Source organism: Rhipicephalus sanguineus, chromosome 4 (assembly GCF_013339695.2).
Source record: "Rhipicephalus sanguineus isolate Rsan-2018 chromosome 4, BIME_Rsan_1.4, whole genome shotgun sequence".
Lineage (NCBI taxonomy): Eukaryota > Metazoa > Arthropoda > Arachnida > Ixodida > Ixodidae > Rhipicephalus > Rhipicephalus sanguineus.
The window spans coordinates 208,798,463-209,290,087 of record NC_051179.1 but is presented as its reverse complement, the minus strand read 5'-3'; the positions used below and the strand labels follow the sequence as shown (position 1 = coordinate 209,290,087).

At 46.3% G+C, this 491,625-nt stretch overlaps 6 protein-coding genes and 2 long non-coding RNA genes across 8 annotated transcripts; 1 reads left to right on the top strand and 7 right to left on the bottom strand.

Annotated features, from left to right (window-relative positions):
* Nucleotides 1-40,079: 40,079 nt before the first annotated feature.
* On the bottom strand, nucleotides 40,080-47,952 carry LOC119389182 (uncharacterized). The gene is made up of 3 exons (XR_005183052.1): nucleotides 47,896-47,952; nucleotides 41,630-41,683; nucleotides 40,080-40,674 (listed from the first exon to the last, which is right to left on the bottom strand). It is a non-coding gene; the product is annotated as an uncharacterized LOC119389182 (long non-coding RNA).
* An 18,634-nt stretch (nucleotides 47,953-66,586) lies between these two features.
* Nucleotides 66,587-71,338, bottom strand: LOC125758187 (uncharacterized). Its single transcript, XR_007415948.1, has 3 exons — nucleotides 71,125-71,338; nucleotides 71,009-71,059; nucleotides 66,587-66,746 (listed from the first exon to the last, which is right to left on the bottom strand). It is a non-coding gene; the product is annotated as an uncharacterized LOC125758187 (long non-coding RNA).
* A 7,627-nt stretch (nucleotides 71,339-78,965) lies between these two features.
* Nucleotides 78,966-88,436, bottom strand: LOC119392021 (uncharacterized). The gene is made up of 5 exons (XM_049415477.1): nucleotides 88,416-88,436; nucleotides 86,550-86,622; nucleotides 84,186-84,323; nucleotides 82,800-82,891; nucleotides 78,966-79,112 (listed from the first exon to the last, which is right to left on the bottom strand). Exons 1-5 carry the CDS (start codon nucleotides 88,434-88,436, stop codon nucleotides 78,966-78,968), a joined length of 471 nt encoding a protein of 156 aa, XP_049271434.1.
* Nucleotides 88,437-92,398: 3,962 nt separating this feature from the next.
* On the bottom strand, nucleotides 92,399-93,614 carry LOC119392020 (uncharacterized). Its single transcript, XM_037659656.2, has one exon. It carries the CDS (start codon nucleotides 93,587-93,589, stop codon nucleotides 92,399-92,401), a length of 1,191 nt encoding a protein of 396 aa, XP_037515584.1. The 5' UTR covers nucleotides 93,590-93,614.
* An 11,915-nt stretch (nucleotides 93,615-105,529) lies between these two features.
* LOC119391070 (cathepsin D) lies at nucleotides 105,530-139,942 on the bottom strand. Its single transcript, XM_037658754.2, has 7 exons — nucleotides 139,841-139,942; nucleotides 136,623-136,755; nucleotides 126,312-126,435; nucleotides 124,170-124,611; nucleotides 121,835-121,979; nucleotides 120,606-120,704; nucleotides 105,530-105,700 (listed from the first exon to the last, which is right to left on the bottom strand). Exons 1-7 carry the CDS (start codon nucleotides 139,906-139,908, stop codon nucleotides 105,539-105,541), a joined length of 1,173 nt encoding a protein of 390 aa, XP_037514682.1. The 5' UTR covers nucleotides 139,909-139,942; the 3' UTR covers nucleotides 105,530-105,538.
* A 74,162-nt stretch (nucleotides 139,943-214,104) lies between these two features.
* On the top strand, nucleotides 214,105-350,551 carry LOC119391067 (monocarboxylate transporter 12). Its single transcript, XM_037658752.2, has 8 exons — nucleotides 214,105-214,195; nucleotides 267,830-267,987; nucleotides 301,454-301,796; nucleotides 317,486-317,761; nucleotides 320,483-320,626; nucleotides 332,635-332,863; nucleotides 339,138-339,721; nucleotides 347,818-350,551. Exons 3-8 carry the CDS (start codon nucleotides 301,670-301,672, stop codon nucleotides 348,030-348,032), a joined length of 1,575 nt encoding a protein of 524 aa, XP_037514680.1. The 5' UTR covers nucleotides 214,105-214,195; nucleotides 267,830-267,987; nucleotides 301,454-301,669; the 3' UTR covers nucleotides 348,033-350,551.
* Nucleotides 286,759-287,836, bottom strand: LOC119392019 (RAB7A-interacting MON1-CCZ1 complex subunit 1). The gene has a single exon (XM_037659654.2). The coding sequence runs from the start codon at nucleotides 287,834-287,836 to the stop codon at nucleotides 286,862-286,864; it is 975 nt and encodes a 324-aa protein (XP_037515582.1). The 3' UTR covers nucleotides 286,759-286,861.
* Nucleotides 350,552-358,148: 7,597 nt separating the features above from the next.
* Nucleotides 358,149-448,174, bottom strand: LOC119391068 (monocarboxylate transporter 9). The gene is made up of 6 exons (XM_049415037.1): nucleotides 448,112-448,174; nucleotides 406,180-406,363; nucleotides 400,520-400,663; nucleotides 392,558-392,902; nucleotides 390,727-391,227; nucleotides 358,149-358,648 (listed from the first exon to the last, which is right to left on the bottom strand). Exons 1-6 carry the CDS (start codon nucleotides 448,130-448,132, stop codon nucleotides 358,380-358,382), a joined length of 1,464 nt encoding a protein of 487 aa, XP_049270994.1. The 5' UTR covers nucleotides 448,133-448,174; the 3' UTR covers nucleotides 358,149-358,379.
* Between the last annotated feature and the right edge of the window lie 43,451 nt (nucleotides 448,175-491,625).

Sequence of the window (491,625 nt, the reverse complement as noted above, 5' to 3'; positions counted from 1 at the left end):
CTTTCGATGCATAAGGAAACGCGTAGGGCGCCTCCAGGCCGGTTGGTTGGGGTCTTCTAGGATATGTGGGAACCACGCCCGCCGGCTATCGCGAGATAGCGCCACGTACTGCGCAGAGACGGTGCGCGTGGCCCAGTGGCGCGGTTTAAAAGGGTCAGCTTGCGCGCTGTCTAGGGGAGAGGTGCCATGGGTGTCAGGGTGGACGGATGCTGCCACACGAGCTGGCCGATTGCTGCTGTCGGAGATCATGGTCGCCGCCTCGCTGTATCGTGTCCCTGGACCGAGCCCGCCGTATGCATCGTAGCGTTCAATAAATAATTGTTGTTTGTTGTGAGTTGAAGCCTCCATCGTCCTTGCTTTAACTACGGACGGGACGCAGCAAGCCCAGTACCCACAAACGACAGGATGACTACCCCCGAATGTCCACTCTGCAAGAGCGGTGAAACATGTGAACGTCTGCTACAACAGGTCATCTTGAACCTCATGCTCGCAATACTGTATTTGTGAATGGTTTACCAGGCATCTCATGGAGGGGTGCTTACAATCGTCCACAAGCATTAGCTGTCTACTGTGTCATGCAATCTGCATTGCAATAGCGTTGAAATTGAATACTAGCTCCATGCATTAGTTACACTGCGTGCACTGCTGAGCTCACTACACAGGTATTTTTCCCAGCCACGGTGGTCACGTTTCAATGGGGGCGAAATGCAAGAACACTCGTGTGCTTAGATTTGCATGTAAAGTTCAGGGAAAGACGGAAGTTTGAATAGACGAAAAATTTGAGAACATGAGGTGTCGCTGGAGCAAATGTTTCGACAAAAAGTCTTGCTTTCTTCAAGACTACAACTGCGTTTGTTTTGACCCCAGGCAGTAAGAATCAATTTAATTTTGCCCACTACTGCATGACTCATATACATATCATGGTATGCGTGTGATTTATTAGAAATGATCAATTTAAAGGTAAACATATTCGACAGAAATCTGTCTGGCTGGATAATATCATAAAAATAAAAAGACCCTCCAGCCACGCTTAGTTTGTAGATTTTTTTAATTTAAGAACTAAGAGACCGAACGGTCTCGAAACATAGGGTCGGTTTTCTTTAAATTACAAATTACACTGCAAAACGAACATCACGGCAGTGAGGGGAATTAAGTCTTTCCGACATTTAATTGTGCCGTCGCCCGGACCGCCGTCGTGGTTTTGATTCTCCCCTCGTGGTTGATGCTCACTGCCGCAAACGCCTTTCCCTCGAGACACCGGGCCGCGTCGATGAAGCAACAGTCCGAGGCCTGATGGTGAGCCCTCTCTAGAAGAGCCTTTGCCCTGGCCCGTCTCCAACCCTCGTTGTGCTCAGCGTGGACGTTTCGCGGGATGGGGACAACGGTGATTCAAAGGTGTGCTTCACCTTCATGGCGAAATTCGCACAATGGGGACGCCTTGAAACCAGATTTATGTAAGCAAAACTTCAACTGCGTAACTCGACAGTGTAAGCTGCAGAAGGGAAATTATAATTATCGAGATACACACCACGGTTTATTCCAGCAAAATCTCAGATGCAGGAAGTACTTAAATTAATCCAGCGATATCATGACTGTCTCGGTTTACAAGCATGTATTTCTAAACCTTAAACTGTCACGTAAGCCGTATCTGCTAAAATATGGATTAGCGTTCCACTTTGAGATATTGAGGCTAATGAGTCCGCCATTTCATTCAGATATAATCAGCGGTGGCCTAGTGCCCATAGCAACCGAACTTTTTGTAAGTACCTTCGTCGTGGAAAAAGAGCGTGTGGGTGCTTTCTTTTGTTGTTGCTACCCTATGTCGCTGCTCACAGCTGTTGCCGAAGCCCTGCTTCAGAAAAGAAAAACCAGTAAAAGGGCGACCTATGAACGTGAACCGTTCAGGCCTGTTGTGATGCGTTATCTTCATAACGTCTCACATCAACCCAAGAAATTTGTTAACATGCACGATGTCCCCATGGTTTTCCCTGCTTCCAACAAGCTCTCTAAGCTGTGCTCCCGCAAATGCGGTGGTAGCAATCATGGGTGCCAAATCAAGCCAGGTGTCTGCTACATCCCTTGTAGCACCTGTGCGGTATATGCCATACCTCTGGTTTGTGGCAAGACCTACGTCGGGCAAACTGGGAGCTGCATAAACGAGCGACTTGGGGAACATGCACAAAAAGTAACCAACAATGTTGACAAACGAGCACATCTTGTTGCCCCTCTTAATTCCTGCCACAACTGTACTCTGCGATTTCGCGAGACGTTGATTCTCGGCAGAAGCAATAATGAACATGCGCGGCTTGCCTTGGGAGCATGCCACATCAGGAAAAAGGGAGCTGATTGTATCAGTGATACCTCTATTTCTTTGTACTCCTCAGAATATAAATTTATGCGTGCGCGTCTTGCTTAGATATTTGTGTTTTTACATGTGCAATACGACGCTACGCGTGCGCATGCAATGATTGTGGTTGTGGCATATATATGCGATGCTGAGAGAAGAATAAAGCAGTTGTTAGCGAGCGCCAGTGCTTGTCTCTTTTATTCTTTGTGGTTCGCCTTGATTTGCGCTGAACTTCTCTTCTTAAATTAAACGGACGTTTGACTGACACAGTCGAATTTTTTCTCTTTCATGTGGAATTACTCCAGAACTACGCGCGCCGTTTTATCTTTACTTCTGCCAAGATCTCGACATCACGGAATCTGGGCTCGCAAGAGCAGGTTTTTAAATGCACCTAAAGGTGCGCAGTAAAATCTTTCTTTAAACTGTTCGCGTGTCCCGCATGCGGTTCATTTACGCATCTGCCCGTTTGTCCTTCATAGGACTTCCCACAGGTTAGGGGTAGTTCATACACCACGCCTGTCGCACATCGAGCGTAACGGTCGGTGCGCTTAGCTTGGCAGCCAGTCTTAGAGGTGCCCATGATGCGGGGACACAGTTGGGCCAGCTTGTTGGGTGCGGAAAATACAGCACGCACATAATACGTGTGCCACATATTTCAAATTATGACTGATCTTGCACAAAAGGCACAACTATTGGCCGTTGGCCGCTCCGCTCGCCAGATAAATTGACTGGCTGCCAAATGCCTAAAAAAAGTGGCCCAATCGACGTAAAGTAGCCAAACCTCTTAACCCTGCCGGTGGCTCCTGTGTTTAACACTGGATTAATGCCGACGGTTCAGGAAAGCCTTTCTCAATTATTACTTGCGTCTCTCCAGAAATAATTGGTGCATTCCGTCCGTGTGTTCCTTTCTACATTTTTGGGCACAGTGGTGCGTAGTGGGGCTTGCCCAATTTCAGTAGCACATACGCGCTAGGGGTCTCTGCGCACATATGACGGCGAATTTCAGTTTAGCCGAGCCATATGCGGCTTTGCAGTAAAAACAACAAAACAAAGCAGCCACACGCTCTTTTTCCACGACGAAGGTACTTACAAAAAGTTGGGTTGCTATGGGCACTAGACCACCGCGGATTGCATCTGATTGAAATGGCGGACTTTTCTAGCCACGATATCTCAAAGTGAAACGCTAATCCATATTTTAGCAGATATGGCTTACGTGACAGTTTAAGGTTTAGAAATTCATGCTTGCAAAGCGAGATAGGCGTGTTATCGATGGATTAATTTAAATACTTTCTGCATCTGACATTTTGATGGAATAAACGGTGGTGTGCATTCCGATAATTATAACTTTCCTTAAGCAAGTTACACTTTCGAGTTACGCAGTTGAAGTTTTGCTTACAAAAATATGGTTTCAAGTCATCTTCATTCTGCGAATTTCGCCAAGAAGTTGAGGCACATCACTGAATCACCGTTGCCCCCATCCCGCGAAACGTCCACCCTGAGCCCAACGAGGGTTGGAGACGGGCCAGGGCAAAGACTCTTCTAGAGAGGGCTCACCATCAGGCCTCGGACTGTTGCTTCATCGACGCGGCCCGGTGTCTCGAGGGAAAGGCGTTTGCGGCAGTGAGCATCAACACGAGGGGAGAATCACAAACTTGACGACGGTGGACGAAATAGCGGAGCAAGCAGCGATTGCGTCGGCCTTGCTGGACAACATGAAGTCCACGATTTACAGCGACTCGAGATCTGCAGTCACAGCATTTGCCAAGGGCACCATCTCGGAACCGGCCTTGCGGATCCTTCGGGACAAGAACATGGGGCACACACACTCGTCTGGTTCCCAACTCACATGGGACGGATTGAGGGAGCCCCGCCAGATCTCAACGAGTCGGCCCACATAGCTGCGCGAGGAGTAGTAGACCGCGTAGCTACTGGGGGACGCGGCGCTGCGGTTTTAGAGAATCGGGACCCTCTCGCGTCGTATAAAGAACTCACGAAACACTTTTACCTGGGATAAAGACAGTTCCCTCCATCACACATAAAATTAAGCAGACCACAGGCTCTGACATTCAGGCTACTTCAGGTCGGGGCGTAACCTAACCCCGCACTATTGCACAAGATTTATCCCGAAATATAGCCAACGAATGCATTGTTATTATGCGTGGATATCGCCAATCTAGAACATATGCTCTCGCGGTGCCCCGCGTTACGCGGCGGCGAAGTGATCACGCCGTCCGAATGGGAGGCTGCTATTACCAGCTCCGCACTCGAAGAACAGCTATGGGGAGTCCAACGGGCCCGTGACGTAGCATAAAGACTTGGCCTTTCTAGCAGAGAGTCGTGCCAGAGCGCGTTCCGAGGGATCATAATAAAGTTTTTCCATCCATCACTTGGAGGATATTTCGTTCTCTTCTGCACGCAATATCCCAATCACAGGAAAACATACATCAATGCTCCAGTTCAGAAGATGGAACTAGTGATTAGAGTTCGAGTTTTTTCATCGTTTGGCGCCACTGCATTCGGTTATAGTCACAGAAATGTCTGCTCCGCCGTATTCGATTACATATATAAATGAAACAAAAAAAAATAATTTCGTGAGTGAATTTTTCTCCTTCCCTGTTTTTTGTTCAAAGTCAATTTTGTAGAAATGGCTTCTTCATACAACTTCATCTTCAGATCTTTACCGCCGTGTCGGTTATTAGTTTTGGCGCAAATTCCTTCTGACAGTCTTAGCGCTTGCTTGGTCAGTATTTTCATTTATTCGATGCTTTACTCCATGCTTCCAGTTTCTATTTAATTAATTAATTTATTTTCAAATACTGTCAATCCCTCAAAGGGATGGAGGAATGGTACAGGGGTGGAGGTATATTCATACATGAAATACATATAAGAAGTAATGCGAACAACGGAACTTACACTCGGTATGAAAATACAAGAATTTACATATCTAAACAATAATTTGCAACAGTTCCACACAGATAATAATTCCTTACAAGCAGACTACAGCAACAGCGAGAGAAAAACGTCACGGTTTCGCCGCAACGGCCAAGCGATAAATGCGATAGCAATAAATTAGAATGTCACACGAAGAACGGCAAGCAGCTCGATACTTGCAACGCGCCGCTCGAGCTCAAAGGTCTGACGAAAAGAACACACACAGGACGACCACGAACTAACAGCGGTCACAGCTCGATACTTGCAGCGCGCTGCTCAAACAGAAGGAAGGACACTCGAAAAGAACGCACAGGTACACACAGGACGAGCGCGAACTAACTGTTAAGGTTGTTACTTCATCGTGTTTAGACTTCTTTTTCTTTAAAACTACGGCGCGTGGAGTGACCCCTGCACGTCTCCTGCCGCGCGGTGGCGTTCGACGCATTGTTTACTCGGTGGTTCACATCGTGAGTGGGTACAGAATTGGGCCACTTTAAAGTGCGCCTCTAAAGGTGGCTTTCCAACTGAAGCAAAATGCCCGAGCGCTGCTTTAAAGCGCACCCTTCGGGCAGTGCCACGGGTGATACTACACACACTGAAGCACCTCCGAGCTCTGTGTGCCGTTAGCGTTAATTGGTACATATTGCCACGCCCACTTCTTGTCTTGTTTTGATGTATTCGGGTTTGACCGGCAGGGACGGTTATCAACGCTCGACGCTATCCGCGAAGCAGTGTTCGAGAAGCTTCACGATTGTAGTAGATCGTTCTGTAAAGATTGCGCCCCGCACGCGAATGTTCCAGCTTTGTCTAGAGATAACGCCGCCACCAGCGATGTTGCTGGAAAGTTCGATAGCGCCTGTATAAAAGCCGACGCGCTTGACCGCTTGTCAATTGATCGACGGTCGACGCTCTGTTCGACGCTATCAGTGTATTGCTGCAGTTTGACTTTCAGTTTCCCGGCCACAAGTTCGGCCAAATAAGAAGTTTCATCTCGGACGTGGTGACTGCTGTCTTCGTCGCCGTCACGACCACGTGACATCTGGTGGAGGTGCTGCATCATGATGCCTGAGGAAAAAAAGGTGTGCTTCCTTATGCGGGGAGTGAAACAAGACCTCTTTGCAGGATTGGTGCGGAACCCACTGAAAACTGTCACCGAATTCCTAAAGGAGGCTACAACAATTGAAAAATTCCTCGAGATTAGGACGAAGCAGTACAACCGCTCAACCGTGTCGACAGGCTACACCGGAGCGCACTCGCTAGGCACCGACGACCTAGGGGAAACCATCAGAGCGATAGTGCGGGAGGAGCTGCGCAAGCTGTTGTCTTCAGCGCAGCCTCAAGTGGATTCGATCGCCGACATGGTCCGCGAGGAAATCCAGCAGTCGCTGGGCACCCCCTCTGCAGCGCAGCCGCAGCAGCAAGCAATGAACTATGCTGCTGCAGCCCGACGCCACGCCCCCCCCCCTCCTCGCCCGCGTCAAGACGCCGCGCCGCCAGGCACCGCCGCCACCACCAAGGACGCCATACCGCCCGCCGACAGGACAAGGATGCGCCCCCCGAAATACCGACGTTTGGCGTGCCCCTGACAACCGCCCGCTCTGCTACCACTGTGGAGAGGCCGGCCACACGTACCGCCGCTGCCAATACCGACAGAGGGGGCTACGCGGATTCGCCATCAACGCGCCGCGCCCGCAGCCAGGCGAACGGCCTCTCGACATCGACGACTACCTCACCGGAACACAGTGGCAAGAACGACGACCTTCCCGATCACCGTCGCCCGGCCGCTACATGTCACCACACCGCCGGCAGTACACTGGCCCAAACCGGGGCCGGTCGCCTAGCCCGTATCCGGGAAACTAAGGGCAGCAACCGATGGAGGTGCGGTTGCTGTACGACGAAATGCCGAAGATCCTCCGCGGCCGCCGACGACGACAACGCGACGAGACCTTGAGAACACGACGCAAACCGGACGGAGCCCTCACGACAAAATTTCGCGGCCCGAAGAAAACCTGACGATGCAACGTCAAAATAGCGGGACCAATCGACGGAGCCGTTATCCGACGCCACCACCTAACCGCAACGCAAGACGACAGACTAGCGACCTCGATGTTCTTATCGACGGCCACAGCATCACAGCTCTCGTCGACACCGGAGCCGACTATTCCGTCGTCAGTGGGCCAATCGCCACCAAGCTGAAGAAAGTAAAGACCGCTTGGAGTGGACCCGAAATCCGGATAGCTGGAGGCCACCTGATAACGCCGATTGGTGTCTGCACGGCGAGAGTCACCATCAATAACCGGACTTATCCTGCGAGCTTTGTAATCCTACAAAACTGCTCCAGGGATGTGGTACTCGGAATGGACTTCCTAAGTGACCACGGCGCCGTTATCGACCTGAGGTCTGAGTCGATAACACTAACCTCAGACAAAGCACTCCCACCCCACGCGGCGCCAGGGAACCATGCACTAAAGGTGATAGAAGAGCAGGTGACCGTTCCGCCGTGCTCCAGCGTCATTATTTCCGTCGGCACCGAAAAACCTGCAAACCTTGTAGGCGTAATCGATGGCGATCAGCAACTACTCCTGAACCGTCAAATTTGCGTCGCAAGAGGTATCGCCGAGCTGCATGACGGTAAAGCAAAGGCACTGCTGACAAACTTCAGCCACGAATATAGGCACCTCAAGATGGGTGCGACGGTTGCCTACATCGACGAATGTGTAGCCGCCAGCGATGCTTTCGCCCTCTTCGATGCTGCCGAACCTGCTTCGACGAATAGAGGTCCCGAACCGGATTTTGACGTCAACCCGAGCCTTCCGAAGGTCAAGCAAGTCCAGCTCAAAACCCTGCTCCTGCAATACAAGGACTGTTTCTCGTCGTCATCGCGGGTCCGACAAACGCCCCTTGCTAAGCACCGCATTATAACAGAAGAAAATTCTCGACCACGCTGACAGAGCCCCTACAGAGTTTCGACGCGAGAACGTGAGGCCATAAAGAAACAAGTGGACGAAATGCTTCGCGACGACATCATCCAGCCTTCAAAGAGTCCGTGGCCGTCACCCGTGGTGTTAGTTAAGAAGGACGGGACACTGCGCTTCTGCGTTGATTATCGGCGCCTGAATAAAATCACGAAGAAGGACGTGTACCCCCTCCCACGAATAGACGACACCCTGGATCGACTTCACAACGCGACGTACTTTTCGTCAATGGACCTCAAGACCGGCTATTGGCAGATCGAAGTAGACGAAAGAGACCGAGAAAAGACCGCTTTTATAACGCCCGACGGCCTCTTTGAGTTCAAGGTCATGCCTTTCGGTCTTTGCTCGGCACCTGCGACGTTCCAGCGCTTCATGGACACCGTACTCGCCGGATTGAAGTGGCAGACGTGCCTTGTGTATTTGGACGACGTCGTCGTGTTTTCCTCGACCTTCGACGAGCATCTCCGGCGGTTTGAGGCAGTACTTCAAGCAATAAAGACCTCTGGACTGACCCTGAAGCCACAAAAGTGCCGATTCGCATACGGCGAGCTCCTGTTTCTGGGTCATGTGATCAGCAAGTCTGGAGTGCGCCCAGACCCGCGGAAAACAGCTGCCATCGCCGACTTCGCGCCATCCACCGACAAGAAGGCCGTGCGCCGATTTCTCGGCTTATGCGCCTATAACAGACGCTTCGTGAAAAACTTTTCACGGATCGCCGAACCACTGACGCTTCTCACGAAGGCTAACGTGGAATTCAGGCGGGAAACGGCGCAAGTGCAAGCATTTCAAGAACTTAAACGACGCCTGCAGACGCCGCCCATACTTGCGCATTTCGACGATTGCGCCGATACGGAAATACACACCGACGCAAGCAGCGTAGGACTCGGTGCCGTCCTTGTGCAAAAGACTGACGGGCTTGAAAGGGTTATCAGTTATGCTAGCTGGTCACTATCCAATGCAGAATTCAACTATTCCACAACTGAAAAGGAATGCCTTGCCATCATCTGGGCTACGTCAAAGTTTCGCCCCTACCTCTTTGGCAGGCCCTTCAAAGTTGTCAGTGACCATCACGCCTTATGTTGGCTAGCTAACTTGAAGGACCCTTCAGGTCGTCTCGCACGATGGTGTCTCAGGCTTCAAGAATTTGACATTACCGTCGTGTACAAGTCCGGACGAAAACACTCTGACGCCGACTGCCTGTCCCGAGCCCCCGTCGACGCGCCGCCGCAAGAGGACGACGACGACTGCTTCCTCGGAGCTATAAGTGCCGACGACTTCGCCGAAAGGCAACGAGCGGACGCGGAACTTCCGTACGTGACCTTCGCTTTCAACACGGCCGTCCAAGAAACGACGCAGATGACGCCGTACAAGTTGGTCTACGGAAGGAGCCCGGCGACGACGCTCGACGCCATGCTACCGAACGTCACCGACGAAGAAAACCTCGACGCCGCCGCTTACTTACAACGTGCCGAGGAAGCTCGACAGCTCGCCCGCCTGCGCATCGAGACCCAGCAGCACACCGACTGCTGTCGCTACAATCTTCGACGACGCTTCGTGGAATACCAGCCCGGTGACCGTGTCTGGGTCTGGACGCCGATACGCCGACGTGGGCTTAGCGAAAAACTCCTTCGGCGATACTTCGGAGCATACAAGGTTCTTCGACGTGTCGGCGCTCTGAACTACGAGGTCATCCCGGACGGCATTACGAACTCCCAGCGACGCCGCGCGCGACCTGAAGTCATTCATGTCGTGCGCCTTAAGCCGTTTGTTGCACGTTAGCGAACCTAGGGACTCTCCTTTTACCTTTGTTGTTGTAATTTATTTATGTATGCACTTGTTTTTTTTTCTTTCTCTCTTCTTTGATCTTTCACAAGCATCGGGACGATGCTTTTTCAGAGGGGGGCAATGCCACGCCCACTTCTTGTCTTGTTTTGATGTATTCGGGTTTGACCGGCAGGGACGGTTTTCAACGCTCGACGCCATCCGCGAAGCAGTGTTCGAGAAGCTTCACGATTGTAGTAGATCGTTCTGTTAAAATTGCACCCCGCACGCGAATGTTCCAGCTGTGTCTAGAGATAACACCGCCACCAGCGATATTGCTGGAAAGTTCGATAGCGCCTGTATAAAAGCCGACGCGCTTGACCGCTTGTCAGTTGATCGACGGTCGACGCTCTCTTCGACGCTATCAGTGTATTGCTGTAGTTTGACTTTCAGTTTCCCGGCCACAAGTTCGGCCAAATAAAAAGTTTCATCTCGGACGTGCTGACTGCTGTCTTCGTCGACGTCACGACCACGTGACAATATAAATAGCAGATAGCCATCACTACAACCACAATTGACGTTGCAGCGACATTCGCCTGCAAAGGGTGTTTTTCTAGAGCAGCTTATAGGCCTGGCGTAGCTCTGCGGTAGAATACCTAACGGCCGCGCAGAATGATTCGGTTCGATTCCTGCTGGGATCCTGGTTTTTAAATGCGAAGCAATTCTTAGCGAACCTCTGGCACTTTGAGCGTTTCTATCTACGTATCTATCTATCTATCTATCTATCTATCTATCTAGCCGCCTACGTCTAGGTGCTCTCATGGCCTCCTTAACTTGGTGTAGACCAAAATTTGCATGGGAGGGTAAGAGGAGTTGACGAATATGACTGCCGGGTCATGACATGAATAACGTTAAAATCTTGTTGCGTACGTCGTCAAACCCTTTCTACTAGACACGTGTGGCACATACCCGTTTACCACGGGTATGTGGTAAACGGGTATGTGTGGCGCATACCCCTACACCCGCGGTGTACGGGTATGCGCCACAGGTGATTGACAGTTTATATCTACCCAGGAACGGCGAGAACAGACATTGATAACTTAAATGCAAGAGCGTTAAGGAAAACCAACGTCGGCAACGTTGACTCAACGACTGGAAAGAATGAAAATTAGGATCCCGGCAGGAATCGAACCCAAGCATTCTGCGTGGCAATCAGGTATTTTACCACTGAGCCACGCCAGGTCTATAAACTGGTTTGAAAAAACAGCCTACGCAGGCGAAATGTCGGTGCAACGTCAATTGTGGTTGTGGTTCTGGCTATCTAATTTTACGAAAAAGCAATACACACTACATGATACTCCTACGATGTGTACTACTACGATACAGTCGTCATATGAGATTAACGTCTGTAGTTTCAGTGTTTGCTCCGCTTTTATAGCAGTCTAATAAACAATACGTTTGTATTCCTATGATTCAGCAAGCTATATTGAAGCATTGCTCGACCCCGGAGGAATCATATGTAACGAAAGTTACATATAATAATAATAGGTCCTTTATTTTTCATCAAGCATAAGATGAGGGAGGCAGGGAGAAAAAGCTGACGAGCAGCTTGACTAGCTCCGGCCCCCCAAAATGTACACTTCGGCGCGTTTACAGCAGACTGTGCTGAACATATTGAATAACCAGAATGACAATGAGAACGCAAAGTGACAGGTTATTAAACAGTGTACATAAACAGGGCAAAGAAACATCAAGAAAAAAAATTAAGACATGGAAGAGAGAAAACATTTGGAAATAATACAATTCATTTTCATTGAAAATATCATGTAATCACACAACATTTGTTATCACAAAACATTCGTAACTAGAAAACATTTTTGAGAAAATATTCGTGCCTAGAGAAACCAGTGTTGAAATTCATCATGGGCAAACGAGACAACGTATGGGTTAGATTTATAAAATGACAATGGTGCTTACAGAACATAAAAAATTGTTTCAAAACAAGCATTAGAAATATGAGGGGAGAACCACTGCAAAACTATGAATACAATTAAACTTCAACATTTGAAAAAAAAAAAGTACGCAGTTTTTTTGTAGATGATCTCTCCGGTGCAATGTTTTGGTTGCTAAACAAGTTTAGTAACTCCGGAAGCTTGTGTTTTAGCATTTGTGTCCCGTAATTTGTTCGACATAACGGTACTTTCCAAGTCTCTGGATGGCGCACTGAATATGGCTGCATCCTCCTTTCTAAACAGGCTAATCGAGCTAGGAAATGGCCGTTATCTTTAATTTCGGATTTGTATGCTATGGACAGGCGGTAAGAATAGAGAGATGGAATACGTAGAGTATGATGCCTATGGAAAAGCGACGCTGAAGGATGATCAAAAGCCACATTATATATACCTTAACATTTTTTTCTGAAGGGAGTACAGTATTCGTAAATTCGTGAATGTCGTTGATCCCCATACAAGATGACAGTAGATTACATGTGAATAAAATAGCGAGTTATAGATAAGAAGTTTAACGTACGTGGGGAGAGTTCGTCTGTTTAGATACGTTATCCCTACAATGCTAGATAATTTTTGTGCTACATAACTAACATGGTCGTCCCAAGACATTGTTTCCGAAAATATTACACCTAGTATCTTAAATGTTTTAACTCTGTCTATAAGTGCGCCGTTATACACTAAAACTGCATCGGTGACCACGTCCCTGTTTTTTGGCCGGAAAACTACAGCTTTTGTTTTGGTAGTATTAATCTTTAATGCATTGTAATCGGTCCACTTACCTAGCTGCGTTAATGTATTGTTTGCTCTATCCATTATATCCGACAATACCGTACCGGAGAAAAGTAAAGTCGTGTCATCGGCGTAAATTACAAATTTTGTGGTTTTATCAATATTGACAATATCATTAATGTACAAGTTAAATAGAAATGGACCCAAGATACTTCCTTGTGGAACACCGGACAAAATTGGTTTGATGTCGGAAGAATGGCCGTTTATATTTACAAATTGCTGCCTGCAACCTAAATAAGAGCGGAGAAGGGCCAATACCTTACCGCGAAATCCATACTTTTCGAGTTTTTTTAGTAACAGGCTATGATTAAGATAATCAAAAGCCTTCGTGAAATCTACGTAGATGCCCAGAGCCAAGTGTCGATGTTCAAAAGCATTCAAAATGAACTCCTTCTGTTCTAACAGAGCGAGTTCTGTTGAGCGCTTTTTCCTGAAGCCGAATTGCGCCGTATGTATTATCTCATGTTTATCGCAAAAGCTGATCAGTCTTGACAAACAAACTTTTTCGAGGCCTTTAGAAAATATGGGCAAGAGGGATACTGGCCTGTAGTTAGCTATACTATTTTTGTCTCCCTTTTTGTGCAGAACAGTTACTTTGGCTATTTGCATTCGTTTTGGGAAAACCCCTTCTGCTAAGCAAAGATTAAAAACATGTGTTAGGCTAGGTGCTATAAGGTCTATCACGTGTTTGACAGGTTTTATTTTAATACCATCAGCATCGCTACTAGCACTGTTGTTGAGCCCTACAAAAGTAGAGATCACCTCTGTGGTTGTAACAGGGTTAAGAAAAAACGTTTTGTCGCAAGTACGTTCTAAGTAATGCAGGGCATTGTCATTAATTTCTCCGGTATCAATATTGACGAAATAATCATTGAACAAATCTGCTAGTCGTTTTCCACTAAATTCGTCGTCATTCTGTCTTATTTGTGTTAAAATTCCTGAATGCCTCGATCGATTTAATAAAGCGTTTAGATTTTTCCACGTTATGTCTGCTCTTGACTCAGACATAGAAAAAAGGTCACAGAAATAGTTATCCTTAGCCTTTCTAATTGCTTTCGTTAGACTATTACGATATGTTTTGTAAGTTCTGAGTAGCTCAACATCGCGAGTTTTAAGAAATTTTTTAAACATTCTGTCCTTAACCTGAATCTTGCTTAGTAATTCAGGCGTAATCCATGGCTTACGAATTTTTTTCGATGTTCGTAAAAGCTTGTGTGGAAATGACTGATTGTATAGAGACAAAAAATTATTCACAAATTTACTATACGCGCAGTCAGGATCGCTTTCTTTGAATATTTCGCTCCAATCAAAACTTTCTACTTTCTCTCGGAAAGTCTCCAATGTTCGAGGTGTTATTTCTTGAAAGGCCATTTTTTGTTCGTTATTTATCTTAAGCGTATTTGTATACACACATAAATATATGCTGTTGTGATCGCTAATGTCTGTACTCATGACTCCCGCCTTTCGTCGACAGGGATGTATATTTGTTATGAATAGATCAAGTAACGAAGAAGAGGTAATGGTGAGTCTTGTAGGCACGGTAATAACATTACTACAGCCAAATGAACAAATTGTTTGTTCTAGCGTTCTTTTGTTAGCGGTGTCAGCTAACATGTTTACATTAAAATCTCCTCCTAGTATGATATCATAGCTATAATCACCTACGTAGGAAAGAAGGGATTCGAGGAAACGCATAAAATTTTGAAAATTGCCGCTTGGGGGTCGATAAACAACAGCCACTAAGGATCGGTTGGAGATCACAGACAGACATTCATAGTCAGTGTTCATGCGACAGAACTCCGGTAACATATCGCAAATAATATGGCCCTTCACCATCATGTATACACCGCCCCCTCTGCTAGCAGTTCTATTTAGCAGAAAGTTTTGATACCCAGGGATACTGAAAATATTGCTTTTTTCGGCATACCACGTTTCCGTAAGCATGATTATATCAAATGCGTTTTCTAGCTGGTTGAATAGCACCTCCAACTGCGTTCCCTTGTTTACAGCGGACTGTACATTCAGATGAAACATTTTGATAGAACTAGCCTGCTCGTGTCTACAAAGCTGTCGAAATTCTTCTGGTTCAATAAAGTCACGAGTTGCCATGATCGAAATTCAAATCAAAGTAGTACTAAACAATTGGAATACAAGGCGTCTTATTCTACTCTCTCTAAATCAGCAGCATGACGCACAATGACTGCTCTGTCGCCATCCTTCTTTCTGATAAAAATTTTGCCATTCTTGTGCCACGCATACCTGTAGCCATGGTCCTTGGCCCAGGCTTTTGTCTGTCCTAGCAGAATTCTGTTAGCTTTCGTCAGATTCTCCAGAATGTAGCACTGTTCCTTGGTTTCTTTCAGCACATGTCGCTTGCTCAGAAATTCTTCCCTCACTGACTGCTTTGCGAAGTGAACTATAATTCCGGGTGCTTTGTCACGAACAGCACGTAGTCGGTGTATCGACACGATGTCGCTGTCGGTGAGCTGAGGCAGACCCATTGTTCGAGCTATATCATTGACTTTCTGCAATGCGTTTTCATTTTTTGAAACCGGAATCCCGTGGAACTCAAGATTTAGCTTTCTACTGTGCCACTCGAGTTCATTGAGTTCCTGTGTGACATTTTTTGATGCAGAAATTGCCTCGTGGTTTTCCAGTTTCTGCACTCTGTTCTTTATATCAGCAATTTCTTTGTCCTGGCGACGGATGTGGTTCAGAATTTCATCATATTGACCAGACATCATTTTTACCGATTCCTCAATGCTTTTCACCGTGTCCTTCAGTCCCAACAATCCATCAAGTTTTTCATTCACACTCAAGAACAAGCTTGCAAAGTCTGCCTCGTTGCTGTTAGATTTGGAGCCCTGAACACATGTAGACTTTTTTGATCTGCATGCTGGACATCTCCACGACCTACGCCACGCTTCGCTTTTTGACTTGTATGTGCTTAAAGCAATGGAACACTTTCCAAAGTGATAGCGACAGCTACACCCTTCACACATCAAACCTTCTTCATCTGAGCACAGGCATTTGCAGCATGGACAAGTGTCAGCATCCAGATCGGACATATCTACGTGAAACGTCTACTAGCGTCACCGAAGGTCACAAGGGCCACATGAACTGGTAATACACATGCGGCAATATCAGCAATACACACAGCCTTGGCAGCGGCAGCAGAAAGAGGACGTATTCACCGTTATTATTGCATAAGGAAATGCACACTAACCTGAAAAAATCGATGCAATGAGCTTGAGTACGCGTGTGCGCACAGCCTGCCGCCGCTGCCAAAGTGTGAGAAACGCCCGCCAAAAGCCAGGAAGGAAGCCACGGGAAAACGTCACTGTACGTCACGCCGAAGTAGGCAGATGGCACGCCAGGAACAGTCGGTGATAGCAGCAGGAACTGCTGGTACGGGCGTCACCACTTCGATAAGTCGATGAATAGGCTGCAGCAGGTGGAAGAAGCAGACAGGCTTGGTAAAGGTGGTAACACAAACGTTGAGTCAGCCCGGTTTCCACAGGGGACCAGGGTCAAGAAAGCACGTCTTGGCAGGCCACTGCAGTACCTGAAAAAATCGATGCAATGAGCTTGAGTACGCGTGTGCGCACAGCCTGCCGCCGCTGCCAAAGTGTGAGAAACGCCCGCCAAAAGCCAGGAAGGAAGCCACGGGAAAACGTCACTGTACGTCACGCCGAAGTAGGCAGATGGCACGCCAGGAACAGTCGGTGATAGCAGCAGGAACTGCTGGTACGGGCGTCACCACTTCGATAAGTCGATGAATAGGCTGAAAAAATCGATGCAATGAGCTTGAGTACGCGTGTGCGCACAGCCTGCCGCCGCTGCCAAAGTATGATATCCACATCACCGCACCGTAAAGTCGCTTCGTCCACCAGAACAACGCAGTGTCCTCTTAGTTTCTTACGAGGTTGCGCGATGGCCTCATGCTTACTGAGGATGATGCCAGATTGATTGACAGCCGCTTTGCAGACTAGGCTACGTAGGCCACATACGCCCAGGCAGTCTACGAATACGACAAACACCATCCAGTGATGTTGGTCTACGTAGCACTATCCAGGCCTACCAGCCTCGACGGCCTATACCTCACCAACGCGACGGGTGGCTTCAGCTTCTGACATGTCGCCGGCTCTGTCGACAGACAATGTCTTGGCGAAATGACTGAGGCATCCACGAATTCCAACAGCTCTACTATACGACATACTTCACTACACATGGTCCCCTCGTCACCACGATCACGACCGGATGCTATAATAAGTCATGACCAGCTGCTGGTACTCACCGATCACGGTGATGATGTCCTTGTTCAAGAACTGTCAAGAACTTCTTGCACACATGCACACGGGTTCCGGAAACGTGCGTGGGTTCTCGGGACACGTATAAGCACTACATATCAGCTTACCGCTTCTGGTGTTGGCAATGCCAACATTGCCATTGGCAGCATTACCCAACCGTAAACAACTGGTTATAAACACATATGCGGCTCTTCAACATATATATGTGTGCGTATAAAATATATACAAATCTTTAGCATCATTTTGTAACGTGTCGCTTAGTAAAAAAAGTTACGCCACTGTCACCTACCCGCCGCATGCTTCGCATAACATCGACTCCAACGGTACGTGGGATCTGCCGAATTTTAGGGGCGAAGCTCCTTAAGGCGGCACCCGTTCGTCCCTCGTAGTCGTAGTAGTAGTGCCTAACCAGTCGTAACGCTAGTACCAGATCTTGACCTCCGAGGTGGTGCCGGTGGGAGATTTTTCCTGTGCGTTGTTGAACAATAAAAAATTCGCAGCGTGCGCGTTACCTAAAAGCCGAATTCTTCTGCCTCTCATTCCCCATTAGCAGCCATTGGCATGTTCCACTAGGAAACGTTAGTAGAAGCAGAAGTGTAAGTGTTAGCTAAAAGCCGACTTCTTCTGTCTCTCATTCCCATTAGCAGCCATTCTTTACCTCGAAGGTAGTGCCTGGTGAGATTTCTCCTATGCGTGATTAAACAATAAAAATTTTGTTCAAAACGCCGTTGATTGATGAAATAAACCAAAGAAAGACGCCAGATGTTTTCTAAAAGCAAAACGAAAGAACGCAAGATGTTTCTAAAGCAAAACGAAAAGACGCCAGCTGCTTAACGAAAGACGCCAGATGTTTTCTAAAGCAATGGTTTTCTAAACAATGAAAATTCACAGCCTACATGTAAAATTAAAGCGAGCTGCAAGTCGTCATAACTCGTCGAACCTTTAGTATAAACGCGCCCGATCTCACGTCGGTGATGATGTACTGGGCAGAATTCACGAAAGATTCACGGTTTACCGATGAACCTCCGCAGCTTCGCCCACTCATCATCATTCACTCCGTGGATATGCTGTGATTATTTATTCTTGGCATTCGTCGGGTCAACGCTGCGATGTCGGTTTTTCTTTAGGCTATCGCATTTTAAATTACCAATGTCTGTTCTCGCCCTTCCTGGGAAGATATAAACTGTCAATACCTGTGGCGCGTACCCGTTTACCATGGCCCGTGGCATACGGGTATGTGGTATGCGGCTTTGTGCCACACGTGTCTAGACGAAATGGTTTGACGACGTACGTGACAGGATTTTCACGTTAGCGTCATGACCAGACACTCATATTCGTGAAGCCCTCCTATGCCAATTTTGGTCTACATTAAGTTAAGGGACGATCATGAGAGCGATCACGTAGGCAGATAGATAGATAGATAGATAGATAGATAGATAGATAGATAGATAGATAGATAGATAGATAGATAGATAGATAGATACGCTCAAAGTGCCTTGGGTTCGCTAAGAAATGCTTCGCATTTAAAATACAATCAGCAACGCGTGATGCGCCCGCATCAAACTGCTCTTTGCACGAGTTCTACCAGTTCAATCGTTGGCTGAGCAACAGTGAATTCATCTAAGGAATTTCATTCTGTAACTTCTTGTGGAAAAATGAGCAGCGAAATACATTGTTAGTAGAATAAAATTCCTCTAAGGTGAATCTACGTTTGTGTCGCGTTTCTCTGGAAGAGTTATATGTGACAAATGACGTGAGACTTAGCTTGCAGCTAATCTGTAACAACAAATACAGGAACTTTATTTGTGACTTTGGCTCGGCTAGACAAAGTAGCGAGGACAGGGAGTCAAAGAAGTTCTGTCGGGGAATAGTTACGCCTATTATCGTGTCCCTAACTCTCTAAACCTCCTGCCGACAGTTTCTGTGCCGATCCCCTTCAGTGGGTGACCTCCATAAAAGAATTATTATTAATCATGATCATAACCACCATCATCATCCACAAGGCGGTAGAAGAAGAAAGGACGGCCCACGCGCGGCACGCACCACGGGCCACGGTCTGCGCGGTCCGGCATTCTAACCTCGCGAAGCCCCGATGTGCGGCCACGCTGCTCCGTGTGCTCCGCAGCTGGACGAAACGCCCACGACGCCGCCTGATTACTGCTTCGCCCGTCGTTCTCACAGGTGAGCTGGTAAACCCCCAGCGACTAGCTATGCGTTGACGTGGTTCTGGAGCGTCCCCTATCAATGCGTAGGGTAATGGTCTTGCAGTGCCTTAGATGAAGAGATAACACAAACGTTTCAGTTGCTTACTCTGTAGCTGCACCGTAATCGCTACCAGGGTCGCGAGGGTGTGGCAAAGACCTGGAATTATTTTCTACTAGTCGTGAATCTCCAGCGTAACACAATCGTAGAGCTTCATATAGCGTAGGCAGTTTTCGCGCCGCGGCGCTGCGTAGCTAGATGGCGAAGCTATGGAAGCGGCGTGTTGCTGTGCTGCTGGTATTCGCTTCACGTCGACGTGTATCTCTGTGGTAACATAAATGGTTTTAATTTGCCATAGCAAAACAAATACAGTGCGAAATAAACGAGAACAAGAAAGACTTAACGTACACAAAGAGCTCGCCTTGCTAGGCGACTCTTTATTGGACCTCTTCATTTCGCCCGTTATTTGTTCTGCAATGGATGACCAACTTCCACGTTTCCACGCTAAACTGACGCAGAAGCAATGCCTGACAACTTGCTGGGTGCACGGCTGCCGCTGCGGGTGTGGCAATACCTACTAAGTTCGCTTAGCGTAGCGCCATTTTTTTCTGTTGAAATCTTGCAGTGGAATAGTTGGGACGCCCTGTGGATAGTACGCCAATTGAGCACTTCAAGTTCTGCAATATGGATGTGTGCTAATAAACTATTACATTTCTCTAGATCCACCATCCTGCCTCGGCGAATGTTAGCTCATGTTGATTGGCCGTTTTATGAGGCCGACGGGAACGAATGGCTTTCATGCCGTCTTTTAACGCGTTAGTGTTAAAGAGCCAGTGTCAGAGAAAATGCTGTTTCGGAGTCCGGCGGGGTCGTCCGTTAGCGAAACATTCCGATGGATGTAAGGAATAAAAGTCGGGGTTCGAGCCGGAATCGAACCCAGATATTCTTCGTGGCAGTTCTACCAGTCTCCATTTCATACATCAAGTGCAAAGCTATAGAAGCTATAGCGAGACTCCTTTCCTGTAAATGGGTTCGACCCAAGAAATAGTCGAATGAATTTACCACCCATATGGAGACTTTCGTGTTTAGGCCGAGTAACAAATGAAGGTGCTTCGTACCTTAGAAACAAACGAACCTTGTAATTTATACTTTTGTCAATATATTCTTCTGGGTCGATTAAGGTCTCTTTATTTTCGTGTCGTGGCCTCCGCGATTAGCTCCGAAGCGCGCAGCCGGAACTAATCGCGGAGGTCAAGCGTAAGAGGCGCGGACTTGCACATTTTGCTGACCGAACTTCTTGCAGAGCTTCCGCAGCGGTGCACCTGATATATGAAACGGATTGTATACAGGCGTCATGTCGGGCGACGAGTCACCTTAAATGATGTAGTATTGCGCGGCAGAAACTTGGAATCGGAACAGCTGCAACACCAGGAAATAGTTGCTGGTTCGAAGCTGCCCACCCACCACAAAAAGCTGAGCCTCAATTCATTATCATCATCCGCCGTATAATGAAGAAAGTGTGCAGCGACGTAATGCCCATATACAGATGCGTATGGGCGGTCACTTGTTACCTCGCGAAATGGTGTGTCACAGCGTGGTGAATACTTTGCAAATGTATTTGCAGCAGGCGCCTTAGGGGAGTATACAACTGCAAGTGTGACACGCGCACAGACTTTCCATTCCTCACGGCACTGTTGTGCTGTACACCGACAAGCCAAGTATGGCAAGTGAATAAGAAAGCGATGCGAACAGGGCCCAGTAACGCTATCGCATTCAACTGCCGAAGGCAATGCTCGAGCGTGGTCCAAGATTTCTTCCGCATTAGTATGCGCGTGTCCTTTTTCAGGTTTGAACCCATAATATAACAATTGCTGGGGTTTACCGTCCCAAAACTGCGATATGATTATGAGCGACGCCGTAGTGGAGGGCTCCGGAAATTTGTACCTCCTGGGATTTTAACGCGAACCTAAATCTAAGTACACGGGCCTCAAGCTTTATCGCCTCCACCGAAAATGCGGCCGCCGCAGCCGGGATTCGATCACGCGACAAAATTGTTCTGTTATCACAAAATTACTCTAACAATTCACCACGCTCGCCGCGACAAAACTCAAGTGACAAAACGCGGAAAAGGAAAAATGGAGGTAGCGACGACACCTTGAAATTCGCGCACCAAACGCCGTGACGTCATAGAATTTGACGGCGTCTACTAGGGCCTACGTAGTTCCTAATCGGTAAACGTGAAGTACACTGACCTTTGAGGGTGCCATAGGCTTAACATACCAAGTTTCAGGAAATTCCGTTGTGCTAATGTCCCCAGAATGCGACAAATCTGCGCCATCACGCCCGGAGATATCGGCGCGAAATTTAAAAGTGGACGTTTGCTATTTTCTCCTCTATAAATAAACGTATGATGGTGTAATTAATGACATTACAGTTCTCAGAGTACACTTTATGAATTTAAACCAATTCAGTGTTTCGCTTTAGTGTGCCTTCAAGAACTGAGCAAAGTCCAAGCCCGGCCCGACCGGAGCCCGCCACCTCAAACCTGGCCGACCCTAAGCCAGCCCGTCGCGAAAACTGCATTACCAGGCCCGATCCACGGGCCCACGGGCCGGTCCTGGCCTGTGTTTTTGGGTAGGTCCGAGCCAGTGCAGTGCTCTAGGGAGGGATGGTAATACATTTTTCTGCGTACGCGCTGAGGACCACATACATGTATGTTAAACCCCAGATATTATTAAGAAATCCTTCACATTAAAAAAAGAAAGCAAGCATAGCCATGTGTAGTACAGTGTAGCAAGAGGTGGGAAACAGAGGTGAGAGGAGAAAATCCTAGCCAAGCCAGGACTAGCTAAGTGCCCACCAGCTCTGCCTTGCGCGACTTCGTGCAAGCTGCACTAATTTTTTGCTAGACCCAGTCTCGTCACGTTACGGATAGACCCTTTAGTTTGCTATAGGCCATAATTCGCTATATCAGTGTTTGTTATAATGAGGTCCGACTGTACAAATAACCAGACCTGAAAAGTGAAGGTTCTGTAGCTGTTCAAGACCGGTGAAACCGGATAATACTTCAACCGATGTGACGAAACTGCCGCGCTTGCGTGTGATTTGCATTTCACAGAGAAGTATTGCGCGCTCTCCTGGTGCACGTGGTACTTCGAGAGCGGGCAGTAACTCGGCTGTGGATAGCGCGAGCAATATGGGCGAACCCGGTTTTCGGCCATGACGAAATCGTGCTTCAGACAAGCAGCGTCCTTCAGGAAACCATCTCATCCATGCACGCCTGAGCGTCGCGTATCCTCCGTTAACGGGTGCCACGTCGCGGCTGTGCTGTATCACTGTCCATATACTAACAGCGTTCATGCTGCTGAGTTCTGCCGTTTTTCTTCTACTTGCGCAGGGCCGACGTGATTGGGAAAAAGAGGCGACAACACCGTGACCATGGCCGCCGGACAGGTGGTCAGGTTCCCGACCTTCTCCTCTGGCGAAGCCGCCAGCGATACCGTCAGCCCCAGCGCATACACGTGAGTGTTCTTACAAAGCTTTCCACTTCGTCGCGTATTACAGCGAAAGCTGTTATGAGATCATTTCACCGGCCGTTTTTGGCGCCGTAGTTGTCCGCCGCCGCCGCCGGTGTCCGTAACCAGTATCGCTCGAAATAAGAAAAAAAACTAAATAAGAAAAAAATTCCAGGATGGAACGAGGTTCGAACCCGGGCCCTCTGCGTGGAAGCCCAGTATTCAACCTCTGAGCCATGCCGGTGCTTGAAACCGCTTTGGTAAAGGTCCTATACAGGCTTCATGTCGGGAAGGAACCACATTAGCATATGCAATATAGCGTGGTAGAAGAGTAAAATAAGCACCAAGCGTAGCACAACGCGAATTCTGTAACCAGGCGTCACACAATGCGAATTCTGTAACCAGGCGTCACACAATGCGAATTGCGCAACGAGTAGGTTGTTGAATGCTTCCAACCCATTACAAAGGACCCTGCCACAATTCTTCATCATCATCAGGCACAGCATCAACAAAGTGCGCATAATGCCTTACATGGGTTGAGCAGGTACCAACGCTCTCCGTAGAATGACGAAAAAAGGCAGAGTGCCTGCTGCCCTACTTCTCAAAAATTACAATGATTTATAGCGTAGTGGGTTCCTCGCAAGTGCACTTGTATTGGTTGCCAAGGAAGCCCATATGCGCATGATCCACTTCCTCTGGGTCTCAGTAAAATTACAACGATTTATAGCGTAGTGGGTTCCTCGCAAGGGCACTTGTATTGTTTGCCAAGGAAGCCCATAAGCGCATGATCCATTTCCTCGGGGTCTCAGTAAAGTTCTTCGCCCCCCCCCCCCCCCCCGTCTCTTTCCCACGTCAACGTATGTTATACAGCATGACGGGAGAGGGAAATAGCGACCGGGCGTCACCCAATGCAAATTACATAACTGGTGGGCCGTTTAAAGATTCCAACCCATTACAAAGGGCTGAGCCATAATCCTTCATCGTCACCAGTCGTCGCGTGAACAAAGTGCACATAATGCCTTACAGAGGTGTAGCTGGTCACTCGCTTCTCCGCAGAATGAAGAATAATGGCTTAGTAGGTGCTTCCAAACTTCACAAAAATGTTGATTTATGGCGTAGTGGGTACCTTTCTAGTTTACTTATATTGTAGCCCCAAGAGAGCTTAACGGGCTCTAGAAACGCCGCTCTTCCAGCTTTCGCTGTGACTGTGCTGCGGTTTTAGCGCAGGCCTGGCGTTTTTTACCGCTTGCAGCGAACAAGCGCCCTCCTGTGCAGTTGCAAATAGAGTATGACGGATGGCCCGAGGTTCAGGAGGTCGATGTTATGCTGCGTTAGTTTCGTAAAGCAAATGATTGCATATTTACTTATATTCTTTGAAGTTTCTACTGTTTCTTCATTTCCTCTTTTTGCAGTCAATTTCTTGTCGCGCACAGCAGTCCAGTTCGGTTTGTTTGGCTGAACGCAGCTATTGGGGCGGCGTGAACTAAAAAAAATTACTCTTTGGAGCAATATATTAAAGATTACAGCATACGCGAAAACACTGGAAGGGACGGCTTTAATTCGTGCACTACGTTTTCCAGCAGCTATGCATGGCCCTTCGTTTTTACTTAATTACTTACAGCAAAATTTGTCTAGGAAGACAATCTAGGTTTATCTGCGCCGTTGCAGCAGGCTCCGCGGTCGCCTTGCTGCCGACGGTTTCGATGCACGGCGCGAACCGCGCTTGGATGTTTATGTTAAACTTTCTTGAGGGGTATATTCCATTTAGCGTGTTCTTGAAAAGAGACAAGCTCCAAAATGGACGCAACGCTGATGCTAGACGGTTGGAAACATATTTCATAAATTACTAAATCCAGCAAGCACGCCTTGGCCGGTGAGGCCAGTTTAATTTTGACCGTGCAGGTTTCTTTCACCCGCACATCATGTTAGGGCGGGAGTGGTTTTACTCTTTAGCGCTATCGAAACGCGTCCGCCGTGACCCTTGCAGAGCAAGGCTTCGGCGGGTATCAATAACGCTAGAGTTAGTAGTACCCATCATATCAAGAAGTTGTGCCGAGATACGTGTTATTTATCTTCGTAACGTGTCTCTAGTGATCAGAAAATATTTTTGGCCACTTCAGCTGGCACAGTTTTGTGAAACACGTTCATACCGAGCCTGTCGGACTTGTCTATTTAGATAATATGGTATAAGGCCAGTCACATGCATATTAAAGGACAAGCGTCGTAACATTGGTGACGCCAAGTATAGCGCTCAATTATATTGAGCGACATTAATCATGCCGGTACTTTATGTTGCTGATTAAGAAACGGTTGCTACGCTAAAACCCATTACAGCGCACATAAAAGGCTGGAAAAATAGAAATAGTGCCATACCTAGTAAAAAGTTTTCCAGTGGCTTTCACTTCGCCGACGTTTTGTGGTACCTGCAAGTCCGCCTATAAAGAAATGTGTATTTTTCAATCGTCGCGCCTAAGTTTTATAATGCGCTCATAAATTATACTTAGATTCGTGTAGCAGGTTCGCTCGAGCACCGATACAGAAAACACAGCATCTCGCTATAAAGAAGGAAAGAAATCGTTCAAGACGTTAACGCTGTACAAGAGGAGGGGTAAAAACTTTCAGTCCTTTGCTACGAGATGGTACGCTATAATGAGTCGAACTGAAGAATGTTTTAGGCTAATGTACCAGGTATTCATTTATCTGGTACGCTCATTATATCGTGCAATATCTTTTTTTTATGCAGGAGGAACATCGCTGGCGTTACGCGAGAGACGACGTGAGTATGGCATGTTCATTACTGTGAGCCCATTATCTTTGACAGCATTTACGGCAGTGGCAGAAGACTTCGCGTTAAGCGTGTGCATAGACGTGCAGGAAGCATAAGGTAAAAATTACGCGAAGCGAAATCATTACAATGGTATCCTTATCTAGCGTTGGTGCATTCTGATATAGCCATCGCTCGATCACAAAATGCACCGACTATCTGACTAGGTTCTGCGAGGCAGCAGCACTACCCGTCGCCAGTGCATGCGAAGTGTCCCAGTTTATGCTCTATTCCATAATACTTCTTGAAGATCCTGGCCAAAGAAACACACCAATAACAAGAACGCTGTCGGAAAAAAAGGTTGTCCTAGTTACTATCGGTTACTATAACTGCTTGTTTTTTACAACAGTGCTAGTAACTGTAGTTAGCAACATTAGCCTAATTAAGTTTCTAACTATAAATAGCAGTAACTCTTACCAACAGCGCGCCCGTGCCTGCTCCTATTGTTGTCAACTTACTTCATGTATGGTTGTAAACAAAGCGAAAAAAAAACAAATAATCAAAACGAACATATTTCAGCTGCTGGGTTACACTTGAGACGCTTGTATTTAAAACCACGTCTTGTAAAAAGGACAAGTAATGTCATCATTGTGTTTTGCCACTCTTCATTGCATTATTTAATGGCGCATTGCACCGTACAAGGAGAATCGAGAGACGCCTAAATGTTCATACACTATGGGAAAATATAAATTAGTGAGAAGAATAGGCGAGTACGCGAAGTATCTTTAGCTTTCTCTTGCATTAATATAGCTAGGATTTCAGGGACGACTGTTTGGGCCAGTATGTCAATCAATCAATCAAATTTTATTAGTCTTGTCAAAAATATAGTACATTGCAGGTAAATATGCAGGAGGAGGTCCCAAGGTTACACACCGCAGGCGGGACCTCCTTTGTTAATACAATGGAAAACTAAACTAAGAAAAGCGAAGAACTGCTTGTTATAAGTGTTACTAGTAAGAAGTACATTACTAAATAGTCAAACTACACACAAATCAACTTCACAAAATTAGATATGTACAGCCATTATACACTGAATAAACACTTTTTCAATTTTCCTTTAAATACATGAATGTGCATACTATCTTTCAAATCACGCGATAATGAATTCCATAATGAAATTGATGAAAAAACGATGCTCATTTTTCCATAGTTAGTGCGAACTTTAGGCAACAAAAGGTTATTAGCGACCGCGAATCTTGTTCTATTGGAGTTGCACAACAAGACAGCAGGAAATATGTCTATAATGAGGATGCGGTGAAAAACCTTAAAGAATAATACACATACGTTATAAACATAGAGTTCGGAGACGGGTAGTATATGAAGCTGAGAAAAAATAGGATGTGATGGCGTTTGACGGGAAGCGAAAGTTATAAGTCGTATTGCTTGCTTTTGCAGTACCTTTAATGGTCAAATGTGCACTGAATATGAATTACCCCATGATGTGATGCAATAACTGAGATGGCTGTGTATGAATGCATAATACAATGCCTTAAGAGTTTCGATGCTAAAACACATTTGTGACTTGATCAATGCCCTTATTCCATATGAAATCTTTTTGCAAACATAATTAATGTGTTCGTGAAATTTCAAATGTGTATCGACTATGACTCCTAAAAATGATGTATGACCACTCAAAGGAATGACTACCGAGTCTACAAAGAGGTGGGGAATGAATGGTAACTTTTTGTTCGGCGAGTGAAAAAGCATAAAACAAGTTTTGGAAGGATTAATCAATAATTTGTTATTGTTACACCACTCAACAAGTGAATTGAGGTCAGCTTGAAGTCTGGACACGAGAGTCGCAGAATCGGAGTGATGCGATAAAAGAGTCGTGTCATCAGCGTAAACATGAAGAATAGTTAAGACAACGCGGTAAATCATTTATATATAGCAAAAATAATAAGGGGCCCAAAATTGAACCTTGAGGAACACCTCTGTTAATGGGGGTAGGACTGGATGTAAAGTTATTAACCGAGACCACCTGAAACCTATTAAGGAGAAAGTTCTGTAATAGCGTTAGTATGGGACCAGTTATAACGTAGTACTCTAGTTTACGAAAAAGGATGAAATGGTCAATACTGTCGAATGCTTTAGAGAAGTCGACAAAGAACCTGCGACGTTACCATTATCAATGAATGATCTAATTTTGTCAGTGAAACACGCAATTGCAGTATCAGTAGAAAGACCAGCCCTAAAACCAAACTGACAAGGAGAAAGTATGTTAAATTTACTTAAATATTTGGAAAGCCTTATTTCAATTAGTTTTTCCAAAATTTTATCTAGGAAGGGAAGGACTGAAATAGGCCTGTAGTTGCCGATGCTGAGTGGATCACCTTTTTTAAATACTGGCACTACCTTTGCAACTTTTAATTTATCTGGGAAAACGCCGTTTTTGAAACAGCGGTTAAAAATATGGCTTAAGATAGGGGAAACGATAGAACTTACAAGTTTAATGTGTTTTGAGTGGACATTGTCTAAGCCAGCTCCGGTAGCTTTTAATCCTGCAATAACTGAACAAATTTCGAAAGTGCACGTAGGAAAAAGAAACATCGATTGAGGACTGTGAGAAAAAGGAGGTACATAGTCAGAGGAAGGGGCATTGGTATAGCTAGTTGAAAAGTGTACATTAAAGGCGTCAGCTACATCGCTGGCTGCAGTGAGGGTGACGTCGTCGACACGAATAGAGGTCACTTTGCTGCGCGACCGGGTAGAATTTAGAAATTCTTCTAAAAGCTGCCACTTTTTTCTTGTATCATTTTGACAGTGCTGTAGTTGCCGTTCATAATAATTTTGTTTAGCTTTTTTTAAAAGCGTAGCCAACGTGCTGGAGTAAGTTTTATAGCGCAATTTTAAGCGCTCATTAAATGGCTCACGTTTCGTCTTTTTATATAAGTTCTCTTTTTTGCGAAGAGATCGTATCAGTGAATCAGACAACCAAGGGCAACGTGGGGCAAAGTAACGTCTGTTAGATGATTGAAATATGGTTGAATGCTCAACTGCAGAATAAACAGCGTCGTAGAACCGGGTCAAGGCCACATCAGGATCGTTTGCGGCATAAACAGTGGACCAATCTACATCACCAATGAGCTTGCAGTACTTGTCCGAATCAAACCGATACCTTTGACGAATTACATTGCTGTGAGGGATGACCTTATTAAAATATAAGAATACAGGAAAGTGGTCAGTTATCTCACTCTCAATTACACCAGCATGACTTACGTCATCGATGTTTGTGAGGATGTGATCTATTAATGACTGTGAGCCATCATCAGTACAGCGTGTCGGTACAGATATCAGCGATTGAAGCCCAAAACTATAAATAGAAGTCGTATACTCAAGGGTTGAATGGCTAGAGCAGTCGAGTAAATTAAGGTTCACATCACCCGTAATTATTACATTTTTGCGCTCAGCGGCAAGTTTACCAAGCAAATCGTGAAGAGCATTACAAAAACCAGATGACTCAGAGGAAGGTGACCGATAGACAGCGGCAAGAATAGTTTTTCTTTGATTGTGACAAAGTCCCGGCAAATAAAGCTCCAGCCAAACAGATTCACATTTCACCACATTTATATTTAAATCATAGCGCCTCTTATACTGAATATTATTTGATAAAAAATGGCTGAACCACCATGAGGATCATTACTTCGGTGACAATATTCGCTGTTATAACCAGGAAAGCCATACAAGTCACCGTGACTTGGTGACAGCCAAGTTTCAGAACAGCAGATAACAGAGAACTGATGCTTCAGAGAAGCTAGTAGAGCGCTAATACTGTCATGGTTCTTAGAAAGGCTACGAGCATTGAAATGTATCAAAGAAAAACCCCAGCTCTGCGGAGGAATATTATTAAAATCACTCGGAAGCAAATAAGACATTTTCGTTTTTTTTTTTTTTTCAAAGGTTAACGTTATTTCGCGCCTAAGCGTTGAATACATGCAGATCAGCGTCACAGGAAATTCTGTGCACCACACTATCCAGAGTTTGCCTTGCCTTGATAGCACAACTGTCAGTCCACAGAAAAGCCCACTTCATTTGTTTTTTGAGAGCAAGAGCTTTGGAAAACAGCCGCTTATTGTCAGACGTCAGGTGCTCATTAACGTAGATTGGCTTTTCTTGCGCTCCTGAAAAACCGAGCAAATCCGTTTTTGGGCGTGATTTACGAGCCTTCCGCAGAAACTCGGTGCGCTTGTCGCGCGAGCAGAAACGAACAATTATGTTCTTGTTGCTTGCGTCACGCGTTGGTACTCTGTGTGCAGTGTCGATGTCCTCGGGTTTAAGAGCGCAACCAATTTTGTCGCCGAGAAGCTCGACAATATTTCTGCAGTTTTCTCCTTGCGTTGTTGGAACACCTCTTATTTCCAAATTGTTGAGGCGGGAGTACTGTTCCAAGTGGCCAATCTTTTGCAGCAGCAACTGATTGGTTTCTTTCAGGTGCTTGTTGTCCGATATAAGGTGGCTGTTTTCCGATTTTGCTGCTTCAAATTTGCAACTCACAAAATCCATGGCTTTCTTTATGTCATCAACCTCAGATTTCAGTTTATTTACACTCTCAGGATGGCAACCACCCACTGCAGATTTTACTGATTCCAACGAGTTATTAACGGCAGTTAATTTCTTTTCAATTGACATCTTAAACTCTTCAAACTCTTTGGAAAGGGATGCAACAGTAGGAGCCATAGCAAGAAGAGCGATCAGAGCACTGCAGACAGGTAAAAAAATGTAAGCAAAAGCAATCGAATCACCTGTGTAGGAAGGGCAGACGGATTAGAGGCTGGGAATGCAGCAGTCCGCAGGCTCTGATCGCTCGCTTAAATGATGCGGCTGGATGGCCACGGGGCTGTTTAAGTATCCTGCATGCAGGCCCAGCAGCGACACCAGTGGCTGAGACCGCAGGCAGCAGCAGTTGATAGGGTCCGGTAGCTCGCAGAACACGTGTCGAAGTTTTCAAGTTGTAGATTCACCAAGATGGCGATAAGCGAACGACTCGAAGATACGGCGAGGCCTGTGTAGGAAGGGCAGACGGATTAGAGGCTGGGAATGCAGCAGTCCGCAGGCTCTGATCGCTCGCTTAAATGATGCGGCTGGATGGCCACGGGGCTGTTTAAGTATCCTGCATGCAGGCCCAGCAGCGACACCAGTGGCGGAGACCGCAGGCAGCAGCAGTTGATAGGGTCCGGTAGCTCGCAGAACACGTGTCGAAGTTTTCAAGTTGTAGATTCACCAAGATGGCGATAAGCGAACGACTCGAAGATCGCTTAAATGATGCTTGCAAAAATGTATCCAGGTATATTTGCAAAGACGCCACACATAAGTATTAGTTCAAGACACTAAGAGAAGATGCAGGTGGAGCCACCACCAATCTTACATCAACAGCTTCCTGTAATTTAGCAATAGTCTTGCTTAAAATTTACACTGTGCGTATTTCAGTGTTCCTTAGTCATGCACCTATGTCATGCGCAATTTTACACGCCCTGTAGTGCACTGCCAACTTTGGTATTTTTCTTTTTCGCGTGAACTATATGTATTGAAGAGTTATTGAATAACTAATAAAGATTCTTTCTTACTCCATTCTTTGCACTACGTTCGCCAAATCATGCGGAACAAGTCGGTGCATCTTGCTGTCGGTCGCTCATCAAATAAACTGACTCTGATGAGCGTTGGATACGCGGCGATATTTATGCGCAATACTAACACTGACGCTTGGAGTGTCTTCTGACATGACAGACATCGCTTAAGATATTTTCTGAGACAACAGCCGTGTGTCCTGTCGCATGGCTGCTTAACTGTAGCTGTGGCGGTAGTGTGTCCTCTTGGTAGTTTTAACCGATCAACGTAGACAGCTCGGCTAGTTGGTTGTAATATATGCGCGGGGCAAAAAAAGATAAAAGTGACTACTATTTCAGGTGCATCGCCGTAATCATATGCTTGGCTAAGCAAATTCCCGGTGGCCTCACTTGGTGCATCAAGTGACACATTTTTCGTTCATGAAAATTGATTAAAAAAAAAGTAGCGATCTGAAAATTTATAACAGCAGCTTGTTTTGTTGGCAACATAATCACGTGTGTGGGCTGGTTCTGAAGGAGCACTGAATGAATGTTTTTACTGGATGTAAGACAATATCAACAAAAAGCCGTTAGTGACAGCTGGGTGCTAGTGGCACAGTCAGCAAGAAATATCAGAGGGGACTGCGTCTTAAATAATAATTTGTTCAGCTTTAGGTTCCAGAGACGCGATGCGATCGAGGGACACCGTACTGCGGAACCCCCAATTTCGGCAGCCTGGTTTTATTTAACCTTCAATTAAATCTCACAGATAGGGTCTTCGTGCAATCCGCCTCCTTTTAGTGCGGCCGCTGTAGCAGGGCGAACCCGCATCTTCCAGCTTACCAGCGCAACGCTTCACTTACTAAGCTACTGCGGCGAGTACATCCTAAGCGACCCGTGACTATATACGCACGGTATATATACATAGCGTTCGCTAACTCGTAGCAGGAATATAGCTATTGCGACTTCCGGGCAGTCATTCTTGAGAGCTTGGTAAGTAACCTATTCCAATGGGAATGTCCAATGTACGTCCTTTTGAATAGTTGAGCGGTAAAATATTGTACACAATATGGCACTCCCAGTTGATCAACGCATGCCTGTCTCTTTTTCTTAACAGCGTGATCGACAAGACCCGGGAACGCTTCATCGTGATCGCGATGAGCACCCTGCTCTTGCTGATCAGCCTCACACTGTTCGGCATACTCTTCACGCTGCTCTCCGAGGACTGTAAGTTATACGGTGGAACTTGCATATGCCGAATTTGCGAAAAAAAAAAACACGAATTAGACTGATATATCTCAAAATTATATGTTGAACTTTTAAAGAATTTGCTGTATTTTCGGTGAGCCGATTGGCTTTCCGGTGTCGCTTTACGATAATGCGAGGAAGTCGGCATCGCGGCAGTACGCGGGGAATACTTTGTAGTTTTATTTTTCCCCGTTCTTGTAATAGTGGGGTGCGTGATGCAGGGAGGGGTTCGTGGGAAAAATCACGTGATAAGCGGCAGTGTCTACTCGCTCCGTGAAGCGCCCTCCTAATCACTCACTCGCTCTCCGAAGTCCATGCCGGAAAAGACCCCTGCCGTGAGGAAAAGCGAACCCCTTGTGAGAAATCTAACTTGGGTCGTTTCACGCTGTCCGATGTTCGCTACTTTTGTTCGACGCAGACATATATTTTCCCATGCATTGTTGTTAATGCGCCGTCGTGTTCTTTGTCCAATATAAAGGACAATTCGAGATATAGAAGTTCAATATGGTTGGGTTTGGCTGTACAACCGCATTGCTGACTTCTGCGTGTTATCTTTACGGGGTGTGGAATGTCCCACTGATCTTGCAGCTTGGGATGATAGGCCACTGCCGCCTCTGCATCTCTGCGCGGTCTGCATGTTGTTAGGAAGAATGGCTGTTACTCGGTTAATTACTTTAATGTAATTAAGCCTTTCTACTGAAAATAATGATGGACACATCTGTGTCAACGTCGCATGCGCAGCAATATTATGAAGGCGTTGCATTACTTTACGTTCGTTGCTCTATACATAACCTGAACAATTGCGAAATTCCCCAGTGGAAAATATCACCGCAATCGCGATTCTCGTGACTGAATTAGCACTTTCATTAACTTCGACTAGGTGAACGTAATTATGCGCGTGCAGCGTCAAAAGTGTGCCCGTAATTAATTTATTTCGATAGTACGGCTGCTCATTTATGACGAATTGGTCATTTTTGGCAGCTATGAACTCATTTACGATTATCCTGAAGCAGCTTGGTAATTCTATGTAGCTCAGATTATTCTTCCCACCGTGGCACCAGAATTATGAAGCATTTCTAGCTGAAGAGTCGCTTGCGAATCACGACTCGCTTATGAAACAAGACAATTTGGGCTTTTTCGCACATGATCTTAGGACAGGGGTCTCAAACACGCGGCCTAGCCAGCACATGACTGTCTTCGTCCCTTGTTACTTTTATTTCTTAATAAGTACGTTCATGAGCGTTCAACATTGCTAAATTGTACTTGCATTATTTTCTCGCCTATTGAAATTAATAAGGCTTTGTTTGGTTAGGATATACAGACGTGACTGATCTCGAGTATTTTTTTCGTGAGGCAAGTCCATACGGTCACCATACGTTGAAATAAAACCGTGGAACAAAAGAAAAGCTCTATATTTGAGAATCGGCGTCCAGATTTTAGTCACTCTGGAGGTCGGTATCGGGTTGTTTCTCGAAGCCTGACTTCATATCCCCTTCAGAAACAATCCATGTATGAGATAAAATAAGAGAAATGACTTCTTTCAAATCGCAACTCAGCACCCCCGCCCCCTTCTTTCTGTTCCAACTTTCATTCTGCCGGCGCTTGCGGGAATAAATTTCGTGAGTGCGGCCGGCAAGCTGAGCTGAGTTTGATACCCAAGTCTTAGAGAATAGCGCTGGGCAAAGGACACACGACTTGTGTCCTTAAATGCTCTGCCGATTAATGACATGTGGCGTCGCAAAAGGTAACTTCTAACATAAAAGAAACCCAAAACCTTATTTCCAAAATTTTACGCATTCACCTTTCGTACATAGCTAACAAAGACATTATTGAATTTCCATAATTTAATGTCTAATAGCCTGCTGTCTTCTCTCCTCACAGTCGCGCCGTTCACAACGGTAATAAGTAAGCACAAGCATGTCTTTGTCCATAATGCTTCATCGTGTAAGGTGTCTGTTACTCTTGCGTGAATTGTCTTCTAACGTACAATGAATGCAACTACGGAGAGCGTCGTTTAGTACCAAGAACAGCAGCAGGGGTTCGGTACGAGCGCTTGCCGTGTTCTTGCCACCGCGTCTGCCGATGACGTTCGGCAGACGCCGAGGGATCATGACATTACGCAGCGCGTATCTGTGCATTACGAGTATTCTGCAAGCTATTGTTTTGGCGGAGCTCATTTTTGTATGTCACTGTGTTTAACCGTCAACTTATCCTTTCTCAGATAATTTGCGGCCCACGCAGCGTCTCGCGAGAGCGTGACCCAGGACGTTTGACATGGTCACGTATCACATACGAATCCTTCAAGTGCGAAGACGGATCCTGGTACACTTTACCGCCTTCTCGATTCCGAGGGTCCTCGTTCCACTTCCTGGAGTCAACATTTCTAATGCGCTGAGTGGGCCGTAAACTTCTCACGAATTGTGTACTGTTACTCTGCTTCCAGGGATCCCCCGAGGCGTATTGCAGTGGACTGTGGTGGACCGCGTTTGTCGAGTGCTATGAAGATGGCAGTTTGCTCCCAAAGGGAATGGACGTCTCGTCGTATCAGGAGCGCATTGAAGCTCGATAAATGTCCTGAAAAACATCACGTTGTATGAATGATTATTATTGAACGAAATAGTAAAGGTTATCTTAAAACCCACCTTACGATCGCTTTTGATTTGGAGAACAGCTCCGCAGAGACTTAGCGACGGAGCATAATGCTACCTCAGAATCACTTCATCTGTGTTCTGTAGCCACCGCACTGCTTCCACGCTTTGTGTGGACCCTTTATAACGGGGCGGCGACAAAGCGCATTTTTTTCTCCCCCCCCCCCTTTTTTTTACGTAATGCCTTGTCTCCTACGGTCAAATCAATTTTAGGTGGACACGATGCGCCATCTATCGGCGCACGTGCTTAAACACCCTCTTGCTGTTGCAACTATGGTGACCATAGCTGCAACTGAGATTGCACCGGTGGCCCATTGGTGTGCATAGCACACAAAGGAAGCGGCAAACAATATTGTGATAGGATAGAAGCCAAGGGTGTCGTAGTCATACATGTTACAGCCCAAAGCAAACTTCTAACAGCCAAGCAGTTAAACTTTCGTTTGCACAAATGTTTGCAAAAGTTGGGGGACGCTTAAGCTTCGCCTTTAAGAGTTGAACGCGATAGCGATATTGTGTTCCTAGTGTGCAGTTCGAACACTGAGAGTGTTTAAGAGAATGCGCGCACTAACGTGTGTGCCTTATGTAATGGGTAGCATGCCTTAAAGGGGCCCTGCAACACTTTTTGAGCAGGGTCAAAAAGCGCTGCCAATCGGTAGTCGAGGCTCCCGAGAACACGCGAGCCAAATATTATAGCGAAGCGAGCGGCCTGGAATTTACAATAAATTCTCAAAGTCAGCTGAAAGTCGCTCCCTCTTCTCTCGACAAATGATGCATTAGTCCGCAATATATGACGCGATTGTCGGCAGTTCCACCATTGGCTGACGTTTTAATCACGATAACACCCTCATTATTACCTTAGTTGTTAATTTTGAGTTGAATAAGTAGATAATATGTATGTTTATATTGTGTTATGCCGTTAAAACACCGAACAAACATTAATATTAGCACTTCCGGCCTCACCGACGGCTCGTCTGCTCGTAGTTGCGTGGTTGCGTTTTCTTCACCACGTGCAGTGCCGAAATCGTGAATATTTCTGTGCTTTTCACCATCGCCGGTTGCCGTTGAGAGTGGCTGCCGTTCGAGTGTTGCCTCGTCAGCTGGAAACTGCATCGTCGGCACGTTCTCACGACCGACCGAGGCAGCGGTGCAGCATTTCTCCGATAACGATGCTGGCGCTGGCTAGCTTAGGATACCTGTGTTCGCTGTATGGTGAGAGTCCCGTTCGCTGTCTGTTCAGTACGTCATCGAGCCGTACCTCGGCGTATCCTCCCCGTGGTCTCAGGTTCCCAAAAAATTACACCATCTCCCGCTAAAGGGGACCATGAGGCGATGCGAAGACGGAGCACTTGCACGATCCCGTTCCGTTGGCGTTCGTTGGGCATGCTACCAACCTCGCGTCGTGGAACGCGAAGAGGGACGCTACGCGCGTCGTATCTTCCATCTAGCCTGGCCGTTAATTCTCACAGGGCGAGCGGGGAACGCGGTCGACAGGCGGCGAGAGGGGGGCAGCGTAGGAGAGGAGAGAGAAGGGGAGGGGACGCGCATGCGCTCGAGCTCATCGCGGCGTTGCGCAGGAGAGAATTTCGGCATGTCTAGCCCGCGTTTCAGAGGAAGAGTGGAAAGGGGGAGGGGAGAGGGGGAGGGGAGAGGGAATGTGGAGAGGGAGAGTATGGAGGGAAGGTGGAGAGGGAAAGTGGAGAGGGAAGGTGGAGAGGGAAAGTGGAGAGGGAGAGCTGAGAGGGGAAGGGGAGAGGGTGAGTGGAGAGGAGGTGTGTGGAGAGGGTATGCGCATGCGCAGTAAGGGTGGTCACGCCGCACACCACCACCACCACCACCGCCGGACTGAGCTCGACCTTAAGATACTTCGCATCTAAAAACCGCGACACAGCAACCAAGCCGACTCGCATTTTCACGGTAGCTGCAGACAGCTGCGGGGTGGGTCCACGCCGGCCCGATGCCCCACGATCCTTTCTTCTAGCTGTAGTTCTTTGTTGTCAACCCGCACTCGCTGTGCGCCCGCATTCGAAGAGCAAACAGCATCGAAGTACCGCCACTGGGAGAAGGGTGCACGCAGCCCCGCCACGGTGGTCTAGTGGTTATGGCGCTCGACTGCTGACCCGAAGGTCGCGGGATCAAATCCCGGCCGTGGCGGCTGCATTTTCGATGGTGGCGAAAATGTCTGAGGCCCGTGTACCTAGATTTAGGTGCACGTTAAAGAACCCCAGGTGGTCGAAATTTCCGGAGCCCTCCACTACGGCGTCTCTCATAATCATATGGTGGTTTTGGGACGTTAAACCCCAGATATTATTATTATAGAAGGGTGCACGCAGCTTTGCCGTGTTGAATACGATTCAAGCGCGAGCAGTGCGAAGAGGCGGTGTATCAGAGTGTGGCTCGAAACCCATCTCAGCTGTCATTCGTTCCAAACGCGCACGCAAGTTTGCGTCCATGGTTGGCAGAGCGATGAAAACACTACGGCAGTTCGAGGTGCACACCCAACATTGCCAAACCGACTCGCAGTTTTCAAGCACGCGCGATACACGGTGCCATGGGCTCCGCCGCTCGACGACGACCGCACGAGCCGACCGGAAGTGGCGCCACAAACCACGTGGTTGCGCCGAGAAGCCAGAGAGAAAAAAATGAAAAAAATGCCGCCGGCGCTGACGTCGCCTCCTCGCACCTCCGCCCTCCCTCCCTCCCTTCACGCCGCGCGCAGCTTTCCGCGCGCTCGCTGCGTTGAGTTGAGGGAGAAAGCTGCGGAACGTGATCTCTATAATTTGGTAACACCACTTAGACTTGACGGATTCGAAAAATTTTTGCGGCATAGGACTCGTGAAGAGTCATACGTCAATAATGAGACTATTCCAATATAACTAAGAAAGGTGTTGCAGGGCCCCTTTAAACCAGGAGCAATTATGCGCGAGAAACCTTTTCGAAGTTGCGATGCACCCACTACATGGTCTTAAGGGAATACGCGCAGTAATGTGTGTTCCTTTTGTAATGGGTGGCTGTCTTAAAACCACGAGGTCGTTATGATATTGGCACGCCCGATGGCAATGTACGCTTGTACCACGCAATATTACTGCGATATTACATCTCGTACTGTGACGCCTGTATACAGGACGCGTATTTATGGGAAGCATGAAAGTTACTTTCAGTGCAGCTCCAAGCAGAGGCGTGGCTGTGTGGTAGAACACCTGGTTGCCACGCAGACGGCCTGGGTTCGATTCTCACTCGGACCCAACATTTTTATTATTTTATTTGCAGCTTTTTCGATTTTTCGGTCACGGACAAGATGATGACTTTTCGCTCACAACCAACGGCCCCGACGCCGACGGCGGAATTTCTTCGATACGAGCTCTTTAACGCTGTCGCGTTAAAACACTGTCATCATGAACGGGTATCTGCCTCAGAAATTGGGCAAATCCCGCTACTCACCGACGGTCCACTAAAAATGAAGGCAACAGACGAGCGGCAAACACCAAATAAGATACAGACGTAACCAGTAATTGAGACAAGCTTCAATAAACCGTCGGGGTTAATGCAGTAATAAACACCGTGGCCGCACGTTTCAGCTTCGCTGAAGCATCTGTACGGAGTGCTTCAGCGGCACGGAGAACGAGAGAATAGAGTCTTTTAGCAAGTTACGGAAGTACGGTACTGAAATACGGTAAGGCCTTACGGCAGCGCTCCTTCTTTCTCGCTCGTTGTGCTTTTACCGGGGAAGGCACCCCAACACCACAAAAGCTTTTTTCAAAAATTACTGTGGGGTTGCCAAGCCTCATTGTTGCCTGTCAGCCCACGCATTGTTAACGAGGAACCTGTCGTTCGGGGGGCGCTTTCTCAATGGAACTGGGAGCGGGTTAAGCGTAAAGTGCTGGAAAGGAGGAGCCTTACCGTATTTGCGTACCGTATTTCCGTAACTTGCTAAAAGACTCTAATAATAGGGAACAGGAAACGCAACGGCGGCTGCGAGAGCAACCCGAAACGATGGAAGCCCTACGAGAACGCCGACGTGCCCGTAGGTCTACGGGAGGTGCGAACGCTCCGTTGCAGCGCGAGTTTGTCTCTGGAGTTTGGACATCCGTGTTGTGTCTGTGACTGTCTGTGGTTTAACTCGAACCTCGCTGCACTGAGAAGCAACCAAGAAACAACCTAGCATCACCTAGATAAAACCTAGCAACAACCTAGCAGCAACCTAGAAACAACCTAGCATCACCACCTAGCTAATGCCTAGAAACAATCTGGAAGCAACCATATTAGTCTTCGGAATAGTCCAGATCTGCTGTTTCAAGCCTTGTGCGACTTAGTGCAAGCTTCGCCATCTTTTCGTGCTCCCCCTCGGCAGGTGGAGCAGGTTCTTTTCTAGAATGTTTCCCCTTTCCGCATTTTAATGAAACTGTACCATACGAAGGATGGAGTCACGTCATTACACTTTCATTTGTAAAACAAGGGCACCGCTTAAGCATCTGATTGTGATAGCGTGAATTAGTGTGTTCTGACAGCGTTATAGGACGGTCACGTATAGTTGGGACTCGCGAAGAGCAGTGTCGATTTCATGCAGTACAGTTCTCAATCGTCCAGGATTACGTCCCTTTGGTCCATCCGATCAGGTGATAGACTTCGCTGGCCAACCACCTTCGCAACGTGAATTAGAGCTCTCTTATTTTGTTTGAACGACTTGGCTGTGCTCACCATCCAAAATAATGCTTCATTAACGATCAGATACCTGAGCTCAGTTTTCCTGCACGCTACTGAAATTATAGCACTCAAAAAACGCGCTCGTAGACAATGGAGAATGTAAGAACGAACCCCTGCTCATGTGGAGGTGAGTTTATTTAATACTTTTTATTCAGTGTCATGAAATTCTGTTGCGAGGCGTGATCCAATACGTGTGAAGTGGCTACACCAAACAAGCAAATAAAAAAATGTTTATTTTTCTTTTCTCACAGCAACACAAAATCCATGGTGCATACTTATAAATTAAAAGCACTAATACGACAGGGACAAGAAAGGGCACAACACGAGCGCTTACTCACAATTGGAGGTTTTATCGCACCATAGGAAAATCTATAAGTATGAACCAGTTGCAACATGCTCGCCTTTCCGTTTTAGCCGTGGTACAGCCACTAAAGGATACGTTTTCGCCAAGCAGCTTGACGAGGGGACTTTTGATAACAATAACAGAAAAAAAAATGTTTAAAAGCGTCACTGAATCGTGGGGGACGCACAATGTTATGGCAGCAGTTTGTTAAAGAGCTCAGTCGGTGATTGAAAAGTCCAGGAACAGAGCTTCAACGCAATTCCTCCGCGACAGCAACACCGACAAAGTGCAATGAGCCAGGCGCGAGGTCTTCACTGAACGCGATAGTTATACACAAATATCTCTAATTTCTGGCACCCCACTTGACTATACTGTGACAGGCTATCTGCAGCGAGTCGATCAATACGCATTGACGCTTTCCCTGACGACAATGCTTCCTCCACCGGGCTCCATTAACACCATCTTCGGCATTTGGTCCCGCCTACTCAGAAATTCCACGTATTCAAACAGGCAGCACAGGATCTGGCTCTGGAAGGAGAAAATAAGACCAAAGACAGCAAGTGAGAACGTCAGAACAGAACGTTGAAAATTCTCAATTTCTCCCTATTTTGTAACGCCAACATCCACATTTACATTTATGTCGCAACTAAAAAGGCTGCTTATTTACTTAAGTGGTAAACAGATTAGTAGGTGTCTTGTTTCGCTTGACTGTTAGAATGGAAATATGAGACATTAAAAGTTAAAGGTGGTTATTTTTTATCTTCACACATGATAGCTAGGACCAGAAATGTTAGTTTTCCTGAAATGTGGAAGGCTTAGCTGAACAGTCAAGAACATATTGCTGTAAAGTTTAGAAGTGCAAAAAAAAGAAAAAAAGATTAAGGCAGCTTGGCACTTGGGGTGCCAAGCCTGAAGGAAGTGCAGAGCTGGGCAGCCGTCTTTGTTTTTTTTATTTTTCTTTCTTCCTCTGTTTCTTTGTTTTTCTCTCATCTCTGTTTTTTCTGTCTTTTTTGTCTGTGCTTATTCCTATTTTTTCTTTCTTCTTTATTTCCATGTCTTTCTTTTTCATAATTAAGGTTTTATATTGACACCGTAAACGCTTCTTTATTTAAAGAACAAAACTCCTGGCTGGTACAGCAGTTATAATTTGCACAAGGGCAGTTGGTGGATATGTTTTCTTACACAGTGCTTATTCTTATTTATTTGCAAACCTTTTTGGTGCTCGATGATGACTATAAAGACCACGCTTTTGAGCCCGTAATGACGTATGTAAGAATCAGCCACTCAGTGCTGAAAATGCCTTAGGTAAGACCGGGAAACCATTTCATATTTTTAAACCAGAAAGTAGGAACAGGTTACTAAGCAAAAACTGAAATAACATAATGTTCAGGAAAGTAAGAGACGTTTAAAAAACTAGGCCTGGGAGTTGCCAGTGCACGCAGTATTCCAATCTTACTGGGGCAACACGATTAGCTGGACTCACCTTTATGACTAGTCTCATGATGACCCAAGTGAAGTGAAGAAATTGTCTAACTGTCTGCAAGACATAACAAAAAAATTGTTATCGTTATTTGCGTGCCGTTATTCTTTAGACCGGTACTTGCCTTACTTGAAGGCAGATAATAGTAACTGCATGCTGGGGTTTTGTGTGCCAGAACCGCGATATGTTTAAGAGGCATACCGTAGTGGGGAAACCACAATAATTTCGTCGTCCTGCGGTTCTTTAACGTGCACCCAATTCTAGGCAGACGGGTGTTCTTTCGATTTTGCTCCACTCGAAATGACGGGAATCGAACCCGTGCCCTCGAGCCTAGCAGCGCTACACCTTACGTGCTAAGCTACGACGGTATTAGAGTCGTATGACTACGCTTAATAACCAATATAAAGACACATAGAAATGTTAATGCAAAGAAGGGCCCATATTATTATTCTTGCGGGGAATCAGTTTATTATCAAAATGGCAACACGCGCACGTTAATAACAAAGACAACTGGCACGCCTAAGTTAAAAGGGCAGAGGAGAGAAGAAGAAACCCATGCAATAAATGTAACACTCATTGATTGGTGCAAAATTGTAATAACATTCAAGACATTTCGAATGGTTTCGTCACGCCTTGAAGCAACATTGATATAAATAAATCGGCAAAACCGAAGGTGACAACCATGGGTGGCAATAAGTATTAGCTAAAAGCATCATCTTGTATTCATAAGGGTGGCTTGTTGGGCTAGTGGGTACATTGTACAAGATAAAGGAAATGTCAACAGCACAGAAAGAAAACGGGAAATTTCAGACAAGAAAACAGTATCCCTCCCGTTCCTGTCTCTGATTTCCTGTCTAGTCTGTCTACATTTTCTTGTCCGAGTTCATCGGTTTTTTTTTCGTGCTGCTGGCATTTCCTTTACCTCGCATCATCTTGAAGTTTAATAAAATTAGAAAAAAAAAGCCCGTACAACTAGCCCTGCCCTGGTGAAAAGACAAGAGCAACAAGTAACTAATGATATTCGCTACCACGCGAACAGTGGCTAAAGGCGCAGTAACCCAACGTGCCCTGCGCCTGGATTGGCCTGGACAGGCATATGACTGAGTAACGCCGTCGGTCACGACTTCAAATTATAGTAAGCTACGCAAAGGTGGCGGAATAATTTGTGCGGCTTGAAAGAGGACATGTTGCTGAGTAGTTCGCTGATTACTTGAGGACAGACGTTATAACTCGGTTCCAGTATTCTTTGAGTCGTCGTCCACTTGGCACAGCAACTTTTGTGCTTACGTCTTGGAGGTTTCACAAAAAGCAACCGCAACACGTACTGACAACAGCAGCCGCATTGGCTTGCTCTTGTTCATTCGCGAACACGGCGGCCGTGCTGGTATTCTACGTGTTGTCGAACATTTTAGCGCCGGATGTCAATAGTTTGGTTGTTTCCAACGCGTAGCCAGGTGAATTGAAAGATCTTTTTTTTTTCTTTTTGACGAGCTTGATGTAGGGGACAACGTCGCCATTATCCCAGCCAGTCACACTCGGTAGCACGTCATAAAACTTCATCGTCGGAAGCCTTGCGCAAGGCAGTTTCAATGTTTGTAAGCTTCACTATATCACAGCCGTATTTCAGAGAAGTTAATAATAACAGGAAAGAAAAAGTAACGTCACGAAGGTTACAAAATTGCGCCCGCTATACCTCATAATAGGCTTCACCGCAATACATGGTGTTTGTTTGGCTGCTGCACAAAACTATCAAACGTCAGAGCTCGCTTTACAGAACTGGCAATTGAACCAGTGAAACCCTTTGGTTGTAGCCAAAAGATAATAAAGCTAGGAATGCTAGGAAGCGCCTATTGAGGGTTTTAATTTCGGTGTAATAATAATACATTGACGGACAATGATTGAAATGGCACGAAACAAGTCACCGCCAGTCCTGAGTGTGAAATGTTATTGCAGTAGATGTAGGTGAATACATACATACATACATACATACATACATACATACATACATACATACATACATACATACATACATACATACATACATAAATACATACATACATACATACATACATACATACATACATACATACATACATACATACATACATACATACATACATACATACATACATACATCGCTTGGGTCTGATTAATGAGCCTCTCGCTCCTTATACATAAGAAAGCAGAGTTTTGCGGCTGGACCGTTACCAATGATGGATGGAGTGTATTGTCCAGTCACTCTAGTCACTGCCTGATTTCCTCAAAAACGTCGAAACAACCAGACTTCCAACACCAGATGCGTGGATAAGCCGCGTACATGACGCCACCAGCTATTTCGCTTCAGCCATTCATCGCACCCATCACATATTGCCACGCGCGCTCCTTTTTGTATTTCTATGTAACCAGTCCGTCAAGGCCTTTCTCAAACCGCGCCCGAATATTTAGAATCTTCTGATAGGCTTGAGCGCGTTTGCGCGCTGAAGCCATTTGGTGTTTCTCATGCCATTTGGTTATGCCATTTGGTATTTTCTCGGCGCCTGCGATGTGCCAGCGCTTGATGGGCACAGTGCTGGCTGGATTAAAGTGACGGATTTGTCTACCTAGATGACGTCGTCGTCTTCGCTCCCAGCTTTGACGAACAACTCCGACGCGTTGGAACAGTGCTTCAGGCAATCAGGTCATCTGGCCTAACATTAAAACGGGAAAAGTGCAGATTCGTGTACGAAGAGCTCATCTTCCTAGGACACGTTATCATCAACTCTGGAGTCCGCCCTGACGCGCAGAAGACAGCCGCCATCGCTGCATTCCCGCCACCTAGCGACAAAAAGTCTGCTCGGCCTACGGTTTGTCAAAAACTCTGAGCGCCTCGCCGAGCCACTTATTAAACTGACCAAGACTGACGTTGCGATTAAGTGAGAAAAGGCGCACGTCGAAGCATTTCAAGAACGGAAACGACGCCTGCAAACGCCTCGAATATTTGCGCATTTCGACGAATACGCCGATACGGAAATCCACACCGACGCAAGTAGCATAGGTCTCGGCGCCGTCCTTGTGCAGAGGACTGACGGACTGGAAAGAGCTAATGCAAGCCGGTCACTATCCAAGGCGGAAGCCAACTGTTACACAACAGAAAAGGAGTGCCTTGCCATCATCTGGGTAACGTCAAAGGTTCGCACTTAGCTCTACGGCAGGCCCTTCAAAGTTGTGAGCGACCACCGCGCCTTATGTTGGCTAGCTAACTTGAAAGAACCTTCGAGTCGCCTCGCACAGTGGGGCCTTAGACTTCAAGAATTTGGCATTACGATCGTTTAGAAGTCCGGACATAAGCACTCTGACGCCGACTGCTTGTCCGGCGCACCAGTTGATTCATATTTATGAAACGGCGCCACGAAGTAAGACAAAAGTACGAAGGAGCCCACGAAACAACAGAAATTCACACCGACGCAAGCATTGTAGGACTCGGCGTTGATCTGCCGCCGTAGGACGATCTCGACGAGTACAGCTTCTTGGAACCCATAAGTGCCAACGACTTCGCCGAACAACAGTGAAGTGATCCGGAACGGAGAAGCCTGGCAGAGTATTTTGAAGGCAAGACCACCGTTGTACCTAAGGTATTCAGGCGAGGATTGGCGTCATTTTTTTTTGCAGATCGACGTCCTCGTAAAGAACCTCTCGCCGGCCCGAGCCAACTACTTTGTCGTTGTACTTTCGGGGCTGCGACCAGAAGTTCTCCAGACCCTGCACGACGACCCGACGGCTGGCCATCTCGGTGTTTCCCGCATACTCGCGAGGATACAAGGAAAGTACTACTGGCCACGGTTTACCCACGAGGTCGTTCGTTACGTGAGGACATGCCGGGACTGTCAGCCGCGCAAGACACCGCCGACAAGGCCAGCGGGATTTCTCAATCCAATCGATCCACATCGTACACCCTTCCATCAGATCGGGATGAACTTGCTGGGGCCCTTTCCGACGTCGACGTCTGGCAACAGGTGGATCGTCGTAGACACGGACTACCTCACCCGCTACTTCAAAACCAGGGCGCTGCCCAAAGGAGTGCTGCCGAGGTAGTGAAGGTTTTCGTCGAGAGTATGCTACTGCGCCACGGCGCCTCAGTCCTTATCACTGACAGGGGTACGACGTTTACGGCTGAGCTAACGCAACTGACTTCGAAACGCAGTTAGACTAACAACCACCGGAGCACAGCCTACCCCCCACAGACGAATGACCTCACTGAGCGTCTAAGTAAAACCATCGCGGACATCCTGGCTGTGCACGTCGACGTCGAACGCAAGACATGGGACGCCATCCTTCCGTACATAACATTCGCTTACAACACGGCAGTGCAAGAAACAACGCACATGACGCCGTTCAAGCTAGTTTACGGAAGGAGCCCTTCGATGACGCTTGACGCCATGCTGCCAACCGTCAGTGACGAGGACAACCTGGACGTTGCGCTGTACCTTCGGCGCGCCGAAGAAGCCCGACAGCGCGCCCGCCTACGCATCAATAATCAGCAGACGACCGACAGCCGCCGCTACAATCTTCGACGACGTCTCGTGGAATACCAGCCCGGCGACCGTGTTTGGGTCTGGACGCTGATACGCCGACGTGGACTCAGTGAAAAACTTCTTCGGCGATACCTCAGGCCGTACAGGGTTCTTCGACGTCTCGGCGCTCTTGACTACAAGATCATCCCGTACGGCATTACGAACTCCCAGCGGCGCCGCGCACGGCCAGATGTCGTTCATGTCGTGCGTCTTAAGCCGTTTTCTGCGCGTTAGCGAACCTGGGGACTCTACTTTTTGCTTTCTTTGTTATTCTTTGAGTATGCATATTTTCCCTTCCCTGTTTTGTCTTAAGCATCGGGACGATGCTTTTTCCGAGGGGTGCAATGCTCTTTTTTGTATTTCTATGTAACCGGTATGTTACACGTAAAGCCACTGCCTTTCGCAAACCGCGCCTGAATATCTGGGAGTTTCCAGATTATGTTAGGATATTCTGATAGGATTGTGCGAGCAAACGAACTGTGCGAGAACGAAACGCGAATAGTTGAGTTTATTATGGAACTAGCGCGGCCACCAGCGAGAAGACTCGAATATTAGATGCCGCATGCATAAATGCCGGCGCGCCTAGCCGCAGATCAGATTTTTATCGACGACCGACGCTCTGTTCGCCGCTATAAGTTTACAGCGTCTATTGCTTGTAGTTTGACATTTTGTTTCCCGGGCACAGGTTCGCCCAAATAAGGAGTTTCGTCTTGAACACGCCGACTGCTGCCTTCGTCAAAGTCACGACCACGTGACAGTATCGATGAGCCCACACGCCCTATGTTGCAGGTCTGATATGGAGCGTGAGCTGCCTCGAAGTCAACCGCTCTGGGAGTTAGTGCATAAGTGGCGCCGGCCGGCCTGACTATACATATAGAGACGCAACGCATGAAGCTTCCTGCATTCGGTTCCAGGAATTCTATATGCATTCAGTAGTATTCCTGCGGAAAATATAAAATTCCATAATTTTTGTACATTTTCATGTATCTCTGAGGAATCATACGGAATGCATATGCAATTATGAGCATGAGATACACACCGTTTCATTATAGAGAAAATCGCATGCACTCCTACCCACTACCTTAGGCATGAGGAGAGGCGGTGCATGAAGCAACCATCCTTGGTTCTCCTTCGCGCACACGTACAGTCGTCAGCATGCTTAACTCGAACCTTCCGTAGCGTGTCCTGAAATGGTTTGATTGACGTCAGCGCTGCGTAGCTTCGGGTTCTGTTGCCGAGATGTTACCAATGCATGCCGACATACTATCCAAGCGTACCGAGATATCTCGGCAACAGCGTCCAGCGCTTCGCGGCTGCCATCAGTCAAACCAGTCCAGGCGACGCTGCGGAGCGTTCAAGTTAAGCACGCTGACGACTGCACATGGAATGATTCGCGATATGTTCACATAGTCATTGAAATTAATGCGTAGCATTACGGGCAACACGATCAGAAGGTTTCGTTTATACGCGCTTCCAATTGCTAAATCAATATGTTTCTTTTCATCTCATAATTACGATTATTGCGACAGCTATAATCGCATCAGTCATTTCCTAGTAGCGCATTTTCAAGCACAATACACATCTACCAAGATGTGCGATTACTTGATGATTATGAATGTTGATGCACCCTAGAAATTTACCCCATCTATCTGGCTTAATGTTGTAGCGAAATGAAGACCTCGTGTTTACAACTGTTGGGAGGAATTCCACAGTTCTTACCGCAGGTGGTACATCCCGGATTGTGAGTTCAGTTCTCCTTTCCTCGGTCTGTAAAGGAAACATTTCAAGATAGGCAATCGATCTGGTGTATTTCAGTATATAAACAAGGGTTAGCTCATTGCGTTCGCCTGTAAACACAAAAACAGGGAACGTGATATCACGGATAGTTGCTTATCCTCCTGAGTCCCGGGTTAAAGTTAGGTGCACGAATTTTTTCAGACAGTTTAGTATAGCTCGAATAGACCACGTAGTCAAAAAGCGTTAAATTTTAGCTTAGTAAAACTTGGGGTTTGTATGTGGTGCAATGTCCAATATTTTGGACATCACAACTTGAATTGGTCCTGATCTCCAAACTATTTGACATCAGGACCAAATAACACGGCGAAAGTAACGTCGGAACCTGCCTCATGAACTTAAGAATGATAAGCAAGCAAAAGAAAACTTCAGACATGCAAGGCAAATATATTCGACTAAATACGTAGTTTGACTAGAGCGGACGTAGAAGACGCACCACTGCTGAACGCTACCATATTGGACTAGATTCCAGGCACACCGCTGCATTGCTTTTGCCCACACATGACAGAGGGTGCTAGTAGACATTGAAAAACTAAAAAAAAAATAGTTTTTAACAGCAAATAGTGGGTGCTGGGGTTGGAGCAGACGAAAACGAGTTGTCCAATATTTTGGACAATTCTCCATAGCCGGGATTGGATTGGATTGTAAAAACTATTTGCGTCCTGCAGGACGCGCTTAGCTTTATACCTTAGTTCTGCAAAAAAAATAAAAAAAAGAACGCGCACGAGCACCTAATATGCATGATAAAGCACTAGGCTTTTGCATGCGGCTATGAAATAATAGATTGAGGACGTGTGCTATGAGGTATAGCACTGTGCGGAGATAACTCGAGCACTTATGATAGGACAGCGACTCTGACAAAATTTTGTTGCAACTACAGTAGCTGCGGTTTACACTGCAGAGACATTTTAGCATATCAGCAAATGTTAATATACATGACAAATTGGAGACTTTCTTAGTGGGCCGGCTAAACTTGGCTGAAAAAATATTTTCCGATGTTTCTAGCGAATGCGTTACAATAAACGAAACGACTATCAAGTCATAAATAAAATGCAATAACCTGCTTACCTTTAAGACTTGCTGCATCTATAATATTACGAAACGTTCAAAGAAACAGCAAACGCAGTCATGTGAACAGAGAAATAAGCTTATAATCACATGGTTGTTAAAACAATGCAAGAACATCGGTAACCCATAAAAACGTTTCTCTACGGAGAAAAAACGCATTGTTACGTGTTTCATCAGAACATTCACACATAGGTAGGAAAACTCACTCATGAGTTGACTAACTCAGACTCACTCAGGCTCAGATCGGGCCGCGAGCCTGAGTGAGTCCGAATGAGTAATATTTTGTTGAGTTTGAGTCCGAGTAAGTCCGCTTGAAGAAAATTTAAGTGAGCCTGAGTCCGAGTGAGCCCTATAAGCGCTATAAGCGCAATAAAGATTTCTTGAGTGAGTATGAGTGAGCTTCGCCTTTTATTGCCGACCTATGGTTCTATCTACTCATCTTCAGCATTACTATATGCCTTATATCGGCTTACGTTTATACTCAGGCCTAGTCCCACATATCTCAACGGAGTAGCATTCATGCGCCACCTCAGCATTTATTGATCAGACGTGCGAGTTGAGGGGGGGGGGGGAATGCCATGACCTCCCCCCGCAAACTCTTTCACGGGAAGTTCTCGATAAAGATATTTCGCATGAGTCACGCATTTCATACAAAGGTGCTTGCTGAAATGAAACCACTGATAACTCGTATTTGAAGGTGCAAGATAAAAAGACGCATCGCAGGCCACCGTTTATGTCAGATATTCATCCATGATCCACCATGATCGGGAAAGCTCATTTTGCACTAACGGACTCATGAGTCGACTCACTCAGGCTCACTCAGACTCAGGTCAAGCCGTGAGTCTGAGTCTGAGTGAATCCCGCTGAGTAATATGTTCGCGAGTTTGAGTCCGAGTGAGCCCGGTCAAGCAAAATGTTGGTGAGTCTGAGTCCGAGTGAGCCCTCAAAGCAAAATCTATTTATCGGGTGAGGCTGAGTGAGCTACATTTCTTTTTGCCGACCTATGCATTCAAACAATCTCAAATAAAAGAAACATGGCTTAATGACAGCGATTCGTCGAGTCCGTCGGTTACTTCAGCGATTTCTAGAAGTCGGTCATCCTAAGAGTTATCTTCCAGCGTCTCTTTGAGTTATTTCGCCGTAAATGAAACCAAAGACGATGAGCCGCTATGCCTACGGCTGCAGAAATAGCGTCTTTTCTTCTCGTCAACATCTTTTCAAATTGGGATGTCATGTGAAAGGCCAGGGCCTCCAGTTGCCGCGCATATACTTATCAAAGTAGTTGCGTATATATGTATATACAATACAGAGAGAGAAAGAGAAAGATTCGTGTGTGTGTGTTTGTGTGTGTGTGTCTATGTGTGTAAGGTTTAACCAGATCGAACGCTAGAAAGATAACGGGCGAAAGCCTATGCTCGGCTGCGATCTCCTAATTCGGTTCTTTCAACACTGATTCAATTTATTTACTTATTTTACTTTCATTCACTCTCAATTCACATTGAGGTAAGCTTAGTCATTCTTAAGTCACATATATTTCTCATCACTGATAGTATTTGTACGTTCAATCACGCTCAAGTCACTTCATTTAGTATTGATTCACTTTAATGTACAGGTACGCCGGAAAGTAAAAGGAACGAAAGAGCGCTGGCGACATGTGTTTGCCGGCGCTAGCTCATATATCACTAGCTACATAGCATGTGCACTAGAAATCTGCTGTGCCTTTACATAAGCTTTCAAATCCTGCCTGATTAAGAGCCGAGGCGAAGAAACCCATGCTCCAGCAGGAGACGCTAGGGGAACCTTCGTGGGCTTGCAGCAACTATTGATTTTTGTATCGTTGACGAAAACATTGTAGTTGTCTGTACCATGGCGCGATGATTCGGGTTTGCGTGCAAGCGGTGCAAGCGGGCGAGCGGAGAGGGCAGCGGAGGGCAGCACGAAAGGAAGAGTGATAGCTGAGCGACGCCCCGCTTCCTTCAGCGGAGCACGTTGCTGCGCCGCCTGTTCAACAAGGTTGAACTGACTGTCGATCGAGCAGAGGCTTTGCTTCATCACCAATTGAATAATATTGAAGCTACTGCGAAAAGAATATTGCAAAAAGCATTCTTTCTTAGATTTTAATAGACCTATTGAAGGTGCCGCCGACGACATGCCGCCGCCGCTTGTGTTGAGGGCTGCCATCTTGGAAAACGCTCGCAAGCTTGTACGCTGCGCACGCTCTGCTGAGGAGACGAATAAATTGGGCGAGCGGCTCGCTCCGTAAAAACGCCGGCTTTCGCAGCGTGCCGCGCATGAGCAATTTTAAACAGCGCTCGCACTTTTTAACAGGCGTTCGCGGCAGTGCACACTGCGCCGTATAGCAGACAAAAAAGCGCAGCGTGGTAGAAGGCACCGCGTTATTTTTCTTTCGCGTCGTGGCACGTGCTGTACGCCCCCCCCCCCCTTTAGCTGCACTAAATATTTCGTTAAGACACGGTCTTATTTCTAGTGGGCAATATGCGTTCCAGGAGCATATGACAACGTTTTTCGAGCAGCGCTATGCTTAATCGCGGAGGCAATCGGCTTCAGCACTTAGATCATCTGTACGGAGTCACCCTAGCTGTCATACTTTGCGCCCTACCATATTGTCGATATATGCGATGTTCTCGATACCGACGCGCACTGCGCACATAACGCCTGTTCTTTCTCTCGAGGGCGACCTATTCGAGTCGTCTCACCATTTATTTTTCTAAAAGTTCTTTAGACATTTTTTGCGTATTTTTTACTTGATATCGATAATCAAGTCGGTGTATGTATACCGTCTCCGTATTTGCATTTACCCCTCACCTTTCCAATATGCAAATATAGCGTGAGAGGTAAATGAAAACAATAAAAAAACTCACAAAAACAGTACCTGTAGCCATATGTGATATCGAGAATGTTATCAAGAGAAGTTGTGTGATAATTTCGAAAATGCACTTAGGAATGAAAGCCTATGCAATATAGCAAATACAACATTTTTAAATGAGACTTGTCGTCCGTAGCCGTCAGTCACGTTAAGAAGACGGTCAATTCGTGATGGTTAAGTTTTCGAGTTTTGAACGCGTTCATTAATGTGCTTACCTTCTGGGAATTCGCCCTGTAGCGTCTTCTGAGGCGCTGTGGATAAGTTAGTGTCGGCGCTTCTGTATATCAGGTCATAACATTTATGTGGGTACGGATCGTCCCCAGAATAATCCGCTGGCACTTGCTACTTAACAGGACTACTTCATCTCCATATTTTTCGCAAACCTAAAGATGCTCTCACATTATCGAACTTATTCTTGTTCTTCACTTAAGGAATATCGCGTCAGTAGGCGTGGTAACTTCGTCTTATTGTTCTTATGAATGGCCTTACGTAAGTATTTATGAAGTTTTTCTCAGCTTTCTGAACGCGGAGTACTTCCACGTATTACTAATTAAGGTTAGTATTGCCCTATCACATTGAACACTGAGGTGTGTGATTGGTGCAAGAACAAGTGGTAAAAATATGCCTTTGCCTTTCGCGAGAAGCGCTTAGCAGGTTTGGAGTGAGATGCGAGTGTTTTAATACACAGAGCACGCTCAGTGGCGTAATGTTGAATAAACTCACAGCGTATGACTCGAGCTGTAGCGAGTGCTTGCTAACCCAATCAATTCAATAGCATTTCTTTCACCGCAAAAACGTTTCTGCAGTAATTTCACCGAACATTAGTAGATCAGGTCGCAGTGCAACTGCCATTTATGAAGATAAAACGAGGTTAGGTGTCATCGCGTCACTAAATTTCATTCACTCCGTATTGATTGAAACCGAAAGAAAAAGAAAACTAATCCGGACCGTGTGTGCTACAAGAAAGGTACCCGCCGCCTGATGCCTAGCGTACGTGATAAGCATACTATTATGCCCCACAGCGCAATCAATCTACCGAGATATTTCAATTAACTTGTTAGTAAGATTATCTAAGGCTTTGTTAGCTAAGGGAGTGAAACATTCTTGTTTAAGCGCAAAATGACTCAACATTTTCCGCCATTTATATTTAACAGTTCAGGAAGAGGAATCGAGCGCTCCGCAGGTCAGGTGTGCAACCGCAGCGGCAGCAGTGCGAAGCGACGTGTGAAGAGAACGCCATTCTATATGGGGCTTTGAAACACCCTTTGCACGCTAATCGTTTTACATCGGCTTCTATCATACGACATCCTTGCATGACACAAATGATTTATTGCAACAAGACAACATGCTGAAAGAAAGCTAGAAACATTACGACCGCACTATTCATGAGTAAGCACGGATCTACACCTATTCGAGTGGAAAAATGCCAATGCCCTGAGCGCTGTACATTTCACAGATTTTCCTTCGTAACGAGCTGTGGTTGTACGCTGAAATGACTGTTGAAATTCGGCCGTTTTGTTCGTTATCAGTTACGTCTCACTTTGCCAATAATACGGCTACAAAAATAAGAGAAAACGTAAATAAATAAAATAGACCTAGCCAAAAGAAAAAGCCAATGCTGCAAAATCAAATGCAAATAAACTGTAGACTATTCGCAATTTGAATGCAAATTAGAAAGAAGCCAGTCGTAAGCAGGAAATTTGATTGGAGAAAAAAAATGAAGAGTGATCATAATTTACTTACCATCACTCCGGACTCCTGTAAATAACCAATATTTAAGTAAAGGGGAAGCCAGTCGTAAGTACACTCTTAGCAAACGACCGCTTAAAACAACGCATATAAGGCGGAAAGTAGGTCAAATTTTCGACGCTTATAAACGGCTCTCTAAGCGGCCTACTTATACGGCTCTTTCATGCGGCCCTTCTTTATACGGCCTCTGGCTAAGCGGCTCTTTCTTATGCGGCCTAAATTTATGCGGCTCTTCCCTATGCGCGGCCATCTCGTTGCCAGAAGGCCGTTTAAAAGTGACCGCTTAAAGTAACGCATACCGTCGATGTGGTTAAGCGGTATTTCAGGTCAAATCTGTCCGGCTTATATACGGCTCAATATGCGGTCGAAATATATGCGGTACTTTTCGCAAATTTTTAGAAAAAAAAAGAAATTCTTCTACGTTGTAGTTGATCGTGCAGTGTTCCTCTTTCTTTTGTTCTCTTCAGCCTTTCAACTCATGAATATGCATTTACACATCACAAGAACACTGCACAGAGAGTCACAAACCATGTATCAACACACACACACACACTCCACCACGGGGATTTGAACCCAGGCCAACCGCGTGAAAAGCAGACACTGTAACCACTACGCCACCGCACCACACGATCTGAGTGGACTTCCGCGGCTTTATATATGCACTTCACGTTATCTTGGACGATTTTACGATCGGCTACAACGCTATAATTTTGCATATATGAGAGGCATCGTTCGCGTATAATGCGCGTGTATGCGTGTGCACGACCTTAAGCGAACCCTCGCGGGCAGTCAGAGTCAGTTTGTGTGTGGAATTATGTTTCTCGTCCGACGGCTTGCGCATCCCGCACGGAGACAGAGGTGAACAATGAACGATGCGTTTCCGAGTGCATTTCCATTTGCCGGCATCATACAGCAGCCGAACGTGCCCTGATGTGCAACCAGCCGCCAAAGAAAATTTTCTGCGATGTTTGACGCAGTACAGGCGGTGGAAGTTAGCTGATCTCATCTCTACTTGGCGAAGTACAGTCTCCCACGTCCTTGTAGTAGAGGTTCATCTCAGAGAATCGGTTTAAAACACATAATCGCTTATTCGCGCAACTGATGGGTTTGGTGTAGTGCAGCGCGTACGAGGCGACGGACCAGCTTTCAGAACGGGCGCGCTCATTTCTCTCTCGAGTGTAGCATAGGCGATGAAGAAACGTTGTTGTTGAGTCGAAAGAACAACGAGCCTTCGCAGAAAAAGAATGCAGTCTCCCGAGCTCGAGGCTGACGGCGCGGACGAGCGATGCCGTGGGATTGTCATGCTGGGGAGGACGGCGGGTCTGAGGTTGTTCGTTCTCGTGGTTCGTTTGTTGTTGACAGTTGGAAGTGATGCTCCCCTTGGCTTCCACAAACGATGAAACGTATAGTGCATGACTGGCGCGGAAAGAGCACGCATGAAATCGCTTGCATCACCCGTTAGAACATATGTTTCCTGCCAAGCGTCGCATCAAAAATAGCAATGCTTGAAATCGAATGAAGTCACAATATGATCCAGCTTTCAAGGATAAAACGATGCTATTTCTTCAAAAGTCAGAAGTGGCCTGAAGGATTCAGAAGGATCATGTGAACAATTATACTGAATGATGCAAAGATTAACTTGAAACATTCTAATATTTAATAGGTGCTGTTAAATCTAAATAACCCCAAATTAAATATGCACTTGTTTTGCACCTTGAAGCTTCATGAACGTTAAGCTCTACAACATGCCTCAGTTGACTACATATCAGCGCCGAACAGCGATCTGGTGGAGGCCCTGTGTTGGGAAACATAGCAGGTTGAAGGTTGTTTTCGTATTCCACCCATTGTCGACGAGTGAAAGTGATTCTTTCCTTGGCTACGAGATGTGATCGGAGCGACAAGGGCCAGTATTACTTCACTCCACGTCATCCAGTCGAGTATGCTTTGAGCTTAACAACGCTTAAACGTATAAACTAGCAGAATGCTAGAAGTGGCTGAACTCGGGCAGTAATCTTGACTTCTAGGAATAAATGTTCACCTGTCTTAAAAATGTGCAGTCAGTAGCATCCTGCTTGATTCGGATCATGGGACACGACATGCAAACGTAAAATACTAAATAGTAGATATAGAGGAACAATTCTTTTACTCAGTAGGTGTCATAATTGCAAATAACAGCTGCAAATAAAAAGCACGCTTTCACACTAATAGCACACCCATAAATGTTGAGCTTTACGTGTCCCAGTCAACCTCCCTCATGTTCAATACCCGGGGCGTAGCCAGAAATTTTTTTCAGGGTGGGGGGGAGTCATCCATGCTTTATGTATGTTTGTGCATGCGTTTGCATGTCTGTGTGTATATATACACAAGCAAAATTGAAAATTTTCGGGGGGGGGGGGTTGAACGCCCTCCAATGCCCCCCCCCCCCCTGGCTACGCCCCTGTTCCATACCATGTAGCTTTACGTGCACCTTTATTTAAATATAAGCTGTCATGCAACATCCTTTGTTTTGGCTGGTACAGCAGCTAATACAAACTGTGCTTGAGAATCCAAGATTTATTGCCAGTACCAACACTAGCTATACACAATAACATTCTGTAGTAGTTCAAGCGCAAGTGTTGCAGCTTTTTTTTTCAGAATTAGCAGCTCATATAGCGCTCACATAAGCATGCAGACATACACGTCTAAATGTGCAGCTATTATTCTTTTTACGAAGAACTGCGTGAAATAAACTGGCACAAGGAGACGCACGGACAAGCGTCTTCCTTGTGCCAGTTTATTTCGCGCAGTTCTTTGTAGTCATGGATTACCAACTTGCCCAGCGATCAATTCTTCAATATTATCCTTTACGTGCAGCCCCCTTCCGTGGCAGTTACCACGGCACACCATCTGTCAGACATTGTGCCACATAAAGGGTATTTGCATATAGTACAAGATTTGTCCTTCACTAAATGTTGAGACCTGAAATGTATTTGTTATTTTTCTGGTACCATTTCAAAACATGACCTTTCCCTTGCAGTGTTGAGACATATATTTGCAATAAGTTAGTCAGGCATCGAGTCCAAATCCATCACTGTGCCAGCCTGGCACTTAATTATGTATGCATGGGTCCCTTATTTCCATTCTCTGCTTCAAGCCCTTCCCTTCACCCATTACTGTAGAACTGTGGCATTTAGGTGTTCCATCTGGCACCGCTAATTGTTGTTACATTTTGTGCCATTTCTTCGAGTACCCATGCCAGTATTTAGTGCACTAAGTGAATGAAGGAACATGTTATGCTGCTGCGCAGCTGCATACTGAGCAGAACAATGAAATGTAGAGCCATGAGAGAAAATATAGAGAATATTGTCACGCTACAACGCAAACACAAGACAGTGAGAAGTTCTACAAGAGTAGGAGGACAGCTTGTTGACACAAAAAAAAATAGCAGGCACAAACATGTCTAGCAAGACTGAAACTTGGGCTAGTTGGTTGTCCTTCATGATGAACCAGCAGCACAACCACACACAGAGGAAAGGTACACGAAACACAGCACTGTGTTATGTGCCTTCTTTCCTATGTCCGTGTGTGGTTGCACTGCCGGTTCATCATGGACAAACATGATGTCTTCGGCAAAATCCCAAAGACCCACTAGACATTGATGTTCATTGATGTCCCCATTGTCTTTCTCACCTGCAGAGCACACGCATCACTACATATACAATAGGATGCATTGCAAGGGTTCTTCACCTATATGCTCTCTTGTTGGAGTAATAGGGCATTGTGTGAACAAAATAACGAAGGTAAAAATAAAATCACCCTAAAATACATGCCATATTCTTTATTGCTCAATTTTCAACCTCCACGTGTTCCACTTCAGCACCTGTGCACATAATGGCCCCCTAAAGGATCTCGGCAGTAGTTTCTCTGAAGTGGTTTTCAAAGCTGCTATTGGATTAGATTAAGCTAATTGAATCTCATGAACTTATCCTTTCAAAACAAATAAGGGGGCAGTCCACTTGTTATTTTCTAGCAAGCTACCTTAGCAATTTGGCTTTGAACGTGTGCACTTTCCTTGCAATTGTGTCCCAAACAATATTAAGTACAAGACACATCATTCTACACTCTTAAAAGAAAAGGTAGTGCTACTTACTAACTTTGAGGTAGTAAATTGCTGTCACAACATTCACTACCTAAGCTGCAGGTAGTAAACGGCAAGGTAGTAAAGTTACTACCATGTCATTTACTACCTGCAGCTATTACATACCAAAGGTAGTAACAGAAAGTTAGTAAATTTACTACCATGACAGTTACTAGTTCCTGTTACTACTTATTGGAAGGTAGTAAGCTAAGTTAGTAACATTACTACCGCGACGGTTATTACTTAGTTACTAAATGCAGGAAAATAGTATTTGTAAGTTAGCAAATTTCCACCGTGCATGTTAGCTATTTGCAGCAACTATTGATGAAAATTTGCTACATCATTTGATAACGTCAGTCAACTTCATGAACTAGAAAAATTGCATCTTACTTAACACAAGGAGCATGCATCAGCTAATCTCACAGAAAAAAAAATTAATGTATTTCAATAAAGAGACTAATGTCTTTAGACATCAGAATCATTAGACTGTCTTTTGCCAGTCTAATGCGCTTTCTCATGCACACCTAATGAGGGTCTACAAGGAATTGGCTGCTGTTAGTGTGTAGAATTCTGATGTACGAGTTTCAGCGTATTGCAGCCTTATGCCTGCAACAGCATGTTTGCTGCACACAGGTCAATAAATCTTTTTGTGGTTAACAATACGAAAGTGTGTAGGCTTTAGAGGATTGTAACAAAAATATCAGCAGAACATTTCCAGCAATGACTATATCAACAGCGTTCTTTACATGTAAGAGTATTTTGAAGCCAATAAGTAATCTTGTAGGCCTATGATGCAGGCATTTGGAAACAAGCTCTACATTGTCAATTTATTTAGTTTCAATGGGACAATAAATGGGGCTAGTTGATTCAATTCCCATGAAAGTGCAGTTTTATAATCACAAACAAACCAATAAGATGATACGAGAAGTTTCCAGGAGTAAGTGCTTTTTTATTTAATTTCTCGACGCGGCACTGACGATAGGCTCTCCTGTGCTGCACTGTTGTGGTGGTACAGTTGCTGTATTTGAAATCTGCAAGAGAGAGTGTGAAAATGTAGTTTGGCATTGAAGCGAACAGCTTAGCGCAACACATCAACAGATGCTGCAATTTATGATTGATGACTTTCTGTTTCGAAATAGTGATATCATTTTTACCATTTTACTTGAATAATCCACGTGTATTCAATGCCCAACCCCATAGCCTTGGCTTAATGCTGCTTTGATCAAAAACATAAGAAAACAAACCGCTATACAGCACTTCTGAGGGCTGTGGTGTCATAGATAGGCCAGCTATCATATACAGGCCAATTAGCTCGGTCAGCTTCTTTGATGTAACGTTGCATAACAGCATCCTTTCGCTACTCAAATGGTACTCCATGCATGACTCCTGGATGACTCCAGTAATAGGCTATTCTGCCATGAGAAACGCCCTCATCCGATCATGCCCTCAGTGGACGGAAACAAGTTTTACGATTCAAGTGGAACGCTCGAGGAGCGCGGGGTTCCCTAGTGCTCTTTTGAGCTCCCTAGCTGAAAAAATGCTCGTCACTCTTAGAATGACCAGAAATAACAGGCCAAACAAGCACACTCGCTCTCCCTTGGCTGACGTTCCCTACATTCACGGTTTCTCTCATAGGTTGAAGAAGACTGCAGGCAGAGTAGGCATAAGAGTTTTGTGCTCCATCCCAAACCATCTGGCCTCCCTATGCAGGCTAGTTAACAGGGATGAAACAGTATCCTTTTGCTGTGACAAGAAGCACAGAAATCATTTCATTGAATGCATGAAGAACGTCATTTATGACATTCCATTATCATGCAGAAAATCATATGTAGGACAAACCAGACGATGCATAAATTACAAAATGCGTGAACATGCCAAATCTTTAAAAGCAACAACAGGCAGGAACCTGGCATTGTACATCATGCGGCTGCTCCCCATTGCTTGACAATGTGCAAGTTCTCATGAAATATCGGGAGTAATGTGCTCACAAAATTTGTGAGGCGCACATAATTCACAAAAGGGGAGCAGCTTGCGTTAGCGCGCTATCACTAGCACTATTTGACGAAGAAATTAGCTGCCATGAGCCTCAATTGTGATCACTAAGCTTGTTGTCACATGTTTTGTTTTCTTGTTTTGTTTTCTGTTTTATTGTTAGTGGTTGCAGTTTTCTAGCCTTGCTGTCACTTGCTTAAAAACCTTTTTTTTTTCAGACCCTGGTTCTTCGTTTTGTTGATTTATGAATGTCAGACTTTTAGCGGTTTTAATCAGTTTGGTATTGACCACCATGTCATTGTTCTTTTTTGCCATTTTTTGCTTGTGTTTATGTTTTAATGAAATCGGCTTCTGCCGCATCTTGTAAACCCTATCCAAAAAAAAAAAGCCGGGCGGCTGAGTCACTTGATAGCATTTGTGCCATTTTTCGATTTTTGCTCGCCTGCCTACAGATTCTCAGACTTTCCAATAAGGAAATCAGTTGATAGTCAGCTCTGTGCCCTGTATGTTCTTCGTCCCGTTGTCTGCGCTCTTTTGCCACAAAGAAGAATCCACATTCAAGTGCGTTGTTACTTGTTAAACATCTTGACAGGATAGCACAGCTACTCAAGAAAAGAGCACATAGCAGTGCTGAACTCACGACTAACTTTTCTAGAAATCACGCAGATACTTAAGATATCACCTGAACCCAAGTGTTTTCACAGAGATAACATCATTTACAATGGTCGATTCCACGAAAGATAAAAAAAAAAGGTGTATACTTGATGTTTCCGATTTTCCTGATAATTTTGTATGTTGTGCACATATGACTGCACAGCACGAAATCGCAATTTGTTTTCACATAAAAATTTTTTTCAACACAGGAAAATTCGACGAGCGTCGCCGGTTGACGACGACCATCTTACGAAGAGTGCGTTTTCGTAAATTCGCAACCATGCTGGCAGCTACTGAAGCTATACATTACAAATATCTTTCTATTCAGCATAAGTAGAAGTGAAGAAGAAATAGCTCTTATAATTTGATGGAATTCTGAGCAAATTATGCATTTTTAAAAATTCACGACAAACGCTGCGTTAGTGAAAATTAGTCAAATTTGGGACGCTATGGTTACTTCTGTGAACATCTTAGTTTGTTCATATTTGCTGTATGAATAGGCCTTTATGTGAATAATGAACCTCTGCATTTGTATTTCTCTAATAATTTTCAAAGTAGTAAATTTTCATGTATTATTTGTATGGTCGCCCATTTGATGTCGTCACCGATCATCATGCACTATGCTGGCTGTCATCATTGAAGGATCCCTCGGGCCGTCTCGCCCGCTGGGCACTTTGCCTGCAAGACTACGACATCCGCGTGCTGTACCGCAACGGACGCCAGCATGCTGATGCCGACGCCCTCTCGCGCTCCCCCTTGCCTGACGCCAATGCCTCCTGCTCAGTATCTCACATTGCTGTTTCTTCCATCGACGTTCACACCATCACTACCGAGCAGCGCAAGGATAAATGGATCACCTCGCTGATAGACTTGCTCACTGATCCGTCGGCAACACCAACCACTTGCCCGTTGCGTCGTCAAGCCCACAATTTCGCCATTCGTGACAACCTACTGCACCGACGCAATTACAACGCCAACGGCCGCCAGTGGCTATTTGTGATACCCCGAAGTCTGCGTGCTGAAATATGCGAGTCCTTCCACTCTGATCCGCAATGCGCGCACTCTGGGGTATCCAAAACTTACCACCGCATTCGACAACGATACTTCTGGCGAGGGATGTACCGTTACGTGCAGAAGTTCGTCCGCTCCTGCCTCGATTGCCAACACCGAAAACCTTCAACGCACGTGTCACCAGTCGGTCTACAACCATTACCTTGCCCTAACCATCCGTTCGGGCGCGTGGGCATCGATTTGTATGGACCACTTCCTCTGACCTTGGCTGGTAACCGTTGGGCCATCATCGCCGTTGACCATCTAACGCGATCTGCCGAAACCGCTGCCCTCACAGCGGCTACAGCGTGCGATGTTGCCTCCTTCCTGCTACACCGATTCATGCTGCGTCACGGTCCACCCTAGAAGCTTCTCAGCGATCGAGGCCGTGTCTTCTTGTCGGAAGTCGTAGAAGCCATTCTCAAAGAGTGCCATGCTGTTCACCGCAAAACTACTGCTTACAACCCGCAGACGAATGGCCTAACCGAACACTTTAACGACACGCTCGGCGACATGCTCTCAATGTATGTCGCCGCCGATCACACAAATTGGGATGCCATTCTGCCCTTCGTCACCTACGCCTATAATACCGCCCCTCAGAACACTACTGGTTTTTCACCCTTCTTCCTGTTGTACGGAAGGCACCCGTCGCACACCATTGACACGATACTACCCTACAAGCCGGATCCATCTGAGTGTGCGCCTATTTCTGACACAGCCAGGCTTGCTGAAGAGTGTCGCAAGCTTGCAAAGACCTTTACAACGCACGAACAAGAGCGGCAGAAGAGCCTTCACGGTGGCACCACCACTTCTGAGTCCACGTTAGTCGCCGGAGCGCTCGTATGGCGCTCGGTCCCTACCACTGCAACTGGCCTCTCTTCAAAACTACTGCCGAAATACGAAGGCCCCTACCGGGTCATCGAGCGCACATCACCGGTCAACTACCTGATCGAACCCATCGAACCAGCTTTGGACATGCGCCGTCGAGGGCGCGACATAGTCAACGTGGAGCGCCTCAAGGCCTACTAACCCACTAATAGTGACAAGCTGTTAGGTCGCCGAACGGCTCCCTTTTGACCATTACGTTTATTGCAGAGAGTAGTGAAGACAGGACAAGAAGGGACACAGATAGGCGCTATCTTTTAAGTGTTTTTTTGGACTCAGATCACACATATTTATAATTTAAAAAGAAAAACTTCAACATGCGCAGGCACAGCTGCGTCCAGGAAAAATAGTTATTTCTTTGACAAGTAGTGTAATGACACACTAACGCAATCTCGGCCAAGATTATGAATACTTGCCGACTAAATAATCAATGTAGTATAGTTTCTTTACTGTTTGGCAAACAGGCAATCGCTGCGTTTCTTTACATTGTTGCAATGTTCCCTGAATCTTTCCTTGAGATGTTGCCCCATTTGCCCTCTATAATGCTTACCCCATGATAGGAGTATCTGATAAACGGTACCTTATATGCAGGGCACGTAATGGGTCCTGTGATTCTTATTGCAGCCAAGCCTCTCCTCTGAGTATCTGGGTTGCTGCTTTTCCATAGTTTAACATGCTTATTTGAGGCCATGAACATTATGCTGATGATTCCGAGCACCAACCGTTTTTATATTGTTGAATATTCCGTGCAGATATGGCATCGTGGCAAACATTTTTCGGCCATCAAGATTTGGCTTTTTTTTTTTTGGCTTGGCAACTGGAAGGTGGTTTTCTGGGTAGGGCATATGCAAACGATACAGCAAGGTGAACAGGATATCCTGCTTGTGTCAGGGGAGTTCTTTGGAAATTAAGGCTTGTCCACAAGTAATAGGAACAGAAATTTTACTGCGTTAGCGAGCCACAGTGGCATAGGCAGAAATTCATTTCGGGGAAGAGGGCGAGTGGGGGCATGGGCCCGGTCTGCTACCCCCTCGCTACGCCACTGTCCAAGCAGTGTCAGACAATGCACCTTTCTACCATTATTGAGTGGGAGAAACTAAGAGGCAGCAATGGCTTGTTTCCCATCAGTTCGTATAACTAGCTCATGCACTTTTTATGCAAATGAAATTGTACATTCAGGAACCTGATATGGTACAATCCTTGCCCGGATGCTCGTGGGTAAGCACCAGTGGGTGTTAGTAATCATGTGCCAGTGTTAATATGTTAGTGGCTTCAGATTCGAAAGAACCTTTGTGGTATTTAATAAAGAAAGACGCAGTCATCCTCATATCTAAAACATTTAGGAACTTATGTGCTTGCATATTGTACTAAATAATCATGTTCCTATTTCTTGTGGACGAGGCTTGATTTCAAGAACTCGCTGGATGCAAGCAGGATATCCTGCTCCCCTTGCTGTATTGGCTGCAGAAGCCCTACTAAACAAACACCTTCCAGCTGCCAGGCCAAAGAAATGGCTAATCGTGATGGCCAAAATATGTTTGCCACTATGTCATACCTGCACGGGATATCCGACAATATAAGAACGGTTGGTGCTCGGGCAATCATCAGCATAGTGTTCATGGCCTCAAATAAGCGTGCTAAACTATGAAAAGGTTGCAACCCAGACACTCACTTGGCTGCAATAGGAATCACAGGACACATTATGTGCTCTGTAAGGAAGGCATCGTTTATCAGATGATGGGATAAGCATTATGTGGAGCAAATGGGGCAGTGTATCAAAGAAAGGCTCAGGGAAGACTGAAACATAAAGAAAGGCAGTGATGACTGGTTAGCTGAACACTGGAGCATGTGTGGTTGCTTCCCACTTTTTGATGAGAGTTTCATCGTGCGTATGCACAGCAACGAAACTACTACATTAAAATTGAGTCAGCAACTATTAATAATCTTGGCTGAGATTGCATTAGTGTGCCTTCACTATCTTTAACAAAGAAATAATTATTTTTCTTCGATGGAGCTGTGCCTGCGCACGCCCAATTTTTTTTTTCATGGCAGCTGCACCACAGTTTCATGGCAGCACAAACAACACAGATGTTCGATGGAAGATGGAGGAGGCTTGAAGAGACGAAAAAAATCTTCAAACGGTATGTCACTGCAGCCAACTCTTGTACGAGTAGACTTGCCTTCATCAAGATGGCAACATCAAGAATTAACAGTTGCTCCCTTTGTGAAGACAACTCCAAGTTTCAAAACGTTGGCTCTAGCGACATCCCATGTTCAAAGATTACAAGCTCAACAATACAAACTATTCGACGTTCCATGTTCAAGGAATGCAAACTAAATAATATGCATTGCACTGAAGTGCAGAAGGTACGTTTCTCACTCCTAAGCTAAAGGCCAGTATATGCTGTATATCAATAGACCTTATGCAAAATTGCTGCCATCTGTTGGAGGTTTGACGAAGCTAACGATTCGGCGCCATGTTGGAGGCTTGTGCCCAAATTCTATTGCTGTCGCCGCTATCACTTCTTGCTTGTATCCGCTTTGGTAGTCGGCAATCAGGGCATAAAAATGTCAGGCGGGCCTGTACACGTTACCGGCATTTCCTAGTTTTTACGTTGACGGTTATTACGTGTAAAGAACCGCCTCACAGCGAGAAGAAGGTACAAGTTTGACACTGCGAGTCACGTGCAGGCCTGTCGTCGTCGATAATGAAGCTCTGCGCTAGGTTACAAATTGGCCTGTCTGTTTTCAGTGTAGCGAATAAAGCGTTGTTAGCTATCTGAATATCATGCTTGTATAATGTAGGATGGTTGGGAAGAGGCTTGATTTAGCGCGGCTAGGCGCAGCGATGACGGTAAGAAAGTGCAGTTGACCCAATTGAAAGTATATTTCATGAGGGACAGCCTATGTCGAGCCGACGTAGTGTCCATCTAATTTTAAATAAAACGTTGTCCTCTTTTTATCTTTGAAATAATATTATTTCGCTGTTGTAGTCATCCGACCTATGTTATGTACAGAATTACCGTGCGATTAAAATGCAGAAAATTGCGCATCTCATGCACGTGGAAAGTGAACATGAAAAGTGTAGTGTCTCCTAGAAGTAGATGCTGATCAGCTGGTATTTTATTGAATATCCTTCCGATATGTGATCCTATATAACAGCAAACGCCAAGAATATTCGTGTTCACATCGTCGCTTTAGGGGCCTACTGGTGCTTTACAATTTAAACCCGTTGCGGCAAGGCAGTTTTGCTTCGCCGACTGAAACCGCCTCAGCGCGTAACCAGCGGTAGCGCACCCACGGTAGAATGTAGCACATTTCCCGGAACAGCATTTTATTTAGTTTCATAAGAAAAGTACCACGCACTTGAAGCACCTGTTGACATTTCATAGCAAACTGGAGTGTACAGAGGATTTTTCCGAAGGGGGGATCAGCTTTTGGGAGAACCTGATTTGCTCTTCCTGGGGTATAAGTTAAACAAAAAAAAGTAAGGGGTGGGGGCGGTCAGGACATCCGGGCAACGCGTCTGAACCTGGCAGTGATACCACATGAAATGCTTGAAAAATACGCATAGTGAAGAAATACGCATGCAAAGCATCCCACCAGACGCTACCTTGTTAAACTCCACCATCGAAAACAAACTACAAACAACACGCTCCAGCACAATCGGTCCGTCCGCTGCAAATCAATGACGCGCACGAGCTATCTGTCTAACATGTAATTGTTATCGCAATTTAATAAACAAGCTAATATCAACAGCAGCGCAGGCATGTGCGAGTAGCCGCGATGCAGCTTTGAAGCTCGTACACGAAGCGGGTTTGTGCCTGCAGCAAGCACACGGTGCGAAAACTTTCTTGTTCTGGCATAAGAAAGAGTGTTCTCTGATGAGTGCCGATGCTGTCACATACCACATATATTAACGGCGAACGGAAACACGGCGTTAGTCGTAAGCAGTAACCGAAGCAACGGAACGATCTGCTGATTCTCGTCGGCCACGAGGAAATGTACTAACATGGAGGCTTGGTTCCTGCAAACCTTCTTTCAGCATCCCAATTTCCTCAATCTCAGCAACACAGCACTCGAAAATATGTGTGCATTTTCGTTCTTATCAGCCGCCACACGTTGATATGTACGCTCCTTGTCTACATGCGGAGCGCGCTTAGCCTTCAACATGGCGGAAATGCACACAGCGGCCGCTAGATGGCAGCAGATTTTGCATAAGGTCTATAGGTGCTATGTGTCCAAACTGTCGCAATCGAGTGATGAAAAGAAATGCCTACCACTCATTATGGCTTGCCCGGGCTTGCAGGAAGTATGCTTCTATCTTGTACTGCAATCTGTCCTCTGTGTCGGTGCCATGAACAGCTCTCATCGCTGATACATGCATAATAGATACCACAAGGAAATGTTGATTTTCACTCAAGACAAACCCAACCACACACAGATAGTGAGTACCAAACATGTCCTCAGGCAAGTCTATATTCATATATTAAAGAGATCGATCCTTGAATGAAGGGATCAGGGTGCAATAAGAACAGGTATTAGTGGACCAGCCACTTGCAGACTATTGAAAGAGTGCCATTGCGTGTTCAACATTCACACATGTACACAGTAAGCAATCAGTCATGGGCACGTTACCAGTAAAATGTAACAGTGTTACAGTTACCTAAGCCAAAAAAGTGGGATAGGTTTCAAACAGGAGAAAGTGCCTCAGACAGGCTGGCCGACGTTTCCATAGGGGGACCTATCTTTATCGAAGGCACCTTGTCATCCTTGGCGTGTTAGTTTTAAAGGGTTAGTGTTGACGTCATGTCTAGCGGTGGTGCTTGTCGCTGTTGGTAATTGCTGCCTGGAAAGAGAAAACTAGAGAGAGGAGTGTAGCCCTTGCCACATCATTTCAAGAAAGTTTGCAACGGCGCTCAGGCCTCTCATCTCAGAAGTAAGGGGAGCTGCAAAGAAGGAAAAAAAAAGCAAGAAAAAGGAGAGAAAAAAAGAAAAAAAAATGGAAAAGGGGGGGGGGGGGTCTACTGAGCGAGAGCCGTCAAAGGCAAAAAAAAAAGAGTGGAGTATGAAAGCCACTTGGAAAGGCTGCAGAAGGGCGGCACGTCTAGCCCTCACAAAGGGCTGCAGAAGATGGTGGGTACGGCAACTACAGGCGGGGAAAGCGGGCGGCGTACTTTTAAAAGCCCACATGTGGAATTTAAGTGATATTGAGAGGGGTGTCTGAAAAACACGTGCTTGATGGGTGAAGTCATTGGCTCTGTTAAAGTAACTGTTACAGTTACAGAGTTTCCAAAAGTAACCTGTTACAGTTACACTTACTGTGACAAGTAACGTCGTTACTTTGTTGCAGTTACTGTGACGAAGTAACGTCGCTACTTTTCCGTTACTGTATAAAATAAATAATAGATTACAAACCAAACGATAGAATTCATTTATTAAATATGTATGAAGGCATGCGGGCAGTTAAAATTGCACGTGGTAAAACCCTATACGAAGTAAACCTAATAGGGGGCCAAACACAAGCATTTGTTGTGTACACCTCATTTTGTTGCATCAATTTTGTTGTTCATGCACCGTTGGTGAAAAAGGGAATTTATTTGCAAATAATAATAACAAATGTCCTCTGATACTCAAAATGGAAAATGTGGTTGATGCACTAGAACGACAGCAGTATCATAGGATGTTTATTAACGACAGCCAGAAGCGCATGCAAATAGCAACGGAGAGTGTGTGACGAATGAAGACGACGTCCATTGTGTCTCTTCCATATATATGTTCAAGGTGTATCAGACCCTGTTCGGTTAGCTTTGCGTCCGCTGGGCATACAAACCGTTTCTAAGTCCCGTTATACTCTGGGGCATGTGTTCGCGAAACCCAAAGATTGCACACCTGCAGACGATCAGAGTAGGGTGATATACAAGCCCGATGCGGGCATTGCGACGCGACTTGCATCGGCGAAATGGGAATGAAAGAATCAACGAGGCTTAAAGAAGGCAAACGGGATGTTGTTAAAGCAACTCATGCAACGCATTCTAAGATGGAGCTTGTTTAACACTTCCGGAGAACAGGGCATAGCTTTGACGTAAACACTGTGACGACGCTGGCTCGTGAACGAAGGTGAGGGGAAGGAACTCCTGGAATCGCGGTTCATTCGCCGCGACGCGTCGGCTTGCAATATAGTTACTGTATATGGCACCTTTAGGAGCCATGTCGTAGCATATATAGTAACTATAGTCAGATACAACTTAAGAAGTCAGGAGAGACTAAAGAAAAGAAATAGTCCCGCTCATGCACGCGCCGATGTTCTCCAAAGGCGAAGCCACCGCCATCCCGCTCATGATGTCCGTCCCGAGTGCGCGCCCATTGGTGCAGGCTTGTGTTCATCTGCCTTTGAGGAGAAAATGCCACTGACTTCTAAAGTTGTATCCGACTATAACATGCAACAACCACATTCCCCTACTGGTTTACACGGACGTATGGGACACTGGTCGATCTCCGCAAATTTTTTTCTTTCTTTCCTTTTCTTTTTCTTGTTGCCAGTGTATACTGAGGTTGTCACATGCATAGGAGGCAAAACGTCCATGTGATTTTGTTAATAATTGTTGTATTAAGTTGGAGTAAACCTTTTACAATTAGTTTCAAAGAGGTTTTGAAAAATTACTTAGTTCACAGTATTTGTGCCTCTCAACCGTTTCGCGCTCTGCTGCTTTCTAGCCGTCAGTCAAACACGATTATTGCGCAGCCTCGGACGAAGGAGAATATAAACTTGGCGTCGTGATGTTCCACCGGTACACCAAGAACCGGGCTAGAAGCTCAAGTGACAAAAAGGATATATATACGCCGGAAAAAGAAAACTACTTGAATTTAGCAAGTTGTTCAGTTCCAACATGATTGACTTACGACATGAAGTTTACAAGTAAACTTAAGTTGTGTTAAAGACTGACTGCTGACCTCGGTCTTCTGCAGGGTAGATAATTCTCTAAGCGACCTCCACCCCTAAATTGGTAGGGGAGCCGTGCTGTGGAAAGATGAAAGGTGGAGAGGATATGGGAAAGTAACTGTAACGGCATTTCCCATTACAGTTACTCTGTAAAAAAGTAACAGTGTTACCGTTACAAGTTCCTATAAATTAAAAGTAACTAGTTACAGTTACAAGTTACCGAAAAAAGTAACTAGTTACCGGTAACGCGTTACTAGTAACTAGTTATTGCCCAAGACTGTAAGGAATACCCGAAATATGCACATAGCCCTATGGGCGATCCACATGAAAATAACGAAATGCACACTTTTATCAAAATATAAAAAAAATGAAAGAGTGTGCGTGGTCCATGTGCACTTGGTGTGAGGTGGGAATGAGCCATGCATATTGTATTGCATCATGAATGTAAGCCATTCAGGGAACAAACTTTTGGTTCTCTAAAGCGAATTCCCGTGTAGTTTGTCTTGTAGAGTTGAGCTGCCAATTTGATTTCAACTTATGTAAGGCCTTCACAAAACCGATAATATTTTCCAACTTTCTGTGAACTTCTGGAAACATATATGAGAATTGAGATCTTTTTCTTTTAATTTATGACCTTACAAAGCTCAATAAACCCTAAATCACTGCATACTAAACCTTGGTTATGCATTTAAGAGAGCAATATTGGTACTATGCTGAGTAAAAAAAAAGCGTGAAAATACAATAACTTAAAGCACCACACAATAAAGCAACATTCTCGCAACATGAGCACAATCTAAGTTATTTGTGATAGAGAACCTCGTGTGCTTAAAGATGCTAAGAAAAAATATATAATGGCAGAACACGAGCTCACGCATATTTTCTCAAACACACAATATTGAAACAAAGAGTAGCATGTGTTAGCTTAATTAACCTAATTGAATTGACATATTCGTCTACTAACACTATTTGATATAAACATGTGCTTCTTCACATTAAGTACGCATTTGTTGGAGTGTGCACTTAGTACCAGTACGTAACGTAATTCACTCAAATACATTACTTCGAGTGAGCTCCTTTAAAACATTTATGAGGCAGCTAGGTTAAAATCCTAACCACAAAACAACTGCATGGATTTCTGGCGAAAAGCTCGGGGACGCAACCACGAAAACATATCCATCATCGTGTGCGTGTGTCAGGGCTGTGTGTTTTGCTATCACGTCAGGGGCGTAGCCAGAAATTTTTTTCGGGGGGGGTTCAACCATACTTTATGTATGTTCGTGCGTGCGTTTGTATGTGTGCGTGCCTATATACGCAAGCAAAACTGAAAATTTTCGGGGGGGGGGTTGAACCCCCCCCCCCCCCCAACACCCCCCTTGGCTACGCCCCTGTATCACGTCCCCAGTCTTGTGATAATTTTGCGTGTTATTGCCGAGTTTGGTGAACTCTCGCATCACCACAGTGAAAACATTATGGGACGACCCCATGTGTTTAAAAGCACACACTTTCTAACGGCGACAAGGGATTCTAGAAACACTCTCAAGCGATGATCTCGTACAGTAAACAGTCAAGGAATAACAGCACAACGACACGAGGCCTGCATGATCGAAGCATAAGATTGCGTAGCGCAATGCGCATCCTTCAAACATGTCATTTATGGTGGTGTATATAAGAGCACCCAAAGCACAAAACATACCTGCCTATCGGGTATCTGTTGATCATCCTCGCTGTGCCAACACGACGGTTCCTGCAAACAGTTTCCATGCAATGAAGTAACAAAGTTACGTAGTTCAGCGACCTTCTTCAACTTACCCAAGTTTGGCACAGTCGCTCGTCAAAAGGCTCAAGCTTCCGCTCCTGTGGAACCGCGATCGCCGCTTGTCAAAACACTCGGACGCGGATTGTCTTCGGAAGTACACTCGATCAACGTGAGTAATCGATGAACGAAGCAAGAAAGCACTTTTGAGCGCGGACACAAAGCTGTGCGTCCCGTGAGGCTGTGTTGAGTGGCAACGAACAACGACCATCATCCGCCACTGGATCAAGGCAGGAGAACGCCCCAACACGCGGAAAATGCCCAGTCGACGAATGTCGCGTACGATAAGCAAGCAATAAACGCACACAATACACGATAAACATGTAAGCGCGGCACACATATGTTCACGGGAAGCTGGTGGTGCTCCGGCAGTACGAGACCTGTTGCAACTGTTAGCTTACAGTCTAAACCAAAAAGAATGTAGGTGGCAGCAGTGTCGTGATATGCTACAGGCCATAATTTTTATTAAAAATAAAACGTATTTGTGGCTTTTCACACAGGCGAAGGTCAGGGAGGCGGGGCTCTGTATATAAGCGTTGCGTCCGCCTTTCGCGTCGGGCCCCATATAAGCGTTGCGTCCGCTCGAATTTCCGCGTCGGGCTCCATATAAGCGTTGCGACCGCTCGCGGCCGCATATAGCGGGCCCAATCCGTCACCGCAGAATTTGTCACGCTTAATGGCGATTGAAGGGCCGCTTATATGCAGTACGTTGTGGTGGAATAAAAATGGGCCGTTTATGTGCCGGACGTTATACGGTACTTGAATAAGAGTGTAGGAAATTTGATTGGAGAAAAAAATGAAGAGCGGTCGTATACGACATTTACTTACCACGACTCCTGACTCCTGTAAATAACCAATGTTTAAGTAAAGGGGCGCCGTAATACTAAAATGTGGGGTTTTACGTGCTAAAACCTCGATACCATAATGAGGCACGTCGTAGTAGAGGACGCTGGACATTTCGGGCATCATGGTGTTCTTTAATGTGCAGTGACATCGCACGGCACACGGGCATGTAGCATTTCGCCTCCATCGAAATGCGCCCGCAGCGGTAGGGATCGTGTCCGCGAATTTCTGGTCGAAAGGGATTGTTTTAAATAATAACGTCAGGATAACAATGTATTTGTTTTGATTGAAATGGCTTCATTAAGCTAGACACGGTGGGACCCCTCTAATGGTGTTGTAAGCGGGCAGCGTTTTTTGAGCAGACGATGTGATTAGCATTGGGGTTTGCAGGCTGCATTAGCGTGTGTCTAGCTCGTAGCTTCACTGCACTGAATTCAAGGTGGGGATATCCTCTTACGGTGTAATGCATGGATAACAAAACTATGCGTCGTCTGCTACGGCACTTCCAGTTCGGGGCCTAAGGTCTTCGCTACTTCAAGGTGCCTGCTGTTCAGTGCATTCGGGGAAGAAAGACGTACATTTCTGCGACGGGTATGTTACTGGTCATCCTGTGGTCGCGTTACTGAATTATTTGGGAATGAATAGCAAATATTTGGCACGTCACAGAACGAAGCCCGAAAGTGTAAACGGGTAGCGATGAACGCCTTTAACACTGGTCGCACCCTTCATAAATGTAAAGTAGTGATTGCATTGTTATTCAACTAAGCTGCACAGAACTTCAAGGTGTTGTGCAGGAAATCGAGAGAAAAAAGAGCGCGACTGCCGATAGAACACGGTCAAACCGACAGGACGTACAGCAGCGCCCATAGGCGTGCGCAGGGGATTCTGCCTTAAGGCGAGGGGGGGGGGGTAAAGTGGCACCTCCCCCCGATCTTTTTGACCCCCTCGCTCTGAGGCCCTTACACAGTGCAAAGACGAGGTTCTAAGAATAGCGGGGGGGGGGGGGGTTGTTCCCTTGGCCCGCCCCCATGCTCACGCCTAAGGCAGTGTCCTTACGCCGTAGCCCGCAATCCGTTGAGAAAATAGCTTTGAAAGCGTGCGAACTTGAGCTTGTTGGTACATATTCACAGTAGAAAACAGCGCGATACAGCGAGTCCTGTTTCGTCTTGTCTTCATTGTATCGCGCTGTTTTCTACTATGAATAGGAAAATTGGGGATTGCAGACTTCAGTGGTTTGGATTGGCCCCGCCACGGTGGACTAGTGGTTAGGGAGCTCGACTGCGGACTCGCAGGTCGCAGGATCGAATCCCGGCCGCGGCGGCCGCATTTTCGATGAAGGCGAAAATGCTTGAGGCCCGCGTACCTAGATTTATGTGCGCCTTAAAGAACACCAGGAGGTAGAAATTTCCGGAGCCCTCCACTACGGCGTCTCTCATAACCAATCGTGGTTTTGGGACTTAAACCCCAGCAATTATTATTATGAGTGGTTTGGGTCGGCGGTCCCCGCCATTGCCGTGCCCTGTTCGCACGGGGAAGAGCTCAGGGATCGAGTCACCGAAGAGAAGCACGCACTCGCCGTTTAACGAAGTGCTCAGAGAATGGTCGTGCTTATGATCATGCTTGCTGTAATATCTTTACTAAATTTCACTGATATTTAGGTCACGCCGTTATTGCTGTTTTCACTTTGCCAACGCGTTGATTTCATCGATCTACCGAAAAAAAAAGTGTGCGCCTTGCTCTCGCGACAACACGCGTATGGAAAGGAAAATAAATTTAGATGGGAAATTACAAGCGACAACTTTTTAGTGGAGCGGTGACGCAATCATTTAAGCAGCGCTGCCATAAGGGTTTTAACTTAGCACATTTAAGTGAATAGCATTGAGCAACGCGTAAAATATGAAGTTTCTTGTGCTGTACTGGACTGCAAACCGAATAAGTGTAGCGAACCGGTTCGGAAACAATTATAAATTTTAATTCCTTAAAATCAGACCCTAATCTGTATTTCATTGTTTCGTCACGCTGGCGTCACACCATAAACGTTGAATAAAGGAGGTGTCAATTAAATTAAAAGACACTTAACATAGTATACCGATATATATAGCCTGAATGAACGTCGTACTCTCATTCGATTTTTTTTATCATGATGGCATGTGTATGTAGCGACGAAACGTAGTTTTCTTTCTTTATTGAGGACATGTGGGATATAAATAACATTAATCTGAGGCACAAATTGTTCCACTTACCTCAATTCTCTCTTCGATTATCTGGGGGAAACACAGTGTTGAATTTCCAATGAGTAAACATTTTATTTGGAGCTGCGCGTGTGCAGGACATTTTCTGAAAGCTTAAGCAATGCTTAATATTCAGCTTAGCGAATCCAAGGAAAAGCTTAGGTTATATGTAGTTTTGTGCGAGTGCAAAAATTATGCCATAAAGTGAAAACGAATTAAAGTGGACGAAAAAAACTCTTCGCCGGCGGCGGAGACCAACAAAAAATTACACAATTTCCCGCTAAAGGGGACCATGAGGCGATGCGAAGCCGGAGCACTTGCACGATCGCGTTCCGTTGGCGATCATTGGGCATGCTACCGACCTCGCGTCGTGGAACACGAAGAGGAACGCTACGCACGTCGTGTCTTCCCTCTAGCCTGACCATTAATTCTCACTGGGCGAGCGGGGAACGCAGTGGGCAGGCGTGCGAGAGGGGGGCAGCGTAGGAGAGGAGAGAGAGGGGGAGGGGACGCGCATGCGCTGCTGATCATCGCGGCGTTGCGCAGAATTTCGGCATGTCTAGCCCGCGTTTCAGAGGAAGAGTGGAAAGGGGGAGGGGAGAGGGAGAGGGGAAGGGGAGATAGTGAGTGGAGAGGGTATGCGCATGCGCAGTAAGGGTGGTCACGCTGCACACCACCACCACCACCACCACCACCGGATTGAACTCCGCCATAAGAAACTTCGCATCTAAAAACATGCGAAGACTCTAGGTTCGGTCACCGCCAGCGGGGAGTTTTTTTTCGTAAGCTTTAATTAATTTGTACTTCATCTTCTTATTACTAGATTTCTATTAAAACCACAAAAAGCAGGTCCCTGTCCATTTCTTTAATTATTTATCTGTTGACACGCTATGGTTGCATCAAACAAAAAATAGGCCCACCGTTTCATTCTTTCTTTTTCTTCAGTGATCCCCATGTGATTAATAGCACCCTATTTATATCAAAACCTTTGCCAAGAGGTCGAGCGGTGGCGCCAACAGTAATAATGATTGGAATTTGTAATCTTCTATGAAATCCCAGTTACATACATTTAAGCAATTAGCATCGATATCGAAGTGAACATTATTGCGCGACGAATACAAACAGCATATCCACGGAGTGAATGATGATGAGTGGGCGAAGCTGCGGAGGTTCATCGGTAAACTGTGAATCTTCCGTGAATTCTGCCCAGTACATGATCACCGACGTGAAATCTGGCGCGTTTATACTAAAGGTTCGATGAGAGTTATGACGACTTGCAGCTCACTTTAATTTTACATGTACGCTGTGAATTTTCATTGTTTAGAAAACCATTGCTTTAGAAAACATCTGGTGTATTTCGTTAAGCAGCTGGCATCTTTTCGTTTTGCTTTAGAAACATCTGGCGTCTTTTCGTTTTGCTTTTAGAAAACATGTGGCGTCTTTCGTTGGTTTATTTCATCCATGGACGCCGTTTTGAACAAACTTTTTATTGTTTAATCACGCACAGGAGAAATCTCACCAGGCACTACCTTGGAGGTAAACACTGGCTGCTAATGGGAATTAGAGACAGAAGAAGTCGGCTTTTAGCTAACACTTACACTTCTACTTCTACTAACGTTTCCTACTGGAACATGCCAATGGCTGCTAATGGGGAATGAGAGACAGAAGAATACGGCTTTTAGTTAACGCGCACGCTGCGAATTTTTTATTGTTCAACAACGCACAGGAGGAATCTCCCACCGGCACCACCTTGGAGGTCAAGATCTGGTACTAGCGTTAAGACTGGTTACGCACTACGACGGGGACGAACGGGTGCCGCTTTAAGGAGCTTCGCCCCTAAACGCCCACTCGTTCCTCAGCCACTGGCGTGCACAATGATCTGTTGAAACAGCGAACAGCTTTACATGAAGGTAACAATACCATGTATCTATCGCCCCTATGAGAATACATATTTTTCTGTAGTGGCATAGTTCACCTTGTGCTTGAGTAGCTTGCGAGAACAAGAGGCAACGGCATGTTTCTTGCCCTTGTCGTCAAGCTGCAGAGGACATTAACAGCGCGAAAAAATATAAACGACCAACGAAACTATTTTTTCGGCCTGTTAATGTCTTTCGCAATGAAGTACTAACTAGCCGAGACCATCACGTTAATTCCTCATGCTGCTTCAGCGCTGAAACAATTAGCGCCTTTTCCAGATGTAGTGCATGGTCTCCAAGGGTCGTACATGTGAAGAACATTTTTTTGTCAGGTACCGCTATATACGTGAAACACCTCTTAAGTGTCCGAAAAGCTTGTCCGCACGCTTCTGTCCAAGCCCGTTTAGCGTCATTGTGGAGCAATTCACGCGACCATGAGGGACATCGCCGAAATGTTCGATGTACCAACGATGAGTGTTAACAACTATATAGTGCAAAGGAAACGCTGGGGGTCTATCTCTCGTATGGCTGATCATTGGGCATGTTGGTTCACGATCCAAAGTGTTCAACTGCGCAAACAGCACAGGGACTGAAGGAACAGACGACGCGACAGAGAGCGGTCTGCGTGTCGTCGCCTCTTCCTTTACTGTGCTGTTTGCGTAATTCAACACTGTGGGTCTATCTCTCGTTCAGGCGTTGTGAAATTTGAATATTTCGACCACGTTATTTGCTTAGGTGCCACTATTGCTCCTGACATTTTGTGGCCATATTTCTCAGTGCTTGGGCCTGCAAATGCCGCTTTTTTTCTTCTTTCCTTTGCATTCTCGGCCTCAAAGGAATGCAGTAGCGCCTCGATGCGCCGTATATCGTCGTGCTAAATGCCTGTGAGTATGTGACCACATCGTCAAAGTGAGGTTAGTGAGCTCTTGTTTCACTTCTATTCTTCTCGTGCCAATTTCAAATGTAGGCGAGGTGTTCTTTAACCCTAACGGCATCGCCGATCATTCATAGTGACAATTGGTTGTGACTTTTTTTAATACTGTGAGCATGCAATCCTGCATTCTGGTATCGCATGCTAGTATGCCAGTTAGGCTACTAGGCCTCACTGCATATTAGTTAACAAGGGCGTCAACTTGTTTAGCGATACCAACACTGCCTCCTTGACAACATCTCCATGGTGTTCGATTAATTTGGATAGCATTGGTAAGTGAGATCCCACGTCCTTCACTAGAGATGCATCCGACAGCTGTCTGAGATGTCGAGGGGCCATCATAGTTCTTTAAAAGGGATTAGAGCATAGCAATGTGAAATTCTAATAAGTCTTCTACCATCAAATGTTTGATCAGTGGGGCTTTCGTTATGGTTATGATCGCGTACGTTCAAAATCTGACATTCTTATCGCTACGACTTCTTTCCTTTGTTTAGAGAAAAGCTGAAGAAGAAAGCACGATCCAGGCCAACAATTAACTGCGTTGTCATCCCCTACAACACGTGCGTACAAACTTTCTTCGTAATTTTTTTAAATTTCCAAGTAAACCTCGACATGGCCCAAATTTTGAATTCTTGAAGTAGACTGCTCAACAGTGATGCTGGAGTCTTTCGTCAAGTGAAAGCTGCGCTGTTTGTACACTGGTGTTTGTCACTGGTGCAAGCGATTTTCGTTAATATATCGCAAAATGTGCGACTGACCTTCCGTTGATGAGAGCATTGAAGCGTGTTAGTAAAACTCAGTATCGCTCTCCTCGTTTTCCAATCGTCTCACTAGCGGGCACGTTGCAGAGGCGCGAACAGTGATTCTGCTAATGAAACCGTCGCGGGAAGCTGGCAGCTAAGCAGCACCTGCGTTGGTTTCGTGGAACGCGTGGTGTGAACGCCAACGCGTGTTCCTGCGGTATGATGATCAGATGTCGAGTTCTTCATGTAACAGTTATATTTTGATTAAAGGCAACTTTTGACACCCTTATTATGCATGTGGAAAACAAAGAGGTTTATCAAAAGAACACCGCAAAAATTGGGGGACCCTTAAGCTTCGCCTTTAAGAGTTGAACGCGATAGCGAAATCCGGCCCCTAGTGCACACTTCAACCACTAAGTGCATACTTATTAATGTGTATTGTTACACACACACGCACGCACGCGCGCGAATTTTACAGGCTTTCGATCTAAAGCAAGAGTCGCATGGCCTCCAAGATATACGCCGCGCGCCGGCCCTCTCGGATGCCATGAAAAGTCGAGACATATTTCTCACAATGCCTCACAGATGGCAGCACATTATCTAGCGTTTGCTGCGTTGGCTTGATATGTTTTCCTCTAGATGGACATAGTTGTCCATTTTTAGAGCTGTTTGAAAGTTCGTGTGTGTATTTAGCGGCGATGGCTGCACTATCCCGGCGTTTTTCGACGTAGTTTGATGGCCTCGCGAATGCGCCTACCTTATGGGCTCGTTTTCGTCGTGACACCTGCCGAACAAAATGCGTCGAGACTCCTTTCACTACATGACATTTATGTAGTGTTTTTGTCCGAAGCAGGTGCAAGCAACATCGTGGCTTTGCGGTAAGGCAGCTGCTTGCCACGCGAACGGCCCGGGTTCGATCCTCATTGGGACCGAAGATTTTATCGTTTACTTTATTTGCTACTTTCTCGATTTTTCGCTCACGGATGATTTTTCGCTCACAACCAACGGTGCCGACGCCGACAGCGGAATTTCTGCGACACGAGCTCTCTAACGCTACCGCGTTAATACAATTTTCAATGCAACGAACTCCTTCACGTCCTGAATATGCATGAAAACGTTAAGTTTTGTTGACTTGTTCCGAGGTCATTTGAACACCAGAAGGTTACCTAGGCTTTATAAATGGAGGCATGCTGGGGTGTACATATAATTTCTTACGAAGGCAGGAGGGGTGTAGTTCGCCGACAGGAAACCAATCACGGCGTCAACGACGCAGTCGATGGAACCCCAGAGGCCTGCGAGTTGGATCGTAGCGCCGCTCTCCTGTAAAGACAGACCGAGATTGTATGATTACCTTTGTTGTGAACACGCATCTTAGTGTACACTTTGACAAAAGTCTGCTAGACTCGCCTGATGTTATACAGGTGCCAACTTTCACGGCGTAACTTTAATCACACACCGATTAACGCCGGGACCATCAAACTAAAGTAGACAAAAGGGTTACACATATTGGTGATTGAGGAAACAAGGTGGTTTTCCCACGCGTACAAAATGTACGAATGTTAGAAACAGTCAATCCGCCAAATGGGCAGCTATTTTGTTTTGCCTTTTCGATGCTCATTAATGCATGAATAAATTGATTGACTCACTGACTGACTGACTGAAGGTTTTGAAGCCATTCGCGTTGTCCATTGAGCTACAAACGCTGGAAATAGAATCAGATCGCTTGCACGAGTGGCCTCAAAAACAATACCACCTCCCTAACGCCGGAGCGGCTGCAAACTCGGCGTGGCAATGTGCTGCCAGCTGTAGCAATGTGCGTGTTCAACACTTTTCAATGAGGAATTCATCCATCCATCCATGCGACACAATGCGACGCCACCATGCTTGACGCTTGCATCATGCTTGGCCGGATACATTAGGACAACACTTTAAGAAAATATCGAGAAAAAGGGCGTCTTTTTGTCTCACAACAATAATCGTCATCTGGCTTGCTTGCGTTTCCTTTCTTGAAAACTCGGCGCTGGCCACTTTCCTACCAAGAATGCTATGTCACGCTGATAGCGCGCATGTCGTTCGTGACCAGAAAGTACCGGGCGCGCGGTGATAGTGCAAGGAAAGGAAGGCAAAATAAAGGACGATTATTGTTTGTGGGACAAAAAGAGGCCCTTTTTACTCGATATTTTCTTAGAGTGAAGTGAAGTGCATTTAACGCTACACGTGGAATCTGCGGCTATGGAGGTCTGACAAACAAGATAAAGGAGTGAGCTTCTGGCCTTGACGATGGCACGTCATTTGCATTGTAGTAGCACAGCTATTTAGCCTAGTTGGAAACGGTTCATCCTCGAGAAGCGCGAATGAAACACAGGAACTGAGAAGAGATACACACGCTTGTCCTGTGTGTATCTCTTCTTAGTCCCTGTGTTTGTTTCGCGCATCCCAAGGATGAAGTCATTTGCGACATAACTAGCTTGTGTCTTTACCGGAATTGCTGGTGTTGACAGTTCTCGACTACGGGCTTACATGCCATGACTTATCCAGCTATTTACCGCATGTTTTGAAGACTGCGACGTATGCATTTTTACGGCCAGTGGCTAGTACAGTCAAACAATATATAATTCATGTTTCATGTTCAAGGGACACTAAAGGCAAATAAAAATTAATGTCGGAGTGAAATGCCAATGTTTGAGAACGTCTAAAACGTCAATATTATCAATAGCAGTGTTCTAGTAAACGAGAAATTAAGGTAAATGTAGGACACTACATGCGCCACCAGTGGGACGTTTCGGAACGAGCCCGAGGGCATCAAGTGTTTTGCGCAGTTACATAATAGATCATTACCAAATTGCCCAACTTACCACTTTCCGGCGTCAAAAGCCCCGAGTACACATTATCACTAGTATTCAAGCTACCTATGATAAAAAAAGAACATTACGAGCATTGCAAGGCGTAATAAAATGCTGATTGTGCGTTTCTGTTTGATTTATTGGAAAAAGAACTTGACGTTGCAGTGTAGAACGGTGCCGGGTTGTACAAAAGTTCCTTTTTCGCAGGGCTGCACTCCGCTCGTCGGTCGCGTTTAGTGGTAGTTTCGTTATCGCGTACTGCCTTGCACGCTCATGAAAGTCGCTCCAACGCAAACTTCGAAAAAATGTCGTGTCCATGTGATGTTGTGTAATGCACCCTTAAGAGCAGAAACCACAGCGTCGGATGCCATGCACTAAAACGTGATTTTCATTCAAAAATCCAGGCATATCGACGAAGTGAATGATGATGGGTGGGCGAAGCACTGGGAATCGTTCGGTAACCGTGAATCCCCTGTGACATTGCCCACTCGCGCATGTAAATGAGTGACAACGCTTGCGTGCAGTCATGTACAATGTGTTTTATTGGTCATAACTCGTATGTCGTGTTCAGTTGTGGATTCCGTTTTGCCTTCATTATTACTACTTTGGGGTCCGTGAATTGTAGAGCCAATGGTTCTTCGATAGGATCTAGCCTGAATTTGGGAAAGACGAGGTCGCGCGACGCCGCGCCCGAGAATGGTCTATAATGGGACCATGTGCGCGCTACGCGCGCTCTGCAGACGGTTTTGCGCATGTTGTTGCCTGTTAATCGATGCGCTTATTTTCGAGCAGCTTTCGAGCGGCGCCACGCCGAGTACGGTCCATTTTTAAACCATATGCGCGCTGTGCTCGCGCGGTAGATGGTTTATGCACAGCTGTTTTGCACCTGCGCTTCGACTGTAGACTACGGTGGACGGACAGACATTGTGAGGTCTTAAGGTGCTTCGCCCCTTAAAAAAATGCGGAGGGGCGAAGCATGTAGGGAAGGGCGTTTCAGCTCCACTAACGTGAAACCTGGGGAGGGGCGAAGCATGCAGTGTGCGCCGGTGTTTCCCACAGCAAAATCGCTGCTAATGGGCAATGAGAGACAGAATAAGAAGAAGGGCCTGACTATAGTGCGAGTGAAGGCATCTGCGTCGTCTGCTACGGCGGCCGCCATTATCACTCCCGCTGCATACCGGTTGCGCTCTGAAGAGAAGGGGCCCGCTCACTGAGGGACACGACATCCAGGCATACTACGTCGAAGAAAGCCGCGCGAACGCAGCAGCATTTCGCGCAAGTGAGCACAACAGCTTGGAGAGGACGATGTAGGCACTACAATGGCGGAACTGGTACAAAAGGTGGCAGCACCCTGAGCGCCTGCGCGCGCATCGAGGCACCCTAGGCCTGACCGAGGTAATTTGTCACATTATTTTGAGAGATTTCTTTGATGATGCACTAGTGCTGCCAAGCTTCAAACCGGGCATGTAGGGAAGTGTGTTTGAGCTCCACTAATGTCGCCGGAAAACTGCGTCGGAATGCAGGTTACTGTAAGGTGCTTCTTCTTCCCTGCACGCCCGGTTTCAGTTCCCTACGGCATGTAGGGAAGGGTGTTTCAGCTCCAATAACGTGGTCAGCTATTTGTTGGGCTAACTGTTGCCTTCTTCATTTTTAGTGAACCGGTGGCGAGTAAAGCACCGTCATTTTGAAGATGTGCTTCAAGAACTGTTGTTTCAAATAGATAACTTTACCGTAGAGATCCACGTTTGTGTCTCTGGTTTTATATAAGAATCTTGAGCGGCTTGGTAAATTTCATCGGGGATTCTGGCTCGGTTGCTAAGCCAAACGTAATGTTTTATGCTTTAACGACGAACCTTTAACTCATAATATTCATAGTATGGACCGGTGGCGAGTAGTGGGATTTACCCAAATTTCGTGGCCCATACCCGTTTATGACGGACAGTGAAGATGACATGGCGCGTCGAGAAGCCGAGACCCTAAGTACCCCAAGGTGCTTCGCCCCTAATAAGCATTTCCTTGGCATGAAACATGCACTACGAGGTTTCTGAAACGTTATTTCCGCAATCAATGTCAACTCAACATTTGCCTTTAGTGTCGCTTTAAAAGGAAACTACAGTTATCTGGATCCTCGTCACTTTGGCGTACACACAAGGCAGGTCGTTACCCTTGCTGCTCCAGTGAAGAGGAGGACGTCGAAGATTAGGCTGACACTTGCCAGTCCCATGGTGATCTCGTCGGAGGTTTTGCGGCTATTTACTGCACACACGAGAATATTTACGTAAATATTGATCCTCAGAACAACTAAATAAAACGTCGCAGTTGACTACTTGTGTGCTTGTTAACATGAAGGGAATGCTCAAGTAAATACGTAAATTGCTGCCAATCTTCACTAACGTTAACGTCAGCAAACGAATGTTTCCGCACGCAAAACGTTAGATCTACTATACAGAAAAAAAAAAAATTAAGCAGGCGCAATGCAAAAAAAAAAAGATCCAGATAAAATGAAGCAAGAATCGCGAAAATTTGCTTCCACATTTTTGGATTTTAAATGGAAGAACGTGCGAAGTTATACCCAGGTATCTGGCTAACCAGTGCTTGATAAGAATAATTACGCTCGATGGTACAATACATGCGTGTACAATTTTCAGGAAAAAAATATTTGAGTTCACGCGGCGCTGACGAAGTCCGCTGCATACTATTGCCGTAAATAATGTCGATTTGAAAGATTTCCGCATGAAGAGAATTCCAGTAAAGAAATGCAGAAAGCCATGCGTTATTCGCGAGTCTCACAGTTGGCGTTCATTCAGTCCTTTCACCGAACCAAACGTTGTTCACTGGGCACTTCGCATTGGAAAACTTATTCACAATATTGTCAATGGAGTAATGTTCAGTGAAAACTCTCCCTCATTCACACTGAAGTGCGCTCTAAGGGTTGAGGGAGACGTAAAAATTCGCGGAAGAGGGGTTGCGGCTGAACTGTGCGTGTCATCGCAAAAGTAACCTTCCTTACCCCTAGCTTACAACTTTTCTGACGGGCATTCATGCCAGTATGATTAGTAAGAGTACGTTGGTTGTGAATCTTTTTTATGTGACTGGTATCTCGGAATGGTTGGCAATTGTCAAGCGATTATACAATGAGGAAATGGATGCCATGTCAATAACTATGATGACATAAATTCAGGGGTCTCACGTGCCAAAACCATAGTAGGATTTCGAGGCACGCCGTATAGAGGTGGGCTCCGGTAATTTTGACCGCCATGGGGTTTTCAACTTGCGCCTAAATCTAGTACATGGGCCTTCGCTGCGACCGCCGCGGCCGGATCGAACCCGTGTCTTTCGGGTGAGCAGCCTAGCACCGTAACCACTGTTCCACTGCGGCTGCTAGACTGCTACAATTACTAGACGCGTGTGTAATCATTAGAGTATTGTAATAAACACACAACCTCTGCGTTTACATGTTATTTTCCTTGCCTCTTTCAACGCTGCTTTTCTGCAGAAGGTGCACTGTCGGCTGCTACAACGCTTCCTTACGCGGTTTAATGTGGCTCACCCCAGCTCGAAAGGTCGGTGACATCCGGAATGTATGCTGCTATCTTGTGCTGGCGCAGCTGGTGCCGGAAGCCAAAGAATCTTGACACAAGGTTGTATCCGTTCATGCACTGCGGGAAAGTGACCCAGTTGAGTTTTACTAAACCAATAAAAAAAATCTGCCACCGTAACACACGGTTTCTATTTTTCGACTATCATGACTCTTCCGTGCACTACCTTGTATGATAGGGCAGATAACTCGAAAGGAAGTTAATGAGTAATTCTAGAAAAATCGTTGCTATTATGAAAGCTTTTGCACAAATCAAGCCGGGACGTACTCTATGGAAAACGGTGTTTATAAAGAGGTGGCGTCAACTAATCGGCAAATAATTTGCATTCTGATGGTCGGTATAGTGTCACCATAAGATGTATTTTCATCCTTGGTGTTACTGTAGAGCCAAGGTTAACGTGAAAGCAGGAACATTGATTTTTAATTTGTTGTTAGTTCAAAGCTCTTACCACGAGGACCGACGACGGTATCCTTGGGAAGTGTCCGGAATGACTCATGAGTACCGACAATGTCACGGCTATAGAGACATATCTGGTTACATATCTAGGGACATGTCTGGTGAGTTAAAAGCACACCTTGGGAGACAGAAAGACAGAGAACACAATGCTACACAATGTTACAAATGACGCAGAGAGACACAGCTGACATAGCTTTAGTGTTTCACTGCAATAGTAATATGTTCTGATAAACGTGATGTGAAAAACTGACTAGAGTGTGGGTTTGGGCTGGTTAGTGTCGGTGACTCATAACTTCGCTCTTGCTGCAAATCAAAGTAGAAAGAAAATGGGCAGCAGAGACGAGCACTAAATGTGCACGCCTTGTCCTTCTACTTTAATTTGGCGCAGAGCGAGGTATTGAACAACTGACTCGAAGAGTGAGAACGCGTTAGCGCGATTAACAATAGCGCGTATAGGAGTGCGTGCAGCGTTTCTTGATCTCGTCCGACGCCTATTGTGCGCTAGTTAGATGTATATCAAGTCTGCAACACGTAGCAAGTAGCTCAACATTCCCCCGAAAAAACTTGGAGGACGCTTGAGCTTCGCCTTCTAGAGTAGAACGCAATATCGTAGTTTGGACCCCTTCACATCCCCTTCACATTCCCTTCATATTCCCTTCACATTCCCTTGTCAATATAATTGCTAGCCTGGCTTCGCTATCCTATCATAGAATGCCTACTGCAAGTACACTTGCGAAGTGCCCACTACGCCATAATTCTTCCTTCTGCGAATGGGCGAAGTACCCACTACACGTCCCTCTATAAGGCAACACGCGCAATTGCGCAGCTGGGCACTTTGTTGATGCTGTTGCTGATAATGACGATTAATTAAGCCCGCGCGCTTCGCAATTGGTGGGCTTTTAACCAACCACTCGTTGCGCAACTCACGTACTTTAACGCCTGGCGCGATTCTAAGCTTCTGCCACGCAATATTACGCGCGTTAAGAAGGCTCCTCGCAATACATGAGATTCTCATATTAGGGGCGAAGCTCCTTATAGCATCACCTGGTCGGTCGTCGCTCCACGCGGCGTGTGCCCGCCGTCGTGTCTCCCGTATCATTCAATAGATGGCGCTGTCCCATAGAGATGCATGCAAACTGCAGTTGAGTGACGATATACTAGATGCCGCTGTCCCAGAGAGATGTGTGCAATATGTGTGCAAAAAAAAACGAAAAAAAAAAAACCCAGCGGCACTCTGCACGCTAGATGGCGAACAGTAATCAAAGCGGCGTATCTCTTTGCTTACTGCTGGGCGAAACCACTGAACATTTCACGGTGTAACCATAATTGCTTCAGGAGCTTCGCCCAAGCTCTTCATCATTCACCCGTGGATACGCTGTATTTTTTTTTTCTGAAGCACTTTAAAGCGCCGGATATGCTCTGTATTAGAACATCTGCTTGCCACGCAAAAGTCCTGGGTTTGATTCCCACTCGAGCTGAAGTCTTTCATTATTTCTGCATTTGAATCTAGCTCGAATTCTCGCTCACGGACAACGTTGAATTTTCGCTCACAATCAACGATGCCGACACCGACACCGGAATTTCTGCGAAACAAACTCTTTAACGCTGTCGCGTTAATAATTCTACGGTGTGTTTGACGTGCTTGAGCTTGTTTCAAAAGTTGGTTTCTCTCCACGCGGAAGCTGCGCACTGTAAATGCGCTGTTCCTCCGGGGAACTGGCCAGTGAGAGAACGGGCCAGTGAGGTGCCGAAATCTTTAGCCAGCCGTATTCGTAAGCATCTACAATCTACTTCTACCAAAAAAAAATATTCCCTACACATTTGCGAGCTGATCCCACGCTAGATGACTGAACACTTACAATGCACATGACGGAGACCAGGGTCAATGTTGTCTTCGCACTCCTCCAGCACATCACTGTTGCGGTTGGCTGCCTGAAAGTCAGTGAAACAATGCAGACATTAGATGCATGCACCAAACGTACCGTGAGAATGAGACTTTGCGGAACTTACACGCCAGTAAGGACAAAAGTTTGTACAACGCTTAGCGCATACATATAGTAAGAGTTTAAAGTGAGCACTGCGAATCATGAGTTTACAAGACGATGTTTTAGAACGACATGTTTCATGTTTTACGTTCTTCTTTCGTAAAGTCCTATATTTTCACTATTGATTGTTTAACTCTCGCCACATGTGAGGCTGTTGACAAAAACACACAAAAATCTCTTTAGTGTTCCTTTAAGTGGTTTCGCGTCGTCTCGCCAACGGGAAGGAAAAGTAAGTTATACTTACTGGTGTTAAGGACAATCCTGCCAGACCGGTTAGCATTAGGCCAATGCTGATTCAGCTTCTCCCACTTGCTGGGATGTCAGGCACGCTCAACCGGTAACGATGTATCCACACGTTTGTTGGCGTCTCGTAACCTGGAAGCAAACGACGAATATTCTGACGCTTGTTATGCTGAGGGGACTCGTAAAAAGAACGAAGATACGGAGGAGCAGCCTTCTAGCAACAATGTAACACTACGATAGCTTTTAGTATCTCTGCGAGGAGTGAGAGAAAATACAAAAAAATTGTAGTGATCGTAGCGTGAGCTAAGGTTCAGCTGATTATTGTTAGCTCTCCTGGTTGTCTAGGATTATCTTTATGATCATGCTTACTGCTGCTTCAATGACACACACACGGTATACGCATTGACACATGTATATTTATTTTTTGCTCAACGCCATTTCTCTATTGCCACAAAGAGGGCTCGGTGGTCAGTGTAGTAACATGCTGCCGTCTCCATGGCCCCAACTCCCGGTGCCGCGTCAGACGGCCACTGCGCAACGGAAGCGCACAGCTGGGTGTACGCCTGCGCCCGTTTGTGTGCCGCGGCTATGACGTCACTCCTCTGATGCGCAGATCAGCGAGGCGCGCGCGGCGGCGGCGGCTCCGGTGTGCCAGCTGGGCGCCGTGTGACGTCATTGCTCCTCGCGCATGCGCAGCACGGCTCTCGGAATGCCACGCGAAACTGCTCCAGCTCGGCCAGTGTAGCTAACGCTACAAAATAGGCCACTTGAAAACGATTTACTTTTATGCGAAAGCATCGAAGTGCTCATCAAGCGAAAATGCTGGACTCTGCCGCAGTGAAACGGCACCTCAATTCCTATTGTCTGTGACGTTACATCTCGTGGGCGCGTGCACGGACTTGCTGCCGCGCTGGCGCATTACAAGTGCATTCACACCTGAGAAGCGAAAAGAGAGTGAAAGTGCCAGTGCGGGCGGAAATGCATGTCTGTGCGCGGCGAACACGTTCACATTTGTTCTGCCGCTGCCGCATGTCACCACCAGCACCGCTGCCTTCGCAGCTTCTACCTACTTCGTTAACAAGTGAAGTGAATGCACGTCCCTCTGCCCACTTTCAGAGCTGCTCATTTCTCATCGAATTCAAGCTATGCATTCAGAACACGGAAAAGAAATAGTTTTGACCTTTTCAAGCTGTCGTTTCAGGAGATGCACGAGCGGATGATACAGAAGCGGAGACCGCGGCGGAAGTGAATTTTGCCCGGCTTTGCAAAGACGAGATATATATGTTGGGGTACGCCGACTCGCTGCTGCTGCACGTTGTGCGAATACCCGTCTTCTCGTAAATCTTAATCCAAGCCAGGCTGTTGTAGAACGCGTCCTCGTAGAGACTGTGAGTTTGTGGAGGACGGGGAGTTTTGGATTGCACCGATGAGATTCACCTCCGACTCCTTGGCTGCCATTTTGAGTTTGCAGCCGGAGGTTTACATCACGTGATATATATGCTTGTGCAGTCACAGCCATAGTCCTGTTTCCCGTGAAGCGGAAAGGCATTACGCTATAGCGTTGCGGAAAAATCGGGCTCGGACAACCGATCCTAACATGAAAGTGTTTTATGCCGGGGTCCACCAAATCTTCACTGACGTCAATTCCGTCGCGGCTCAAGCTACGACCTCTGCCTCTCGAGTTCCTGAAGCGCTGTGTGATATATGCATTAGCACCGGCGTAGGTTCTGTTATTACCGGGGAGCGCACGCCTTGGTGTTTGTCTCGTCAGATGACGCCGCTTTGAATCAGTGCATATTGAGTACCAGTCTTTTTTTTTCTTTATTACTTACTTTTGCACCTCATACAATAATATTACAGTGCATAAACAGTACATACAGAGGTAATTACCGGAATGGTTACATAGTGACTAGAATTCCTTTAGACGGATAAGTGGCTCAAGATGTTCGAGCCACTCTGGAATTGGGTCTTTAGTTTTACACTCTTCAATAAACTTCGTGATCATTTGGCGGAAATATTCACGAATGGGCAGTGTATTGATATCAGCATGGCGGACTGCCATGTACTTTTTCCAAATACTGTGAAGGCCGAGCAACATAACAGTATCATAAGGTGCTCCATCGTCTTCTTCATTAACTGGTAAAAACCTGATCCCGTAGGCATCAATCGGTAAATCTTTTTTTATAGTTCTCTGCAGAATGTCCCAGAAGAACACCCCTTCCCAACAATCCAGAAAGACATGTTCGATGGTTTCAGGTTTACAACAGAGAAAACAGTGCGTTCCCCACGGTACAAACAGTCCCCTTTCATGCATCCACGTTTTAACTTCTAGAGTCCCTGTATGGAGCTTAAAGAAAAATGATTTTGAACTAGATGGGACAGCCATTTTTTTTACTCGGGCCAGTACATTTTCGCCACGTCCAGCAGGGTACAAACTCCTGTAAAGTGGTACCGGTAAAACAATGTCGAGAAGGTCTCTATACAACCTTTTTCGTTTTACTCCCGCTAGATATTCGCTAGAGAAACGTGCCAATAAAAAATTGCATGCACCAACTACTTCTTTTAGATAACCATAAAGCGCCCCATGCACATAGTCCGAGCTGACAACGAGTGAAGGTAAAACTCTTCCAAGCCTCAGCTGAATAACTGCACGTAGAAACGGGTCTCTTGTGTCTCGCAGAAACATAAAACGACTAACGACCTGTCTTAAAAACAAATGTGACAGACTAAGACCACCGAACCGAACACGACGAAAAAGATTAGTGCGACTAGACCGTTCCCACACTGATCCCCATATAAATACTGCAAACACACGGTGCAGCTTTTGCACGTTTATACGCGAGCAATGTAAAACCTGTAATGTGTACCAGAGTTTAGAGACAAAGAAAAGGTTACATATGGTGGCCCGCGTGAAAATAGAAAAGTCCCATCCTCTAACATTATCCACTTTTTCACGCATTTCAGTGACTTGCCGCCGCCAGTACGGCTCACTGTCACGATAAAATTCTAGTGGTACACCCAAATATTTCGCAGGCTGATTCACCCATGGCATGTTGGCAAAAACGACTGGAGTGGAAGGCCAATCCCCATGCCAACATCCCAAGCACTTTTCCCAGTTTACCGAACTTCCACTAGCTGTACAAAACTGTTTCGCAATATAGACTACTTCGTTAACACTCTCGCAATCTGAACAAAAAACTGCCACATCATCAGCATATGCAAGTAATCGTACTTCATTCTCATGCAGTTTGAATCCGCGGATGGCACTGCTGTTCATCACACTCACACAGAAAGGCTCTAAATACAAACTGAACAACAATGGTGAAAGAGGGCAACCCTGACGCACGGAGCGTTGCAAGTTAATGCGCGCCCCCACCAACTTATTAACAATGAGTTGCGTTGTACAGCCCTTATATGCCATAGCCACTCCCTCTTTGATAATGCAGCCTACGTTTACAAAATCCAAGACACTCATCAGGACATCATGTGACACAAGATCAAAAGCTTTCTCTAAATCCAACTGAAGCATTGCTACACATGTCTCAGTCGCATCGCAGCACTCCAGAACAGTTCTGGCCTTATGTATATTGGTCGCAATTGTGCGTCCTTTGATTCCACACGTCTGGTGTGGACCTACTATTTCCTTTATTACACCTTGTAATCACTTAGCTAATATTTTCATGAAGATCTTGTAATCTACATTTGTTAAGCTAATGGGGCGATACGATTTTATAAAGCGGAGTTTAGTTTTATCATCTGTTTTGGGGATTAGAATAGTGTGCGCCGTCAGAAAGGTGGGAGGCAACATCTTATACTTGTAAGCTTCGTTGAAGAGACAAGTCAAAATTGGGGACAAATCGGACTTAAACGTTTTGTAAAAGGCTGCGCTCAACCCATCTGGTCCAGGTGACTTTCCTGGGTTTAGCCGCTCAATAGCTCTTTCAACTTCCAAGTTTGAAATGGGCAGTTCCAACCCTACAACACGACTTTCGGGCACTTTTGACATCAAAGGTAAGAATTTCTCCCTAAACATTCCTATGTCAACCTCCGATCGCTTAAACAGATCTCGATAGTAGTTAGAAAAAACGTTTTCTATTCCCTTATTATCTGTGTAAACGACACCATTATGATGTATTTCCTCTATGGTATTTTTGCGGGCATATCTCTTCTCTTCACCCAGTGACCGTTTTGTTGGTGCTTCACCAACCAACAATTTTTCTGCACGAGCTCGAATTATAGCCCCTTTATAACGCTCAATGTCAAAAACTTCCAGCTTATGCCTAGCCTTGCGAATATCTTCCGAGAATGTTCCTGGTGATTTTGCTTCTTCTTCTAGCAATGCAGTAAAATTATGTTTTAGCAATTGTTCCTCCTTTCTTTTCTCTCGTTTAATTGCACAGGCTCTTTCCATTGCCATCATCTTAATATCACATTTACAATATTCCCACTGAGCACCGATCGTTATTTCGCTGGTTTTGTTAATTTTGCCGACATGTTCTAGTACCTTTTCTTTAAACATGTCATCCTCCAGTAGCTGTGAGTTCAGCTTCCAAAGGTCCCAGGAAAACTTACTTTGTCTAGCGCCGCCACAACGGATATTAAAGCAGATTAGGCAGTGATCCGTAAAAAAGACTGGTTCGACTACGTATTTGTTACACATTGGTATTATACTCGCCGTTACATAAGCTCTGTCCAGACGAGCGTGACTGGAATTCTGAAAGTGCGTAAAATGAATGTTTTGCCCCGCATCCAGACATTCGGCCACATCTTCAAGGCTATATCGGTCTATAATATCGCTAAGGGCTACCGTACTCGGATCCCTATACGGTGCATTGCTGGTCTTGTCATGTGCAGAAAGCACACAGTTAAAGTCTCCCATTATTACGAGCTGCCTGTCGGTATCGCAATATCCATCTAGGGATTGGAAGAAATCACATCTTTCGGATTGAACATTAGGTGCATACACAGTAATTACACGCCATTTAGAAGAAAAGTGCCTGAAATCACATACTACTAACCTCCCTGATAAACTAGATGTAACAGATTCAACGACCAACCCCTGTATCTGGCGGACAAATAAAGCACAGCCGGCTGAGGAACCAATGGCATGACTTATACAAACACTGAACCGTGAACTAAAAGGCCGCACCATGCTCCCAGTCTCTTGTTCTCCTTCAACTTTGGTTTCCTGTACAGCTATAACGTCGAGATCTCGCTCTACAACTAATCGATACAGTTGATTCTGTTTCTTTCTGCTAGCGAGACCCCGCACGTTAAGTGAAGCAAAACGGAGAAAGCTTTCCGTAGCCATGGTATACGGTCGACTGAGATTGGGAGCACGATGCTCACCTCCGCCACTCAGTGCAGCTGAGCCTGCCAGCCGCACGCCTCGTTCCCCCTCCGTAGGCGCGCCCTCGATGCTACGGAGACGACGACGCCGCCGGACGCCTGTCCGGCGGGATATTAGGCCGCGGGCGCAACGCCGATCGACGCGGTGGTAGTGCTTTCGTTGGTGGCTCTTCGACGCCAGCGTCTCCTGCAACGCCGTTGTCTCCCATGTCTTCCCGCGCCCGTTTGCCTGTTGTGCCGCTGGAAGCTTCCATCGCCAACTCATCCACTTGCAAATTCTCTCCGGTCACGTCCTCCATTCCCTTACTTGCTTCTGCTGTCGGCGTCGCTGCCACCAGCGCCGAGGTTTCCGCAATGTCCATTACCATAAGCTCTTTTCCTGCTTGGGAAGTAAGGGAGACGCTAGCCGCGCGTCCCTCCGTGTCTTCTGTGCTTGCAGGCCTCGGCGTGCTGCCAGCGGCCTCCTCGGCATCGGCCTCGTCCATGATGAGCTCCGCAGTGTCCTCACTCGCCGATGTCCTCGCAGGTGCCGTAACACTTGCGTACGTTCGAGCGCAGACCGCGTCCTCGTGACCGTAGCGTCGGCACTGTCCGCACCGCGGTACACGACAATCTCGACGAATATGGCCAGTATTTCCACATCGCAGGCACAGTGGAGCTCTTCCCGGGACAACCACAAGGGCTTGTTCACCAGCAACTCGCAATTGATGGGGAATATCCTCGATGTTAATGCCACTTTTAAGCTTCAGAGTAACGGTTCTCGTTGTTGAGCCTTTATCCGTAACTCCGTTCACGCGCCATCGCTCACGAGTAATGTCTGTGACTCGGCCGTAGGGCAGGAACGCCGCCCTCACGTCTTCATCTGCTGTGTTGTACAGGAGCCAGTGCACTTTGATACGGAGATCCTTACTTGTCGGGTCGATGACGACACAACGTCGACCTTTCACTTTAACGTCGCTGCTTGCAAGAAGTCTTTTGGTCCCTTCGTCGCTTCTGAAGGTTACTGCCCAAACGTGGTTCATCTGGTAGGCACCCAAGGCGACTACTTCAGGGAGCAGACGTAGGTGGTCCAACGTGTCTCTGAAGTCTTCCACTCGAAATGGCCTTGCTCGAACATCACCATGCATGAAAACAGTGTTTAAAACAGAGCGTCCACTGGGCAGATTAGGCAGAATCAAACGGTACTCGTCATTTTCCATTGCAGCGTTCCTGTTACCGCGGTCCGACTCGGCCGCTTCAACCGCTCCTACGGAGCACGACATGCTGCGTCTGAACGCGTCGGTGTCCAGAAACAGAGTCTGAGTACCAGTCTACATTACGTTTTTATTGATGCCACCTTTGGCAGGATTCACCATATGCTGTGTCCGGGTGTATGTTAACTGCTTCAGCTACCACAAAGTTAAGTCAGGATCATGGGCGTTTGTCGTCGGGATGGAAATGTCCCACTAGCCAACGTGGTTGCATCCGCACCCAACGGTGTTATAGATGCCAAACACCAATACACATTGTTCAAGCTCTCATACATCAACGTACAATAAACAGTCAACTACTCCTACGAAGACACGGTTCTCTTTAGTGTTGCACAGATTGCTATGACGGTGGGACCACCCTTACTGCGCATGCGCATCCTCCTCCCCCTCCTCTCATCTCCTAGCTCCCCCCCTTTCGCGCGCCTCATTCTTTCTTGCGCAACGCTCCGATGAGCGGCAGAACATGCGCGTCCCCTCCCCCTCTCTCTCCTACGCTCCCCACCTTTCGCGCGCGTGTCGACCGCATTCCCCGCTCGCCCTGTGAGAATTAACGTCAGAATTCTGGCGAATTGGGCCTGTTGGTTGATCATCTTAAACACTTCGCATCGCAGGAAAAACAGACACAAAGAAGACGACACCAGACAACATACGAGCGCTAACTCGTATGTTGTCGTTAGCGCTCATATGTTGTCTGGTGTCGTCTTCTTTGTGTCTGTTTTTCCTGCGCTGCGAAGTGTTTAAGAGAATTAACGCCCACGCTAGAGGGAAGACACGACGCGCGTAGCATTCCTTTTCGCGTTCCACGATGCGAGGTCGGTAGCATGCCCAACGAACGCCAACGGAACGCGATCGTGCAAGTGCTCCGGCTTCGCATCACATCATGGTCCCCTTTAGCGGGAGGCGGTGTAATTTTTTTCCAGCTCGGGCTCACCGCGTGCTCTTCCGGCTGCGGAGAAACGTGCGGGTTTCTGGTAATTTTGCCGCTTTCGTCCGCCTTCGAGGCCACGTGCGAATGCGCCTTATGTGTTTCGTGAGTGTAGGGGATATCGGCCCTACGCCACGTCAACCTCGCGCACGGAGTCTATGGTATCCACGTGTTCCTTCTCCGCGCAAGAAAGACGCGAAAGTGCTGGTAAATGACTGTAAATACAGTTATGTATAAAAACGGAGAAAACCACGGTTCGGGCCGCCGTTGTGTACGAATTTACAGAAGTACCGTGAGTTGCGGCTGAGAACTTCGTTATGTTGGTATACACGCAGATATCCAACAAAGCGGAGCAAAAGTGCTCATTCAAAGCGATGAACTAGCGCCTCCTCTATTTTCATTCTTTTTCAATGCTAGTGCAAACGCTCGCTCCTATGGAAACCGCTGGTCCGTGGCCTCCGCGATCAGCTGCGGCAACGCGTCGTGGAGCTGATCGCGGAAGTCACGGTTGGTCCGTCTTGGTACAGGGAGTTCTCGTTGTGCGACGCCGCCTAGAGGGTACACTGCTTGCGTCACACGTGCGTCAGAGAGCGGCGCTGCAGTTATCATAGAGATGCGGTACGCACCGTCTGTCAGATCTGTTCCTTTGTACTCCTTCCTTTGCGGCTCGAAGCGATACTGCCGCCGCGTCACGGCAAGCGCATGCAGCGATGTTTTTATTGCGATAGCAATTATATGGACACTCTCGGCTGGCTTTTGCCGTCGGCGTCGCCGTCCGGTTCCGTATATATATATATATATATATATATATATATATATATATATATATATAAAAGCCACATAGCAAACTATTTCAGAAAAACTTTCCGACGTTCGGAATCGAACGAGCGACCTGTCGCTCCGCAGCGCGCGGCGTTAGACGGCTAGGCCACGAAGGGTACTGTCTTTCAGCGTGCTAACGGCGAGCCATTTATATAAACCATTTACTTCAGCATGCTTTCTTCGTCACCACCGAGATGGCGCGAAGTGCGCGCGAGACGCGCATTAATGGTCGTTTGCCCACTCCTGCGAACGGCGTTGCTCTTCGCCCTACAGGGCGTGGTCGCTTTCGTGCGCTTATCTCGAGGAAAGAAAGGGGCGGGCGGGGGGGGGGGTGGAACGGGGGGATGTATGTCTTGTGATTTGCCCGCGATGACCGCGCTGAAGTCGCAGAGCGTACCAAGGTCACTTCCCTCGCTGCAGCGGCCGCTTTTGCGAAAGGAGCGCGCTGTTCAAACAAAAATAAGTAACAACTGTGACATTTCGCGCTCGTCCTGTGTGTACCTGTTCGCTCGTTTCGTGCGTCCTGCTTTAAGTTTCAGCAGTGCACTTCAAGTATCGAGCTGTGACGCATGATAGTTCGCGCTCGTCCTGTGTGCGTTCTTTTCGTGCGTCTTTTGGTCTCGAGCGACGCGCTGGCAATTTGGAGCTGCTTTCCGTTCTTCGCGTTACATTCCAATTTGTTGCTATCGCGTTCATTGCTTCGCCGTTGCGGGAAAACTGTGACTTTTTATGTGTAGCCTATAGACGTAGGTTTACTAGCCAAACAAATTCTTTGCATTTATTACGCGCAATGTCTGCTAGTAGGTGATTTCCCTGATGAAAGGCAATAAGCAGAGTTAATGGAGGAGCACGTTGGCATGCGGCGAGGGCTGGTTTCTGTACGATTGGTTATCGAGTCGCAAAAACTCAGAGAGGGCAAGTTTGATATGTAATGGAGCTTGCGAAGAGTGCGGTAGCGTTTATGAAAAACGACGAAAAGAAATGTGACTGCACCGTGTTTTCCAGGAGCGATCGGTGGTTTAGGTTTCTCTCCGTAAGGCTTGACTTTCGCGAATATTATTTGTGATTGTTCACGTTGCTTTAATTCGCCCACACAAAAAGGTACACGCTCGTATATCGTTTGCCGTGCTCTCCCAGCCATGTGCAAGTTCATAAATTGCATTTTTTGAATGAATGACCGTTGATTTCCTAACTGCCGAACCTTCACGGAGATAAAATAGTAACGCTCATGGAGAAATTGACAGCAGTGCTGCAAAGAAAACTTACGCTATGCCGCTGAATTTGCCGCAATGAACGGCTGCTTTGTTCCTCGAAGGCGGCTCTTCTTCTTCTTCCATTGCAGAGGAGAACGCTCCGGACGTTAAATTTGATTGGGAAAAATCTTTCAGCCCCTATCACGGAGCTAGTCTAAAATTCCATTGCCATCAAAATGCTATGGATAGGCACACTAGCGCTTTATTTTTTTAAGGGGAGGGGGAGCATTCCAGTAACTGAGCTCTTTCAGAGCAATTTGAAACGCTCGGACTGGTATACACTGCTGCGTATGTGCCTGAATGTAGTACCTGGGCACAGCTGAGATCATGCGAAGTTTTGTGTCTGTAATTTCGCTTCACAGAAATTTTCGCATGGACACCAGCGAACTAGTCCGAAGTAGAGTTAATGTATATGCTACCTTTAGGTAGCAGAGTTGCGCATAGGTCTGGCTAGCAACCACAGCTATGCGGTGAAGTCACTCGGTTTTTGCAGGCGACATGCCTACCGTGTCGCCGATTAACATGTCGGGCGTGTAGAAGACCGGCGACGAACATTGGCTGTCGATGACTAGTGTTAATTCAGTTCGCTGCAGCGGCACCGTCGAGAAATGCGAAAATTGGCCCGAGCGTCAGCTTGTCCGCAATGCAAGGTTGCTAGCGGCGTTTGAAAGACAGACGCGCAACTCTGCTACCTAAAGGTAGCATATGCAGTAACTCTAGTCCGAAGAGCTCTCTTGCGACACCTACAAACAATTTTCGGTGGGGTAAGTTTTTTTGTCGGAGTATTAAAGCTACTAGCATTCTATTCTAGTTCTAGTATTCTAATTCTATCGAGCACTTAGAGCAGGCTGTTGATAGCGTGGAGGCGTCGGTGAGGTCGTTTGATAACCACCTTGAGAACTTGGAATCTCGCCTAAATGAACAGGAGGACCGTTCCCGGCGCAATAACTTAATCTTTCGAGGTATTCCAGACTCTCAAGAATCGTGGCAACAATCTGAATCCAAGATAAAGTCCATTCTAACAAGTACGCTTGATGTGCTACCAGACAACGCTATCGAGCGCGCTCACCGGTTAGGGTCGTATGCACCAACTAAATGTCGGCCTATAATTGTTAAGTTTTCGGACTTCAAATCTAAAGAAAACGTGCTTACTGCGAGAGCAGATCTTAAAGAGAAACATATAAGTGTGACCGAAGATTTCTGTGAATCTACACGTGATGTGAGACGAAAACTATTCGAATTTGCTAGAAATCAACCTGGCGTAAACACATATCAAGTGCGGTACAAAAGGTTGATCATGAATAAGAAGCAGTACATCTACGACTCGATAAACCAATGTGTAAAAGAAGTCGAGTCATTGCAAGCACCCAGAGCTACGGCTGGCAATACAAAACATTTTTGGCAGCACGCATCTGGTACCCGGCAGTCCAAACGTTCGGTGAAATAGGAACGCGACAGGGTCAGCAAACGTGAACTGCTCAATACATCCTTTCTTTTTACTAACATTAGAAGCATTATCAACAAACGCGCTTCATTGGATTCAGCAGTTGATACATGCTAACCGGATATAATCGCATTGACAGAAACATGGCTTCAACCGGTTCCTCTCCGAGGAGAACCCCGGCTGTTGTAAGGCTTTTAGTATGGATATTGAAGACCTGTATTATTCTTTACAGCATGAGGAGTTGTTAAATTGTGTTAATGAATGTATTAACGAACAAGAGCACCAGACGGTTTTCACCGATAAATGTGGTGTTTCTACCGGGGCATTTCTAGAAATCCTTTCCATGTATTTAAAGTCGACGCTTGTAGGTTGGAAGGAAGGCGTGTATGTGCAGAAATCAGGGATATGTATTGGTTCTAAGGTTGCTCCGGTTCTTAGTGATTTATACCTTAGCAAGATTGATAGTCTTTTGGAAGGCGCCTTAGGTAATTCGGTTATTAAGGTTTTTCGTTATGTGGACGATTACTTGATCTTTTGTAGTGGTGAGGATTTTGAAAAGGTGGTAACTTCGGTGAGCGAAAAATTTGAATTAAATGGAGGAGGGCTGCGCTTTACTAAAGAGGTACCTCAGAATAATGGAATACAATTTCTAGACATTTCCTTAACGTTCCAGAAGAATCACGTGTGCTGGCAGTATTCTCCTAGATCTTCGAAACCGCTGTTAAATTTTTCGTCGAAGCACTCGAAGGTTGTAAAAAACGGTATCGCCATGTCTTGCCTTAAATCAGCCCTCACCAAGTCGTGTGAGCACAAAATGAGTGATAGCTTTAACGCGCAGGTTACGCGTCTTTTAGATGTAGGGTATCCTCGTGATGCAGTGGCCACGGTCGCTGAACGTTTAAAGAAGTCTATTGTGTTAAGTCCGAGCATGGTTGCAGAAAGCGATAAGAAGAAACGCGTCGTAGGTATACCGTACATTCATTGCGTGTCTCACAGGCTAAAGAAAGTAGGAAGTAGATACGGCGTTAATGTTGTTTTCACGGCTGCCAATAAGCTAGGTAAGATTTGCGCCGCTGTGCAGAGGAAGAATGAGCGAGTAAAAGACAAGAAGCGGACCGATATTTGTTTCGTAAAACACACCAACAAATTCACTGATTGCCGTACGAGTGTGGTGTATAAGGTCCCTTTCAGCTGCGGTCGCTTCTACGTAGGACAAACGGGCCGGTGCATAAACCAGAGATTGTTGGAACATAAGAGATCGCTAACAGGAGGCTCACCTTCTAATCTATCTTTACATTGTCGAGATTGTAAGTGCACGCCAAAATTCGATGAATGCGCAGTGTTGTACCGTCATAGAAATGAAGAAACGCGCCTGATGATAGAAGCATGGCATATCGAGAATAGTGGTAACGCATGCGTGAGCCAACCGTCGATTAACTTGCATAAAGATGAAATCAAATGCCTTAACAGTTATCTTCAACGTAGACCGCCACGCGTGCCGGATTGATAGGTTCGCCTGTTGCATGGGCATGCGCAGATAAGTTTTCGTGCCTTCTTTCTTTTCAGCCGTTGTGCGTCTCTTCAGTTGTTAGTCGGCGTTTGTGGTGTCCTGACTTCTTTCTTGTGTCCTTGTTTGCACGCCCTGTCTTTTTAGAATGAATACTTACCAACTAGCTCAGATCTCTGTTATTCTAAGCTTCAACCGGCAATCGGAGACCATGAATTATTTGCCAACTCACGCGATTTTTCTATTTACCGCTGTGACCGCGTTAATCGTTCGGGTGGGGGCGTGCTTTTGGCGATAAATAAAAAGTTTCCTTCCGATTGCATTCAAACTGCATCCAGTTTGGAGATTGTATGGGCAGTCGTAACACTAGCCTATCAAAAGATAATTTTGGGGGTTTGTTATCGGCCCCCAAGCTTTACTACAACGTTTGTGTGTGATTTGCATGATGCAATTAATAGTGTTTTTTCCCGTTACACCACACTGCCAATTTTCCTACTTGGTGATTTCAATATGCCTAATCTCTTATGGAAAAATGTACCCGTCACAGTGTACCCAAACTCATCTATGGCGCAAGACTTCTTAGAGTTGTGCAGTACATTTTCTCTCACACAGTTGATTAAAGAACCAACAAGGATAACACCCTCTGTTTCAAATACACTTGATCTTATATTGACTACGCGACCCGATCTTGTTTCTGAAGTAACATGCCTGCCAGGAATAAGTGATCATAGCCTACTCTCGTTTAAAGTCTGCCTTGAGCAACCTAAGATGGTTAAAACGATCAAGACATTAAGAAATTACAACAAGGCCGACTTTCTTGCTATCAACAATGAACTTGCTGTATTTCTTGATGATTACTTAAGTGATTTCGACTATCGCAACGTTCAGTCGAACTGGAGTATCTTTCTTGCTAAGGTTGTGGAATTAACAGACAAGTATATCCCTGCTTACGCGATCTCCTCCAACCTAAAAAAACCGTGGTATAATCATCAGCTAAAACGCTTGTCTAACAAAAAGAAGCGTCTCTTCAAATCGGCTAAACTTAGTAATAGCAAGGCTCGTTGGTCAGCTTACAAACAGAGCGCTGACGAATACGTGCAGGCCTTAAAAGTTGCCAAAGATAGTTTTCTAGCCAATACCTTACCTACGATGTTGAAGACTAACCCTAAAAAATTTTGGCGTGTGATCAATCCCCAAGACAACGATGTAATAGTACTTAACGATCTTAACGGTGACGCTGTACCGACCGACCAATGCTCCAACATACTGAATGATGTTTTCTCAAAAAATTTTTCTTTACCCGCCACCGCCACTGCTCCCCTTGTGCAACCATATGACCACGACGATATGTTTCCTGTCATTTTCAGTTACGATGGTGTCGCAAGCGTTATTAAGTCACTAAAACCGTCCTCGGCACCGGGTAGCGATCAAATAAATGTCAAGTTCCTCCAAAGTACTGTCTGTTATTCATCCATAATACTAACGAAAATTTTTCAACGGTCTCTCAACGACGGTGTTCTCCCATCTGAGTGGAAAGTCGGGAAGGTAGTTCCAATCCATAAATCAGGTAATAAGCACTCTCCTTTAAACTACAGACCCATTTCTCGCACTAGTATACCATGCAAAATATTAGAACACATTTTGGCTTCTCACCTCGCAAACTTTTTAGAGTCGCACTCATTTTTCAATAATTCGCAGCATGGTTTTCGCAAATCATATTCTTGCGAAACTCAATTAACACTTTTCGTACATAAACTAAACACCATTCTCGACAACAGCTCCTTAGCCGACTGTATTTTCCTCGATTTTTCTAAAGCTTTTGACAAGGTGTGTCACAAACTGCTCATTTATAAATTACGACTACTTAAACTTGATTCCTGCCTTGTAACCTGGATTGAAAACTTCCTTACTAACCGCTCACAATTTGTCTCAGCTAATGGAACTAATTCCGAAGAATGTGCGGTACATTCTGGTGTACCACAGGGCTCCGTCCTTGGTCCGCTTCTTTTTCTAATCTATATTAACGATTTGCCATCTTGCGTCTCCTCATATGTTCATCTGTTTGCCGATGATTGTGTAATTTTTCGTGAAATAACTGGACCTAACGACGTCGCTCTTCTTCAATCTGACCTTACTGCTGTCCTTAACTGGTGTAACACATGGCTCATGGAATTAAACAGTAAAAAATGTAAATTCATGCGTGGGTCAAGAAAAATCACTAGTTTACCTGTTTACAACTTAGATAACACACAATTAGACAGTGTCACCTCATACAAGTACCTCGGAGTTCATATCAGTAACAACCTAACATGGCATACTCATATTAACTATGTTGTTTGTAACGCTAATCGCATGCTCGGATATCTTCGCCGTAACTTCATAAAATCACCTTCTTCTGTCAAACTAATGCTGTATAAAACACTCGTTCGCACTAAACTCGAATATACCGCATCGGTTTGGGATCCATATCACAATAACTTGGTGCATTCATTAGAAATGGTACAAAATAACTCTGTTCGCTTTATAACTTCTAATTACAATCGAAACGCGAGTATCACACTAATGAAATCTAACCTTAAATTACCTTCACTTGCTTCTCGTCGTACAATGCTCCGCTTAACCCTTTTTCACAAACTTTACCACCATTCATACTTACGTGATTTGCTAATACTTTCGCCGCATTATGTTTCTCACCGTTTGAATCATGCTCATAAGGTTGGCATCCCATCGTCTAAAACTGAATCATTTCGACAATCATACCTACCGCGCACATCAAATGATTGGAATTGCCTTCCCGCATCGCTTGTAACAATTTCAGATCATGACACATTTGTGACTGTATTAGCCAATTCTTTTAATACCTTGTAGTTGTTTTCATCTCATATGCCATATTTGTATCTCTATAAATAAGAACATTACACTGTCACCTGTTGTATTGTCACCTGCTGTATTGAATTGTGAGAACGATTGTTGTATATTGAGAAACATTCCTCTTATTTTTTACCAGAATGTATCCTTCTATTTTCTATTTTCCTCTTTGCCATTTTGATATTTGATATTTTTGTATTTTTTTGCCCATCATAATCTGTTGTTTAATCAGGAACATTGTTTTGCCTCTTTGTACTTACAAACTTGTTCGTTATTATTTTTACCACTCCCCTCTGTAATGTCTGTTGACCCTGAGGGTAAAATAAATAAAATAAAAATAAAATAATCGTAAGGAATAATTGCAATAATGAGGTACAACGGAAACAAACCTAAATCACCCTTGAAACTTGAAAAAGCACGCGCAGAACGTACTTGCGTTTGTTGGTATTATCGTTACTTCAAAAGCGTTTTGTGAATCGGATAGTTCTATGCCTGACAGCGCGCGGATATCCGTGCATGGGGGCCATTCGTTCACCCTCGAAAGTATAGTGTACTAGAATAATTTCCTAGTGACGCGTCTTGGGAGGAGCGCGCGTGCCCGTTTGTGTAGAATGGTGTAGACGCCGCCAGTTGTCGCCACTGCGCCTTTTTCTAGTAGCCCGGCCGCTGTCTCCCGGTGCGCTTGACGTTGTCCACGTTTGTAGGCGTTCCTTATGTGCCGCATTCTTTGATTGCAGCACAAAAAGGCTGCATTTACTATAGCATGGTGTAAAAATGGTGTTTCTGAAAACCGCATCAACACACTAGTATCGACCACGTCGTCTGCTAGCGTAAAGGGAGCAGACCGGCGGATTCATTGCATTTCGGGACATCGCCTCGGCAGTATGTATTCGCAGTTTCTTTACCATCCATTGCACAAACCAAGCTTATATGTACCTGTTTTTCTTCTATGGCGCAATATCTATCACATTTAAATCGTGTGCTGATCCCAGACTACACAAAAGTGCGCTGGAACGTCTGCGCTGCGTTGCTGTGCCAGAAGGCGGACAATTAAATAACGGCCTCGACGGACGCATATTGTTGGTAATAAAATTTTTGCACCCTTTTGTCAATTACAGAACCGCAGCTAAACAAAATTATTCCGGCGCTCAATTACCACCTTTCAGGGCGTGCAACGAGACTTTCTTTTTAACATCCTACATGGAAGCGTCCGAGAAAAAAGGATATACAAGTCTTCCACCGTTTTTTCGCAAGTACTACCACGGTGAAAGTTGCAATGAGGTGCATATAGGACAAAGGGGCGCTGCTACAATGAGAGGGCGCGAGAGCACAACTGGACAGTAAACAAGAACGTGGGCGGGCATATGGCAGAGCACTGTGAGCGTTGCAACTGCCGTCGTTCAATTCTCAATCAGACGAACTGTTTGGCACAATCGGGGAATCGATTAGAGAGGGAGGTCCTCGAAGCCTTTGACACTGCGCGCGCAGGAGACACGTGCATTAGCTGCGCGTCTGTGGCACTTGAAGAAAGGGACAGTGCCTACATGTCGCAATAGAGCACGCCATGATGATGTTTTTGGTTTTTTCATGTATAAGTGTTCGTGCTTCTTCAAGTAAACTCAGTTGATAGCTTGCGCTCCTCTGTTGTAAGTGTTCCTTATGGTCCTCGTGTTTCTTGCACATCGCTTTTCACTCAGTAAACCCTACAGGACTCTTTTTGAAGTACATTTCCTAACGAAGGAACTTAAACAGCCATAAACAAGCGAAAGTTCTTCATGGATGGTTCACAAGTAAAACGAGAAACTGCAGCTCGACTTACTACATGCAGCGTTTATTTTTTATGCTTTTACGCAGAGTTGTAGGATCTAAGTACTTAGGAATTCATAATGGACCATTTCTTAGCGCTGTCAAGGTGACTGGTGTCACTGGCCGGCGCACATGACTTCACGATAGATGATCAAAACAACTCACAAGGTCCCTTATAAATTTGTCTAAGACGACTGGACGGCTAAAGCCATCTCCTTTTACTTCGCAGTCGATGTACGGATACTCCCCCGACCTCTCTGAAAGCTTTTCGTATCTAACGTGGATTTGCACTGCCTCCAGGATGGCAGGCTTTGCAAGCTCCCTGCGCTTCACGTGTTTTTGCACTGCCTCCGTGGTCGGCCCACCTTTGACCAAGAAGCAATGTAATGTGATGACGTCAGGTAATGTGACGCTACCATATGACGTCATGATGACGCGACAGAATTTGGAAATCATTGACGTCATGATGACGTCGTCACATGACGATAATTCTTTGCATCACTCGTGCTGACGTCGTCGATGCCGACACCTACAGTAATTTTTTTAGTTTGATGAGGCATCTAAGGCTTTCGCCTTAACAAGTGTATTTAATCATGCATGTAGTTTGCGTGATCCGCTCATCTGTGAGCGCGCTTCGAACGCTCGTCGTCACACCTCCCACTTCCATTCGCCTCATAAGTTTATTTTACAATTGTTAGTAATCCTTTAAGAAGCAAAGAGCGACCCTGGTTTCGCGCTTCGTGAGTCATTGATGTGCTGTGAAGGATCAACTGAAATTTCGACAGTGAAGCGTCCCTAGCTCGAATCTTTCAGCGGAAAGCATGATCTTGAGGGAATCTTCATAGAATACACTGGGGGAAGAAAAAAACTAATATCGACCTTTACAAAGTGCGGAAGAACTTACGTCCTCATGCAAGAGCCGAGACTACTCAAAACAAGCAAGAATAACCTCAGCATCATTCGGCCGTCGTTTGTCACAGAAATGTTTTTTTTAACAACAAATCTGCTGACGACGTAGGAGGGGCATTTTGTGCTCCCTTATGCATCGGATGTCACGTTCACGAGCTCTTGAACGGTTTATAAACCAATAACTGACTGAAGGCATTTGAGCAGTGATATATGGTTATTGAATTTATTTTGACATGTCATGATTCGGCCACAGCGAGCCAAGAAAGATGAATTGCGATTGAGGAATCACAGGTTGAATGAGTATGTTTGTAGAGTAGCGACAACGGTCTGTTATGTTGCGGCGCAGTCCTCTTCAGAGAACGGATTTCTTATGAACGTTTGTACGAGGAAGGGTGACGTTGTGCTAGTTCCGCTGGGCAGATGGTGACTACCGGGCCTCGGCAAAGCCCACGCGGTCGTTGCCTCTGTCGAAGATGGTGTAGTAGCGGCCTATGAACATGTCGCCCAGAATCCACAGCTGTCCCACTTCCGGTGGGAAGTCCATGGGAGTGAAGCCACTCATGCAGAAAGTGGTTCCTTGTTGCTTCACCTGCGCCAGACCAAGAGAGCACAAATACTAATTGAGACCGCGTCCGACGACCAGAAATAGCGCTACAAAGTTTTTATTCTACATCAAACATAAAAGGAATCAATAATACAAGTTCGCGCAATACGAGGTGTGTGTTCGCCAAATGCCACAACAGCAGAGCCATAAACAGGAGAAAAAGTGATGTCTGATCCCTTCGTCATAGGAATCGGTATAACACGAAAGTGAAACATGTCGTCACAGAAGGAGTTGGTTGTTTACAGAGCAATGGTATATGAGAGCTTGTACAATGTCTTCTGTTTGCCAGATATAGCACCGCTTGATGCGGACGCGCTCACGTTGACGCCTAGTGGCAACGTGAGTGCGTCCCCTGCAACATAAGCTAGACTTGCAGAACAATATAACGATATATGCATTTTTAAAACAGACGGCGGACATCGCACACGCGCGAGAAAGCATGATTGATCAACATTAGCTTGTCGGTGTAGCAGATCGACGAAAGCAAGGATTTACGTATATAAACGTATATGAGCAGTGCAACAGGCGCTGCTGCCCGCGTTCGCGGAAAATCAGTGCCGCCACATTCATTCATTCATTCATTCATTCATTCATTCATTCATTCATTCATTCATTCATTCATTCATTCATTCATTCATTCATTCATTCATTTTTATTTCCTTAAAGACCCCCGAAAGGGTATTACATAAGGGGTGGGTAAATATACAATCAGTTGCGTTGTCACAATGATCAATGCGAAGTTACATTAGAAATGCTATGCATGAAACTTGATGGGCAGGTGATTGTGGCGACATCGTGGGAAAGGCCGTTCCAGTCTTTAGCTGCTCTGAGAAAAAAAGAAGCAGAAAACGTTTTAGTGCGGGCACGTGGGCGAAAAACTTGTAGTGCATGGCCGGTGCGATGAGATATGTGAGCTGCGGGGATAATGTAAGGAGGGCGATGAAGGGGCGAGTGAAAAAACTTGTGAAATAATGAGAGGGTTGCAATGCGCCGGCGATAAGACAAAGATGATAAGTTGCACTCTGCTTTGAGGGATGTAACACTGATGTCGTATGAGTACGAAGCATGAATGAATCTAGCTGCACGATTTTGAATAGTTTCTAGAGAATTTGTGAGACCAACTTCAGGTGGGTTCCAGATGGGAGACGCATATTCTAACTTTGATCTGACTAATGATGTATAAGCAAGTAGTTTTACATGACTCGGAGCGTTGCGTAAATGACGTTTTAAGAAGCCCAAAGTTTTGCTAGCTGATGATGTGATTCTAGCAATGTGAGTGTTCCACGACAAATTGTAGGATAGGGTGATTCCAAGGTATTTATAAGTGGTTACTGATTCGACAGGGACATTAGCTATGTTATAAGAAAAGCGAAGAGGATTTAGACGACGAGTGAAGGAGATTAGTTTGCATTTAGTAGGGTTTAAGGACATAAGCCAGTCATCACAGCATTGTAGGATGTGGTCGAGGTCTTCTTGCAATAAGATGTGGTCAGAAGGGTTAGTAACGGTTCTATAAATAACGGAAGCGTCTGCAAACATGCGGAAATTTGAAGATACATGCAAATGTAAGTCGTTAATGTAAATTAGAAATAAAAGAGGACCAAGGACAGAGCCCTGGGGCACACCCGATGTCACCGGAAGAGGGTTAGACAATTTATCATTTGTAATTACTGATTGCGTGCGGTTAGTCAAGAATTCTTTTATCCATTTTAGTACATATGGGTGCAAGTTTAAGGAAGACAGTTTTATTATTAGGCGTTTATGGGGTACCTTATCAAAAGCTTTTGCAAAATCAAGGAATATGGAATCGGTTTGTTTGTTTATGTCAAGGTTAGCATGAAGGTCATGAACGAAGATGGCAAGCTGGGTTTCGCAAGAGTGGCCCCTACGAAACCTCGATCGGCGCAAAGATCTCTTTGCAAGCTTCGCAAGGTAGTGTGTGTGTGCCGAAGAACATAAATCCGCATGCCGCATCTGCCCTTCGCTTTACACCCCCTTATCCCACCCCTTTTATTTTTCTTTTGCTTTCTTCGTTCAGCGCGCGCAACACGGAGCTAATGAGTTACGTAGGTGTATACAGTAAATGTAATTCGTCTCCCGCGTTACTCATCAATGCAATGTCATCAGCGAATCGCAGGTTACCGAGATACTCTCCATTAACTCTTATCCCTAACTCTTCCCATTCTAGGGCCCTGAAAACCTCCTGTAAACACGTGGTGAATAACATTGGAGAGATCGTGTCTCCCTGCCGTACGCCCTTCTTTATTGGGATTCTGTCGCTTTCTTTATGGAGGACTATAGTGGCTGTGGATCCGCTCATGATTACTGAACTGGATGCGGAAAGTAGAAGAGTAGGTCTCAAAATTAATATGCATAAAACTAAAGTAATGTGGAACAATCTTGGCAGAGAACAGCGCTTTGCGATAGGTGGCGAGACACTGGAAGTTGTAAAGGAGTACGTGTACTTAGGACTGTAGTAACCGCAGAGCCGAACCATGAGAGTGAAATTACTAGAAGAATAAGGATGGGTTGGGGTTCATTCGGCAAGCATTATCGAATCATGAATGGTAATCTACCACTATCCCTCAAGAGGAAGGTATATAACAGCTGCATCTTACCGGCACTTACCTACGGAGCAGAAACCTAGAGACTTACAAAGAGGGTTCAACTTAAACTGAGGACGACGCAGCGAGCGATGGAAAGGAATATGATAGGTGTAACCTTAAAAGACGGGAAGAGAGCAGAGTGGGTCAGGGAACAAACGGGGGTTAAGGATATCATAGTTGAAATCAAGAAGATGAAATGGATATGGGCCGGGCACGTAGCACGTCGGCAGGATAACCGGTGGTCATTAAGGGTAACTGACTGGGTTCCAAGAGATGGCAAACGCGTGAGGGGGAGACAGAAAATTAGGTGGGTAGATGAGATTAAGAAGTTTGTAGGTATAACGTGGGAGCAGAAAGCACAGGACCGGGTTGATTGGCGGAACATGGGAGAGGCTTTTGCCCTGCAGTGGGCGTAGACAGGCTGATGATGATGATGATTATGATGATACAGTAGATGAAGTTGTTTGTTGGGTAGATCATTGTTTGTTGGGTAGATGTTGGGTAGTGGTCGGAACAGCGTTCCTGTGGCCCTGGTTCCAACCTATGGTGAATCCATTCGCATGAAAAACCCGAGAATAATTCAGGAAGAGCTCCGGAAGATAACTGATCATTTCCAACTGATCACCGAGGTGCGTCAGTTCGGACGTGGTGGCATTCTGTGCTGCTCGCCGGACCAGGCCTGCATCACAGATCTTCTGAAATGCACAACGTTTGCCTCTCATCCGGTGAGCTGTTTCGTGCCGACCCATTTAGCCTGTGTGAAGGGTCTAGTTCGTGGCGTGGACTCGAGCCTTACACCACTAGAGATACTAGAAATGTTTGCCGTAGCAGGAACAGTGTCCGCATTCCGGTGCTCGCGTAACGTTGAGAACAAGAAGGTCCCTACAGAGTCGGTGATTGTTACATTTGCCGGCACGACTCGTCCGACCGAAATTAAAGCATGGCCTCTGATTTATCGTGTTGAAGCGCTATCCCCTCGCCCACTTCAGTGTAGAAAATGCTGGAGGTACGGACATACCTTGAAGGGATGCAGATCGGAGGTGAGGTGCCGTACATGCGCTGAACAACACAATACTAATGAATGCTCAACCCAAGAAGTGATATGTTGTTTATGTAGTGGACTTCACGCAGCTGATGATGAAGGTTGCCCTATGAGGACACAGGAGTTGCAACTTCTCGAGATAATTGAACAAAAACGATGCTCCAGGCGTGAGTCCCGATCTGTTCTTTCAGAGCGCTCACGTGGCTATGCCAGCGCCGCCAACCGGGCCAATCAGATGCTCGACTCGTCGTTGACGGATACAATAGCTTCAACGGTGGAAAGATCGATGACCAAGTTGATGGAAACTCTATTTGTCAGCCTAACCGAATCATTGGCAAAAGTAGTGAACACTCAATTGACACAAATCTTGCAGGGCGGTAATCGATATGCTGAGAATCCTTTACTACCTTCTCCAGGTGAGATTACTGAGGTTTCGTCTGAACCAGGCCCTTCGAAACTAAAGCCAAGCACGTCGAACACAGGCCGTAAAATAATTGTACCTACTGAACACGAGGTAGATTGGAGCTCTGACTCCGGATCCCATGACTCGATACCGGAGAAAATGGACCTTGATTCAAGAAAAATGAAAAGACGTGCTTCCCCTGAAGCACAGGGGTCTTCACAGAACTTCAAAGCAAAGAGTAAGAAGTACCAGAAGGAAACCTCATCAAAAAAGGATTTTTTGAAGGATAGCATTTTGGAGAAAGCAGTGAGTGCTGCTGGTAATTCACCGAAATAGGCAGTTTAAAAGTATTACAGTGGAATTGCCGTTCTATTTTTTCAGCAAATACCGATTTATTCCATCTTTCTGATCATTATTCCCCCGATGTTATTGTTTTGCAAGAAACTTGGCTTTCAGAGGAAAAGTGCTTTAAAATTAAAAATTACCGCTCATTTAGATTAGACCGGCCACCTCGCGGTGGCGGTTTGGCAATTTTTATATCCTCCAAATTTGCTCATAGAGCGAAAATTACATATCAGTTAATGACTTCAGATAGCGAGATTCTCGCATTAGACATTACTATTCCGGGATACCTCCCATTTTCGTTAATTAATTCACATTTTCCAGTGGGGGTTCAAAATTCTGCCGTTCTAGATACCGTAGTTTCATATTGCCGCAAAGATATTATATTAGTGGGGGACTTCAATTCTCATCATATTTCGTGGGGTTTTAAAACTGACTTGAATGGGAAGCGACTGTGGGATTGGGCTAATAAGAATAACTTGATGTGTATCTACACCAGAACTCCCACGTTTGTGTATAGTCATTCTTATTCTGTGCTTGACCTGACTTTTTCTAGCGTTAATTTGTCCATTTCAACATGGTCTGCTATTAATTCTGGCACAAGTAGCGACCATATGCCTATATTTTTTGAGATGGTATGCCCAGTAACTTCCATGATTCGAGCATCGGTTACGCATGTAAATTTCAGTACATTTGGAAAATTACTACGAGCGGCTTTATCTAACCGAGCAGATGATAGGGAACCAGACGCTATCAGATTAAGCGACATCCTAAAAGAATCGTTGAATAAGCCCAAATTCACCATACACAGCTCCAAAAGCGCTTCGACCAACCCTTGGTGGAATGCGGACTGTTCGCGGGCGTATAGATTAAGAAAAGCTGCATGGAAAAAATTACTTTTCAACCAGTGCCCTCGCAACTGGAGTGATTATAAGCATGCCGCCGCGAGTTTTAAAAGAACCGTTGCAATTGCGAAGGATGAATTTGACGGTGAACGATCTGAGTTCCTCTCAAAGACAGCAAACAGACAAGCACTATTTCGCTTTCTGAGAACCAAGAAACTTCTTCCAGTACTGAAAACCGTAGAATCTGTAGTATCAGTGATGCTACCGAGGACTTCTGATTTGGAGCAATTTTCGGAGCAGCAAAATTTCCGTTTTGGAACTCTTTGGAGCAGCAAAAATTGTAATCTTGGAGCACTTTGGAGCAGATAATTTTGCATGTGGGAGCACTCTGGAGCAGCAAATTTTACATCCTGGAGTGCACTACAGAAGCATATTGCATTAACATTCAAGCACTTTAATATTATTATGGGGCTCTTATGAAGGCTAGAAATATTTCGATACATTGCAAATCTCGTGGAAAAAATTATCTCAGGAGAACTCCATACTTCGCTCAATAATGAAAAAGGGCTCATGCAGTTGAGTGTTCTGGATTAACCTCTTCGACGATGATTTTCGATGCTAGCAAATAAACAGAAGAGCGGCTCAATAAAACTGCATTTCATAAATCAACACTCTAAATACATCTATGTGTTATCAGCAGACGTGGTAGACAAACGCCATGATGTACAGCAGTGCCTTAATGGCAAAGAGCCACACTGTTCCTAATGCATTCCCCTAAGAAAACTCCAAGGCGAAAGCCAGGTTCTTTTTCTTCTCGATCGACAAGTTGATCCTCCCCCTCCTTCTCTGCAACCTTTCTGCACCTCATCTGGTTTTGCGCTAGCTCCATGATCAGCGCACCGATCACAGAAGCAGTGTAAAGCGACAATGTCATGTGATGACGTCATCACGTGACATCACGATATATGCCATGATAAGGTCACAAGTTTTGACGATCTATGACATGATGATGACGCCATCACATGACGATTATTTTTCGCATCAATCCACTGACGCGGCCGACGGTCAATTTTCGTGTTTGATAAAGCATCTAAGGCTTTCGCATTAATATTGCGTATTGAACGTTAACAGCCTGGCCGTTAATAACCTGGCCTTACATACCAAATTGTCCTCCACCATGTCACCTCTGTGCCATGCGCGAAACAGCTTCGCTTACCATCCACTTCACAGAGTGAAATGGCTCCTCAATTTATTTTTATTGTGATAGCAATTATATGGACACTCTCGGCTGATTTCTGCCGTCACCGTTGCCGTAATTTTAAGTATAAAGTCCAAATTATAATATCACCACGCGCATTCTAGCCGCGGGTAAAAGCTCGCGAGCGCTGGCGACGAACGCGCCTCAAGCGGAGATTAAACTAGCCGGCCGTCTGTCTCCGTCGCACGGAGAGCGCATGAGATAACATCTTCCCGCGTGCGGGCCTGCCATGGATTGCTCATCAAACAGAGAGGAAACGCCCCGCCCGTCTTTTGTAAGGAGCAGGAAGGGACACTGGGGGAGTGGAGACGGGGGGCCGCATCGTTCTAGAGGCGCAGTCGCTTGCACGCGCGCTATCTCAAGGCATCAGGAGACGGCTCGTAAATTTGCTGTGCTCTTAACGCTTACTTCGCGTTTAGAGAACGAAAACACTTCGGTTCCTGGAGCGGTCATATTCCCTTAAACCAGCGTTTTGTTGAGTTACGCGAGATCGAATCCAAGCGAGCTAGCTGCTAGCCTTACTTCGCTTAACAATACAATTTGTTGGTATCGCATTCATTGCTTCGCCCTTAAGCGAAACTTTTTTTTTAACCGTCAGCTATTGACCCTGGAAAGCGAGGGGCGGACGTGTAACATGGCGTAGCCACTTCACTGTGGGCCGTCAGCGATGGGCCCGCTACTGACAGCTGTGCACTTGCGGCTGCTCCGACCAGGAGATATACTTTTAATAATGAGATGACAATTTAAAAAAAAAGCAAGCAAAAAATCCGTATTGGAACCCTAGCACGCGAGCTCGAAAGGACAGGGCCTTTGGGGGTATTTACCGCAGAGTGATTACAAACTCGGATGTGTGGTGGAAGGAATTACGAAAAAGCTCTTCTGGATGAAGATCGATCCGTGGCTAAAGTATACCTGAGGAAATGTGTCAACGCGTTTCCACCGTTCGCGTGCTCTTCCATAAACGCGAAGCAAGGAAAATTCGATATTGTTCCATATGTCTACTGCTAGCGATTCCAGATTTCATTCCGCGATGTCCAGAGACAGAAGTGACAGACATTTTAGCGGCACTCATGTAGTAGCTGAACATTGCTTTCCTTACGTGCCGTGCGACGCTTGAAACGAGCTATTAGCAGCGTTTCTAGAACAGACGACGTCCGCCGATGAATCGCCGTCGCACTTTCTCGCTACCGATAGCCCTAGACGTCACGAGCCTCTGCGGAGAGCACGTTTTGCTGTCGAGCCGACTTGCAGAACAGAAGCTGCGTCGGCACCGTGCATGGCATCGTGGCTTACTCGGGGCGCGCGCGCGAGTGCTATTTATTCAGCGGAATAATTCTTGGTCCATGGTTGTGACTTTGGCAGCCCCAAGATCAAGCTGGATATGTGCTGACGCGCCGGCGGTGCGACTGCCGGTGATAGACGCCCCCAAACCCGAGACTTTGGCGCAGTTTGGCGCAATTTTCGTCGATATTATCAGGCTGGCGCAGTAAATACAATTTGGCGCACTTTGGCGCAGTTGGCGCAGGAGTGGAATCATTGGTAGTATCAACACCAAGTGAACTGAAGTCTTTTCTCGAAGACATAGCACAGGGCCTAGAGAGTCGCTTTACGACTGTTCTCTTATACCAACCCCAGACTCCTCAGAGGGGTGAGGATTTTGAGGAGGTCACAGCTGCTGAGCTAGTAAATGTGGTAAGAACGCTGCCTAATTCCGCTCCAGGTCCTGATGGTATGACGACGTCGGTAATAAAAGCAGTACATAAGTTATACCCCCTTGTCCTACTCGAAATTGTTAATCACTCAATTAGAAATTCTTGGATCCCAGCTGATTGGAGAGTTGCAAAAGTTATTCCATTATTAAAAAAGCAAGGCGCGGGGTTTACCTTAGATAATATCAGGCCTATAGCACTCACATCAAATCTAGTTAAACTCGTCGAGAGAATTTTACTTAGCCGGGTAGATCGCTGGATGTCAGAAAAAAATGACACTGAGCCCATGTGAAATTGGCTTCAGGCGTGGGTGTTCCATTTGGTGTGCACATGCTGATCTAGAAAGTAGAATACAGCTTGCTCGATATCAGAAACAATATTCAGCTTTAGTAACCTTAGATATCACCAAAGCCTATGACAGTGTGGAGCATGTGAAACTGATAAATTCGCTTCAGAACTTAGGACTGCCAGAATACTTTGGGGCATGGGTCTATGCTTTCTTGAGTGATAGGGAATTTTATTGCTCGCAATCTGGTGTCAGTTCTTCAAAATATAAGCAAACGAGAGGCCTCCCGCAGGGATCAGTGTTATCACCCGTATTATTTAATATTCTACTATGTTCTATTCCCATACAGCAGAACGTGCAGGTGTATGTGTATGCCGATGACATCGCATTTTTCGCTACGTCAGCAGACATTCACACTCTTTACCAAATCCTGCAGAAATATATGAATAGCCTGAAAACGTGGCTAGAGGGTATTAATTTATCGCTAAATATTAATTAAAGTGCAATTGTTGTTTTCGCACAAAATGTACCAGTGCAAATTTCATTACCTTACCGACAAGCCGTGATACCTCAGGTCGAGTCAGTTAGGTATTTAGGAGTAACCTATACTGACAAACTTGACTGGAGACCCCATATAGAAAACATGGCTACTAAGGGAGCACGCGCAGTAGGGATGCTGCGTAGGCTGAGCAATAAACGTGCCGGTTTGCGCAGAGACGTGCTCGTCATGATTTATTGCATGTACATTCGACCAATACTAGAATTCGGCTGCGTTTTGTTTTCTGGCGCTCCGGCTTATAAAGTTCAACATTAATTTTGTTAGAACGCGAATCATTACGATTATGTCTGGGGCTACCAAAATTTGTCGCAAACAATATTCTATACGATGAATCACGCCTGTCGTCTCTTATCAAAAGATTTCATATTTTAACAGTACGTACATTCCTAAAAATCTATGCTTCTCCACAGAGGAGGTCACAGTATGTCTTCATTAACCAGCAAGACTCATTTTAACACGAAAGTGTTTTATGCCGGGGTCCACCAAGACTTCAGTGACGTATTTCCGTCACGGAAATGACGTCGAAAAAATATACACAATCAGACGGCAAAGAAAACAAGGTACCGTCAACGGGCATCGAACCCACGACCGCTCGGTCCGCAACAGCAGATGCCGGGCACGCTATCCACTGCGCCACGGTCACTTTTTCTTCACAGACTCTGGAGGGCTTACGAACGCGCCTTTCATATCTACCACTCTTCCGGTCGGCTAGGTGATGTTGACCTCTGGGAGTGGTAAGGTAAAGTAATTCGTCATTGCTGTTGCCTCCGCGATTAGCACCTGCAAGGCGTTGCGCGCTCGCCCCATTCGGCGCGTTTTCAATAGAAGTTCAATTGTGTCAATGCCTTAACACACCGCGAGGTGGCGACCTTTGCCCAAGCGTCGTAAAAGCGTCGGCCTCGCTCAGCATCACGCTAATACAAAGCAAAAATAGCTCTGCGACACGCGCCTGCCTCACATGGCTGTAACACCGCGTTCCATGCTCACGCGCTCGCCCCGAGAAAAATCGCGGCCGGGCTACCGGGGCGGCACGACGCGCTTTGCGTTTCCCTCTAGTCCGGCCGTGGTGTTCCATCACATTTTTAGATGCGAAGTATCTTAAGGCGGAGCTCAATCCGGTGGTGGTGGTGTGCGGCGTGACCACCCTTACTACGCATGCGCATACCCTCTCCACACACCTCCTCTCCACTCACCCTATCCCCTCCCCTCCCCTCTCCACATCCCATCTTCACTTTCCCTCTCCCTCCCTCTCTCCCATCTCCACTTTCCCTCTCCCCACTCCCTCTCCCCTCCCTTTTCCACTCTTCCTCTGAAACGCGGGCTAGACATGCCGAAATTCTCTCCTGCGCAACGCCGCGATAAGCTCGAGCGCATGCGCGTCCCCTCCGCTTCTCTCTCCTCTCCCACGCTGCCCCCCTCTCGCCCGCCTGTCGACCGCGTTCCCCGCTCGCCCTGTGAGAATTAACGGCCAGGCTAGATGGAAGATGCGACGCGCGTAGCATCCCTCTTCGCGTTCCACGACGCGAGGTCGGTAGCATGCCCAACGAACGCCAACCGAACGCGATCGTGCAAGTGCTCCGGCTTCGCATCGCCTCATGGTCCCCTTTAGCGGGAGATGGTGTAATTTTTTAACATGCCGCGGGATGGCGACCAATGTCTGCGTCCAATATGCGCGACGCTCTTCTGGCTATCACACCTAGTTCTCTGATTACGCGTTCACCGCTAACTACTACAGGTACCACAAGGGTTTGTTTAATCATTTAGCAGGGACGTTAGTCATCGGGATGCAGATGTACCACCAATCACCAAAGTGGGTGCATACACGTTAAATGGCGCCATTAGCTGCCAGACATCAATATACATTGTGCAAACTTTCTTATATCAGTACAGTAAGCATTCACTTATTTCTGTAAGGGCACGCTTTACTTTCGTGTTATTCCGATTCCTATGACGGAGGGATCAACCATGTTTTTTAACCACCAATGGTCTAGATTACGTTGCCCCCAGGTCATTTTTACACAGAGACTTTTGGACCCATTAAAAGTTCACCTCTGGGAAGTACAGTTACTCAGCACTGTAGAAACAATTAGGATTGAGTTTGATGATATATATCCCAAGAACGCGAAAAATTTACCATATAAATATCTAAATTGCATTTTGGAAGATCATTTGGCCTCTTTAGAAACAAACACAGTGATAGCGACTGATGCTTCCGTTTGTGAAGCGAAGGCAGGTGTGGGAATTGTATCATTTTCCTTAGACTGGTCATTCTCGATTCGTTTACCGGACTTCACCCCTATTTACCAGGCTGAATTGCTGGCAATAGTCCTAGCATTGAGTAAAGTGCCCCAGTGCCTATCAGCAGTGGTTGTACTAACAGACTGCCTCTCTGTCTGTTCTGCCCTAAGTGCACCTAATTTATCGAGTACCTTACAGACGTTCTATTCGCTGATTCCCTGGCAGGTACGGCTGGTTCGATTGGTGTGGGTACCAGGCCATAGAGGGCTAGCACTCAATGAATATGCGGATGCACTGGCAATATCATCCCATGATGGCCCTATTTTGTCTGTATTGCCCACGTCAGCGTATGTCACAGCAGCGAGATTTGAAAAGCGTACCACGGCCAATACCTTCGATAAATCTCCTTTGTTTTTGTCAGATTTCCCACAGCTAAAGTTTCTTTGGAAGAGCAGGTGGTGTTCATCTAGGAAGGAAGAAATACTAATTACAAGGCTACGCTGTCGAGTCCCACCACTGAACTTTTACCTTCACAGGTCGGGTCTGGCTCAGTCACCGTTATGCCTCCACTGTAATGAGAGGGAATCTCTGGAGCACTTCTTTTTGACGTGCCGAAGATTTAAAACACAAAGAAAAAGATTACTGGAAGAACCCCTGCGGAAGTTGGGCTTGAATTTGTCACTTCCGGTTATTCTTTCATTTGGGGCAACCATATTTGGTTTTAGCCACAGGAGCGTTTTCAACGCTGCCTTTAATTTTTTACGAGAATGCAAAAGAATAAATGTTGAGTGTAGCTGAATTCAGTTGTCTTATAAGCAAATGTATATAGTTATTTTTATTATTGTTCTTGATGTTGTTTCCATATAGGAGTTTTTTTCTTTTCTATTCTTTAAATTTTGCGACTTTATATGTAAAGCCTAAACATTTTCCTTCTCTAAGTGAATTAGTTTCCTAAGCAAGGCACCGTCCGCTTCATGGCCTATCCCCCGCAGTGGGTTGAGCCAAAGAACTGAGGAACCAACCAACCAACCAATCATCGCACTCATCTTTGCGCTGATCGTGGGCCCTCGTATGCTGCTCGTCGCCGCGGGATGCGAAAGCTAGGAGCGCGATATTTCGAAAAAAATTATGTCAATGAACGCATACATATACCGTTCAAAAAACCAGAACGACAATACTAAATCCACGCGATAGATTACGACCACAAGGCATTATAAATAGCCAGTGTTCAGTAAAAGTGCATTACTCGATCGGGCCGCTCTCTTCCTGTACACTTGAAACACGCGATCATTATTTTTGTTTAGTTTGCGGCACACCGCCCATGCACATGCCCATGCCTTTTATTTCGAAAAACTATGAGACACGCTATTGCGAAGGGTGTAGAGATATCCGTGGCTAAAGAATGAATGAGCCGAGGAAATCAGCACAGAGTTGCAGAGGTCGCCAGAAGCAACGTGGTGTCGGTATCTGACGAGTGTTTATGACGCGTGTATTTAATCGCAGTGGGAAATACAATGGAGATGCATTGCAGTGCAAGCTTATCTCAGAAGTTTGGCAGTCGCACCTCCTCTGTAACGAACACTTTTCTTGAATCCCTTCCTCAGATTGGAAGCGCACGGCACTAGTGAACAGCCGTTTGGCTTTGCGAAGCGGTGCGCCTCTTGCAGCTGCCGTCCGGATGAGTTTTTAAGCTCGCAGAACTCTGATATTGTATTCTCGTCTATTTGTGGCAACATAGTGAGGTCCGCTGACCGTTCGGCGCTGGATGACGAAAGAAACAGTCACATTTTGTAGGTCCGATAGCTTCGCCAGCGAGTGCTGCTCAACCTTTCCATGGCATTGCCTTATGGAGACGCTGGCAGACAATTCGGCGACAGCGGCAAACAAAAAAAAAAAATGGCGGAAGCACCTAGTGTTGCCGGAGCACTAAGCATTACGAATTCCCCCTACTGCTATCGCAATAGCAACTAAACTTTATCGATGGATGTACTATGCGGTGGCCGGCCCGTGTTGCACTGCGTAGCAGTGCCGGTACTGTAAGGACGCGACGCGAGGGCAACGACCATAGCATGAAATTTCTTTTGTTGCCTGCACGGCCAACTAAAATACAATTGTGGCATAACAATAAAGCAGATACGACATCCCTCCTTCGTTATTTTCTTTAGATTCTAATAGCTAATCTGGAAACAACACTGCAGAAATTGTCGTTGCGCTTCACTGCTAAAGCAAGCTTCTGTCATTTTAAGGAGACTGCTCATGGAAAGGTCGCGGGATCGAATCCCGGCCGCGGCGGCTGCATTTTCGATGGAGGCGAAAATGTTTGAGGTCCGTGTACTTAGACGTAGGTGCACGTTAAAGAACCCCAGGTGGTCAAAATTTCGGGAGCCCTCCACTAGGGCGTCTCTCATAATCATATCGTGGTTTTGGGACGTTAAACCCCAGTTATTATTATTAGGCTGCTCATGGAGACTACTTTCTGGCTGGCCAACTAATTAGCATGTGCAATACCTAAAGCGGAGACGGTTAACCTTCTTCCAGAATCGCCGAATTTTCGAATCTATATAAGCGACGTTGCTTGCGAGCGGTCGGGCAGTTATCGCATAGTTGGACCGCCTTTTACTTCGAACGCCCAGAAAAGTTGACCTGCCCTCACAAGTTGGCCTTTTCTATCTGAAGGGGGCTTTCCCGAATACATTTAAGATAGAGCGATGCCAAGGCGGACTAGAGGTTTCAGGCGCCCGACGAGTACGCACAGCTGCCTCTGAAGATATAAAGGCGCTGCTTTAATTGATACTGTATTTATCCCCTATTACTCGCGCCCGGATATAACCCACACCCTCAACTGCAAACTGCGGAAAAACAAAAAAGTAATAACAATAAGGTCACCACAGATTACAGTGAAATCCCCTTCCTCGCATTATCGTGAAGCATTGCCGTGAAGCCAATTTGCGCACCGAAGATTTCACCGGTAGAACGGTAAATTCTAAAGAAAATATGGAATTTACGATATATCGAACTAATCGTTGCTTTTCTGGGAGTTGGATATATGCGAATTCGACTGTAGAATAAAACTAAATAAAGGAAATATTGTATGCCTGTAAGCTGCCTTTGAGTGACCCATTGAAACACTTTTCAGAGCACTGCCAGATTGTAAAGCAAATGTTCTTATGTTAGTGTGGTGGGTGAGTAAGAGGAAAAAGACGGTTGGTCGAATGATGGCTAGTCGGCTATTAGCGACGTAGATAAACCACTGTAAGACTCCTAAACTTGGGTGATGAGGCTATAATTAGTGAATCAATAGTGAAGCAATGCAATCATGACTACTGCGAAAATAAAATTATCGTCCACTGTCACCCATATACTCAGTGTTCCGTGGCCGTACACCGCTATCATGACTGAGGAGATTCGATATTTTCCTGCAGCGAAGGCCTCGAAAACATAGACATCGTGCCATAGTGCAGTTATGGCATTTAGTAATTACTAGCAGTCATTCTTTAGCGCTGTTTATGCCGTACGGTTGATACAGTATGTGCGGATCTAGCGGTCTGTTCTAAGCGCTGAAAATCTGCGAACAACCGAGTAAATTATTATAAATGTCTCACCTTCAAGATATAGTCGTCTGCACTTAGCGTAAACTCCTTCTTGCTTAGGTGAAAGGTAATCTTCGGCAACGACGGGAGTGCGTCGCAGTCCACAAGATACTGGAATTAAGAAGCGAGAAGAAATATTATTTCGATGAAGCGAAGATTCATGGCACCCTACTTCTAAAACAGTGCGATGTTGACGAAAATGCGCCAACAGCAGCCCCCCCTACCCCACCCCCACCCCAAAAAAAAGAAAAAAAAGAAAAAAAGAGAAAAGCTTTGAGTACACCTAAGAAATTCTTATGGTGTGCAAACGGGAGAGGTTGGTTCGTTCCGTTTTCGAATATTCGCGAAAAGCAAGTGTCGTTTGAGGACACTTGCTTTTCGAACAAAACCCTCCACAGTATCGAAGTAGGCATAATTTGTGTGCTGTGTTCCTGCCACGGATTTCTCAAAACAGCGGCGTCACACATTTAACCAAGCAATGCTCTCGTTAAGAACTAAGGAGCCATGCAAACCTCGAAGGAGCGGCAAATATCCTACGTGCATGTCGCTTTTATTGGTAACGCGTGAGTAGCGACACACTACTCGGCTTAATATTCATTATCGAGAACATGAAAAAAATGCGGGTAGTGTCACGTCAGCTTTACGGCCGCAACACTCCCGCCACAAAATATGTAAGCTTGATGGAACAGAGCATGTGTGTGCTAGTGTTTTATTGTTCGTCGCTGTCCCTTACGTTGCATCGATGCTTTATCCATCACGGATTTGAAGGTTGGATTGGGGCTGTAACTAACTGGATACTAATTTTACAGCAAATCTAGTTTTATTCGAATGTCTTCATGGATTTTGGTCATCATAAGGAGAGCAAAACTCGGTAGCAGAGTAACGGGGTTAAATTCTGAAGGTCCACAAGTGTTCTAATAATGTAGTGAAGTCTACATCTAAATAGGCTTTGTGTGTCCAGTCTTGACTAAAAAGCGAACGCGACGGCTGGCAGTAGTCGCCGCTCTTTCTCGACCAGCTGTATATATATATATATATATATTTATATATATATCACGAATGAATTGATCTCTGATATCAGATGGCGCCTGAAGCAATTCAATATCGCGTACAAGGTGCCGTGTCTCTTTTCAATGAAATGTTCCGTTGGATTCATTTTTCACACTTTTGTTGGCATACGTTTCGCTTGCATAAAGCTAATGTTGATGCCTTCGTAAGTAGCATAACAGATCATCTCTCACCTGTCCAGGTGACACTTCCTTAGCCCCGATGAGCTTGTTGATCTTCTTGACGTCAACGGATGGTCCAACGAGCATGGACGTGCCGGTGTCAGCGATTGCTTGGCAGCCCCCTTTGCAGAAGGTCGCCTTGTCAGATAGGCTAATTCTGTTGAGGACAATAATATTGGTAAAGTCAGTGAACAAGTCATTACGGTAAAGTCCAAAGCAGTTTAGCGCTGAGGTAAATGGAAAATTTTACCACCGCCAGCACGCCAATGGGCTGCCCTGTACAATACACCCGACCATTGAAACAGATTGCTGTTATACGAAGCATAGCTCTGAGAAAATTTTAAGATGCTGCAGGAAAGGGGCAAGGCAGGGATAGCGGCTTTATTGATCCTTTGTATGCTTAAGCCACGAGGCCACACCGAGAGACACTCGAGGCACAGTTATTTGGAAGGCGAATCAAAGCCCTACCGCACCGAAACTCAACAGCCGAGAGATTGGTGACAAATACCAACATCCTACCCATACTTACAAAAATCTCACAAAAATCTTGGCAACATACACAGCGAAAAATATTCGTTGGGTGGTTCCGTCCCATACTAATAATATCTGGGGTTTAACGTCCCAAAACTACGATATGATTATGAGAGACGCCGTAGGGGAGGGCTGCGAAAATTTCGACCACCTGGGGTTCTTTAACGTGCACCTAAATCTGAGTACACGGGCCTCAAACATTTTCGCCTCCATCGAAAATGCAGCCGCCGCGGCCGGGATTCGATCCCGCGACCTTCGGGTCAGCAGTCGAGCGCCATAACCACTGGACCACCGTGGCGGGGCTCCGTCCCATACTAGTACGACATATCTGAAGTTTGAATATTCCTGCATCGGGGGGCCGTTTGCTTGCAAAACACTTGCTTCGGTCAGGTGTACCAAAATGCTACACCGATTCTATTGATGAATTTCTGATGTCACAGGTACAGAGTGTACGGAAGACGCCGCCTCACTGCTACTTAACGACACACTAAACGATTGTTCGTATAAACTGCGATTCTCCCTACTGGATTAGGGAAGCCTTGGTCAGTGGGCCCCTAGAGGCCGCAGTGGTCAGTGGGACCCTAGAAGAGGGGCTTCGCCCCCAGAGCCCCCAAACTAGATTTTCAGACGAAACAACAGAAACACCTATCTAGAAGAAACAACTGAACATTCTGGTGTTTCGTCGGTCTTGAATCTGTTCCCAATATTGTGCCTTGGCGAACAGCATGCTTGACTTTGTACGCGGCCTTTGATGACCGCCTCCGGCGCCTGGAATGCTTCCGAGGAGCGCACGGACTTAACCTTCAGTGGCCGCACGAATCCCATTCCCTAATAAGGCGCACGCGTGTTCGTGCAGTTAGCTTTTTGTGTGCCCCTAGAAGATAAAAGTCGGCGTCCCAACGCGCTCTATTTTCATCCTGAAACATTGCCAGTCCGATTTTCGTGGCTGAATGGCGCTCCTATCTCTCTCTCTCGCTCTCTTTGTCTGCTTTATTATTATTTTTTTAAATGTTTGCTCTGGCACCGCCCTTTGTCGCGTTAGAACGAATGGCGACAGTGCATGTATCCGTGTATGCATTACGGGAATGCGTATTTAAAGCCGATTGCAATGTACAAGTCTCATGTTTCAGGAGGCCGGTGTCCAGTCATACGCCTTTCTAACTGTTTCCTTCCTCCACATGCCGGCAATTGGACCTTGATCCACGTACTTAAAAGCGATACAGTTCAGTTGCTACAGGCAACAACGACTGCCGTGCGTTCGTATCTAGGCAACAATGAACAAGTCACCTCGATAAATGATCAGGCTGCCAAATCAGGAGCGGCTGATCGTCGACAAGCGCACAATCGAGAGAGCAGCAATTATCGGAAAACGGCGCATTCAAATACGCCGTTTCCGAAGTGCGACCCTCGCATTCAATTCGAGGGTCGCACTTCTGTGTACGCTTTCCGGCGCCTGGTTTTTCGGGTACGACGCCGAAATCTGTGAGTTATAAAACAGGGCAATTGTCGCTTCTGCACATTACACACGAGGAGCCCAAGTTGAGCCCGTTCGGCGTGTCTAGCGGCTAGCCCGCGGCGCCGGCTTGTTAACACACGGGAAGGTACACATGCATGTATTCGAGCAAGGCCCGCTACACCTCTGAAAAGCTTTGGCGCCGATATATATAATAAAAAAGATCAACAACGCTGAAGTTGCCGTCCCCGCTTTCACACAAGTGCACACACACACACGCAAAATGAAAAAAAAAAGAAAAAAGAGAGTAATATATCAAGTTCATAGAAGAAAAAGTAAACAAAAAACGTCTTCACTGCTTACCCGTCCATGTTGAACTGCCAATAGGCCTTCCTGGTGACGGGCAGGTAGGTGATATCTCCCTTGTAGTGCGCCTCGTCGATGCCACCGAAAAGTACTTCGCCTCCATTTGGGTCCTCAGCGTTGCGGTCGAGATAGAAGGAAAACACGGGTTTCTCCGCTAGGCCTTGATCCAACATGAGATCGAAGACGGGCGGTACATTGAGGACTGCCCCCTGTGGGTAGCCCAAGCCCAGCACGCCGTCAAACTTTGCCACGGCGAAGCTTTCACTGTCTTCGTCTGTGATCTCCGCGAATGTCTGGCCCTTGACCCTCACGTTGCCCAAGCCGAATGTGTCCGAGCTGAGTTCGCCCTTCACGCTACCGCTTCCATACTCAATCTCGAAGTGGGTGCCGTTCTTGACGTACGTGCTGGACTCATTGCTGTAGTACTTGTGGTGCACGCCTGGGTACAAGGAAGAGGCAACAGCAAAAGGAGTTACAGTGCTTCGAATTCCAAGCGCCACATGATCATGGGCATTCTCGGACGAGTATGAATGGTGACATCTGTGTTTCCAAGATGCTGGTAAATGAAAAGTAGGGAGTACGGCGTACGATAAACACGTCTTGCCGGCAACTTATGTCGCTGCGTGGCATTGTGCAGCCTTTTTGATAACAGGCACGCCATCCAAAACTAATTATCTTCTCTATAGAGCTTATCTAACGACTTGCGCTTAGAGCATACCAGTAGTGAACATTAATTCAAAAGCGCCAGACTTTTATCCTACCGATGTTATTCAAATTGAGGTAAGATGTTACTGGTAGCTTTAGATTCGAGTATTGGATGAAGCTTGTATGCTTCGGGACTGCTGTCATACAGGGCCTCAACACTGTTTGTTGTGTTGTGTTTCGTTTAATGAATAAAACAGAAGGATTACCGTGCTATCAAGATTTGTTGTAGCTTTACTTTGCCCTGTTCACTATTGAAAACACTAAAGTCGATTCTGAAAGTTTGCATGGTAAGGTCGTTATTCCTTCGTTATTGACGCATTTACAGTTCATTTGGTTACGCTGCTTGTACGTTCTGTTATATTTTTTATTGTTCTTCCATGTTTTTATAATTTTTTTCTCATCTTGTGATGACAATTTCTCCCGAGCTACTTTCGGCCACCTTATGTTTGGTACACCCAGCTTAGTGAAAATGCGCCATCAATGAGGAACATCATCACGATTGTATTCTACGGTTCAAAACCATCACCTTCTACATGTAAATATAGTGTGTACAGACGTTTGCAAGAGCCTCCGTCTTCGCCATATACGTTTGGGAGTTGCAGGGTGCACTTGCAGGGCGCAACCACGCGTAGCGGAACTACGCAGTGTCGTTCACTTCGAATTTTTACCAGTGTCGTGTGAAGGGATGATGCCTCAGACGGTAACGCCTCATATGAAATCGCCTAACGATGCCTGTGCTTAGTGTCGCCGGTGTGAAACACAGGGCCGCATGCTGATTTGCCTGTGACTGTTTATACATGTGCATATGCTTTACAACGGCAATGAGCTTCCTGTGCTTGCATCCTGATGTCACGACAGTCGCTGCGATTCGCGTGGAGCTCATCAACGTATTTTCGGTACGTGAGGCAACCCTGAGTTTGATATGCTATAACAGTGACACGGCTGAAGAAAAGCACATCGAATAGGTCGTAAACATCGCAGCGAATTTCTTGCAGGAGAGGGAGAGAGGAATGCCTATGCCTCTGGAGTTACAAAATTTGCTGAATTATTTGACTAACTGACACCACAAGGCGCGTGTAATCACGCAGCGAAATTGAAAAATTGATGGTTGCACAACACTTGTAATCTTTCCTGACACCAGCTGTTCAGTGCATTTTATATCGATTGAACTACACTGCTTTAGGATTCGGTTTAGGTAGGCACAGAATACCATAGCTGAAGTTCGCTCGATGCCTTTTCTTTCAGATTTGGTTAGTTTACGAGACGTTGATATTGAAGAAGGCCATCTGTGTTTTGGAGGCACGAATATTAACATAATCCGAAGGTGCACATTTCATCTATACAAGAAAATTTATCCGCTGAATATTAGTGCAAATGTGGCTTCGTTGTTAGGCATGAAGGCTAGTGCAAAAAGTAACAGTACAGACTACTCACGGCATGCGGCACTGCTCGGTGGGCACCGGCTGGAAGGCACCCAGAGGTTTGACGAGCCTGTGTCGAAGATGACCGCGAAGACTTGAGGTGGGGTGCCCAAAGTGATGTTGCCATAGTACTGGAGCTGCGCAACGTGAGACAAGGCAGCCGTCTTGCACGTCTTTTTCTTTTCACAAATTTTGATTGGTGACGGGAATGACTCATTGCGAATTTTTCACTGAGAATTCTAGAACGGCGAAAGGACGGCGAATTCAGGACGGCGAAAGAGTCGTGCGCCATAAGCTGACACTAAAAAAACGACAATGGGATGGAATCACTCTTGGGATAAAGTGCATGATGAGAGCAATCATTTGAGCTGACATGATGCGTTTTTGGTTTCTAAAAGAATCAAGTCCACATAACACGGACCTGAGAAAAATGCAGTTGTTTTTTACTGACAATATGATCGAGCCTGCCCCAACAAATTTTTGTCAGCACTCTCAAGTTCCCAAAATACCTCAAAGCTACATGGCAGTTTAAATATATATAGTCCAGTAGCGTCACTATTCACAAGAAAATTTTGGATACGGCTTTTGCAGATATGGCACACAGTAAGTGACTCAATTTGATTGGAACAGCTTATTTGGGATTGAATTGGCGAAGCAAAGCAAGTCTTAGTGGCAACACATGAACGATATCGCAATATTTTACGTCAAAATTAATACGATTCAGGTACTTTCGTCGGTTCCGTACTCTGTTTTATGGACGTATGGGCGATGACTAGATTTGTAGAGCGGGTGGTCATTCCTGCTAACAGGCGCACCCTTCTGGAGAGTCGGCAGCGTTTTCTAGTTCTTGGCATCTACTGAAGGCCTCTTATGAATGCTACGGCTCTTTTTCTTCTTCATACCTTCTTTTAGCTGTTTTTTTTTTGCGGCGTTGTTTGGGATAACTTTTTATTCATTGAATAGATGGGTCCCCAATGTCTTCGTTTCTGTCGTCTTCTATTTCAAATATACCATCTTTGAGAGAAACCATATTGTAGAGCAACACTCGAAAAGAAAGACTGACAGGCAGACAAGAGTAGGAAATTCTGCCCCTTAGTTTTATTTCTTTTCTAGTTTTGCGCTACAATATATAATGTCATTCAGTAACACCAACTCGTCCAAGAAAAATTTATTGTGGAGCAAAATAATGAAGCAACTAGGTCACACGTGAAACAGATTCGATGAGGCCATGTGGGTTGTCATGGTCACCAGGTGTCGACACAGCACTGATTTAATGGATCTGGCTCACTTTAATTCAAGCATATGCAGCATTTGGTACAAACAGCTTTTTTCAGTCCACAATACAATCATGAATTGACCAAGTTTGCTTACAAATGTTTTGAAATGAAGGCACTTAGGCGTGTTTTACGTTCCCGTGAAATGTAGCCCCGTTTCAATTTATGGACTTGGCTATTTTAAAAAATGAAATTTCCTCCTATGTAAATTGCTAAATATGCGCATGAGATGAGCAATGTTCTTCACTGGTCATGGCGTTCGAAATGTCATACTCGTCCAATGAAGAATGATTTTGGCGAGAACACTGTAGTTGTTTTTCTAGCAACGCTTACCATACTTGTCAAATCTTCCTTTACAATTTTAGAACGGGTAAACACCCGCTTGTTCTCGTAGGAGGCACCTGCTGGTAGTTATTTTCCTACACTCATATAGCAGTGCAGCGCGAAAGACACACGGGACACGCGCTCAAACGCAAAGAACATGCACTCACATCACGCATACGCTGAATTACGTCTCGTGATAATGTCTGATGAACTATCACGATGTTAATGGATCGGATTGTAATGGCAATATCTAAGCATATATTCTAGTAACGTGTAACGCAGACGAAGGAGCCATTTCTTAATTTGTTTAAAAGATGGTCTTCGCCTTTAGAAGTGTGCGGAAGCTGGTTATGCGCTCTTCCATGGTCGCATAGAGCGTCTACGCTACGTTGAAACTGCTTCGATAATGCAGCAAATGTCGCACGCAGGAGCCGAGCCAGTGTCTGACACTCTGGGGGAGTTTTTCTGCATAAATGGCTCCCTGACCTAAGACGCCGAGCAGGAGCGACACTGAACACCGACCTGCCAAGCCGGGACACCCTGTCTTTCCGCAACAACAACAACAACAACAAAAAGAAAGAAAAGAAAAGAAAAAGAGAAGAAGAAAACCCACTACACCCCGAGTGCACTAATGGTAGCACGTCGAGTATAGCGCTCTGTATGCAACACCGCGCAGGCCCTTTATTTTGGGAAAGTGCAGGCGAAGCGGTACGCCGTATTGCTTCAGTATATGCCTATGCAGATGATAACTCACAGAGTTCTGTATTTCGGCATGTTAGCGGAATTGTCAAGCTCTCGCAATTTCATCTCTTCAGCGGATCCGCAATAATAATTTAGTTCGAGCACTTTAAAACACATTTTAAATATAGCAAACCAGATGAAGTGCTGAATGTTTAAAGTTCAACTAGTACAAATTTCAAGAAAAACGCGATGCAAGGAGAGCGAAATGTGCTTCCGCGAGCGCTATATGCGTTTTGTTGGACACAAGCTTTTATAACAAGAACACTACTCAAAAGCGTCCTTAACGAACCTATAGTGTATTGCTTTATTTCCCCTGTTGCGATTTATCTTTCGGTTTTACATAATAAACTCAGGCAGTCGTTTCTGAAGACAGCTTCACTTTGCTGAATTCTCCTGGGGCACTTATTCTACGAGGTGTTCGTTTTCACATGCGGCAGTCCGGCCGGTAATTTTTCTTATGTTTAAGGTTTACTTTAATTCACCACACCGATACATTTGTAACACAACAGAAATATAAAGTTTATGGTGAGCATAGCAGGGTAAAAGCTGCCTATCCGTAGCGTAATTAGCCCCGCCAACGCCATGGCACGAAGGCAGCAACATGCCTTGTGCAAAGAAATGCGTGGATCTCGTCAAACCTCACGACTGCGCTGCTCCGTGCGCGAGGAACGAAGGTAAGTGGCTGCCTGATTCTGCCAGCCGCAAGACAGAGCACATCCGCTGTGGGAGCTTGTAGGCTTACTAAGGACGTGGTACACACAAAACATGACTGCGGCTTAGGTCGGCTAGGCCCGGTTATGCAAGCGAAAGCTTGCTTACTTGATTATGCTTGTTTACCCTCGTAGCCGAAGCACAGTTTGCTTTAGTAAAACTTGCTGTTGGGCTAGTTGGCGCATGTTTACAAGAAAATTCGACGACACAAACCACCGAGAAGAAAAGAAAAGACGAAAGGAAAGAGGGTCACAGTTTGCTAGCCAGTTTGCTGGCACAGTTTCGTAGCCGAACGATATGGCTAGTGGAACGCTGCCTACTGCGTGCACTCACTACCATCGTTTCGTCAGTTTCTGAAGCCGTCGCCGCAGTCGATGCGAAAAACGACAGGCCCCTAAACCAGCAAACAGGCGCTCGCGCTCGCGTGCTCCTCTGCTGGCAGATGCGCGATCTCCTTGCGTTTTCACCTCGGACGCTCAGGAAGGGCATTCGGAGAGGTAGACAGACGAGCCGACGAACGCGTTAGCTGTAGGCTCGTGCTAATGTATTTTGCAGGCACTTAAGCTCGTGCACGACTGCCACGCCCCAAGTAAAGTTCGCGCGGCTTGTCACGGGGTATTCGTTCTTGGCTTCAAGGCCACGCGGAGATACACAACGAAACTCGCTCGACTATGCCAGTAAAGCTTTCGCTTTAATAAGCTACTTTACAAAGGAGGCTTTACTTTACATGGGGATACACGTTCATGAATGGTCTAAAATTTCATTGCAGGTCTTTTGGAATGGAAGGGCTAAACAGGGAGAAAGGTGAAGCTGTCTTTGAATGATATTGTCTAATGTTTCACATATAAGCTCAAATCGTTTTTCTAAGAAATAAACAAAACAAAGAACAATCTCTTTCACAGTGTGCTTGAAAATGCAATAGGTTTTCATATACATGTCTCCCAAAGCGAGTAAACAACATGTGCGTGCAGGTGTAGTGCAGTAACCAAGGCAGGTTTACTAAATTTACCGTCAGTTAAATATTAACGATCAAGGACTTGACTACTGCGGACAAACAAATCTGATCGATCAGCGGTGAACCCCATAGTTGCTAGATTGGTACCTGGGGCCGCCTGTCCGAAGCAAAGTAAAGCAAAATGTGTCACACCGCGGCGCTCTTTCCTTCATATGGGAAGCCAAGACAGTGGTTTGAGTTTCACTGGTAATGCCACCAGTTTGAGCAAACAGCTCCCAATGACAGTTGTGTCCGTGTGGCTTTACATCTGGTTGACTAGCCTGTAACGCGCTTTATTTTAAGCCTATGGATTCATCATGTAGAGCAAGCTATTTGCGTTTACTTGCAAATGCGGACAAACGCAATGTTTAGAGATAAAAAAATACGTATAAATCTACAAACTTTAACGAACCTCGTGTGCAGTTACTAGGTACATTTTCACGCTGCGAACGACACAACCGTTGTTAAGTGCGTCATGGAACCTTCGTGGGGTTTGGGGAGTCTTAACCCTGTTACTTTCCACATGAAGGGGGTGGACTCACGTGCTTATCAGTTTACGAAAGGAGCGTCTGGCTATGGATGTATAGATACGACATCCAAGCCAGAGCGCGCTGACCTATCTATAGAAGGTGTTGTGTGCAGTCGCTTCTGAGTGCGAAACTGGTACAGACAAGGTTTATCTTGGCTTATCGTGTACGAAAGCTATCGGTTACGAGCCTCGAAGTTACGAAACTTGTCCGTGCACAGTACAGTCCTTGTGATAAAATGCCGTGTAATCACATCTCTGCAAATATGTAATACCCGTACGCTCACTCCTTTCTTTTCACCGTTAAAGCCTACTATCGTTGTCGTGCTCCCGTAGAACAATTAGAAAAGTACTGCGTAGAACGAAGTTCAATGAGCTCTTGGAGTGCTTAACAACGAGGAGATCCAAGCGTGAACACTGCAGCAATGCAAAGCATATGCTATGCTCTTTTGATTTGATTATGTCAGATTCTTTTTCTTTTCTGTGTAGTCACACGTACGGTACGCAATTGAATAAGTGGTAACGAGAACAATTTAAAACAATTGCTTTTGCAGGTACGTACGACGCAAAGATGTATGGTCAAACGCGCGCACGTCGTATGGGGTGCCGAGGCTAACATCAAGCGTAACCGCGTCTTACGGACACGCGATTTAGCTATAAGGTAATGGCAAGCGAAATACATTACGGCTCTTCTGCGGGCAATACAAGTCATACGTGCTGCTCTACCTCGTCATTCACAAAAGTGAAAGAAAGTGCTTAAAGTGAAGGCTAAATATGTTTGCGCTCGTTCGACAAAATATTTACCAAGTATTGCGCTTGCACTCTTAAAGTTTCATATGTTATCCATACATAAGTGTCTAGCGTCCACGTAAATGTCTAAAAAATTCCGTACGTAAGTGCCTTAAAATGACATACATGAATATGTAAAGGGCGCCGAACGTTTGAATATAGCAATTCACAGTCCTGCACTATTTACCTTTTTTTTGTTCTCAACTGATAGCTGCATCCTTTTAGATCTCCCTCATGGTGTTTCTAAGTCAAAGGATTGATGAGAACTGGGCGCTGTCCCTCAGATTCTTTCTTATTTTATCATTGCTGCAAGCCTAAGTTATATCCGTTGACTATGTCCACGAGACTCGGCCGCGCGTGCTTCAAGGACTACGGAAGTTTAGTTGTGCTTTAAACTTTTGGTGGAGAGCGATTTTTCCCGCATTAGCCTTAAGAAAATTCGCAGCTGTCGTTTTCTATTGGCCTCGAGGAGTTATGGAGTCGCCCTCTATCGGACGCGCCTCGATTGCGTGCTAGGCAGGATGCCGCCGGCGCGCTCCCCATAGGTTTTGCTGTCGGCGCTCTACAAAAACACCTCGCGGAAGCCCTCCAGGGCATTTCTGTAAGTACTTTCGAAATGAACTGTGTTCTTTACTGTCAAGATAATCATTTTCGACGAACTGAAAGCACAAGATAGTCTACAGTCGCTGTCTCTTTGCAGAAAACCGAGCACCCGCTTCACGCTGTCAGACCCCTGAACCGGCTTCTTGCGTGAAAGGTAGTCACTCGCTGAGTGCAAACTATGTGAAATATCTCGTTAGAGTAGACTGCCTGTATAACCAAACGGAGAATAACAGAAAGAAGCCTCAAGACAGCGATCGCACGGGTTCGCGACGACTGACGGTGCATCTACATGTATGAGCGTCTGCATGTATGTTCGTACTGATGGTTTCGCTTTTGCTACGAGCGCGTTTTGGCACCGCGCTGTGAACTTTAGGCCGAAAAAAAAAAAAACGCCAGGCCTGCGCTGAAACCGCAGCACAGTCACAGCGAAAGCTGGAAGAGCGGCGTTTCTAGAGCCCGTTGTAAGCTAGCTCTCTTGGGGCTGCAATACAAGTACACTAGAAAGGTACCCACTACGCCATAAATCACAATTTCTGTGAAGTTGGGAAGCACCTACTAAGCCATTATTCGTCATTCTGCGGAGAAGCGAGGCACCAGCTACACGTCTGTAAGGCATTATGTGCACTTTGTTGACGCGACGACTGATGACGATGAAGAATTATGGCTCAGCCCTTTGTAATGGGTTGGAAGCTTTAAACGGCCCACCAGTTATGTAATTTGCATTGGGTGACGCCCGGTTGCTATTCCCCTCTCCCGTCATGCTGTATAACATACGTTGACGTGGGAGAGAGAGAGGGGGGGGGGGGCGAAGAACTTTAATGAAACCCCAAGGAAATAGATCATGCGCTTATGGGCTTCCTTGGCAAACAAACAAGTGCACTTGAGAGGAACCCACTACGCTCTAAATCATTGTAATTTTACTGAGACCCCGAGGAAATGGATCATGCCCTTATGGGCTTCCTTGGCAACCAATACAAGCGCACATGCGAGGAACCGACTACGCTATAAATCATTGTAATTTTACTGAGACCCCGAGGAAATTGATCATGCGCTTATGGGCTTCCTTGGCAACCATAACAAGTGCACTTGCGAGGAACCCACTACGCTATAAATCATTGTAATTTTTGAAAAGTAGGTCAGCAGGCACTGTGCCATTTTTCGTCATTCTACGGAGAGCCGTGGTACCTGCTAAACGCATGTAAGACATTATGCACACTTTGTTGATGCTGTGCCTGATGACGATGAAGAATTATGGCAGAGACCTTTGTAATGGGTTGGAAGCATTCAACAACCTACTCGTTGCGCAATTCGCATTGTGTGACGCCTGGTTACAGAATTCGCGTTGTGCGACGAATGGTGCTTATTTTACTCTTCTACCACGCTATACTGCAAATGTTCATTTGGTTCCTTCCCGACATGAAGCCTGTATAGGACCTTTTTGCAAAGCAGTTTCAAGCACCGGCATGGCTCAGAGGTTGAATACTGGGCTCCCACGCAGAGGGCCCAGGGTCGAACCTCGTTCCATCCTGGATTTTTTTCTTATTTCGTTTTTTTTTCTTATTTCGAGCGATACTGAATACGGACACCGGCGGCGGCGGCGGCGGCGGACAACTACGGCGCCAAAAACGGCCGGCGAAATGATCTCATAACAGCTTTCGCTGTAACATGAGAATTTGTGAGTAAACAAACAACTACTGTTGCGCGGACGCTATCAGAGCAGTTCAAAAACAATTTCCTTACAACTGCGGCTTCGGTGCGCATGACAACGTTGTGATCTGCCGTCCTGACGATTCAGTGTTTTTTTTTTCTTTTTCGGTCTAAATTCTGGTACGTTTCAATGTCATTTGACAAGTTGTCTCGCACTGCGTATTGATCGGTCTTCTCAGCGGGCAAATGCCACTGCTTCTGTTTCTTTATTCAGCGCATTCGTTTCGTTTGGTGCTCACACAAAACGTAGAGCAAATGCGATGCCTTTTTTTAATGCTCCTTATTATCGTTCCGTTTGCATTCCAGTGAACTTGCCGCTCTCTGTGATCAACAAATTCATAGACCAAAGCTTGACCACTTCGAGATTGCTGGTGGAAGGAGAACCAGTCTACGAGACCGAGCATGTAGTAGCATGCGACGCCTAGGAAAAGAAAGAAAATACAGTAACGCGGGAGAATCAGTACATCGACTGACAAGAAGAAGCTGGCTTTCGCCTTCTAGTCATCTTTAACGAATGCATAAGGGACCCTGTGCGTTAATTAAACGTATCTAAACAATGACTTGTGCATCTGCAGCCGATTTTGTGGACGCTGAGCACGAGGCCGACGATCAAGAGGTCGCATTGGAGGGTTCTGAGATGGCATCGCACGTGGTAAAATGTAGCGCTTTTACCATCCTGTGGCAGATAAGCATCATTTGCCGGCGGGAAGCGCGCGCGAGCCATCGTCTCAGTGCGCGCTGTCTGCTACTGACCGAACATCGCAGGCCCGACGCAGTAACGAAAGTCTTCGTCGTGGAAGTGCTTGTTGCACACAAGACTCGTAGCGGATGGCTACGTGCCGGTTCTGAGCTTTACAACCCATACTTCACGCTGTTTCTTGTCCCGTGGTTACCAGTGCAGGCTGACACTGGGCTCCTTTGCGTAAGCGCGGCGCTGCGGCACCGAGCGGTAGAGCCGCATGTTCGTCGCCTTCGGAGGCAGCCACTCTATTAAAATGGTTTCAATTTAGTAGAAAATGAGAGAAAACTTCCTAATTTGAACAGACCGCAGCGCATGTGGGACTTGAAACTCGTTTTCAGAGCACGCGGCAGTGCGCCACAAGTAGCCGACGCGGCCGCGGAGACCACGTGATCCTGCCAAGTACGTCACGCCGACGGTGGCGCCGGCGTTTCCAGTGGTGGGCCTCGAGGCCAATACAGCTGCTGGTTAACCTTAGTAAAGCAGTAGCACGTGTGACGACAGCTATCACGTCGACAAGTAGTGCCGGGAACCCCTCGCTTAGCGAATAATGCTGCTAAAGGAAGGATGAACACAGCTGAGGCAATGTTACGGTAAATCATCGCAAAGGCGGTGGTCACTAGGAGCACCCAACGAAAGTTTGCAGAATAAAATTAAGACAGCCAGAGGACAATGTATTCTAAACAAATTTAGGCTTTAAAACCTAGGCGCAGAATTCGGAACCCCGTGATAAACGAAAGGGAAGTGTTCATCGTGTGACATATCGTGCCATTGTGCGTGCACACACACCGGCTGAACTACAAAAGGGGCGCAAAGCTCTGCAGCAGGTTAGCTTGGAGACGAGGCACGGAACGTTGCTCTAAAGGTTAGTTTGAGTTACTTTCACAGACATTTTCGAATAGTTGGTAACACTGATGGCAATCCTACTGCTAGGAATAGGAAGAAAGACAACAACCTTGGGCGTGTTCTACTTTAAGCTTTTCCTAAAACACAAATAAGCGCTCTTGGTACGTGAACGCATAGACAGAACCTCTAGCATGAACGCAGTGTATCAGGTCCAAACGGCGATAGAAACTGCGTGACATTTTGGTGAGCTTGCTAACGTCCTGTATCACCAGAGATTATCAGAGACGGCGGCAAGGTATTTAAATATTTTCGCATTTGATATATATCTATAATTCGTTAACGTTCACTACATAATGAACAGATCTTTCTTCCCTACAACGTGGCATAATGCATGGACCACTGACATCAGGTTGCGATACTTTCTTTTGTAGGACTTCTACTTTTCAGAACTCATTTTTCATAATAACTTGAGAGCAGGGAAAGCGCCTTTTCGCCTTCACTGCTGATACTGGAGGCCATCAATGTTTCAAGGCTGCTTTAACAGTAGCTGTATACGTTTTTGTACTTTATGTCTCCTCCCTGCTCCTTCTTGGCCATTCAGCATTTCTTAGCTGCAGAGTCTTTTTGCGATATTACATTTCTGTTTATTGTTTTCCTAATTGATGAAGCACGCACGTTCATGTGTTTTATTGAAACGTTCTCGTATCTCTTGTGCGCACTCACATTTGTAGCGCTTCTGTCATGAGGGTACAATAGATGGAATGAAATTAAGTAACTTTGCCAAAAGTGAGAGGGAGTGCTTAGAGGGCCCTAGAAGCCCTCTGAGCTCCAACTGCACGTTCCAGCGATATGACAGAACATGAAAGGTGGCGTAGATAGAATATGTGCAGCACAACGCGACCAGTCATTAATGCACTGGCGTCACTGTTTTCAAATCAATCTTTGCGAAAGTCATGGGTGAACCACAGAAGTAAACGAGCCCGGCGGCGAAAGCGGATGTGGTTTCTGCGCGCCCTTTTGACGACCCACGTGAAGTATGGTACAAGACGAGGTGGCATTTTGGTACTCACGTCGATGTAGTTCTTGAGAGGCTCCGGAATGGGTCCGTTGGTTTCACTCAAGGACCAATCGTGAGTAAAGTCTAGTGGCCAACCGAACTCTCGGTATTGCTGCCTGACGCTTTTCATCTTGTGCAGGGGAACCCTGAAAAAAATAACATGGTGAGAGAGATATATATAACAATATTTATTGAAATGATCGGAGATATTAGCTTAGTTTAGCCTGGTTTGCTTCACTTGGTGTCGGGTGATGACTATGATGCGTACATGGATCACATATACACATAAATAATACGTACACAAACAAATACACATATAAACACAATATAGTAATTAATAAGGTTTCGTTAAGTCGAGTGGTCCTCAAAAACACTAATAGCGTTTCTGTGCTGCGCATCGCAATACCGCTGTCTTGCCACGGGCCGAGAGGGTGCCGCAGCTCCAGGCTCAATCCTCGTTGCAAATGCTACCTTCAGAATCTGTAGTTCTGCCACAGGGACTAACCAGAAAAAAGAAAAGATTCACGGGCTGAGACTCGCCGTTGCCTATACAATGTACTTCAAGCACAAGGTCAGGCAGTCGGACACGCCTACGTGCACCACATGTAATACTCGGGAAGACTTAAAAGACGTCCTCTGTGACCGTTCCCGTAACATGGCGAGTGTGTCGTGTTTGCTACACCTGAATCGCTGCCATAACTTGGACAAACGCATAGGATATTATGTAAGGGCAATGGAATATATTCGCCATGCCTAGTACTTCGTCAATGTATAATTTGTCCAGCTGCTATATAAATAGTTGCAAGAGGAAATAGGAGACAGTCGTTTTTTTAATGACATCATTGTTAGCAAAGTACTAGGACTCACTGCAAAAGCGTAGCAAGAGTCTATGTTAACCCGGTGCAGTGTCTTACTGGTATTGGCTAGTTGGCACCATAATGGTTTCTGCTCCATCTCGCGGGAGTCTGATTTTGAAGGAGGCACACAAAAGAAATAGTTGTTTGGGGTGCCTTGCGTACAGCGTTAAGTAGTGAATACTAATAAAAGTACGCAGCTTTCTACTACAAGCAGCGTATCAGCCACCGCAGTGCTTTTCCAGAAAAATAAACCGCCCGATCGTTTTCCAAATATTACATTGAAGCCCACACCTCAGCGGCTTCTCTAGGCACATTTATTAGTATAGGCACTTTTCCGTTCTGGCGGTTCAGTATGCTCAGACATGTTAGATGCCTGCTAGCCTTTTAGGTGTCTGCTAACATGTGTCTGTTGGGCGTCGGCTGACTGCTAGCCGAACACTAACATTTATGTTAGCATTGAAACTTTTATCATGAAAATGACGCTGTTCACTTATGTATATGTATTGCGACTAGCTGATGTACAAGTTCTTTCTCAAGCAAGCATTGGCAGCGGATGCCTGTATCATGAAGTGACCCACTTGGGCTACGCGTCTTATATCGGATATCATTAGGCCGTGTTACTACTGAGCGATCACTGCGGAATGATGTCGACTTTGGAACCTTTATTTCTTCGCCACGTAATTCCACACCTCCTCGCTATGCCGTTGACTTTGTGGATGCCACTTTCCTGCACATAAAGAGTACGACTACATTTGACGTGTAGGATGTTGGCACTTGCAGTAGAACTTTAGCACTCGACCCGTTTTCTTGACCGATTTCCTGCTTGCTTCTCTATTCAGTGTTCTTTTTCCGCACACACAAAGTTCGTACTGCAACCGCAAATCAAGGTTGAACACTCCGCTTACTCTGTGCGTACACATTTATGATCATCACGGCAAACACGCGTTGCTCATGGCGAATCGCCAGCTTTAGCCTCGCCATAGAAAGACCGTACTACGCCTACCACTCGCGAAGCATTAAGAACTCACGCTCATGCGGCAACGTGCAAGGTGTGGGATCGAGCTAGTTGGTACTCCATGATCACCACTTTTTGCGCAAAATTTTCTCAGACAACGGACGAAACAGACACGGACGGGCGCAAACTTCCAACTGATTTTATTATCAACAAGTGACATATATATATATATATACAAAAATATGACTACGTCAAAACAAAAACAACAATGGCACAGGTGTGTGCGAACAGGGTGGAAGGGGGCAGGGATGGAAATTTGGCCATTCATTGCCACGAGTGTGGGTGTAAACCGCTGTATCAACAGTGTACTGCTGTTTTTCATGACGGGGATCAGCGAACGCGAGAGATTGTGGAGGCAGCAAAAATGCAACGGGAGGGCAGCAACTGCGTGAGCATGACGTCAGTTTCGTTGACACAGAAGGAAATGGCCTTCTTGGAAGAAACACTACATTTGGGGGAGGGAGTAGCTGATGCGCGCTGACACACTTCACACCTGTGCCATTGTTGTTTTTGTTTTGACGTAGTCATATTTTTGTATATATATATATGTCACTTGTTGATAATAAAATCAGTTGGAAGTTTGCGCCCGTCCGTGTCTGTTTCGTCCGTTGTCTGAGAAAATTTTGCGCAAAAAGGGGGCAACGTGCAGTCGCTAGGTAGGACGAACTAAGCAGTGCACTATTACGCAGTGAGGGCACCGTGTTGCTCGTGCGGCCTAACGCATACTTCACGTTCCCTGATGTTTTATAATAATACTATTAATATCTGAGGCTTAACGTTCCGAAACCACGATATGATTATGAAAGACGCCGTAGTGGAAGGCTACGGAAATTTCTACCACTTGGGGCTCTTTAACGTGCCCCTAAATCTAAGTACACGGTCCTCAAACATTTTCGCCTCCATCGAAAATGCAGGCGCCGCGGCCGGGATTGGATCCCGCGACCTTTGGGTCGGCAGTCGAGCGCCAGTTCACTGATGTTTTGCGCAATACGTACCGCTGTCTTAAGAGATTGACTGTAATAGTGATGACAATTGTAGAAGTATGTCTGAGTCCACAACACGTAATACCCCGTAAGAGAGGGGGACCACGTTATGTGCAGGAAGAGATCGATGCGTTTAAATGAAAAAAAAAAAAGAAAAATGTTTGGGTTCAGTGCAGGAAGCAAAGCAGTAAAAAGAATTAATAAATGGCCACAAAAGGATAGCTGAGATTTGGCAAAAAATTTCGCTGTGCTCCGAATAGAATTCACTGAACGATAAAAATATAACCCTGCATTAATTTTCAGTCACTTGAAGGTATAGCGACTAGTGAACATCTTGGTAAAGAAACTCATAAGTTCTGAACGGGCATTGCCTCACCTTATCAGCGCCGATGCGGCTCCGAGGAGCCCGACGCAGACGGCCAAAGTAAGCAGTCTTCGTATCATCCTGCTCGGATGTGGTCAGCGTAGTATGCTGAGCCGGGGACAACCGAGAAATCGACCCGTTCATCCGTCTTTTAAAGGAGCCGACTGTTAGATAAACGCGTCACGTGAATGGCGGTGCCGCTGTTATCGTCGCGTCGCAACTGCGTCTATTGTGTCTTTGTACGAGTTATTTAAAATCTCGCAGCTGCGTGACGAAGAGGCGGAATTCGGCACCATATCGTGGCAATGTGGTGAAAGTTCGGCGCTAATTACGTTTAGGTGCTGTAAGGAGTGGGGTTCGGCGGGTCTCGTTACGGTAGCTGGCTCCCGTCCGTCCCCATAGCCGATGATTTCCAGTGAGGAGGCGCGTTCTTTCAAAGAGGAACGTAGATTTATTTACATGGTTAAGAGATTGGAGTGAAAAGAGAGAGCAGAGAAATAACGTCAAAAGTCTTCGGCTTTTATAGCCCCGAGACCGTCACTGCAGAAGCACGGGCAAACCGGTGTCAGCGTCTCCCGCCAATCCGGTAACCTGTCGTCTTGGCGTCCGGCCTCCCGAAAGGAGGCAAAGAGTCACACAATACACTCGCCACGCCCCGAAGACTCGTAGGTGAGAAGGTCGGCGAGGAGTTTCAGTCCAAAGGGGAAAGGGCCGATGACCTCCGTTTCCACTGCCAGTGATACTTGGAAGAAGCGTTGAATGATGGCTTCCTCGGGTGAAGGCACCACCTGGGTTGATGGGAGCGTCTTCAACGGCGCAGTCCCACGCTGACCAAAACGCACGATAAAGCGGGTGTGTCGAATTCCGGAAAACACGCAGACCGCTCCCTCCGGCACGGGTTAATTTTCCCTGCTGCGGTAGGGTAGAAGGCAGAAGTGGCTGGCTGAGAATCCCTTCCGCGGTGCTATCTCACGCAGAGAACAACGAGCCAAAAAGGGGTCTCCGAATTCCGACGTCCTTTTTCTGGGAAATCCATCCACGGCGACATGTTCGCTCGCTCGGCATAGGCTCCTCCAGGAAGAATTGGCGTTCCTGCCTCCGTCTAAGCGCCGATACGGGGGGGGGGGGGGAAGACAGCATTCCGGCAGACAGCTGTACGCTCAATGGTGTCTGCCTCGATGAATTTTCAGGCCAAACGTAACAGTGCCCGAACTGCTACAGCAGACAAAGTGTGGCGAAAATGCGCTGAGAAGTCTGATCGATGAATGTGATGGGTGACATCGACGCCTTCGTCCGATCTGTCTTGCTCAAGTGAGCAATAACCCTGTGCATACTGAGCTTGTATAAAATGTGTTAGAACTTCTTCTTTGTCAGATAGAGGGGAGTTGCCGTCGGGAACACGTTTAGGGGCTCATTCGCACCTACTACTCTCGAATTCGCGGCCGAAGTGGTCCCAAATGTTTTAGCACACTTAAGTTGATATACTTGTAATTAACCCTATGTTCCTTATTTGGGCAATAAAAATAGGGGCAAAGACTTTCTGATTTAACTGTAGATATGGCGACGACAGCCAAGTTCAGTTCGCAACTCTCGCAATGAAATGCCTTTTCAAGCTTGAAGAGACATTCCAGGCGAGATCTTGGAATAGTTTCCGTGGCAAATGATAGTCGTTGTTGCTTGCACAGGATAGGGGAAAATTTTCGGGGGGCAGGGCTGGAGCTCTACAAGCACCCTCCGCGCCCCGTAACTGCGCCCCTGTCAGGGGGAACACAAAGAACTTACAACCGAGGACATGAGGTGTACCGTCATTCTTTATTGGTTTCTCATATAGATGTTTAGCTCGGGCCTGCTTGGTCCAGCCCGGCCCGACCGTTGATCGGGACCGACAGGGGCCCGAACCAATAATCTAGGTGGTATTGCCCGTACATGGGATCGACAGCAAGTAGTTTTAAGTAGCAAATATTTACGCTTTGTTGGTGCATGCTCCACTAACAATTATGGTTTAAAGGGACACTAAAGGCAAATATTAAGTCAATAATGCATGTTGCTGGGCGAGTCGGTCGTACATCATGAAACAAGGTGCTGCGCGAAGTAAACACGGACAAGGACAAAGACACGGACAAGGACAAGTCGACGTTGATTGTCGAAATAGCGGTCCAGAAACCTCGTAGTGCTACTTTTATGCCAAGGAAGTGCTTAATTTGGAATAAAATCACGTTTTAGTGGTCCGCATCGCGTTAGCGCACTTCAAATCACCCGCCTGAATTCAGACTTTCATACGTCACTGCTGCCGTGCCCAACGTTGCCCGCCTTTACTGCGCGGCCGCCGACACTAGTAGCAGCAGAGCGAAAGTATCGGGACCCACAGCAGCAACAACGGCCATCGAAGCCATCGAAGCTTGCCGCAATCGCCGTAATGGATGTGGACGGAGAACTTGACAACGAGACATTGGCTCGCGACGCTGGGCTCCAATCCAGCGACTTGAGCCCTAATGAACGCGGTACGCTGCTGAGGGCTCGTAGTGCCGGCGTCGTTGCATGCGGTATTTTGTCGAACTTTCTGTCAGAGCGACTTTCACGAGCGCGAAAAACACACGTGGCAGTACGCGATCCCGAAACTACCACTGAGACGCGACCGCGTGAGCGAAGCAGGGCGCCGGGCGAAGCGCAGTTCGGCGAAAACGGAACCTTTGAACCACGCGCGCCGTTCCCCATGGCAACGCCACAGAGGTTATTTTTTCCGTGAATCAAACGGAAACGAACAAACAGCATTTTATTACGTCTTTTGATGCGCGGAAGGTTCTTTTTTTATTGCTGCTAGTTTGATTACTAGTGATTTATTGTAGGCAGACTCTCATACTTCATCGGGATCACTTCGAAACTGTCCCACTCGTGGCGCTCATCGTGTGATACATTTAGCTTAATTTCTCGGTGAGTAGGGCACTGCTGTTGATAATATTGCCGTTTTAGAAGTTGTCATACATTGAGCTTACACTCTGACATAAAATGTTATTTGCCTTAGTGTCCCTTTAACCTAGGGTAATTTCTTGTAGAACGGGGCCGACGGTGGAAACAGTTGAGTGGACATACTGGGTACGATGAACATTTGTTCGGCAGCGGTGTACTGCACCTATTGTTTCTGCAAGTACAATGGGGATCATCAAGGGCGCTTTGTATCAGATATTGTAGCAAGGAAACTGATTTGCAGCATGAGTTTAGTTTCCATTGGGAGCGCAATAAAAAGAGAGGAGACAGAGAACAGAGCGCTCTCTTCACTTTGTTTTGACTGCGCTGTCTATTATATTTAGAGCTGCTCTAACGATAAAGCCAACCGTGCACCCTTCTGGATATGTAGCACCTGTCATCAGCAAAAAGGCCAAATTTGTGGCCTTTGCTGTAAATACACTAACCTAGATAATGTTATAACGAACCGCGTGTGCCACGTGCAGTTTTTTGGAATACGTATAAGCAGCCGAAAGGCTGCTTATGCGTATCATTCATTCTATATGTGATAGGTATATTCTATACGTGTCATATCATTCTTTTCATACATCACACTAGTTCTTGTATATGCACTATATAAGTTTTTTCTGGCATAATGTATAGTTCACTTTTTTCACATGTTATTGTGCGAAAAATAAAATTATCACGAGATTCCGCCTTTGGTTACTCCGTGCGCGGTTGCGTCACATATCCTGCCGAGCTAAAAAGCTGAAAGCGGAAAAAGAGCCATAAAAAGCTGAAAAATAGCCTTGCCTGAACCAAGTTTGAAGCCTAGCCATAGTCAAGAGACCTAGCATTAGCCGATAAAGCCTCCTACTTGGATCGACCAACATCGCTGATATGAAATCTCGCGGCCGAGTGCAACTTTTTTTTTAAACCGAACACTTTAAGAAAACTGCTTCTTGTACGTCCCTTCGCAATAATATGTTTCATCACTTTCCAAGAAATGTAAGCATTACATTATGGTGCATTTTTCCCGCGGACTCCTTGGCGTCGTAACACATGTGCAGAAGCTCCGACCGCGTAACTTTGGCTGTGCTGCCACAGAAAGTTGTCGACAGGTCTAGTATTATCGTAAGCCAGTGCCGCATGAACATTGAGGCAGACGCGAAAGGATAAAGGAGCGTAATCGAGCGCTAGAACATGGTAGAAAATTACACAGTTTCGTTGGCTCGCGCCTGCACGATGCGGGAACGGTGCGAACACGAAGCCCTGCGAAACTGAGGCACTTCTCCACTCATTTGCGATTCGAGGTAGAACAAAAATCAAAACGAAACACGCACAGATTCCATTTGTGTGTTTTATTATTTCTCTCAACGATAATTAATCTATTAAGCAACAGGTTACGCGAATTACGCATGTCGCCTCGAGTAATTCTCGAAGTGCCATGTGCTACTGTTACCGACGTCAGAGCAACGATAATTGCGTATGCCATTCCGAGTGGCACGTCATCCCCTCCATCTTGGGGCGCCCGTCCGCGAGAAGAAGGGCAAGCGACATTCAGATTGAAATTTTCCTCTTTCCATGGCTCGTAACTTTGCAAATCTTGGCAGGTATGATCGTGAACGCCCAGCGTATGCATTGCGCCTGTCAGCTCGCAATGGTCAGACATGATGAGGAGTTCTTCAACGAGCAAAAAGAAAAGGGGTCGGCGCAGTGAAGAAAAAAAAGGCACTTGAGTATTGGACGAGCCAAAGTATAAGGGGTGAATTACAACGACCAAGCGTGCGAGAAGAGTGTGGGTTATCTCTCACGTAGACCACCACGCGTGCCGGATTGATAGGTTTGCCTATTGCTAGGGCATGCGCAGATAAGTTTTCGTGCCTTCTTTTTTTTTCTGCCGTTGTGCGTCTTTTTAGTTGTTAGTCGGCGTTTGTGGTGTCTTGACGTCTCTCTTGTGTCCGTATTTGCACGCCCTGTCTCTAACATGAATATACCAACTAAGTGAGCTCTCTGTTGTTTTCAGCGAAGAAGCTGCCCAAGAATGTGTCCCCAGGATCGGCATTCAGACTTCCAAGCCGGTATACTCTTTCCAGCCTGCAACGCCGACAGTCTTTCTGCGAGCTCGCACCGCGCAGCGGAGCAACTTAATCACATACTGGAGCGTATGCAAAGGGACACGATAATGTAACGGCTCCAGTAAATAGCCCTCATCGCTCACAATTTTTTAGCGGTTCTAGCGGCGTACTGCCGGCATCTGCCTGCATTTGCCTGCATAAATTTCGCTCATTGTGTGGCCAGCTTTTAACGGTGGTGATAAGAAACCAAGTTATTTGGGAGGGAGGAACGTAGGGTTCTATCTTGCACGATGCTACTTTGTGTCAGGAAAGCTACCCGGTCGTGTTCACTTAATTTCACTACTAATAGAACGGTAAATACTCAATTCATTATGCACAGGGTTTTGCAAATGACGATCGCGTACTGAGGATGTCACCCAGTCTGTAGGGCGCTTTGAGGGGCACATGCACACTCTTTTGCAATAAAGTTTTTCACCACCACCACCCTCGAAACATCGAGGATATCCAGTTTTAGTTTAACGTTTTTTTTTACTATAACTTCACTTAACTGATAGTAGTACGCAAATAACCTTAGTGGACATGACCTTTAGCACAGATTACCTAACAAGTTAGAGCAATTCTCTCTGCCCTGCTGGAAGGAAACAACCTAAGTAACAGCCTTGGACTCGTATTCAATAAAACATCCTAGGCTAAAGCTTTTTGTAAGAGAATATTTCAGCCGGTGGCAATGCGGGACATATCATTAGCGAAGCCGGATGACCAATGGCAACGCGCACTTACGAAAGAGAAGTTTTGTGAATGCGGCCCCTGTATCGTTGCAAGACATGCTTTCTTCTATTGCACTGAGCGCGAACGAATACAAGGTTACCATTGTGAGCTAGTTGAAGCGTTTTAAGGGATATGTGTGTGGTGTGTATACTTTTGACAACAGAATTTGCCAAGGAATTTCCAACGCATGGATTACGCTTTCCTGCGAACGTGCTCATATGGATGGCAATTTTATCTTTGAGCCCTCAACCACACACCGACATCAACAGATTACACGCTTTATTTTTCATTCCATGTCCATACATGTCGTTTTCTTGCTCCGCAGGAATGCCACCGAAGAAACAGTGCGTGGAAAAATTTTCTTGTTTCTATCGCTTCCTTTGTGTTTCGGACGACCCTTCAGTACAGCACTCCTTCACACGTATTACACGGCAGGCTACACCCCGTTGTTATCTCGAGTACCACCCCCCATACGGCTGCTGAGTCTCCAGTACCTTTCTCTCTTCAGGCCATTCCCCGCGTCTGAACAAGAGAAATCTCAGTGATAAAGCGACAGAAGTAAAAACGGTTCGGAGATTATAGGGGCAGGACGGCATTGTGAATCAGCGAAAAAGGAAACAGAGGTTGTGCAACACTACGTGGTCAAACAGGAGAACGAGATAAGGTACGGCTTCTGCACGTGTACTCCTACACTCTAAGAAAAAAAAAATATTCCTTTGACTCTTTTTTGAGAACGCTGGCTTGCCACGTATATGACTTTCTTTAAAGAGCCACGTTAGCTCTCTTGTGGATCACACGTACGGCTATCCGAAGAGAGTATCATCATCAGCCTGTCTACGCCCACTGCAGGGCAAAGGCCTCTCCCATGTTCCGCCAATCAACCCGGTCCTGTGCTTTCTGCTGCCACGTTGTACCTGCAAACTTCTTAATCTCATCTACCCACCTAATTTTCTGTCTCTCCCTCACGCCTTTGCCATCTCTTGGAATCCAGTCAGTTACCCTTAATGACCACCGATTATCCTGCCGACGTGCTACGTGCCCGGCCCATATCCATTTCTTCTTCTTGATTTCAACTAAGATGTCCTTAACCCCCGTTCGTTCCCTGACCGACTCTGCTATCTTCCTGTCTCTTAAGGTTACACCTATCATTTTCCTTTCCATCGCTCGCTGCGTCGTCCTCAATTTAAGTTGAACCCTCTTTGTAAGTCTCCAGGTTTCCAGGTATAATGAAGAGAGTATAATGATCTCCAATGAGAGTTCACGTGATCTTTAGACAGAGTCATATACGTGGAAAGGCAGAACACTCCGAAGGGAGTCAAATGACTCTTTTGTTTTCTTCGAGTGTACGCGAAGTAGTCCGCTTTGGGGTGAGTTTTTGACCGCCGTGGAAAGTGAAGGCTGCGCAGCATAAGCCTTACATACACTGTAAGCAAAAGTTAGCCGAGATTGGGGTTTTCGCGGCCCATTACCTCTGAAAACTCCCTCGCTTCTAAAATTACTACCTCATGTCGGAGTAAAAGTGGCACATGAAATAGGTTTACCCCCACCTCTCATGAACGTAGCAAAATAGTGTCATAATGGAATTTTACTACGAGGGGAGTTTTCTGTTACGTGATTTTTAATCACAGTTTGAGAGTTTATTACCATGTGACCTCAAGCTCCCCCCGCTCCCCTTGCTTCGGCGGCTTTTGTCCGCTGATGAGCGCCCCTTCCAGTTCCAGTGAAGGTATGGGAACACCACAAGTGTTTTTTTTTTTTCAAAGCTGGTATGGCATTGTTGCGCCTCATGTTTGACTCTCAGCCTAGGCACTTTCACTGGAACTGCAGCTGAACAAGCACAACGAGCGAGAAAAGCAGTCTGTGAACGAAAGGGCTTGCTTGAAGAAAACATTGCAGATTCGCGCATATCGTTGGCGTATCTTGTCTAGTGGCCCTCGAGACAGGCGAGTGTAAGAATCTTGTGTTGTATATGTCTGGTTGCGGTGATGGCAAGTTCAACTCTCGCCGGCGTCGGGCTGCACACAGCGGGCTGGATCTCACGTGCTTCTTCTATCATCAGGCGGCCGTGCGCGTATGAGCGCAAGCCTCCGAGCCTGGACGCCGCGGATACCTCGCTTCCGTGCCGAATCTCGAACAGCTACGAAGAACACTCCCAGCGGCGACAAAATCAAGCTGGTGTGATCGTTCGCGGTTCCTTCTTGGAGAGTGACCGGCTGCAACTTCGAAGCAATCAGAAAAAGGCTTCGCTACGTCGTCGGCACGGAGCCGGCCAGCGGCCGGTGGGAGTGCGTCGCCGAGCAGGTGAAACAAGTGTCGCATAGATTTTGCTTCGCAGAACGGTCCGAACTGTGTATTTCACTCTATGCGGCCGCCGCTGTGAAACATCTAGCGCGAAGGCGAGTCCCGATACGAGGCAGACGGAATCAACGTGTGGCCGCCGGTGCTCTGCGAGTACGAGCACGGTGAAAACCGGGCCTGCGAGCCGTCTCGTGCAATGTAAGTGCATCACTCCACAAGACGCCGCGAATAGCAGACACCTAATTGTAATTTTTGTCTAAAATAACGACGACGAAAATTCCACAGGAGATTTATTCTGTGATTGCCAGCTGTCGTTCATTGCATAGCCGTGCTCCTCGAAAAGGCCTAGCGACGTCGTCGGTAAGAAGCCGGTACTGGTGCGGCGCCGCTCTTCTTCGCCGGCGTTCCTGGATATGGGCTGCTACTGTGTTAGTGCACCGCTGCGCAATGAAAAAAAATTGTTGAGTGGCCGTGAGTTGTGTGTGCTTAGGTATATTTCGCGGGTTTGTGCATCAGCACTGCTAACACGGAGCGCCAGGGAATAAGTGGATAATCAAAAAGGTGACATAAAGCGGCTTTATACTAAAGAGTCGGTGTGACTCATGGCGACTTGTCGCCACCTTAAAAAGTTTTCACGTGCGCTGTGAATCTTTATTGTTGAAGCAAGCAAAACAGAAGTCGCTTACCGGCACTACATGGCAGGTCAAGATGCGGTGCCTAAAGCCCCTCCATGCGTTTTCCGCCGGCTAGGTTAAGTAGCGCCAACTCGTCCGCCCCTCTCCCTTGACACCGGTTCCCCGCATAGCGGAAGCCGAAGTGCCGCCATGATGTTTCTGCTGCTTTTCCGGTTGATGCACCTGCCCCATGCCCGCCTGATGCCCGCCCATGCCCTCGCGACGCAGAAACACCGAGCGAAAACTCGCTCGGCGGCAGGTAGTTTACGACGAACCTCAAAACAACAACACTTGCGAAACGGAGAAGCAAATATGAGCTTTCTCGCGTGCGCACATGCGTGCGCAGAAACAAGATGGAAGGAAAAAGCGGAAGGAAGTGGCTCAAGAACTTCCTTCCGGAAGCTCCGGAACCAGAAGTGGGCGTCGTCGTCGAACAATAGATGGCGGTACTTAAAAAAGCTGCAGTAGACGCGATGGAGGGGCTTTAGCGGCGCCTATATATACCGGGTGGCCGGTGTCGAGCAGTCGGTTCATGTGGTGTTTTATTCTGCATTGGTTGTGTGTGTGTGTGTTTGTGTATGTATTTATGTCTGTATAAGTCATGGATACTGTATTTTCTACGTTGATTAAATTCGAGTTTCGATGGTCATACATGCTGTCGTACCATGTATGATGTGTTATTGCGATAAAACGTAGGGGTGGGCGAATATTCGAAAATTTGGAATAACGAATAGAGTAGCGTTGTATTCTACAAGTACACGTTGCTGGGCTAGCCGGCCTAGTCGTTGCTGGCCTGGGCTAGTCGGTTCAAGTACAAGCCACAAAAGTATGGCTGTTTTTGCATAAGAAAATAACGAGGGAAAGGGTCAAAGGGAGCGCAAACTTTCGGCTATCTATCCAAGAGATAGTGCAACAACATATATAGGCACAGAAATGCGCAGCAAGCTAGGCACACATCGAGCGCATACCACCCCAATCACAACCTGTGATCTAAGAACTTGCTGTCTGCCTGTGACAGAGACAATGAAGTATCACTGATCCATAAGGAACTTCATGATTTTATATGGAATGCCCCCAACAATACTCCAGTCGTGGCGTTCCTGCTTCTCATTCACGCACCTTCCCGTCTGGCTCGCATACGCCTTGCCGCAGGATAGCGGAAATTCAAACAATTGGGGAGGGGCGAAGAATGTAAGGAAGGTTGTTCCAGCTCCACAAACGTGAAACCTGTGGAGGGGCGAAGCATGCAATCGCTGGTGTTTCCCACAGCAAAGTCAATGGACAGTGAGAGACAGAAGAAAGATTAGACAGAGACCCGCAGTCCGCTTTTAGTTAACGTGCACGCTGCGAATCTTTATTGTTCAACTACGCACAAGAGAAATCTCCCACCGGCACTACATTGCAGGTCAAGATCCAGTGCATAATATACGGCGTGGCCGGCGAACGGTTGTAGAGTGCAAGCAGTCGGTTTTTAGGGGCGAAGTACCTTATGGTCTCGGCGTGTCCGCGTGCATCGTCGTCTGCTGTCCGGACAGTCTATTTGCTTGAGCGCAAGAAAGGTCGCGCCAGCGTCTCAGCGCTCGCCGTGTGGCGAGAGCGAGCGAACGGCGCGCGTTGACTATGGAAACGATATTTCTGCGACGAACGCTGAAATACCAGCTCGCAAGGAACGAGAATAGAGCTGTGCACGGGCCGTATTTCCGAGCCCGAGCCCGGCCCGTGCCCGCTGACATTGTCGAAGGCCCGCCCGAGCCCGACGGCAAAGGGCTGCCAGCCCACCCGGCCCGGCCCGACGTACGAAAACACAATCCCGGGCCCGGCCCGGCTTTTTGAAGGTTCGCTGCGAAAACAAAACATCGTTTTCCGGTAATTTGGCATTTTATTGAGCATATAGAGTATGATAAAACGACACACGACGAACAGTCTCTAATAGAGACTCTTCGCGGCACTTTTGCTATACAAGTAGACGGCCGCATGCCAGCAACAATGGAGTTCACTCGCCAAAGCCGTCACGTGTATGGGGTATGCCAATGCAAGCGTCAGCTTGCACGAAGGCGATCTACGTCGGGTCGCTCGTCGCTGTCGCGTGCATTTTCACTCATATGGGATTTGGCCTTAAACCTAACGCGGAACAGTCGCGTGGCGCCGTCACTAGCTCAGGTGGTGTTACTTCTCTGTTTGTCGGATTGCAACAGAGGCAGTGCTTTACCTGCTCCCCTTTTGTTTAAAGTAGCGAATGGAAAGGAAAAGCGGTAAAGGGCGGTCGCGGAAAAGGCGCTGTATGCGTGCGGGAAAACAATTCCCGCTCATTCTCTATATTTCGGGCTTGAGTCGGGCTTTGCGCCGGGCCCGAGCCCGGCCCGATAAAGCTCCAAGTAGCCTGAGTCCGGCCCGGGCCCGAGGGGAAAGTACGTCGGCCCGCCCGAGCCCGGCCCGCGGGCCGGGTCGGGCTCTTGCTTTCGGGCTACCCGGAGCCCGTGCACACCTCTAAACGAGAAGGCACCCTCGCCCGCGAGAGACAACGCCGACGCAGGCAGTATCTGCTAGCGAGTTTCGTCATTAAGAAAAAATTCGGCAGATCCCACGCACTGTGGGAATCGATGTAATGCGGAACAGCCAGCAAAGAGCTGCATACATCGCCTTGTTTGTCTTTGAGCCAAATGAAATCACACATGCCACGGCATCTAGTCCACCACATATCGCATGTTTGCCATGCATGCATGCATGCACAATCTAGTATACACCATGCCAATGAAACGCATATTCTGGTATATACAATGCATTACCTGTTGTTTAAGTTCATCACGCACTCGTGTCGTGCCATACCAATTTTGGTTGATATCCAGTTAACAAAACGGCCAGAAGCACACCATGACAGTGGAATGTATATCATATCGTACATGACATGCATTACATGATTCGCATGTTAAGACCTCTCATTTATGTTCGTCACACAGTCACATCGCGCAATACGAATTTTGGTGTATATCAAACGAGCGAAATGGCCGCGAGTGCGCCACGAGTATAGCATGTAAATCATGCCATACATGACATGCATGTCATGATTTTCCTGTTAACACCTTTCATTTACGTTCGTCATACAGTCGCTTCGCGTAATACCACTTTTGGTGTATATCACTCTAGCGAAGCGGCCGCGAATGCATCATGAGCGCGGCATGTAAATCATGACATACATGACATGCATGTCATGGTTTTCATCTTACCAACTGTTACTCATGTTCTTCATACAGTCACTTCGTGCAACACCAATTTTGGCGTATATCAATCTACTGAAGCGGCCGCTAGCGCACCATGAGCGTGGCATGTAAATCAGGTTGTACATGACTTGCATGTCATGATTTTCATGTTACCACCTCTCACTTACGTTCGTCATACGGTCATGCCGCGCAATACCAATTTTGGTGTCCATCAAGCTAGCGAAGCGGCCGCGAATGCATCATGAGCGTGGCATGTAAATCATGACATACATGTCATGGTTTTCATGCTACCACCTGTTATTCATGTTCTTCATACAGTCACATAGCACAATACCATTTTTGGTGTATATCAATCTAGCGAAACGACCGCGAGTACGCCATAAGCGTGGCATGTAAAGCATGTCATACATGACATGCATGTCATGATTTTCATGTTACCACGTGTCACTTATGTTCGTCATACAGAAATGTCTCGTCATACCAGTTTTCGTATATATCCCTTCATTTAAACGGCCGCGACCGCCCAGAGACCATGTCATGTAAATCATGCTGCACATGACATGCGCGTCATTATTTGCATGTTAGGACCTGTTATTATGTTCGCCGTGAATTCGTGCCCCGCCGTACCAATTTTGGTGTATATGAAATTAACGGAACGGCCGCAAGAGCCTAAGGTCGTGGAATGTAAATCATGCTGTTCATGACATGCGTGTCATGATTTTCATGATATGACCTGCCATTTATGTTCGTAATAAAGCCATGTTATGACACACCAATTTTGGTATACATCCGATTAGCGAAACGGCCAGGAGAGCACAAAGTCGTAGGCGGCTAGATAGATAGATAGATACGCTCAAAGTCGCAGAAGTTCGCTAAGAAATGCTTCGCATTTAAAACCGACTGCTCGCGCTGCACAGCCGTTCACCGGCCACCCTGTATATATAGGCACTGGATGTCGACCTGCAACGCAGTGCCGGTGGGAGATTTCTCTTGAGCGCAGTTGAACAATAAAGATTCGCAGCGTGCACGTTAACTAAAAGCGGAATGCGGGTCTCTGTGTCTAATCTTTCCAGACCTTCGGAAGAAGCGCCAAAGGAAGATTTTTCGGCTTTTAGCCGATTTCAGCAAGCGCCACGCTGCTCCGACGCTCGGTCCGGCGCTGCCGACGCGAATCCCGGCTAAGGACGCTTGGCTTCGCCAGCCTGGATCGACCAGTCAATAATGGAACACACCGCCGAAGGCGAGGATATTGACCCTGTGGAGCTGAACGATGGGAGGTGACACCACCCAAAAAGGATCGACCGACCCGCTGGACCTGCAAAAGCGTTTCGGACGCAAGAAAACCGACCTTTTCCAGCCTACCGTAAAGCTGGGCCTCACGGGCGCATCGGATCCCGCCAAGCGCAAGGTGCGTCTGCTGCGACTGCCGCGACGGTAACCTATGCTTTGCCTACCCGAAGAAGATTGCAAGATTGTGCTTCGACCCAAGTGCGCCGTGGACTTAACCAGCATTGGCCTCGCTGCACTCTTCTAATAGATTCACTCGACCATCACAATCGATGTCATGCAAGCCGAACAAGTCGACCAGGTGAGAGTGCACCCTATTAAGACCACTATTACCATTATCCAGGCCGGTAGGCAGGAATTTCTTTCGGGGGGGGGGGGGCTTCATGTTGAAGCACAAAGCTTATAAGCGCACATAAAACGAGGACCGGAGATATAAGAACTTGACAGGACAGCGCTTAACTCACAACAGAAATTTTTATTGAACAGAACTGGGGGGGGGGGGGGCTGGCTACGCGCCTGCCATTAGCACGCCGAACCGAGAGCGGGCAGATGCATACATAACTATTGGACAACTGCGGAGTGAAAAATGTAACATCGACATACCGGTGTCGGCATATGTGCCTGCCCCCGCCGATTCTCTACGAGGGGCAGTGTACAAAGCATATACAGACAAGACAGGCCAGGCAATCCAATCTGAGCTTGCGAACAAGAACCGGCAGCTACCAATAGTGGACGTGAGAAGACTGGGCAGCTCTAAACATCTCGTGATCACTTTCGCCGGAAAGGACCTAACGAGGTTGGTTCGATACCGATGCTTTACCTTGAATCTGTACCCCTACACGGAGAGGCCAGAGGCATGCTTCAACCGCCGGAAGCTGGGGCACCGCGCAGACGTATGCCCACTACCACGACCTCCCAGATGCCCCCAGATGCCGGAGATGTAGGGCGGAGCATTCATCGCCACCTGAGGGAGAAAAGCCAAACTGCACTCCGCTATGCGTAGTTAGGCATACTAAACACCTGACCGGCAGTCGCAGCTGCAAGTATCGTTTCACAGCGAAAGCTGTTATGAGATCATTTCACCGGCCGTTTTTGGCGCCGTAGTTGTCCGCCGCCGCCGCCGCCGGTGTCCGTAACCAGTATCGCTCGAAATAAGAAAAAAAACGAAATAGGAAAAAAATTCCAGGATGGAACGAGGTTCGAACCTGGGCCCTCTGCGTGGGAGCCCAGTATTCAACCTCTGAGCCATGCCGGTGCTTGAAACTGCTTTGCAAAAAGGTCCTCTACAGGCTTCATGTCGGGAAGGAACCACAGCATATGCAATATAGCGTGGTAGAAGAGTAAAATAAGCACCGAGCGTCGCACAACGCGAATTCTGTAACCAGGCGTCACACAATGCGAATTGCGAAACGAGTAGGTTGTTGAATGCTTCCAACCCACTACAAAGGGCTCTGCAATAATTCTTCATCGTCATCAGGCACAGCCTCAACAAAGTGCGCATAATGACTTACACGTGCTTAGCAGGTACGAACGCTCTCCGTAGAATGACGAAAAATGGCACAGCGCCTGTTGCCCTACTTCTCAAAAATTACAGTGATTTATAGCGTAGTGGGTTCCTCGTAAGTGCACTTGTATTGGTTGCCAAGGAAGCCCATAAACGCATGATCCATTTCCTTGGGGTCTCAGTAAAGTTCTTCGCCCCCCCCCCGTCTCTCTCCCACGTCAACTTATGTTATACAGCATGACGGGAGAGGGGAATAGCGACCGGTCATTACAACCATACAAACCCATCACAAAGGGCTGAGCCATAATTCTTCATCGTCATCAGTCGTCGCGTCGACAAAGTGCACATAATGCCTTACAGACGTGTAGCTGGTGCCTCGCTTCTCCGCAGAATGACGAATAATGTCTTAGTAGGTGCTTCCCAACTTCACATAAATTGTGATTTATGGCGTAGTGGGTACCTTTCTAGTGCACTTGTATTGTAGCCCCAAGAGAGCTTAACGGGCTCTAGAAACGCCGCTCTTCCAGCTTTCGCTGTGACTGTGCTGCGGTTTCAGCGCAGGCCTGGTGTTTTTTAGATGCGAAGTATCTTATGGCGGAGTTCAATCCGGTGGTGGTGGTGTGCGGCGTGACCACCCTTACTGCGCATGCGCATACCCTCTCCACTCCCTCTATCCACTTCCCCTCTCCCCCCCTTTCCACTTTTCCTCTGAAACGCGGGCTAGACATGCCGAAATTCTCTCCTGCGCAACGCCGCGATGAGCACCAGCGCATGCGCGTCCCCTCCCCCTCTCTATCCTCTCCTACGCTGCCCCCCTCTCGCACGCCTGCCGACCGCGTTCCCCGCTCGCCCTGTGAGAAATAACGGCCAGGCTAGAGGGAAGACAAGACGCGCGTAGCGTTCCTCTTCGCGTTGCACTACGCGAGGTCGGTAGCATGCCCAAAGAACGCCAACGGAACGCGATCGTGCAAGTTCTCCGGCTTCGCATCGCCTCATGGTCCCCTTTAGCGGGAAATGGTGTAATTTTTGTTCAGTCCAAACAGACCAGCAAAGGTACAACCAACAGCACAAATAGCCAGGCAGAAACTCCAACCGCAACAGTGAACAGGCATGCCGCTCCGGACAGAGAACCAAGAAGACTTTTCCAGGACCGATCAGAATCATTCCCTCCACTGTCGGGCCCGAGCCAGAGTCGGGGAAGATCTACGTCTGGGCATGGCAGCACCGTGCGCGAAGAGACCAGCAAGCGGTTAGCCTGGAAAAGCGACACATCGGTTTACCAAGCCGATACAACACCACGAGGAAACCTCCAGCGAGGAGCTTCCTTGGAAGCCCGGCCACGGAGAGAACGACCGGCGTCACGACCACGAGCGGGCCGATCAAGCTCCAGAGCCACTCAAGGAGTCTGTGGAGGCGGCAAGTATGCAACGCAGCCTTAACAGTACGTTATGTTGGTCTAGTTGGTGCATCGTTACTTGAAAGACGTGGTGCAAGGTTGCAACTGAGAAGGAACAAGAAGAAACAAAAAGAGACAGAAATATTGTGAACGCTTCATGGAAATAAATTTTGTTGCAAGTTGGCGTTCTTTCTGTCTCTTCTTGTTCCTTCTCAGCTGCAACCTTGCGCCACGTTTTTCAAGTGCAAAGCAGTCCCTGCCCAAGGCACCATAAGACCCACAGGTGAGGGAGCTGGTGGAACAGGTAAATTGCTTCAACAACAGTTGGCAGCGGCCAATGACAAAATTATATGGCTGTAAAACAAACAAACACCTACCAGTACATCACATACTCAAAACGCGAGCGGGAACTGTGGCCTGCGCTGAATGTGAGGCAGCAGCGAATGCTAGCATGGAAACTGACAATGTCCGGATTTCAAAGCGAAAGTCAGTTAGCGCGGTAGAGTCAACTGTGGAAAAGGGAGAAAAAGTAGAAATGACAGACCCGCGAATAACAAAGCTTGAACCTATGTTAGAAAACGTAATGACTAATATGACTAGTATGGCCACCCAGGTTATGCAAATTAACCGACAGATAGTATTATGGCTCTACGTATGACAGTAAAATCGCTTGTGATTCACACTGGCCTAGAACGGGCACAAGGAGCACTCTCGGCCCATACGCAACTGAAAAATTACACCATCTCCCGCTAAAGGGGACCATGAGGCGATGCGTAGCCGGAGCACTAGCACGATCGCGTTCCGTTGGCGTCTATTGGTCATGCTACCGACCTCGCGTCGTGGAACGCGAAGAGGGACGCTACGCGCATCGTATATTCCATCTAGTTTGGCCGTTAATTCTCACAGGGCGAGCGAGGAACGCGGTCGACAGGCGGGCGAGAGGGAGGCAGCGTAGGAGAGGAGAGAGAAGGGGAGGGGACGCATGCGCTCGAGCTCATCGCGGCGTTGCGCAGGAGAGTATTTCGGCATGTCTAGCCCGCGTTTCAGAGGAAGAGTGGAAAGGGCGAGGGGAGAGGGGAAGTGGAGAGGGGAAGGGGAGAGGGGGAGTGGAGAAGAGGTGTGTGGAGAGGGTATGCGCACGCGTTGTAAGGGCGGTCACGCCGCACACCACCACCACCACAACCGGATTGAGCTCCGCCTTAAGATACTTCGCATCTAAAAATCTTGAGGCCACAGATTTGTCGGAAGCGATAGCGACAACTACCACGCGCAACGTCGAGGGTCGACGGTCTGCAGGAGGCCCAATAAGTTCACACAGCGCTAGTTCAGCGCGAGTGGAACCTCACAAGCGTTCGGGATGGCTGGCGCACCCATAACAATACGGCAGTAGAATTGCAGAGGCTTCGATCGAAAACGCCGAGCTCTGGAACACGTAATGAAAATCACTAAACCAAATCTGATATCTTGGTCCTCCAGGAAAAGAGAGTTGAGGTTAAGCAATCTGACTTTACAGCCTATAATGAAATTCCACCCGCAGGCGTCTCTCCGGCCACGGCACTCATGATCGATAGAAATCTAACGGCCAATCGAATAGACTTAGAATGTGAGGCATTACCTTATACATTTGTCGAAATTCTAACAAAGCGACGATCCGATCAAAGCTTACACATTCTAAACGTAGACAGTCCCCAGAAAGACAAGAGCGAAGGTGCGTCCAAACCGCGGTGTAAGAAAAATAATTTAGGTGTGGACACTCCACCCGACGGCGCGTCCACATAATGTTCGCCTCTTTCCTCCTCTCGGCCCCCATGTCGCAGCGCCTCCCACGCAACCGCGGCCGGCGCATGTACTATAGAAGACGAGCTGCGTGCGTAGCAAGGAGGTTAAAAAAATTTTCTGGAGTGGCGATTATTGCGCAATAGTGAAGCCGTGCCCACAAAAAAGATGGCGGCTGCACCCGCCATCTTAGTAGGGGCACGATAAACCATCGACGATTGGCGAAAGAAAGCGAGCGTTTTCGACGCACGCCAGAGAAGTTTAATGTGGCAACTTCTACGGGTCAGATACTGCTGCAAGTGTGTCTTCGTGTTACTAGTTTTCGTAAATAAGCCTCAAAGTCATGGCAAATTTTATTGGATATCAATCGCCAATACTCCTCTCGACGGGTTACTTTCGTCGGCAACAACGATCTTTTATTTTATAATTAACGTAGCTCTTACACTAACAGATCAAAGCCATTTGATCTCTAAGTAGGCACCACCAGAAAAGAGCATGTTTCGGAGCTCTTTGGTGGGCAAAAGCTGGCTTCACTTTCGCTGGCAAGGCGTTTCGAGAGCTTCCACTCCAGAATTTTTTTAAACCTCCTTGGTGCGTAGCGTCCGTAACGGCGTTGCGCACGTGAGAAGTCAGCGAGCAGAAAGACTGCTCACGCGCTCTAAGCAAGACGCCGCGCTTTTACGTACGCAACGCTGTTAGGGACGCTATGTGCGTCGAGTGCGCCGTTTACACCGTGGCCGTATGAAAACGCGCCGTTCAGTTGCTATATCCTCCTCCGCGTGCACTGTTAAAAGATGCAATGAGGTGAAAAAAAAAATGAAGAAAAACGCGCGTTCGCCTCGTCGCAATAGGTTTCTTAAGCCCCCATGTCGCAGCGCCCCCCACGAAACTGCGGCCGGCGCATGTATTAAAGGCGAACATTATCTGGACGCGCTCTCCTTCGCGGCGGGCGGAGAGTGTCCGCACTTAAATTATTTTTCTTACACCGTGGTCCAAACTAATGGGGAAAGCTTGTAAATACTCTTCCAGAGCCCCACCTGTAGTGCCCGGCGATTTCAATGACCAACACTCGGCTTGGGGCCATTAAAACAGCGAAATGAAGGGTACAAAGATATGGAAGACCGCCCAAGGTCATGGCTTTACCCTACTAAACAACCCGGAACACCCTACGCGCATAGGTAACAATTTTAGCCTTCACTCGATTTAACTTTCGTGAGAAACATTGAGGATGCCACATGGGAGAATACGGAGGTAAATGTAGAAAGCGATCACTACATTTTGACCACCACAATTTCGTCTAAGGGCTATATTAGATATGGGCCTAAAGTTAAGCACGCGAGATGGGACTCTTTTCATTATATCCGCGGCAAACGTAAATCTGCGACGACGATCAACCTCGATGGGTGTGAACCCTCGTGCAAGATGCGCATATCGCAACCACGGAGGTGGAAACTGAGGAAGACGGCCTGATCCCAGAGGCTCGGCTAGTCCACCTATGGCGAGCACATAGCCTTCAAAAACGATGGCGCATGCGCAAACACAACAGAAATCTTCGTAAGCGAATCGCTCACATCAAAAGAGAGATTGCGCAATACTCTAAAGAGCTCAGTAAAGAGCACTGGCATCAAATGCGTGATCCCCTTAACAGCCAGCTAGGATGCAAAACTACGTGGTTCCACCCCAAACACCTAATCGATCCCAATCAGACAAAAACGGCATCGCAGAAAAACCTACAGAGGGTAGTGCACTCCTTTTCAGGAGACAATGATTCGCTTATTAAAGAGCTCAAGGAACGCTATTTTAACACTAATGCGGATCTCCCAACAACAGATACCTATACCGGGGAAAACAACGAGGCACTCGTTATAGATATTACAGAATCAGAGGTTAGGGCAGTGCTAAACCAAATCAGAACCACCGTACCAGCCGGTGAAAATAGAATCACTAATAAAATGCTGCACAATTTAGACGACAACTCTGTACAGCAGGTTAGCGAGCTTCTCAACAACCACTGGAAAGAGGGAACAATACCGACCAGATGGAAGCACGCTAAAATAATTTTCATACCCAAGCCAGGCAAAAAGCTAGATCTAGAAAACCTGCGTCCTATTTCTCTGATGCCGTGTATCGGTAAAGTTATGGAACAAGTTATCTTAGACTCAATCAGTACGTAGAGAGAGAGCGGCGGCCCTTTCCGGATACTATGATCGCTTTTAGGCCAAATATATCCACACAGGATATCATGCGACAAATTCAAAACGCCATTCTCCATACATGTCCCATTAGAGCTACACGCACTATTCTTGGACTGGACGTTAGCAAAGCCTTTGACAACAAGTCACACGAATGGATCTTAGACAATTTAGCCGAAATTAATATAGGACGGCAAATGCATACCTACATTGCGGATTTCCTTAAACAAAGGACAGCCGAGTTTCACCTAGGGGACGAGTGTAAAGTTCCTCTTAGGGACCAGGGGCACTCCTCAGGGTGCGGTCCTTTCGCCCTTTTTGTTCAATGTCACCATGCGAAGCTCCCCTCCCTCCTAGCGAAAATACCGCTTATCAAGCACTCCATATGCGCGGATGATATCACCATTTGGACTAACAGCGGCTCGGATGGGGAAATAGCAGATGCACTCCAAAAAGCAGCTGACACGGTGCAGAGCTTCGTCCGGCGTAACGGACTTGCGTGCTTCCTAAGACATCTGAATTACTAATAATTAGAAATAAACCTGCCATAACTGGGACGGCGGGAGATGCGGTTACCCAAATACTGGTGATCATGGAGGATAGACCAGTCCCACCAGTCTTACCGATAAGAGTCCTAGAAATGTTGGTGCAGCACAATACTCGCAATTCGGAGGCGAGAGCGAGGCTGCAAGCCACGGCCCACCAGATATGCGGCCTGCTTAGGCTCGTAGCCACGCGACATCACGGAATGAAGGAGGGCTATCTATGCCAGCTGACCGTAGCCGCATATACCGAAGCCGCATTGTATACGCCTTGCCATAATGATACCCACGCCTTTCGGATAGCGCAAAAATGGATGGCATAATATGTGCTGCATATAAGGCGGCCCTAGGATTCCCTAAGTATGCAGCACTGACAACATGCTCAACTTGGGTATTTACAATATCCCCGAAGAGCTTATTTAGGCTCACAAAATTGCACAGCAGGGCCGTTTATCTCGCACGGAGGTGGGTAGGCAAATATTACACAATATGGAATTAAATCGCCACCATTGCAGCAGGCTATTAGGCGTCATTTCGTAGTGACGCCAACTTCAAAGAATATGTTAGCAGGTAGGCATGAGGGAAGGCGGTCTGCCAGAGTTAGGATCCGAATAACAAAAGTACAGTTTACGTAGATGCAGCAAAACTGAACGAACAGTTATACGTAGTGAGTGTAGTGACCGGGGAGAGGCGAATCTTAAACACTGCTTCTGCTAAAGTCCCATCCGCTCTGGAGTCGGAAGAAACTGCCATCTCACTGGCCATCACGAGCGCTTCCGCTCGGACGGCGTAAGCGACTCTAAACGAGCAATAACAAATTCCGCTAAAGACAGAGTAGCCGTCCCTGCGGCCAGGATCCTTGAAAGAGACCGGGGTGAAGCAACCGTCGAGCTTGTGTGGGTCCCTGCCCACTCGGGAAACCGGGAAATGAGAAGGCGCATCGTGTGTCCAGAGGTCTAACAAATCGGAAGATGCGCCCATCAGGCCCTGTTTTCCCGGTTGAGGCACCAACTTCTGATAACGACGTCACAAGTTACTACAAGAACGAACGGAGTCTTTACCCTCCGCCAGATGACGACCTCACGAGAGCGCAGGCCACAATCCTACGCCGCATACAAACGCACTCTTTCACCAGTCCTCATATACTGGCAATTATCACGAACGGAGAATTCAAACCAAACTTTCAAAATTCTAGTCCAGATGCCCTAGCTAACCAAGATCACATCTTGTGGGGATGTGGGGGTGTTCCCCCTGCAGAATCGCTCCTTCCAGCCCCTTCAAAATTAACATGGGATGAACTTATCAGTACTCCCGACCGGGAGAAACAGCTCGCCATTGTTTCCTGGGCCGAAAGAGTCGCTTCCCGCGTGGAGCCACCCTGAGGCGCCAGACAGGTGACCTTGAGTCAAATACATGTTGATACCACCTACTGACTTGACCAATAGAAGGAGGGGGGGGGGTATTAAATGCGATGGTAGACTTGATCGTGTTCAGTCGAGCTCTGCCTCGAGCCGGACTTGCTCAAGTCAAGTGTGTGCTTCAAGTCATGTAGAGTTTATGAATTCGGTGGTAGCAGTGGAAATAGCGAAATTTTTCAACCAAGAAACTCGCCAGCAGACGCTGCCTGCGTCGGCGTTGTCTCTCGCGGGCGAGGGCGCGTTCTCGTTCCTTGCGAGCTAGTTCAGCGTTCATCGCAGAAAGAATGTTTCCATAGTCAACGCGTGCCGTTCGCTCTCTCTCTCGCCACACGGCGAGCGCTGAGGCGGTGGCGCCCTCTCTTGCGCTCGAGCAAAGGAGCGTCACGACAACAGACGACGATGCTCGCCGACACGCCGAGACTCTAAGGTGCTTCGCCCCTAAAATTATGATGATTATGATGATCAAATTATGATGATGATGGCGTAGTGGGTGCGGCGCCATGCAAGTGTTTTCCCCAAGAGTGTTTAAAAAAAAAACTCGGCAGATCCCACGTACCGTGGGAGTCGATGTTATGCGAAGCGTGCGGCGGGAAGGTGACTGTGGCGTATTTTTTTTTATTAACTGAGCGAAACGTTACAAAATGACGCCAAAGATTTGTGTAAATTTTATGCGCACAGATATATGTGGAAGAGCCGCATATGTGTTATATAACCAGTTGTTTACAGTTGGTTAACGCTGCCAACGGCAACGTGGGTATTACCAACACCAGAAGCGGCAAGCTGATATGTGTTGCTTATACTTGTCCCTTGTGATGGAGAACGCCCGCACGTTTCACAAACGCGTGTGCATGTATGGAAGAGGTTCTTGACAGTTCTTAAACAAGGTCAACATCACCGTGATCAGTGAGCACCAGTCGCTGGTCATGACTAGATACCGGATTTTAGGCAAACGCCTATTTTGTTCCTTGCGTTCCTGTCGTACCACTTTGATATATGAGCATGAATTAGAGTTTAAGAAGGGCTTTTATAGTGTTTTAAGTGCCTATAAATGCCTAATTTCAAAAACGGCGCCTATATGAGCACTATTTAACCTTAAATTTCGCTTTCGAGTGCAGTGTGAAGCCGTTATTCAGGTTACCTGGCAATATTGACCTTTTAAAACTCTGTGGGGGTTCAACCTAGCTCTCTAGTTCAAACAATTTCCAGAAAAACAACCGCTAGCAGCAGTGAACCTGCATGGAAGCATAAGAACGTTTAACTGGGCAAGCTAGTGTCATGAATGGAAGCTTGTCTCAGCGTCTGCAGGGTTATGAGGAGAAGGAAATATAGACGGGAATCAGAAAGAAGAAGAGGAGAGTGACGTCCGTTGCCTAGGACGCGGCGAGTTGCTTGTACAGCCGGTTGTCCAGTCCAGTGTCCCCAAGGAATTCAAGAACAGCCTTGAAGACCTGGGTGTGGTGTTGGGCAGGGAACAGGGTGAACAGGGTCATTGTGGCACGTCAGCCCCTCCATCTTGGGACGCGCGCCTCTGTGCAGCCGCGGGAAGGTGGAGAACGAATGCGAAACCGTGGAGTGCCGTCAGGGGAAAGGAGGGCTTAGATCAAAATAAGTAAAAAATGTGATGCGCACGCGGCTTTTGTTTTCTTTGTAATTTACTTCTGAAAAAGCCATTGACGAGGTCACATGAGAAATTGTAGTTAGACACTGGGAGTTGGGTGCCCAATGAAGAGCGTTTTACCACAAGAATGTTTCATATAGGGTCGTTCTGAGCCGAGAAACCGTGATGCAAGAAGGCGATCTTGAAACCCTTGCCATTAGCCTCGTGTAGCCTTCGCAAGCCAAGTCCCTTCCCTGCCCTCTTCAGTATCGGAGCCGTAGGATCACATGACGCAGATGCATCAACACGTCATGCGCACGACGTGCCAGGGCCAGCTCGTGAACGCGATCGGAGTTGTGTCATTTCGGCGTTCGCTTCTGTGGGATGGACCCCTCAGTGCGCGCACGTTTGGAAAGGCTGGCTCGGATCATGTATCGGTACCGCGATGCACCGCGTCGCAGAGGTAGAACTGCTGTAAGGGACGATGCACCGAAAAGGCGCCAAGCGTTGTTGGGGCTGGCATCGGCACGACGCGGGAATGGCGAGAACACGAGCGCATGCGAAATTGAGGCAGATAAGTCTGGTATTTCGCTGCGATTAGAAGTAAAAAAGAAAAAGAAAAAAAAAATTGGCGCAGCTTGCACTAAGCCGCACAAAGCTCGAAACAGGAAAACTGGAAGACTCTGAACACTCATCTCGTTGCTTCAAGGTTGTTTCTAGGCCTTAGCTAGGTGATTCAGGTTGTTTCTAGGTTGCTTCTAAGTCGTTGCAAGGCTTTGGCTAGGGGATGCTGGGTTGTTTTCTACGTTGATCCCCAGCGTAGAGAGGTTCGTGTTAAACCAGACAGTCAGAGACAAGACACGGATGTCCAAACTCCCGAGACAGAACCTCGCGCTGAAACCAAGCGTTCACACCTCTTCTAGATCCACGGGCACGTCGTCGTTGACGTAGGCCTTCCATCGCTTCTGGGTCTTTTCGCAGCCGCCGTTGCCTTTCCTGTTCCGTAGTATTCTCTCGTTGTACGTACTCGGGGTCTTCGGCTCGCCGCCATCGCTTCTCAGCCATTTGTTGGGCTTAATGTTGCCTTCTTCATCTTTAGTTGACCAGTGGTGAGTAGTGAGATTTACCCAATCTCTGTGACACATACCCGTTTATGATGATGATTGCTTTCTGAGAGGCCACACAGTGGAACATACCCGTTTGATGATGACAGTTTGCTTCTTCGTTTTTTGTAGACCAGTGGTGCGTAGTAGTATTCCCCAATTTCTGTGGCACATAGCCGTTTATGATGGTGATAGTTTTTTGATAGGTCGTGGCACATATCCGTTTTCTGGTAGGCCGCAGACATTATGGCTAGCATTAACAGCTTCGCTGTTAGAACTTGCACAAACTTCGTTTCTGTTTTATTATTTCTCTCAGCTTTCGGTCATTCATTCAAGCAACAGATTGAACAAATTACACATGTCGTCTCGAATAGTTCTCGCAGCGTCATGTGCTATTGTTAGCGACGTCAGAGACTCAGAGCATCAATGTCTACGTAGGTGAGCGTCGTAAGAGCACAGGTAACTACACAGGACCAGTCGTTGTTGCACGTCAGCCCCTCCATCTTGGGACGCGCGCCTACGAGAAGGGCAACGGCGTTCAGTTTCAAATTTCACGTCTTTCCGCGGCGCGTATAGTGTAGCAAACCTTGGCAGACGTGATCGTGAGCGCCCAGTGCATGCATTACACTTGTCAGCTCGAAATGTTCAAGCATGGTGAGGGGCCCTTTGGGGTGTTCACCAGCAGGGGAGAAATTGACCCTACGCGACTAGCCCCGGCCAATACGAGGCATCCCTCCCTTCTGGTCTTTTAGCGGTCTGGGTATCTGCACCTGTGCTGCCTTTCTCAGCCATGCCGAAAAGAAAGAGACCCAGGAGTGTGTTGATTCAGTCGTGGGCACTTGACTCACCATGCTAGACAATAAAAGGAGAGACCGTGTTCCGCGAACCGTGTGGAAAAAGGGACAATTGTATGGCTATGTTGAACCGTTGGTGCCTTTCTACCATCATGAACAACAACATTTTTGGCTTTCCTGTCGTAGGTACAGGTGGGGTACATCTTTGCTTGAAATTATTTGAATTTATGTAAAAATTTATTGTGCCTCTATTTACTATTTTGGAGGCCTAAAAAGGTGTTTTTCCGGCCTATTTTTGGCGCCTAAAACGCGCTTTTTTAGTGCCTAAAATTCCGGCCTCTAGTGATGACTTGTTATTGTTCCGGTCGTGATAGCGGTGACGAAGGGTTCATGTGTAGTGAAGTATGAGGTATAGTACAGCTGTGGGAAATTGGGAATGCCTCGGTCATTTCGTCGACAAATAGTCTGTCGATATAGGCCGTCTAGGCTGGTAGGCCTGGATAGTGCTACGTGGACCAACATGAGTGGATTGCGCTTGTAGTATTCGTAGACTACCTTGGCGAATGTGGCCTACGTAGCCTACACTACAAAGCGGCTGTCAATCAATTTGACATCATCCTCGGTCAGCATGAGGCCAACGCCCAGCCTTGTAAGAAATGAAGAGGACGCTGCGTCGTTCCGGCGGACTAAGTGTACTTCACGGTGCGATGATGTGAATATCATACGTAACTTTTGGTAATGTATTCCTCTGGGGTCGAGCATTGCTTCGATATTGCTGGCTGAATCACAGGAATACAAATGCAATGTTCATTTGACTGTTATAAAAGCGGAGCGAACGTTGGAACCACCGAGGTTAATCTGATATGACGCCTGTATCGTAGGAGTACACATCGTAGGAGTATCATGTAGTGTTTATTGCTTTCTTGCGAAATTAGACAGTCAGCACTACAACCAGAATTGGCGTTTCACCGACATTTTACGCCTGCAAAGGCTGTTTTTTAAACCAGTTTATAGACCTGGCATGGCTCTGTGGCAAAATACCTGATTGCCACGCAGAATGTTTGGGTTCGATTGCTGCTGGGATCCTAATTTTCATTCGTTCCATTCGTCGGGTCAACGATGCCGATGTAGGTTTTTTCTTAACGCTCTCGCATTTATGTTACAAGTGTCTGTTCTCACCGTTCCTGGGTCGATGTAAACTGTCAATCACCTGTGGGGCATACCCGTACACCGCGGCCCGCAGTAAACGGCTCTGGAGGAAAGGGTTTGACGACGTACGCGACAGGATTTTCAAGTTATTCATGTCATGACCCAACAGTCGTATGCGTCAAATCCTCTTACCCTCCCATGCCAAGTTTGGTCTACACCAAGCTAAGGGGGCGATCATGAGAACATCCAGGCGTAGGCGGCTAGATAGATAGATAGATAGATAGATAGATAGATAGATAGATAGATAGATAGATAGATAGATAGATAGATAGATAGATAGATAGATAGATAGATAGATAGATAGATAGATAGATAGATAGATAGATAGATAGATAGATAGATAGATAGATAGATATGTAAATAGAAACGCTCAAAGTGTCAAAGGTTCGCAAAGAAATGCTTCGCATATAAAAGGCTCTAGAAAGGCCGCTCTTCTAGCTTTCGGCGTGACTGTGCTGCGCGTTCTGCGCAGGCCTGGTATTTTTTAGTGGAGCAGTGGTGGGTACTGGGGCTTGTCCAATTTCTGTTGGACATACCTGCCCTCGAACATTCGTTTTGTATCGGCATGTACTTACACCTTCGTTGGCCGCCGAATCGCAGCTCCAACTCTCCAACCTTCGAGTAAAGGAGCCAGACATGCTGACCACTGCGGCACAAGCGCAGACAGGTTCTTGTTTCTTCGGTCTACTGCTCTTTCTGCCCTTTTAACACATTTTTGTCATATAGCTGCCGCAGCGACGACAGCGGACAGAGGGAGACTCATGCACACACATGGAGCGCCGTCTGTGTGTATGACCGTTGTCCGTGCCAACACGCCCAGTCAGCCATGCATGCGCGCCACTGAAATGAATCGTCTTAAACATCATTGTTATTGTCAGCCTATGCGAGCCGATAGCATTTTCTTTCCCATCCCATTACGCAACCCCTGTTATTCAAATTGCTTTCGTGTATATTGTTGGCATTTTTCCAGCTCATAGAAAACGTTTCTTCCGCCATAGATCTGTTATTTCGTCATCACCAGCTGCTTTTTCGCGTGAAAAGCAGCTGCCACCCTAAATGGTGAAATTGTTGAACAGTGTGTGCTGCCTTTTTTTACGGCTTCCTCTATCGCTTACTTGTACCTCAGCGAACTCGGGTTAGTCTCCTTCATGTATGAGGGCTTACCTTTGCGCTTTACATCGAACTTCGATTGCGGCTTCTGGTTACTAAACTGCGTTTACGATCGTGGTTTTCATTCGAGCGTAATCTTCTCATTTTATTCCTTAATACGTCTAGGTTGAGTTGTCTTTTCGTAGTTTTTCTTGCTCAAAGTCTCCTCAAATTCCGCTCTGTGAAATAGGCTCCGCATACTAACACCTCTCCTATGTGCCACTAGGCGTCAGTGTGAGTGCGCCCATATCAAGCGGTGCTATATCTGCCAAACAACAGCAGACATTGTACAAGCTCTCATATACCAATGTACTGTAAACAATCAACTATTCCTGTTACTACACGTTTCACTTTCGTGTTATACTGATCCCTGTGACGGAGGGATCAGCCATGTTTCTGTGCATTCTTTTATTATGGTGCGCTTGCATTTTTTATTCACTCGTGTTTTTACCGATCCAACGGGCACACGTGAGAGGTTTTCATGCACGATTCCTTTCCGTTACAATCTTACCTTGAGATTAGCAGTTCGTGCGTGCGTGTCTACCTTGTTTAGATGTAGAGTTAATGGGATCTTGTGGTGCCATTTGCAATGTTTTGCAGGTCGCGTGCATTTGTTGATTCATTTGTCTCACTGAAAAATTTTTAATTCCCGCTTAAAGGATAGCGGTAATTTAAATGTCGTTAATGTCTTGCGAATGCCTGACGTTCGCGAACCACCCAACCTTATTTTTTGGTAAACTTGATAAACATCGGGGGGGGGGGGGTCTCCTCTGTTAGTAATTAGCTCGCGCGTATAATACTCTTCTAGTCTGGTTGCCACTCTTAATCTCGCTTTTTCGCCGGGCTACCTGATATTACCTTTGTATTCTTCGGGTCCATCTTTATTCCTACTTTAACGCCTTTTTCGTGTACATCTCCAGTATTTTTTTCGCGATTCGTCACCGTCATTGCTGGAAAGTGCGATATCGTCCGTAAAACGCAAGTAGCTAAGAAATTCTCCGTTAATCCCTATTCTTTTTTTCCATTCTAGTGCTTTAAATATTTATAGTGAATTATCTGTGAATAACAATGAAGAGATGGAAACTCTTCACCTAACTCCATTCTCGATCAGGATTTTCCTGCCTTTAGTGAGGAATACGGTGGTTGTTGGATCGTTTTAGATGTTGGCTTTGGTATCTACAGGTGTTTAGGTATTCTTTTACGGCATAATTATTCCAAGACAGCTGGCGTGTGTTCATATGTGTGAACAAATTTGTTTTGGTCACCTTGCAAATGTGTTGCTCCTTCATTACCCAGACACATGCGTAGTCGGTGTAGCAGGCCTTTCATCCTTTTAGTTGTGTTGGAGACAATATTGGCTTTCCTTCTCAACCTCGCAAGTTTCCACAGAATTCTGGGTCTCAATGGCACACTATAACCCCAGTGGAGCAGTCGTTGTAATTAAAAAGTATTTCCCGAATACGGCGCCAATGGTTGTCGATGAATGCCATTGGGCCGCGGATGCGCTATTTTAGCACTGCTGACTTACATTCCAGTAACTACAGTAATACCGAACTACCGTGGTCGGCAAGCAGCCGTTTTACGTAATAACACGTGTATCAGTCTTTGTGATCAAGTTACTGTACGCATCGAGCAACTGCCGCCGGTGTCCCCATCCAAACTAGCTACGCGCAGACCACGACGGTAAAGAATGACTGTACTTGCCGCACGGTAAACCACCACTGCTAAAAGACCATAATAACGGGTACAAGTGGTCACACCGGCGGCTTTCGGACACCACGCCAGCATCGGCTAGATTACATAGGCCCAATGACGGCTTGCCATCATCGGGTGAATAAAGGCAAGCCCACATCGGCCCAAAGCCAGCAAGCCCACATCGGCCCAACGCCGGCTAGTCAACACCGGCGGCCCGATGTGGGGGAAAGTAGCGGGACCGTGATTTGCCTAAGTCGGGCCAATATTGCTGCCGACATCTGCCGACGTTGGGCATAGATCGGTCCAATGACGGCGTGCTGCCTGGATGGTTTGAAGGTAGCTTGTGTCAATATGTGCTGGTGATGTCTTCCTCAAGCGGTTCAAATGCTGCGGCTTGAACAGCATGAAAAGAAAGGTATGATAGGTAGAGTACAACGGAATATGTGGTGACGCATTGCCACATTCTTTCTGTATTTGTGTTGATCCGCCTTAATTTCACGGTCTAAATGAAGTGGTGCTGAAACTTTTCCTTAGCCATATTAGACAAGCCACGTTCTCGGTCCAATGTAGTACAAATACCATCGTTCAAGAAGTTTTGCTTTATAGTGAACTGTAGGATAACCATATTACTTTTCTTTGATGAGAAGTAATATGGAGGTCTCATTAAGGTCATCACAGTTCCATTATTCTTCTTTACATCTCGCTTGAGCACGTCAAAAGGACGTAATTTCTAGCTCGAAAACTTCCTTCTCAGTTTTTTTGTGCTCTGCAATGCGCTCTGCTGTCAATCCAGAAACTTCACAAATTGGCACTCTAAGGCTACAGTCATAGGTGTGCGCAGAGTCCTAGGGCAACATACTTCACAGCTGATGCAAAAGAAATGAGAATGAAGCCACGACGTGCTTCTCACAATAGCTTGCCTTTGGTCCCTGGCTTTCCTGAAGTTAAGATGGTAAATAAACAGTTCTTGGAATGCAAAATATGGGGCCTTCGGCCGCCATTGTCAAAAACATGTGGGACCGTAACTACGTAAACCTATGGGGCATATTTTGTGGCCCCCTCCTTGGTGATTAGGGGAGGGGGGCACCCCCTGCCCAGTGGTGCGGTGGGAATTTAATAGCTCGTATTCGTGTTGCGTATACAAGCGCATCATTTAGCTAAAAACCAAAGTGACTACTTCACCATGCCCACATCATAAAGCTTATTAAATGCAAAGCATTTCTTAGAGAACCTTTGACACTTTGAGCGTATCTATCTATCTATCTATCTATCTATCTATCTATCTATCTATCTATCTATCTATCTATCTATCTATCTATCTATCTATCTATCTATCTATCTATCTATCTATCTATCTATCTATCTATCTATCTATCTATCTATCTATCTATCTATCTATCTATCTATCTATCTATCTATCTATCTATCTATCTATCTATCTATCTATCTATCTATCTATCTAGCCGCCTACGTCTGGACGTTCTCACGATCGCCCTCTTTGCTTGGTGTAGACCAAACTTGGAATGGGAGGATAAGAGGATTTGACGAATATCACTGTCTGGTCATGACATGAATAACTTGGAAATCCTGTCGCGTACGTCGTCAAACCCTTTCCTCCAGACACGTGTGGCGCATACCCGTTTACCACGGGCCGCGGTGTACGGGTATGCGCCACAGGTGATTGACATTTCATGTCTACCCAGGAACGGCGCGAACAGACATTGGTAACTTAAATGCGAGAGCATTAAGAAAAAATTTCAAAATCTCCCACTAAAGGGAACCATGTGGGGATGCGGAGGAGCGCATGGGTGGAGTTAAAGTTCCGTTCATCATGGGCACCTTGCTCGATGTTAAAGGGCCCCTCACCAGGTGAGATAACGAATTTTAGTTAGACATTGCAAGCAGTTGGGAGCCCAATAAAGAGCATTATGCCACAACAATTTTTCTAATCGGTCCGTTAGAAGCTGAGAAAAACAGTAATTTGTAGTGGCGCGGAACCATGATGCGAGGAGGCGAGCTGGAAACCATTGCCGCTGGCCCCGTGTAGCCTTCGCAAGCCAAATCCCTTACCTGCCCTCTTCGGCACGCGAGCGGGCGGATCACATAACGCCTACGCATGAACACGTCATGCGCGCACAATGTCACGAGCGCATGACGTGCCCGAACCAGCCCGAACCCCCGAGACGCGAGCGGTGTTGTGGCGGTGTTCTTCGCGCTTCATCTCTGCAAATTATACCAAATGCGCCCTCGCCGATCACTTGGCTTTCAAACTATTACTAAGCACGAAAGCTACGACATTTGTGCGGACGCGAGACTTGCAGTGTGCCACATGACGCGGGAGGATAAATGAGCCTAGTGAACGCTGGAACGCGGCATAAAATTAGTTTCGCTGTAAGGGGTGGCGTCTGCACGATACGCAAACCACCAGAACACCAACGCGTGCGAAACGGAGATTAGTCTCGAATCTCACTGCGATTCGCAATAAAAATGAAAAAAGGAAAACGCGCACATTCCGTTTGTGTGTTTTATTAAATGCGAAGCATTTCTTAGCGAACCTCTGGTACTTTGAGCGTTTCTATCAACGTATCTATCTATCTATCTATCTATCTAGCCGCCTACGCCTGGGTGCTCTGATGATCGCCTCCTTAACTTGGTGTAGCCCAAAATTTGCATGGGAGGGTAAGATGATTTGACGAATATGATTGCCGGGTCATGACATGAATAACGGTAAAATCCTGTCGTGTACGTCGTCAAACCCTTTCCACTAGACACGTGTGGCACATACTCGTTTACCACGGGCCGTGGTGTACGGGTATGCGCCACAGATGATTGACAGTTTATATCTACCCAGGAACGGCGAGAACAGACACTGGTAACTTAAATGCTAGAGCATTAAGGAAAACCAATATCGGCAGCGTTGGCTCAACGATTGGAAAGAGTGAAAATTAGGATCTCAGCAGGAATCGAACCCAAGCATTCTGTGTGGCAATCAGGTATTCTACCACTGAGCCACGCCAGGTCTATAAACTGGTTTGGAAAAACAGCCTACGCAGGCGTAATACCGGTGCAACGCCAATTGTGGTTGTGATGCTGGCTATCTGATTTTACAAAAAAGCAATGAACACTACATGATACTCCTGCGACGTCTACTCCTACGATACAATAGTCATATCAGATTAACGTCTGTAGTTCCAGTGTTGGCTCCGCTTTTATAGCAGTCTAATAAACATTACGTTTGTATTCCTATGATTCAGCAAGCTATACTGAAGCATTGCTCGACCCTGGAGGAATGCATTAACAAAAGTTACATATGATATCCACATCACCGCAGCGTAATGTGCACTTCGTCCACCAGAACGACGCAGTCTCCTCTTCATTTCTTACGAGGCTGGGCGATAGACTCATGCTGACCGAGGATGATGCCAGATTGATTGACAGCCGCTTTGTAGACTAGGCTACGTAGGCAACATACGCCCAGGTAGTCTACGAATACGACAAACACCATCCACTGATGTTGGTCTACGTAGCACTATCCAGGCCTAGCAGCCTCGACGGCCTATACCTCACCAACATGGGCGTGCGCACAGGGGGGGGGGGGGGGGGCAGGGGGGGCGGCCGCCCTCCTTATTCACCTAAGAGGGGGGGCGCAAAGTCAGCCCCCCACATTGAGATAATAGGGAGGGGGGCAATGTCAGCGCAATACAATGACATAATTGGGAGAGGGGGCTGCAACAAACCTTCCCCCCCCCCCCTGAAGGCGAACCTTGCGCACGCCTATGCTCACCAACGTGAAGGGTGGCTTCAGGTTCCGACATGTCGCTGGCTCTGTCGACAGACGATTTGTCGACGAAATGACCGAGGCATCCACGAATTCCAACACCTCTACTGTACGACATACTTCACTACACATGGACCCCTCGCCACCACGATCACGCCCGGATCCTATAACAAGTCATCACCAGCTGCTGGTGCTCACTGATCACGGTGATGATGCGCTTGTTCAAGAACTGTCAAGAGCTTCTTGCACACGTGCACACAGGTTCGTGAAACGTGCGTGCGTGCTCTGTGCACATATAAGCACTACATATCAGCTTACCGCTTTCGGTGTTGGTAATACCCACGGTACCATTGGCAGCGTTACCCAACTATAAACAACTGGTTATGTAACACATATGCGGCTCTTCAACATATATATGTGTGCTTATAAAATTTATACAAATCTTTGGCGTCATTTTGTAATGTGTCGCTCAGTAAAAAAAGTTACGCCACAGTAACCTACCCGCCGCATGCTTCGCATAACATCGACTCTCACGGTACGCGGGATCTGCCGAATTTTTTTATTGCTCTCAAGTTTTATTCATCCATTAAAGCAACAAATTACGCAAACTACGCGTCGTGTCCAATAATTATTGCAGTGTCACGTGCTACTATTGGCGACGTCAGAGCACGGTCGTCTACGTCGAGGAGTGACGTCACAGCACTACCATCTACGTAGGGCCATTCCCTCATGTACGTCATCCCCTCATTCTCTGGGCACGAGCCCGAGAGAGGAAGGGCAAGCAGCGTTCAGCTTGAAATTTGACCCATTTACGCGGCGCGTAGCATTGCAAATTTTGGCAGACCTGATCTTTAACGCCATAGAGTTTCTTACAATAATACCTAGAGGGGAATCTGGCGCTAGTGTCTACGCGGGCTCCTTGAGACGCGCTTCAACCACCATGGGAATGATGGGAAGTACAGGCTTCGGATGGATTAGGTTCTTGAGATTCGCAACGCTTGTTTACCGAGTGTAAAACAAAGGGATATGAAGTTAATTCTAAGTAAAACTTGCTTCATTCTTTTGTATGCAAAAGTTATTGCAAAAAGTTTGCGTGACCGTGAGAAGGAACTGAAACCTGGACAAATTCAACCACCAGGGTATGCATTGCTCTGCAATTGCGTTCCAGATTTGGCATCACCAAATAATGATTTATTTTTGTACAACACTAAAAAAAAGAAGCACGCTTGTTTTTCCGTGGAAAGTACGCATTATATATTTATGGAAATAACAGTACTGTATTGAGTGAGAAACACTTCACGTATCGTCTGCTGCAGGGGCGTAGCCAGGGGGGGGGGGTGCTTATGGGGCTTCAGCCCCTCCCGAGCTCTCATACACCACCAACCAGCGGCGTCACCCGGGTGGTGGGATTTATTGGGCTTCAGCCTGCTTATCATTTCTTTAATTATCCATATTTTTCTGACCCTGAAAATGTTAGCAGAAGCAAGTTTGATATCGGGCTTTACACAGATGGCTCAAAAGTGGATGATGACACAAAACATCAACTGCTAGCTTCTCCCTGGATTCCTCCGCCGTGCTATATGTTGAAGTCTATGAACGATTTTAAAGGAGTCCTGACACAAAAATTTTCGCCCCGCGTTTTTTTGCTGCAATGTGTTGCTGGGGGCCTGTTAGTCATAACACGGCACATCGCTTGCTGCAGCGCGCGACAGATAATTAATTACAAGCTCCTCATTTTCGGTTTGACAGAGCTCCAAAAACGACAAGCCGCCGGATGCAACTATCACCACCTAGCGAATGAAACGCTCGGTCACGTGAGCACACAGAACAGTGACGCATTTCCGCGTGGCCTGTCGTCGTCGGGCTCATTGCCGTCTGATGGCGACGATTTTCTTGCGGCAGGGATGGAATGAATTTTCGATGTGGCGAATCACTTCAGGTTTGACCCGCTGGTGAAGAGCGATTCGTCGGGAAGCGCGTCAAAACAGAAATGGCGGCTACGACGTCATCATAACTTGTACCGGCTGAAACGATAACGTAGGGGAAGTAGGGGGTAACCTCGGGTCACCTCCGAGGGTGTCAGTGCACCAGGTGCGGCCTATAATGCTGGATCGCGCTCGCGAACTCCAAAATTCATATAAAATACCTTCCAAGCTTTATTTGGTGTCGATATTTTGCAGATGGTACATGGACGTACACGGGTATCGATCCAGCAGGCTATCTCGGCCGCGAAATTTTGTGGCAGTACCCCTTTAAGCAGAAACGAAGGTTTACATGGCCTGGCTGGACAGGTACCGATGGCTTAGCTACTCAGCGCTTCAAGAGGGTGTGTTTTGCCGAGTGTGTGTCCTTTTTAGCAGAAGTGAGATTGGCAAAAGCCAACATGCGCGCACTAAGGCCCTCGTATGAAGTCACTAAATATCACACTGACGCTCATCTGGTAGTCGATATTTTTTTCAAACCTTCTCAGGATATGTGCCCAGTGTTGTTGATCAGCTGGACCATGGCAGGCAAATTCAAATAAGAGAGACCCGAAGGAAGTTACAGCCTATTGTTGAGACAGAGTTCTTTTGCAGGCGGCAAGGTGTGGCTCTCCGTGGACATAGAGACAGTGATCCCATGGATTCACGCACAGCCTCCTCTACATATACAGGCAACTGCAGAGAGCTGCTTCGCATGCCCGCAGATTGTGGAGGCACAGGTATAAAAAAGCATTTGGAAAGTTGCCCAAATAAGGCCTCATATTTTAGTCCAGATGTACAAAACTACATTATAGAAATCTCTGCTGCAATCATCAAGGAAAGCCTAGTCGCAAAAGTAAACGCTGCAGGCTGCTTCTCCGTACTTGCTGATGAAACGACGGATGTTGCTGGTATCGAGCAGCTTCAAGGTACCTTAATAAAGATGCGAACGGAATCGAAGAAGTGTTCTTAGGCTTTGTGCCGATTCATGACCAAATGGCCGGGCCCTCGCCTACACCATCATAAGGCTCCTGATAGAAATGGGAATTAACATGCAGCATCTCCGTAGTCAAGGCTACGATGGTGCAAGTTCGATGGCTGACAAAACGAATGGTGTTCAAGCTGCTGTCCGTGAGAAATATCCAGCCGCACTCTATGTACTCACTGCGCGTGTCGCTCCCTTAATCTAATTGTGTGTGCGGCATGCTCCATCACAGATATTCGAAACTGTTTTGGGACTCTGAAGGCGACATCAGTCTTTTTCCGTAAATCTTCTAGCCGCTCACACGTTTTGCCAAAAATGATAAGTCTGAGCTGTCCTGAGTCTACAAGGCAGCGCCTTTTGGGACTATGCGAAACGCGCTGGGTCTAGAAGCACGATGCAGAGCTTTCATTTGTGAGCTCTTTGAGCCGTTGATCGCAGCACTAGAAAAGATTAAGTTTAACGGAAATGGCGAAAGTCCAGTGCAGGCAAACAGTCTAATGTTGGCACTCTTTTCACCAGCGTTCCTTGTAAGCCTGCATGTGACGGAGCAGGTGTTAGCACTGACTTTGCCACTGTCAAAAAAGCTGCAGACGAGGAGTATCGACATGAGCGCTGCCATTGACGACATAGAAGTGGTACAGCAGACAATTGAAAGTGACCGCAAGAACACGAATGCTTCTTTCTAAAAAATATTGGCACAACTGCAGGCATTGGCAGAAAAACTGTATGTGGAAATCACCAGCCGTCGAGCCGGTGTCCGGAAGCAAAACCTTGAGAGCAATGCATTCGAAAGCGCGGAAGAATATTTTTGCAGAACCCTGTTCATTCCGTTCATGGACCACGTACAAGCCCAGTTAAACCAACGGTTCGAAAAGCACAGGGCACTTCTAAAGGACTTTTCATTAATTGTACCATCCGCAATACCACCAATGCAAGATGATCGGGAGAAAGGAGCAGAAAATCTCCTGACCGTTTTTGCGCATGACGTCGAAACGAGGGCAGGTTTTGGAGAACTGCCACTATGGTGGACAAAGTGGGCGAACAAAGCAAAGCAGCAAACCAGCGCCCCGGTACTGGCACCGATGCCCTCTCACATTGCGACAGCAGGTTCTATGCGAATGTGTACAAGCTACTCCGGATTCTAGTCACCCTTCCAGTGACCACTGCCAGCGCAGAGAGAACGTTTTCAAGCATGAGGTTACTTGAGAACTACTTACGCTCCACGATGTCTGAGGAACGCATGGTTGGCCAGGCACTTCGGTACGCCCACAGAAATGTCGACATCACCGTGTCGGAAGTCATTGACCATTTCGCTAAGCTCCTGGCCGAGTCAACGTTGTCCTTTGATACCGAGCAGGACAAAAATCAGCGCAAACGAAAAGAAAAGACACTGCTGTTTCAGTGTTCAGGTCAATGAGCCCGTAATTCTGACGCAATACCACCTTTTAAAGCCGTGAGGATTTTGTACCTTTTAGCAGTTAACACTGTGACCTAATATAAACATAAGAATACGGGCATCAGGTGGACATTACCAGCCAATCGACAGCTTCACCTTGTTCACTGAGAGGTCGGCATACGCGGCGTTACCAAACAAATTCAACTATTGGGAAGCCGTACTAGCAGCATTGTTTGTTACTTTCATTTGTCGTTTTTGTTGTTCATTGCTTTTCGAACTAGAAGCGGCAACCTTCCTTTTATATTGAGTGCACAATAGTGGTTCTGTCACAAATTAGCGCGTAATAAAGCGCGCGCGAGGCCGCTTTCAAACGGCTGCGAGACAGGCGGCGCGAGCCGATCGCCCAAGAAGCGCGAACGGCGAAAAAACAAGCATCAAAACGCCGGCGCGCCGCATCCTCCTCACCCACTCGAGCCAGAAGCAGACAACGCGATCAAACGCCCAGCAATGCCTGGAAACATCTAGAAGGAAAGGGTGACGCATCGCCGATCATGCCGCCGCGGTTCGAACATACGAGAAAGCTCTCGCCCTTTCTCTAGCCTTAGCTGTACTGCACGCCGAAGAACCCTCCCGACGCTTCTAGAAACCGGGGGAGAAGGGATAAAAGCGTGCAAACGACGAGGCAGGGGGTCAGACAGTCAGTGAAGGAGTCGAGAAGTCAGTCGAGACAGTGAGACAGGAGTGAGTGAGTCGGCCCGGATATGGTGAAGTAAGCTGAGTGTGGCTCCGTTAGCCAAAGAAGACGTGTTTATGATGGTGTGCGGTCCGTCGATCGTCGATATGGAAGCATTGGAGGACGACGCCGTGTGAGCCGCGACAAGTTACGACGACGGCTGAGCTACGACGATCAACGCTGGAGCTGGTGCGAGTGTTTCCTTGAAGAGAAGCATTCGATTACCGTCCAAAGTTTGTGGACTGGATACGCCATTGTATATTCAGGACTTTAACTGTCATTGAATAGTTGTAATGCATGCCATTGCATTTGTAGCGTGTGATCTGTTTGTTTAGCTCCCGTTGTGTAAACACCATCTGAGTTATATTGTGAAGTTGTAACTGGTACCAGCCGAGTGTGCATGTGTTTGTGTTATTTGTATTGCCTTAACTGAGAATATATTTCGTTTTCGTTTGTGTTATCGACTCTCGGCTCTGACTCGGTCTTTGGACCACAACCGGCGTTCGCTGGCGCACCAAAGGACCAACTCTAAATTGTCCGCGCTTTCGTGGTGCGTTTTCGGAGGGCCGAAAATAAATAAATAAATAAATAAATAAATAAATAAATAAATAAATAAATAAATAAATAAATAAATAAATAAATAAATGTTATTCGTATACTTAGCCGTTCTAAAAATTCAATGAGGAGCTCCCGCTGCAACGTGATCCCCCCCGAACAAAATTTCTGGCTACGCCACTGGTATGCTGCGATGCCAGGTGCGTCTGTTCAAGTTGTCTGCCTCCAACGCATCTCTCGTATTGTTGTGAAGTCGAGTCAGAGGAGCGCGACGGTGCGTCTACTTAGCTTCGCCGCTGTTTTGCAGCTGATTTGAACGAGTTTTGGTAAGACGCGCTTATCAAACAAACGTGAACTCGATGTAGTTTGCTGCACTGACATGGGACGCTACAGCTGTGCGCAGCGGTGAGTGCACGACGCTTTGCTAAAACTGTCAAGCACAACCTGTAAAGCTGCAGCGTCGCAGCAAACCAAAAGATCTAGCGGTCTTCAGCCTCTTTGAACAACAAATGCGCTGCTTGAATGCTTTGAAACGCACCCCACTACCCAAGCCTCGGGAAAAACGAAACTGAAACTGCAGAAAAAGATCCGTAGACAGTTCGCTAGCTAAGGCTATCCAATCCGAAGCCTGTACTTCCCATAACTCTTATGGTGGTTGAATGATCGCAGCTATAGTGTACTACAGGGCCCGTATTCTCAAAAGGCGACAATCGCAAAAGTATCGCCTTTGGTGCGCGCTGATTGGCTATTGAGCAAACCGGAAAAGTTAGGGCGCCATCTGGTAATTCCGCCGACGTCAATTTTGCGTCATGGTGCTCGACGGTGCTCTCGACATATTTGCAATAAACGAAGGCACCGTTAACCGTCGGTTCGTGGTGAAGTCTAGCATTTCAGTGACGTAGGCGGTAGCTTCTAGTATTCAATCCTCGGTGGATACACGCAGCATTTTTTACGCTGAAGCTTTCATCGAGCATTACCTTGGGGTGTTATCAGCACTCGTTCTTTGCCAGCGCGTGTTTTTTCGTGGTTTGAACGTCCCAGGAACATGAACCGTGCGTTGCTCGCGTGGCTTATCGCGAGCCGGCAACATGTTGAGATCTTGAGACGATGTCGCTGCGGCGGCACGCTACAGCTGAACTCTCCGAGTACGCCGAGTTAAACTCTCAACGAAAATACGTTTCACGCAAAGTCGCATTCTTTAAATATTATACTGTGCATTAAATAATCGAACAAAAAAACGTTGAAAGCACTTTCAACACGTCTCATACTCCAAATAGCCACAGCCAAGCCGGCCAAGCCTGGCCACTGCGTAGAAGCAGCAGCACACGCTCGAAAACGCCGCACTCGGGTTGTTCTGCGCGCGTACGGTGCGCTCACTCCTGTGTTGTGAGACATTCGTACCACCAACGGCCAGTTGCAACAATGACGTCACAGGCAAGTGTTTTTTTTACTTACTGAACGCATCAAATTCTACGTCACCAAACGCGATACTATCGCCTTTTGCGATCGTTTGAGAATACGGGCCCAGTCGGTGACAAGCTAAGAATAAAAAGTAAACTCTACCGCTGTCCATTTGTGTTATGCGAGTCCAACTACGGCCGCTCTTTACCATGACGTAACGGTTAAGACGAGCCAATGAAAAATGCAACATGGCGCCGTTCGCGACGAGAGGCGAGGTACCGCTGCACCGATACCGAGATCCGTCAATTCGAATTTCCTGAGGTGTGTGTTTCTTCCAGAAGAAGCTGTTTCCTACTGTTATTCGTACGTACCCAGCATCATCCTCGCCGGTCGTCATCCGATGCAGTAGAAGCTTGTGACTGCCGCGTTTGGAGATCACCGAAGCGGCAGCAGCTCGGAGTGTTTTACAACGCTTTAGCGCGTTCCGTCGTTTCGGCAGCTTCAAGTTGCAACACGGCGTGTGTTCCCTCCATCGCTCGGATGCACCAAGCATATCGCCAGAGGGTCACCACATCGACTATTGTCGTCGCGTTCATTCGTGTGCAGTGAGGTGAAAGTGAAGTCGGAATGTGCGCGTCTGTGTACGATTTACCGCCCGCAAAAGCCATGGAGTTAGCGTTGCCACAAGTGCGTGTGCGTGTGTGTGTGTATTACTTGGAGCTTGCAGCGTTGGAATCTTGGTGATCTATTGTGATATGCGCCGTGCTGTGCTCCTATATAAACGACGTATGTACGGACGAAGCGTGAGAGAAAGAAAGCCACCAACGTAGCCCGCAGGGCTGGGCAAAGATACTTTGAAATTGTATCGCGATACGATACAAGATACTCGGGCAAGAAGTATTTGAGATATAGATACAAGTTACTCGCGGAATAATTGTATCCGATACGATAATTCCCAATTGTATCTTAAGATACCCCGATACATTTGCAAATTTGCTGTTATATATCAATATAATGAAGCAGCAAAGGCCTATGTACATATGTGTTTACTTGAAAATTTCTTAACTGCGACCAGCTTTGCTTAATTTTAACAAAATACCTGTTTGTGTCACAAGATATATATGTAGACAAACGTTCTTGCTCAAGGCGAATTAGTTTCATTTGTAAACGACTTATTGGGATTTGTTTGGCTGCTTAACATGACAGCTCTTTAACTGTTGCGCTGTTAGTTGTTTTTGCTTGACACTTCTGTAGTTTGTTGGTGTCGCTGCTCTACTTGGCGACCAGCTAGCTGGTTACCATCTACTTGCAAGTGCCTTCGCACGATGGCGCAAATAACGCTGTGCAGTCTTACCTTGTCCGCAAGCGTATTGTTTTCGTAATACCGCATCCACCGACAGGTGTACAGCAGCAACAACGTTGGTAGCGGTATTGTTTGTGACGCATCGTGTAAAGACGATGAACTACATAGTCGGCGCTCACAATTAGTTCAGGACATAAAACTGCAGTGATTTTTTTATATTTTACTTATCTGCTGGCGTAAGGTGTTCGTTAGCAACATATTCACTAACCTGCAATCTTTTACCATTTGTTCTCCGGGAGAACCTGCGCCGCCAGGAAACGTCTCAGACGTATTCTAGCGGCACAAAACGCCGCAGTTTATCACTGCTATTCACACTATTGCCACTTTTAGCTCTGCTTACATGCGGATTTGTAACAATAAGAATGCATTAAGGTTACCTAAAAAAGGAAAATGAATATATTTAAGTCAAATAGCAAGGTGGTTCCGTATTAAACAATTCAGGTGAATAAGTATACAGGGTGTTTCACTTAAGTAGAATCCAATATTAAAAAAAAAGTGGTTAACCGCTGCTGAATGAAACCAAAGGTATTTGGTTTGCCATTGTGTGGCACTCGCTATAGTATGTTTTGTACTAAGCTTAACTGGTTAATTAAATAAGGTAAATTATGTGACATTGCGACATTTTTATTATTCACCTTAGGGGCAACTGCGCTTCGACACATCGTAGAGCAAATTTAAAAACGACCGACCCAATTTTTTTGGCAGCGTACATGCTGCGTGCTGAATGTTTTCGGGATTTTAGAGAAAGCCCGCGAAATATGAAATAAAACCACGTTCGCAGACAGTTAAAAAATAAGAATAAAGCTGAGAACGTATTTTAGCAGCAGGTTACAAAAGATATATTACAATAAACAGATGGACTAAAAACTATGCATAGGACTAGGTAATGTATGTGATGTAAAAACGGAAGACAGCAAAGAAAGCACTTGTGCTAACAATCAAGTTATCATTAAAAGAACATTTCGAATAATTTAGCAGGAAGAACAAAGACACAGTACGTCAAAATATATCCTGTTAGGTAAATGTTTGTTCTATTGCATCTAACGTCAGCACCGATAGTGGGACGGTTGTTAGAATCGTACTATGCAAGTCAAGCTTGCATCCACAAGACCTTTCAAATCGCTGATGTGTGAAAGGCGCGAGACGCAAAGCAGCCCCATTCTTGCATTCTTGAGAAATTGCGACGAAGCATCACGCAAGGCAAACTATTAGCAAATATCACGCAAGCAAACTAATATTTTCATACTCACCTAATGGTGTCACCCTTCGCACAGCAACTCAGTATAAATATTTAGGGCTTTTAATATCATCTGACCTCAAGTCGACTGCACATGTATACATCAGGTGACGAAAAAGGCAATGAACAAGTTGTTTTGTTCTAAAACGGACGCTACGTTACGCTACCACAGCTACGAAGCGCTTATCTTACATTACTTTTATAAGACCGATGCTGGAATATGCGAATATAGTGTGGTTTCCTTCAGCAAATACTGACATAGCTATGCTCCAGAGCGTACAGCGCAAGGCGGTAAGATTCATCTTTAACCGCTATAAGCGAACGGATTTCCCTTCCGAGCTTCTGCACCGAGCAGAGCTACCTACGCTCCGCGATAGAGCAAAAATACATTGGTTGAAATTTTTTTACCGATTGTTGAATGGCCACTTAAACTAATGCTTCTGCCTTCACTGGCATGAAAGAAAAAGGGAAAGTGCGCCAAAAACACGACCTCATCTTCAAAGAATATTTATGCCATAACATTACCTTCCGTTTTTCATTTTTCCCTCCCGTAATAGGAGAATGGAATGCGCTCGGCTCAGCTACTGTAGCACAGCCAACACTTCAAAAATTTCTATAGAAAGGGTTGAAAATCTCATGTCGGTGCTCCCGAGTTCTATGTTCTAACCTACTTGCGTACGGGTGAAAGCATTTACAGTCTAACGTTTTATTTTATCTTGTTCATCTTTTGGTTTTGTAGGCAATGTAATGCTATGCTTGTATGTTGTATACATTAGTGATTCCCATGATCGCGACGCTTGCACGTGATGATGTCATTACTCTTGTGTGCGTTTTATTCTTATGTACATAAGAATTCCTGTATTGCCATGGCATTACCTTGCTTGTATAATGTTTGTATCTTTTCCACTCATGTAATAACCCTCAAGGAGGGTTGACAATATTCTGTAAATAAAATAAAATAAAATAAAATAAAAATAAGACAAACTTCGATAGCGACAGTATAGCGGCATCAGAATTTGTGCGAAAGACGCCGCACGCATTGGAGTACGCAGCAGAGTGCAGGGTCTATGAACAAGTGTCATGACATCAACACAACTAAAAAGAAAAAAAGAATCTAGAAAAAAAGGTAGGCTGCGCGTAGACGTTCGCACGCTTGTTTTTGTCGCGATCGCTCGAGCGCCATCACGTGACTCTGCTCCACCAATAGGGACGCTTAAACATCATCGCCTGTGCTCGCTGGAGCGCTCTGGCGGAAATATACAAGAATGTTACTGTCGTTATTTTTATTCAGGTGGCTTAGTGGCAGCAATATCAGCTTGAGAACCGGAATTCCAGTCGACGTTTATTGTTTCGCACGGTGGTGTTTCTATATCAGTATCTTGTATCTTAAGATACACGATACATTATTGAATGTATCGGAAATACAGATACAGATACTCGTTTTGCAAGACGTATCGCGATACAGATACAAGATACCCAAAGAGTATCTAAGAAAGTATCGAAGATACATGTATCTTCGATACTGCCCAGCACTGGTAGCCCGTTAGCGCAACACATTGCGAAAGTAAACAAACCAGGTGTGGAGAATATGCAGTGGTGTGTGCATTATAAGATAATTGTGGTCATCTGGTTCCACCACCGGCTCAGAATGATGAGCTAGGTTGAAGTGCCCGTCGCGTAAGTCTCACGCTCGATGCACGAACGCCTTGCAATGTTAAACGCCGTGTGAGGTAATCGTTGTCTGTAAACCGTGAAATAATGCGCTCGCTGTGGCACATCGATTGCATGGGTCGTGATTGTAACTGAAGTAACGCCGCTAAAACTATTATTGAGTGAAAAAAATAAAAGCTTTTGTTTTTAACGGCGTTGCATCATACTTCACGATATCATATTTGGAATTCTTGTTTTTGTCTAACGTGCACCTTTTTTTGCATTTCGCGTGTATTGTGTCCATGTATCACGCAGTGATAATTTGTTTATATTAAACTCGTGAAGCTCATAGTGCACAGACCCTTTTGTTTAAGCGCTTATCCCTTCTTCTGAAGCCTCACCCCCTCACTATGCTTCACGAACAAATGAAGAGGGGGGAGCCGGAGAGGTGGGGCTTGACAATGTACGAAACGGATGTACTTACTGAATGTGTCCACCGATATTATCTATATAGACATCTATATGTTTTCCTTTTTTTTCTTCGAAGATGCGCGTGTTTTCTCTATGTCCGAGTGTGTATGTGTGGTCTTTTGGCTACTGATTTCTTTCATTTCTACACTTTTATTGTTTATTTTTTTTCCTTGCTCTACCTGCACGGAGGACGATCCTATAAAAGCGCATCGAAGCCTCGTAAAGTTTGCCTTGATATCAAAACGTTGACAAATAAACTGTCTTTTGAGAAGCGTATATCCTTTTCCTATTTGTCGTATGGCAACCGATGGTAGCCTCAGTGTATATATATATATATATATATATATATATATATATATATATATATATATATATATATATATATATATATATATATATATATATATATATATATATATATATATATATATATATATATATATATATATATATATATATATATATATATTGTCTGGGGCGACGACTGGTATATAATAAATAAATAATAAATTAAAAACTTGAACGTTCAAAGTCTTAAGGGGTAATGGCAGTGCCAGTGCAAGTTGTCGAGGCGAGAAACAATCCCACGTAAAGCTTTTAGTCAACTCCAATTTAGCCGCGTACATCTCCTTGGCGTGAAAGTAACGGTAACGCATGCAATGACCCCCACAGTTAAACGCGATGTGTGCTACACGCTTTTATTTCGTTGAAACAAGACGTCAAATGAAGCCTTGGCGTTTAGCTCAAACACGATGACAAGCACGGCGACTAGAGACGCAAATGCGCTATTAACGGCAACACAAGAGTCGAAATTCACGAAGGCAATCTCAGACCACTTCGCCATACTTCCCTTTGAGTTACAGTTGCCATAGTTACAGCAGACAGTGAAGAAAACTGGCGGCGAAAGTTTCGTAAAAAAAAAAATTTAGAAACGACCTTGTTAAATGCGATTAATGTCCGTGTTTCGTTCTTTGAAACCATAAAATAACGATTCCTTTATTTTAAGTTTGATGTTAAATCTGGCATTTTTTGTTTTAATACCAAAATAGGTGCTGCTCAGAAACATCACCTTTGAGATGTACATTACTTCTTTGTATAGACTCCGAGATGACCGTGGCGGGGGGTGCGATTTAAATAACAGCTATATTGTTATGCTGACGCTGAACTCCGTGCCTGCACAGTTTATTTTATTTAGCTTTGCTTTCTTTATTTCAGTATCAGTGCAGTATTGTAAAATAAGGTTTATATGCGTGAAAATTATTGTCATTGTTTAGGAACTACTTCGTTTGTAGCGCGGAGGCATGCAAAATATGAGCAATGCGGCCTCGTGGGCGGAGCTTATATTTATTCTTAGGCTGTCACCGACTATTTTTATATAATAATTTCCTAGTGACGCGTCCAGGAGGCAGGGACAATAGGCCGGTTGAAGCAAACGCCAGTAGACGCCACTGGTGGCGTTGCTGCGCTTTTTTCTAGTCGCAGAGCCAGTTCGCGCCGGTTTGGACCGGTTCAGACGCGCTTTGCAGCTGCTTGCCTTGTGCGCGTCCCCTGCGACGCTACGTTCAACGTCGTAGTTCCTGTGAAAACAAAAAATGGTGGATGACTTTTTTTTTCTCCGGACGCTTACATGTAGGATGCTTCCATGTAGTACGTCTCATTGCACGCCGTAAAATGAGGTAAGGAAACGCCGGAATAATCTTGTTTAGCTGCGTTTCTGTAACCGACAATAAATCACGAAAAGTTTACCACCATCAATATGCGTCCGTCGAGGCAGTTACGTCATCGTACGCCTTCAACGCAGCGTAGACGTTGCTGAGCACTTTTGTGTAGTAGGGATGGTCGATTAAAAATTTTAATCGATTAATCGTTAATCGTTAATCGATTCAGCATTTAATCGATTAATTGGTTTCGGTTGTATGTTTTAATCGATTAATCAATTAATTGACATTTTTCATGGGTGCTTCAAAACCGATATCTATTTGTTTGAGAGGCATCGTTCGTGTTTGATATGGACCCAAATCTATTTATCAGACGCGCTGACGATCGAAAATTCCCACTTTCGAAAGTGTCGACGATGGGCCCCTTGTGTCCAGTGTGCGAAAATTCCCACTTTCGCACACTGGACACAAAGGGCCCGTCGTCGTTCGTTGATGTCGCGGATTCAAGCATCTGTGGCCATCATCCCTGAACTATTTGGCAGCAGGTCGTATTTTCTCGAAGCCTGCCTACTCGAGCTCATCGATCCCGGAGACGCAATCGGGGACCACACTGGTTGGAAAGTCGCAGCTGAAACATGCAGTGTGGCGGAGGGTGAGGGAATCCCGAGAAAGGTAAAAGAGAGACGAGAAGGAAGAGGAATTGAATAAGATGCTCGCTCTCGTAAGCACGGCGTCTTTTCTCGGTTTGTCGGTTAGATATTGTGGAAGCCCTACATAATACTATGACTGCGGACTGAAGCGATCTTTTCCTTGAGATCACCCATGCAGAGATTACACAGGAACATACTGGCCTCAAACAGACCAGCGGTACAGGCAACTGCGGGAAATAGAGTGACATGAGTTTCTGCCTCCCGGCTAGAATGAACAGCAGCTGCGCGAGTATACTCCACAGGTTTCATCCGATCGTTGCCTTAACACGGCGCCACTCGCACCTTTTCAATCGTGCGTACAGCCTGAACTATGAGCGCTACCTAGTGTATCGGACATTACAACATAAATTTCCCGACTGTCCTTCTTTCTTGTCACAGCAGAAGACGGGGGCCTCTAGATGAAAGCTGTGTTTCTCCCTCAATATGCGACCACACAGTATTAGTAAGTGCTACAAGGTCACTTCTTCAATAGTAATGCACTGGATGCTAGACGTTCGGTAAACCGACGTGTAAAGTTGCAGATTAAATAAAGGGTCTATAAGACCCTTTTCACAGTTCGCCAGTGCGCATTCCTGCGCTACATTTTCTCTCAACTAATGACAGCAACTTTCGTGCTTCAAGTGGAGACGAGGTCGTAGTTGCACGTGCTGGCGTTTGTCTATTATGCGTGTTCGTGTCAAGAGAGCCGAGTCTACATTTTCCGCGTCCCAGCGCAAGCAAACAACGCTTCAACACTCTGTTTGATGAAGTCACTAGCTGCCATTAATTGGGCTAACTGCATCGCAGGAAAGCTAGCTGAACAATTATGAAAATGGTATATACCCTATAAGACGGAATGTTGGGCTAGTTGGTATACAGCATAATAAAAGATGGTTATTTAGCGTCCTTGTCATCTTTACGCTAGCAAACGTGTCTTATTATGTATATACGGATTACCTAATCATCTCCCCATCACCGTACTCCATCACTCTTTTTCCCCCGTTGCGTTTTCCCCGGTGCAGAGTAGAAGGCAGGGGCGTGCTAGCTCAGGCCACCCTCTCTGCCTTGTAATGTATTTTCTCTCTCTCTCTTTCATTGGTAAATAATATTTTTTTACTAAAGAGTATAACAGAATGGCACTAAGAACCAGTCAGGAAATAAGCAGCGCATATTAGAATGCCGCACTTACACAAGAAACGAGTAAAATCTGAGGGTTGAATAAAATACAAAGAAAGTTGCGATTGACACTACAGGTGACGAAAACTACTCGTTTACCAAATGTAAGCAGACATGCGTTTATGTGGCAGCACGATGAAACAGCACGGCAAGAAACAAACACGAACAAAATAAGCTACAAGACGATGCGCTGGCACGTATGAAATTTACAGAAAAGAATAAACTTCTCTTTTGAAAATTGGCGAATCCACGTGCTGCTTACTTTCTCAACAGTCCCCTTTCGTTTTGTTTCATGAGGTTGCTGCTCCGAACCACATGCTTTTTTCTACTGAGCGAAGAAATGTCAGTTGCCCGAGATGCTCGGGCGACAACCGACACCTCCTTTGGGTCGCTACACGGCTACACATCCAGCATGCGAAAAAAGGCGCTCGGATGCTACTGACGTTGCAGGAATTGGCAAATACTCCATTGCAACGTCAAACACATGATCTAGGCCAGTTCGCATGTTGTGCCAAGTCTCAAGTGGATTCCGATTGGTGCGGCGATCGACCGCAGGGTTACTATAGTATGTCTTGAACTGAGAAGGCAATTGGTTCATCCGATCGCCCTCCAGTGCAACTGGTGCAACGCAATTGCGTAGACGTACGCGTGGTGCGCGATCGACGGCAACAAGCTTAAGGGAGACGAGGTGAAGGCAGTAGCAGCAGTAGACTGTGAGCCGTAGAGAAGCGGGCAAGTTCATTTCGGCCTCGATGGGGTGGAGCCGCCTCCTGCCCGGGCTTGAGGCTATGGGGAATGCTTGGAGTTTTCATATCTTTCACTATAGGGTATGGCCGCTGCCAGCTCCGGGCTCGTTCTGCTAGCGCAGAAATATGCGCTGTAGTGAAAGCAGTGAAAGAGAGGCGATGTGCACGGTATCTGCGTCTCAGGATAGCGCCGATAAGCGGGCCTCGCAGTCATGCGCTCCGGCCAAGGGTCGAGGTTGGAGGGCGGGATTGCGGGGAGGGGGGGTAATAGATTAATCGAATAGTTTTAATCGATTAATTCGATTAATCGAGCGACCGAAATCGATTATGGTTAATCGATTAATTGTGGACATTTAATCGATTAATCGTTCGTCGATTTTACCATCCCTATTGTGTAGTTTGCTATGAGCATGCGATTAAAATGTTGTGCTAGATATTGCGCAATAGAAGCAAAACATGCAGAGTTACTCATATGATGGGTTTGTGCAAATGGATGATAAACAAATGCGAATAGATACTGCTGCAGGCGATGTCCCGAACTGCAGTGAATCCGCCGGTCTGCGGCATTTACGCTAGCAGACGACGTTGTCGATACTAGTATGTTGCTGTGGTTTTCACAAAATTTCTTTACACTATACTATAGTAAATGCACTCTTTTTGCGCAGCAATCAACGAGTCCGGTGCTTAAGGAACGCCTACAAACGCGGACAAGGAGAGCGTTAGACGCAGCGGGGGAGAGAGCGACCGGTCTACTAGAAAAAGGCGCAGTGGCGGCGCCTGGTGGCGTCTACACAAACGAGCACGCGCGCTCCTTCTCAGACGCGTCACTAGGAAATTATTCTAGTACACTTAATCGCAGCCACAATTTCCTCTCTAGGGTATTCTATGAAACTTTATGTTTAACGCCCAGTGCATGCATTGCGCTCGTCAGCTCAAAATTGTCAGATCTGGTGAGGGGCCCTTTAACGCGTCCTTGCAGGTGCAGCACACTATGAATTCACTGTTGTTGCTGTTGCTGTTACTCGTCCCGAACTCTTGTTGGAGCACGCCACCAGGGTTCGTCGCGCGTCTGCAGAATCTCGTTCACCGACGCCATCACGTGATTACTGAGAGAGTGTAAAAGGGAGAGGGCACAGCGTCTTACCCAGCCCCTTACACAGACCCGAAAGCGCGAGCGCGTGCTAGCGCGTTCTGACTAGGATACAACGCGTTGGTTTATCGCGCGTCTGCAGAATCTCGTTCGCCGACGCCATCACATGATTGCTGAGAGAGCGTAAGGGGGGGAGGCCACAGCGTCTTACCCGGTCTCTTAAACAGGCCCGAACGCGCTAGCGCGTGCCAACACAAGTGGTTGTGTCTGCGTTGCGCCAAGCAAGGACAGCATACGGCAACCCGGACCCCCTAAAGTGCTCTGCACGTATCAACATCAAGGCGGTCGAAGGAGAAGACGCAGAAGACTTATGTTACAGATGGCTATGGTGGGTTTTAGAAAGCGGACGGTCGCTAATGGAACTGCGGACAAAGCCCAGCGGAAAAGCTGCTTCTCATCTATAGTGAACTAGATACATGTTCTAGGTCAGTATATTCACATCTAAAAACCAACATCGGCATCGCTGACCCGACGAATGGAAAGAATGAAAATTAGAATCCCAGCAGAAATCGAACCCAAGCATTCTCCGCATTGGTTCCATCTCATGTGGGAATCCAGGGAAATGAGCAAGCAGACGCACTGGCGAAGGAGGCGCATCGCTCTACCGTCGCTGTCTGCCGTGCTGTGGTCGCCTCAGACTGTTCGACGCTGACCTTGAGACGGCTGTTGCTACGCTACCACCCCGACGAACGTGTGGCCAGGCTGGAACCTCCGACCCGGCTGCCTGACAGGGGCCTCTCCAGGAGGGTGCGGTCTCTTTTCGTGCGACTACGCATCGGCTGCTCCTGGCCTGCGGGACGACGTCATCCGCTAGACAGAGCTTCGTCACCTGCGTGCAGTGCGTGTGGGGCAGACGAAACAATTGCTCACCTGTTGTGTGTGCGCCCAGCGCTTCAAGCACAACGAGCCGCCTTGCTCGCCGCACTCCGTCGCCAGGGTATTCCCGCGGCTACACAGAGGGATCTCCTACTCCCTGCACAGCACCACACCCAGGTTTTCAAGGCGGTTCTTCGCTTCCTTGAGGACACTGGACTGGCCAACCGGCTATAGTAGCCGCCCGCCGCGTCCTCGGTCATGGACAACATTCCTCCTCTCCTTCTCCTCCCTCTTCTCATCTTTATCTCCCTTTCCCCCTTTCCCCTACAGGCGCTGAGCCGTGCTCCCAATTAGGGTTGCAGAAGTTGCGCCTTTTCCTTTCCTCAACCTCTCCTCCTCCTCGAAGCATTGTGCGTGGCAATCAGGTATTCTGCCACAGAGCCACGCCAGGTCTACCAACTGGTTTGGAAAAACAGCCTATACAGGCGTAAAATGTTGGGGAAACGTCAGTTGTGGTTGTGGTGCTGGCTGTATAATTTTGCAAGAAAGCAATAAACACTACATGATACTCCTACGACGTGTACTCCTACGATACAGGCGTCATATCAGATTAAAGTCGGTGGTTTCAATGTTCGCTCCGCTTTTTTAGCAGTCTAATAAACATTGCATTTGTATCCCTATGATTCAGCCTGCTATAGTGAAGCATTGCTCGACCCCGGAGGAACACATTAACGAAAGTTACGTACGGTATTCACATCACCACACCGTAAAGTGCACTTAGTCCGCCAAAACGACGCAGTGTCCTCCTCATTTCTTACGATGCTGGGCGATGGCCACATGCTGACCGAGGATGATGCCATATTGATTGACAGCCGCTTTGTAGACTAGGCTACGTAGGCCACATACGCCCAGGTAGTCTACGAATACGACAAGCGCCATCCAATGATGTTGGTCCACGTAGCACAGTCCAGGTCTACCAGACTCGACGGCCTATATCAACAGACAATTTGTCGATTAAATGACCGAGGCATTCACAATTTCCCACAGCTGTACTATACCTCATACTTCACTACACGTGGACCCTTCGTCACCGCTATCACGACCGGAACGATAACAAGTCATGACCAGCTGCTGGTGCTCACTGATGACGGTGATGTTGACCTTGTTAAAGAACTGTCAAGAACCTCTTCCACAGATGCACACGGGTTCGTGAAACGTGCGGGCGTTCTCCATCATAAGGGATAAGTATAAGCAACGCATATCAGCTTACCGCTTCTGGTGTTGGTAATACCCACGTTGCCGTTGGCAGCGTTACCCAAGTGTAAACAACTGGTTATATAACACATATGCGGCTCTTCGACAAATATGTGTGCGTATAAAATTTATAAAAATCTTTAGCGTCATTTTGTAACATTTGGCTCACTTAATAAAAAAAATTACGCCACAGTCTCCTTCCCGCCGCAGTCTTCGCATAACATCGACTCCCACGGTACGTGGGATCTGCCGAATTTTTTATTCTTAGTTTGTGTCGGTACTATACTTTTGTGTTGTATGGGAAGTACAAAGAGATGTCACGAAAAAAATTCGGCAGATCCCACGTACCATGGGAATCGATGTTATGCGAAGCATGCGCAGGATAGTTACTATGGCATAATTTTTCACATTGAGCGAACCCATACGGAATGACGCCAGAGAAACGGGGAATTGGTATACGCACACTTATATATGAAGAGTAGCATATGTATTATATAAGCATTTGTTTACAGTTACATAACGATGCTGCACTGCTAGTCAGCGATAGTTACATTGTGACGCACAACAGATGCATTCCGAGAGCTCTGCGCGTGCGCGGAAGCGGGGGCGTCTGTGTTTTGGCCGTGGATGCCCCCAGTTGCGATAAGAGCTGCGGCGCCGCTCGACGTTGCTTTGGAAGCCTATGCTTGTCTGTTATGACGGAGAATGCACGCACGTTTCACGAACCCGCGTGCATGTGTAAAAGGGGTTCTTGACAGTTCTTGAACAAGGTCATCATCACCGTGATCAGTGAGCACCAGCAGCTGGACCGGATTTGTTAATCGGATCCGTTCGTGATCGTGGCTGTGAAGAGTCTAAGTGCAATGAAGTGCGAGGCATAGAGCAGCTGGTGGAAATCCTGGATGCCTCTTACGATGAAATGAGCTATGATACCTCATGTCGTGGACGTGGCAGAGAGATCTTTTGACGCCCTTTCCATATCCAAGCCGTCTTTCACGCAGTGTAAGGACCAAGCGTTGTTGGGTCTTGATAACTCAATGTTGAAGTCACCGGTAATTATGAGAGGCCTGGTTCTCTCAGCAGATTTATTGTAGGAAGCATTGACCTTGGTTTTTGCGTAGTCCACGTCGTCCACGTTGCGGACCACGTGGACGAGTGGATGGTAGTTGAGCGCCCTCCAGAGGTGTTCTGTCTTCAATTTCCTCACTTTCCTTGCGTCCGCCGCGGTGGTGTAGCAGTTACGGTGCTAGGCTGCTGACCCGAAGGTCGCGGGTTCGACCCCGGCCGCTGTAGTCGCATTTCGATGGAGGCAAAATGCTAGAAGCCTGTGTACTGTGCGATCTCGGTACACGTTAAAGAATACCCGATGGTCAAAATTTCCGGAGCCCTTCGGTACGGCGTGTCTCATAATCATATCGTCGTTTTGGGACATAAAACCCAAACACTTATTATTATTATTATCACTTTCCTTGCGTGTCAATGTGTGTGCTCGCGGTTACTGTGTTGGTTGAGACTCTGTATCACCTGTGGCACATACCCGCATAACTTGAACTCTGGTATACGGGTATGTGCCACACGTGACTGAGAGAAAGGGTTTCATGACGTACGCGACAGGTATTTTGCGTTATTCATGTCATGACCAGCGCATCGTGTTCGTGATAGACTGATTCCCTGCTCTGCCAATTTTGGTATATTAAAGTTATGGAGACGACCAGCAGAGCGCCCAGACGCAGGCGGCTAGATAGATAGATATATACGTAGATAGAAACGGCCAAAGTGCCTGAGGTTCGCTAAGAAATGCTTCGCATTTAATATCATCTGCAAGAATCTCACCGCGAAACACCATTGTTTCAACCAAACGTGAACACCCGTGCGTACAGTTTATGAATGGGAATACACGCCATTTCTGTACAGCAAAAAGGTCGATGCACTTTTGCACGACATCCTGTTTCATTTACGCCATTGCCATGAACAGTCCAATGCGGAAACAGCGAGCAGTAAATGCGTGTTTTAAAATGTGCTCATTGCGTTGCGCCTAAATGCGCAATGAACTTTTTTCTTCTGCGTGCGTTGTCCACTCGAACATATTGCGCAGCTGTGGCAGATTGTAGCTACGCGAAAAGAAATGATTCTGATGACTTCACGTTACTAATTTAGTCGAGGATGTGGTACATCAGTACACTGTGCAATGAGTTTAATATTCATGCGATATGTGTTGGAACACGCTTTTTTAGTCCAGCGCGCAGTTGTTTCCGGTGAATGGTTTGAAAGTAAAGGTGATCCGGAATGTTCATTGACCTTTCGCAAGCTATTAATATGGCAACTGGAGGACAATAACCAATCACATTTACACCATCGATTCGCATTCGGTGGTGTTCTGCAAAGTACACGACCGCCTCTATTCCACGAAACTGTGGGGATCTGTTCATTGGTATATTTCACAACACTCATGAAAATTATTTGGGAACGCTAAACCTCATTATTTTTTTGAACTTCAAATGTACCAGCAATTTGCTTGTGGTTCCACGTTAGCGTTGGTTCCATGCCTGCGTATTTTTCTGTCATGACTTCTGTTTCAAATTTTGCTCGCAGAAAAAAAATACCAGTAAATATTTTAATATGAAGGAACAAGATGTAGTAAGTGGCTACAAATTCGGTAAAGAAAAGCGTTTCTCACATGCATTTCGATAGCGTAGAAATGCTTAGCTGCCGAAGGTCTCGGGATCAAATCCCGGCCGCGGCGGCTGCATTTTCGATGGAGGCGGACATGTTTGAGGTCCGTGTACTTAGATTTAGGTGCCCATTAAAGAACCCCAGGTGGTCGAAATTTCCGGATCTGTTCACGATGGCGTCTCTCATAATCATATCGTAATTTTGGGACGTTAAACCCCAGATAATAATAATAATAATAATAATAATAATAATAATAATAATAATAATAATAATAATAATAATAATAATAATAATAATAATAATAATAATAATAATAATAATAATAATATTATTATTATTATTATTATTATTATTATTATTATTATTATTATTATTATTATTATTATTATTATTATTATTATTAAGCTACGTGCATGATATTGGCATTCCTTCAAGTCATACCATACTGAGTTCGTACTTTCCAGTAATGCGATGAACAAGTTAGGTTTCTTTCTCTCTTACTGAGGAATAGGCGAGATCATATCAGTGTGCGTCTGTGATCCGCATACTCATGTGAACGTAAAAAAGAGAAAAAGACTTCAGCGTAAGATAATCAGATTCGTATTCTACTCCTTTTTTAGCCGGTAACATCACCAAGTGTGACGCTGCAAAAGGCAGAACTAGTTACTCATAAAAAAAACGGCAATATCTAGAACGATTAAAGTTCATGTATTTACTCTATCACGGATAACTATGCTTAGACAAGGACACGTATACTCGTCGATCAAAACGGTCAAACCGCGAAAAGCAGCTTGACGTGTTGCGTTGACTTAGTGCAAAATAATCCTGCCTTCTCAGGTAGGACTATCTTGGACTACGTCAAAGCAAGACGTCTTACAAGCAACGCACGGTGCCAAACCTGCCTTAATAGGCTGGTTTGGCACCGAACGAAGGTTCGGTACCAGAGGCTATGTCAGCGTGAACACTTTAAATTAAGCCGGAGAGCTCGGATGCTTTGTTAACTATGGTTCGGCAGTTCACAATGTCTGCAACAGGTTCTCGACATCGGTACTTCTGCTTATTTATAGTGTCTTATAGCTGCGTACTGGGGCAACCTCTTGTTTTAAATGCCAAGAATTTCTTAGCGAACCTCAGGCACTTTGGCCGTTTCTATCTATCTATCTATCTATCTATCTATCTATCTATCTATCTATCTATCTATCTATCTATCTATCTATCTATCTATCTATCTATCTATCTATCTATCTATCTATCTATCTATCTATCTATCTATCTATCTATCTATCTATCTATCTATCTATCTATCTATCTATCTATCTATCTATCTGTCTGTATGTCTATCTATCTATCTATCTATCTATCTATCTATCTATCTATCTATCTATCTATCTATCTATCTATCTATCTATCTATCTATCTATCTATCTATCTATCTATCTATCTATCTATCTATCTATCTATCTATCTATCTATCTATCTAGCCGCCTACGTCTGGGCACTCTTCTGTTCATCTGCATAACTTGTATTATACCAAAATTGGCATAGCAGAAGATCAGTGTGTGACGAACACGATTCACTGGTCACGACATGAACAACACAGAACGCCTATCACGTACATCATGAAACGTGTGGCACATACCTGCATATCACAGTTCACGTTATGTGGTATGTGCCACAGGTGATTCGCAGTCTCACTCAACACTCAACAAAGCTACGGGCAACATCACTATCGGCGTATTCCTCGACATCAAGGGAGCGTTCGATAACGTGACTCACGAGTCCATCCTATACGCCCTGAAGTCTGTCGGAGTTGGCGTTCGTATGTACCGCTGGATCTTGGACTACCTCACTGATCGGTCAGTCTACATGTCCACAAGAGAAGGTGACACAACCCCGCACACAGTGCATCGAGGAGTTCCCCAGGGCGGTGTTCTAAGTCCAACCTTATTCAACATCTCTCTTATTGGACTGGAGAAGTGTATCCCTGCATCGGTCGAAATCTCTCTCTATGCAGATGACATCTGTATAGGGAGCAGTGGTCGCAACAGACGTGTCCTACGAGCAAGACTACAAAAAGCTCTGAATTCAATCGAAAAATTCTTACTCGGGCGAGGTCTAACGATGTCACCAGAAAAATGCGCCGCCGTTGCTTTTACGAGGCGTGATGTTTCGCGCTATACGTTAAAGGTAGCGAATTCTCCCATTCGGTATGTGCAAAGTCATAAGTTTCTGGGAGTGACAATCGACAGGCTAATGACATGGACGCCCCAAGTTCAAATACTAAAGGAAAAAGTTGCATCATATGCGAGCATCTTCCGCATGTTATCAAGCAACGCCGGGGGCTGCTCCGTAAGTGCCCTGCTGCGAATGTATACGGCTCTCTGTGAAGGTCTTCTAAGATACAGCCTTCCTGCGTTACATGGCATTTCACAAACCAACATACAAGCGCTGACTGGAGCTCAAGCGAAAGCCCTGAGAGTGTGCCTTGGCCTACCAAAAAACACATCAAGTATTGGAACCCTTGCCAAAAGCAGACGCATATCAGCTGCAGTGCTTCTGCAGCAGGAGTTTCTTCGAGTTCACTTGCGTTATGCCACCATAATGCCGGGTCATCCGCTTGCTTCAGACAGCAGTCTTGTGGTGCGGAGCTTGCTTCCGCTGCATTATCAAAGCGCATCAATGCCTACGGAGCCATCGTGGAAAATTTCATCGTGGTCAATAATCACTTTTGTGCCTGGATTCAAGAACAAGAGACGTACACCCGGACCAGCACTAACATATTTCACCCTACAGCACGTGGAAAATAATTACAGGGCTCACCGTCATATTTACACTGATGGCTCTGTTACACCTACATCGTCTGCAATTGGTGTCTGGATTCCATCTGCCAATTTCACCATCTCTGCCACTCTTAGTCACCGCACTTCATCTACAGCGACTGAACTGGCTGCACTACGGGCTGCTTTTAATTACATTGTAGATCAGACAGCTGAGTCTTGGGTCATCTTCACCGACTCAAGAGCGGCGCTGCAGTCCCTGAAGTCTCCACGCACGCAAGACCAACTCGTCATGGACATCAAATATCTATGCAACAAAGCCTGTGACCTCCGTCACCGCATTGCTCTGCAGTGGATACCTGCCCACTGTGGAATACAAGGCAACGTCCATGCTGATGACGCTGCCAAAGCTGGACATGACGCCTCGAGAGAAATCATCGAGATACCTTTCTCGAGAAAAGATGCCGCGACAATCGTATCGGCACACGCTTGGCGGCTCCAGCGATCCCTCTGGACAGATGCTAATCACCAGTATGGACCACTTTACAAGATTGACCCATCGTGTAACTTTGATATGCCGCGAGACCTAAACAGGCAAGATGAAACATGCTTGCACCGCATCAGACTGAACGTCGCATACACCAACTACTTCAGGAGCAAGATTAAGCTGGCGGACTCACCAATGTGCGTCCAATGAAACGTCCAAGAAGATTTACATCATGTTCTTTGTGAATGCAAGCGATACGCATCAGAGAGACAGTCTCTGAAGGCAGCCTTGCATCTTCAACGGGGATCGTGCTTAGAGTTGCGACATGTTCTGGGCCCATGGCAAAGCAGCACCTGTGCGCTACGTGCCACGAACGCGCTGTTGAATTTCTTGCGGGCCACGAGCCTGAACCAAACTTTGTAAACTTGTGTGACTGTATGTGTTATGTGGTTATCACTGTATATAGCATAATCGTCACCCAGCACCTGGAGTAGCATGTCAGGCGAACAGCCAGGCAAACATCTCCAGCTTCATTAAAATGTTTATCTCTCTCTGTCTTGCAGTCTCACTCAACGCAGTCACCGCGAGCATACACATGGAAACGCAAGGCAAGTGAGGGAGCTGAAGACAGAACACTCCTTGAAGACGCTCGACTGCCATCCACTCGTCCACCTGATCCGGCAGAATGATGCAGTGTTCTCCTCCTTTCTTATGAAACTGGGTGACGATCTCATGCTGAGGATGACGTCGGATTGATTGACAGCCGCTCTGTGACACGCGAAGAAGCCGTCGCTAAGAGCCTTGACGGCATACGGCTATGCTACAGCAATGCGGACGTCGACCGCTGTAGCGCACATTGCCTCGATGCTGCGGACAACGTGTTATGTCATCCCGCATGCGATAACATTACTAGCTCTAAGAACGAGCAGGTACACCGGAATGCCCTGACCAAGGTGGTTAAAATGAACGCGAGCGGCATTGGTTGCCTGCCAGCCTCAATTTGCCGGAGTGTCGGCAGTTCATGATCACAGCCGACATCGACGCAAACGACGGCTTCGGTAATGTAGACATGGGCACCTCCTGGTACATCGAGCGTGACGAGCACGGCAACCTCGTGCCACTGTGGCCTGAATTTCCAACGTCCACGGTAGGCATTCTCGTCCCAGCCAGGACGAAGCACATCACTACCGCATACCCCGCAATATATTTGAAATTGGTGCCCATGGCAGTGCGAACCACCAAAACCATGATGTACGCGAGAAGAATATCTCGTGGTAAAGGGCACAGTTTCCCTTTGCGCAAGCAAACACCGTAACTATAGATGTCACAAAGGGCCCCATACGCCCAGGTCTACGGATACGATAAGCGCCGCCGCTGAAATTTTTCTACGCAGCACTTTCCAGCCTCGACGGCCTATACCTCACTAACGCAAAATGTGACTTCAGGTTCCGACATGTCGCCGGCTCTATCGACAGAAGCTCTGTAGACAACATGTCGCCGGCTAGCAAGCAGGCCTCAAGACATTGTCTTGGATGACCTTCATTCGGTGCCACAACCACAACAGTCACCTCACGCTCGCCGCTCTGAGCGTCCAGTCTGTACACGTGCACGTGCACGATCTCGAAAAAGACGCTCTGCTCACAGAAACAGGTGTATTAGGACTTTCTGAAACCTGGAGCGATGAGCCCACTGAAATCACGGGATTCCTATGTGCCGTCTACAGCAAGCGGATTCATTTAAGGCTTGGTGGCGTGGGAGCCCGCCGATGCGCAACGTCAACGAAGGCAGCATCCCACTTCGCCGGCCGCCAAACAGCGATCACACACAGACAATCAAAGGAATCGTCGACATCTGAGTTCTGCACAACAGTGACAATAACAAAGGCATTGCGCTCTATGAGAACTCTCGAGAACCATTACCACACATGCACACGGGTTCGTGAAACGTGTGTGCATTCTCTAACATAACGAACAAGTATAAGCACTACGTAGTAGTTTACCGCGCCTGGTGTTGGTGATACCCATGTTGCTGTTTTCTCGTTACGCAACTGTAAACAACTGGTTAAATGACACATGTGCAACTCCTCAACTTATGTGTGCGCGCGTATCATTTGCACGTATATTTAGCGTTATTTAGTAACGTTTTGCTCAATGCACGAAAATTCGCCACAGTCATCTTTCCGCCGCATGCTTCGCGTAACATCAATTCCCATGGCACGTGGGACCTGCCGATTTTTTTTCTTCATCCCATTTGAAATCCCTGCTGTTGACAATCAAATTGTCAGAACTCGGCTTCACTTTATTGTTTTTATCTTTTCGTTTTGCCTTAGCGTGTTCCCATAGCTTATTCCAAGTTCTTGTCTCAGGTGAGTAACCTTTGCCTTCGCTGTATTGTGAATTCTTAATTTTTGTTTAGCATTTAAGAACAATGCCTGACGCTCTTTGTACAAGACTTCAACAGCAATTGGTCTTATCTTATTATCTTTACAGCGTCTCAAGCAATGTGCGCCTTCCACAGACTCAAGTTCCATTCCAAGGCGCGTTTTGCAGATATTCTTTGCCATAGATCATCCCAGGATCCTGTGGCTTTATGATCAATGCCATAGAAAACAAGATTTTTCAGTCGACTTCTGTTCCCTAGGTCGTTTGTTTTCTTCTGGAAATGTTTTATCTGTTGCATTAGTTGCGGTAGCACATTGCCTGTTCTGTTAAAATTTCGCTGATGTCCTTTCTCTCGTTCTGAGTCTGGCTAACAATATTTTTCACTTCCATCAATATGATTAAAATTAAATGAACCAAACATATTCGATTTAACATAATTGTCGCAATGTTAGGCGTTGTGATGGTGGCGAAGCTCCGCACTCACATGGTTCTCCAACAAAAGACATGATGGCGATGGCCAACTTATCTAATTTTTAGCTATAAACTAAAAAAAGGTACGAGATTTATGTAACGTACTTCTCTGACGTTTAAATTAATTTAACTGAGTTGGTGCGAAAATAAGACTTTGCGCTTCTTGGCGGCCAGTGGCGCCAAAGCTCACAACATGTTGTCATAGTCTCTCATGACAGAAATTCTCAGGCGTTTCTCCGCAACCTTTTTACTTCAACTTTGCTTTTTTTAATGCAGCTGCTTGATTATGGTCGTCGCCTTCTCTTGAAGCATGCAAAGGCGCTCTCGTTCAGCCATTACGAAGCATCAGACGTGTTGTAACTCTGACATTTCACGTTTGCTTATAATGGTGAACCTCATGAAACGTAAGACAGCAACCAGATGCAGAGGGAAGACTGACAGATTGACATATATTCGCTATCCAACCACTTCTGTGTATGCAGCAGGCGTGCAACATATAGAACAACGAAGACATCATTTATGTTATTCATTATCTAAAGTAGGAGCCTAAGCTCACTCCAGCTAGCGGGCCGTAGTCGCGAAATTTGGTACCGCAAGAACCTTGGACAGTGAAGAAGGTGGGAGCGCGCGCTCGGGGGGGGGGGGGGGGTACAATATGTCAGCTAACGTTGCCATTTGAAAGATTTTTGCCATACCGCATATATGGATCAGTTTTAAGGAAATTTGACGCCGGGATTTCAACAACACATCGTTACTAATCTACAATATGTGAAATATCGACAACGATTCTGATATATGCAGATTTGGTTGCATGCTTATCCTTTAACCCATAGTGACCGGATCAGGTGCCTCACGAAAAAACTTCTTTAGACTAGCCATCCCTCTGTAGCTCAGGAATATAATAATTAAGATAGTAAAGAAAATATATCGGACGAAGACAGTCATGTGCGCGCCAGGCTGCTTGTGAGAGGCTTCCCCTCATCTCAAAGTACCATATCTTGAAAAATCGAAAGACTGTAAACGCGAGAAAAAAAAGGCAATTTGGGATACCTGAGGAGCTTGGCAAAAAGTATAAGATACGGATAAATCCACTTAGCAACAGTACAAAAGAAAAAGGAGACTTGTGCTCGCTTCACTTACTCTTCAGGCCTGCATACAATAACTTTCTAAGCGAATCTCCTGCTTTCTTCTTCCACCGGTGTTGCTTCTTCAATAAACCATATATGGGATGCCCGAGACAATTCAGACTTGAAGAAACTGATGATGAATGGTTAAAAGAAAAAAGTTATCTAAATACAAATGGCACGGAAGATTCTCGGTTGAACTTAAGGTGAAGACAATGGTTTCATGAGTGATTATGGAACATAGCTTTTCAGGGCGCAATAGCCCGGACACATCAAGAAGCACAGAAGACATATGCCGTCAAAAGGGCCTGAGAAGGACCCCAGGGCCCTGTCCTAATTCTCAATTACTCCTCTCATACCAACTTGAAGCATTTGACAGCTCGCCAGTGATAAGGTGGTTTTAACTCTGCCCGAGTGCCGGCAATCGCCCCTTGCTTCACAATACCTACCCAGAACACTGCAACGAATGAAAGAGAAAATGTCACAGGATTTATGCCGGTCGAATTGCATATTATAAAACAACTCGCATCATGCCGTTCACACAGCTGTTCAAATTAACTTGCCCAAAATTCATGTCCAAACCAACCTCGTTATCCTAAACTTCTTCAGCAACGTTACTAGCAAGTAATTCACACTTCTTATTTTCAGAAAAATAAAAAGGCAAGGGTTCATTCATTTAGGCATGAAATAATTTTCTGAACGCCTAGCCGATGCGCGTGTAACTGTCATCGGGCTAGACTTAATGCCAAACTAGTACGCGTTGCATTAAAGATTGCCAATCAATATTCGCATAGTGGTATTCCGACGGACTCATCCGGTTCGAACTACTGAAATGGGACGAAGTACACATGTATTTATACTGTGGAACGGTAATGGCAACCGTGCTCCTGTTGTGTCCGTATTTCCACGCTTGCTTTTTATGCCACCTATTTCAGTCCACATCGCCGGAGTCCAAAGCATCCTGCGAGATCGTGCGTCGCTAAGGTGTGATGCAGCAATTACTGGCTGCGCGTTTTTTAATGAGTACTAACACACAATAATGCCAAGGAAAGTGTAGGCGATGTTATTTGTAATAATTGGGGTATAACTGTGAAGCAAGTAAAGTGGACGAAAAGATAACTAATGCTCTACCACTGAGCTACGGCGGCGGTCATCCCCCCGTCCACTTTATAGGGTATTGGGCGCGAGGCCCACCACTGGAAACGCCGGCGCCACCGTCGGCATGACGTGCTTGGTAGGATCACGCGGTCTCAGCGGCCGCGTCGGCTCCTTTTGGAGCGCTGGCACGTGCTTTGAAAACGAGTTTGAAGTTACACCTGCGCTGCGGTCCGTTCATGTGCGGAGGGTTTCTCGCATTTTGAACGCAATTGAGCCAATTGTAATAGGAGTGGCTGCCTCCGAAGGCGACGAACACGCTGCTATACTGCTCGGTGCCGCTGTGCCGGACGTACGCAACGGAGCCCGGTGACAGCCTGCACCGGTACCCGTGGGACAAGAAGTTGCGTGAAGCGTGGGATGTGAAGCTAAGAGCCGGCAAGTAGCCATCGTCTACGGGTGGTGTGTGCAACAAGCAATTCCGAGACGAAGAATTCCGCTACTGCGTCGAGGCTGCGATGTTCAGTGAGTTGCAGCAAGCGCGCACTGAGGCGATCGTTCGCGCGCGCTTCCCGCCGGCTAATGGGGCTTGGAAAATGGAAAAAGCGCTACCTTTTAGCAGGTGCGTTACCACGTAAGAACCTTCCCGTGCGACCTCTTGATCGTCGGCGCCGGGCTCAGCATCCACAAAATCAGCTGCAGATACCTAAGTCATTGTTTAGATACGTTGGATTTAAAAACTCACAGGGTCCCTTATGCATTCCCCTAAGATGTCTGGAAGGCGAAAGCCAGCTTCTTCTTCTTGTCAGTCGATGTATTGATTCTTCGCTGCGCCACTCCGAAAGCTTTCTTCACCGAACGCGGTTTTGCACTGCCTCTGTGATTGGTGGGTCGATCACAAGGGCTGTGCAAAGCAATCATGTTTTGCAAATACGTCATCATGTGAGGTCACGTTATGTGGCGTCATGGTGACGTCATAATCACGTCACAAATTTTGGCAATCTGTGACGTCATGGTGACGTCATCGCGTGATGAAGATTTTTCGCATCACTCGTGATGACGCCGCCGACGCGGGACGCCTACGCCGACGGTCAATATTGCTGTATGATGAGACATCTAAGTCTTAAGCCTTCATAAGCTACACAACGTTTACTGTGGATGTACATACAGAGCGAGTAGAATGCTGCGGCTGATGCGTGCTCCATTGATGCTGGCAATAACATTCTTTCAGTCAAGCTTGCGTTCTCCTCACGCAAACAGTACGTGCTAAAAAGCCCACATTTATTTGTGCCACTCTCAAACTCGAGTTCGGCCTCTCCAACACCGTACACTTTCTTGGTGCCTTACTTATTTATGTGGGAAAGATGCCGCGATGTTTGCGTTAGGCACGACATGCTGCCGAAGTTGCTGGGCAACTCGGCAAATAATGCTGCGCATTAAAATTTTGCATTTTACTCTTTATGCGTTGTTGTTACCGTGCTTTGCGGCTGCAGGTTTCTGCAATAACTTCTTACCGCTATTTGAAGTTGATGTGGGTCCTCGTTCACAGATGACATTTGCACAACAAGTCCGGCGTACGTTAATGTATATTCTTAATTTTCCTTGGCGTTGCATGCTACTACATGCCTGGCCTCGTAGACCGCATCTCTTTCCACCGGCAATCTCGAAGTGGTGAAGCTTTAACTATGAATTTGCTGATGGCAGAGAGTGGCAAGTTCACTGGAACGCATAGGGAACGATAATTAAGGAGCATTAAAAAGGCATCGCATTTGCTCACGCTTTGTGTGAGCTCCAAACGAAACGAACGCACTGAAATAAGAAACATAAGCAGCGGCAATTGCTCTCTGGGAAGGCCGATCAATATGCAGTACGAGGAAACTTGTCAAATGACATTGAAACGTACACGAATTTAGGCAGAAAAAAAAATAAAATGAGTCATCGGAACAGCACATCACAAGTTGCCCTAGGCGCGCCGAAGTCGTAGTTGTAACGAAATTGTTTTTGAACTGCTCTGATACCGTCTGCGCAACAATAGTTGTTTGTGCACGTACTCACAAATTGTGATATTTTGCGGCCTAAAGTTCACAGAAAGGTGCAAAAACGCGCTGGAAGCGAGAACGAAACCATCAGTACGAATACATGCAGATGCTGATACATGCAGAAGCAGTGTCGGTCGCCGCGAATCCGTGAGATCGTTGGCTCAAGGCTTCTTTTCCCTTATCCTGCGTTTGGTTATGCAGGCAGTCTGCTCTAGCTCTAACAAAATATTTCACATAGTTTGCACTCAGCCACTGACTACATTTAACGCAAGAAGCCGGTTCAGGGAGCGACTGTAAACTATTTTGTGCTTTCTGTTCGTCGAAAATTATGATTTTAACAATAAAGAACATATTTCCTTTCGAAACTACTAGCGGAAATCTCCTGGAGGGCTTCCGCGAGGTGTTTCTGTAGAGCGCCAACAGCAAATCCTATGGGGAGCGCCCGGCGGTATCCTCCCTAACACGCAATCGAGGCGCGTCCGATAGAGGGCTACTCCGTAACTCCTCGCGCCCAATATATGTCCATTTAAACCTAGGAATGTTAGTCAGCGCCGATCGCAGCCATGGCCGCCAGTGTGGAACACTCTTTTTCTGCCTTTTTGGCGTCACGTAGCACGTGATCTTTTTTTTTTTTTACGAGCTGGCAGCTGCCTTTAGTAGTAGTCAAAATCACAATCAGTAAATGTCTAATAAGGTGCATGTTCGTCTTTTCGTCTAATGCCAAAAGAGTGCATAAGCTCTACATTGAAATGCAAATATTTTGTATGGTATTTGTTTGAATAAGGTATTTGGTTGTCAATAGCAAGCCGCTGTAGTTGTTTTCCTCCCAGTGTGGCACGTTATGCTACAAATGAAGGAAAGAAGTGCTAATTTTAAGAACTCGTTTTTCTTTGTTATACACAGTATTAATGAGCACTAACAGACAATAATGCCAAGGAAAGTACAGGGGATGTTATTAGGAGTAAATGTAAGGTAAATGTGAAGAAAGAAAAGTAGACGAAAAGATAGCTTGCCGCGGGCAGGGACCGAACCTGCGACCTTCGAATAACGCGTTCGATGCTCTGTCAACTGAGATACCGCGGCGGCCATCCCCCCGTCCGCTTTACAGGGTATATATGTACATTTAAACGTGGGAGCGTTAGTCAGCGCCGCCAGTAGCCATGACGGCGAGTGTGGAACACTCTTTTTCTGCCTGTTGGCGTCACGTAGCACGTGATCTTTTTTTTTTTACGAGCTGGCAGCTGCCTTTAGTAGTAGTCAAAATCACAATCAGTAAATGTCTAATAAGGTGCATGTTCGTCTTTTCGTCTAATGCCAAAAGAGTGCATAAGCTCTACATTGCAATGCAAATATTTTGTATGGTATTTGTTTGAATAAGGTATTTGGTTGTCAATAGCAAGCCGCTGTAGTTGTTTTCCTCCCAGTGTGGCACGTTATGCTACAAATGAAGGAAAGAAGTGCTAATTTTAAGAACTCGTTTTTCTTTGTTATACACAGTATTAATGAGCACTAACAGACAATAATGCCAAGGAAAGTACAGGGGATGTTATTAGGAGTAAATGTAAGGTAAATGTGAAGAAAGAAAAGTAGACGAAAAGATAGCTTGCCGCGGGCAGGGACCGAACCTGCGACCTTCGAATAACGCGTTCGATGCTCTGTCAACTGAGATACCGCGGCGGCCATCCCCCCGTCCGCTTTACAGGGTATATATGTACATTTAAACGTGGGAGCGTTAGTCAGCGCCGCCAGTAGCCATGACGGCGAGTGTGGAACACTCTTTTTCTGCCTGTTGGCGTCACGTGGCACGTGAACTTTATTACGAGCTGGCAGCTGACCAGTTATGCTACAGTATTTGCAGTCATTAATTGGCATGAAAGGTAAGGTATCGCGCTTCTCAAATGGAGGGGTGCGGTTTGGATTACAAATCACAGTGTCTGCATTTCGAGAGAGTCGAAATCCAAGAGCATCCCTGAATTTATGATTAGGATGTTAAAGAACTTTAGGAGGCAAAAATTAATCCGCAATCCACCATAACGGCGTGCCCTATAACGACATTGTGGTTTAGACAGCGTGAGCCCCAGCAAATACAATAAGAATAGTATAGAAATAGTACAGAAACCAGACAGCATATGACGTCAATATTGCGCACATTACGGCCTTAACACGGCACATCCACAAGACAGCACATTACGTTCTTAATATAGGGAGTGCGTCCTTGAATGCAGCGCGAGTTCATCGTACACGCATACGCGAGCATATTGGGCGAAAACAGTGAGGGTAACCTAAGCTAATTGCACTCCTATGCACTCGAGTGCGTATATGTATGCACAGATACGCACTCGTAGGCACTAGGGTGAGCGCAGGTGCAAACCCGCACATCTGTCGATATATATGTGCTTGTGACGTGCTAGCAATTTGGATACACAGAAAATGGAAGTGCAAGTGACCATTGTGTGACCTCTACGCTTCCACAGAATTACTGCAACTCTGTTGAAGCCACGCGTGAAGGCGAATATGGAGTCAGGGAATGATGGAAAGATCGTCTTGCTAGGACTGCCGATTGAAGCCAACGTTTCGACAACGGTAGCTGCCCTGTGATGACAAGTCTTTCTGTTGGCTCATCTCTCACCACTTTTATGTCTACTGTAAGGAGTGGGGTTCGGCGGGTCTCGTTACGGTAGCTGGCTCCCGCCGTCCGTCCCCATAGCCGATGATTTCCAGTGAGGAGGCGCATTGTTTCAAGAAGGAACGTAGATTTATTTACATGGTTAAGAGATTGGAGTGAAAAGAGAGAGCAGAGCAGAGAAATAACGTCAAAAGTCTTCGGCTTTTATAGCCCCGAGACCGTCACTGCAGAAGCACAGGCAAACCGGTGTCAGCGTCTCCCGCCAATCCGGTGACCTGTCGTCCTGGCGTCCGGCCTCCCGAAAGGAGGCAAAGAGTCACACAATACACTCGCCACGCCCCGAAGACTCGTAGGTGAGAAGGTCGGCGAGGAGTTTCAGTCCAAAGGGGAAAGGGCCGATGACCTCCGCTTCCACTGCCAGTAATACTTGGAAGAAGCGTTGAATGATGGCTGCCACGGGTGAAGGCCCCACCTGGGTTGATGGGAGCGTCTTCAACGGCGCAGTCCCACGCTGACCAAAACGCACGATAAAGCAGGTGTGTCGAATTCCGGAAAACACGCAGACCGCTCCCTCTGGCGCAGGTTAATTTCCCTGCTGCGGTAGGGTAGAAGGCAGATGTGGCTGGGTGAGAAACTCTCCCGTGGTGCTATCTCACGCAGAGAACAACAAGCCAAAAAGGGGTCTCCGAATTCCGACGTCCTTTTTCTGGGAAATCCGTCCACGGCGACCTGCTCGCTCGCTCGGCATAGGCTCCTCCAGGAAGAACTGGCGTTCCTGCCTCCGTCTAAGCGCCGATACGGGGGGAGAAGACAGCATTCCGGTAGACAGCTGTACGCTCAATGGCGTCTGCCTCGATGAATTTTCAGGCCAAACATAACAGCTCCTCCGCCGCCCGGAAAATCTCGACTGGCCAGCGCTCACAACCGCTGGGCACGAAGAGAGAGGCTGGTGACGAGGACGACGTCCTGTCTTGGAACCGCAACTGCGAACTCGCAACAAACTCCCAAACCACCTCTCAATGATCGACAGCAGCAAAGCGAACCACACAACACAATGCCACGCCGCGATCAAGCGCGTTGGACTCGCTAAAAACTCTCCAGGCTTCTCAAAACACACAAAGAAATGAAAAACCCGCTACTCTAAAATTTTGGCAGAATTTCGTGCCGCCAAAGCTACAACACTCATGGATGAGGAGATGCCTACAACATGGATCATTTTGGCCGTCCAAGCAAAACAACACCAAAAGCAGATATAATCTGGCTCTAGATCCCTGAAACAACCAATTTTAAAACAAGTAAGTCTGCTCCTACCATCCGCACTGCTATGTAGCGTTACCCTCTCATATCGAAGTACACGAAAAACAACCAACAACACAACTTTCACATGAAGGCTGCCTAAAATCTACACAAGATATCTGTGCGTATTCTCTACGCTCACTCAATACAAACTCAAAACGTAGCCGCTATTACCTACTTGAAACACAACCTGACGTACTCGCAAACTTTTTCACAGCAGATTCAGCAACTGTCTGAAACGTGTCCCTATCCTTAATGTTCGGTAAAGCGTAACGCTCAGCTTACGTGATCACACGACCTGCAAGCCATCAATGAATCTAAACAAAATAGAGGGAATAAACATCGCGTACTAACAGGCTCGTGTGGTCAATGCCACCCGTCCCTGAGAGCCGCTCTGATAAAGAACGCACTGCGCTCTGCTGTGCTCTTTAGCTCTACACTGCTCGCATTCATAGAGCGCCGAAACATTAACACACCCAATTAGCCATACGCCACATCCCTAGAATCTCAACTTCTCTAAACACGCGACAGAACCTAAATCTTCACGAAAAACCACACGCAAAGAAAATAACTCTTGATGCCGTACACCTCGGGAGCACCTGACGTAATCCGAGTTAGATTCGTGCTGAATACCCGGCCCCATATGCTTGTCAATCCTGACAGTGGTCCACTAAAACAGCCACATTGAGCGCCAAACCTGAGCATTTCAAAAACCGCTTTGGTTTTACTCTAAAACCTTAGTCAAAATTGCTCATTTGCCCCCTTAAAATGGGTGACGGTGTACTACTTCGCGCTATACATAAAAACATAAACAAGTGAAATTCGGTTCCGCTCGACAAACGCTACCACTGCTTCACAATTAGCGGTCGTATACCAATTTGCACTCATGACTACCGCGACTTCATCTTACGCGGTCGGCTCACTTCCGTGCGGGTCACAGCTTCCGCACAAGTTACATAATATTGCGCCCACAACTATTTCGCACAAAGCTTATAGGCTCAATAAAAGAAACGCATACATCGCTTAAAAATACCAAAAAGTAAGAAACTGCTTAGCTAAACAAACTAGTCGGAGATAACAAAATAACACTACATCAAACTAGAATAACCTTACAAAAAAACCATTTCGACAAACTGTCACATTCTCCGACAAGCTTACAGCTTTCTTCCTCTTTTTAGTCGTACTCTTGGCGGTCGCGGTCTTGGCGGCATTTCATTTCGCCAGAGACTACAATGAGCGCGCGCCATTAGCTGTACTTCTCCGTCACGCCTCATTCGGGAATTCCGACGGTTTCCTTCACAAAGGCGAAGGGGACACGAGAAACGCGGGAGAAAGAGTGGCAATCCTCTCTTTTTGTTTGCTCTCGCTCGGCGCTCTGCTCCTCCTGCCTTGCGTCTAGGAACACCTTGACATGGTTGTCCCCGCAAACTTGTACCTGTCGAAGGCACCCTCCGTCGTGGGGATGCGCATTGTTCTCCCCCGCTTCCCCTCTTTCGCCGCTTGCACCTTGCTGCGCGCCCCGAAGGACGTTTCCCTGAACTGCCCGATGACCTGTCCTTTTTCTTTCTGCGCTGCGGCGGTCGCTTGCACCCGATTGTACGCCTCAAAGGGCGTTTTCTCAAACTACCCGCTCGCCTGTCCTGTGTTTCGCTCTGCCGTGTGCCACCTGTCTCAACACTTCGCGGCGCCGCACGAGTCCGCTTTTTTCTTTTGCGGCGACGTTTGCGAACATTTGCGACGTTTGCGAACAGTGAGGAGGCGCATTGTTTCAAGAAGGAACGTAGATTTATTTACATGGTTAAGAGATTGGAGTGAAAAGAGAGAGCAGAGCAGAGAAATAACGTCAAAAGTCTTCGGCTTTTATAGCCCCGAGACCGTCACTGCAGAAGCACAGGCAAACCGGTGTCAGCGTCTCCCGCCAATCCGGTGACCTGTCGTCCTGGCGTCCGGCCTCCCGAAAGGAGGCAAAGAGTCACACAATACACTCGCCACGCCCCGAAGACTCGTAGGTGAGAAGGTCGGCGAGGAGTTTCAGTCCAAAGGGGAAAGGGCCGATGACCTCCGCTTCCACTGCCAGTAATACTTGGAAGAAGCGTTGAATGATGGCTGCCACGGGTGAAGGCCCCACCTGGGTTGATGGGAGCGTCTTCAACGGCGCAGTCCCACGCTGACCAAAACGCACGATAAAGCAGGTGTGTCGAATTCCGGAAAACACGCAGACCGCTCCCTCTGGCGCAGGTTAATTTCCCTGCTGCGGTAGGGTAGAAGGCAGATGTGGCTGGGTGAGAAACTCTCCCGTGGTGCTATCTCACGCAGAGAACAACAAGCCAAAAAGGGGTCTCCGAATTCCGACGTCCTTTTTCTGGGAAATCCGTCCACGGCGACCTGCTCGCTCGCTCGGCATAGGCTCCTCCAGGAAGAACTGGCGTTCCTGCCTCCGTCTAAGCGCCGATACGGGGGGAGAAGACAGCATTCCGGTAGACAGCTGTACGCTCAATGGCGTCTGCCTCGATGAATTTTCAGGCCAAACATAACACTACGTGCGGTAACGCTGCAGATTACGCGCTACTTCATATGGTGACCTTGCATTTGCTCTTGTGACAAAACACAAGTATACGTAGACAGGACGAGCGCTGCGCTCGTCCTGTCTCATTGAGTGGCCTGCCTTATGAATTCCATTGCTCGATCTACATAAACATTAAGTTAGAATGCTATGCAGGATAAAGTTTCACATTCTAGTGATTCAAGACCTACAACTATAGAGAAGCTGGATCGCCAATGGAAAAAACCAACCTCACACTTAAACCTTTGTGACTTCGTTCCAGATTATTGGTGACTAAAATTGATGCTTAATTGAAGCAATTTAACGGTATTTACCTAGAGAGCAGAAACCTGGAGGCTTACGAAGGGAGGTTCAACTCAAATTAAGGCGAATGAGCGAGCCATAAAACGGCTACTGGTAGGTGTAACCTTACAAGACAAGAAGAGAGCAGAGGGGGTCAGGGGACAAATGAGCCTTAAGGTCATCTTAGTCGACATCAAGAAAAAAATGGCCATAGGGATGGCATGTAGCGCGTAGGCCAGATTATAAGCGTGCGCACGAGGGGGGCGGGAGCCTGGGGGGGCGGTCGCCCTCTCCCTCCTTCCAAATTACCCAAGGGCAGGGCGCAAAGCCTGCCCCTTACATTTACTGAGTCAGACCTTTCCCGCCATTGTTTAAGGAGCAGGGTTATGGCCACGCAGGTTTTTGACGATAACAACGACCGAAGGCCGTGATGTTGCATTCCAAGAACTGTTTACTTCTCATCTCTCCTCCTGGAGAGCCAGGGACTCATGTCAAGCCACTGTGATGAGCACGTCACCGCTTCATTTTCATTTTTCATTCATTGTTAGGCATCTTGTCTCTTCGATTCAACCAACGGGAAAGGGGGGGGGGGTGAGATAGAACTGTGCTCTCCTGATGGGGAACCCTCCGCACGCCTATGGGCAAGACAACCGCTGGTCATAAGAGTAACAGACTGAATTCCGAGAGAAGGGATGCACACGAAGGGGAGGCAGAAAGTTAGGTGGGCTGATAAGATTAAGAAGATTGCGAGGATAACGTGGCCACCTCAATTACAGGGCCGTGTTGATTGGCGAAACATGGCAGATGCCTTTGCCCTGCAGTGGACGCAGCCAGGCCGGTGATGATGATGAAAGTGATGCTCAAATGAACGCCACTAAAGTGTAGTTAAGATGGCTAGAAGTGAACCGTGGGTCTCGATCTTTGCGGAGATACCTTACAGCCACTTCTTGATAGCGGTGGGCCACAGTTGCACCAAACAGGTTTCAAAGTGAAATCTAACTCTGCAATATGCATTTAACCTGTGTGTACAGCTTCTTCTAATCCTTGTTTTTTCGTCGGTTGCCCATGTGATTGTTTCAGCGCCATCACCAATGTTTTATTATCGTCAACGCCTCAGCTTTTCAACGTTAAATAAAAGGACCGTACAGCAGACGTCCTGTCGACGCGCCCAACTCAATGAATGCTGTTGCAATCAACACTAAAAAAACATACCAGTGCTTCTGCAGATGTCAGTGAGGCTGCGGAACAGCCGCGACTTCTCGTAGCAGCAGTTGCGTCATCGCGTGCGCCGGGATGCGGCAATGTACGCCGCGCTGTGTCCGGAGAATGTGGCAGGCCATCCACCGCATGCGCTACAGAGCGTTCCTGGCAGAGGGCGCGGATCACGACAGTCGAGCTGGGGCGTAAGGGTGAGTGCAGGTACATAGCGCGGCCTTTTGCCGTGCACTGAATTGAACCCTAATGTTTAGCACTGACGTAGAAGATAGTATAAGGTGATCATTCCACGCCGCAGTTCTTTCTCGACTGCAGGTGTTTCTTTGCGAATGTCTATGAATGCACTGGCGTCAAAGTGCGAGGTACGCCACTTTTCTATTGCTTTTTATTTTTCGTCAAATACAAGTATTGTACTGTACCGGCGCGCGGCGGCAGCTGCGTCCTGCTGTTGCGGAAGCGCGTGAAAAGAATGTCATCGCTTTTTGTAGATAGTTGTTGCTTCTTTTTGCTTCGGCATGAAACGTGACATTTGAAGCCACCCACTAGCAGCGTGTCGGCATTGACACTGCTGCCTCTTTAGTCAATCTGGGAATACGGAGAAAATCAGCTCTGCGTCTCACGCAAACGACGCCGCGGGCGGAGGTCGACGACGGAAACGGCGGCTGGGACACCAAGTGGGTATGTAACAAATTATTGGAAAGTTCGGTCTGCGAGTCTGCTCTTCAAACCAGGGTCAATGTATAAAATTTGCGCTCATTTTATATTTACCCTTATTCGCAATTGGTTTACAATGACGTTTACCTTTGCTCTAGGCTGTGCAAAGACACCAAGTTGGCGAGGAATGAAAGGCGAATAGAATCTGGCGAGATTCTCGTATCGGTTGGGTCCTTGATTAAGCACTTCTTTACATAAAATCCATGTGGTTTGTTTGAACATGCGAATGCACATGACAAGCTGAGTAATATAACGATTCGATACAATCGTGGACGGTGTGGCCATGTATTTCTATAACAGAAAATAGACAGTTTTGTAGCCTGGAAGGTTGACTTTATTAAAGCACTCCCGACCACAAAATTTTCGGACAAACAGCCCCTCCCCTAAGAATAGAAGGCAGTGTTTAAAGCAGAAAAATCGGCTGGTGGAGACTACGGATACGACATAGTCGATCGCGAGATGAAAAAAAACTTAAAAATGAAGGCAATAAGAAGAAAAGGCAGGACAGTAAGAAATATGGTTTTCAATTGTAATGACACTAAGAAAATAGAAAGGCAAAAAGTTCGTAGCCTATGTTTAAAAAAGAGTGCCTTAACAAACATTTTTTAACAAATCATTAGATACATAAAGCGAGGAGGCGCTGGTTGATGAATACTATTTCTTTTCTGACAAATACGATCGCAATAATACTTCCATATCTATCACATTTAATAGATATGCACGGGGCTTCGTGAATTTAAGATTTTCTACCGTATAGTTACTGCGGGCACGTGTGCTGTCGAACAAAGCGGAGAACCTGCAACGTATGATATGGACAGCAGGCTGAACTGATCAATGAGAGCCTGTAAGTACGCTGGATGCTCTCTTAGCCTGCCGTTCGCAGGTCTCTCCGTTTGGACAACGTAGCACTTCCCACACAAAAGACGTTTTCTATAAAGGACAGGTATTTTGCACGCGGATTAACAGTGTGACGCGCTTTTCAGCGCGAAAATCACTGCTCTCCCGTCGTTCATTGACAGCCTGGCACAAAGGCTTGTCTGATCGTGAAAGTTGAGTTTACTGCGAGCCACGGTTCTTGTCTTCCTTCGCAAGGTTCTCCAAAGCGGAAGCCAGGGTTTCAGGCGCGAAGCTTGCATTCCTGAGCCACTGCACCCGTTCAGCGACACTCATTGCCAGATTGTGCCTGCAGGAGCACGAGAGGGCCGAGCGCAGGCAATTGGTGACGGTGTGGACACGCCTGAAATTGGTGACGGTGTGGTGTGCCAAGCTTGAAAATTTTTGTGTGGGCAGATTCAGAACGGGGGCAGTACCTCCAACAGGCATGCTAGCCGAAGGGCAACCTGATATCTAATAACTGCAGACTGTTCTGCAAAGGCAATTATTTAGTTTTTTGTAAAGTTCAACCCTGGAGCTCAAGTTCCAAAAACATCAAGCACACTGTTCAGCACAATACTCCTCTCCTGGGATCCTTTAGTTTTAAACACCAAATAATCATCAATGTATGTAAAAATTTTTTACCACGATGGATTAATCAATTTTTGCCGTTCCTCGTTTTGCCACATCGTGCGAAAAGCAAATTTTCAACGGATAAATGCGTGGGATTGATAAGGCAATTGGATCAGCTTATTGCAATAAAGTCTCTGAGAGCCCTCATAAGGTCAGACTTGCAGAACAAAGGCCCGACAGTCTATGTTAATACATCAGCCGAGCTGTTTGTAACTGTAAAGTATGTGTGCTTGATCACCGCGAAAACGCCAAGTACCAGTTGTTAAAAGCTACACTGCACTTTCTTTAGCTAATGCAGGTCTGGGATACCTCCTAGCGTTGGGGAAAGCATAAACAGATGTTCTTTCGCCATTTACAGAGAGGAATGCTATCGTTTTAGATAAGCCAAATGTCGCTCCTACTCTCCGGTAATCGAGAGTAGATGTTAGCATGAAAGGGATGTTATGTAAAAGCATGGGAAATTGGGTGAGTTGGCAGGAATTAATTACGCGATGTTTCCCCGCGCACACACAACAGACAAGGACGTTAGCAAAGAAGAGAAACAAGAGTTTTCTCACAACTCAGTTTGAATGAGTTGTGAGACAGTGCTGGTTTCTTTTCATTCCTCACGTCCATGTTAGCTGTGTGCTTGCTGAGAAACTGCCCGTAATGAAATGTATACCAGCAAAGCAGATTGGTTAGCAATGATACTATATCCATAATGTTAAAATGGGTATAGTGCATGTTCACAAGGGCGCCCCACCCCACCACACCATACCATCCTGTACACTGCTTTATATGGACGCCATTTTAAATGCGAAGCATTTCTTAGCGAACTTCTGCGAGTTTGAGCGTATCTATCTATCTATCTATCTATCTATCTATCTATCTATCTATCTATCTATCTATCTATCTATCTATCTATCTATCTATCTATCTATCTATCTATCTATCTATCTATCTATCTATCTATCTATCTATCTATCTATCTATCTATCTATCTATCTATCTATCTATCTATCTATCTATCTATCTATCTATCTATCTATCTATCTATCTATCTATCTATCTATCTATCTATCTATCTATCTATCTATCTATCTATCTATCTATCTATCTATCTATCTATCCATCCATCCATCCATCCATCCATCCATCCATCCATCCATCCATCCATCCATCCATCCATCCATCCATCCATCCATCTATCTATCTATCTATCTATCTATCTATCTATCTATCTATCTATCTATCTATCTATCTATCTATCTATCTATCTATCTATCTATCTATCTATCTATCTATCTATCTATCTAGCCGCCTACGACTTTGGGCTCTCCTGGCCGTTTCGTTAATAGGATATGCACCAAAATTGCTGTGGCGTAACGTGACTTTATGACGAACATAAATGACAAGTCATAACATGAAAATCATGATATCCATGTCATGAACGCCATGATTTACATGCCACTGTTTTGGTGATCTTGCGGCCGTTTCGTTAGTTTGATATATACCAAAATTGGTATGGCGTGACAATAGTGTATGACGAACACAAGTGACAGGTCCTAACGTGCAAATCATGAACGCATACCATGTACAGCATGAATTACATACCACGCTCATGGTGCGCTCGCGGCCGTTTCGCTAGCTTTATATACACCAAAATTGGTATCGTGCGACGTGACTGTGTGACGAACACAAATAACAGCTGGTAACATGAAAATCATGACACACATGCCATGTACACCATGATTTACGTGCCACGCTCGTGGTGCGCTCGCGGCCGTTTCGCTAGCTTTATATACACCAAAATTGGTATCGCGCGACGTGACTGTGTGACGAACACAAATAACAGCTGGTAACATGAAAATCATGACACTCATGTCATGCACAGTATGACTTACGTGCCACGCTCATGGCGCGCTGGCGGCCGTTTCGCTAGCTTGATATACACCAAAATTGGCATCTCGCGAGGTAACTGTGTGGCGAACATAAATAACAGGAATTAACATGAAAATCATGACACGCATATTATGTACAGCATTATTTACATTCCATGCTCATGGTGCGCTCGCGCCCGTTTCGCTAGCTTGATATAGACGTCAGACTCTGCCCAGGCGGCGCTGCGAAAAACACCGCCACCAGCGCCCTCATCGTAGCCCTGGGACTAACTGGGTAGTGCAAAGAGAGCCCGCCCGCAAGCGAATGTGCAAAGGCCGCAATATAATCCTCCCCTTTCGTTGGTGTCGAGGCGCGGTTTGCTGAAAATCAAGGACCTGGAAAGCTTCATCCACCAATCCACGCTTCAGAAACAAAGGAAGCTGATCAAAGCGAACTGCGAGTACAATGCAAAATAAGTTTTAGTTATTCCCGCGCGCTGCAACTCGCAAGTACAAGCGAGCATCACACGACACTGAGTTCGAGGCAAGCCCTCCGACATCCGTTCTCTAGAGCATAAATGCGTTAAAATCGGGTATATACGTATGCCACAGCGATAAAGTACCTACATACACGATCAATTTACTTAGCTATGCATCTTACGATCAGTGGTGCAAAACTCGGTTCATCAGGGGCGAATGGCCCCGGCGATTTTCGCCTTTTCAGTTGCATTCTCCCTTAATTCATCTCTCGCTTCCTGTGCATTGGAGTGTTTTATTACGCATCCTCAAATGGTCTCTTGATGGTCGACTTACGTTTGTATGTACTGCAAATGGGGATACGTGCGTGTCCACTTTCGCGGGGTACAACCAAAGGCAAAACCGTGGCCTCCGAGATAGCTACGGCAACCGCGGAGGACACGGGCGAAACAAACCTGAAGGGGGTCACGACCAACATTCTGCGATTTACTTGTATGACGCACGTGGTGTTAGCTAGTTAGAACCAGAACTCTGAGCCTTCAAAACGAACGTACGTCCGCGATGCTGTGTGACGACGAACTCGTCGCGGTGTGCGTATCACGCGTCTCCAGTCTGCCTCTAGCTGCTCACTTCGTGTTACACGACAAGCACCGCGGTCAGAGCCTCTGCTGAGCTTCATAGTCAAGGTTACCATGGTTTTGCATCAGGGCTACGCAAAACAACAGAAGAGCCACACATTCATGCCACCGGCTGTGGAGAACGCGGGTACTTCGCTTACCCAACACGCTCGCAACGGCCCGTCTCCAGCGCTCTCGTCTTTCTTCTTCGTACGACAACTATGGAAATCGGTAAAGCTGAACGTTGTTATTCAGTCTTTTACGTCCGTGGCAATTCACAACGCAACAGTGCGTCTTTTGCGGAGTTTCTTCGTAGCGTGCGGAGGGCTCTCGTCTGCTGCTGTTTTCGCCGTCGTTCAGGCGAGTGATCCAGCAAGCACTTCACGACGGCTCGGTGGCGCGTCCGACTAGCGGAGAGAAATTCACAGCTCTCGTTCTGAGTGCTAAATGCGCAAACACACGCGATATTAAGCTCAATCGTTGTTTCGCACTCGCTAGTTACACCTGGTCCAATGGCAAACTGTGCGAGAGAGTCGGTCTATGCACTACTCAATACTTCTCCGACAGGTGGCGCCACACATCTTGGAAACTCCAGAGTCTGACGTCTATACACCAAAATTGGTATCGCGCGTCGTGACTGTGTGACGACCACAAATAACAGGTGGTAACATGAAAATCATGACACGTATGTCATGCACAGTATGACTTACGTGCCACGCTCATGGCGCGCTGGCGGCCATTTCGCTAGATTGATATACACCAAAATTGGTATCGCGCGACGCGACTTTGTGACGAACACGAATAACAGGAGTTAACATGAAAATCATGACACGCATGTCATGCACAGCATGATTTACATGTTACGCTCATGGCGCTCTGGCGGCCATTTTGCTAGCTTGATATACACCAAACTTGGTATCGCGTGACGTGACTGTGTGACGAATATAAATAACAGGAGTTAGTATGAAAATCATGACACACATGCCATGTACACCATGACATACGTGCCACGCTCATGGTGCGCTGGCGGCCATTTCGCTAGCTTGATATGCACCAAAATTGGTATCTCGCGACGTGACAGTGTGACGAACATAAATAACAGGTAATGATTTAGATGCCACACTCATGGTGCACTCCCGGCCATTTTGTTTACTGGATATATACCTAAATTGGTATGGCATGACAAGAGTGCGTGACGAACATAAATAGCAGGTCACGCATCGTATATAGGTAGCAGAATATATGTTTCATTAGCATGGCATATATCAGATTATACACGCATGCATGTATGACAATCTCGCGATATATAGCGAACTAGATGTCACGACATGAATGACTTCATAAGCCTCAATCACAAACAAGACGATGTATGCAGCTCTTTGCTGGCTGCTTCGCATTACCTCGATACCCACCCTGCGTGGGATCTGCCGATTTTTTCCCTCACACTGTACTGAATGAATCTTGGGCTTTACCTAACGAATGCGGCCACTACGAGTCGGTGAACTGAGCGTCCGCAGGGCGGACGCTAGTGCGCCGCGCGAGGGCGCTGTATGCAGTAAAACTAGCGCCCCGCGCAGCTTAACGACGAAGTGCATTATCTGAAAATAGTAAAAAAATGTCTGGTAGATGCGCCCTAATATAAGCTCAAACCAGCCATCGAGCCAATATGAAGTTTGCCTTACCAGATGGGGCCGTAAAGTAGCCAGTTTAGCTAAAAGTATCCACAAACGGCACCCCTCTCTAGAAACACGTATTCCTCATTTCCCAAGGACATACTCGAGCTGGTCGGTAGAATGAACTATTTGCGAGTTGCTCATGAGACCCTTGGGTACGCAACTTCTATGTTCCCGTTCGCAGTATACCAAGAGATAATGACGATAGTATATCAATAGCTGGGTGTGGGTATATCATGGAATATAACAGAAGAAATTTGAATGGCGAAACACACAGCCAGCGATTTCTCTTGCTTGCACGTAGAACTTGTGCATCCATAAAGGTTTTTAACTGGTTAGGGTAAGGAGTGCACCGAGCCAAGACTGTGGTTGCGTTTGATCAACAAATCCGCGAGAAATTATTGCGCAGCAGAAGAATTCTAGTTCTCCGGCAAGTTATTCAGCGACATAAAGCATCAAACCGCAACGCAGATTTACACAACTTCTTTATTATTTTAAGCAAGGAACATCAAGTATTCCGCTTATACACAATACGATGCGTTCATAGACGAAAAAAAAATTCGCGTCAGTTCAGGCGGTTTGCCAACTGACGGAGACTTCTGTGCAACTTTTGCTATGTGTGTCTAGAACATCAGCACAGAAGAAAGTCTGACTGCACGTACGTCAATCTTCAAGCTGACGCTTTGACTGTCTCCGCAATAGAATTCTAACTTCAGCGATATTAAACACATTTACACTGCAAACGGGTTTGAGCCTTTTAGGGAGTTTCGGGCTCGACGCATAACGTGCATCCAAAAGGTACTACGCAAAACCCCCTTGAAAACGAGGTTCAAAAGGAGGTTTTATTTACATCCTTTAAGGGAGTGATTAGACGGAACTAAGGAGGTAAATTTGTGTTTTTATTAAACTCATTTTGAGGGCTTGAACGGAGCGCATTTGAAGTTTTTCTGGTTCTTTTGAGAGCTTTTAAAGCCTCCTTTTGGAGGTAAAGTTGTTTTTATGTAAGCCATTTTGGGGGCTTGAACAGAGCGCATTGAGAGTTTTTCTGCTTCTTTTGAGAGCTGTTAAAGCCTCCTTTTACACGAGGCCCTAGAGTGGTCGCGAAATGAAAAAAAAAAGTATATTTTAGGCAGTATATTACGTTCACCGGCCAATTTCCGCTACTATTCATCACTAGGACATAATAGAAAATGGACATCAAAGTATTTATGCACAATCATGACATTTGCATACAGGTACGCACGGCACAAGAATCGAACTCGCGACCACACGCACTCAAAGCAAGCACTATAACCATTACACCACAGCGCCACCACTTGCAAGCTTGCTTTTTTCGTGGGCTTATATATGTACCAATATATGTACAAAGCGGCCGGAACCCGTCGGCACAACTTCGAACTTCTGTTCTTGTACCATCGGCGTGTGTTTGCTCTTGCGGAAGGTCAATACATAATTTGTGGGGCGTCATGCAGGCCGAGCCGATCGACGTAAACACCCTCGGCTCCGAATTTTCCGGTTCACCGTGTCGTGCCGCTAGAAAAATTATAAACGTGTGCCTCTTCGCTCACGCTAAATTCGTGAATACCAGCGTGACAGCGGTATCTTCAGATGAGCGAACGTATGTGCATTCCATGAGCGTATGCTGTGGAGCAATTTTCGTTATTTCTGCAGCCGCGAACTGCGCGCGTCCAGATGCGGCAGCGTGTTATGAGCGGTTCGAAGACCGCCTGCGTTCTCATATGAAAGTTACACACGCAGAGGCCCGACTTAGAAAAACATTGTAACGCGCCTACATTAAGTGCATTTAATGCGCGCGTACTGCCGCGAGCTGCACGCAGGGGCAGCAGCGCGCTCTGAGCAGCTCAACAAAAATCTGTTTCCGCAATTAGCGCTTATTCGCAATGCACCCTTTAGCGCGGACCGCCTGCGTTCGCATATGAAAATTACACACGCAGAAAATTCCAGAGCTACAAGGACATTGTAACGCGCCTACATAAAGTGCGTTGAATGCGCGCGTACAGCAGCGAGCAGCGCCTTCTGAGCAGCTGAACGCTTATCTATTTCCACAATTAGCGCTTATTCGCAATGCACGCTTTAGCACGGCATTCAGTGATTCTCTATAACGCATATTCAGTATTTATTTGCTTTCATACTCGGATACTACCCACATTTCTTACTAATTAGCTTTTATTGGTAGGCATCACGCCACCGCGTTAAAGCGAATGCCTAACGCGTGCCCCAAGGTCAAGGACAACCTCCCCAGTTTACCAGTGACATGTCGCCCACAAAACAAAAAAGTTAATGTACTTGCACTTCTCTCTTGTGAACGTCCATGTGTACTTGGCCCTCCCCTCAGACAGATGATGCAGTACCCATTAAAAAAAGCATTACCCTCTTCCTCAATGGAACAGCTGTTCTTGAGAAAATATGGTTCTGTTGAATTACTTCACCACAGCAGCAGAGAGGTTGGCTTGTTTGCAATTCAGAATTTCACAATTGTAACACAGAAACACGAGGACTGTAGCAAATATGCAGAAAACTGGAAAAACTATCATATGTGCACTCCCTCGTCCACCTGCACACTACGTTAAACTTTATTTATACAACAGCAACCTTCAATTATGCTACTACTGATAAAAGATCACCCAATCTACGTTAGAACACAGTGATGACTTTCTGTCTTTCTGTTGCCTATGTTCTACAATGTGTCATAATCTGTGAATCATCTGTTCAATGTGTTTGGTAATAAAACGCAAGCAGTTACATTGAGCAGGCAGTGTTTCAGCAATTTGTTTTTCAAGCACAAATTCATTTCTTCAATTTGCATGCACGACAAGTAGTGATACTTCAATTGATACAAGAACCAGTGGTTGCAACATTTTATTGGAATCAAAACAGCAGCAGTTCTCGTGTCAATGTAAGGATATAGGTATATATTTCCATCGTCGTGCACAGAACCTACTCCCAAAACTGAACACGTGGAACAACATATACAGTACAGCCTAAGCACTATACATAATTCACAGCAGTAAAGCAATATGAAAGTAGGGTGTAAAATCTCATCATGATGCGCACTAACGTGTGCACTTCACCGTACCAGTATGTAAGTATAATAAAAAAAAAATAAGCTACCCAAGAAACTTGGTGTCAGCCTACACACGAAGGCAACTAATTAGTACAATAAGGCTAGCATCACTTTTGGGAAATATGAAACCGTGTAGACAGGCAGTTGTACAGTTTTTTATTGCATTAGTTTGCCCTATGGCATCAAAATATGTCGCACATGATTTTGCAGTTGAGTTTCCTACAAAAAAGCCCAAAATAGACCTGTGGTGTTGACTGTAGGTCCACTTACCAAGGTGCATAAAAGCATTCAGCAATGCCCACAAAATTACAAGGTTGCCTTCATATGTTGCTGTACATATTTACTCACAGATACCTGGAAGCCATCGTAAATTTCTGGAAGTGTGCTTGGGAACTTGTCGGCATAATCACAGGACTGCAGTGTACCAATACTTCTAATATGCATAACAAGTACAGCCATGCTTCAATGTTTTTATGCCAGCTAGTGCCATCTGTAACTCAAAAGTTCATCCTTAATTCCTCACTTGATGGCTTACGCATAATAACCACACTGAAAATAATCCAAGCACCATGGCTGCAACGTCAACTTGCATTTAGGCAATCACAGGCACTAAATAAAAAAAATCCTGTATATAGTGATTGGTCGCTTTGCACATTGGGTCCTAGGACTTGATATGCCATGAGGATGAATAAAAATTGACCACACATATATAGAGACTGTGAAACAGTCAGGAGTTCATTTCATAGATAAGGAAAACGTGAAAACGAAATCAGAACACATAGCAACAAAGGGGACGGAACGACACACTACTAACAACTGAAGCTGAACATGTGCGGCTTTTTTAGTCATGTGTGTTTATATCTTTCTGTGGTTTTGATTACACTTCAGTTACTAGTAGCGCACTGTCCTGTCTGCCCCCTTCATTCCTCTATGGATGAGTGATTGTTTAGTCTTGTAATTTTTTCGTACTGTGTGTTTACATCTTTCTGTGGTTTCGATTAAACTTCAGTTGCTAGTAACGCGTCATCCTGTCCCCTCTGTGCTGTGATTTTTTTGCACTCTCTTTAACTATGAATATACACCAACTCGCCCAACTGCCCCTGTTAAGACTTATGTTTGCTGAATAACACTGGGCATACTCAGCGTCTTTTTAAACAATGCGAAATTTTCAAATGCACACGATATCAGAAAGGTTGCACGCAGTATTGCGCATAACACTCTGCATCAATACCAGTGTTGGCCTAAATGTTGTAAGATGTACGAGCTGTTCGACATAGTGTAAAGTGAGGCACATCAGGGTGTTCCCACAATCATGGGTGTCGGCAAGGGTTTGCACAAAGGGTACCTGCCGCCATCAAGACACACCAGCACTTGACCCCACCCAAGCTACACCAATGCTCTCCTGCTCACCAGGCCGACACGTTACACCGCCTTGCACCCCCAAGACAAAATCCTGCTGACACTCATGCCCACAATACAATTGACTTGAACACAGACTGGTGGGCAAGCAACACTTGCTGCTTTGCCAGAAGTGTATTCCTGAAAATTACACAAAAAAGAAGTCCACTAAGATTTCTGTATACATAAAAATGAATGTCTTACCGAAGATTCGCACTTGACTATCCTTTTTGCAGACATTTTGTCAAAACACGAAATAAATACAAAATTGAGATGCTACTAAGTATTTCCTTATGAGCGTTTCACTTCGTGTGCACAGGGCGAAAAACAAACGGATGTAAAAAAAATGCGAAACACCACCAAAAGTGTACTCTTGCCATGTTTACCATTATGTGGGTAGTTTTTGATGTCAGTAAAGTTATCATTATAAGTACACTTTAAAAGGGTTGTGAATGTTAGCAAGGTCTTGATTAACCGCACCTACTCTGTTTAGGAGTGAAGATTGGGCAACTTGGCACTGAACCATGGCAAAAAATAAACAGCGCACTTCTAGTGAGGATAAACTAAGGCCTGGGAACAATAACAGAGCTTTCACCTTGTCAAATTGTGTCAACAGTCATGATACTATGTATTGACCTTGAAAACTGTGGCAACATAATGCAAAACAGCGAATTAACGAGAGGGAATAAACAAGATGATTCAACAATCTGGTTCAACAGACTCAACAGCTGACTTATATCAATGCGATTAAATTAGCCTTGCACATCTCCTAATGGCTAAGAATATGCACATGTAACATTGGCAAATTCCACTGTTGATACGTGACCAATGAAGTTGCATTCCTTCCATGCCGTTGAATGGCCGTTCCTTCTTTTCTGTTTTCACTGTTTTCTGATTTTCATTGTTTTCACTAGCGTAAATGTTCACCCTTTTTGATTTTGTCACTTTGCAGATGGCATAGGTGTTTTGCCTTTGAATGTGCACGTTTCTTCTGCTTTGTCTTTCCTGTTTCTTTTTGTATGCGTATATGTTTTGCCTTTGAACGTGCACACGTTTCTGCTGCTCTGTCTCTATTTTTGCTCTACTGGGCCTTGTGCACTTCTCAAGCTACCATTGTCGCTTTTCACTTGAGGCCCATTCCCTGTATTTTGCTAGAATAAACATTTATCCATTCATTCAATACCATAAAACGCATGTGCTTCACAATACACACTGCCCTTAGCAGATGTCTGTCACATGATATGGCCGTCATTGTATAGCTTTAACATGATTTATTCGTTCTAGCTAAATGAATCCAAGCTAATGATGTTAATGTACCTTGATATGCTATTTCACTGTTCCTTGATGCATATGTATGAAGGTACAGTGCTTATGTACCTTAATATGCTATTTCAGGAGACGGGCAGAGTGCGCAATGCAAAATTGTTGCCGAAAAGTCTTTTCACTTTCTGACAATCTGTGCTTCGGTGGGTTGTCACAGTTGCATGGCGGGAGAAAGATGTCCAGGGTAGTTGACTGCATCCAAGGTAGATGCTGCAAAATGAGAGCGCACGGTCTTGTCACATGTCAATGTACGCAAATTGACACGATAACAAAGGATTAAAACAAACAAATGAAGTTGGAGAAAAGATTAAATCGAAAAGAAAGTTGTCCTTTATGCACATTCCATCATGTGACAATGTGATAACCGTGGCCTTTCGCTCTAATGTATATTCTCTGAAAGCATCATGCCTCATTCACGCTTTATCGCAGGCAAGAAAATTATATCGTGCAAATAACTTTATCAGGGCGCACTCCTGGGTCGATTGACTGGTCGTATGAAGCATGAGTGATATTCACAGAAGTTCCAAAACATGCATCACACATCATTGCTATCTGAGTTTAACGACTTAAATGCGAAGCATTTGTTAAACACTTCTACGACTTTGAACGGATCTATCTAGCCGCCTACGACTCATAGCTCGTGTGAGTGTTTCGTTAATGGGATGTATGCCAAAAGTCGTGTGGCATGACACGACTGCATGAAGAACATGAATGATGGGTCTTAACTTGAAAATCATGATATGCATTTCATTAACGACATGATTTACACATCACTCTCTTGGTTCTCTTGCGACTGTTTCGTTAACTTGATATTTACCAAAATAGGTATGGTGTCACAAGAGTGTATGACGCACATAAACGACAGTTTCTAACGTGCAAATCATGACACGCTTGTCATGTATGGCGGTATTTTAACAACATGGTCTCGGGGGCGCTAGTGGCCGTTTCGCCTGCTTCATATACACCAGAATTGGTATGTATTGTGCAGTGTGACTGTACGTCCAACATAAATGACAGCTGGCAACATGAAAATAATGACATGCATGTCATGTACACACGCCACGCTCATGGTGCGCTCGCGGCCGGTTGGCTAGCTTGACATACACCTAAATTGATATAGCGTGACGTGATTTTGCGACGAACATAGATGACATATAGTAACATGAAAATAACGACATGTATGTTATTTACGGCATGGAGACTGGTGCACTCGCGTCCGGTTCTCTAACTTGATATCATACCAAGACTGGTATAGCGTGACGTGACTGTATGACGTACATAAATGACAGCTGGTAACATGGAAACAATGAATGACATGCGTGTAATGTACAGCATGGGTTACATGCCACGCTCATGGTGCGCTGGCGGGCATTTCGCAAGCTTGACATGCCGATTTCCTTTTCTTTCTTTTTTTTCTTGCTTTTCATAGCACTTTTCAAGCGACGCAATGTGCAGAAGGTCATCTACAGGTGCATAAGCGACGATAAGGGCTCGCAAAGAGAGAGAACATCAGTATTACTTACCATTTTTGTTCCTGACTGTGCCGAGCACGCAGGGCGCCCATCATCTGCTTGGTAATGCACAGCGGCACGCTCGCTTGAGTCGACGGGCCGTCGCGATTATCGTACTCGCAGCGCAGCATGTCGCACTGTCGTCAAACCACGCACATCACATCCAGCGGCGAGAACACAGTGAGGCTGCAGGCACAAAACGCGTACACACGACCGACACAGCTGATCACTTGAGAAGTGGCGTTCTTCTTCAGTGGTTGTACAGGAAAGGGAAAAAGGCACCTAATTTCTGTCTGCCTATAGGCGACACGGCGCAGTGCCTTGTAGGGGTGGGGGTAAGGAGGGAATAAAAGGATAGTAGGAAAATAGAGAGAAAAGTGAGAGGAGCACATCCATCCAACGAAGAGAAAAGAGGACAGGAAAGATTGGGAAACGGTCACGGGAGTTCAGGGACGGGTCCGCGAAACACAGCTAGAGGCACAGGGCCTAGCCGGCGTAGCTACGACGATCGCGCCGCCGCGGGAACGACTCCCTCCTCACGTTTCTTTCTTTTTTTCAGTTTTTTTTTCTTCGCGCGCGCATGCGGCGCGAATCTTTGTCCCATTCGGTAGCGCCTCGTCTGGCTTTCTTTTGACCTGGCGGGGGCGGACCGCAGTAGGCTGAAGCCGCCAAGGCCAAAGGGCTTCCTCGCTTCCTCTCCAGCCGTTCGGAGGGTCTCGTATATCTCTTTCTCTGGGCTATCTGTGCAAGGGATTTTTAGTGCGCTGAAGCATGCCGCCTTTTTCTTTTACTTCTTTCCCCCGCACAGCTGCATGCATGCCCGCCAGCACTGAAGGCATTACGGAAAGCTTCGGGAAAAAAAAGAGAAAACATGCCAGAGGAAATGAGATGGGAGTTTTTTGTTCCTCTAACTCCATTCGACGAATGGCGTCAGATAGTGAATTTACCTCCTTTCTTCCACATAATTTCTTAACGAAGTAAAATTGAGGACGCAGAACTTTATTACACCCACCTCATTACGCCCTAAGGTAGTACTGTCCAGATGAAGGTAGTATTAAGGAGGATTGTAGCCCTTAAAACGCCCAATTCGGCTAGTTTGCGTTTGCAGTGTAGGACAGACCTCATAAAGCAAGAGGATAAAACAGAGTGCCGTAAAGTTTCTCCCTCGTTCATCTTCCTGCATTCTCTACGCTTTTAGAGTAGTCCTGCGACGGTGTTCTCAGTCCTGAGAGTGTGTTCATATATGCTTCGTAATCTACCACGACCCATGTTTGGAGCGCAGTTGCTGCACATTGTTCTTCGGCGAATAATTCTAGCTACGATTATCACATACAAACAGTTGTTTCCTGTTCTTTTATATGAGGAGTTCGTTTTATTATCAGAACAGGCTGTTTGATTCCTCTCTTTATCCTTATGTTCTGGGTTTACTAGACGATTACGATGGCTGCAGTTGAATACGGAATTCTTTTTTAAGCTGTTTGATGCAGCGTACCTGAACACGTCTGTAATACATGGCAAATGAGAACTGTGCCTTTTATCTCATAACTTCCAGCAAAAACAGCTGCATTTTTACTGTGGCGTTGGCCTCTGGTAACATGCGACTAACATCAAGTTGGAACACATTGATGAAGTGGCATGTGCTTGGCGAAATGATCATTTAATTGGTTGTTCGCTCTCCAGCAATACCCGTGTCCCAATTTGTATAGTGAATACAACTGTAATGAAAAGCAATAGATAATGGAGCCGAGGAAGGTATAGGGGACGTTAATTGTAGTCTTTAAAGTGCACTGCAGTAACAATGATACAGATATTGTCACGTGCTTGTGACGATGAAGAAGGCTCCAGCAAGACTCAGAAATAGCTAAGTGAATTCGGGCGAACTGGTACCCGGGAAATGAACAGTCAAAGTGCCACACATTCACGCTGTACACTGATAGCGGCGAGAACAGTCGTCGATCGTAGAGTAATCTGATCGGCAGTAAAGCGCGTCGGCATTTTATACCTGTGGCATCGAAGCTTGCAGTGTTATCGTCAGTGGCCAGGTTAGTTCCAGAATAAATTCTACTGTTCGCGTTGCGTTCTAGCTTATCAGAAGATTCTACAATAACCTAGAAGATTGTTAGATATCCGGCGCACTTTGCGCAAGGCAGTGGTTATACGTGTAACGGACCAGTTACATAAATATAAAAAAACAATCTCACCATCTCCCCGTAAAGGGAAACCTGATTATTATGCGAAGCAGCCATGAGTCGACTTAAAGTTCTGTAAATCTTTTATTTTCTTCATCACTGTTCGTGGTCCTTCCATTCGAGGTTCCCCTGATATCGTTACTCGTCATAGTAGATGTATCAACATCAGGCTATTGGAAAACAACCGTTCGTTACAAGGGAATCCACACTCACATGTGTCCCAACATGTTGCGCTGTGCCATTGCGCACCTATGTTTCATGAAGCTGAGGTGCTGTCAACACATCACGAAAAGATCACAAGAAAAATAATTGACGTTTACAACATGAGGAAAAGGAGTGAACAATGCATTAGCGTACCTTCTATTGCTCTACAAGATAGCGAGTTTATTTTCCTAGATAGCACAGTACCTTAAGATTCCTTGTCTTGGAGAGTACACGTGGTCTGTTTCCGGTTTTTTCCGTTTCAAGATGTAATGCTGGCTTGCTGTTTCTTTTGCGGTTTTTGTTTGCTCAAATGAAGTCACATGGGTGTGAGGGGTGTGTAGTATTTTCTTCTTTTTCTTCATTTATATGCTTTAAAAAACATTCAGTTGCAAGTCAGCGCCGTGGTTTGTGGTTCTGTTCTGTTCTGTTCTGTTCTAACTGTTTTGCTATGGAGAGGTTGAGGTCCATATTGCCTCGGCTACTCCATATCACGAAGTTATGCAGCGAAAAAAAAAGAATAATACTGAACGGTACCTAAACATGAACAATCCGCACACTGAAACCACTTCAAATATCCTACCCTTACACAGTTTGCTTGCAGCAGTTCACACTGTCATAAACTGTTCACCCGCAGTATATATATATATATATATATATATATATATATATATATATATATATATATATATATATATATATATATATATATATATATATATATATATATATATATATATATATATATATATATATATATATATATATATATATATCAGTATATGCACTAACACCTTTCATATAAATCAATCCCTGGCTGTCTATCACAGGGGTTTGTGGTTCTTTTCCATTCGTGCTCGTCGTCATTGCACTGTTTCAAGAATGTTCAAGTATGGTCACCAACTAGCCCATCTTTTAATCCTTCTACTTGTCATATATGACTTTAAGCTCAGGGGAACATTTCCCTTTGAGTATAACGACCTTGTCGTCCGTAAAGTATAAAGTTAATGGCTCTTGCTGCAGAGGTTGTATCTTGAAGTTTGAAAATGCGATGTTAATGAACGACAAGCCGGGTTGGTTTGTCGACGTGCCCGTGCCGCTGCAGCTTCTCGAGCTCTCAAGTCCGGGTCGGCTATACCGCAGAGCCATCTAGTGGGCGCTCCGAGTACTAGCGGCGCACTGGCTACGCCGAGGGGACAGGCCTCATTCATAAGCTGCTTCTCATCTAAACATTGCTGATCCGTCCGTCACAGAAATCGGTATACAAGACGAAAGTAAAACGTGTCACATAAGTAGTTGATTGTTTATAGTGCATTGGTTTATGAGAGCTTGTGCAATGTCTATTGTTGTTCGGCAGATATAGCACCACTTCATGTGGACGCACCCACGTTGACGCCTAGTGGCACATCTCCGTACCGACAACTAACGCCCATAAAGACGCCGAAACACCTTGTATGGGCCGAAGTATTGCCGAAGAAGTTTTTCGTTGAGTCCAAGTCGGCGTGTAGGTGCCCAGATCCAAAGAACGTCTACGGGTAGATGTTCCATGCTGCGTCGGTGAAGATTTTAGTGACGACTGCTGTCCATCTGCAGGTTCTTGCAGGCGGGCGAGCTGTCGAACTTTTTCGGTGCGTCGCCATTCGGTAGCAACGTCGGGAATTTCTTCGTCGGTGATGTTAGGCAGCATAGCGTCGAGCGTCATTGTCGGGTTCCTTCTGTAGACCAACCTGTGTGGCGTCATCTGCGTCGCTTCTTGTACGGCCGTGTAGTATGAGAAGGTCACGTATGGACGAATGGCACCCCACGTCTTGTGTTCGAAGTCGACGTATGTACATGGCCAGCATGTCAGCGATGATTTTATTTAGACGCTCGGTGAGGCCATTGGTCTGTGGGTGGTAGGCTGTGGTCCGGTGGTGGCTTGTCTGGCTGTAAGTCAAGATCGCCTGAGTTAGGTCAGCAGTAAAGGCCGTACCTTTGTCGGTGATGAGGACCTCTGGGGCGCCATTACGCAGGACGATGTTCTCAACGAAGAACGTGGCCACCTCGGAGCCACTGCCTTTGGGCAGGGCCCTTGTTTCGGCGTAGCGGGTGAGGTGGTCGGTAGCTACGACGATCTCTTTATTTCCTGAAGTCGACATCTGGAACGGCCCCAGTAAGTCCTTACCGATTTGCTGGAACGGTCGGCGAGGTGGTTCAATAGTGTGCAGAAGTCCGGCTGGCCTAGTCGGCAGTGCCTTCTGTTGCTGACAGTCTCGGCAAGTCCTTACGTAATGGGCGACGTAAGCAGTGAGGCGATGCCAGTAATATTTTTTCTGAAATATTGCGAGCGTACGCGATAATACGAGTTGACAGCTGTCGCATCGTCATGCGGGGCCTGCAAGAGCTTTGGGCGCAGTGCCGAGGGCATGCCGAAAATTCAGTTGGTGCGGGCTGTCGAGAAGTTCTTCTTTACTAGCACGCCGTCTCGGAACAACCACGGTCTTGCCTAAAGGTAGTCCGGAAGGTTGCGCAGTTCTGGATCGCTCCTCTGCTGTTTGGCATGGTCGTCTGCGGTTAAAGCTACCAGGAAGGTGTCTCCATCTTGCACGTTTTGAGGTGGCGGGTCAATAGAAGCCCGGGACAATCAGTGTGCACTTGTACACAATGTACAGACTTGTACACAATGGGCACGCGGAATTATTGAAGTCTGTGACTCCACCGTGCGAAACAAGCTGAAGGGTCCTTCAGGTTTGTCAACCAACGCATGGCGTGATGGTCGTTTACCGCTTTGAAGGGCCTGCCGTATAGGTTGGGGTGAAACTTTGCCGGGGCCGAAATAATGGCAAGGCATTCCTTTTCCGTCGTGGCTTCGGGTTTCGATAATGACCGGCCAGCATAAGCAATGACCCTTTCAAGACCGTCTCCTCTGTACTAGCACGGCGCCAAGCCCTACACAGCTCGCGTCGGCATGAATATCGGTTTCTGCTTGCTCGTCCACATGTTAATGAACCGGCGGCGACTGCAGGCGTCGTTCCAGCCCCTGAAATGCCCCGATCTGCGTGGTTTACCATTTGCAGTCGACGTCATATTTTGTCAGAAGTGTCAGTGATGTGGCGATGCGGGAGAAGTTCTTCACGAAGTGTCGGTAATAGGCACAGAGACCAAGAAACTGGCGCACTGCGTTTTTGTCGACGGGCTGAAGGAAATTTGTGATGGCTGCAATCTTTTGAGGTTCTGGGTGAACTGAAAACTGACTGACGACGTGACCTAGGAAGAGGAGCTCTTCGCAGGCAGAATGGCTCCTTTCAGGTTTTAGTGTAAGCCTGGATGACTTAATAGCCTGGAACACTCTCTCAAGCCGCCTAAGGTGACGTCGAAGTTCTCGGAAAAAATGACGACAACATTCAAGTAGACGAGACAAAACTGCCACTTTAGGCCTGCCAATACTGTGTCCATTACGCGTTGGAACGTCTCAGCTGCCGAGCAAATCCCAGCGTGACCTTTAACTCGAGGGTGTCTGGCGGGATGAAGGCGGTTTTCTCTCGATCGCTCTCGCCTACTTAAATTTGCCTATAAGCCGTCTTCAAGTATACCGACAAAAAATGCCTTGCGTTGCACAGCCAGTCCAATGTGTCGTCTATCCGTGTGAGGGGGTAAACGTCCTTCTTCGTATCTTCTTCAATCGGCGACAATTGACGCAGAACCGCAGGGATCCATCCGTTTTATGCAATAATACCACGGGTGACGCCCACGGGCTCTAGGAAGGCTGTATGATTTCATCATGGAGCATTTCGTCTGACTGTAGTTTTATGGCCTCGCGTTCGCGTGCATAAATATGGTATGGACTCCAACGGAGTGGACAGTAGTGATGCAGAACTATCGATGGTACTATCGATACTATCGATAGCTCACTCACTATCGAACTCTCGATAGTAAAAAATACTATCGATAGCGCTATCGATAGTAAAATTTCGATGGTACTATCGATGGTTTAAAATCAACAGCACGAACTCTCTGCAGAATAAACTTGGTTCCCCGCGCGCGTGGTACATAGAGGAGCCGGAGGAGCAGGCTGAAGGACAAGAAAGTTGACATGCTTGTGCTCTTTACCTGAGGGCTTTGACACATGATCATAAAGTCAAACTTTTGAGCTGTAGCGGAAACGAAGGCGTTACATGTAGTGAAACTGCGCGGCTTCCAATTTATAGTGCATTTTCTGATTTCAAAATAAAAAAAATTGGCAGATCCCACGTGCCGTGGGAATCGATGTTATGCGAAGCATGCGCGGGATGGTGACCGTGGCGTAATTTTTCACGTTGAGCGAAACGTTACGGAATGACGCTAGAGAAATGTGCAAGTGGTATACGCACACTCATATGTTGAAGAGTCGCATATCTATTATATAACAAGTTGCGTACAGTTGCGTAGCGATGCCAACAGCAACATGGGTGTTACCAACACCAGACGCGGCAAACTGATATGTAGTGCTTATATTCTGCAATACTGGATAGCGCGAATCCGAACAGGACGAAGAAGGAACACAGATGCACAGGGCAGGCGTCACTCGCAACTAAGCTTCATTCAGGAAAGTTTCCCTAGAGATACACACAGCCGAATGGCACGCGCAGGTGCACTGCACGTACGTTACAGTCATATTTACAGTTGTTATGCTTATACTTGGGCGTCATGACGGAGAACGCACGCACGTTTCATGAACCCGTGTGTATGTGTAGAAAGGGTTCTTGACAGTTCTCGAACAATGTCATCATCACCGTGATCAATGAGCACCAGCAGCTGGACCGGACTTGTTAATGCGATCCGTTCGTGATCGCGGCTACGAGGGGTCTAAGTGTAGTTAAGTGCGAGGTATTGTACAGCTGGTGGAAATCCTGGATGCCTCTTACGATGAAATGATCTATGATGCGTCCTGTCGTGGACGTGGCAGCGAGGTGATTTGATGCCCTCTCCACATCCAATCCGTCTTTCACGCAATATAAGGAGCAAGCATTTTTGGTCTTGATAAATCAATGTTCAAGACACCGGTAATGATGAGAGGCCTGGTTCTCTCAGCAAGTTTATTGTAGGAAGCATTGGCGCCGGTTTTTGCGTAATCCCCGTGGTCCACGTTGCGGACCATGTGGACGAGTGGATAGTACTTGAGCGTCTTCCAGGGGTGTTCTGTCTTGAGTTTCCTCACTTTCCTTGCATTCGCCGCGATGGTGTAGCGGTTAAGGTGCTCGGCTGCTGACCCGAATGTCACGGGTTTGATCCCAGCCGCGGCGGTCGCATTGGGATAGAGGCAAAATGCTAGATGCCCGTGTTCTGTGCGATCTCGGTACACGTTAAAGAATACCCATTGGTCCAAAGTTCCGGAGCCATTCGCTACGCCGTCTCTCGTATCGTATCGTGGTTTTCGGACATAAAACCCCAACAATTATTATTATTATCACTTTCCTTGCGTGTCAATGTGTGTGTTGGCGGTTACTGTGTTGGTTGAGACTGTATCACCTGTGGCACATACCCGCATAACATGAGCTCTGGTTTACGGGTATGTGCCACACGTGACTGAGAGAAAGGGTTTCATGACGTACGAGGCAGGTATTTTGCGTTATTCATGTCATGACAAGTGAATCGTGTTCGCCATACACTGATCTCCTGCTATGCCAATTATGGTTCTAAAAAGACAGGGCGTGCAAACACGGACACAAGAAAGAAGTCAGGACACCACAAACGCCGACTAACAAGTGAAGGGACGCACAACGGCTGAAAAGAAAGAAGGCACGAAAACTTATCTGCGCATGCCCATGCAACAGGCGAACCTATCAATCCGGCACGCGTGGCGGTCTACGTGGAAGATAACTGTTAAGGCATTTGATTTCATCTTTATGCAAGTTAATCGACGGTTGGCTCACGCATGCGCTACCACTATTCTCGATATGCCATGCTTCAATCATCAGGTGCGTTTCTACATTTCTATGACGGTACAACACTGCGCATTCAGTTGTTAGTCGGCGTTTGTGGTGTCCTGACTTCTTTCTTGTGTCCGTGTTTGCACGCCCTGTCTTTTTAGAATGAATACTTACCAACTAGCTCAGATCTCTGTTATTCTAAGCCAATTATGGTATATTACAAGTTATGGAGACGACCAGGAGAGCGCCCAGACGTAGACGGATAGATAGATAGATAGATAGATAGATAGATAGATAGATAGATAGATAGATAGATAGATAGATAGATAGATAGATAGATAGATAGATAGATAGATAGATAGATAGATAGATAGATAGATAGATAGATAGATAGATAGATAGATAGATAGATAGATAGATAGATAGATAGATAGATAGATAGATAGAAACGGCCAATGTACCTGAGGTTCGCTAAGAAATGCTTCGCATTTAATATATTGAACTACGTTTGTTAATTGTAAGGTGTAACTCGTTGCTTTTGGAGGTGAATTTATTGATGGACATATTCCGCAATTCTCACTGCAGAAATAATTCATTTCTTTCGCCAAGAATTGCTCATAAGCGAAGCTGATAGTAGGCTATCGCAAATATTTCGGCAACATGGCCTGCCCGCAACGGCATCATTATTCACACCACTACCGATAGCATTGCCCCGTGGTTATGACGGTGAAGGATGCTGCAACAAGAGTGGAAAATACGGAGCTCTCTATTGGGGCGAACTTCTGCCCAGAAAATCAAAACTCAAAATGCAAGCGGCACATGCTGCGCACTGATAGCGGCGAGAACATTACTCGGCCGTCGAGTAATCTGATCATCGGTGGAACGCGTCGTCCTTTATACATCAGTCATCAAACCTTCCACCGTTATTGCTGGTGCTCACCTAAGCTCTCGAATAAACTTCACTGTTCGCGTCCGGCGCGTATTCTTAATAAAATGATCTCAAACAATCGTGAAGCTTCTCAGTCATTACGGCGCGGTCTGCGTCAAACGTTGCTAACGGTCTTTGTGGATGAAACCCGCATACATCAAAACAAAGCAGTAAACACGCGTGGCAGTAATATCGCTTTAGTAATATTAACGATGGTACTACCGATTGCACTGTCGATACTATCGATAGTCAATTTACCGATAGTTCTGCATCTCTAGTGGACAGGCATACTCTTCGGTTATAACGCGGTGCTGAGCAACAAGGCTTTGTCGAATTCTTGATGACGACGAGAAGTAGTCCATGTATTGCCGAAGCGGCTCTATGAGCTGCTCTTCCTTATGCTTAGGAAGACTCGGACTGACGAAGATAGCTGTTGGAGGAGCTTGGTTCGTCGGAGAAGGTTCGGTAGAATCTGCGAGGGTGACAACATTGCTGGATTCCACAATTTCTTCGATGTAGGCGACCGATGTGCCTTTTAGGAGTGCTGTTTCTTGGGCGAGTTGGAAATTCATACTTGGAAGGGTAGCGCTAGTAGACACGGACTAGAGGAAGACACACGGACACACAGACGGAAGCGCTCTAGCAACTGGTTTTTATTGAAAATCCGCCCTACATATTGTGGGGTTCGTGGTCGTCCGCCCCAAGGAACGCCGTCAGAGACTGGAGAACTTGGAAAGCATTTATTAGCTAGAACAAACTTCAACGGTTAGGCAAAACAATTAACAGTAAAACTTCCGGCCCCTAACCTTGGCCCCGGCGGGGCGCACGCCGCGTACACGAACACTCCCCGCGACAGTCTGTCGGCCACTCCCCCATGGCTGTCCACGGTCGCCCTTTATACGTTCCTCCTGACGCGTGGAGCATGCGCACTGCCGTCGGATCACAACTCGTGTCGTAGTCATTGGGGGAGAGGGGGTTTATCGGCGGCGATTCCCACAATATATACATCGCTTTTATGGCCACGTGACAATTTCAGCGCAGTGACGAATTGAGGAACATAATTTCTTTTTCTGACAACACTATCGACGGTGTGCTGCCACATTTCGCCCCTTCTTTGATTATGGTCTTTGCTTCGATGATTTCTCGAGTGCACTTATCTTTGTGGCGGCTGATTATGATACAATTTGAATAAACAGGTGAACAACCACAATCATTGCAACGTGTGGACAGGTGCCCATCCCTGTATCGAGCAACGTTTTGTTTGTGCTCCCGTAGCCGATCATTGATACAACGGCCCGCTTGGCCGATGTATATCCCGCCACATGTCAGTGGTAAACTGTATACCACGCCTGCTGCGCATGGCACGAAAGGACTTTGGTGCTTTTTCTGGCACCCTTTCGGCTTTTCAGTGGCAGGATCGGTGAGCTTACACAGGCGGCTTAGCTTATCGGGTGCTGAAAAAACCACCTTTACGCCCACCTGACTCGCTACTTTTTTCAGCCTGTGCGAGATCTTGTGTATGTAGGGGATCACTGCCACCTTCTCCTTTTTCCTGGATGCGGAGGCAGGTTCACCATCCGGGTGGCGAACTTTTGAGAGCACTTTGCTCGCAACGGAGACGAGCACCTGTGTCGGGTATCCTGCCAAGTCCAGCCGCGCCGCTTGTTCTTGCAGGCTGGTTGCCACTGTGTGAACACAAGACTTCCGGACCGCATTTGTCAAACAGAGGTTTACAATACCACGCTTTACCAACTTTGAATGCGAGGAACTGTACGCCAAAAGCGGCTTGTTGGCTCGGGGGTGATAAGCCCAGCGTGCATGTTTTTCACCAAATGGTAGTTGAAGATCGAGAAACTGCAAAGTATTGTCAATAGATGATTCATGGGTTAAAATGAGTGGGGCGAGGCACTTCCGGAAGATTTCTAGAATCTCGGCTTCCTGGCCATTGTTGCCTAGGGCTTTGTCATGGATGATTACGTAATCGTCGACAAATCTAAAAATTCCTAAAACATTTGTTCCCCCAAGGCTGTTCTTTAAACATTTGTCCATCTTGGCTAAAAGCAGGTCACTTAGGACTGGTGCCAGGCAGGAACCGATGCATACAACTTGTTTCTGTATGTACACCTTTTCGTTCCATTGTATGTGGGTTGAATTTAGGTAAAATGTGTGTAGCTCAAGCAACCTAGTTACAGTCAAGCCTGTTGCGTTTTGAAAAGCTACTGCTCCAAAATTATCTATGCTTTCTTCAACACATGTTAGCAACTGATTGTGCGGTAGCGAATAATAAAGGTCTTTCACATCTATTGACCATGCATTCAGGCTCTTGCTCGAGTGCAGCTTAAAGAACTCCACTACAGCGTCTGAGTTCTTCACCAAGTAGGGATCGTCGATAGGGAGGAGCGCTAACTTGTCTTGCAGGAACTTTGCAACATGTTTCTGCCATGTGCCATTCTCGGATATTATCACTCGAAGGGGACAGTTCAGCTTGTGCGTTTTCGCACACAGTGTTCACACTGTGTGTTCACACTGTGTGTTCACACAGTGGCAATCAGCCTGCAAGAACAAGCGGCGCGGCTGGACTTGGCAGGATACCCGACACAGGTGCTCGTCTCCGTTGCGAGCAAAGTGGTCTCAAAAGTTCGCCACCCGGATGGTGAACCTGCCTCCGCATCCAGGAAAAAGGAGAAAGTGGCAGTGATCCCCTACATACACAAGATCTCGCACAGGCTGAAAAAAGTAGCGAGTCAGGTGGGCGTAAAGGTGGTTTTTTCAGCACCCGATAAGCTAAGCCGCCTGTGTAAGCTCACCGATCCTGCCACTGAAAAGCCGAAAGGGTGCCAGAAAAAGCACCAAAGTCCTTTCGTGCCATGCGCAGCAGGCGTGGTATACAGTTTACCACTGACATGTGGCGGGATATACATCGGCCAAACGGGCCGTTGTATCAATGATCGGCTACGGGAGCACAAACAAAACGTTGCTCGATACAGGGACGGGCACCTGTCCACACATTGCAATGATTGTGGTTGTTCACCTGTTTATTCAAATTGTATCATAATCAGCCGCCACAAAGATAAGTGCACTCGAGAAATCATCGAAGCAAAGACCATAATCAAAGAAGGGGCGAAATGTGGCAGCACACCGTCGATAGTGTTGTCAGAAAAAGAAATTATGTTCCTCAATTCGTCACTGCGCTGAAATTGTCACGTGGCCATAAAAGCGATGTATATATGTAGGGCGGATTTTCAATAAAAAACCAGTTGCTAGAGCGCTTCCGTCTGTGTGTCCGTGTGTCTTCCTCTAGTCCGTGTCTACTAGCGCTACCCTTCCAAAGATGTGCCTTTGTTGATGCTGGTCATTTTACAGCGTTGTTATGTATGATTCTTACTAAACTTGTTGTCGGACTCGATGGTAACATATCTTGAAAATTAGGCGCAAGTTGGCACTACCTTATTCACATACACGAGTTCTCAAGATCACACCCCCCAAACAGCGCTGTTCGTGAGGTGTGGTCGTGAACACTAGCGTGTGTGAATAAGGGAGGGACAAGTTGCACCTAAATTACAAGACTGTATGTGGATCATTGGTGCGATTTCTCCGTGTCCTGAGACACGAATTCTAAAAAATAAATGAATGAAACAATCTTGGAAACATTTCGGCGCGCACACAAAAGACGAAAACGAAAGGCGAGTAGACAAACGGGCGCGAACTCACAACTAAGTTTATTGCAGGAAGTACACGAAATATATAACCCAGGGTAGCTCAAGAGCGCATGTGCGTAAAAAGAATCAAACAAAGAAACAAGCAAAACATAAGGAAGCATAAGAAAAAGCACATAATGACAGTAATTTTTGCAGAAGTATCCACATCGTGCAGCAGCGAAAAGTTCGTGAGGTGCAGGATAGGGGCAGTTTATTTATTGCCCTTAACCTGCGGTCGTGTGTATATAGGTCAGACAGGCCGATGCATCAACACTCGCCTTAATGAACATATGAAGTCATTGGATAATAGCAATAACTCCCATCTAGCCGAGCATTGCAGGAACTGCCATTGTCATCCTGTGTGGTGTGATACTAACATTTTGTTTTATCATAAAGACAAGATAACTAGGGAAATAGTTGAAGCTTTCCATATTAGAAGATGTGCTGATAAATGCGTAAACAACCCATCGATTGCACTAACTGACTAAGAGTTCACCTTTTTGAGTAGCACTTGACTTTTAAAAGCTGCTGCACGATGTGGATACTTCTGCAAAAATTACTGTCATGATGTGTTTTTTCTTATGTTTCCTTATGTTTTGCTTGTTTGTTTGTTTGATTCTTTTTACGCACATGCGCTCTTGAGCTACCCTGGGTTATATATTTCGTGTACTTCCTGCAATAAACTTAGTTGTGAGTTCGCGCCCGTTTGTCTACTCGCCTTTCGTTTTCGTCTTTTGTGTGCGCGCCGAAATGTTTCCAAGAATGTCCTCAAACCAACTCGCCCAGCTCTCCATACTGTTACATTAGAATGAAACAAAATAATTTTTGTTGGCGGGGCTCCATTTGAAACCGCACCCCGAAGGCGGGTGTTTTAATATATGGGCTACACACCAATAGTTTCACAAAGTGAATATACCTGCACCATAGAAAAATAAGTAACTAAACCGAAATGCGTTCTCTGGCGGGGCTGAATTTGGACCCGACCCCCCCCCCCCCACCGCCCCCGGTCAGAAGGCGTGCCTTGGCCTCTGTGCTACACATGCTTTCTGACAGCATATACCTCTCAACCATATGAATAGGTTGCATCCGCAGTGAAAAACAAATGTGAAAATAAAACACTGTCTATGAAAGTTTTCTGGACTTTCGTCGTAGTGAAATAAAAGCAGCCTGCAGGGGAAGGTGTAAAGCTAACATGGAGAATCTGTACACATCAGGAAAATTCCTCCCTTGAGAAAATTTCACGCCAAACGTGCGTTTCGGTGCTAGTGCTATCCGCCTTTTTAAAGCACCTTTCAAGAAGCTGACGAACGCTACAAACACAATGTGGATACAGACAATGAACGAGTTCGTACGTTTCTTGAAAATTCTCTGTAACCTTTGTGTCTTGTGCTGAACACCTTCGCTGGTCAGCTACCTTCGGAGAGTGGAATGGCTCCTCAACTTTGTTTGCATTCCGCGCGCTTTACTTCATGACAGCTATCTGACAATAAACCTGTCTGAGGGTGCCGCTCCTGACGCGCGTTCCAGCAGATGAAGATGATGATTGGCCAAGATTCGGTAGGAGGATTGGCCAAGAATCGGCATATCACGGTGGTGGTAACAGCTTTATTAGGAACTCCGGCAAATTCGTGGCCTGGGCCTAGGCCGCCCCCGAGGAGGACAGCAGACCCTGTCTCCTCGCCGCCTCACGGGCTTGCTGGATGGCCCACAATGCATCTTGCAGGTTTGAGCTGCGCAGCGCGGCCGTACACCGCGCCGCAGCTTCATCTGGGGAGACTGCATGTTCTTCTCCTGTAACCGCGCATTCCCAGAGAATGTGCCTAAGAGATGCGTGATTCCAGCCGCATAATTTGCAGTTATCGTCTGAATAGACGTCTTTGTATATCCTCCTGAGGTGAAGGGGGTTGGGGAAGGTCTGGGTTTGTAATTGCCTCCAATCTACCGATTGGGTCCTGTCGAGTTTAGGGCTTGGGGGTGGATAAATACACCTGGATTTTTTTATAAAATTTTGTAATGTCACAGTATCTAGTCATTCTGTCTCTCTCTGTCCAGCCCTCCTCTGAATTTCCATCCCCTGGAGATGACATTTCTACACGAGCGCGGAACCTGACACCTCGAGCTACGCGATGGACCTCTCCATCGAGGTTGGGTACGGGGGTGTGGGGGGACGTATGAGCCGGGAACCATCTAATGTGTCGTTCCTCCGTCTCTTCAGAGGTGATATAATTCGCGTTCGCTTTGAGGATAGTCGCGGCCTCTGGTGGAATTCTGCCTCGTGCATAATTTCTGACCGCCGCCTGCGAGTCACTTATTATATATCTGCAACCGGGGCAAACGATGGCTAGGGCGATCGCCACTTCTCCCGCTGCCTCAGGGTTTTTGCCGCGTACACTACACGAGCTGACAAATTGTTTTCAGTATTGAGGACTGCCACTGCGAATGCTCGTCGATCTGCGTATTCTGCTGCGTCTACAAACAGCGCTTCCTTGTCCCTACCGAATGCTTGTTAGAGCACTGCACGGGCCGGATTTTATGGCCCGGGCCCGCTTTATGAAGCCCGAGCCCAGCCCAGGCCCGTGGTTCCAAGCGCGGGCCCGGCCCGGGCCCGGACGTACATGACCGAACCCAGCCCGAGCCCGGCCCGGGCCCGGGCGTACTTGACCGTACCCAGCCCGAGCCCGGCCCGGGCCCGTTGTTCCAAGCCCGGGCGTGGCCCGGGCGTTCATTACTAAAGTAATCCAGGGCGCGCTTGTTCATGACCAGGCCCGACCCGGGCCCGCTAGAGGATATTAGTTGTTGATGATGATTATGAATGATGCCGTGCGCTTTGTAGCGGGCGATCGGACGGAAAATCCGGTGTGTACATGCATCGAAACGTTGCTTTGCCCACGGTGGTAGCTCAGCGGTTAAGCTGTTTCGCTGTTAAGTCCCAGGACGCGGGTGCGATTCCCGCGGCCACGGCGGCCGCAATTTGGTGGGGGCGAAATGCAAGAACACCCTTGTATATACTTGCCTTTAGGTGCACGTTAGAGAACTCGAGGTGGTCGAAATTGACCCGGTGCTACTACGGCGTGCCTCGTAATCATATCGTGGTTTTGGCACGTAATACCAAGGAATATAAATGAAATGTATCGTATGTGTCAACCTCGAATAAAGGACCGAAATCTTTATGCCTCCCATGGGAACAACCCCGTGATCTGGCCCATAGTGCTGTTAATATATATATATATATATATATATATATATATATATATATATATATGTAGTTGAAGGAGTGGTTGCCTTTGGTTGCCGTATAAGTATAAGTATGGAGAGGGGGCACTTCAAGAAAACTTCATTTATTACCTTTTACGCCCTTGTGTCAATTGGAAGTCGCCGCCTTGGTCGTCGCCACGTACGTCCTCCTGGTGTTGTAGCGCCGCGCTGGCGGGAGCGGTGATGTTACGACTGCTAGGGCCCTAGGTGGCTCTGTGTGTTCCTCGGCAGTACGTTGTTGAGTGGGCTGATGACCGGAGTTGGGCGTGCAAGGGGTTGGCGCTGCTCTCCATGCCGCTGAACTCCTTCGGAGTTCAGTCCAGGCGAGAATAGATTGATTGGTGGTGACAAATCGTGGTGTCCAAGTGAGCAGAGGGACAAACACCTTGATATGTATATATCAGCTGTCCAAAAAGATATAATCAGGGCGTACGAAAAAAATCGGCCATCTCGCAACAACCTATCAAAGTCAGAACTAAAAGCACTCGATGAACTCCGAAGAAACGCCGACATTACCATCAAGCCTGCTGATAAAGGGGGTTGCATAGTAATTCTAAACACGTCGGATTACCTAAAAGAAGAGGAGCGACAGTTATCAGACACAAACTTCTACAAAGAACTTCCAAAAGACCCGACTCCCGAATTTGAGAGTGTGATAAAAGCAACGCTAAATAATCTCCGCCGGGAGGGGAAAATTACCGCCAAAATGCTAAAAGCGATGTTGCCGGTTCATTCTGTTCCCGGTCGCTTCTATCTACTCCCTAAAATACACAAAGCAGGCAATCCGGGACATCCGATAGTATCCAGTAACAGTACATCAACAGAAAATATATCAGAATTCATTAATTCCCTGATAAAAGACATCCCACCGACTTTTCCCTCTTACCTAAAGGACACAAACCATTTCATCCGCGAAACTTCTAGTCTCAACATCCCAGCTGATAGCTTCCTAGTGACCATGGACGTCTGCTCACTGTACACTAACATACCCCATCGCGACGGAATTGGGGCTACGGTTTCTGAGTATGTGAAATTTGACTCATCGACCGGTGTAAGTGGCGAGGTACTGTCTAAACTTCTCGATCTTGTACTAAACCATAACCATTTTGAGTTTAATGGCAAGCACTTCTTTCAGGTCAGTGGCACTGCAATGGGCACAAAAATGGCCCCGAACTTTGCGAGCACCTTTATGGTATCTCTTGAAATCCCATTTATTGAGGGGCGCGCCTTGAAACCTTTGTATTACAGAAGATTCTTGGACGACATATTCATTATATGGAACCACGATGAGGGGAGCCTTCAACAGTTCATATGGGATTTCAATGAGCTCCACCCATCAATTAAATTCACGCATAGCATTTCTAAAACTAGCATTAACTTCTTGGACGTGACTGTTTCTGTCAAAAATGAACGCCTTTCAACAAACCTTTACACAAAGCCTACAGACCAGCAAATGTACCTACATTTCAACAGTAGCCATCCAAGACATTGCAAGACGGGTATTCCATATTGTCACGCCTACCGGTATTGAAGAATATGCACCGATATACAGGAATTTGACAAACACGCAGAACGCCTAAAGAATTCCCTATCACAACAAAATTATCCCGAAGACATTATTGACGATGCCATACTACGTGCTCGCAACGTGAACCGGAATGACATAATTGAGGAGCCAAAAACAGTATCCAAAACAACTTTCCAAACAAATCTTGTACTAACTCCTCATCGGGGCCACGAGTTAACAACATACTTTCCCGCAACTTCAACATAATTAGGCAAAGCAAACGACTGACTTCTATCTTCGCGGAGCCACCCCGCGTGGTGTACCGCAGGGATAAAAACCTGAAGGACATTCTTGTCAGAGCAAAAACAAACCCCGCCAAAATTGATCCAGGGTGCCGCCCCTGCGGAAAAGCTCGTTGCAAGGTATGCCCACACATGGTCACAACGCGTGAATCAAAGGCAAGCTTCTCAGATTTCAAATTCAACATCACCCAAAACCTAAATTGTGACTCCAGCAATGTGATATACATGTTACATTGTAACGTCTGCGGGCAAGAATACATCGGCCAAACGGACACGCCATTTCGGCTGCGGTTTAATAATCACCGGTACCACGCCACTTCACTGCCGAAGCTACCCTTATCCAGACATCTGCGCTTACCAAACCACAGCTTTGAAAATATCAGCGTAACTCTCTTACAGTCCGGTTTCCAAAACACGCGCGCGCGCGAACAACGTGAGGCCTATTTTATCTTTAAATTTAGAACATTAACAGCCGGCATCAATGAGGACCCTGGAAGACTCTCCTGCCTCCGAGGGATAAGCCAAAATGAATTTGGCAACACGGAATCATAATTGGGACCATGCCTGTTTCTTGACTGGCTCGTACGAGTGCAGTGTCGTTTACATTCTTGCTTTTCTTTTCTTCCCTTTTTTGTTTATTTTATGTTCATGTTTTTTAACTACTTGTACAATGTAAAGTGCTTACGCTCCTCTACCACTTAGAGCCTATTCACAGGGGGCGGGCGAAGATGAAAGGCGGTATGCCGACCCATTAAGGGGACGCTCTTCCCTCAGGTGCCTCATTCTGCCCTCCGCGACAACAATTTTGGGTGGCCCTGCGCCCGACGCGAACCGAGAAACACCTTCAACGACTTCATGCCATACACAGTTAGCGTTTTTTTTTCTTTTCCTCGCCTTGTTTTCTGACTTCGTCGGTGTTCTTCTCTCTCCTTTTTTCCTTTTTTCTTTTTCCCTTTTCTTTCTTTTTCTCGTAATCTATCTCCCCCACTCTCTCAAATGTCCTTGAGGGCGAGAGAGCGACGCGGCAAGAAGCAAGACCGAACTTCGACATCAGTTTTAACTCATTTCCCGAAGGGAGGGCTCCTCCCGAAACTGTTGGGAAATAAATATTTACATCACTGTTGACAACGCCTCCGTTGTATTATACCCATTACCCGAGAAGAACGGGCCCATTGAACCAGCTGAAGTGACACGTATATATATATATATATATATATATATATATATATATATATATATACACGTGTCACTTCAGCTTGGTACAGTATACCTTAGACCATGGAATGCATAACATTCGCGTGTGCTCGAAGGCGTGACTTATGCCTTTTATTGAGCGGGTCCGAGTCCGGCCCGGGTCCGGCACAGGGCCACGGCTTCAAGCCCGGCCCAGGCCCGCACTTTCAAGCCCGAGCCCAGCCCGGGCCCGTGCAGTGCTCTAATGCTTGTAATAAAGACCTGGCTCTACTCTCTCTTCGCCCCAGGGTGTCGGAACGGAACGAAAACCGAAAACGAAAAACGAAAAAAAACGATATTTTTGACCGGAACAAAAACGTAACCAAAACTTTATGTATTATTTCGTTCCGGAGTGAAACCGAAATTTTTTCAATCGTTTTTCGGTTCATGAGAAAACTTTGCGATCCGGAACAACTGAGCTCGTGCAATGTGAGCATATCTCAGGGTACAGTATCAGCGTGTACCTCAGGCAGGAATTCCAAAGCAAATATATGTTAAAATTGTGCGAAAAACGAAAACAGTGGCAACCAGAGATGTTTATATTAACGCAAGTGGACTTTTGCGCGCCTGTCAAGCAGGCCAAAGTGGAGAGGGCATTGTCGGAGCTGAAGTTTGTTACAACGAAAGCTGTTATGAAATCGCAACAGCTGATTTTGGCGCCATAGTTGTCCGCCGCCGCCAGTGTCCGTAACCGCTATCGCGTGAAATAAAAAGAACAATTGAATGAGAAACAAATTTCTAGGGTCGGATGGGATTTTAATCCGCGCTTTCTGCGTGGCAGCCGGGTCTTTCATCACAGTGCCATGCTGGTGCTTTTAACTACTTCGCAAAAATACTCCATGGAGGTGTCGTGTCGGGCAAGGAATCGTGTTAACATATGTAATATAGCGTGGCCGAAGAGTAAAATAACAACCAGTCATCACACAATGACAATAGCGCAAAGTGTGTGGTTTAATGCTTCCCATCAGTGTTGCGGAGTTGCCACTCCAGAAGAGAAATGACTCCGAAATCATTCCACATTTTGCGACCCCGGAATGGAATGGGGACAACGCTTGGAGGAATGGAATTAAGCGCCTTTTGCACGCAATGGCATGGGAATGGAATTAGGTCTTTTTCCGAAAATATAGCACCTTTTCGTCTACGTGCTGTTTTTCAAACATCAAACATTAGTAAGTCAGAGCCTCGAATTTAACAGTAAATTGGTATTTTTAAAATGGCTTGGCTGATTACAAGCATGGCACATATATAAGCAACACGCCTACTACAAACAGACGCATAAGTTAGTGTACAAACAAATGCATTATCCCAGCAGGTACTGAAGGGAGAAACAAACTACCCCTGCGCCTTGGTTCGCATTGATACCCCCACACGAAAGTGGCGAATACTCTATGCACAGCGTGATCTTTACCTCACGAGCAGTTTAGTGCCTGGCACAGGTAAATAATCTTTGCGACAGGGAAGACACTGCATACCTGCGCGTAGGTGAACACAGAAAGTTCTCCTCACCACATCTATGCTTGCGAGGGCGCGCTTGACAACCTTCAGTGCTGACGAGCAGTGCGGTCCAGTGTTCCGTATTCGATGCAAAGGCACAGGGTGCCCGAGCGGTGCACTGTTTCAACTAATACCAGCAGATCTAGGGGGTTTTGTTCCCCATTAACCAAATTTTAGTTTTCTCTATATTCACGACCGCTCCATACGCGTGGTAAAACTGCTTAGTCTTCTTGAATACTACTTTTTTAGCATAAAAATACGCTATCTCGTCATTTTAGCATTAACACATTTAAGCTTAAACATTATTAAAACATGACCATTCGTTAAAACATGCTGACCATGCAAATACTATAGGTAGCGGAAGAACTGCCTCTATGGGAATTAGTACAGTAGTTGTACTGCACGAGATATGTCACCAAGCTACTGTCCCTCGACCTTGGTAACGTGTTTTGCGTACTTTTGCAGTTCTTAATGCATCTGAGGCATCAGCTTTATGGGGCGTTTATTCTTAACTCGATAAAACTATCAAGATGTCTTTCCTACTCTGAGGAATTACAGGAATAGAATTGAACTGCCCGGTCATTCCCGCAGTGGGAATGGGCTAAGCTTTTTTCATTCCGAGGGATTGAAAGGAATGGAATTGCGGCAAGTCCTAATTTCCCGGAATGGAACTGGAATGATATGGAGGCTCCCATTCCACAACACTGCTTCCCACCCACTGCAAAGTGCTCAGCCATAATTCCTCATCGTCATCAACCACATCACAAAGTGCACTGCCTTACAGATGTGTAGCGGGTACCACGTTTATCCTAAGACTGACGAAAAATTGCATAGTGGGAACTTCGCTACTTGAAAAAAATTACGATGATTTATGGCGTAGTGGGTACCTTGCATGTGTACTTGTATTAGTTGCCCCAAGAGAATCTACAACGGGCTCTACAAAGTCCGCTCTTCCAGCTTTCGCTGTGACTGTGCTGCGTGTTCCGCGCAGGCCTGGCGATCCTTTTATCAGAACAGTGGTCTCGGACATCAGAGAGTACACTCAGTGACGTGCTGCTTCCGAGATCGTGCTCACTCCCTTGATACAGAGCATTGAGCCCAATAAAAAAAATCGTATTTTTCTTTTGAGAAAATAGATACTATGACTGAAATTAATACTGCTTTGTGCAAGTTGGTAGGAATTCGTGGTAGAGTTGCTTCCGCTCCACTGAAGAACGTGTTTTAGCCTTGTCCCATTTTCAAAACAGGAGGGCAAGTAACTATATCACAAATCCAATGTTTTTTCATGATTACCTTCACTTCAAATTTTTGCGTAAAAAAATCGTTACGAACCGTTACGGAACATTTTTTTTTCGTTCCGGAACAGAAACGGAACGGAACTTTTTGCGGTGGAATGAAACTAAAACCGAAACGAAAAACATTTCGTTCCGACACCCTGCTTCGCCCTGATTGAGTTTGTGATGCATGTTCTTAGGTAGGCTAGCCACCTGGAGCTTTTCTCTGATCGAGCTGGGGAGAGATGTCTTGTCGCCGTGCTGCTTGTGATAGGCTATCTCCAGTTTGTCCAGAATGCTCCTGCCCGTTCGTGTCCTGGTTAGTCTCTCGAGTTGCGAGATTTGTTGAGCCTCTATCAACTATTCGAGCGTATTGTGCGTAACCGACGCTGGGCTTAAGCCATGCTATAAGAACAGATGAACCGAGACACGAGAGACCACACGACGCTGCGGCACCTGGGGCGTCTCATATGCAAGTGCCGGTTTATTATTAGAGGACTCGGAAGGGGACGCAGCCCAAGGTTGCCAGACAACTATGTAATGTCTGCTGCACCTCCCTTTCTTGGCGAAGACGCATTGGTCAACACAGCATCTCGAAGATCTGCGTGAACTGCTTGTCGTAAGACAGGAACTTCGTTGGACGACGTGTTCTCATAGATCTCCGAAGAGGCTGTGTGTCGGAAGCGCTTTCTGCCGGGGTGGTTGGCTCTGCTGGGTGAGTCATAGGAGCAGATGAACCAGCACTGTCGTTGTAATCCTGGTCAGGCGTTTGAGGCACTTCCGAATTACAGGGTAGCTGCACATCTCTTGTCATCCCATCATCGGGTAGGCTGCTAAAACTAAAGGCTTCCGACGTGGGGCGAAGATACTGTCTATTTCGCCTGTATTCCTTACGGTCTTCAGTGAGTACTCTGTAGGAACGAGGTGCAACCTGATCGAGCACCGTTGCTTTTCGTGACCATCCCTTCTCATCCCTCAGGCGAACGATGTCACCTGTCTGAAGGCTTGAAAGCGTTCCCTTTGGTTCATCGCGTTGAGGGCGCTTTGTGACCTTTCGGCTGCGAAGTGGATTAAAGTCGGGAAGACCAGACCTGAGGCGGCGATTCATTAGCAGTTCATTAGCAGGGGAGCTACCGCATTCTAGAGGACTTGTGCGATAATTCAGAAGGCCGTGATAAAAGTCACCGCCTGAATGGTGGGTCTTCTTTAGGATATGTTTCACCACTTGCACGCCTTTTTCCGCGAGTCCATTTGAACGCGGAAAGCGAGGACTCGACGTGATATGCTTGAAGCCATATGACGCTGCGAAGCGGACAAACTCTCTTGATGTAAACTGTGGCCCATTGTCGCTGATAACTACCAGTGGTACCCCATGCCTAGCAAAAATGAACGACATTTTGCGTATAACTTCTTGCGCTGAAGTACTCTGTAGCTCTTCAACCTCCGGATAATTGGAGTACGCGTCGTAGAGCACCAGGTACGTTTTACCTCCATATTGACATAGATCTGCTCCAACGGGAATCCATGAAGAATGGGGGATTTCTCTCATCAAGAACGATTGCTCAGGTTGAGCATATGCATTGATCTTGCAAGTCTCACATCTGCTGATCATGTTCTTTATGTCATGAGTCATTCCTGGCCAAAACATCAAAAGCCTCGCCTTCGCAAGCGATTTGTTTATGCCTAAGTGGCCTCCATGCAGGCGACTCAGCATTTCTGTTCGTAATGACCGTGGTATGACCACTTTGGCTCCCTTGAATAACAGCTTTCCAATGACCGACAATTCTGAGCGGTACGCTTTGTACGGACCCGTAAGCGGTTGTTCATGCTCAGATTGAATGACTTTGATCACATCTGAGAGAATTGGATCGTTTGCTGTCTCTTCGAGCAGTCTCGCGCTGGTTTTATCACTGACCAGACTGGACCGGACCGATACTGCATGTACCTCCACATCGCTATCTTCGTCCTCTGTTACGTTGCTATAGGAAGTTGGAGCCCTAGATAGCGTGTCTGGCAGGACTAGAAGTTTACCCGGAACATAGGCAAACTGGTATTTATATCTCATCAGTCGGAGGAACAGGCGTTGTAGTCGAGGAGGCATGTCGCCAATACATTTTCTTGATATCGAAATCAACGGCTGATGATCCGTTTCTATGAGCACCTTTCGGCCATATATAAATTCGTGAAATTTTTCACAGCCGTAGACAACGCCTAACGCCTCCTTTTCCATTTGTGAGTATCGTTTTTCGCATTCTGTGAGGCGTCTGGAGCTATATGCTACTGGTCGCCAATCTAAACCATGCCTCTGGAAGAATGCTGCGCCAAGCCCGAATCCTGAGGCGTCAGTAGAGACTTTACATTCTCTTTTGGGATCGTAGACTGCAAGCGCAGGTGAGCTAGTTATAGCCTCTTTTATGGCTCCTAACTCTTTTGTATGCTCGGGTCCCCATGCAATATCTCTATCGTGCTTTAACATTTCACGGAGAAGAGTAGTCCTGTCTGAGAGATGTGGCACGTATTTTCCGAAATACGTAACCATGCCTAGGACGCGCTGAAGCTCTTGCTTTGTACTTGGCTCCGGCATTTGCAAGACGCTGCTGATGAGTTCGGGCGATGACTGTATGCCTTTCTCACTGATCTTATCGCCCAGAAAAATTATTTCTTTCATGCCCATTTCACACTTTTCAGCGTTTAACGTGACACCATGTTTCTTAGCCGCGTCCAGCCCAGCCCTCAAACGCTCTTCATGCTCTTTTTCATTCGAGCCCCATATGAGCACATCATCGACGTATACTCTGACACCCGAGAGGCCATCAAATACTTGCGACATGGCCTTCTGGTACACCTCTGGTGCAGACGCTAAACCGAATGGCATGCGAAGAAATCTGAAACGCCCGAATGGCGTGCTGAATGTACAAATGCGAGAGCTCTCTTCGTCTAAAGGAATCTGATAGAAACCAGAGTTGGCGTCTAATCTTGAGAAGATACGCGCGCCTGTCAGCTCGGCTTCAATTTCTTCCCGCTTCGGCATTTCGAAGTGCTCACGCTTGAGGCATTCATTAATGTTCCGTGGATCCATACAAATTCTCAGAGCGCCAGTTTTTTTCCGAACTATAACCAAGGGACTCACTCATTCAGTTGGTTCATCAACCCGTGCGATGATGCCTGCGTCGCTCATACGCTGCAACTCATCCTTTAGTGGTTGCTTGAGGAGGTGGGGCACTCGATGCAAGTGTTGAATAACTGGACGCGTTCCTTGTCGAAGCACTATCTTATACGGCGTTCGAACGCATCCCAAGCCGCGAAACAAGTTCGGGTAGTCTTTCATGACGCGTTCCCGAAGCGTTGCCTGTCCCGGTCCAACATGAGACAGCACAGCCGATACCTCCGCGGTGCGACGCACGAGGTCAAAGTCCTCAGACGCAGCAAGTCCGAGTGGGGCACATCTTTTTAACACCACAAAAACTTTCAGGCTCACAGTCTTGCCTTGGTAAGTAACTGGCATCACTACTGTTCCAAGATGCTTGATGGCTTGACCGCTGTAACTGCGTAGCGTTGGCCTTGCTCTCCTGTAGGTCGTACTTGTGGCCTCCGAAATTCTTGAGCCAGCGCACAGGAATTAAGTTTACCTGTGATCCTGTGTCTACTTTGAGCTTCAGTTTGCTGTTTTCCACGGTTGCGTTTATAATCCATTCCGAGCTCTTGCTGGCACAAACTTGCAAGATTTCATACTGCGCGTTCGACGAGTTGCTGCGCGTCTCCTCCACATCGTCGACCATTTTCTTCGTTCTGCAGGCCGCTGCAAAATGATTCTTCCGGTCACACTTTCTGCATCGTTGACCGTACGCCGGGCATTTTTTCGGTTCATGCCACCTCTTGCACTTGTAGCAGGTTCTTTTTTGGTTCGGCGTCTTGTCCTTGCTTGACACTTTTTCTTTGCTGATGGCTTCAACAGCTTTTGTTTCCGGAGATTGCCACACTCTTTTCTGATTTGCTGCTATTTCTGTGGATTGTGCTGCTTTAATGGCACTTTCCAGCGATAGCGAGTGTTCTCTGAGTAGGCGCTCTCGAAGCTGGTCGTCAGCTGTTCCGAACACAATTTGATCCCGTATCATGGATTCCCGCAAATATCCGAACTTGCAACTCTGTGCTTTTAACTGCAGGTCTCTCAAGAAGCTTTCAAAAGGTTCGCCATCCGCCTGGGCGCGCTTCCGAAACAAGTACCGTTCGAAAGTCTCATTCGTGCGAGGCTGACAGTAGCTTTCAAACTTTTGAAGAAGCGTGTCATAGCTCTCCTTTTCTGTCGTCGTGCAACCAAAGGTGTCGAATACTTCGATAGCTTCTGGCCCTGCGGCACGGAGTAGCAACGCCGCTTTCTGCTTCTGACTGCGTTCCTTCTCGCTTTCCGTGGCTTCGAGGTAGAGTTCAAAACGCTGACGAAACTTACGCCAGTTTTCAGTGATGTTCCCGGAAAATACGAGATGGTCCGGCGGGCGTAGTCCTTCCATGGCTTGAAGACGCGTTTAGACCGTGCACTTCTGACACCATGTAACCGACGCTGGGCTTAAGCCATGCTATAGGAACAGACGAACCGAGACACGAGAGACCACACGACGCTGCGGCACCTGGGGCGTCTCATATGCAAGTGCCGGTTTATTATTAGAGCACTCGGAAGGGGACGCAGCCCAAAGAAGGAAACGAAATACTAAAGGTCAAGCCCAATGTTGCCAGACAACTATGTAATGTCCGCTGCATTGTGGAAGCCCAGCTGTAGTAGAAGTTCCGTGCTTGTGCTATCAGTAGTGTGCCTCGATATGACAAAACGCGCATCAAGGCACCCTAGCTATCAGGAAGGCCCAGCGCCATCTTGTGTGTTCTTCTAATTAGAGTGTTAAGCTTGGCCTTTTCTGCAGTGTACCATTTGTGGTAGGCGGCCACGTAGCTTATGTGACTAATGACGAAGGAGTGTATGAGTCTGACGACACTGGCCTCCTTCATACCGCGATGTCGGTGATTCTTCTGATGAGCCTCACGTGTTCGTGATTTTAGTCTCCAGATTCCTGATCGTTGCTCCGTTGGCGCCGTTGGATTCTATAATGAGTCCGAGCACCGTTATCTGCTTGACCCTTGGTATTTCGTTTCCTTCTTTGGTGTGTACGCAAATGTCTTCGTGTTCAGCATGCCGGATGTAACACTTTGGGGGCCTTCCCTTAAGCATCGGGCGGTAGAGGAGAAGTTCAGATTTTTCTGGCGAGCAGACAAGACCGGTTCCTACGAGGTACTGTTCCACTACCTCAACCGCGGTCTGTAGCCGCTGCTCGATTTCTCCGTCGCTTCCCTCGCATGCCCAAATCGTAATGTCGTCTGCGTATATGGCGTGATGCACTCCCTCTATGGCGTTTAGGCTTTCGGGGAGGCCGATCATAACGATATTAAAGAGCATCGGCCAGTTGACAGAGCCTTGTGGGGTGCCGACGCTGCCCATACTTCTATCTTCTGATGCGAGTTTGTCCAGCGTTAATGAGACACTCCTCTTAGTGAGGAAATCCTTAACGTAGTTGTACGCTCGCTTGCCTAGATTTAGTGCGGCTATCTTGCGTAGTATGGCTGTGTTGGCTGCGTTGTCGAAGGCTTTCTTGAGGTTTAATCCTAGAATGGACCTGGTACCTCTTGTCTTATTGTAAAGTACCTGGTGTTTTATTTGCAACATTGCATCCTGCGTGGAGCGATGAGCTCGAAACCCGAGCATGGTGTCCGGATACGCTTCGGCGTCGTCCAAGTGTGCGTTGATACGACTGAGGAAGGCGTGTTCCATCAACTTTCCGACGCACGACGTAAGGGATATGGGGCGAAGGGTGTCAAGGTTTGGGGGTTTTCCGGGCTTGCGGATGAGCACCATTGTCGCTCTTTTCCATTGGTCAGGTATGGATCCTCTGGTCCAGCATTCGTTGATGTACTTGGTCATTTGGGTGATGGTCTCTTTGTCTAAGTTACGAAGGGCCTTTTAACGCGGTAGCGTTAGAGAGCTCGTGTCGCAGAAATTCCGCTGTCGGCGTCGGCACCGTTGGTTGTGAGCGAAAAATCATCCGTGAGCGAAAAATCGAGAAAGTAGCAAATAAAATAAACGATAAAATCTTCGGTCCCAATGAGGATCGAACCCGGGCCGTTCGCGTGGCAAGCAGGTGTCTTACCGCAAAGCCACGATGTTGCTTGCAGTTGCTTCGGACAAAAACACTACATAAATGTCATGTAGTGAAAGGAGTCTCGACGCGTTTTGTTCGGCAGGTGTCACGACGAAAACGAGCCCATACGGTAGGCGCATTCGCGAGGCCATCAAACTACGTCGAAAAACGCCGGGATAGTGCAGCCATCGCCGCTAAATACACACACGAAGTTTCAAACAGCTCTAAAAATGGACAACTATGTCCATCTAGAGGAAAACATATCAAGCCAACGCAGCAAACGCTAGATAATGTGCTGCCATCTGTGAGGCATTGTGAGAAATATGTCTCGACTTTTCATGGCATCGGAGAGGGCCGGCGCGCGGCGTATATCTTGGAGGCCATGCGACTCTTGCTTTAGATCGAAAGCCTGTGAAATTCGCGCGCGTGCGTGCGTGTGTGTGTAACAATACACATTAATAAGTATGCACTTAGTGGTTGAAGTGCGCACTAGGGGCCGGATTTCGCTATCGCGTTCAACTCTTAAAGGCGAAGCTTAAGGGTCCCCCAATTTTTGGTTACGCCATCCGGTCCCGGGGCCGATGTGCTATTGAGCTTTTGCAGAGCGGCCCAGATTTCCTCCTCGTCAGTCTCTGTCCAGAGAGGGGTTGGGTTTTCCCGTGTATTCCACGTGTGGAAGAACCGGGTTCTGAGGGGCGTACCTGTCGTAGAGCTCGGAGAGGATTTCTTCTTCGGCCTTAGTGTGTGTGTGTATTAACCTGCGCATGGTTTCCCTATGTGTTGTCATGGTCTTTGCCGGGTCTAGCAGATGTCGGAGCAGGCGCCACGTGTGACCGGTGCCAATCTGCCTGTCCATCGTGTTGCAGATCTCGTCCCATTGCTGTTTACTAAGAGTTCTGCAGTGTTCTTCAATTTGTTTGTTGAGTAATGCAATGCGTTTCCTCAACTTCCTGTTGTGTCTTTGTTTCTGCCACCTGGCCTGTAATGATCGTTTGGACTCCCACATGTGCACCAGGCGGCTGTCCATCTTATCGATGGGAAGTTCTGGCGCCACGGTCTTTGTAACAGCTTTGACGTCAGCCGTAGCTTTTTCGGCCCATTCTTTGATGTCCGTGATGGGTTCGTGAGGCATATCATGTTGTCCTAAATTTTCTAACAGTGGAGCCGGCCGTCGTTTTAGAAAACTCGGAGGTTATGAAGGAAGGAAGAAACAAGCGGAAAGATCGGAGATTATGAGCCACAGAAAACGGTTATGTGCCAAGCAGCTCCTAGCATAGCCTAGCAGCAATGCATAGTATAGTATAGCAAGGGGGTCGGAAAGGGAAGTGGGGGTGAGTAAAGGTCATGCGAAGGTGAGAAGGAAGGAAAGTAGGAGGGGAGAGGGTAAAGTACGGCGTAGTCTTGTGTAGTATTGTTTAGCAAGGGAATGTGAAAGGGAAGTGGGGGTAAGGAGGATTGATGGAAGGGTGAGTAGCAGAGGCAAGAGGAGGAAAAAGGAGGAGGTGAGAAGATAAACCATAGTAGAGCCATGTACAGTGTACCATAGCAAGGTTTGGGAAAGAGAAGTGAGGCTGAGGAGGAGGGTAATGTGGAGAGAGGGCAATACAGAAAGAGATAAAGAAGAAATATGAAAGAAAGGAGGATGGAGATGTACTCTTACGATTTCTTATTTATTTCTATCGCGGACGTGTTTAGCTTTCCATTATTCTCCGTAAAATTCAAGGCTTCATGTAGGCTCTTATCCAAACATACACCTGTTTAGATAGCTCCACATTCAATCAGAACATGCTCCGTCATTTCGTTAGCTTCTCCAGAGCATGTGCATTTTTCTTTTTCTTTACGGAATCTCGCTCTAAAACTATACTTTCTAAGGCCACCCAACCCCGCTTCAAACAGTGCAGCGTTTTCCCTTGAACTATCATAAAATGCCTCCCTCCTTATTTCGTTTTGGCCATTTCCGTAGTTACTCATGCGGAGCCGATTTTTTCCCATCGCTGCCATTGAATAAACCCTCTCCGCCTCTCTGAATTTTCACTTAACACTCTTTGTTGTTACATCGCTCACACTGCCCGCCGTGTACTTGCTGGTGAGTCTCCTAGTTCTTTTTCTCCACTGCGTGTCAACGCTCTTCCTATACAAATACCGAAGCACCTTCTCTGTCCACCTAGTATCTTTCATATTCCTCAGCCTCTCTTCGAACCTCATTTTTCTCTGAGCTTCTCTCGCCTCAAAACTTGCCCATCCCATATCGCCCTTTACAGCCTCATTTGTAGTCTTCCCGTGAGCGTCCAATGCGATGAGTCCCACGGTCCTCTGAATCACATCCATTCCTGATTGTACCTCTGACCTCATGCACACCACTGAGTTCCCAGGTGTCGAGAAAAGCCACGTACAAGGACCTGTTTTCTATTTTAAATATTTCTATGCACTGATTAAGAACAGATAGGATGTCGCTAACCGCCTGCCGAATCGAAATCATTCTAAAGTTCTCCCAATATAACGTTATGTTCTGTCCACGTTTCGGTTTTCTTTTTTTTTAATTTTACTGCCTGCCAACCTGTATGTTACCGGTGTAATGGTTAGCGGTCTATACGAGCGAATGTTATAATTTTCTTCCTTGCCTTTAAAGATTAAGTGCATTCGACGTTTTCGACAACTGTCCGATATTTGCCTGTCCTGTAAGCATTTTCCAACGGCTTTCAACAGTGCTTCTTTAGTGTTATGTCCTAGTCCGTTAATGAGGCTGACGGGAATCCCCTCAAAACCCGGGGCAGTGCGCTTTGAATATTTTTCTTCGACCTCCTTTAAGTTGAAATTCTGAAGTACTAGCTCTTCCTCGGTTACGCTCTCCTTAATAGTTTTACTCACCAGAAAAATCTCCTGGACGATATTTTTAAACGAATCGGCTGTTACCTTCCAGATGTAAGCTAGCGCTTCGTACACTTCCAGTTGATTTCCTCCTTCATCTACAATATGTTGTTGCATTGTAACTGACTTCCTACCTAGCGCTTTTATGTGGCTCCTGAATAGCCTAGGCGCGGCGTTCTCTTTTTCTTGAATCTCTGTCACCGAGCGTTCACATTCGCCTTTAATTTTTGCTTCCACCAATATCTGCACAATAGACTTTTTTTTTTCAAGTGAAGTGCGTTGTGGGGCTAGTTGGTATGACATTAGAACGGTAAGGAACTGCGCGACTGACGGAACACAAGAAGTACACAGGACGCTTGTCCTGTGAACTACTTCTTGTGTTCCGTCAATCGCGCAGTTCCTTACCGTTCTAAGGACTTTTTTTCTACAAATATATTTCCCATATTTTGTTGACTTCGTCCTGCGGCCGCTTGTCCTTTGCCTGTCTATGCTCCCATGATGCCCTACGTCGCTTGTTGATCGCTTCACGGATTTCCTTTCTTTTTCCTTTCCAGCAAATAGTTTTCTTCTCTTTCCGTATTTATTTCCCTAGTCCTTGCCTGGTATATTGCCTACTTCTTTCTCGACTCTTGCGGCTACATTTGTTATACCTTTGTCATTTAAATACGAGCTGCCAAACTTTGATGCTATGCTCTTATTTCCAGTGTTATACCCTATTTCTAATGTTATTCGCTTATGATCACTATACAACTGTAATGCCTTCCTCGTCTACTCTCATTTCTCTCAGTTTGTCATAAATTCTTTCTGTCATGAGACAATAATGAATGTTCAGTTGCCTGTTTCCGACTTCCAACGCGATCTGCCCATCACACTTAGGCCCAGTGCTAACTATCTTATGGCTGTGTTGCTCGCAGCGATCTAGCAATAACTTCCCATTGGTGTCTGAATATCCGTCAAGGTCATGTATGTGGGTATTCATGTCCCCTAACACCATGACTTCGGTCCCATTACCAAATTCTTTAATATCCGTGCTTATGCAACTCACGATTTCCTTATTCTTTTCTCTGCAGTTATTCCCCGTCCACAAGTAACTTACACCTAGCCCCGTTTTCTTTCCACCTACAGTGTCCAAAGCACAGAGGTGCTCTGTACACGTTTGTTTCACTCTATTCCATTTGGCTTCGCAATGAATTAGCACTCCTACACCCCCACCTTTCCTTTCTGATATTTTCCTGCGCCCTTCCCAAACATAGTTTCCAATATGTGATGGCTCTTCCAGGTCTCTCAGGTCTGTTTTCGTAACCGCATAAACACCTGCCTGTTCTTTGCTTAACTGATTCTCAATATCTAACCATTTTCTCTTTTTTCTGCCACCCTGCATGTTTATGTAAGTTATTGGAACATGCGCCTTCTCCCTGTTTCTCCAAGTCATTCAAGACTGGGCGATATATTTCCCCATTTTGTGCCTTCTGCGGTGACATCGGGGATATTGAACATTTTATTTGGCATTGCCCGTAGTTCTATGTGGAAAGAGCAGCGATGGTCCGCACCTTGCAAAAAGGTTGTCATAGGCACCGGTCAGTTGAAGACATCGTTTTTCCTGAAGGGCCCGCGGCAACGCGGAGGAGCGTACAACGAATTTTGCTGGTCTTCCTGCGAGACACTGGGCTGTCCAACACGTGGTGACATACCCCTACAATTCAGGAGATGCTCAGGCGGAACACTTGCCGGCCATACAGGCCAGGCTAACCCCGCCTGCTGCAACATCATCACCACCACCACCACCACCATGGCATTGCAAACCGCTGCAAGCGTCCCGGCATTGAAATAAGAGCTTACATCAGCTTCGATAGCGGTTGAACCCCGCTTGTCAGTTTTGTTGGTAAAAGACACAGCTAATATGGAGAGTAGTAGAGCGACTCTGTAAATAGCCTTCGAAGTGTCGCCCTCCACTATCATAGAGAGCCTTGCACTAATTCCTGTGCCCACAATACAGTTGCTTTGTCTCCACAAGGCTATCAGAAGGGCGAAGTACGACGCAGCTGGACTTGGGCGACGTTGATGCGGAATTACGACGATTGTTACGACTCTATGCTTTAATTCATCACTCGATAAATTCTTCCTGCACACTCCGAAAAGCTGGCTCAGAGCTGGCCGCACTGTGCACAATTAGGATGTGATGAGAAGGATAACAAGCTGAGCCTGTCTCCCTGCTCCACACACCACCGAAACTTCATAAAGACTTACTCCATGTTTTAACGACGCATATTCTGTGAACAATCCTAAAAAAATTTGAATGCACAAAAAGCACTTAAAAGAATGTGAGGCCACGAACCCAGTATGTGCTTGAAGTTCATTTTATGTGCATGGCTCGAGGAAATGTCATGTCGCTTTTTTTAAATGCGAAGCATTTCTTAGCGAAATTCTGCGACTTTGAGCGTATCTATCTATCTATCTATCTATCTATCTATCTATCTATCTATCTATCTATCTATCTATCTATCTATCTATCTATCTATCTATCTATCTATCTATCTATCTATCTATCTATCTATCTATCTATCTATCTATCTATCTATCTATCTATCTACGACGTTGCGCTCTCCTGGCAGTTTCGTAATTAGGATGTACACCAAAATTGTTATGGCGTAACATGACGAACATAAATGACAGGTCATAACATGAAAATCACGATATCTATGTCATGAACGACATGATTTACCTGCCAGAGTCTTGGTGATCTTGGGCCCGTTTCGTTCACTTGATATATATCAAAATATGTATGGTGTGACAAGAGTGTATGACGAACATAAGTGACAGGTCCTAACCTGCAAATCATGACAAGCATGTCAGGCACAGCATGACTTACGTGCCACGCTCACGGTGCGCTGGCGGCCGTTTCGCTAGCTTGAATGACACCAAAATTGGTATCGCGCGACGTGACCGTGTGACCAACACACATAACAGGAGTTAATATGAAAATCGTGACACGCATGTCATGTACAGCATGACTTACGTTGCGCTGTGCCGCTGAAACGCGGAAGAGCGCTACTGCCATATTCTTCTGAGACGTACAAAATGAGTGAGCGTCGTTATATCAACCATGAACCGGTGTGCGGGCTGCGCTTGCAATTGCAGCACTCATGGCGCACATAGATAACGGGCGCGGATGAACTACGCCTCCGTAATCGTTGTCTTGAACAGTGACGTCATTCTGGTCGTCTGTTTGTGGCGCTCTTCGGTGTTTCAGTTTCGGTTTCGCCGTTGAATTTGGTTGAATTTCATTACACCACAATAATTGCTAGGGACCGATTTTTTTCTTTTTTTTTTCTTATGATTGAAGTGTACCTATAAAATATCTGCTTTGTAACACAATCTGTTCCTTTAAATACATATTTATTTAGACCCCCTACTAGCCAGTGGCTATGGGTCTAATCAGTGTTGTGTACTTTCATGTAATAAGAACTTGAAATAAAAAACGATTGATTGATTGATTGATTGATTGTATATATCAAAGCTGCGATGGGTTCTTCGTTCTGCACATGATCTTCAATTCTCTCATTTGACATAACCGCCTAACTCTGCTAATTAAAAAGTTAATTATTTAAGTTTCTTAATTATTGCCCCAAATGATGTCTTTAGCCATCTAAAGATGCCCGCGGCTACAGATGAAGTAGTTGTGAAGGCACCGAATAAATATCACATTTCTCCGATTTTTGACAATTTTGTACACATTTCTTGAAACACCGTGTATACTGTCGTAGCGTGGCATAGTGTATCCGATTCCTCGGCAGGTCCTCGCGCTCACGGTGAGAGTATTGAAACGCTGGACCACGCAGCATCTATAAACCTCAGAAGGAGCCCGGCAGCCAGTTAATTGTTGTGTCCCATCAAAATGGTTCCTTGTCGGGAAGCAGTTATGTGTTGAAGTATTTTGGGTGGGTCCTGAACGTAACCAATGTGCCAGTGGACGAGATAATGGCGAATTATCGATCCCGTGTTTATCTGCCAAAGCGCAGTACAAAGAAGAAACAATTCTTCGCTATTGACAACGCCTGAGAAAACAAGGTTCCATCAGAAACGCGTTATCATGTCCATATATGGCCACATTTAAAGCTCTATAGATGAAACAAGCAATGCGAACTGAGGCAGTGCTTTTGTGTCAGTCGGTGGGCACTGACAAATGACATGCACGCCTTGTATTCGTGCTTTTGTGCCAAACACGACTGAAGTCGGCCTTATGTTCTTCATGAAATTGGAACGTTCAATAGATGTATTAGTGACGAAAGTTTGCACAGCAGAATCATTCCTGGCTTTCTGAACAGCGAAACTGTTCAGAAAGTCAGGAATGATCATTCGGGGCCTAAAAACTTTGTTGTGTACAAAAACATCATCATCATGAACTGTAGTGTGCCACAGAAGTTGGGCAAATCCCACTACTCACCGCTGGTCCACTAAAAATGAAGAAGGCGACACTGCATGCTGCCGCTCTTCTCCGAAAGTCGTGGCTTCACTGGCGACTGCGCATGCGCTCCTCCTCCTCCGTTCTGTAGAAGAGCTTGTGCACGGGTGGGGGCGCGGCAGAGTTAGCCATGGGGAGGCCGAGAAAGTTTTGCACTGCCGAGGAAGAAGCCGCTTACAGAGAATTGCGGCGCGCAGCAAAACGAGATTGCCAGCGTCGACGACGAGCGGATTTGACGCGGTTAGCGGCTGCGAGAAGACCCCGAAGCGATGGAAGCCCTTCGCGAACGATGACGTGCCCGTAGAATTATGGGAGGTGTGGACGAGCCGTACCAGCGCGAGTTCCTGTCTCTGGAGTTTGGACATCCATGTCATGCCTGTGACTTTCCGTGGTTTAACTCGAAACTCTCTCCGCTGCTAGAAACAACCTATCATCACCTAGCTACATAAAGCTTAGCAACAACCTATAAGCAGCCAGATTAGACTTCAGAGTCGTCCCGCTCAGCTGTTTCAAGCCTTGCCCGACTTCGTGCAAGCTTCGCCTACACTTATGCATCGAGGCCCACAAAGCATAGGTGTTTCTCTGGTTCCGGGCATCCAGCTGCAATTCTGTGTCTTGCTTGCGTTCCAAATGCACCGTCAGTTCAAATGCTAGCGCACGGCACACTTTTTCCCAATATATTTGTGGCTTTAGGTAGAATTCGCGAAGCCAGCAGGTGTTGTCAGGGTTGAAAAGCGTCCCGCAATGTCAAAGCTGTACAATCGGCCATGGCCAACACCACAGACGCGTCAGTGCGAGTTCCCGTAACATGACTCTGTAGAAAGCTAACAGTGCATATTTATTGCTCTTAGTGTAGTAACTTACTCTCAGCATAGCGTTAAGGCTAGTAAATGTCTAATAAATGCTCCTAATAAAAACGTAGGCTCCTAACCGGCTTATCTACTGGGAACTGCTTGAGCTTTTCCTAGCCTTCTGTCGTGCCCATGCGGCCAAGATAAAAGTGTTTAATGTAGCTGCGTTTCTAACCAGTAAAAATAGCTTTTTTTATTGCGATAAGGCTCGCCCTTAAGGCATAATAATGTGTGTGCATATGTGCATTAGATGTGTGTTGCGAGGCTTCTGTTGTGTATGAATTGAAACAGTGTCTTGTGAAATCTTTTATCGTGTACCAGCGGCATCCCATAGTTGTAACCCTGTTGCTAAGGCCGTCTTGTAGTAGAAGATGAACGCGTTCCGATTGTAAGCCTTCACATGTCCATATTAGATGGTGTGCATCTGCTTCCATGACTGGGACAGAGCAGTGTCGCGCACATAAGTTATGAACTGGAATAATACATCTCGAGCTAGTTGGTTGATCATAACGAGGCGAAAACAGCGCACACTTGACGAGGACGGACATCTGGGCATCCACTGCCGAGACTGTGAATGCTCGCCTCAATTCAGCAGCACGAGCGTACTGCGCAGGTCGGGTGAAAAAATGACTTGGGGAAATCGTAGAGGCCCAGAAAATCGTGAACCTAAAAGACAGCTGCGTCAGTACCCCTTCCATAGCCCTTTTAGATAAAGAATTAGCTGAGCACTTGAGCCTAAATAGTGTCCCGCCGTAGCCCAAACTTAATTTTATTTGCACCATCAACTTTGCAATATGTGGATGCCTCCATTATATATTTAATAGCGGGGACTAGAAAAAAACACTTCTCGAATGTCAGTGAACGTCATCCGCTTACCCCTGCCCCCATTCTTCTCCGCAGCGACAGTGCATGACGGAGCACCTCGCAGACGGCGTGGCCTCCACGCGAGTCCTCTGACGTCATCTGTCAAACGCCCACACTCGCGCATTCCGTTCCCTTTCGCAAACTACGTTCCATGAAGCCTATCACCCTTTACGAGAACGGAGGAAGCGACGCACCGCCGAAGCAGGACTGCGCTATCCTGGCACTAAGCAGGAGCAGGCATGCGACCGAGGGCGCGATGGCCTGCAGCGCATAAACTGGAGGTAGACCATGAAGGTCTACTTACGGGCAGCGTTCGAGCCCTTAGTGACGTCACGAGAAGCACCAGCTTGACAACGCGTCAAGCGGTGAGAGAACCGCAAATGGCCCCGGAAGGAACACGGAGTGTTTCTCGAGTTTGCGGCATTCCCGAGGCGTGCAGAACGGAGGCATTCAGCAAAGTTTAGCGTCACGGCTAATTTTAAATGTTGAAAATGTTTTGGACGGAATTCAAGGGGCATTTGGAAGGACGATTGCCTCTGCAAAGTATGAAACTCCAGTGCGATGCCAAAATGGTCAAAATTTCCAAGCGAATACGCAAACCCTAATAGTAGAGCCGCGTTTAGTGAGAGACCGGAGGTTTTATGCGCGCACGCTCCACGCTTAGGAACTGTTTCGAACGTCACTCGCATCGTACAGGACAGAACACACAATGCCGTCACTGCAGATGCTCCGCGAAGCGAATTGGGAAAAGGCAAAGAAAGAAAAAAGAAAGCGGAGTTCGTCATGTAACATGACACGCTCGACTGCGCTCCTACACTAGGGAAAACGAAACCAATGTACTACGTCGCTTTCGGTTACTAGCAGAGGTAAACTTGAACGGCGTCTCTGTTCGCAGTTGCTCTTCCCTTCCAGCAGCTTAGTAGCATTCGAATTGCACGTTTCTTCTAACGTTTCAACTATTGAATGGGGGCCGCATGCTCAAAGTATTTAGTTTGGAAGTTCTCTCGGCCTTTGCCCAGCCGGCGTCGTTAATGCTATGCCCGGCATGACGATTGGCTTACAATTTCTCTTACAAATAATTTTAAGCGTAAGTCCTTTTGTGAATACGGGCCCGCAACGGCATTTTGTTTTGTGAAATGCTTAGTGAGCAGCGTCTTCCAACTTCTGGCGTCTAGCTAAATTTCACATCTGGACTGGTAAAGAACCCTTGAGGTCCTAACTGTCGCAGCACCATTCATTTACTGTAGTGACCTTTTAAAGAGGCCCAAGGAGTGAACAACAAAGGACAGCTGAATGATCGTTCATTTTTGTTTTCTCCTCTTCGCGTTCGCTATCAGCTCGCCGACGGTATCGGCAATCATTATCAGCTCGTCAACGTTACCGACCGAAGCCAGCATTTACTGCTATGCAGGTCATGTGAAACTGACGTAGCAAACTACACTTTTGCGTAATTCAGCCGATGTTGAACACGCGGGTTTGCCGAAAAAAAAAGATTGATGAAAGGTAACCCGTGCTTTGTTTGTACCACATGTCAATTCATTTTGCATATAAATGTTCCGACGTGGCTTCCCTCCGCTGGTGTAATAACAGCACTTCGCCATCCGAGTCCGGGAACAATGTTTATAATTGCTAAAAAAAATGATGTGCCCCATGTGCGGTCCGCGATAGATTTCACTAGAATATGTAGTGTATCTTTTGGATCTGGTTCTCAATTGAGTGTTTGTTACTTCTTAAATATAGTTCAAGAAGGTGCAGCTCCCATAAGGCCTCGTAGATGCCTTGTTACCAGCAACTTACAGGTTTTCCTGTTAGCATAGTGACAGGCTGTTGGTGCCAGTTTTCTTATTGCGACACACTTTAACGAATTACAAAAAAAGGCACCAATAGGAATTTCCTCTGACGCACTGTTACAGTTAATAAAACGTTGTTGAATAATGAATAATCTGAAAAAAGTAATTAAAAGATAATACTCAAAGGAACTACAAAACAGATCTTTCACATGCGTTTTCCTATCGTACATTCAATGATCGCTATACATTGTCACGTACGTAAACATGCGGAAGATATGTTATAGCCTTATGTATTTTTCTGCATTCACTCTTCTCGATGCTGTGTTTGGAATATTCACTTGAAATGTATTATTTGCGCGAGTTGTCTGACAACTTGGGATGTTTGTGTGCCGTGTGTATATTAGCACAGAAAACAACTTCGAAAATTGCTTCAAGAATACAGACCGCAACGACTGGCGACGTCATCAAGTGCTGCGCGCTCTTCTCCCATTTTTCTCGTGCGCTTGAGGCAAAATCCTTATTCGTGAACAGTACGGTAAAATGGCTGCGCTAATATCAGAAGAACCTTGATGCGTAGAAGCTATGTTTCGGGTGGCCATACGCAACTCTTTGTTTTTTAAAAGAATAACGACACTTGCTCTTTAGCTGTAGGGACTTCTACCTAATTGATTCATTGTAGGATCTTCTTGGAGTCAGCAAAAATATTATTGTGGGAATAAATGCATTACAGGCGCAATTTTGAAGCATTTTTATAATTTTTAGACGCTGTCATTGCCTAATGCATCGTTTCTACCTCTCAAAAATGCGATGGCCCCATTGGATATGTACTTAGCGCTAATATATTGGCCTCCGACTTGTCAATTATCACATCCAGACACCCCTGCGAGCAATCTCGGGCCGTCGGCACCTTTTTGCGTGTTTTCTTCTTCTCAAGTCGGCACGTGTACATACCTCTCTACGTCCGAGGGAAGGGATCGTGGCGACTTTGTTCTGCAATAAAAACGCACGCTATCTTTCACACCAAACAGTCAAAACATACCGCCTGCGCTTGCCGCCGTGACATCTTGTTTTTTTTTCTTCTCTTTGTACGTGTTATTGTGCCGGTCAAATGTTATGGTATGCGTCGCTTGCCGGTGTACTGATTTGTTGTCCCTGCCTCGCAGACGTTCCCGTCGGATCTGACCACAGAGAACGCCCTGTTTCCCGCTTGTCACCTGATTGCTGAGCTGTCACGGGCAGTGCTGGCACCTGACACGGTGCCCACCTGCGTTCTCTGTGCTCCCTGGGGGTCTTAGCCGCACCGACCGTCCCTGCTAATCAAGTAAGAATGTCATTATGTAGCCCTATGATTTTGTTTATTGCGCCCCGGCTCGCACGATGGTATAGTCGGCATGAAATCTTTCATTTTCTACACTTGAGAATTAAACCACAAGAGTAATTTACGCTTGCGCATTACAGTATTCACCATGTTCCGTACGCGCCATATATTACCCTTGAAGCGTATTACTTCTTGTACTTGTATTTGTTGCAGCTATGCATGACAATTACACGACACGTGTGGAAGACAAATAAATAGTTGGCACTGTGCTTATGCTAATGCAGCGAATAATGATCGTTAATATAAACAAAACATGCATTTGACCTTAGTGTGTTTTGTGGAGACATTATTGTTGATGTTGTGGCAGAAAAGCATGTAGGGGTTCTGAAATGCTCCACTACTCAGACATAACTGCCCGATAAAGAGCATCCGATGTTAAGAATGAATCCGGAGCACTATCACTACATATTCTCTCATAGCTGACGGTCCAGCGTGATGACGGTAAAGCCCACTTTTAGCTTTAAATCTGCTAAATATGTCGTACTTTCCACACTTCACTAACGCTGCTTTATACTTAGTGTATTGGCGCTCTTTCATTTGGACGTGGATATTTGTACTAAAAGCTGAGCACCTCTAAATACTGTATGTACTACATTTGTGCAATAACGAAGCATCAAAAGAATACGTTGCATTCTTCAAATGGGTTCTCCGAACTCTCGTTTGCTTGAGCTCTTGCCATCGTAGATTTATCGGTCATTGTTTCTCCGCGGTCCAACCGTGGGACAAAGTGCGGTGCTGTTATCTCGGTTACGTTTCAAACGAAGTGGCTCCTGATGCAAGCAGTCTTGCGAATACCGATATTATGGCAAAATGGTGGCGATATAGCACCGAGATTTTCTTATGTGCAGCGTCGCACTTATCAGTACTGTTTTTTCTGGCGTTCACTATCATGCTGCCACTTTTGCTGCAATTCATCGAGACTCGTCGACATACGTGATGTATAAATGTACACTACTTAGTAAGTGTACCGACTTACTTGTGCTTTACTTAAGGCGCTCCATAAGAATGTTTCAACTTGAACGTTTTTTCATGAGCTGTACCGTAAATTGTCCCTTGAAGAATTAGGCGATGCTTTATCCTTCTATACGCGTATATGTTCAGTGAGATGACATTTAGACTGTAGCATTGTTTTCTTCATATCATCACTGTGATCTGCATGCCATGCCTGTCTTCGCACCTAGTCTGCTGTGCTGCAGGTCAGTAGCTGTGTCGGCTAGAATATTAGGCGGACCTAGTATTCACAAACTGCGATTCCGTGATGTGCTTAGTTTCGGTGTATGAGCTGCTTTAGTGTCTTATGTACCATGTTCGCGTTAAAAATTTTCATATTGATGCTTCAATGCAATATTAGTGGCCCCTAGCAGTCACCGAAAAGTGCTGACGTTCGCTCTGTTTTGTACAAATGCCCCTTAGTTAATCGCGTGCAGAAAAATAAATAATTATCAACGATGTTCGGAGAGATAAGTGAAGCGCCTGCTCTCTGTTAAAAATACGCTTAACCCACTATTGAGCGTCAGTATATCACAACAAACAAGTGGAAGAGTTGGACTACCGTGCTGGTAAATTATCCATACTATCGAGTCATTTTCACAGAGGGACGTTTCAGATGCTATTTTGTTTGAATGTTATGTCGTATGTATATTGTTGACTGTGTATTTGCCTCTCTACTATGCGCATGTGTCGGTCCTCAGGCGCACTCGAGCTACACTTTTATAGCTTAGAGTCCATGGTCCTTTCCCACTTTTTGCTGAATGAAAATATAAAGAGGATTTTTTGACGAATACAATGTTCTAAAATGAAATAAGGTAGGCTTATGAAATCCGGAGCCCCTCTTTCTGTCCCCAGTTTTCAGATCGCAATTGATACTTTTTTTTAGCGCAGCAATATTAACGCAGCAATATTTCTTAGAATGAACCATCGTGCGTGAAACGTTTACTTTCGACTACTAAACTTGTTCTATTAATTTAAATGTGCCGTACGCAAAAATTTCTCGGTGCAATGTTTTAAGAGCGAAGCTGTTTGAGCCGGCCGCAAACACTTTGGTCTTCGCAGAAAAACACAGGTGGGCATGCGCCACAGGAACTGGGCAAGCCTCACCACCGAGTACAGGAGGTGCGAGCATTAAACCAGGACTCTGCTCAGCGAAGTGGAGCACGTGGAACACGTGAAAGATAGAGAGAGAAAGAAAGAGAAGATAGAGAGAAAACGAACGCAGTCGAAAGAAAGAGAAAGATAAAAATAGAGAGAAATAAAGGGAATAAAGACATATAACAATAGAAAGACGGATAAAGAAAGAAACAGACACAAAATAAAGAGAAGCAAAGAAAGAGAGAGCTAGATAAAGAAAGGGATGAAGGAGAAATAAAGGTAGCAAGAGCCAGAACGAGAAAGAAATAGATAGAAAGAAATAGAAAGCAACAGATACAAAAAGCAGATACAAGAAACAGAGAGAAAGAGAAAGAAAGACAAGAAAGAAAATAAAAATAGAGCAACATGAAAAGCCACCCAGCTGCGCTCTTCCTTCAGGCTTGGCACCACCAGTACGAAGCTGCCACAATCCTTTTTTTTTTCTGTTGTCGTGTAGTTGCAAACTTTAGACGGCGGACATGCAGAGCAGTGACCCTATTACTTCAACAAAAGCCTTTCCTTGGCTGGGAACAGGTAATGAGAAATTAAAATTAGGTGTTACTTCACCAAACTCAAATTTCTCTTTCCAACACGTTCTGAAAGTAACAAGGGGGAACGTGGGCTTGAGTTCATTGTCCTATAGTTGAAGCGAGTTAGTTTGTCACGAAGAAACAGACGACAAAGTCAGAAAAAAAAAACACCGTGAAAGTATTTTTTTTGTTCTATCAATATAAACGAACGCGCATACAGTAGCGACAAACTAAAGTGAAGAAACAGATGAATTCCTGCGGCTGGAAGCCAAACGTGCATTTTTTCTCATTCGGTAAGTCTTATTACCGGTTACATAGTTTCCGTATACATTATTAGCGTTTATACTCTTATTGAGGCATAACAAATAGATTTCTGTAGGTTTTCGCTCGTTTTGTCGTCTTCTTAATTGGAAGGTTGTCCTTAAGGAAATTATAGTTACGTTGTATTTTGTTGAACTATTGCATATCATTTAATAATACATGAAAATATTTGAAGTAGCCGTCAATTTTTTTGGTAGAGCTATATTAGCGCGAGTTTTTCCAGAGCAACGGAAAGTAGACGGAAACTCCGTTTTTATTATTTTTCTGTTTTGTGTTTCTCATAATTGGAGGCGCAGAAATTCAGAGACTAAATCGCCTGAACTGTCTCGAATTACATATGCACTAGTGCGTGTTGTGCTGTAGGGCCGGAAAGTACGTTATGCCGGAGAAATCAGTGCAAGATGAAAGTTTATTTGCATTATGATAAGTGGCAGCGTTGCAACAAGCAATCTATGCAAGCGCTCAGGAATTTTGGAGTGCGTCGTATGGGTGACGCCGTATTTGCTCTTTGCCGTGGCATATTTAAAATTTCAGGCATTACATATCACGCACGTTGGCGAGCGCCAGCGCCATTGTATGCCTATGTGCGATGAAAAATGCACGTGACTTCAAGACGGTCTTTAAAAAATTATTCAAAAAGTGCTTAAAATACGACGTGGGCTATCGCGGCATGTATCCCCGTGTTTCGAGCCAACGCAATATACACTGTTGACAGAGAGCGAAAATGAAGGATACGTCGATCATTGTCCACAAGCAAGCAAAATTGAAAATATGGTTTATTATAGCTTCTAAAACATTACACGCACCAACGCATCAGAAAATATCTCAGTAAGAAATGACAACGGCCCAATATTCTTCACGTACCTGGAAATGCCGCTGTAATCAACTAAAGTATAATGGGGCACGTACGTGAAAGATGCAATGCCAAATTGTAAATCGGACTATAAATTATGTTTTGGCAAATAAAGACCAGGCATTTCGATCATTTGCTCAGCGAATGATCCAAATTCTTTTCGAACGAATGATCGAAATGACCTTTCCTGATTGCCCAAAATAAGTGCAGACTAGTTAGTTTTTCTAATTAATATGTGAGAGACTGCCTAATTGTAACTTGTGGCAAGATTTTAACGTCCCTGGCTTCATTCGGAGATATATAAGAACTGTGTTCTCGTTTTTTAAAAAAAAACTTTTATGCCTTCTACGAGATTATACCCAGTTTCCTCGCTGCACTAACCATGCCCTGTTACTTCTTCAAAGTAAGAGACAGGTAAAATGTGATTGGCAGACAAATTAATAGGGGAATGAGCCGTTTGTATTAAAACATGCAATACGCTATCCAGAGCTTCTCAAAAACGGGTTTTATGAACAACGCAGGATGTATCCACACAGCAGCCTTGGCAAAACTTTGACGAAAATGAAGAGTGTACCTCGCCACGAAATTGGCCAAGTCATGCGTGTCAATCATTTCCTTTATTAAATTTCTTAAATGGGCCCCGCAGCACTCTTTGAACATAGAAAAAGCTGCCGATCGGTAGTCAAGGCTCCGTCGAACCAAACGCTATTGTGCAGCACGCAGCAGGAAACTTGCATTTTCGTTAAAAAACAGTGGGAAATCGCTCGCTTTCATCATGGCGAACTGCGCGGACGAAGTGGCTGACTATGTAGCTCGTAAGGGAGGACGCAATGATTGGCTTATTTCATGATCGCAAAAACATCCTCGGTAATGTTTGTATGGCCTGTTTTAGTTTGAACAATAAGTAATAAAATTTGAGTTGAATATTTTAAAACGTGAGGGTGGGTCACCAGCGGAGCTCTTAACAGACGACACAGGCGTGAACAAATTTTGAACAACGGTACAAAGTCTTTTAGTGTATTGATCAGTCGTCATTAATTGGCTTGATCGGTGAGTCATTAAATTTTTGTTGTGATGGTAGTGACGATGGTATCGTGGTCGGTATGGTACGCACATATCAGCTGAAGTGCAAGCTTGAACGCATTCTTAGCCAGAGACAGATATATATGCACGACCAGTGGCGCGTGCATTCCGGGGTTTGCACAATTTTTGTGCCACATGCGTTTTTGCTGACACGCAGGAAAAGATGTTGCAGTTTGACCGCAAGGGCGAAGCAATGAATGCGATAGCAACGAATTGTAGTGTTACACGACGTGAGTCTGGCAGCTAACTGCTTTGTATGAGATCTCGCGTAACTACAAAACGCTCGTGTGAGAGAATACGGCCGCTCTGGGGAGAGATGCTCTCCGCATAGTCACTTCGCGTTGAGAGCCCAGCACGTAGAAGTGTATATGAGCCGCCTGCTGTGATGGCTTTCGAGATAGTGCGCGCCAGCGATCGCAACCGCGCCCTTAGGCTCAAAGTTCAAAGTGGCTGCTCGCGCGACAACTCCAACCCCCGCCCCCCACCTCGTGTCTTTTTATGGTCGTTAAAGAGGGGCGGGGCGTTTCCTGTCTGGCTCGACGGCAGGCCTCCCGAGCTGGGTGATGTTATCGCATGCACCCTCCGATCGACGGAAATGGACCGACTCGTTTGATCTCTGCTGCGACCGCGTTCGTCGGCCTCGCTCGCGCGCTTTTACTCGCGGTAGAACATACAATGCGCGGGGGGATCTTATCAATTTGGACTTCAAACCGGAAGGACATGACGGCGGCGGCGACGGCGACGGCAAAAACCCGTCGATACTGTCCATATAATTGCTATCGCAATAATACACAGAACCCTAGCCATACGCAGCTTCGCTTTAAAAGAAAGCATGCATACTTCTATCTTAAGAAACACTGTAAAAGTAACTATCTTTGTACTTCCGGTCTCGGTCGATGGGCGTCGGAGGCGACTCGCGGTGTACTGCACGCGCACCATTTCACTCTTCGTGCCTTAGTCGGTCACTTACCCATGCACATTCATGCTTCTGAAGTCACCGGTGAGCTTAATTGCGACTTCACAATTCGGTCCTTTACATGCCTCACGAGCAACATGCATTGACACACGTCGCTCTGCGTTTAGTAGTTTGAATTCGCGTGAAGATGCGCTATCTTGATTGGAATACAATCCGTCAGTCGAGCTGACGCAGGAGAATCCCACTGCGCACGAGATACTCACGCAGCTCGACCAGACTTTTGCGAAACACTAGCGCTTCTCATGCTGCATAGTTACCGTGGCCGCCGTTGGGTGCTGCTAGTCCATGCCTAAGCTTGTACTCCTGAACTGAAAGCTAAGTAAACTAAATTGGCTGCAGCCCGGACCGCCATAACGTATAACGGGTAATAAATGAGGGAAATACCCCAGGAATGGTTATAGATATCATACAGTCGTTGTTGCAGTGGAATATCGGGGGGTGTTGGGGGGACTGGTAACAGCGCATATGGCCAGGAAAATAAGACACTGATCCGTATGGGTGAGTTAGCTACTCAGATTAAGTTAACACATATCGACGTTCTTTCACCTGTAGCAACGGTTAATCTCTTAATATGTCTGGGTGTGTATTCTTGATTCCTTTAGAGAATAAGCCACGTATACAGGCGTATCGCGTAACACGCTGTGTGTGCCTTTCGTTTTCTTGGTCTTTCTCAATTCCTCGCTGTGCGTTACAAGATGAAGTTGTACCCAATGCAGCCTTCTTACTATACGTGCACGCTACCAAACCGATGCTTTCGCACGAGCGCCGCCTCGTCCCAACGGCGCGCTCGTCATCATATTGGAAGTGTGCGAACACGTTCGACGAAAAAGAGCACAGAAATGCTCAGGATCATGATGCGCGCTCACGTAGCTTTTTACCCCTTTGTAATCTCATATTTGTAACTTCCAGCGTGTTAGTTGGCATGAAAGAAGAGGATAACCGCTTGCCCTGTAACTTCACTCGTACGTAATGGGCGGGTTCCAAACACTTTGCGGCAAGCGATTCGTCAGACAGTATGCTCCGATAGTGCGGTCGTCTCACGATTACTTGGAAAGTGTTGCAGCAACACTTTCATAACTGCTAAAAAGCTCTATATGCGAGCAAGGTGTGAAATTATCAATGTTTCATTTTTATGCTAACATCACGAGAAAAATGTCTGTCCTACTGTCACGTAAGACGATCATCGTTATAAATAAACGAAAAAACGGAAGTAGTTTTCCTGGGGCTTGGTTTCGAATCGAGGTCCTCACTCTCCGGAACCGAATGTCCTAACCAGTAGGCTACGCACACATACTTCCACAATGAGAATCTATCTGAATTATTTGAATGCCGTTTACTGGCTGTACAAAACAAATGTAAACGTAAAAAGCTTCGTTAAAATCTTTTGTGGTGGTGGAACAAAAGCCCTCCCTAATGGCGCGTTCACACTGAGACATTCGGCGGCGAGAGCGCGCGGAATCCGCTTCGGCGGCAGCGAGATCCGCCGGAAAAGCCCGTTTCGCGCCGATCGGTCGAGGACCGATTTTTGCGGCAGCTGCCGCCGGATTCCCTCACCGCAAACCAATCGGAACGCGAGTCGAGCAGTCGAAAAATGGTGGCATGCTTGTGATATCGCAGTCGCCGAAGCCCGTAGCGACAGTGAATAAGTCTTTCGTAATCATCCTGTAGTTCTCGACAACTGCCAAGCGTTGTCGCGGTGAGCATTTTTGGAATACACCATCCCGATCTCGCAGAACGGGTAGCATTACCTCGGCTCCACCAACCTTCTGGCGTCTTGCAAATCAGGGCGAACCTACCACAACTGCTTGCGTCGTTTCTGGTTCGGCGAATGCATGTTTCTCTCCGTCAGACATCGCCATAAAGTTACTTTCCAGCAGGCCCAGCAGTTCGACGACCCTGCTCCTGTTTATGCGCTTCGCCATAACGAAACACGAACACAACGCAGAGCGCGTCGATGCCAGCGTTCCTTCGCGCGAAGGGACGATGACAACTAGGCGCCCTAGTTTCGGCGCTGCGTTTGCTAAGTAGTGTGAACAATGTGGAATTTCGGCGGCGCGCGAATTCCGGTCGCTGTGGCCAGCGGATTCCCCAGTGTGAATGAGCCATAAGAGAATATGCGAAGTTGACATGAAATATTGTGCACACCATGAAAATTCTAACTTTGTGAAAATTTTAGGTCAAACACGCGTTTCAGTAATCGCGAGATGCGCCTTCCTTTGGGCCGTTGCAGATGCCGACAAACGCTTGGAAGGTGAAAGGCGCCGTTCCGATTTCGCCCGTCAATGTTCCATGGAAGGCCGTAACGATGGAGCTTTCTACAGCACAGCTGTACGCTGAGGCATGACTTGGAAAACTTGCGAAGGAGATTCTGCGCTGTTTTAAATGCGGAGCATTTCTTAGTCGCGCCTGCGGCGTCGGCGGCGCTGTCCACACCCCCACTGCGCATGCTCGGCTCGTCTCGTGCCGGCAGCAAGCCTCTCCTCTCCCTCCCTCCCTCCTCTCCCTCGAACGCGGGCGGTGTGTATATAAGCGGCGGAGCGTGCGTTCGGAATTCAGTCAAGGGCGTCTTTACTTGGCTTTCGTTTGACTTGACGCTTTGCTTGACTCGAGTAGATGCGATAGAAGCAACAGTACCTTCAATCAGCGTCCCACCACTCGTTGAAGGCAACGTTACCCCACCTTCACCATCGTCGGCGTCAACAACAGCACGCAACGAAGAAGACAAGGCTGCGAAGAGACGAGCATACGACGCTGAACGCAAGCGTTTGAAGCGAGCTGCGGACCCGGAACTTCGCGCACGCTGGAGCCGTTCAAGTCGTACTTGGTGTGCGCATCGTGTAACAATTAAGCATTCCCAAGCCATACCCAATTACGCAACATTCACGCGATAACCCCACCACTCTGCGACGCATTTATTCGAGTTCCCCCCGTGGGAAGATGCGGGCGACTTTTTTAGGGGCGAAGCTCCTTAAGGCGGCACCCGTTCGTCCCTCGTAGTCGTAGTAGTCGTAGTGCGTAACCAGTCGTAACGCTAGTACCAGATCTTGACCTCCAAGGTGGTGCCGGTGGGAGATTTTTCCTGTGCGTTGTTGAACAATAAAAAATTCGCAGCGTGCGCGTTAACTAAAAGCCGAATAATTCTGTCTCTCATTCCCCATTAGCAGCCATTGGCATGTTCCAGTAGGAAACGTTAGTAGAAGTAGAAGTGTAAGTGTTAGCTAAAAGCCGACTTCTTCTGTCTCTCATTCCCATTAGCAGCCATTGTTTACCTCCAAGGTAGTGCCTGGTGAGATTTCTCCTGTGCGTGATTAAACAATAAAAATGTTGTTCAAAACGCCGTTGATTGATGAAATAAACCAACGAAAGACGCCAGATGTTTTGTAAAAGCAGAACGAAAGAACGCCAGATGTTTCTAAAGCAAAATGAAAAGACACCAGCTGCTTAACGAAAGACACCAGATGTTTTCTAAAGCAATGCTTTTCTAAACAATGAAAATTCACAGCGTACATGTAAAATTAAAGTGAGCTGCAAGTCGTCGTAACTCGTCGAACCTTTTGTATAAACGCGCCCGATATCACGTCGGTGATGATGTACTGGGCAGAATTCACGGAAGATTCACGGTTTACCGATGAACCTTCGCAGCTTCGCCCACTCATCATCATTCACTCCGTGGATATGCTGTGATTTTTTCTTTTAAGTGTGTGTTTAGTTACAGCCGATTTATTTCCTAGCGCAGTTGCTTAAAAAACGGAGTTGTGGTCTTGCAAGGTATCACAAATCGGATGTCTTCGTGTTTTTTTTTTTTCTCGTTTGAGGCGTTTTTCTCACCCGTTAGACATGAAAAAGAGACGTTCAGCTCTGCTCAACGCCGGCATCACTAACCAACTAATGTCTCAGTGGCTACAACGGATATTAAAGTAAGTCCGCTGAGGACCATACAGTTGCTTCGCCTGCCGTATATCTTAGTAGTCGAGTATATGCATCAAGCACTGTGTTGTTTCGCGCAATGCTAACGCAAGAGTGTTCTGTGACAGTGCACACGAGCAGCTGGTACATTTACTGCTCAGTACCTCTTTTACTATATTTATTATTTTCTTACTACAGCCGGCGTGATGTGCTAACTGGTATCAGTAGAATCTGAAAGCACGAAAGCGATAGAACCTACCAGTATACGACAAGTGCTGTAAATGGTGTGTCGTAAGTGCCGAATTGCAGCATTGTTTTGGTGTTCATTGCGTCTTTTTTGCCACTTCACTGAGGGCGATCATTTGTAATTCTGTTGGCTGCCACCGCTGTATTGCAATAAATACTTATTACCGAGAATAAGCGGAAATGAAAATTCGCATAAGCTTCAGACATGCGCATTTATCATCATCTAAACCCAGTGAAAGGCATACTAACTTCAAAACGCCCCTTTCGTGAGAAGAAAAGTCGCACCTATCGCTTTAAGGTGCGAGTTTTTTGTCTCTAATATTCCGCATATATCGGTGGTTAAATGGCAAATGTAAAACCACATCTTCGTTCCGGTAGACATGATAGGCTGCATGCAATCCGAGTTTTAAGCCCTGTACATTGCTGTAACCGTGGGGCAATCGCTAATGTTTTCGTATTCCTAAAGTAGAACCCCGGCGTTTTTTTTAAATTATATTATTATACGGCAGTTAAGAAATGGTACTCTAACAGATATGCTGGCTCAAACTGATTAGAAACGCTTTACGTATTATTAATTTACGTGAGAAAAAATGATCCATCCTAATCGAAATGGATCTTGCTTCTTCCAACGTCTGCAATGACGTCACAACCTTTCCCAACGTTGTAAACAAAGTGCACGTTGTGAAGGCGTCAGAGAGACCGGGGGTGTCATCTAACGACGCATCCAGCTGTGCCTACACTTCAGAACTTGGCAATGGCGATTTGAGCGATGAATTATCGACGTCTGTTTCTGACCAGTGGATCGATGAGGTAGCCACGTAGCGTCTGTCCTGTCATTTCCTTTCCGTGCCTGCTGTTGTCCACCTCATAGATTTAAAAAATCACAGGGTCCCTTACGCATTCAGCTAAGATGACTCGAAGGCGAAAGCCATCTTTATTTTCTTCTCAGTCGATGTGTTTCTTCTCAGTCGAAGCTTTCCACACTTCACCTGGTTTTGCCCGCTCTCCGTGATCATCCCAGCTTTGACCAAGCGATGATGTCATATGATGACGTCATCATGTGCCGTCACAGTGACGTCATGAAGAAACCGCAAATATTGGCGATCTGCGACGTCATGATGACGTCATATGGTGTCACCACATGACGTCATCATTACGTGATGACGTCATATGGTGGCGTCATCACGTGATGATGAGTTCTTGCATCACTCGTGTTGGCGCCGACGCTGCGTGACGTCGACGCCTCCGACGCGGGACCCCAATCCATTTTCACGCTTGATGATGCATGTAAGGCTTTCGCCTTAATAAGTAGCCACGAAGGCTACGACTTCTGAAGCATAGGGTCGCCCGCGTTCATGGATATCATTCGGAACTCGGTGCCAGTCTTGAACATTCGTTTTCAGGAAAACGGAATGACTTGTAGTCGTATATTTTGGCACGTATTATTGAATTACCACAGTGCACATATATAGCAAATTTAATGGAGATCAAAGGACATCATAAAACTCCGGAGTTGTCCTTCAACGCCCCCCCCCCCCCTATACACAAAGATTATTACAAGTGAATGAAAGTCGAAAAATTTAGCCAACTTATGTTTCGGTGATGAAAAGCATATAAAGCAAGGACCAAAAAAACAACAAAATAAACGAATTTATAGGGGAATAACATTTCAACCATTTGTTAGTTAGTGACGACTATACGCAGCGGTGAAGAACGGAAAACTGTCTGTGGCATATTAGTAAACCCTATGTTTAGCTTTGCGCAAATAATGTCGGTCTTATAGCAGTACCTACGTGCCAGTTTAATTGCCTATCAACACAGAGATATCACGTGTGAGCTTTAACAAATAACGCCATTCCTGCACCACCGTATTTGCCGGCGAAATATGACTGCGCCCTTTATTCCGAAGCCTCGTATTCTCCTACGCAAGAATTCATCAATTCGATATACACCCGTCGGCAAAATAAGTCGGGACGCGCGAGCGACGACAGCAATCAGATAAAACTGCATCGCCGCGCCATCTAACGTGGAAAATGCTTGTGCGCGGCCTTTCAATCTCGCAGCCATATCTTTTTGCTCGCTTGCAGCGGACCAGCGATTACGTGTAGTGTTTTGCGCTAGGCGTCGCTTTCTTTCTTCAATCCGTGACGCGCTCAGTTCGACGGGGGCACGGAGGCGGTGAAGTGTACGCGGCTCGATATGCCCTGATTAAAGAGATAGCATATCTTGTCTCAGTGGCCAACCGGTGCCACACACATCATTACTACTCTGCACGTTGAAGCGTACCATGTGATACTGAAACACGAACGAGGGCACCGAAAACGAAAAAGCGTTGAGCCGAAAAAGCGCTTCAGTTTATTAACATAACAAGAGGCAGGCAGATCACATTTCACATGCAAAAAATAGGCGGACTAGAAAAAGAAAAGAAAAAAAAAGGGCTCGCTCTAATCGGAGATGTCATGGGTTGACCTTAAAGAACAAAAATGGGAAAGCAACTGAGGACGTGCGAAAAACAGCAACGGCGAAACCTATGGCCTATGCCGTATTGAGTTGTCATTACAAAAAGTGAAACCGTTGCATCACGTGGTCGCACTCGACACTGATCGGCAATTTTTCTGACACGATACCAAACGATGCATATCTTCGGAACTATTTGCTGTGATCACGCTTCCTCAGAGCTTGCGATATCTTCTATAGAGAGCATGTAAATCACAACGCGTTCCGCGTGGCTGCAGAAAGTTACAAAAACGTGGCAGCAGTGATGAGCTCAAAAAAGCTGTGACAGCTCAAATGAACATAGCGTGTTCATCAATGAGTAGAAGTTTACTACTTCTCTGTACTCTAAGTGTGAGCTCTTCGAACTACGATAAAATGAGAAGGACGCTTGAGCTTCGCCTCCAAGAGTAGAACACGATAACCTGATCGGGCCTAGTTGGCATTGCCTTCTCCATATTTAGCCTCAACGTGCCGTGAGGAAAAGAAAACCTGTGCGCGTAACATTGAACACGATTTCGCCCCGCAGAACGCGCTGATTTTTCGCGCACTACCAACGACGCTTACATAGACACCGACACCGGAATATCTGTGAAAGGAGCTTTTGACACCAGCGCGTTAAACGAAAAGTTCGGCTTCTCTGCGTTGTCTGTTAAATGAGCCGCGTACACTTCACCACCCCCGTACCCCCGTCGAACTGAGCGCGTCACGGATTGTAGAAAGAAAGCGACGCCTAGCGCAAAACTCCACACGTAATCGCTGGTCCGCTGCAAGCGAGTAAAAATGTATGGCTGCCAGATTGAAAGGCCGCGCACAGGCACTTTCCACGTTAGATGGCGCGGCGATGCAGTTTTATCTGATTGCGGTCGTCGCTCGCGCGTCCCGACTTATTTTGCAGACGGGTGTACATACGAGCTACTTAGACCATCAATGCTTCTCGATTACACTGGTAGTGTCAGTAACAACCCGACTACTACACCCAGTTTCTTGCTTAAAGCTGTGTTTTTATTGACAGATCACTAACTGCGACGACAGCATTTCTATTCAAAAACTGCTTAACATCATAATGTCTTGGGGTAATCAATGACAAGGGATAATCAATGCTTTTCAAACGTAATATATTTTTGAAGAGCGACAATTTAGAGCCTAAAGAGAGCGAGAATTACGTAGTCTGACAGTAATAATGTAGTATGATAAATTAAAGCTGCGCGGTATATAACAAGATGTAACTTGCGTCACTGATATCAAAGCATTAAGAAACCTCTTATCACTTGAGGCAAGCCCACTGACCGTACTGTTTGCGTAATCTCACAAACTTTATCGCAATCACCATCATTGAGGACGTTTTACATACATGCTGCTAACCGAATTTAGCATCGCCTATGTCACACGTTCGGTGTTTAATTTCAGCAGGTGTGTACTAAACTATAGTTCGCCGTTTCATGCCACCTATCGCTGAAATAATCCACTACACACAGCTATGCCTGTATTAAACGTGATACATTCGTACTAATTCTGAATATCACGGATGTCGCCAATTCAATGCTGTGTTTGAATTGATTTTACCGCGTCTACTTGTTTGAACATGCAAGCGTCAATTTATATGCCCGCTTTACTGTTGTTGTTAACGACTGCACATCTGTTTCGCTGTAACGAGCCTATGTAATGCCCGTAAATGGTTTTTAGGGCTAGCAAAAAAAAAAAAAAAAAACAATCTTTAGAACAGACTAGTGATGTTTCAGTAAGTCGGGTGAAATTGATTGCTAAATATTTTCGTGAATGTAAGCGTAGTGCACAGAAGTTAAAAAAAACAGCCGAGAGTTGTGCCCACGAGTGCTGATAACTCGGGACAAATAGCGTACTTACGACCGCAGCTGCTTTGCGGCAATACACGTGTGGAGGGCTGGAGGCACATGTGAGTGGGGCAAAAGCACAGAGAAGGCGTCGAAGAGAAAACATAACTGAAGTCAAACACTCACCGTCACGAAGCGCATTGAACCCTACGACAACAGCTTGCCTCTCCCGTCGAGCCACCGCAGGTTTGCTTAGGCACCTGTTTCCGATTTACTCGATGCGGTAGGCTTCGAACGCCTCTCTGTGGTAGGCGTTGCTACATTCATAGATCTTGTTACAAATCTGGGCGCGCGATCGTAAGCAAAAAAAAAAGAACAAAAAAGTGGAGATTGATCTTGCAGCGATGAACTTGTTCTCGTCTTTTTGTTGTTTTAATTTATTTGACAGCCTGCAAGTGTAGCGTGAAATAAAGCGGTACAAGTATGTGCGCGTATCTTGTTGTTTTAGCACATGTTTGAGTTACTTGCCGCATAGCCATGCTGTGCGAAACTTTTTTTTTATTTCCGATGATTCCATGTCCTCGCGATTGTGAAAGTCTGGTGGCTCGATGCCTCATTGGTGAAAGCAATGAACTTTATATTCTTCCAGAGCTCACGGGAGGGGTGTCACTTTAGTCAGCTGAAACACAAATTTCATTAATCAGTCGCCTCTTCCAGCTATCAAGTATCGGAAGCCAAGTCTTCAAGGGAAGCGCCGTATTTGGTTGGAGCTCGTCACAAAATACGTTTCATCTTGATCGCGGCCGTATAGAATCACTTGCGTACGCTTAACATTCGCTAGCAGCGGTGAATGCGTTCTTACATGGTGTCAAACTTGTCGTTCGGCGTTTTGCCGTGACAATGTTAAAGCTTCTTGTTACATTTCTGTTGTGCTGTCGTGCCGTAATCGCGAATTCCGTGCGGCTGACGTAACAAAGTTGGAGTGACGTTTTGTTACTGAACACAAGGCCCTAGATATGAATTGCGTCCGCACCAAGAGCATTGATACATAGGCGGAAAGCAAGAACTGTCGGTGATTACTTTTCGCAAACAGCTTAACCAGTGCTCAAATTCTTTCTAAACTTCGATTCCCTCCCCCCTCTTCGCAAGCTGCGTAACTCTGCACAACGCCCTTGCTATGTGAGGTTACACTTAACGGATGAGCCCCTATCAATTATTTTTTTCAAAGCCGTTGCTCACAGCTGTCGTATCGCACAAACGACTGGATCGTTCTTGTTTCGCAAGAGAGAGAGAGAAATGTTTTAATGAAAAGCTAGAGATGTTTGCCTGCCTATTCGCCTGACATGCTACTCCAGGTGCTGTGTGATGATTATGATATATACACTGATAACCACACACACACATACATAGACTACACTGTTTACAAAGTTTCGGTCAGGCTTGTCACGGCTATAGGCCACATGTGGCATCAGTGTGGCGTGACTGACGAATGGGAAAACGCGCTTACGAAAGAGAAGTCTTGTGAATTCGGCCCCAGGTCTCTCTTCGTGAATATCGAAGCGGGTCATGAGAAACGTGTTACGCCGGTCACTATCGTGGGCACTATGAAAGGGAGCAAGCGAGCTCCTGGAAAATAGCGTCAAGCACAAAGAGAGACGATTCGCAGCGACCGCTCTCGGAAATAAAGTGAAAAGGGTGCCGCGGTTCCGTTAAATGTCTGCACGCTCGCCTAGCTATTACTGATAAAAAATTACCCCAGTTCCACCCAGTGTGTGTGTGAGAGAGAGAGACTCTTTATTAGAAAAACAGATTTTTGCCCGCGTCTGTATACCGCTGGCATGCTACTCTGTGTAGGGATGGGGAATGGGACTGACAGGCTAAAGAAGAGAGGGAAGGAAATAATAACAAAAAGAAAGAATATAAAGAAACGAAATGCGCAAGTGAACCTGATAGAAATATTTACGAGTGCATCAGGTAAGTGAAGCCTTTGCTGTATGATGTTATCATGCAATCAAAAAAGCTTTTCCGACTAGGCCAATTTTTGACAGGTAACTAAACAGTGACTGTAAAACCCGTCGCTGTTTAGATGGGCCCGGCACTGGGCCTAATATGTTGTATAACGTTAAGTGATCGTCACAATGTGAAATCTGTAGAAACATCGGAGCTACGGTTCTGCTGTGCTTCCCTTCTGGGTTTCTGAGATTTTCTGCGTTTCCCCGTTTCACTGTGCGGCTACCGTTTCGTCCGCGACCGAGTCACTTACGCCATCTATGGGTGTATCTGTGAATCGGAGCGTGACCAGCGCGGACACTCGTCTGTCGTCATGCCCAGCTTTTGAAGAGCTCTGCTGTTAAAACAGCAGCTGATAGCGTACCTCGGGCCACTCGCGAGAGTAAGACGGGTATGCTGAGTAGAGCGCAGCAGTGCGCTTGCTATAGATCCGCACAAAATGCCGATTTTCCATTCGCTTGTGTGCGTGTGTGGCCGTGCAACTTTTAAAATCAAGATACAGCAAACTATGATTTAAAAAAATCCAGCCAGATCCACTTCGCGAACACTGACGAAACAGCGCAGCTTATGCCCGTCATTCATCAGGCTATATCGTGCTTCTGTGCTTTTCAAGTCTTCCCTTCGCTGGCGCTTAGCTTCGGCCTCTCTTGCGCGAACATCGCGGTTAGCTCGGCGACGACATGCCCGTTCTCGCGCAAGCTCTCGCTGACGCTCACGTCGAGTGGCTTCTTCATCGGGAGAACGAGAAATATTCACCATTCTCAAAGCGCGAACTCCTGACCACTGACACTGACACGCTATTTTACGCTCCACTGCGCCTCACCGTCACCCCATCTTGGAGCGTTTCACGAAGGTTCACCCCTCGACATCCTCCGCCCTCACTCTCGCAGCACGCCCTCGCCTCTAGCAGGACGCCCTCGTCTCTCGCAGCACAGCGCAGCCCTCCCCTTCTTAGCGAACCTGACTCTCGCCACACTGCAAGCCCACGGGATCACTTCTACGCCGACCCCGGACCATGAAAGCCTCGACCAAGAACCGCTTCGCTTTTAAAAAATCAGGGGCCCTTCGCCTATCGGGGAAATAGGACGAGCGAAGCTTATCGTGGGCATGTCTGACGTACTGCTTTTCTTTCTTTCTAGGTAGTGGCCGTCTCCGGAACGCTGTTTTCGGGCGGAACCGGCGTGGCGTCTTTCATGTTTTTTCTAGTGTTCGTCAGCCTGTAGAACTACCCAACGAAAGGATCATCACGAGATCACGAAAACGCAATTTAGGAAGTAAATTTTCTCGAAGTCGGAATTTCCCTCAGATGCGCAATTCCTGATATCGACCTTACGCATTGTCCAGCAGATCCCTTTTAGTCCGCCAACACGAAATCCTACAATGAAGCGCCCACAGGAAGTGTTCTGCTTCCGAATTTTTTTAACACGAAACTGTTTTATGCCGGGGTTCACCAAGACTTCAGTGACGCATTTCCGTCACGGAAATGACGTCGAAAAAGTACACACGACTGAATGCCAAAAAACTTGAAAGAAGAAGTTTCGCCAACGTGAGTCGAACCCACGACCTCAGGCGGTCCACGGCAACAGATGCCAAGCACACTATCCACTGCGAGAGCGCCACTCACTCTGGAGCCTTCACAAACGCGCTTTTCATGTCTTACACTTTCCTCTCGCAGCGCTGTCGGCGAGGTTCTGTCGCCCTCTGGGAGCGGTAAAATGAAGTAATGCACCATGACCGTAGTAGCCTCCTCGATTAGCTTCTGCAACGTGTCGTTGCTACGCGTCCGTCCCATTCGGCGCGTTTCTAATAGGAGAAGTGCAATTTTGTCAACTATTTAACACACCACGAGGTGGCAAACATAGCACAAGCCTCAGCCTCGCTCACAGCATCCATCCATTTTAAAAATAGTTCTGCCACGCTCGCCAGCCTCTCCTGGGATAATACCGCGTTCCCCGCTTACGCTCGCCCCGAGCGAAATCGAGGTGCCGGGCTAGAGGAGAGACACGAGGCGCGTTGCGTTTCCCTCTAGTCAGGCCACAGTGTTCTGTTAACTTTTATTGCGACAGCAATTATATGGATACTCTGGGCTGGTTTTTGACGTCGGCTTCACCGTCATGCCCCGTATGTGCATATATATATATATATATATATATATATATATATATATATATATATATATATATATATATATATATACACACGAAGAAAAATAATAAACGTGTGCAGCCTACGACTGCGAGTGAAGACGAGGAAGTTAGGAATCCTATGGGCAAGATGGCTTCGTGTCTGATTTATCGCGTTCGCTCATAGTTTTCTTTATTAATGGTGCCGAAACCCGGGAACAATGCGGAAATGTTTTAACTTGACGGTGCTGCTGTTCCTCCTTCACCCGACAAGAATGTCCGTTAATCTCGCTTCTCGTCGGGCTTTGTCTTTGTCTTGAATTTGCATCGGCTTCACCGTGCACACTGGCTGCGCTTCAGCACTGCGCCTCCTCCTCCAGTTGTGCCAGAAGTTGCCGGGCGCGGGTGCAGTTCCAGCCTGCATCCTGCAAGTGACCCTCGACAGCGCTGATGTAGTCCTGCAGCAGCCGCTTACCAAGCGGCAACGCGTGCGCCATGTCCAGCGGCCGATCCCACCGCTTCGAGTACGTCACCAGCCAGAAGCACATCTCGCCGGCATACATGAGCGACAGCGCGTGCACGTAGCTGTAGATGCATTTCTCCAGGAGTTCCAGCACGTCTCTTTGCCCTGACAGCACCGTGACGTCTTCGGCGCTCAACGGGCGACGAACGTTGAGCATTGCCGTCAGGTGCTGCAAGCCTTGCTGCAGCAGAGCAAGAAAAGTTTCCTGGTTGGCCATTAGCCAACTGTGGTCGTTATCTCCCTCCTTGCTCTGGCAGAACATATAGACCAGTCCTCCCTTGCGCCATTCTATGCACTCGGCAAGCTCCTCACCGAGGCCTTCAACTACCGTGCTGAAGCCCATGTGCTTCGTGATGTTCTCAACATGTTCCAGGCTACGGATTATGGCATGGACTCGTTCTAGAGAATCACCGTCTGAAAAGTCGTTGTTAGCAAGACGGTTCTCTCGGCAGTATGTGACATCCAGAATAATCTTTGCCAAGTCCTGTAGAACTTCCTTGTCTTCGTCTGGTACATTGTCCAAGTGATGATGAATAGTCGCCATCAGAAGGAACGGACTTGATGTCGACCCAAAGGGCACCCGTGTCATACGCCATTCCACAATGTCATGGCTTGGGCTAACGGGAACCTTATCGAACCACAGAAAACGGAATGCATCTCTGTCAGACTCCTGTATCTCAATTTGAAGAAACGCCTTTTCGATATCCGAGTGAATAGCGATGGGGTACCAGCGAAATCGTATCAGAATCTGGAGCAGTTCCGGATTTAGATTCTCTCCTTTATCGAGACACTCATTGAGAGATGGCATGCCCCGTTCGTGAGAGGACGCGGCAAACACGACTCTCAACTTTGTCCTCTCTATGAGGCATATAGTAGACTGCTCGGTCAATACATATATATATATATATATATATATATATATATATATATATATATATATATATATATATATATATATATATATATATATATATATATATATATATTATATATATATATATATATATATATATATATATATATATATATATATATAAAGGCCACAAAAACGTAATTTACAAAAAATTCGACAGGTCCCATGCCTTCTTGAAATCGGTTTCATGCGAAGTAGGCAGCCAGTAGTTCTATGCTGCATTTTTCGGCAAGCATTACGAGGCGGATCGACGTGTTTTTGTAAACGGAGGAGTTATATGCACAACGTGGGCGTACCAGGCACGCCGACTACACTTTTAAATGGTAACGTATGGTCTGACGTAGTATCAGCACTCATGTTGGAGCACAGACCTTCTGTATTATCGACGCGAAGTGCACGCTGCGGTGCGATGATCTGAATATCATACGTAACTTTCCTTAGCGTATCCCTCCGGGGTCGAGCAACGCTTCAATATAGATTGCTGAATCGTAGGAATACAAATGGAATGGTTATTAGGCTGCTGTAAAAGCGATTCCAACACTGGAACCACAATTGACGTTAAACCTACATGACGCCGGCATTATAGGAGTACATACGTGGCGTTTTTTTTCTAAAAGAGCCAAATGCACTTCTGAGAAAAACGCACTTTTTTGCTTCTATCAATACGGTCGGGCCTGCTCCAACAATTTTTTGCCAGTGTTCATGTCCCCTATATACCTCAAAAATATTGCGGCTGAAATCTATATAGCCCACTATCGTCGATATTCAGGAGTAAGCATTGTATTTGGGTCCTATAGATTGGAACATTTCATTCGGGCTTGAATTAGCACGTAAAAGAATTCTAAAACGATTCGAATGTACGGTACAACAACATTTTGCGATAAAATTAACATCATCCTTGTGCTTCCATCGGTGCCGTCCTCCGTCGTGTGCGCGTAATGGCGATGACTGGACTTGAAAAGCGAATGTTCGTGCCTCGCAAAAGGCGCGCTATTCTAGACTGTCGGCAGCGTTTTCTAGTTCATGGCATCTACGAAGGCTTTGAAAAGTGCTCCAGCTCTTCTTCTTCTGAGTTCGTTTTATGCCGTGCTGTTTCGGATTACTTCTTCTTCTTCAAGGAATAGATTGGTGCCCAATATCTTCATTTCATATATCTTTCATTTCAAATTTATCGTATTCGAGCGAAAGAAGGACAAGATACTGCAGCGCTAAACTCGAAAAAAAAAAACGCCTAGAGGCAAAAAAAGTAGGAAAGTCGGCCTCTTACTCTTTATATTCGTGTTTTGCTCTGCAAGATCATGTCCTTCAGTGTGTGCCAAATAGCCCTAGAAAAAGTAATTGTGGAACGTAAACACGATAGGAAAGCAACGAGACACAAATGAAACAGATTGGATGAGACCATGTTGGTTGTTTTGGTCACGAGTGTTGACGCAGCGCTGGTTTAATGAATGTGGCTCAGTTTGAATGATACAGATGAAGCATTTGTCTTATTTTTGATTAGAAACTGCCTTTTTGAGTTCACATAACAATCAGAAATTGCCCCATCTTGATTCAAACTGTTTTAGAAGTCAGACACACTTAGGCACGCTTTACGCTCCCGTGATATTTGGCACAGTTTCGGTTTCTGCATTTGGCTGTTTTTTGAAAAAAAACGCCACATATATAGTGTTTATTACTTTGTTACAAAATTGGATAACCTGCACTGCAACCCCAAATGACGTTGCACCGACATTACGCCTCCAAAAGGTCTTCTTTCAAAGCAGTTTCTAGACCTGGCGTGGCTCTGTGGTAGAATACCTGACTGCCACGCAGACTGCTTGGGTTCGATTCCTGCTAAGATCCTGATTTTTATTCTTTGCATTCGTCGGCTCAACTCTGCCGGTGTAAGTTTTTCTTAACGCTCTCGCATTTCAATTACCAATGTCTGTTATCGCCGTTCCTGGGTAGATATATAAATTGTCAATCACCTGTGGCGCATACCCGTACACCCCTGCCCGTGGTATACGGGTATGTGCCACACGTGTCTGGAGGAAAGCGTTTGACGACGTACGCGACCGAATTTTCACGTTATTCATGTCATGACCAGACGGTCACATTCGTCAAACACTCTGACCCTCCTGTGCCAATTTTGGTCTACACTGAGTTAAGGAGGCGATCACGAGAGCACCCCGACGTAGGCGGCTAGATAGATAGATAGATAGGTAGATAGATACGCAAATAGAAACGCTCCAAGTGCCTTGGGTTCGCTAAGAAATGCTTTGCATTTAAAATACTTCCCGACGCACGGAATCTTATGGGTGACATCTCGCTCCGCAGCGCGCGGCGTTAAACAGCTAGGCCACGAAGAGTACATCTTCCAGCATGCTAACGGCGAGCCATATATATACACCATTTACTTCAGCGTTCTTTCTTGGTCACCAGCAAGATGGCGCGAAGTTCGCGAGGGGCGCGCTTTAAAGGTCGTCGCCCCGCTCGTTGAGATCCGCGCGTGCTTCGGGCCACGCGAGGTGCACTTTGCCCTACGGGGAGTGGTCACGTGCGCGCGCTTATCATGTGAGGGGGGTGGTTTGTATGTCTTGTGCTTTCACCGCGACGTCCGCGCTAAAGTTACAGAGCATACGAAGGTCACTTCGCCCCGTTGCAGGGGCCAAGTTTGCGAAAGGAGCGCGCTTTTCCAACAGAAAGAAGTTACAACTATGACAGCTGTTAGTTCGCGGTCGCACTGTGTATACCTGGGCGTTCGTTTCGTGCGTCCTTGTTTACGTTTGAGCAGCGCGCTGTAAGTGTCGAGCTGTGACGCCTGATAGTTCGCGGTCGTCCTGTGTGTGTCCATTTCGTGTGTCCTTTGCGCTTGAGCGACGCGCTGGAAATTTCCAGCTGCTTTCCGTTCTTCGCGTTAGATTGCAATTTGTTGCTATCGCATTCATTGCTTCGCCGTTGCGGCAAAACTGTGACTTTTTTACCATGCCGCGGGATGGCGATCGGAGCCCAAGTTCTGCTTCCAGTCAGCGACGCTCTTCTGGCTGTCACACCGTTTTCTCTGATTACACTCCCACCGTTAACTACTACAGCTACAACAAGTGTTGTTTAATCATTGATCATGGACGTCAGCCGTCGGGATAGCTACGTGCCACCAAGAGTCAACGAGGTGAATCCACGTTAAACGGTGCTATAGCTGCCAAACATCAAAAATAGACATTGTGAAAGCTCTCTTATATCAGGACACAGTGAACATTCAACTACTTCTGTTATGACGCATTTTAGTTTCGTGTTATACCGATTTGTATGACGGAGGGATCAACCATGTTCTTTTTTTTTGCATCGCCGGTAGAACGCATTCATATGTTTGAGTTACTTCACATTGGGCAAGCATGAGCGCGTGGTCTAGTGTTCGAGGAACTCGCTTTCGGACCGTGTGGACCTGCTTTCAAACCCCAGTTCCGGTAAGAAAGTTTATTTTGGTTTATTTATTATTTTTTTGTGCGCGCGCGCGCCAGCTGCGAGTGAGAAGGTTTTTTCAGAGCACCACCAGCTACACAGGTTAGTCAATACGTGCTTCTCTTGAAAAAAAAAAACAAGAAAAAGAAAAAAACGGCACTGCTCTTTGCGGCGCGTGAGCGCTATATCACTTTATGTGTATCGATGTTAGCTGCACGCCAGAAGGCTTCGATATTCCGAGTTGGCTACAGCAGCACTTTCGTGGTGCCGTAGGGTGTCTTGCCGTCACCCATGTTTTTCAAGCAGGACAAAACTCCTGCTGACGAAATTCTGTCTGTATTTACTGCGTGCACACGAATTACAATCATATTTGGGGATGTGGGGGCCGCTGTGATTTTTGTTTGTTTATTCTAAAAGAGATATAGAGGATACGCCTTTGATGAGAATTTATAATGATATAGGAATAGCACACGTGTGACTTGAGAGGCGTATCGATTTTCAGTCAACAAGCTGCGTTGCTTGTTGTTCTAAGTGTTCAATGAAGACGCTAAGCGAGCGTCGTGTTTGGTAGCGTCCTCCAGCTCAGTTATGGTCGGTGCTGTGCTTCACCCACACGGCATGATTATTGTACAGTTTGCTCAACCTTCCGCATTATTGAACTCGTTTATTCCAGTTTCTGCTCACGTGTTGTCGGGTGACAACACGTGTACGCATCTGCTTAAGGACGCTTCTGATATTGTCATTTTTTGTATGTAGGCGCCGCCAATGTCCACTTCCTTGTCTGATGCAATTTCTGTCTAAACTTGATGTGAAGCGCAGCGTGTGTCTCTAGCTCATTAGCGCTTTCTGCGCAGCTAGAGCGGAGCGCATTTGAGGCCCGTTTCTCGTTCGCATTTACTTCATGTCACGCCTGTCGTGGGCCATGGTATCTTTTCAGCACACAGTGTGATGAGAAAACAAAGCATAACAAGAGCTCTCTTGCTCGGAGTACCAAACTGCACGCGATTACACATCATACGACAGGGCACGACTGCTTCCAGAGGCTGTGTATAGGCGATGTTGTTTTCGAGCTTGGATCATTGTGCGTGGCAGCAGGAGGTCCTAGCACTTCGTCATCGTCAGAATTCTATAATATGTAAACACATACGCCACGGACTGACCGCAATTACAGTAATAATTTATATCATGAAGCAGGGGCGCAGCTAGGGGGGGGGGGGGGTTGGGGGGCTGACCCCCACCCCCCCGAAATTTTAAAATTTTCGATTTTGCATGTGCATATATACACGCGCACATACAAACGCACGCACTAACATACAAACTGGATGGTTGAACCCCCCCCCCCCCTCCGAAAAAAATTTCTGGCTACGCTTCTGTCATGAAGCCTGTTCATTACATTTCGCGCCTGCACCACAACTCAAAACTAGAGCTCACCTGTCAAGTCGGCCTTCAGTATCCACGTGTAGCTGAAAACCTTGTGACAGTTTTTACGCAACCGAATGGAATGCGAGTGGAATAGTGATTTCCAGAAGCGGGAAGAATACGTTTCGAATTACAAACAGCCGCTTTTACAGTTACTCGAGTATTCATAATTTTTACTTTGAACTCAGAGATGAAACATTAGGAACCATTCAGTATTTTTCGCCTGCACAATGCTCTTCACAGAGAGCGAACGATCGTTGTATGACCGCTAAAGTATAAGTCCCCGAACGACGTAAGACTGCGATACTGCGTGAGTTCTTACGTATTGCACGCATAACAACAATTGTTGGGGTTGAACTTCCCACAAGCACGATAGGATTATGAGGGACGCCATACTGGAAGGCTCTGGAAATTTAGACCACCAGGGGTTCTTTAACATGCACCTAAATCTTAGTAAACGGGCCTCAAGCATTTTCGCCTCAATCGAAAATTCGGCCGCCGCGGACGTGGTTCGATCCCGCGACCTTTCGGTCGGCAGTCCAGCACCATAATTACTAGACTACCGTGGCAGGTCTCAAGTGCTCATGTTCGCGGCGGCCATGTATTAGTACTTTAGCGCCATTTTCGGATCTATTTGGGAAAACTTGACATTTGGGCATATTTGTGAGCATTTCAAAAAATATTCGTATTCACCAATGTCTCCTACTTAGTACAATAACCAAATCAAGTACACTAGTCGACTGGTTATTGAGAATTTCACACACTTAGTGAATTCTTTTTTTGGGGGACGTGACTGGCCGAAAACAGCATTAATTGCTCCAGCGGGACAATGTTTTTGTCCGTCTGCTTAAAATGTTTTGTTTTGTTTTTATTTGTTTTTATCTGTAGGTTCATAGGTGCCTATTATTGGACTTGCCTTTGAGGAACCTTCGTAAGTGTGCTACGAACAGAACACGTGCCCTTTCGGGTTACTGCACTTGTGTGCCCAACACGTGCTTGCCGGCATAGATCGGCAATTAAAGGTGGAGCTCACTCAGACTCACTCATGAAATATATTTTGCATTTAGGGCTCACTCGGAGTCACACTCAGCAATTTTTTCTCCAACCGGGCTCGCTAGGATTCGGACTGACCCAAATTTTCTTCAACCGGGCTCACTCAGGCTCACACTCACCAAGATATTACTCACCCGGTCTCACTCAGACTCAAAGCTCGATCTGAGTCTGTGAGAGTGTGAGTGAGTCGACGCATGAGTGAGTTTGCCGACCTATGCTTGCCGGTAGCCACGAAAGAAAACCTAATGGACAACTTAACATTCGTTACGTCTATTTCATTTGACGATACTTGCTCTTGCACCCGAGCTATAGCGATGTGGTGACTGCTGTAGCTTCTAGTTTCAGGACAAACTGAATACATCATTGACAGCGACAGATACTATATGTGTGGAACCCTTTTTGGGAACCACCGAAGCTTGTGCAAAAAGTTCGCCATCTCTGGTAAAATACGTGCGCTATTTCTATTTCGAAAAAAAGGAAGGTTTTATACTGAAGAAGACAGCAGACTGACCGAGTTGGTAGGTTTACATGATAAGTATAATACCGCGTTTAACACACGGGACAAAGGGAAAAGTGACACACATGGCGCTGAACTTGCAGCTGGGTTCATTGAAACATAATATCATGTTGATTTTTTAAGCAAAATGCTTAAAGCGAGCGCCCATCATCATCATCATCATCATCATCATCATCATCATCATCATCATCATCATCATCATCATCATCATCATCATCAGCCTGTCTACGCCCACTGCAGGGCAAAGGCCTCTCCCATGTTCCGCCAATCAACCCGGTCCTGTGCTTTCTGCTGCCACGTTATACCTGCAAACTTCTTAATCTCATCTACCCACCTAATTTTCTGTCTCCCCCTCACGCGTTTGCCATCTCTTGGAATCCAGTCAGTTACCCTTAATGACCACCGGTTATCCTGCCGACGTGCTACGTGCCCGGCCCATATCCATTTCTTCTTCTTGATTTCAACTATGATGTCCTTAACCCCCGTTTGTTCCCTGACCCACTCTGCTCTCTTCCTGTCTCTTAAGGTTACACCTATCATTTTCCTTTCCATAGCTCGCTGCGTCGTCCTCAGTTTAAGTTGAACCCTCTTTGTAAGTCTCCAGGTTTCTGCTCCGTAGGTAAGTACCGGTAAGATGCAGCTGTTATATACCTTCCTCTTGAGGGATAGTGGTAGATTACCATTCATGATTTGAGAATGCTTGCCGAATGAGCCCCATCCCATCCTTATTCTTCTAGTTATTTCACTCGCATGGTTCGGCTCCGCGGTTACTACCTGTCCTAAGTAGACGTACTCCTTTACAACTTCCAGTGTCTCGCCACCTATCGCAAAGCGCTGTTCTCTGCCAAGAATGTTCCACATTACTTTAGTTTTATGCATATTAATTTTCAGACCGACTCTTCTACTTTCCGTATCCGGTTCAGTAATCATGAGCTGTAATTCGTCTCCCGCGTTACTCATCAATGCAATGTCATCAGCGAATCGTAGGTTACTGAGATACTCTCCATTAACTCTTATCCCTAACTCTTCCCAATCTAGGGCCCTGAAAACCTCCTGTAAACACGCGGTGAATAACATTGGAGAAATCGTGTCTCCCTGCCGTACGCCCTTCTTTATTGAGGTTCTGTCGCTTTCTTTATGGAGGACTATAGTGGCTGTGGATCTGCTGTACATTTCTTCCATTATGTTTATATAGGCTTCGTCGATGCCTTGATTCCGCAGTGCCTGCATGACTGCTGATGTCTCCACCGAATGAAATGCCTTCTCGTAATCTATGAAGGCTATGTATAGGGGTTGGTTGTATTCCGCGAATTTCTCTATCACCTGACTGATAGTATGAATATGGTCTATTGTTGAGAATCCTGTACGAAATCCTGCCTGGTCCCTTGGTTGATTGAACTCTAATGTCGTATTAATTCTGTTAGCAATTACTTTTGTAAATAGCTTGTAGACAACGGACAGTAAGCTTATGGGCCTGTAATTTTTCAGGTCGTTGACGTCCCCTTTCTTATGGATCAAGATGATGTTGGCATTCTTCCAAGATTCTGGTATCCTCCCCGTCGAGAGGCACTTCGTATACAGGGTGGCCAGTTTCTCTAACATAATCTCTCCACCGTCTTTCAACAGGTCTGATGTTACCTGATCCTCACCAGCTGCTTTGCCCCTTTGCATTCCCTTTAGGGCTTTTTTTACTTCTCCTGTCAATACTGGTGGGATGTCAGATTCCTCTGCGCTATTACTCCTTCTTACGTTATCATCCTGATTGCCTCGGCTGCTGTACAGATCTCTGTAGAACTCTTCCGCTACCTCAAGTATTCTATCCATATTGTTTGTGACCTTGCCTTCCTTGTCCCTTAATGCATACATCTGATTTTTGCCTATGCACAGTTTTGTCTTCATAGCGAGCGCCCATGCTTATTGTCAAAACGATACATTTGTCATTCACGTAGGCGCTGCCTCGTGGGAGTTCGCTGGTCGCCCCTGATTAACAAGCCCAATTCCTTTGATGTAAACGCCAGGCGTCGTTGGCTATAACACAATCGCTTGCTCCTCTCGATATATGAAATGCCTCGGACACTTCTCTTGTGTAGCTATCATTATAAATAAATAAGATTTTAATGTCGATAAAAAAAGGTACACACTGGCATTCAAAACAGTGCTTGACCAAGTTAGTTGATATCTTTTCTAAGGAATTATTGAGCTCCAAAAGCCTCACATTAACGCACCGCCCTGTTTGCCCTATATACGTACGGCCGCAGGACAAAGGGATCTGATACTCAACAGCACTCTCACAAGAGACAAACATAGTCGAGTGTTTTATTCTGCAGCCTGTGCTTCGTTCAAATGCATCTCTCTGTCTGTGTAGTGCGGCTGCCAGCTTGCCCACTTCAAGGGCTGAAAACGGCACATTGACACCGTACCAGGCCCCTACTTTACGAAACTTGTGGGAAAGGGAACGCACGTAGGGCATTGCCGCTACTTTCTTATGACGGTCATCTTTACTACTTCGCTTCTCCAGGTCACGTTTAGAGAGTTTCAATTTTTCAAGGATTCTACCCCCACATTCTGCAAGGATCGAGTCCTTGAGGCCGGCTTCCCTGCAACGATGCACTTGGGCCTCGAAACTAGTGCTCATCTTGTGAGGACAAGATTTTCGAATGCCATTGCTAGGCACTCCGCAGCTATACCATTTTTTTACAAGTTTTGAGTGACACGGTTTGTAGTTAAGCAGACGCTTCTCGCTCCTATAGGGGCATATTACCAGCACAGATGGTCTGGTTCAAAAGTAAGATCTGAATCTAAATACCGCAATGTGTTATGCTCCAGAATTTCGTGCGTGAAATTGAGTTTTTTTTCTGAAGAAATCAAGAACATGTTGCGCTGTTTCCCACTTGAGGGATTTGACAATAACAAGAAGATCATCAACGTACCGAAAGGTGCGTACGGAATATAAGCTGTTCGTTTCTGCTCGCTAACTTACTTTAAAAGAGGAAATGAATTACCATGTACTTGCCTGCATTCTCCAAAAATTGATCTACTTAAAATGAAGAGTGTAACTCAATAGGTGTAAGTGTTCTTATTTTTAAGATATGTAAATCTGTCAATCCTTTGTTGTGAAAAACTACATATCTATATTTATGTCCCGTTGTTTTTCTGCTGCCTGTGCTCATTTTGTTATGCTTTCAGTGCTGATGTAGCTAGAGAAGCCGCCTTTATGCGTCTTCTTTTCCATCATACCCAACCACAAATGCACATCCTATACGTACTATGTGGTTGAATAGACTCCAGCTCAATCTCAAACTCATCCCCGTATCTTAAGGTTTATTAACGAATTTATTTAATTGTGCTTGTTGTGGTTACCCGCAGAGAATTTTGTAATATCCTTAGTACTTAATGTAATATTGACCTTGGTTGTCAAACTGCGACGTTACAATGCGTTCCCCACCGAGATATTATTTCATAGTGAATATACAATACGGAGAAGCATATTTTGTATGTGAAAAAAAGATTTTATCAGCCTAAACGAACCGGCAGCATTTTCTTCATTTTCTGCTCAGGTGAGCGAGCGTGCCCGCATTATGACGCTGCCGCTCTTCTCATTTGCTGGCGCAAAACGTTTACGAATGCTAGCAGGCTCGCCCGCTGTCAAGCGCTGTTTGTCAACGTCAAACGACAGCCTCGCTGTCGCATTTGTGTGTGGCTTCGCGATGGTTTATATTACTTTACGTGCGCTTGTTTTTCAGCGTCCTTGTGTTTCCGGGTGCCAATAGAAAAACAAGGCGTGCTTTCACGTACGATTTTCTCACTTTTGCTGAGTCACTCTTTCCTGAGCTGTAGCAGATGGTAAATTATAAAGAATCATGGAGACAATAAATGTTTTTATTTTCTGATTATTTTTTGCGCAAAGTGAATCTCTGGAGCAGCGAAACTACGCGAGAAATGCTGTCAAGCATCAGAGGTCCCTGAGGAATTTGATGTAACACCTCTTCTAGAACCAGTTTCGGTTTCTTTTATGGAGCTTGTATTACATGTTGACGACGTGAAACGGAGAATGATCACATGTTCGTCCCACGTTGCAGTGTTTTGGCAGTCGGTAAATCCCATCTTATGCTTCTACACTTGGAAGAAGCCGATGTTGCAGCACGCTATTGTACCGAGAGATCGTCAAAACGGCGAACTGTGTTGCTGCACGTTGTGACCTTCCGTGTGATGGTGCCATTGCAATAGAACCTCCATTACTGAAAAGAAGGACTTATTGTAGAAACGATGTGGTACTATGTTATTCAGGGCGAATATTCGATGGTTGAATAAATAATTTGTACGTTTTCAGGCTTGAGGACATTCACGTAACTCTGAAAATCGATATAATAAAAACTACGTCACTAGCTTTTTACGTTTTTCAAGAACGGGGGCTGTTATGATGAAATGTGCATTATGAAAAAAAGAGAGAAAAAAAAGCAAGGTCAAGAGAGACATGACAAAGATTAGGAGGTTTAAAGTATGCGCACGGCAAATCAGCTACTGTATAGAGTGCCAAGAGTGATAAGGGCGCAGTAAAACAGATAGAAGAGCAAGGCCACTGGATTTCCACTCGATGCAGCACAGAGCCGCTGAAGTTGGTCACTAACGTCCCATAGAACCTGGTATACGCTACAGCACTCGTTCTATGTTTTGTATCATGAAGCGGTAATATCCAGGAATTTGCATCCCTGAAGTGTTCTAGAGTCTAGATAGTGGAATTAGTGCCAGAGGTAACAATAATGATATTACTTGGGGTTTCACGTGCGAAAACCACGATACGATTAGGAGGAACGCCGTAGTGGAGAACTCTTCTTCTCTTTGATTCTTTTACATCCCCTTTCCCCTTGCCACGTGCAGGGTAGCCAACCGGAGACTGCTTCTGGTTAACCTCCCTGTCTTTCCTTTCTCCCTCTTCTCTCTCTCTCCCGAAATATTGACCTCATGGGGCTCTTCAACGTTCACATAAATCCAAGTACACGGGCCTCTAGCATTTAACCTTCATCTGAATGCGACCTGAAATGAACGCGAAACAAAAGGAAATAGTAAGATTTCCTTTCAAGAGACGTTTCGATGCCACATGACCTACTCCGACTGTCAGCGTAAAATATGCAATCGAACAAAACCGTAACTAAAATATCCCACACTTATCCTCATCTAGGAGTTATCTAGATGATGTGTAAATACTGTGTTTTGGTATAATTGCGAGAAACACCGCGAAAGAACCGGGAAACGTAGAAGCGTGGTTGCAACACGCACATAAAAAAAACATCCTTTCATTTATACTTTGGCGGCAGTTCAATAATATGAGGGGACAAAAACTAATTCGGAGGGATATCGTGATGATATCGTGGCTTGGGTACGTAAAGTCCAAAAAATGTATGTAATCCTAATTTAGCAACAGCTGAGAGAGACATTTTCAGTGCATCAATACCACAGGGTTCAGTGATTTCTCAGCATGGCGTTTCAACGATGTAAAATAATAAGTTCTGGAAAAGCGTTGAAGGCACTCTACGAATTTGACTTTCCCCGTGATAATACTGTAAGATAGCCAATTTCTCGGAAAAACTTCTTGAGACATTACTGATCTGATGATCATAAGGTGTCCCTCCCGATAGAACCACGGTGGGCCAATCCGTGTTGGAACACACGATCATGTATGCTGAGTAAGAATGGTGTGATAGGAATACACCTCTTCGTTGGTCGTCCTTTTGCTGGAGGAAGACTGTGGAGTTATCGATATTCAATATCAGAAGCCTCCACCAGGTTTACTGGCCTCTGTGGATTCTATGAACGGTATTTTTGTTATTTCGTTGTCTTTGCCTCCGTTCACTTGCTATCAGGTCTCCTCGCAGCCATAATCATTGCCTAATACTGCTTCTTTGTGATGAACGATAATGAAAGGGTAGAATAACATCTTGAAGCAACATAACGGATGACATTGAAGTAAGATTACCTCGATGATTTAACTACAAGTTGTTTGCCGCAGCAGGGTGCCCAAATTGGAAGACCGAATACACTACACAAACATGTTTTACCGCATCATCCATGTAATTGAAAATACTGCTGAAAATTGAGGTCTGCGAGTAGGTTAACAGAGGAGGCAATACGCGTGCGTCTTTCTTTTGGGTGAGTGGTAATGAAACCGCGCCATGGTTTCCCAGCTGTTTCCACTTCTGACATGCATCCCTTTCCTTTCTGAAACGCCGGTATGGCATGCACGCACACACACAGGTGGTCTCAGCCGGGCCGCCGAGACATGCATGCGAAAAAGAAACTGTTCATACGCAGAATGCGCTGTGTTTCCTATAGTATGCTAACGAACGACAAAGTCTATTTTAGAAATGCATGGCACAGAGCATGCGCACGACCTTGCACGCTTGTTTAGGGAAGCGTATACGATTTAATAGTGAATTCAGTACAGAATGATCCATAATTCAGGATCTCTAGTGTGACGTCATAAGCTCCTTATATTTTCTAATTTGCTGTACTGTCGAAGCGCATGTCATTTCTATGCTCCTGCTCCATTTTGCTTATATCACTCCATTGATGCTCCAGGTAACTGATTCGCTAAACATCTCCAAGACGCTGAAAGTTATCAAGTTATTGCTATTTCTCGGCAGTGTTTTGAGGCCATATTTTAGGATAACTGCCTGCCATGATTTAGACAAGGGCAGACATTTGTTAGCAGATTTATTAAAGGGCATTTAGGACCATCAAACTGTCGGTCCGTATTTCGAGGTCATACGCCTCAGTGATTTATTTGGTTTGACTGCGTGCCAAATTTCGCACTATCTGTAGGCGTGACGCTAACACTGGGGCCTGTAGTACATGAGTGCAGCACTCCGTCTTGTGTCACTGAGCGCTTCTCCAGTGCAATCTACGCAAACGCAGGCAGTATCACATGATTAGCTTCACGTAAAATGTGGAGCAGCGCTTATCTTCTTTTTTATTCTCGGCTTTTTGTCGCTCTCTTAGCTGTCATCTGTCTCTGTCGCAGTTACGACTCTCGCTGCATATAGCGCGATACACCTGCAGCAGGCAGTTCACCGCATGTCGTCCCACAGGTGCTCGTGCGGTGGAGTAGCTCCGGAGTTGCCTGGTTTGTGCCGGCATTGCGACAGTGCCTGCGTCGCCAGAGGCAGCTGCTAGGGAAAGCCCCTGTCTGCTGTGAAAGAAAAGTGGGGAGAGCCTCTTCCGTTCCTGCTGCCCTGCTTTCACCGTAGTTTCCAAGCTACCATCAAACTCCCGAACCCGCTGCAAAGCGACGCGCTGTCGGCACAATGGGGGCTGACAACTCGGAGCTGACCGTACCGAGCCAGTGTCTTCCGATGTCCGTTGACGATTTAAGACCTCGGAGTCCAAGGCTACAAGTTGGTCTGGCAGAGCGCGGTGGAATGGAAAAACGAGGTGAGCATCTCGAATATTATAAACTAGGCGTGCGTGGTGTCGCGGTGGGACGCTAATGGTGTGGAGGTGGCCGAATTTTAATGCCAGGTGATAAGAACCACGAGGGAAAAGGGAAGAAAATGATGCAATGTCAAACTGAAGTGCTCGCGGAAATTAATATAAATCAGGCGTTACTGGAAATTCTAGATCTATACTTACGCTCATTTAGCCAGAAGGAGAAATGGACACTATACGTTTATCTGTTAACATCACCACTTTGACCACATTATAGAGATTAAGCCCACAGATCGTTTACAATCAGCAATATATTGCGTTGTAAGGACAACGATATTTCTGCACGGCGCTGATTACTGCCTTCGTACGTCTCGAAAAGCTTATTTATCAAGAAATACAGACAAGTCCTGAAAAAATGACACATGAATGTGAGATTTTGGAGGCAGGTACATTGGACAAATTAATGCATTACCCGTCAGAATAACTCTAGCTGAGAAATTGCATTGTCTTGCGGTAATATCACTTAAAAACTGTAATGGATACGGAAGCACAAAGACTCCACGTGCCGGATGACTTTACTGATAATTAAGAACTCGTTTCACGAAGGGCTATTTATATCCAGCTAGATATGTTCACATTACGCCCGCGTGTTTCCACTATCCGTTCGTAATAGCGTGTTTTGTTTTGTACTTAAAGCAACATCGCGTTGATCGATCGTGGCTCGTGTGTTTTTAGATGCATCTAATGCGTCTGAAAGTAGCCAACATGCTATACTTCGTGAATTGTAGTCAGACCATCTGTACATTATTTTTCACAAAGAGAAATTCTGGGCTGTTAAAGAACAGCAGTTTAACAGAGTATATCAGAATGATACAAATGACAAATGATCAGTGTCTCATGCTGTTTGATTTGATTAATAGGGGCAGGTGCAACCTTGTCAAATGATAATCACAATTTCATTCATGCAGTCTATTAACGCCACAAGTAATCGTGCCATCATGAATTTTAAGCGCGGCTTTAGAAAGCTAGCATGCGCATATAACTTTTATGTGCAAACACTGAGTGGCTTCGACATCCGTGTGCAGCGTACGTTTGAACAGTAGTAATACTTACTCCCCAGTGTAACTGGCGATGACATTGGAACTAAATATTTGTACTGCATATGTAAAGAGGCTTTCCATAATATATGGCTTCTTTTATAGTTACGCAGGTTTAATTACCGACGATATAATGTGACACTCAATGCTTACTCGTCTAAACATGAGTGCCAGATTAATACAGAAACGCATAAATAATAGTCATAATGCACAGACTCAGATAACAAATACTGAAGCATGAATTCTGCGATTTCGAGGTGACCACGCGTGCGTTCATATAGTGTACAATTCGGGTCAAATAAAATCGTGCCACCGATAAGGCGAGGACACAAACGGAGAACAGGAATTATCAGAAGGCCCTTGAAAAACCAGAGTAAAACATTGCCAGCGCAGCAGGAACTAAAGAAACTGTCGACTTCGGGCACTGTTTCGACGAGATATCTCTTCTTTCGTAGAATGCATACACGGCAGGCAGTAATTCACATGTCGGCGAGGTCGCATATCAATCCTGTCTCCAGGATCGCTCTGGATATCTTTATCTTATCCTTTATGGTACCAATGGTTCTGTTTCTTTCTTTTTTTTTAAAGTACTGTGCATGAGATTTCCTTTAGATGCACCGTCATTGGCTTGCCCATTTGCTTCCCATCAGTGACACATATCCTTGGCAGACTTGAAGTGCTCTTTTACTTTTTCTTATCATGGAAAGAGAAGCCGTAATGCTCTGCGTAGTATTAATGGAACATTGTGTATCACAACAATGGTGCAAGGGAAGAGTAGTGCGACGTTTTTGCTCATTAGCAGCGCCACGCAATGTACGAAGCTTAGCACTATTTTTGAAGACACACCTCATGTTGCTTTGTCGTCCAATCCTGATGGAGGCACCAGGGAATAGCACGAACAATACGTTCAATAAGGCGTATAATGACTTCTTGTGTTTCTCTGGGGGCTACAATAGTTTTGTTACGCTGAATATTTTTGTTTTGCATCGAGCATATTAGTGTAAGCAGTACGGTATAGCAAAATAAAAAAAAAATGATAAGACCCCTTATCTGGTGTGGCTATTTTGCCGCGCACCTGTTGTAGGCGTCAAACTTTCGCTAATTGACTATCCCTAATTACTGTCACCGTTAGAACGATCACTATTAAATTTTACTGATTAATTTTCGCTAATTAACTCACCACTACTTGGTTTGCTTTGATTATCATCGTATGTGTGGCGCTATGGCTCACACGCCATATCTTTATTGCGTTGCAAGCATATTTCATCCTCGGCTACTACCAGCCATCACTACCTTCTTACGACACATATAGTACATCACTCACTTCTGCACGGCTTTCGCTCCTTTAGATTTCGGTAAGCCGATTCACGCGAACGCCGCTTTTTACAGTCAAGCTGTATATTCCGTTTGTTCCGGAATATATACAGCTTGGAATATGCAGGGCATTCCACTTGTTAGCGAGAGAAATTGGGCAAACCCCATTACTCGCCACTAGTCCACTAAAAATGAAGGGAGCACACGGGCGTCAAATGCCATCGCATGTGCCGCAAAAAAGACAAGATGACGCATGTGGCGTCAAAAAGACGCATGCTGCTCAGTAGGAAAGCTTTAAAGAAGCATACAAAAGTTCAAGAGAGATTTCTGGACTGACATTCAGCTTGTGACCGGCTATAGATCAAAATTCTGTGTCATCTCTAGGTAGTATGCCAAACAGCTTTGCTGCTGTCCACCTTCATAGAAGGAAATTACTTCTCAATTTACTTATACTCGCCAAGCAGATTTCCGTGACGTCTGACACGCCAAGTGACCGTCTTCTTTATCGCCCCTGTTTCATACTTTCACAAAGGTGAAGTGAGGGTCACGCGAACGCCGCTTTCTTTATATTTTCAGTCACTGGAACGCTGCAAAGCTCCCGCGCCTCGAGGCACGAGGACCGTGATTGGTCTTTTTGCGATTCCGGTGTTTTTCTGCACCTCACGCAAGCTTTTCGCCCCGTGACGTTTCTCATGAGGCATATAAGGCTTCCGCATTAAAAATCGAGTTTCTCGGAAGCCTAAATTGAAAATCGGTGATGTGGGAAACATTGTGCACGCATGACCTAAGCGGGACACACTAAAGACATCACGATGCCACTCCCCTGTTTACCACTTGTATTTCGGCACAGTCGCTAGGATTTATGGCTATGGTGAGCCCTTTTAGCATTACATTAGTACGTACCTTCACTGTTGTGATCAATAAATTAAGGGCGAAGTTCATCAGAGGAGAAGGCGTGTTCACAGAAATTCTCGAGAAAATGACAGCGTGAGGCGAGACCACCTGGAACACTGACAGACGTCGTCATCTGAGCATTGTCTCAAACAGCGGCGCCTACACGAACATAAAATGTATGTACTTCCAGTCGTGATACACGATAGACGCAATTTTCATAATAGGGATGCTTCCCAAACCTCTGTAAAGTTTTGTTTTGTATGGGCATTCACGCTTATAACCTTCTGTTGTAGTTTTTTTTCTAATTATTTAAGGCTACCTGGAATAACGAAGTCACCCACCCCTGGGTGAAGACAACGCGCGCCTGGTCGGACAATTAAGTTTAATTCTCTCCTCCTCTCTCTATTACCAAGTACATACGCACAAGAGTGTTCAGTTATGTCAGTGAATACACACTGACAAAAATAGCACCCTCTTGGATGGTTTCGCCAGAGGAACGTCGTTATTACACCCTCACGGTTTCTAAATATATCAAAAATCGGTGTCATGCTGGCAAAACGCGATTACTGTACCAACGTTCTACAAATTTTTGTCTGAGCTGTAGTTGTGTAATGAGATGGAAACACCCAAAAGAATTTAGATTCACCCGGGAAATATGATTTCCCAAGCACGTAAAGAGCTGTGCGCGCTTCTTTCCCAGCGGATTGCGCCCTCCACTCGTTCGAGGACGATATGTGGTAGCAGTAGAGCCTAGAGATTAATCCTTGTGCATCGTGTTCATAGCGTGCTCGCTGCCGAAACAAACACACAGACATTTTTGTTTTGTTTTATTCGTTTACGTACCTGCGGGTTTCACCGCAGGCTACCTCTTTTTTTTTCTCGATAGTATTGTATGCATCAGAGCTGGCAAGTGGCAGCGAATCAGCTGGTAGTTCATACGCTGTTATTTATGTCATGAAACAGGTCTTTTTTTAATTAAATGTGTTTATGGAGACGTTGGTGCCCAGATAGGGATTCGGCTACTCCTCTTCTGTTATATGATAATTTTCTTCATGAAGTTATCAACGACAATAAAGTGATGTAAAATTCACGCACGAAAAATGTCCATTCAAACAAGCAATGTTCACACGTCATAAACATTAAACTTAATTGTCGTTATGTCTTGCCTTGATTTATACTGTTTTGATTAGAGTAAACTTTGAGAAGGGCGTGCGGTGAATAACAATAATAATTGTTGGGTGTTTACGTTCCAAAACCACGATATGATTATGAGAGTCGCCGTAGTGGAGGAGTCCGGAAATTTTTACCATCTGGTGTTCTGTATGGTGTACCTAAATATTCCAAGTTCACACGGGCCTCAAACATTTCACCTCCACCGAAATGCGGTTACCACGGCCGGGATTCTATTCCGCGACCTTCGGGGCAGCAGTCGAGCACCATAACCACTATAGATCACAGTGGCAGGTGCGTGCGGAGGTACCGCCTGCATATAAGGATAAGGAGACTGAACTTACTGTCAAGTTAGCGCACCTAGGTTGTAAAGTGCGTAGCCGCAACTACTTTTCATTCTTTCTCCTGGCGTGTTGGTTTTAATGATTTTACATAATTTTGCGCGATAACAGTTTCACATTGAATTTCAATAGCCCCGAGCCAAGCTGGCGAACCCAGCTTGAGCCTATCGCAGCAGCTGGAAATAGCGCCGCGCCCTCCAAGAGCCAGTTAAGGCGGAAAGTTAGTATCGATAATAATAGGTAATGATTACTAGTTAACAAGGATACGGGTACGAGAAGAAGGAGAGAGGGACTAGCGTGGACCCGCGTTTCTCCTTCTCGTCCCAGTCTCCTTTCTGGCTAGTAATCGTAAACTCTTATTCCCCAATAGCCGCATTACCGGTTGCGGTAACATCGGTGGAACGGCTGGATAATAACGCTTGCGACTCGCAGGTAAAACGTTCCAAATTCAAATTCCGTCCATTCAGTGTTGCTGCATGCATTTTTTTATTTTATTTTGATTAGCGATTTGTAAAATACATTCTTATTGCATCAACAAACATCAACATCGCTGGCAAACGTGCAAATAATTGGTGAGCAGCTGACGCTGCATTAAGAAAGCCATAAGCGCGGTGCGGAACCTCGGCAATTGCGTCAAAGCATCTTTCGTACGAATGCTTAAGTTTGCTCAACACTGCATTTCTCGTGGTGTAAGGAAGTGACTTAGAAGAACGAAAAAGAAATTACCCCACTTCTACCAGGGGTGAAATCTGCAGAAACAGCGAAGCAGCGGTTCTCCTGTATTTGTGTGGGTGCCTGCGATTGCGTTATTTGTGGAGTAGAGATGCACGGGGAAGCACGTATGACAGCGCCTGCCACACCCGCCCCAGCTACAGTGACTTGAGGCCCTATTCACGCTCGAGCCGCCCTTCCCCGTTTCACTGTGCGGCTACCGCTTCGTCCACGACGGAAGTAGTTACGCCATGTAAGGGTGCACCTTACGTACTTACCGGAGAGATTCGGACACTCATCCGATGCGGACTCGCATCTTAATTACTTACATGCGATGCGGACACTCATCCGTCATCGGGCACAGTCTTTGAACAGCTCCGCTGCTAAAGACACCCGTATTGGTACTAATTCTCACATTGTGTAAACTGTGGAGACTCGCGAGCGCCGCTCTAGGAACAAAGGAACACAGTCACGCCGTCGAGCAAAGAACACGTTCAAATTTATTAATTGCTCTTACAACGGCGAGCGCGGAAGTCGAAGCTAATAAATAACTAGTAGCGTGGGAAATAATCCAATCTATTGACGATGCAACACACAGAGAGCATAACGCTCACAAAACAACAGAACAGATAGAATGTACCGCGAATGCTCCGTCGCCGACACCCGACTCACCACGAGGAGCCCGCGGCGACAATACGTCCGTCCGCGCACGCGCCAAACCCCAAGAGACTCGCTGCCGTTCCCTGTGCGCCCGCCTAATCTCGCTACCGCATGGCGGCGCTCCTGGCCCCACCGCGTTAAAGTCACTGTAACGGGAAAAGTACCGCGTTCCTTTTCTCTTCACCGCCGCGCCCTTTCGGCGGCTTCGCCACATAAATGGTCCAGCTCGCTCGCCTCGCTAGTATCTCACGGCCGCAGACGCACGGCGCTTTAGAGGGCGATTGTTTCTATAGGCTCAGGAAAGCGTATAGGAACATTACGAAATGCCGTATCGTTTTGAGACTTCATCGAAAGCCTATCGAGGCATCGAAGAATGCCCGGGTAAGGCTCTCTTTGCCATTCCCAGCGGGAAAAAGGATGCCAAACGACGGGCTGTGTGGCTGCACAGAATTAGGTGGGAAAATTTTGTTCCCACGACTGATACCCGCATTGTGAGGTAAGCGCTTCATTGAGAATTCGCGCGTTTCGGGGAATGTTGGCCCCTACCCTGCACTAGTGCAGCTTGTTCGCGTGGTTGTCGCAGGAGGTTCATGCACAATAACATTTTATTATGTCTGGCGTAAAATTGACGCCTTTGGGCTCACATATAATGATCAGCGCGCCATGAAAACTGACTGCTACAAATTGGTACTGCCTGACGTGACTGTATGACGAACACAAATAACAGATGGTAGCATGAAAATAATGGCTGATGCTCTCGCGGCCGGTTCGCTTGCTTGATATGCCCCGAAATCGGTATTGCGTGACGTGACTGTATGACGAACATAAATACCGTGCGGTAACATGAAAATAATGGTACACATGTCATGTAACGCGTGATTTACATGACATGCTCATGATGCACTCGCAGCCGGTTCGCTTGTTTGATATGCACCAAAATCGGTATTGCGTGACGTGACTGTAATGTGAACGTTAATAACAGGTGGTAACATGAAAATAATGGCACGCATGCCATGTATGGCATGATTTACATGCCGTGCCCATGATGCTCTCGTGGCCGGTTCGCTTGTTTGATATGCACCAAAATCGGTATTGCGTGACGCGACTGTATGACCAACATAAATACCGTCATGATTTTCACGTTACCACTTGTCATTCGTGTTCGTCATACAGTCACCTCACGCTATACCAATTCGCGTGCATTTCAAGCTAGCGAACCACCCGCCATCGCAGCATGAGCGTGGCAAGTAAGTCATGCCGTACATGACATGGAAGTCATGATTTTCATGTTACCACCTATCGCTAACGTTAGTCATACAGAAATAGCTCGTCATAAAAAAATTGGTATATATGCATTTCATTAAACGACCGCGAGCGCCCCGAAACCATGTCGTGTAAATCACGTTTTACATGGCATGTCTGTCAAGATTTGCACGTTATAACCAGTCACTTATGTTCGTCATACACTCTTGTAACGCCATGCCAATTTTGTTGCGTATCAAGCTATCGAAGCGGTCACGAGCGCACCATGAGCGTGGCATGTAAATCATGCCGTACATGGCATGCATGTCATTATTTTCATGTTATCACCTAATTTAAATTTGTCATACAGTCATGTTATGCCATACCAAATTTGGTGCACTTCCCATTAACGAAGCGGCCAGGACAGCACAGTCGGGGACGGATAAATAGATAGATAGATAGATAGATAGATAGATAGATAGATAGATAGATAGATAGATAGATAGATAGATAGATAGATAGATAGATAGATAGATACGTCCATAGTCACAGAAATTCGCTAAGAAATGATTCGCATTTAATAAATGCCGCTATTTCTTTCCTAATCAGTCAGAGAACAACGGTATGCTTCACTCGGGGCTGCAAAATCGCACGCAATGCGTAAAACATGCGTTACTCCACGCGAAATCAACACCGCACCGCCGCAGCTTCGGCGGCGCTGGACCAAATATGGCGGCGCGCACGACGGTCGCGGTACTTTTCCCGTTCCAGTGACTTTACACCGCGTTAAAGTGACTTTACACCGCGCGAGCACAGTGCCACCTCTCGCTCGGCGGCGCCTAAGGTAACTACGACTAATGCGCCGGACACCCGTGCGCCATGAGGTGAAAACGACTTTACAGTGGTGATAGCAACCCCACAAGACCAATCAGTTCGACCCGCTTATCATCCCTGCATGCGTTCGTAACTAGACACCTGTTTAGTGAAGACACGTAAATAGGACTTCCCAATCACATACAAGTCTCTTCAGAGAATGGAGGAAGTGTGGCGATTAGAGTATCACTTGTACTTGGCGTCATAATGCCCATTGTCTAATGTTGCCGGCGTCTGCAACGTATGCTTTCTCCAGCAAATAACATCCGCGACAATGCATACTTAGGGTTCTCGAGTTTTGAACGGACGAACTTGAAAAAACATGAACGATCGGCCGTGTAAAATAGGTCTTTCAAATCTTTTTTGGAGTTTCTGCGCAAACTGGAGACCCGGTGCCCGCATGTTATCCTATTTACTGCAGTAGACATCGCCCGTACTGTGCACTCTGTGTTCCTTTCGTCTTCGTCTTTAGCGCTGCATCCATCATGCTATCATACTTACACCATAATAAAAATGTTGGATGTCATCCCGCTGTATTGGCATGAACTACTGAGTTATGGTGAATTACCAACGCAGATTGATTGTATAAACTAATTACAATGATCGCTCATCGAGCGGCAGCAACACGTTGCACTGTAGCGTGCACCAGCAAATATTAAAATGCAAAAAAGAAACGATGCCTCGATACACGATTTTTTTACATAAAACCGTTCACAGAGAGAAATTGTTGTGTGTGCTTTTTGCGAGCTTCTTATGCTAGAAAGGATTATGCGGCTTATCCAGTACATATCGTTGATTGCACAGTCGAATTCCGGCATTGTAACTACGATGAACTTCCCATACAGGGAGTCTAGTTTTCCGTTGTTAGGGCTATATGTCTTCCCTGTAGCACATCAGCACCGCAGTTATAACTCCAATCACTCTTTTCTGGCGATCAAGAAGTACTTTGTCGGCCTCTTCTTATTCACTTTGCTCAATGTCTTGTTTCCGTTGCGTATATTAGTACAGAAGTTCTACGTGGCTATATTAGGGGAAGCGTTGCGCACCTAAAAGGACGCGCGAAATGTACAACGTATGAGAGATAACCCAATGTAGCGTAGCAGCCGGGCGGCGCAACTGATCGTCGAGGCCGCTGTCAACGTTTGCTTTTTCACCCCCACGAAGCGTCATACACAGCAGGCTCCAGGCCATGCAGAGCTATAGCATTGAGAATGTGTCTAGTGAGCGCAATGAGTTGCGCTTCCGACAGCAACCGCAGCCTACCTGTGCATGCAGGGGGAAACAAGGCCTTATTGTCATGGTAACAAAAGCTGGTACGCCTGCGTCGGCGAAATATAATAAGAGAACAAAGTCATAGTTCGCTCTCAAGGCAAAAAGATTGAGTGGAAAAAAATTGGTAATGTTATACGAGGTAGGTACAACCGCGGGTCACGTCTGTGTAGAGCCGCGAAGAGCCGGGATTTTTGTTCTGCGGGCGACACCTTCAGGCAGTTTCGGGCTCAGACGTGGTCAGCTTGACTGCCGCGCATGCTCCTGCATGCGGCCCCGCTTATGCAGAGACACATGCTTTCTCGGTAGGTGCGGCAGACTTCTCAAAACCGTACTAGGAACATGTGTGGAACGGCCAAAGCGGACGAACGCTTCAGTTCAAAGAGCGGCACTTGCTTGCCGTGAACTGGGTAACATTCGATTGGTAGAGGTCGTACCATCCGTTGGGTGAATCGTGCGGTAGAAACACTACGGCGATACTTAAGGTATTGTTATCGTGTGTAAATGCGAGGAAATTGCTTGTCGTTGATTTACGTCGCTGAGTTCAATATCGACGAAGTAGGAGACCATCGCAACGCAGCGAAACGCGCGATGCTGCAGTGGAACAACGTTAACCACACTATTCCCCGATAAACCCGAGAAAGCGGTTGCACAACGACGACGATGATGTGAGGCTGAGCCCCTTTGTGTTGGACGGGCGAATCTAATGTGCCCTACCCAGCGAACTCTCTAGTGAATCGCGCACCAGGCTGAGGCCAATCCCTGAACAACATGCGATGGACGTAATTTATGTGTCGCTTTTCGCCACGGCGTTATGATGCAGATGGGACCTCATAAGGAGCCAAGTAATGCGCTGGGATTACACACACGTACTCGCAATGCCTTCACGTCCAAAGAACGATTTATGTGATGACGTACTGCTCGTACGCGTGTTATGGTTTGCAATGGCGAGCGTTCTCGGCTCACGCTATTCAAAGCATTACGACATGCGGTCTTCCCAATCAAGTCAAAGTCATTCAATCATCAAAAATTACGGTTTTAAGCGCTTCGGTAGGAACGCAGTCTATAACGTGAAGAAAAGTTGACATTTTCGCTACAATGTGCCTAATCAGCACTGCCACACGTACCCCATATCAGGACCAACATTGTATATAATATTGTCGTTTTGTAATGCTGAAGCGAAAGAGTGTAATACGTTACCTTATTATTTTATGTCTGTAATGAAGACCCGCCATGGTTGTCTAGTAGTCATGGTACTCGACTATTGATTGACCCGAAGGTCGCGGGATCGAATCTCGGCCGCGGCGGCGGCCGCGTTTTCGGTGGAGGCCAAAGTGCGTCAGGTCGGTGTGCTTATATTTAGGTGCACGTTAAAGAAGCCCCAAGTGGCCGGAATTTCCGGAGCTCTCCACTACGGCGTCCCTCATAATGATACCGTGGTTCTGGGACGTTAAACCCTAATAGTAAATTATTATTTTTTGAAGTGCACATGCCAACATTCGTTTGTTTAAATTCTGAAACTACCTATGGTGTTATCACTGAAAAAAAAAAGCTTTTGCACTTTTTTGGCAGAGTTTAACGTAATGTCTTTATTTTTGTGTCATTAAGTTGGTTGTTAACCACAGAATCTATGCTGACACCTTTGAGCGAGTTTACGAGATCCCATCTATATAAAGTCATGTTGTATATACATCAAAGGAACAATAAATTGTTGGACTGAATTATTAATTAGTTAATTATTATTGAGTGCGGGAGTGATTTAACATAGTTGATTCTCCGGCCTACCTTGATTAGCGAAGCTTTCTTTCCCATACGCTCAAGTGCGGTGATCTTATTCCTCAAAGCCGGAAGTTATAACAGTCGCCGTCGGAGGTCTTCACGACGGACAACGTCAACTTCAGCAAGTAAGCCGACTCATCAGGGAACACCACCAGCTGCAGTTTCTAGCCTGGCAAATGCAGATGTTAGAAACCAGAAAACGGGCAGGTCTCTCTCTACCAAAGAATGGCCGCCACTTACACCTAGGCGACTTGAGGAAGAACCACAGCAGAAGCCGCCCCCATCAGGGCAAGCTGCTACAACAGAGGACTTGCGGAATACAGATCAGCAAGTGATTGCTCTTCTGCGGCCCTTAATAAATGCCATTCGCGTGTTGTTAAACAACATGCACACAACGACCGCCAGAAATGCACTCCAAGTACTGGACGCCCTGAGTCCAGTACTGGCAGCCTTTGAGTAGATAATGGCTCACCAGCCAGTGTCATTCAGGGAAGAGGTCCGAAAGGCAGCGATTTTCCAGTGGAATGCCCGGGGACTGAGATCACGCATTGCTGATTTCCGTCGGTTCGTGTACACCAATATGTTTCCCATCATCGTCATCTGCGAGCCGAACTTACCGTACGCCATCAGACTCTCCGGATATGAATTATTTATGTCTTCTACAACTGCTGAAAACAGCAAGGTTCTGATGTTTATTCGCCGTGACCTCACCTACTTTCATCAGCCGGTGTCCCATCACGACGACAATCAATATATATGCCTTACAGTGAAGAAGAGACTTACCGTCACTGTTGTGGGCGCCTACCTATCTCCATCAAGTCGATTTGACCATAAAAGACTACAAAGCATCCTGTCATCAACTCCCCACCCGTGCGTTATCATCGGGGACTTCAATGCTCATCATACACTCTGGGGAAGTAGGAAGATCAATGCTAAAGGCAGAAATTTGGTGTCCTTCGCCTCCGACAATGAACTTTTCTTGTTAAATGACGGCACTCCAACGTTTCTCCGTGGTTCAACGTATAGCAGCTGTCTTGACTTGGCGTTTGTTTCACGAAGCCTCGTCAGGCATGCTGGGTGGTTTCCGGACATAGAAACGCACGGGAGTGACCACATTCCCACATATGTCAAGATTGAAGGTTTATCCCCTTCCAAGATACGCGATAGCATTCAAAGAGTGGATTGGACAAAATTTCAATCTCGCATGGAAGAGCAATGTCAAGCGAATAGGTCACTCGACTTAGAGGAAACAATCAAGAGCACGATACACGACACTACGCGTACTCTCACGTGCTCTTCGAAATTAACAGAATTCGACATAGAGTTAGAGCGACTTCGAGCAGTTCGCCGACGTGCTGAACGAAGACACCGACGTACGGGGCAGTAGAAGACTTGCGGACCGCTCGACGTCTACAGAAGAAGATCCAGCGCCGGATAGATAAGCTTGAATCGCAACGTTGGACTGCTTTCTGTGAGTCGCTTGACCCTCGTAAACCTCTATCGCACTTGTGGAGGACGGTACGAGGTCTGCGCACAAAACCTATTCAGCGGTACCCATTCAAGGCTCTAGCCCTCTCCCAAAACAGACCAGATATAGACGTGGCCGAAGAATTCTGTGCCAGATTATCTGGCCAAATAACAGCAGCAACCAGCTTACTACTCTCGAGCAGTGTCCGCAACCACGTGATCCCCGCATGGATTTGCCATTCTCCATCCACGAACTCAAGGCAGCACTAGCTTTGTGTGTACACACGTCGGCACCAGGGCCCGACGGAATTTCTTACAGAGCCCTGCGTCATCTGGGTGAGCACGCGAGAATGTTTCTCCTAGATATTGTACAACGCATCTTGGAGAGATGGCTCGCTCCCGACAAGCTGGAAGACCAGTCGCCTGGTTCCACTATTGAAGCCTGGCAAGTCACCGTTGGAGCTCTCATCCTACCGCCCGATTGCACTTGCCAGTTGCGTAGGCAAAGTTATGGAGAGGATGATCCTCGGACGCCTGGAGTGGTACTTGGAGGGCAGCAACGTCTACCCAGATGCAATGGCAGGATTTCGACGTGGTCGATCATCGATTGATAACGTCGTCGGACCTGGTCACCTTCGTTCAACACGAGAAAGGGCCGTAAGCGTCTCTGCGCTTCTTTGTTCCTCGACGTCAAAGGGGCGTACGACAATGTTACACACCAAGCCATCCTCACCGCTCTCGAAGAGGTAGGAATAGGTGGTCGGATGTATCGCTGGATACGTAGTTACATCTCAATGCGATCCTTTTTTGTGAGCACCGAAGACGGCCAAACCTCTCCACATTACAGCTACCGTGGCGTCCCCCAGGGCGGCGTACTCCGTCCTGTATTGTTCAATCTTACGCTGATTGCCCTCCTTGAGCACCTGCCAAGCACAGTGAAGATATCAATGTACGCGGATGATATCTGCATTTGGACGTCCGCCGTAACACGCCTGCAGTTGCGAGCGAGAATTCAAAGAGCTGCCGCTCAAACTGCCCGTTACCTCCGTAATCGAGGCTTGGAGCTTTCTTCCGAGAAATGCGCCCTCGTGGCTTTTACGCGCAAACCTATGAATCAGTACGGCGTATTCATCAATGGCCAAACTATACCGTATATTCGGTCGTACAAGTTTCTGGGTGTCATAATCGACAGGGATCTCTCATGGAGCCATCACGTATTGTACATAAAAAAGCGGTTGATCGGCATCTGTCATCTATTGAAGTTCTTCGCAGGCAAGACTTGGGGAATGTCACCAAGTGCTATGCTACAGCTGTACAGGGTACTTTTCCTCGGCTTCCTGCGCTACAGCTTGCCCGCGTTAACCAACGCAAGCAAAACAAGCCTACGAATACTACAAAGTGTTCAGGCCCAAGCGCTCCGAATTTGCCTAGGCTTGCCTCTTAGCGCGTCGACGGTGGCTTCTATAGCGATCGCCAGAGACCACCTCATCAAGACACATATTGACGTCGAAGCACTCAGGACACATATAAGGCATCTTGCTCGGACTCCCCGTCACCACCTAGCCTCTTTACCAGTAGACCGACCATGCACCTCTTTTTGCCGAACGGTAGCCGCATATCGCGAGTCTTTGCCAACAGGCTTCACGCCCGCTGCGAGACCTTCAGTTCCTCCGTGGTGCCTGACTCAGCCTATCATCAGCCTGGCGATACCCGGCATCCGTAAAAAGGCAGATATGTCGTCACCGGCTCTTAAACAGCTCGCTTTGCTCCTGTTATATGAGAAGTACCGAGGCTCAATGCACGTATACACCGACGGCTCCGTTATGACGAACAGCTCAACCGCAGCTGTCGTAATACCTCTGAAAGCCACGACAATCAAATTTAAGACCTCTCACCTTACGACATCGACAGCAGCAGAGCTCGCAGCGCTTCTTGCCGCATTACGTTTCATTACTGATGAACGGACACAAAAATGGACGATCTTCAGTGACTCAAAGGCGGCACTGCAATCCCTTCTGTCACCTTTACGCCGCGGCCCGCACGAGCAACTGGTATTTCAGATTGCAGAAGAGACTCACCATTTAATTGAGAAAGGCCATGAAATAACCTTTCAATGGCTTCCAAGTCACTGTGGAATTATCGGCAATGAACGGGCCGATCAAGCTGCCCGTTCAGCCCATACAGAAAGCAGTCAAATAATAATACCGCTCTCTAGGACTGACGCTGCATGGAAGCTCCGCGTGCTTGCTCGTCAATGCACCACGTCGCAATGGAACGAGCCGCACTTCAAGCATGCGCGACTATATTCCCTGGACCCAACTCTCAGCCTTCAAATTCCTCCAGGCCTTCGCCGACGTGACGCTACCCTCCTGTGCAGGTTATGGTTGGGTGTCGCATTTACGCGCGCATACGCGTGCCGCATAGGAATGGACGACACCACATCATGTGACCACTGCGGCAGTGATGAAACAATTCAACATATTCTGTGCGACTGCCCACAGTACTGTTCACAGAGACAGTCACTTTGCAACGCGCTCGATAAGTTGGACGACCTCACTCTGTCGGAAGAAAGAATCCTGCGCCATCGACCGGACCAAACGTCACAGAAAAAGGCTGTGCAAGCGCTACTGCGCTTTCTGCGTTCAACTGGTCTCTCAGAACGGCTCTGACTGGAACGTCTTGCGTGTGTGTGCATGTGTGCGTTTTTTTTTTTCGTTTTCATTTTATCTCACTCTCTCTCTGTCCTCTTTCCGACCCCTATATCCCCACCCCTGTGCAGGGTAGCAAACCGGTCACTCGCGCCAGGTTAACCTCCCTGCGTTTCCTTTTCATCTATTTCTCTCTCTATAACAGTGAATTTTATTTTTCCATGACGCAGTAGAAGCAAGCAAAAAGCAGCCAGCGTGGAAGCTTTCCCGGCCGGCAGTGATTATTCAAGCCGGTGCGGCGCGCAGCAGCAAACCGGCAGCGCCTTGGAGCAGCAGCCTGGACCAGTGGGTCATAGGCGCTGCGTGCGTGGCCACGACGTTCATGACGGGTGCGACGTTGCGCACCATAGGCTTCCTCTTCGTCAACTTCCTCTCAAAGTTTGAAGCCACCAGGCAGCAGACGGCGTGGTCCGTCAGTTTCACCTCAGCGGGTGTAGCGTTCTCAGGTAGGCACTAATGTTTTCGAAGCTGAGCACCATTAGTGACAACCTTCCTCAGGCTCCAGCGACACCAAGGATTTCCATTGGATTGAAATGTCATCACTTCAAGATTTGATCTTCCCCTTAAATTCTACCTTATTCGGATTTTGACCTACCAGATGGCTTTTAAGTACCGCCAGTCAACTTAGGCCCCCTACATGCCTTCTATATAACAAAGGTAACGGGAATATAAGTACAATTTTCTGCGTCGTGGGCACAGTTTTCTTCTTCCTTAGCACGAAAATTAATGAGTCTGCGAGTCGCGTATGGCTATCTTCTTTATGTCTCTGTTTTAAACCGGCGTAAGCCAGAGCAAGAACGCGTTCGCAACACTCCCTTATCTCTCTCTCCATTTTTTTAGTTAGTCGCTGTTAGGCTGAGCTCGCTTGTCTGGATGATTCAGCACTTCCTGCCATAGGAAGACCTATCCCATCTCTCACGTCTCTGCTGCTTGGCCGTAGCGAATACTGCAGCCGTTGTCAGATGCATGCACATGTTCATTATGCAAGTGCTTTACTGTATGCAGTGGTTATTTGATAAGGCCGAGTATTTGGCAATAGTACCCTCGCAGAATAGTGACTACACTCCGCCAGTGGACGCCATTTGGGCCACTACCGCTCAACACGGCCCCCTTGTCTCTTTAAGATGACGGCAAGCAATCAGTAATCACTACCAATTTTCTCGTAAAATTGCACTGCTTTACGTTTCTGACATATTCGTAATACCGTAAATAGTTTATAACACAAAAATGTTCGTTTTTCTTTTAACCGAAACTCTTTTTGTCGGCATCACCTGTATGTAGTTATTGTACATCTGTACTGCTAATATTTTCCTTAATACGCTTTCCATATCTGACGTACAGCGTGTAAGTAAAATTCAGCCTCTTATTAAAATGTATCTGTTAGCCTCTGTTTATTCGAATTGTGGCTTGGCGTTTGACGCATATCAATTATTATCCTCATTAAAGACAGGTGCCTTAAAATTCAATAAAAAGAAAGCGCCAGTAACCATCCAGACTGGACTGAAATGGCAGCATGTGAAGTGGGCGTGTGGGTTAACGCCTTTAATATTAAAAATTCTGGCAAATCCTATGCACTATGCGAGTCGATTTTATGCGAAGCGCTCAGCGTGTAGTTGGGTGCAAACGTGTCGTAGTCGGTCGGTCAAACCATCGCAGCACATCATGGTGGCTATAAGTCTATCATCACTACGATTACTAGAAAACACTAAGAACTATGTGTATTAAATCAGCAGTCTTGGTGCTGGTTGAATAACATCAGTTGGGGTGGTGGTGCTTCTCATGGGCCAACTGCGGAGGTGATGCTTGTCTAGCGGTGTCGCTTTTTCACGTGGTGAAGTGAAGAAGGATTTTTTAAATGCGAAGCATTTCTTAGCGAACTTCTGCGACTTTGAGCGTATCTATCTATCTATCTATCTATCTATCTATCTATCTATCTATCTATCTATCTATCTATCTATCTATCTATCTATCTATCTATCTATCTATCTATCTATCTATCTATCTATCTATCTATCTATCTATCTATCTATCTATCTAGCCGCCTACGATTTTGTGCTCTCCTGGTCGCTTGGTTAATCGAATGTACACCAAAGTTGGTATGGTGTAACATGACTGTATGAAGAACATAAAGGACAAGTCATAACATGAAAATCGTGACACGCATGTCATGTACAGCATGATTTACATGCCACGCTCATGATGCGCTGGCGGCCGTTTCGCTAGCTTGATATACACCAAAATTGGTATCTTGCGACGTGACTGTGTAACGAACATAAATAACACGAGTTAACGTGAAAATCATGATACGCATGTCATGTACAGCATGACTTACGTGCCACGCTCATGGGGCGCTGGCGGCCGTTTCGCTAGCTTGATCTACCCCGAAATTGGTATTGCGCGTCATGACTTTGTGACGAACATAAAAACACGAGTTAACATGAATATCATGACACGCATGTCATGTACAGCATGACTTACGTGCCACGCTCATGGGGCGCTGGTGGTCGTTTCGCTAGCTTGGTCTACCCCGAAATTGGTATTGCGCGACGTGACTGTGTGGCGAACATAAATAACACGAGTTAACACGAAAATCATGACACGCATGTCATGTACAGCATGACTTACGTGCCACGCTCATGGGCCGATGGCGGCCGTTTCGCTAGCTCGATATACACCGAAATTGGTATCTTGCGACGTGACTGTGTGAAGAACATAAATAACACGAGTTAACATGAAAATCATGACACGCTTGTCATGTACAGCATGACACGTGCCATGCTCATGGTGTGCTGGCCGCCGTTTCGCTAGCTCGATATACACCGAAATTGGTATCTTGCGACGTGACTGTGTGACGAACATAAATAACACGAATTAACACGAAAGTCATGACATACATGTCATGTACAGCATGACTTACGTGCCAGGCTCATGGTGCGCTGGCGGCCGTTTTGCTAGCTTGATATACACCGAAATTGGTATCTTGCGACGTGACTGTGTGACGAACATAAATAATAGAAGTTAACATGAAAACCATGACACGCATTTTGCTAAACGACATAGAAGACGTTGTATGCAGCTCTTTGCTGGCTGCTTCGCATTACATCGATTCCCACAATGCGTGGGATCTGCCGGCTTTTTCTTACATTAGTTTATTTTTTTCCATTCAGGAGTCCTGTGCAAATTCTTGCTGCGGTGGTCACCTCCTTGGCCTTTGATAATGGTCGGCTCGGCGTGCCAATTGGCTGGGATGTTCGGCGCGTACTGTGCCACAAATGTCACTATCCTGGCACTGACCTTCGGCCTCTTACATGGTTAGTTCATGTATACGCTTGGACTCTATTTTTGCGTGTTTTACGACGTCAGAGAGCTGTTTAAGCCTGACAATAGCAAAGAGGCAGTTTTAGAATATGGTAGGGAGAGCTTTGCGCTAGCGTTTGTTGCCACTGCGCATGCGTCATAGATTATACCTTTGAGTGCGCGCGTTATATTTCAAAAATAGCCTACGCGCACAAGCAGCGCTATCGTTACAAAGTCTATTCTAACGGTGCCTACTGTCAAAATCAAGCAGCCACCGTAATCTGAATGTCGGGCGAATTCGTTAAGAGCATGCTAACATGCTTTCTTTTTGCACTCATTTTGTAGAGTGATGTACTAACGGTTTTGGCGTTAGTTGGTAACAAATTTGTCGCAGATATATAGGCTGGAATATCATTGAGCGCCTAAATGCGCCGATATATATTGGGTCTTGTGTGTTTAGTGCTTTTAACACAATCAGCACATTTCGCCTATTTTGTTTTTTACGTCCAGTGTGAGGCTACTGGTGAAATCGCGGGATGCGCTTAATCAATGAAATTGACTTCACTCTAGTTTCGGCTGCAACGTGCAAAACGGTGGCTGTGGGTGATCACTCTATGAAAAAGAGAAGAAATTGATATAGTAAACACAGCAGCCTCACAAACCTGGCGTTCGGCTAGATAGTAGTAACTTTGTCTAACATTCTGAAGCACAGAAAAAAAGAAATACTGACCGCCATTTTAAAACAAAACTTCGCCGATCAAAGGTATTGAAATATTCACGGCGGGTGAGTGCTATAATCATCGGTATCGCTACAACAACTATGAGGTCACTTACGCCAGCTGATAGTATCAGTGTCATATCGCCTTGGGGGATGCCGACGTATTGATATTCAGATCGGATGTGTCCGCCTCTGTCGTATCCTCTAAGTCCATGCATTTCACTCGTCACGTGAACCTCCATGAGTCCTCATATCGTTTTGGGATTGCCGTACCACTGCCGTAAAATACGTTAGCACATTTTAGTGACGTCAATCGCTTCTTTGTGTTTCATATATTCGAACTTTGCCATATATATAGGCGTTTCTATAGCTAAATTTAGACATAAAACCTAAATGTTCCTTCGGACTTTATCAGAGATTCCATCATCAGTACTCAGCCAAAAGTGATATTTCATTCACGTAAGACGACTTTTTGTTTTTCAATGTACATGATATTTACATTAGCAGAGAGAAAGTACTTGCACTTCAAACAAAAAACAGCTGGTATGACCCGCTTGCAGAAGTGAAGGTCGGGCGCATTTTTACGCGATAGCATTAAACAGCTCGTTTCGCGGAAGTTCCGCTGTCGGCGTCATTGGTTGCGAGCGAAAAATGAGCGTTTTCTGTGACCAAAGAATCAAGATAGACAAAAATAGAATAAACAATAAAAATCTTTGGTTCGAGCGAGAATCAAACCCAGATATTCTGCGTGGCAAGCAGGTGTTCTACCACACAGCCGCACCAGTGCTCGAAAGAGCTGCGAAAAAAAAAATAAAAGGGCGCTATATGGATGTCTTTTATTGGAAGGACTCTCCTTGACGCATGTAATATTTCGTGGCGTCAAAAAATGTGAATTGCGCTACGAGTGGTGTCGTGCCTGGGTATTTGGATCCTTCCCACCGCTGCAACCAGTTGTTGCGAATGGTATTTAGATCCGTCCCTCCTCGGCAACCAGGTTGTTGCTACGATAGAGCAGCGTCGTACCCGGACTCCGTTGGGTAGCGTAGTCGAGTCTCCGGGTTGAGGAACTGATGCTAGCAAGATGGAAAAACAATAACAAATTTACTTACCACACAGCCACACCAGTGCTCGAAAGAGCTTCGAAAAAAAATAAAAGGGCGCTATATGGATGTCTTTTATTGGAAGGACTCTTCTTGACGCATGTAATATTCGCAATGCCCATAGACTGTCGCGACACCGAGCGGAATTCAGGAGCGTCCTCTCGAGGAGGGTTAGTAGACGACAAAATGGCGGCACTATGCAGTCGCTCTCTTGTTCGGCTGTGCTAGCCTCACTGTTAACGCGTTGGCAAGAAAGGAACACTACGACTTTGCATGTTCCCTGCATCAGTGAACAAACCGGGCCCTCCGTGACACGAGAAATCTGATTCGTTCTTGCGAGACGCGAAGTTTTCGTGAAAATACGTGGCAACTCGCGCTTTCAATGCTAGCCCACAGTGTACACATACTATCAGCTTCGCGAGGCTTTCTGTAGCCACCTAGGTAAGTTAAATGTTATCGTATGACATATTCAGTTGAAGCTCACCCTGTTTTACTTGCATATATAATTGGTCAGTGTTTCTTGTAGTACATGAGTCCCATAACACTGTACGCGGGAGGGAGGTCGCGCGGGCTCGCGATGTGCTCATGTATAACTGAGCGATCTCAAGTTGGCGATACATTAAAATAGGGCCTCTATCCTTTGTCAACAAAGCGATGTTACGAATCGTGCGAGCGACGTTTCAATCATTCGAGGACGCGTCTGCTCGATACCTTTCGTGGAGCGAACGCTTTCCATCCACGCCGTCCTTCGCCAGTGTGTTGGGTTTCATAGCCACCGCTACGCCGCTTGTTTTTGTACGTTTGTTGATAGGTAGCAGCACACTGCAAGCGATTTGCTTGTTGACCGGTCTGAGAGCAAAACCTGGCAAAACGTTCTCCGCGCCCAGACGTCTCTCTAATTGTAAACGTGGTGACGCGGAGTGGTCGAAGTCGTTCGGCGGAGGAAATTCTTCAGATTGCGTTCAGCAGTGATGTTGAAAGAAACCAACTTGACGACGAGGATTTTTCACTGGACGTAGAAGACTGTGAAAGCACCGAGAGTGACAGCGACGATGAACCACCAGCTGCCAACTCACGAGGAGCGAGTTGCACTTCACGTCCCCTCGTGCGTTAATGTTCTTTCACACTCGTAAGTCACTTTGATTGTATTTAATGTATAATATCCTTGAGCGAGATCATAATAAAAGCATAGTTCCTCTTGTGCATTGCATGTATCAATTATTGTGGATATTATGGAGGGCCGCATGCCGCCAACACGCTCGAGCTCGACCAGCGAAGCGAAATGGTTAGAGCGATGGAACGTGCAGTCACGGCCACAATGCACGCCTCTCGGCGAACTTCTTCGACGTTGCGAAAAGCATAGGTGTGCATTCTTTTCGATATTCATGTTTCGATCGTGCTGTTCGAACCTGCAACATGCGAGTGATGTACACACGGCTAGAATCTCAGCATGGCTGTGACACAAGCGCTACTGAATGGCATGTTAAATGCTTGTGTTCCGTTGAAGACGTAACTCCGCGTTTCCGACTGCGCAAGTAATGACGACGGGGTATTATCAGAGAACACTTTTATGTTTGCAAGCCATCATCATGCGCAGCAGCGATGGCGCTACTCGCTGGTGGCCTACTACTGCGGCAAATCCGTGAGGGAGGCTCGGTACATACTACCTCGGAGTGCCATTCAGCTCATACACTCTTAAAAAAAAGTTAGGAAAAAGCTTGTAACCACGAGCAAATAGTAACAGCAGCTGTTACTAGCTTTCTTGGACCTTTACTAACGTTTTGCTACCTTTTTACTACCTACGTTAGCAGACACTTAAAAGTTGCAACGGTTACTACCTCTTGCGTACCGTTACTAACTTTTTGCCATGCACCTGTTAAACGAACTTGTTAAACGAATCTTAGAAGTTATTATTACGAGCTTTTTACAACCTATTCACTAGCACGGGGATCCATTCAAGTTCATTGAGGCGATATTAGTAAGCTTAGTACCCTTCTTGGGTCTTGTACATTAGGCCATGTTGAGACGATATTACGCAAAATAGACATAACATATCGATTGTCTTAATGTGCTTGATTAAAAGTCTTACGCTACGTTACCTCCTGCACTTAATAATATTGTACGCTATATAAATATAGGCGCATAATTTAAACTATTTATCCTAAAGCCTAGCTGCTCACAGGCCCCAGCTGCGTACCCCAGAGGTAGGGCTATATATATTCCTGGAAACACTTTTGAATTACACGTGTCGCGTAGCCTTGTTGTGTGTGTGTGTGTGTGTGTGTGTGTGTGTGTGTGTGCTGTTCTGATTCATGACATGCTGTGCATAATTACCTAATGATATATCGCAATGTTGATTCTCGCGAATTTGACCGTTATAAAGACAAAAGGATCACGGTTACTAATGTTTTTTTGGTAGTAACCGTTACTACCTATTTTACTGGTTAGCAACGAAAAGGGTAGTAACCGCTACTAAGTGCCTTTGTAATGGCGAGGGTTGTAACGGTTACTAACCTCCCCGTTACTAACCGCACTTACTAACAGGGTAGTAACATATGTGACAAGTAGTTAGTAAGCCGAAATCAGTAAATACTACAACCTTTTTTTAATAGTGTACGTCTGTTCTAGTTCATACAGGTTTATGTAGCACGCACAGGATTTTGCAAAGCATCGTTATGCACGGTAACGGAGCTGAAATATAACCTTTGACTTCGCAGCAAATAATTAGGTGACGAGTACTTAGCACTTTCCATGGTTTGGGAAAGTATTTTAGTCTCATATCCATTTCAGCGCAGCTCATGACTTCATCCGGTGAAAGTGGCACGGTCCGTACGTCCGCACGTCCTATCTGTTCCCATGCTAACAAACGGGTTGACCCTCCTCCTGGCGCCATCTTGAAAAGCACGGCGCGCCACCTATAGTTCGTGGGCATTGCGAATTGCGTGGCGTCAAAAAATGTGAATTGCGCTACGAGTGGTGTCGTGCCTGGCTATTTGGATCCTTCCCACCGCTGCAACCAGTTGTTGCGAACGGTATTTAGAGCCGTCCCTCCTCGGCAACCAGGTTGTTGCTACGATAGGGCAGCGTCGTACCCGGACTCCGTTTGGTAGCGTAGTCGAGTCTCCAGGTTGAGGAACTGATGCTAGCAAGATGGGAAAACAATAACAAGTTTACTGGCACTTTTCGTACACTCCATTACATCGTGACAAGGTCAGAGTTCAGCGACGAGCGAATTGGATGAGCCTGTTACCGAGGGCTCAGAGCCCCATTTCTCACTTAGCACCGTCGTTTTAACCCCTCAGGCTGGCTCCTCCTTCTTGATGACCACCAATCACACACACGACCCCACCCACCATGGCACAGTCCATTTCACTGTCGCTGAGGGGTCGTTGCACTCTTGAAGCAGCAAGGGTCCGGTGGTCGACGGCACGCATGTGGGGAAGCAGGACAACAGGCTCCTCGGGCTTGCTCCTCCGATTCTTCCCCGAAGGCAGAAAAGGGTCTGCGGCGACTCGTGTCAAAACATACAGACCAGGTCGTTTCGGCAGCACACCAAGCCAAGCCCAGGTGGCCCATTGTCTCTGGCTTTGCCGTCCCCGACTTTGAGGTCGAGATTCTGCCCATTGTCGGTCGCTTGCCGCCCTGGGAACTCCGTTTCCAGGAAGGATGCAGGTGTTCTAGCAGTGTGAGAACGCCTCGCCCGCCGATTCTGATGGCCAGCGCGTCGGCACCGACTGCCAGTCGTAACAATGGGTATTTTGAAGGCCCAACCAATACAAAGCGCTCAGACATATTTAATCATTATCAGTTGCAAAAGCATCAACAAAGTGAGCAGCTGCGTAGTTTCGCCTGTTGCCGTACTGACACGCAGTGGGCCCTTCGCTGATGCGGAAGAGGAAGCATTATGGCTTAGTAGGCACTGCGCAAGTGCACTTGCAGTAGGCATTCTAAGATAGTTTGAAACGGCCAATGTATCGCGCACAGACGTTCTTTTCCTTGCGGCACTGTTGAGGCATGCACCGAGAACCGATGCTAGGCTAGCAGTTGAGAAGGCGCTGTGCACGGGGCCCAATTACGCTATCGCGTTCTACTCACGAAGGCGAAGCTCAAGCGTCCTCCAAGTTTTTATTAAAGACGATAGTCTTTCTTGGGGAACTTAAACGCAGAAATTTTGGTCTGTCTTTCTGTCTTTCTGTTTGTCGGCACGTCCCTCGATTCAGCCACTCGGCCAAAGTTGAACCAGGGGGAGGTTACTCCGTATACCTCCCATAGGATGCCTTAATTCATGACGTCAGCGCTGGCAGCGCCAAACGTCCCTTCAGTTAATATCCTGGCGGCTGGGATTCAGAGACTCGAACGGCAGAATGGCGGCGCACACGGTATGCGTCGTCATGGCAACACTAACCAGCCGCGCCTCCTCTCCTAGCACCCTCGCGCGCGCCGGGTTTTTATCTTTTTGTTTTGTTTGCGTGCGCGGGCTCCCTCTCCCTTTCTTTTATGACCCCCTCGCCCCTCCTCCGCGTGCTGCGCCGTGCAGCGCGCCGGGCGTTTTTTTTTTTTTTTGCATCCGCTGCGCGTGCTGCGCCGCGCGTTCGTTGCGCGTTTGAATGTGCGCAATTTGCAATCAGGCATTCTGCAAACACTGCAGTCGTGCAGCATGTGCCAGAACGCAAAAGAATGAATTGCACTCACAACACAAAATATCTTTGGTCTCTTTTTATTCTCCTCGTTTCCGAAAATCAACATTCTATCAAATGTGGTGCGATACAGGCTCAGGATATTAACATACACGTGTTCATGATCACTAAACAACACGAAAGTTCTCGGCAATGTTAAGAATTTAAAGAACAGTGAAAAAAAAAAAAAACAGAACATAACACTAGGGCACATATTCAAAAACACAATATTTATACTGACAAAAGTGCAGAACAGCTTCTGATATATGCGCACGATATTGCACAAAATTATCATAACTAACAAAATTGAACATTCCTGAAATGCAAAAACAATGAAAGCAGTTGAAATACCTAAAAGTAGAATAATAATGTAACGACCATTTTAAAGATGTCAAAATGAACTCCACATATAACACAACTAATATTGGCCGCACTTTATTGACTACATTTCCAAAAACGTTGATTTTCATATAACTAGTGATGATAAACGCGGAGAAAATGAACGGCTGATATCGGATGATTCATGGCATCTCTTCTTGAAGTGCGCCGATTCTGCAATTCTTCAGCTTTTCTCTGGGCGCACCGATCAGCTGTGTTGCGTTCCGAAATACGCCCTAAAGAAAAGGGCAAGTTTCAATCAGATAAAGAGCGCCGTCGATTCGTGCAAAAGTGAACTCGTTTGTTCGTCTCAGAGCAGCATAAGTTTTCATACATCTACCCAATGTCTCACAAACGTGGTTATAGGCGATGGGGAGTAATTAACCGGAGACAAATGCAAAGCACACACTCAAACACGCGGTTCTATGAGAGTTGTAAACCTGTAACTATAGTTACGTCGCATGAGCTTCATGTCCGCTGCTTGTTCGTATAACGATTTAAACGCAGCATCCTGCCCTTTTCAAATCAGTCATTTTTTAAAACAGTAACTGTAGCCCCACTGCAGAGAACAGCTACTCGGTATGGACGTGAATTCAAATTGACACAATGAAAACCGCGACTCAAAGTTCGTTGTCTGTCTGTCAGAGGGCACGCTCACCTGTCGTTCTTTTGGGGGCCGGCACATATATTCCGGGACTTGTTCTGGAAGTATTCAAGCAACAAAGCACTGTGCACGAACAGCGCGAGTCGTAAAACATCGCGTCGCACAAGCACACAGCGAGCGAGCACCATGAAACGGGCGAGCGACGACGGCTAACGCACGCCTTACCAACGCCAGACACGAAACTTTCTAACGGATTTCAAAGTCGGCGGCGCCAGCAAGGCGGCGGAAAGCGCGCCTCCCGCAGGAAAGGGAGTTGATCCCGCCAGAGAGGGGGTTGAAGAGAGTTGGGAGGAAAGAGACTGAACGCAGATTTTAACTCTGATCCCAGTCAACAGATGGCGCCTCAATTTGCCATACCGGTCACGTGGGTTTCTTTCACTAGCCTGGTTGAACCACTTGCCCAAGGGCCAGCCGTCTTGAACTGGTAGGGCTGTTCATACTTGTGAACGTTGTCGATCAAAAAGTAAATATCATGCATATCTGAGGTGCAACATCACTAGGTAAGTATTAGGTGGCGTGTTCCTTTAATAGAAAATATATACATACGTAATTTTAAGGACCCTAGTTTCTTAAGCTGCGCTGAAAATGCATAAGAATGGAAGCTTGAGCGAGTTGGTATGCGTTCATTTTTGTTGAAACAGCGCTCACTAGACGACGACGAAGTAAAAGAAGGCACAGGACAGGCGCTGCCTGTCCTGTGCCTTCTTTTACTTCGTCATCGTCTAGTGAGCGCTGTTCCAACAAAGCTGAAAATGCGACTGCGCTGAAATTTGCCTTCCTCCGCGCCCTTCGCACGAGCTCATTGTTGTGTTTCGGTTTCGGTTCTGTATTGCACTGTACGAATGCCATGGGTTGGTGTTGAAAAACTTTAGTTTTGAGAAGGCCAAGAAGGTGAAAAAAAAATATTTAAAAAATGAAAAAGCAGCGTTGTGGGCGGCCTTCAGGCTGCCGGTTGTGGGCGCCGCTCTGGCGTTCCTGTTTTACCCAGACGACGTGTAAATAAAAGAGTGTGTGGAGAGTACTCGTTGAGTGCGGACGTTTCTCTGCTTCAGCGCTTCGCGCCAAACCGCGTTTTCGGGCTGGCTGGCGTCCCCGCCGGTCGCGTTGGTCACCGCCGGTCTTCGCCTGCTGCTGCGCCGGGACTACTAGCACGCAAAACAGCACTCATGTTTCCCGACGTATTGCCAGATGGCGTCCATATCTCACACAGCGCCTCTTCTATCGTCTTTACACGACATTTGCAGCGAAGCACGCAGATACGCGGCCAATTTTTTTTGTGGGTGGACCTTATATTTATTCATGTGGGTGGATCATATTTTCCTAATGGAAGCTTGTTCTTGTTTTTGAAGGCGAAAATTCTTGCGTGGAAAAGTTTATTCAAGAAAACCGATATGTGTTGGTACTGATTTCACTTCTGCTGGAATTTACATTCGCATCCGAATTTCTTTATTGACTGATCAGAATTTGTCGTTGTTGGGGCTGATATTTACCGCCATCAGTGATACGTTAGCCACCCAATGAATCTTTAGAGCAGTAGTTGGCAGTGACATAGCTATTAGCCATGGTAATTTCAGTGAACACCCACCGTGGTAGCTTACGACGTAAGGTGTCGTGTTGCTAAGCGCGAGGACGCGAGTTTGGTTCCAAATGAGTAGACAGCACCTCCCACGCACAATACAAATGATGGCTGACAGCTTTTTAAGAAAATGTGCTACTGAATGTTCTGATGCCGCTTCGCAGACATGCAGTAGGAAAAGTGTGGTCGTTGTGCCATATCTGCACAACGTAAGCCACAATCATAAGAATATTGGAACAATATCTGGAGACCTTTTTTCTCCGCCCCATTAAAAGTTTCTGGTTTTTGCTGCGCAGGAGTCATTATTCTGACGCGGAAGTGCAACTTCTGCATTAGAAAACATCGCTACCACTTTGTGTCATGCGTGGATGGCGTTGTCTACCAGTAGCGTAGCAAATTTTTTCGGGAGGGGGGTGCTCCACAATATTGTATATATGTTTGTGAGTGCGTTTGTATGTATGCCCGTATATATACTCATGCAAACTTGAAAAATTTTGGGGTGGCTTGAGCCCACCCGACCTTTTCATGTCTACTGTGTCACTTTGTCGTGTGAAAAATAATATACTGGGCAGACAGACAGATGCCTCAATGACCTCATACGAGAACATTCTAACAACGTAAGACATTCCTTAAAAGAGCTAGAGTGATCGCAAAAAAAATTCAGATCAGATGAATAGAGAAATTATTGTGGCGTTTGAAATGAATAGAAGTAAAGGTCGTGTGAGCTGTCCATCTGTTTCATCGTCTGAAAGAGAGGCGCTGTTCTTGTCGTGGTAGTGGTGGCGCTTATGCTGTTAAGTGATATGTGGCGCGATTGCGATTTTTACACCCTTTCCTTCTTATCACTGATGTTTATGCTGTGACCCGGTACAATAAACCTTCATTTGTTAGTAACGCCGTATACTTGAATGCTCTTCTGCGTCGTCGTGTTTCTTTGCGCTCCATGTTACGCAAAAAGATATGTCATTTAAAAATTCGAGTGTGCAACGTCAACAGCAAGAAGACGTCATATTGTTACATTTTTATTGTGCTATGTCGCATGCTTAGGGTGTTATCACTACTACGTTCTAGTCTGAAGTTCTAGTCTGAAGTCACGAATGGAGCCTCTCCAGGATATGTCGTTGCGCCCAGGAAAGACAGAGATGAAAAAATAAACATCTTCACATAGGGCGCTTTGCTTGGCGAAAAGAGCCCTCCGCGCAGGGAAAACGAGTAGCTGTCCTGTATGGGCGTCTCTTACTAACAATATTTCATTTCTGGCGTTTCTTCCAACATAAAAGAATTCTACGGTAGGTTAGTGCTACAGTAAACTATTGCACAACAGCCCCTTACCTGCTCGAGAGGCCAAGGCGTGTCCTTTCAAACATCAACAATGAAGCTTTTTTTTAAGGTATCATTATTGAAAACTGTTTGATATGACGCATTTCCTTACCTCATCCTTTGATTTGGAATGGCTGGTGTTTCCTGCTATACAGACGAAGAGTGTAACAGATGTGTAAAGAAGAGGGATAGGCGACTCAAGGGCAACGTGGACGTGTCGAGGACGTAAAGCAGAGCATGCGTATCATAGTATTCAGCATAAAGCCAGCAAGATAAGAAATGAACGATGAGAAGAGCGCGTCGACGTAACCGAAATGTAGTCGCTATCACGGGCACGGGACGTGCGCATAGCGTGAGACGCACTGGTTTGAAACCCATCCACTCGCGCTATACGCACGCCCAAACAGGCAAGGGGCTGCTCTGCAATACTTCACTCTAGCCTTAACCTATCGTATAATTTGTTACGTTCGAAGATACACCAGAAATCATATATTGTGAGTGAGATACACTCATATGGGCAGGTGGCAATATAGCACAGCTACTCGCATTTTCTTCCCGCATGATAAAGATATAACAACCCATGTTTTTCTTTTTTTTTGTTGAGGCAAACAGAAATCACTTGAGGGCTTCGTCTCTTCACAAATGCAGTAGGTAAGAAACGCAATGCCTTCATGTTTCGCTACTACTTTGGGCGCTATTCCTCTGTAAGACCATAAAAAGACTAAGTGAACATGAGGAACCTCCGCTCACATTATCACATGGGTTGTTCAGAACGGGTATACGATGGCGATATGCAGCAACTGCTGTCAAAACGAGGAAGCGTCAAGAACGCTTGAAGGCAACGTGCTGCTGCATGCAATATGCAGCTAAAGAAAAAGCTTATCACTTTAGTTTTCACCCTTGGCGCCATAAAGTCATATCTTGTACTATCATCCTGCAAGCCAGCATTGATGTAGGTTCTAAAGATAGGCAACAAGTGAATTCTGGACGTCAGCTAGACCTGTTTTCCCGGTGATTTCGCACCAGACTTAAGAATCCACATTATACTGCTAAAACTGACACTTCTAGCAATCAAAACAAAAACGATCTTGCTTGATTTTTGTTTTCTTTTAGCCTTCGAATTGCGTATTTTGTCATTCTACTGCAAGAAGGCGTTAACGTGACATTACTGCGGAAATCGCGATTGACGCCTGTTACTTGGCAAAAGTTGTTGCTGACCAATTCAGTTTAAGCCGCCTATTTTACTCGCTGTTGCGAATAGATGTGACACGTTATGCAGAGCACCAACGCTGTATTACTATGTTGTTGATGTTTCTGTAAGCACTCGTATAAAGCAGTCTACACTTCGAGAAAATTAACGTGACGACGTTCGAAGCGACATAGATTACGAGACGTACGTCAGTAACAAACTTTCTTCATGTTGTCATATTTTATCTCTCTTGTTTACCGTACACTTATCTTAAGGAATTCGTAAATGTCCACAGAGAGTGTATACAATCCCATTTCATTATATTATGTGTCTACGTTTGGTGGCTCATATGTGCAACAGCTGGATACGAGCTCACTGCAGAGGTGTCTGTAAATACGCAGGAATTGGGGCCGGCATGGTGTTCGTCCTGACTGGCACATTCATCGAGCGTACATTCGCGGTCACCAAGCGTCGCCTCCTGATGCAGCTGAACATGGTGGCGTTCTGTGCTGCAGGCTCGTTCTTCCCTCGCATACTGCTCTACCTGGCGCAGGAATTCGGCTATTCTTGGATGATGCTCTTTCTTTCGGGAGTTATGCTCAACGTGCCGGTGCTCTGCGTGCTGTTCAGGTTAGTTGAATTAATCGATTGCAGATGCTCCAGAAAACCATTGCCGGGATGATTATATCTTTCCTAAGAGAAATCACGGGGAAAGCCTTTTCACCTCCAATGCATTGCGTATTCATCGAACCCCTACCTGAATCTTCGTTGTTTTCTGGTTCGATTGCATTGATTCCCCTTTGCCTCCTCCCTCTCTCCCCACCCGCCGAAGCTTTCAGCACCTCACGCGGTGCTGCGCTACCTCCGCAATCGGTCCCACTTTTGGTCAAGGGATAACGCCATGTGCAGACTTCGTCATAGATCATGATGACCTCAAAAAATTTCGGTGATCTTTGAAGCCATGATGAACTTAGCAATTCTACCAAGCTGCGCTTTCCCTCCGCACCGACGGAGCGCAACTGCAGTTTCTGCACCGCACTAGATTTACGTACACGTTAAGGAGCCCCACATGGTGAATAGTTCTGAAGCCCTCCACTACGCACGGCGTCTCTCATAATCATTGCGTGGTTTTGGGGCGCGAAACCCCAACAACTGTTATGTCATTTCTGTACCGCGCGCTGCGTTTTCAAGGTAAACGTCTGATGAAACACTCAGACCTCTTGCCTTAAAAACCACAGTTATAGAAAGTTTCAGAATGTGTCGCTTGTTTATGACGCATTGACATTTTCTTTTCCTTGCCAACAGCATGTGGACATATTGTAGCAGTATAGTTATTATAATGTATTTACATACATTGTAAAAGACAAATATTCTCTCAGGAGACCACGCACACTTAAGTAATTGCCGGCGTGTAACTGTATCCTTCTTCCTTTGTGTGCTGTTTTCGAGCTCGTATTTTAAACATGCATCGATTACAGCCGCCCACCTTTGTACCTTGTTGCGACTCTTAGTTTCAGCAAAGAATTGTAGGAAGGAATTACTTTCGAGTCAACGCAAGTTTAGAAGGGTACATATCACGAAAAGGTATAGGGTGCGTTGTGGGCGGGTAGAGGGGTGAGAAAAGTCTATGCTTTAGGATCCCTCGAGGTGTGCACCAGAGGATGGTACAAAATTTTGGAGAGGGGTATTTACGTAGTTTTTGTTCACGAAAGCAAAACTTTAAATGCTACTAAGCTACAGCTGGAACTTCATTCCAATATTGTGCTAAAAATATAATGCAAAGGAACAAAGAAAAAGAAGGCGATTGTGCTCTCACATTTAAACTTTGCCGCAAACAGCGGGCGGCTATTCAACTAGGAGTCAAAACAGCGCAATAAACTGAAGACCAAGAAAATTGGTTCTCTGTGTCCTTTTTTTCCCGTATTTCTCTATTGCGCTGTTTTAAACTTTTGGCGTGTCGTACCAACTCACCGAAGTGTCTACTTTGACAACTTCGCAGGCAAAGCTACAGAAACCCGCATGCTTATTTATATGTCAAGCACAAACTGCAGTTGTGACACAAATATCGAAGGCGATTGTCAAAGTCAGAGAAATCTTTATTTTATGAGCTACTGAATGTTGCCGCATCGTCTATCCATTAGAAAACTTTATGAACACATCGATAGACGTACGAAGTATCAGCCTTAACCGCTAATCACAATGCTGAAAGTTGCTACGCCACAGTATAAGTTGTACTAACTGCAAGCCAGTTAGAGCTACGCAGCAACCCCAACTGTACCTAGCATATCGGACCTGCAGCATCGATAGAATTGATCTTGATCAAATGGCCGTCCACTACCCGGAGGTGTCTAAGGCGGACGGGGTGCTAATGATTGCAGAAATTCCACACTTGTTTTATTCTGTCACAACGGTATAGAACAGAATGCACTTTTGTTGATTTCGTACCGTTAACACATACTTTAAGCACCACTTTGAAACATATTGGTGGGAAATTAGGCAATTATCGGCACATGCGAATGCGACAGAATGATGCAGTTCCAAAGTTGCCTGTTCAGCTTTACAGCCAGGGACACAGTGAGTGACACAAGCTTTTTTGAAAGTTCAGAAAAGCTAGTCACGCAAAGGTCTCCCACAAGCATTCCTTGCCTGAAGAAAACCACATTAATAAGAACTAACAGACAATAATGCCAAGGAAAGTATAGGGGATGTTTTCTGTAGTAATTAGGATATAAGTGTGAAGAAAGTAAAGTGGACGAAAAGATAACTTGCCGCCGCCAGGGACTGAACCTGCGACCTTCGCATAACGCGTCTGATGCTCTACCGCTGACCTACGGCGGCGTTCATCCTCCTGTCCACTTTATGGGGTATATATGTGCATTTGAACCTAGGAGTGTTAGTCAGCGCCGATCGCAGCCATGGCGGCGGGTGTGGAACACTATTTTTCTGCCTGTTGGCGTCGCGTATAAAATTAGCGTCCGTAGCGAAACCAATGTGATAATATAGGCTGCAGTTCCCGATATTGAATTAATGCTTTTATGATGGCCTAGTGCAATATTTCGGCAGTATCAGCAATACATGAAAACGCTAAATACGCACACAACTCTGTTTTCATAGTGTGTCAGGTCATGCCCCTGTTTCTGTGTTTATTACACATGTAGGCCATCTAGTTTCATGTTACGGAGATATACGGTTTATTTCTTTTATGATATAAAGTGCACTTTCGATTGTCGAAGCGTGCGCACTGCGGATCACTGTTTACTATCCTTGCAGCTTTGATGTCATAATACTAGCTGGTGCTTTTTATGCTTTAATCCCTTTTCCCCAGCGTAGGATAGCCAACCGGATGCGCGTCTGATTGACCATCATGCCTTTCCTTCCTCTGCTGCCTCCCCTCCTACTAGCACACCACTATACTTCTCACAAGCTGGTTGCAGCACTGTGAAGGCTACGGGGCTGCTTAGCCAATAGGAAGAACGAAAATCCCTCACAATGTATTGAACCGCGCCGCATCGTCCGCTCGGCGTCCCCACAGCAGCTGCGCTTGTGCGTTGGGCGAATATAGCGAGCACGCGGCAGCAAGCAACCGTTTTAGCGCTGAGTAGCAACATTAGCGCCAAAAAATGCAAAAAAAACTGAGCAAAAAAACATGCGACACCCATCGAAGCTGCTTCTTAACAACGTGAGTGTTTGATGTAGTTGATAGTTCATACTCAATAATACTCAGTGCTAAAACTTTTAGACAAGAGACCGCAACAAACATGGACAAGAGCTCAGCCGTGTTTGTTGCCGCCTCTTATCTGCATGTTCTTGCGCTTAGTTTAATTGAAGCTCGTTCCATCTGCCTGAAGTTTATGAAGTCGCCGTCTTGTGCTGTGCGTTCTGTAGCTTCTAAACCGTCGCTTGTGTTTGCGTGACACTTCGACAGCAATGTATTCGTGGCTATTTTGCACTGGACCCATGATCATTTTTTCAAATTCTAGAGGACAAGTCTTGTTGCTGAACAAGCATCTGAGCTCTGTAATAAGAACAACACCTACTTGGTACTTTGTCCTCAGCGTGGGATGACATAAAGCGATACCAAATTCCACTGTTTGTTCCTGTCAGGACAATGGGCAACTAGCATGAGCCAGTCCGGATCGAAGCGGGAGGTCGCGCAGGGATGGGCGCTGCGATGTTGCTTCGCCGCCACAATTACCGGTGTTACATATAGGATAATTAACGGCATATGACGTTTTGTGCTTGAGACCTTGCGTCTGCCTTCTTGCACATTGTGTCCAGTCTTGCGGCAATACGTACATTATTGTTGCTTGGACCGCATACCACAGTCGTACGCTTTGTGCCTATATTTGTCACCGACAGAACATCGAACATGCGTCTTCGGAGAGTTACTTCTTTCTTGTTCTCTTGCAACACCTTCTTCAGGCCGTTCCTTGAACACTAACAAATTCTTCTACTCTTGTGTCTCCACAAACTGACCTGCGGTTTCGGCATCTCATCAAGCGTCTGATAGTTGCTCTCTCGAACAAACAACGTCAGACGACGACGGCAATTGTTAAGCAGTTGCAAACTCACCAACAAATAAATCCTGCACCACCTCAAACTTAATTTCTCGGTTGGCCATTTGGATCCAAGGGTCGTAGAAGATCAAAAGCCTCGTGCATACTGCTTCGCTGTCTCATCATCTTGTGGTTTACTCAGCCGGACGTGTCCCGGTACATCTCAGCTGTACATCGGGAGCGTTGAAGCAAAGCCTTCTTGGCCTTCTCGTAATCCGCTGATTGTTAAGGGGACAAACGACTAAAAACTAAGACTTCCCCATCCAAACACAATCTGGGTGCTGTGGCCCACTTGCCTAGCGGTCATCCCTGACCGGTAGCGACGGATTCAAGCCGTTTTAGGTAAGCGCCGAGATCATCGCGATCTTTCTTGAATATCGGAATAAAGCTGTAGGGATTCGTCATCATCCATGGCCGGTCCCTTTCTTGCCAAGCACCGGCGTCTCGTTCCTGACTATTTCCAAACTCGGCGAATTTGACCCGCAATGCTAGGGCTCGCTCTTCAAGCTCCAGGCATTCCGTCGTAGCCTCTCGTTCTGTTTTCCTCTCATCGCGTGCCATTTCACACTGCTCGTCCATCAAGGCTTTTAATTGTGAGCCCTGCAGATCCATGCGGTGACCCAACATTACAAAATCGGACGAAGCCATCCCGAGCGCCCTCATTTCATCCACCTTTTACCTCACGGGTTCGTCCTGTCGCGGACGCCAATCGCTCGTGCTTTAGTTTCGCAAGATTAAATAATATCCCTGAGAAATAGCTTCAGTGACATAGTAAGTGAAACCATGCGGTGGAAAAGTATTCCTTTGTTATTCATAAAAGTAAATCAAAGAAGGAAAACACAAGTAAGTGGGAAAAAACGGTGACTGTACAAAAAGATTATCAACGGGTCTAAACTAAACTACAAAATTCAATGTCCCGGAAATTAAAGAAGGTTCGTCTCAGAGTTCGGTAGACGTTGGGATGTCATGGTGATGCTACGGTGAAACATTGTTCTGGCCGTCGGTAGAGCAGCAGAACGGAGGCAAGTTCGCCCTGATATTCAGACAAGTACACACTGGAGATTCGGGCAAGTGCACCCTGGAGAACGGCCCCACATCAAGCTGATACAGCAGGCGTCGTACTTGATGGTCGAAGTAGTCGCGATTGGGTCTGCTCGCTTGCGTCCGGAACCCAACTGCCTTGAGGCCCCATCGAGCAGTCAGCCGCCACACTTCTTCTCTCCGCCGTTCGAAGACCAGCTACACCATCTTCGCCTTCCTTCTCTTCGCCTCTACTCGTCAAAAACATTTCCTGTTTTCCGTCTTTTTTTTTCACATTGCGATGCACCTCACGTGGTTTCGGTTTCGAAGTTTCTCTGACACCGGATAGCACATCACTCTAAGTCCAGCAGTACGTTCGCAATACTCATCAAAGACGCATATGGGAATCGCGATTAGCGTGGAACGTAGAACTGTGACGTAGCACGTGCCAAACAAACCATGGTTTTGTTAACTTTGCCAATTATAAAGCAATTACAAACATAACTGCATTTTGCTGCGGAATCATATGGCTTGCTCACGCCTCGTAGCTTTCACTCTACGGCAGCTAGCTTTTGAGAAAGAGTATAATATCCGTATGAAAGCTATTTTTCATTTCCTCCTTCGTTGCGTTTCTTTCTTTCTTACTTTATTGCATACATTTGTAGTCTTCTAAGCTGTGTTGTGTAAAGTTTTACATCAATGCGCTCTGCGCACGCTTCTTTACTAATACTGAGGTTTTGCCCCGTCACGGTGCTCTAGTGGTTATGGCGCTCGACTGCTGACCCGAAGGTCGTGGGATCGGATCCCGGCCGCGGCGGCTGCATTTTCGATGGAGGCGAAAATGTTTGAGGCCCGTGTACTTAGATTTAGGTGCACGTTAAAGAACCCCAGGTGGTCGAAATTTTCGGAGCCCTCCACTACGGCGTCTCTCATAATCATATCGTGGTTTTGGGACGTTAAACCCCAGATATTATTATTATTAATATTGAGGTTTTGGATAATAATATGCACGCTTTGATACTGAATATGAAGTTCAACTAAATTAAATTAAATGTGTTACTCGTACCATTTGTGGTCTTTTTCCTTCCTTTTAAAATTCATTGACAAATTTAATCAAAAGTGGACAAGTAACTCATCATAACTTTGAAACGTAGAGATATATTACCATGCTCTGGCTCACTGGAGCTTGTAGATAGCGATTAAATAACGTAGTCTCAGTGCGCAAGGAACTACGTAGACGGTATTTTGTCACCCTTTTTTTACACCCGTTCGCATAACATTCCTATGCCTAAATGATTGGTGTCCTCTTTATTCCTAACTGATTACAGGCCCAGACCAAATCCCGAGGAAAACAACAACGTCTTGCCTACAACAACAGTGCAGAAAATTTTCAGCGTCGAGCAGGGAGCCGGCAAGCTGAGCAACTCAGAAAACGTCGGAACACCAGTACCTGAGTCAATATTTACCAAGCCCCTGTTTTACGTCACTGCACTGACGCACCTGATCTTCTTCTACGTCATCAATCTCTTTGCCAGCATATCTGTGGACACGATTCTAAGCAAAGGCATTCCCGTCATTCTTGCTATTACCATCGCACCTTCGGTGTCTGTGCTAGATTGTGTTGGCCGCGTCCTGATGCCGTTGGTGACTGAGAAGGGACACGTGAAGAGATCGACCCTTGTAATGATGGACTACTTATTTATTGGCGTAGGATTTATCCTCATTTCTTTTATCCGGACTTATCCTCCAATGCTGGTCACGTGTCTCGGTTTTGGCGTCTTCAGTGGTCATGCTATTGCTGTGCACAACTCGCTCATGGGTGATGTTGTTGGAGCAGACCAACTGAACTTGAGCAACGTTATTGTGACGTGCATTGCCACAGTATCCTTCCTTACGAAGCCTCTCCTTTTTGGTGAGTCTTGCTTTCTTACTTTTTCCTATAGAAAGTAGTCGGTAATACGAGACATATTCAGCTAGTAATGACCGCTTGATTACTTTAAGCATTCGTGGGTCTCAACAAGGTTGTACCCATGCAGGGTTATGTAGTGGTTGCTTCTGGAGAAAATATTGATGGGATCTAGTAGTCAGCTTTTCGGCAGAAGCAGATGACCACTTCGGCGAAATCCTCCACTTCAGCCAGTTGCCGATTGCGAGCTGTGATCAGATTTTGTGATCGAATAATGAGATGCCGAAGTTCATCCAGATTTTTCTAGTTTACAGACTTACAGAAATGAGCAAGTGAAATGTTATTCAATGACATTAAGGCTTCTAATATGGCCGCGTAAATATGCGTAATGATGAGCGGAGTGGTAAATCTAGTATCTAGTAGTAATGCCGAGATCTAGCAGCAGTACCGAGAACTGCTATTTGATCGACAACTCAAAATAAGCGGTCTGACAAGTATATATCGTTTTGATGTACGCTTCAATATCCACTCTAATGTAACATACAACTCTGGACATTGCAAATCGTGTGCGAGATGGGTGCCATGAATGGTTGACGAGCAACACAGAGAGGAAAGTATGTCAAGTGGGCAAACAATTTTGGGCCACTGTCGACAAAGCAGCGACGACCTGTTTTCCCATGTTGCAGTTACGCCACGAGATGTCGATGTAGTGCGCTAACACAGAAACAAGAGGGAATAGGTAATGAGAGACGCCATTCTTGCTCATCGAAACATAGAAAAAGAATTTAAAGCACTCCCTGTCAACACCTTCGATGCCCAGGTGGCGAACTTCAATGCAAATGGATTAAAAAGGTGGTGTAGAGTTGTGTTTGTGCAATTATGAAAAATAATTTAGGTATACGGGACAAGACACCCGTCATAAGAAAAACTAACGGTAATTATTTTCTTCACAGCAATATGACCCTTACTCAATGAATAACCTCGTATTTAATAAATTTTTCTATTCGGAAGAGCAGACGCTCTATTACAAAGGAAACGCGGACTGCATTATACACAATTACGTTTGTCACTGGACCACCAAGGCGTGGTGCCCCGTAAATATAAAAGGTTAACAGAAGTGCCCGCCAACAATATAAACCTGATATTTTTTATGTAATAGGCCAAAAGATATGAATCAAGATCTATAATATTAGTTTGGTATTATGTAGACAAAAGCGGTATCTCTAAATTTGCAGATGACGAGGTGACAACAGAAATCGTAACTCTTACTGCTATCACATGGTTCACTTAACGCGAGAGCGTTAAAGAGCTCGCTTCGCAGAAATTCCAGTGTCGGTGTGGGCGTCGTTGTTTGTGAGCGAAAAGCCATCTTGGCCGTGACAAAAAAGTTGAGAGAGATGCAAATAAAATAAATAATAAAAATCTTTTCCCAGCCGTCTGCGTGGCAACCAGGTGTTCTACCACAGAGCCACGCTATTTCTTGATACTGCTTCGGAAAAAAAAACACTATATAAATGTCATGTAGTGCAAGGAGTCTCCTTAAGACATGTTATATCGCATGGAAGAAGTGTAGACTAGCGCCAGGTGTCAAAACATGCGAATTGCGCATCGAGTGGGTGTTTTAAAGGCCCACCCATTACAAAGCACTCAGACATATTTAATCATCATGATCTGCAAAATCATCAACAAAGTGAGCAGCTGCGTAGGTTCGCGTGTTGCTTTACGGACGCGTAGTGGGCCGTTCGCTGATTCGCAAAAGGAATAATTTTAGCGTAGTGGGCACTTAAGAACTGTACTTAAGAACTGGCTTTCTAGCATACTTTGAAACGGCCGATGTTACGCGCACAGTCGTTCGTTTCCTTACGGCACGGTTGAGGCATGCACCGAGGACCGAAGCCAGGGGCTAGCAATTGAGAATGGGATGCGCACGAGGCCCGATTACGCTATCGCGTTCTACTCTTGAAGGCGAAGCGCAAGCGTCCTCCAACCTTTCTTTCAGTCGACAAAGTTTGGCGAAATCAAAATTTTGTTGCTCTCTTACTCATGCCAGTAATTCTAGCTGCCGGATGCATATCTCCGTTTTGGAAGTTCTCTTACCCCTTTTCCTGCGCTGGATTATTCATATTAGCCGTCCAACCGGAGCTCTGTGTTTGTTGCAGCTGCTCGCTATGCTTGGACTACCACTACTTGTCGCTATGGCATGAATCACAATTAATGAATTGTGGATCAAGTGGCGTTTCACCGATGCATTCGTATATTTGGGGCGGATTCGTTGAGAAATGGGAGGGAATTACGCAGGTTATGTTAAGCAAGTTCAGGTGGAATTTATAATTGGTCAGCAGAGGCATGGACGTTTTGTAAATCAACGTCAGGTAGTCAGAAGCAAACTTTTTATAGTTTTCATCTATTTCATTCTGTTCCTTTTATCAAATGCGAGCGACTAACCTGGCGCCCGAAAACACTAGATGTCATAAATCTCGGCAGTAACACTAGAATGTAAGCTTGTGCGCCGTCAGCGCTACCAACCCGCTGAACTTGCTGCACTTGTCAATATAATACTGTTTAATTACAACCAAGAAGACAAGTGGTTCTCTTCGATGTTGTGTAATGTGATATCATTATATAAATGCGATTCTATAGAGATTAATGCACAGAAAAATAAGGTTTAGCAGTATCGGAACTCACAACGGTTTGCGATAGGGAGCAAGGCACTGGAACTGGTAAAGTAATACGTCTACTTGGGACAGGTATTAGGCGCCGATACAAACCACGAGAATGAAATAACTAAAATAATTAGAGTGATTTGGAGCGATTCGGCACGTATTCTTAGATAAAGCATGCTAGCTTGCCAATATCCCTGAAAGGAATAGTATATAATAGCTGCTTCGTACCGGTACTCTCCTACGGGGCAGAAATCTGGAGGCTTGCAAAAGAGGTTCAATTTAAGTTCAGGACGGCACTTTATGTCAATAAAATTCAGTTGAAAGTCTGCGCTTGTCCTGTTTGTTTGCTTTTTGTAGCCGTGTTTTTTGCGCCGTTTAGCTTCAGTCCCACTCACGTTTTTCTCTCATGGTTCTGAGAGTAATGCAGGAGATTCTGAGCACCACCCGATGGATGGCTTGGATGACGTATCATGACGGCCAAGAAGCAGTCTAGTAACCAGCCTCTTCGGGAGCGTTCGGGCTAATGAATCAAAACTCGCGCTATGGGAGCGCATATGCTCAACAGAATGCGTTGGCGGGCTAGTTGGTGAGAATCCATATTGCTTTTTTAGCGCAAAAAACGACACCACAAGAAAGAAGACGGAACACAACGCTACTCTCAACTGACATGGTTTATTGCGTCACTCCACTCTTTATAGCCACCAGATACCGGTAGGACATGCGCCGTGCACCCTATGCGCACAACCTCCACACCTTGGACACCTGAGCGCAATCATGAAAGCGAATCCAAAAAACAAATTTCAGAGGAAAACAAGGTAATGGAAGGCACACTAATGCACTGCGACCCCAATGATTGAATGAAAAAAGTTTCTGATAATTCTCGGGCCATGGTGTCACGACTCTTCTTTAAGATAGTGTTTAGTCTAAACAAGGCTTGACCATTGCATTTTTTGCAGTGTTGAGCTAAATGTGAGCCTGTACCAGTCGGCAGGGATCGCTCATGTTCTTTAAGGCGCTCATTCACACAGCGACCTGACTGACCTACTGAATTCTGGTGGGTGCAGCTTCTGCTACAACTTCGGTCGAGGTCCTCGCCGAGGAAGGACGCAACGGAAGCCGACGCTGGTGGTTACCATGTTCTCGATGATGTCTGTGTTCCTGACGAAGTTGCGCATTTGTTAAGGAAAGGTCCGAAGTTTAGCACGGCAACTTTCCTTAACAAATGTTGTTGTTTCCTGATACATCTACGGTAATATAATGACCTATGAATGTACCATGTTTGGTCGTCATATTGCGCATGGCAGCAGTTGATGTGCCAAAACGTAAGGATCACAAACTTGTGCCTATTGATCTACTTGAAAAAAAAAGTTGCGCATTTGTTAAGAAAAGATCCGAAGTTTAGCACGGAACCAAGTATTCCTGCACGTGAGCTGCTGGCATTGAACCGGCGCATCTCAAGGAAAGCTGAACTGGAAGACCAGGAACGGTGCCTCCTTGATGGAGTGGATACCATGTCGTTTTTGATAGGCAACCTGAAAGAATTTGCAGATTTGAAATGTTGTTGTTTTCTGATACATCTACGGTAATATAATTACCTATGAATGTACCATGTTTGGTCGTCATATTGCGCATGGCAGCAGTTGATGTGCCAAAACGTAAGGATCACAAACTTGTGCCTATTGATCTACTTCAAAAAAAAAGTTGCGCATTTGTTAAGGAAAGGTCCGAAGTTTAGCACGGAACCAAGTATTCCTGCACATGAGCTGCTGGCATTGAACCGGCGCATCTCAAGGAAAGCTGAACTGGAAGACCAGGAACGGTGCCTCCTTGATGGAGTGGATACCTTGCGTAGGACTGTCAACAAGGACTCCCCACCTTCGTCGGCTCTGATCAAGAAAACGGTGTCGTTTTTCAAAGACAATGAACTTCGGTTGTTATTAAGTGACAAGGAGGGTAATTTTGTAGTAGCCCCGGCTGCAGTCTTCAACGAGAAAGCCATCCAGGCTGTCAACAAGAACTTCATTCCATTCACAGCGAAACCTCACAAGGTAAAAAGCAAAGCTAGTTTCCTTGTTGGATAACGTAGGCCTCACCAAACTTGCAAAAGGTGTCGCATAATGCAAGGTGCTCGCTCTTGAAGTTTTTTTCGCTGCTAAGACGCACAAATTGGATGTGCCTTTCCGTACAATAGTCAGTGAAAACAATTGTTGGCAGATATTAGTTAGCCGCTTTTTGCAAAAACAGTTGAATCAGCTGACCATTGAAGATCCTTTCGGCACAAAAAACTCCTCCGATGTTGTCTCCTTTCTGAGAGACAACCACTCAGTTGTCAACGTTTTTTCTATGGACGTCGAAGATTTATATTATTCGATACCGCACGATGAGCTTTTTCGCTGTGTGATAACCTGCATCGAAGAAAATGGCGAGTTAGACTTTCCCAATGCTACTGGAATGTCATCAGCAAAATTCTTGTCCGTTCTTGAGTTTTATCTAAGTGCAACTTTTATCTCGTTCAAAAACCAGCTATTTATTTTAAAAAAGGGTGAGTGTATTGGTTCGTGTGTGGTGCCTGATCTTTGTAATAGTTTTTTATCCTTTGTCGACCGTGCTCTTAAGAGTGTTTTAGACAATGACCTATACCAGATTTTTAGATATATTGACGATTTCCTTGTTGTGATAAAACAAACTAACCACGAAGGCTGTGGCGCAGTAGCTGATATTTTATCTCTGTTCACGGACAACGGAAAGGGTTTAACCTTCACACATGAGCTCACAAAGGACGGCAATCTGCAGTTTCTGGATCTACAACTTTCCTTACAAGCAGGTCATGCCTTCTGGTTGTACTCGCCGCGTGCACGTAAGGGTCTTCTGCCATACGAGTCTGCGCACTCTAAGGTTGTGAAACGTGCCATTGCCATGATGTCTCTTGAATTATCAATAATGAAATCGTGCCATCACACAGCTAACGAGAGCTTTAACGCGCAGTTAAAAAGGTTGCAGGATGCGCGTTACCCAAGGGTGGTAGTGACGTCGGTCTCTGAAGTTTTGCTTCAGAAGCTGAAAGGCAAGCGCCAGAGGTGTAGAAACGACACGGAGAACAAGCCTGTAGTAGTGCCGTATTGCCATAATGTGGCTCACAATCTTAAGGATGTGGCCACTAGGTACCAAATCCCGGTTGTATTTTCTGCCCCCTCCCCCTCCGGAAACTGTCTATGCTGTGCAGGCGTGTTTGTAAAGAAAACAAAAAGCCGCAATGTGAAAAGAGACACCAGAAGTTTTTGAGTGCAGCGTAGGGGTGGTCTACAAGATTTCACTTTCTTGTGGCAATGTGTATGTAGGTCAGTCAGGCCGCTGTGTGAATGAGCGCCTTAAAGAACATGAGCGATCCCTGCCGACCGGTACAGGCTCACATTTAGCTCAACACTGCAAAAAAATGCAATTGTCAAGCCTTGTTTAGACTAACCACTATCTTCAAAAAGAGTCGTGACACCACCACCCGAGAATTATCAGAAGCATTTTTCATTCAATCATTGGGGTCGCAGTGCATTAGTGTGCCTTCCATTACCTTGTTTTCCTCTGAATTTTGTTTTTTTTTATTCGCTTTCATGATTGCGCTCAGGTGTCCAAGGCGTGGTGGTTGTGCGCATAGAGTGCACGGCGCATGTCCTACCGGTATCTCGCTGCTATAAAGAGTGGAGTGACGCAATAAACCATGTCAGTTGAGAGTAGTGCTGTGTTCCGTCTTCTTTCTTGTGGTTTCGTTTTTTGCGCTAAAAAAGCAATATGGAGCGCATATGCTTTTATATCGGGGCCTGCTATCTCAATTTCGACACACCGCAGAAATATGAAGCATCTTTAGTGGCGGTTTCCTTTCTGCGGACAATAATTTAGCAGTCTCGACCTGGAAGCATATCCCACTCAAGATGAACAATTATATCGGGGACGGCTTATCTTCCCCATAAAAGAAGTTGTGTTCTTCGTGTTCTGTATGAATCCTTGCAGCATTTTTATTCCACCGCTTGTTGTATGGTCATTCTCTTTTTGTGAAGACTCTGTTGGCCTCCGATATGTCGGTGTTTATGCCGTATTAGTGCCAGTAAAATTCACTGTTTCTAAATCCTTTTCTTCAGCAATGGCCAGTCAAGATTTCGTAATGCCTGCCGTGAGCGCCCTAATCGAGTTTCACTATGTAAACTTGGCTACCATGATAACGGTCCCTTTGAGTAAGCGTTTCAATACATGTACTTTTGCTGAGATTCCAAAGATTTCCGTAGTAATCATCCATTTTGGCTCCCTTTCCTGGTTTTCGCATATTATTGAAGCAATATACTTTTAAGCACTGACGGAGAAGGTCTTCAGTCGTTTGTCTGCATTTACGCTTGCAGTGCTGAGCAGCGCAATGTGATCTGCAATACCTGTAGATTAGCCAGATACTCGTCGTAAAATACCGCCCTTGATCATCCAAAATTTAAGAGCTTTAATAGTCCTTCTCAGCACGCAGGCACTAATAATACAGGTAATGTGTCCCGTTGCCGCATCCCGCTTTTATTGCTGCTCTTCCCTTTTTCTTATGCAGAATTAATGGAACTTCGGAGTCTTATATTTGGAAAAGTATTCACGCATACTTTCTGCACACATTGGCAATAAATTGCTTCTATGAGAGCTGGCATCACTACTAAGACAATTCGTTTTATCGTAATGTATGAAAGTAATTTAAGAGGTTATCTCTTGTTTCGCATATTTTCCGGTTCACAGATGACCTAAACAATGTCACATATATTTTGTTATACGCCTTCCCGAAACCATCCTGTTCTCCTCGTAGAGCGTGACCAAGTTTGTAGAGCGTGACCTGACTGTTTTGAAGATTGATTTGTTCCATACTTACTGTGTAAGCTGAAAAGATTATAATTCTTCAGCGTTCCTATTCTATTCACTTTCATGGAAATATTATAGCTTACATTATTGCAACTGTCGCATACACTCGGTCACCGGACGCAGAGTTTAAAGGGCCGCAAGCTGTTTCTGTATAATAGCTTTTCCATTATTCATTCAATCGCCCGCACTGTCTTTTTACGGCAACGTCGCAAGTGGTGCATGAAATTTCTCTGTCCAATTCACTACTACGTCCAGTCGAGGCTATATGTGTGCCCTGCGTATTGTGCAGTTCAGCACAGACATTTCCGCTGCCTGTAGCACATCCTGGAGAGTGCTTCAGACATTGAACTATTAATTTCTACCGCATATTATTTCGGTTCTCATGCCGAGCTTTCTGTTCAGCTATATGGCGCATTGTCTGTTTTTTTCTGCAGTTTCTGCAAATCACTGGCTTGGTCGCTATAATAATGACTGTAATTGACTTCTTTCTTTTACCAGTCTTTACAAGGGAACGTTACACATGTTTGTCTCTACATGCAACTTTTCTTGTCTTGTGCCATGCAGGTTTCTTCAGGGACATGCAGGGATCTTATGACAACCTGTACCGCATCATGAGTGGCCTCATGTTCCTCAATGCTTTAGTCTGGCTAGTCGTAAACCTTACGGACAGGTTCCGTAAGAAGCGAACGTGGACAACGAGAGATTCTCAGCTCCAGCTGTGCGATCTTCCTACGCTCACCGGCTACCAAGTCATGGATTTGACTTCGTTGATGGCGTGATAACGCTCGCGCTGAACCACACGCGTTTCACCACGTAGCCAACTGCAAGTAGCCGAACACTTGAGGCGTAGCGCGACAATTAATAGAAAGCATAGCGAAATCTCATGTATGTTCCTGTCTGTCGGGACTTTTCAGGGAATGTCGTTTTTGATAGGCAACCTGAAAGAATTTGCAGATTTGAAATGTTGTTGTTTTCTGATACATCTACGGTAATATAATTACCTATGAATGTACCATGTTTGGTCGTCATATTGCTCATGGCAGCTGTTGATGTGCCAAAACGTAAGGATCACAAACTTGTGCCTATTGATCTACTTCAAAAAAAAAAGATTAGGTTTTAGGAACAGAAATTCCTGTTTCAGCTTGGAAAACATTAAGCTGGTTTTTCTATCTACACATGTGAGGGTTTGCATAGCTACTTTATATGTTCCTGATCCAATTGTTCTTACCTTTATGCCTGCAAATTTCCAGCGTCGGATATGTCGCTTTTAACCATCGGTTTGTGTCTTACCGTTCTTATTTTTTCTCTAGATTTACGCTTAACATGATTGTGCCGAGTGTTTGGTAATAATGTCAATCACGATGGTTCGCAGCTGATGGTGCAGTGAATATGCTGAATATAAATTTTGTGTAGAGTAGTGTGTTAAACGCACGTTACGTGGAATTCTTGCTGCACACCAGTGCTGCCACAAACACTTGGCCTTTATAATTAATAAATTGATCTGAACTATGCGCAAAAGCAAAATCTTGCAGCGCTCAACACAACTTTTTCGGTGAATTATTGTTTTAAGATTCTGCGTCTGCATATCTGTCCGTAGCTTCTCGCTTCCTACGCACCTCTGTAGATTTGTCATAGATCAATGAAGGCACTGCAGTCAAGTCTGTGATAACTGTGTAGACATTGAGGTGATTGACACCACGTCACAGCAATGTCAGTACAGTGTTAATGTTAGGTATTCTTACACTTATTGTTTATGTGATCTTACCTTTTTAGTGATTGAAAACATTTTATTCGCGCGAAAGTATAGTTTAGGCTAGTATAACTCGTTGTTGGGCTAGTTGGTGCATTGCATCCAGGAAATATATCCAGCCAGAAACAGACGAACACAGGAAGCTTTCCTGTCTCCTTCCCCATTTCCTGCGTTCGCGTGTTTTGCTGGATATATTTCCTGGATAGTTAGACGTGCGCTTACGCAAATCCGGAGTGACGTCGCCTAGTAGTACGGTTCTTCTAATGTGAAGGTTGTTTAGAGGAGCCCCTAATCTGTGTTCGATGTGCCTAAAAGCGTTCAAGGGTAATGATGAATTTTAAACTAAGATTCGGACAGTGTATTTGACACTCATTGAGCTTAAACTGTGCTATTAAGAAACTCTTCTTGTGTGTTTTGCGTTGTGTACTTGCCAATTTCTTTTTGCGCCATATTAACAGAAATACGTATCCCAGAATAGCAATCGCAGAGAACGATGATTCTTCCATGCTTATGTCATCGGAAGTCACAAACACAGTGTAGCGATCCTGTCTCAGCTTCCGATGTGCAGTGGGACGTGCAGATCGAAACGTTTGTGATCTCAGCACGCACAAACGCGTCGCGATTCAAACTTGTGCTTTGACAAGGCTGAGTGCTGACCAGCTCAACCCACTGATCGAAAGTTGACTGCAATTAGCACCCGAAAAAGGTGCCTTTGCTGAGTCTTGGGACACCCAGACGTCGCGGTGTCTGACTGCTTGCAACTTTCCAGCTTAACCACCACTTAACAGGTGTATTGTTGGAGCCCCTTTCGATAACCGGGTTACAGTAATGAATCAATACATTGACAAGTGACGTCATTCACTTAGTGGAGTCTATATAGTAGTTGGAGAGGGGTTGTTCTGCTGAACACCTGTTCAGGACTGTTCTGAGTACTATGTTGAGAGGCGAAATAAACTAACGTTTTTTTTGGCGAAGAATATGTCAAACATAAACGATGGCATGCGGAGGGTTTTACTGAATGAAAAAGTTGCAAGGTGTGTGAATAAAATTTTCTCGGACTTTAAGGATTCTGTTCTGCTGCAGAACATTCGACAGTATTATTAATCCGAAGTTCTACACTTTGCTAAGATCATGTTCGTTTGCGTCACCGCTAAGCGTTTTTGTATTTGTGCGTGTGTTACTATAGCGCAATTGTAATTTTCCTGTCGAACACGTCAGCCGTATTATGTTGAGTACCTTTATCGTTTAGTGCTACTATTCTTCGTTATCGTGTTGCTTGTTTTAAAATTTATCAGGCACGTTAGTTTTCATCATGAGAAGTTCGTGGATGTTGGGGCTCTTTTTGGTTGTACTCTTGGCCGTGCTAGTCAGCTACTTGCCCAAAATGTTCAATTTTCATAGAAGATTTTCATCACAGCTCACGTGCATTTCCGGCAGTCGAGATTGAAAACCATTTTAAAAAGTATTGTATTTACGTGCGCTGGGTCATCCAATGTATATTAATATATGTCATTGTCTGTGTTATCTAAAATAAAGCATTTTACTATCTCTTCATTCATTTCTTACGTGATAAAGCCATTGGCATAGTGGCAGTTATGTTTTGATCAATCTCTGTATACCGCAAGTATTGAACTGATGTTCCACGTGGCAACCTCAATTCTATTTTTAGTTGTAAATGTCTGTTAAAATCAGCCGCTACTTCACCGTATTACGAAAACCGAGTGGTGTACTAATTTTTCTTTCTTCAACATTTGCGTTAAAGCACACCATGCTAACTCTTTCAAAGTCTTGTACTGTGGCATCAGCAACAAGACATTTGCAGCAAACAGCACAGAGCAGTCAAGCAATCAAGCAATCATTTACGCAAATTAAAATTCCAAGTCGAACTTGAGCCACAATAACACAAAATTGTAGCGTAGATTTTTCGTCAATTCTTTTTATTGCATATCGCGAAGTTTGCTCGAGACGCACTGTGACTTTTGATTTGAAAAGGACATTTGTTAGTTATTTTAATGCTTTCAGCGTTCTTTAGAAACCAGCGCCAGTTTCACACCCATGGTCAACTGCATTCGTGGCCCGACCCCCATGATCGTTCACTTTAACGCAGTGGTGGAAACAGCACGGCGCCACGATGTAGATGTGCTTGTGCTTTCGTTCGCTACCGGCTGTGCCTGCAGAACTACAATTACGGGTGATATTAATATTATTGGTGACCCGGCACAGGCAATGCCTTGTGACACTGCACAAAGGCAAAGAGCAAGTTCTAAGAGTTTTCCCATTGTCGGGGATCGTCCTGAGACATCGCCTCAGAACCACCCGAACGTTCGTTTCAGCACCCCCAGAAGGCGCTGTGCTCCACGTACCTGCCTGTGCAGCGTTCACTTACATCCAAATAATTTGGTTTAGGTAACCAGGTAAGGACTAACTAATGACACATTAGTCGATAGTCATAAAGATCCGCGTTAGGGGGCCTCTTATCATGAAGCCTGTTCCGAACATACATTAGTTGTAAGCTTTTGCATAAACGAAAGGGTGCGCTTGTGGGCGGCAACTTCGGGGTTTTAATGTACGCGGATGAAACTGTTTCTTTTTTTTCTTTTTTTGCCTACAGCCTGAGCAATGTACAACTTTTATTGGTTATACGTGAAACAAGGCACAAAGTTCTGGGATTTTGGTTTTATTATTGGAAAGTGCTTTAATACTGTTTAATTATCCAATGGATCTGCCAGTCGCCATATATACAGCTAAATATAAACAGACTGGCCGCAGCGGCCACATTTCGATGCAGGCGAAATGCTAGAAGCCCGTTCACATATTTAGGTGCACGTTAAAAAACACCAGGTGGTCCAAATTTCCGGAGCCCTCCACTACGGCGTTCCCCATAAGCGTATCGTGGTTTTGGGACGTTAAACCCCAGATTTGAGACGTTTTGGCACGTTAAACCCCAAATATTATTAAATATAAAAATACTACATCAGTGCGGACATGTGGTGTCTATAATGGAGTATGAATCAAAGAAGCGAATAGGAAATTGAGATGAGAGAGAAGAGGAAATCAAGAGAAAAGTAAGGGACAAGGTCATCACGAAGCAGATCTTTATGAGGATACGATAAATGTTTAGTAGCACGAGAGCCGTGAAAATCAGTAATTGTTTCCGTAATAACGCACGCTAACTCGCCACTTTGCATGAGGTCTGAGGTGCACAGGGGACTGGAGGTAGATCAAAGACGGAGGGCATAGCACACAGATGAAGTGGCATCCAACGGCAAACAAATGTTCGGCATTCTTCCATGCACCTTAGGCTCGGAGTATAATCTTCTTCTAAAAAAGTCGAAGGAATATAAATGAAAAGAGATGGGTAGATACAGTATTTAAGCGTTTGCGCAGAAGATATGGACACGCCGAGTGGAAAAAGAAAGAGTGCACTAACCACTAAACATTGCATGAAGGTCGTTCAAAACTGCTTTGAAAACGGGTTAAGGGGAAGATTGGAGACGCAGAAGGGGCGTACTCGGTGCGAGCAATCGCAAACAAACGAGAAATAGAATTATACTGGAGAGTAAAGAGGATGATTAAAAGGGAGAAGCTTCATCATTGAGAAAGCCGTTACTTGTTGCTGGAAGCCAGATCAGTGTGTCTGTGGGCGCGCAGCTATTGGCCGCGAGATCGAGCGGAGTCGCCGCCTGGCGGCTACTGGCTGAATCGCGCCTAGTGTGGATTGCTCCATGCGTCGTCTGCTAGCCGCGTTGTGTTTGCATGTGCGCGTACATCATGCAGAGCCTCAAAAGGCGGTTTGTTCCGTTGCGTTGGTGCAACTTTAACCGCTCGTACGTATGCCTAACACGGTGTAAACAAGCATTTGGGCTTGATCGGCTGTATATGTACTGTAATAAGATCAGTGAGTGCACTTGTCGAGAGTGCTGTGTGTGGTCGTCGTACCGTCCGTTCACGAGAGTTATATCAGTGTAGGTGCCGCTCTGTGGTTCAAGCGCATTGCAAAGTGCACTTGGCGTTGCCATAAAGATGAGAAGTAATAAATCTCTTGTGAATATAGCCTTTTAGCGGCTCGGTGGTTAAAAAAAAGGCTCTCATGCACTTGCGCGTTGTGGTTAAGTGTATAACTTCGGGACTGTCGTTTATTGGTTATGGGACGAGCTTTAGTTGTGTACGGTCCTGGTCCCACTGCAGAGAAATATTTCTGTCAAGTAACGTCTAACACTTCGGTACTTAAATTGTCCCCTAAACAGAACAGAAAATGGAATGACACGGAAATCGCAAAACTGAGTTGCCTTGCGCAATTATAACTTGTTGCGAAATGTATACAAAGACACCCGTGTACTTGCGAGGTAGCTTATGCCTGTCAAATTTGCGCTTTGGCAAGTTCAGTGTCGGAAGTGTGTCAGGCCTCAATCTTTTCCGCGAAAACCCTTAAAAAAAAGAGAGCAAGCGAGAAAAATATATTAATCAAGATCAGCAGTGGCGATAAACTCGCTCGCGCATTTTCATCGCTTACGTGGCGATTGAGGGCTCATAAAACGATACCCTTTACTATGCACCAGATCATGCATACACACTTGCCGCGTTGCGGTGCACGTACTTGCCCTGCGGAACACTGAGAACTGTTCTCTCGGCCGTGTAAACAGAATGGAACATGCGCGAACTACAAAAGGGTTCGGGGACTCTCGTTTAAACAGACTCATAGCCAAGCGCGAACAAACTTTGCATTCACAGCACAGACGGTACATGAATGACAAATATATTCCATGAATTAATTGTCTTCTTTCTCGATTGATTCTCGCTTAATTTTCCTGCGGAAGTGTAGGAAAATCAAAGCACAGGGAAGCTTCCCTGAGCGTTCGCTTACTGCGACTGTCTTCACGCTCGTAGTGCACAGCAGCAATAAGCATATAAATTCACACATTAGCCAAGTTATCGCTGACTACTCTCCATTCTTTCTCGTCCGCGAACGCTTGACTGCACCGTAGTCAAACTGCTTCACACCATCGCGTACTTGCTGCACACCATCGCGTACTTGGAAGGCGTCTTGCCGTTACGAAGCCTAACGAGCCACAGTCGGCGACGTTCAGCGTCGGTGGGATAAAAATGGAAGCTTATCCCTGGCTCTGTGCAGTATGTGCGGCATTGTGGCACCGAACAAAACCTCACCATCGATAACGAAGAGTTTTCTGTGGGTACGGAACACAAAATCACGATGTGAACACAGAACCCCCGTTCACTTACACACACACCACACGAAACCAGTATCCACACTAGCGGGGCGACGGTGCTGCCACCTATAGGTCGATCTCGCCGCGAATAGAAAGACGTTTGCGAACAAAGGCGATTTTAGGGGCGAAGCTCCTTATGGTGTGGGTCTGTCCCTCCTGTGTAGTATGTAGTAGTAGTAGTAGTAGTAGTAGTAGATAGTAGTAGATAGCCACCTCTAGTTCTTGGAGTGTTCACTAGATGGTGCTGTCGTAGCCACCTCTAGTTCTCAGAAAGACCCCTAGATGGCGCGGAGGCGCTCGCTGCGTTGCAGATGCGTGCTCTAGTCCCCCCCCCCTCTCTCGCCTCGCGAGGCCGACGCAGGCAGCGTCTGCCAGTGAGTTTCTTCGTTGAAAAAACCGACTGCTCGCGCTGCACAACCGTTCGCTGACCACCCCGCATATATAAGCACTGGATTTTGACCTCCAAGGTAGTGCCTGTGTGAAATTTCTCCTGTTCGTGATTAAACAATAAAAATTCACAGCGTACATGTAAAATTAAAGTGAGCTACAAGTCGCCATGACTCTCATCGACCCTTTAGTATAAACGCGCCCGATCTCACGTCGTTGATAATGTAGTGGGCGTGCCATTGGTGGAAGGCAATCGTTCGATTTAGTGCGGTGACGTGCGCTAGGGGGACCGTTGTAATGAAGGGACCACGTAAACCAACAGTACAATAAAAGTTTGATGTTTAATATATACACGGTGTTTCTCACGTGTTTACTTGATCATATACTGGGCGAATCACTCCGAGTATCCACGGTTTACCGATGATTCCCTCCGGAGCTTCGCCCCATTCATCATCATTCACCCCGTGGATATGCTGTGGATTTTTTTTTTGCTTACTATGTGCGAAGGCTGCGGAAACCATTCAGCGTATTGCAGTCTTATGTGAAGACATTCATCCGACATTCAATTAAGAAGTGAGTCTTCCCGATCTAGAAGGTTTCAAATATACGGTTGAGGAAAGGCTACAAAATGAGTGGCGGAAAACTATTGAATGTATCAAATAAGAATACTTTACAGTATCATGTGGGGGGAGAAGGGGAGGTTTAGAATTGCCATTTGTGCATTTCAAACTACACATTATAGGTATATTAAAGAAGTAAAGCGACCCTAACGCACGAATTTGGAGTTTGAAAGTGGCACTCGCACGTACTATGTTCGTAAATTGTGATTAACCGTTAGCCATCTCATTATCTTGCTCCTCACTCGCGGTATTGATCCTTGCTTTCCACCCCCCGAAAGCTTTCTGCACCTGACATGGCCTGGCACAGCTTCTAGGATCTGTATTGCACGCTTTGTGCACCTCACCTGCTATTGCCCAGCCTCCAGAATCGGCACACATTTGACCATGTGAAGTTTTCGTGAAATGATGTCTTCGTATGTAAAGTCATAGTTACGTCATGATGAGGCATATTATGACGTCATTAAGTCGTAAGCTCTGATCGTTCTTGTTGACACCGCCGCCGACGGTCATTTTTCTCGTTCGATTAGGCATTCGAGCCTTTCGCCTTAATATACATAGCTACTCACTTGAACTACCAACGGCAATTTCGCACCAGTTTGACGAAGCGTTTATACTAATTACTGTTTACACAAATTTCTACTAATTATATGACTTGAACCTTCATTTATGACAGTTTGATGTTCATTCTATAATGTAGAACCCTTAGCTTAACCCATTGCATCCTACACACACACACACACACACACACACACACGCGCACATACACACACACACACGCACACGCCCACCGCCATATGTGTGTGTGTTAAAAGCACACGCTTTTAACGTCCATCCATCCACCGCGGTGGAAATGAAGCACACGTGCTGCTGATAAGTGTGTTTGGATAATGGCGTAAACACGAGTTGTACAACTCCGCGGGGCACGTGCTCTTGTGGCAACATTTCCTTGGGTACTGCAGTCTTTTGATGCGTCTGCCAGCTACACTTGGCTCTGCATTTAGATCCTTTCTCTCGGTTATCGTGCCTGCTTTCGAAGGACTTTCAGCTGCGAATTCGTGCACCCACACGAACGACCTTCGCCTCATCGATCCTGATAGACGTTCACACACGTAGGGTAAGATGAACGTCTTCTATCTAAATATCAACCTCCATGCTCGCATTTGGCTGAGCGTCTGAGTGAACGCTATCCTAGCGCTTAGGCGGATAGCTGGTCGTGAGTATAAAATTCGTGTATATATATACATTGCCTGCTTGTTCTTTGCATTGACTATGAAAGTCGTTAATTGTGGGACAAGTTCTCCAAAAAAATTGTAACTAGGACTTGTTGCAACAGTACTGTAAAAAAATCGGAGCACAATCACAACGCAGACGAGTTCATGGTGCATTTCTTTCATGCTTACGCTGGCTTTTTCACACTGCTTCTACAGCGTTAATATTATTTTTTTTTTGTGGATATGTTTTGCTGCAGTGCATACGAAGGAACAGTTATTCGAAAGAGAGAGCTACAAATGATGTAACGGTAGGGAGATTAATCAGAATTGAAACTTGAGGTTTGCTACTTTGCTATGGCCATAAGGGGAAAAGGCAGTGAATGACCAAAGGACGAAGACAAAAATGCTAGTGGGGGAAAGATCGAAGAGAGAAAAGTCAGAATTAGGCCTTATCTCGCGTACTATTTATTTTCTAAACACGGATACCGCCCGAATCATGGCCGATCGCAAGGGGTGGCTTGCTCCAGCACAGTGTGATACCAGCCAGCCAACCAATATGCGCCGTGTATGACACTGCATTGCAGGAGAATTCATGTGCTATGACACTGCTTTGAGCACACGTGAATGTAGATTGTGTTTAACGTGTGTACTAACTTTTCTTAGGCGTGTCTCTTTGTGTCATACAAGCCCCGTCACCTGGCTGCTCATACAAGAGACGCAGCGGGTGGATATTGAAAGCCGTGTACGTAGAATCACGAAAACTGAAAGCATGCTGAGTCATGTCGCTTCCCAGGAACAAGATACGCGAAAAAATTGGAGCAGCTCTGCACTAGTAGTGCGAAGACCGAGGAATCGGCGGAGCCAGAGGCGTTGCCCTCCTCATTTCCCTTCTCCTCACCCTCACTTCCCTTTCCCACCCCTTGCTATACCATATCATTCAAGACTATGCTTGCTCTTTCTATATTTTCTATCTTTTTGTGGATGTTTCACTGTATCGCTTTCTATCTGTGTCTTTCTGTCTTTTCCTCTTATTTTTCCTTTTCTTTCATTCTCTGTCTCCCTTTCTCTTTCGCTCTTTCTCTTTCTTCCTGTACTTGTTCTCTCGCCTTCTATCTTTACTCTTTTTCTTCCCTTTCTTTTACACATTCTTTCTCTGTGTTTCTAACTTTTTCAGCGTTTTTTTCCTTTTCTATCTGTCTATTTCTCTTTTTCTACCGCCTTTTTTTCTCTCTCTCTGTGCCCTGTTCTCTCACCTGCTATCTTTTGCTCTCTTTCTTCTCTTTCTTTTTGTTATAATTCTCTCTTTGCCTCTTTTCTATGCATTTTTTTCTCTCTCTCTCTACTGGTTCTCTCGCCCATCAGACTTATTGCATTCCTCGCCGGAAAAATCGGCGCACGTGTCCTAGGAGCGAAGCAGAAGATGAAGAAGAGGATGAAGAGAGCAGGTGCCGGCTCACGATGATGATAGTTTTCGGATTCAGCAGGCATTACGACCGGCCTAAACTGCTTCCTGTACAACACGTGTGATCATATCCGCACAAATATGCAAAGTCGATGAAATTAACACCAGCAATATAAGGAACGTTGCTCCTTATACTGTTGCTCCTTAAGTGCTGACAAAAACGAAGACGATCATTTTTTTTTAGAAATGCTGTCTCCAACAACATGTCTGCTTTTACCACTGTTATTTTTCTACTTACAAAGTGAAATGCTTTGATGGCCAATGAAATATTTGACACGTCAGGATGAATTGATGGCTATCACTGCACTGGCACTCCATTTCATTCAGCACTGCACCACAGCAGAGTACGCTGAGACGGAAATGTTCGCCTTTGCTGATGGCAAAAGGCCAAGCACATTCTGGCACATTGTGGCTGGTCGCGTCAGTAGACGCACGGTACACAGGAGCTGATCGCCGCACTTTACTGAATTAATACAGTGCCGTTATCGTGCTAGGTGTCCGTGACTTTCGCGTCTCCATATACCGGCCATCGCCGATGTAGACGAGCCGTGGGTAATAGGAGAATCTTTCGGATGCTGGTTCCAATTTACCACCGATGACTCTGTCTGGAGTCCACGTGCTGCGCTTTCTCCACATGCAGAAGTTGACGAAGACCCACGCCAGCGACGTCGCCATGGCCACCGAGCCGCAGGCCACGAACAATAGGTCATAGGAGCCCAGCGTGTCACGAAAGTATCCTGCGGTGAATGAAAGTTGAGAGGTATTAAATAAGCACGTTTGATAATGCCACACAAATAAAAACAAATATATATATATATCAAAACGTTTATTGAGGGAAAAAAACGCCAGGCCTGCGCTGAAACCGCAGCACAGTCACAGCGAAAGCTGGAAGAGCGGCGTTTCTAGAGCTCTCTTGGGGCTACAATACAAGTAGACTAGAAAGGTACCCACTACGCCCAAAATCACAATTTTTGTGAAGTTGGGAAGCACCTACTAAGCCATTATTCGTCATTCTGCGGAGAAGCGAGGCACCAGCTACACCTCTGTAAGGCATTATGTGCACTTTGTTGACGCGACGACTGATGACGATGAAGAATTATGGCTCAGCCCTTTGTAATGGGTTGGAAGCTTTAAACGGCCAACCAGTTATGTAATTTGCATTCGGTGACGCCCGCTCGCTATTTCCCTCTCCCGTCATGCTGCATAACATACGTTGACGTGGGAGAGAGACGGGGGGGGGGCGAATAACTTTAATGAGACCCCGAGGAAATGGATCATGCGCTCATGGGCTTCCTTGGCAACCAATCCAAGTGCACTTGCGAGGAACCCACTACGTTATAAAGCATTGTAATTTTACTGACACCCCGAGGAAATGGATCTGCGCTTATAGGCTTCCTTGGCAACCAATACAAGTGCACTTGCGAGGAACCCACTACGCTCTAAATCATTCTAATTTTTGAGAAGTAGGGCAGCAGGCACTGTGCCATTTTTCGTCATTTTACGGAGATCCCTGGTACCTGCTAAACGCATGTAAAGCATTATGCGCACTTTGTTGATGCTGTGCCTGATGACGACGAAGAATTATGGCAGAGATCTTTGTAATGGGTTGGAAGCATTTCACAACCTACTCGTTGCGCAATTCGCATTGTGTGACGCCTCGTTACAGAATTCGCGTTGTGCGACGCTTGGTGCTTATTTTACTCTTCTACCACGCTATATTGCATATGCTAATGTGGTTCCTTGCCGACATGAAGCCTGTATAGACGATTTTCCGCAGCGGCGCACGGGCGCTGCCATGTTTGATCACGTGATCGTAACTGGCCTTCCCCCAGCCATTTGCCCCAGCCAACGCATTGGGCCAGCGAAGCGGCCGTGGCCGTACTACACAAGCTGGTTGCTGCAGGGTGTAAGCAAGTCACATGCTTGCGCAGCAAAACATAGTTCTACATGTAATCGCCTCAGAGTTGAAAACGTTGAGACATTTGCGTTTGTTTGGTACGTACCACGCCACAACGATAAGGGATATGTTTAATCTGCGTCGTATTTATGGTGTATGTCTTTAATTGTTGTATTAGCAACCACCAGTAGCTGGGGTTACAAGCCAACATGGCAGCACCCATGCAGACGCGACACCCCGCTTCGATCCGAACTCGCGCTTGCTACTCGCCCACTGTCTTCACAGCAATAAATAAATGGCAAAATCGGCCATCGCTTTGTGTCAACTCACGCTGGAGAAGAAACGTCAGGTATGCTTTGTCTTTATTATTGCGATCAGCTGTGTTTATTTAGGTATGCCTGCTAAGCCTTGTCTCGGACAATATGAGAATGAATCTTGGAAATACTGCAAAATACCGACGAGTACATCGCTCTCGAAGCTTCAGGACGTGAATATAAAGCAAATAAATGCGTAGGTTTTGAACTTACGGGCCACACAGCGCAGGACGACAACGTGATATGTTCGAGGCGGAAGGAAACTACATCCACAGGTGCCGCCATGTTTACTTTTCCGGCGCTGCCGTCTGCGCCGTCTGCTCGCTTTTACTCGTGTGCGCGCACACGCTATGGGAACGCCGAGCAGACGACGCGACGCGGATGGAGACATATTGAGCAGCGCTGCCAAAGGACACGGCAGGAGGATGGCCATGGAGACGGCCATGGTAGGGGGACGGCCACGGTGCGGTGGCGCCAGTGGCGCCATCTAGTTTGATTTAATAAACCAGCTGCGGAAAATCGTCTATAGGACCTTTTTGCAAAGCAGTTTCAAGCACCGGCATGGCTCAGTGGTTGAATACTGGGCTCCCACGCAGAGGGCCCAGGTTCGAACCTCGTTCCATCCAGAAATTTTTCTCTTATTTCGTTTTTTTTCTTATTTCGATCTATACTGGTTACGGACACCGGCGGCGGCGGCGGCGGCGGACAACTACGGCGCCAAAAACGGCCGGTGAAATGATCTCATAACAGCTTTCGCTGTAAAATAAAAGAAAAAAGTGTTTAGGGAGCGGGTGGGTGAGGCCCCTATTCCAGGGCTCCACTGGCTTGAGCGGCCCGCCGCGCCTGGTCGAGGAGTGCTAGTTGCACCACCCGATACCCACAGGCGAGCAAAGTCTCCCACTGCTCCCTTCCGGAAATTTTGCCGGCTATTTGCGGCGAGTTAATTTCGGGTGGCCTGTTCTGGCAATCCCACGTTATGTGGGCGAGAGTGGGCCTGCCTCCGCACCACGGACAGCTATCGCTGTACATTGTGGGGTGAATGGCATGTTTCAAAGAAAGGTTCGGATATGTATGTGTTTGTATACGGCGCCAGTCGTAAGAGTCCCGCCCGGATAGATCAGGGTGGGGTGGACTGTACTGTCGTCGCTCAAGCCGTTGGTGCTCAAGGATGTCTCGCGGTAAGAAAGGGCTTTCGTCGGAGTGGTCGGCCGCTCGGTTTATAAAAGCACGAGCTGCGCCGTCCGCTCTCTCATTGCCATCGAGTCCTGCGTGACCCGGGCACCAGATGATCGCATGGTCCTGCGTTAGGTCGGGTCCTAATAGGCGAATGGTGCTGTGTGGTAGTCTCCCGGTGAGAAAGAGTCTACATGCGACCTTGGAATCGGTAAGAATAAGTGATGATGGTCCTAGGATATCTTTAGTTTTAATAGCTAGCGCGATTGCTGAAGCTTCTGCGGTATTCGCGGACGCAGCTAGAGTAGTGGCGCATGTCAGAAGCCCTTGACTTGCGGCCGCTCCTACGACTGCAAGGGCGTACTTGTTGGTACCGCATCGGGCGACATCTGTGTACACCGTGTCAGGATTCCCCCCGAATTGCCGCTGTAACTTGCGAGCTCGAGCGCTTCTACGACCTTTGTGGTATTGTGGGCTCATGTTTTTGGGAATAGGGGCTACTAAGATCCTTTCACGTACCTGTTTAGCCATGAACTCCAGTTCTTCTCGCGCATACTGAGGACGAGATGGGTAAGCTACACGGCATAGCAATTTTCTTCCAGGAGCGGTTAAGCTAAGCCTTTCGCGTTGAGAAATGAGCACTGCCGCGCGTAGCTCCTCATAATTATTGTGGATACCGAGGGCTTCTAGGCGTTCAGTGGATGTTCCGATAGGTAGGCCGAGAGCCGCTTTGTACGATGTTCGGATCAACGCATCTAAGGCCTTTAGATCTGTCTTATTGGGGTCCTGGAAAGGAAGACTATATGTCAGCCGACTGAGGACAAAAGCCTGAACAAGCCGGAGCGTCTCAGCTTCCTTGAAACCTTTTCGGTGATAGGTGACTCTATAAATCATGCGGGAGATCTGCTTCACCGTTGTTCGGAGAGCTTTAGGACAAAAAAAAACAAACAAAAATGATCGTTTTGTTGCCATCTTCTGAACAGAATGCTAGGACTGTCATGACAGCTGTTGAACATAAGACAAAGTGTTTCCTTGCCGGCCTTCCGAAGGATGACAAACAACAGTTATAGTGGTCGACCACGCATGACGAAACAGACGTTGTGCGAAGCAACGTTTCTGGAAACGCTGGTACGAAGAGCCAAGGTAGGCGCTAGCTGGTTGTGCACAGCAACAGATTGCAGCGTGCTGCTTGCTCAGACGCACAATCAAAAACTTAAGAAAAACGCTTGCAAGAACAGCACAAGAGCGAACTAACAAGGATTTATTTAACGCATTCATGAAGAAACTATATTCGAAGAAAAATAAATGAATGAATGAATGAATGAATGAATGAATGAATGAATGAAAAATTTATTTCAGGAAAGGGGACGACTCTCTGCCGCAGTTCGGGATTAGGTATGGAAGGGATTGTTTGGCGAACAGCTTCAGCATTAAACTCGTATAGGATCTTTTTATTTCATCGCATGCATAAAATTGTACCCACATTGCATCCGCCTTCGGCCAATGCTCAGTAGAGTCGCTTTCTCAACAGATGGTCGTGCCCTTTTACACCACTTGAAACGGGCCACTTTGAATAGCATAACAAACGAGTCATTTTGTACTACATCAGATCATTCAGACGAAGGTTACGGTAAACGCAGCATCCGCACCACATGTGCTTGACAAATGAATTGCAGCCAGATATGCGATTTCAAGCACATCTCGTCGATGCCCACACTACCAGAAATTATGAAGAGCAGACCAACATCAGCTCATTTGTAGTAGCTCAGCTTTCTCTCAAGAATAAATAAATAAATAAATAAATAAATAAATAAATAAATAAATAAATAAAACATGGCTGATCCCTCTGTCATAGGAATCGGTATAACACAAAAATGAAACGTGTCCTCACAGACGTAGTTGAGCGTTTGTTGCGCATTTTTTCGCCCCAAGGGCGAAGGAATGACTGCTACAGCAACAAATTGTAATGTCACGCGAAGAACGGCAAGCAGCTTGAAACTTGCAACGCGCTGCTCAAGCAGAAAAGACTCACGGAACGAACATACAGAGAATGAGAGCGAACTAACTGTCACATTTGTAACTTATTTCTGCGTGAGCGCCGCGCTCCTTTCGCAAAAGCGGCCGCTGCAGTGAGCCAAGTGACCTTCGTGCTCTCAACGCGAGAAGTACAAACCACCGCGATCACGAGATAAGCGCACACACAAGCGACCACGCCCTGTGGACGCGGGCGCTAGTCTCAACGGAACGATCTTTCAAGCGCGCTCTTCCAGCCCCTCGCGCCATCTCGCTAGTGATAACGGAAACACGCTGTAACACAGATCTCTCAGTACAGCCACCGGCAAATGGTGTATCTAAATAGCTCGCCGTTAGCATTGCAAAGAACGTGCCGCCCGCGGCCGAATGGTATCGCGCTGCGGAGTGAGGGGTCGTAAGTTCGATTCCCGGTGACGGAACTTTTTCTTCTGTTTTTTTTCTTTGCCCACTGTTAGTCTTTGTATTTTACGTGATATCCGTGACGGAAATACGTCAGTGTAGCGGTGGTGGACCCCAGCATAAAATACTTTCGTGGTAATAAATAGCACGTGCGCTACTGATACTCCAAAAGGAAATATCAGTCCGCGTCTAAAAATGCAAGTAGCATAGGCACGAAACCCACTGTAATGACAGCTGATATGATATCGCTACATGCACATTGCTAGTCTCTGGAATCATGCCCGTGTGCGCCCTACGAGGATGTCGAAGAGCCGTCGCCGTTCGGGCTCTGCGCTCAATCGGTCAGCACTGCAACAGCTGTTTTAAAATATATCTTGTCTACAGCCTCGTTGAACAGGCGTCTTGTCGCTCCCGTAACATATCTGGTGGAGGTGGAACGTTCCCCGTCCTCGCCACGAAGCTTCGCATCGGCAGCACCGTCCGGTTTCGGACCCTTCACCTCCGGCAATATCAATATATTTGGATGGTCAACTCATTCCTCAGGTAAACGACATCAGAGTTCTAGGCCTCCACATTTCCAATAACGGCTCCAATTCTTTAGCTGTAGGTGCAATACGGAGGTCGGTGCAGAATATATCCGCCCTAAAAACAAGATTTCTAATCGCCATAGGGGCATCCGCGGGGCAGACACCCGCCGCCTTGTCCAAGTATTCTGCCCCTGTAAAATGACTTATTCCCTCCCTTATGCGCGCCTTTCATCTCTCTCGAGAGATTACGTAGATCGCCTCATCCGCACAGCATATAAAACTGCTATGCACCGGCAAGAGTACCACCACGAGCAAGTTCTTGTACTTGGACATTTTTCGCTGTTGTTGTTGATGTTGTTCTGCATTGTTCCTACTGACTCGATGTTAACCCAATTTGTTCTTACTTTGTTCTTACTTTGTATCGCCCCCCTTACAGAATGCCTCGGCGAGGCCTGTAAGGTACTTTTAAATAAATAAATAAATAAACTGCTCCAGTTGGGTGTGCATAACACGATTGATGAACTAGTCGAGGCACACCTCAATAACCAATATACCCGTCTTTCCCAGCCAGAAACAGGATGGTTGCTCCTTCAGCGCCTCAAACCAACCTCATAGGATGCACCACCCCAACGAATTCAGCTCACGAGTGCGTTAGCGACAGCCTCTACATCCCACCATTTCGCCAAAATACCCATCCAGCCCATAATCACGACCGGAGAATAGCCAGAGCTAGGTCGCTTCATAAGCGCTACGTCTCTTCGACCCCGGTCGCTTATGTGGATGCCGCAGAATACTCCCATCTTCCTGCCTTAGCAGTGGCAGTCTCAGACAACGCCCACAAACTACTTTGTTGCACCGCTTTCGACCGTGTCTCAACCAATCGAGGCTAAAGAAGCTGCGATTGGTTCAGCTATTGCTCACATTCAGTCGCAGTATATGTTCTATTACTCAAAAACGGCCATTTGTAATTTTGCTATCAGTCGAATTCATGCACCTGCCTACCATATCTTACAGTTCCTTTCACCTCCTAAACGAATAATCACTATTTTGTGGGTTCCAACGCATCGTGGACATCCGGGAATACAGCCGCCCATGAGGAAGCCGGAGCACTCGTCAACCGGGCAGTGGACGGTCTGCCTTCCTATCGCAACGCGCGAGAATGCCTACTCCCCTATCATGAAATCACTTTACATTACCGCAATTCCGGCATCGTCTACCCACCAGCCCATAAATCGCTGTCCAAGGCTGAGGAAATCGTTTGGCGCCGACTCCAGACGGGCACCTTGATTTCCAACTTCATCAATTTCCAAGTAGATCAGGGTGACGCCTTACCCAATGTCGTCTCTCCTCGAGTCCGCGAGCCGAACTTTAATCACGTATATCGTCATTGTCCGAACAGGCCAAATCCCCCATTTGCGGGGGCTGACAGACAGGAGTGATGGGAGGCTACTTTGCGCAGCTCACGACCAGACGACCAACTCCGGATTGTGTGCTAGGCCATGGGGGGTCGTCGAAGCGCAAGGACTCTCGACCATCTGGAGCGCCCTGAGGGTCCATCGTCTTACTCTTCCCTGAACCACTCCGCCCCTCAGCTGACCCGTTTCATGGCCTCAATGAAGTTGTATCCTCTTCCGGCCACGGATGGCTTCCAATGACAACAACCCGTCTACCTCTACTCCTGCGGCGCCAACGACAACGTCCGCTACGATGTCCAGCCTCCGCGACCCCGGCACATTCTCCGCCCAAACTGGCCTTGACGTCGACTACTGGTTCAGCGTGTACGAGTGTGTTAGCCAATGTCACCGATGGAACCCTACCATGATGCTCGCCAATGTTATCTTCTACTTGGGAGGCACCCCGCGGGTCTGATTCGCTATCCATGAGACCAAGCTCACCAGCTGGGATATCTTCAAGGAGCGACTACGCGACATCATTGCGGACCCGTCCGGTCACCAAATGGCTGCACGAAAAGAACTTGCTACCCGTGTGCTGTTGCCGATCGAGTCGTATGTCTCGCACATACAAGACGTGCTCGCGCTGTGCCGAAAAGTGGACGAGCGAATGTCGGAAGGTGAAAACGTGGGTCACATACTCAAGAACATCGCGGACGACGCTTTCAACGTGCTCGTATACACCAACGTCTCGACCATCTATCTCATCATTAAAGAATGCCGCCGCTTCGAAATGGCCAGAAAGCGCCGCGTTTTGCCTCAGTTTTCTCGACTACCGAACACGGCTGTCACGTCAACCTGCGCCGAAGTTGGCGCCACACCACCCTTTCAGGTGAATGTGATGCGTATCGTTCGACGGCAGCTTGACCCGGCAAGTCCAGCGCCATTTATTCCACTGCCACTCGACAATGGCACTGTCCAAGCTTCCCCGGCAGTCTCAATTGATCAGGCAGTCATGCGGCAAGAAATTCCCAACCTCGGTTTTCCTGTCGCCTGCTCCGTGTCGACCCGACCCCCAACCGATGCCAATGAATGCACCCCGCCATGACCCCTATCGATTGCTCCCAGATCCCGCAATTCAACGGAATAGAGAACTGCAGACAACAAATCGATCTGCTTCCGCTGCCACCGAGTCGATCGTGTCTCCCGCTACTGCCGCACCACTTGGACACCAATTTTCCTCTTCTTCTCGCGCATGCGCAAACCCTCATCGGATTCGCCCAGTCGTATGTACCCTGCTTCTGACCCACTTAACAGCCGCTCTACCGCTCATTCACCGTCACTTGAACGCGGCCGTTACCCGGCGCCCCAACCACGCCGCTATCTCTGCCCGACCAACCACGCATACTCTCGGACGGAAAAATAGATAATGCAGCTCCTGTAGGTAGTGCTGCATCATTTGCAACTGACCCAAGTCCTCCGTTGATGCTCCCTACTAACAAGAACATAATTGAAGTGCATGTCGACTGTAATACTTTGACGACATTAGTTGATACTGGAGCCCAGGTGTCCATATTGAATGCTCATTTCTGTCGCCGACTCAAAAAAGTACTCACGCCTGCTACAACTAAAGCTCTACGCGTCGCCGATGGTGGAACTGTTGCCGTCATTGGAATGTGTACTACTCTTATGAGATACACATTCCAGTGCCGCTACGTTCCCGTTTTATTTACGGTGCTCAACAATTGCCCTCACCACCTCATCTTCGGAATGGACTTCCTATCGACGCATTCTACCCTGATTGACTGTTCCGCCGGTAATGTTTGCCTAGAACTTCCCCTTCTTCCAGATGCTCACCCCGAACTCCCGAACAGCCTCTGTACCACAGACTTCATCCGCATACCGCCTAAAGCCTCCACGTTCGTAGAATGGGCACCAACTTCCCCCGTGCTTGACGGCGACTGTGTCGTCAAGCTTATCCCCGATGTCCTCCTGACGCGTGACATCACTGTGCCACACTCCCTCGTAACCATAGCCTCTAACCGGATATATCTCCCCGTTATCAATTTCGGCTTTACGGAGCAAGTGCTACCTCAAGGAATCTCAGTCGCCACGCTGCGACCTTTAGCGGACGACCACGTCACCACTTTTGTGGCAGACGTATGTTCCGATATTCCATGTAGCCCACGGGATGCCACATACTTCGACACTGCCTCACGTCCCATGATCGCTCCGGACCTCAAAACCTGAGAAATCAGCCGCCCTATGCCGCCGTCTGGCTTCCTACCGCAAGATATTCGACAGCGACAGTCGTCGACTCGGCCATACTTCACCCGTAAAGCCCCGCATAAACACTGGTGATTCTCTTTCCATCACGCCCGTAGCCAGGGGGGGGGGGGGGGCTCTCCCGAAATTTTTATGATACATGTTGTTTTACCGAAAATAAATAACGAAAATAGGCGTTTTCTCAAATAGTCAAGGCTTTCAGCAGGTCCCCCCCCCCCCCCCACTCCGAAAACAATTCCTGGCTACGGGCCTGCTTTCCATTCACCGCCGACCATACCAGGTGTCTGCTGCAGATCGTAGGGTCATTCCACAAGCAGTCAACGAGATGCTAGCCAAAGGCATTAATAAACCCTCATCGAGCCCTTGGGCGTCGCCCATCATGCTTGTTAAAACGAACGATGACACGTGGCGCTTCTGCGTTGATTACCGCCACCCGAATCGAATTACGAAAACAAGACGTTTACCCTTTGCCCCGCATTGATGACGCTCTTGATTGTCTCCATAGTGCGCGATACTTTTCTTCAATAGACGTACGCTCTGGATATTGGCAGATTGCTGTGGACGAGAAAGACCACGAAAAGACTGCGTTTGATAACTCCTGATGGCCTATACCAATTCAAGGTTATGCCGTTCGGTCTATGCAGCGCCCCGGCCACTTTCGAGCATATGATGGACTCCACGCTACAAGGGCTCAAATAGTCAACATGCCTTTGTTACCTCGACGATGTCCTTGTATATTCGCCTACATTTGAGACCGCCCGTCAGCGTCTGTCAGCTATCCTGGTCGCCTTCCGCTATGCTGGCCTCCTATTAAACTCGTCGAAGTGTCACTTCGGCCGCCGGCAGGTTCCAGCGTTGGGTCACCTCGTCGATGCTTAAGGTGTGCAGCCGGACCCGGAGAAAATTCATATATTCACGAGTTTTTCTGTACTCCAGTCAGTCAAAGATGTCCGGAGTTTTGTGGGCCTTTTTTCCTACTTCAGAAGGTTCGTGAAAGATTTTGCAATAATCGGTCGACCAGTCAGTGACCTTCTGAAGAAAGACGAGCCTCTTACGTGGAGTTCCGCTCAAGCTGCAGCTTTTTTCTCACCTCATCACTATTTTGACGACGCCACCTACATCGGCGTACTTTGACCAATCCGCTCTGAGAGAGGTCCGAACCGATGCTAGTGGTCACGGGGTCGGAGCCTTCATCACCCAACGCCAACAGGAACCCGACCGCGTTATCGCCTACGCTAGCCGCCTCCTTACAGCTGCAGAGCGCAACTCTTCATTTACATAGCGTGACTGCCTTGCTCTTATCCGGGCATTCTCGAAAATCCGCCCATATTTATATGGCACGCATTTCTCTGTGATAACGGACCATCATGTAGTCTGTTGGCTTTCGTCACTAAAGGATCCTTCTGGCAGGCTTGGTCGCTGGGCTATGCGACTGCAAGAATACACCTACACAGTGACGTACACGCCGGGACGCCTACATCATGACGCAGACTGCCTATCTCGCTACCCGGTCGATGAATCGAGCACCATCCCTGACACGGACGCCGACGCTTGCGTCTGTTCCGTTTTCGAACTGAGCAACTGACCCACATCGTCGACGAGCGACGCCGTGATGCGTCCTTGCGTGCTAGGATCGAACGCCTCGAATCATAATCTTCCGACAGGTCCCATCGCTCGTTCGTCCTCCAAGATGGTGCACTATACCACCACAATTTTCACTGAGACGAACCAGCCCTGCTGCTTATTATTTCGAAACACCTCCGCTAGGCTGTTCTCCACGAACTTCATGACGTTCCAACTGCCGGTCACCTTGGTGTGTCGCGCACATACGATCGAATCAGCCGACGCTTCTTTTGGCGAGGACTTGCACGCTGCGTCAGAAGATACGTTGCGGCGTGTGAGAAATGTCAGCGCTGCAAACACCATCGACGCGTCCCGCCGGGTGCCTTCACCCCCTTGACATTTCGTCAGAACCGTTCTTTTAGGGGCGAATCACCTTAGGGTCGAGGCTTGTCCGTTGTTCGTTGTCCGTGGTCATGGCATAGCACCGTGTAAAATTGAAACATCAGGCTTAACAATACACTAATCTCAATCATAATTGCGACGAAACAATATAAAACACATACAAGCACAAACCCTCTGTACTAGTCGGCAACTTCAACGTACACATTACGGACCTTCGGACCTAGCTTTGACGTCCGACTCATTTTCGGCTGTCACGGTATAAGAAAACCGCTCCTATAGTCGAAACATATATGTGTGTATGTGAATAAAGAAAAGGTTTACGATAGACGAACATCAATCATAATTGTGGCGGAACAACATAAAACACCTACAAGCACTAACCCTCTGTACCAGGGTCGTAGCCACGTTAGGGCACACCGGGCAGGTGCCCCCCCCCACCCCCCGAAACTTTTTTTTGCCATAGCATACAGAGCAGAAAATGACACTCGACCACATCTGCCTGCTCGTCCCCACTACAGATCAAGGAGGTGCCCCCCCCCCCCTCCCGAAAAAAATGTCTGCCTACGCCCCTGCTGTGTACTAGTCGGCGACTGCAACGCACACATTATACACCTTAGGACCTAGCTTTGTCGTCGATTCTTTATGGCACTTTATGTCCCTCAATTTACATTATATGGGGCAACACTCGGGAAACGTACGGTTACTCACCCATACGATACCCAGAGCTTCGCCCACTCGTCATGATTCGCTTCGTGGAGATGCGCGGATTTTTTTTTTCTTTTGCGTTGATACCTACTTCCCATTTCGCACTTGTACATACCATGCTCCATTGTAATTCATTCCACACCCATAGATCACATCCCGTATCACTCCCATAATTTTATACTATATACAGACCTTTTACGCTTCTTTATAGCGCGTGATCTTAGGCCTCTGTACAGCCATATTACACACTGTCATCGAAATCATTGGTCATCACTAACACCACATAAAAGACATGGCGCTCTTTGGCCACCCGTCGCCCTAAGCCGCAAAACGCCACTAATCGATTACAGACCTAATTCGCCTTTTCCCCTGTCTTCCTCTGGCAACAGGTGGATAGCTGCGGCCACAGACTACGCCACGCGCTGCGCCATCACACGAGCTCTTCCAACAAGCTGCGCTACAGATGTCCCCGATTTCCTCCTGCACGACGTAATTTTGCAACATGGAGCTCCACGCCAGCGGCTCACGGACCGTGGGCGCACATTTCTATCGAAAGTCATAGCGGACATCCTGAAGCCGTGAAACGAGGCACAAGTTCACTTCGTCCTACCATCCGCAGACAAATGACCTCACGAAGCGTCTGAATCGAACACTTACAGACATGTTTGCGAAGTATGTTTCTTCAGACCACTCTGGCTGGGACCTTACTTTATCGTACACGTCATTTGCATGCAATGCTTCGCGCGATGACACTGCCGGTTACTCTCCATTTTTAACAGGACTGTGTTTCATGCCGGTGTTCACGAAGGCTTGACTGACGTATTTCCGTCGCGGATATGTCGTTGTAAAATGTACTAAACAGATGACAAAGAAAAAATGTAGAAGAAATAGTTCCGTCGCTAGGAATGGAACCCACGACCGCTCGTTCCACCGCGCGCGGCGCTAAATGAATCGGCCCCAAAGCGTACGTTCTTCAGCACAGTAACGGCGAGCTAATAATATACACCATTTACCACTGACTGTACTCGGAGGTCAGTGGCGCTTCAGCGTGTTCTAGATATCACGAGCGAGATAGCACGAAGGGCGCGCTTTAAAGTTCGTCGCCTCGCTCGTTGCGATGCGCGCGCGCCTGCTACTTATACCACCAGTACTTTGCCCTACATGGCATGGTCGCCCATGCGCGCGTGCTTACCTAGTGATGGGGGTGGTTTGTGCGTCCACCGCAAAGGTTGCGTTGAAGTTTCAGAGCGCACGAAGGTTACTTCGCTCGCTGCTGTGGCCGCGTTCGCTCAAACACAGGGAGCACGCTGCTCAAACACAAAGAAGTAACAACTGTGACAGTTGCTAGTTCGCGCTCGCCCTGAGTGTACTGGTGCGATCGTTTCGTGCATCCTTCTTTGTGCTTGACGGTGCTATAGCTGTCACACACCAATAGACATATATCAATGCAGAATAAACGCTCAACCACATCTGGGAACACACGTTTCACTTACGTGTTACACCGATTCCTATGACGGAGGGATCAGCCATGTTTTTTTCTATTGTTCGGCCGAGAACCAACTCTGCCTCTCGATACAGTCATCCCGTTTCCCGCAGTACCAATCAGCCAATATGCCCTTGACGCTATCAACCGAGCTGACCACGCACGCGAAACCACCCGTACTCGTATTGTGACCTCTCAAGAGAAACAGCGGCGTTTGTACGATCGACGACACCGAGACGTGCACTTTTCACCTGGTTCTTTGGTCCTGCTGTGGTCTCCGACCCGTCACGTCGGCCTGTCGGAAAAACTGCTTTTTAAATACACAGGTCCCTACCGAGTGCTTCGTGCGGTTACTCCTGTAACTTATGAAATCGCTCCTGTCGCCTCGTCGTCTTCGTCTGCCCCACAGGTGAGCGATATTGTATACATGTCGCACGCTTGAAGCCGTACCACTCTCCCAGTGACGTTGACATCTAGATGCGCGGAGACGGTGCTCCTGTCGCCGAGAATTCTTCTACATGCGTACCTCCAGCCTCTGGGACCAGGCGCGTATGCGCCTTACGAGGAGGACGAAGAGATGTCACCGCTCGGGCTCTGAGCTCAACCGGTCAGCGTTGCAACTGCTGCTTTAAAATATATCTTGTCTACAGCCTCCTTGAATAGGCGTCTTGTCGCTCACGCAACAATGTGTGCCGTCGTGCTTCCCTTTAGCAAGATCGATGATGAAGCGGCATCAAAACCGGCCCACAATTCAAGCGATTTTTGATTGAACTGCTGCATCGAGGTCAAGTTCCTCCTCGAAATTTGTCATTTTGCGATTCTCATGCATGTGCAAAGTGACAGATCCCTGCCACCATAAGGTACCAGATTGTAACACTGAACGAGTATGTTAATTGCAAGCTCGCTGCGGTTAATCGAACTCTACTGCCCTTAGACCTGTACATTGTTCAAACAGATAACTGCCTTTAAGAAAGTTAGAAAAGCACAATTATAAAGCTTAAAGAAAAAAAATAACAATAACCTTGCCACACATTGAAGGGACTGCACATGTAAACAAAATTTTAGGCGCGTGTTCTATCGTAGGCCGCAGCCCCGCCACGGTGGTCTAGTGGTTATGGCGCTCGACTGCAGACCCTAAGGTCGGGGAATGAAATCCCGGCCACGGCGGCTGCATTTTCCATGGAGGCGGAACTGTGTGAGGCCCGTGTACTTAGATTTAGGTGCACGCTGAAGAACCCCAGGTGGTCAAAATGTCCGGAGCCCTCCACTACGGCGTCACTCATAATCATATAGTGGTTTTGGGACGTTAAACCCCAGATAATATTATTATTATCGTACACCACAGCTCAGACAAATACGCTCGAGAAATAATCGAAGCCTTGGCAATAATACAGGCACAGGATGTGCCAGCATGCTTTCCCTTTGTTTATCTGAGAAGAACATAGATTTATTATATATTCTGTCCAGTTCGCAGTGACAGCGCGCGCACTGCTAGATCTCACGTGTTAATCTCATATCCTTTATTGTCAGTAAACCAGTTGTAAGTAGCGCACGGTGTGTTCTGGTCTCCTCTACAGCCGGGTCGTCATTCGCGCAATATTGTTTCGTGCTGCCGTCGAAAAAAAGAACTTGTACGAAGGGTAACCTGTGAAGTAATCGATTAATATTGAGGAATTGTAATTGCTTGTGTTTTGGAGACTATAACTGTAATTGTAATCGGTTGCTATTTACAGCGAAGTAATTGTAATTGTAGGCGGCTACTTTCTTAACGTAACGCGCAAGAGTCTGCTTTCAACCGGTTGCGTCGGAAAAGGACTGGCTGCGTCTGTTTCGCATTGTGACAAGGGGCACTGAAACGGTTATCTCAATTTTGTACTAACGCCATGAGCCAGTAGAGCAAGTCTTTAGGATCATTACCACATTAATGTAAGCTCTATGCATAAAGCGTGTTATTTACTGTGAGGAGTTAAGTCTGTGAATCGCTACCAATCGTAGCTTCACTATTTTCAGCCGCTCTTGTAGATGGCACCTTACATGGGAGAATGACGTCACACAGGCGACCGATCTGATCAAATGTTCCACAGACGTCACTTGTAATTTAACGAATTCATTGTGATCAAACATGGTTCATAACAGTTAAAATACCTTATAACTGGTTTGAACGGGCAGTAACAAATAGAGAATACACAGTCACAACTTACTACTGCACTTGGGGCCCTCCGGTGGACGGTGAGTGTCGTCTGCCTGTGTTACAACGTGCTCCGTGTTGACATGAGCTGCACGACCCATGTTAATCGCGAGGTTTTAAGGCTGAAGCGTTAGATGCGATATAAAACAATAAACTGACCATCGGCGTTGTCGAAGTTCCGCGTCGGCGGCATCAACACGAGTGATGCAAAAAATCATCATCAGGTGATGATATCACAGATCGTCAAAATGTGTGATGTCATCATGACGTCACAACGTGGCGTCACATGACTTCATCACATGACGTCGTCGCTTGGTCTAGTCAAACGTGGGCCGATCACGGAGGCATCGCAAAACGAGGTGAGGTGCAAAAAAATCACAGCATATCCACGGAGTGAATGATGATGAGTGGGCGAAGCTGCGGAGGTTCATCGGTAAACCGTGAATCTTCCGTGAATTCTGCCCAGTACATCATCACCGACGTGAGATAGGGCGCGTTTATACTAAAGGTTCGATGAGTTATGACGACTTGCAGCTCACTTTAATTTTACATGTACGCTTCGAATTTTCATTGTTTAGAAAACCATTGCTTTAGAAAACATCTGGCGTCTTTCGTTAAGCAGCTGGCGTCTTTTCCTTTTGCTTTAGAAACATCTGGCGTTCTTCCGTTTTGCTTTTACAAAACATCTGGCGTCTTTCGTTGGTTTATTTCATCAATAAACGGCGTTTTGAACAAAATTTTTATTGTTTAATCACGCACAGGAGAAATCTCACCAGGCACTACCTTGGAGGTAAAGAACGGCTGCTAATGGGAATGAGAGACAGAAGAAGTCGGCTTTTAGCTACCGCTGCGAATTTTTTATTGTTCAACAACGCTCAGGAAAAATCTCCCACCGGCACCACCTTGGAGGTCAAAGCGTAAGACTGGTTACGGACTACGACTACGACTACGAGGGACGAACGGGTGCCACCTTAAGGAGCTTCGCCCCTAAAAGCTTGCAATGGCTCCGATCTTAGAGGCAGCGCAAACCACGTTAGGTGCAGAAAGCTTTCGGATGTGGGCGGGTGGGCGGGGGGGGGTGTAATGAATACATTGACTGAGAAGAAGAAGAAGGCGGCTTTCACCTTCGTCGTCTTAGGCGATTGCACAAGGGACGCTGGGAGTTTTTTTTTTCTGTTCTCTGAATCGCATTCGCTGCGTTGGGAGCTGAGAACCTAGTGATTGATGACATGTCAAGCTGCTACACCACGTGCTGCAATGCCAGCTGCAACTTTAGGCGCGCGCGCTTTCGGGAATGTCGTAGCTGGTAGCATTGAGAGCGCTCTCAAAGATAACGGCTATTTCGACTCCGTGAGTATTTGGAACTTTAGGAGTATTTAGAACTAAGGAGCACGCCTAGTTTTGTAACCGATGCTGCGAGGAGTAACGTTCGTAGGGTGATGCACGCTCCGCCTGCTGCCGTTGTCTGTCTGGTGCGGAAAGTAGGCCTCTAACAGTTTAGTAAAGTAGGCATCTGACATAATGCAACACTACAGCATTGAGTTGGGCCTTTTGGCACATCATAGTAAAGGATGATGAATAGTGCTCTTTCTTTCCTTGTTCCCTCTCACTATTCCTCATCATTTACTATAATGCAGCAGTTCGATTGGCTGAATTATATTTATGCTGTTTATTTTATACCCTTCTGTGCAATTATGGGAATAATGCACGTCTAGCGCAAGTTTATAAGACGACACAGCGTGAGAGCGTGACGTAATGCCGTAGTGGAGTAGAATTTTACAAATAATTTGTGCAATCGCCCAATGGAAAGTCGTCCAACGAATGCACAAGAATGGTATAATTTTCGCATGAAAAGAAAAATGTAAGTGAAAGGGTCATCGAGATCTACCGCTGAAACTCCTTGCGCGGCACGGATGCTGCGAACAGAAAGTGCGGGCGCGAGCTCTCAGTCCTGTTCTTCAATTGCACCTACTTTTAAAGTAACGCATATGGCCAGGCCTAAATGTTTTACACAGAATAGTTTGAACTGTTGAATGGAAAAATAAAGCTGCACGCGGATTGATTTGAGAATGTAAGACAAAAACAGTACACTTGCACATGATGAGCCAACCTTTGCGACGCAGTGCATGATAGGAGGAAAGTTAGTTTCAACAACACAACGCACCGCGCTCACTTGGAAAACTCGCACTTCGACAGATGGTGCCACAAAAGAGAGCTGTTGTGACTTATTCCGCATAAAGCCGTCGCGCGGGAATTGCGTCTGTAAGCACGGAGTTACAATGTTCAAAGACACAAGGACGAAACCAGTCAAGCGCATAGTAGCTTGACCGGGTATTATTCATCAAGTAGTCTCATTGTATCACATGCTGTTCACATGGTCATAAGCTCACAAAAACTTCTTTTCCGTGTTATTCAACCTGACATTCCTCTTCAGAAGCAGCGGCAACAGCTCATGCAGAGCATTGCGTGATTCGTACGCTCACAATGCCTGGTGCGGCTATGCATGACTGGACGACACCTCGCTACAAGTACACGTCGGTCAGCATCGATTCTCTCAGTGCAAAACAAATATCGGCTACTACTCCCGGTATGTGCAATGAGAAGAAAAAACTTGCTTTCCAGATGACCTTCCTTGCCTCACAAAAAAAAAAAAACATTGAGGTTTACGGTATAATAAAGAAGACTCATCAGAGCAAGCCCTAACTAAAGTGCTCAAATGCATCGTTTGGGAGACGCTGTTTTGTTTTGCATCAAGCGCAGCATAGTTGATAAGGATTGTTATGCCCTAACGAAATTAAATGCAATGCCTAGCTGTACCAAGTTTATACTTTTTATTAGCGTAAACACCTTTAAAATATTCTTGAAAGCAATAAAAAAAGCTGACACATGAACCTCACAACTTCGATTCAGCGATGAACGACAGTATTGTCACAATGACATCACTTAAAAGCGAATTTCTCTTGTATGTTTTATACGTCATAATAATGTTGCTCTACCGACAAGCCCCGTTCAAGGATTTTCATATCTGTTATGACGTTGCAACATTTAAAGGAAATTATATTTTTTGCCCCTTAATTACACTAATTCGCGGGTAGGACTTCTCCAGAACTTTCGTTAACACTATATTAAGTTTGCCTAAGCTGTAAGTGCAGGCTTGATCTAATCGTCTACGAATGTTATCATAGAACTGAAATGTCTGGCTTTCGGCGTGAACGTACCAATTTGTAAACTTAAATCAGTTTCTATTATCCATATTATGCACTTTCTATTATTCAGTGACGTTCTCTGCAGCTATTTCAAAACACCACTAAGTAACGAGGCTGACATGAACGTGATCTTGCCTACATTAACTGAAGATATATGTAACCAAAGGGTACAGAAGAATGAGAATGTGTAAACACAAATTTAAGCTTGTCTGGCCCCACTATTGCCGAGTCAGTAAAGCCAAGAATGTACTCTTGTATACAACATATTTTGTACAAATCGGTTTCGGCAATAAAGTTATCGCGTTGCTGTGTTGCTCATGTATACTGAAACAAAAATCAGAGTTATAGCGCAATCAATGAGCAGAATGGTCCTTCTGAGCACACTTGGTCTTTCTCATCCTACTGCCTCAAGGTTCACTTTCAAGATGAGTATATATATATATAGGAAGGCTTTTAAACTTAAACAGTAATTTATTTATGTCCACAACTTACAAAATAAGCAATGAGTATAGCAAACAACGAGATTCATTAGGTATTTAATCGGCTACGGCCTACTACCTATTCCGAGGGATTTCGTTTTGCTGCTAACAAATTATCCAAAAACTGCTATGGTGGCAAACTAAGATTGTGTGGCCAGGAAAAATTTAGGTGAACCGTAACCATGCTGAATGTTTATCTTCTTAAAATCAATTTGTTATGGGGTATTTGAAGGGCTCCTACACTGAGTTATGCTTAAAATGCAGCTTAAACATTCACTGAAGGCATGTAACTCAACACCACACATTGAGGAGCACACTACATTACGAAAGGGAGATGTGTATGGAAAGAGGCAGATGAGCATTTAAATAGCTGCACATGCTTTAACGAATAGTAAAGTGCACCGGAAGCAAACTTGTACGAAGAGCTTATCAATAGTGGTGTGAATAATGATGCGGCTGCTGGCCGGCCATATTGCCAGAATATTTGCGATAGCTTACTACCAGCTTCGCTTAATTTATGAGCAATTTTTGGCAGAGAAATTAATTATTTCTGCAGTGAAAATAGCGGAATATATCCATCAATAAATTCGTATTCAATAGCAACTAGTTACACCTTACAATTAACTTCTTGATATTTTTTTTTATTTTGAAACCATTAAATGCAATATCAATTTGAAGCCGCGCAGTCCCACCACATGTAAAGGCTTCTTTTCCGCTACAGCTGAACAGTTTGACTTTATGATCATGTGTCAGCAAAGTACTCTGGTGAAGAACACAATCATGTCAACTTTCTTGCCCTCCAGCCTGCTGCTCCGGCTCCACTATGTACCACGCGAGCGGGGAACCAAGTTTATTCTGCAGTGAGTAGTAAATAGCAGATATTTAAGACGTTCCGTGAAGTATTGTATTTTTTAGAGTATTTTTTTCGCAACCCATGTTTCACCCTCTACGGCAAAATTCAACTCCCTGTAACAGACAAGACAATTTTTTTCCCAAAAAATACTTTCCGAAGGCAAATAGTGCACTGATATGAACGTCCACAATTTTTTACAATACAATTGGAGAGGGTCGAACGCAATGTTTGGGACGTTTGGCGTGGAATGACCCTTATATGAACGGAGAAGACGAGCTGTAGTGTCTCATACTTCTTATTGCATGAGGATGCCATGAGTCAGCGAAAATGAGGCAATTATGAGTGCATACTTCTCTAACTTTCTTTTATTGAACACGTCCTTTAGAAGATGATCGGTTTGAGGCCGTCAGTTATGGGTATGGATTGCATGCTTCAACTATGTCGAAGACTGGACGTGTAATCAAGGTTAGGCAGGTATGAAGAATCATCAGCGGGAGTGAAATCATTTTATTCGTTGCGTGAATGCACGTAAGAAGCAACATAAATGTTTATAGGGCCAGTTTGCGTGGTATATTATTTTCCTAATATAACAGAGTGTGCAGATCATAAGTTTGCTTCTGCATAATTATATGCTGAAAGTGGCAGCCTATTATTTACACCCTAGCATTTACAAGTGAATAAAGCAGAAAGGGGGCAGATGGAATCTGGTTTCGAACTTGCGGAGGATCATAGAATTATGCGGGCAATTCATGAACAACGCAGATAGGGATTGCAGTGTCAGGGTTTTTTTTTTTGTTTGTTTTCGTCATGCGGGTTAATGTGGGGGCACCGTATGCACATTATTCGATCCTGTACAAAATGTGTTACGCGAAGTATATGTAACAAGCCTTCTATATACTTCTGCTACACACGGCCTTCCCCTTACAGCGTGGAGCCGTAAGAACCCAGGTGAAACAAACGACTATGCGCCGGCCTTGAAACCAAACAAATACGGCTCGTCTGAAGAGTTAAACAGCGGCAAGTTTCGTCACGTTTTGTGCACGTGTAATCCTTTCTTGTCTCGTACGCTTGCCTAGTCAGAATTACTTTGCTGCGTGACTGCGTGTTGACGTCGGCTTCAGAGTACTGATGACTCTCCTTCGTATTTCCCAGTCGCGCATGTGACACTGCTTTTAGAGAATCAGCTTTTCTATGCAGGTCGTGAAAATAAGAGTGACATAGCGATATCGAGGTTGTGGTCAAACAATTAAAGTTTAGGTAATGCAGCGTCCCATTCGCTCCGCTCATGGAACGAAGCGGCATGCGCTCCCGTGTTCAGGCTAAGCGCATTTACAACTGTACTGCGTGTACGTACTGGCGTGAGTGGAACGAACGGCATACCTGAGGCTAACGCTACGTTACATTTCAATAGGTCCACATCCGAGTGTTTCCAGTCGATTTGATCTGGCAAATCAAAAGTGAGGCACATGCGAAATCAGTGACGGCTTGTTCTTGATGCAAGCATTGCAAGACTAGCAGGGCGGTTAAGAAGTTGCACTCCGGCCAGCGACTTTGTGCCAACACTTATGTGCTGCACTGCATTGACACGTTGTACCCCTGCTTAATTAAAGCTCAGCGCTAAACCTTGCTATCACAGTCACTGCTTCGCCATTTTGGCGAAACTATGTTTCATACGTATGCATCGGAATATACACAGGGAAGGCTTAAGGTAGCGATTACAGAAACAATACTTGTACGATTTACTGTGCTCTAGATATACGGGCATTAGCCGATAAAGAGAGAATGCCGTTACGCTCATGATCATCACGCGAATCAGATCGAGGGAGCTTCGTGCTGATCCGAAGACGATGGTTTGTTTGCACAAACCATATATATTCCTCGTGCATCTATATGCTCTTTTACATCGTCAAGATCGCCCTAATTAATAAAAGGTTGCGCAAGATCTTACACAGAAAGTCAGGTCTACAATATAAGAATACAAGAAGATAAGCCGTTACTTTCGTCATTCCAGTGTCCGTGTTCCTTCCTATCGTTAGTCTTCCCGTATATTATGAGCGTTAACCAGTTTGTTAAATAGAATCTCTTGTTATTACCCGTATTATAATGGCTGTCAAAGAACAGGAAAACACGCCGAGCGCGTTTACGGTAGAAATACATATTTGGTAGCCGTAACGCTTACGGTTCCTTGGACACCCTCTCCTAGCCGCTTCTATCTATTCTCTGATAATTTGTGGTGTGCGAAGCACACCCGAAATACAAGAATAAACTGTCCCGGCTGTGATAATACTTCGCGAGGGAAAAGACGCGTCACTTCCGCTTTAGAATTCTATAGGCGCATCGCGCACGACCAAGCCTATAATTACTAGAAAGCATCCGTTTCCCCTTTCACAATGTACCAATAAAGTATGAGTCATGTTTTTCTGTTTGCAAGCATAGCGAAACGGACTTGACAGCAAAACAGAAACAATGCCATGCTTAGGAGAGGGACATTTACGTATAAACAAGTAATTTCAGGACGTCTCGGTAATTAGCTGCCGCTATTCTGTCATTCAAACAAACATGTCATTACAAGAACCTATGCTCGCGCCTTCAAATCCAAAAATAATTATTACAAAAGAACATATCAGATAAGAACACCGCGCCGGAAAAATAATAACTACGTTTTGTGTATAGTTTATGTAAACGCGGAGTCAACAACTGCCACTTCGTCGCGCTGAAAATGGTAGCTGTAACTTCCGCGAAGACGTAACGTCTAAGGTAGCGAGTCCATGTTGGCTTAATCACTGCCAGTTGCTAGACGAGAGCGTAGCGAACATTACAAACACCTAATGTAACAATGACTGTGGGTTGTTAATACACCAGTGCATGTTGCAAAGGCTAATTTTTTTTCTTAATACGACGTTCGGATACATGGTGGTCGGTTATAACCAAAGAAAAAACATAGGCTCCGCCAGCAGTCCTCTATGTTACACGCAAAAAAAAAAATTCCGCTGATGCGATATCTAATAACATTCGCTAATTTCCCTGACGTTGAGCGTTCTTGCGTGTTTCTAGACAGTCGAATGTTGCAATGCAGACAAGCGCTCATGTGGCTGTCATCATCATCATCATCATCAGCCTGTCTACGCCCACTGCAGGGCAAAGGCCTCTCCCATGTTCCGCCAATCAACCCGGTCCTGTGCTTTCTGCTGCCACGTTATACCGGCAAACTTCTTAATCTCATCTACCCACCTAATTTTCTGTCTCCCCCTCACGCGTTTGCCATCTCTTGGAATCCAGTCAGTTACCCTTAATGACCACCGGTTATCCTGCCGACGTGCTACGTGCCCGGCCCATATCCATTTCTTCTTCTTGATTTCAACTATGATGTCATTAACCCCCGTTTGTTCCCTGACCCACTCTGCTCTCTTCCTGTCTCTTAAGATTACACCTATCATTTTCCTTTCCATCGCTCGCTGCGTCGTCCTCAATTTAAGTTGAACCCTCTTTATAAGTCTCCAGGTTTCTGCTCCGTAGGTAAGTACCGGTAAGATGCAGCTGTTATATACCTTCCTCTTGAGGGATAGTGGTAGATTATATTCATGATTTGATAATGCTTGCCGAATGAGCCCCAACCCATCCTTATCCTTTTAGTTATTTCACTCTCATGGTTCGGCTCCGCGGTTACTACCTGTCCTAAGTAGACGTACTCCTTTACAACTTCCAGTGTCTCGCCACCTATCGCAAAGCGCTGTTCTCTGCCAAGATTGTTCCACATTACTTTAGTTTTATGCATATTAATTTTCAGACCTACTCTTCTACTTTCCGTATCCAGTTCAGTAATCATGAGCTGTAATTCGTCTCCTGCGTTACTCATCAATGCAATGTCATTAGCGAATCGTAGGTTACTGAGATACTCTCCATTAACTCTTATCCCTAACTCTTCCCAATCTAGGGCCCTGAAAACTTCCTGTAAACATGCGGTGAATAACATTGGAGAGATCGTGTCTCCCTGCCGTACGCCCTTCTTTATTGGGATTCTGTCGCTTTCTTTATGGAGGACTATAGTGGCTGTGGATCCGCTGTAGATTTCTTCCATTATGTTTATATAGGCTTCGTCGATGCCTTGATTCCGCAGTGCCTGCATGACTGCTGATGTCTCAGATCAAATGCCTTCTCGTAATCTATGAAGGCTATGTATAGGGGTTGGTTGTATTCCGCGCATTTCTCTATCACCTGATTGATAGTATGAATATGGTCTATTGTTGAGAATCCTGTACGAAATCCTACCTGGTCCCTTGGTTGATTGAACTCTAATGTCGTATTAATTCTGTTAGCAATTACTTTTGTAAATAGCTTGTAGACAACGGACAGTAAGCTTATGGGCCTGTAATTTTTCAGGTCCTTGACATCCCCTTTCTTATGGATCAAGATGATGTTGGCATTCTTCCAAGATTCTGGTATCCTCCCCGTCGAGAGGCACTTCGTATGCAGGGTGGCCAGTTTCTCTAACATAATCTCTCCACCGTCTTTCAACAGGTCTGATGTTACCTGATCTTCACCAGCTGCTTTGCCTCTTTACATTCCCTTTAGGGCTTTCTTTACTTCTTCTGTCAATACTGGTGGGATGTCAGATTCCTCTGCGCTATTACTCCTTCTTACGTTATCATCCTGAATGTCTCGGCTGGAAGTCGGGGAAGTCGGGAAGTCGGGGAAGTCGGAATGTCTCAGTGGAAGTCGGGGGTACAGTCGTTAGACAGGACACTGGTAAGCTGTCCCAAGAGACGAAAAATCTCATTAAGAAACGTCAAGCTATGAAAGCCTCAAATGCAACAGACAAAATAGAGCTGGCGGAGCTTTCGAAGTTAATCAATAGGCGTAAAGTAGCCGACATAAGAAAGTATAATATGGAGATAATTGAGCATGCTCTAAAGAACGGAAGAAGCCTCAAAGCTATGAAGACAAAACTGCGCATAGGCAAAATCAGATGTATGCATTAAGGGACAAGGAAGGCAAGGTCACAAGCAATATGGATAGAATAGTTGAGGTAGCGGAAGAGTTCTACAGAGATCTGTACATGTGGCTGTATTTACGTACAAAGCTTAATCGTCCCGACGAGCTTTATCGGATAATAGTGGCACCATTGCTCGGGCAACAATAACATTTGAGACAGACACGAGATGCTTTCATTTTCCGATATACCTAGTAATCACAATAGCAGAGGGAATCAATCCACTTGAGCTTCGAAAGAAAACCCATCTGAGGTAACTCGACTGTTAAACAGGTGAAGGACTGGCCCACCGCAAGTTCTGGGTGGGGGTTATATCTATTCTGAGGTTCGAACCAAGAATATCAAATGACTTGAAGGAGGACCGCGTCGCCAGGCTATAAAAATGTATCGACGAGAATAACGCGCCTGGGTGGCAGACCGCTTTAAGCAAGAATAAGCGTTCTCCCCGGCAGCAAGAGGGTGCTTCTACTCAAAGTGTCGGAACGGCTGGCCGCTGCACGGCCACCGCGCAAGGCGTCATTCGGCGTCTTGCAGCCGCATCGAGGCTTCCCCGCTTGCCGCGGAGCCATATTCGAGTCATTGTCCGACCGAAGGGAGGCCTGGATCTCAAGAAGGTTAGCCTGATTCGTCTGGCCCAAGCTCTGGCGACGGCGGCAAACCTATCCCCGGAGGACACAAAGGAGGATATCGTATGCCCAAACTTAACTCAGAATATTCTTGTGGTCTCTACTCCAGAGTCAAAGAATGCGGGCGCCTATGCGGCGCTGTGTCTCATCAGGCTTGGCTCGACTGACTATCAAGTTTCTGCCTACACGGCAGCCTCCGACGATACCTGCAAAGGTATCATCCGAGGCGTTGACGTGGACATCGATGCGCAGCAGTTGGCGGCCATGATCGTCAACCAGCGCAACCCTAAAGCCATGGAGGTGCATCGCATCAAGGATACGACTACGGTCGTCATTCTCTTCAGTGGCCTAAAGGTACCTAACTACGTTATGTGCGGCACGAGCATGCTAAGGTGTACTTTGTACAAGAGACAGACTGACGTTTGTTATGGGTGTGGAGCTCTCGGCCATCGTGCTGATGTTTGCCCTACTCCGACGAAGAAAGTGTGCCGTGGGTGTGCTGTCAACGACCCTGCGGAAGATCACCAATGCCAGCCGAAATGTGCCTTGTGCGGAGGAGCACATCTAACGGCCGACAAGTCCTGCAGGCATCGTTTCCAAGTACCCTTCGTGGTGCGGCAAAGAAGACGGCGTAGAAAGCGCGCCAAGAAACACCTTCGGGCCCAGGAGGGTCCGACGTCACGGGATTCCAGCGTGGCACCACCTTCAAGGCTGCGCTCTCCCTCGCCAGCTTTTGGAAAGCGCCGCAGCCGCTCCAGGGGGCGCTCTGGCTCCCGCGGGCGCCCTCGCTCCAAAGGGCGCTCCCTCTCCAAGCTGCGCTTCCAAGAGGCTCCCACCACCTGGGCGGAACGAGCCAAGCCAAGGCCGGCACAGCAGCCAGCACAGGTAACGCACGCGGCACTGCCAGAGCAAAAGGAAGATCCTAGGATCGCATTTTTACTTCAGGAGAACGCCAGCTTAAAAGCTCAGCTTCAACAGATGAGGGTTGAGTTCGAAGCTCTCAAAAATTCAGCACAGGCCCCGGTGCGGCCTTCGTCAGCAGAGCCGCGGCCGGCTAAGCGAAGGATAGGTACGGAAGGAGAGGTTGCGGCGGCGTCCGACTCGGCCGTCCTTGGAGCAATCAGGGATTTGCAAAAGTCGCTAGCGCGGCAAGCGGAATGCTTTGACCTCGTGGCATGTAAAGTTGCAATGATTGAAAGCAGGCTTGGTCTAGGCGAGAACTCTTTTGTCCCGGTGACGCCCGTCTCGCTGGTTTCCCCGGCGTGCCCCGGTATGCCAATGGCTCAGGCCCCCGTAACTAAGGACGTGCCGGCAAGTCGGCAAACCAGTGGTAGTAATCATGGCTCCCAACGCAAATGAGTTTGTCATTTGGCAGTGGAACTGCGCGGGGTTTAGGAAGCGTAAGGCCTCCCTCCAGCAGTACATTGCCCCATTGGCGGTTAGGCCGCATGTAATTGCTTTACAGGAAACCATTGACGCGGCGGTTGCCTTGCCCGGCTATCGATCTGTATCGGTTAGGGGAGACGGGCAACGTGGTCTGGCTGTCTTGGTTTCGAAGAAATGTGCGTTTTTAGAACACAAGCTTGCGCTAGGCAACTCTACTCTGGAGGCCCAGCTCGTCGAAATCATCCCGAATAATTGGCTTAAGTGCAGCATATTCGTACTGAATGTTTACAGCACCCCTCGGAATCACAAGCAGGCGTTTTCCTCGGTGGTCACAAAGGCGGCTACCCTAGCGGGCAAGTCGCCGCTTGTAGCTGTCGGGGACTTTAACGCCCACCACCAGGCCTGGGGATATCCAAAAACCACTGTTAAGGGGAGAAACCTTGCTCAAGCTATGACGGACTGTTCCTTGGAGCTGGTCACGGATCCTCAGTTCCCCACAAGAGTGGGTAATTCTGTTACGAGAGACACCACTCCGGATCTGGCATTTACCAAAAACGCGGTGGGAGTACAGTGGGCTAACTTGCAGGAAAGCCTGGGAAGCGATCACTTTATCCTCTCGGTCACGCAGGAAACCCGGGTGGCTCCACATAAGGAGTACAAGGTGACGGACTGGGACGAGTTTAGAAAGCGCCGCAAGGCGGATCAGGCCCAATATGACACGTTGGAGGAACTCTTCTCGCGATTAGCGGAGGATGCGCTCCTCGCAACCAAGACGGTCCACACTGACCTACAGGTGGATGCAATGGACTCGCGTCTTGCGCATTTGTTGGAGGCTAAAAAATCGCTGGTTGAGAGATGGCGCACACAGAAGCTCAATAGGAGGCTGCGTAAGCGCATAGCGCTTCTCAATAAAGAAATCGAGGACTACAGTCAGGAGTTATCTAGGCAGCAGTGGAATGAAATTGCTCAAAAGTAGACGGGCAGATGCGCACAGGAGGCAAATGGAACCTCTTGAAGGTACTCCTCAATGAAACTAACTCGAAAAGTAATCAGAGGTTGGCAATTGACCGATTAGTACAAGCACAGAGGAGCAGTGGAGTCGATGACACGACTGTACTTAAGGAATTGGCAGAACGATACCTTCCGATTGGCCCCTCCGGGGACTGGGACTACCCGGACTACCGGGGAGGGCCGCTGGAAGAAATCGACTCGCCCTTTACGAAACTTGAGATCGAAGAGGTGCTTCATGCGCTTAATAGTCGCTCAGCCCCGGGTCCTGACGGAATTACGAACAGGCTGCTGCGTAATCTCGATGATAGGTCCATCGATAAGTTAACCGAGGAGGTCAATCTCCTATGGGCAGAAGGCCGAGTGCCGGAGGCCTGGAAGACCGCCTCGGTGGTACTCATTCCCAAGCCGGGCAAGGCACTCGCCAAGGAGAACCTACGTCCCATCTCCCTAACATCTTGCGTAGGGAAAGTGATGGAGCATGCGGTACACAACAGGGTCTCTCGGTATGTCGAGGATAAAGAGCTCTTTCCACACAACATGGTAGGCTTCAGGCCGGGTTTGTCCACTCAGGATGTGATGCTCCTGATTAAGAGGCAAATTATCGACCGACGAACCCTAGATATTCGAGGAATATTGGCCCTAGATCTCGCCAAAGCGTTTGATACTATTTCACATAAGTTCATCCTGGAGGCGGTCGAGAGCATGGGGTTAGGACCAAGGTTCCACACCTATGTTCGCGCCTTCCTCAGGGACCGCAAAGCAACCATAAAGATTGGGCAGTCAAAATCAGGAACCTTCACCCTGGGTGCGAGGGGCACGCCGCAGGGTGCGGTAATTTCGCCTCTCTTGTTCAACATAGCCATGAAAGGCCTCTCGGAGCGTCTTTCCACTGTAGCCAATACAAACCACGCCCTATATGCCGACGACATTACTGTCTGGTGCATGGGAGGTTCGGATGCTGAGGTGGAGGAAGCGCTCCAGATGGCGCTGTCTATCACAGAAAGTTTTTTGGAGGGCACGGGGCTTCGGCTTTCACCCTCCAAATCGGAGTTGCTTCTCTACAGACCTGTTAGCCGTGGGAGGAGGCCCCACTCACCGCTTGATCAGGTACAGATTGCGCTAACCACAAGGGACGGGCAAGCGATTCCCAGAGTGAACTGCATTCGGATATTAGGTTTCCTTCTTGAATGCAACGGCAGAAACACACAGGTTCTGGCCCGCATCACCTCCAAGACGGAGAACATGATTCGGCTTATTTTACGGGTTTCAAACCGCAGGGGAGGGCTGAGGGAAAGTAATCTCCTTCGGCTCTACCACGCGTTCCTCATGAGCCATATTATTTACGTCGCATCATCTCTAAATTGGTCTAAACGCGAGGAGAATAAACTCGACACTTTAATGCGGAAAAGTATTAAAAGGGTGCTAGGACTCCCCATGAGTACCGGCACGGACAGGCTCATGAACCTGGGCATGCACAACACCCTCTCGGAGGTGATTGAGGCACAGCAACTAGCTCAGGTCGCGCGGCTCTCCTCCACCAAGGCTGGGCAGCGTCTCCTACAGTCGCTTGGATGTCATCATACGGGCAGTGCGGAACAGAAGATATTTTTATCACAAACAATGAAGGGTACTTATGAGGTGGAACCCTTCCCGCGTAATGTACATCCGCGGTACAATGTTGGCCGGCGAACGGCACGGGCCAAGTCTCTGCTTGACTTCGTAGGTAAATCCCCGGGAAAGGTGGCTTTCGTCGATGCGGCGCAGTATGGCCGCTCGGACAGCTTTGCGGCCGTGGTTGTTGATCATCGCGGTCGCGTACTAAACTCAGCTTCCGTTAGGAAGGTGTCTGCCTCCGTAGCAGAGCAGGTAGCGATAGCTCTAGCTATGAAGGACCCTTCGCGTCCTGAGATATTCACCGACTCTAGGGCTGCCCTCCGGGCCTTCGCTTCGGGTGTGGTCTCAAGAGAGGCTGCCGCTATTCTCAGTTCGAGGGCTGTAGGAGGCTTTCACACAATTACCTGGTTCCCGGCCCACATGGGCTCAGGGGTTCATCCGACAGTTCCCAACGTCAACGAACTTGCCCATAACCGTGCGCGAGAAATCACGTGCCGCGGCGGTGCGGGCGGGTCCGGAGGCGGCTTCACGGAGAGCTTCAGGGATCCACTTGGCACCTTCAACGAAGTTACTTCGCACTATCAACTGTCAAGGCGGCGATACCCCCTCCCGCATTCCAAGCTTACTAGGCCGCAGTCGTCGGTTCTCCGGATGCTGCAGGCAGGTTCCTTCCCGTCTCGCAGCACGTTTAGCCACTTTGCTGAAGGCATAAATCCAGGATGTCCTAGCTGTGGGGCGGATAATTGCACACTCGCTCATATGCTCTGGCAGTGCCCGGCGTTACTTAGCGCAAAGTTCAGCACAGAAGAGGACTGGGAGAGGGCTCTTAAAAGCAACGAGCTCTCAGTCCAGCTGTCGGCAGTCCAGGAGGCCTGCGAACGGGCGGAGGGCCACGGTCTTCCAGTACCGGCGTGGGCGCGGCCAGCAACTGCGGCGGACCCCCCTTCGGGGGTTGTCTGATCGGGGTTCTCCAGGACCAAATAAAGTTCATTTCATCATCATCAACAACGGGTATGTGCCACTGTGCGGCGTATCAGAAAACTATCATCATCATAAACGTGTATGTGCCACAGAACTTGGGTAAATCCCACTACTCACCACAGGTCCACTAAAAATAAAGAAAGCAACGGTTAGCCCAACAACAAATGGCTGCGAAGGTACGGCGGCGAGCCGAAGACCTCGAGTATGTATACAAATTTACTCGTCCACGCAACCCCACTAGGACTTTCTCTGCATCTTTCATTGTCGGTCATCAGCTGACTGCAACGGCCTGCCCCACCATATCGTCGAAACCACCTGCTCATCATCACTTTCTGAAAAACTAAAATTTGGTGTGATTCAATAAATGTATGTAGCCACTATTTTGTAAAGAAAACGGACGTAAACCCCACCCCTTATGTAATGCCTCCAGTGCGAGGCCTTTAAGGAAAATAAAGTGAAGTGAAGTGAATTGAAAGAGAGAATACTAGGGAACGGGCAAGGCAACGGCGGCTGCGAGAAGACCCCGACGCGATGAAAAGCCTACGCAAACGAAGACGTGCCCGTAGATCTATGAGATGAACGAACGCTTGGTTTCAGCGCGAGTTTCTGGTTATGGAGTTTGGACAACCATGTGTCTGTGACTGTCTATGGTTTAACTCGAACCTTTCTGCGCTGAGAATCAACCTAGAAAGAACCTAGCATCACCTAGCTAAAGCCTAGCAACAACCTAGAAGCAACCTAGAACCTGCATCACCTAACTAAGGCCTAGAAACAACCTAGAAGCAACCAGATTAGTCTTCAGAATCGTCCAGTTTCGCTGTTTCAAGCCTTGCGCGGCTTAATGCAAGCTTCGCCAATTTTTTCCCCTCATATTTTTCGCCGATATGTTCAAGAGATTTTACATGCAGTAAACTTTTCGGTCGATGGAGAGAAAGAGATAAAATACCACTTATTTGTCCACAATAAACGCCGAAGTATCCAGGTTAGGTCCACGAGGGGACCGGAATACAGCTATACCGACATGAACCAGGGAAGGACAGTATATCAAGCAAGTTGTATTCTCCAAGAGAAACTGTAATCCAATTCGCCACAAGAGTGCAAGAAGGCTGGTTGACGACATTCTGTATGCAATCCTATAAATGCCCATAACCCTTTTAACTCGACTTGTTTTCCTGGATGCGCCGTAGCATAGAAAATGTCATGCTCCAGAAGACGTCGGTGCATGTGCTTTCAGTTATGCTCGCCCACCAGAATGTAAGAGAAGCGGAAAGTGCAAATTGTCGAGCATTGTTTCAGGACTGCCTTACCTATAAGAGAGGGCTTGGCGAAGGAGAACGTGGCCGACAGAGCTGTTAGCAGGCCCGTTGCCATGGCGATTCGGTCGAGCCCGACACAGTCGACGAGTATCACGGGAAACAGGACGACGCCACTGCCCAGCAGGAAGGCGACAGCCGCGGCCAGCGCGAACAAGGACCCGTACCCCGTGCACTGGGGCATAAGCACGTACATGAGTCCGACTAAGGCCAACACCATGGCCATCAGTGTACGCCTGGTGAGCAGCCGTCGGTCGGCAAGGACGGGCAGCCCCAACCGGCCTACGAGGTCGGCGAGGGAGCTGAGGGACGTCATTGTGACTGCGCTGCTCTGAGCTATTCCTCTGTCGACGGCAAAGTCGACTAGGAGCGAGTTGTAGCAATCGTAGCCTAGGTTGAAGGCGACGGAGGAGAACATGACTAGATATAACATGGGAATCCGCAACACGTCCAAACCGCACAGCAGGGAGATGTTTCTGCGGCGTTTCTGCACGACTGCAATGGCTTGGTCAAAACCCGGTCTCGCTTCGGGATCCTTGGATTCTGTGCAGAGGAACAAAAAAAGTTTTTAAAGGACGAATTTCTTTGAATCATTGCTTCAAATCGGCTTAGTTGCAACGAACTTATCTTTGCGTCTTTTGCTCAAAGAAACACAGAGGACAAAGAAAAGCAATACAAGGACGAGCGATTTTTAAACACTGGTTTACTTTTTCCGAAAATATTCGCTGATTTCTGTTGACTGGACCGGGCAGATCTGGGGGTTCATGAGAGAATATTTTCGAAAAATTAAAGATAAACCGGTTGCTAGAAAGCGCTCGTCGTCGTATTTCTCTTCTTTGTCCCTTTTCTGTGCGCAAAAATGCTAAAGATCCATTTCATCGCCTCGAAAGGGTGACATTGTCTTTTGATGGCCATGCTAGCTCTTATAAGAGAGAAGCAGGCAGAGTGGTTGGAGGGTAATCTGTGGGCCCACAGCTGTGTGCACTCTAGCTATCGTTCCGACAGTAGGACAACATGAAAACGAAACTGTGGGAACAGAAAAGCTCGTTGGCCATATTTAGAAGAATCGTTGCCCTTGGGGAAAAAAAGCTGGGCGGTAGCACAGGCTTCAACATTGAATGAATACTCGTTTCAATTCCCACGTACAAGCGATAATTACCTACGGATAATATTTCGTGATTGTGGTGTTGCTGACTAAACATTAACAAGGTAATGCGGCGCAGTGTTAGAAGCTTATTATCATTTTTTATGCTGATTTTCTGTGGTGTCGTTTTTTCTTAAACAGTCTCATACCGCACTAGACGTGCTTCTCCGCATGATCTGGGATCTGACGGCAAAGCAAGACCGTCGCCTTTTAAATGCACCCGCAATAGGCGGTGATGACATATGTCTTGCGGTCGCAATTACTTCCTATGTTCCCTGTGCAAAAGAGGCTTGACTCCGAGGCTTGCTTCCTGTATTTGAGGGAGCCCTTTTCGGAATTGTTGGTTCAGATGGTCGCGGCTCATTTTTTGCAGAATGCTTACAGCGCAACCGCGACGTTGAGAGTTTTGAATGTAAATTTCATACAACAGGAGATGCACTCAAATTTCACCAGCCTGTTGTGAAACGCTGAAGGGCTAACGTGCCATGCAGAATTCAAGTCCCAACATCAGTGTCGTGGCCTTTTTAAGTAAGTGAGTGAGCTGATTGTCTGCGCGTATTTTTCCACGTTGAGTCAGTCTACGGCGAGTGCTAATTTTGATGACATAGTGGGACATACAAATTATGTCTTCATTGCTTGAATTAAATATTAAAAAGCACCATTCAAAGAGCATTATCTTACCGCCGTCCAGATTCACTGGAATGACGTAGGGTAACCTCGCCGATGACTTCTCGTCAGTGCTATCCACAGTGATGAGTGACTCCACCGACGTATCGCATCGCTTGAGCCAGCGGGGTTGACGGAGGAAGAGGCTGAAGGCAGCCGCATTCAAGATAATTGCGCCGAACAGCAGCATTGCTTCTTGGAAACCGTACCAAGCGATGAGCGTCTCGATGAGCTTGGGGAAGACGAAGCTGCCCAGCGTGGAGCCGGCAAAGCACACACCCGTAGCCATCGTCTGGTACTTCACAAAGTGTTCGCTGATCAGCACAGGGTTCATAGCGTACACAATGCCAGAGCCAAAACCTGCCAAAAGAAGCGACCCATCAATGAGTATCGCAAATGCGCCACAATTCTCATGGTATTAGCTAATTTTTTAACTACGGATGGTGGTATAGGTGCGCTCTTTTTTTTTTCCGGAGCCCAGCGAGGAGTTGCGCTGCCCGAGGCCTGCATTTTTCACAGCGCAGTTAAGAAAGTTCTGTACAAATACAGAAAAACGACATTATAGGCTAACTTCTCCTTCTTTAAAAAAACATTTGCGGCAACTACATTTCCTTTACATTTCCTGCGTGAGCTACACTTATGTAGAATCAACCGAAACCAAGTGAAGAACAGGCGCGTCCGGCCGGCCTTGGCAAAAAAAAAAAAAAAAAAATAGGAGCCTCATGGCTCGAGGCACGGGCCAGGGAAATACCAGAAAACTCTTGGCTCTGCGCCAGCTCGGACACTAGAGCCACAGCTCCTGTTGTTTCGCCCCTGCGTCCCTCTCGCTTCATGTCACGCCACGTGATCCGCTGCGGAGAGGCGTCCCATCTGCGCGCGCTCGGAGCTCGCTGCTGCGGTACCATGTGATTAAGCGAATGTTTAACGGCTGCTTCGCCGGCACTTGGTGGTCTGTGCGTGAGCTTCAGCGCATGAGACAGGCTTAATCCAGTCACCACGTAGATATAGACTGACGGCAGGCTATGAAATCTTAAGCGAAGTTGCCTGCTGAAGTACTGAAGGAAATGGAATCCAAATTAGAGTGTTTTACAGAAGCTTGAAAAGCGCGGAAGCGAGCCAAGGTCGAAGCTACTGCAGCCGCCGCCTGTGTCAATAGTCTTTACAGAACCAATCCAAATATGTCTTTCGTTCATGATTGCTAGGCTTACAAGCGTTAAACCTCAGCCACCTTTTGAAGCAATACACATTGCGTGGTTTGAGTTCATTGCAGCTTTAGAAAAAAGTTGTTTGAGAGCGTACGCACTTTAATGCACGTGATCTTAGTCCCACATGAATCGGGCAGAAGATAAAGTTAACAGTGCTTGAACGTTTTACAGACATCAGTATACCCTTTCTTCAATGTCAGCAGAATGTATATGATCGTGAATGGGCAGTTCTTTGGAAGCCTAACAGAAAGTTTAACAAAGTTTCAGTATATATTCTGACATAAATGCCGCCACAAAGCTCGACATAAGAGCAGCGCTAAGTTGGACGTAAACTTCAACTGCACATCAGCAGAGTGTTGGTCATAAGGTTCAGTCCACCAGCAGAAAGTTCAACAACAGATGAACAGAAGGTCCGAGCAGGCTTTCTCCTTCACATTCTCAAAGAGTGCTAAACACCCCCGAATTTCTTCGTCTAATTTCCTGGCTATAGCAAGCACTTTGCCCGAGACCTGATTAGAGGTGCGTAGAAGTGCGTAGGCACTTTGTCCATCACGCTCATTGATGATGAGGCGGAGTTTGCCAGAGCCAATGAGTGTAAGTAACCGCCGTTACAGCCCACGGCGTCATCGCCTGTCGCGACCTTGTCACAGTTTACCATCGAGTTAATATACTGACTCTAGAGGAAAAGCTCCCCATAAGGCCCATGCATTAAAAACTATAACCGCATGGATTGCGCCATGATGGAACAAAACGAACGTTGTCAGAAGAGAAGTACGCTCGCTATATTTAACGGTAGTAATCACTTTTAATCTACCAATATAAGCCAGCTGTGCTCTGTTGGCGCTATGTCAGGGAACATCTGCTGTATTTTGATGCGTGAAGCCGTGTGTTAGTGTAGCGTTGTCTGTGCAGCTGGCCCGATTGATAACGGTTAAAATTTCCACTTGTTTGTGCATGGTTTTAGTAGGCGCGCCTTACCGATAATGCATAACAAATAGAGTTTCTCCGTTCCCTGGCACAAGGGCTACTCGACGGATTCGCAGCTCGAAGCAAAGAGCGTAGGCCGAGGTTGCGCGGTGCTTCGACTTGCAATGACGCGACACCTGTATCCACATTCTTTTTTAGCTCATTGCTGCCGTACTTCAGCGTAGAGAGCCATAAAGCAGAGAAATGTCGATTGCAGCATGCAGCGGCGAATACGAAGTTTTATCGCCGTTGAACAGACTAAAAAAAAAAAGACTTAGGTTGCGCCAATTGCTATATAACTTTCAGTTCTTGATTCATCTCTTCTTTGCCCTCCGTCTTGGTTTGCACTGATGTCTTCAGCTTGAAAGAAAAGAAAGGCTGTCACATGAAGTCGAGTTGTTGGTAGGTGACGGCAGAAAACGCACAAGGCGGGAAACTATGACAACCACAATATACACGACGTAAACGAAGTTTCAGGGGCTTTAACACGACGCGCAAACCCGCGCAATCGGCCACGAGCGCACACTCACGCGCTCTCGAGGGTTGATGATGATGTGTTCGCGGCCTACCCGTTTGTAACGAGGGAAAATCCTCAGTGTCCTGGCCTCGAGAAAAAAACAGAATAAAAAACACTCGACAAAGACAGGAGACGCGCACATAGCAGCCTAGGTCCTAAGACCGTAGTGTAGTTTCCCACCACTAAGAAAGATGCCTGTTCGCGACTGCCACCGCGTATCGTCTACCCCCCCCCCCCCCCGTCACTACTGCCATCTTCATTAAGCAATTGAAACCCCAGCGCCTGTGGGAGGGTTCCGGAGCAGTTGGGAGATCCCTGCATCGAAGAACGGGGTGTTCTTGCGTCTCAGTCTCTTCACCGCAAACTCTGCACAGGCTGCTGACGACATCGTCGTCGAACCTACTGCGGTACTCAAGAGTGCGAAGAGCCCCAGCTCTCGCCTCGAACAGGAAGCTGCTACCAATACTGCTATCGTAGAAGCGCGACGCACTGATGCTCTTCTTATGTTTTCTGTAGCACTCGAGAGTGGACCTAGCCTCCATAGCCTTTCTCCATCGGGTGTCTTCTGCTTCCCTGACTCGCAGGCGGACCTCGACTGCCCACTTAGCCGCAGTTTCAGTAGAAATGGCTTCTGCAAAGAAGCCATACTTTTTCTCCACCTGGTAGATTCGTCGTGTCCAGTCCTCATGCATGTTGCCCAAAAGATGATTTAACACGCGGCGCGCCCACCGAAGGCGTCGCATTAGCATGAGACGACCCCGGTAGGCAGTCTTGCTGGTGGCTTCCCGCGCTTCAAAGCTCGACCATCCGACATCTTCCTGTAGCGCCTTGTTGGCAACTCGACCACAGCCACCGAGCGCCACACGGCCGACCACTCTTTGTTGACGCTCGAGCCACTCTCGTATCGTTGACGATATACACGCAACCGCGTTTCTAAACGTCAGGCCCGGCACGTGAACCATTTTCCATAGGTCGCGGATCAAATGGTGTTCCACAGGTCGCTGTTGATATGCTGGCGCCATCTAGTAAACCAGCCTCCAAACGCTCCTTTCCACGCACAGTGAGTTGCATAAATAACCGTTGTATTCTTTCGTAAAAGTATTCAAATAAACACAAAACAATATCCGCACGTTTTTAATTGTGCAAATGCTTCTTTAGGATTGATATGGCGAGTATTGTGAGCGTCGTTTCAGGCTAATTTTAGCGCACCTTTAAAGAAATGTAATGGCATCAATGACAACGTTCCAAGATGTCAGCGTTCATTTGGTTAGCGGTCTTGCGGCCCAGTTTTTCCTCTAGGGTCAGTACATTAACTCCATGCAGTTTACGTTTCACTTCCCTTCCCAACACACACAAAAAGACACAATCACTATACAGTTGAAACTTGATCTAACGAAGTGTTGAGGATGCTCGAATTATTTCGTTAAATCGGGAATTTCGTAATATCGAGAAAAGAATTATTTGGTTCTTCGAAATCTAAACTTGTAACAAAGAGGCACCCAAAAGCTACCACGGCATTGTTTCCGTCCGCAACCCATGCCTGCGCGTCTGAAATGCAGTGGCGTAGGCAGAAATTTCTTCTCCGTATTCCATGGTAGAAACTTTTCGGGGGGGGAGGGGGGGCACGGGCCCGGTGTGGTACCCACTGGCTACGCCACTGGTCACGCGGAGTTATGACCGCGTACCTATTCACCGCGATATCGGGCTACAGGTGGCAGCACCGTCGCCGCGCTAGTGTGGATAGGCGGTTGTCGGCGCGTATACAAACGTGCACAACAGCGCTTCGTTGTGAGCGATGTGACCCGATTTCCGGAAAACAAAATGCGTTGACTGCAGCTTTGTGGTAATATGTGCGCTCCTCATCCCCGAATTAATGCACGAAGCTCGCCGAACCTTACAATTAACTTGTGAAAGAAGCGCATTCTGCCAACGAACGGGTTGCTCGCCTTCGGCGACAGTCGGCGTTTTCGCAATGGGTGACGTGTTCTTGTTGTTTTATTTGTACATGTTCAGCTTGTTGTCCACCTACTACGCACTGCTGTATAGCGCGACTGAGTTAACTATTTACTTCTTGTTCATTTGGATTCCCCTCAACAAAAAGAAAGCCCGTATTCCTGCACGATGAGTTGAAATAGCACATTGTGCACTGCGTGGTCAAATATTCATTCGCATTTCTTATTCAGTTCTCCATGAAATTTAGGACAGTTGATAGGTTTGCTGAGGAAAGCTACATGGCTGACAGCGCTTTAGCGCTACGGAGACGTTTAACACGCACACGCTGGTTTTTATTCCAGCAACAGTACGCAAAGGTAACTGTACAGCACGGAAATTTCTTCGATTCCTTACTTGCACGAGAGTAATGGAACAAAGGACCGGTTATTTTACGGGACCAAAGTACGTTTTTTCATACGAATAATGTCCGCTGCCTTCCGTCAATCTAAAACAACGCAACACAAACGCTCACGATAATGTAAAGAAAAAATTTTGTGGCTTCGCGTGAAATTACTACGACATAAATGTAGACAACGCCGTTTGGATTAATTTTGACCATCAGCGCTCTTTAACGCGCACCTTACACCTCACATCGTACAAGGGTGTTTTTGTATATATTTTGTCACAAGTTAAAATTGCGCAAGGCAACTCACTTTAGCGATTTCCATGTCATTTGATTTTCTGTTCTTTTTAGGGGCCAATTTAAGTAGAGAAGTGTCAGGCGTGACTTAACAGAAATATTTCTCTCTAGTGAGACCAGGACTGTAGACAACTAAAGCTCGTCGCGTAACGTATAAACAACACCTAACCACAACGCTTAAGTACATGCGAGCCTTTTTTTTACCACCGCGCGGCTTAAAGGCTATATTCACATGAGATTTAATACTTCTCATCTTTAGGGCAACGCCAAGTGCACTTTGCAATGCGCTTGAACCACAGAGCGGCACCTGCACTGAAATGACTCTCGTTTACGGAGGGTACGACGACCACACACAGCACTCTCGACAAGTGCACTCTCTGATCTTATTACAGTACATATACAGCCGATGAAGGCCAAATGCTTCTTTACATCGTGTTAGGCATACGTACGAGCTGTTAAAGTTGCACTGATGCAACGGAACAAACCGCCTTTTGAGCATATGCATGACGTATGCGCACATGCAAACACAACGGGGCTAGCAGACGACGCATATGGAGCAATCCACACTAGGCGCGGTTCAGCCAGAAGCCGCTAGGCGGCGACCCCGCTCAATCTCGCGGCCAATATGCAGTGACTGTGTGAGCAGGCCAAGAGAGAAAGGTGGGAGGCGATGGTCACGGCTATTCGTCGCATCAACCATGAAATAACCAAAGCAACCACCGCCGCCTTTAGCACCACGCGGTACGTAAGAACGCCTGCCGAGTCCTTTGCTCCGTGCATTGGCGCGGCGTGCAACCTCGTCAAAGCAAAGCTAGGGCCGTAACTATGGCACTTCGCGATAGCATGAGAGTGCACGTCCGATGAAAAACTCGTCTCTGTCAAAATTAGAAGGAAATCACTGCTTTTTCATTCAGGTATTTCACGAAAAACATCCTTAAAACAGGTTTGGTGGCTAAATTAGTTCGTTAATTCTGATTGATGACAACACTGATCCCTATGGCCATTTGCCTGGGGATGAAAATTTCTTCGTTAGATCGGGAACTTCGCAAATCGTGTTTCGTTAGATCGAGTTTTAACTGTATATATAAATGTGTACTCTAAGAGTACAAAGCGAGTTTGCGCCACGTCTGTACACTTTTTGTTCCTTCAGGTCAGTGTAATGCTAAGCACAATACAATAATAAGCTGACACAGTTCTTGTATACCCTTTCCTTTACGAGATTAAAATGCAAAATAATGTTCGTTATGCATGAACTGCTCTTTGCTCTAGCTACTACTATTAAATATGCCAGCAGAAGAGACTGGATGGTTGGCATTGCATTACTGCAGCTACAACCCAAACAAGGTACGCAGACTGAACGAGAAGACAACGACACAACGCCGAGTTTGCGCCTTCTTTGTTCTCTTCAGAGACTTGTTCACATTTCACGCGGAGTTAGTGAATATGAATGGTCACAGCGCAACCCAAGGCGAAGACTCCAGGACAGGAAATAACGTTTTACGTCTTCCGAATTTTTCACCTTAGGTTGCATCCTAACGATTTTGCCCAAGAATGAACGAACTAGCACAGCAGAAAGTTCTCTTAAAGAATATAACAGCTGGCAGACAATATCAGATAAATTTAAAGCATTCGATTCGGTAAACATTAGCGCAGATACGCTTTATGGCATAGTTATAGTAAATCAGAATAGTTAAGAAGGCGACCCCAATTGTACGCCTTTCTCGTTCGATTTTAACGACAGATTTGTGGCGAAAACTGAGAATCAAGGCAAAAAAGAAAAACAAAGAAAACACATGAAGGCGGGATAGGACGCGTCCTACTCTGTCTTCTCGTGGCTTTCTTGGTTCTCAGTTTCGTCCAAAAATATTTAGTTGAACTGTGCAAGAACATGCCCAACGTGATACTCTGCTCGCTCACTCTGCACAGTGCAGCCTCAAGAAGCAAAATTCACGAGGCTTTTCCTTCCTCCGAACTGCTTGTTGGTTGAATTGTGGTTGCTTCTGTCACACTCTATACCAGCACGTGTTAACAGTTGCTCACGTGTTCTTATGAAAATTCTAGCAAAATAGATCATCCATGAATGCGAACCATGGCAGCGGTGCGTTATTGCATTATTGCTCGTGCTCATGTATTATTTCATAGAAAAACGGTAACAAAACCAACATTTTCGGAGCATTACGATTTTGCACAAAGAAAGTCAATGTCATCTTTAGCCTCCCAGAAGCGAGGTCGGTACATTCTTCTACATCTTTTTAACCCTGAAGACAATATGTATAAGAATCATCCGTGATTAAATGTCTGCTGCATCCACATATTATTGAAGTTGTTTAAACGCTTTATTGTTGTAAGTTATTTTGTTGAAAGCAATACTAAGGAATTGCGTGAATATGAGGACGCTACTAATTCTTCAATTTGCTTATCTCAAACCATTCGGATAATCATACGAAAATTATCTATTCATATGTCAAAAAGACTTTCCACCCTTTCTCATCATGGACCACCAATTAAACAGTGAAAATATCGAAGCCTTTCTTAGTGAACCAGCGCCATTTCCTTCATGGCGATCACTACGACTGTTTAGGTTTCGATTTTCAAGAGTGCTCGCTGGAGGGACGAAAGCTACGATATCACCGGCCCACCGCGGTATTCATACTCACCGTGAACAATACCTAGCGTGAGGTGTAGGCTCCACATGTTAGTGGCAAAGTAGGCCAGCATGACTCCTCCAGCCGAAATGACACTGCCCAAGAGGATGACCGGCCTCGTCGTGAAACGATGCGCAAGGGGACCGGCCAGCAGACCTGCGGGGTGCAACGCGCGAAGTTCGCTGTCAAACACCCCAACAGGAACACACACGCGCGCACAAGAACTCGCGTGTGGCACACATGAGCATTTCATCGTAGTGATGCTAAAGTATTTCAAGCTTATTACCCGAATAGAGAGCAAGAAAAATCGATGAATTGCATACAAACACTCGGCCCATTTTAAATGCGAAACATTTCTTAGCGAACCTTTGGCACTTTGAGTGTTTCTATCTATCTATCTATCTATCTATCTATCTATCTATCTATCTATCTATCTATCTATCTATCTATCTATCTATCTATCTATCTATCTATCTATCTATCTATCTATCTATCTATCTATCTATCTATCTATCTATCTATCTATCTATCTATCTATCTATCTATCTATCTATCTATCTATCTATCTATCTATCTATCTATCTATCTATCTATCTATCTAGCCGCCCACATCTGGGTGCTCTCATGGTCGCCTCCTTAACTTGGTGTAGACTAAAATTGGCATAGGAGGGTACAAGGATTTGACGAATATGGCTGTCGGGTCATGACATGAATAACGTGAAAATCCTGTCCGTCGTTGAACCCTTTCCTCTAGACACATGTGGCACATATCCATTTACCACGGGCCGCGGTGTCCGGGTATGCGCTGCACGTGATTGACAGTTTATATCTACCCAGAAACGTTGAGTACAGACATTGGTAATTTAGATGCGAGATCGTTAAGGAAAACCGACATCGGCAGCGTTGACGCGACAAATGGAAAGAATAAAAATTAGGATCCAAGCAGGAATGGAACCCCAGCATTCTGCGTGGTAATCAGGTATTCTACCATAGAGTCACGCCAGGTCTAAAAACTGGTTTGGAAAAACAGCCTATGCAGGTGCAATGTCGGTGCAACGTCAATTGTGGATGTGGTGCTGGCTATCTAATTTTACAAGAAAACAATGAACACTACATATGCACTCCTACGATGCAGGTGTCATATCAGATTAACGTATGTGGTACCATTGTTGACCCTGCTTTTATAGCAGTCTAATAAACATTACATTTTTATACATGTGATTCAGCAAGTTGGTGGACAGGGCTCGAGCGTCAGCTGCAAGCCATGGCTACCTGGAATGAGGAAGTCACCCACCTCTGGGCGAAGAGCACGCGCGCCTGGTCCCTCAATAAAGTTTAATTCTCTCTCTCTCAGCAAGCAATATTGAAGAATTGCTCAACCCCGGAGGAATGCATTATCAAAAGTTATGTATGATATTCACATGATTGCACGATAAAGACTACTTAGTTTGGATAATACTCACGTATGTACTCTAACGTGAGGGCTGACGTTACGTCGCGCCATAAGTTACCCTTTAAACGCCAGTGTTGTCGACGTGCCTGGTAAGCCCACGATGTGCACAGAACTACTACACTTACAAAAACACGTCGATCTACCTCGTTACGCTTGGCTCGAAGCCATAAGTACTCGCCGACTGCTTCGCATGAAATCGATTCCCACAACGCGTGGCGTGGGATCCGCCGAGTTTTCATTGCTTCGACCTTTTAAAGCGATAGCGTTAAAGAGCTCGTTTCACAGAAATTCCGATATCAATGTCGGCGATGGCGTCGGCGTCGCTAGTTAGCGACAAATCAGCGTTGTCTGTGAGCGAAAATTTGAGATATATGCAAATAAATCAATAAGAAAATCTTAGGTGGGAGTGGAAATCAACCCCAGGCCCTCTGCATGGCAGGCTGCTGTACTACAGAGCAACTGCAGTGCTTGAAACTTTTTCGGCAAAAAAAAAAAACGCCAGGCCTGCGCTGAAACCGCAGCACAGTCACAGCGAAAGCGGGAAGAGCTGCGTTTCTAGAGCCCGTTGTAAGCTCTCTTGGGGCTACAATACAAGTACACTAGAAAGGTACCCACTACGCCATAAATCACAATTTTTGTGAAGTTGGGAAGCACCTCTTAAGCCATTATTTGTCATTCTGCGGAGAAGCGAGGCACCAGCTACACGTCTGTAATTCAGTATGTGAACTTTGTTGACGCGACGACTAATGACGATGAAGAATTATGGCTCAGCTCTTTGTAATGGGTTGGAAGCTTTAAACAGCCCACCAGTTATGTTTTTGCATTGGGTGACGCCCAGTCGCTATTTCCCTCTCCCGTCATGCTGTATAACATACGTTGACATGGGAGAGAGACGGGGGGGGGGGGTGAAAAACCTTACTGAGACCCCGAGGAAATGGATCATGCGCTTATGGGCTTCCTTGGCAACCAATACAAGTGCACTTGCGAGGAACCCACTAGGCTATAAATCATTGTAATTTTACTGAGACCCCGAGGAAATGGATCATGCGCTTATGGGCTTCCTTGGCAACCAATACGAGTGCACTTGCGAGGACCCCACTACGCTATAAATCATTGTAATTTTTGAGAAGTAGGGCAGCAAGCACTGTGCCATTTTTCGTCATTCTACGGAGAGCGTTGGTACCTGCTAAATGCATGTAAGGTATTATGCGCACTTTATTGATGCTGTGCCTGATCACGATGAAGAATTATGGCAGAGCCCTTTGTAATGGGTAGGAAGCATTCAACAACCTACTCGTAGCGCAATTCGCATTGTGTGACGCCTGGTTACAGAATTCGCGTTGTGCGACGCTTGGTGCTTATTTTACTCTTCTACCACGCTATATTGCATATGGTAATGTTGTTCCTTCCCGACATGAAGCCTGTATAGGACCTTTTTGCAAAGCAGTTTCAAGAATCGGCATGGCTCAGAGGTTGAATACTGGGCTCCCACGCAGAGGGCCCGGGTTCGAACCTCGTTCCATCCTGGAATTTTTTTCTTATTTCGTTTTTTTCTTATTTCGAGCGATACTGGTTACGGACACCGGCGGCGGCGGCTGCGACGGACAACTACGGCGCCAAAAACGGCCGGTGAAATGATCTCATAACAGCTTTCGCTGTAAAAACCCTATACGAATATCATGTAGTCCGAGGAGTCTACTTAACTCACGTAATACTGCAAGTCAGAAGCGTAGAATCGCACCAGATATCAGAACATATATGAATTGGGCATCGAGTGGGTAGTGTAAAGGCCGAACTACAACAAAGCGCTCAAGAATAATTAATCATCAGCAGCCGCAGCAACAGCATCAACAAAGTGCGAAGCTGCGCAGGTGCGTCTGATGCCTTATGGACGCGTGGTGGGTACTTAGCCATTTCGCAAAAGGAAGAATTAAGGCGAAGTGGGCCCTTGGCAACTGTACTTGCAGTATAGGCATTCTAGGATGGTTTGAAACGGCCAACCCGCGCAGGCATTTCTTCACTTGCGGCACGGTCCAGGTGTCCACCGAGAAGCGAAGTCAGCCTAGCGATTGGGAAGGCGATGCGCAGGATGCTCGATTAGGCTACCGCGTTTTACTCTTGAAGGCGAAGCTCAAACGTCCTGCAATTTTTTTTAATGCTAAACATTTCTTAGCGAACTTCTGCTACTTTCTATCTATCTATCTATCTATCTATCTATCTATCTATCTATCTATCTATCTATCTATCTATCTATCTATCTATCTATCTATCTATCTATCTATCTATCTATCTATCTATCTATCTATCTATCTATCTATCTATCTATCTATCTATCTATCTATCTATCTATCTATCCGCCTACGACTTTGTGCTCTGCTGGCCGTTTCGTTAGTGGGATGTGTACCAAAATTGGCATTGCATAACATGACTACATGGCGAACATAAGTAACAGGTCATAACATGAAGATCATGACACGCTTGTAATGTACAGCATGATTTACATGCCATGGTCTTCGTGCTCTTGCGGCCGTTTCGTTACACTGATATGCACCAAAATTGGTAGGGAGTGACAAGAGCGCATGGCGAACATAGGTGACGGGTGGTAACATGCATTTAATGTACAGCATGATTTACATGCCACGCTCATGGTGCGCTCGCGGCCGGTTCGCTGGCTTGATATACACCGAAATTCGTATTGCGCGACATGATTGTATGACGAACATAGGTGGCAGGTGGTAACATGAAAATCATGACATGCGTGTCATGTAGGGCATGATTTACATGAGACGCTCATGGTGCACGCGCGGCCGTTTCGCTTGCTTGATATAAAATAAACCTGGTATTTTGTTATGTGAATGTACGACGAACATAAATTAGGAGCAATAACACGACAATCATGGCATACATTGCATGTAGAGCATAATTTACATGCGACGCTCATGGTGCGCTCGTGGCCGTTTCGCTAGCTTGATATACACCAATATTGGCAATGCGTTACGCGACTGTATGGTGAACCTAAATGACAGGTGGTAACATGAAAATCATGACTTGCGTATCACGTAGGGCATGATTTACATGCCACACGCATGGGTCGCTTGCGGCAGTTTCGCTTGCTTGATATATACACCAATATTGGTATTGCATGACGTGACTTTACGACAAACATAAATGGCGGGTGGTAACATGACAATCATGACATGCATTTCATGTGCAGCATGTTTTACATGCAACGCTCATGGTGACCTCGCGGCCGTCTCGCTTGCTCGATATACACCCAAATTGGTATTGCGTGACTGCACGACGAACATAAATGACACGTCCTAACATGCAAATCATGACATTCATGTAATGTATGGCATGATTTACATGACATTGTCTTGTGTCTCTTCCCGCGGTTCTGTTAAGTGGGTATGCGCAAAATTGGTATGGCATGGCATCAGTGCGTGACGAAGATAAATGAAAGGTCATGCATTGTATATACCGGAATATACGTTTCATTAGCATGGTTGTATATACCAGATTGTGCATACACGCATGCATGCATGACAAGCATGCGATATATAGTGCACTAGACGTCATGACATGAATGACTTTATTTGCCTCAAAGACAAACAAGGTGATGCATGCAGCTCTTTGCTGGCTGCTTCGCATTACATTGATTCCCACAGTGCATGAGTTCTGCCGGATTTTTTTTTTTTGTGTGTGTGCTAGGCCGCTAAGATGAAGTGAGTACAGACGCACTGCGTCTATTCTACTTACCCTGTTACTTACATGGCTCTATTAGGCCAGCGTTCAATACCAGGAAGCCTACACACGATACCCTTAAGGCATCATTTAGAGTAATGCGCTTTATTTCGAGCAATTGATATATATGCCGTTACCATGAAAGCCACAATTTATCTCTATTTACGTAACTGCGTACAGTCATGAAGATTTAATATACCAACTAGCTACGACCAATGTAAACAGGTTCTTTCTGTTTGTTCCGGTACGCCTGGTGTCGGCGTGATTTCACTTAACATACCTAGTGTGCGGCCCAAAATATATTAAAACCGCACACTGCTTCACTTAGCGATTTCTTGTCCGTGGTTCACTTGGTTTAGACTGTTTGTGCGCGTGTGTATGTGAGTCTGTATAAGTACCTTACATGTATTTTTTCCCGAACTATTTCTAGTGCATAGTGCACGACCTGCATTCAGTGAAGAGGGCATACACTCACCCGACAGCACCCTTGCACCGCCCAGCAGCATGATGGTCCACGAGGCCTCCTCCCTGTTGGCGCCGAACTCCTGCATGATGGCCACGAAGAGGACGCCGAAGGCTCGCAACGGGGCCAGTGCGAAGAAGGCTGACAAGGCACAGGCGCCCGCCGTGAACCAGCTGTGAACGCTGTCCGGCCCATGCTGCGTGACACATTGAAAATACAGTTCACGCCTGATGTCGCATCTTGAACTTAACTCGCCGACCGTCGCAGATTGCCTCGTTTCTGGAAAAGTCGCGAATGTGCTTCTACAAAAACTAGTCGAGTGTTATTGTGCGTGTAGGCCTCTGAATTGTGACAACATCGCAGATATCTTGTGTTCTCGCAAAACCAGTATAATCAGCAGCAGCACGCAACACAAACCGTTCAATACACACAAAAAGAGGTGCGAAAACAGTGTTAAAAATATACTATTGCTAAGACGACGGAGGAACCGTGTTCAGCTGACATTAGTACTCTTATAAGCAAATTACTTGATAACAACTATTGCGACTCTGCTGGACTGCAGCTAGTTGTCACAGGTAACTGTTATGTGACGATGTATGCGCCATCAATCTTAATTAGTTGCCGCAATAATAACACACTGGAACGTCTTTTACCATAGCACTCTACGATGGCACCAACCGAAGGGACGCTACCGCATATATCAAAGCAAACGAGACACTTTTGCCCGACATAAAAGGTACAGGCACGTAAATCTGCAACTGGTGCATAAGACATCACCGGGTATCCTCCTGAAATATTGGTTTATATATATATGTGTATAAAGACGAATCGTTCCGCTGTTAATCTAGGGACGACGCGTAGCTGTCTCCGTAGGAGCCAAGTGGTGGGGCAAATACCCTTCATTGTTGGCTAACGCTATTGTATGACGTCACTCTTTTGCTACTCTCTTTCTTGAACTCGAAAGAACATCGTACTGCTTCTTGCAAGCTGCGCGTTTTTACAGCCACATGGCTTACACCATTCTGCAAAGAGCATTTCTTTTCCGCCTTCGCAGCGAGTTTCATTGCTAAGCGCCCTTTCCTTCAAGTCACAAAGTTGAAAACTGAAAGGTCAGACACAGCTGATTCACACGTGTTGCAGAGTTTGCTGACTCGTTCGACCTTAGCACACTCAGTCTCCAGGTGGGCGTGAGGGCGAGACGGCGCGTGTTGCGACAACACGGTTTAGTGTAGACGGGTTTCCTGTCCAGGTTATACCGAATGAATGCGATCTCACAATGGCAGGCGCATGTGTCTCGCTGTAAAATGATCACTCTTCAGTTCGTGCAGCCGTCGACTTAGCTGAAGCTTCCTTCACGCAAAATCGCAAAGCTTCCTCGCCGCGTCGTGTATTTGTAGTATTGCATGAATTATTAAATACAGCGCAAAGCAAGAGGGTATGGAAATGACAACTTGAAAAGTTTCGTTTATTTTCACAACAGGCACACACAGCTCTACTGAATATTTAAGTTAGGCGCACCAAAAATTATTCGAAGCATGGGGGACGCCGTATAAGGAGATTTCGGATATATTTGTACCATTCTTATGTTCTATAACGTGAACCCCAATTCGACTAGTCCGTCATTTATACATTTTGTTCTATAACAAAAGACCCCGAAACGGCTGGGATAGTACCGACGTCCTTGAGTTCAGCAACGCAGTGCATTATCCCCTGCATCGGCAGTAAGTCTGCATAGTTACTTAACTTGCTGTCGTACGCGCACATGGCGTCTCGGTTTTAGAAAGCGAGAAAGTCGAGCTGGTTGGCTGGGCATCGGTGAATTCCAGAAAGAAATGGACAGGTGAGCAATACTGCTGCTGCATTAAACTGAAGGACGGCTGTAAGAGAACAGAGTCATTGAAAGAGTATACGAAATGCAATAGCAATTAAAGAGCTACACTTGGTTACAAGGCGTAGCGGTGCAAGGCACGCAGTTACCTGAACCTTTTGACGTTCCTCTAGATATTGCACACAGCGCCTAGGGACAGATGCACAGCGACAATCAGTGCTGGAAGTCACGCCCACCTAGTTACGAAGGATATCGATACCCTTGCATATATATATATATATATATATATATATATATATATATATATATATATATATATATATATATATATATATATATATATATATATATATATATATATATATATATATATATATATATATATATATATATTTATATATCGCACCTAGAATAGCACCCACTTTCCCCAATTTTGCATACACCAGTGTGAATGCCACATGACCTGCTTTTCTTCACGCTTCACCACTTCCCTACAGGCGCCCTTCTTGTTCACCGGTACGATTGCAATCACTTGTGTATCTTACGTTGCCGTTGCCTTTCAGTTACGGAGAACCGGGTGTTTTCGCTTGTTCATGGCACCGTTAGAGTTCCTAGAAGCGAGCAGGCAGGGGGAGAGGGAAGGGGAGAGGTAATGTGTAGAGGGAAAGGGGAGAGAGGGAGTGGAGAGGGGCAGTGGAGAAGGTTTGCGCATGCGCAGTAAGGGTGGTCACGCCGCACACCACCACCACCACCGGATTGAACTCCGCCATAAGATGCTTCACATCTAAAAAGAGATCGGGTACCATGCCTTAGGGACATCTCGAAGAGCTAACGGTTGTTAATGTGATTCAAAATCATTTGAGGCGCGTCGTTCATAAACGGAGTGTCGAATTCAACTTGCCCCTGAACCGTACCCTGAAGGGAATTTCATCCGCAACTGAACCGGAACCGACGTTGTCTGAACGTGCCTGAGCACGAGCCGACAAAAAAAAAAAGAGCCAGCCCTGCGCGGAACACTGCCACAACGAAGACGACCAGCTTTCTGGGCAAGCACAGGAATGAGGTTTCTTGTGCAAAATAGATGTGCGCCGTTGCGTCGGCATGCCTTCCTTTATGCATCCTGTCAATTTACTTCCTGGAGTTGGAAATAAAAATCTGTGATTTCAACTGTCTAAACATGTTTGCATTCCGTATGAGTGGTGGACATTGCTGCAGCATCTCACGCAACGAACACCGCGGTCGACACTAGAGGCATTTGTAATGCGCAGCTCTTACTTATCATTATTGCACTCATGTCACGTAATCTTAGAAAAAATTATGAGCCTTGAACATTATGAAAATTACAAAGAGAACTGAGCGATATTTTCCATTTTATTTCGTTTTAATAGATACTCGGCAGTCGGTTTCCTGAAACATTCCTATTTTGTACTTCCATCTTCGAACATTCGTATTATGTTTACCTTTTTTACCCATTCTCAGTATAAAGGAACGTGGGCAAGAACGAGCACAAGGTTGGGCGCGCTGGAATGCCGCTACTCTTGCCACGCAGCGCAGTAGTCGTAACATGGCCGTGCTGATGACGGCTGTAGCCTTTTTCAATGACTTTCACTAGTGTTTGTGTAAAAACATCGATGGCTATTTTCAATCTGCCAACAGGCTGATTTCTTCCCTCTGACAAAACTTGCAGATGTGACATGCGCTGCACAAGACGTGACTGCAGACTAAAGATAGTGAATGAAAAATTACAAAAATACCAGTCATGCCTGCACAAGCACAGGATTCTCAATTAGGGGGGGGGGGGGGAGGAGGGCGACTCAAACCCCCCATTGGTTGAGTTCAATACACAACAAGCTTTACTATGGATGAAAAGATGAAAACGAAGCGATGACGTGCTCTGACAATGGCCTGCCTTTGGTCGGTGGCTTTCCGGGAGCAAAGATGGGAAGTATACAATTCTTGAAATTCAACATGAGGGACTTTTGGCCGCCATTAACTTCAAGATCTCGCGTGGCCCTAACCCTGTTCTGTAAACAATGGCGGTACAAGTACTACTGAGTAACGATATGAGGCAGACTTTGCGCCCCCTTAGGTGTTTAGAGGGGATGGCCGCCCCCTCTGTCCCCCTGATGCGCACGCCTATGTGCACAAGTGAAGTCACCCAGAGCAGCGCTTTCTGGAAGTGTTTGCGCCTAGCCCATTTAAGTAAATAGCACCATCTGACGTGCCCTAGGCTGTGTACTGTGCCGAACCTGTTTAAGAACCGGCAGTGTTGCGAACCGGTTCGCAAACCTTTATAGTTCCTATATTACCGAGCCAGTACAAAACCGCAAGGAAATGAATCGTGTAGATACTGAACCCAAACTCAATACGTATGTTTCTTTTTTTCTGGTTCCTGGCCCCATATTCCAGACATGTCAAAATTATGTCTGCTGTGAAATCCTGCTTAGCGGTTAGCCTCATTCTTGCTACAGAATTGTTCGGAAACAAAGAGTTTTACGGAAAGCGCACAACACACTTTTAAGCAGAGGGAATGCGGAAAAGAACTACAAAAGTGGTTATTGATATGTGAATCAATGATGGGATAAGTGAGTATCATTCAAATTTTTATGTCCGCCTCGACTATAATTATTGCATACTCTGGCGATATTCTCGTTTGTCCTCCAATATGCATTTTATATTACCACAGGCATTGTCGGTATAGAAAGGCACCACACAGGAGTACCAGAATGTTATGCCGAATGAGTTGGCACATGCAAGGATTTTGAGAAATGGCCATCCGAAACCACAAGTGGAAATTTTCGCGATTTAGTGTGCGATGTTTGTGGCATTGCTGGATCAATGTGCGCGAAATATTTACCGTACTGTTTCTACATTTTTTTAAACTTTTGCGCATTAAATACCTACGTTCACGCTGCACACATACCATAAATTTACAAATGCCGCCGCTGTTATTGCGTAAGTATTATAACGGTCTTGAAAACTCGAATTTAGCGACGCAATGTCTTCACCGAATACGTGGGCAGGACGAGTCGACGTTGCAGTGAAGTAGGTGCTTTGTAGTTGCGCTGTAGCAGGCAAGCTTATCCAGTCCTCTCGACTGTGGCATCCCATGCTATGTGACAAACATAGGCGTATCTACCGGGGGGGGCAAGGGGGGCGCTAGCCCCCCCCCCCTAATAAATGTTGGGGGGGGCGGAGCCCCCCCACCCACTTTCGACAGTGATTATTGTCGGCTACAGACTGGGAAACTAACAAGTCAGGCAAAGTTTTACTTGAACGCAGCAATAACGTAATTTTGTAATAAAATCTGTCCTACGATTCTGCTGTGATGACTGTCTCCGTGTGCCATGACCGCGCACTCTAGTTACCTGCGGTACGGGCTCCCTATTTCATGCTTGTGCGTCTTGCGCTCGAGCATCGCAGATGAGGCTATCGATCAGCAGGGGCTCTATGACATTACAGCAATCTGGCATGATTTTATTTTGGTCCTGCCTGGCCTGAAAGTTAAGTAATCCGCGACGTAAATATGGGCGGGAACCAGTAAACGTTTTATAGCCAGATCAAACGCTCTCCTTTTTCAGGAAATTCAGTTTCCTTGAAAACGAATAGCATCGCCACTGCTCTATATTCAAGCTGCTGTGAGTTGATGAGTGTGCAGAATTGTCCAGTATTTTTGTTGTGCATAGCCAGGACAGCTAAAATAGATTCCCACTTTAGTCTCCGATTATCCTTCTTCACTTGGCTTATCATATGGTAGCCTGCAGCTATCGTGGCGGCTTGTAACAAGGCAGTGGACTCGAGTACATTGAGAAGCCCAGCTTTCAAGTTTCCCCGTAACGTGATCTACCTCACCAGGGAGATAATCAACGTCCACGGTTTTCTGGACTAAGAAGGATGCCTATCTGCAAAAGAATTGTGTCTCTTTCTAATACTCTTTATTTCTCTCTCTACCTCTTTGTCAGCAACGATGAGTTCACAGAGAGTTGTACGCGCGCAAAAACAGCTCAACGTCGTTATACTACAAATGAAAGCGTCTATCATACACAAATGAATCCATCTCGCCCGCTGCTATAAACAGCCGTTGCAAATGTGATTGGCGGGCAGCCTTCTTAGATTACGTTCAGAAAGAGACACTGCCTGGCTGCTCAGAAATAAATGAGTCATTGTTCAGCACAGTATAATGTGCTGCTTATTGTTGACACTTCATTTTAACGCCGCGAGTTTTCGAAAACTTGTGACGTCGCGTAACACTTGAAGGCGATTTTATAGCACATTGAAATTTTTTTACGAATAGCGAAGAACCAATGACAAACAAAACACGCCGTATTGAAAATATTTCATTATTATTTTTTACGCAGTCATGCGTACATGGTAATTACGCGGTGGATCACTTATGGCCGTTTCACATGACACAAAACAGAGCGATTTTCAGGCTGCGAATTCGCTCGCAGTGAAAAAAAGCGGCTGATCGCTCTCGCTCAGCGGTCAGCGGCGAGCGACCAACATGTTGGAAATTTTTCGCTCTGTTCGCAGCGGCGGAGCGATTTTTCAGTCGAGACCCGTCGAAATTGCGCCAACCCTGCCGAGCCATCGAAATTGCGCCAGCACGTTTGTTTTAGTTATGGCCGTTGTTGCGTATTCTCAAGTGAATTTAGATTGAAAAGTGTTTTTAAATGACAAGACACGCGTTTTCTTCGCTACCGGTGATGAAAAGTTAAGAATATCACAATGCACAGATTGTTACATTGCAATCGAAAATTATGCAGTGTCTGCCACAAACAACGGCAGCAAGCAACTTTGCGCGCCGCTCCAGTCGCAAAGCGAAAATAACAGATCATTCGCAGTCCATGTGAAACGAAACCGCCATTAGCGGCGGTTGCGAACAGAGCGAATAGAGCGAACCGAGCGATTTTCTTCGCTACAGTCGCGGCATGTGAAACAGCCTTTACGCGTCATTTGTGGCGTCATTTTACGAGCAGGTGCTGTGAGCAAGATCCAATCATTAACAGGTAACCTATACAAATATGACAATCATATAACAAATATGACCAATCATTAACAGGTAACCTATACGGAAGGAAACAATGCGTGGTAGTTTAACGTTATATGCGCCCACATTTTTTCAAGGAAAATTTGAGCTTACACAGTTTACGTAGGCTATTTACTTGGGAGGAACCGGAGGGGAGGAGTAAAGGGCCACTTCACCGCTTAACCGTCCACCCCCCACCCAATGTGGTAAAAGTAGGAGGGCAAGGAACGACACCTAGTATATAAATTCGTAGTCATTTATAATCTTATACCTAATACCATATACACAACCAGCTCAATATATATATATATAATATATATATATATATATACGGCGGACAGAGTGAGCGACGCCAGCCCCCCCACTCGCGAACGAGTTGGTACGCCACTGGTGACAAAAGCACGGCAGCCGGACGTCTCCGGAGAAACTTCGACGCACAAAAATATGAAGGCCCTGCAAGCTTGGCTCAATCTTCTTCGACAGAACCCTCTTCCATAGCGTGCACGCTATAGCAAACTGCCTCCAGAACGCTTTCTACGGTCATCACCTGCAGGTCATTCCACGTCGCTAGCCGTAGGAAAAGCGCGCTTACCTAAGTAAAGCGCTTGTGTATACCTCCCACGAAGTCTGAGCAGTACCTTAAAAAAAGGACGAAGCGCACAATATGTCAGTTTTCTTTATTCACAGACTCAGCACGCACGCACTACCCTGCACGCAGCGTACGTGTAGAGACGTTGAATAATGAATTAGGGTACGGCAAACGCAGCTGTCCATTGGCTATCAGAGTTGGCGTCGCGCATGCCGCATGAGTGAGTCGTTGTTATTCAGCAGTAAACAGATAGCATCGTGGCGTGTCTTTCCGCCGCTCCACGTGGCAGATTTTCCTTCCTGGACTATGCTCGTGAGTCCATTTGTGGGGCATTGTGACGTCATGCTTCACTTGACCGTGACGACGCTATTGGTTTCTGGTCTCCAATTGAAGCACAATTTCACGCAGGCAGTATATTGGTGAAAAGCGTAATTCTTTGCGCATGCACTCTTCTGGCGGTGCGAGTAGAGACGGGATGGGCCTTTTGCCACACGCACACGCACACGCTGTTCGATGTTGCTTCGTGAAAGCGGTAAACGTCTCCGCTGAACGAACGAAAGTGCGCTCCAGTATAGTATTATCTGCTGCCACATTGTGACGCACGACGCCAGCGAGCAGATTTTTGACGGCGCTGGGTCTCACGAAACGATGTGGCGTTGTGGCGCTGCGTCCTTGTTTCGGATTGCAAATTGTAAAAAAACATTGTCATGCATGGAACACTTTACCAATTATTTGTGACCACGTTTCGAGGCCTTTAGCACCGTCACAATTTTATCACTCGACACAAGACACGCCAACGATACACGAAGTTTATTAAGGCCTTAAGTGTCTCGTTGCGCGGGGACGGAGTGAAACATGGCAGGTGAATCATGTAGCACAAAAACCCATGTGCTCTTCTCCGAGCGAGAGGAGTGTGGAGAAGGTGGGATTCCGTCTCCTCGCAACATCTGGATGATTTCACAGGTCGCCGAAATTAGTCACTTCAAGAACGACGTTATCACGTAACGCACTCACATGACGGCAAAAGATCATATCATCAGATGACATCGTCGCCTGGCCAAATGTGGGCCTATCACCGAGTTGCACCACGTGAGGAGCTTTAGGTGGTGGGGAGAGAGGGAAGTGGAATGAGGGGGGACGATGCGATAGACTGAGAACACCAGGGTAATTTAATGGTGTTCTTTCAAACTGCAGCTCGTTGTGCCTCGCGCGAAGTTCCACTTTTTCGAGGGAAAATGGTGTTGTCTTAGCAGACTGCACATCAAGAGCTTGAATAGCGTTGTTGTTTTTTTAAATGTGCGGGAGTATTGGTGATACGGTACCGTACGAAGAACTTTATTTAAGGATCCGGAGAAGTGCCACCCCTTAGGGTGACACCGCGGGCCGCTCCCACGTGGGGACAGTTAGACTTAGCCTAACCGCCGCATCGAAGGCTCTCTGGAGAGCCCAAAGTTGATGCTGATATTCCGAGCTCTTGAGGGTCGAGCTCCATTTCTGCTCTGTGAGGTCCTTATCGCCACGTAACGAGGGGCACCGCCAAAGCATGTGCTCTAAATCGCACGTTCCCCCGCAGCCAAGGCATTGCGAGCTGAAGTCACTTGGGAATAGACAGTGCATGAAAGCGAGATTCGGATAAGAATTAGTTTGTAGCATCCTAACGGTCATCGCCTGTGGTCTCGTGAGCTTTTTGTGTGGTGGAGGAAATACTCTTCTTTCCAGATAAAAATGCTTCGTGAATTCATTAAACGTGAATAAAGTGCCTCGGAACTCTTGAACCCTGCTCTGTGACAAGCCTTCTCCTCCCGCGCGGAGAGTTAGTACGCGCGCTTGGGAGTGGGTGATGTCGTTGAGGTTGGTGAGCGAGTCCAAAGTTTTACCTAGGTGTGCCGGAAACCAAATGATTGTGTGCATAGTTATGATCCGGTTCTTAAAGGGCCCCTAAACCCCCTCCGACATTTTCCCAAACATTTCAAGTAAACAAGCGCATCGCGTGCAGAATGCCGTCGCGATCAACGATGCCACACGCCGCAGCGCTACAGGTCGCGGGTGCGCCACAATTTCGAAAAAACAATAGCTTCTCCTTTCCGGTCCCCGCCATTCCCGCCACGGACATGTGTGACATCACCAGTGAAACTATGACGTTATCAGTTTCGATGCTTGCGATTGGCCGAACGACAACCGACAACTTCCGGTTACTCTGCAAACAGCTGTTCGTGCGCACCTTGCTGTTCTTGGTCGTGTTGCCGCTTGCGAATCGACATCTGCGGCCCGTAAGGGCCCGCTCACGCTAGCGGCAAGCCTGCCGCAACGGCGCGGTGCCGCAGAACGTCGGCCGTCGCCGCACGCGCGACAGCAGTCCAACTTGCACGGCAAGCTACGCCGGCAAGCCTCCGAAAAACATGGCCGCAGTGCCAAAAGCGGTTGTCGTCCATCTCGAGTCTATAAAGTGGCCGCCGTGTGCTCTGTACCGTGTAAGCTCCGAACTGATGCTTCCATTTGCTTTAGATTCATATCCTTAAGCTTCGACAGCAAAGTATTCGTACCGATTCAGCCCCGTTTTGGAGAGCCATACTCAAATAATCGATGTTGTAGGCTTAGCGAGTCGAGAAGGGCGCTTCCGAATGCTCGGAGGACATAGATTACGCGTTTGTTAGTTGTTTCTAATCATCCATAGCTGGCGCCACTTGAGCTGGCGCCAGCTTGGGGACATTTTATTTGTTTTTACGCGACGCTTTCTTTAATGCCGGACAGACTAAAACGCAACCGCCAAGTCGCTAGCGTAATTACACATCCACGCCTTGCGGTTTGATGAGCTCCGTGAACTCATCTCGAGCCGAGGTGGTCTGGCACGGCGTGTTCCCGTACGGGTCCCATCACGTTGGCGATCCTTTGAAGGCGTGCGCGCAACACAGGGTCCATACCGGCACGATTCGTAGGGGCACGGGCCGGCACGGCAGCAACAGCGGTTAGTCAACGAACAGTGCACCCAGGTACCACACAGAGTTGACGGCGAGCTGGAGCGTCGGAGTCGCCGGAGTCGCGGCAACCGGAAGTAGACGCTGTCTCGAACAGCGCGCCAGCGGTGACGTATGCCACGCGAGAGGAGGAGGGGCATTCAGCGAGGAGGGCAAAGCGGTTTTGGAAGAGCGTAACGTAGGAAAGAGAGAAAGAAGCGATCGTCGCGTTTCGATCATCAAACGCGTGTAACTCCGCTATTACGGCACCGTTTCGAAAAATTCTCACGGCTACGTGTTCGTTGTAAACTCGAGCACAACTTCCTCACCTCAACTAAATTTCGACCGCTGGGTGGTTTAGGAGCCCTTTAAGAACGTCATGTGCCTCTTTCGCTCACACTGCGAAATAACCGTTTCGTGCTACTTTTCGCGAACTTAACGTCTGGTGCACGGTTTTCATCAAAGAAGGCTTTATTCGTCGTTAAGGCAATGATTTCAGCGTTCCTTTAATTTCTCTACAGAAAGTGTGCCGAGTAAAGTAACAGGAATTACATCAAATCTCAGCGGCTGATTATTCCTGGTTCCGATAACTTCACGTCGATGGTTACCAGTTTCTGAAATGATATCATGACGTCACGAATATAATATTTTTCTAAATCTTCTTTCATTGTCTCCCTTTTGTGCTTTGTATGTGACAAGCTATTTCTTTGAAGTTTTCACTCGATACGCTGTTGCAACTCGAAGTACCACGCGTATCCATGCTATTGAGCTTTATGCTTGCCACGTACAATAATTTTTTACTTGTTGCCCTGTAATTTTCTTTTGTATCGTTTTTGATACTTGCATCGTCTTTTGACCCCTCACTCGACGACCTTTTGTGCCCTACAATGCAATCATCATCGTCAGCCTGCCTTGTGGGCACTGCAGGACGAAGGCCTCTCCCAGTGATGGGCAGCCCACACTGTCCTGCGCGAGCTGATTTCACTTTATGCCTCTAATTGTCTTAAATCCGTCGCTCCGTCCCACCCTTCGCCGTCCTCTACCGCGCTTACGATCTCTTGGTACGTTTCAACCGTCCTTCTCACGACGTGACCTGCTCAGGTTCACTTCTCCAGTTCCTTTTGTTCAGCATTGTGTCCCATATGTTAGAACAGGCAAAATATAATGAATTTCAACAGCAACAATTTTGGGTGAGTTGGTTTTGGTTGTGTAATGTAATGGTTGTACACTTTCCGCATTAGTGACAGTTGGTGTTGCCGGTAATAAGATGAAAATCCTAGAAATGAAATATACCGTGTGCGCACCAACGCATCCTTATTCTTCGGTGGGTTTGCTTTGCTAAAACGGATGCTTGGGTGAGTTGGGTAATACATGACACTGATTTAAATAGCACAAAAAATAACACCAAGGAAGAACACCCAGGTGTGCGTTCCTCGGTGTTTTGTCTTTAATTCGCTGTTTAAATCTTTCTTGGATTTGCTTTACACGAGTATGCTCCCCTCTCAATATATGGCCTTGAAAGACATACTGTTCTACTGAATCAATGGTCCAGTTGTCTATCACGAATTTCTGCTTTGCCGCCGGACCGTCTAGTATTATCTTTCTCTTCTGCATATTTATCTTCAACCCTTTTTCAACCCCTTTTTTTGTATTCGATAGACGTCTGTATTATTTAACTATAGGCGTGGTGGTGATCCATGGTAGAGTACCCATTCCCGAAGCCAGCTTGTTGTCTAGGTTGATCAAAGTCACTTGTGGCTGTTCTCGGAATAACAATTATCTTCGTGAATGTTTTGTACAACGCTAAAAAAAGGCGGATCAGTCCGTAGTAATTCAAGACTTTGACGCGTCCCTTTTTTTGTATTACTAAATTATTTGCGTTTTCCCAACTAGCCAATTTTCTTAGAGTTGGTTCTCTAGAATCGCCTCGACTTAAGTAAAATAAGTAATGTTCACGTGACTTCGAGTTCTGAAGCATATTTCTGGAAATGGAAGAAAAAAGGTGTCACTACAAAAAATGAAGCTCGCTCTCTGAATTCAGTGTCAAAAATACCGTGGTGAAAGAAAGCGCGACTCGAAGGAGGTACACTGACAACGCACTTGAAAACACAAAGCATGACAACAACAGTGGAAACATTGTGTTTAGAGATTGCACATTTCAGTTCCGCATGGTCAGTTCGTGAAGATGCAACACTTGATATTGTTTGACCCAAAATAAATGGCCCTATATACCTTTCGTTCACGTGATGTAATTACTGCTGGCCCACGTGTGTGCGTTGTAAAATTCGTTAATTCTTGCCAGCACACAGTGATAACTAGGTGCCGCGCGCGTCGTTAAGCACTGCAGAAACGTGAAGGACAAGCACAGCTTTTAGTCTAATGACATCAGACCTTGCAACACAAATTGAACATAGCAATTGCAAATTTCGAGTGAAGTGCACGTGATGGCTAAACGAACATCATTTGTGACTCTAAAATTTGATTCTGCACTTTATGAGCTGTCACTACTTAAATGCACGGTACGAGTTGCGCGGCTATCTAGAGGCGTAGCCAGGAATTTTTCCGCGCTTCGGATGCGCAAAAAAAAAATAAAAATGCGTTTTGAATGCGAATCTTTCTGCGCATTGCAAAGCCTGCGCATGTGCTCCAAGGTTTGACGATGTCAAGATGCTGGGTAGGAGTAAAGAAAGAAAGGCACGTAAGCTTTTACAAGCGTTTTTTTTTTTTTTTTGTCAAAGAAAAGAGCAGTGATTGCGTAAGTGAAACGTGTGTTTTCTTCTTTGCAGCGGAACATGCCTTTTTTCGGTCATTTAGTTGATTTCTTATCTCTGCATACCCCCCCCCCCCCTCCCGCCTCCCTTAGCCTGCCGGATGTCACTCGCGCCTGCGCGTTTGGAGCAGTATATATTCTGTTTGTCGTCATTTTTTTTATTGAAGTTGTAGGTAGCGCCTGTGTTGTGTGTTTCCGTGTCTTTGTTATGTGTCTTTGTGCTACGCCATGAATATTAGCAAGCACCAACCAGTCTAACAACAAGTCGTTCAGCAGTGTGGTTTTCTGTGTGCGTCTGTATATACACATGCAAAATTAATCATTTTTGGTGGGGAGGGGGTGTTCAATCCCCCAGCTTCAATCCGTCCCCGTCCCCCCCTCCTGGCAACGCTAGTGCGACCTTCACAAAAAGTTTATTCAATTCATTCTACAGTAGAACTAGGAACGGCGGTTGCAGTGCAAATGCTATTGCAGTCCTTGTGCTCGTGTCTGTAGCAGTAATATGTGCGGTCGCTCTTCGTTATTCCGTCGTGTGTTTGAAGCTATATTTCCATCTAATGTCACACAACAAAGCTCACGCATGTATCACTGGAAATTATGGCACAAAGCCAGGCTAGCTGAATATGTGTGACGAAATGCGTTTCCAACACTTTCCACGGATAAGGTAGGAGATGAAGAAGAGAAAAGAGACAACATGACAGGGAGGACACCAGAATTACACTGATTTTACAACCGGAAAAACATGGCCGCTTGTCATACAGAAGTCGGCAAATTAGTCTCACGGCGCATGCTTGAAGCCACTTATCAGATGTGTGTGATGCAGGCATATTAGGTATGTGCTCCTTTTCTTTAATTGTTAAAGAGACAGAGGCAGTGCTAACGCATATATCAGATTCTCTTTCTGATGATCTAAGCCTCAAAAATTAATCTACATTCTGCGCCTGCGCACTTCCTCATACACACGTGCTTATTAAACAAGGGTGTGCACTGACAGCATCCTCTACGTCTTGTTCTCTGCATTATTTTTCATTGTCTTCCTTTCGTCCTCGAAAGCTCTGGAAATGCATCAAGTTACGCGTTACTGGGTTATATGAGCGTTCGATGTTGCATGACACACTCAATTAAAAAAATGAGTCATTCGACTCTTTTTTTTTATGAATCCTTGCTTGTCACATATGACTGTCCTTAAACAGACAGGTGAACCCACGCGTTTGGAGATTATCATGACCCCGTCGGAGAGTTGTGGGAGCCAGTAGATGATTATCCTACCTCCTTAAAGATATCGTAAGGGACCAGCGCGAAAGACAGGGACAGAAAAGACACACACACAACCACATGTAGCACAACGTGTGTTTGTATGTGTGTCTTTCCTGTCCCTGTCTTTTGCGCTGCTCCCTTGCTATATCTTCAACCAACTAGCCGAGAAATTCACTCCTTAAAGATGGTCATATACGTGGCAAGTCAGAAGTCGCCGAAAAGAGGAACACATAGTCGTTTTTTCTTACAATGCATGCAACGGTAATAGCTCGTTTTAAGAGCGCCGCACATCTTCAAATCCTTGTTTCGATAATCAACAAGGCCTTCACAATCACTCTACCTGGTGTACGGCATTTCTTGCGCCACCAGTAAATACCGGATAATCGCTCTGGGAAGAAATGCAGCCACAATTCGTATATAAGGAACGTCTCTTTTAACGTACATGTATCATTTGCTGGATATCACCACTTGCTCATCTCTCCACTATGGAGGCGCGAATGTTGCCGGCCGCGATACGTTCCAAGTATTCTGCTTGAATGAGTGACTGCAAATGAAAAGCAACGTTCATTCAACGTATATATTTTTATAAATTACTTTCAAAACGAAAGCCGTGTTCTGATACACGTTCCATTGCTGTTTATTATACTACGAATACCGATTAAATTTTCCTCAAAAGCTTGTATGCAAAGCAACTTGTGAAAACTATGTGAGAAGTTTCTTGATCGATGAGTCACCTTATCGTCGTACATGAGACGAACGCAGATTTGTCGAATAGTAAGGTGAGAAGAGCACGAAGTGACTTGTTTTAAAAGAATTGTTTTCCCATTACCATGTTGGTGAATTTCATACATAATAACTGAGCAGCGAGAGAGGAGAGGCGATACAGCGAGCACACTCTCTTTCACCAACTACCATATCCGCAACGCAGCCATTGTGTGCGATTGTTCGCACTGTGAAAGACGGCGCACTGAATTCTGGTCATGGTCGATACCACGGCTCAGGCATACGAGCATGCCAAGGTGAAGGTTGTTGCATTCGCAATGTGAGATTCGTATCCGCATGGAAACGCACCTCGGCAGAGATGTTGGCATCCTCCTGTATACAGAGGCCGACTCCCAACGAGGCGTGGTCTCTACAGCGACATTAAGGTCGCCGCGTATCAAGTGCCTTGCCGTGCCTATGACCTTAAATCAGAGCGAGTCAGAGACTAGAGAGAAAAGGCTGGGTTGCAATCAGACTTCCACGGCGTCGGTCTCTTGATAATGCGTGCGAACTTTAAAAGAACTCACAGGTCTGCGATGTATACAGTGCCCTGCGTTGTTCTCGCTGGTATTTACTACAGCAACAAGCTTGTTTGATGTTTGAAATATCGTAATCATGTTTTAGAGGTTTTTCATGTATGACCTATAAAAGTGAATACGCTAGCTTCCTTTCAAGTCGTCTACATAAACTATGAGCCTTTTAGCACCTTCTTTTAAAGCGTGCGGGCGTCTCGGCAATCTTTAGAAAAGCCGCGCCCTATCATATTCAAAGACTACCACTACAGAGGTGCGTCTTTACAGCTCGTATCAGGCTTTAACTGCCATGTGCAGACCTATTACGACGTGTCGCTGGGTTTGTTGCTCCGTATACTGGTTACAATATAAAATGATGCCAACAAATTGAAGTAAGGACCGCATAGAAATGGGCTTTTCCGCTTTTTCTTTCATGTACCTTCACTTTTCTTACGTCATAACAGAAACGGAGGCAAAACCTGGTGGCCAAGTCGCTAAAGGCGCTTGCTATTTATTTATCAGATGCGCACGAAGATGCGAGTATTGTTCCTGTCATCCAGGTTGCCTTTTTATTAAGGACAGCCACACAATGACACTTAATTGGCAACATGGCTCTGCCTAAAACATATAAAAATGCAGGAATCACCAAACGCTGTAAACAGAAATTTCATTTTCTTTTTTCTCCTGTGTACGCATGATTTATGGTCAAATATATCTCTGTCTACGCTTCATTGTAACTGTCCTTGCGCTTCTTACAACGTGCGTGTTTCGTTTCAATCATGCACACGAACCCACCCTCCGCGGTTAACGACCAAAAAGCGTCCGCTCCGTCTTAGAGGTGTCAAGCAATATCAATATATCAGTGTTTCTCGCGGTGTTTTAGTGCTTGATGAGCAGAATCAGGAAAATCTGTATCCCTCCCTGGTAGCAAATCAACACCCGTTTTAGGACATGGCTGAAATATACGTGGAGCGAACAGGCAGATCCGGAAGTGACTAACAGGATTGAAGGACACAGCTGGTTAACGCACAGCCGCACGTAGTACTGCGCACAACGAGCGTTGCGTCAGACCGTTGTCATACGTGCCTGCAAGCGAACGAGTAGAAATAGGATTAAGCTGCCGAATAGCGCACGTGTTCTTTCGAAACCAGATATCACGAGTCCACGCTTACCGCCCTATGCTCCAGAGTGACGTCATCCAGACTGGTGGCAGGTGCTGAAAAGCTGAAAGTTTTCAGCTACGCATGGTCTGCGAGAGCAGCCAGTTTGTTGGTTTTGGTGGAAATATAACGGGTGCTGACAGGTACTGCGTATTGTGGAAACCTTGCGCAGACGCCGGCGCTGTTTCAAGGGCAAAGAACAGGTCAGCTGACATTTTGGACATGAGTGTAATAACAGCAGCGACGCATCGGAAAGATCAATTAATTTCCATTCATTTTCCCTAAATGACTCCAACGATGCTGTCGGAGGAAGATGTGCACAAAAACTGACAATGCCTGACACCAAGAAAAAGATCTTATGATTGCAAAAAGAATCGCATGAAACACACCGAGAGCCGTGAAAGCTACCATAGCAGCAACGCTTATCCACACTATATATATATATATATATATATATATATATATATATATATATATATATATATATATATATATAATTAACATTTTTATCCCCCATTTTCTTAATGATACTGGGGTGCTGAAAATGTTAAAAGCCCGTGACCATTACCAGACGGGCTCTTAACATTTTGAAGACCTTAATTTATTTATTGCAAATAAATAAATTACGTAAGACCATGTATAATAATTATCAGAAGCAAAACAAGGCGCCCAAAAACTATCCTGCAAGTCATCGACTACATTATAATTCTGCCCCTTTGGACAATGAAGCGGTTGAATATTACCTGCCCTTTGATGGTCCAAGAGGGAAAGTACCACATCATAATTTTAGACCTATTGCCGTTTTTAATATTTCATACAGCAGTATTACTCAAACAAGTGACTAGAAGTTGTATGACTTGCATTATTCGCTGCCAAAAAGCCCCCACTGCAATACTGCGCTGACGTGTTGTGCAGTGAAGGCGAGGCAAAGCCAAACTTCCTACAACCTTGTGGTTATTCGGTTAGAAAATTTTTTTTTCTCGCTTAAAACAAAAACTACTATCTTCAGAGTTTCTGTATGTCATACCAACAATACATACTACACAGTGCTGTATAAGCCATATTTTTACTTGGACCGCTACATTGCGGAAATGAAGCCGCAATATGAGTCAGAATGCCATTTTTTCCAACTTTGACACAATACTGTGGCAATGTTTCTGCGTCATTCGCTTTCGCAGTATTTTTGTGATTAATTATAGCAACCTATGAACCCCGTGATGTGAATATATTACTCTAAAAATATCTGCTTTTTCTAAAAAGCGCTAAACATGCAGCATTTTCCAATTTTTCGGCGAGGCCAAAAAATAGTGAGAGTTAAAACAAAAATGAATAACTTATCATAGTCATGAAAAATCAGTGCCTTGAGATAAAGGAAAAATTGTTTCGGAGTAATTGCTCAAACCAGTAATTTTTTTTTTAATTTCACCATCTCCCACTAAAGGGAACCATGTGGGGATGCGAAGGAGCGCATGGGTCGTAGTTCCGTTCATCACGGGCACCTTGCCCGATGTTAACGCGTCCTTGCATGTGGAGCACACCATGAAATCACTGTAGTTGCTGTTGCTGTTACTCGTCCCGAACTCTTATTGGAGCACGCCACGCGGGTTCATCGCGAGTCTGCAGAATCTCGTTCCCCGACACCATCACGTGATTGCTGAGAGAGTGTTAGGAGGAGAGGCCACAGCGTCTTACCCAGCCCCTTACACAGGCCCGAACACGCTAGCGTGTGCCAGCACACATGGTTTTGTCTGCGTTACGCCAAGGTAGGACAGCATACGGCAGCCCGGGCCCCTAAAGTGCTCTGCACGTATCATCATCAAGGCAGTCGAAGAACAAGACGAAGAAGACTTCTCCCTGGCGCGAGCGCGCGCTCTGCACGCATCATCATCAAGGCAGTTGAAGAACAAGACGAAGAAGACTTCTCCTTGGCGCGAGCGCGCGCTCAATATGTTACAAATGGCTATGGTAGGTTTTATAAAGCGGACGGTCGCCAATGGAACTACGGACAAAGCCCAGCGCAAAAGCTGCTCCGCGTCTAAAATGCCTGTGCCCCGAGATATCCTGCTGCAAGGTTTATTTGCGGTTTAGATGATTACGCATGCAAGACAGTGAGCACTGGCGCAAAGCTCCTCCCTAATGTGACGCGCAGTCATTGCTTGCTATCGCCAGCCGGTAGGAAAAGGGTAACCGTTATCATCGTTGCCTGTGCCTTCGACCCGTTGTCAGATTAAACGCCGCATGCAACTGCCGCGGCACATCGGGGAGGAGCTTTGCGCCAGTGCTCACTGTCTTGCATACGTAATCATGCAGACGCGCAGTTAAAGTTTGAAGCGGGATATCTCGGGGCACAGGCATGCTAGAAGAATTCTTCCAAGTGGAACAGTGTAGAAATGCGACTGCCTCCAACTTTTCAATACAAACATGCCCGCTTGCTGCACTCATTAAAAAGTTCATTATTCAATCTTAGGTAATTGGGCGGTTTACAGCGATAATTATTGTCTCGCTTTGTGTCCCCCTGGATGCATAACGTATCTGCAAATGCGGTTTTCACGTTCTTCCCTGTGCTTAATTTTAACACAGCCATAAACTTAACTTTGAACACCCGTTATCTATCTATCTATATATATATATATATATATATATATATATATATATATATATATATATATATATATATATATATATGTATATATATATATATATATATATATATATATATATATATATATATATATATATGTATATATTGAAAGCATTAAGACGACTCCATTGACAGAGAGTCAAACCATTGGCAGATGGTGCCTTGTAGAAGACATGGGTAAAATGATTCATGTTTATTCTTGAAGCCGGTCTAAGCTCCGGGAAATGAAAATAAAAAGTCACAGCTGCGCCGCAGTGGCTATGCAATGAATGCGATAGCAACAAACTGCAACAGAGGGACACAACACAAGACGTGCAAGGGTATGAGCCGTCCGCTAATTCCTGTCAAGGTAGGGCGCGCGCGACCACGCCCGGCCGCTCAAGGTATCTTGCCGGGGACACGCAGACCCACCTCCGTGGCCTCACATGGGCCTTTCGCGCGGCGGACGACGACCGGTGAGTTTCCTCTGCGCTTGAGCCGTGATCGTTGACTAGCCTCGCACGCTTTCACTCGCACATAGAGCCTACGACGCGCGGAGCCATGCTATCGCCCGTCGCAGGACGGAGATGTTCTCGAACGATCTCCAATTTATCGCATTCTGTTCGAGCAGAATGCATTTAGTGCCTTCCAATTTCTTCATTTATTGGCCCCGTCCGACTCTCTGCAGCGTTTCCCATCTCTTGGTATCCATTCCGTCGCCCTCACAGACCATCGGTTATCTGTACTCCCCATTAAGTGACCTGCGCAGGTCCACTTCTTATATCAGCTAGTAGGTCGGCTACCCTGGTTTGTTGCCTAATCCAATCTGTTCTCTCCCTGTCTTTCAATGCTACACCTGTCATGTTTCATGCCGTCGCATGCTGAATAGTTTCTATCCTCCTCGCGAGTCTCTTATATATCCTGCAAGTTTCCTATCCGCAAACTCTCCATTCCAACCCTACGCTTCGGTGAATTTCGCTTATGTAATTTCGCTATAAGTACCGTTCTCTTAATAATTGACCTATACACATGCACATTCTTGTACGGATTGTAGGGCCCGGTTATGAATCCCAATCTCTCGCTCTTTCACCGGCACTCCTAACATTATGCTTGTCTTTTGCATACTTCTCTTCAATCCTGTGCAAGCACACTCTTGGTTTGGGTTTTCAACCAATCCTTGTAGTTTACCGAGATCACTGATGAGGACCTCGACGTAGCTTGAAAAATTGTAAGTGCACAGTGTCGCGAACTTAAATGTGAAAACTCCTCCATCTTTGATCAAATCGAAAGTTATGGTGCCTTCACCGGACGCTTTCGGCTGTGAATGATTTGCAGAGATCGTTTAACTTCACTGGTATTACTCATAGAAGATAATGGACCTGTACAACGTTTATTTGGAAGATACCTTTCATTGATCTTTGGAAAGGAACTTCGACTGTGAATAGATAAACCTTAGATTTCTTTGCACGACCGCTAGACAATGTTAATGCAGGCTTCAGTTGGCTTAAGTTCTGTGAATATATGCTCCGTAGCCGAGCTGAAGACAGGAAGGTAAAGAGGCAGAGATAGAGAGAAGCAGAGAAAGAAAAGAGGGGATCTTCTACTGGAATCAGGTAAGTGATAAGTATCCGCAGCGAACTTGAGTATACGGTTTTACAGCCAAAGCTACAGACACAATTCATAACAGATTGATTGCAACACAAGACAGATCTAATAAAAGTTGGGGAACTTTGCGCTGCATACACTCTACAAAAAAAAAAAATCCACTTACGGAAGGCACAAAAAGACACAACATGGACGGCCGGGCGCAAACTAACAACTCTTTAATCTTTCTCGAGACGCGACCCGCGGCCGAGCTCAAAAAAAGGAGAGGGAACAAAGGAAGGGGTGAAAAGCAAAACATCCAAACAGAACGGTAAAACTGCTTATCAATGATGGTGCGCGTAACTATGTTGTGCAGCGTTTGCACAAGTGTCCGGACTTGTCATTCAAAAATTGAACTTCAGCCTTGTTTAGCGTTAAATTTGGAGCACTTATACATGACAACATGCTGATAATATGCAGATAAAATGCTGAACAAATGATAACATGCTGATAACACACCGCAGGTTTCCACTATTGCTGCTTGGTTACACTTGTTTGGCTCTAGCCTGATCTGGAAAGCTAGACCAAGTACACCTCGAAAAGATGCGTGCTGTCAGCACTGAGATCTAAGACTGCTCCAGTGGCTACATTGAGGTACGTACATTCGCCTAACGATGCGAGTCGTTTTAGTTTTGCAGTTCACCTTACCGCGCAATCAACCGATATTATGCACACACGACTGCCATAACAAATCAAACATTACGCTGTCCAAATTGATCTCCCGCATGCCTGAAGGGCCGTTTAACTAACTCTTGGCTGAATGTTTTGGCAAAAATTATGCTACGCAAACCATGACTTTAGTGGCGAACGCCATTCAGGAAAGTGTGTCGCTTCAGTTGGCGCGACATGTTTTAAAGATCACGTCAGTACGGTGGCCGCACTGGCATAATCGGAAGTAGGGAAGCGGGCTAAAGGGACACTTTTAGCAGAATCCAGTAGCCTTTAAGTGTGCTGTTTGCAGCTTTGAAAAGAAGAAATCGAATTGTTTCAAATAGATTTTATGGCATCCCTTTGTGTATGGCGATTGGATTTAAACCACGTTGAAGAAAATCAAGACAATCAAATTGCGCGGAAAGAAAGCTGAGAGTGGAGGGAACATCTCCTTATCCAGAGCGTTCTTATTATATCACTCTTTCTTTTCTTTTTTTTTTCTTTCACTGAGGCAATCGGGTGCCATGACCTGTCTAAGGCTTCTGTTCAAATATACATTGTTTTATTTATATAAAATTTGTCAATTTAGATTGAAGCATTCCCTTTAATTTTCCGCTTTTAATTGCTAACACGCGTTACTTAAGCACAGTCGTTTAGCTACCTCAAACGCAATGTCCTCATATATCTAAAGTGAAGATATCGCAAGCGCTGTTAACGCTCGTAGAACCTCATTCTCTGTCCTTGTATTTTTGCGATATTGAACGAGTCACCATGCAACGTACTTTACTGTTCGCATTTCACATAGTCGTCATCGTCCGCGACTCCATTTGTCTTCCTAGAGTTTTCGTAGTGCATTTGCAATAACAGGGTGTGGTATCTCTGGCAGCTTTGGTGGTGTAAGTACTGGGTTTCTGTCTCGCCGTGTTAGTCCAGTACAATTTTATTTGCTGCTTTTATGACAGGAGACAGCGCTCGTCCTGCCTCTTTACGTGTGTCCTGGTTCTTGTGCATTTATTATATGATGACTTACAAACTCACCCAAGCTTCTTTTGTTTAATGATGTCAGTTGAAATTCTATCATGGTACAGTTACGAACCCATGCCTGTCACTTAAACATTCGAGCGCAGATTAACATCCATCACGAACGCTCCCAATCAGCCACTCATCCATGTCTCTTAGCGGTAATTTAGGTATTGAAAATAGGTTTGGCCTGCCGTTCTCAAAAGAGATGGCAGACTCGTAAGACAGTGTTTTGAGCGCACGTTAGTGAAACCCCAACAGGCGACATTTCTTTCTCACTTATTAAAACATTGATACACGCCTATTTGAATGTGATTGCAAAGAGCCCACGTAATCTGTAGCCCCATGCAAGCATCGGACGCAGCAGCTTCATGAAAAGAAAAGCCTCACTACATGCAAAGTGTATCACTCAATTTATGCCCGCTCTAATTTACTCTTCTGGCGCGTTCACACTTGGCCTCGATGGGGGCGAAAGCGGCAAAACTCACCGGAAATTCACTCGCTTCGCCGCCTAAGCGGCCGGAAAACCACGCCGCGAGGCGGACGCGAAAAAATCGGTCCGAGACCGATTTTTCCGCCACGCGAAAGCGGATCGCCTTTCCGCTTCACGGGAAGCCGTACGCCGTACTTTGGCTGCGCTAGCTCAAATCACGTGACGTAAACAACAGACCGCAAATTCAACATGGCGGCCAAGGCGTCGGCGGTGGCTCACATCGGCGCATTTGCAAACTACCCGTCCAGCACGACAAGACTCACAGCCTCGACAAGGACGCGTTCCTCGAGAACCTGGTTTGGATTACGATTGACAAGAACACTGGAAGTAGAAAAAGGTGTAGCAGTAGCGAGTAGGCGTGCCCCAACGTGTCTCGCTTCTTGCAAAGCCGGGTGAATCCGCCGCCGCAGCCACTGCTGCCGTGTCCGCTTATGTAGTTTCTGCTGGTGTATCTCCCGAAACGGCGGTTTGAAAAGGTGAAAGCTATTTATTTTCCGTGTTTTGCATGCTCAATTTGAATTCGGTACGAAATTAAATGCTCAGGAAACGGGGAAAAGAGAATGAATTCTCGAAGTGGCGAAGGCGGCGGCGGCGGCGACAGCATGCTGGAGAGGCAGAACAAATGTGAACATTTCCGACGCGCGCGAAAACGGTTTTCCGGCCGCTCTGGCGCTTTCGCTTTCTCTTCGCTTCTCAAGTGTGAATGCGCCTTTCAAGTATATAGAGACACCTCGACACGGCAAGTTTGCAGAATATACAAAAAAGTACTTTTTTACAATGAACTACTCTGAAACGTTCGTATATGGGGTTCCCCGATAAATCACATTGTTGTTTGAGGCCGTAAGTACAATAATTTAATATTTATCTTCGACCTATTACGCTAGCAGGATAAACGCTAAAGATTTATGAAATTTCCTTTAAATAGACTAGTTTCACTCACGCTCGGTTTCGATCCACAGGCCGCGGCCCCTTGAGAGGACTTCAGCGTGACTCCCTTTGATTCACAATAAAAGAAAGCACAACTAACTGAACGCGCGTAATACGAGCCCACGATGACCCACGGCGTCTGTTCTGTGGCCCATCAATGGAAACATCACCCTGGAGGAGAGCTCGCTCGCTGAACCATTCGTCGCTGCTGTGCGGCGGCTAGTGACTGCAGCTGCAGCTGCCGTGCCCGACGACGCACGGGATCCCGGCAGATGCTCCCAACTGGGCCACATCCAGGGCTTCCGCCACGCGAGTGGCGCGGGATGCGCAAGAGCGCCTTGCTTCGTATCGCGCGCCACTCAGTCGCCTTTTGTTTGTATTTAGAGCGCGCGCCCAAGCGAGGCATTTCTGTGCGATGGCCTCCTAATTCAAATAGGCCCGAAAGCACGGTGCAGAAGTGCCCTGCTGCCTCGTATAAGCTTGCGCTATCCCACTGACGGCTGTCGCACGACGTTTATTTCGTTCGCTCTGCTGGTCGCCGCTCGATGTAAGAAAGCGTCGATAGAAAGCGTCGTGACACAGTTAATGAATTCTGGGGCTTTGCGTGCCAAAACCGTGACATGATTTTGAAGCACGCTTTAGCGGGGAACCAATGATTAATTTTGATCACCTGCGGTTCTTTAATGTGCACCTCATTCTGAATGCACAGGTGTTCTTGCATTTCGCGATTATCGAAATACGGGCGCCGCGGGCAGGAATCGAATCGCTTTTGCGCGCGACACATTGTCTGCACAAATACCACTGTGGCTGACCTGACACTCTCGTCGCTACCCATGCTGTTTGAAGTTTAAGGCGCGAATAAGACACAGACGAAGATAAGGAACACACACTCGGAGCGCCACTTCCGACGAAGATTTATTTCGAAAGAGCATAGACCATACTTGTACACCAAGTCATCGTGCCTCAATGCGCAGTCGCATTCAAGTAGCGTAACCCTTTTGGCGATAATGAAATGGAGGCAACGCTGACGCATAGATCACCTGATTACATTATTTTCTTAGCCTCAATAATCAGTCGTACTGATTTATCGGGACTTCGGCCGACCACCGCGCAGGCGCTAAAGTCAGGAACGCAATGACAATCTCGGCAGTGTATCGCGAGGTGGCCCTCTCTGCCATTTCTGACGTTATTATTATGCTGTCCTACGGGTGTGGTCTACGAGATCACCCCTTGTCGTGTGGTAGAAGTTGCGTAGGCCAGATTAAACAATGCCTGAATGACAGGCTAAGACAGCATAATAATGACAGAAATGGCAAAGAGGGCCACCTCGCAATACACTGCCGATATTGTCATTGCGTTCCTGGCTTTAGCGCCTGCGCGGTAGTCGCTCGAAGTCCCGATAAATCAGTACAACTAATTATTGATGCTAAGAAAATAATCGAATCAGGTGATCTATGCGTCAGCGTTGCCTTCATTTCATCATTTCGTCAGCGTTGCATTTAAGTCATCTGGCCAATCGGACAACCGAATCCCTCTGGCAGTGTACATTGTCGTAACTGCGAGCACACCAACGTTCAAAAGTGAGAACGATACAAGGGAACAGGATCTACACCAAGGTAAACGTCACGTTACCAGAGGATGTCAGCAAGGGTCTCGCCTTAGGGCCAAAGTTCGCCGTGCAGCCGCGGAACACCGGCCCGGAGTTGCTGTCCTTTGTGCACAAAGTGTCCGGCTTGGCTTCCGCGAGTGAAATGGATAGGTGTGTGTCTAATGGTGTAGATATATTTCTACGTGACCAACGGGAACCAGGGCGTCCTATTGTTCGTCGTTTGGCGTCCTATCTGAAAACGAACTCGTTCTGCGTTCTCCCTTCGGACAAGGAAGGTGCCTTCGCCGTCTTTCCACGGGACCTTTACAAGGTGAAAGCGCTTGAAGTGTTGAGTTCTGTCTTTCAGTGCCGCGAGAACGTCCAGATCAAAAAGCTAAAAAGTGAAGCTAAGAAGCTCGGTGAGAGTATGAACCTATCAAAGGTGGTTAGGGACATCAAAAATAGCAACTCAGATACTCTCGAGGTCTTCTTCAGTGCAAAGACTCGCAAGGAGAGTTGCCCCCTCAGAGTAATTGTGACAGAACGTAACACGTGGCAGAAATGTCTCGCCGTCTTCCTGCTCGATAAGTTCCGGCTTCTTACGGTTGACGATCCCTATCGGGTGAAAGATTCCACTGAAGTAGTAAACTTTCTTTCCTGTCAAGCAGGGGTAATCCTGGATGCTTTTTCTACTGACCTGAAAGACTTGTATTATTCAATGCCGAAAAATACGTTGCTTCAGTGCATCCAGAACAGCGTAGACCGATACGGCCCCCTGTCATTTCAAAATGACGCAGGTATTCCAGTAGAAAAATGCATGGCAATGCTGGAACTGTATCTGAGTTCGACCTATGTAGAGTGGGACGGTAGCCTATACCTGCAAAAGAGCGGCGTTTGTATAGGTTCCTGTATAGCGCCATTTTTAAGTGACTTCTTTTTAGCTCGCGCTGGCAGGACCATTTCTAGCCTTCTCGAAGATAGCGGGGTTATCAAGGCGTTCAGATTCGTAGATAATTTTTGAGACCTCATAGACAAAAAGTTCATGGATACCGACCAAGTCGTCACTAACACCTTGACAATCTTCAGGCATGTTTTGTCCCCCTCAGTAGTGACGCACGAACTTTCAGTCGATTCGACTATAAGAGTCTTAAGTTTTTAGCAACTGATCATGCATGTTGGCAATATGAGCCTCGTGCAAACAAACCACTGCTGCCTTTTAGCTAGTCCCATTCCAAGCTTGTCAAACGTAGCATCGCCAACATGTGCCTGCTGAATGCTTTTAAGAAATCTTGCCCACACAGAGCAGCTGACAGTTTCCTCAAGCAGGTTGACCGTCTTAAGGAGGCAGGCTACCCACAGCACATTCCGGTGTCTGTGGCGGAGAAGATGTTGAGGAAGTCGCGGAACCGCCACGTAAGTAAGGCGCCGCCCCAGAGAAATGTCAAGCTTGCTGTGATTCCTTATGCACACCGCGTTTCCCACAATTTGGAAAAGACTGCCGCTCATGTTGATGTAAAGGTGGTCTTCTCTGCCTCGTTAAAACTCTCCGGGCTCTGCAAGATGACTAACCCTTTCCTCAGGAAAGCTCCGGCCTGCATTGTGAACCACAAGAACAAGTATGTAAGCTGTCAGAAGGGCGTGGTCTACAAGATCCCCTTGTCGTGTTGCCTAAGCCAGACCGAACAATGCCTGAATGACAGGCTAAGACAGCACAATAATAACGTCAGAAATGGCAGAGAGGGCCACCTCGCGATACACTGCCGAGATTGTCATTGCGTTCCTGACTTTAGCGCCTGCGCGGTAGTCGCTCGAAGTCCCGATAAATCAGTGCGACTAATTATTGAGGCTAAGAAAATATTCGAATCAGGTGATCTATGCGTCAGCGTTGCCTCCATTTCATTATCGCCAAAAGGGTTACGCTACTTGAATGCGACTGCGCATTGAGGCACGATGACGGCGCGCTTGTTGTAAAAATATGGTCTATGCTCTTTCGAAATAAATCTTTGTTGGAAGTGGCGCTCCGTGTGTGTGTTCCTTATCTTCGTCCGTGTCTTATTCGCGCCTTAAACTTCAAATATGTTAAACCAACAAACCCAGTCTGCCATTCTTACCCATGCTGGCGTCCCGTTTCCAGCGAGACTGCTCGGCTCGCGAAGCAAAACACAAAAAAACAAAAGAAAGAAAAGAAAAATTGCAGAGGAATAAATTCGTAGACGACAGTGCTTTGGTCATCAAAAACCTGGCTTCATGGAATGTTAGTAATATAACTGGCAACAATGTCAATAATGGACGCGAGATTTTAAAAGTAAAGGCAGCCAAGAGTACTCCACATCTCGTAAATGAACGCATCAGAAATATTTATAGGTGCTGAGCGAATTTCTCAATAACAAATAATCAGTACTATACTTAAACTAGGTAAGGTATTGCACGTGACAAAGCTAAAGGATTCAAAGGCGAAGCAAAAAGCGTAATATTAGAGAAGCAATAGACCTAAGCATGACATAAAGTATTGTGTCGCACGATATCTTACCGCGTCAACGGCCAGAATATTATTTTGAAGGGCTAGTTTTTCCGTTGTTAGACACAATATTAATGAGGGCCAAACAGTTAAATGGTTGTATTGCAAGAAAATGTGTCGCCTTCATTCGTACTGTTTGGGTCTCTCAAAATAACAGTACAGTGAAGTTTGTTTGCCATAGTTTCTCTCATGCACACATCACACTGAGACCACATTTTAAGTTAGGCTTGAGCAAGAAAGAGCGCAAAGAACGCCTACCACAACAGCGGTTTTCCCGACTTACCTACATACAGTCAAGAATGAAGCATGTACAGAAAAGTGAATTTCCCCCAATGAAAGGAGTTTCGCTTCAACGCAGGAGCAGTTCAGAAAAAAAGTACTCCCCCGGAGCTTTGTCACATGTTCAACCAGTAACGTGACATTAGTCGCTAAAGATGAATTTTTGCTAATGGTGTTCACGTGTATATAAGATATGCCAACCGAATCGCTCCGCATGCCTAACCAACACACTAAAAATACTACACGCAGGGCAATTGTGCATGCAAGGAGAAACGCAAAGGAGTATCTACTTTTAACTGCTTGCGACGGTTTTATGAACATAAAATTCGGCAGATCTCATGCCTTGTGGGAATCGGTTTCATGAGAATAAGTCGGCGAGTAATTGTCTGTGCTGCATTTTTTTGGCTTTGAGCTAAACGTTACGAGGCGCATCGACGTGTTTTTCTCAGTGTACTAGTTGTGTGTACACCCTGGGCTTACCACGAACGTCGACTACACTGGCGTTTTAAGAGGAACTTATGGTCTGACGTTACGTCTGCACTCACGTTAGAGCAAAGACGTCAGTATTGAAACGAAGTGCACTTTATGGTGCAATGATGCGCATAAGATAAGTAACTTTCGTTAGCGTATTGCTCCGGGGTCGAGCAACGCTTCAATATAGCTTGTTGAATCATCGGAATGCAAATTTAATGTTTGTCAGACTGCTATAGAAGCGGAGCGAACACTAGAACCACAAATATCGTTAACCCGACATGACGCCTGTGTCATAGGAGTACATACGTAATGTTTATTGCTTTGTTATAAAATTAGATATCCTGCACTGCAACGCCAAATGACGTTGCACCGACATTACGCTTGCATAGGGTCTTCATCCACAGCAGTTTCAAGACCTGGAGTGACTCTGTGGTAAAATACCTGACTGCCACGCAGAATGCTTCGGTTCGATTCCTGCTAGGGTCCTGATTTTTATTCTTTGCATTCGTCAGGTCAACGCTGCCGATGGCGGTTTTCATTAACGATCTTGCATTTAAATTACCAATATCTGTTCTCGCCGTTCCTGGGTCGATATAAACTGTCAATCACCTGTGGCGCATACCCGCATAGCGCGGCCCTTGTTATACGGGCATGTACCACACGTGTCTGGAGGAGAGGGTTTGGCGACGTACGCGGCAGGATTTTCACGTTATGCATGTCATGACCCGACAGTCATATTTGTCAAATCGTTTTACCCTCCCATGCCAATTGTGGTCCACACCATGTCTAGGAGGCGATCATGAGAGCACCCAGACGGCTAGATAGATAGATAGATACGTAGATATAAACGGTCAAAGTGCCTTGGTTCGCTAAAAAATGCTTCGCATTTAAAAACAGATACGTCAAATGGCACTTTATAGGTGCTGTGATCCCTCCAACAAAGCCAAATGTTTGAGCCAGATTTCCACGCTCCTACCGCCGCGGTGTACTAGTGATTATGGCGCTCGAACGCTTGCCTGAAGGTAGCGGGTTCGTGGCAAAACGTGAAGTACGCCCCTTCCTTTCAGCGTCATTTGCGCCAGCAGATTGTAAAAAGATATCCCGTCAGAAAATATTGCCCTTTCCGGTTTACGACATAACAACGCGTCCGGTATGCCAAACGCAACCTGTTTTACGCGCTCGTTTCCGCTTGGCTCACCTGTAACTCACTGTGACACAATACCCAGCCCAGCACGCGCACCTGTCACAACTGTCTCGAATTATTGCTGCTCTCATGTTTCCTTCACGCTTGACGTAAACACTGCGATGACGTAAACCGCACAGTATACGCTTGACGACTCAATCCTGACGTCACATTTTTAAACAGTAGCTCTTCTTTTCTTACAGAACTTGATGGAACTGTGTGATTGTGAGAGCTAGGCTTCCACTCGATAGAAATTACCAGCACTGTCAAACCCGAATATATTGAAAACTGGTAAATGGAATCATCCTTTATATAGAACTAATTTCAAGCGCGACAATCATCATCATCAGCCTGTCTACGCCCACTGCAGGTCAAAGGCCTCTCACATGCTCCGCCAATCAACCCGGCCCTGTGCTTTCTGCTGCCACGTTATACCTACAAACTTCTTAATCTCACCTACCCACCTAATTTTCTGTCTCCCCCTCACGCGTTTACCATCTCTTGGCACGACAATACTTTAATGTAAATGCAATGAAAAATCAGCAGAGACATCGAACAAAGAATTTAACCCCAATTCCTCGCAATCTGAAGAAACAGCGGATATGTGGTTCTTCTGTGGCTCCGTGCTCGTAGAGTACCCTTGAAAGTCGCCGAATGACAATGTTGAGGAAAATTCGACAGCACTTCGATGGCCTTCACTCTTGAGTCGGCTGTGCAAACTTTGTTGATATCAACTAATTTGTTATAGAAGCATAGGCGGTCGCGCAATTTACAGTTGTGACAAAACGAGCGGTCCAAGAAGTCTCGCTTGAAGCGGGCGCCCACACCTCCGGTTACGAGGAGCGTTCTTCGCAGGAGTTTCCGTTCCGCTTTTCTGTACCTCGAGGTTCTCTTGTGCGCGCTTGCGTCTCATCTCCGTTTGTCTGTTCTGTATCTCAGGACTCGCTTGTCTTCACTGACGTCTTCGTTCCGCTTCTTGACTCTTACGCTTGCGTAGAGCCTCCGCTACTCTCGCCCTAATCTAGGGATCAGCTTCATCTCGGCGTAGCGCAGCTGCTTGCTAAGCGAGGACTGAGAGATTATTGGCGCTCCCTCGTGAGCGCTTGCTTGCCTACTGGATGTTCACTATCGGATGTTTGCGGGGTGGGTGTGGCCAGGGAGGCGCCGGCGAGTGCACTCACGCCTCCTCTCCCAACGGAATACATGGCGGGAAAGACACTCTGAGGCGCGCGCTCTCTTTTCTCCTTACATTCTCCTTGTTCAGCACCCTGCGTGAGCTGTTTCGCTCGCGCCAACCAGAGCACCGGCGCTCAGTTTGTGAGGCGGTGTGCCCTCTTTTGACATCAAACAAATTGCGCCACGAAAACGCGGACAGAAGAAGACAAGTACAAATATGGCGCGAACTTTCAACTGAATTATTGTGCCACTGAATCTGCTTATATATTGTCACCGTATACATCACGAATGCGCACAAATGGATGCGATGCGACAAAGACCGCGCATGCATTAAAAATGAGTCAAACAAACAGTTACGCGTTAGAAGATCTTAGGAACACAAGCTCCTTATCGGTGAGGGCCAGTGATAGTGAGCTAACGCGCAAATCACCTAATTTTATAATCGCCTCTGCCTCTGTCACTTCGCGAATTAGCTGCGTTCTGCCGCGTGAAACGACCGTACACAGAGCAAAGGAAGGGAGACAGTCACACTCTCGACAGCGGATCGCCAAAAAACCACTGGTGCCATTTTTAGATGCGAAGCATCTTATGGCGAGCTCAAACGGTGTGCGGCGTGACCACCTTTACTGCGCATGCGCAAACCCTCTCCACACACCTCCTCCCCACTCCACCTCTCCGCTCCCCCTTTCCCCCACTCCACCCCCCCTCTCCCCCTGTTCACTTCCCTGCCCCTCTCCACTCCCACTCCCCCTCTAAAACGCGGGCTCGACCACTGATCTCCTCTAGGAGGAGCTGGATGGCGCATCGAGCACGCGGGCGTGAAGCCACCGGAAGCCGCCGTTTTTGTCCCGGAAGAGAGCTCTTTTCTTCTTTTTTTAAAGAAATACCTGCCTGTAGCGCAGTAAACTGTACGAATCGACCGGAAAAGTAGTCAGGGAAGACATTTCATGCGTAAGTACCTCAAAGTTGCATTACTTTTTACGCTTTGTCTACGTTGCAGCACTCCGCCGTATTCGGACGGTGTCGGCACGGCGTCTGTCATCTTTCGTGTAGCGTTCGTCGGCGTCTAAAGTGAGGCTTAATCGCAGCGTTTGAAAAAAATAAAAAAGAAAAACGATCATAACAACAGCTGCCACCCGAGAATATTTCAATTGCGCGACTGAGACGGACAGAAGACACCAGCTTCCGGGATAAAGAGGGGACCTTCCGGTGGCTTCACAAGCGCCCGCCTCGCAGAGCGGGGATGCGCCGTCCAGCCTTTTTAATGGAGGTCAGTGGGCTCGACATGCCGAAACGCTGCTTCGCATCGCCTCATGGTCCCGTTTAGCGGGAGGTGGTGCGCCCCTCTCCTGCGCAACGCCGCGACGAGCGCCAGCGCATGCGCGTCCCCTCCCCCTCTCTCTCCTCTCCTACGCTCCCCCCTCGCGCGCCTGACGACCGCGTTTCACGCTCGCCCTGTGAGAATTAACGTCCAGGCTAGAAGGAAGACACGACGCGCGTAGCGTTCCTCTTTTCGTTCCACGATGCGAGGTCGGTAGCATGCCCAGCGAACGCCAACGGAAGGCAATCGTGCAAGTGCTCCGGCTTCGCATCGCCTCATGGTCCCCGTTTTCACATTGCTGTGGTGTTTCACGCGACGTTGTTCGAAAGGAAACACGACGTTGTTCGAAAAAGAAATCCCCAAGCACATGCCAGGAGGGACGCAGGCCGCCGAGGTATAGAGTAATATAAAGTGTAGCGGCGCTCTGCGGCTACGGCAGCGGCAGTGATGTGCAGCGCTTGTCTCCAATGCGAGAGTTACTACAATGGTTCGATTCCTAGTGCCTCGTTGCACACAACGTTTTCACAGCGTAAGCTGTTATGAGTTCACACTAACAGTCAATTTGGTGGCGATGTTCTCCGCCCCCGCCGTCACCGGTGCCGCCCAAAGAGAAAATGAAAGAGGGCACGAGCCGGAATCGAACCCAGGCACTCTGCGTGACACTCAGCCATTCTACACCAGAGCCACGTCGATGCTTCAAGGTTCCTCGGAAAACGATTCTATACAGGCGTCATGTCGTGAGTGAAGTTACGTTACAATAGGTAACATTGCACGGCAGAAGAGTGTAATCGCATCAGGCGTCACGCCATGTAAATTGTGTAACCGGTGGACAGTTTAAAGCTGCCGACGCATTACAAAATATCTCAGCCATATTTCATTATTAGCAGCAGCGAAAGCACCAAGAAAGTGGCAACTACGTAGGCGTACACCCAGCCTATGAGACGCGTAGTGGGTACACCGCTACATCGCAAAATGACCATGCATGGATTACGGTGTAGTACGTACTTCGCATCTGATTATTTGCAACAGTCGCTCCAAGAGAGTTTACAACGGACTCAGACCACCTATTGCTGAACGCGACTTAAATCGTAATTCTTTGTGAAGACGACATTCGAAACCGCTCCGCATTGTGGGAGCTCCGCGCTGATCAAATTAGAAATCGAATATCAGACGAAATCCTTGGGTCTTTTGTTAGGGTATGATTAGGATATGATATGATTTTGTCAGGAACATTAACTGCTACGACTTCGTTATCACGCCAGAACTGATTCCGAAAAGGACTGTACAGTAATGCTTTAGCTTGAGACCATTACCCCAGCAACTGTGATCTTGAGCACAGTCATGTTGTACTCATTCTTACTGTCGCCGCAAGGCGGTTACTTCTAGTCGTTTTAAGAAACGTCACGCAGGGCGCGTGAAGAGAGTGTCGCTAGATAGTTTTACAATAGTGTTTGTAGCGTCTGCTTTGCTTGGTAGGTATGCTATATTAGAAATTACACGTGATTACCCGAGTGGTCAGCGTATGACGCATGCGCAGTGGCACGAAACGCTGACGCAGAGGATTGCGTACCCTATTTGTGCAACAGCGCAATAAACTTCGTTATCCTACGCCAAATCATTGCTAAAGGCAGCAATTTACGCTTGAATCTCAGCAATTTAGATTTCGAAGTAGTCATGCAGTAAGTATTCCGATTTTTGCCAAAAGGCTTTTTCATTCAGTGATATATGTAAAAAAGAGGCTATCATTTTCACATACGCGTGGCTGCGTTTGGCTACTTTTACTGACTTTGGCTGAAGTTGGCTGCTTTCGGGCTAATTTTTCCAATTTATTGCATATTTTTTCTCTTTTCGACCTGGCAACCTTGGGTATGAGAAGCAAATGTTCGGACAGGGCTACAGTAAAAAAAAAAAGGTGCCCTGCCCCCAGCCGCAATAAAAAAAACAAAAACAACCTTTAGCATCGCAATTTCTCAATTGGCAAATCACAGACAAATCAGGTTGCGTAACAGGATGCTGCAAGTGACGTCAGCGTACTATTGTTATAATAGTAGGCAGCGCATACCTCAGTGGCGATCAGATATCAGGGCTGCAGCACTACAGTTTTTGCTCTCTAGCCAGCCATCGGCGCTTACAAGACATCTTGGATGCCTCATTTTAAATGCAGATAAATGTATGCTACTTTTTGTTTTACAGTGGCGAGGAAAAGTCGCACTCATTTATGGATCATTCCATGCCAAACGTCGCAGCCAATGCGGTGACCATATCAAATGCATTCGGAAAAAAATTCGGCTGATCCTACGTACCGTGGGAATCGGTAATGTGCGAAGCATGCGGCGGGAAGGTGACTGTGGCCATTTTTTTATTAAGCCAAACGTTCCAACTTGACGCTAATGATATGTGCAAAAACGTTATACGAACAGACATACGTTGAAGAGTCGCATATGTCTTATACAACCAGTTTTTTACAGTTGCGTAACGATGCCAACAGCAACATGGAGAGAGAGAGAAACATTGTAATGAAAAGCTGGAGATGTTTGCCCGGCTATTCGCCTGACATGCTGCTCCAGGTGCTAGGTGGCGATTATGATATATACACTGATAAACGCATAGCACATACAGCCCCGCACACATAGACTACACTGTTTACAAAATTTCGTTCAGGCTCGTGGCCCGCAAGAAATTCAACAGCGCTTTCGTGGCACGTAGCGCAAAGGTGCTGCTTTGCCTTGGGCCCAGAATATGTCGCAACTCTAAGCACGAGCTCGGTTGAGGATGCAAGGCCGCCTTCAGAGACTGTCTCTCTGATGCGTATCGCTTGCAGTCACAAATAACATGATTCAGATCTTCTGGGACGTTACATTGGATGCACATTGCTGAGTCCGACAGCTTAATCTTGCTCCTGAAGTAGTTGGTGTATGCGACGTTTAGTCTGATGCGGTGCAAGCATGTTTCCTCTTGTCTGTTTAGCTCTCGCGGCATATCGAAGTTACACGATGGGTCGATCTTGTAACGAGGTCTACACTGCTGACTAGCATCTGTCCAGAGGGATCGCTGGAGGCACCAAGCGTGTTTTTCGCCATATAATGAAGCCTTGCAGTGCATGTAATAAAAAATGCGGGGCAGCTCTTTACAGGGTCATTGGTGGTATTGTGCAAAAGTACATAATATTGCCTCTTTGGTTATTTCTTGCGCAGGTTTGCTCTAAGGCGTGGTCTCCGCGGTGCAACTTATACTGACCTCCACGAAGAAAATGCTTATTTTTAAATTCTTTGATTCTGCTCACAGTCGAAGAACTTGTGTGTTAGATATTGAGAAAAACGTATATCAAGGAAAGCTTTAGTGCGAACACTGCCTCCTACGTTACCCCGTTCTGCATCGAAGCGTTGGAAACGTTCTTCAGCAAAATATTTGTAAGGATTTGATCGACGATGCTCTCCAGTTACACAGTCATTTTTCTGCATGCCCACAGTAGTGCTATCGATGTAAACATGCTGGTTCTGATTGATTTGATGTCAGAGTTTCGTTGACTATACAACTCCAAACTGGGGATATTGTTTTACTGCACACACGTGCTGAAAGGCCTAGGATGCCTAGATGCCTTCGTATTTGTTTCATTACCTCGTCGCCTTTAATGCCAAGTACTATGTAACCACTATGTTTTCGTGTATGCTCGACCTCTCTCGCCATGGCTTCAAGTAACGCCATCGCACACTTTCTTGTGATAGCACAAGCGCATGCACTTCACATATTTCGAATAAATAGAGTGGACAGAGGATAGTCACCTTAACTTCGTGAGCTCTTCACGCGTGAAGCCGGGGTGGTCTTACCTGCCCTTATCATCTGCAGAATTGCATCTGCCTGCAATTTAGTTGTTCTTTTATGAAGAACACAAAATATATCATGAATGGATTTGCCGGCAGCCCTTAATTGAAAATTCCTATGAAAAGCTGATCTTTCCCTTAAAGGGACACTAAAGAAAAACAATGAATCGGTTTAGATCGATAAATTGTACTTTGAGAACTATAATGTCGTTAATTTTACCATCATAGGTGTATCAATAATGGAGAAAATTAGATTCAGAGTTTCATTTTTAAATTTCGCGCCAAAATTTCCACGCGTGTAGTCACGGATTTCAAAGTGTGCTTATCGTATTTTGGCGCCATTGGCCCAACAAAATTTCCCCAAACTTGGTATGTTAAATCTATGGCCCCCTGAGAGGACAGTGTACTTAATTTTTACCCTTTAGGAACTACGTAGGCCCTAGTAGATGCCGTCAAAATATGTGACGTCACGGCGAATGGTGCGAAAACGTCAAGGTGGCGTCGCCACCCACATTTTCTTTTTGCGCGATTTCTCGCTTACTAAGCGTCTTCTCGCAGCAAGCGTGGTATTTCTGGTATCGTGAAAGAGTAGTTTGCTAATACGATAAAAATTGTTTTGCGTTTTAGTGTCCCTTTAAGCGCTGCTTTGTTTCATTGTCTGTCATTCCAGCAAGTGTTCGGATACAGCCATCTTTTTTACGCCTCCACGCTGCTAGATCCGCAAAAACAAAAAAAAAAGACAAGCTTTGTCTGGCGGGAGATTACACGCTTTTAGACTCGGACATTGACGCCCGCAACCACGTTGCGCCGCGCGACGACCGGAATGATAACACCGCCGTACACACGACGCTAAGTGCTGAAATAAATGCTTTTGTTCTAGCGTACAGGCCGATTGAGTAGCGACGTTTGGGTTGTGAAGCAGCGAATCGTATTGTAACAGCCGAACATACCTACTCTATCAGCGCTGTATTTACACGCCAGAATGAGACGTCATTGATGCTGGAGCGTTCTGCTATGGAAAACGCATACAATGTTAAACCGGCCAGCTAACAGAACTGGTGGTAGGAACACTTCAGGGCTTAATCCTTCTGGAAAGTAGCGATGTTATCTTTTTTTTTGTTCTATTACTTCTCAGTGCGCCTCAAGGGCCCGTAAAATACACTAGAATAAATGTATAAAACGATAAAACAAAGAACATTTTCCGTTGTTTTAAACTATTCACTGTCGAAGGTACTAACTTCCTGGCTGCCTCCCTTAATTGAGTAATACGAAAGCAACTATTTGAATTTAACGCAACAGAATACCTTGCGTTCTCTCCTTGATAATTAGTGATTTTATTTGCTGAATTTCTCTGCCATTCTTTCTTCAGGTTTTCGTATTTTGCTCTCTATTTTGGGTACTCTGTAGAACAAAAGTTTGCACTTACTGCGTGCTAGATCTGTTCATGAGTAATTTCAGAAACGAACAAACAAGCAAGCAAGCAAGCGAGCGAACAAAGAAACGAACGAACGAACGAACGAACGAACGAACGAACGAACGAACGAACGAACGAACGAATGAATGAATGAATGAATGAATGAATGAATGAATGAATGAATGAATGAATGAATGAATGAATGAGTTAATGTTTCATTGCCATATACCAATATGCCTTAGTAAAATGCCTGTACCAGAATGCGTTGCTGAAAATGTATGAAGCAGACGGCAACAGTGACGGCCGAATTTATGTGTAGTGAATGGGCAGTAGAACAACGCTCTGCCTGGCTGCCTTTAACTAAGCTTTAGCGGAAGGCGAAGCGGTGCCTCGAAACGCCATATTTTTGAAGATGTGAAATAGATTTTGAGATTTTACCCACCCCGCAGCAGAGCAAGAATAACTTTACCCGCGCGAAGTTGTTCAACGTGCACGTAAATCTACGAACCCGTATATTTTACAGCGTAAGCTGCTATGAGCTTACAACAGCAGCCCATTTTGGTGGCGTAGAGGTCCGCCGCCGCCGCCACTGCCGGCGTCCGTCGCAGCTATCGCGCAATAATCAAAAGCGGGATTTGAGCCCACGCCTTTGCGCCGCAGTGAGATGCTATACCACTGTGCCTCGCCTGTGCTGGTAACTTCTTCGCAAAAAAGACCCTGTAGAGGCGCCAAGTAGGGTGAGGAATAACGTTAAGAGATGTGATGTATCTGTCAGCAAAGCAAAATAACATCTGGCGTCTCAGAATGTGAACTGCGCAAAAAGTGCGCGGTTTAAAGCTTCCCACCAATTACAAAGGACGCTGGCATAGTTCTTCATCATCATTAGCCAGAGCATCAACAAAGTTTGCAACTACGTAAGTGTGCATATTACCTTACATATGCGTAAGGGTACCCCGCTATTCAGCAATGCGATGAATTACGGCGTAATGAGTATTTCCCTGTCTCGCCAAATGATGATGACTATGGCAGAGGGGGCACCTCGCAACTGTATTTGTAGTAGTCGCCCATAGAGCATTTACAACGGGCTCTAGAATGCCCGCTCATCCTACCTACGCTGTGTGCGCTGCGTGTTCCACGCAGGCCTTGCGTTTTCTTCTTCAAGGCGATAGCCTTAAATGCCTCATCAAACGCGAAAACTTATCGCCGGCATCGGCTGCATCCGGCGGTGTCCCGCGTTCGCGGTGTTAACACGAGTCATGCAAAAAAGCATCACGTGATGACATCACAATATCACATCATCATGACGTCACAGATCGTCAAAATTTGTGACGTCATCATGCCGATATTGTGACGTCGCTATGATGCCACATAATGTGACGTCAAGCGTTAACGTCCTCACATGACGTCTTCACTTGGTCAAAGGTGGGCCGATCACCGAGGCAGTGCATAACCAGCTGAGGTACAGAAAGCTTGCAGTGTCTCCGATCCTTGAGGCAGTAAGAAAATCACGTTAGGAGCAAACATATCCCGGAAGGCCGGCCGGGGTGCAGGGGATGTTCAATGCATCGACTGGGCAGAAAAAAAATGGCTTTCGCCTTCCAGTCGTCTTAAGTGAATAATAAGGCACCCTATACACTGTCTCTCTTTATTCCATGTCGCGGTTGCTATGTGTTTTATGTGCATGTGTATGGGCGTGCGTGTGTTTAGCAAACACAAGCACAATTGCTGCACGCATGGCCCTTAGACGGCCGTGTAGTACCTGAGAGCGGAATGGTCGGTAGAAAAAGCCATGTTGGTTAATCGCTAAAGATGATTTGGTTGCAGTCTATACAGCTTGGACGGCTGAACAAAATATTTAGAAAAATTAAGTGAAGAAGAAATTCAGCTTAAACTCACAGTGCGGTTCCTCTTTAAAAAACGTCTTTTTAAAAGCGCAAGTCTGCCTCTCGTGGTCGCCGGTTCCTCCTCCTTTACATTACTCTTGATAAAATTTAACTGACTTGCGCTACTCCTGCTGTGAAATCGTTCACTGTTAAAGTAGCAATCTCTCGTAATAACGACCACTACGTTATTGTTTGCTGACTTACTGTTTGCACATAAACGAGTTCTTCATTTTCAAAGTGATCGACAAAGAGCCGGGGCGGCATTTACAAATGCCTTTCTTTCGTAAGAGACGCTTACCACTCGCCAACAAGTTTCACTAGTGATTATACCCAGCCAGGGTGTCGGAACGGAACGAAAACCAAAACCCAAAAACGAAAAAAAAAACGATATTTTTGACCGGAACGAAAACGTAACCGAAACTTTATGTATTATTTCGTTCCGGAGTGAAAGCGAAATTTTTTTTAATCGTTTTTCGGTTCACGAGAAAAACTTCGCAATCAGGAACAACTGAGGTCGTGCAACGTGAGCAATTACGCACATCTCAGAGTACAGTATTAGCGCGTACCTCAGGCAGGAATTCCAAATCAAAGATATGTTGAAATCTTGCGGAAAACGAAAACAATGGCAGCCAGAGATGTTTATATTAACGCAAGTGGTTTTTTTTTCTCGCCTGTTACGCAGGCCAGCGTGGGGAGGGCATTGTCGGCAGCGAAAGCTGTTATGAGATTACGACAGCCGATTTTGGCGCCATAGTTGTCCGCCGCCGCTGTCCGTAACCGCTATCGCGTGAAATAAGAAAAAATGGAATTAGAAACAAATTTCTAAGATCGGATGGGATTTTAACCCGCGCCCTGTGCGTGGCAGTCGAGTACTGCACCACGTGTCCCGCTGATGCTTGTAACTTCTTCACAAAAATACTCTATACAGGCGTCATGTCGGGCAAGGAATCGTGTTAAACATATGTTATGTAGCGTGGCAGAAGAATAATATAAAAACCTGACGTCACACAATGCGAATTGCTCAAGGAGTCAGTCGTTGAATGGTTTCAACCCGTCACAAAGGGCTCAGCCACAATACTTCATCGTCGTTATCCACAGCACAAAGTGCACATAATGCCTCACAGATGTGTAGTAGGTACTACAATTCTCCTTAGAATGAGTAAAAATGGCATAGTGGGTGCTTCGCTACTTCAGAAAAAATATGGTGATTTGTGGCGTAGTGGGTACCTTGCGTGTGTTTGTATTTGTTTCCCCAAGAGAGTATAGAGCCGGCTCTAGAAAGGCCGCTGTTCCAGCTTACGCTGTGACTGTGCTGCTTGTTTCGCGCAGGCCTGGCGATTTTTTTTGATCAGATCAGCGGTCTCGCACAGAGAATGCACTCAATGACGTGTTGCTTTTGGGATCGTGCTCACTCCCTTGACACAAAGCATTGAGCCCGCCAAAAAAGTCGTAATTGACTTTTGAGAAAATAAGTACTATGAATTTGAAGGGTATAGTACTGGTTTGTGCTAGTTGGTAGGAATTCGTGGTAAAGTTACTTCCACTCCTCTGAAGAACGTGGAAGGAACGTGTTTTACCCCTGTCCCACTTCCTTAATTAAGAGGAGGGCAAGAAACTGTATCACAAATCCAATGTTTTTTATGATTACCTTAACTTCACATTTTTGCATTAAAAACGACCGTTACGGAGCATTTTTTTTTTCGTTTCGGAACAGAAACGGAACGGAACTTTCGGCGGTGGAAGGAAACTAAAACCGAAACGAAAAACATTTCGGTCCGACACCCTGTACCCAGCGACACGGTCGCTTGAAATTATCTGTGTAAAATTTTCTCGTTTAGTACGTTGTTTCCGGATGGCCGTAAGCCCAAGTCACCTGACTTCAAAGCAGTCCTCTAAACAGTTCCTTTGACTGAACTGGCACCTCGGGCTACGAGAGTAGCACTTGGTCAAATGACTGATACCTACGATGCATTGGCTTAGGTTGCGATTATTACTAACACTGTATGGAGTACGAGGAGCTCCTCTTTAACAAAACCAAACCACAGAGGGAACGAGAGCGCTCTTAACGTACCTTTCTTGGTGTCCGTGCCATTGCGAGGAGTTAGCGCCGTGCATGTGACTTGTGCAAGCACTATGAACAGAAAATATACTTGTATCAATTTATATTGATCGACACAATCATATGCGAGAAGATACACTGCGCTTGGTTAGCAGAAATGGCAATCTCAGGCAAAACTTGCTCAGCGGATGGCACAGTGCTTGTGGTGACCTCCATCTTAACTGCGGGAGTTAAATAAGGGAACTTGCCAAAACATACATGCTTGTATTGTTTTCAGTGAATTTTCTGCGTTGAAGTTCCTGCCAGTAGCATGAAAAGAATCTGTCATAATACGGGCCGATTACGTTCAATTAACTGAAACAACATAGCACCCTGAAGATCAGATCGCTCCTGTTAGCCATCGAAGCTGAATTTAACTGCGCGTTAAATCAAATAAACAAGCTTTATATGCAACCTAAGAGGGAATCGACACACTGTATGTCTCACGCTTGCTTACTATATGAAGCGCGCAGTAGCTAATCGGAAAATACTTCCCAATAAATTTGTGCAGCGTTTCAGAACTTAAACTTGTTTTATAAAATGCATAGTCGCGTACATATAATAATAACGAACGCTACGCGCCTTTCGTTGAAAAAAAGCAGCGATCAAACGATGTTATAATCACCAACATGCCCGTAAGAACAAGGTCGCTTTGATGAGGCAGTATGGAGGCAGCTTCTCATCACGACGCGCTTTTCAAAGCATCTGTTGCGTCTTTGATGCTTAACGCAGGCCCCGTGGGCGTCACTGCTTTCAGTTTGCATCCGGCAGGGTGACTTCATTCGCAGAGACGCGGATAACGGTAGATAGCCGCGAATGCGTGGTGGGGATTGAAAGGAAAAAAAAAATAGCTGTAAGGCGCAGCGGAAGCCATCCGCCGTACGTGAACATTGCCTTAGGGACAGAACAAAACAAATTTCTAAATACCTTACACGACGCGATATTCTTCATGTCACTGCGAGACTGTCGCTCCGTTGTGACCGATATACAATGCGGAATCTGGATGCATTTATTCTGATAGGAAAACGAGTCCTACGGTTGACGTCGTTACTCGCATGGTGTGATTACCTCTTGTCCGACGATACAGAAGAACTGGTAAGCCCGTAAACGGTCACATTAGCACTTAATAATAAAAATGACAGCACTGCGAAAATGCATGCTAGCTTGCCCCTGTGCTTGCTGTAGCTCCTTTCGTACTGCTCAATGCATAAATAAGTATCGTAAAATGTAAGGTAACCTTATTCCATGCGTTTTATTTTTCCGTGCAAGCCGCGGAACATACATACCGTCACATCAAAGAAATTGCGCGACGAAAACACGGACAGAAGAAGACGGGTAGAAGCACAGCGCATACCCATGCATGCACTTGCTTTTTACTTGCCTGAAACTGTTAAATTTCACAGTGTTACTGTCAGCTATGTTGCGAGACATCATGAATTATGGGACGGTGATAGGTATTAGATGCAAAAACTGAAATAGGCCTTTTGTTCTTCTTTAGTTGGGTACAGTTCAAAAGCATTTTTTCTTAACATCATTTTTGAGAAACGGAAATTCTGGCGTGTCATTGCACAGTGCCAAATTTTCTTGATTTTAATTGGAAGAATATCATTCAGTGCGTAATTACTCTGGTCCAAAGCTAAAAGCGTATTTGGTGTTATTCTTGCCAATCGCGTCGTGCATCTTTGTTATTGTATGATGTACACTTTGGTGATGGGGGTGTATCACGCGTAGTGAGCTTCCTTTAGTGGCCGCTGCACGCGCGGGAAATACAGTTTCGTTCACGGGTACCATGCGTGAATCTTTTGTACATGTTGAACTTTTCTACATGCTGATGCTTGTTGTTTGACTTATTATTTTGGAATTGTTTCTTTTGTATTTTTTTCCAGTTTGAGGTGTATATATGTATCGCCCCCCTTAGTCAATTGTTTCTTTTGTATTTTATTCAAGTTTGACGTGTATATATCTATTGACCCCTTAGCCAACTGTTTCTTTTGTATTTTTTTCCAGTTTGAAGTGTATATATGTATTGCCCTCCTTACTCAATGCCCCCCCCATGGGGCCTGTAAGGTACTTTGAAATAAATAAATAAATAAACAATACTTCCAGTCTCATGCGGGCTTATCGTAGAAACAATCTCGGCTGCTGACCCGAAAGTCGCGGGTTCGATCCCGGCCGCGACGGTCGCATTTCGATGCAGGTGAAGTGCTAGCGGCCAGCGTACACTGCTATGGCAGTGCACGTAAAAAACACAGAGGCTCGAAATTTTCGGCGCCCTCCACTGCAGCGTGCCTCATAATCTGATCGTGATGTTCAGAGCTAAACCCCCACCAATTATTCTTTGCGGAATCAAGGCATAATTATGTTAAGCACACATGAAATTACAAAAAAAGAACACATTTAAAATATACATTCATTACTGCACCGTAACTAAACGCAAGAAAATACTGAAACCTAAACACGTTTCTAAGAACGGTTCATATAGCTGTCAAATAATCAAAGATAACCATATGGAGTCACTCGGGAGAAAATATCAGTTGATTCACTTGCCATACTTGCTCTTGACAAACAAGCGTTCTTTCGACGCCACCGAGTACCTGTCATCACTCGCAATACGACATAGATAATTACATTACTGAATACCGTACTACACCGGAACCAATTCGTTTATGTATATTTCTTTTCTAGAACAACAGTCTATTAGAGCGGGCTAAAGTATGCGCCAGACACTGGCATATATAAGCCTACTTGAGATATAATTACGTGTGTTCTCTTTCGCCGACCTGCTCACAACGTTACAAATTTTCAATGTTCTTGCTTTCACTTCTTCTTTGCCCGACCATGCCTTCATACGCCTATCTACAATCTGCATGTAATTAACACATCTTGGTTGGTTAATCCGTGTCTTATGAAAATCTTTCGTAACAATTACGTGAAACGCGTCTCCATCGAAGCAGTTGCAGCTCTCTTGGGCAATAAAAAATACAACATGCACAATGTGTATTGACACTGGGATGGTACGGCATCCGATGCACTCCACACTGGTACAGTCGCGCTCAATATGACTTGCAACACGGGAGCGCGTGGCCTCACGTGTTCAAAGATTGCGTATTGCTTCATCTTGATTTTATTTCAACAACTAAATGATATTTTCTTATTTGGGATCATACTCAAGTGAGAGAACAGCGTTTAGTTATGGGAATAAGGGCTGGTGGAAGCCATGCGCAGTCTTCTAACTCGTGAGGCCACGCGTTCCCGTGTTGCAAGTCATATTGAACGCGACTGTACATCTGAGTCAACCATTTTCGTCCGCTTCTGAGTGTCTTTGACAGCACACTAGGTGGTGACGCGCTCAGTTTTACAAGTGCACGAGGCGTGGTTCGTAGTGTGAGCCTGCAACGCGTGAAAGTGCAGTCTCGTTGAAATTTCTCTCTCGTTCAGTACAGTTACTTTCACGAGAATTGTCCGTCTCGGTTGCTGCCCTGCTGCGGTGCTCAACGCAGCAGTGCTCTAACTTGGCGCCACTGGAAGCGAAAAATGCATGCAGTGTAAGTGCTACAGCTGCATCTTAAAGCTGCGCTCCAGTGTTAAAAAGAGGCGTCATAGAATAATCGAACTCCGAAGAAAATAGAGGGTGAAATTGAACAGGCAGCTAAGAAGGCACTCCACGCCGCGTTGAAGCCACCACCGCTGCGAGACAATACCTTTGTGCTTCGGCGCAGTACTTCTATGTACCGTTCCTAGATGCCAGCGGCGCCGTCACATCCGTAAATAACGTCCGTCAATACTCAGTAGAACTGGCATAAAACATTTTCCAGTTAGAATAAAGTAAATGAATTCACAAGACAATTCTAACGGGAAAGGCGAGTACCTCCCCTCCCTCATCTCACACAAAAAGCTTGCGAGACCACAGGCTACGACCCCAAGGATGCTCCCAGACTAATTCCTATCCTAATCTCGCTTTCATGCACTACCTATTCCCAAATTACTTTAACTCACAGTGCCCTCTCTGCGGGGGAACGTGCAATCTAGAGAACATGCTCTGACGGTGGTGCCCCTCGTTAAGTGGGGACAAGGATCTCGCAGAATAGAAATGGAGCTCGGCCCTCGATCAACAGCTTGGAGCATCAGGATCTACTTTAGGCTGTCCAGAGAGCCTGCGATGCGGTGGTTAGGCTAGGTCTAACTGTTCTCGCGGGAGCGCCCCGCGTTGTCACCCTAAGGGTTGGCCCTTCGGAGGATATAAAGTTCTTCGTACCGTGCCGTATGGACAATTTTCTGTATCTCTTAAGCCACGTGATATGCCATCACGCTAGTATGAAACACTTATGCGAAACACTAAAGTGACTAATTTTGTGCTCGATCGCTTTGACGTAGGATGAGCGATATGGTTGTTGCCGAATCGCTCTCGCGCCCGCTAACCCCATAGCTTGAAGTAAAAATAGCATGTTCCAAAATAAAACCCATTGTAAACGAAGAACGCGGCGGCGAATCTACCAATGCTACCAAAGCTAAATCCGCTTAATATTTGGCTCTCACGTCGGCATTGCAATGTGGCGTTACTTCGTATACGCGTACGCAGGGTTCTCCATCAGGCGGCACCGAGTCTCACCGCAGCGACCCCCGTTCCCGTTAGTAGAGTCAATAAAGAAAGAAGAAAAGAAAAACCCCAACAAGCTCCACCATGGATGCGAAAATGAAAATGAAGTGACTGTGTGCTTCTCACAGCGGCCTGCCATTGGCCCCGCCTTTCCGGGGGTACAAGGTAGGAAGTGAACTGTTCTTCAATTGCACAATCAAGGGTCCTCAGTCGCCAATGATGCCAAAAAGCATGCGCAGCCATAACCCTGCGCATTAAAAATGGCGTGACAGGTCCTAATGCGTAAAAGGTATGGGCAGAATTGGCGCCCCCATTCAGATGATTAGGGGGGGGGGGGTTGACCGCCCGACCTGACACACGTGGGCGCACGCCTATGCATATATACGCGAAAAATATCGGCACCAGAGCAATACATGAGGAAGCAAGTCAGCAAAGCAATTTTTTTTTCTTACTTTTTCTTCAAATTTGCGCTGTTGCATTGCCCCTGTGTACTAACAAGCACAAGCTACCCTTGTGAACTTATCGACTGTCCACGACTCAACAGCTTCGCACGCCTCTCTACTCAAACGGAGATAGCACGAGGGGCATTGTTTCATCGTGATCACGCGAGTGGCGTGGTATTGCTAGCTGTGACGGCACAATCAGCTGTCAGCAATAGCGTGCTCAATACGGACGGAAATGAATAACTCAGTATGCCTGACCCGCGTCTAACGCAATACCCAATGAAGCGCGGGTTTGCTCCGAGCTCGCACCACGGCGGTCATGATAGGAAGACAGTGCGGAGCGCGCGATAGCAGCGTTCGTAAAAACGGCTACAAGAACGATCATGGCGTCACAAACGGATGTGCGGCATTTGCGGCGGTTTTCGAAGCAACGCCGCCTGCGAACGCGCGAGCGCAACCACTCAGTCAATATTTCAACAGTGCCGCGACGTCAGCGTGACTGTCGCGCGATCTTTTTTTTTTCAACTGAACATCGCGCCTCCCACTGGCGTGTTCGTGGGCGTTTGTCCTCTTTCGGACAAGTTTTTTTCGTTCCACCTGAAGCATGCAAATTTCCACTACCGAAGGCAACAAGGGCGCACACGCAGCACTCTCGTGTAGCTCGTTTCGCTTCTATCGAATATTACAGATAAATAAATGGACAATAAATAGACAGGTTACTGCTACTTACATCACACGTGTGAAGATTTTTCTCCAGTAACGAATCGGTAGAAACAATGTCCCCACAAACAAGTAAATAGTAACATTTCTCGTCGCAAATGCCACCAGGGGCGTTTGCTTCAAGGCTGTGAGTGGTACGTCGTGAGCGTGGTGAAATTTAATGCGACACATCGTAGCCAAGTGATGATACAACCTTTAGTTATTCGTGCGTGTGCGCATAGCCTGTGCGTTTAAGCTCATAAATGAATCGTGCCGCTGGCGTTGCGGCGTCAGCACTGCTCCTCGGCAAGAGCAAACATGGTGGGCGGACCCGATCTTCACCGCGAGCGTCTGTCAATCAAAATGATTGACGCGGAAACTCGGGTATTAACTCGTTCGTTCTCAAAAGGCCTCAGTTCAACTCGGGTCTGTCACATTGCTGGTGTGCCTGTCAAGGGTTTCATGCGGGGGACGCTAAACAGGAACTTCTTTGCATATAAAATAATTTGGTGAGCTTGCACTACTTGTGCAAGGCTGGAGCCATCGGAGGAATTTGTGATCACCTTGCTTGTTCCAGCTTTTTACATGACTCGTCTACTCAGTCTGCTTCGGAGTGAGGACCGCGTCAGTTCTGTCTCAATTTTCATAGAATTAAATAGCTAGGCTTTCATTAACATGCTATTGAACAGTGATGTCCTAATCGGTAAGATTTTAATTATCACGACAATAATTAATCAGGCTTAAATACCAAGGAAACAGTTAGTATAAAGCTAACAGCACGATCGCACTTAGCACAACACTAATTAGCATGACATAGGTGCGTAATGTCCTAATTAGTAGGCCTGTTAATTAGCGTGTCTCTAATCAGCGCCGTAGCATTTATCGTGGCCTTAATTAGCTTGGTCATAGCATAACTCGGCTTAATTAGCTTGCTCATTGCATGTCCTGACTTAAGTAGCTAGGTACACCGCCCAGCCAATTAGCTAATCAGCCGCGCGCACGTGCTCGGGGAGCAAGCAGGCTATTAATAAGAAGACGAAGAGGGCGTGCACCGGACGAGCAACGCCCTAGAGTGCACAGGGTGACCATGATGATTACACACGTGGCCTGGGCGATTAGCTCCGGCTGCGGTGTTGCAATGCGCTCGGCCGGAGCTAACCTCAGAGACCACGGTGCTGATTACTCTAAAGGATACTTAGTGCAGACATTAAACGCTTGAAAAGGAATTTAGGAGCCGGTACCTCGAAAAGATATCGATAGTAAAAGTTTGTCCCACCTTTCTTGCATGGGTGTACTTCTGCACTAGGTGGAACGACAAACAAATGAAAAAAGATGCCTCTATTGTTTAAAGACACCATCCAACTTTGTCGACCGCCCATGATGTGACGCCGCGTTCCATCGTAAACAATGGAATGCGGCGTGCGCTGAGGGATGGATTTGACCTTTACGTACAGTTAGCTCGTTCAAAAGGGGGTGTGCACATTAGTGGGTGTGTAGGGAACCTGAATAAGAAGTCGTGCCACGTGATTTAATATGGCTGCCTGTTACACGAAGGTACCTCTACTGCTAGTGTATGTTTTTTTTTATTTAATCACTATGTCTTTGTTATTCATCTGATATCATTTGTTTTGGTTCATTGCGCTGGTGAAAGCTTTTTTAATGTTCCAACAAAAAGTTTGGCTTTTCATTGAGTGCAATTTGAGTTAGGAGTGTTCTTAGAAGACCCACTTTTAACGAAATTTTTAATTATGAAAAATTAACGAAAAATAGAATTTCCTTTATAATGCTCACATGTGCCTGAAAAGGAGTGCTTGTTAATGTAGACTAATAATCTCTAGTCCTTATCTCTTAAACAAATTCCCCGGCAATTGGCCTCATACCATAACTGCAGTCTATTACGGATTGGTCTGCATTATCTAGGCTTCGCATGTGACAGGAACGGGGTCGTCATCAGACTCCGTTACTCCGAGGAACCACTCACAAAAGAGGCTGCAAGCGTACGTAAGCTCTTGTATCTTTTTCTTTTTTTACCGCATTGATGGTCCATTTCTACAGCTCGATTTCTTTTTTGACGGCGATTCCCAAGATGCTGCACTGTACTCTGATTATGGCTTCCAATATCCCAATTACCCTCAGTGGAGATAATTAATTTTTTTACTCAGGGATACTTAATCTCGCCACTCGGTTAGTGAGAAATAAATTGAACATGCAAATGAAGGTGTGAGATAAGGACTCAGGGCGTCGATCCAATGTTAAACATCGGCCACTTGAGTGATGATCTGTTGCCTGACAGTTCTCAAGCAGGTCTGCCTGCTCAGTAGCACGTATTCGCACACGCAGCACTGGGAACAATATGAGCACAACTCTGAAGTCGAGCCCGATCCTCTGTATTTGGCTCGCTCTTCACCCAAACATTCGGCCATCGATTGTATGTGTCGCTTTGCGCGTGCCGTACAATAAATGGCGCTACGACGAAATGGTGCGATATTGCCTTCCTCTAACGTATTCCTATCCATGCCGTAGTGTGCAGTTTCTAAACGTGCACAGGAAGCAATTAGGAGCGTACCGACAGCATGCCCCCTTCAAAGAAAACAAATGCCAAAACGAAGAACTACAAGCAATAGCATCGCCAAAGAAATAAACTGCAGCTCGTAATTTGATGTAAATGCCATACAGCGCGCCTTTAGGGTGGAAGACTAAGCTAGTCGGTTTGCGCTCGGACCGCATCCACATCACAACCATTACATATGTCTACCTACTGCGCATTTCGGGTCAACAAAAATAACGCGTATGGCTACAACTAAAACGAACACCCACTATGAGCTCACAGCATAGCTGATACCAATAAGTGGGAATACCTCGTTAAAAATGACAACATATTTGATATATCGCACTCGTGGCACATGATTGCATCTTTGTGTGAAATTACGTCGTGCGCCAGCTTTCGGCAGGCAGCGCAAATTCTGTGCTCTACCTGGTGCTTCTCTGTAGTTTCGTACTGGTTAACATCCACGTAACACCTGTCCATGTGTTTCATTCGAACACTGTTTTTTGAAAATGCGAGAAGTTACTGATAACCGGCGATTGCTTGTGTCTCACGCCCATATCGTCCAAGTAAGAAGGCTACCATTATGCACAGTATTAGGAGGCGAGTGATATCGTTGTTGCATGGTGTTGAAAGCGCAAGATAGATGAAAATGGGAAATGTAGGCTGCGCAATAACTTCCTTTTCATCTGCGCGATAACACGCTGAAGAGCCCTGGACAAACTCTGGCCGTTGGGACCCCTTCAGTTAAAATTATACACCAACGCCTGCTCTAGACACAATGTTACATGTTCGTTAACATGTCAGTCGCGGCACGAAAAGCAACGTTTCGTGAGTTGAGTACTGCATTTCAAAAACGAATTACATTTCTGCATATAGCGTCATGTCAGACAGTGTGCGCAAAATTGTGTGTTCTCATCAAAATATTTCAATGAACCTTTACTCCCGACATTAAACACTGCACGGTATGACTTCACAGCACTGGCATATATCGAACACCGTTTTCTTACACTGCTGAGGATGTGCGCGAGTGGAGTTGGTGACTTGAATTAGAAGAAGACGATGGCGAAGGCGGCACGCTGCACCTGCGGTAGAGTGTACTAGAATATTTTACTGCGGCACGTGGTGCAAGAGACACAATGAATAAGCGCCACCCACAGGGAAAAAAGAATAGATGGAAAAGAAGAGCGGCGGAGCACGACAGACGTGGCCGGAAGACGACGGTGCCTATGGCGCGGGAGTAGCGGCCAGGTGTACCTGGCTGAAGGCTGCTGCAGGCTCCCACCTGGTGTCACGTCAAGCTTCTTCCCGGTGTCTGGCGTTTGCGCTCGCTACGACATGCAACCTAGGCTAAACCAGCGTCTCCAGGACGACGACTGAGGTTTGCCTGGCGGACGCCGAAAGGGGCGTCCGGCCACTGCCCTTCAGTGTGTCGGCGTCGACTACTGTCATCACCAGAGCAGCACCCGTGGGTCCTGTACCGTTGCCACCGAAACGTGAGCGTGAGTGAATGAGTGAATAAACGTTTATTTGGTACAGCATAATCGCGCACCTGGCTAATCCCACGACGGGACCGATAGGTCGAGCCTGCCAGCCCGATCACGGGCGCGCTGGACGGCCAGGAATTGGTCCTCATAGACGGGACTTCGTAGGAGCGCGTCCCACTCTTCCTTGGTGAACTTCGGGCCCAACGACCCGCACTCCCAGAGCATGTGAGATAAAGTAGCAGCCTCGCCACAGGCTGCGCAAGAAATATTCGTGTAAATTTCCGGATATATGCTATTAAGGGACGCCGGATTTGGGTAGGAGTTAGTTTGCAGGAGTCTGAGCGTGACTGCCTGCGGCCTGCTTAGCTTGGAATGAGGCGGCGGGAAGACCCTTCTCTCTAAGTAAAAGGATTTAGCAATTTCGTTGTGCGTGCTAGGAGCGTCCCTGTGTCCGGGGGGAAAGTCGCCCGATCCGAGGGCAGCGCGGTCGGTAAAGCCACGCGCAGCCACGTGGGTAGACTCGTCGAGGTTCAGAGGAACCCCTTCGATTGGCCCGACGTGGGCAGGGAACCAAAAGACGGAGTGTGGAGCGTCTAGTCTATGGCGCCTGCGCCTTTACATGCCGAACATTGAAAGACTGCCTTCTAACTTATTATCCCTGCTCGAGTTGCACTTTATAGCTGTGTGCACGCTTGTTTCCTCTTTCTTTTGTGTGCCTAGTACTGTCTTTCTTTCCGCTATTTTTCCTTGTGCTCTGTAAATATAATGTGTTCATCTGGTGTGTGAACAAACGGCCTTGTTTCTTTCGATGACTGTTACGTGATCACTTTCTTGCACTAAATCGAAGCGTATTAGCTTCGTAACATACACTCATAGATATGATCCCAAATAAAACAGAACAGGAGCGTGAAAGCGACACGCGGAGTGTCGCTGAATAAAAGCAGCGACTTCAGCGGCGTACATTTAAAACTTTCTGCTCTAAGAGCTCAAACCGCGAAAGGTTTTGCTATGTTGAGTCTCGTAGTGCTCACGCGCATATTAAACGTAGTTAACGTGGGAGTAGTGGCACAAGACCAGCGTTTTCTCCGATAAATTTCTATTTTGAAAACGAACGGTGATACATCTCCGTGCCGTCATCTCAGGCAATCAAGGCGCGCAGTGGCGCCCTCTATTTATCGCGCTCTGCGTGACCGCCTGGGTTTCCGATCCCTAGAAGGGGCCACGCAGTACGGCGCCTGAGCCATAAACAAAGTATTTTTCGAATAATTCAAGCGCCAATAGAGGACAGTTCCATGTGCAGCGCTCACGGAATGAAACGCGACATCAAAGCTTTTAGCATGCATGACGACTCCTATGCGCAACTGATAGAGATAATCGCTTGATGTCGATGCGAATCTGAAATGATCAAAAAATACAAAAATAACTTCAAATAAGCCAAAAAGGCGCCAGACCTAAACCGCAACCCAAGCAAGCGGCACAGTCATCGTGTGACCTGCGTGACGTATAAACCGGAAGACGTGCAAGTCATGTCGGCCAGGACAGCGCGGAGGACGGAAGGCGCGAAAGCTGCTACGAGCAGACGCTCAGCGTAAGCGTGACCACGACGCACCATTCTTGCTATGTCTGGCTGAGAAGGGTGTTTTAGCAGTGCTGGTTTAGCGCATCTTAGACCAGCTACCACCCGTACCACCGTACCACTTGAAGGGTGCGGATTCGAGAACTTTAGCGTACAGCCTCTTTCCATGCCGTGTACGACAAGTTGCGTATCCTCCCAAAGGTCACCCCACACCATATTTGTATATATCAAATTAACGAAACGACCGCAAGAGCCCCAAGACCGTGGCTTGTAATTCATGCTGTTCATGACATGCATGTCATGATTTTCATGTTATGACCTGTCATTTATACTCGTAATACAGTCACGTTATGTCATACCAATTTTGGTATACATCCCATTAACGAAACGGCCAGGAGAGCTCAAAGTCGTAGGCGGCTAGATAGATAGATAGATAGATAGATAGATAGATAGATAGATAGATAGATAGATAGATAGATAGATAGATAGATAGATAGATAGATAGATAGATAGATAGATAGATAGATAGATAGATAGATAGATAGATAGATAGATAGATAGATACGCTGAAAGTCGCAGAAGTTCGCTAAATATGCTTCGCATTTATTAGACATTATTAGGAACAGACACAATGCTTCGCAGGTGGGCAGCTTTCCTAGTGTCGAAAACCGTGGACGCTAATCATCTCCCTGGCGAGGTAGATCAAGCTACAGGGCAAACTTAAAAGTTGGGATTCTCAATGTGCTGAGCCCACTGCCTTGTTACAAGCCGGCGCCATCGCTGCGGGCTACCATATCATAGACAACATGTGAAGCAGGCTAATCGGAGACTAAAGTGGGAATCTTTTAGCTCGCTTGGATCGGCACAACTAAAATACTCGTCACTTCTGCACGCTCATCAACTCACAGTAGTTGGATATGAAGCAGTGGTAATGCTATTCGTTTTGAAAGGAAAAAAACAAAATTTCCTGAAAAAGGAGAGCGTTTGATCGGGCTATAAAACGTTTACTGGATCGCGCCCGTATTTGCGTCGCCGATTACTTAAACTTCAGGCTAGGCCGAACAAAATAAAATCATGACACATTGATGTAATTTTATGGAGCGCCAGCTGAGCGATAGCCTCCTCTGCAGTGCTCGAGCGCAAGGCGTGAAAGCGTGGAATAGGCAGCCCGCACCGCAGAGAGCCTACAATGCGTGGTCATGACACACGGAGGACAGTCGTCACAGCAGAGCGGTGGGAAACTTTTTTGCGCAATTACGTTATTGCTGCCTTCAAGTAAAACTTTGCCTCACTTGTTAGTTTTCCAGTCTGCAGCCGACAATGACCCCTGTCGGAAGTGAGGGGGGTCACCCTCACTTAGTGGGGGAGCTAGCGGCCCCCTTGCAACCCCCGGTGGATACGCCTATGTCCCCTGCGTCGACCGGCGAGAGCCGCGAGTCTCGAGAGCTCAACTCCTGTCACGTGACTCACATGCCCGCAATACGAAGAGAAATGTGGACAGCATGTTGTGCTTGCCGAGCGGGATGCCGCCACGGCATGCTTCCCGTGGCAGTTGCTGCTATCGCTCAACAAGCGTCTTAGCTGCGTTCATCTTCGGCATTCTTTTTTTTCGATGAATTTAAGAGCGAAAGAGATGGCCGTTTTCTAAAGACGTGTCTGAGTGATAGTTCGTCCAGAAGGATAACATTTATGAAAACTGCAGTTCGTGTTAAAAACTGAAATGGACCCGCCGCGCTGGTGTAATGGTTATGGTGCTCGACTTCTGACCGTCAGGTCGCGGGCTGGAATCCCGACCGCGAAATGCTAGAGGCTCGTGTACTTAGAATGAGGTGCATTGTAAAGAGCACGACGTGGTCGAAATTTCCAGAGCCCTTCACCCTGGCGTCCCCCATAATATCCTGTATTAGAGACTTAAAACCCCAACAATTATTATTATTAATATTATTATTATTATTATTATTATTATTGTTATTATTATTATTATTATTATTATTATTATTATTATTATTATTATTATTATTATTATTATTATTATTATTGTAATAACACACATGTCACTCTTCACACAGCGGTATCTAGTGCAACTGATGCACTAGATACCGCTGTGTGAAGAGTGACAACAAGCGGCGGTAATATCGACAAGCGTTATCGCACGCCGCATTGTTCTTGTCGCTGTTTAACCCTCCGTCATGTTGGTGGGAAGTCGTGCAATGCCAACAAGAGATAAAGCAGACGGATTGAGCCAGGAGTTTTGCCAGAGCGAGAAATATCCTGGACCTTTCCGAAACACATGACAAGACGAAGGTGCATTAAGATAAAATAGCGAAAGCGGGCACCGCAATCGAAGTCAGATAATCTCCTTACGTGTGCCTGCCGAGCTACCTCACCTAGCAGAGCAAGAAACGTGTTTTAACACGAAAGTGTTTTATGCAGGCTCCACCATGATTTTCATGACGTATTTCCGTCACGAAAATATGTCAGCAAAATGAATGCCATCAAATGGCAAAGGAAAAAAATATTGCTTCGTTCACAGGAGTCGAACCCATGACCTCTCGGTCCGCGACGATGACTCGCGGGCGTTTAGCCGACTGAGCTACCGCCAAACACCTAACGGAGGTAACACGAACGCGCCTTTTAGCTTTCACACTTTCCTCTCACAGTGCTCTTGCCTGAATGGATGGATGGATGCTATGAGCGTCCCCTTTATAAAGGGGTGGTGACATGTGTGCCGCCATGCTCGAAAAAAAAAAACAAAACAAAAAATGCGCCGTTGCTGCAACCGTCCCATTCGGCGCGTTTCCAATAGAAGTATACTTTCGTTTGACACACCACGAGGTTGTGGCTTCAGTCCAACCCTCGCTCATAGCATCCATCCATGTCTAAAAATTGCTCTCCGACGCTCGCTTGGTTGTCGCACCGCGTTCCCCGCTCGCCCTGTGAGAATTAACTGCCAGGCTAGAGGGAAGACAGAACGAGTGCAGCGTATATCTCTTCGCGTTTCACGACGCGTTGAATGTGCATATCAAGTATCAGTGTTTATTATGTGCTTGTTGATGCGATATTTGAACGGGATTCACCATGTGCGGTGTCCAGGTATATATTGACAACTTCAGCTACCGAAAGGGTTAAATCATGATCATGGGCGTTGGTCGTCGGTACGGAGACGTGCCACTAGGCGTCAACGTGAGTGCTTCCACGCCAGGCGGTGCTACATCTGAGAAATGACAATAGACATTATAAAAGCTCTGACATACCAATGCACTAAAGCAATTAAATACTTCTGAGACGACAAGTTTCACTTTCATGTTGTACCAGTTACTATGACAGAGGGATCAACGATGTTTTTCAGTCCATTGCATATGTATTAAATATGGGGATACTGAACAAAAGACGGCAGATGGAATCGCTCATGCTCGCACTGGGCTGCGAGTCTTCGTCTGAGCATGCTTCGGCTAAGTGTGCTTCCGGTGAACTTGAAGAACAATGAGCCTCTCCAGATATTTTTATTTCGTTCAAAGCGGCTATTCTGGGAAAGAGATGGCTGGAGTCAAGCGCGGCTGCAGTGGGCAATAATACATAAGCGGAATGGGCGCCAACTTCGGCAATGCTTATCGCTTTGGCACAATCTTTTTGTTTCTTGATATGACATAACGAGATATTTCCGCCCTATTCAGGCGCCGGCAACACATTGGCTGTCAGGGGGGTCGAATATGGAACATACATAGTCTGAAAATTACATGTATAATGCAGCGTTCCCCCTGGAACACGTCGACATAACAAATACGCAGAAAATACAATATGCAATTCGAATAACGCCAGAGCACTCCAATATGACGTCTCGAAAGTTCAAAGAATAATGTCCCCTAACATAAAGCTCTGAAGTCAGTAGGAGGCGCATAAATCGGATCCTCACGTGCAGGCATAACAGTAGATACAACATACACAATGTTCAGTCGTATATATTTACGGCGTGGTGAAGTTAAGAGAAAACGTAAGAGACATAAAAAACATTCAAAAGAACAGCCAAATTCAAACACACACACCACACACACACACCACACACACACACACACACACACACACACACATATATTATATAGATATTATAGGCAGGCATCGTGGTGGAGTGGCCGTAGCGTTGCAAGTAGTCAAGTAGATCCTCCGTGAGAAGTCACAACGTTGTTATTTCGACGTTTCAGCCAGAGTCTGGCTGAAACGTCGAAATAAACAACGTTGTGACTTCTCACGGAGGATCTACTTGACTATATATATATATATATATATATATATATATATATATATATATATATATATATATATATATATATAGTAGATGAAGAATAAAACAGGGCTTAATGCGAGGCGAGACGAACACACGGTGACGGCGCTGGACCAACAACGAAACATAAGCAGAAAAGCGCGTACATGTGACAAAGGCCATACAACAAAGATAATCAGCTCGAGCAAATTATCAAGAAGTTCACACGAGTACCACCTAGATATCTGATTTCACTGCAGTGAACGGAAATTGAGGGCATGCTTACAAAAGAAACACTATGCTGTTTAATCAGCAAGGCTTCGATAATCTCCCGTGTGCGCTGCTCGTTATAGGGCCAAATGACCAGCTGATTATCTTTGTTGTATGGCCTTCATCGCATGCATATCCTTTTCTGCTTATGTTTAGTTGTTCTGCGCAAATACCCGCTTCCCATATATTCTTGTTTTGCGATAAACCTTGGTTGCTAGTTCAGCACCGTGTCTGTGTCTTCATTTCGTCTCATCTTAAGCGCTGTTGTATAGTTAATCTAACAAAGAGCAAGTGCGTTAGTAATGGCCAAGAGTTCCGCCATATTGAGGAAACATTTTGAATACTTTTAAAGCGCACTCCTGCAAGGTCCTTGCTGTCCACGGGCACAAAAGTTACTTTAAATTGATTGGTCTACGCCAGCAGACGGCAAACTTTCGAGGCGGTGGGCCGAATCGCATGAAGCCGCCATGGCCGGGGGCCGCACGGCAACAGGGGGGGGGGGGGTGATTGGTATGAAGGCACAGTGAAATAATTCGCGAATTGATGATAATGTACAATACTGGAATAGCAATCACGTCTGTTTTCGGCACGCATGTCACAAGGTTGCAATTTACAGGCGTAGGTTACAAGCAGAAATAAAAAAAAAAACCTTTTCAGTGCGACTTTTGGTGGTTATATTCTCAGCCAACTCGCAAATATCTACATCTAGTTTTATTTGATGAACATCATTTTCGAGAAAGTCTGTTCGCAGACGTATGCACTGCGGAATACTGTTATCATGGCTGCTGATACTGCTTCTTAGTATTTGAAAACTTCGAATCATTATGGCCAGCGCAAAACTTCACAGTGTCTATCGCGTCAAATGCTTTTTCGTGCTCATCGCCTGTTTACTGATGAGCCGGTTCCGACTGGTACATATCCCCACTTTAAAAGGATTCTGAAAGAATCGGATGCTACTCGAATGTCTCTGAAAATCAGATAATCTAACTTGAAATTCTCTCTTTAAATATTTGACAGAATTTTTCTGTGGGAAGCGCTGCGCTCGTATCTCCCACAAACATCTTGCAGTAAGGCAAGTGATGAAAATTAGACTCACTAGCCTGCTGTTGGAAAACGTTGAGTTTCAGGTCAAACGCCTTAACGTCTGCGAGCATCCCGTATACCACTTTCCCGTTGCCTTGGATGAAGGTCCTTCCTTGATCTGGTACTTCCACAAATAATCTTTCTTCCCCTTTTTATTCCGATAGCAATTACATGGACAGTCTCGACTGATTTTTGCCGTCGCCGTCGCCGTCATTTCCTTCCGGTATGAAGTCCAAATTGATAAGATCTCCCCGCGCATTGTATGTTCTACCTCGGGTAAAAGCGCGCGAGCGGGGGCGACGAACGCGGCTGCAGAGATCAAACGAGCCGGCCCATTTCCGTCGCTCGGAGAGCGCATGCGATAACATCACCCCTCTCGAAAGGCCTGCCGTCGTGGCTGACAGGAAACGCCCCGCCCGTCTTTAACGACGATGAAAGAAGACGCGAGGGGGGGGGGAGCGGGGGAGGGGAGATTGTCGCGCGAGCAGCCACTTTGAACTTTGAATCTAAGGGCACGGCCGCGATCGCTGGCGCGCGCGCTATCTCGACAGCCATCACAGCGGGCGGCTCGTATACCCTTCTACGTGCTGCGCTCTCAACGCGAAGTGACTATGCGCAGAGCATATCTCCTTGGAGCGGCCGTATTCTCTTACACCAGCGTTTTGTAGTTATGCGAGATCGGATACGAAACAGTTCGTTGCCAGCCTCACTTCGTGTAACTACAGTTTGTTGCTATCGCATTCATTGTTTCGCCCTTGCGGTGAAACTGTGATTTTTTTTGGACCTGTGCAAAGAAATAAAGTGAAGACGCTATCTGGCTAAGTGCGAAGATGGGGGACAACGCCAAATGGATACCATGTTTCTGTGTTTTTGCCTAACACCTTTTGCGGTCAAAACTGCCATGTCGGCCTTCAGATAAGAATTGACTAGCTGAGGGGAGGAGGGGGTTGTATTTTGACGTCGTGCCGGGGGCCGCCTAATACTTCCCCGCGCGACACATGCGGCCCCTGGTCGATGGTATGATGTCATTAATGCTGATTTACATCGACGCCATGGTGTGTCATGGTGTGGGCGTTCTGCATAAGGTGGTGCATGTATTTATGCACAAATCCACAAGTGCATTTAAGAGTTTCAGTGTGGCCAATTCTTTGCAAAAAATGTTTGGTGCAGTTAGTGCCACGCATTCACTGGTGAACAAGGGTTTTCACACTTTTGTCTAAAGATAACGGAATTTCGAATTCAATATAGGCAACTGCATGATATATTTCAGAGATTTCTAGAATACTGATAAAACGACGCATTTCGACACATGTCGAAAGATCTTGCCTTTAAATATAATGAACTATTCATTTTTTTTACATTAGGGTAAAAACCACATCATCTTCATGATTTGCTTGTCGTGCTGCTTCATGAGCTGCTGTGTTGCCAGGTATGCTGCAGTGTTCCAGTATCCACTGAAATGTTATTTCACGATGTTTTTCCTTTGCCTTTGTTAGCTCTTTAGAGTGTGTCGTAAATTGCACTATAAGCGATTATTTTCGCTTTTGTGCTGCAGAGGGATCATGTTCGTGACACCTGTGAATCGCTGAAGACCAGCCCTATTTCCGCATCTATTACAGAACTGATGAATTTTAACGCACCTACGATAATGAATAACTCAGTGCACGCACTGACATAAAGCTCCATCGCGCAATGGGATGCAACACTCAGATTCTAAAGACGACGGCTAGCATTGGGAAGAATGCACTTGTGTGTAACAACCATTTCTACATGGGGGAAATTAGCGTCTGCTGAAATTTTCGACGTCGATTCTTTATAAAGTGCTGTAGTCAGTGCATTCATGACGATATTCATGGAAAATATGTTGCTGGGCCTGTTGGTACATACTTGAAGAAACGAAAAAACCAGCTTACGCACTCGTACACAAAAGAGAAGACAACAGACGCTCTCCTTGTGTACGCGACAGCGTCTGTCGTCTTCTTTCTTGTGTACGAGTCGGTAAGCTGGTTTTTTTGTTTCTACAATATTCATAGTTGTGCAAGAAATGAATCCCTACGCCTCACCAAAGCCGCACGGATAAATTTAGTGTTACATTTTTTCTCGGAAGCGCGGCGATGGTGCGGCGACAATGCAGTGTACCAGCGAACACGATATTCACTCATAGTGTTCACCCGAGAGAGAACTTACAGCGGCCACAACGCGGCGTTAGATACACAATTGACTATTGTGTATAACTGTCAAGAAGGCACCTATGCACATGAGACCAGTCAAAAGAGCCGGTCATGGACGTTCATTGACGCGTCGGTATTGCGGGGGTAGCTACGCCGGCACAGATATCGTAGGGACGCATTCCTTTGCCGCGAGGGACAGGCCTAGCAAAGAAACAGCCATAAATGGACCACCAGTTCCAATCTAGCGGCCGTGCGCAAGCGCCCACCTTTGTAAGACACAGAGACATGAAAACGTAGGGCCTAATTCTAAAACCTTACTAAAAACGGCGATCTGGGCGAGTTGGTGTACTAACATCTTCGGGAAAATGTGCAGCGCGGCACGGACGAAGGACAAGAAACGCACAACACGAGCGCTGTCCTTCGTCCGTGCCGCGCTGCACATTTTCCCGAAGTCTGAAACCTTGTTGTTTATAAGGGAATTCTTTTTACTGGCCGGCCGGCCTTCGCCAATGACATGCGCAGTGCTGAGATCCGCTGAAACAGGGTGGCTACTTGGGCTGGTTTGTACTGCATTCTAAAAAGGAAAAATACGTTCTTTGTGCGCAAAACGTTTCATAAAAGAAGTCAGATAGGACAGAGCGCACACTTACAACCTTGTAAGTGGTTGTAAGTGTACGCTCTGTCCTATGTGACTTCTTTTCTGACACGTTTTGCGCACAAAGAACGTATTTTTCCTTTTAGAATCCGCTGAAAGTTTGTCTTACGAACGATTTCATCGTAAGAAGTATTGTGAATATGCGTACCGTATTATATAACGTGTCGGAAGCTGCTATGGCAATGCAAAATTGCAATCGAAGGAAAAGAGAGAGAATAAACGTTTATTTTGAGTAAGCGCACTGTGCGCCCAAGGTGGGCGGCCTCCTTATTCCAGGTACCCGTGGGCCTTCGCCGAAGGTACAAAAAATAGACATTGCGAGTGGTTTGCAATTGTGACTGCAAGCGGTCGCAACGACCCCTTATCGTTGACAGGTATAGTACGATTACGTGTTCTTAACAGTAAGGCTTATCCCATTGTCACTATCTAGCTGCGCTCAACAGCAAGCTTGTTGCTACTCTGGCAAGCAATGGCAATGGCAATGGCAAATGAAATATAGACGGCAGTGTTATAGTTGGCGAGGTGCTTTCTAATGAATATCTGTGACAGGAAGTGGCTACGATAGAGCGAGTATCTGTCATGTAAATTTCTCGAAGTGCAAGCAACTCAAATTGCTCCAGAAAATAGCAACAATTATGATTAAGTCAAGAATTTGATTCAATCCACTTACTGTTTAAAAGACTTGTCAAAAGTTTCGCAACAATCTGACATATACCAGACCTGCGCACTTTGCCGCGTGTATGCACCTATAGTTTCCTTGTGTAAGGGATCACGCCGTTTTATTAAGGCGAAATCTGCATATGTCTCATGAGTCAAGAAGTGTTCGAGATTCGGCGAGAGAATCAATTCAATAGACTCGGACGAAAAAAAAAGGGACAAAACCAAGACGATAGCCTTCGCTTTCCAGTCGTCTTAAGCAAATTCATAAAAGACCATGTACCTTTCTTGAAATAGAATGACAGTAGTGGCACACACTCGCGGAGCAAACCAATAAAAAAAAAAAAAACTTGCAGCCATTCTACTCGGTGAAGATACTGACCAGCGGTGCTAACGGGCGCTCTCCCGTTTCTGCTGACGTCGGCTTTAGGCGTAATCGCGCTACCCCGCGGTTGTTCTCACAATGCACCGTCGAGCCATGCTTGCCACACACGACTGGGCTATCGCAGCGCCTGGACTCGACTGACGTCGCCAAACAAGTACGAAACGCGCACAGCTCCACTGAAGCCTTATGCAGCTCACGTGGAGTTGCACAGCCTCCGGGATAAGCCTACATTTAAGTTATGGCTGGTATCGACAGCCCCTCGACGATCCGGGTGCACGCTGGCCATGCGAAGGAAGAGCCAGAGTCTGGTTGAAGGCCGCGTTTATTCACGACGACCGCCCGCACGGGCCGCGCCCAGTGAACTCTCTCGTTCCGTCCTCCAACGGGGCATTCCCGCTCAGTTGGAAAACAATAATACAAACAGTGTACGTTCCCCCTCTCCTTGCTCTCAGCTAGGAGAAAAGGAATCCGCTCGACGCTTTCGTTCCGCACAGCCGCCCGCGTCGGCCATTACTGCCGACGGACGTAACCGACATCCCGCTGCGGACACCGCTTCTGCTCTTCTGTCGCGGCGGCCACGTGGCCTGGGCCACGGCGGCCGCCTGGCCGTTTTGAGAATCCTCTACCGCGGTTCGCTTCCCCGACACAATATCTCCAAGCAACAATTACCGGAAACACGCCACAGCCCTCGAGCCATCTCTCCCGACGACCCCCTGTGGTGTCGGCGCCACGGATCTGCATCCGCTGCAACCTAAAAGCTCGCAAACATAACGAGCAGCAGCCCGCTCACACATTCTGAGGCGCTCACAGTCTCTGAGACTGACTCCTGCCTCTGACCGATCGACGATGTCATCATGCCACGCCATGATAATGCCACATGACGTCATTATGTGGCGTCATGACTCGCTTGGAGGAGAATCCGTGGGTTATTTTTTGTACGCGGACGGACGCTACGACATCAAGGCTGTGTGCCATTTAAAACTCCGCTGTAAAAACATAACGCCGCTTGCACTAAGTCGCGCAAGGCCTGGTCACAGCAGAGCTGGTGGGCGCGTTTCAGCTCCTCTCTTTAACCATCTGTACAGAATGCTTGGGCGGTCATTGAGCACGGACCAGTTCATGACGATCATTTTCCATCTACGACACACAGCAAACCTCACCATAACAGCTATGCTTTACAAAAAAAAAAATAAAAAATTAGCAGATCCCACGTACCGTGGGAATCGATGTGACTGTCTCGCAGTTTTTCACATTGGGCCAGACGTTGCGGAATGCCGCTAGAGAAATGTGCAAATGGTATACGCACACGCATATTTTGAAAAGGCGCACACGTGGTATATAAACAGTTGTTTACAGGTGCTTAACGATGCCAACAACAACATAGGTGTTACCAACACCAGACGCAGTAAGCTCATATGTAGCGCTTATTTTCTTCAATACTGGATAGCGCGAATTCGAATAGCACAATGAAGGAGCACAGATGCACAGAGCACAGATGCTACTCACAACTAAGCTTTATTCAGAAAAGTTTTTCTAGATATACACACAGTCGAGTGGCACGCGCAGGCGCAGTGCACGTACGTTACAGTCACAGTTGCAGTTAGAGTTGCGTTACAGTTGTTATGGTTATAATCAGTGCTGGGCAGTATCGAAGATACATGTATCTTAGATACTATCTTAGATACTCTATGGGTATCTTGTATCTGTATCGCGAGACGTCTCGAAAGATGAGTATCTGTATGTCACGACTCGGGGCCGAAGCACAAGCTTCTCCCAAGAAGTGGCATGGGGGTTGGGCCTCTGGTGTATGGCTTGCGCCACTCGCCGGTATGAAAGAGTCAAGGGCCTTCTCCAATCAAAGAACAACAAGCTTTAATAATGCGTTTAAACAAAGATAAAGATACTTCCACAATAACCGAACATTTATCTTGAACACAAAGGTGAATTAGTTATACAGTCTACAATTATTCCGAATAAGTGTAGCATGCATGAAAGTTGAAATATGTAGCGACAATGAGCAATATCGGATGGAAGACCAAACAGCAAGAGCTTAACCAACAATTAGAGTTCGCAGTCCACTAAGTCAAGCGATTGACGTACGTAACCGGGCGCAGCAGAGTCCCTCAACACCGGCGCCGTTCATGAGCGACCGTCGAAGCTGGCGAGATGGGTCAGCGGCGGCTCGACGATGACCGGGGGTGATGGGTGGCTGCGTTGTGTCCCGAGAGTTGCCCAGCGTGGATCTCTTCTCCGGCGCAGAGCAGACTGATGAAGCATAGGATGGGGCCGTATTTTGTACGTTTCTCCGGCCGCTGGTCCCAGCTTCTAGTGTAGTGTCGATGCATCCTTGAAACAGTCACGTAGGCACTGGTTGCTACCGGGCATGGTTCACACTTCACTTTCGGTGTCCTTCACGGGCGAAGCAGTAGCTCACAGACAAAACACCAGTCACGCGGTCGCGTAGGCACACGGTCTAAGACGTAGCACAGATACAACGTCCCGTGATTCAGATTCCGCCGCCGGTGACGTTTACGGCAAGCCGTTTAACAATCGACAAAACAAAAGCACATGATCTGCAACGTGGCTCGGACACAACGTCCGGTGGTTCAGACACCACACAAACAAAAGCACATGATCTGACACGTAATTCGCGTGCACGTCTTAAGGCTCTGGCTCTGCTGGCGGTGACCTTCACGGCAAGCAGTTCCATACTAGACAAAACAAAATCACGTCACGTAGCTCAGATGTTCATCTTAAGGCTCATGATCTGCTGGCGGTGGCCTTCACGGCAAGCAGTCAAAACAAAAATAGACAACATAAAAATAGACAAAACAAAGACACATGATCAGGAGCAGCTCGGATGCTCGTCTTACGGTCCACGCTAACACACACTAAGCGGTGCGCGTACGCTTACGGCACACTATTCTTAGCGAAGAATTAGAGCCCTTTCGCCTTGGGCGTAAGTGACAAAAGAAAACCCTTTTCATGGCGTACGTTAGGAATTTATGCGCAGGCAATGTTAATCATATGCGACTTTTGTGACACTGTATCTGTATTTCCGATACATTGAAGAATGTATCGTGTATCTTAAGATACAAGATACTTCTATCGCAACACAACCGTGCGAAACAATAATCGCTGGCCAAGCTCCGCTTCTCAAGCTGGTACTGGCGTCACTAAGCCATCTCAATAAGTCTAAGGGCAGTGACGTTATTTTACTTTTACGCCAGAGTCATCCAGTGAGGGTAGAAAATGAGGAAGACAAGCACGCGGACGTCTACCCTTATGTTTTCTCGATTTCTTTTCTTTTTAGTTGCGCCAATGCAGCGACACTTGCTCTTAGCCACTGTCCTGCGCCGCGTACTGCGTGCGGCGTCTATCGCCCAAATTCCGATGTTGTCACAGTGTCGTTATTGAAGATTCTCTTGAGTCTTGCTCCGTAATGAAATGTGATGCGTGCAAGAATGGGGTTGCTTTGGGTCGCGGCGATTTTACATATCGGCGATTTGAAGGATCTCGTGCATGTAAGTTTGACTGGCATGCAATGAATTAACTTATATGCAAATAAGATTCTAACAACTTTAGCACCACCGGTACTGATGCTAGATTTAATAGAGCAAGCGTTTACCTAACAGAAAAAATCTTAGCGGAGCGTATTTTTCCCTTCCATCTATATTTATTCAAAGAATTTATGAAATCATAATTTGTTTACTGGCACAAGCGCTTTCTTAGCTGTCATTTTGGATTACATAGATTACCTAGGTCTCTGCACTGTTTTTCTGGTCTGGTCACTACAATATGTATTTTCTGACGCGCTCCCAAAATAAGATTTCTGCTTTATTCTTCTGTCTGCTTTATTTCTACTACTGTTTACACATTTACACGTTGCCAAGGCGATTTTGAAAACAAATGTATTATTATGTGGGCGTGCCTTGAGTATACAGTACAAAATATTCTGCTTACCGCTTAAGAAAATAGCGAAATTGAGTTTGCATTATAATAATGGAAATATTTAGGAGCCATGCTAAATATGTTAGGAAGGGGATTCGAGAAACGTTGTTTTACTGAACGCTCCGATTTATTCATGAGCGTCCCAACGAGCCGTTTCAGGCAATTTTCCGTAGGCACTGAATTTTCTATTCTCTCAACAGGTAAGTTTACAATACTTCATGCTCATAGCTATTAAGGGCGTCGTCTGTATTGTGTTTCTGTACTCATTCAATGTGAATGTTTGATACACAACCACCTCTCTCTTTTACTTATATTTGTTTTTCTGTTTTAGGCAGTCTTAAATATTTTTCCTATCACTAATCGCCATGTAATAAGAGAGAGAATAAGATTAAAAGAAAGGCGGGGAGGTTAACCAGGGCTGAGCCCGGTAGGCTACCCTGCACTGGGGAAGGGGGGGGGAGGAAAGTTGGAGAGGAGGAAATGGGAGCTATAAGCGGCAGTAGTGCGAATAGCGGCAGTGTCCTGCGACGCTTTGTGCAATTCTATACAATACGTCTGAGACATTTCTATGTGGCACATGTTCTCTCGTTGAAGAAATATTGCTGAAAGATTGCAGGTTAGTGAGCATGTATCAACAAAGAATCCCTTACGCCAGCAGCTAAGTAGAATCATGGAAATTCATTGCAGTTTTACGTCATCTGCCTATACACCAGGGGTCTCAAACTCAGCTTATAGCCGGCGGGCCGCAGTCGCGAAATTTAGCTCCAAGGACCGGGACAGTGTAGATGGTGGAGTCGGAGAGAGTTTGAACAAAATGATATTGCCATTTGAAAAGATGCGATATCTCATATATAGGTCATTTCTAAAGGGGATTTGGAGTCAGGATTCGAGGAACATCGATACCGATGTACACAACGAGTGAAATCTGGACGCGGATTGAAATGTAGATCTTTTGTTTCAAGGTTATGTTTCAGCACATGGTGACCACATGTTCCTCACGAAAGAAATGCTTGAGACCAGTCATGTCTGTGTAGCTCACGAACATTCTTAATTAGAAAATAAAAACAAATGGGACGGAGACGGTCATGTGTGCCGGCCGGGCCGCTAGCGAACGGTCTCAAACCCCGTATACACCATGCGTTCCCCCCTCCTCCCCCCCCCCCCCCTAAAAAAAAGCCGTTACCAGCGTTGTTGCTGCTGTACGCCTGTTCGGATATACGGTATTGTGCAAACCTTCTTTTACGGACAAGGTAAAACTCCACACCGGTATTTGCGCCGTCGTGCGAAGGCTTCCTATTGACGTTATGTGATTATATGGCAACCTGCTAGCTGGTCGGCAAGCTGAGCAGCGACTCCCATCAAATGCAAAAATGGCAAGCAAGAACCGCTGTCAGCGAAGTGTATAAAGAGTTGTCCTGTGAAGAAGCTAAAACAAGCCCCAATAAGTTGTTTTGGAAGGAAAATAATTCACTTTGAGCAAGAAGGGCAAAACTTTTGAGATATTAAGACATTTCATTCCAGTGAAACAAAATAGGTCACAGTAAGAGAGTTTCCAGCAGACATTTCCGTGCATAGGCGTTTGCTGCTACATTATATGGATCTATAATAACAAATTTGAGAATGTATCGAAGTATCTTAAGATACAATTGCCAAGTATCGTATCGGATACAATTATTGCGGCAGTATTTTGTATCTGTATCTCCAATACTTTTTGCCCGAGTATCTTGTATCGTATCGTGATACAATTTCAAAGTATCTTTGCCCAGCCCTGGTTATAATGATCCGTGATGACGAAGAACGCACGCGCGTTTCACGAACCCGCGTGCATGTGTGGAAGGGGTTCTTGGGAGTTCTTGAATAAGGTCGTCATCGTCGTGATCATGCAGTGAGCACCAGCAGCTGGACAGAACTTGTTATCGGATCCGTTCTTGATCGCGGCTACGAATGGTCTAAGTGTAGAGGAGGGCGAGGTACAGTAGAGCTGATGGAAACCGCGGATGGCTTTTACGAAGAAATGATATATGATACCTCCTGTCCTGGACGTGGGACCGAGGTCTTGTGATGCCCTGTCCGCATCCAAGCCGTCTTTCATGCCGTCTAAGAACCAGGCGTTGTTGTGTTTTGATAAATCAATGCTGAAGTCACCGGTAATCGTAGGGGACATGGTCCTCTCGGCAGAGTTTCTGTAGGAAGCATTCGCCCCGGTTTTTGCGTAATCCGCGTGGTCGACGTTGCAGACCACGTGGACCAGTGGATGGCAGCCCAGCGTCTTCCAGCGGTGCTCTGTCTTCAGCTCCCTAACTTTCCTTGCGTCGGCCGCTGTGGTGTAGTGGTTACGGTGCTCGGCTGCTGACCCGAAGGTCCCGGGTTTGATCCTGGCCGCGGCGGTCGCATTTCGATGGAGGCGAAATGCTAGAGCCCCGTGTACTGTGCGACGTCAGTGCACGTTAAAGAATACCAGATGGTCAAAATTTCCGGAGCCCTTCATTACGGCGTCTCTCGTAATCATATCGTGGTTTTGGGAGGTAAAATCCCAACAATTACTGTTATTATCACTTTCCTTGCGCGTCAATATGTATGATTGCGGTTTCTGCCTTGATTGAGACTCCGTTATCAGCTGTGGCACATACCCGCATAACATGAACTCTGGTATGCGGGTATGTGCCACACGTGACTGAGAGAAAGGGTTTCATGACGTGCGCGGCAGGTATTTTGCGTTATTTCTGTTATCACCAGTGAATCGTTTTCGTCATACACTCATCCTATGCTATGCAAATTTTGGTATATTACAACCTATGGAGACGACCGGAGGAGCGCTCAGAGGTAGGCGGCTAGATAGATAGATATATACGTAGATAGAAACGCCCAAAGTGCCTGAGGTTCGCTAAGAAATGCTTCGCATTTAAAAAATCTTCGCTTCCTCCAGCGCACTCGTCGCGTTGCTTGTCAAGAAACTGTACTGCTAACATAGAATGCTAATCCAAGCAATCTTAATATACGCACCGATGAAGTCTGGAACCATTAAGTACTGATATTGTCACGGGTATTTAAATGTCACTCCCCACTAAAATGACAAGACTGACATATATATATATATATGCATATATATATATATATATATATACAGCAAAAGAAAAATATGTAGATATACATAGATCGTTCAGGCGGACACATGAAGTACGTTCCCAACGTCCATTATCGCGCTCCGCTTCTCCGGCTTCCCCCATCCACAGCTGCTCGTGAAGCCTAGTGAGGCGATGAATCTACAGAAGTGATAAGCGCTCAAAATAGGGGTCAACTCAAACAGGTCAGTACAAGTCCTGGAAAAATGTAGAGCATAGGTAAATTCAATGAAAAATAGGCAGCCACGATCTACGGCCTGTGGCTCAAGACAATGCTTCCGAAGAATTGGAATAAAACGACTCCGACACAAATTAATTAAAAATTAATTAAAAATAAAAACAGAAATATAAAGAATGAAAATAAATAAAAAATTAAAATAAAAATAGAAAAAATAGGAAATAAAAAAGAAAATAAACAAAGGGAAAACGGAAAAAGGAAAAATAATCAAAGCGATGTATCGCTTTAATTACTGCTGGGCGAAACCACTGACCATATCACGGTTTACACAGGATTGCTTCAGGAGCTTCGCCCAAGCTCTTCATCATTCACCCGTGGATATGCTGTAATTTTTTTCATTCAATGTACCCATCCTCTACACTTTTCCAGGACTTGTACTAAGCTTTTTGAGTTGAACCTTCATCCCCTCACTAGGCTTCAAGAACAGCTGTGGAGGGGGGGGGGGGAGCCGAAGACGTGAGGTGTGACAATGGACGAAAGGAATGTACTCACTTATTGTGTCCAAGCTGCAGGAACAAATTAGGAGAGGGGAGCCGGAGAAGTGGAGCGCGACAATGGACGTCGGGAATTTGTACTTGATATGTCCACCTGGACGATCTACGTATATCTACATATGTTTCTTTTGGTGGCTTTTTTTACCCAGAAAACACGTGTTGTTCCTATAGCCAAGTATGTGCACGTTGTCTGTTCGCGACTCTTTTTTTCTATTTCCTCAAAGAAATTGTTTTCTTTGTTACCTTCTTCAATTTTTTTTACTTTTTTTACTTTTTTTTCTCTCTCTCTTGGCTCGGACGACGATGATCTAAAAGCGTATCGATGCCTGGTAAATTGCGTCGTGGAGAAGATCGGTCTCCGAACGAAAAGTCGACAAATAAACAGTTTTTTAGAAGCGCATACCTTTTTCCTATTTATTTAACGGCAACCAAAGACAGACTGTTCAAAATCTGTAGATAGATAGATAGATAGATAGATAGATAGATAGATAGATAGATAGATAGATAGATAGATAGATAGATAGATAGATAGATAGATAGATAGATAGATAGATAGATAGATAGATAGATAGATAGATAGATAGATAGATAGATAGATAGATAGATAGATAGATAGATAGATAGATAGATAGATAGATAGATAGATAGATAGATAGATAGATAGATAGATAGACGATTTCCACCTACATCTTGCCTAGCTGGTGAACTAACCACATGTGCGAGCATTCCGCCACATTCATAGTGGCTAGTTGCGGCACGCTATAACTTGTGAAGCCGTGCATGCCTATGGTAAATGTGTTCACTACTTCTCCTACTCGCCGCTACCGCAAGGGAAGTCTTTGGACCGTTGAACGATTGAGAAGAATACACGTACAAAGGTTGAAACCCTTGCATGGCAGTCCCTTTACGTCGCCATTAGCCATTACATTATTTTTGGTCTGATGTTGCTTTTTAACACTTTTACTGTAGCTACATAGTGGCTACATTAGGTCGAAAAATAAATAGACGAGAAAATGGATAAAAGTGTGCTAGCTACACAAATCCACCAGAATGGCATTCACATAAACCTGAAGAAAATGTTGCCTTTTGGTTAATATTGCGCCCTCAGAATCCGACGACAATAAAAAATGACATTTCTGCATCACCGCCAAAGCTGCTGCTTACAATCCACAAGTATCGGGTTAGCGGCATTCGACCGGGATGCAAAGAAGGATATCGCGCTCCCCAACAACTGTATGCTCAATCTACCTTCACGTAGGCTTTGGGAAGCAGTCATTATAGATCTTGCTTAAAGGTGTCGTATTGACGTTCGCCTAAACACTATACGGCATCTACGAGTAAATAAAATCAGAAAAAAAGCATTACCAACCACATAATGACTCCAATGTAGAATCCGACTTGGGGCCAATTTTAACTCTGCTTCCGCAGCAAGGTAGTTGCCCGAACGGCTTGATACAATTGAAAGCACACCGCAGATGATATTTGTTGTACAGGCCAAACACACGCCATTCCATTGACGAAGCACACGGGGCGCGCACATGTGCGCGGTGAAATTTATGACCATGTTCGTCACCATCAAGTCAGAAATTGGAGCGCGCGCGATAAAGAGATAGAAGAAACCGCACCATGCGCGTTAAGTTATGGCCAGAATCGTCAAAATAGGTGTTCTGCTTTTTTTTTTTCCTTGCTCTGAAAGCATGCATCGTATCAGGGGGAAGCCTGAGCTTTAGGCTACAAAAAGGCTTGCGGTACTCACAGGCACTTAGCTCTAGGAAAATTCTCGCAGTGCATACGCAGTCTTGTACTCCCGCTTTCACAGCCACGTGAAGAAATATGCATATAGTAGGCCCATGAATTTTAAGGACGAGCACATTATTGTCTACACTGAGTAAAAATAACTAAAAATAATTGATCTAACAGTAAAAACTTCTCAGACGCAGTTAACTGATTAATTGATTATGATGCAGCGCTGGTATAGTCTTATTAGCCTAGGCTGTTACCCATGATTTCGGAAACTGCGGAAAAAGGACAATTGACAAGGCAATGTGAGCCTTCCTTTGCCGTGGCTACAAAATAATCCGTCCTCTCGTTTTGCAGCAATATATATTGATCCTTCTAAGATGACGAGTACCGGCATGTTTAAGAAATGATGCTCTTCGATCTAAGAAAATATATTCGAAGAGTTGCAGCTTCGCTCGACATGCAAAGAATTCGCACAGACGGCAAATAATTACGCTAATGAGCAGCACATTGAAAGAGCACAGGTTACGTGATTACCCCGTGTACTCGCAGTCACAAAACGGTCGTGAACAGCAGCGCCGCCAACGGAAAACACGCGCATAACCGAGGACGACCGTTCCATTACCATTTAGACCTTGTCATATGCCTAGAAAAATAATCGCGTCACCTCAAAACGCTGGACGCGCGAGGAGATAGCGCGCAGCATTAAGAAGCGTTTATAAAGAGGAACGCTGGGTATGCTGATTGGCTACCATATTTCGTGTCTTCGCGTTGTCTTGTGCCCTGTGCACAGGAACACGAGGACGGTACAGAATTTCCTGTTGGCGCTAGGGAACTCCGCGCCATCCCTATGCGCCGATCGAGTGACCCCTGGCATTGGGCTGGGCCCCTGCACCATTGGCAAGGACCTGCACCAATGGTGCAGTTCTCTCGCGATGTCATCGTCGTCGGTGACAGCCAGCTGAAATTCTTGTGTAAACATCGTGTGCGTCTGTCGCCGTGGCCTTCTGAAATTGTCCTGCTAGCCGAAACGATGCGCCGCAGGTGGTAGCAGCAGTGTCGAGAATGTTGTTCACGCACGTGGATTCTTCCGCGTTGTCAACATCACCAGCAGCATGCGCCGTCAAAATCTATCTATCTATCTATCTATCTATCTATCTATCTATCTATCTATCTATCTATCTATCTATCTATCTATCTATCTATCTATCTATCTATCTATCTATCTATCTATCTATCTATCTATCTATCTATCTATCTATCTATCTATCTATCTATCTATCTATCTATCTATCTATCTATCCGCTTAGGTCTGGGTGCTTGCTTTCATGATCGCCTCCTTATCTTTGTGTAGACCAAAATTGGCATGGGAGGGTAAGAGGATTTGACGAATATTACTGTCGGGTCATGACATGAATAACGTGAAAGTCCTGTCGCGTACGTCGTCAGACCCTTTCCTCTAGACACGTGTGGCACATACCCGTTTACCACGGGCCACGGTGTATGAGTATGCGCCACAGGTGATTAACAGTTTATATCTACCGAGGAACGGCGAGAAGAGACATTGGTAACTTAAATGCGAGAGCGTTAAGAAAAACCGACATCCGCAGCGTTGACCCGACGAACGGAAAGAATTAAAATTAGGATCCCAACAAGACTCGAACCCAAGCATTCCGCGTGGCAATCGCGTGTTCTATATATACCACAGGGCCACGCCAGATCTATAAACTGGTTTGGAAAAACAGCCTGTGCAGGCGTAATGCCAGTGCAACGTCAGTGGTGGTTGTGGTGCTGGCTATCTAATTTTACAAGAAAGCAATAAACACAAATATACACTCCTACGATGCAGGCGTCATATCAGATTAACGTCTGTGGTTCCAGAGCTGGCTCCGCTCTTATAGTAGTCTAATAAAGATTACATTTATACTTCTATGATTCAGCAAGCTATATTGAAGCATTACGCGACCTCGCAGGAATATATTAACGAAAGTTACGTATGATATTCACATCATAGCATCGTAAAGTGCACTTACTCCGCCAGAACGACGCAGTGTCCTTTTCATTTCTTACGAGGCTGGCCGATGTCCTCATGCTGACTGAGGATGATGACAGATTGATTGACAGCCGCTTTATAGGCTAGGCTACGTAGGCCGCATACGCCCATGTAGTCTACGAATACGACAAGCGCTATTTACTGATGTTGGTCTACGTAGCACCATCAGGACCTATCGGCCTCGACGGCCTATACCTCACCAACATGAAGGGTGACTTCAGGTTCCGACATGTCGCCGGCTCTAACGACAGCCAATTTATCGATGAAATGACCGAAGCATCCACGATTTCTAATCGCTGTACTATACCTCATACTTCACTACACATGGACCCCTCGTCACCGCGATCAGGACCAGATCCGATAACAAGTCATGACCAGCTGCTGGTACTCACTGATCACGATGATGATAATAGCCTTGTTCAAGAACTGTCAAGAACCTCTTCCACACATGCACACGGGTCCATGAAACGTGCGTGCGTTCTCCATCATAAGGGACAAGTATAAGCAGTTCAGCTTACCGCTTCTGGTGTTGGTAATACTCACGTTGCCGTTGGCAGCGTTACCCAACAGTAAACAACTGGATATATAACACCATGCGGCTCTTCAACATATATTTGTGCATATAAAATTTATACAAATTTTTAGCGTCATTTTCTAACGTTTCGCTCAGTAAAATAAATTAAGCCACAGTCACATCCCCGCCGCATGCTTCGCGTAACATCGACTCCCACGGTACGTGGGATCTGCTGAATTTTCTTTTCTTGTTTTTCCCTGCCGGGGCTAGAGAATAACATTTTTTCCCAACTACTGATCCAAAACGGCAGATGGCACTACCGAAAAAGGTCCTTCGGAGTACACCTGACATTATCTCCTGGGCATTTGCTCGGCACAAGAGCGATTTAAGGTGCAATCGGAGGGAGTGGGTTGTGGCCACCGGACTTAAGGCGTTCCGAAGAGCTTTCACACGCAAAAGTGGGTTTAAGAACCCTCCTAACTCAAATTGCACTCAATGAAAAGCCACACTTTTTTGTTGGGACAGTAAAAAAGCTTTCACCAGTGCAATGAACCAAAACAAATAAGATCAGATGAAGAATAAAGACATAATGATTAAATAACCAAGGGTTAGCACTAGCAGTAGAGGCATTTTCGTATAACAGGCAGCCATATTAAATCTTGTGGCACGACTTCCCTTATTCAGGTTAACCGCACACCCACTAATGTGCACACCCCCTTTTGAACGAGTTAACAGTACGAAAACTTGACCAGGATTTGGGGGACATATGCACGTTGCGCCATCTCTCGTCGATTACAGCAGTGACCTGCCGTAACTGAATAGGAAATATGCAAAAATGTGGTTGATCCCTCTGATATAGGAATCGGTATAGAACACGAAAGTGAAACAGTTGGCACATAAGCGGAAGTCTTGGAAAAACTCGCGACCGGGATACATTGTTTGGAGACACTGCATTGCACGCGCCGGAGCATCGCGCAAATCACACGTGAACCACAGGCGTTCGCAAACCGTTCAGGCGAAACCGAACGAGTTGTCACTGAATAATTTGGTGAACTCGCGGTCCGCTGCAGCGAAGGCTGCATGATTTGCGGGTCGTGGACCATCCTCTGGGTGTGCTGGGCATCCTGCGTCGTATTGTCGAGCGGCGTCCCGCTGGCGGGTCGCTTCAGCGAAGGTACGATAATTTCGGTCTTGGTTCGGTGTGTGTATGGCAGCCAGTTGGGTCGCGATGCGGTCAACTTCTGGAAAGCGAGAGGCAGAGTTCTCAGCTTGAGCCGTGAACGCGCGAAGGCCTCCCGCTCCCCCCTGGCGTGTCCATCGCTGCACCAAACTCACTTGCGCGACGTTAGCTCGCCGACGTCGTTGTCTTTCGACGGCGCTTAATGCCGCAGTTCTCGTAGTCGGTGCCATCACACTCGTATCAGTAGACAGCGGAGAAACACCGTCGGTGCATGTGGAAGCTGCACTACGTTGCACACGCTAGCACAACGCGAAAGACGAAGCACGTAACTGAATCGTCACCGAGTCAAATCAGCGCGTATAGCGCGTCGCAATTGTAGCTGCCGCGATCAACTTCAGAAACATTTTGAGAGCTAATTGCGGAGGCCACGCTCCGCTGTGCTGAATAGGGCGAACGCCACCTAGGTGGCGTTGGTAGTGCTTCTTGATGCCAGCGTCCCTTCGAATGCTGGCATCGAGGCGTCGTAGTGCTGAGACCACCGAAGCGCTCACTGTCGGTGCGCGTTAGTGTCATAATGCAGTACTTCTCTTTTCTGCTCGTAGGCGGCGGCACCGCCCCGAGCAAGAGCGCAGGTACACGGAGGAGTGTTAGATACATAAGGCGCGTCTGTGTAGCTCTCTGCAAATGCGTTTGTGGCGTAATGGGTTAAACGCTGGGCGATCTATCGTCGTGGACCGAGAGGTCGTGGGTTCGTTTCCCAAATTTTCCATATTCGTTGAACTTTTTCTTCTGGTTTTTTTCTTTGTATTATGTTCGTGTACATTTTAAGAACGTCACATCCGTGACGGAAATACGTCAGTGAAGTCTTGGTGGACCCCGGCATAAAACACTTTCGTATTAAAAAACTGACACCTGACTAAAAAAACTAGTTATCACAACCACCTCGCGGTTCTATGCAGCATATACTTATTTGAATAGTCTGTTAAAAATACAGTACCCTACAACAAACCGCGTGGCTTCCCAGAGTGTTTAAAATTTTGCAATGGGGCCCCATATGTTTCTAATGGGTGGTACTTAATTGTCCTGGGGTGCGACACGCTTTCTAGTGCGATACTGCAATTTTACCAGAATGTTCTAGTAGGAATCGCCTGTATAGAACCCCAAGTCGTTTTTTTTCAAGAGATATGTTTTTTTTTCGGCTATTTCCATTCAGTTCTGCCAGGACGCCGTTGCTGCCGCCGAGAGATGGTGTCCCCAAATCCTACAGGTGTCCCCAAATCCTGAGAATGGTCGATTTTATACATTACCGGCATGGGAGTTCACGGAAGGCCCCAACCCACGAACCAGAGCGAGTTCGAGATTCGTTGTCCTACTTTCTTGTCCTAAATAATGACATGCGCGCTCTTTACACTTACAAGAACGAAAATGATTTGCGGATTTTGCCCTGTTGGAAAGGCATAAGGTATTCATGGAAACACCTAGGCGAACTATCCAGAACAAACAGGGGGTGACGTCGCAGGCACAAGTGACGAATAGCCAAAGCCGAATAGTTCTGCAGACCAGCTTCGCTGCCATCTGTCCTTAATATTTCTCAAGCATTGAAAATTGTACGTTGTGTTCGATGACTAACATTTTGTGTTTGCCTAAAGATCTGGCCAACAAAAAGCGTGAAACTCGGAGCGTGAGCGCGAGTAACAAGCCACTGTAAGTTTGCCAATAGCTTACCAAAACATTAGAGGATGCAGAACAGAATGCTTTAAGAATGAGTGCGTGCAGTCGCGAAATAATTCTGCAGAAAGAGATTGAAATACTGCGCATATCGGTGAACCATTCACATAACCACGTTATGTGCTGAGCCTTGCGCTGTTTACCGTGGCGCAGTCAATGACGCTCGAAGCTCTCGACACCCACATAAATAGACGAACATAAGCCATAAAAACTGAAATACGCTGCCAGCTATATCAATATATGGCCTTTGAATTTCAAGAAGCTCGCACATTCGCCTTGAGCACGTCTCTTCTCTATCGGATCGTAAGCCATGTACCACGCGTGCTCTCGAAAATCCAGGCCTCATGAGGCCTCTAAGATTCATGTGGTCTGGATATATACGCAGTGTGGCAGGACATTGGTCACTGTGGTTCCATGCTGAACATGTAACCTTCTCCTATCGCTCAGAACTGTCACTTGAGCTGCTGCAGAACAAACGCTTTAATGAGAATTTCTCTTTCGCTGCCCGAAACGCCATTCATAAATTGATGGGAAATATTCCAGTTATGGTTTTTTCTTTGTTCGTTTTCTCATTGATGTGGGTTGAAGTCCCGTCAAGGAGATGATCGACGTCGATGAAGCAGGAGGCAGGTTGGAGGCAATAAAAACTTGAAGGTGTATTACAGCGAAACATTTACAGTCATATGTACATCTTGCCGAAGCACACTGATGATAGCATAGACATCAACAGCATCTTACTCTTCTACTTAACTTTTCTTAAGTTAGCGCCTAGAACACTGTTACTACATACGAAGAACCGAGTCTCACTGTTCGACCACCGAGTGGTTACGGCCCAGACGAAAGTTGCATCGTACGGAGTCTTACTGATCGATCAGTTAAGTGATTACAGCCTAGACTGAAGGGAAACGAATTCAGTCCAGTCTTAAGTACCTTGCGGTAACAAAGAAAAGGGGAGGTGGCCACTGCTGGTCCGCCTCAACCTTCTGTTATCCAATCTGTTTACTCTCAGATTAAGCCACTCCCTACTGGGCTTTCCCTAATCTCGACAGCAGTGTTTTTACGGTGCAGACAGGCGTTTTGGCACTCTTTCCCATCATGGCTCTCTCTCTCCTTATCCCACGTTTTCAGGGGTTCTCACGGTCGAATATATCGGTATCGCAGCAGCCCTGCGGCACTCGCGCCATTTCCCACGCGCATCGAGTCGAGCCCCCGGTGACAGTCGTCAGGACGGTTCCGGTAAACAATTTGCGTGTCCTCGTCTTTCCCGCGTTCGGACCGTGCATTGTTGCGACTCAACCCTTCTTTGCCGTCGGCGCGCCTAAAGCGTATGCCGGTCATTGTTGTAGTCAGCATACTGTCGCTTCGAGCGACGGCTTAGAGCAGGAGATCTTTGCCCTCCACATTTTCCCACACGTTCGGGCTGCTCTTCCCGAAGCCGACCTCTGAGAACGGTCGCGTACTCGGAACCCCTGGGGGCATCGTGGGAGCGAGCTGCTCCCTCCAGTTTGCTTTCGTTGATAATTGCACAGTCAAAGACCATGCCGAGAGAGCCGAGAAAGAAGCTTTGTACGACCAGTGCCGCGCCGTCTCTTCCGCACGATCGACTTATGAGCGGCAAACATAACAATTCCTATGCAAAAAGTTGCGTATGTGTTTAGAAAGTTGTTCAGGGCATTACATACTCGACCATTACCCAAAGCCCTGAACATAGATATTATCCATATTTTTCTCTCTTGCATATATTACCCCCATTTTCATCTCGTATAACATTGGAAGCAACTACTGAATGTATTGGACTACCTGATGTAGCCTTTTTCTGTGTAATCTGTTTTATAGAGTTTCAGTGTGAACTGACAGAGCAAATGAAGAGATGTTCGCGCAGGCGTATTATTCTTATTTACTGGAGTAAGTAAAATTGAAGGATTAAAGGGACGCTGAAGAAAAAAGGGATTTTTCTCACATTTGTAAATTACTCTTTTGCAATTCCAATGTAACCATGATTGCTGCGAGAAGACGTTTTGTAAGCGAGAAAACGCGCAAAAAGAAAATGCGGGTGGCGACGCCAGCTTGAAATTTCCGCAACAAACGCCGTGACGTCCTAAATTTAGACGGCGTCTACTGAGTCCTACGTAGCTCCAAATCGGTAAAAATGATATACATTGTCCTCTGAGGGGGATATAGACTTAACATAGCAAGGCTCAGAAAGTTTCGTCGAACAAATGTCGCCAAGATACGGAAATTACACTTTGAAATCCATGACGCCACGCGCGAAGGTTTCGGCGCGAAAATTAAAAATTAAGCTTTGACCTTGATTTTCTTCTCTATTAATAAAGCTATGATATCGAAATTAACAGCATTGGAGTTCTCAGAGTGCGGTCCATCAATCGAAACCAATTCGTTGTTTCACTTTAGTGTCCCTTCAATACTTGCTAATATGAAACATTGCATAACAGACGCTTGCAGATGATCTTCGGTACTTGTGAAAGTTCCTCGTTTATTTTGTAAAATATAGCGAGCAAGTACTGAAGGGACATCGACTGCACGACATGAAGTGCTTCGAACTTCATGAGTATCGAATGCGTTTGACGTATGCATGAAAACCAAGCCTTAAAACCCACATGAGAGCGTCGTGCGTTTCGCAAATCGCGCCACGATGGCAGCTTCTCAGCGCTCTTTTTTCACTGCTCGTGCTGTGCATTTGTTGTTCTGCCCATAATAGTCCACAGTTAGTGCTTAACCTTAACTGCTTTCAACAGTCACGACGTAACAGGTGAAACAGAAAAGGATCTCCCACATTCACAGTGGAAGACCGTGTACAAGCTAGGCTTCGAAATATTACTAGGAATCAAAAAGCCCTGGGTGAACACCGTTTTCTTGCAAGTAAAAACGTCGTATTCGGGAAGTTTTAAACGGAAGAAGCAGGTATGTTGTCGAGTTAATAACTGGACAGAAAGGAGAAAAGTGTGAACCTTATTTTAGCTAGCATCCGTCATTTGAATAAGCTCACATAAAGAAGGCGTTCTGTAGAATTAGTTCTAATTCATTGCCTGTAACACTAAAAAAACGCAAACGGCAGGCATCCGGGCAGTTACCGTGCGCAATAACTATTGCGCTGCATGCAGTGCGCCTTGAACGACGTCGACAAAGAACGAAGCGTCTCCTTTCTTAAATTTTTATTTATATCTTTAATTTTTCATTCTAACAACGAAATGGAAACGGCAGGCATCGTGAAAAAATGTCGACAACAGCTTCTTCATTCATTTTTTTTTTTAATTTCGATGTAATCTTTCTGAAAGAGTAAATGAACTTCGTGGAAAATATATAGGCACATGAAATCAGTGAGCAAGATGCATCCCGGAATTACCAATGCGATGGTACACCTCCAACGCTAAACATAGGTAAACACAGAATTAAAACACTAAAGGAATCCAGGTAATTGTAAAATTGAAATCCTTTGCAGGTACAAACCCTTCGCAGCCTGATCACATACAGACACGGTTAAATTTGACACAGCTTGTCAACCTCTTGCAACATGTTCACTTATGGTAACATGCCAGATTCGTAAGTTCTTAATAGCTTAAGCCGCCAATCAGTTACAACCCACGCTGCATAAAGTCAATTAGCTTCGGAGGCATATACGTCGTCATTTCATATAGGCGACAAGTGACGAATCGCCTTCTTCATATTCCTTGCATTTTTCTTCTACATGCCTCGAGCAAACACCACGAATACGAAAAATTTCTATTCTGTACGAATTGGCTAAGTGGATGAAACTAGAACTGCAGATCTGTTCTCACTTTATCACAGCCGTTCCTAGAAGGTGAACCCTGTGCCGATATTATGACACATACATCCAGTGAAAATATACGTACGCGTATCTGGGAGTACTTTGTCCCACTGCTTCATATACACAACCGTTAATGAGCAGAATGGAAAAGAACAGCACTCACACGCCGGAAGCGACGAGCGCCTCCCGTATTCTCCGGATGCTTCAGCGTGAACTCCTCGCGTCCCGTGGACGGCGTCGCGAAACGGCACGGCGAACACCAAATGGTGAAGCGAGCTCTCGGCGGCGCTAAGCAAGTCCATTCATGCTGCGATGAAAAACCCCATGAGCAATGGGTTGTGACCGAAGCATCGCTTCAGGTTGGTTAGCCGACTCGGGGGAGAATCTTTGGCCGGCGAAGGGAAAGTAAACTTCCGAGGAGTTCCCGGGGTTTCGGGGCGCGTGTCGCCTTATCATCTTTTGTTGGATTTTGTTGTTTCTTTTTTGCCGATCTCTTGTTTTCGCTTTCCTCGCTTAGCATACTTGATAAGAGAGCGGGGGATATCTGATTGATACAATATGCCACCGGCGTGTTCCTAACAAGGTGCTCTCGCCTCTTCGCCACGCTCTCCGTCATCATCCCTCGCCGCCAGAACCGGTTCCTCGCTCTCTGCTGCGCTCCTCTCCCGTGTTCTTTGAAGTTACGTCGTAGCGAGAGCTTGATTTCTTTTTGTGGCGTTTTCCGTGGGCGGCTGTCAATAGGTCGTAATTTGTGTTGGCTCAGCCGACCGAATGGTTCCGGTGACGTGACCCGCGCGCGTGTCACGCACGACACTTGGCAGTGCGCCGTGAGTGTTGTGCAGGTTCGATCGCGGAAGGGGAATGGTCATTGGAGCGTGGAATAAATATTATGCTGCGTGAACTCGTAAACGCCGCTGATGAAGAACAATATAACAGGGCGTACCGGCAGATGTGAAATTAGAAATGCGAGAGCTATGGCAAACGCAGCACGCCTTCTCACTAAGTAAGAAAAATAGGCGCACGTGTTATGGAGTTGGGAACAATAGCATTACGCAAGGTGCGACGCGTCTTGAAGTCTGTTGATATGATAATGCGGATATTAGCCCAAGGCCACATAAAATTCTAAGTCAATGTTCAGATTTCACATACCAAAAGGAAGATTCCACTATACGCCACACAATACTGACATCGATGTAAGGGATTCAGCAAGGCGTTCCAGACTAATTTTGACCCCCTAAGGTTGATTTAGGTGCATGTGCCTCAGAATGCAAAAATACATGGGCATTTTTCCATTTCATCTTTTTTGGAAAGCGGCCGTCGTGTCCAGACATGGGGACGGCTCGAGCTAAATTTAGAGGCGGAACACTTAGTAGCTACGCATGCCGCGACGGGCAGCCTAAAAATGAATCTTCATTGCGCCTTAACTTACCACATCATTTGTTCTTTTATGAGAACTGTGTCCACCACCTACGCCTTATTTTAAATGTAGTGAAAGACACGAATTGACTTTTCAGCCTTCACATGTTTACGATAACCAGCAGCTTGTTCTCACGAAACATATTTACTCACTCAGCGAACCCGTCAGCACCAACCAGCCAAGCTCTCTTCATTATTGACTCAAAGATTTGTCTGTTTTACTTTCTTGACTTCTTCTGTTGTACGCTCCTCACTAGGCTAAGAAAATAGATGACTTATTTACTAGGGCTGCACGATATCGTGTTCCATAATTAGATTAAATATCATTTATAGACGCTCAAAACTTAAGAATAAATGTAATCTCCGCCCGCAACCATCACTGTCCCAGCCAGGGAAAATTTGCATAGATGCCCCATTGAACCTCATTTCCTCATTTCCCTGACGTGAAGCCCTTGCGTGATTCAAATGGGCCATTTTTATATACAGGCACATATTCGGCTCTCTTCTTCTCGGTCTAAAACCTGAGCATCCTGCCAAATTTCACCAAAGTTTCCAATGTCACTGCTCAGTCAAACCTAATTTTTTAAAGGGGCCCTGCAACACTTTTACAAATGATTGTCGAATGGCTTCATTAACAGAGCTTATTGCCTCCCGAATCGACTGCCGCAATTTTTTTTAAGAATCCGTCAAGTACGAGCGGAGTTACAGGGACTTGCCGCACGCTTCAAGCGCTTCTCTCTCTCTCCTGTCGTAGCAGCGAGCGCGCTGAAAGCTACGCAAGGAGGGGGATGACAAGGGGGTAAGAAGATGCGTCCCTTCGTCAGCGCGCGTTTTGAACTTAAGAACTTTCTTTACATTTTTTTCCCTCGAATGCGCGCCTTACTTTCAGTGTGATGGCGAGTGCGCGCGCGGGCCCTTAGCGGCATCCCACGGCGGCCACTGTAACTATGCAGCTCACGATGCTTAAATCAGTCAATGGCCGTGTACTTTTTATAGGGTGGCTAGAATGGGGAGGTGTGCTGAGCGCAGTGCGTTTCTCTTGCCAGACAGGGTCCCTCCGCACGCCGATGCCGGAGGGACCCTGTGCAAGGGGCGCTGCATGGGACAGCGGCCGCTGTCGCAGGTTTTTACCCGAATTGAGCCTTGCGCACTCCATTCGGGTAAAGAGCCTTCCTTATCGGAAGTTAGAATATGAAGACCCTCAGTTACAGCATATTTCACTAATGGTTTAACAGAACTAGGCAAAGCATGTGTCCTGAACTCGCATGTGTCCCAACACGTTACGCAGCCATTGCCATTGCAATGGCTGCGTCATTGCCATTGCTCATCTACGTGCCATTGCTCACCTACGTTTCATGAAGCTGAGGTCCTATCGATACACTGAGATCAAATAACGAGAGAAATAATTGAGGCATATCAGATCAGAAAAAGGGGCGAACAATGTATCATGCAGCGTACCTTCTATTGCCCTACATGATTGCGAATTCGTTTCTTTTTAGATACTACGGTATCTTAATATTCCTTTTCTTGGATTGTACACGTGGTCGTCTCGCGTTTTATTTTCGTATTTAACGTGTAAACTGGTTTGCCGTCTTTTGTTTCAATGTGGTTGGGTGTGAGGGTAGCAGTAATCGTTTTTGGCTTATGCTTTCAATAAACATTCAGTTGCGAGTCGGCGCTGTGGTTTGTCCCTCCTTTCTCTTGGTATGCATCGTGGTTGCGCTGTGTTTCACAATGTTCAAGATAGGCGTGGTGGCCGAGCGGCTAAACGCAACGCGCCACAGAGCTAGGGGTCGCAGCTTCGAATGTCTGGTTCCACTCGAACCAAAGATTTTTTATTAGTCTTTATTTGCATCTATCTAGAATTTTCGCTCACGGACAACACCGATATTTTGCTCAGAACCAACGACGCCGACGCCGACGCCGGAATTTTTGCGAAACAAGCTCTTTAACGCTGTCGCGTTAAAAGTTTCGCCTGCGCGAGCGTGCTCTGGTGCGGCAACACGTGCAATACGTGGGGCCACAACATTCATATAGGGACGGATTACCACAGAAGCTGTATTCGCGTTGCTCTTGCCGACGCCTCTTCCCTTTGTCAGGTTTTTTTTTTCCCCGGAGTGAGCGCGAGATGCGCCGTCTTCGCTTCTCGCCTTCTCCGGTTTCTCGCGGTGCTCTCGGTCATACTACAAGAGCGCCACTACAAAACAACGAAGTAAGCGCCGCCGTGTGAGCGCGCTCCACCCGCTGAACAGCCTCCATCTTATTTGTCAACATTTCTTTGCCTACATTATGGTGTCTACATACGGACGCGAACCTGCGGTCCGTATGGGCTTGAGATAAACAGATCCGTGGTGATACGTGTAGCGGAGGCCTTTTTTACCGGGAGCCCTAAGTGTACCTCATTCTTCAAATATGCCGCCGTGGTTATGTCAAATGAC

Coding starts and splice junctions, on each gene's coding strand:
- LOC119391067 (XM_037658752.2), top strand. CDS start 301,670: ATGGGGGCTGACAACTCGGAGCTGACCGTACCGAGCCAGTGTCTTCCG. Junction 301,797..317,485: donor CGGTGGAATGGAAAAACGAG/GTGAGCATCTCG, acceptor TCCATGACGCAG/TAGAAGCAAGCAAAAAGCAG. Junction 332,864..339,137: donor GTGCTCTGCGTGCTGTTCAG/GTTAGTTGAATT, acceptor AACTGATTACAG/GCCCAGACCAAATCCCGAGG.
- LOC119391070 (XM_037658754.2), bottom strand. CDS start 139,908: ATGATACGAAGACTGCTTACTTTGGCCGTCTGCGTCGGGCTCCTCGGA. Junction 124,612..126,311: donor ACCGAGCAGTGCCGCATGCC/GTGAGTAGTCTG, acceptor CCTTGTACCCAG/GCGTGCACCACAAGTACTAC. Junction 105,701..120,605: donor CAGACGACTATATCTTGAAG/GTGAGACATTTA, acceptor GGTCTGGCGCAG/GTGAAGCAACAAGGAACCAC.
- LOC119392020 (XM_037659656.2), bottom strand. CDS start 93,589: ATGTCGTGCTCCGTAGGAGCGGTTGAAGCGGCCGAGTCGGACCGCGGT.
- LOC119391068 (XM_049415037.1), bottom strand. CDS start 448,132: ATGGCACGGACACCAAGAAAG. Junction 392,903..400,519: donor CACGCTAGGTATTGTTCACG/GTGAGTATGAAT, acceptor TTCTTTTGGCAG/GTTTTGGCTCTGGCATTGTG. Junction 358,649..390,726: donor CGCCAAGCCCTCTCTTATAG/GTAAGGCAGTCC, acceptor CATTCACCGCAG/GATACTTTCGTGACACGCTG.
- LOC119392019 (XM_037659654.2), bottom strand. CDS start 287,836: ATGCCATCTCTCAATGAGTGTCTCGATAAAGGAGAGAATCTAAATCCG.
- LOC119392021 (XM_049415477.1), bottom strand. CDS start 88,436: ATGGCAGCCAAGGAGTCGGAG. Junction 84,324..86,549: donor TGGTCTCCGTCATGTGCATT/GTAAGTGTTCAG, acceptor TTATTGGTTTAG/TAAAACTCAACTGGGTCACT. Junction 79,113..82,799: donor TCTTCACTGGAGCAGCAAGG/GTAACGACCTGC, acceptor CTGTCTTTACAG/GAGAGCGGCGCTACGATCCA.